The sequence below is a fragment of the Lithobates pipiens genome, unplaced genomic scaffold (assembly GCF_037356315.1).
Source record: "Lithobates pipiens isolate NorthernLeopardFrog02 unplaced genomic scaffold, aLitPip1_a1.2 Scaffold_22, whole genome shotgun sequence".
In the NCBI taxonomy this organism is placed as follows: domain Eukaryota; kingdom Metazoa; phylum Chordata; class Amphibia; order Anura; family Ranidae; genus Lithobates; species Lithobates pipiens.
In genome coordinates, this window is record NW_027507784.1 from 276,289,270 (window position 1) to 276,844,074 (window position 554,805).

General features: G+C 43.2%; 3 protein-coding genes and 1 pseudogene across 3 annotated transcripts; 2 read left to right on the forward strand and 2 right to left on the reverse strand.

The window, feature by feature from the left end:
* The first annotated feature begins 17,601 nt into the window (after window positions 1-17,601).
* GET4 (guided entry of tail-anchored proteins factor 4) lies at window positions 17,602-55,560 on the forward strand. Its single transcript, XM_077449065.1, has 9 exons — window positions 17,602-17,810; window positions 31,709-31,787; window positions 31,968-32,049; window positions 36,722-36,871; window positions 37,529-37,667; window positions 40,826-40,966; window positions 46,430-46,505; window positions 49,421-49,493; window positions 54,701-55,560. Exons 1-9 carry the CDS (start codon window positions 17,659-17,661, stop codon window positions 54,790-54,792), a joined length of 984 nt encoding a protein of 327 aa, XP_077305191.1. The 5' UTR covers window positions 17,602-17,658; the 3' UTR covers window positions 54,793-55,560.
* A 16,847-nt stretch (window positions 55,561-72,407) lies between these two features.
* ADAP1 (ArfGAP with dual PH domains 1) lies at window positions 72,408-422,429 on the reverse strand. Its single transcript, XM_077449066.1, has 11 exons — window positions 422,128-422,429; window positions 293,574-293,704; window positions 270,370-270,461; window positions 261,308-261,390; window positions 114,637-114,749; window positions 108,733-108,879; window positions 94,890-94,973; window positions 92,838-92,900; window positions 86,374-86,445; window positions 83,388-83,616; window positions 72,408-72,921 (listed from the first exon to the last, which is right to left on the reverse strand). The coding sequence occupies exons 1-11, from the start codon at window positions 422,210-422,212 to the stop codon at window positions 72,893-72,895; spliced, it is 1,128 nt and encodes a 375-aa protein (XP_077305192.1). The 5' UTR covers window positions 422,213-422,429; the 3' UTR covers window positions 72,408-72,892.
* Window positions 422,430-424,673: 2,244 nt separating this feature from the next.
* On the forward strand, window positions 424,674-424,781 carry LOC143925777 (U2 spliceosomal RNA; annotated as a pseudogene).
* Window positions 424,782-467,557: 42,776 nt separating this feature from the next.
* On the reverse strand, window positions 467,558-478,805 carry COX19 (cytochrome c oxidase assembly factor COX19). Its single transcript, XM_077449067.1, has 3 exons — window positions 478,645-478,805; window positions 471,139-471,250; window positions 467,558-468,095 (listed from the first exon to the last, which is right to left on the reverse strand). Exons 1-3 carry the CDS (start codon window positions 478,724-478,726, stop codon window positions 468,008-468,010), a joined length of 282 nt encoding a protein of 93 aa, XP_077305193.1. The 5' UTR covers window positions 478,727-478,805; the 3' UTR covers window positions 467,558-468,007.
* Between the last annotated feature and the right edge of the window lie 76,000 nt (window positions 478,806-554,805).

Sequence of the window (554,805 nt, forward strand, 5' to 3'; positions counted from 1 at the left end):
GTCAGATGGCAGGATCCTTCATCGGAAGCAGAGCTTTTTTTTTTTTTTTTTTTTTTTTTTTGGGCCGGCGGTGGTGGCTATTGTGATTGAGGATGGATCTACACTGGGGGGACTTTTTTGTTTTTGTTTACCCCATACCTATTCACATGGATGGAACAGGATCTGGGGCCCCCTTGTTAAAGGGGACTTCCAGATTTCAATAAGCCCACTTGCCCACAGACCCCCACAACCACCAGCTGGTGGCCATGCCCCAGCTGGGGTGGTTGTGGGGGCCCTTGTCCCTGTCAACATGCCCCCTCGCCCATGTTAAGGGCACTGAGCCTTATATGGTTAAGGAGAGAGGGCACTCACCTCCCCCCCACCACATTTTTTGACATGCCGGGCTACATAAGAGTATGGTATGGATTGGGGAAGGGGGGAACCCATACAGGTTTTTTCATTTTTTATTGCTGGCAATTTTATTTTCTTCTTATTATTATTTTCTGGCTTTTATTTACATTCAGCTGTCAGCAGGGAACCCCACTGACAGCTGATGGTTCATCGGTTGTGAAGGACACGACAGCTGCCCACTCCTTAAATATTGCATACCAGGACCACTACTTATTACCATATCAATTTTATTTTATTTTTTTATGTGAATTGGCTTTAACCACTTAAAGAGGAAGTAAACCCTGATGAGTTTACTTCCTCTTTGATTCCCTGCAAAGGTAAAGCATAATGGACTACTATGTATCGCATAGTAGTCCATTATGTGTCACTTACCTGACACAGGAGCCAGCGAAGTCACCGCTGTCTCCTGTAGTCCGGAGCCTCCATCTTCTCGGTGGGTCTCGCTGCTCCGCCGCTGTCATTCGACGAAGCCGCGATGACGTCACTCCCGCGCATGAGAGCTGCCACTCGCGGCATATCGCCGTTGACAGCAGCGCACTCAGTGCGCCTGCCCGCCGATGTCTACGGCGCCTGTGTTTTAGTAAATATCTCCTAAACCGTGTAGGTTTAGGAGATGATTCTTAGACCTACAGGTAAGCCTTAATCTTAATTTACAACCACTTTAAGGACTGAGCCTCTTTCTGAGATTTGTTGTTTAGTTAAAAAAGTTTTTTTTGCTGGAAAATTACTTAGAACCCCCAAACATTATACATTTTCTTTCTAACACCCTAAAGAATAAAATATCAGTCGTTGCAATACTTTCTGTCACACCGTATTTGCACAGCTGTCTTACAAGCGCACTTTTTTTTTTTTAATATACACTTTTTCTAATAAAAAAAATAAATAAGACAACAGTAAAGTTAGCCCAATTTTATTTTATATTGTGAAAGATAATGTTACGCCGAGTAAAATAATACCCAACATGTCACGCTTCAAAATTGCGGCAATTGTGGAATGGCGACAAACTTCTACCCCTAAAAATCTCTGTAGGCGACGTTTAAAAAATTCTACAGGTTGCATGTTTTGAGAGGAGGTCTAGGGCTAGATTTATTGCTCTCGCTCTACCGATCGCGACAATACCTTACGTGTGGTGTGAACACGTAGCGGGCGCTACTCACATATGCGTTTGCTTCTGCACGCGAGCTCAGCAGGACGGGGCACATTTAAATGTATTGAATTTTTTTTATTTATTTTACCTTTTATTTTTAAATGTTACACTGTTCTTTAAAAAAAAAAATCCCTTGTAATAGAAAAAAAAGCATGACAGGACCTCTTAAATATGAGATCTGGGGTAAAAAGACCTCAGTTCTCAGATTTACACTAAAATGCAAAAAAAATAAAAAATTTAATTAGAAAAAATAAAATGGCCCTTTTACGCGCTATGGGCAGAAGTGAAGTTTTGACGTCGCTTCCGCCCTGCAATGGTATGGAGACGGGTGGGGGCCATCTTCCCCTCACTCGTCTCCATACCACACACAGAAGAGGACTCGATCACCTCTGCCGCTACCAGCGGCTCCGGTAAGCGGCAAAGGGCACCGAAGAGCGGCGGGAGGGCCCCTCTCCCGCTGCCGATCAAAGTGATCTTGCGGCGAATCCGCCACAGAGACCACTATTATCAGAAACCAGACCTCCCACTGAAGAAGAGGATACCGGGGTTATGGCAGTTAAATGCTGCCATAACAAAGATATCCCTCTTCAAACAGCCGACGTATATAAGCGTGCAGGCGGTCTGGAAATGGTTAACTCCTGTTTTATGCGGTAAATACCGTATAAGGCAATAGTGAATTGAAATTTTCAGGATCACATGTGGTAGCGGGGAAAAAACTAATCTTGCAGCCCCACAGAAGGACGCTGCTACCACCATGTTTCACATGTAAGCGCCATGCATTTTTCTTTGTACTCCTCACCTTTGCGATGCCATACAGTTTTGAAGCCATCAGTTCCAAAAACATTTATCTTGGTATAATCAGTCCAGAGTACAGAGTACTTTCATTGTGATTTTCCTCAACCCTTATCAGAAGACGCTCCTGTCGAGGTGTTAACTTCCGTGGAAGTCTCTGTGAGACGGTTGCAGATCCATCTTTGTTAAATCTTTGTATCACTTTTTTTTACATAATTTTGACTGATAAGTAAAGCTTTGCTGATCATCTTGTAGCTTTCACCTTTCTTGCGTAAATAAATAATTTTCTTTCTCGGGCCTTGTGACATTTCTCTTCCATGTGGTGTCATTGCTGACGGCATGAAATGGGAAGGGGTTTTCTTTGTTAAGTAACGCTCTTTTATAATCAACTGTCTGCTGACACCTGTTTACTGCATAATTAGGCTCACCTGTAGCTGAATTCTTGTTAAAGCGTTAAAGTGGAACTTCATCGGAACCCTCCTCCCCTCCGGTGCCACAATTGCCACCTTTCAGGGGGGAGGGGGGTAGAGATACCTGTATAATACAGGTATCTGCACCCACTTCTAGGCATAGATAGCTGCATAATCTGCAGGTATTTTACGCCACTTTCTGAGGGGCCCCCGCTGTCTGCCGGGAAACACACGGATCCCAGAGACAGCAGGGACCGTCCTTATTGCTCAGCACAACTTGCGCATGTGCAATAGTGAACTGGCAAGGCTTCACTTCCTGATCTCCACACCAAAGATGGTGGCGGCAGCACCCGAGAGCCGATCGACAGATCGGCTTCAGGTGCCGACATCGAAGGCATGCTGGAGGGGTAAGTGTCCATATTTTAAAAGCCAGCAGCTGCAGTATTTGTAGCTGCTGACTTTAAAAAAATGGCGGAACTCCCGCTTTAATTAAGATTTTGTTGTCTAAAATGTAGCTTTGCTCCTAAGACTTTCATTGGGGTGTATTCATTTTTGTAACATGGTCTTGAATTCATTTCTTAGAAAAAATACTTTTTGTGTGTACAAATTAACAAATCTTGGTTGCAACCAATGGCCCGCATTTGTGGGAGTATTTTAAAGGTTTTCTGAGAAATCTGTTGGGGTGTACTCATTTATGCTGAGCACTGTGCATGCTTTTAGCTGCAGCCTCCAGAATGCTAATGGATGTGGCAATTACCGTATTTATCGGCGTATAACACACACTTTTTCCCCCTTAAAATCAGGGGAAAGTCGTGGGTGCGTGTTATACGCCGATCCTCACTGTCTGCGAGTCAAAAATACAGAGCGTGGCCAAAAAATACCGAGCACCGCCGAAAAATACCGAGCCGATTGCTCAGCTCCGCTCGTAGTCCCACCTCCCTGCTGTTTCTCTAGCGAGCGCTGCCGAAAAAGACAGAGCCGACCGTACTGTGTACTTGGCTCGGCTTGCAGTCCCGCCCATACTGGGCGGGACTGCGAGCGGAGCCCAGCCGAATACACAGTACAGACGGCTCGGTCTTTTTCGGCAGCGCTCGCTAGAGAAACAGCAGGGAGGCGGGACTACGAGCGGAGCCGAGCAAGTCGGCTTGGTCTTTTTCGGCGGCGCTCGCTCGGTCTGTCTCGGCGGTGGGAAATTTAAACATGGGCAAGGCTGCAAACGGCGCTGGCCAAGCTGCAAATGACACTGCAAAACTGCAAACAGCGCTGGGCAAGCTGCAAATGACACTGATCATTCTGCAATGATGGACAAGGCTGCAGATGCACACTGATAAGGCTGCATTGACTGGCATATAAATGTAAGTTTTTTTTTTTTCCTTAAACTTCCCTCCTAAAACTTTTTTCCTTAAAATGCCCTCCTAAACTTGGGGTGCGTGTTATACGCCGATAAATACGGTACATTTATTTATTTGTTTGCTAGACAATGCCTTTTTAATAGGTTGTAAAATATTACAGCTATTACCCATCGTCATCACAAAAGGGAAGTAAAGAGTCTAATAGATGCCACACCTTAACCACATCATTACAAACATCCAGGGAGTGTAAATGTCAAATTAGATAAACTATTTGGTATGATCAGCTTTATCATTGTGAAATTAACCTGCTAAAGATTTTTCCTGATCATCAAGTAAACCTGTTCAGGGGAAATTACAGAAAATTTGGTTAAGCTAAGCTCTGTGTGCAGACAGGCGTTCAGGGGCTCCCAGAGTGCCAAAGAGCAGTATTCCAAGATTTTAGAGGTCCAAACAGCTAAATACATAAAAGTTTTTTCTGACAAAGTTTTTATCATTTTTATATAGCCACTATTGTAATTTACACACCTCTGGTACAGCAAGCCACGTGAAATTCAACAATATCACCTCTGATTACACCATGTTCTGTGGACAATGAGTTGGCATCATCATCACTGTCCAAATAAGAGGGAGGTGGTTTGGGGAGGAGTAGAATGATTTTCCTAGCTATACTGAGGTGTGTGATTTTCAAGACTGGCTGAACAAGTTTATTTGGCATGTAAAGCAAAAAGCCCAAATGCACATCTGTGCATATTAACATGCATTAAAACCTGCCTTGAGTTCATGTTGATGTAACACATAGTGTACGTGCAACATTTATTTTTAATGGCACTCCAATGTAGATATACAGTAAAAAACAAAACAAACAAAGCTATAGTGCGCAACTCACAGAAGGTTATACTTTGTGCATTGAGTTAATTTACCACTTTTCTGATTGTTGTTACCTAAAAATTACACAAACCCTTCACAAGAATGAACTAAGCCCAGTTAAGTAGGAAGGTTTAGTGAAGTTCATGCATAATTATTATTAAATATTAATAAGTGTATTTAATGGCTTGTCTTGTGTTAGGCATTAACATAAAATTGCTCCTATAAATCATTCCTGTATGTATTTGCCATTCAAATACAATTTCTGATTGACCTCTCTCAATGGTCAACCTGTCCTTCACTCAATTGGCATTACCAAGCAATTTCACGAGTTTGGTCTTTATTGCCTATCCACCGATAAATTGGCATGTTTGTCTTTGGAGCACAGGCTCAGGATTAAGAATCATCTGGCAGAGATAAATTATCTCTAGAATTGCTCTCTTAGAAAAACCAATCACCTAGGATGAATTGGAGGGCATTATCAAGAACCTTCCTAAACATAAGAAACCCTCGTGGCCTATATAAAAGTCATCCCTAAGGAGGGTCAAAATCCCACCACATGTGTGAGTTATCGACCAATATCTTTTAAATCTTGACGTAAAGATCCTTGGAAAGTTACTAGCTTCTAGGTTACAGCATCTCTTACCATCTGTAATTCACCCTGACCAGACAGGGTTAATTATGGATAGGAAAGTCAGAGACAATTCAATAAGCACTCTTCACCTGGCCCACGGGGATCTTGATTAACCATAATGTCCTCCCAGTCTACTCCTGTCTATAGACCAATGAAAAAGCAGTTGATAGGATAGACTGGGTATTTCTAGAAGAGCCTTTGATTGCCTTTTTAGGTTGGATTATGACCTTACATGGGTAGCCCATGGCTAGGGTCAAGGTGAATGGCACCCTTTTTCCCCTTACATGAAAAAGAATGGCACTTGGCAGGGATGCCCTCTGCTGTTTGACTTGGTTATAGAAGTGCTGTTGCGCAAGGTTGGAGGGAAAGTGAATATTCACGGGTTCAATGTGGGTCCACCAGAGCATAAGTTATCCATGTGCGCGGATGAAATCTTATTCTATATCCTTGAATCAGTGATATCCCTTCCTCCTCTCCCAACTGAATGGCAGATTTAAAGGAGTTTGGTGCCTTTATTTCAAAATACATTTTATTAAATCTGAAATCTTTATGCTATATTTACCCTGAGGTTATGGACGATTCTCTTAAACAATTGTTTTCCTTTTTATGGAATAAAAAATCAATTAAAAACCTGGGCATTTACTTGACATCAGATCTTTCTAGGCTATATGAGAAAAATTATGCCCCATTGCTTATAATAATAAAGGGTGATTTATAAAATTGGGACAAAGCTACCTTTACCTGGATGGGTAGAATTAATATTATTAAAATTAGTGTATTGTCTTATTTGTACTGCAGATTGTACCTATTCCACTCCCTGAGATATTTCTTACCAACTTTTTTAGATTTTTTACAAATTTTGTCTAGCAAAAGCCAAAACCTTGCCTGATCTTTAATATCCTGACTAGGGCAAAATCTTAACAGGGGAGCTAGGTCACAGGATGTGTCACAGTCGTGGATCACAGGAGTGCAGTTCATTCTGCAGTCCTGTGATCTGTTTTCAACCAACAGCGGACTGAAGCCCACTGTTGGCTGATGTCACAGAGCTGGTCCAGGGTCTGAAAAGATCCCGACCATATGGTCGCGATCCGCCTAGAAGCATAGACCGGAAGGTGGCTTGGCCTCTCAGCGATCTGCTGAAAGCCTGAGCCGGCCCTTCTTAAGTGGTTTCTGTTGGTTACCCCCAGGTGAATCCCTGTCATTTTTTAGGTCTTGAACAATGGATGGAGATACTAGCTGCCTTCATTTTTTTTCTTTGCTCCATTTAGGGGAACCTAGGGAAGCATATAGTAGGTTCCCATTGGATGCCTGGAGATACCAGCAATTACTTCACTTTAGTACTACCCACCTGTGAGATGTTAAAGCAGGGGACTCTCTTACCGGCTTTGAATCCATATGTCTTAAATAGTTCACAGACAGAGGATTGCTATCTATTTCTTATAAACTTTTGAATCAACGTGACACTTTCATATAGATATTTTAAGGAATGGAAGACAGAGCTGAAGTGGTTTTGTTCTTTGTGTTTCTGCCCTACCCCCCTTTTTCTTTTAATTTTCTTTTCAAGGAAAAGCTGATAGGTTTTAACTCTTCTCTACTCTAAAGTAATATTAAAGGCACTTTTTTTTGGGGGGGTTTTTAAATAACAAACATGTCATATTTACCTGCTCTGTGCATTGGTTTTGCACAGAGCAGCTCCAATCCTCCTCTTCAGTCCCCCACAGGTACTCCTGGCCCCCTCCCTCCTGCCGAGTGATCCCAGAGCAAACAGCTTGCATGTCCATTCACACAGAGCCATGGCTTGGCCCTGTCCCCTCTCTTTCTTCATTGCTCACTGGCTGTGATTCACAGCAGTGGGAACCAATGATTCCCGCTGCTGTCTCAGCCAATGAGGAAGGAGAGTCCCCGAACAGACAGTAAGTTTAAAGGCGGGCTGCTGTACACACAGAAGGTTTTTTACCTTCATGAAGAGTGCATGAAGGTAAAAAGCCTTGAGCTCTCAGTAACGATACAAATGCTTTCATATCACTCTAAGATCTTGTTCTCTTCATCATATGAGCAAGACATCCAAAAAGATGGCTTCCTATAACCACTAACCTTCCTATAACCACTACTGTAGAACTAAAGATTGTTGCATGCCTACAGAATTTGTCCTTTTTTTGTTCTCAATGTTGATGAGTTTGAATAAATAAGTTTGAATGTAATGCCTGGTACTTTAACCCTGTGTCCCACCATGTGTGTAGCACCAAATGATGAGATACTGCAGTCCACATTCATCTGGTCCTGAAGTAACCTGACATGGGAAGGAAACCTGACATTGATCATTTTAAATCCATATAGAAGCAGAAATTTACTAGTCATGGTATTTTTCCTGACAATGCCTTCATCGTTTTTTTTTCTGCCCAAAAGACTTGTGCAATCTGTGTTCAGGCATCATTCATGTCATGATTTACTATGTAAACTAAAATAATTTCTCTATATCATATAGTTGTACATCCTAGTGTCTTTAGAGTAGTCTTTATGTTCTAAGCCAGCCATTCTCAACTAGGGTTCCTGCAAGTGGCTAGGGGTTCTGTGAGCTGTGACCTCCCATAGCTCCAGGTCCAACACCACTTGGCAGAGCCAAGACTGCATGGTGTCATTCTGGCCACCCTCTAAAGGGACATTCTTACCAATTACCCCCAATGGACTAATCTTACCAAGGGCTCCTTGAGGCCTGAATATTATTTCTGGGCTTCCTCAGGGGTAAAAAGTTTGAGAAAGGCTGTTTTAGGCTGTGGGACATATATGCAACACAGATCAGCCCCTTGCTGCTGCCTCTCACTTGCTACAAAGTTACAACATACAGTAAGAGGAGGAATATTAATAATAGCAGGAGAGATAGAGGAGGGACATTTTCTGCCTTATAACAAGTTGATGACCATTCTCCCAGACTGCGCCTCTCACTTGCCCGGAGCTTGAATACTTAATTTTAATGCTAAATGGTAGAGCTTATTTTCAAACAAATATATACTACTGCTGTATTTTGTGCAATGTTATGAAATGTCTGGCTGCTTTCACACTGGGGTGGGCGTTGACGATAAAACGCCGCTATTTTTAGCAGCGCTTTACCATGGTGTTAGCGGTGCTTTTCGGACACTAGCGGGGTGCTTTTAACCCCTGCTCTTCCACCGCCCGAAAGAAGCGGTTTGCAGGACTTTTTCTAATGCTCTTCAAGTGCACCGCTCCAGTCTGAAAGCACTCGGGCTCTCACACTGAGGCTGCAGGGGAGGCATTTTTCACGTTCTTTACAGGCGCTATTTTTAGCCCAAAAGCACTTGAAAAACACCCCAGTGTAAAAGGGGTACTGTTAGGTCCACTTAAAAAGCCTCATTCAAGCCCCAGATCATATCACCTACATAAAAAAAAACTGTTTCAAAGTGTATATAAAGGCCTGTCAAGTTCTTATTGCTGTCTATGTGCGGATGTTGCCAACCGTACCTTAATTTATGGACAGTGTGTAAAAATCTGTGACTTTTGCTCCCATTCCTTGAGTAGGAGCAAGCGTCAGCAAAAATGTGTCAGCTCAGTCATTATGTGGATTGTGCAGTGACATCATGACATTTAAATGCGTGACCTGTGCTGCTGCTTTACCTGTCCCTGCCACCTTTCATGCTAATTTAGCGATGGCATGAGTCAAGTCCACCTTCTGCTACCTGGGGCCAAGTCAGAGGGAGGTGAGCCTCGCAGCAACAGGCAACATTGGCTCACCTGTTCCATTAGGACATGTTTAAAGTGAAATTAAAGTCACTTTTAAATGTAAATAAAAAAGAGGTTTAGTGCTGGTTCCCACTAGTGCGATGCGAGAACCCTGCAAATCAACTGCGGGTTCCCGCATCGCACCAGACATGCACATTAGTTCACACAGCCATATGCGAACTGCTGGGGAGTGTCATTATATGTTAACGACACCCCCATTTCAGCTCGCATATCGCACTGCGAACTGACAGTTCAGACATGAATCGGATCACATATGTGTTAACACACATGCGATCCGATTCTGGTCCGAACGGAAAAAAGGGTCCTGTGCGTGTTTGGACCGAATGCGGTGCGATATCAGCCATACTATCTGTATGGCTGAATTCGCACCACACAGACATCGCATGAAATGTGAACAGCAGTGGCGCTGCGAATTACATGCGATGTCTGGCGTCGCACTAGTGCGAACCGGCACTTATACTTTGGTATTGCACAGAGTACCCCCAACAGACCTGCTGGCTGGATCATCAGATGAAAAGAAAAGGAACGCAGCCATCACATCTAAGAATTGGTAAGCTGCAATATAATACATGTTTGCTTTTGGGTTTAACTGCAGTGAGGGAAATAAAGTATTTGATCCCCTGCTGATTAGGTAGGAACCGCGATCTGTCACTTCCTCTAGTCAATCCACTCCCCCTTCAGTTAGAATCCCCTCCCAGGGAACACGGTTAATCCCTCAATCACTCCCTAGTGTTAACCCCTTCACTGCCAGTGACATTTTTACAGTAATCAATGCATTTTTATAACACTGGTCGCCAATGGCCCAAAAATGTGTCAAAATTGTCCGATGTGTCTGCCATAACATCACAGTCACGATAAAAATCACGGATCGCCACCATTACTAGTAAAAAAGTAATAAAAATGCTATAAATTGATACCCTATTTTGTAGACGCTATAACTTTTGCGCAAACCAATCAATATATGCTTATTGTGATTTTTTTAACCAAAAATATGTAGAAGAATACATATCGGCCTAAACTGAGAAAAAATTGGCTTTTAAAATAAATTTAAAAATGGGGATATTTATTACAGCAAAAAGTACAAAATATTGTTTTTTTTTTTTTAAATTGTCGCTATTTTTTTATAGTGTAAAATATAAAAAACGCAGAGGCAATCAAATATCACCAAAAGAAAGCTCTATTTGTGGGAAAAAAAAGGACATTCATTTTGTTTGGGTGCAATGTCGCACGACCATGCAATTGACAGTTAAAGCGACGCAGTGCCGAATCGCAAAAAAAACGGCCCGGTCATTCTGCAGCCAAATCTTCCGGGGCTGAAGTGGTTAATAAGTGAAGTTTGCTAATGGACAGGTGAATGATTCAGAGGAGAACTGGGTGAAAGTATTGTGGTCAGATGAGACCAAAATCAAGCTCTTTGGCATCAACTCAACTCGCCATGTTTGGAGGAGGAAGAACGCTGCCTATGACCCCAGGATCCCCACCGTCAAACATGGAGGTGGAAACATTATGCTTTGGGGGTGTTTTTCTCCTAAGGGGACAGGACAACTTCACCGCATCAAGGGGGTGATGAACGGGGCCATCTACTGTAAAATCTTGGGTGAGAACCTCCTTCCCTCAGCCAGGGGATTGAAAATGAGTCATGGATGGGTATTCCAGCATGACAATGACCCAAAATACACAGCCAAGGCAATACAGCAGTGGCTCTAGAAGAAGCACAGTGGCCTAGCCAGTCTCCAGACCTTAATCCCATAGAAAATATGTGGAGGGCAGTGAAGGTTCAAGTTACCAATCGTCAGCCTCCAAACCTTAACAACTTTAAGAGGATCTGCAAAGAGGAGTGGGATAAAATCTCTCCCGAGATGTGTGCAAACCTGGTGGCCAACAACTAGAAACATCTGACCTCTGTAAGTTGCCAACAAGGGTTTTGCCATAAAGTCATGTTTTGCGAAGGGGGTCAAATATTTATTTCACTCATTAAAATGCAAATCAACTTATACAGTGCCTTGAAAAGGTATTCATACCCCTTGAAATGTTCCACATTTGTCATGTTACAACCAAAACCATAAATGTATTTTATTGGGATTTTATGTGATAGACCAACAAAAAGTGGCACATAATTGTGAAGTGGAAGGAAAGTGATAAATGGTTTTCAAAAAAAAATGTGAAAAGTGTGGTGTGCATTTGTATTCAGCCCCCCTGGGTCAATACTTTCTGACTTTCGCTGCAATTACAGCTGCAAGTCTTTTTGGGGATGTCTCTACCAGCTTTGCACATCTAGAGTGATTTTTGCCCATTCTTCTTTGTAAAAATAGCTCAAGCTCTGTCAGATTGGGTGGAGACAGATTGCCACAGATTGTCAATTGGATTTAGGTCTGGACTTTGATTGGGTCATTTTAACACATGAATATGCTTTTATCTAAAATATTCCATTGTAGCTCTGGCTATATGTTTAGATTTGTTGTCCTTCTGGAAAGTGAACTTCTGCCCCAGTCTCAAGTCTTTTACAGTCTAACAGGTTTTCTTCTGAAATTTCCCTGTATTTGGCTCCATCCATCTTCTTATCAACTCTGACCAGCTTCCCTGTCTCTACTGAAGAAAAGCATCCCCACAACATGATGCTGCCACCACCATGTTTCACAGTGGGGTTGGTGTGTTCAGGGTGATGTGCGGTGCTTGTTTTCAGCCACACATAGCATTTTTCTTTTAGGCCAAAAAGTACAATTTTAATTTCAGGGCTCATCTGACCAGAGCACCTTCTTCCACGTTTGCTGTATCCCCCGTAAACTTCCAACAGGACTTCTTATGGCTTTCTTTCAACAATGGTTTTCTTCTTGCCACTCTTCCATAAAGGCCAGATTTGTGGAGAGCATAACGAATAGTTGTCCTGGGGACAAATTCCCCCACCTGAGCTGTGGATCTCTGCAGCTCCTCCAGAGTTACCATGGGCCTCTTGGCTGCTTTTATGATTAATGCTCTCCTTGCCCGGCCTGTCAGTTTAGGTGGACGGTCAAATCCTAATAGGTTTGCAGTTGTGCCATACTATTCCCATTTTCGGATGATGGCATGAACAGTGCTCCGTGAAATGTTCAAAGCTTGAGATATTGTTTAATAACCTAACCCTGCTTTAAACTTCTCCACAACTTTATCCCTGATCTGTCTGGTGTTTTCCTTAGCCTTCGTGATGCTGTTAATTCACTAAGGTTCTCTAACAAACCTCTGAGGGCTTCACAGTTTAACAGCTGTATTTATACTGAGATTAAATTACACACAGGTGGACTCTATTTACTAATTAGGTGACTTCTGAAGGCAATTGGTTCCACTCGATTTTAGTTAGGGGCAGCAGAGTAAAGGGGGCTGAATACAAATGCACGCCACACTTTTCAGATATTTATTTGTAAAAAAAATGTGAAAACCATTTATCATTTTCCAGCCACTTCACAATTAATGTGCCACTTTGTGTTGGTCTATCACATAAAATCCCAATAAAATAAATTCATGTTTTTGGTTGTAACATGACAAATATGGAAAATTTCAAGGGGTGTGAATACTTTTTCAAGGCACTGTACCTTTTTTGAAATGCACTTTTCTGGATATTTTTGTTGTTCTTCTGTCTCTCACTGTTAACCTCTACTACAGCTACGGCTACAGTGCGCACCTACTTTGCCAGGAGGGCATCCGTAGACGTCCTCCCGTGCTCTAGCGGCCTGCGTGCCCCCTGCAGGTCACACGCGGCACGCTCTGTGATCAGCGAATCTATGAGACTCAGCTGATCACAGATCGGAGTAAGGGGTCGATCCCGACCCCTTACCACGTGACCAGTTGTCAGCCAATGACAGATGATCATGTGATGTAAACAGAGCTGGTAATCGGCTATTTTTTCCCCTCACTGTACTTGCGGACCGTCCGTCCATCCGACCACAATCTCCTGTGGACAGACGGCCTTACAGGCAAAGTGACGTACTGGTATTCCCCTGCCTGTTTCCGGGGTTTAGGATGCGCACATGCGATTGGTTGTGGCGTAAAAAACTAGGTTGAGCAATGGTGTTTTTTTTTCTTTTCTGCACCTTGTATGGCCACCATCAGATATCCTCTTACTTCCTGCTGTGTCTCTGGGACAGGAAGTGAAGGGAAATTTCCCAGATGGGACACAGACAGTAGAACAATGACCTTTTCCTACTTTATCCAAGGCTATTTTTGACTTTACACACACTTTAAGGGCTTGCTCACACCAGGTGCAGTGCAAGAATGCGCGCTAAAACACCTTCTGCAGACGCACACAGTTACATTTATTCCTAATGGCACCCCCACGCATCTGGAAAACGCACAAATGTTTGCAGCCACCAAAACCCATCGTACCACAGTATCATGTGGTTTGGTGTGATTTAAAAATGTATGCCTGTGCTACTTTTTGCCTGTTCCTGTACGTTTGCCAGCCCATTGAATTAATCAGCTAAACATACCACCCAGAAATGCGTAGGAACGCACATCATCAGACGCTTCTTTATGGTGTGAAGAACTAAAGACAACTTTTGTTTTGTATAGAGTGGAGAAGGATGAGGACACCTGTCAGGTTATTAACCACTTCAGCCCCGGAAGGATTTGCCCCCTTCCTGACCAGGCCATTTTTTGTGATAAGGCACTGTGTTGCTTTAACCTGACAATTGCGCAGTCATGTGACCCTGTACCCAAAGAAAATTTATGTCATTTTTTCCCACAAATAGAGCTTTCTTTTGGTGGTATTTGGTCACCTCTGCGTTTTTTTTTTTTTTTTGGCGCTATAAGGCTCCATGCACACTGAAGCTCAAAAAAGCTATTTCTGGACGCCAGATTGCTGGCAGAAAACGCTGGTTGAAAAACCTGCTTTTAACAGCGTTTTATACTAGTGTTAATGAGCGTTAATGAGCGTTTTACAGCGTTAGCGTTAATGGGCGTTTTTTATAAAAATACACAGAGGACACTCCAAAAATCCCACAATGCATTGAAAAATAGAATGCCGAACACTAATGAACGAGCGTTAATGAGCGTTAATGAGCGTTAATGAGCGTTTGTCGTTTTTTGCCGCTGAAAAACGGCACTTTGAACGCGAATTTCTGGCGTTCAGAAAAAAGCCCATAAACTCCACTGCTCATTAAAGCTGAAAAACGTCCATGTGTGCATGGACACATAGGCTAACATAGAGTGGAGTTTATGGGCTTTTACAAAAAACGCCCAAACTCCAATAAACTGCAGTTTATCAGCTTCAGTGTGCATGGAGCCTAAGGCTCCATGCACACTGGAGCTGATAAACTGCAGTTTATTGGAGTTTGGGCGTTTTTTGTAAAAGCCCATAAACTCCACTCTATGTTAGCCTATGTGTCCATGCACACATGGACGTTTTTCAGCTTTAATGAGCAGTGGAGTTTATGGGCTTTTTTCTGAACGCCAGAAATTCGTGTTCAAAGTGCTGTTTTTCACCGCCAAAAAACGACAAACGCTGATAAACGCTCATAAACGCGCGTTAATTAGTGTTCGGCATTCTATTTTTTCAATGCATTGTGGGAGTTTGGAATGTACTGTGGGATTTTTGGAGTGTCCTCTGTGTATTTTTATTGAAAACGCCCATAAACAGTAATGCTAATAAACGCTCATAAACGCTAGTACAAAACGCTGTTAAAAGCAAATTTTTCAACCAGCGTTTTCTGCCAGCAATCTGGCGTCCAGAAAAAGCTTTTTTGAGCTTCAGTGTGCATGGAGCCTAAACAAAAAGAGACTGACAATTTTGAAAAAAAAAAACATTTTTTTAACTTTTTGCTATAATAAATATGCCATATTTTAAAAAAAATGTTTCCCCCCCAGTTTAGGCCGATGTATATATTCTTCTACATATTTTTGGAAAAAAAAATGCAATAAGTGTATATTGATTGGTTTGCGCAAAAGTTATAGCGTCTACAAAATAGGGGATAGTTTTATGGCATTTTTATTATTATTATTATTTTTTATTTTTTACTAGTAATGGCGGCGATCTGCGATTTTTATCATTACTGTGATATTGTGGTGGACAGATCGGACACTTTTTTGGGACCATTGACATTTATACAGCGATCAGAGCTAAAAATAGCCACTGATTACTGCACAAATGTCACTGGTAAGGGAGGGGTTAATATAGGGGGCGATCAAGGGGTTAAAGTGGTGGTCTGCCCCCCCCCCCCCCAAAAAAAATAAAATAAAAGAAAAGCCAGCAGCTACACATACAGCAGCTGCTGGCTTTTAACAATCAGACACTTACTTACCTGTCCTGGAGTAAAGCGGTGTCGGCACCGCAGCTGATGTTTCCATCAGCTATCAGGTGTTTCGCCGCCATGGTGGGTAAAGGCACCCGGCAGTGTAGCATTATGGCTTCAAGCCGGAAAGCCTACTGCGCATGCGCAAGGTCCTGCTCCTCTCTCCTACTGGCCCAGGGACAGGGAGAGGAAGAGGGAGTCCCACGGTGATGTCACAGGCCAAGGTTTCGGACTCCAGGAAGTGGGAACAGAATACTTGTCAAAGACGGGTATCCTGTTCCCCTCCCCTTCGAAAGTTACCAATTGTGGCACTGGAGGGGGAGAGAAGACAAATGAGAGGAAGTTCCACTTTTGGGTGGAACTCCACTTTAACTGTGTTCCCTAGGTGTGTTCAAACTGTATGGGGGATGGGAGTGACTAGGGGAGGAGACCGATCGGTGTTCATACTTAGTAGAAGCACACAATCTGTCTCCTCTCCCCTGGAAGTATCGGGATTTGTGTGATTATATACACAGACCCCGGTTCTTGCTCTGTCACGAGTGCCCGGGATCATCTCGCCCGCTGGGCACACGCATCAGCTCCGGGGACATGCGGCGGGTGCGTGCGCCTGCTGTGACGTCTTAAAAAAAATCAACGTACACCTACGTTGATTTGTGTAGCCCTGCCAACCTGGTGCAGTTTAACTGTGGCGGCTGGTCGGCTAGCGGTTAAAGTGGTTGTAAACCCTAAGCCCTTGTACGCACGGTCGGACATTCCGACAAAAAAATCCATCGGATTTTGTCTGAAACTGGTTTTGCATACACACGGTCGGACAAAGTTGTCAGAAAATCTGATCGTTTGTAACGTGATGACGTTATTTAGTTAGGATGGGACTACGTTCAGGCTAGTAGCCAATAGCTTTGGTCTAGGAATTTGATCTGAGCATGCGTGGCACTTTGTCCGATCGGAATTCTCTACAAATGATCGGACAAAGTCCGATCAGATCATGTAGTCGGGAAATTTTTATATCCAGCTCTCAAACTTTGTTGGTCGGACATTGCGACGGAAAAAGTCAGATGAAGCCCACACAAGGTCGGATTATCCGACAACACGGTCCGATCGGACATTTTCCGTCGGAATGTCCAACCGTGTGTACAAGGGCTTACACATCACTTTTACCTACAGGTGAGCCTATAATAAGGTTTACCTGTAGGTACCGGAAATACCTCCTAAACCAGCATGGTTTAAATATCTCCTCCAATCACGGTTGTAATCTACATGGTTTAGGACATTTTTACCATATACGCTTGTGCCAACGCCATCAGCGCATGCACACTAAAGGAAGGGCACAATCGTGCTGTTTCTATAAGGCCCGTGCCCTGACCATCAGCTCCCGCAGTGATGTCACGCGTCTCCAGCCAGTCACAGAGCCGGAGTCCACGGCCCGGAAGGAAGCGGGGTGAAGATAGACGCAATGCATATTAGCCCATTATGCTTTTACTTTGCAAGGGGAATAAAGAAGAAATAAAACCCATTAAGGTTTACCTCCTCTTTAGTGTTTATATCCCCATGAGGGAGATCTCTCCTATGCGTCCTGTTTACTGTTACCACTGAAAGTGAAAGAAAATCCCAAATGTTGGGTTGTCACCAGAACAGGAATATGGGGGAAATCTTACAATGGGGACACTAGAGGTTCCCTCACTTTGGAGAGATTTCCTCTCACTTCCTGTCTTGGCTATTGGACAGGAAGTGGAGGGAAATCTTCCCAAGGGAACACAGGAGGTAAAAAAGCACGTTTTGGGAAAAGGGTTATTTTTTTGTTGCTTTAATTGCCCAACTCCATAGCCACGTCTATCTATACACACAACGAGCCTCTCCCTGCCTTCTGTTCAGTCCAATAGAACTGATCATCTCAGAGGGACTTCACAGCAGACAGCAGCAGCCAATCAGCTGCCGGAACTCCGGGTCACGTGGCCATGTCAGTGCGCGGCCGCTCATGTGACCTTGCTCGGCTTCCGTACGCAGAAGGGGGGAGGGGGCAGCGTGTGTTGATCAGCCCCGGTGACGTCTCCCCATGATGGCTGCTGCAATGGCGGAGCAGGAGGGCTCCAAAGGCAGCGCCCGGAACCGGGGAGGAGTGCAGCGTGTGGAGGGGAAGCTACGGGCCAGTGTGGAGAAGGGAGACTACTACGAGGCCCACCAGATGTACCGAACACTCTTCTTCAGGTATGGAGGGGAACGTCCGAAACCTTCCAGAGCTTTCTAGGGCCCTTGCCTCCAGCGAAACGCTGATTGGCCGCCGGCGTTCTGGTTGCTAGGGGAAGGCGGGGCTACCTTCAGCGCTGGCATTTGACTGGCCGGGATTCGTGTCAATCTGTGGAAAGTCCTCGCTTAACTCTTCAGCCGCCAGAACCTGGCAGCTCTTCCTGCTCCCTGATTGGCTCATGTCTTCTAGTTGCTATGGGGGGGCTGCACCTGGGCCTTGGGAGGATTCCTGGGTAGGTTAGGGGGCCTTACATTGCTTGGTGACAGCAGGCCATGTGTGTGACTGGTGACATCTGCTGTGTGATGTGGATGGAACCATCACATATGGCTTCCCATAGGAATCTGTCATCACTTCCACTCCTCTGATCATCATCTGACCATAGGGATGGCTGGACTGACACCTGTACAGCCTCAGTGGGAGGCCGGGGTGTCCCCACCACACAGCACAGCCTGACCGCACACAGCGCCAAGACTTGGCCTGGTGCCGCCTAATGACACCCCATCAAAGTCACATATTGTACCCATAAACTCCACCCAGACGCCTTCTCTCTGAGATCTTTCTCAGGGTAGAAATCCACTTTGTCCACCAAATGTATTTGCAAACCCATCTATTACCTTATAAAAGTATCAGTGACCTCATCACAGGGCTGTGGGAGGGGCCCCAGCATGCCCCACCCACTACAGACTGCTTACAGAAAACCACAGTAGGGGACGGGGACAAGACCAGTCACCCTGCACAAGGAAACGGAACAGCAGTGACCGGTCTTTAACGGCTTGTGGTTCAGCCGCCGCAGCTCTACTGCAGCAGGTTGGTTGTGCAAAATCACGTTATTGTACGTGATGTCGCGAGGCTTGAATAGCAGGCGCACTGCCGCGAGTCAGTCCGCAGGGATACCAGCGATCGTCTCACCGGGAGGAAGAATTAGCGAAATACTGTTGTAAACAAGCATTTCCCTGTTCTGCCTGCTGACACTGATCACAGCTCCCTTTAAAGAGGAAGTAAACCCTGATGAGTTTACTTCCTCTTTCATTCCCTGCAAAGGCAAAGCATAATGGACTACTATGCATCGCATAGTAGCCCATTATGTGTCACTTACCTGACACAGGAGCCAGCGATGTCACCGCTGTCCCCTGTAGTCTGGCGCATCCATCTTTTCGGTGGGGTCTCGCAGCTCCGCCGCTGTCATTCGGCGGAGCCGCAATGACGTCACTTCCGCGCATGCGCACGGGAGCCGACACGCGTGGCAGCTCCATTGTTGGAAATGCCGCGCTCAGTGCGCCTGCGCGTCGCTGTCTACGGCACATGCGCCGTAGACAGCGGTGGCTGTCTTCAGGCAAATATCTCCTAAACCGTATAGGTTTAGGAGATATTTCTTGGACCTACAGGTAAGCCTTAATCTAGGCTTACCTGTAGGTCAAAGTGGTTTGTAAGGGTTTACAACCACTTTAATCGGGAGCAGTGATCAGTGTTGTCACACACAGCCCCTCCCCCCACAGTTAGAATCACTCCCTAGGACACTCTTGACCCCTGCAGCACCCACTCCTGGCTAGCCCCTTCGCTGCCAGTCACGTTTACACAGTAATCCAGTGCGTTTTTTAATCCCACTGATCGATGTATAAATGTGGTCCCAAAATAGCGGCAAAAGTGTCTGTGTCCGCCATAATGTCGCATTTACGATTAACATTGCCGCCATTACTAGTAAAAAAATGTTTTAAATGCCATAAAACTATCCCCTATTTTGTAGACGCTATAACTTTTGCACAAACCAATCAATAAACGCTTATTGCGATAATTTTTAGTAAATGCATTTTATTTTTATTTTTTTCAAAATTGTTGCTCCCCTTTTTGTTTATAGCGCAAAAAATTAAAACAGCAGAGGTGATCAAATACCACCAAAAGAAAGCTCTATGGGGAAAAAAGGACGTCAATTTTGTTTGGGAGCCACACCGCACGACCGTGCAATTGTCAGTTAAAGCGACGCAGTGCCGAATCGCAAAAAGTGCTCTGGTCTTTGGCCAGCCAAATGGTCCGGGGCTGAAGTGGTTAATAAAATGTTTATAGAGGTTGGGTTCACACTGATGCAAATTTGAGCGTTTTTCCACATCCAATTCGTGTGACAGGAGGGTGGGATTGGCTCTCAATAGAGCCAGTTCACACAGCCGCAAAGCGCACTGGCAAACAATTCTGTGCATCTTGGGTCTGAATTTGCACCTGAAAACGGAGCCAGATTCGCCCCTGAAACAGCGAACAGGGATGCATCGGACCCCTGCTTTATGCTACGGCCGCAGCTAATGGAAACCTAGCCTACGATTTATTAATCGATCTTAACCACTGAAGGACCGAATGGCACAGCTGGGCACAAGCATGTACAGGTAGATTGCCCTTTAGGAGCCCAGCCGTGGGTCGCACACGCTGCCGGCACACTCGCAACCCGGTCCTGAGCTCTGTGGCCGCAGCACCCACGGACCCGATTGCCGCTGGTGTTCCGTGATCGGGTCACAGAGCTGAAGAACGGGGAGAGGTAAGTGTAAACAAACCTCTCCCCGTGCTTCCTAGTGACCTTGTCACTGATCGTCTGTTCCCTGTTATAGGGAAAGACGATCAGTGACGTCACATGCCACGCCACGCCCCCTACAGTAAAACACACACACAAACACACACACACACACACACTTAACTCCTACACTGCCCCCCTAGTGGTTAACCTCTTCACTGCCAGTAACGTTTTTACAGTAATCAGTGCATTTTTAATCGCACTGATCGCTGTATTAATGCCAATGGTCCCAAAAATGTGTCAAAATTGTCCGACGTGTCCGCCATAATGTCACAGTCACAATAAAATTGCTGATCGCCGCCATTACTAGTAAAAAAATAAATAATAAAAATGCCATAAAACTATCCCTTATTTTGTAGACGCTATAACTTTTGCGCAAACCAATAAACGCTTATTGCGATTTTATTAAATTTTTTTACCAAAAATATGTAGGAGAATGGGGACATCGATTTTGTTTGGGAGCCACATCAGTTAAAGTGACAATTAAAAAAAAAAAAAAAAAGCACTATTTTTTACTATAATATCCCCCAAAAATGTGTATAAAACCTTTTTTTTTTTTTTTTCCCCTCAGCTTTGGCCGATACGTATTCTTCTACATACATATTTTTGGTAAAAAAATCGCAATAGGCAATTATTGGTTTGCGCTAACGGTATAGCGTTTACTAAATAGGGGATAGTTTTATGGCATTTTTTTTTTTTTTTATTTTTATTCATTTTTTTTTTTTTTTAAGTCGGCCTGTACCTTTAGCAGAGAAACAGACCCAAAGCATCATGTTTTCACCTTCGTGCTTGAATGTAGCGATTGGTGTTCTTGGGGTCATAGTCAGCATGTGGCACAGTCCCCCCTCCCCCTCTTATACTTAAGCCAATCAATCCAGCGCTGCGATCGAGAGCAGCAGCGGGAGCCACTAACTCCTGCTGCTGTCAATCACAGCCAGTAAGGAGAGAGCAGGGTGTAGGACCAAGCTGCTCTATGTGTGCCGCACACAGAGCAGGGCTCAGCAGCAAGCATGTACAGCAGGGGAGAGGACACAAAATCACTTTAATGAATAGACCAGTGATGGTCAACTTACTAGATAATGAGGGCCTGCAGACCCTGACACATCCCCCATGTTGATGGGGGGGGGGGGGTCTCTTCCTTACAACCATGGGCTGTGATTGTAGGGGTCTGGAATACCATTTTAAGAAAGGCGGGGCCGGCAGATCCTGGCGCACCTCCCCCCCCCCCATATGTGACTCAGTATGGGGTACATATCTAGTACTCCTACCCATTCACCCCCCAAAAAATAGTGTCGTTTAACAAAAATCATGAGGCAGTTTTTAACAAGTCCTTTATTAAAAATTTGAATGTCCCTGATGTAGATCCAACATCAATCATGTCATCCTCTGTCACTGACCAGATTTAACAAAAACAAAAGATCCTCCCCTCAACTAATGGGGATGGGCGCTCACTTGCGCCAATGTTCTATTTTTTTTTTTTTTTTGTAAATTTGGCATGGAAATCCATACCAGACCCAAGTCGCACTCATTTTAAGCCGGGTCCTGTCCATTAAAGTGGGATCTATGTCGGAACAAAGTCGTAGGGCAAATCCGTATCGAATTTCCTGTGACTTTTGTGTCGGATCAGTGTGAGCATGGCCCAAATCGTGAATATACTGTATGTAAAGGGTGGGGGCCACCTTTAGTTCCCACACTAAATTATTAAAGCATTTTATGATCTGATGGATTCAGATCCTGACTGTGTGGTGAGGAATCGCCCATGCTGATTGTTTTGGGCAGGTTGGCATTTCTTCACCAGTCATGGGTTTCCCCAAACTAATGTTGGCTAAGAAAACTTGCCCAGATGTGGAAGATAAAAAAAAAAAGCTTAATACAAGACGCCTTCATTTCCACTGACTGTCTTCAGCTTTGCTCCTGATGACACTAAGAGCCCTTTCACACTGAAAAGCGCCCAGACGTCGGCCGTAAAGTGCTGCTATTTTTAGTGGTGGTTTTAACCCCCGATAGCTCCAAAAAGGGTTAAAAACGCTGCTGCAGCTTTGCCGGCGGTATGGCGGTGCTGCCCATTGAGTTCAGTGGGCAGGGGCGCTTTAGGAGCGGTGTATTCACTGCTCCTACAGTGCTCCAAAGGAGCTGCTTGCAGGACTTTTTGTGATGCCCTGCCAGTGCAGTGCCCCAGTGTGAAAGCACTTTTTTCAGTCAATTTACAGGTGCTGTTTTTAGCGCTAAAGTGCCTGAAAAAACGCCTCCAGTGTGAAAGTGGTCTAAAGGCTGGTGTATAAGGACTGATGTACACACTAATGGTGTAATGGGGAGCACATGTTCAAAGCGACCTGTCCCATCCCTGAGAGGTTACTCAAATCTTTAGGTCATCTCTTCTGTCTTAAAGCAGTATCAAACCCAAAACAAAAAAAATGGAATATATTGCAGTATTGGATGCGGTCCACTTCCGGTCAATCTGCCTAGGTCAGTGATGGCGAACCTTGGCACCCCAGATGTTTTGGAACTACATTTCCCATGATGCTCGTGCACTCTTCAGTGTAGTGGCGCATCATGGGAAATGTAGTTCCAAACCATCTGGGGTGCCAAGGTTCGCCATCACTGGCCTAGGTGATTCCACCTGAAATCTGGTTCCGCCCCCCCGCAGCCTTCTGGGACATGTTGTGGGACCATTCACAGGGCGCAAAGCAGCTTGCACATTTACTGTGAATCTGCAAGGAGTCGCAACCCACTTCCCACACTAAACATGCTGGCACCAGGAGCCTGAAGAACCCCCACGGGTGAAGATGGTGCTGGATCCCTGGACAGTTAAGTGTCCTTCTAATAAATGTTTAGCAGTTACAGTATTTGCTGATTTTGTATATTTGCCCACTGACAAAGAAATGATCAGTCTATAGTTTTAATGGTAGGTTTATTTTAACAGCGAGAGACAGAATAACAACAAAAATATTCAGTAAAAAGCATTTTAACCACTTGCTTACTGGGCACTTAAACACCCTTCCTGACCAGACCAATTTTCAGCTTTTGGTGCTCTCACACTTTGAATGACAATTACTCAGTCATGCAACACTGTACCCAAATTAATTTTGTGTCCTTTTTTTCCCCACAAATAGAGCTTTCTTTTGGTGGTATTTGATCACCTCTGGGGTTTTTATTTTTTGCGCTATAAATGAAAAAAGACCGAAAATTTTCAAAAAAAAACGCATATTTCTTTGTTTCTGTGATAAAATTTTGCAAATTATAATTTTTTTTTCATACATTTTGGCCACAATTTATACTGCTATATATCTTTGGTAAAAATAACCCAAATTAGTGGATATTATTTGGTCTTTGTGAAAGTTAGAGAGTCTACAAGCTGTGGTGCGAATCGCACAAAATTGATCACACCTGATTTACTGGTGGCCTATCTCATTTCTTGCGACCCGAACAAGCCAGGAAAGTACAAATACCCCCCAAATTACCCCTTTTTTGAAAGTAGACATTCCAAGGTATTTAGTAAGATGCATGGGGAGGTTTTTGATGTTGTCATCTTTTTCCCACAATTCTTTGCAAAATGAAGATTTTTTTTTTTTTTTTTCTCACAAAATTTTCAATGTAATAGGTTATTTCTCTCACATGGCATGTGTATACCACAAATGACACCCCAAAATACGTTCTGCTACTCCTGAGTATTACGATACCAAATGTGTGAGACTTTTACACAGCCTGGCCACATACAGAGGCCCAATTTTGAAATAGCACCATCAGGCGTTCTAGGAGCATAAATGACACATTTCATTTCTCAACCACCTATTACATTTTTGAAGGCCCTGGAGCACCAGGACAATGGAAATGCCCACAAAGTGACCCCATTTTGGAAAGCTAACACCCCAACGTATAATCTATGAGGCATAATGAGTCGTTTGAATGGTTCATTTTTTTTTCAGAAGTTTTGGGAAAATGTGGAAAAAAAATGAAAACGCATTTTTTTTTTTTTACGCAAAGTTGTCCATTTATAAGATATTTCCAACACATAGCATGTACATAGCAAAAATGACACCCCAAAATACGTTCTACTACTCCTCCTGAGTATAACGATACCAAATGTGTGAGACTTTTACACAGCCTGACCACATACAGAGGCCCAATATTGAAATAGCACCATCAGGCGTTCTAGGAGCATAAATTACACATCTTATTTCTCAACCACCTATTACAGTTTTGAAGGCCCTGGAGCACCAGGACAATGGAAATGCCCACGTGGCACTGACCCCACGTGGCACTGACGACAGATGGCACTGGAGGCAGATGTCGCTGCGGCTGGCACTGGGGCTGGCACTGGCAGATGCTGCTGGCTATTTGCTCTGGCTAATTGCTCTGGCAAATGGGGCTGGCAGATGGCACTGCGGCTGGCAGGTGGCACTGGGGCTGACGGCACTGGTGCTGGCAGGCGGCACTGGGGCAGGCGGCGCTGGGGCTGACGGCGCTGGGGCTGGGGGCTGGCGGCACTGGGGCTGGCGGATGGCACTGGGGCTGACGGCACTGGCGGCACTGGGGCTGGCGGCACTGGCGGGCGGTGCTGGGGCTGGCGGGCGGCACTGGGGCTGGCGGCACTGGCGGGCGGCGCTGGGGCTGGCGGCACTGGGGCTGGCGGCACTGGCAGGTGGCACTGGCGCCACTGGGGCTGACAGATGGCACTGGGGCTGACGGATGGCACTGGGGCTGACAGATGGCACTGGGGCTGACAGATGGCACTGGGGCTGACACACAGATCGCTCTCCCTCCTCACACGCTGTCTCTGTGTGAGGAGGGAGAGACACTGCAATGGGAGATGATCTCATATGTTTACATATGAGATCATCTCCCATTGGCAGCTGCGATCGCGCTGTGAACGGCCGCTTTGATTGGCCGTTCACGGCGATCTGTATTTGCCTGTCTCCGGGAGACACGGCGAATACAATACTTCCAGGCGAAGGAACCCGCCCGCTCTAAGGCCGTCATTCGGCTATAGGGCGGGTGGGAGGAGGTTAATGAGTGAAATAAGTATTTGATCCCTATCAATCGACAAGATTTCTGAGTCTCGGGTGTCTCTTTATACAGGTAACAAGCTGAGATTAGGAGAACTCCCTTTATGAGTGCTCCTAATCTCAGCTCGTTACCAGTGTATAGGACACCTGTCCACAGAAGCGATTCCAATCTCTCCACCATGGAAAGCTGTCCAATCGGGGACAAGATTGTAGACCTACGCAAGACTAGAATGGACTACAAGACAAACGTCAAACAGCTTGGTGAGAGGGTGACAACAGTTTATTTGAAAATGGAAGAAACACATAATGGCTGTCAAACTCCCTCGGTCTGGGGCCCCATGCAAGGCCTCACCTCCTGGAGTTTAAATGATCATGGGAACGGTGAGGAATCAGCCCAAAACTATATAGGAGAATCTTGTCAATGATCTCAAGGCAGCAGGGACCATAGTCACCAAGAAAAATTGATAACACACTATGCCTTTAAGGACTGAAATACTGCAGAGCCTGCAAGATTCCCCTGCTCAAGAAAGCACATATAGAGGCCCATCTGAAGTTTGCTAATGAACATCTGAATGATTCAGAGGAGAACTGCATGAAAGTGTTGTGGTCAGATGAGAACAAAATCAAGCTATTTGCTATCAACTCCTGTGTTTGGAGGAGTGCTGCCTATGACACCTAGAACACTATCCCCACTGCCAAACATGGAGGTGGAAACATTATGCTTTGGGGGTGTTTTTCTGCTAAGGGGATAGGACAACTTCACTGCATCAAAGGACATGATGGACAGGGCCATGTACTGTCAAATCTTGGGTGAGAAACCGATCCTCCAATGCAAGTGGTATCGCATCTTTATTGCCTCTTGCTAAATGCTTCTCACCATGATCTCCCACCCTATTCAAAGGCTTGGGGAAAAGATTTCCAACACTCCATCTCCCCCATTGACTGACAAAAATGCTTTACTCTAACGTACAGACTCTCTCTAGCCACTAAAACTCAAAAAGGGTTTAAACTGGTGACAAGGTGGTATAGATGCCCTTTGACTTTACATCATTTCACAATACCAGATACCTGTTGGCGATGTCTAAGCTCCAGGGGCACCATGCTCCACGGCTGGTGCTCCCGGGTGCATTCAAGTCCATTAAAGATGTATTGCGTCCCTTCTTGGCCCCAGCCAGAATGGTGATTCCACGGTATTGGGAGTCGAGGATTATACCTTCCCTGGGGGAGTGGGCTATTGAAGTTGACCGCATTAGAGACCTTGAACATCTGTTGGCTGAGGAATCTAATAAAGACTATCAGTCCTCTCTTACTTGGAATTCTTGGTCCATGTTTCGCTACTCATCGGACTTCATCTCCTGGGCAGAGGGCAACCTAGACTGCACCACCTCATGACCATGTTGGAGTGACTCCTGTTCCTAACCTTTCTGCTTTCCCTTAAATCCTTCTCTTCATATAAATGTACTCCTCAAAATCCAGATGCAAAATATGACCCTCACACGCAAATCCTCTACAACATAACAGGTTTTTAGAATAAGTTTGATTGTAATTAATACATGAAGTTTACATGTAATCCCCTCCTGTACAGGGAGAGGCCCCTTTAATTATCCATGTTATGTCTCAACTTGTTTGTTCAAATGTTTTTTCCTTGTTATGGACACACATAACAAACTTTGTAAAATACTACATTATGTATCCTTCATATACACTTGACTTATTGTCACCATCTACTACTGTTATTGATGTTGTCTGTGGAATACATTTCCTTCGTTTTGTTTGTTTATTTCACTAAAACAAGATTGAACTAAATCTTGGATGAGAACCTCCTTCCCTCAGCAAGGGCATTGAAAATGGGCCATGGGTGGGTATTCCAGCATGACAACCCACAACAAGGCCACAAAGGAGTGGCTTAAGAAGAAGCACATTAAAGTCTTGGAGTGACCTAGCCAGTCTCCAGACCTTAATCCCAGAGAAAATATGTGGAGGGAGCTGAAAGTTCTAGTTACCAAACTCCAGCCTCAAAACCTTAATGACTTGGAGGATCTGCAAAGAGGAGTGGGACAAAATCCATTCTGAGATGTGTTCAAACCTGGGGGCCAACTACAAGGAATGTCTGACCTCTGTTATTGTCAACAAGGGTTTTGCCACCAAATACGACGTCCATGTTTTGCGAAGGGGTTGAATACTTATTTCACTAATTTTTTACCTCCCTGGCGGTATGATTATTTCTGATTTTAGGTGCTGAATGCGGTACCATTATTTTGCATGGAAATTTTGGCGTTTTTTTTTTTTTTTTATATTGTAGGCCTGCACTTCTTAGGAATAACTCATCCTGGGTATGATAGTAGTTTGAAACACAAAATCATAAATTATAATAGAACTATAAATAACAAATAATAACAAAAAAATATTCAATAATGTAATCAAACCAATAACACTGAAATTTGCTCAGTTGCATAGTTGTCGCTGTCACTAGATTTAGTGTTTGATGACGAATTTCCCCAGAAATCGATATCGCTCAATTCTGCTTATTCTAATTTATTATCGCTGTTTTCTAGTTGGTCTATAACCACTTTTGATATAAAGGGACACTTTTTGATTGCTATGGACAATCTCCAAATTCCAGGCAGAAAAAACAGTATTTTATAATATAAAACTACATGCAGGGCACTGCACAGGTCACTAGGGACAAAGGGGTGTGTATATATATATATATATATATATATATATATATATATATATATATATATATATATATATATATATATATATATATATATATATATATATATAAATTTTTTTTTTTTTATACAGTACTGCAATCTGTAAGATTACAGTACTGTATGTGTATTGTGTGGTTTTTCTTTTTTGAATTTGGCACCGGTCTCCGTTCCCGTGCGTCGCAGGGAACGGAGCTCAGCGCCACTCGGGCACTGTGTGAATCGAGCGAGGAGACAGCTCGCACGCACAGCGGGAAGACCTCGCAGGATCCAGGGGACAAGGTAAGTAACTCTCCCTGTATCCTGCAATGCGATCCCGAGTCTGGCTCGGGGTTACAGCTTATGGTACTGAAATTCCACCCCGAGCCAGACTCGGGAATAACGCTAGGGGGCTTAAAATGCTAGTCAATTTATAACTTTCGAGAAATGTGTTTTTCTGGATTATTTATTTATTTATTTTTTGTTCTGTCTCTCACTGTTAAAATAAACCTACCATTAAAATTGTAGACTGATTATTTCTTTGTCAGTGGGCACTGGACACCAGTGGGCACCCTCCACTGTATATTGCTGCAGTTTGTTGGCTCATTGTGTTTGTGTTTTTTATATCATCTGTATTAAAGGAGATGTACAGCCAAACAAGCTATGATGTACTTCTCCTGTGGATATCCTGTGGATCCTGTGGAGTACAAAACCAACTCTACTCCTGTGACCCATTTTCAGCATACAGCGGGCTGAAATCATGGAGCCTGTGCAGGCTCGGGCAAGAGCGTGACAATGCAGTTGGGATCCGCCCACATGCCTGGACCAGCACCCGACTCAGCCTATCAGCAAGGTGCCCCACAGCCCAGTGCTCCAGTGAGGGGGGGGGGTGTTATGGTCGCAGACAGTGGTGATGGACGTTCACCAGCTCTCTGAGAACCAAGCGATTAGCGGCGTTTGGTCACTCTGTTCTCAGTGTTGGGGACAGATGCAGCATCAGACCGATGCTATATCCACCTAGGTAAGTATTAATCTGCGGGGGGGGGGGGGGGGGGAAATTCCAATACATCTTTTAATGTAAACTTCTGCTTGTCTCTAAAGCAACGTGTTCACCTTCCCTTTTTACTCCCACCTTCATAATGGTCATAGAATTATTGTCATCATAAACTACATGAATAGTGGAAATATACATTTTTATGTAGGTTTCTTTTGAGATGTTCACGTAGCTTATTGTCAATATTATTAATCCATGTTGTTAATGTTTTTAAAAGACTTATTTTTTATTTTTTTTCTATGTATAGTTTGTCATTATTATATTTGTACACCTGGAGAGACATATCTGTGCATTACATATACCGTTCTGTGGTATGCCAGCCACAAAGGATTTGTCTGATTGAAAGCAACAGACTTTCGGTAATCTCTAATAACATGAAACACCCACAATGCTCCATTGGCCGGGCTAAGGCCCCTTTCACACGGGACGGATCCGTAATGATCCGCTTGCTCAGCGGGGATCGCTCCGTTTATCCCAGCTGAGCCGGCAGATGACAGGGCGGTCTTGGCACACTGTGTAGGGACCGCCCTGTCAGCTCTCCGCTCTCCTCTATGGGGGACGGATGAACACAGACTGTCTGTCCGTGTTCATCCGCTCTGCAGACGGATAGAAAAATAGGCTTTTCCCCCATCTGCAGAATCGGACCATAGCGGAGACGGACGATATCGGGTGTCTGTTGATGTTCATCCGCAGACACCCGCTATCCCATAGGGATGCATGTATGTCCGTATTTCATCCGCAAACGGTCCGCCCGTGTGAAAGGGGCCTTAGGGAATGTAGGAGCAGCTATTTTTTTTTTTTTTCATGTTAGGAGAGGCTTACTATGGTAACAATATTTTGATAATGCTGGAGTGTACCTTTTTTATATTTATATAAGGTATGACATTTATATAAAAGGAATAGTAAACTGCGTTTAAAAAAAATCAAAATCAAAGGCCAGATGTCTCCCACAGTGGGATCCTGGAAAGTGGAAGAATAGGCATAGCGCTGCTTCTAAGGCTCCATGCACACTGGAGCTCATAAACTGCAGTTTATTGGCGTTTGGGCATTTTTTTTTTTTCTTTTAAAGCCCATAAACTTCACTCTGTTAGACCCCCTTTCACACTGGGGCGTTTTTCAGGCGTTTTTCATGCGCTTTAGCATTAAAAAAAGCGCCTGAAAGAAGCTGCAACTGCAATCCCAATGTAAAAGCCCGAGTGCTTTCACACCAAGATCCCTTTCACACTGGGGCGTTTTTCAGGCGTTTTTCATGCGCTTTAGCATTAAAAAAAGCGCCTGAAAGAAGCTGCAACTGCAATCCCAATGTAAAAGCCCGAGTGCTTTCACACCAAGATCCCTTTCACACTGGGGCGTTTTTTTCAGGCGCTTTAGTGTTAAAAAAAGCGCCTGAAAGAAGCTGCAACCCCAATGTAAAAGCCCGAGTGCTTTCACACTGAGGCGCTGCGCTGGCGGAGCGTCAAAAAGTCCTGCAAGCAGCTTCTTTGCAGCGCTTTTGGAGCGGTGACTACAACGCTGCTAAAACGGCCCTTCCCATTGAAATCAATGGGAAGCGCTTGTAAAACGCCTGAAAAACGCTACTGGCAGCAGCATTTTGTGGGCACTTTTAACCCTTTATTTGGCCACTAGCAGGGGTTAAAAGTGCCCCATTAACGCTCAAAAAACGCTGGTAAAGGGCTGCTAATTTAAGCGGCGCTTTACGAGCGTTTTTCGGGCGCTGACATATCACATTGGGACTGCAGATAAGGCTTCTTTCAAGCGCTTTTTTTAACGCTAAAGCGCTTGAAAAACGCCCCAGTGTGAAAGGGGTCTTAGCCTATGTGTCCATGCACACATGGACGTTTTTTTAGCTTTAATGAGCAGTGGAGTTTATGGGCTTTTTTCTGAACGCCAGAAATTTGCATTCAAAGTGCCGTTTTTCACCGCCAAAAACCGATAAACGTGAATAAACACACGTTAATTGGTGTTCGGCATTCTATTTTTTTTTTTTCAATGCATTGTGGGAGTTTGGAATGTACTGTGGGATTTTTGGAGTGTCCTCTGTGTATTTTTATTGAAAACGCTCATAAATACTAGTACAAAACGCTGTTAAAAGCACGTTTTTCAACCAGCGTTTTCTTTCTGCCAGCAATCTGGCATCCAGAAAAAGCTTTTTTGAGCTTCAGTGTGCATGGAGCCTAACCCTTTCTCGCCCGTTAGCAGGGGGTAAAAGTGGCCCGCTAGTGGCCGAATAGCACCACAAAATTGACAGTATAGCGCCGCTTTACCGCCGACGCACCTACCTCCCCAGTGTGAAAGGGGCATTTGAGTTCCAGGGATTGTCTTGTTGCCATCTCTGTCCTTGGAGAGATTTGTGAATAAATTCTTGTGCTTCTGAGTGGGAGGAAGTCTTACCAGTGGAAACGCCCTAATAATACCTGACAGTTTCCTTTTTGGGTTCACCCAGATGTGGGTAAGATCTGATCTTGGTTACAATGTAATTTGATTTGCCTTGGTGATCTTTTTTACAAATGTAACTTCTCGGCTAAAGTTCCCCTTGTTTGTTTTCCAGGTATATGCCGCAGAACAAACACACCGAAGCCAGAGAATTAATGTATTCTGGAGCTCTGCTGTTTTTCAGCCATGGTCAAGTAAGAACATATTCCTGCTCTATCAATGTCACATTGGCTGCAGCTATTAAAGTGTAACTTTGTTGCCTTATTTGGCAGTAACTTGTTTAATCAGCGTTTCTTCCTGTAAGCACTAAAGTCGTGTTTTGTTTACTTTTCATTTGTAAACCTTCATTTTGAATACTTTTGTTTGCCTTGCAGCAAAACAGTGCTGCTGATCTGTCCATGCTTGTTCTGGAGTCGCTAGAAAAATCTGAAGCCAAAGTGACAGAAAACTTATTAGGTGAGATTGGGCTGATGTATAAAACTTCTGCTTCCTTCCATTAAAGCTAATCTCCACACAAACTACTAAATATATCACTGAAATGCATGTATATATGGGATGTGTTTTACCTGCCAAAGGATTTGTAATTTTGCCCAATTCAGTCCACAAATTTAGGCAGCACAACCAGGCTGTTGAATTGACTTTGTTTAATTTCAGATAAGCAACCTAACTAGGTCACTTTCTTGCCCCCCAGCCTGTGACTAGACAGTGAAGGAGCAGCAGCTTAACAATGAGGTTATCTCTCTGCCCTATTTGTTTGTCAGCATAACACACCTGATAGCCCCCAACTGCCTCCTATTGCTCTCCCAGAGGCTACATAATATTCTATTAATTTGTGTGGTGTGTTTTTATTTTTTATTTTTTTTTCTGTCTGGAGTTTATCCTCCCTCCCTACCTACCTGCTTTACAAGGGGGTGGATGGACATACCCGTACTTTCACAATCTGCTGCTCCTGCCTTCATCTCACAGCAGACGGCATCGGCTAAAGGTACAGATCCAACTGGAGTGGCTGTGTGCCATGTGATTGCTGTGATGATCAATCAGCGATCACTAGTGTAGTTTTACAATGAAGAACCCATCCCTTCCCCCTACAATACAGGAAAGCTGCCACAGTCGTGGGGGGGTGGAGGGGGGGCGGCGGCAAAGGGCCACTGACCACCAATGTCTATGTTGAACCAGTACAATTTTAAGTTCATACCTGGAGTTTGGCTTTAACCTCTTGCTGCCACATGTACACATATATGCCCCCTCACTGAAGTGGGTCATCTTCTTTGAGGCTGCATATATGCATTGCATTGTCTTTGTGCTAGGAGTGTACTACACAGCGCTTTCCCAGCACAGGGATTGGGCTGTCACAACCACTAACAATCTGGAACCAGAATTCCCCCGATTACCTAATCGCTGTGATAACCTCCGTTCAGCTATCACAGTGATCAATCACTGTAAAACCCAACCCTGTGTATGCTTTTTCCTCTGACTGAGGAGAAAGATGATGTATCCGTCTCTTTGCTAGGGGAGAAAAATGTTAATAAAAGTGTGTAAATAATAAATGCACAAAAGCTGGATTAAGGTTTTAATCTAGAATTTCAAAAAAGAGAAGCATTTTTAATCATCAGGAGGAGAATTATTTATTTTTATTTTTTTGGTGGTAGGTCAATGAGGGTGCTGATAGTTACTTTAAACAACTTGCCAGCAGACCTTCACCTCAAAAAAAATAGTTGTGAAGCCTTAAAGTGACAGTCCGCATTCCTTATAACCAAATGTTTTTAAAATTTCCCAAACTGGATTATTAAAGGATTAGTTCACCTTTGCAAAAAAATAATAAAATGCACTTTTTTTTTTTTTTTTTTTTTTATGGGGGGGAGGGAAGGAAGGGGGGAGAGAGAAAGTGTTTTTATATTTTGTTAGGAACTTGTCTTGCACCCATGATCAGCAGATTGCAGGCGTAATGCCAGCTCCTGCAGACTGTCTGTGTAGCTGCTTACCTGATATGGGGAGGCAGTTAAACACTGACTGGATGCTCTATGAACGACCTACAGTGGTCACTAGTGCCTTGGTTGTCCATTGGGAACTACAAGTTTCAGCCACAGGGGCTGTCGGTACTTGTAGTTCATTGATTCACAGGGTTCTGCAAGGCCACGCTCTGTTTGGAGAGGAGATCGCTGCCACAAGGTGTTTGGGGTGGGGGGGTCATGGATATGGGTTGGATGCTAAGCATGTTACACCCTAAATATGGGTGTAAGATGTTCAGAAAGGTGGTCTTCTTTCAAGGCTTTAACAAAAGTTGTTTTTGGGGGGGGGTCAGGGGGTGTGAGAGAGTACATACTGCTTTCCTTCACAGCATTGTATGTGCTGCAAAAAGATGTCTGTTATAACAGACAGTGGAGTTAATTTACTAAAGGCACAAATAGACTGCAAATAGTTTCCCCAGAGCTTAGTGCAGGGGGTCTCCAAACTGCGGCCCTCCAGTTGTTAAGGAACTACAATTCCCATCATGCCTAGTCAGGTCTGTGAATGTCAGTTTTGCAATGCCTCATGGGATGTGTAGTTCCTTAACAACTGGAAGGCCGTAGTTTGGAGATCCCTGGCTTAGTGAATGGGGTGCAGCTCTGCTTATTTCCACCATCCAATCATGTGCAAGCAAAAATGCTGTTTTAGTTTCATTGCGCCTGATTGGATATTCTTTACAATGTGAAGCTTCGCCACATTCACTAATCTCTGGGTGGAAATGAGTGCAACTGCATTTGCAAAGTGCACACTCTGCCTTTTTAATAGATGAACCCCAGTGGCATGTCTGTCCTACAAGCAGAAATGCATTGAGGACTTCGGTCATGTCCTCTTCCTCTCTAGATTGGGGCCCTCAGCTATGGTAGGTAGCCACTATAGTGCCAGGTTTCGGTCTGTACAGTTTCCCATTTAAAAAATAAAATAAAAAAAATTAAAAAAATTCCAGTTTGTGTCACTTGTATTGACACAGCATTGAAATTTATAATAATTACCAACAAGAATTATTTAACAAGGAAGGCATAGCATTCTTTACATATCCTATCACTGTGCTTGATCAAACAGTGCCTATTTTTGAAATCATCCCAATTTCTTAAATAAGACTCGCATTTAACGTCTCCTCATTTTACTTTGGTAAATATGACCTACAGAAAAGCTGCTTTCTTTTGCCTTTTGCTTTAGGATCTTGGAGCTTTTTATTGCTTGACCTGTGTGCAAGTGGTTTCTGCCTAGCAGCACTAGGGTCGTCTGTTCGAATCCCAACCTCGACACTACCTGCCTGGAGTTTGCATGTTCTCCACCTGCCTGTGTGGGTTTCCTCCCACACTCCAAAGACATGCTGGTAGGTTAATTGGCTCCTGTCTGAATTGGCCCTAGTGTATGTATGAATGTGAGTTGGGCACCTTGGATTGTAAGCTCCTTGAGGGCATGGACTTTTATGAATATAAAAATGTAGTAAAGTAACTTTAGACGTGCTACACACACACAAATAAAGGTTGTATACAGGGCATGTGTAGCACTGAGGTGGAGGAAAGTAAAAATAAAAGAAAAAATATCATAATATGGTTACCTAAGTGTGCACATCCTTAAACTAATACTTTGTTGAAGTGTGTGTGTATATATATATATATATATATATATATATATATATATATATATATATATATATATATTTTTTTTTTATAGCACTCTGTCTTTTTGGTATAAGACGATCAGCTTGGCACATCTTCATTTGCCAATATTTGCCCACTCTTTGCAAAAACACTCCAAATCTGTCATATTGCGAGGGCATCTCCTGTGCACAGCCCTCTTCTGAACTCTCCACAGATTTTCAATGGGATTCAGGTCTGGGCTCTGGCTGGGCCATTCCAAAACTTTAATCTTCTGGTGAAGCCATTCCTTTGTTGATTTGGATGTATGCTTTGGGCCGTTGTCATGCTGTTCAGCTTTCTAGCAGAAGCCTGAAGGTTTTGTGCCAATATTGACTGGTATTTGGAACGGTTCAAAATTCCCTCTATCTTGACTAAAGCCCCTGTTCCAGCTAAAGAAAAACGGCCCCAAAGCATGATGCCGCCACCACCACCATGCTTCGCTGTGGGTATGGTATTCTTTTGGTGACGTGTAGTGTTTTTGCACCAAACATCTTTTGGAATTATGGCCAAAAAGTTCCACCTTGGTTTCATCAGACCAGAACACATTTTCCCACATGCTTTGGGTAGACTTCCGATGTGTTTTTGCAAATTTTAGCCAGGCTTGGAAGCCTTTTCTTTTATGAAGGAAAGCACCCGTCTTGCCACTTTACCCCATAGACCAAATATATATGAAGAATACGGGAGAATGTCACATATACCACACAGCCAGTACGTGCCAGATATTCCTGAAGCTCCTTTGATGTTGCTGTAGGCCTCTTGGCAGCCTCCCTGACCAGTTCTCTTCTCGTCTTTTCATTTTTGGAGGGAGGTCACTGTTGTGTCATTCTTTCTCCACTTGATGACTGTCTTCGCTGTGTTCCATGGTATACCTAATGCCTTGGAAATTCTTTTGTACCTTTCTCCTGACTGATACCTTTTTAACAAATGAGATCCCTCTGATGCTTTGGAAGCTCTCTGCAGACCATGGCTTTTGCTGTACGATGCGACTAAGAAAATGTCAGGAGAGGCCTACTAGAACAGCTGAACTGTATTTGGGGTTAATCAGAGGCACTTTTGCAGGTGCCTACTGACTCATATTTAACATGATTTTGGATGTGATTCCTTAATTCTGAACCCAGCTAAATCCCCAGTTATAAGAGGGTGTGCACACTTCTGCAACCACATTATTTTATTTTTAAGTACCATGACAAGTCGTTCCCCATGATTTCCAATGACAACCATTCATATTAGTACGACTTAAAGTCGTTCTGACTTCAAAGTAGTCCCTGCACTATTTCGGTCTGACTTTGATGCCAGTTGCACAGGCATTCCCTAAAATCGCTGCCCCAAAAATCACGGTAAAATCGCGTGACTTTGAAGTCGCAGTAGTGTGAAAGGGGCCTAAAAGAATTAACTATCGCCTGTTTGTTTAGGATGCTATTTTGTTATTTATTAAAATGTATATGTTGTATTAAAATCTTGTGAAATTTCTTTAGAAAACTTGGCCAAATTGTTTAGTTTGATGGATCAAAACTCTCCAGAGCGAGTGGCATTTGTATCCCGGGCTCTCAAGTGGTCGTCTGGAGGGTCTGGAAAACTAGGTCACCCAAAGCTGCACCAATTGCTAGCTATTACGTTATGGAAAGGTAGGATATATTGCCACCTGAAATGGTACAATTCTTGTCTCAGGCGATCACATTTGATTGATCATAATAAGTAGATGTACTTTTATAGACCATTTATTACCAACTTTATTATAAGGGCATATTCCTTACTAGAAATAGGTTCTGCCTATGATGTGTTTCATAGGAACCTCTGTGACAAAGCCCTCCTTGGGGTGAAACACATCGGGCGTGGAGCCTGTAGCTGGCAGGATATGTTCTCCTCCTTTTTTTTTATTTTATTTATTTTTTCCAAATTTAGCAGTGGTGCTTCTTGCCTTTTTTTATGTCTGACACATAGTTATGTTTGGGAGATCATTCTGTGTGACATTTGATTTTAACTTTGTCTTCTGGAGATTGAAAGCTAACATCTGGTTACTGTGGTGCAACAGTCATCTTTTAATGTATTTTTTATTTTTTATTTTTGTAAGGGGGCTCTATGAAGTTGCCTTGCATTAAGGCTGAACTGCAGGCAAACTGCTAAATTCACTGTTGAAATACATGTACTGTATAAGGCCTGTTTAACCTGCCAAAAATGTGCATTTCTGTTGATCTAGTCCTTAGATTTATACAGACTACCAGACAACACAGTCGTTTGGTGTTCTGTTACTATTTTTCATTAATGATCTTTTCTTTTTTCAGAGCAAAACTATTATGAGTCCCGATATCACTTCCTGCACTCCTCAGATGGAGAGGGGTGCGCTAATATGTTAGTAGAATACTCATCCACCCGTGGCTACCGTAGTGAGGTGGACATGTTCGTGGCACAAGCCGTCCTGCAGTAAGTGCAGCAAATATTTTGCCTGTTTTCAGGATCAGAATGGCTGATTTGTTCGTATCCCACCACTGTAAATGAGTAGTACAGTTGTGCTCATAAGTTTACATACCCTTGCAGAATTTGATTTCTTGACCATTTTTCAGAGAATAAGAATAACTCACAAAAACATTTTTTCACTCATGGTTCTTAAGCCATTTATTATCAACCTAGTTTACTCTTTTTAAATCATAATGGCATGAAACTACCCAAATTACCCTGATCAAAAGTTTCTATACCTTGGTGATTTTGGCCTGATAACATGCACACAAGCTGACACAAAGGAGTTTGTATGGCTATTAAAGGTAATCATCCTCACCTGTGATCTGTTTGCTTGTAATTAGTGTGTGTGTGTGTGTATATAAAGGGTCACTGAGTTTCTGGACTCCTGACAGACCCTTGCATCTTTCATCCAGTGCTGCAACGATTTTTCTGGATTCTGAGTCATGGGGAAAGCAAAAGAATTGTCAAAGGATCTGCAGAAAAAGGTAGTTGAATTATATAAAACAGGTAAGGGATATAAAAAGATATCCAGGTAATTGAGAATGCCAATCGGCAATGTTCAAACTCTAATCAAGTGGAAAATGAGGAATTCTGTTGAAACTAAACCACAGTTAAGTAGACCAATTCAAATTTTCAGCCACAACTTCCAGGAAAATTTGTTCACGATGCTAAGAAAAACCCACAAATAACTTCAGGTGAAATACAGGACTCTCTGAAAACATGTGGTGTGGCCGTTTCAAGATGCACAATAAGGAGGCACTTGAACAAAGAAGGGCTGCATGATTGAGTTACCAGAAGAAAGCCACTACTACGCAAATGTCACAAAGTATCCCTCTTACAAATACACCAGACAGCACAGACAAGCCTCAAACCTTCTGGCACAAAGTCATTTAGAGCGATGAGACCAAAATTTTAGCTTTTTTGGCCACAACCATAAATGCTACATTTGGAGAGGAGTCAACAAGGCCTATGATGAAAGGTACAGAGGTGGTTCGCTGATGTTTTGGGGATGTGTGAGCTACAAAGGCACAGAAAATTTTGTCAAAATTGATGGCAAGATGAATGCAGTATGTTATCAAATACTGGAGGAACATTTACATTCATCGGCCAGGAAGCTGTGCATGGGACGTACTTGGACATTCCAACATGACAATGATCCAAAACACAAGGCCAAGTCAACCTGTCATTGGCTACAGCAAAATATATTGATGGTTCCGGAGTGGCCATCTCAGTCTCCTGACCTCAATATCATTGAGCCACTCTGAGGAGATCTCAAACATGCAGTTCAGGCAAGACAGCCCAAGAATTTACAGGAACTGGAGGCTTTTTTTCCAAGAGGAATGGGCAGCTTTACCATCTGAGAAGATAAAGAGCCTCATCCACAAATGCCACAAAAGGCTTCAACCTGTCATTGATGTTAAAGGAGGCAATATACGGTATTAACAGTTTGGGTATGTAAATGTTTGATTTGGGTAGTTTGTTATTATGATTTTAAAAAGAGTAAATGCAGTTGATGATAAATGGCTTCGGCCAAACGTTAACCGTGAGTGAAAAGGTTTTGTTTAACATATTCTCCAAAAAAATGGCTAAGAAATCATAAATTCGGCCAGGGTATGTAAACTTATGAGCACAACCGTATGTATTCTAAACTTGAGGTGCAGACCCCATAGCTCCTTGCCCTCTTGAGGTCACTAGGTGTGTTTGTCTTTTTTTTTTTTTTTTTTTCCCCTCTCCCCCCTTGATGGCCCCTTGGTAGGGTATGTAGCAGTACACTATTTTGTGTCCCATGCACGAGTCTTTAGCCATGATTTGGCAGGGAAAATGCAAAAAATGCTGGGAATGTTGAGCGGAGGTGTGCCTGGTTCAATACATTAAAAGGCACAGGAAGATGTAAACTGTGGGTTATTGCTGCTACCTTCAGGTGATTGGATGCTTCCACAAACTTTGCTGGGAACGCCTTCTAGTGCTGACATAACGCTAAAAATGTACAAGTGCTGCCGGGTTTTGTTGGGGTGCCCATTAGGGAGCACCCATTTAGTCAGGAACTGACTTGCTTTGACTGGGTGGTTTTGCTATGGACTTTTTGTACAAAGCTCTCCTTCCCTGAGCTTTTTCTTTGCTGCCTTGCTAAATCTTAAATTAATGACAACATGTGTTGTAATGTGCCGTCATGCATTAATTATGCACAGCTGACTCTTCATTGACAGTCTGCAGGCTGAAAAATGAATAAATGTACATCCAAAGTGTTGCACTTGTGATCAGTGGATAGTGAGTGCAATGTCGGCTTCCTGCAAACTCTTCCTCCAGCTCTCTGCCTGTTTCTCTCTCATAGGCTTTCAGTTGGAAGAGCTGGAGGAGGAGAAGTCAATGGAATACAAGTACTATCTGCCATTTCATTCACAGGCATGTAACATGTTACAAAGCATCCCCTCTCCCATGCCAGCCATGCCAATTTTAAAAGTAACAAAGGCTGTGGGGGATGCTGTCATGGCTGAGGTGTGGGTATGCCTACCTACATGTTACACCCTGATGCATGTTGATAAAGGTGAAGTTGGCCTTTAATCAAACTAGCCAGTATTTAGTAGGGCAAGATGAACTTTATAGACCTCTAAATAATCCTTGTCGCTGCTGCCAAATTTTGCCTGTAACTGGATTGCTCAGATCTTTTCCTGCTTATGTGGTGTCTCTTCTTTGATTGCAGAAACACGGCATGTAGCAATGACAGAGGACCTCGCTGGTTGTCCTTAACCACATGAGGGGTTTAAAGTGCTTGTAAACCCTCACATGTACCCAGTAAAGGCAGCAGAGAGAAATTAAAGGATGTGTTTTTTTTATTTTATATCTGAGATTTACAGCCACTGTAAATGTATGGGCTTTCCCATGAGTTGTGGGGCATTGTCCAAACATCTTTTGGAATTGGTTCTGTTTATGTTATCATGATATGTAATGGCTTCATTGTTAACCCTGTCAGGCCCAGTTAACTTGCTTATCTTCTCCCTTTTTTTTTCCCCTCTGGTTAGACTTGGCACTAAAACCATATTCCTGGCAGACAGATTATTACACCAAAAATTTTTTTTGTTTCTGTATAGTTGCATTTTGATTTTTTTTGTTTGCCTTTTCAGATTCCTCTGTTTAAAAAATAAAACGGGCGCATCGGTGGTTTTCACGACGTATACAGAGAAGCATCCTTCAATAGAGAGGGGGCCTCCTTTTGTACAGCCCCTTTTAAACTTTATTTGGTTTCTACTACTGGCTGTGGAGGGGTAGGTTTGATATTATTATTATCATCATTATTATTATTCCATTTTTTTTTTTATTTTTTTTTTTTTTATGTATTGGATATCTGTTAGAACTATGAAAACATTTGAGTGGAATCTGAGATGGCTGTTTAACCACTTGCCGACCGCCGCACGACGATATACGTCGACAGAATGGCATGGGCAGGCATATGGGCGTACCTGTACGTCCCTGCCTTCCCGCGGCGGTCGGTATCCGTGCAGGAGCGATCCAAGATGAGGGGGCGGCCATTCATTCATGGCCACCCCCTCGCGATCGCTCCTGACGAATGGAAGTGAAGCATTGCATCACTTCCTCTCCTGTAATGTAAACACAGGCAGAGGAAGTGATGTAATCTCTCCTCCGTGTCGGTATTTTTCGTTCCGGCACCGAGGAGAGAGGATCGGTGAGTTGCACCAACACGACACTACACAGTAGAACATGCCAGGCACACTCACCCCCCCCCCAATTACCCCTGCCCCCCCCAGTCAGTGACACCAATTGCATTTTTATTTTTTTTGCATTGGTGTCATTTGTGACTGTAATAACTGTTAGGGCAGTTAGGGTTAGCCCCCTTTAGTTCTAATGTACCCCCCCTAACCCCCCCAATAAAGGTTTAACCCCGTGATCACCCCCCGTCGCCAGTGTCACTAAGGCTGGGTTCACATTGCAGCGGTTTATGAGAACGGATGTGATTTGCACCGCACTGCAGTGCAAATCACATCCGATCTCTGTGCGATTCGAGTTCAGCCATACAGATAGTATGGCTGAATTCGCGCCGCAAAGTCGCACGGGACCCTTTTTTTGGTCCGCAGCAGAATCGGATCGCATGGGTGTTCACACCATGCGATCCGAGTTTGCAGATCGCACTGCGATATGCGAACTGATCTGGGGGTGTCATTAACATTTCACTGACACTCCCAGCAGTTCGCATAGGGCAGTGTGAACTGCCGCCGGGAGGCATGCGATGCGGGAACCCGCCGCGGATTCGTGGCGTTCCCGCATCGCTCCAGTGTGAACCCAGCCTAATAAGCGATCGTTTTTCTGATCGCTGTATTAGTGTCACAGGTGACGCTAGTTAGGCAGGTAGGTATTTAGGTTCGCCGCAGCTTTTTATATGACTTTTTTTTTTTTTTTTTTTTTTTTTTTTTTTTTTTTACCAAAGACATGTGGCTGAATACATTTTGGCCTAAATGTATGACTAAAATTGAGTTTATTGGATTTTTCTAATAACAAAAAGTAGAAAATATCATTTTTTTTTTTTTTTCAAAATTTGCGGTCTTTTTACGTTTATATCGCAAAAAATAAAAATCGCATAGTCAGTCAAATACCTTTTAAAAGAAAGCTCTATTTGTGGGAAAAAAAGGACGCAAATTTTGTTTGGGTACAACATTGCATGACCGCGCAATTACCAGTTAAAGCAGCGCAGTGCCAAATTGTAAAAAGACCTCTGGTCATTGACCAGCAAAATGGTCCGGTCTGAAAGTGGTTAAAGTGGAATCAAAGCCGATCACTATTCTTAAAAATGTTTCCTCCCTCTTCCTCCTACCTATCCTGCCTACCCTGTGTAGTTTTAAAAAAAAAAAAAAAAAAAAAATTTTATATTTTGATTCCAATTTTAGAGTAATGGCTTATTACGGACTGCTCTGCGTATCTCATGTAGCATAATGATGTATTGACTGTGACCTAGTTTATTTCTTTTTGCAATGATGGGCTGAATTTTACTGATGGCGCTGGTCGCTGGTGCACCACTGCATACGTTTTCTCAAAACTCACTGAACTTGCTTTCAGGCTGAGCAATGAGTTTTAGGCTGCATTCACATCTGAGCAATTTTCAGCTTGAAAAACTCCCATCAAGCAAAATCCCATTCATTTTAATGGCACCTGTTCACATCTGAGCGTTTTGTCAGCTGAAGCTCAAAGTACGTTGTAAGTTTTTACATTGGTGAGCTTTTTGACCTGTACAAAACGTGACAAAATCCCGCAACTTTCTGCCTAAAAACGAAACAACTGACTTTTATTGGAATAACGTTGCATGTGGATCTTTTATTAGTGGTGTGGCCCTTCAATTTCCATTTCCGAAACATTTAAGTCAGTAACACATGTTGTGGGTTTGTCATTTATTCATATGCTATAGGAAGCTTTTATCAAGCCCATCAATCAATACAGCACTATAGCGTCTATGAATGGTACATTTTCTTTAGCCTTAAGGAATCTGTGCCTGTCATAAAAGTTTAGTTGGTTGTGGTTTCTCTTCAGGCCAAATATTTCCAGTCCTCCCCTGGTAATGCACGGGAAATCTTCAACAGAATTAATGAACTATAATGTATGGTTTAAAGTGGTTCTAAAGGCAGAAGGATTATTTATATAAAATGCATTTTTTTTTTTTTTTTTCCCTTTTCTTAAAGCAGAGTTTTGGTGAGAATTTCTGAAAGTCAGCAGCTACAAATACTGCAGCTGGTTAATTTTAAAATATGGACACTTAATCGTTAAAAAAATTGTGATCTCGATTCAACCCCCCTGACTATCTCTATTGCAGAGTTTGCCAATTCTTTCACATAGCAAGTGGAGAGACTGCTCACTCAGCCGTCAAAAGAATACATCCGGGCAGTCTAAGTTTAACATGAAACCTTGTAACTAACTCCTCCTTAGATCAAAGGGCTAAACTTCTGAGTGTAAAATGGGGGGGGGGGGGGGATCCAGGCTGTGTGTGTGTGTGTGTGTATACAGTGGTGTGAAAAAGTGTTTGCCCCCTTCCTCATTTCCTGTTCCTTTGCATGTTTGTCACACTTAAGTGTTTCGGAACATCAAACCAATTTAAACAATAGTCAAGGACAACACAAGTAAACACAAAATGCAATTTGTAAATGAAGGTGTTTATTATTAAAGGTGAAAAAAAATCCAAACCATCATGGCCCTGTGTGGAAAAAGTGATTGCCCCCCTTGTTAAAACATACTTTAATTGTGGTTGTCCACACCTGAGTTCAATTTCTCTAGCCACACCCAGGCCTGATTATTGCCACACCTGTTCACAATCAAGGCATCACTTAAATAGGAGCTGCTTGACACAGTAAGGTCCACCAGAAGATCCTTAAAAGCTACACATCATGCCGAGACCCAAAGAAATTCAGGAACAATTGAGAAAGAAAGTAATTGAGATCTATCAGTCTGGAAAGGGTTATAAAGCCATTTCCAAAGCTTTGGGAATCCAGCGAACCACAGTGAGAGCCATTATCCACAAATGGCGAAGACATGGAACAGTGGTGAACCTTCCCAGGAGTGGCCGGCCGCCCAAAATTACCCCAAGAGCGCAGCGACGACTCATCCAAGAGGTCACAAAAGACCCCACAACAACGTCCAAGGAACTGCAGGCCTCACTTGCCTCAGTTAAGGTCAGCGTTCATGCCTCCACCATCAGGAAAAGACTGGGCAAAAATGGCCTGCATGGCAGAGTTCCAAGGAGAAAACCACTGCTGAGCAAAAATAACATCAAAGCTCGTCTCAATTTCTCCACAACACATCTTGATGATCCCCAAGACTTTTGGGACAACATTCTGTGGACCGATGAGACAAAAGTGGAACTCTTTGGAAGGTGTGTGTCCAAGTATATCTGGCGTAGAAGGAACACTGCATTTCATAAAAAGAACATTATACCAACAGTAAAATATGGTGGTGGTAGTGTGATGGTCTGGGGCTGTTTTGCTGCTTCAGGACCTGGAAGACTTGCCGTGATAAAAGGAACTATGAATTCTGCTGTCTACCAAGAGATCCTGAAGGAGAATGTCCGACCATCTGTTTGTGTACTCAAGCTGAAACGAACTTGGGTTCTGCAGCAGGACAATGATCCTAAACACACCAGCAAGTCCACCACCGAATGGCTGAAGAAAAACAAAATGAAGACTTTGGAGTGGCCTAGCCAAAGTCCTGACCTGAATCCTATTGTTGTGGTATGACCTTAAAAAGGCCATTCATGCTCGAAAACCCTCTAATGTAACTGAATTAGGACAATTCTGCAAAGATGAGTGGGCCAAAATTCCTCCAGGACGCTGTAAAAGCCTCATTGCACGTTATCGCAAACGCTTGGTTGCAGTTGTTGCTGCTAAGGGTGGCCCAACCAGTTATTAGGTTTAGGGGGCAATCACTTTTTCACACATGGCCATGATGGTTTGGATTTTTTTTCACCTTTAATAATAAACACCTTCATTTACAAATTGCATTTTGTGTTTACTTGTGTTGTCCTTGACTATTGTTTAAATTGGTTTGATGTTCCGAAACACTTAAGTGTGACAAACATGCAAAGGAACAGGAAATGAGGAAGGGGGCAAACACTTTTTCACACCACTGTGTGTATGTATGTATGTATGTGTGTATGTATGTATGTATATGTATATGTATATATATATATATATATATATATATATATATATATATATATATATATATATATATTATAAAATGTGTATTAAATAATATTTTTTACATACCCTGGCAGAATTTTGTTTTCTTGCCCATTTTTCAGAGAATATGAATAACACAAAAACATCTTTCGCTCATGGTTAGTGTTTAAATTAGCCATTTAAATCTAATTCTGCCAGGGTATGTAAACTTACGAGCACAACTGTGCTTGTGTTTTTTAGGCATTTGTAACTACTTGTAAAGTCATGAAAAATATAAACAAAAAATTTATATTTAGCGTTTAATCAACCCATAGATGCTGGTAAACTTCACCTTTTTGGGTACAAAGGGGTTAATACAATTCTCCCCAGTCTTATATACTTGCATTTCTTCTGACCTGTGCAGTGTACTAGGGAAGTGAATCTTGGCACCCCAGATGTTTTGGAACTACATTTCCTATGATGCTCCACTACATTGGAGTATCCTTAAACTTTAATAATTAAAAAAAAAAAAAAAAAAAAAAAAATGCCTGTACTAAATTTTTGACTTGACTTTGAAAAAAAAATGATTAATTTTGCCTAAAAATACCTGTTGATCCTTTCAGTGACCTCCTCATGGCTGTTATTAATGGAAACAAACTACAAGGTCATCTACCTTATGCTTTTAAAAGCCAAGCCTTTATATCCAAACAGCCTGGGTGGGAACAGCGAATCCTCATTTCATAGCTCATCCTGCCCACCACCTGGTCTATTTGGCTGAAAATACATTGAAGCAGTCATGTGACCCCCCCCCCCCCCCCCCCACAAAAACAAAGAAATAAGTTATTTTGGAAGGGACTTTAATACTTGATTTGGGAGTCCATTGCCAACCTGTGTATAAATGATTTAGGTTTAGAATCACTGTTTTAGAACCTGTTCTCCTCTGCATGCACAAAATACAGGTTTGTTTTTTTTAAAGTGTTCTGATGGTTTCCCGATGTGATGTACAGATCTGTGTTAAATGTGCATCACCGAAAACCTGTGGTAATTTTAGATTTAAATTTTTATTTTTTGCAGTGGGAAATTAACAGTATTTACAATATTGTGTGAACAGTATCAGCCGTCTTTAAAAAGAGATCCTATGTATAATGAGGTAGGTTGTGACCGTTGTTACGTTTAATGGTGTGCAATAGTAGAATTGGGTTCATGCACTTTAAAGCCAAAATTACAGTGCCTTGCGAAAGTATTCGGCCCCCTTGAACTTTTCAACCTTTTGCCACATTTCAGGCTTCAAACATAAAGATATAACATTTTTATTTTTTGTGAAGAATCACCAGCAAGTGGGACACAATTGTGAAGTGGAATGAAATCTATTGGATTTTTGAAACTTTTTTTAACTAATAAAAAAATGAAAAATGGGGCGTGCAAAATTATTCGGCCCCCTTGCGTTACTTTGTAGAGCCACCTTTTGCTCCGATTACAGCTGCAAGTCACTTGGGGTATGTCTATCAGTTTTGCACATCGAGAGACTGGGCCAGAATTTCATTCTTCCGTGCAAAACAGCTCGAGCTCAGTGAGGTTGGATGGAGAGCGTTTGTGAACAGCAGTTTTCAGCTCTTTCCACAGATTCTCGATTCAGGTCTGGACTTTGACTTGGCCATTCTAACACCTGGATACGTTTATTTGTGAACCATTCCTTTGTAGATTTTGCTGTATGTTTGGGATCATTGTCTTGTTGGAAGATAAATCTCCGTCCCAGTTTCAGGTCTTTTGCAGACTCCAACAGGTTTTCATCCAGAATGGTCCTGTATTTGGCTGCATCCATCTTCCCCCTCAATTTTAACCATCTTCCCTGTCCCTGCTGAAGAAAAGCAGGCCCAAACCATGATGCTGCCACCACCATGTTTGACAGTGGGGTTGGTGTGTTGAGGGTGATAAGCTGTGTTGCTTTTACGCCAAACATATCGTTTTGCATTGTGGGCAAAAAGTTCGATTTTGGTTTCATCTGATCAGAGCACCTTCTTCCACATGTTTGGTGTGTCTCCCAGGTGGCTTGTGGCAAACTTTAGACGAGACTTTTTATGGATATCTTTGAGAAATGGCTTTCTTCTTGCCACTCTTCCATAAAGGCCAGATTTGTGCAGTGTACGCGACTGATTGTTGTCCTATGGACAGACTCTCCTACCTCAGCTGTAGTTCTCTGCAGTTCATCCAGAGTGATCATGGGCCTCTTGGCTGCATCTCTGATCAGTCTTCTCCTTGTCTGAGCTGAAAGTTTAGAGGGACGGCCAGGTCTTGGTAGATTTGCAGTGGTCTGATACTCCTTCCATTTCAAAATGATCGCTTGCACAGTGCTCCTTGGGATGTTTAAAGCTTGGGAAATCTTTTTGTATCCAAATCCGGCTTTAAACTTCTCCACAACAGTATTACGGACCTGCCTGGTGTGTTCCTTGGTCTTCATGATGCTCTCTGCGCTTTCAACAGAACCCTGAGACTATCAGAGCAGGTTCATTTATACAGAGACTTGATTACACACAGATGGATTCTATTTATCACCATCAGTCATTTAGGACAACATTGGATCATTCAGAGATCCTCGCTGAACTTCTGGAGTGAGTTTGCTGCACTGAAAGTAAAGGGGCCGAATAATTTTGCACGCACCACTTTTCAGTTTTTTCTTTACTGAAAAAGTTTAAAATATCCAATAGATTTCGTTCCACTTCACAATTGTGTCCCACTTGTTGGTGATTCTTCACAAAAAATTTAAATTTTATATCTTTATGTTTGAAGCTTGAAATGTGGCAAAAGGTTGAAAAGTTCAAGGGGGCCGAATACTTTCGCAAGGCACTGTATGTGACCAACCTTCTAAATTATATGTTTTAGGTGTTTGCAGTAAATTGTCCTGTTAATGCCACAGCATACAAAGACATTTTAGACAATTGTGTGTTTCCATTCCTTGTGCAAACTGTTTTGTGTACAAAGCCAAGTCAATGAAGACCTGAATGCATTAAGTTTGGCGTGGCCTTCACAGAGCCTTGATCCCAACCATACTGACCATTTAGAATGCTGATTGCAGGCCATGTACATATTGTCCTATATTTTCTGACCTCACAAATGCTTTTGGCTGAATGGACCTGAATTCCCACAGACACTCTAAAATCTTGTGTGTGTGTATAGGCCAGTGATGGCGAACCTTGGCACTCCAGATGTTTTGGAACTACGTTTCCCATGATGCTCATGCACTCTTCAGTGTAGTTGAGCATCATGGGAAATGTAGTTCCAAAACATCTGGGGTGCCAAGGTTCGCCATCACTGGTATAGGCTGTTATAGCTACAAGAGGGGATCCAACTCCATGGTTTTGCCATAGGATGTCCAACAACCTCAATAATAAACAAATTTCCCAGTGGAATTGGACTTTAAAGGCACTTGGACTCATAACAATTTGTAAAGTAAGATAGAAAAATAATTTCATAATGCCACATAATTAAATATGGCAACATAATGTACATAGCAATAAGCAACTGAAAATGCATGGACTGTAACATGATTGAAAATACAGAAGAGATATCCTTCAGTCGACACGTTTCAGTTTGTGTTAGCTTCTTCAGGGGTAGGGAAGATATCAATTCTCTGCAATGCAAATATTAATAGTTCATATAAAATACATACTGTATATAATTTCCGCATCTGCAACGTAGTCACTTCAGTTGTGACAGTACGTTGCAGATACGGAATTAAGTTTGTATTTATATGAACTGCATTTGCATTATAGAGAATTGGTATCTTCTCTACCCCTGAGGAAGGAGCTCAAACGCGTCGGCTGAAGGACTTCGCTTCTGTATCGTCAATCATGTTAGTCGGTGCATTTTCAGTTGCTTGATTTTTCTGTCTTACTCGGGGTCAACTAAATTTTGCCCCTATAATTTTTGTTGAGGTTATTTTTCATAGTAATAGCTGTGACTCCACATAGTGCAGGAATACAACATAGTTTTGCTTTTGGTTAATAAAGAACCGATGCTTGTACATTCTAGACTGATATATGGATCTGTCTGTGTCTTTCTTTGCAGTATCTGGACAGGATAGGACAGCTTTTCTTTGGTGTACCTCCTAAACAGTCATCTTCATATGGGGGATTATTGGGTGAGTAATTGTTGGCGTTTTAGAGTTGAAGTGTCGTCCTCAGCTTGAATTTTCTGTCATCTAAGTCTTTGACTTTGAAAAGTCTGAACTTTTTTGTGGCTATTCCAGGGCAGTAGTTGACTAGGTACCAAAGCCAGAACTGTAATGAAAACTTTAAAAACGTATTTATTTATTTTTTATTTTTTTGGGATCAAGTGTCCAAGGAATTATACATTTTTATATAAACTAGACGAAGGTTACTACTCTACTCTTGTCTGTTTTTATTTCATTTTTTCTGCTAATTGAGGAGATTTCTCTTCACTTCCTGTCCCTGAAACCCAATAGGAAACGAGAATAACTTTCTACAAATTGAAAGGAATTCCTTGGTTTGTATAGCTGTTACTGGAACAGATGTCTCCTTCTGGGAGCTTTACCCAGGGATCCTGTTTTGGTGTCTACTGAAACTTTGGATTTTCCATTGCTTTCTGTTTCAGTGGCAGTGGTCACCAGGACAAATGGCAATAAAAGCTGCCGGAGATTCTAACCCTTCCTTTATATAAAAATTTAGGGATGCACCGAATGGGTTTTTTGGTGCCGAAACCGATACCAAAAATGAAAAATACACTAGGCCGAAACAGCACCGATACCGAAAATGACTGTTTTTAAAAAATATTTTTATACAGGAGATGGTCAGAGACTGGGGACGTGGTACAGGAGATGGTCAGAGACTGGGGACGTGGTACAGGAGATGGTCAGAGACTGGGGACGTGGTACAGGAGATGGTCAGAGACTGGGGACGTGGTACAGGACATGGTCAGAGACTGGGGACACGTGGTACAGGACATGGTCAGAGACTGGGGACACGTGGTACAGGACATGGTCAGAGACTGGGGACACGTGGTACAGGACATGGTCAGAGACTGGGGACACGTGGTACAGGACATGGTCAGAGACTGGGGACACGTGGTACAGGACATGGTCAGAGACTGGGGACACGTGGTACAGGACATGGTCAGAGACTGGGGACACGTGGTACAGGACATGGTCAGAGACTGGGGACACGTGGTACAGGACATGGTCAGAGACTGGGGACACGTGGTACAGGACATGGTCAGAGACTGGGGACACGTGGTACAGGAGATGGTCAGAGACTGGGGACGTGGTACAGGAGATGGTCAGAAATTGCACACATGATACAATTGATACAATGCAGCCAGTGTGTGTCTCCCCTCATAGCAGCTAACCTGTGAAGAGAAAACAGAAGAGAGAAAAGGAGAGTCGCCTCCGTCACCTGTTTGATCACAGCAGGGGAACATCGCAGCTTTCAGTTCAATAGCTGTGTGTTCCCGGCCGTGCGCCGTCACGTACAGCCCCTCCCCCTTGTCAGGGCACTTTGATAGACAGATCATCCGTCCAATCCTACGGGTGATCTGTCTATCAAAGTGCCCTGACGGGGGGGGGGGGGCTGTATGTGATGGCGAGCGGCCGGGAACACACAGCTATTGAACTGAAAGCTGTGATGTTCCCGCGCTGTGATCAAACAGGCGGCGGAGATGGCTCGCCTGCACTATAGCATGATATAGCTCTTCATGATGGGCGGAGCCCTGCCCCCTACCCTGGCCCCGCCCCATTTCGGCTCCATTATCGGACGTTTTTCTCTTTCGGCAAATTGCCGAAAAGGGCATTTTCGGCCGATATGTTTCGGCGGCCGAAATTTCGCTGCATCCTTATAAAAATTGGCTATAATATACACTTTAGTCTACAAAAGATGCTGTAGACCAATGTTTCTCAACTCCAGTCCTCAAGGCACCCCAAAAGGGCATGTTCTTAGGATTCTCCTCAGATGAAACAGCTGTGGTAATTACTAAGGCAGTGAAACCTGTGCAAAATAATGGAGAGCCTGAAAACCTGGCCTGTTGGGGCGTCTTGAGGACTGGAGTTGAGAGCTGCTGATCGCCGCCATTACTAGTTAAAATTCCATAAATATATCCCATAGTTTTTTGGATGCTATAACTTTTGCACAGACCAGTCAATATATGCTTATATTTTTGGGGTTTTTTTTTTTTGCCAAAAATATGTAGCAGAATACATATTTACCTAGATTGATGAAGAAATTGTGTTTTGGTATTTAAAAAAAAAAACAAAAAAATCTTGTATTGGGAGAAAGGACAACTTTTTTTTTTTTTTTTTTTTTTTTTTTTTGGGTACAGTATTGTGCAATTGTCAGTAACTGCCGTATCCCAAAAATGGCCTGGTCATGAGGGGGGGGGGTTGGTGTCTCAATCTTCCAGTGGTTAACAAGGGGTTATGAATATGGTGTGTGGCAATATGTAGGTTAACATGAATGATGAAAACTCCTGTTTCTCATTTGCAATGGGGAAATAAAAGAAGGAAGCAGACAGTTGTGGCTAACATCTCCAGTTTTCATGACTCAGCCCTAACCTGACATTGCATCATAGCATTAATATCAGATTACAATATCTTCCCCAGAACTCCACAAAAGGGTATCTAGTACAATTTACAGGTTTGATAGCTATGTGGATATGGATCAGCTTTAAAGAGGAAGTAAACCCTGATGAGTTTACTTCCTCTTTCATTCCCTGCAAAGGTAAAGCATAATGGACTACTATGCATCGCATAGTAGTCCATTATGTGTCACTTACCTGACACAGGAGCCAGCGATATCACCGATGTCCCCTGTAGTCCTACGCGTCCATCTTCTTGGTGGGGTCTCGCCGCTGTCATTCAGGGAAGCCGCGATGACGTCGCTCCCGCGCATGCGCACGGGAGCCGTCACTCGTGGCATAGGCTCCTTACCACGTGATCAGCTGTGACCGATCACAGCGTGAACCAGGAAGTGCCACTAAATGGCTTTCCTTGGTCCACGCTGACAGGGAGAGCCGATCAGCCCCATCAGATGTGCCACCAACAATGCTAGTCAGTGCCCCATCAGAAACACTTGTCGGTGCCCATCTGTAACACCTGCCATCTCCTCATCGGTGCGGCCCATCACTGCCATCTATTCGTTTTGGTGAGCTTCATAAGTTCATAGAGAAAAAAGTTGAAACAGTGTTCCATGCCATTGCAAATCTAAACATGGGGGCAGTACAGAGGGCCTGGACGTTTTTGGCATAGTCTATATCTGTGTCAGTCCCAGAAGGCGAAAGATTTGCCAGTTTACATAAACGGTAATCTTTCTGGATATTCACTCTAAATAGTATGACACCTGAGGGGCTCAACGAGGAACTTGAGATAGGAACTCTAATATGATAATTCATCTTTGATTATTGATCATTAATGGGTGATTCCCCACTTGGTTCCTTATGTTCATCAATTAACCCACCTATTATGAACTGAATAACCAATCGAATGGTTAAACTTGCCGATTTATCAATTTACTAAATATTCTTATTTTATTTTTTTATTTTTGTATAATCAAAAGTAGTTACTATTGGATAATGATGGCTATTTTTATATAATTTTTATCATTTTTGAACTTTTTTACGTTTTTTAATTCTCAATAAAAAAAAAATATAATTTCTTTTTTTTTTTTTTCTTTTTTTTTTGGATAAGTTTTATAAAGATATGTGTTTTTTAATTGTTCTTGAAGTATTTTTACTGTTAGAATCACATTTCAATAGTGTCATTATCTTAAACATTTTAAACTAATCACTTGCCCCTCTTCTCTATATATCTCCCTTTGTGAACGCCATACTCCTGGCCTGGTGTATAACATTAGTTGTCCCAGGGGAGGGACGTGGTTTTCTATATAATGGTGAGGGTAGAGATTGATAGGGTGTGACCTGAAGGAGGCCGCGCCTCCAAAACTTGAAATCTTGGCAGCCACCCACCCTGTCAGAGGCGTTGACTTGCATAATTTCCCCTTCTCGGCCGTGAGTGACGTCATGCAGCGCCAGCTGGTCCGCGCTCATGCACAGCTCCTTGCACTGCTCGGTGAGACACTGGTTAGGCTTACAGTAACAACACTCATTGCCCATTGGGTTCTGAAGCCAATCCAGCCACACAGGCTGGGAGAGGAGGCTAATCTGATGTATATGCAAGAATCCTTCCTATGTCTGGGTTAAACTATTTTCTACTTCTGATTTTTAATCATTAAAAACAGTATTACACTAGGGCAGCTGCGTGCTCTCCTTCTCTTCATGTGTTTCAGCTGCCATCTATTAGTACATATCAGTGCCCGTCAGCGAAGGAGAAAACTAAATTTTATAAGAAAGAAAAACTTTATTTTTTGGTCCCCCTTTTTGTTTTTTTTGGTTTCTTTAGCAAAAAATAAAAACCCCAGTGGTGATCAAATGCCACCAAAAAAAAAATATTTGTGAGAAGAAAATACCTGACTGCAATTCATTCAAAAGTGTGACAGCCCTGAAAGCCGCAAATTCTCCTGGGCAGGAAGGGGGGCAAGTGCCTGGTATTGAAGTGGGTTAAAGAGGTTATAAACCTCTGAAAAAAATTCCTCCCCAAAAAAACTTGCAAGACAAAGGCATAATGAGCTAGTATGCATCGCATACTTTCTTATTATGAAATACTTGCCTTAAATTGAATATGTTGCATCGGTACACCTCCGTCACGGACAACCTCTTTCCTGGAGCTTCTTTTGGGTTTGCAGGCTTTGGGCCTGCGATTTCCTGGAGCTGCGATTATGTCACTGCCGTGCATGCGTGCGGGATCCGCTGTTCACAGCATGGGCTCGGAAAGAACGGCACATGTGGGCCGGTCCTTCAGAGCGCACGCACCAGTGATGTCGCTGGCTTCATGCACTGGAAATCTCTTCTAAACTAAACTGTGCAGGTTTAGGAGACATTTTCAGTACCTAATAGGTAAGCCTTTTTTATAGGCTTACCTATAGGTAAAGGTTTGCAGAGGAAGTTTTTTACTTCCTTTTTAACTGCATGAAAGAATACATAGGCTACCACTGACTTCCTCCTAAAATGATAGTTGTCTCTGTATAATGCAGATCTGGTTTTAGCACATTGAGTTGCTGGTTTGGCATTAGTACACTTGTTTAGTTTTATGTGCTGCAAAGTCACTTTAAGCAATAACTCAAGACATTAATTTTTTTTAGTTTTTTTAAGGGGGGGAAAACAGGTGATTGTATTGCAGAGATTTACTTACTAAATATTTAACTTTAAATGGAATTGATTTTTAAATGCTGAAACTTTTGGGATCTAAACTGGAATTACATTTTTTTTTTTTTTTTCTCTACAAAGGTAACCTGTTGAACAGTCTAATGGGGGCTGGTGAAGATGAGGATGAAGTGGAGGACGGCCAGGATGACAGCAGCCCTATTGAATTAGATTGAGAATCTGACTGGGAGCTGCATGAAGAGAACAATATAAACTGGAGCTCAAAACAGACGACTTTCCATGATGAGTCTTTGCAAGGACATTAGTGAGCAGCTGCACTGGGCTGCCCTCTTATCCCAATGATGGAAGAGTTTAAGTGTTTTGCTCTAAATAAATTGTCACGGGGGTAGCTGATAAAGAATAGCTAGAGTGAATGTTGGCAATCTTACCCAGCCTGCTCTATATATTTTTTATTCTTTCTATGAATGCCAAGCAAGCACATGGTTTTCTTACAGCGTGACAGCCAAGCAGATCAACCTATCATCATACTCCCTGCACTTGTATGTCTCTTTTCAACCTGTCACTCCCCTATATAGCTTAATGACGAAGCCAAAAAAAATGTTACCATGGCAACAAGAACTCTGTTAATGTCACAGATCAACACAAGGATTTGGGGCTTTTTCTTCCCGCTACGAACCTCTTGAGTTTTTCCTTTTACCCCTTTGTATGTGATTGTCTTCTGGTTTGCTAAAGGCACAGCCAATATAAACACCTCTTTTGAATTATTTAAATACAGTGGACTTTCTTTTAATATGCAATATTTATTACAGATAGGATGATTTTGTACATTTCCTCCCGTCAGATCCACTACAATGATCAAGATGTCATATTGCCACTGAAATTATTTTATGTAATAAAAAAAATAAAAATAAAGGGGAGTAGTGCTGGTACCAGTGGAAGATACAAAACACAGTGCTACAAAATAAATAATACATTGTATCTTATGAATGACTGATGTGGGCTCTTCCTCTGTTTTAAGGTGATTGGGCCGTCAAATCTCTCTTGTGGGTTAGACAACAAAGCATTGTGGGGGAAAATGTCACGTGTGCAGTGGTTTTCTAATTTCTGTTTGAGTTATTTCACCTTTTTGTTCATGAACTGCAAAACTCCAACTGAACCATCTAAATGGAAAATCTGATATGTTCTCTGTTCACAACACTGATATTGTGTAAAAAAATTTTTTTTTTCATGCGCAGGAAAAAACTTGCTTGATGCCAACATTGTGATGTAATCCGGGAACATAGAAAACAATGGTGTTCTTTGTGTCCTTGTCCGAAAACCTACATTGGAAAAAACATGTCTTTGCACATGTGAAAAAGCCCAAAATATTCCATGCAGATCAAATCTGTGTTTGTGTTTTTTGTCCCCCCCAGCAGTTTTCTGTATGTTTGGTGTTGAGGCCTGAATGGCACACCTACACATTGAAAAATGCACCTTGGTTCCATTTGGACACTCGTTTTCTTTTTTTATTTTTTTAAAAAAAAAGGGGTTTAGGAGCTTTTTCCTGTTTCAGAGGTGCAGTAGCCCATCCAATTAATGAGCTGCTGTGCAAATGCAAGCCACACCACCTGCACAAGTGTAGATCTAGCCTTAGACACAAGACTCAGTGCAAAAAAAAAGTTTCCTCTGAACCTTGTAAGGCACAGGGCGGTAATGATCATAACAATTGTGGGTTGGGGTAGCGGTGTAAGGGGAGCAGCACCAAGCCAAAACCTCTTAAAACTGATTTTATTTTTTCATTTTGTCTTGTCTGGACACTTCAGCATATAAGAGAGACTGAACATGTTCCACTTTAAATATGGGTGTAACATGTTCAGGAAGGTTAATTTATCCTTTAAAGCCTATGTATATTTAGTTATATTTTTATTGAACCGATTCAGGTCTCTGCCCCCCCATACCCCCTTCATTGGTAGTCTGAAGGTAATATGAACTGCTGAATCTATCGTAGACACTTGTCAAGAGTGCTTGCTATGCCTGTCCTTTCTGTCCCGTCCCCCCCCCCCCCCCCCCCCCCCCCCTCCTCCATTCATAGAAGCTGTACTATTTCTAGCAAAGAAAAGTGCTGTATGAATGGAGGAGAGAGATGGAAAGGGTGGGCATTGTTGGCATGTTGGCATGTTTTAACAAGTGCCTGTGACAGGTCTAGTGGCTCAAATTAGCAACTGCAGGGCGGTGGTGTATGAGTTTGCACATAGGACATTGAGTCATATAGGCCTGCATACAGTAAAGTCTGGAAAGCAAGATGGATAAAAACAAAAGGACCAATTTCTAGTCTCTACTGCTTAATTTCTGTTAAGTGTTTTGTTTTTGGAGCTTACATTCCTCTGGGGTTTCTATCACATCGCTAGTTCATTTTTCAGTTACCCCCAGCCAGCTAACTGCTATAATTTTTCTGGTAGCATAAGTATGTAAAAGTTCTCATGTCTGTACCCAAATAAAAATCCACAAAATAATTTTGCTTTACAACCTATGGGTATATTTATTTACAGGTATTTAACTTTACCTATTTTGTGTCCAGCTCTTGAAGCTTGAGTCAGAAGTGAGATGGTCACTGGAGCTCAGCTGCCTTACTATGCTTATGCTGTCTCCCAGCTCCTGATTGTGCATTGCAGCAGCAATTATGATGACAGACTATCTCATAAGCGCTCCATCTAGTGGTGGCTGGGATCAACTGCAGCAAAGCCAGATGCAAACTAAAAGAAAATCCCCAGAACCGTGATTACATTGAACTTATGTGAAGAACACAATCTGTCCAAAGAACTTTATTTGACTGCAAAGAAGTCCTAGCAGGAACGTTACCAGTCAGATCAGTAGTTAAATGTAATAATTTATTGATCAGAATTACATTTAGTATCACTAGTGGTGACAAACCAAAATGTTCACAGCATAATGAATCAAAATTTTACAAACACCGAGCCCAAAACATATTTCATATGCAGGAGTGTTCTTTGTAGGGGTATCAAGATAAAAACATGCTCTGTACACGACAAGGATATCAGACAATAGGCTGTAAAACCTATGGAAAGCATAGATATGAACACCCCACAACCACAATGCTAGGAAATCCAGAGGTCACAGACCCCCATGGCATAATATCAGAGAGGACCTGTGGAAAGGAGGATGAAACTCTTCAAGTCAGCATACCTTGGGTTAGCTCCACCCCTGTGTTTCCACAAAACAACCCCCAGGTACCATATAAACAACCAATCAGACTTGCCTTAAATGCTGCATTAGAAACATGAACATTAATCTGATTGGTACCGTTTTTGTTTTTTTTTTAAATAAAGCCCAATCACGTAATATGTGTGAACAGAGTCTAAAATAGAATTCTTGTTTTCCTGTTATTTAGGGCTTGTGATCTTTAATAAAAAAAAAAAAAAAAACATTTATGGAGAACTATGAACCTGTTGACCAATAGGAAAATCTTTCCCTTAAAACATCAGGGGCTGAGTCAGAAAGTCATTGACCCCCTTCCCCAAACATATTCAGATAAACGGCCATTGTGATCTACATATGTGCCATGTCAGTAGCTTTTGAAAACATTTAATGGGTCATTATAATAACCAGGATTTTCAGGAGTGATGTCCTATCTTCCTCATATATTATTCCTCTTTAATGTAATGCAGGATTTGTAATGAGATTTATACAGCCACTCTGGTGCCAGGACTATTTTCTACTCCAGTTAAGCAACACAGTTACTTTCGAGGCATAGCAATATATATCTTAAACACAACGCTGTCGAGAAATTATTGCATTATGACCATTGATGATCTGTTTACACTTTTTTATGCACTTTATAGGAATTTCTAGAAGTTTATTAAGAACAGCACTGTTTTTAGACTGTTTATGTATATATGTGAGTGATTTGTGTACCACCCCACCCAGCCTGAGACACCAGTGAGGAAGCAGCAGGAGGCTTGTCACTGCTCTCTCCTGCCATGAGCATTCTCCATGCAAGTACTGTACCTGCAGATGTATTGCATGTGATTAGCTCTTTATGCTGCCCTCTACTGAACATGGGATTATAAGAGGCTGAGACCAAGTCAAAATCATGTACTTACACTATGCCATTGGAAGCTGGATTTGGGTGGTGCTGGGAGGGCTGAGTGCCCCTCATCCTGGCTGCTTGGCACACGGTGGATGGCGGCTTAAATGGTCCGCCTCCTGACCATTGTGCTGTGGGACTTCTGCACTGCACATAGAGCTTGGGGAAGCAGAACTGTCATGAGGAGGTTGGTTTTACCGCAGGGGTAGGCAACCAATTGCCCTCCAGCTGTTGTGGAACTACATTTCCCATGAGGCATTGCAATGCTACCAGTTATAATTATTCCTAGAGGCATGATGGGACTTGTAGTTCTGCAACAGCTGTAGGGCCCCAAGTTGCCTATCCCTGCTCTACATGAGGCAGCACCACTGATAAGCCCCCCCCCTTCCCACATCAGGACTTAACTCTGCAAATAGATCTCTCTCCCTGCCCCCCCCCCCCCCCTCCAGCTGCTCCAAGATCCCCATACTGCTCCTTCCCCTTCTCCGACCCCCCACCCCCACTGGCTATAGCTGCTGTTGGGGTGGAAGATGGGTGTCAGGATGGAGTGCGGTACCAATTGCTGCCACATTTGTTTATCGCTGAACCATAGTAAACACAGTTAACTATGCTTCAGTTTGTGAATGAATAGGAGCAGGAGTTTCAAACTGGTGGCCCTCCAACTGTTGTGAAACTACAAGACCCATGAAGCATTGCAAGGCTGACAGTTACAAGCATGACTCCCACAGGCAGAGGCATGATGGGACTTGTAGTTTCGCAACAGCTGGAGGGCTGCCAGTTTGGGACCCCTATTCATTCATCAGCAGTGTAGATAAGGCTGCAGAGAAAGGGATTGAGGACTCTGTCCCTCTCTCTGTTTGATAAAAGAGACATCAGGCGTCTGTTTACACCCCTGATGTCTCACCAAAGCCCCATAAAGTAAAACATATTAAGAATAACTGTAAAAAAAATATTAAATAAAACAAAGTAAGATCTTCTTTACATGGGACATACTACAGTATACACCTGTGCAAGGCTGTGTTTACCTGCATGGGGATGCACAGGTGGTCTGTGCATCCCCATACAGGCAGTCCCTTTGATGGCAATGGGAAGCAGTAGCTGCAAAGACACTACTAGCCCATCTGCTGCGGTCACAGGCAGTACTTGTAGTTTATTCATTCAAAGGAATCTGAATGAATGATGCAACTGTGTGGGTGGAGCCACGCTGTTTTTAAAAAGTGAGCGGTTTGGTGAGAGGAAATCCCAATCCATTGTCATAGGGAGGGGAGAGGAAGCGGGAGCTGGAACATGTTCTAAAGGTGAACTTATCCTTTAGGTGAGAACAGCTTCTGCTCTGTTGTGTCTAGACCAGGGAGTTGGCCGAATGCTGTTTCTGTAGTGCTGAATCCAGCCCTAATGTGCGGTATGCAACCCCACCCACAATTGTATGTTTGTATGTCCACTCTTTTTTAAAACCTACTTTCTGGTTCACCAAAAGTATTTTTCCGTGACATTTCTCTCACACAGGTAAATATCGGCATTATTTTTTTTTGCTAAAAGTGGATGCTGTTGCAATTTTTTATGTTGCAGTATTTGCACAGCAATTTATCAAATGCACAACTTCAGGTAGAAATACACTTTAATAAATTTTAGGGCATACAAACAAAATATAATACCCAATTTTTGGTAAAATTTATAAGGGTGACGTTTTGCAGAGTAAATACGTGTAGAATGGTGACAAACTACGGTACATTAAAGTATCCATAGGCAACCCTTTAAAAGCCTTTACCAGTTTAGAGTTAAACGGGAGGCCTAGTGCTAGAATTATTGCTTGCGCTCTGGCGCTCTGGCGTTCGGGGTGATTCACTCACATATGAGTGTTGGACCTACATGCGCATTTGCATGGGTGTGGGGGGGAGGGGGGAGGCTTTAAATCTATCTCCTGAAACAGGCAAAAGTGATCGGGCGGCTGTAGAGCAACTCAAATTGCTTATACTTTGTGAATTGATATCAGGATTATGGCTACAGCCAGGATCTTGAGATGACTGCTCCTGCAGAGGTGTATGAAATATATGAATGAAAATATATAATTTTGCCTTGACATACGTTTACTTTAGAAGTGAGTGGTATGGATTCCAAGTTACAGGGTACTGTACGGCAAACCATGTTGCACACTTTACATATAAGATGCCATGCCACAGTGCTAAACCATTCTACAGCTGTACCAAGTCTTCCCATTTTTTTCCTGTCAGATACCTGCATTGGATTATTACACATTGTAGAAAAAAATTGTCCTGAATGACCCACTGCAAGTTTAGGGCAACATTTTTAGGCCTCTTGCACATGATATTGATGTTTGAGCATCTGCTTTTTTGGATGTAAAGTCAGGCATTTGTTTTGCATGTATTTGTGCATAGTTATACACATATGAGTCTGTTTTTGCGCATTTTGTACGCACAATATATTCCTAGAGAAGATTCATTAATATTTATTTGTGCGTGCATTTGCAAGTACTGGCACAAAATACCGACCGGGAATGCAGATTTCTTTACCAGAAGAATACACAGTGCTTGTTTACACACCTGTGTGTACAGACACATTGTAAAACATTGTTCCGCTGCTGAGGACGTTAATGACGAAACGCGTACGATGCAGTGTGTTCAATCCTAGCCTATTTAGAGTGTATGGTGTACTAATACAGGGTAAATTTCATGTACATGATTTGATGTCCATATTGGACATTATAACCTATTATATCTAATTCAGTGTGAGGGGACACTCACTGTATGTTTTTCCTCGTGTTTTTCAACATTAGAGGAGACATAGCATGACTTCGTCTCCCCTTCACCCAGAGGGCTTTTTCCGCTGAAGGTTATATTTTCTGGGGAATAGTTGGTTTTGGAGACCCCTTTAATACCGATATAGCTCACAAAATTATTCTTTCCATATATAATACCTGTATATCAACAGTCTTTTTGGGGGCTGTAGATCTTTAGGACGGCAGCAACCACTTCTAGACCAAAGCGCAGCCATTTATACTATTTTCTTCTACATTGTAAAACATGTATTGCATCTTAGATCAGTATCAAAAAAATGCTGCACTGAACTTTTTCAAGCTGCAGTGTGCAAGAGGCCAAAAATAAATCGTATGAATCTTTCCTGAAACTTGCATACAGAAAAAAAAAAAAAAATAAATAAATATATATCTGCATTTCACGTTCTCTCCCCTATCACAGCACTTAGGCCTGTTTATAGAAACGTCAAAGAAGAAAAACAATTATCCTTAGTGACCAATTCATTTTTATATACCGTATATACTCGAGTATAAGCCGAGATTTTCAGCCTCTTTTTTGAGGCTGAAAGTGCCCCCCTCGGCTTATACTCGAGTCATCGCTGTCTGTCTGCCCGATCAGCGTGTCGAGCAGACAGACAGCGGCCATTCTAGGATTCAAAGGCCGCGCCTCCGTCGGTGATAGGCGGAACACTGAATTTCCCAGCAGTCTGTGTTCCGCCTATCACGGACATCCTCTCATCCTCGTCCGTAGTATGATGATGAGCGGACGTCCGTGATAGGCGGACCACTGACTGCTGGGAAATTGAGTGTTCCGCCTATCACGGACATCCGATAGGCGGAACACTCAATTTCCCAGCAGTCAGTGGGAAATTGAGTGTTCCGCCTATCACCGACGGAGGCGCGGCTTTTGAATCCTAGAATGGCCGCCGACGAAGAGCTGAAGGACGGAGGCTCGGCTCGGGATGGGCCGGGACGGGACGGGACGGGCCGGACGCAGGCTGGACGGACGCAGGCTGGACGGACACAGGCAGGCTGGACACAGGTAGGCTGCACGGACACACACACACACGGACACACACACACACACACACACACACAGGGATGGATGGACACACACACACACACGGATGCATGGACACACACAGGGATGGATGGACACACACACAGGGATGGATGGACCCACAGGGATGGACGGACACACAGGGATGGACAGGCATGTCTCACCCTCGGCTTATACACGAGTCAATAATTTTTTCCAGTTTTTTGGGGGTAAATTGGGGGCCTCGGCTTATATTCGGGTCGGCCTATACTCGAGTATATACGGTACTTCAAATCAGACTAATCACTATAGGCAAGAACTCCAATTTCCTTTCCTCCTGTTTTTATAATTAGACTCTTTTGATACTATATTTTTGGAAATTTGTGACGCTAGTGCTGAATTAACGAATAAGCAGACACAATGTTAATAAATTAAACTGACTAAATCCTCCTTCATATAAAAGCAACCTGGATAATAAGTCTTTAGTCTACATTTTTTTTAAAGGTTATATTATACTGTATGTATTTCTTGAGTAAAGTATTCCAGTTGCCTTACACATTTACTTTTAGTAATTTATAACCTGTCTTGATATTTAGCATTATTATAGCTTTATGTCTGGACTAGGCTCTGAATCTAGATGATTTAATTAGCACTGTTATAACCTAGTATAATATAGTTATATGAAGTGACCGAATTAACAACGTAGTCTTCTTAAATATTTAATAAGATCTTAGCATTTGCAGGTTCCGTTGACATTTTGTACACTGTATTTGTTTGTTTCTATATAGATCCATAAATTTTTCCACAATAATTTCTTCTATTCGTCATCTGTGCAGTACTTTTACATTGACATTTTCTGTTGTCCTTTGAGGAACATAACTTCATGGTAATTAAGCAACATAGGATTATACTGCTGCCTATAGGAGAAATGAACACTAGACACCCTGGGGTTGATTTACTAAAACTGGAGAGTGCGAGATCTGGTGCAGCTCTGCATGGAAGCCAATCAGCTTCCGGGTTTCTTTGTGAAAGCTTAGTTGAACAAGCTGAAGACAAAAGCTGATTGGCTACCATGCACAGCTGCAACAGAGTTTGCATTCTCTGGTTTTAGTAAATCCACCCCACTGAAACTGAAGGACAACCCCCTAGAAGCCATATCCTCTCATACCTTGCCAGTTATGGTGGATGTCTTGTTCCTCTTACTGTATTTTTTCCCTCGTGCCTCTTGTTCTTTTCATCTGCAAAGCTGCGTTTGGCACATCTGGTATTTTGAAAAAATGCCTGCAGTGACCAGTGGTAAGTTAACTGCTATTCTAACCTCTGGTATACCTGGCACCAAGTAGAAAGCCAGTGGGCCTGTGGCTGCGGTGAATCTTCTAATCAGTCTTAATTTGCACTACGTGCAAGTTTGATTTAGGTACAGAAAATGTATGTCTTTTTGTGCTTTCTCAACTCCGTGTGGGAACTGTCAGTAGCTATTTCTGAAACCCCCTTTTTTTTCACTCTAGATGTATTTTGCTCTGGTATATGAGGATTTGAGCTTCAGTTAGTGCAATTTGTTGCTCCCGCTAAAGACAAGGACTTTCAATCTCCCTTCTCCACTTTCCCCAGCAGAATTTGGTGCAGAGATGTCTACTATTTGTGTTGTCCGACAGGTATCAATTTGTTATTGGACTTTCTTTCTTTAAAAGGAGGAGACCCCACAAGTTGAATTTCAGTCAGCAGCAGTTTAATCTAATGAATAGAAAACTGTTTCTTTTTTTTAAAAGAGACTGTAAACTCAATTTTAAGTTAGAGGATGCAATTGTTCTTTCCACTTCTTAGTGCCGATGCTTGGTTCCCATAGACCTAAGCATTCCACCAAAATCATCTCTCTAAGCCGCTGTACACACGGTCGGAGATTCCGACAACCAAATCCGTTGGATATTGTTGCATACACACGGTCGGACAAAGTTGTCGGAAAATCCGGCGTGATTACGTTATTTTGTTACAACGGGACTACGTTCACGCTAGTAGCCAATAGCTTTGGTGTAGGAAGATCTGAGCATGCGTGGCACTTTGTCCGATCAGAATTCTCTACACATGATCGGAGTATGTCCGATCTGAGCATTTTGTCGGAAAATTTTACCAACAAGTTGGAAAACTTGGTCCGTCGGATACTCTAACGGAAACAGTCCGATGTAGACCACACACAGTCGGAATATCCGACAAAATCGGACACATTCCGTCAGAATCTCCAACCGTGTGTACAAGACATAAGACTGGACCCACCCAAACAGCCAATTCCTTTCCTTATGTGGTTTCTGGCACTCTAGCCCTCTGTAGGATTTGTCTCGAAATGGTCTACTCTTTTTATTCCTATGGAAGACACTCTAGCCCAGTGATGGCGAACCTTGGCACTCCAGATGTTTTGGAACTACATTTCCCATGATGCTCATGCACTCTGCAGTGTAGCCGAGCATCATGGGAAATGTAGTTCCAAAACACCTGGGGTGCCAAGGTTCGCCATCACTGCTCTAGCCTTTAAGGACTCTGTTGACATGAGGTATGAAGCATTTTCTCAATGTATCTACTCCTTGTGGTAGTGGATCTTCCCTTCAAACCATACTTGCTTCTGCACTCATCTTCCAGGCTTTGTTTGACTTGGCCTAAAACCCTATGTAGGAACCTGGTGGCTAATGGGCACTTAACTTTGTGTTGACCTGAAGACCATTGTGTTGATCCTTCTGTGCAATGCTGCTCTGGATGCTATATCTCGGTAAACTTTCTTTAGTCTAGAGCTGTAGGGCAGTTTGGCTTATCTGCTTGTCGGGGGAGCAATGTTGTATTACGGTCTTGGTATGAATACCTTATATGGAAGAATACGTTTTTTTTGCTCTTTCTAGATGAAATAACTGACACCAGGCAACGATGCATAAATGTGGGAATTACTTTCTGTTTCTCAACACTGAACGTACATTCTTCAATTATTTAAGTATTGTTGAAACAGGGGGTTATCCTTCCTATTCTGGTTTGCAGTTCTGAAACCTTAGGAAGTGTTTGTCCTTTCTGGACTTCGTGACTCCCTATCCCTTTTTTTTGTCCTTAAGGCCCCTTTCACACGCAGGTGCTTCTAAACCACCAATAAAACACTAAGCGTTTTTGAAGAACTTTCCATTCATTTCAATGGAGAGGGGTGTTTTTTCACCGTCCTGCCAACGCACTGCCCCAGTGTGAAAGCATTCATTGATTTTAATGGAAATAGTTATTTTGTGAGCTTTTCAGGTGCTTTTTTTTAGCGTTAAAGCGCCTGCAATGTGTGAAAGGGATCTTAAAGAAAATTCTACTTTTGTTTAAAAAAAAGAAAAAGAAAAAAGGGCGCACAAAATAACCACATAAAACATTTTTTAATTTAATGATATTAAAAATTGCCTTTCCACTTTAAGCTGAAGCTGCTGTAATTTTTTAAAACTCTAAAAACGCAATGTAATATGGCAACCTAGAAGTGTTCTTTACCCATTTATGTACAGAATGCCCCAGAAATTAAAATCACCTGCTTGCGTGATTGCCACTGATTTTCCCAGCTGTCTGCCATAAAATACAAGTAAAATTTTAAACATCAGGGATGCAACTTTTCTCATTAGAACACTGGGAGTGTACCAGGTGGTTAGATTCAGTACAGACCCTCCCATACATCAGTCTAGTGGAACAATCGGCCTTTTCTTCACAACTGAAAAAAGGTAGGACCCTGCTACAAAGTTTAAAATCTTTGCAATGTACATATAGCACCCAGAATTAATTGCATTTTCAACAAAAGTGGAGTCACACTTTCAATGTTTTGTATGGAAATTTTGCACTTAGTTATTGTCTTTTGATTGCAGAAACCTCTTGGCATCCTTCAAGATGAAACAATCATATTTTCATATTACCATCTTTCCAGGTTATATGAGTTTTTGTTTTGCCATTGGGCCAACCCTTTGGCTTTACCTTGGCTCAGCGAGTATTCAAAAAGATTTTCATTCTAGTTCTGGATCGTCTTCTAGGTGATTTTCTACTCATCAATTTACTGAAGATCTGCTACCACTGGAGCTGAACCCCTATGACTTTGGTCTCCAATTTGGACTTCAGATGGATTCTGAACCTCTAAGAAGACATCTCTGATTCAGTCGCATCAGCTGGAAGGCTTGGGTCTTCCCATGGAAACCTTTAAAGTCAATATTTTGCTACCCTAAGAGAGGTTGAGAAAATTGAAGTCAAGTTCAGCCCTATTAAGCTGTATGTGATAGCTGGGATTGATGGTATCCACCTTCAAAACAGTTAAATGTTCTCAATTCCTTTCCTGTTTTCGTTTAGGTAGATGGATTTGATTTCCTCTGTTATTCCAGAAGGCCCTAAGAGGTTAAGCTGGCATCTTGTCTCACTATTTCTTGGTAAATTTGACAGGTGGTGCAGAACTGTGAGATAAAGCTCCTCCTTTTCCCTGTGAGATAAAGCCCACTCTATGAAGGCAGCGAGTATTCTTGGGCTTTTCATCATCAGGCTCACACCTGTAAGACTGCAACCTGGTCTTATGTTTACATGCTCTGTACATTTTTTGAAGGAAATGTATCTGCCTCCCCTTTTTTCCCCTTTTGGGTTTTTTGTTTGACTAGTTCACCTGTGTTATTTTGGTTTATCCGCCTGTCTGGACTGCTTTTGGACATCCCTATGCTGCTTAATGACCACCAAGCTGTGTCCCTCAATGGACAATAGAGAATATATTCTGTATTTCTGTACTCCTGCTTGCTAAATCTGGGAAGGTGTAAGGTGGCAAAGGTTATAGCATCTAGGGCCTTGTTATTTATTTATTTTTAATTTGCGTAGTGTCCTTTTCCACTTTAGGTGGCAGTATAACTTTAACTTGCTTATTTACCATCAAGCTGGGTCTGTCAATGGATATTTCATTTATTATTATTATTCATTTTGTTGCTATATACTGAAGGATTTTAGACCCTGCTGTGTTTCAGTTACTCTCCCAATGCCTGCTTTGCATGTGCGTAACAGGCACCTAAACCACACACCACTGAATTCAGCCCTTGGCAGTCTAGTAGTATGGTGAGAAGTTGGCACTGAACACCACTGGACATTGCATTGCTCTATATGCTCTATACATCTTCAACTGCTGATAAAGGGAAGTAAACATGAATAATTTATCTATAAGCAAGGAATGTACATGGAGGAGTTAACCACATTCAAATCTGCAATACAAACAGTTACACATTTTATTCTTATAGGTTGTTAAGGGTAAATCTTCCAAGTTCTTTATCCAAAGCCCTGCTAATGAACATGGTCAATATGACTAATGGCATAAAGACAAATATTGAGTCTGGTAGGTGGTTGTACAGGGGACAATTCCAAACTGTCAGGGCTGATTGGTGGCTGAGAAGTGCCTCCTGTCCTTAGAAAGAACACATTTATACATAAGGCCCTGGATGTCTTGAGCCTCCATCAGAGCATGAAAATGTGACATTGTAGCACCACAGAAATCACTGAGAAGTCCATTCAGTTGAGTGGTAAAATCTATGTGAATGTAGTGACTCTATATTTCCCACTTTGAATCAGTGCAAGAATCACATAACACAGGGTATTATATGACCCACCCAAACCAACAAGGCATAAAGTCTTTACACATGAATGAATGCTAATAAATATATAGTAATTAACCATCATATTACGTTTTATAAAGAGACTGATACATTGTTTATCATTACAAATGCTCTATAAAGTTAGAGGTTAGAGTATATATGCACACACATATACAATATCTCACATAAGTAGTACACCTCTCACATTTTTCTAAATATTTTATTATATTTTTTCATGTGACAACACTGAAGAAATTACACTTTGCTACAATGTAAAGTAGTGAGTGTACAGCTTGTATAACAGTGTAAATTTGCTGTCCCCCTCAAAATAACTCAACACACAGCCATTAATGTCTAAACCGCTGACAATAAAAGTGAGTACACCCCTAAGTGAAAATGTCCAAATTGGGCCCAAAGTGTCAATATTTTGTGTGGCCACCAGTGGAGGCCAGTTCATTAAGGGCACACGGGCGCCACCCCCCCATCCATGGCCGCCACAGCCGCCCCCTATTTATGCATCTGGCCCCTTTCAGGATGCCGGGTGCGTGAATTACAGTGGCGGGGGTGTTTTTTTGAAGCATCTGATTGGAGCCATAGGCTCTAATAGGCTTCAAAACATGGTGGACTCTGAGCGGAAAGCCCACCCAAGTGTGTTAGAAAAGCAAATGAATATTCCCTTTTCTAATAATTAACCGCCTCTCTGCCAATCAGGAAGTGCGGGTCTGTCACCTGTCACCTGATTGGCTTAATGGACAGGTGATCCTTTTGGAGCTGCCCCACAGGAACCATCGCCTGACCCACAGCTCGCCTCTGCTCATCCCACAGCTCACCGATGGCTCACCATCATCACCCGATGCCTGACCCGCCATCAAGATGGGGTAAATGCCGGTCAGACAATGTGTGGGGGGTGGGGGTGATGGCTAAATGCCACCAGGGGGTCACAGTGGCTGCATCTCATGGCACACACAGTGGCTGCACTTGATGGGCACAGTGGTTGCAACTGATGGCACAGTCGCTGCAATTGATAGACACTGAGGTTGCAATTGATGTTTGTTTTCAGTATTTTTCAGTTTGTTTGTGCCCCCCCCCACCAAAACAAATTTGAACATCAGCTGTCACTGGTGGCCACCATTATTTTCCAGCAATGCTTTAACCCTCATAGGCATGGAGATCACCAGAGCTTCACAGGTTGCCACTGGAGTTCTTTTCCACTCCTCCATGACGACATCATGGAGCTGGTGGATGTTAGAGACCTTGCACTCCTCCACATTCTGTTTGAGGATGCCCCACAGATGCTCAATAGGGTTTAGGTCTGGAGACATGCTTGGCCAGTCCATCACATTTAACCTCAGATTCTTTAGCAAGGCAGTGGTCATCTTGGAGTCGTGTTTTCATGTTGGAATACCGCCCTGTGGCCCAGTCTCTGAAGGAATGGGATCATACTCTGATTCAGTATGTCACAGTACATGTTGGCATTCATGGTTCCCTTAATGAACTGTAGCTCCCTAGTGCTGTAACACTCACGCAGCCCCAGACCATGACACTCCCACCACCATGCTTGACTGAGACACACTTGTCTTTGTACTCCTCACCTGGTTTCCGTGACACACACTTGACACCATCTGAACCAAATAAGTTTATCTTGGTGTCATGAGACCACAGGACATGGTTCCAGTAATCCATATCCTTAGTCTGCTTGTCTTCAGCAAACTGTTTGAGGGCTTTCTTGTGCATTATCTTTAGAAGAGGCTTCCTTCTGAGCACGTGCACTCAACCTCTTTGGTCAACCAATGGCGAGGTGTTTTCTGAGTGAAACCTGTCTTGTTAAACGGCTGTATGTTCTCGGCCACCATGCTGCAGATCAGTTTCAGGGTTTTGGCAATCTTGTTATAGCCTAGGCCATCTTTATGTAGAGCAACATTTCTTTTTTCAGATCCTCAGAGAGTTCTTTGCCATGAGGTGCCATGTTGAACTTCCAGTGACCAGTATGAGAGAGTGAGAGCAATAACACCAAATTTAACACACCTGCTCGCCATTCACACCTGAGACCTTGTAAAACTAACGAATCACATGACACCAGGGAGGGAAAATGGTTAACTGAGCCCAATTTGGACATTTACACTTAGGGGTGTACACACTTTTGTTGCCAGCGGTTTAGACATTAATGGCTGTGTGTTGAGTTACTTTGAGGTGACAGCAAATTTACACTGTTATACAAGCTGTGCACTCACTACTTTACATTGTAGCAAAGTGTCATTTCTTCAGTGTTGTCACATGAAAAGGTATAATAAAATATTTACACAAATGTGAGGGATGTACTAACTTTTGTGACATAATGTATATATACGGTATATCGTCAAAAGTATTGGGGCACCTGCCTTTACATGCATATGAATTTTAATGCCATCCCACTCTTAGTCCATATGGTTAAATATTGAGTTGGCCCTCCCAGAAGAGTTGAAGCCATTATAGCTGCAAAGGGTGGGCCAACTCAATATTGAGCTGTACGGACTAAGACTGGGATGCCATTAAAGTTCATGTGCGTGTAAAGGCAGGCGTCCCAATACTTTTTGTAATAGAGAGTGTGTGTGTATATATATATATATATATATATATATATATATATATATATATATATATATATATAATAGACACACACACAAACATTTTTAAAGCCTTAGTTCTCTCTGATAATTAAAAAACTTCAGTGCGACCAGATTTCATTACTAAGATCTGTTGAGTGGCCAAGGGCCAATATAATTTAAATCTTTAGCCAAGCCTGCCCTCCACCAATGGCATACCAGGGTGTGCATGGCTCACCAATATATCAAGTCATAGATTCTCATCCTTCTATCAAATAATGTTTTACATAAAACAGACATTTTACAGCATAAATACAATTAGCTTCCAATAGAAAATCTTCACCCACAATGTTTTATAGCCTAGTTGAAGCCTCTAAGCACATGCCAACAATAAAATTGAATGTCATAAAATAGTGTTATATGTCTATTTCACCCCTTAGCTCCTACAAAAAAAATTTCTTGCCTCACACTTGGTTATAGTGAAGGACCACAGACCTCAGTGGTCTCTCTGCAATTGTCTGCAACTTCCCCCACCGAATCACGGTTACAGACCTCCAATGCTTGTTTTCATGCTGCAGAAAAGTGTGAGAAAAGGATCTTTCTGCTGGGGCAGAGGGATGATTTAACAAGACAAAAAGAGGAGACATATAACTAATTTAATAGACCCTGATTTTTTTTTTTATTCCTGAACAATTTGGGCTTTAAAATCCACACTGTACCTTGCTTGCGATGCATACAATGCAATAAGGTTTTTGTACAGTTGACTCTGGAGGTGGACAGATGCAGTGAAGGTGAAGGTGGTAAATGGTAATGTAAACTTCTCAAAAATGTTTTAACAGGCTAGCTGTGTGTGATAAATACTGTGTGAGAGCCAAAATAATAATTATTTTTCTGCACTATAATTTTTTTCTGAATGACATTGCCAGCATTCCTTTAGACTTCTTATGAATTGCACAATTTCAGTATATGGACCTTGTTCTGTTGCTGTCAACATATGCACCACATCAAGTGAACTTGTCCATGTCTATTGCAATGACAGACTTTCCTACCTTATGTTGGACCTATGCCCATGTACACTGAAATATTTGCATATTCTGAATCAACAGTAAAGCATTTTAAAACAAAATACTCATTCTCCTCTACACCTATAGGGACTGTGAATAAATTAATCTTCAAAATTCACAACAGAAGCAATTAAATGTTTTTTTTCTCCTTTTACTTTTTATTGCACTAGAATCTTTGCAGCCTGACAGCCCTCTGATATAAACACACAGCAGGTATATCTAAGCTGTTAGAAATTGGATCAAAACAGACTTTAGAGCTTTGTTTTGATCTTTGAGAATTAACTACTTCACAGTACAAGGTGCTAGAGAGGTGGGTGATAACTTATTTTGACTGCTTGTTAAGAATGTGCAAATACCTTGATGTCCATTGGGCACAGAAGCACTTATTTAATATTTGTCAGGGTACTCTAAATTCCATGTGTGCATGTGTAACAAGTGATACTGGTGATGCAAAAATACCAAAACCCAGCTCTCTTCTGTGCTTGGCCAAGTTGCCTATCTTCTTGACAAATAGATGGAATGGCACACACACATAATGTTAGGAGCCAGAAGACTGGTGATTTGCATCAGAGCCAGGAAAGTAAAAAAAAAAAAAAAACAAGTGATGATTATATTCAGAGATCCCTTGTTCCAGTCTACAACTGAACTATCATTTAGAACACATCTTCTTAAATAGCCAGAGACCTTACGGTTTAGTGGTTTAATCAGAATTACAATTATGCCCATACTATGGAAGATGGGGTAATTTTTGAAGTGAAATATTCATTCACACGAGAAAAGGAAAAGTCACTCAGGGAATGTTGATTATAGACAAGTTTCTACACTTCATTAAAAAAGATTCAGTTGAAATTTATCATGATCCTTGGATAATGCACCATCTGGATGCTGTGTAATAATGAATTTTCCCTCAGTTACTGGATAAACTTCATAAATCTCTTCCATTGAGGCCACTGCCGAGGATGGATATGGCACGAAACACATAGACAGACATTACGCTGGCATGCTCAGTCCTTGGATGAACTGTAGTGGAAAGCAGAACTTGTTGGGCAGAGCTGCTCCCAGTATATCACAGTGGGGTTCCCATTCTTCCCTTTTAATAGTCTCTTCACCTTGTAGATATATTTTTGCTCTGCCATGATTCTTGTGCAACAGTTGTAGGAACCCTCTGTGCTATGGTTTATGCTTGAAGTGGGCTTCCACTGGAAAGAAAGATTTGTAGTTAAAGGGAGACCCAAATCACATCCCCCTAAGTATACACAACTATCTACAGCAGCAGAATCACTTTGCTTTCCTCTATCCCATTATAGGAAAAGAGCTCTCTAAAATGTCTGCTTTTGTATTTACCCTTTGTTCATACTCCCTACTGTTCTGCTTAGCTCCTGAGAGAGATGTGAAATCGATTAGATTTTGAGTATGAGGAAGCATGTCACTTACTCCTTATCTCCCATGTGACACCGCTTGTACTTAACAATTGGCCGCTCATTCATTCAGCACTGTCACATGGGATAGGAGACTACTTAGAGCTTAGAAAAGTCTTCTTCCCCTTGCTTCAGCTGCTGAGTGGAGTGATCTAAGCTCCTGCAGGGGCTGAAATTAAACATGTTGCTTTGCCTGCAAAAAAAACGCACAAATTCACCTTAAAATAGATCTGTAGCCAAAAAAAGAACTCAACCCCCCCACCCTACCAATTCTGACACTCCAACCACCACCTTCTTTTAAAAAATTGTAGTTTTCTAATTTAGTGTTATTAAAATGACCTTTTGATTTCATTCTGTAGACTTTAGAGAGGGTGCCTCCACTATACCCATACCCCACTCGGTAAGTCCTCAGTTTTGTAGCAAGCAATGCAGAGTAAATAAAGGGAATAAGGGTCTGTGTCCTATACTTTACCAAAGATATGTTATTTAAAAGTAAGTCAAAATTCCTCTTATAATCGTATAGTATGAACACAGACTATTCATACAGCATGGGATATCCCTAAGCAATTAATAGGAAGGGTGGACAATAATGAACCAAACAGAACTGTGCCAGCAGCCCCAAAAAACAAGGGCCAGAAGACCCAACTCAGAGTGTCTATGTAGCATGTTCTTTTGGGTCAGTTTGGTACAATTAGTATCACCATTTTCCTCTCTTGCCCTTTATTCTACAGCACATAAGGTAGGATATGCACTGGAGGGAAGGTGTAAATTGGCTTGAATTGAGACCAGGAGATTATCAAGGTATCTGAGGCTAAAGATAGAGGATCCTCTATCTAACAAAAAGAGATAGTTTGTTGTTTGAAACTGGAGGCTAGGATGTGCACATCTCGAATCTCCCTTTTTTGGCATATCAGATTGAAGACCTCTGCATGAAGGGCCCATTCCCCTTTATCCAGGCGATGGCGGCAGAGAGAATTCTCTTTCCAATAGTCCACTTCTGTTATGTGGACCAGAGAGATCACTAGACAGTAGCTTCTGTCCATGATATTATCTGGTTTGCTTCCTTCAAGACAGCCAGACTCCTGGTGCCCCCTAATGGTTGATGTAGGCCACAGTCATGGAATTGTCTGACTACATGCTGATTGGGTGTCCCTTTAGAAGGGGGGTCCATTGCTACAGCTGAACTGCTCTGAGTTGCAAGTTGATGATGGGGAGATTGATTTCCCCTAGTGACCATGCTCCTTGGATTGGCAGGAATTGGAATACTCCTCCCCAGCTTAAAAGACTTGAATCTGTTGTGATAACCGTACAATTATAGGGAAAGAAGAACTTTTTCACTGTTAGGGTAGTGATCCACCAAGACTGAATTCCTTTCTTGGCTCGACAGGAGCATGAGCCAATCGAGAAAAGGAGCATGCTTTTTCCAGGTCAACAAGTTGTTTAGCTGGAGAGTTTTTGAATGAAATTGGACAAATGGTACTGCCTTGAAGGAAGCCACCATTAAACTCTCAGTGTGTGATGTGTCTTTGATCTAAAGGACTTCCTTTTCTGGGAGAAATAATTTTGCTTGGTATGTGTCCAGATCCAAGTATTTCAGACAAAACAACTCATGGAAAGCAGATTTGGTGAAATTGATAATCTGGCCAATGACCTTGAGAGAATCTGAATTGTCGATCTGAATCTAGATGCGACTTGGATACCCCGAGTTCTTAAAAGAGCAAGGAAAGGCGCTAAGACCTGTGAGCACTTTGGAACTGTCACTGGGCAATGTGACAAGCTGAAAGTGATGGTCTGCCAGTACAATGTGCAGAAAGCGTTGATGAGGTAGGTGAATGGAAACATGCAAAACATGCACACAAAAAAAAAGAGGAAAATGCTGTTACTGGCCAATGGGGGGCATGTGGAAATATTCTATGAAAACCATAAATGGCAGTAATAATAAAACAACTCAATATTGTATAAATGAGAGTAACCCTATATTATATTTAGAGCATAAAAGTAGTGAAAACAATAATAAAAACAAGCCCTGGAGATGTAGCTAGTTGTTAAATACTGAATATAATCTCTAGCTCTGCTACCTCCTTGTGCCAGGCTTAGGAAATCTGAAAATAACATGAGGAGAAAACAGCCTCATTAGAATAATATAACTATTCAGTGGAGTAAAATAAAAACAGTAACTGTTGCACTCACATGTCTAGTAGAGAAACAGGCATGTCACAATGTGTAGAAAGTCCCTTCACCAGGGGATCAAGCCAAGCAGCTACAGCTAATTACTAAGCTGCGGCTGTAGTCGGTTGGCGAAAGGACTTTGTCTCAGTGAGGAAATCACTGACCTTGCACATTCTATGCAAAATTTTAGAATTTGAAGGAAACTTGAGAAATTTTAAGTCCAGAATAAGACAAATACCCCTATTGGGCATTGGTACCCGTAACCAAGTTTGGGTAGAGTCCTTTGAACCCGTCTTATGGTGGTATTGGCACGACTCCCTGGGACGAAAGATGGTTCAGAGCATTCTGCAAATTCTAATTGACCTTGAAGAAAACAGTGATGGGGTGGCGTTTTGAACTCTATTTTGTACCCTTTTCAAACCACCAATTGATTGACATTCAAACTTTAACAGGTGTCCCCCACTCTTAGGAGTATGGCTGCCCTTTCATTTGTGAGGAGTGCTTAAGGAAAGGCTTGGTGGCCTTTGTGGACCAAACCTTGAGCTGAAAGTAAGGGTTAAACCTAGGTTTTGAAGTTGAAGCCTACAGCAAACAGGTGCTCTGTGTTTGGAGGAGATAGGGGCTTCCAAGGAGGGGGATTTTGGATCCTTCCACTGTAAAAGTAAAACCTTCCCAACAGTGATCCCTTTGATGAATTGGTCAAGTGCCTCATGAAATAGATATTTTCCTTTGTAGGGAATATGTGTAGAATAACTTTTTCAGGCAGCTTCAGCTGTCCATGTTTTAAGCCACAAGATTCTGTTCACGTGAATAGAAATTAGAGCCATTATGGAGATTTGTCTCATGAAATGTACTAGGACATTCACAAAAAATATGAAGGCAATTACTGTAATTACTTTTGCTCAGCAAGATCCTGAAATACAGGGTGATGTTGGTGGTTCATTGTCCTAGTCCAGTTAACTGCAGTTCAAAAAACTGAAATTGCAGCAAGGTCTAGTTGCAAAGCTGGGCCTACAAAAGAAAAGGGATCTTTTAAGAACGTTTTCCTAATTATTTTAGGAAGAGTGAAAATCCTTTATGGGTTTGTCTTCTGCAGATTCTATCTCTGCATGAACTGGGAATGTTTTGCAGGTTTTCCAAGTCTGTTTGTATCCATGGGGGCATAGCGAGATGAAGGAGAGTCAGGATGCACAATGCCAAGGCATTTGTGCATAGAAGCAATGAGCTTTTTAACATTAGGAAGCATGTTTAGTGAAGCTTCATCTTCAATATAGTGACATTCTGGGGAAGAAAAAATGTCTGCAGCTTCCTCCAATACTGCCTCAATAACCTTTTCATTCCCATCGATATCTGTGTCCTTTAGGACGAGTATATCAAGATCCAACTCAAGTTCAGAAACAGTAGTAGGGGAAGAGGCATGACATATTTAGGCCCTGGAAGAAGACTGTGTTACTGTGCTGTATAAAGGCCATAATCTGTCTGAGAAAATGTGACATAGATGAAGAGAATTCTGTTTTAGTCGGAGAGGCCATTTTTTTTTCCTTTTTCAGACCATTTTTCCTGAAATAGAGCTAGAATCAGATGCTAAGGCTGGTGACAGAGTCAGCTCTTGGTCCAATGCACAGGATACATCGTCACTCTAGAGGTTGAGTGTTGTGTTGGCCTCAGCAGAGAAAATATTGGCCTGCAATAATGAACAGGAACAGTTCCCAAGGTTTTACCAAGGTTGTACAAATCCAGATACACTGCTTCTATATTGGTATGAGAAGACAGTTGATTGAGGAAATTGTAGATACAATTATAAAGAAAAAATAATAAACTGCTTAAGCCAAGGGTGATATTCTCTGTGAAGGAGAAAAGGTCCACCATCTTCAGACACTAGCACAAAACTGAGGACTTGTGAAGAGTGATAGGGTTATAGGGAGGCACCCTAGGGGTGTATCCTCAAAAGCTTTACCAGTATCCACTCACCTGAAGGTAGACACGCATAAGCCTTAATGTATAATTAGCCTGTGTCCTGTACTGTACAAGTAAGATATATTATGTATTGCTTGTGTGATTAGTCAACTGTTTTTGTTAAAAATTTGCACAGTTAAATTGTAGGCATCTTCTAATGAAACATAAGGCTTCCTCTACGACAGAAGTCCATTTAGAAATCAGTTTGACATCATGAAACAAACATTTCTTCAGAATAAAAGGTATAAATCTGCAACAGTTTACTAAAATACCAACAATGCATATACAGTGCCCTAAAAAAGTATTCATACCCCTTGAAATTTTCCACATATTATCATGTTACAACCAAAAACGTAAATGTATTTTATTGGGTTTTTATGTGATAGACCAACACAAAGTGGCAATAATTGTGAAATGGAAGGAAATGATAAATGGTTTTCAAATTAAAATAAAAAAATAAAAATATCTGAAAAGTGTAGCGTGCATTTGTATTCAGCCCCCTTTCCTCTAATACCCCTAACTAAAATCTAGTGGAACCAATTGCCTTCAGAAGTCACCTAATTAGTAAACAGAGTACACTGTGTATTATTTAATCTTAGTGTCAATGCATCTGTTCTTTGAAGCCCTCAGATGTTTGTTAACGAACCTTAGTGAACTAACAGAATTATGAAGGCAAAGGGACACACCAGACAGGTCAGGGATACAGTTGTGAAGAAGTTCAAAGCAGGGTTAGGTAATAAAAAAGTATAGCAAGTTTTGAACATCTCACAGAGCACTGTTCAATCCAACATCTGAAAATGGAAAGTTTTGCACAACTGCAAACCTACCAAGATATGGCCGTCCACCTAAACTGACAGGCCAGAGAAGGAGAGCATTAATCAGAGAAGCAGCCAAGAGGACCATGGTAACTCTGGAGGAGCTGCAGAGATCCACAGCTCAGATGGGAGAATCTGTCCACAGGACAACTATTAGTTGTGCACTCCACAAATCTGACCTTTATGGAAGATTGGCAAGAAGAAAGCAACTGTTTAAAGAAAGCCATAAGAAGTCCTATTGCATTTTGTGAGAAGCCATGTGGGGGACACAGCAAACATGTGGAAAAGGGTGCTCTGGTCAGATGAGACCAAGATTGAACTATTTGGCCTAAAAGCAAAATGCTATGTGTGGTGGAAAACTAACATGGCACCAGTGTTAATTTTGACATCAAATTTCAATTTAGTTTTAGTCATATTTTAGTCAGCTGATTTGTTTTAGTTTTAGTCGTATTTTAGTTGACTAAAATCTCCAGGACATTTTAGTCTACTAAAACCTAATGGGTTTAGTCAAATTTTAATGCATTATTTAATAATTTCTTTAGAATTTCCAAACTCATTATATACTCCTGGAGTAAAAATCGAATACGTTATTATTTATGGTATTAAGTAGGGTTGCAGGGATACCAGTTTTTTTTTAAGACCGAGTACCGAAAATGAACTAGAAAAAAAAAATTATCCCCTGACCCCATGCCGTTACCCATGATCCCATGGAGTGGGCAAAGGTGTCAAATAAACAAGGACTGCTTTGGACCCGAAGGTTAACCTGGTAGTAAAATAAACATTTGAGCAATTTACCATACCTTACCAGAGGGCAGGTCGGATGGAAGTGGCTTCAACACATTGGTAATAGCCACTTTGGACAGCCAAATATCCCACCTAACTGTAGAAGTGCTGGATTGCCAGAGCCACGGACGAGTACTGCCATGAAAATACTTGCGTGGTAATGAGGGCAGACAAATCGTAATTCAAAAGATCTGGAAAACTTGCCACTGACCACCCCGGTGGGCCGACCCTCCATATTCAGAACGATGGTGAAAGAAAATGTACCAATCACAAACCCCTTGGAAATTCTTGCCTCCAGTAACTGATCGACAAATGGAAACATGGCTGTCTGCTGAAGCCAAGTTACTACATTCGAACGACTCCAACAGAACAGCGACAAGGCCCGTGTGAAGGCCTTACTGAAAGTTTCTCCAGCAGGAACTGTCTGAAGACCTGGGATAGGAGGTTTACTGAACAAGCCATTATCATGGAAACATATCTGGCTTAGTCATGACGAACCAGAAGACCTGACAAGGCAGGTGGCCTTGGGGGATGTCGACATTACCTGCAGGAGTGCTAAGAAGAGCAGAAGGTGGGGGTGCGGCTGACACCTCAGCTCTAGCCAAGTGGGCTTCGATCACCTTGATCCTATCTTGCAATGGTAATATGGACGTGGAGAACATATTTAGCATGAAACCGAGTTAAAGAATTATGCCCAGAAACATGTTCTATGCTGATGGATGGGAGTGGCTGAGATGGAATTTGGGAATAACAATCTGAGTCGTGCCTTCCTGGCTATGGCTGAGAGAGGAAACCCCCCTGTGACTAAAGGTCTAGCGCCTTAATGACGGAGTGCTACCAAGCTCTGAACCCCCATGTGGGATGGATGGATGAACGTGAATTAGTCGCTTTGTGAAACGTGTGACATGCCCAAATCTAAGGAAAACAGAAACTAGAGAACGTGACGACAGAACATGAAAACACCACCCCTCCCTGCCTACCTACGTTTATGGACATGGGTGTGGTAATGACAAGACCAACAGCACGAGAAAATGACAATCACCACCCTAGTGTGTGATGTAAGTGAGCCAGAGTAACCTGAAGCGCAAAGACAGGTAATTAAAAATGCCACTCAGGGCTGATGTAACCACAGACCATGGTGGGTAGTCGTGCAGGTGTAACTAAATAAACACGTGTCGTATGACGTCTGGTATACGGGCGAGAAAATTGTGGTCCAACAATCATTTAAAAACTAAACCTCAGCCCGTATGGATCTGTAGACGTGACAGATGTGAGCACTAGCTAACTATACCCTGGTATGCAAACAAACAACTGAACGAAAGGTACGATGAGACATGGATATGCATATGAGGATGGAAACGACTACTGGCATATGTGCCATAGTTGCATCATACCCAATGACAAACAGAGATGAAAAAATGCCCAATGAGAACCGATAAAATGGGCCTACCTGTGTACCAGCCCTGCATCCTTGAGAGGCAAGATGCTGAGCCCCCCCTCAGAACTAAGGGTGCAAGGAAGCGAGATACCTGGGCCCTCCACACCCTCATAACCGCATGGACGAATGGTACAGAAGATAAAGAGCTGTGAGCAACCGTGGCCAGTGGAACTACCAGTTTCAGTACAACACATCCCGATTAAAACTGCGGCCAGCATACCCCGCACAGAGACAGTTGAGACCCCCAAAAGCCCTGACAACCCCCCAGGACTGCTGAATGAATAAGTCACCAAAAGCAACCCTAGACTGACAGAAATGATTGCACGGCATCGCATGAACTTGACCACACCAGTGGATCTGCCCCACTAACCAGCTATCAGCTTTAACCCAGAACGCATCTCGCTGACTATGGCATAAAACACATCTCCATCTGTGAATATAACATGGTAAATGCAACTTTAACCAGTAAGGAATCAAGCTGATGACAAACAATATGACCGAAATGCTATGACCGAAATGCCATGACAAATCGCAAGAAATTACCGTGACAGCAGAGCTGAGCCACCAACCAGCCCCCCTTTATTAAGCCTTCCAGCCTAAAGACATCCGGCCAACAGCTTCATAACTAGCAGAGAGATGACCTGTAGGTCTGCGCTGTCTCCCTTGTGATCCACGTGCAAGGCCCAGACCTGGACTGACAGCATGCATCTCCCCTCCCCCGGACCCCCAGGGACAGACCAGCTGTACAAGATGCCCCCTGCCTGCACTAGAACCGTGAGAAGGTGAATGTACTATGTCCCCAGCAGCTGACCGTGCTGCCACTCTGCTGAATGTGAAACCGGAAGTGATGCAGACGCACTGTAACCCAGAAATTAAGCATGTCGGCTGTAACCCAGCAAACATGAAAATAAGCCGACGCAGCCCTAGACAGAGGAGAAGGGATATATACCCCTCAGACTCCTATAAATGCAAGCTAGCTTCCGGCCAGCCTTCTAACTTGTTTAAAATGGTATTAATTTAGTCAATGAAAATATTTCAGTTTACGAAATTAACCTTGCACTCATTGTACACAACCTTGAACTCAGCATCCCCACTTTGAAACATAATGGCGGCAGCATCTTGTTATGGGGATGCCTTTTTTCAGCAGGGACAGGGGAGCTGGTCAGAGTTGATGGGAAGATGGATGAAGCCAAATTCAGGGCAATCCTAGAAGAAAACCTGTAAGCCCTTGTACACACGGTCAGACATTCCGACGGAAAATGTCTGATCGGACCATGTTGTCGGATAATCCGACCGTGTGTGGGCTCCATCGGACTGTTTCTGTCGGAATATCCGACCAACAAAGTTTTAGAGCAGGGCTATAAAATTTTCCAACAACATGATCTGATCAGACTTTGTCCGATCGTGTGTAGAGAATTCCGATCGGACAAAGTGCCACACATGCTCAGATCAAATTCCTAGACCAAAGCTATTGGCTATTAGCCTGAACGTAATGCCGTCATAACTAAATAACATCATCACGTTACGAACGATCGGATTTCCCGACAATTTTGTCCGACCGTGTGTATGCAACGGTTTTGGACAAAATCCGTCTGACAAAATCTGGACAAAATCCAACGGATTTGGTTGTCAGAATGTCTGACCGTGTGTACAAGGGCTTAGAGTCTGCAAAAGACTTGAGACTGGGGTGGAGGTTCACCTTTCAGCAGGGAAACGGCCCTAAACATACAGCCAGAACTACAATGGAATGGTTTAAATCAAAGCAAATTTATGTGCTAGAATGGCCCAGTCAAAGTCCAAACCTAAATCCAATTGAGAATCTGTGGCAAAACCTGAAAATGGCTGTTTACAGACGCTTTCCATCCATTCTGACAGAGCTTGAGATATTTTGCAAACAAGAATAGGCAAAAAAAAATCACTCTCTAGATGTGCCAAGCTGGTAGAGAAAATCCCCAAAAAGACTTGCAGCTGTAATTGCAGTGTAAAAGGTGGTTCTACAAAGTGCTGGCTCAGGGAGCTGAATACAGTGAAAGGTGGTTCTACAAAGTATTGACTCAGGGGGCTGAATAAAAATGCACACCACATTTTTCACAAATGTTGTGGTTGTAACATGACAAAATTAGAAAATTGTGATTGGAGACTACCTGTAGGCTATAAAAACTGAAACCTGAGCCACATCCCAATTGTAGAGAGAAAAGGCAAAAAAGGATGCCCCAGGGATTTTATGGGCAAGGAATATAATCAGATACAGAGGTATAAAGCTTATATACAAATTATATAATTTTCTTTCCACTTTGTGTTGGTCGTAACATGACAAAATGTGGAAAATTTCAAGGGGTATGGATACTTTTTCAAGGCACTGTAGTTCACCTAGAGGGGATTGTATTGGGTTTCCTTTCTCAACAAATATGGAGTTGCACTTCAAATGAACTGGTTCCACGTCATCAGTATTTTCCAGATGCTAAAAACACAATTAATTTAATATAAAATCCTCCCGATAGATTGTTGGGGAAAAGCCATAAGTACTTGTATGTATTTTATTCTAGGTCTCTGTCTAAAAACATAAGCCAAGAAGCTCAGTATGGCAGCCAGGTTACTAGAATTTTTGAAAAGGAGAAGTAAGCAATTGCAGTTTGTTTTATGACAGGTTTCCTATAAGCACATATCAAGGACAGTCCTTGCTAAGGACTTGTGGATATTGAGTCATTCAGCCAAATATAACCTGTGAGATCCAAATTCACTCTTACTACACCACTTGGAGGAACGATGAACAATTTGAATACAGCCATGGCACAGTTTCATGTCTTACGTGCTGAACTACCTTGTTCTCAAAATAAATGGCTAAACTTGGCACACTAGATGAATGAATCTTGGGCTCCAACCTGGTTCAGCATTGTAGACAATCTGGGAATTGGATTCTTCCAGTAGCCCCCCAATGTAAGAATGGTTCATAAATGTGTCCCCAAAAATAATTGTGAAGATCAGGATTATGACAATTTAATCATGATGACATAATCTCAACATCTGGGACCAACAGAGTTCATATGGCATTTCAATAAGTTACTTCTGCAAGTGTTTATTCTTACCTGCATATTCCTGTGGAAGCATTGGCTTACTGAGAACTTTCTGAAAGGCTGCAATCCACTCAGAACGGTCAGTATCTGTTTCACAAGCAAAAAGGAACTTCCTGTCTGGAGTTGTTATTGTGATTCCGTACTGCCAGTGATTTCCTTGTATGGCGGCTGGAAGTCCCTCTTCTACTTTATAGCGGTTTTCTGTGCTCCCTATAAAAACTTCTCCTCTAGGGAAGGCATCCTACAACAGGAAGATCGTAAGTTACTGCTTGCACTATGGGGGGGACCAGTAACACAAATATTATATCTAAACCTAATTATTACTATGTCAGCAGAGGTACTATGGATATGAGATGGCAATTTGCTATGTTGGCTTGTAGTACTAACTCCCCCCCCCCCCACCCATTACACCAGTGGTTCTCAACACCTGTCCTCAGGACCCACTAACAGGCCAGGTTTGTAAGATAACGGAAATATATCGCAGGTGATATCATTTGCTGCTCAGGGATTTTTTGCAGTATTTTAGCCTGCATCTCCCCAAGGTAATACTTAAAATCTGGCCTGTCAGTGGGTCTTGAGGACAGGAGCGGAGAACCACTGCATTATACCCTCTATCACAGATGGTGTGTGTGGACACTGTGCGTGGTTCCTTCTCTTCCTAGGCATATAATGTGTGTGTGTGTGTGTGTGTGTGTGTGTGTGTGTGTGTGTGTGGTGTTGGTGGGGGGGGCTAAGAACTGATTAAGAAGGCAAAATAATCCACATTTAGTACTAACGACTTCTGATTTCTCCAAATATTTCTGGGTGTCTGGTGTTGTGGTATGGCGACGTTTATGTTTTTTAAATTGTTTTATATCTATTTTTTAACTATTTCTGTTTTACAACATGCAGGGCGCCGGACACACGATTTCAATAAGGTTTTTTTGGCTTTAATTGGCTTAAAAAAAGGGTGGGTTTGGGGTGCAGAGCACTACACCCTGAGCCCACCAAGTTGTCTGACAATAGCGAATTCATATTCTCTATGGTCTTCCTGCTTCTCCTTCAGGCCAATCAGGAAGCGGGTCTCGATTGGCCAAGAGGAGAAGCGATAGTATTTGCCGCGCAGGAGGAAGAGACGCAGGGTGAAGCAGTCGAGGAGGAGGAGATGCAGGAAGAAGCTGAAGCTGCCCGCGACCTAGATGGGGTAAGTGGCTGGTGGGCGGACGAGCGAGTGATGAGGGGGTTTTGACAGATCGACCAAACGAGGGGGAGGGGGGTTCTAAGAGCATTATAGGTTTATGCCCTCTGTCTCTAACTGAAAATGCCTATGGAGCTCTCTGAACGCAGTAGGACAGAAGAGACGGAAGACAGGGATAATGTGTAAATTGGGTTTTCATTTCAACTTTTCAACTTTTGTGGTTGCAAACATGCATTTTTTCAGTAAAGCAGCTAAAACTAACCTGAAAAACATATAAAAAAGGTGCACAAACTTGCTGAAAATACAAAATGCCTTAAAAAAATAAATAAATAAAAAAAACAGATTGAGGATAATCTAGAGAATAAAAAATATCTTTATTCATTCTTGTATATTTAAAAAAGGTAACATGTTTAATTTTTAGTCCTGATCACTTGCACTGCCACCAACATGAGGCTTAGGTTGGCAGCAATGGAAGGTTTGATACACAATCATGGTGTCTATACAATGGAAGCAATCTGGCAGCTGCTGGATTGTTTCCACAGACCACCAGAATGTGCACTCCCCCATTCCCCCCATCATGTATCCCGGGCTCCACTATCCTACTTATGGGCCCAGGACTGGTTAGTTGCTTGGTAGAAGGGAGGGAGACCAGTGAACTTTCGTTCACCGATTCCTCCTAGCTAGAAATAATCCAAGAGTGACATGTATTACGTCACTTCCAGTTGGGACTAATATCACGTGACATATAAAATTGTAACTACTACCATTTTATTCTCCAGTCTCTGCCTTTAGAAAATATATACTATTTGGGGGGTTGCCAATCTTCAGTTCTAAAATGTGAAAAAAAGGCTCTGGCACTAGAAGAGTTAAAGCGGTAGTAAACTATTAAAAAAAATGAAGTTTCCACTGCAAGGCAAAAGCATAATGTGCTAGTATGAATTGTATACTAGCACATTTTGAAAGCCTTATCTTGAAACTACGCCCTCCAGCAGCGGGCTGTCACCGCTGCATAGGCTTCCATCTTCGCCTGGTCTTCCTTCTGGGTTCACGGGCTGCGCCCACTTGGTCGAGCCACGACGACATCACTCCCGCACATGAATGCAGGAGTCTCGGCCGTGGCATGTGGTTTTGAAGGAACGGCACTGGGCTGCTGTTTCTTCAAAGTGCATGCGCCAGTGACTTCACCGGCTGCTGCTTGCTAGAATATTTCCTAAATGGTGCAAGTTTAGGAGATATTAATTTTATCTACAGGTACGCTTTATTATAAGCTTACCTGTAGGCAGTGGAGGCCCGTCCATATGGGGCGCCACTCCACTAATCCATGCGTCCGGCCTCTAATCTACATACGGGGCGCAGGGATTCCAATGGGGGTTTTTTTTTTAAAGTGCATGATTAGAGCCTGAGGCTCTAATTAGCTTCAAAAAAGGGTGGGCTCAGGGCGCAGTGAGCCCACCCAGTTGTGTGAGAATAGCGAATTAATATTCATATTAATAATAATAATATTATAATACTCCCTGGCCAATCAGGTCTCAGGACACATTTTTTCATTCCCCCTGATGCCAAAAGGTAATGGTGTTAATTTACCCCCCCCCCCCCAATATATTAAGCACCAGCTGCCACTGCATGTAGGTAAAAATATACAAGAGTTTACTACCACTTTAAACAGAATGTCCAATCTTCAGATTGGTATTATTTCAGATCAGCATGAATTAAACTTTTGTAACAAGAACTTTCTGTACAAATCACAACAGGCAGTGCGAATGCAGCCCTCATCACCCCACTGTGCCAGATGCATTAAACACTAATAAAACGCTCTCTTACCAAAGGATCTTTAAAGTACATTAATCTTCTGTCATCCAAGGTGAACCATCTCTTCTTAAAGCCCTCTGTATGCTAAACACAGAGAACACATCAGAAACAAGCAGCAAGTGATAGATTCTAATTAGCAGATAAGTATAAGGTGTACAGTGCAGAGTGGAAAGGGTGTTTCCTTGGCACAGATCACAGACTGAGAATTGCAAGCCGTGTCATATCTGTCCATCTGTCAGTGTATTCCCCAGACATTGCTGTGACGTTAAAGTAAACCAATCATTACAGAAATATAGGCACTGCCATTGCTGAGCTCCTCTAGGAAATGCTAGCTGCCTGGCTGTTGTGCTGACTCCAAAGATTTGACTGGCTGACCTGGAACAAGTTTTCACTTGATAAGGAAATTCAGTAGTCTGTGTGCTTGTTACAGGTCACCAACTCAAAGTAGCGAAGTCAAAGGAATGGCGTATCTGTCAGGCATTTCCAATAAAGGAGGACAACGGCAGCCTTCATGTTTCTAACATGGTGAAATCTGCTAAGCATTATTATCATAACAGTCACATAAATTTAGTAACAGTTCAGTTTCAGCTGTAGAAAAGAAAACACATGCCCATGGCTCTGACAGGCGTGCAGGAGACCATGTTCCTGATCAGCATGTCAGGTGTGAACGGTGATCCAAAAATCTCAGTTCATATGATGTAATAGCAGCTCCTTCTATTATTTCAGGTACTTGTCAATTTACACAGCGTTTTACATATACATTGTACATTTACATCAGTCCCTGCCCTCAAGGAGCTTACAATCTAAGGTCCCCAACTCACATTCATACACATACTAGACAGAATCCAAATAACCTACCTGCATGTCTTTGGAGTGTGGAAGGAAACCGGAGTACCCGGAGGAAACCCACGCAGGCACAGGGAGAACATACAAACACCAGGCAGGTAGTGCCGTGGTTGGGATTCTAACCAGCGACCCTTTTTACTGCTAGATGAAAGTACTATCCACTACACCACTGTACTGCCCAACTTCTCTAAACATCAGCCAGAGTACTGCAATTTGATCTCTTCAGGGAAGCCTATCCTGTCTTCAACTAACAACTGAACATTTAAAGCAGGCCATTGACAGATGAAAATGTGGCCGGTTCAACAGGAAACATCTGGGTTTTAAGTTATGTATGGGCAGGCTGGTTGTACTGAAGTTGATGCATCAATTGACTTCAGTACAACCAGCCTGTCTGTTTTTTTTCATGTGATTACGGCCGGAGGCTATACCATTGTATTTTGACAGCTGGGAAACCTTCGGATGTCAGAATACAATAGTAAGCGTTTGGTGAGTGTTTATTAGTGCTTTTCTTTTTGCATATTTCATTTAGCGATTTTCAGTTCCTTTCTGAACAGCCGTTCGTCAACCAGACATGTTGTGGAATCAGAGGAGATAATGTGTAATTTTTTGTTGCCATTGGCCTTATTGCTTTGACATTTTTTCTTGGCTGAATAATGATTTGATTTGGTATATTTTCTACATTTTTGGATGCTAAGAATGCACTTTTTGGTTTAGTTCTATTGGCAGATAGCATGCCTAATTTTATTTATTTTCTTTTTTTAATGCACAATAAAAAAAATTGTGTAGAATAATACTTGGCTACCGTATTTTCCGGCGTATAAGATGACTTTTTACACTAAAAGCAAACAGCCAAAAAGTGGGGGTCGTCTTATACGCCGGATATAAAGCAAAGCCGTCTTGTATGCAAGCCGCCCGCTGCATAGCATCCCTCTGGCTGCTTACTGAATGTGCAGTAATACTGTATACACCGCTGAGCCAATCCTGGCAAGCGATGTATTCTATTAGAGAATACAAAGCCTGCTCGGATTGGAGTAACCACCTCTGCCAATCCGAGCAGGCTACATACGGTAGCCTGCTCTGATTGGCTTTGAGAGTCAGAGGCGCGGGCTGATGATGTTACAGCCCCTGCCAATCCGAGCAGGCTTTGTATTCATTAAAAGAATACATCGCTCGCTGTGATTGGCTTAGCGCGGTATACTGTATGTATACTGTGAGACAGTGTTAACTGTTACACAAAGCGCTACTGAACATACAGCATTACCGCACATCCAGCAGGCTGACAGACTGGTCGGAAGGGGGTCGTCTTATACGGCAAGTATACCACAATCCAACATTTAAAATGGAAGATTAGGGGGTCGTCTTATCTGCCCAGCCGCCTTATACGCCGGCAAATACGGTATGTGTTTTACTTCAAATGACAGTTTGGGGAGTAGGCAGTTACATGTAAAAAAATACTTTTTGTCAAAAATTGACAAAATTGTTGGGACACCAACATAGTTGTATCTTTGATCTTAAAAACTACGGGATAATGGTGCTGTGGTAACTTGCCCAAATAAAAGAAAAAAAGCATAATAATATTATTCTTGAAATCACTAGAAAAAAAAAAGCCTTTAAAAATTTGTTCCATCAGTATCACCAGCAAAGCAGCTTCATTATTATCCCATAAAAGAAAAAGAGAATGTGCGCTGCGTTTTGAGCTTTCATAATTTGCCACGTCACAAATGTTAATTCTCCATTACAAACGCTAGTTTACAAGACCGACCGCTTTGGCTTCCGAGCATGTGTGTTTGTACTTTGGACTTTTGTGCGACAGACTTGTGTACACACGATCGGCAAGTCCGACAACACACATTTGTTGGCGGAAAATTTGAGAACATGCTAGCCAACATTTGTTGGCGGAATGTCTGAAAACAATTGTCTGATGGAGCATACACACGGTCGGACTTACCGCCAACAACCTCAGGCATCTCTATATTCACAGAAATATAAAGGAACAAGGGGAGGTGGGCTCCAGATTGGCCAGTGTGGAAGTGAAGTCTACTTCCAGAACCTGAAACCAGTTTATCCTCACTTACCCCTCTACCCCAATCTTCTCTTGAAGAGGAATTGTTTTGCCATCCCCTTTACCTGGAAATCATAACATGACCATAGCACATCTGCAGTACAGGGGCAGTGGGTGAGGCTGGGGATTTTATACCAAGCATTAGCTGTCGTGTGGTCCCTTAAAATGCTAATCAACAACATACTTTGATCATATGGCAATGGTCAAGTTATTCAGGCTGACAAAACTAACATGCCCACATATTTCTATACATCTTTTTATGTCATCATTGTGAAAAACGGTTTGTGATCAAGATTTAATTGCTTCCTGAATGTGGTAAGAGGGGAGCAGATATAACATGCTTTCTCAAAATGAACATATACCTCTAAAAACAGATGTACAATGCTGTGAAAAAGGATTTGCCCCCTTTTTGATTTTTTTTTTTGCATATTTGTCACACTATTATTACACAAAGATAACCCAAGTAAATACAAAAAGCAGATTTTAAATGATGGTTTCATTAATTAGCGCAGAAAAGCTGTCCAAACCTTATTCCCCCCCTAAACCTAATAACTGGTTGTGCAATGAGTCTTTCACAGAAGAAATTTTGGCCCACTCTTTGCAGAATTGTTTTAATTCAGCCACATTGGAGAGTTTTCCAGCATGAATGTGTAAGGTCATGATACATCATCTCAATTGGATTGGAAGTCTGGGCTTTGACTAGGCCACTCCAAAAGCTAAATTTTTATTTGCTTGAACCATTTGGTAGTGGACTTGCTGTTGTGTTTCGGATCATTGGCCTCCTGCATAACCCAAGTGCACTTGAGCTTGAGGTCACAAACTGATGGCTGGACATTCTCCTTTAGGATTTTCTGGTAAAGCTCAGAATTCATGGTTCCATCAATTATGGTTATGCCGCGTACACATGATCGTAATTCTCGCCGGAAAAAGCTCTGATGGTTTTCCCGACGGAATTCCGCTCAAGCCGTCTTGCCTACACACGGTCACACCAAATTCCGATTGTTTAGAACGCGGTGACGTACAACACGTATGACGGGACTAGAAAAAGGAAGTTCAATAGCCAGTAGCTTCCGTCTCATAGTTGAATCTGAGCATGTGTGATATTTGGCATGTCGGAATTGCATACACACGATCGGAATTTCCTGATAATAATTTTTTCCGTCGGGAAAATTAAGAACATGCTATCAATTTTTGGCTGGCGGAAATTCGGACAGCTAAATTAAGATGGAGCATACACACAGTCGCATTTTCCGATGAAAAGCTCTCATCGGTCTTTTTCTGGCCGGAATTCCGATCGTGTGTACACGGCATAAGTCGCCCAGGTCCTGAAGCTGCAAAGCAGCCCCAGACCATTACGCTACCACCACGTCTGACTGTTGGCATGATGTTCTTGTTATGAAATGCTGTATTAGTTTTATAACAGATGTAACGGGATGCACACCTTCCAAAAAGTTTCATTTTTGTCTCATCGGTCCACGGAATTTGCCTAAAAGGGGATAATCAAGATTTTTTTTGGTAAATGTGAGATAAGACTTTGTGTTCTTTTTGCTCAGCAGTGGCTTTGGCCTTGGAACTCTCCCATGGATGCCATTTTTGCCCAGTCTCTTTCTTATTGTTGAATCATGAACACTGATCTTACCTGAGGCAAGTGAGGCCTGCAGTTCTTCAGATGTTCTTACGGGTTATTTTATGACCTCCTGGATGAGTCGTCGTCATGCTCTTGGAGTCATTTTTGTAGGCTATCCACTCCTGGGAAGGATCGCAACTGTTCCAAGTTATCTCCATATGTGGATAATGGCTCTCCCCATGGTTCACTGGAGTTCCAAAGCCTTATAAATGGCTTTGAAACCCTTCCTAGACCGATACATATTTGTTTCTAATCTTTTCTTGAATTTTTTTTAGATTGTGGCATGATGTGTGGCCTTTTGTAATCTGTTAGCATGCTTCACTTTGTCAGACAGCTTATATTTATATGATTTCTCAATTCAACAGGTCTGGCAGTAATCAGGCCTGGGTATGGCAAGTGAGATTTAACTCAGTTTTCCAAAAATTCATGATTCAACATGGGAAGGGGCAATTACTTTTTAACATAGGGCCAGACAGGTTTGAACAGCTTTTTTCCCTTAATAAATGAAATAATTATTTAAAAACTGCATCTTGGATTTACTCAGGTTATCTTTGTGTAATATTAAAATTTGTTTGATGATCTGAATCATTTAAGTGTGAGAAATATGCAAAAAAAGAAAATCAGGAAGGAGGCAAATACTTTTTGACAACACCGTACGTGGCCCAGCGTCTGACTGCTTGCAGATGCAGATTGTGGGAAAATGGGAGCGTGGTCATAACCCCATCTTTTGGGAATACTTTTATACAGGTACCCTTGATATATTGTGAAATGTGTACTTAATATTTAAACGGTGAACTACCATTTAAAGCCAGCACAAATGGTGCTAGCAGTACTGTTGAAGATGCCGTTTGTAATGAAAAAGTTCTTGAGGTTAGTACACAGTGTGTAAATACTTTACTAAACATTGATCCAATGAGGTCTGCTTCATTAATATATTGGATTGTCTTCCGCTGCCACTAAATATAATCAAACAGTAATTATTTTAGGACTTGTTCAGATATTTCAGGGCTGATAACAACCTTCATTGCATGCATTAAAAAATTATAAGCTGAGAGGGAAGCTACAAACTGCGATACCAATAATGCTTTATAATATAGCAAGGTCATTATATATGGTAGAGTGGTTTTCAGAGAGTTCAGTCACCTTGAAGCACAGGATGGGAGGTTGCTGACCCCTGGGGGGGCCACTGTGGTGTTTCCTCTTGCTTGATGGGGGAATGCGGTGGAAGGGCCCGGAGCCTCTTATGGGTTTTTCCCGTTTTTTTTCAGGGGTCAGTATAGTTCCTCCCTTATTTTTTCTTCGGGAGGCATTTTCCTTCGGGCTTGTTATCACTCTTGACCGGTATTATGTTCTTGTTTCGGGGCAAGTCGTGTGTTTGGTCGTGTAAAAAAAAAAGCTTTCCTTTTTTTGTATTGTGTAACAACTGTTCGTGATGATGTTATATTGAACCATTCTACTGATTAGAAAATTTTAACAAAAATAATTGGAAAATCAAATAAAAATTGGTAAAAGAAATATGGGGGTGGGTAGGTGGCGTGGCCTCCCCCCCCCCCCCCCCAGGGCACAGCTTGCTCCCAGATGGGGTGTCCGGTCGTCTGATCAGCTTTTAATATAGCTCATATTCTTTACCTAAACTTTTCTGCTTACTATACCATACATTTCCACACAAATGACTTCCATTACTGTATTACAATGCTTGACAGTTATGTCCAAGTGTACTTTTCTCTTGGTTTGTAAAACTTTCATAAAAACATTGAAACATAAAAAATGGTAAGCTAAGTATGGAAACCCATTTTCATGACTCCGATTCCAGTAAAATGAAATCCTATGATGTATATGAGAGATTGGTCTTTACATTGCTTTATGGAATAGGTCCACATATACTGCAGTCTTGTTTCTTCTTATACCTGCACATAATTGTTTTTTTTCCCTATTTCTCACCTTTGGTCCAGTTTTTTCCATATAACCTTCTTTGATAAAGTTCCTTGTCAGCTTTGGCACCAACTGAATAAGGAAGAAAAATCATAAACATGAATTACAGGCATACTGATAACATGACTAAATGCTCCAAATATCAATGTTAGCTCACTGTCTGCCTTCTTATCTTAAATGGTTCAATATCTGCAAGTCACGTGATTGGTTCAATTGTTGTTCACCTACAACAAACTGGGCCTGTAGCAGTAAGCTCTTCAATAATAATAAACTTTTGTGTATGTCACAAATCCTTGGTAAGGCTGGATTCACACTTTTGCACTTTTTAGTGCTTTTTGCATTTTGCACTACAGTCCATTTAACATGGTTTCCTATGGAACACATTCTGTAGTGCAAATCTGCAAAATGCAAAAAGCACTAAAAATGCATAGGTGTGAATCCAGCCTAATAAACAGAGATTTGTTGGACAGTCTCTGTTACTGTTCATGTATTATTATCCCTTTTCTCTAAGTTCTGGTTTTGGAAGTGCATTTTTGTCTTTTAGTGTAGGTGAATGATTAGACATAAAAATACTTCCAAATCAGTGATAGCACCCCCAATACTGTATTCTTCCATTGCTTCCCCTTACCCCATTAAAGACTAATCACTTTTTAGCATGCCATCCATTACCCCTGATGGCCCCAATCAGCCCTTTCTGAAAAGATAAGTTTACACAATAAAGATGCATTTAACTTATGCGTAATAACTGAAACCTCGTTTATATACCTGTTCATGAGGATTTCCATTTCCTATAGAAGATTTTTCATTTAATTTCTCTCTACTTACTAAGATTTGACTTTTGTACTTCACTAAGTTTCTACTTTCCTGCAAACCTGTTTATTAAATCAATAAAAAATGTTTGTCTAAAAATAAAATAAAAAAAATTTAAATAAATATGTGCCCTATCCTATGTTTTCAGACTGAGACATCCTCTTTAAAAGGAAGTGTGGCCAAAGTTTTTGTTGGCCATATTTCTCTTCTAGGTCACAGGAATGCACTTGTGTTCACCTGTGACCCAGAATCAGCTTACAGTGGGCTAAAGCTTGCTGTTGGCTGATGTCACAGAGCCATTCCAGGCTCTGGAAGGATACCAATCATACTGTCGGGATCCACCCAGCTGCCTGACTGACAGCTGGCTCTGACTCTAAGCACTTGGCTGAGAGCTGAAGACAGCTGTGCCCACCTCTCTCTCTCCAGTTCGGCACTCCAGAGGGGGGAAGAGTAACAAGCAGTGACTGACACTCACCACTCTCGGCTCGTAACTGATTGAGAACAGAGTGATCAGCGGTCATGTGATTGCTCAGCTCTCAGGCTTAGAGCTGGCAGGGGATGACTGCAGCATCAGCGAGTATATAAAAATTAGTTTTAAGCCAGGGGCATAGACCCTAAAGCCCCATAGTTTGCAAACTGATGTCAACCTACAGGAATCTTTTATAGCCTAAGGTGCTTCAGAAAATAAGGTCCATAAAGACATGTCCTGGCCTCAACCCGATAGAACACCTTCCCACAAGAGTTGAAGCGGTTATAATTGTAATATTGAACCCTACAGACTTATGCTGGCCATACACTATACAAAAAAAACTGATAAAATTTGATCATTAGACCGTTCGTTCATTTTTATGGGCAGTTAATGTACACAAAATCGATAATCATTTGTTTGTTTTTGAGCCGAAAAAACGAAGGACAAGTTTGGAAACTTTCTGTTGCACGAACGATAAATTTAAAGGTTAATGTGTTTCCCATCTGACCTGTCTGCACTAGGTATATGTAAAAAAACGAACATAAAATGTATGTATTTATGTCCACTGAACAGTTTATCGGTCATTACATGATGGCAGCATCGTTTGCGCTCGGGGCTGAACGTTAGTTTTTCGAAATCAGGGTTTGCCCAATTTTTCATATACTGTCTTTCATGTTCTTTTTACAACACATGTACTGTGTAAATCAATGACGAAGCATAGCTGAGACTATCTAAGCTTGGCAAGAAGATGAAATGGTTTTAGATTATACAGGCACACTTACATCGAGGTCTCCAGCCCCTGGATATGCTACCTGTAAGTAGTGAAACCGCGCTGCTCGTATTGCGTTAAACCAATCCGCAATCTCCTGTTTAAAAGCAAATGAAAACAGTTATTGATCTTCTTAATGTAACAACATTTTATTCAATTCTGCATTTAAATGTGAGATGCTGTGTACCCTACAGGCTAGAAGAAATAGTAAGATTCACCCTTCATTAAACAAAAAAACAAAAGGAAAATGCCACTCCGGGTTCTCCCTGCCAGAGGGTCACCCTCTCTGCCCAAACGGGGGATGGAATGACTGCACAGAAAGAGCCATCAATTTGCCTGCTCTGCCTAAATATCAGTCCCCCAAGTCCCTTTAGCAGGGACTTGGGGGACTGTGACCAATGCCAAGCATGTTTGCCAACCTCCTGCAGCATGTGACCAATGCCAAGCAGGGTTGCCAACCTCCTGCAGCATTTTTTTACTGACAAAACATGGAAAATTTACTGGTGGAGCACAATTTTTACTGGCATCCTGAGAAATTACAGAAAACTAACACAGTGAATATCTTAACAGTATAAACATGATATGGAAACACTGATAATACCTACAACAAAGTACTTTGCATGATTTACACTTAAAAAGTCAACACAGCATAAAAATTATCAGCCCCTGATATTTACGGGCAGTTGTAAAAAAAAAATATCACAGATTTTTACAAACCGTCAGTAAATTTACTGGCGGTTGGCAACCCTGATGCCAAGGCATGGCTAGGTGTATTCCTTATGGCTTTAAACACCATTTTTCATATAGCTTTTGTATTCTGCAAAATATAGGTCTGCTTCAATTAAATGTGTACAACAAATAAAATGAAACGCTAAAACGGGTGAATAAACACAAAACAAGAGTTGATGTACATACATACCAGGTGAATAATAACAAAACAGCTGTAGTTTACATGGGGAGACGTACAATTATACAGAGAAACCACACGGTGGCACTAGTGTGCCAGGCACCAGAGTCTTGATCCTTATTTGGGGAGTTGGTATAGCAACAAGCCAACTCCCGGTGGCTACACCCTAAACAGGTGCTTGCTGGATGCTGTCGTTGATTTGTGATGCCGATTAGAACTGATACGAAAGGGCAAAAAGCATCCAGATTCATTACTAATTTCTTCTGATTTCTCCTTTCTCTGACAGCTGCACAAACATGTCTGACACGGCAGCAGGAAATTAAAAGCCAGATTGTTGCAGAATATTAAGTCACAGCATTCCTATGTTGGTTTTATAAATAAATGATGTAGCACAACTCAGGCCCGGCTTACGTCACTGTAAGGACTCCGCCCCAAACCTATTGGGTGCAACACCCTGGGAGATTGTACACATGAAATGCAGGAATTGTTTATTGGTTGTATAATATAGAATGATCTGGAAAGAAAGCAAGGGTGTATCTAATAGGGAGGAAAAACAGTTGAAGAGTAAGAGTACTTTTAAAACACCTTAAAGCAGAACTCCAGGAATTAACTTTTCTGCAAATTTACATTGGTCCAGCTTGGCTCCATCCATATCCGATATCCTGGGGGGATCACTGATGATGCTGTTAATCACTATAGTAGTTAGAGATACATCTTCTGGGTGGTGCTCCTTTGGTTCCCCTCTGCACATTGACCACAGGGTGTTTGCTCACCCCTTACCACCACCATTCAGAAAACACCTTGTATTTTCTTTAAAGGATACAAGGTGTCCTAGTATTGGACAAGCATAATAAATGTTGATGTTATCAGCCCCTCCTCTTCACCTTGTCCAATCAAAGAATATAGCACAGAATTTAGCAGCTTACCTGGATTTCACCATTAACCTATAACCTTTAGGCCCCAAACACATTTCAGAATGGGGCTGTGTGTGATCAGATGCAGGAGACCCAACGGGGGTTCCCTGTAATTAGCTGTGGGCAGAAGCCCAGTTGAAAACAATAGGAAGCCGACAGCTCTCGCAGCTTTTTTGGCTGCTCACATGTAATCGCTCATGGAGCGATTACCTACAAATGATCGGCCCTGGATACAGACTGCTGCTGGGTCTTCCGCATCTAATCGCAAACCGCCCCATTCGCAAGTGTGAATGTGGCCTTACCCTATCACTTCATATTTAAAATCTTCATTACATTCCCCAGGTGACCAAGTGCATACGACACTTGGTCCTCTTCTGATCCTTAGCCTCTTCGTTAATTAAAAGCACGCCTTTACTTTTTACTGTTTTTTCTGTGCTGTGGGGCTTCAACCTGAGCTGAAACCCCATCTATAGTGTAATCACCCCTGTAGTCTCCTACTGTGAATAGGCTCACTAGCACTGGCTGCTTATTCATAAATCCAACAGTAAACAATCCGTTAATGCTGTGATAGATCTGTGCCTGCAATTAAAAATACACTGATCTTTAGCCTGTTTTGTGAATGGAGCTAACTCCTCCCCATGCGGCGTAGAAAGATTAGCGCTCGCCTGTTGCCAGAGACCAGCACTGTTAATCAGCCTTCATTATGTATTTGTCTCCTTGCAAACAGAGTATTTGGACAGCAGCAGAGGGAGGACAGACTGGAACAGGACCAAGTGCAATATACACTTGGTCCCTTGGGGGGTTTAATATAGATTGAAAAAAATCAAGGGGATACTCTTAACCTAATTCCTAAAATTAGTTCTCAACACTTGATGTAAAACTATGGCCTCCTATAAAAAATAAGTACTGCAGCACTTAATATTACGTTTTCTCTTTCTGAAAAGTCTGACAAATACTTGTTGATCCTGCCAGTGATGTCTACTTAATGCAGCTTCCTGTGATGGTGTGACAACTATGATGCAATGCTCCTGAATTCAGAGCAGAGTTGCCACTCATGCAAGCTGTGTCTCCTTATACTACATTGGGATGAGAAAATGTTAAAGAGGATGTGGCTAACAGTATTGTCACAGCTTATTCACAAACATGTAGCTTGAATCAGCTTATAGCTACACCCAGTGCTGCCCACCGCTTTCTGAATTACCAGCACTGTTGCTGAAACCCTCCTACAGTGTCCTGGAAGGTGAGTATGTGAGACACAAACAAAGGAGGATTTGGTTCAGAGAAGGTAAAACGTTGTTGTATTGTTTTATTTAAAGTGAAACTACATGGTATATGAGAACCATAAACCAAAAATGCTATTGAGAAATTGCAGCATGAGCAGGGCTGCCGATGGGGGGGAGGGGGTTAGGGGATACGACCGGCCCTCCTGTAGGGGGCCCAGGCCTCTCTCTTTGACAGGAGCAGCTTCAAGTTTCTCAATAGTCAACTACAAACACATAAGCCCAGCTTCTGCGTTTTATAAGTGACAGCGATCCTGGCGGCACACTCAAAGCCCTCCCTGCTCTACCTATATATACACAAGAGAGGAGGGGGTGGGACGAGGAGGGGCGGGGCACACAGCTCTAGCCTGCAGCATCACAAGAAGCATGTGCCAGCAGCCTGACCTCCTGTCATTTTCAGTCCATTCTTTTCTTTGGGGCAGGGGGGCTGTGTACTAGACAGAGAGGAGAGGTCTGTACTGATAAAGGAGGAGAGAGACACTCTGCACTAGGCAGGGAGGAGAGAAGAGCTCTGTACAGGGGGAGGGGTGTAAACTGGCCTATGAGATATGCACACCTACACGCTATACATAGCACACGCCTCAACCCTGCACTCTGAATCGAATGCACTCCTCCTGAATGTTGCACCTTGTAGGTGGCCCACTCCTGAACCCTGCCCTCCTTATGCAGTGCATCCATGCCTCAACCCTGCAATCTGTACATAGCACACCACTGCATTCTGCAATTTGTACTTAGCACACTCCTCAACTTTGCACTCTGTTCGCAGTGCACTGCTCAGACCTCGCACTTCATATGTAATGCCTTGCTGCACTCTGTACATAATGCCCCCCAAACTCTGCAATAAACTGCTGAACCCTGTACTCCATATGTAGCACACTCCTGAACCCTGCGGGGGGGAGGGGGGGTTGATTATGTTGATGGCTAGTGGTGCAGTCTATTTTCTGAATAAAAACCCCTGTAGCCTTAGGCCTCATGTACACTTGTATTTGTAACTGCTAAACCTTCTAATGCATGCACTTGAAGACAAAGCTGCATTTTGTTTTAAAGCAGGGTTAGGGGTAGAGCCCCGTGATATCGAACAGCGGCCCTAATCTTGAGAAAGGGCAGATAATTCATGTAGCATTTACTTCCTGGAATCTATCTGCCCTTAGATTAAGCATGCAGACAGGAGGGTGTGCTTAGCTGAGAAGACCCCTCCTGAATAATCCTGGGATGTATGACATAATTTACCTAGGCATGGAAAGCTGGAAATAGTTGGAGAAATTGAAAAAAAAAAAGTTTAAAACAAGTAAAATTGATATACCTTCCTATCTATTTACTAATGCTAGCAGCACAAGGATTAAAAATAGCCATTGTTTATTGAGAGAGTGAAGTTCCACTATAATGTATGAGGTTCAGGCATCAAATAGTGACTGGTCCTGGAACTTGTTTAGACTGTCATAAAGGAGCTTTTAGTTTTATTTTAATATCCCAGCAATCCTCAACCTTTTTTTTTCTTTATAAATTTGGGTACACATGTGGTAGAATACTTGTCTTGCCCTGTGCTTGAAGCAGGCTATAATTTCTGTGCTTTAAATTGCTGCCCCAGTAAATGAATGGCCTGATCCCCTACATCCCTTCAGTGAATGCTTGCTGGGCTAGCTTATGATTACTTGGCAAGCTCAACCAGTAAGAATATACATAGGAGACATATCCTGCTTTTCTCTGTTCCCCTACCATCAGCAAATGTTCTTCTGTAAATGTTTCCAGATGTGATATATTACAATTATTTTTGCATTACTGGTATGGAAATATCCAGGTATGACGTATAGCGAAAAGTTTTGATTTAATTACAAAGGTGCACTTATTGTTGAAACTCACCTATCCAACAACCTTTCTGTGACTGTGATTTTAGGGCTCACATACACTTTGCTTTCCTAAGAACTGTAAAGTTGAACTGTTGCTCATTACAGTCTAGGTGGAAAGTGTTAAACACTTCCTGGGAAAAATGGGTACATTAATGCTGCGTACACACGATATGGCCTTTTTCGACGGACTAGGTCCGATGGAATGAATCTGCCGAATATTACGATCGTGTATGGGCTCCAGCTGACTTTTTTCTCTCCCAGAAGTGAGATGGACCTAGAAATAAAACATGTTTCAGATCTTTCCGATGGACTTGAGTCCGGTCGAAAAATCAGTTAGTCTGTATGCTAGTCTGACTGACGAAAACTGACGCTAGGGCAGCTATTGGCTACTGGCTATGAACTTCCTTATTCTAGTCCAGTCGTACATCATCATGTTCGAATCCATCAGGCTTTGGTGTGCTGGTGTGTGGCCAAGTCCGTTCATTCAGAAAGTCCAACGGAACTCCGCTGAAAGTCCGTCGGACCTAGTCCGTCGAAAAGTCCGGTCGTGTGTACGCGGCATTAGAAAACTGATATTGCTAGCTGCTTGGCTGTCTTGCTCACCTACTTTAATACTTTGCGTGTCTGACCCAGAACAAGTATACAGATCAGGAGTTCTGAAGTCACTCTGAAGAATTGAATTCCTTATTTCAGGTCAATGAAGGAAGTACTGACGTCAGACACTGCCAGGCAGCTAGCATTCTTTGAAGATGGAAGCCCCCTGTGTTCTTTTAAACCTAAAATGATGGCAGGAAGCAGGCAAATGCCCAAACCAGTGTGGCCTTCCATGACCAAGTATATTTAATTCTGTTATTAAAAATGGGAATTCTGTATCTACATACTCATATGTACAGTATGTGCATGCATATTCCTCAGTATGTGCATGCATATTCCTGTGCATTTGTATCAGGCTATTTCAAACAGCCATGGTCAAAATAAAAGGGTTTGAAATGAAACATGTTAGCTTCCTACTGGTAGTGATCACTAGGAAAGGCTGTGTAGTAAAAATATCTCCTCTGCCCCTTATCATTCATCATTTCCTGACTACTCACAGTACTAAATATCTATATCATAAAAAAAAACCTACATCTCTTACTTAGTTTTCCAGATGTGCATGGAGGTTTGTGATCTGACGACGTCAGTGTACAGCTGTCCTACAGTAATGGTAAAGAGACCATGTAATATCTGGTTATGTGATCACCGACAACGCTCTAGAGCAGCACACTTTTTTCCATACCCAGAACTACTTCTCCCTCTCTCAGATCAGATTAATGTGTGAAAAAAAAAATGCTTGCTTTCCTTTGGTTATCTAGAAACAAAAATAAGCAGCCGGGCACTTGTTAATATACATAACCAATGAAGATAAACTATTTTGTGCTTAGTGCAACAATATGTGCACAGAGCTGCACCTATAAAACATCAAAATACTGGATGTTAGATCTAAATGCATACACATATAACATCAACCCAAATAAAGTCCAAAGAAACATTATGTAAAAAGACATGTATATGTCTTTTCATAATAATAAATTATTTGGCGGTTTTACTCTATGTGCGGCCTCTGTTTCCCTCTAGTATGGAAGCTGTCTGGTCCAATCTTGGAGCCTGAGGCTGGCGAGGTCCTTTCACCATTTATGGATGCCTGGATTGTCATTCATGAACATGCGTGTTTGATCTCTGTTATTGGGATCCAGTTCATTTGGTAAGAGGCCATTGTTGCCTGTGGTGGAGGGTATGACGTGTTTGGTCGGCCTTTCAAGATACCTACACTGGATTGGTGGATGGCTGATTGTTTCACTGACTCTTTGAATTTTATTTTTTGAACTCTTTGCCGTCTCATGAACTCTGTTGAAGAGTATCACGTCACAGAAATTGAAAAAAACTTTTCACATAATCTGTTTCTTTGGATTTTATTTGGGCTGATGCGCACCTGTTATATGTGTATGAATATACATAACCAAAATGTAATCTTAACATTTTTCTCATACTTTCTAAATAATACAAGGTTCCTATAGACATTTTCTGATTCAGGTGTTTTTGCTCAAACTGGGTAACAAACTAACATCTGTGGGGCACCTGCAGACAATGCCAGCAGAGGTTCATCAGGGGAACAGCAGTTGGACAGGGCAGAAAACCTTGCCAAATCACTGCTGTTTTCCCCCTAATAATCTGGTGTTGAAGGTGAAACATGCCTTCCTGGACTATTTCTTTAGGCCCAAATATGAAACAACCAAATTGTGTTAAAACTGAATTCCAGTTTTTCTTTTCCCCCCACAGATTCATTCGTATAGCTTGAACCTATGTAAGCAAGTATGCATATGCTTAACCCGTGGAGACCGTGAATCACTTTAGTAGTCACCGTTACCACAGTGATCCTTGCTGTCTTCTGGATCCTGTACCGAACACCTGCCCTGCTGCATAGTAAACACAGAGGTCACTTGCTCAGCACTGGTGCCATTTAGAGAGCACTTTGCATTTTCTCAATGAATTCAAAGCATTTTTGGATTGTATGAGGTGGAAGTCATGCTGTTACCACCCTGTCTCTCCACCTTGTCTAATCAGAGAAAGGCTTATATTTCTGAGAAAAATATAGGCATTCTCTGAATGGTGCTCTTGCCCCGTGGTTACTGTGCAGCAGGGCAGTTGATCAGCCCAGAAGACAGTGAGCATCACTGTAGTGCAGCAGGTATGGAATATGCATGTTCACATTGGTTTAAGCTGCATAAATGTAACAATGCAAAAAAAGAAAGATACCTAGAATTCAGCTTTCAGAGAAGCACTGGCCTTAGGGTGGTCAGATTGTGTCTACATGTCCAATGGTTTTTGATAGGCTTGACTAAAAAGATGCTAGAAAATACTCTGCAGCTATGGCATTAGAAATCTGTGAAGATGCTCATTAATCCAAGTAATGGTATACGGTATCTCACAAAAGGGAGTACACCCCTCACATTTTTGTAAATATTGTATTATATCTTTTCATGTGACAACACTGAAGAAATTACACTTTGCTACAATGTAAAGTAGTGAGTGTACAGCTTGTATACCAGTGTAAATTTGCTGTCTCCTCAAAATAACTCAACAAACAGCCATAAATGTCTAAACCGCTGGCAACAAAAGTGAGTACACCCCTAAGTAAAAATGCCCAAATTGGCCCAATTAACCATTTTTCCTCCCTGGTGTCATGTGACTCGTTAGTGTTACAAGGTCTCAGGTGTGAATAGGGAGCAGGTGTGTTCAATTTGGCGCTATACCTCCCACTCGCTCAGACTGGTCACTGGAAGTTCAACATGGCACTTCATGGAAAAGAACTCTATCAGGGTCTGAAAAAAAAAGAATTATTGCTCTACATAAAGATGGCCTAGGCTATAAGAAGATTGCCAAGACCCTGAAACTGAGCTGCAGCACAGTAGCTAAGCCCATACAGTAGTTTAACGGGACAGGTTCCACTCAGAACAGGCCTCGCCTCAAGAAGTTGAGTGCACGTGCTCAGCATCAAATCCAATGGTTGTCTTTGGGAAATAGATGTATCAGTCCTGCCAGCATGGCTTCTAAAGATGATGCACAAGAAAGCCTGCAAAAAGTTTGCTGAAGACAAGCAGACTAAGGACATGGATTACTGGAACTATGTCCTGTGGTCTGATGAGACCAAGATAAACTTATTTGGTTCAGATGGTGTCAAGCGTGTGTGGCAGCAACCAGGTGAGGAGTACAAAGACAAATGTGTCTTGCCTACAGTCAAGCATGGTGGTGGGAGTGTAATGGTCTGGGGTTGCATTAGTGCTGCCGGCACTAGGGAGCTACAGTTCATTGAGGGAACCATGAATGCCAACATGTACTGTGACATACTGAAGCATGATCCCCTTCCCCTTGGAGACTGGGCCGCAGGGCAGTATTCCAACATGATAATGACCCCAAACACACCTCTAAGATAACCACTGCCTTCCTAAATAACCCGAGGGTAAAGGTGATGGACTGGCCAAGCACGTCTCCAGACCTAAACCATATTGAGAATCTGTGGGGAATCCTCAAATGGAAGGTGGAGGAGCGAAACATCTCTAACATCCACCAGCACCGTGATGTCATCATGGAGGAGTGGAAGAGGACTCCAGTGGCAACCAGTGAAGCTCTGATGAACTCCATGCCAAAGAGGGTTAAGGAAATGCTGAAAAATAATGATGGTCACACAAAATATTGACACTTTGTGCCAAATTTGGACATTTTCACGTAGGGAGCATACTCATTTTTGTTGCCAGCAGTTTACACTCACTACTTTACATTGTAGATTTAAAAGATATCATAAAATATTTACAAAAATGTGAGGGGTATAATCACTTTTGTGAGATACTGTAGCTATTAGTCACATTGAATTGGTCTTGTTCTGTAATGCTGAATATGTTTCACCATTCACCCAAGTGGCATCTTCAGTTCCTACACAGGAAGGATGAGTGATGAAACCTCTTCAACTTTACATAACTAGTCCATAGACATAAGACAACTGCCAACTAATGAGTTGGTTTTCAGAGGGGCTGGGTGAAATTCTCATTTCTATAGCAGGAACAGGCATATCCTAGCTGACCACATTCAGGGCAAAAGATTATTCAGACAAGCTTGAAAACATCTGACCACTTTTCTGTTGAGATAAGGCAGCCTTTGCTGTGTCTCCTTCCCACTCCCTCCTGCACCCTTCACAGAATGTATATGTTTATGTTACAGACATGTGCCCAATCTCCTTCAATAGTAGAAAAACTGTCAGAAACTTGAATCCTGCTCTGGTCATGAAGAGTGGTAAACCTGATGAACAGGAAGAGGTTAAAAAAAAAAAAAAGAGAGAGCAATGGACTGCAACCTTGTACCTAAGCACTCTACAGCTAAAAATAGCTACGAGTCCTCTTCCGAGAATGACGTTCATGAAGGCATAAAACCTCCTGGTCATGAATTCTACTAGATGAAGGTTAATAAATATCTAAAGGAACATACAAATTATTATTATTATCACTAAGCCACATTGCTAATATTTTTAGCTATAGCACGGTGAAGTTCTATGATCAACTGGATGTTCTGCTGAAGCTGCAGTCTCCTGCACCGGGAGAATGAGGGAAACATTGACGTCAGGTCATTATCCACTTGCCGACCGCCTCACGCCGATGTACGTCGGCAGAATGGCACGGGCAGGCATAAGCACGTACATGTACGTGATTTGCCTCCCGCGGGTCGGGGGCCCGATCGGGCCCCCGCCCGGTGCCTGCGGCGGTCGGTTTTCGTTCGGGAGCGATCCCGGACGAGGGGACGGCCATTCATTCATGGCCACCCCCTCGCGATCGCTCCCGATGAATGGAAATCCCCGGTGACATCACTTCCTCTCCTGTAATGTAAACACAGGAGAGGAAGTGATGTATTCTCTCCTCCGTGTCGGTATTTTTCGTTCCGACACGGAGGAGAGCGGATCAGTGAGTTGCACCAACACATCCCACACACAGTAGAACATGCCAGGCACACTCACACCCCCCCTTTACCCCCCGATCACCCCCCCAATTACCCCTGCCCCCCCAGTCACAGTGACACCAATGTCATTTTTTTTTTTTTTTTTTTTTTTTTTGCATTGGTGTCATTTGTGACTGTAATAACTGTTAGGGCAGTTAGGGTTAGCCCCCTTTAGTTCTAATGTACCCCCCTAACCCCCCCAATAAAGGTTTAACCCCGTGATCACCCCCCGTCGCCAGTGTCACTAAGGCTGGGTTCACATTGCAGCGGTTTATGAGAACGAATGTGATTCGCACCGCACTGCAGTGCAAATCACATCCGATCTCTGTGCGATTCGAGTTCAGCCATTCGCCGCACCCGCCACACCCGCCGCACCCGCCGCAAATTCGCACGGGACCCTTTTTTTGGCCCGCAGCAGAATCGGATCGCATGGGTGTTCACACCATGCGATCCGAGTTTGCAGATCGCACTGCGATATGCGAACTGATCTGGGGGTGTCAGTAACATTTCACTGACACTCCCAGCAGTTCGCATAGGGCAGTGTGAACTGCCGCCGGGAGGCATGCGATGCGGGAACCCGCCGCGGATTCGCGGCGTTTCCGCATCGCTCCAGTGTGAACCCAGCCTAATAAGCGATCATTTTTCTGATCGCCGTATTAGTGTCACAGGTGACGCTAGTTAGGCAGGTAGGTATTTAGGTTCGCCGCAGCTTTTTATAGCGCTAGGGACCCCCATATACTACCGCATAAAGCCCCCTGATTGCCCCCTAGTTAACCCTTTCACCAGTGATCACCATATAACTGTTACAGGTGACGCTGGTTGGTTAGTTATTTTTTTATAGTTTCAGGGCACCCGCCATTTATTACCTAATAAAGGTTTAACCCCCTGATCACCCGGCAGGTGTCATTTGTGACTAATAACTGTTAGGGCAGTTAGGGTTAGCCCCCTTTAGTTCTAAGGTACCCCCCTAACCCCCCCAATAAAGGTTTAACCCCGTGATCACCCCCCGTCGCCAGTGTCACTAAGGCTGGGTTCACATTGCAGCGGTTTATGAGAACGGATGTGATTCGCACCGCACTGCAGTGCAAATCACATCCGATCTCTGTGCGATTCGAGTTCAGCTATACAGATAGTATGGCTGAATTCGTGTCGCACCCGCCGCACCCGCCGCAAACTCGCACGGGACCCTTTTTTTGGTCCGCAGCAGAATCGGATCGCATGGGTGTTCACACCATGCGATCCAAGTTTGCAGATCGCACTGCGATATGCGAACTGATCTGGGGGTGTCATTAACATTTCACTGACACTCCCAGCAGTTCGCATAGGGCAGTGTGAACTGCCGCCGGGAGGCATGCGATGCGGGAACCCGCCGCGCATTCGTGGCGTTCCCGCATCGCTCCAGTGTGAACCCAGCCTAATAAGCGATCGTTTTTCTGATCGCTGTATTAGTGTCACAGGTGACGCTAGTTAGGCAGGTAGGTATTTAGGTTCGCCGCAGCTTTTTATAGCGCCAGGGACCCCCATATACTACCGCATAAAGCCCCCTGATTGCCCCCTAGTTAACCCTTTCACCAGTGATCACCATATAACTGTTACAGGTGACGCTGGTTGGTTAGTTATTTTTTTATAGTTTCAGGGCACCCGCCATTTATTACCTAGTCTCACTAGTGTACCCCTAAATTTAGGGGTGTCTACTTTCTAAAATGGGGTCATTTGGGGGGGGGGGTTTGTGCCATCTTGGCATTTTATGGCCTTCAAAACTGTAACGCCCTTAGAAAGCCTGAAGGCGGTGCTTGGTTTTTGGGGCCCCGTACGCGGCTAGGCTCCCAAAAAGTCCCACATATGTGGTATCCCCGTACTCAGGAGAAGCAGCAGAATTTATTTTGGGGTGTCATTTCACATATGCCCATGGCATGCGTGAGCAATATATCATTTAGTGACAACTTTGTGAAAAAAAAAAAAAGTTTGTAATTTTCCCGCAACTTGTGGCAAAATATAAAATATTCCATGGACTCAACATGCCTCTCAGCAAATAGCTTGGGGTGTCTACTTTCTAAAATGGGGTCATTTGTGGGGGTTTTGTGCCATCTTGGCATTTTATGGCCTTCAAAACTGTAATAGGTAGTGAGAAGTGAACTCAAAAAATTACGCCCTTAGAAAGCCTGAAGGCAGTGCTTGGTTTTCGGGGCCCCGTACGCGGCTAGGCTCCCAAAAAGTCCCACATATGTGGTATCCCCGTACTCAGGAGAAGCAGCAGAATTTATTTTGGGGTGTCATTTCACATATGCCCATGGCATGCATGAGCAATATATCATTTAGTGACAACTTTGTGAAAAAAAAAAAAAAAAAAAAAAAGTTTGTAATTTTCCCGCAACTTGTGGCAAAATATAAAATATTCCATGGACTCAACATGCCTCTCAGCAAATAGCTTGGGGTGTCTACTTTCTAAAATGGGGTCATTTGTGGGGGTTTTGTGCCATCTTGGCATTTTATGGCCTTCAAAACTGTAATAGGTAGTGAGGCGTGAAATCAAAAATTTACGCCCTTAGAAAGCCTGAAGGCGGTGCTTGGTTTTCGGGGCCCTGTACGCGGCTAGGCTCCCAAAAAGTCCCACATATGTGGTATCCCCGTACTCAGGAGAAGCAGCAGAATTTATTTTGGGGTGTCATTTCACATACGCCCATAGCATGTGTGAGCAATATATCATTTAGTGACAACTTTGTGTAAAAAAAAAAAAAAAATTTTTTTTTTGTCATTATTCAATCGCTTGAGGCAAAAAAATAAAATATTCAATGGGCTCAACATGCCTCTTATCAATTTCCTTAGGGGGTCTACTTTCCAAAATGGGGTCATTTGGGGGGGTTTTGTACTGCCCTGTCATTTTAGCACCTCAAGAAATGAGATAGGCAGTCGTAAACTAAAAGCTGCGTAAATTCCAGAAAACGTACCTTAGTTTGTAGATGTGACAACTTTTGCGCAAACCAATAAATATACAATTATTGACTTTTTTTTTACCAAAGACATGTGGCTGAATACATTTTGGCCTAAATGTATGACTAAAATTGAGTTTATTGGATTTTTCTAATAACAAAAAGTAGAAAATATCATTTTTTTTCAAAATTTGCGGTCTTTTTACGTTTATATCGCAAAAAATAAAAATCGCAGAGGCAATCAAATACCATCAAAAGAAAGCTCTATTTGTGGGAAGAAAAGGACGCAAATTTTGTTTGGGTACAACATTGCATGACCGCGCAATTACCAGTTAAAGCAGCGCAGTGCCAAAGTGTAAAAAGACCTCTGGTCATTTACCAGCAAAATGGTCCGGTCTGAAAGTGGTTATAAAATGATTTGCACAGAATTTAGCAGCAGTTTAAAGATGACCTCTTACCTTGCCATCCTCATGATATACAAAAATATTTCTTGTGCTGTTATCCCTTAAGTAAGTGATTTGCAGTCCATTCGGGTTTCCTATTTTGGCTGGCTGGAAAGTGGCGTTTAAATGCTCAATCCTTATAATTGCTTTGGGCTCTCTTGCCTGGAAGCATATTCAGATAAACAATTCAGAGAGAAATAGTAATGCAGCAATCAAACTCTCATTTAAAGAAGTGAAGACATAATATGACATGTTCTTGTAATACGAGTACAAAATGCCTGGGAGTGCCAGTAATTCATAACTAGGATATTTTTATTCAGTGGTGTTAATATCGCAAGGGCGGCCAGTCCACATTGCTAATATCAGGTCCAGAAGCAAGGTACGCTTAGTGCAGAATATGCCTCCCATCCTAGAGGGAAATCCTGACCCCGAGCTGCACATAGGGATTCCTGATATGCACAGATTCTGCAATGTCCTGCTCCTATCCCTAAATTCTAAAGTTTAAACACTCACGATGGCAAAAAATATTGTATTTTGGTATATGCAAAGGGGACAATTACAGAGGTTAAGATAAACCATAAAACACTGCTGGGAGAATGGGGGCACTTACAGTGCTTCCGGAAAATATTCACAGCGCTACACTCTTTCCACATTTTGTTACTGTGCCTTGCAAAAGTATTCACCCCCCCGTGGCATTTTTCGTGTTTTGTTGCCTCACAACCTGGAACTAACATGGATTGTTTGAGGATTTGCATCATTTAATTTACAGAACATGCCCACAACTTTGAAGATTTTTTTTATTTTTATTTTTTATTGCGAAGCAAACAACAAATAAGACAAAATAACAGAAAAAAGTCAAATAACTATTCACGCCCTAAAGTCAATACTTTGTAGAGCCACCTTTTGCGGCTATCACAGCTCCAAGTCGCTTTGGATAAGTCCCTATGAGCTTCCCACATCTTACCACTGGGATTTTTGCCCATTTCTCCTTGCAAAACTGCTCCAGCTCCTCCAAGTTGGATGGTTTTCGCTTGTTAACAGCAATCATTAAGCCCGCAGATTTTCTATTGGACTGAGGTCTGGGCTCTGACTAGGCCATTCCAACGCATTTACATGTTTCCCCTTAAACCACTCAAGTGTTGCTTTAGCAGTGTGTTTGGGGTCATTGTCCTGCTGGAAGGTGAACCTCCATCTTAGCCTCAAATCACACACAGAGTGGTACAGGTTTTTCTCAAGAATATCCTTGTATTTAGCACCATCCATCATTCCCTCAACTCTGACCAATTTCCCAGTCCCAACTGCTGAAAAGCATCCCCACAGCATGATGCTGCCACCACCATGTTTACTTTGGGGATGGTGTTTTTGGGTGATGTGATGTGTGACGTGCACTGTTAAATAGGAGACCTTATATAGAAAGGTGGTGTGTGCCTTTCTAAATCATGTCCAAACAACTGACCTTACCACAAGTTGACTCCAATCAAGTTGTAGAAACATCTCAAGGATGATCAGAGGAAATGCATCAGGACGCACCTGAACTCAATTTTGTGTGTCAGAGCAAAGGCTGTGAATACTTATGTACGTGTGATTTTTCGTTTATTTTTAATAACTTTGCAAAGATTTCAAACTTCTTTCACATTGTCATTATGGGGTATTGTTTGTAGAATTTTGAGGAAAATAATTAATTTAATCAATTTTGGAATAAGGCTGTAACATAACAAAATGTGGAAAAAGTACTGTGAATACACTTTCCAGAAGCACTGTATAACAGTCTGCTTTTTTTTCATATGGTTCAAATAATTTACCAAAAAGCAACTGTTGGTGTAATTGCTTAAAAACACATTAACTGGGGTTGGACTTTAATTTGCTTGTTCCTTAAAGCTCATCTAAAATGACTATGTCCACAGAATGGGAATGCAACAAAGATTTCATTACAGAACAAACAGCATTGTCTCCTGGTTAAAGAATTGATCTACAGTACTGACTAGATCAATAGGACGTTGTGTTATAAAATGACAGACTACACTACAGCATATACAGTATCTCACAAAGGTGAGTACACCCCTCACATTTTTGTAAATATTTTATTATATCTTTTCTTGTGACAACACTGAAGAAATGACACTTTGCTACAACGTAAAGTAGTGAGTGTACAGCTTGTATAACAGTGTAAATGTGCTGTTCCCTGAAAATAACAACACACAGCCATTAATGTCTAAACCGCTGGCAACAAAAGTGAGTACACCCCTAAGTGAAAATGTACAAATTGGGTCCTATTAGCCATTTTCCCTCCCCGATGTCACATGATTCTTTAGTGTTACAAGATCTCAGGTGCGAATGGGGAACAAGTGTGTTAAATTTGGTGTTATTGCTCTCATTCTCTCATACTGATCACTGGAAGTTCAACATGGCAAGTCATGGCAAAGAACTCTCCAAGGATCTGAAAAAAAGAATTGTTGCTCAACATAAATATGGCCTAGGCTATAAGAAGATTGCCAAGACCCTGAAACTGAGGTGCAGCACGGTGGCCAAGACCATACAGCAGTTTAACAGGACAGGTTCCACTCAGAACAGGCCTCACCATGGTCGACCAAATAAGTTGAGTGCATGTGCTCAGCGCCATATCCTTATGTTGTCTTTGGGAAAAAGATGTATGAGTGCTGCCAGCATTGCTGCAGAGGTTGAAGGGGTGGGGGGGTCAGCCTGTCAGTGCTCAGATCATACGCTGCACACTGCATCAAATTAGTCTGCATGGTTGCTGTCTCAAAGGGAAGACTCTTCTAAAGATAATGCACAAGAAAGCCTGCAAATCTTTTTGCTGAAGACAAGCAGACTAAGGACATGGATTACTGAAACCATGTCCTGTGGTATGATAAGACCAAGATAAACTTATTTGGTTCAGATGGTGTCGAGTGTGTGTGGCGGCAACCAGGTGATGAGTACAGACAAGTGTGTCTTGCCTATAGTTAAGCATGGTGGAGTGTCATTGTCTGGGACTGCATGAGTGCTGCTGGCACTGAGGAGATACAGTTCATCGAGGGAACCATGAACGCCACCATGTACTGTGACATACTGAAGCAGAGCATGATCCCCCTCCCTTCGGATACTGGGCAGCAGGGCAGTATTCTAACATGATAATAAGCATGATAAGCATGTCTCCAGACCTAAACCCTATTGAACATCTGTGGGGCATCCTCAAAGGAAAGGTGGAGGAGCACAAGGTCTCTAACATCTGCCAGCTCCGAGATATCCTCATGGAGGAGTGGAAGAGGACTCCAGTGGCAACCAGTGAAGCTTTGATGAACTTCATGCCAAAGAGGGTTAAGGCAGTGCTGGAAAATAATGGTGGCCACACAAAATATTGACACTTTGGGCCCAAGAGGGATCCTCTGAAGACCGCTGCCGGTGATTTATTCATGCTGTAACCTTACGGCAGTAAGGTTGTCGTAGTAAGCAGAGGTGCTATCATAGAAGATTGGCCAGGCACCGCCTTTTGTTGTTTTACAGTGGAGGGATCTGCTTTGCTTTTTTAAAGAACCTCTGGACGGTCACAATATTTTTTTTGGATTACATCTTCTAACCGTTGGATTGTTTCAAATTTGTTTGGATTGCACTTACATATCCTATACTTCCAGTAGTTGTGCACGTTGGACTTTTGATGCTTTGTTTCACCTGTTTACCATTTAACTGTTTGATGTTCATTATGTTTTGGATTCAGCCTCCACTTTCAATTGCCAGTGTTTATTTGTGGCATTTCTCACTTAATACTATAACACTTGCGTTGTTCTCTACTGCACATATGTTTAGCATATCAGCATTTACACAGCACTACACCATAATTTATTCATTTTACCCCATTTTTTCTGTCAAGGATCAGTTTATCAGGTGCTTGCTGCGGTGTACCCCTAGTTCTAAATTTTACAGCGTGGGAGTCACTCACCTATTTTATTTCTTCAGTGCTGTCACATAAAAACATATAATAAACTGTTTACAAAAATGTGAGGGGTGTACTCACTTTTGCGAGATACTGTATGTATGATTTACTTTTATCCATAGTTCTACTTTAACTGATAGTCTGGTCAGATTCCTGCAATATTGTACATTGATGGTACTGGCATTCACCACTATAACTTGTTGCAAATGCTTATTTTCTAACTTTACCTTAAGGCCCCTTTCAATTGGGGAGGACTCCGTTCAAATCAGAAGGGGATCTGCCCATAGATCCCTTGCTGATCAGAAGGGGTGGGTGACAAGTCTGTGTACACTCAGTTTATGCAGAATGGACATGGACAAAGCCCCCTCTACTCTATGTGCAGCCAGGTGTCAACAAACCCCCTCTGTCTGTTCACACCCGACTACCTCCGATCCGCCTACAGAGAAGAGAACGTATTCCCTTCTGTTTGTTTTTTAAAGGATTGGATCAGGGGCAGGTTGGTGTAAAATGGACAGAAGTCCATATGGATGAATAGACTGTCTAATCAGGTCTGCCTGAAAAACTGACAGGCAGACCTGATCTGAACAGTCATGTGAAAGGGGCCAAAAAATTACCAAATCCCTAAATAAACTCTAAACCATAACTGGAACCCTAACTTTTAACACTTATTTTAACTATTAAAACGGACCTTTAATATAAACCCTAACACATCTCCATATCTAAAGAAATAACCTAAACACTAATTATAATCCCCTAGCACTTTACCCTAACCTAACCTTAGCCCCAACCCTAAAGCTAGCCATACATGGCTCAAACTTTGTCCAGTTCAGCAGGGACTGAGTTTTGATCCATGTATGGGTACTGAGGTTGAACAGAAGTTGATCTACCAATCTACTTTGGTACAACCACACTGTCTGATTTTAGCAGCTCAATCAGTGCTGCAGGCTATAGTCTGATTGGTTTATTCTGATGGCGGGGAAGTCTCAGTCTCAACAGATTATCAGGCAGAGCCCACTTGTTGAATGAAAAACACTGGACTAATGTATAGGCAGCTTTAAACCAATAACAGACCATAATGCAAAGGTATTGGCACATTTGTATACAGACCTATGCCAAGATGTAACAGGGCTGTAAGGTGCAATTCAGCCTGCCACTGATCTATCTATAGTATATGTGTGTGTGTGTGTGTGTGTGTGTTGGCCCTGTACACAGCTGTTACAATTTACCTTTTATACAGCAACTTGCATTTATTGTATGCAGGGAACTCAGAAATACTCTCTGGTAGGAAACCAGGGGCTTAACCGACAGTCTCATTACACAGCTTCATTGCATCATGGGCAGATCTGTCTGTGCCCATGAGGTTAGGGGCTCAAAAAGAGCTCACCCCCTTTACTTACTTTTTGTCTGTTTACATTACAAATGGGAAAACAACTATTCTTCCTCAGTATTGCTGGAGCCCTTATAGCAGTAAATTTATGACCAGTCTCTAAATAGTACAAACCTTCCCTGAGCGCTGCTTGTGTATTAGGGCATTTATGGGTGCTCGTAGTTTTTCATATCCCTTCTAAAGTGAAGAACCCAAGAACATGAAGTTATGGCTGAATACTAATTTTAAGACCCAGTGGTGCACAGCCTTTCCATAGAAAGGAATGGAGAGACTTATTGGGAGAAACCTGTGTATTTCCTAATGGGCTGCACGGTGAAGGTCTACAAAGGAGCAAGGACAGGTAAGTATAGGATAAGGAGGTATTGGGGGGGGGGGGGGGTTATGTAACTGCACTGAGAATAAAAGCAATAACAAAATAACTGGAATCCTGTGGATTGTTGGGATTCGGGCAAGGGAGTCAATCCAAAAGTATCCCTACCCTTCAGTGGTTATTTAAGACAACACCATAAGCATTTAACAAATGTAATTGATTTTTATCTTTATTTTCTGCACACACGTTATTGGACATACAGTATTTAGCATACATAATGAATATACTCACATCATTTTTGTTAAAGTATTTTAAGGCTCCTTCCCGTTCTGACAGTACAAATTTCCTGCAGAGGAACTGTCCATTGTCACGTCCCCTCTTCCAGAGCAATCCTTCTCTGTAACCTACATGGGAAAAGTGAGACGTCAGCTCCTCCATTATGTAATCAATCATTGCTTTTAGTATGCCAGACATCGCAATGCATCTGCCAAAGATGCCTTTACTGAGGAAAGCACCATTACTGTATTTGTGTACTCTAAAGAGAACTTGTCAAGTAAGACATATAGGATCGCTCAGGTTGCTTTGAAAAAGTAGGTATTGAAGTATATTTTAGGTCGATATAAAAAAATTAAATAAATAAAAAATAAAAAAAGAAGCACACTAAAAAGGGGCAAGCACTGTGTGATATAGTTTGTACATTTGTGTGTGTTTTGTTCACATGTATATGTATATATGCTACTATTTATAGGGGAAGCAGAGGTTGCAGTAGCTTGTGGGCTCATAAGGACAGGGGGCCCTAATAGCATAGTTAATTACTTTTTATTTTTCACTGTGCGCCTTTCTGTGCAGAATAAAACCCATTAAGATATAAGAAAAACTACAACCCATTTAAAGCCCAACTCCAGGAAAAAAAAAAGTCAGGCCAGCACTATATAAAATAAAAATTGAGCTCCTGCTGCAATATTCACCTTCTTCCCACTGCTGTTACCTGCAGACTCGCCTCTCTAGAACCCAGCTTATTTCAGGCCAAAAGAAGCCCAGCATCATTCAACACATTTCTTGTGATCCCTGTGTATCAGGACCTCATTCCCTGGGAATGCATCATCAAAACACAATGCACTATCACAGTATAATGGCGCTGTATATTGTAAATAAAGGCGATGATGCCATGTATGTAACAGCAGTTTTAAAGCCTTTACGTCATTGTTGCTCTGTATCATTGACATTGCATGTCTATTCTGCAATAATATTTTAGATAAAGTGATTGTAAAGTAAAAAATTTTTTCAATAAAAATAACAAACATGTTATACTTAACTCCACTGTGCAGTTGTTTTTGCACAGAGCACCCCTGAATCCTCCTCTTCTTGGGTCCCTCTTCTTTGCTCCTGGCCCCTCCCTCCTTCGAGTGACCCCACAGCAAGCAGCTTGCTATGGGAGAATTCGAGCCAAGGCACAGCTCCCTGTGTCCATTCAGACACGGCGCTGCGGCCCAGCCCCGTCCCCATCTCTACTGATTGGCTGACAGACTTTGACAACAGTGGGAGGCAATGGCGTCACTGCTGTGTCTCAGCCAATCAGGAGGGAGAGTCTCGGGTGGCCAAGAGACTTGAGGACATCGCTGGAAAGAGATGCGGCTCAGGTAAGTATTATGGGGTGCTGGGGTGGCTGCTGCACACAGGAAGCGTTTTATCTTAATGCACAGAATGCATTAGAATGCATGGCCATCTGTGTCTTAATGCAATATTGTCTAATTTTATTATATTTTGGTGGAGGTATGTCATACCATTTAAAAGTGATTAGTGTTAAGTGAATTTTTGTAATAAATACTTTATATTTTTGATAAATTTGCCTGTTCCTTTCTGAAGAATTGTTTTGGGAAATTCTTCTATCCCCTTTATTTTTTATGCTTACCCTAATTTAGAGGAACACACCACAGATTTCTTAGGAAGACACTTGCTGCGGTGACGGCATGTGATGGCTTATATGAGGAATTATCACGGCTTTTCCTCCTGAGTCCAATTATTATATATAGGTGTAGCCGTTGTGTCATTTTTACCCTCCACTCTATTTTTTTCTTAGATGTGATGGCTGAATTGGTTTTTTTTTTTTTAGATGTTTATTACTTTATCTTCATGTGCTAATCCAGGTCAGTAAGTGTTATTTTTCCTTCCTTTAACCACTTCAGCCCTGGAAGGATTTACCCCCTTGATGACCAGGCCATTTTTTGCGATATGGCACTGCGTCGCTTTAACTGAAAATTGCGTGGGCTTGTGATGTAACAAAAAAAAAAATTGGTGTCTTTTGTTTCCCACAAAGAGACCTTTCTTTTTGTGGTATTCTGCTACATATTTTTGGTAAAAAAAAAAAAAAAAAACGCAATAAGTGTACCGTATATACTCGAGTATAAGCCGAGATTTTCAGCCTCTTTTTTGAGGCTGAAAGTGCCCCCCTCGGCTTATACTCGAGTCATCGCCGTCTGCCTGCCCGATCAGCGTGTCGAGCAGACAGACGGCGGCCATTCTACTATTCAAAAGCCGCGCCTCCGTCTGTGATAGGCGGAACACTCAATTTCCCAGCAGTCAGTGGTCCGCCTATCACGGACATCCGTTCATCCTCATACGGACGAGGATGAGAGGATGTCCGTGATAGGCGGAACACAGACTGCTGGGAAATTGAGTGTTCCGCCTATCACAGACGGAGGCGCGGCTTTTGAACAGTGGAATGGCCGCCGAGGCGCCGACGAAGAGCGGCGATCCTGGCATGGCAGAAGGACGGAGGCTCGGGACGGGACGGAGGCTCGGCTCGGGACGCGACGGAGGCTCGGGACACAGGTAGGCTGGACACACAAGGCTGCACGGACACACACACAGGGATGGATGGACACACACACAGGCATGGATGGACACACACACAGGCATGGATGGACACACACACAGGCATGGATGGACACACACACAGGGATGGATGGACACACACACAGGGATGGATGGACACACACACAGGGATGGATGGACACACACACAGGGATGGACGGACACACACACAGGGATGGACGGACACACACACAGGGATGGACGGACACACAGGGATGGACAGGCATGTCTCACCCTCGGCTTATACACGAGTCAATAAGTTTCCCAGTTTTTTTGGGGTAAATTGGGGGCCTCGGCTTATATTTGGGTCGGCCTATACTCGAGTATATACGGTATATGGATTGCTTTGCACAAAAGCCAAATAACAAGCTTTAATGTCATTCTACTACACGTGAGGCCATATGGTAGAACGAAATGTCATATCTCACAGGACCATAGTGCTACATACTAATTAAACATAATTATAAATATACAAAGAATAAAATACAGCGAAGAATTTAAAATAAAAAATTATATTATTAATATAATTATATAATATATTATATTATATTAATATAATTATATTACTCTTATTTCTAAGAGTCTTTGTAGCAGCAAGTGTTTATAAAAGTGTCTAGTGCATATTCAAGACTAAAAAGGAGGGGAAGTGAATCTAAAAGTTATAGCGTCTACAAAATAGGGGAAAGATTTAGGGAGTTTTTATTTTATTTTTTTACTAGTAATGGTGGGGATCAGCGATTTTTAGCGGGACTGCGATATTGCGGTGGACAAATCTGACCCTAAGTGACACCTTTTGGTGACCAGTGACACCAATACAGTGATCAGTGCTCTAAAAATGCACTGATCACTGTATAAATGACACTGGCAGGGAAGGGGTTACCAAACACTAGGGGGCAATCAAAGGGTTAAGTGTTCCCTAGGGAGGTGTTTCAAACTGTCAGGGGAATGGGCTCACTGGGAGTAGAGAGAGATCTGACAGAACAACGGTCTGCCTTGTTTACATGTTCTGTCTCTTGTCTCCAGCGAAGCCGCAATGACGTCACTCGCGCGCATGAGCCGCCGGTAATGACACAGTACAACTGAAGCAGCGGAACGTATGACATTGGCTGATGCAAATACAAGGATATCTCCTAAACTGTGCAGGTTTAGGAGATATCCAGTGTAGCTACAGGTAAGCCCTATTATAGGCTTGCCTGTAGTATAAAGTGGTTGTAAACCCTTTAAGTCCATCTAAACTTGCTAGTGCATCTAACACTACCGTCTCCCCAGATTGACCATGGCTACTGTCCTCTAGCTAAAGTGGAAACGCCCTAATATAGAAAGTTTGTTGCCAGCTGGATCATTAGATGAAAATAAAGGTAAAAATGCCTAAAAAACAAACAAAACTAAGGCTAGGTTCAATGTTAGGGTTAGTGTTGAGAGCTAGGATAAAATGTTAAGGTTGGGGGTTAGAGTTAAAGCGGAGCTCCACCCTAAAGTGGAGCTTCCGCTCATTGGAAACCTCCCCCCCTCCGGCACCACAATTGGCACCTTTCAGGGGGGAGGGGGGTGCAGGTACCTGTACAGTACAGGTATCTGCACCCACTTCCGGCATAGATATCCGCAGAATCTACGGATATCTACGCCCCTTTCCGCGGGTCCCCCGCTGTCTGCTGGGAAACAAGCGGATCACAGAGACAGCGGGGACCATCCTTATTGCGCAGCGCAACTCGCGCATGAGCAGTAGGGAACCGGGAAATGAAGCCGCAAGGCTCCACTTCCTGATTCCCATACCCAAGATGGCGGCGGCAGCACCCGAGAGACGATCGAGAGATCGGCTTCGGGTGCTGACATTGCGGGCGCGCTGGGCGGGTAAGCGTCCTTATTTTAAAAGTCAGCAGCTGCAGTATTTGTAGCTGCTGGCTTTTAAAAAAAAAAAAAAAAACGGCGGAACTCCCGCTTTAAGTGGAGAAACACACTATATGAAAATTGGGCAAGCGATTGTGAATTTTCTCGTTTTTACAGTATATGAAAATTCACGTACGACAAAGGCTTTTTTTTGTTGTTTATTGTTTCTGATCATGCGGAGTCTTTCTTTTCTGATTTTTCCTGTACAAACATCATACGAAAACGGTATACATTAAACAAATATTGTTCATGCTGTTCATGTATGAGAAAAAAAAATTTTTTTCCCTTCGGAAATGTTCACACAAAAATTTGGAATCGGCCGTCCAAAGTAGTATAGACACACTATGCGAAAATTGTTCGAAAATTCTTTGAACGAAAATGTTTGCCCGATTTTCTTATAGTGCGTACGAGCCTTTATGCTAAGGGTTAGAGACAGGGATAGAATTAGGGTTAGCGGTAATCGTTAGGGTTAGCATTCTAACCCTAACAATTATTGCTAAACCTAATTCTAACTTTGATCGCTAACCCCAAAGCTAACATTTAATCCTTATCCTAACATTTAACTCTAACCCTTACGCTAACATCTAACCCTAGATCTTAACCCTAACCCTAACATTTAGCGTTAGCCCTTAACCCTAACATGTGACTTTGGACACGAACCTTCCTGCACTACTTTGATGCAATTTTGATGCTACTTGAGTGCCAGAGTGTAAAGCCGCACAAAAGTCACGCTACATAAACAGAACTGTCATACTTTCCTATTAGCAAAAAAACAAAAATGCAACACTTGAATTTTTGGCGTGGGCCATTGAAATATATTAAAACGCAAAACGCAATCTGCTGTGGGAACAAGGTCCAACCACTTTCCAAAAAAATGCACTGGCTCAAAACGCACTGATGTGAACTAGATCCATATAAAACCATGTTAAATGGACTGTAGTGTGTTTCTGACAAAAGCAAAATGCACTAAAAAAAGGCATAGGTGAAAACCAAGGGAAATGCAGTCATTGCATTTAAGTATTGATAAACTGCAACATATTAAATGTTAGTTCTTAGCTTTAATACCACTTTAAATAGTTTTATTTGAAGGTAAAGTGTCGTAATTCATAGACATCAATTTGATAAAGGATGATATGTGATAGGCGGCATTGGGTTATTGCCCATTGTCATGGCTCTGTCCCCATTGCTGTACTGAACTAACCTGACAGTGAAAATGCTAACACAGAAATCCTAGGCAGCCCCTGAGCCCTGGCACTGAGCACAGCAGGCAATCTGCACAAGTCTGTTTTTTTCACTGGCAGATTTATTGCTGCAGGTTGGCGACAGTGCCAAGACAAGCGGCACATCTATTTCTCTCTTTCTGTTTGGAATATGGAGGCTCTTCTTCACCTGACTGCATACGAGTCAATAACATGGATGGTAGCAGTTAAAAGTGGATGTGGGATTATAGCGGCTTGCTGAATTCACATAAAATAATTGCTTACAAAACGGTAATATTCAACTGTATTCATGTGGGATTTACCTTCTGAATGAAAAACAACTGGAACTTTCCGTGTATTCTCAGGAAATTACTCACAAATGTATCAAATAATTATAAGGCTGCTAGTCAGTCAAAAAAGTGTACCTGTCAACCTTAAAAGATCAGTCCATCCAAAACTATTTTTTCCATGATCTTTGGTAGCCTGAGAATCACTTAACATCTTCTTGTAACGCTCAAGGACTCTGATGGTATGATCAGAGGTCACAGGTTTGCCCCATCATATGCAACACTTTAACTCTGCATGCTGCAAAGCGGAAACTCGGTTTATGATGTTTTTGTTGAGCCTCAAAAATGTGTACTCTGGAGCTGGCCTCTTCATCCTGGCTTTACTAATTGATAAATCCCTGCCCTGGAACAAATACAGGAGTATAGACTACATGCAGTAGTTGTTTTTAGAGTCAATGATTCACTAGGTAACTGGTCACTGGTAAAGGAAAGCAAAAAGGATGAAACCAGGGGCTGCCCATACATTATACAATTTTCCTTTAGACTTACCAAAACCAAATAATATGAGGTCAAACATAAACAAATTAAATTTGTATGCAATCAGTCAGACCCCTGCACTACATAGTTGAAGATAAATCTAAAGGAAATTGAACAGGAAAATTGTATAATGTATGGCCACCCTTATACCCTTCAAAAGTTAACAATGGCAGCTATCATATTTTTATCTTCACAGGTTTTTTTTTAGGTCCTCTAACATACAAAAGAAGGTGGTCAGTGATCAAAGGAAATACAGGGCAGAACTGGATTATTCACAAAGCAGTGTAGGTAGGAACCTAGGGCCCGGTAGATGTCCAAGGGACCCAGCTACAACTAGGGTTGCCACCTCATCCCTTTAAACCCAAACATATATGAATTACACAGATTTGGAGGCTAATTTAATGCAAGTAAGGCACCAAGTGAGTTTAATTACCACCTTAATCAGCCACAAAGCCGGTCTAATTAATATGCGTTTGGGTTTAAAGGGATGAGGTGGCAACTAACTCTAGCTACAACCCATGTTCTTGCAGTAAACTAGCAATGAAATGGTGAAGGCTGTGCACTTGTAGGCAATGGGTGGGCCATGCCAATACAGACAATGCTTATCAATTTCAATTGTAAGGCTTGAAAGGGCCAAAGCTGCTTCGTTGCCTAGGGGCCCATTCTATCTTAAACTAAAGATATGTTGGATTGCGCTGCCCCTGATGAAGTCACGTAATGTGATGTCACGTGTAGGGACGGGAAGGAAGCTGACTGTGGATTCACTTTCTGCTGATTACTAGAAAAAGGCTTTTTTCTATCTATTAATGTGTGAGTACCCTGTGTATGAAATTTTTTAATAAATGCTATTTGTGAAATACTACACTATGGTATTCCCTCTCTATTAATCTATTGGGTCCTATGGAGCAATAAGAATACAATTTAACCACTTGACCACTGGGCACTTAAACACCCTTAATAACCAGACCAATTTTCAGCTTTTGGTGCTCTCACATTTTGAATGACAATTACTCAGTCATGCAACACTGGACCTATATGAAATTTTTGTCCTTTTTTTCACACAAATAGAGCTTTCTTTTGGTGGTATTTAATCACCTCTCAGTTTTTTATTTTTTGCGCTATAAAAGAAAAAAGACCGAAAATTCTGCGAAAAAAATGAATTTTTCTTCCTTTCTGTTATAAAATTTTGCAGATTAGTAATTTTTTCTTCATAAATTTTGGCCAAAATTTATACTACTACATATCTTTGGTAAAAATAAGTACAAATTAGTGGATATTATTTGGTCTTTGTGAAAGTTATAGAGTCCACAAGCTATGGTGCCAATATCTGAAAATTGATCACACCTGAAGGACTGACGGCCTATTTCAATTCTTGAGACCCTAACATGCCAGAAAAGTACAAATACCCCCCAAATGACCCCTTTTTGGAAAGAAGACATTCCAATGTATTTAGTAAGAGGCATGATGAGTTTTTTGAAGTTGTCATTTTTTCCCACAATTCTTTGCAAAATCAAGATTTTTTTTCCTTTTTTTTTTTCACAAAATTGTCATATTATCAGGTTATTTCTCACACACAGCATATGCATACCACAAATTACACCCCAAAACACATTCTGCTATTACTCCCGAGTACGGCGATACCACATGTGTGAGACTTTTACACAGTGTGGCCACATACAGAGGCCCAAAATGCAGGGAGCGCCATCAGGCGTTCTGGAGCACCCAGGACAATTCTGACATTTCTCTCCTACATGTAAAAATCATCATTTATTTGCTAGAAAATTACAGAGAACCCCAAAACATTATATATATATTTTTTTTAGCAAAGACCCTGGAGAATACAATGGTGGTCGTTGCAAATTTTTTTTTTTTTTATTGTTCATTTTACTTTATTTATTTTAGTTTGACATTTTTTTCCCCAAAAATAAGTTTTTGATCACTTTTATTCCTATTACAAGGAATGTAAACATCCCTTGTAATAGGAATATGGGGTGACAGGTCCTCTTTACAGTGAAATCTGGGGGTCAATATGACCCCACATCTCACCTCTAGGCTGGGAAGCCTGAAATAAAAAATAAAAAAAAGATTCTGGCTTTGATCGTACTGGCGAGTTGGTAGAAGCACCGGAGGGTGGTGAGGGGTGGGGGGGGGGCGTCTATGGCTGGGTATTGCAGGGTATCACCGAGTATGGCTGGGTATCTTCGAGTATGTCTGGGTATGGCAATTTATGGCGGGGTATTGGCAGGGTATTGCAGAGTATTGGGGGGTATTGCAGAGTAATGGCAGGGTACTACAGAGTAATGGCAGGGTACTGCAGAGTATTGGGGGGTACTGCAGAGTAATGGCAGGGTACTGCAGAGTATTGGGGGGCACTGCAGAGTAATGGCGGGTACTGCAGAGTAATGGCAGGGTACTGCAGAGTAATGGCAGGGTACTGCAGAGTATTGGGGGGTACTGCAGAGTATTGGGGGGTACTGCAGAGTAATGGGGGGTACTGCAGAGTAATGGCAGGGTACTGCAGAGTATTGGGGGGTATTGCAGAGTAATGGCGAGTACTGCAGAGTAATGGCAGGGTACTGCAGAGTAATGGCGGGGTACTGCAGAGTAATGGGGGGGTACTGAAGAGTAATGGCAGGGTACTGCAGAGTAATGGCAGGGTACTGCAGAGTATTGGGGGGTACTGCAGAGTAATGGCGGGGTACTGCAGAGTAATGGCGGGGTACTGCAGAGTAATGGCGGGGTACTGCAGAGTATTGGGGGGTACTGCAGGGTATTGGCAGGGTATTGAGGGGTTAAATTCGGTGAGCAGCGATGTGGGCACTGCAGATGCAGCCCACATCGCTGCTGACACCGATCTCTTTCCCCTCCGCTGTACCCATCGGTACAGAGAGGGAGAGGGAGGAACCGGCGTCATGTTATGACGCCGGTTTGTTTACAAGTGATCACTCTGTCATTTGACGGAGCGATCACGTGGTAAACGGCCGCGACGAGCGTCCGTTTACCGTGATCCGTGATGCGCCGGGTCCAATGGACCCGTCGGTCACGGATGATCTCGTGTGCGCGCCCCAGGGGGCGCGCGAGAGCAGAATTCTGGGAGGCCGTTAATTAACGGCCTCTCAGAGTTAAACAACCGCTCTGAAGCCGTTAATCGGCAATGGGCGGTTGTTAAGTGGTTAAAGGAGAAGGTGACCGAATTTACCAGGAGAGAAGACATATAAAGAAATCTATATACCTCTATGCGAATCCCTCCTTGCTATAGGTAAGGGGCCACTGCCCACTAAAGTGTGATCACAGCGGGATTAAGCACTGGGAGACCTACACCTCAGTTGAGTTTGCACAAGTTTGCACAAAGCACTTGCACTTAAAGGAGACTGTTGTTTATTTATGGACTTGACTATTTATATCTTTTTCTTTTTGATGGATTTCAATATGTATATGTAATCTATAGAGGCTGGATTCATTCTGATATAACATTTGTTACAGCCGGCTCTGTAGTGCGTTTACTACTATATATATTTTTTGTTTATTCTAAAGTTTATTCCCATGTGATCAGGAGAGGGTACCCTATTTTTGTACTGTTTCTGTGGAGGTTTTCAATTGACTCTGTAGTGCGTTTACTTATTTTTTTTTTTGCATTTTCTCTGCACTTTATCAAAATAGTAATTTTTTAAGAGACTGTTTTTAGTTACTTACCTTTGTTCACTTGATTTTCATTTATTTGGATTCTATCACCTCTGTGGTGTGTTTATTTTATTTAATGTATCACTTTGCACTTTTTGATATTATTCAGTAGACATTTATATATATATATTTTTTTTATATTACACTATTGATTTATGTAATTAGGCATTATACTTTTTTTGTCAAATAACTTTTTATTATCTTAAAGTGAAACATTACACGTCAAACACTTCGGTTCAGCATTGGGGGAGCGGAAGAAAGGGATCAGAAAAATTACAGGGGAGAACATACCACAAAAGCATATTGGCCTACATAATACAGCCACCTGGAGCAGGTACCAGCCAGGCCAGGTAGAGCTATTCACAGACAGCATGTTCTGCAACACATGTAAAACAGGGATACAGTCCATCCAGCAATAGACCTATCCTCAAGACTTAACCGCCAAACCAGAGTTGCAATCCGAGGATACGTGTGGTAACGAATAATATAAGACACTTATAATACACTTTAACCCAAACAGACACCCCCCCTCAAGGGGGGGGGGGGGGTCTGGAAGAATAATAGGCATAAGAGAAAGGAAGAAGGGAAAAAGAAAGAAGATGGATAGAAAGAGAGAGGAAAGGGGTACCTAAGGATAGAAAGAAAGATAGAGAGGAAAGGGAGGGGGTATGGGTGGGTAGTCATCCGAAAACTTCCGCTTGCCTGTCAGGGTCGATCGTCCTTAAGATTCCAGTGGTTCCAGACTGCGTCGTGTGCTTCCAGCCGGTCCTGTATCCTGGCGGTCATCCTCTCCATAAGCTCCACATCTCTGATGCGGGCGTATAATGCGTCCGGGGTAGGGGGGTGTGTTTTTTTCCAGTGGAGAGCAACCAGACACCTCGCTGCGGTCAGGATGTGGCGGGATAGTTTCTGTAGGGATTTGGACAATTTGGGGAAAGGGACTCCCAGTAAAAAGTGCTTTGGGTGTAAGTCCAGGGGTTGGTCCAGGATACTGGCCAAGAGCGTACGGACTTCCGTCCAGAAAGGGACTATACGAGGGCATTGCCAGTATATATGCAAGAGGGTGCCCTTATGTCCCACACAGCGCCAGCACCGGTCTGTTGTAGAAGGGTAAATAGCGTGCAGGACGTCCGGGGTCATGTACCAGAAGAACAATATTTTGTATGCGTTCTCCCTGTAGAGCGTACACATGGAGCTCTTGGATGCCTGCGACCAAATCATCCGCCATTGCTCCTCCGTGAACACTTCACCCAGAGCCTCCTCCCATTTAAGCATGTATGCATGTTTGCCGTTAGGGCCCATAGGAAAGGCGTTAATTATTTTATAAATATCCGATATCATCCCCTTCTGTGCCGTACCTGATGAGATTACTATTTCAAACATGGTAGGCGGGGAGAAACGGAGGTCAGAGGAGATGGTCTGGGCAAAGTGACGGATTTGTAAGTAACTATAGAAGCTCTGCCGGGGGAGGTCAAACCGGGATTGGAGTTCAGTGTAAGTCAGTAGTCTCCTAGATCTGGGATCCACCAGAGATCTCAGCTGGAAAAGGTTCCGGGAGGACCAGGGGTGTTGCATCTGGCGAGATAGGCTATCTGGCACTAGAGGGTTGGATATAAAAGAGGTCAGGAGCGATTTAGCCGAGGTCAGGGCAAATGCCTTGGAAGACCTACGCCATAGGTTCTGCAGGTGGGACATAGGGCCCAACAATTGGGACTGAGGGATCGCTGCCGCCGCACTCCAGAGCATACTATTAGGGTGTGTAGGGGCCAACCACCGGGATTCAATTTCCGACCAACGATTGTGGGGCCTCTGGGTAGTCCAGGAGGCGACCGCGCGGAGTTGGGCAGCCTGATAATATCTGACTAGGTCCGGGAACGCTAACCCCCCATCCGATTTGGAGGCGGTCATGACCGAACGAGGTATCCTGTGCCTTTTATGATTCCATACAAATCGAAGTAGGTCCCTTTGCAATTTTTTCAGGTGAGAGGAGGGGACTGGAATGGGGAGGGTCTGAAAAAGGTAGAGGAGTTTCGGGAGGATAACCATCTTCACAGAGGCTATTCTACCAAGCAGAGATATCTGGTGTTTCCGCCACTTTAGCACGAGACGCCTAATATCTCCATAGAGGGATGGGTAGTTTGCCTGATAAAGGGAGGTATAGGTTGGGGTGATGTTTACCCCCAGGTATCGAAGGGAGGTGGACCTCCAATGGTAGGGGAAGTTGGATCGTAGGTGTTCCACCTCCAACGGTGGAATGTTAATCGGAAGGGCTTCGGATTTCGACGCATTAAGTTTGTAACCCGATAGCGCACTGTAACGATCCAGCTCCATATGCAGGTTGGGCAGGGATATCCTGGGTTGGGTAAGAGTGAGAATTACGTCGTCCGCAAATAGTGATATCTTAAACTCCTGGCCTCGCACCGGAACCCCTCTTATAGCCTGGTTCCGCCTGATAGACGCCGCCAGGGGTTCAATACAGAGGGCAAATAGTAGGGGTGACAGCGGGCATCCCTGACGCGTGCCGTTGGAGATGGAAAAGGGGGAAGAGGTGGCAAAGGGAGTCTTCACTTGAGAAGACGGGTCGGAGTAAAGATGTTGTATGGCTCGCAGAAAAGGTCCCTCCATCCCTATGTGGGTCAGAGTGGCGAAGAGGAAGGGCCAACCCAGTCTATCAAATGCTTTTTCTGCGTCCAAGCTCAGGAGCAGGGACGGCACTTCCTCCCTGTTCGCCACCTCGACCAGGTCTATCACCTTCCGGGTGTTATCCCCCGCTTGTCGGAGGGGGACAAAGCCCACCTGGTCCTTATGGATCAAAGAGGGTAGGACCTTGTTAAGGCGCAGAGATAGCAATTTAGTAAAAATTTTTAGGTCCGCGTTCAGCAGCGCAATGGGTCTATAATTCGCACAGTGGATGGGGTCCTTATCTGGTTTGGGGATTAAGGTAAGGAAGGAACGTTGCATATCTGGGGGGACGGGTGTTTTCTGTAGAAAAGCATTAAAGAGTCTGCTCATATGCGGGGTTAAGAGGGGGGAAAATGCTTTGTAATATTCGTAGGGCAGCCCGTCTGGGCCTGGGGACTTATGTGCGGGGAGGGATTGAATGGTCTCTCCCACTTCGTCTTCCGTGACGGGCTTGTTCAAAATGAGCAAGTCCGAATCTCTAATTTTGGGAATGGCGCTGTCGGACAAGTACTGCTGTATACGCTGTGAGACCTCCAGCGACACTGGGTTGCTAGGGATGTCAGGACTATTATAGAGCTCCGCGTAAAAGCCCGCAAACGTATCAACTATGTCTTTGGGGTGGGAGACAACCGCATTAGATCTAGTTTTTATCTGGTGTGGGGCAGAGAGAAGGGTTTTGTCTTTGAGCTTCCGCGCTAGAAGGGAGTGTGCTTTATTGCCCCTGTCATAGTATGTCTGTTTCATCCTCAGAAGGGCCTTCTCGACACGGCGAAGCGCCAGGTCCGCCAGCGCCGTACGCAAATTAACAATTTTCCTAAGGAGTGGTACCGTCGGTGAGGCCTGCAGGTTCTGCTCTAACTGTCTAAGTTCCTTCTCGGTGTTAAGCTTGGTGGCCGCGACGTCTCGCTTCAAGGCCGAGGAAAGCGCAATGCATCTACCCCGCATCACCGCCTTATGGGCTTCCCACACAGTGGAGAGGGGGACGTCTGGGGTCAAATTCTCAGCAAAATAGTGACGCAGGGTCATGGTTAATTCCGATTGAGAGGGAAGGTGCTGAAGAAGGAAGGTGTTCAGCTTCCAATTGTATGGCCGAGTTATCGGGGGGCCTAAATCTAGGGTGAGTAAGATCGGGGCATGGTCCGACCAGGAGATCGGCAGGATAGATGCGGCACGCGTCGCTCTCAATGTAGCATTATTAGTGAAAAAATAGTCAATTCGAGAGTGCATGTGGTGAGGGGCTGAGTAATATGTGTACTGCCGATCCCCGGGCCGGAGAGCTCGCCACGCGTCAAACAGTGCATAGCGGCGAGTGAGTTGCCGAAAAAGCCTCGAATCCCGAAGGGCTCTAGGCGAGGGGACGCGGGTGGGCGCTGTCTGCCGATCAGCCGTGGCCGAGTGAGCCAAGTTAAAGTCTCCTCCCACCACCAAATAACCGTGGTCTTCCTTAAATAGTCGCGCAAAAACCCTGGAGAGGAAGCTATGCTGATGGACGTTAGGGGCGTATAGCGTACACAGGGTGATCGGCCGTGACTGCCATGTACCCTTAAGTATCAGGAAACCCCCCCGAGGATCGCTGTAGTGATCAACATAGGTAAAGGGTGCTCCTTGTCGGATCAGGACAGCCACCCCCGCTCTCTTGTGGGATCCCGAGGATAGATACACAAGCGGAAAGCTCCTGGAGGCGAAGGCAAAAGATCCCCCTCTGTCAAAGTGCGTTTCCTGAACCAGGATAATATCCGCTCCCGACTGTTTAAACTCCCTTAGTGCCAGATGCCGTTTCCTGTTTGAATTTAAGCCGTGAACATTCATAGATAGAATCTTAGCCATCAGTCAAGTCCGGGGGGGGTGGGGGGGGGTAGGGGAGCGGTCTGTGTTTAGTAAATCTTACCCGACCACCACGTCCAGGATGGACCGCCAGGAGCCAGGAGCAGACGCTTTCCGGTCGTAGGGCCCCGCCACTACGTGTCCGATCCCTGCAGGCAGCGGAAGGATGACAGAGGAGAGAAAAGAGGGGGAAGTAGAAAGTGAGAGAAGGGAGAAAAACATTAGTACCACAAAAGAGGCATTGCATTGAAAACATGGGCCCATAACCGGACCAAACAAAGGGCAATATACGGCCCCGGGTAAAAAAGTTATCCGGGACTACGCGGATTCCCAGGGGGCCACCAGACCCAGCGCACAAGGCCTGGGCCTGGCGGCCGCATAGGAGTCCAGGTCTCCTCATTCAGGTCCTAAGGAGGAATAGAGGAGCTTAATATGTGTAAAAACTTGAACAGGAACAAAATCACTAAAGTATAGATAATATGAATAAAGTAACTAAAAATGAAAAGCAACCCCAAAAAAAAAGGGGTCAGAGGGAGGGTCGTGAGAGCAAGGGGGAACCCACTCTCCCGAATCTCCCAACCAGCAGCCTAAGTGCGGTTGATTGTTGAAAAGGCACCAAAGGGGAAAGGGTAATGAGTGCAACTAGAACCAGGGCAAAACAACGTCTGATCACTACGCCGCTAAGCGGTCCGGGACGCTGCAAATCTTCATCTCCACCGGCAACAGGTCGCGGAGGGCCAACTAGGCCGTGATGAGAAAAGTTAAAAGTCACTTGGAAAAGAGAAAAAGGGGGATGAAGGGCCGGGATCTTCAGCCAGGGCCTTGCCTCTTAGGTTTGTTTTGCGTATCCCGGTTTCTGGGTCGTTGGCGTGGGGGGACCTTTTGCCACAGCGTCGGAGGGGTGGGTTGAGTAGCGATGAGGTCCCAATCGGGAAGCCTGGGTGGGCGGATGCCCAGGTCCTCGCAAAAAGTCGGCAGATCTTCAGGGTACCTCAGGGAGGCCGATTTACCCTGATGTTTGGCAGTGAGGCTAAATGGGAAACCCCAGCGGTACTGGATCTGGGCTTCTTGCAGGGTACGGAGCAAGGGTTGGAGAAGTCTACGTTTTTGCAGCGTAATCCAGGAGAGGTCCGGGAAGAGTTGCACTGGGTGGTTCCGGAAAGACACCTCACGGGCTAAACGGGCTTGTCGCAGGATATCCTCCTTGAGGTGGAATGAGTTGACTCTGCAAATAAAGTCCCTGGGGCCAGAAGTAGCATTTTTGGGGCGTAGGGCCCTATGAGCTCTGTCCATCTCAATAAATTTAGTGGGGGGTTCTCCGAGGAGAGTGTTGAATAGCTCCTGCAAGATAATCTGAGCGTCCTCTGGGCCCTCCGACTCCGGAACCCCACGTACTCTGATGTTGTGCCGGCGCCCCCTATTGTCCAAATCCTCCACATGGCGCTGCATATCTCTCAGGAGCAAGTGGTGTTCAGCCCCTTGCGTTTGGGTTTTGTGGACCGCAATTTTGGTTTCTTGTATCTCCTCTTCAGCCATCTCCACCCTGTCCGCAAGGTGCTTAAGGCCCGAGTGGAGCGTTTGTATTTCCGCCCGACACGTGGATTTGACATCTTCAATCAGTTGTTTAAAATCCTCTTTAGTAGGGATCGCTTGTAAGTATAGTTGCCACTGAGGGTACGGTGGTGTTGTGGTCATGTCTCCCGGGTCGTCCCGGTCTGTGTGATGACGTGGCGACAGTGGTCTAGGGTCCACGGGGCCTGCAGTACGTGAGGGGGGGGCATGCTCAGGGAGGGAATCCCAGACCCCCGGCCACTCTGAAGCACGGGCCAAGGGAGGTGGCTGGTGTCGTCCCCTGGTATCCTGGGGTGGAAGGGCTGCGGACCCCCCCGGATAAGCCGTCATCCCTGGTCGTTCCCCGCAATCACGTGTGGGGGAGGGGTGCCCCGAGGTGCCCAGCCTCTGGGACTTAGGTGGGGGCGACCCCGAGTCATGGTTCAGCAGGGGTCCGTCCATTCCCCCGGGCCCCCGGTACGCCCAGATCAGGGGCTCCTCAGGGGGGGGGAGGGCAGGAAAGTCCTCGGCTGCAAAAGAGAGGGGGGACCCCTCGGACCCAGCACTGGAGTCCGGGGGCGTCCGGAGCAGCCTGGGCAAGGCCAGTGAGCACTGAGTGTCCGGAGGTGGGGGGGACCTACTGCCAGAGGGCCCCAGGCCTAGTCCACCCCCCTCCCTGGTCTGTCCAGTCCCGCTCAGAAACTCCTCGCCGGCGTCTAAAGCCGCGGACGTGCGGTGGGGGGACTGCGGTGCTGTGCAGCATGGGGTTAGAGAGGGTCCCAGGGAGGGCCTGGTCTTGTGCCCTGGCGGCGGCGTGGTAGGCCGCAGGCCTAGCTGGGCGGCCTCGGAGGCGGGCGGGACCGGGGTTTGACTCACCGCACCGAAGGCCTCCGGGCCCGGGGATGTCATCTGCGGTGGTCCTCGATCTCTCGGTCCGTGCTGGATGTGCGGATGGGCCCTGCGGGCTGGAGAAGGAGCCCGCGCCGGCGCGGCTGCGGCCGCCGGCGCCATTTTGGGAGGCCCGTCGGTCGGGAGCTCCGTCGTGGAAAAGAAGGACCGGAGGTCCATGGCAGTGCCCAACGACGGTGCGGGAGGTCCCCTGGAGCTGGAGGACCGTGTGGCCCTAGATTTCCCCATCGGATGGAGCTGGATTCTCCCCTTTGGTGCGGTATAGCTGAGGCTGGTGGGAGAGCAGGAGACTTAGGCTGCCATCCGGGTCGACTTCCGGTCACGCCCCCTAGGCATTATACTTATCACCCTCGGAGGGTTATTTAATATAGGGGCAGCGCAATACCAACATATCTTTAGTTTCATATTAAGTGGATACGGTGTGATCCATTCCGGTAGTAGCAGCAGCCCCTGACATTTGATAGATCACCAGTGGTAGCGCAGGAATAAAACACTATCATCCATTCTATCTTAAGTCAGCAATGGCAGCCAATGTAGTTTTTCAGTACAGGTTAACCCATCTATAGTTACCCAAAGTATGGATGTTCTGGGTGGACCTACCCTTAACAGAACCACAATTTAATGTTTAATATAGAGGTGTTGGGGGGCATTAGTTAGTGAAGTGTTTTACTACCTGTTCACCTGAGTGGTGTGTGCATTTCTTTTGTGGTACATACACCTGTGTCAATCAATGAGCCAACTATTCCATTGTCTTGTTTGGAAGGCAGAACACTCCATTTAATGCAGAGATTAAAGTCAAATATTCCTTCAATGTACGCGCTGTCATTCTGTCCTGACCTTTATTCTGCTGGTATACAACCCTCTGGGTCTCGGATACGTTCATGACATAGCTCAAAAACCTGCAAGCAGCACTGGAAATAGAACTTCACACACATTGCCTGTCCTTGCTTTATAAACATTGGGCAATCAAATTGTTTGCACATATGGATGGCAGATCCCATCCAGCTATGATGCTGAGAGCCTAGCTTCTCTAATCTGCAAATACCTATGGTGGCCAAAAAAATAACTTACTGGGACTTCCAGTTCCCAATCATGTACACCAGCGCCCCCAAATTCTCAACTATGTGCTAAAATTTTAAGGAAAGCATATATTTTTATTGCATTGTCCTACAAATTATATATTGGCCACCCTAATCAAATATGCAGCCCAATCTAAGTAAGTTTTCCTCTGAAAATTTAGAATAAAAATATTTTTCCATCCTTCTCTGGTCTCATCACAATTTCTAATAAGATGACTATGAAGTTTTTTAGCATGGTGTGTACATACAGCATGTAGATGGGAGCAGTAGGAGTTAGAGAACATACAGCACAGTGTTCAGATATGAGCAAAGGAGAGTACAGGACATTTTAGTGTTGTGTGGAGACCGGAGCAGTTGGGAGTATAGAACGCGCAGCACAAGTGAGGATTGAAACTAGCGTTGCACCAATGCTAGTATCAGTGCCGATACAGAGTATTTGCACAAGTATCGGTACTCGTGCAAATGCACCGATACCTGAAACCAATAGTTTCAGGCTCAGCTCTTTGAGCTGTCAGTGGGTCTTTCCAGTGTTAAAGTCCAGTAATTGGAGCTGTAAGGGCCGGTTCACACTGCGACGCGAGGCGAGGCGACACGGCTCGCCTCGCCTCGCTCCCGCAAGTCGCCCCCATTCTGTACAATGGAACCGTTCTGAGAGGAGCGACTCGAGTCGCTCCGACTCAGAAAAAAGGTTCCTGTACTACTTTGGGGCGACTTCGGGGGCGACTTGCATTGACTTCTATACAGAAGTCCTCTGCAAGTCGCCGCTGAGGTCCGTGCAGGTCGCGGCGAGGCAAGTCGGAGACGCCTCGCCGCGCATCGCTGTGTGAACCGGCCCTAAAAAAACAAAAAAAACAAACAAAAAAAAGCAGCCGGCAATGTTTACTAACAACATTGCTCAGCCCTGAAACACTAAAATAAAAAGAAACATTATTTCTTTTTGAATATTTCTGTTTCTTAATCTGCAGATCGAAGTGATCAACACATGTTCCTCTGTTTAACCCCTTAATAACCCTTAATTTACTCTAATCAGCCTTAATTAACTCTCTATTCTCCTCCATTTAATTATTTTCCTTTTTCGTTTGTTCACGTTTATTTTATAAACGATAAACAATTAAAACTTTTTGCTGTACAGCATATTATGCTTACTGGAGCAATAGGGAGTATAAAAAGTGCAGCACAATGTGGAGACTGGGGCAGAGGGAAGTTTAGAACAATGGTCTCCAAACTGCAGCTCGGGGCCAGATGTGGCCCTATGCTTGCTTTTATCTGGTTCTTGGGGCACCATTTCATCCACTGATATCAATGAAAGAGGGACAATTCCTTCCAATAACGCCAACACTGGGGCACAATATATCCCAATGACACCAACAATGGGGCCCAATGACACCAGTGATAAAGCACAATTCCTTCCAATGACACCAAAATTGGGGCACAATTCCACCCACTGACACCAAAGATTGGGCATTGTTTTTTCAACTGACCTCTGGACCCTTTCTTCTCCTGCTGGTCACAGTCCGGCCCCCTAAAGTCTGAAGGACAATAACCTGGCCCTTTGTTTAGTAAGTCTGGAGACCCCTGATTTAGAACATACAACACATTGTGCAGTTTGAAGCAGTGAGAAGTAGAGAACGAATAGCACATGGTATAGATCAGATAAGTGGCAAGTATAAAACGTATTGCACAGTGTGCAGGATGCCATTATCCATATCTCTGTGGTCCTGCGCTGCAGCCTACATGACCTTCCAAAGGTCTAGCTATGTGCACAGATGGTGCTACACAGAGGTGTCACACTACATGTCATTGTTCTGTAACCTGTCCAAAGCCTGTCATTTTCACAAGTACATAAAGCTGACTGACCTTTAAATGCAGCTGGAGATAAGATGTAATAGTTAGCATCTGACCAATCGCTACTATTTTATAAAATATAGCTCTCATTTTCACCTATATGAACCTCTTAACTATTAAAAATGCCATCACTCAGAAGACAGGACAGAGGAAATCACAACATCAAAATCACTCACCATGATATACAGGTTTGAAAGGAACACAATTAATATTAATTAATGTTAATTAAAGCATGAAGTACAAGATGTATACTGCAATGTGAACAGCACAAGGAGGCACTAGACTAAGAAAGCTTTAAAATCCCTGAGGGTCAGGGCAAACAACAGGAGTATATGTAGTAGAGTATGTGCACTGAAGCAGTGTAATTAGAATTGGGGGAACAGTCTGATTGCTGTAATATAATGAGATGCAAATGAGTATCGAATATGTGAAGAGAAGAGAAGATGGGTAACAAATTGTGGACCCCCCTATCATGTTTAAAGTGCTTTATTAAAAAGATAAATAGCAATTTAAAAATGCTTTACCCAACAGAGATCAACCAGCAACCACCTTTCCTTGCTCTAATTGCACTAAATGTATTAAAGGCAAAAACTGATTGGTTGATATGGCTTCCACTGCCCCAGAAAAAACTTGTTTGGTCTTCTCTATGGCTGGGAATTATGGAAGAAGTAGTGGTGGAATAGAGTTCAAACAATAGTGATGTCTTGCTTTCACAATACCTAGAATATTTTGGGGTCCCTGCCATACCAGCATGCTATGGGAGCCAAAGACTGCTTGGTTCTGTCACTTTGGTCTGCATAACAATGGCAGTTTCTAAATTAGATATGATAATGGAGTCATTTAGAGCAGTGGTTTCAAATGTAGTCTTCATGAGCCATAAGCATCCCAAAGTTTTAAGCCTCTTAGTATAAACTGGCATTGATCCATTAAGAAAAATCAATGTGTCATTTGTGATCAAATACTCTCTGCAGACCTTGGGAACTGGAGTAGGGCAGCCATAATTTAGGCCAACATGTTCAGAATGCAAAATATGCCCATGCTCAGAAGAGTAACTTCCAGGTCAGCAAGAGAGGGTCAGTTACTATTTCCTATTTGATTGCTATTTTAGGTACTTTGTAGTATGACTGAACCACCAAAAGTCTTTATTTGGTCTCAGCTCCCTCTGATGTTGCTTACAGCAGTCTTCCTATAGGTACTTAAAGAGTAAATCCACTTTTGTTGAGAAAAATAACATTCCCCTTTGGGTGATTTTTATACATTACAAGGATTTTAACAAACTTTGTTGCAGATTCCTAACTTTTGTTATCCTAAAGTAATCCCTGTTTGTTTCTCTGTGCCCATGTGCGGAGTGAGGCTAATGGGGGTGGTTTCATAATGTCCTTGGTCTCCATGATGTGGTTTGTTCACTAAGGCTCTCTAACAAACCTCAGAGTGCTTCACAGAACAGCTGTATTTATACTGAGATTAAATTACACACAGGTGGACTCTATTTACTAATTAGGTGACTTCTGAAGGCAATTGGTTCCACTAGATTTTAGTTTGGGGTATCAGAGCAAAGGGGCTGAATACAAATGCACGCTGCACTTTTCACATATTTTTTTGTAAAAAAATGTAAAAACCATTTATCATTTTCCTTCCACTTCACAATTATGTGCCACTTTGTGTTGGTCTAGCACATAAAATTCCAGTAAAATACAGTAAGGTTTTGGTTGTAACATGACAAAATGTGGAAAATTTCAAGGGGTATGAATATTTTTCATGGCACTGTATAGGTTAGGATTAAAAACAGCTTTCGTGTATACCGTATATGATATGAATTTTCGCGATCATACACTAAGTGATCAGTGCCCCAAAACTAGCAGTGCAAGGGGGCACAGCTTGCATGAAGGTGACAACACTGCTCTGAATCCAGGAGCGCAGCATCATCATTACCCTATTACAGGAAGATGCATGAGTTGGGCTTCCAGGTGGCTGCCAGGTTCAAGAGGTATTTTGCAAGTGCTAGTTCACATGTTTTATTGTCTGCTATATTATACACATCCCATAAGAATTAGAATTGTTTAACCTTATCTTAAAGATAACCTGTCACGTTAGAAATACAGGATCTGCTATTGCTGGATTGCCAATAAAGGAGCAAGCTGCAGGAATGTAATTTTCATCCTCACTCTATTACTGTATGAAGACTGGGAGATTGAACTTCCCTGGTTGTGTACTTACATCTGTAAAAAATGGATCAAAAATCTCCCACCATACAATATAAGAACCACAATAACAGTGAATACACTTATGATGAATGGTGCCATCTACCAACATGAAACTATCAGCACACTTTTCCTTTAACTTCTTTTATTAACTCGTATATAATCCACCAGCAAACATGCAGTGCAATGTTTTAGGACTGTGTGAGGTCCCTTCATAGAGACATAAGAGATAGTATTTTAGAAAATTATTTATAGTGGTCCTCTGCACTACTATAAGTAAACTTTATAAGACTAAAAATACTAAAGTAGAAATGCAGCAAAACCTAATAGTGTTCACAACTACATCAATAAATATCAATTAAAATTACAGTGATCTTGCGCATAACGTAGCAATCCATCATCAGTCAAGAAATGTTGAATTATTGCAATAATGTGAAATAATGTTCAATAAACGTTCATAAAAAAAGTGACACAATATAATTAAATAAGTGCAAAAAAAGTCCATAAGTAGAAGTAATCCAGTGGTTCAAGATAGTATAGATGAAATTTCAAAAAATGACAATTTATCCAGTGAGTGAAACCGCTGACATCACACCAATGTGGTCACGGAACTCTCACCTCATGGGCATAGGTTAGATGCCTTTATAAATCCAATGGGAACAGCGAGTTTCACTTCCAGAATCCATGAAAAACAGCAAGATATAATAGATCAAAAGGTTCCACCCCTCGTAACCGATATTACGATCCATATGCAAGATAAAATAAGCCTCCAATAGCGTATTACCATAATAAAAAGACTTTATTAAATAAAATACCTGCTTACATGAAAGCAGCAGCAAGCGCGCCAAAGAGAGACCCTATACGTTAGAAAACGTCACGTGTTTGCCCCTGAGGTCACGTGACGTAACACATAGGCCATGGCCAGAGTATACCGTGGACCAAAAGTGGCATGCGAGGTGGCGTGAAAAGCCGAATGTTTGTCTATTTGGCACGCTTGCTGCAGCTTTCAAGTAAGCAGGTATTTTATTTAATAAAGTATTTTTTTTATGATAATACAATATTGGAGGCTTATTTACCTTACACAGTTTGCGCCATTGCATGACGTCACCCACGGCACGCTCTCACTAATTATGCTTGTATGCCTTTTCTCTGTTTGGTGCCCTTGTAGTAGGGACTATATAAACGCCCCATTTACATTTGGACCTTTGTGACTAGCGGAAGGCTGTCTCCCAGGTGCTATATATATATTCTTGTTTTTGGCAGTTTTTTTTTTTTTTTTATTCCGCTGGTGTAAATAAACCTATATTTATTGCTTATTATTATTTTTTATGTTTTGCCAAGGGGGTACATTTTTTTCTGATTGTATTACTTCCTGTTTGTTGTCAGATTTGGCTATTTCCAATCGTCTGTATATTAACACCAGGAAATAACCCCTCCTATTGGTAGTCTATTTCATCCACACCACTTGGACATCTGTATATGAGACTTTCTCCTGCAAGGTATTGTATTGTTTGTATTGTCAATTTACACTATATATAAACATAATTATTATTTTTTTTTCTCATTGGTGCTTTGATCTTGTCCCTTTGACTGGATAAGCGATTTTATTTTAATATGTTATATGTATGTTCTGATTATTAGAATTTTTCTCTCTTCTGAAACGAGTATGTTCTATCCTAGACAGTGAGATTTGTTTCTCTTTTTGTTACCTTGAATACCTTGATTGTGTCCTGAAGTAGCCTAATGGTGAAACGCGTCGATACACAAGGACTCATTGTTAACCTGATTGCTCTATGCATGTATTGTATGTTCATAATAAACATTGTTATTTTTCTATATCTTGCTAATTGTTTCCTATGCCTTTAAAGTCCGACCAAAGGCTATCTACCAAGTATCCTCTCTTCTTCTCTGTTCCCCTCTAAACTTTCTGATGTGGCAATGTGAGTGCTTTCCTTTCTATTTTTGTTTCCTCACTACTATCAAATGCACTCTGAAAAGAGATCGAACACAGCCTATTTTTTTAAAGGGCAAACCTTGTGTAAACAAGCCCTTAAATATAATAGTTGGATGAAGTGGCCCTGTGGTGCAATAAACACTGCAATGCAAGTTTGCTTGTGTCTTGCATGCATTTCAATAACGTTTTATAGATGAAGATGGCAGGAAGCTGAATTATGTCCCTGCTCTGGGTCAGTGATCACGAAGGATAAGGATGATATTGCCTTTAAAAAGCAGCGTCAGCTCCTATATTTTGTCCTGGCAGGTCATTTTTATTTGATTAGTAGCATGAGATTGCCTTGTGTTGACAATAGTTTCATTACGACACATTGATTTCAAGGTGTTTATAATGAGACATTTGTCAACAGGTTAATCTCGTGTTACCAATGCAATTAAAAATCTCAAGTGTGGCTTAGCCCTCGGTGTGCCTCAGAATCACTTGTTTTACATAACAAAGACTGTGAATTTCTCTTTCATGCTAAAACAATCCTTATCGTAAATTCAAAAATAGATTGTAAACGTTAAGATCCAGTCACACTGTATTGATTAAAGCTGAGATATAATTGGTTTATATGGACGTTCTCCTCTGAGCAGGCAACAATGATATTGACACAGTGAATTCCATTACATTTTCTAGTGTTCTATGGGCCTGTGTACAGACGATAGGGCCTCTTACATCCAATGCCTCTGACTGTGAATCAATGTGAAACGAGCAGTTTACTTTTTGACACAGCATGGCGTAACGGCAAACAAAGTGCTATGATTAACAAGACCATTAATTTTGTTGCCAGTGCTCTCATTTTATGGGTCTTCGCATCTGCGGCAGGAGTGCCTGTGCAGGGATGTGACTACATTTCGGGAGGACAGCTACACTCACAGCATCATGTGCACTTCTTATGCCATTCTGTGACTCCAGCAGTCAAATCCCTACACCGGAGTTCCCTGATGGATTTTTTAGCTGAAAAATAAGCAAGACCCTGGTAAATGGAGGACCAGCTAGAAATGCCAGAAAATCTTATGTGATCTGTGTAGTTAGTGATTTAGCTTAGCAGTCTACACCAATAAAAGATTACTTACCTGAGCCCCAAATCTCGGTGTGTGCGATCGCACGTTGCTTTCCCCCGAGCTCTTGTGGCCTCTTTATTGGATGATTGATAGCAGCGCAGCCATTGGTTCCTGCTGCGGTCAATCAAATCAATGATGCAGCGTGCTGGGGGCGGGGCCAAGTGATACAGTCGGTGGCTATGGCCGCCGACTTTATCACACGGGAGCACACCCACAAGCTAACCCCCTTGGGAGAGCGCTTCCCAGAAGGGGGTTAGCTCTTGCAGGTAGGAGCCGAGACAGCCGAGGGACCCCAGAAGAGGAGGATCGGGGCCACTCTGTGCAAAACTAACTGCACAGTGGAGGTAGGTATGATATGTTTGTTATTTGAAAAAAAAAAAAAATTAACCTTTACAACCCCTTTAAATGAAGAAGCATGGCATCTGAAAATCAGTGGAATATATTAAGCAGCAAATAAACATGTTGCCCCTGAAGCCGATGTGTTGAAAGCAGAAAAAATGGACATCACAGTTTGTTGTGAATGGGGCTACATAGCTGTGCTGACCCATGCCCACAGCCAAAAGCACCTACAATGGGCATGTGATCGTCAGAACTGAACCATGGAACAATACAATAAAAAAAGGTGACCTGATCTGATGAATCACATTTTCTTTTACATCATGTGGATAGCCGGGTGCGTGTGCATTGCTTACCTGGGAAAGAGATGTCACCAGGATGCACTATGGGAAGAGGGCAAGCCAGTAGAGGCAGTGTGATGCTTTGGGCAATGTTCTGTTGGGAAATCTTGGGTCCTGCCATTCATGTGGATGTTAATTGACATGTTCCACCTACCTACCTAAACATTGTTGCTGACCAAGTACACCCCTTCATGGAAACTGTATTCTCTGATGATAGTGGCCACTTTCGGCAGGATAATGCCACATTGCAATAATGGCTCAAGAATGGTTTGAGAAACACAAGTTTGAGGCGCTGACTTGGCCTACAAATTCTCCAGATTTCAATCCAATTGAGCAACTGTGGGATGTGCTGGGAAAACAAGTCTGATCCACGGAGGCCCCACCTCACAGCATACAGGACTTAAAGCAGCCCTCAAAATTTCCACTCGCCTGTTTGAATAAGGCAAGTGTAAATAAGCTGAGAGCAAGTGTGAAGCCGCATTGGAGGGGAGGGGCATGCGCCGCCGGCAGGCTGGGTTGCAGGGGAGTCAATTCTCCTCCCAGCCGCCACCCCCTGTCATTCTCTTAGCAGGGCCTGGCATACAACAAAAGTCGGCAAAAAATGAGGTGGGGACGGGGCAGGGCGGGAGCTGCCAAAGTTAACTTTTCCTAATAACAAGCTGGTGATTGGTTGCTCTGTCCGCCTGGCAAGCAATCACCAGCTTGTTAATTGAAAAGGTTAAAGCGGTGTTACAGCCTGTGGAAAAAAACATTTAAAGTCTGCAACTACAAATACTATAGCTGCTGACTTATAAGGACACTTACCTGTCCAGGAAGCCCATTATGTCAGAACCCCAAGCTGATCGGTCCATCGGTTTTCGGGCGCAGGTGCATTGCAAGTAAGGGAAAACTGGTAGTGAAGTACAAGTATTGTAATGTTACCATACTGTAAGGTAGGTATGATTAAATGTAGAATATTAAAAAAAATTAAAGAAGGGGGAAAAAATAACTATTTAAGGAAGGGGGATGACTTTTTAGCTTTTTTCAAACCTGGGCACATCAACACTAAATTTTTAAATAAAGGTTCTCAACTTCAACAATTAACTTAATTGCACTGCAGTGTCTAACTGGCCTTTTAGTTCACACATGAAATGATTTCACAGTCTGTTACAGGCAAAAAACTGTGAGGAAGATACTTTCTTTGGCCAAGCAGTAATTGGTGTTTTTTTTATATCATTCGACCTTTAAATGGCACACAACATGCTTGTAATGTATGATTAACCACATCAGCCCCGGAAGAATTTACCCCCTTCCTGACCAGAGCATTTTTTGCGATTCGGCACTGTGTCACTTTATCTGACAATTCCGTGGTCGTGCAACGTTATTCCCAAACAAAACTGATGCCCTTTTTTTCCCCACAAATAGAGCTTTCTTTTGGTGATATTTGATCACCCCTGAGGTTTTTATTTTTGTGCTATAAACAAAAAAAGCCACAATTTTGAAAAAAAAAGCAATATTTTTTACTTTTTGCTATAATAAATATCCCCAAAAAAGATAAGAAAACACAATTTTTTTCCTCAGTTTAGGCCGATACGTATTCTTCTACATATTTTTGGTAATAAAAAAAATTGCAATAAGCTTATATTGACTGGTTTGTGCAAAAGTTATAGCGTCTACAAAATAGAGGATAGATTTATGGCACTTTTATTATTATTATTTTTTTTTTTACTATAATGGCGGCGATCTGCGATTTTTATCAGCACTGCGACATTAGGGTGGACACTTTTGACACTATTTTGAGACCATTGTCATTTATACAGCGATCAGTGCTATAAATAACCACTGATTACTGTATAAATGACACTGGCAGGGAAGGGGTTAAACACTAGGGGGAAACCAAGGGGGTTAAGTGTGTCCTAGGGAGTAATTCTAACTGTGGGAGGGATGGGCTACCACTGACATGACAGCGATCACTGCTCCCGATGACAGGGAGCAGTAGATCCCTGTCATGTCACTAGGCAGAACAGGGAAATGCCTGGTCATAGGCATCTCCCCGTTCTGCCTCTCCGTCTCACGATTGCGGGCAGGCGGCGAACACAGAGTTCGCGGGAACTGTGGGTGCACTCCTGCAAGGAGGCTAATTCAAAGGGACGTGCAGGTATGCCCATTTGCCTGTATGAGCCATTCTGCCGATGTATATGTGTGTAGAGCAGTCAGCAAGTGGTTAAAGGCATGTTAGTGACTGTGCCTGTGTACTTTCTGAAAATGATTTACAATAGCAAGAGAATAAACTATGAATAATTCAAAATAGGTGACCTCACCAATCAATATTCTCAGACAGGATATTAATCAAATGATCAATTCCTTTCCCCGACAGGAACTTATTCCGCTTCCTACCTTACTACAAACAGTGCAGTCACAGCAGATTGGACTTTAGTCCTGCAAAACCGCCAACAAAATGCCAACAACTGTCTTTTTCAAAAAAATCTGCAGCAAAATTGATTGATGCTATCAAAATCCATTTTGATTACAATTTGATTAAGCTAAGAACAACAGCTTTCCCCTTTCCCGTGGGAATTGTGTCATCTTCATTTCCATCATGACTATTTTTTTGCAGGACACTCCTTAATTTTGGAGACAGATAAGGTAGGCTTATTGAGAAATGGTTTGTTTCCATTAAATTATAGGTGTGGTTGGACAGGTGAGGCTTAAACATGTCCCAAGTTAAAATGTTTTTAGGTTGTAAAATAAAGTGCATGCTATTACTTTGCACACTTCAATACTGAAAACAGAGCTCAATGTGGAAATAAAGGGAATAAAAAGCTCAGTTATAGTAGAAGTTTTCTCATAATTTTTTACTTAAGAACTTTACAGTGGAGAAACATAAAATTTGAAGATCCGACCACCATGGACCCGCTTTTAGAAATGTTTAACTACGGTATTTTTAAACTTACTTTATTATCTGTATTAACTCCAGGAAGGAAAGCAGAATGGACACATAGGGGGTTATTTACTAAAGCTGGAGAGTGCAAAATCTGGTGCAACTCTGAATAGAAACCAATCACCTTCCAGGTTTTATTGCAAAAGCTTAAATTACCGTATATACTCGAGTATAGGCCGACCCGAATATAAGCCGAGGCCCCCAATTTACCCCCAAAAAAACTGGCAAACTTATTGACTCGTGTATAAGCCGAGGGTGAGACATGCCTGTCCATCCCTGTGTGTGTGTCCGTCCCTGTGTGTCCGTCCATCCCTGTGTGTGTGTGTGTCCATCCATCCATCCATCCCTGTGTGTGTGTGTCTCCATCCATCCATCCATCCCTGTGTGTGTGTGTCCATGTGTGTGTGTCCGTGTGTGTGTGTGTGTGTGTGTGTGTGTGTGTGTGTGTGTGTGTGTGTGTGTGTGTGTGTGTGTGTGTGTGTGTGTCCAGCCTACCTGTGTCCCGAGCCTCCGTCCCGTGCCTTGCCTCCTTGCCTCCGTCCCGTGCCGTGCCTTGCCTCCTTGCCTCCGTCCCGTGCCGTGCCTTGCCTCCTTGCCTCCGTCCCGTGTCGTGTCGTGCCTTGCCTCCGTCCCGTCCCGTGCCGTGCCTTGCCTTGCCTCCGTCCCGTGCCCCTTGCCAGGATCGCCTCGGCGGCCATTCTAAAATTCAAAAGCCCCGCCTCCGCCTCCGCCTGTGATAGGCGGAACACTGAATTTCCCAGCAGCCTGTGTTCCGCCTATCACCGATATCGTCTCATCCTCGTACTACGGACGAGGATGAGACGATGTCCGTGATAGGCGGAACACAGGCTGCTGGGAAATTCAGTGTTCCGCCTATCACAGGCGGAGGCGGAGAAGGAGGCGCGGCTTTCAAATTGTAGTATGTCCGCCGTCTGTCTGCTCGATACGCTGATCGAGCAGTCAGACGGCGATGACTCGAGTATAAGCCGAGGGGGGCACTTTCAGCCTCAAAAAAGAGGCTGAAAATCTCGGCTTATACTCGAGTATATACGGTAAGACAACAAGTTGAAGTTACCATGCACAGCTGCACCAGATTCTGAGTGCTCCAGTTTTAGTAAATCTAACCCATACTGGAATCAAGTAGAACCTCAAAAACATTTTTTTATCCCCCCCGAATAAAAGAAATATTGACAATCTCTGGGTACTCTTTCCGCTCTCCAGGGCTGTCTCCTCAGTCCAGCGCCAGCAGACCCCTTCGGGCGGTCATTCATCCTATTTCCTGTGAGGCTCACAGTACTGATTATCACCCTAAATATGGGTGAAACATGTTACTGAAGGTGAACGTAGCCTTTAAAAAAAAAATGACTAGTGTCACATTGGATATTTCTCTTAGAAAGATCATTTATAAAAGATCAGAAGAAAAAAATATCTAAAAAAAGAAAATAGGTGGACCACGCAGAAAAAGATAGCATGAAAAAGTCAATCAAAGCAGAAGCTCAAAAACAAAGATTTGCCAGCAGATACAGTCTTTTGATAGAAGAGAATATTTAAGTCTCTCCTGCCCAAAAAAAAATGTTTTATTTGACTGTGGCAAGTGCGCAGTAAAGATGCTGGGAGTTTAGTTTGGTGCTTTTAACTCCTGCTCAAAGTAAGAAGACTGCGAAAACCAGAAGAGAAAGAAAATGGCACCAACAGGGAATGCAGAGAACTTGACTGAAGGTGTTACAAGACTGGAGGAGAGCATACCCAGAGGTAAATGTAGCATAATGACATAGGTGTGCTCACAGGGTGTGCCAGGTGGGCCAGGGCAGATCCTAATCACACCGTATGGTGCAGATTCCACCGGCTTAGACCCCTAATATTTCACCAAAGCCCCTTAAGGGGACTCCTAAAAAAAAGGAAAAAAAAACTTTAAAAAAATTACATGGTAAAAAATAATAAAAAATAAAAACTGACACCGTCCACTGTCATGCTGACACCAAACTCTGCCCTACTGACACTGTCAGTATATATACACATGCACACACACGCATATGTGTTTAAGCTTTGGGTTGCATACCCTAATGCAATAGGCTGTACACACCTATGCATAATGTACAAGTATGCTGTGCATACTTTATTATGGCGACTGCTGGATGCCCCCACCACACTTTTTTTCTACCAAAATCCAGTGTAAGACCCCTATCACGCTGGGGCGTTTTTCAGGCGTTTTTCAGGTGCTTTAGCGTTAAAAAAAAGCACCTGTAAAGCGCTTGAAAGAAGCCTCATCTGCAATCCCAATGAGAAAGCCCAAGTGCTTTAAGAGCCCTTTCACAATGTCAGTGCCCGAAAAACGCTCGGAAAGCGCCGCTTAAATTAGCAGTGTATTCACCGCTCCAAAAGCACTGCAAAGAAGCTGCTTGCAGGATTTTTTTGGACGCCCTGCCAGCGCAGCGCCTCAGTGTGAAAGCACTCTTTCTTTTACATTGGGATTGCAGTTGCGGCTTCTTTCAGGTGCTTTTTTTTAAAGCTAAAGCGCCTGAAAAACGCCCCAGTGTAAAAGGGATCTCAGTGTGAAAGCACTTGGGCTTTCACATTGGGATTGCAGATGAGGCTTCTTTCAAGCGCTTTTTTTAATGCTAAAGCGCCTGAAAAATCCTGAAAAACACCCCAGTGTGAAAGGGGTCTAAAGGGTATTTTTTTTTCACTGGCCTAAGTAAGCACTTCAGTAAGAACAAGGCTACTATCTGCAGGGACCCTGTGGGCCATACTGCAAGTTACAAGTGTGTGCATGTGTCCCCTGGGTGGCACATTGGGCACCAGTGGGGTTAGAAATTATTAATTGGCATCCTGTTCCCATAACCCCTCCTCCCACGACTTTACTGTGTGTGTTTCATAGGGCCAGGAAGTGAGGAATTAAAGCAGCTGTCCAGTCACAGTCATCTGTTCAAAATTTACAGTCAACTTGTACAAAAAACTGTAGCTGCTGACTTTTAATAATAGGACACTCACCTGTGTAATGTCCTCACCCAGATGGTTTCTTCACCAGGCTTTGGTCCCCGATGCCGGCAAACTAACGGTGGGCAGCTGGCTGTGACTGCTTGTGGCTTCACAGCTGGCTGCCTACTGCACATGTGCGAGCCACATTGCACTATTTGATTGGCCCCACAGTTTTTTGGCCATGTGACATGGAAGGAAGGGGAAGGAGGGGGCTGAACTGTCAAAACCAGGTAACTGCTACCCCCCTCCCCAAAAAATGGTGTCCCAAAGGAGGAGGGAGGAGAGGAAGAGCGGAACTTCCCCTTTTCAGTGAAGTTTCGCTTTAAGGGAAGTTTCTCCAATGGGGCACCCGAGAGAAATAAACACCTCATACAAACACCTTCCCTGCTCTATCCAAAACAAAGCAAAAATTAGCTGGAGTTAGGCCTCATCATGCGGGCGTACTGTGCGTCCACATGCAGGCAGTCACATTGTCTTTTGGGATGCAGGCTACACAGTTTCTGGTCCCAACTTAACAGCTATGTGGTTGTGCAGCCACACGGCTATCAAATTAGGACCAGTACAGCCACTGCATTCTAATAGACATTATTGGGACTGTCTGCATGCGTAGTCACAGAACACCTGTGCATACCATGGGGTAAAATGTCCCTTTGCATGGGTGTACAGATTGGTATGCCCATGTGAATGAGGCCTTAGGCTTTATTTAACAGATTTCATTAAATGAGGCCAATCATTTTAACACTAATATCACCTGTTCATGCTTAAAATCTTTCCTCTTTATTCATTGACACATTTCAATTTGATTAGACTTTTAAAACTAATACAGAACTAAAGTGCGGTAAAGGAGAAACATTAGAAGGGGGGCAAGTTCAAAATGTAAAAATCTAAGTGGTAATATGAGCAACAAAGAATTAACACATTTTGACTCCTAAGACAGCTGTGATATTTCCTCCCAAGCAAATTTAAAATGATAGATATTCTTGCAGGATGTAACTTGTCTGAAATGTAAAGAGGTATCCAATGCCTGCCGCAATGATCTGCTGCTGTGGTCCTCTCATGTATTTAAATGGTACTAGTTACATAATCCTGGAGTACAGCCATGATGATGATTTCCCTATAAGCACCGTGAGAAGATTAAATCTACGTTTCACACTGGATGACAAACAACACAATGGCAATACCTGCTGAGCAGCTCCCTTTCCTGTTGAGTTTATTTACAGACGAAAAGAGTGTGATTCATAAATCACTGTGTCAGGATGCTGGAATGGATAATTATCATGCTTGGCATTTGCTGGAGAATGTCCACTGCTATTACTTACTTTACACCAGGCCTATTCATTAATCTTGTGTTATGTGACCAGCCCGTAATGAATTTTTGAAAATTTTCATTACAAATTTTTAAACTGCTGTCAAAGTCCTCATACACATCATGAATGTATTCCTCTGATTAGATTTTTGATGAGATTACATGCAAAATTATATCTTTTCATTACTGTCCTTGGAAAGATTATTTGATATTTTATAAAACTAAACATGGAAGTTCATAAGCAATTCTGATGAAAATAAAAGTATAAAGACCCAACACATAAAAAAAAAATCCATTCACTCACATAGAGAATATTCTATGCCATAGATGGCCTTCCTTCACAGAGTCAAATTTCTGTCTTATAATTGTGTACTGTAAAGGTGCTACTACGATAACTATTAGACAAAATTTTTTTTGTCTAATAGTTAAAAAAAAAAAAATGTATGAACAGAACGTATGCAACCAAACTGTGCTTATTTTGAAGTAGGCATCATCCTGCCCCATTGTTTTCCCTGACTACAACAGGGTGTGAATGTATCATCACCTTTCCCAGGAAGAACTTTCACAGCTTTTCCTTGTGAGAGGATTGGACGGAGGCTCAGAGCCAGTTTTAAGGCCAGACTTTGAGTGTTCCAGCGCTCTTCATTTTTTTCTGCAGACCTGGCCTGTAAGGACTCGAGCTGTCACCATTAAAAAGCACCTGGGCCATTAAAATATAACAAAAGGCAAAACTTTTTATTTTCGTTTTGGAAAGACTAGAGCGGTATTAGAACACCTGACATGTTTTTGTATTGATGACAGTTTCCCTGTTAGGGGGATTCACTCTCTCTATTTGTCCTGATGACTTATCACGAATAGCGAAAAAAATTCCTAAATTGTGAGTTGCCCCCACAGTCATGGAGGGGAAATCTGTTGAGGGCATTAGTTCTGGTGACCCTGGTTACAAGGGATTTCCTCTCACTTCCTGTTTTGGCTATATGACAGGAAGTAAAAGGAAATCTCCAAAACTGACAGGGTTATAACCCTCCCTTATGAAAAAAAAAGGTTTTGCCTTTAGTTCTACTTGAAGAAAATCAACCACTTTTATTTTTTATTCATCTTTCTAGAACTAAAGACCACCATAATTGATGAGTAAAGAAGGGTCTAATTCAGGTTTTATATATAAAAAAAAAAATAAATAAAAAAAAACACATCTCCATCCAACGTACTGTATTATCTTTTGGGTCAATTACCAGCCTAGAATAGTGACTGAATAGTTAATAAAATTGCCAGTCTCAAAGTCTGACAATTTTGCAGATGTATAGAATAATTGAATTCTTTTTTAAAGCGGAGGTCCACCCTAAAGTGGACCTTCCGCTCATCGGAACCCTCCCCCCCTCCGGCGCCACAATTGGCACCTTTCAGGGGGGAGGGGGGTGCAGATACCTGTACAGTACAGGTATCTGCACCCACTTCCGGGATAGCTCTCTGCGGAAAGGGGCGTAGATTACGCCCCTTTCCGCAAGTGCCCCGCTGCCTGCTGGGAAACACACAGATCCCAGAGGCAGCGGGGACCGTCCTTATTGCACAGCGCGACTCGCGCATGCACAGTAGGGAACCAGGAAATGAAGCCGAAAGGCTCCATTTCCTGATTCCCATAACCAAGATGGCGGCGGCAGCACTCGAGAGACGATCTAGAGATCGGCTTCGGGTGCCGACATCGCGGGCGCGCTGGACAGGTAAGTGTCACTATTTAAAAAAAAGGCAGCTGCAGTATTTGTAGCTGCTGGCTTTTAAAAAAAAAAAAAAAAAAAAAACGCGGAGTCCCGGTGGATTCCCGATTTAAGACTGGCTTTTTAGATTTAACATTCTTTTCAATTATAGCATCCCCTTTCTCTTAAAGCTGGTAGATATAAAAACATGAATCCAGTAATATATCTAATAAAAATGTATTTCATATACAACTAGCACAAGTACCCTGCGTGGTAGGAGTTAAAGTGGGGTGCCTCTAAAAAAATAAAAATAAGTTAAAAGTCAGCAGCTACAAATACTGCAGCTGCTGACTTTTAATAATCGGACACTTACCTGTCCCAGGGTCCAGCGATGCGGGGGGAACGAAGCCCCCCCTCGTTCCCCGCTCCGCTCGCGGCACAGTCATTCGTACTGTGGGCACCCGGCTGTGGCTTCACTACCGGGCACCCACTGCGCATGCGCAAGCAGGGCAGGGCGCCGTGATACGCCACACAGTCATCTGGGACACGTGACAGGTCTCAGATGACTGTGCGGTGCGAGGGGAAGTGATGTCACCAGCCCGGGCAAGGAAGAAGGCAGACTATGAGGGACTCCCTAGCAACAGGTATTTAGAGGCGAGTAAAACAAATTTTTTTTTCCAATTATTTTTTTTTTCTTTAAGAATTTTAAACACTTTTTTATTTTTTGGTGGCAACACCACTTTAAGTCGGTTAAAGAAAGGTCAACACTAGAAGTCAGTCAAGGGCTCCAATCCTTTTTTCAGTTACTTCAGGCGAACACAGTGAACATGATTAAAAGACAGGGGAGCACTACTATGCTGCACCTTCATTGTCCAGTGACATGCTGGTATGGGTCCTGGACCAAATTGCATGGTTTGGCTTCAGTGTAGACTGAATGAAGGTCGAGGATCTGGCTATTTTGAACAGAATTACAAAACCGTTGGCAGATAAAAAAGTATAAAGTATTAATTTCAGCTTTAAGTTATAAAGCCTTCCAGTTTACAGTTTCTCCCCAGAACAACATACCTAGCTATGATTTTCTTTCACATGAATTGCGTATGCACTGATAATGAACGGTCATTCTTTTAACAGAGGGATTGGGTTTATTTTTTATTTTTGGAAGAGTCCATTTAAGCAACCCTCCTAATATAAAAAAAACGGAACTCAACAATTGTTGGTATGCTGGATGTTTAGATCTTACTAGCCAGAGGAGTGTGATCTAGCCTCTATGAACTCTGTGGGTTAGTGAAGGGAGTGGCGGGGTTGTCTATGTTAAAATGCTTTTTCATTCGAATACCTTCCCCTCTGACGCCACACTAAATGATGCAACCGATGGATAGAGGAAATGTGTATATTTTTAATACAAGTTATTCTGGAGGTCATATAAAATAAAATAGAAAAGATATACCAAGTGTACATTACCTAATATTTTTTCCTTTTATTGGTGATTTTTGTCGTAAGAAGAGGACAAATGATTTGGGTACCTTTGTATTTAAATGACTAAGAGAAAAATAAAAGGGATGAGAGAGGTGGCATTTTTCATAAATGACAGCTTCATATCTTTCTCCAGAAACAGGATCTCAATCACTTCTATCAGACCTACAGAAAAGAGGAAGCATATTGCCTGGACATGTAATCTATGGACCATTCAAATCAACAGTCCCACCTCACCCTTTCCATGGTCTTTGCATTCTCTCCTTCTCTTTTGGTGTTGTCCAATATTCATCTTTGCTCTCTTCCATAAATGTATTTATTTATATTTTTATTTTACGGTTTGAAGACATTTTTACTTATCACAGAGCTGTTGTCAATTAAAACACACTTGTACCACTGTGATTTTTAGCTGAACGTAGCTGTGACTTACATAAATCTGGTCTGACTCTAGCAGAGCATACTGTATGTGCAAAAACCTATGGAACTGTATTTGTAATTTTTTTTTTTTATGCCAGGAATTGACTTTTTACAAATATTCATACAGTAAATACACCCTCCAATCAATCTAATGAACGATGGGAATCCCGATTAATGAAGGGATAATAAATATGTGCTGGGAAAGCTGGCCCTAGACTTTGAACAGACAGACACACGTTTAGGCATTAATTGAACATCTTCAAGTCTTCAGAGCTCTGCAGAGAGCTCAGTTAACTTATATGTGTTGATAGCATCATTAGAGAGGAAATGGGAGGAACACAGAGGAGAGACTGAGCATTTGTCAATCAGGGTGCATTGAGGTTTCTTCAGGGGTGCTCTGGCAAAATGCCTAAAAATTGCCCCAAAATTGTATACAAGCTGGGGGGTTGATGAAACCTGCCTTTTAGTTAAACAAAGCCACAGGTTTGTATTGTACACCATTACAACCTTCTAGTGCCAACCTACTGACACTGACATCAGTTGATAAGGAAGATGCCGGTTGCCTGCATATCACCCTTGTTTGACCCTCCTCTGACTCTCTCCATCAGCTTTGGAGTCTCATTAGCTAAGTGATGGAGAAAAAAAACTGAGGGAGAAGAGAAACAGTGGAATACTAGTCAGTACCATTTTGCAAACGTGTATTTGCTTTGGAAGAATAAATCACCTCCAACGTTGGGTGTCCTACGTGTATTGATGTTGCTGCATTAAAACTAAAGAGTCGTTTTTACATTTTAGAATGGGGCGCCTCAAGACTGTCCATAATTTTGGAGGGAGCCTCAAGATTGTCCATAATTTTAAAGAGTGCCTTGACTGAAAAAAGGTTGAGAAACACTGCTCTAAGTACCTGCTTATTAGTGAGGAATTATAGCAATAGAAGCTCCCAGTACCTTTCTAAGCTTTTGCTGGTTTTTCACCCCAAGCTCACAACTGGGCACTAGATGCAGAACCTACTAAAGCCATCACATACATTCTGTAGCATCATCCTAAGCCACCAGGGAAAGCTGAATAAAGAGGATAGAAAATAATTGAATTGAATTACAATCTGTATAATAATCTACAATATGGCTCATGCTGCAATACATTTATTGTCTCTATCCAAGTTGCAATAAAAAAGAATAGGTTTTCTACTTCGCTAATCACTTATTCTTCTAACCTAATCTGACAGTATATGGACAGATTGTTGCCCAATCCAGCTGTTTTCTGGCCATCTCATGTCTAAAGATATACTAACTGATCAGGTGTTTCAAAGATAAACTGTGTGTATTTACTTTTCAACCAATTGCTCCATTTGATTTCCTAATGTGATCAAGGAACATGGTTATGTGTTATAACAGTGTTTTATACATGAAACCCAAAGTGTGACACTTAGGCATCATGCACACTGGACACATTAACAGCCGTTTCCAGGGACCCCTTGGTTGTTTTTTTTTCTGCCTCAAAATGACCCCTCCATGTTAGCCTATGTGCCCATGCACACAGGCTTTTAGAGGCAGGAAAAAAAAACACTACCAGTACATCCAGGAGCAGCAAAGTTTGGGCATAAAAAATGCTTGACGCTACTAAAATCTACTAAATGCACCTAAACGCTGATGCTAAAGCATTAATTAATTTCAATGGCCAGAATAAATTATTTACTCTGGCCAATGAAATGCATTATTGCCCAAGAGCTTGACGCCTGTAAAAGCTCCTAAAAGCTTTAGACACTTTTACAAGCGCCAGGCATTTTTTTCTGCAAAAACGCTGCTGGCTTCTAGGAGAGTTAAAAAACATCCTGTGTGCATGAGGCCTCACAGCGGAAGCTTAGGAACCAGGTAAAGAGAAAGAGATTAAAGAGACTAGAGGAAGACCTATTTCCCATAAAGTCTTTTTAAAGGCTTAGACCCCTTTCACACTGGAGGCATATTTTAGGCGCTTTAGCGCTAAAAATAGCACCTGTAAAGTGCCTGAAAAATGGCTCATCTGCAGTCCCAGTGTGAAAGCCCGAGTGCTTTCACACTGGGGCACTGCCCTGGCAGGACATTAAGACCCCTTTTACACTGGCAGAGCGGCCGGTAAAGTGCCGCTAGTTTTAGTGGCGCTTTACCGTTGTTTTAGAGACGCTTTTCAGCTGCTAGCGGGGCGCTTTTAACCTCCGCTAGCAGACGAATAAAGGGTTAAAAGTGCCCGCAAAGCACAGCTGCTGAGGCGCTTTGAAAGCGCTTCAGCGGCGCTGCCCATTGATTTCAATGGGCAGGGCCACTTTAGCTAAAGAGCCTCAAAGATGCTGCTTGCAGGACTTTTTTTTAGCACTCGAGCTTTCACACTGGGGAGCATTAAGAAATGTTTTTCAGGTGCTATTTTTAGTCCTTTAGAGCCTGAAAAATGCCCCAGTGTGAAAGGGATCTAAAAAAAAAGTCCTGCAAGGAGCATCTTTAGGGCGCTTTAGGAGTGGTGTATACACTGCTCCTAAAGTGCCCCAGCCCATTGAAATCAATGGGCAGCCCCCTGAAGCATCTGCAAACCGCCATGGCAGTGGCACTTTGCGGGCACTTTTAACCCTTTATTCGGCCACTGAAAAGTGCCTCAAAAACAATGGTGAGGTGCAGCTAAAACGAGCGGCGCTTTACCCCTGGCACCCCCGTGCTGTCAGTGTGATAGTGCCCTTAGTCCACCTTTCCAGCCATGTGTCAGGTTACACTCTTATTTAGTGTGTAACATGAAACATTTCCCAAATCCCCACCCTCAAACTGCCCCCATATTTACCTAAATCCTAGAGTGCTACACCCTGCAGGATCCTGTTTTTTTTTTTTTTTTTGAGGTAGCATGACTATGAGCACTTCCTCCCGCAGTCACATAATTTGTTCACAATTGTTCTGCAATTGGGAAGACTACAAGCTCCACCTTTTACAATCCCAAAGGGATTCACAGACCATGCTATCACAAGTCTAATGATGTCCACACTTGTAGTCCATTGTTACTTCCTCCAGCCCCAGGACAGAAGTACCCAGGCTGGGGTACACAATACAGAAGCCAATGCATTACACTAAGGACTCTCTTGGGGTTGCAGAGCTCTGCAGGCTTGAATGGAAAAATGTAACACATGCACATTTATTTATGGATGTGATTCCATTTATTACATTTGTTTTAAAAGGTCAATTATACTTTTAAAATGTATGTCAAAGCAAAATGTTAAAAATACACATGCAATATATCTACAATATTAAATATTTATTTTGTTAATGCTCATATAAGTACAGAAAATGCCATAAACTCATCTTTTAGTTTACCATTTGTGTACTGAGTGGTAACGGCCTTGCCCAGTTTTGTATTTATATGGGGGGGGGGCTAAATTACTCATTCCATCCCACTGTCATCTCAAAAGCCTAGGCACTACTTGACTTGCAGTCCCAACATAAGGACTGGGAGAGCAAAATAGATTCTTTGGGATAACACAGGAAGTATACAGAGGACATAGGACAGCTCTGAATTTTGGACAAGATCAACAGGTATTTTTTGAATTTATAAAATACCTCAATTGTATACTTAAGAGACCAAAATGAATCAGATAGGAACATTTTATTGTTAGGGTAAACATACACTTAAATCTGGACCACACACTATATAACTCACTTTACATCTATTTTTAAATATACCATGCACAACGTAGTACAAGGGCCTGCTTGAACGATACACATTTAATTGACTCTTTAGGAAGATCCTACATGTTTGCCAAATTGAAATAAGACTGGAGAGAGATTGTAACATGTATGGTCAACTAAATTGTCTTGTTTTGAAATCTAGGCTGTTGATATGGGTACCGGTATATTATACACGTCCATTTGTCCTTGTTCTGCCTTACTGAATAAGTCCTAATTTTCCTGATACTATGTTTTAAAGAGCGTTACACAAGGGATAAAACATCATTAATAGGGTACTGCATCTTTTAGGGTACTATGAGGTTCTCTAGGTAAAGGTTGGTAACCATACAATGATCAGCATTTACAGAACACAATTATTAGCTGAGCCCCATTCATACTTTTCATATTTACAAAGAACAGTGTATTATTTCATTTTGAACATACAGCACATAGCATAGGTTCAAGTTGTATCATATGATAAGGTGGTTTTGTCTGCATACACAAAATAAAATCAACAAAATATTAATCTAATTAAGAAAGAAATATGATATCATGTGCAACATTTTGTGGCATCAATATTTCAAGGTATTCTGTTGCTGAAATAAAAATAACTCACATCTTAAAAAATAGTTTGCTCTTTTCACAAAACAACAACCCCCCCCCCCCCCCAAACCCCAATATACATAAATTAACTACATTAAATTCATTTCATGTTTGATTACCAGTAAAGCTACACAAAGGTTTTGTTCCCTTCCTCCTTATAAATTACATATTCCAAACCACTTTTACAGTATGTTTCAGAAGAGTCATTTAACGCTACAGGATTAGACTATCACTATTCACAACTTCGTACTTAATTGAATTTGTCCCGGCTGATGCCAAAATGTAAAGGCAAAGGATTATCTTTGCATACATTAGACAGAGAGAGGAAAACAAAAGTGGTTTGTTGAGTTATAAACCTACCTGTGGTTTCCAGAAGGTAAAACTAGACCGCTTCCCCCAATGAGCGGACCTCTTGTCTCTGAACCTCCTGGAGGAGACCTTCAAAGCTTGTTCTGTTCAGCTCATGTGCTATCAGTGCTGTTTCAGCAACTCTGATTGGAAATGTCTTCTCTACTTGCAAAGCACTGTGCCCAAGACTATATACATCCCTCATAAAACTAAGCAGCAAAAATGGATGGAGTGCCAGCTCTCTGTTTGAGCTGGCCCTCACCTTTAGGTTATAGGAAGACAATATCTAATGTGGCTTATTCACTTTCTTTTACCAGGCAACAAAAAAGCTGATAAGGGTAATTGGGATTTCTTACTGTTAAATAGTTTCGTTTCCCTCTAAATTAATTAGGCCATTTAAACTGGCCTGGGTTGCACAAGGATAGGCTCAGATCCAAATGAGCCCTGGAGCATGCTGTGTTTCCCATCTAGCTAGCTGTTAACATTCTCTAAGCAGAGCAGTAGAGTTCTGTTACTTGTGTATCTGTCAGATTAAAAAATAGATCAGAGGTGATTTTGTGTACCACAAACTGCAAACATTGTGGTGCTGCAAGGTTCAGGACTCCCCCAATGCTGAGCTCATCCTTGCCTATAGCACAGCCAGGATGACAAAAGGGTGACATAAGGAACATTTGGGTACAGCGTCCCTTTAAATTCTGCTCTGCTACCCTCCGGCGCTCATATTAAAGGATACTTTTCATAGCATTAGCAAGCTTAAACTGCTGACCTCTTTATAAAAACACTAGCTATCTAGCTGTCAAGCTAATCACTGACCTACAAGTATTCAGGCCAGGAGTTAGAACTTTGCATTCTGCTTAAGCCCCGTACACACGGGCCAAATCGTCCGGTTCCATATAATCTGGCCAACATTCGGCCTGTCTGTAAGGTAGCCAGTCCAACAGAAGCTGGCCATCCGGCCGGCTAGAGGAGCATGCTGGAAAACCAGCAGCCAGCCTGCTCCCAATCAGCGCTCTCAGCCATCGTTCTTTGGGGGGGGGGCATCTTCCTGTCAGGAAAACAGCAGGGGAGATCGCTGTACTAGCGATGGATCGTTAGTACGATGGATTGTTAGTACAGTGACTCCGACCGGAACGGTCAGTTAAAACTAGTGGTGTATAGCATGTTTTACTGGTTTGGGTTCAGAGACTCAGTAAGTACTGCCGCCATAACATGACAAACAGGAAGTCGTCATTTTCTGGATGCTGGAAAATGTCAAATTCTATTAAAGCCCTCCACGCTGAAAAAGTTGAAAATACTTCAGATACAGACCTGACCCATATTACCATGATCTGGCCTACACAGCAGCCGGCAGTGTTTAAAGCAAACTATGAGTCGGATAACAGACAATCTCTGAGCAATTTTGTATCAGCCATTTGTAGATGGTAGACTCTCCTTAGCCCTTGTACACACGGTCGGAGATTCCGACGGAATGTGTCCTATCGGACTGTTTTGTCGGATATTCCGACTGTGTGGTCTGCATCGGACTGTTTCCGTCGGAATATCCGACGGACCAAGTTTTCCAACTTGCCGGTAAAATTTTCCGACAAAATGCTCCTATCGGACCTACTCCAATCATGTGTAGCCTTCTCCGACGGACAAAGTGCCACGCATGCTCAGATCAAATTCCTAGACCAACACTGTTGGCTACTAGCCTGAACGTAGTCCCGTCGTAACGAAATAACATCATCACGTTATGTACAATGGGATTTTCCGTTCAGAGCTAATAAGGGAGCCGGATCGCGGCCCCCCACCCTATGTGAATGAGTATGGGGTACAATGTACCCCTACCCATTCACCTGTGGAAAAATAATGTAAAAAATCACAACACACAAGGGTTAAAATAGTTTATTGCACAGCTCCGGGGGTCTTCGGGGTCTTCTCGTCAGACTCCTCCGCTATCTTCTGCTAGCTCTTTCACTAGCGGAGGAGCCCGGCTTTCTTCTTCGCCGCCCTCTTCTTCTGGCTTTGGGGGTCTTGTCCCCCTCTTCGGTTCTTCTTGCCGGGCCACCGTGCCTTCTTCTAGCTCTTTTACAAGCGGTGGCCTGGTCTTCTGTCACCGCTGTCTTCCGTTCTTCTCTTCTGAAGATGTTGCCTCGCCGCTGTCTCCGGTCCCAATGACAGGACACGCGACGTCTTATATAGGGACATCGCCGGATGATGTCCCTGCCCATTATGATGTCACAGTCCCAGCATCCTCTGGGACTGTGACATCATAATGGGCAGGGACATCATCCGGGATGTCCCTATACAAGTCGCCGCACGCCGCGTCACTGTCATTGTGAGCAGAGACAGCGAGGAGGCAACATCTCCTGAAGAGAAGAACAGAAGACGGCGACAGCGGCAGCCGCGACAGAAGACCAGGCCACCGCTTGTAAAAGAGCTAGAAGAAGGTGCGGTGGCACGGCAAGAAGAACCGAAAAGGGGGGACAAGACCCCCGAAGTCGGAAGAAGAGGGCGGCGGCGAAGAAGAAAGCCGGGCTCCTCCGCTAGTAAAAGAGCTAGCAGAAGATAGCGGAGGAGTCAAGCGAGAAGACCCCCCGAAGACCCCCGGAGCTGTGCAATAAACTATTTTAACCCTTGTGTGTTGTGTTTTTTTACATTTTTTTTCCACAGGTCAATGGGTAGGGGTACATTGTACCCCATACTCATTCACATAGGGTGGGGGGCTGGGATCCCGGGGCCCCCTTATTAAAGGGGGCTCCCGGATTCTGATAAGCCCCCCGCCCGCAGACCCAGACAACCAACGGCCAGGGTTGTCGGGAAGAGGCCCTTGTCCTCATCAACATGGGGACAAGGTGCTTTGGGCACCCCATGTTGCGGGCACGCGGCCTGGTACGGCTCTGGAGGGGGGGGGTGCTCGCTCGTCCCCACCCCCTTTCCTGGCCGGCAAGCGTGCTCGGATAAGGGTCTGGTATGGATCTGAGGGGGACCCCCCACGTCATTTATACATATATACAAGTGTTGCTGTTATATGACACATATAGTAAGTGCTAGATGAATGACATTAAAGTGGTTCCAAAGGCAGAAGTTTTTTTTTATTGTAATGCATTCTCGGCATTAAGGTAAAAAACCTTATATGTGCAGCTCCTCCCCCATACTTACCTGAGCCCAATGATCCAGTGCTGTGCCTGAGAGCAGCATCGCTGTTCTCTCTCCTCACTGGCTCATGGACTGTCAATCACAGCCAGTGGGAAGGGAGTAGGGGTGGGGCCGAGCCGCTCTGTGTGTGTCAATAGACACACAGCATAGCTTGGGCTTGAGCCCTCACAAGTGCCCCAATAGTAAGTGGATTGCTCTGGGGGCACTTAGCTAGGAGGAAGAGCCAGGAGCGCTGGCAAGGGACTTGAGAAGAGGAGGATTGTAGCTGCTCTGTGCAAAACCATTGTACAGTGCAGGTAAGCATGACATGTTTATTTTAAAGCACGTTTCCCCCCCCCCCCCCCCCCCTTACAATCACTTTAATTCTGGTTATGCTTTGCAGCTTTTGCCATTGAATGATAGAACTGTGCTGATTGCCAAATTCCTGTATTTACAGCTGCTTCAATACTGTACCATTTTTTTCAGGTGTCATGGCTTTAGTTGCCATTTTAGGAATCTCTGTTACATAGCAACAGTATAATATTTTGGCAGGTTTACGTTTCAAGCCAACCACAGTGAATGCAAGAAACTTGTTCCGCTATTAATTTAATATTAAAAGTCGGATATTACAGTATAAGCCAGTGAAGAAGTGTATACGCTGACAAACGTAAACTGATGTATGGAAAGAGAATACAGGAAAAAATTTCTGTTCAACATATCTGAAATCTCACTGGCTGCTCCTTTCTTACTGCTGGTAGAAAACATGAACACTTTCATAACAAATAGAATCTAATTTAAGTTTTTCATTCTCACTTTATAGTTCCCCTTTTACATAAATTGGCCCATACTGGCAAGGAGCCCCATTAGATTAAAATGCACTGTGTTTGCAAAAATATTGTTTCATGCAAATCCCATACCTATAGGCAGGGGTCAAGTCCTGGGAAAAAAAGTGTGGGAACTCACCTAAGATCCCCCCCCCCCCACCCGTGTGTGTGTGTGTGTGTGTGTGTGTACTGTGAGGGGTTAGCTCGGCAGCGGGTGTGTGTGACCCCCTGGATGGGTTCACAACACAAAATCAGGCACAGCAGACAGCGTTGTAGGTGCAAAAAACAAAAGATCCGGTTTATTTATGCTACATGCAGTGATACATATAACAGCCAAACAAAAAATAAAACATGAAAATAAATCCTGGTCAGCTTGACCTCTAACTACACACTTAGATTCCCTGTCTAACAACTGGGTGCAGCCTTGTGCTGTACCAGTCCCTGCCTCTGTTGTAAAGGTTTGCCACACAGGCGTTAACTCACCGCACAGAACAGATATCACACTCCCCAGTCTATACAACACAAAACTGGTTCCAGGATGGAGCATCTCCCTAAGCATTCTGGGGTTTTTTGTAGAGGTCTTAATGAGCCCATTTACTTCAGCTGGGCTCATTAACTCTTCCCCTCTAGTTGTACAAGTCTGCATAAAGCCTGAATCTAGGGCACACATATTTCCCATCCTGGATACAACCAGGTGACTTTACCTGCCTGCTGCCACATACCCCCCCCTCTTGTTTCAACCTTGGGGTTGTAACACAAGCAGTCAGACACGCATGTATCCGAGACAAAGCATCCACATTCCCCATTTTAACACCAGGGCGATGCTTAACTGTAAAGTTAAATTCTTGTAGGGCCAGGAACCACCTATTTACCCTTCTATTGGTCTCCTTGTTCTGAGCCATCCACTTTAAAGGAGCGTGATCAGTCACCAGGTCAAAGTGCCTACCTAGCAGATAGTACCGAAGGGAATCTAGAGCCCACTTCACTGCTAAACATTCCTTCTCAATCGTGGAGTAATTTACCTCATGGGACTTCAACTTCCTGCTGAGGTAAATGACTGGGTGCTCTTCCCCGTTCCAGACCTGGGATAACACTGCTCCTAACCCAACGTCTGATGCATCAGTTTGTACCACAAAGTCCTTAGAGAAGTCTGGTGAGTACAACACTGGCTGGCTACATAAGGCTGTTTTTAAGGACTGAAATGCTTCTTCAGCCTCTGGGGACCATTTAACCATGACCGACTCTTTCCCTTTTGTCAGGTTGGTGAGGGGCACAGCCTGAGAAGCAAAATGGGGAATGAATCGTCGATAATAGCCAGCGATTCCCAGAAAGGCTCGTACCTGTTTCTTGCTGTTGGGACGTGGCCAACTCTGTATGGCCTCGACTTTATTGACTTGGGGTTTTATCACCCCCCTCCCAATAGTGTACCCAAGATATTTGGCCTCCTCCTGTCCAATGGTACACTTCTTTGGATTGGCCGTAAACCCAGCTTCCCGGATAGAGTCTAGGACTGCTTGTACTTTTGGCAAATGTGAGACCCAGTCTGTGCTATGGATAATCACATCATCCAGGTAAGCTGCAGCATATTTCTGATGGGGCCTCAGAATCTTATCCATTTTCCGTTGAAATGTTGCCGGTGCATTCTGTAACCCAAACGGCATTCTCTTATATTGGAATGCCCCATCTGGGGTTACAAACGCAGTTTTCTCCTTGGCCGACTTGGCCAGGGGAATTTGCCAATACCCTTTGGTGAGATCAAGAGTTGTCATATATCGGGCTGTTCCCAGCCGGTCAATCAACTCATCTATACGCGGCATGGGGTAGGTGTCAAATTTTGTAACTTTATTTAATTGTCGAAAATCGTTACAAAACCGCCAGCTCCCATCAGGTTTGGGCACTAGTACGATAGGACTGGACCAGTCACTCTGGGACTCCTCTATCACACCCAATTCCAGCATCCTTTGAACCTCCCCACGTATTGCCTCCCGTCGGGCCTCTGGTATTCTATAAGGTTTTAGTTTTACCCTTTCTCCTGGCGGGGTGATAATGTCATGCTCTACGCCAGATGTTTGTCCCGGCAGCTCAGAGAAAATCTCTTTGTTGCGAAGTACAAACTCTTTAACCTCCTGTTGTTGGGCTTTCGATAAGGTGTCTGCTATTCCAACCTCAGGAACTAAGCAATCAGGCTGTGCTTGTGACAAAGTCTCTGCGACTAGGGATTCCCTATCCCTCCAGGCTTTCAGCAGATTGACGTGATAGATCTGCTCCGGCTTTCGCCTTCCTGGCTGTCTAACCCTGTAGTTCACCTCACTAATTTTTTCAATTACTTCGTATGGACCTTGCCATTTGGCCAGAAATTTGCTTTCAACCGTAGGGACTAGCACCAAGACCCTATCCCCCGGGGAAAAAGTACGGGTCTTGGCCCCACGGTTGTACACTCTCTGCTGTGCTAACTGCGCTTGGGTCAAATGTTCCTTTACGATTGGCATTACCTGTGCAATTCTATCTTGCATCAGGGCGACATGCTCAATCACGCTCCTGTGAGGAGAACTCTCATTTTCCCAAGTTTCCTTGGCGATATCCAGCAGCCCTCTGGGGTGTCTCCCATAGAGCAACTCGAAGGGTGAGAAACCCGTAGAGGATTGGGGTACCTCCCTAATGGCAAACATTAGATAGGGTATTAGACAGTCCCAATTCTTTCCATCTCTATCCACCACCTTCTTTAACATTTGTTTAAGGGTTTTGTTGAATCTTTCAACCAACCCATCTGTTTGGGGGTGATACACAGATATACGCAATTGCTTCACTTTGTACAACTTGCATAGTTCTTTCATAACCCGGGACATAAAGGGTGTACCTTGGTCCGTAAGCAGTTCCTTACAAATACCCACGCGGCTAAAAACAAGAGATAGCTCTTTGGCTATGGTTTTGGCCGAGGTATTTCGAAGAGGAATTGCTTCCGGATAACGGGTGGCATAGTCCAATATAACCAAAATGTACTGATGCCCCACTAGCAGACTTCATTATCGGACCTACCAAATCCATTGCGATCCTCTCAAAGGGGACCTCAATGATAGGAAGAGGTACCAGCGGGTTGCGGAAATGTGGCATAGGTGCCGACTTCTGACACACAGGGCAGGAGGAACAATAATTTTCTGTTTCCTTCATGACCCCAGGCCAATAGAATCTCTGCAGTACCCTCTCTCTGGTTTTCTCGGCCCCCAGATGACCTCCCAGAATGTGCCCATGGGCCAATTCTAACACCAACTTCCTGTAAGGTTTGGGCACTACAAGTTGCTCAATGGTTTCTTCTGCCCTTTGAGCCACTCGATACAGCAGGTCCCTTTCCATAGTGAAGTAAGGATAAGGGCAAGTCTTATCTGGGTTCACTAACTCGCCATCTATTTTCACCACATTTTCCCGTGCCTTTATTAGGGTGGGATCTTTTAACTGTTCTGTGGCAAAATTTTCCCTGTGAACCTCAAGATCTGAAAACTCCACAGACGGCATGTTTTCATCTGAAGATGTTGGCTCCTCCCCAGTTTCTCGAGTTTCCCCCGCCAATACCGACAAGGGAAATTCAGGAGAGTCCTCACCACTCCCAGAGGAATTCTGGTCATCTTCCTGGTCTATAGGGGCACCAGTGGGGGGCTCAGAACAATCCCAGAGTTCCCAGAATTTTGGAAAATCCCTTCCCACAATAGCATCATGTGGTAAGTGAGACACTAACCCCACTTGATGAGAGAGGTTACCTTTGGGGGTCTCAAAAAACACTGAAGTTACAGGATACTCTCGGGTGTCCCCATGCACACAAATAACAGCCACCCTGTTCTTCCCAGAGACCTCTGTAGTAACTAATTCAGCTTTTATCAATGTTACCAGGCTACCTGAATCCAGCAACACATCAACATTTCTACCATTAATACACATTTTACATAAATGTTTCTCAGGTCCCCGAATGGCAGTGCATGCAACTGTCGCAAACAGCGACTGACGTCTCTCCCTTATAAAGTCACATTGCATAGGCTCATCCACAACGGGGCAATTGGCTGCAATATGTCCCTCTTGCCGGCAACGGTAGCAAATAATCTTTTTCGCTGTCTCTTGCAGCATGGGCTTCCTGGGCTGCTCCCACCAGACCTTAGGTAGAACTCCCACCCTCTCACTCTCTCCACCCTCACCCCTTGGAGTCATCTTACCCGCCACTGGGGATGATCTGGTCTTAGGATGGAAAGTCCGTGAGTCCCTGGAAGAGGTGGTCAAGTTCTCTGTAGCCAAGTACCTCTCAACCAGATCCACAAGTTTATCTGCATTTTCTGGGTCTCCATGGCTTACCCATTTTTGGATGGCAGTAGGAAGAGCTCTCAGGAAACGATCCATAACCACACGTTCCACAATGTTTGGTGCGGTCAAAATCTCTGGCTGCAGCCACTTCCTGCTCAGGTGAATGAGATCATACATTTGAGATCTGGGGGGTTTTCCAACCTGAAAAGTCCAATTATGCACACACTGAGCCCGGACGGCCAGGGTGACACCCAGCCTTGCCAATATTTCTGTTTTTATTACCACATAGTCTTTTGCTTGGTCAGGCTCTAGGTCATAATAAGCTTTCTGCCATTCCCCAGTTAACAGAGGGGCCACCAGTCCAGCCCATTGCTCCTTAGGCCACTTTTCCCTTTCAGCAGTCCTTTCAAATGTGGTAAAAAACACCTCCGGATCATCCTCTCCAGTCATTTTTGTCAGTAAACGGCTCACACCAAAGGATGCGGTATTATTGTAACCACTTGCTTCATTGGTCTGCGGACGTTGCTTTATCAATGTCTCTATTTCTTGTTGAAAACTCTGCTCTTGCTTCTGCAACAGGTCTATGAAGTGGGCTTCAGATCGCTGCTGGGCTTGTTGCTGAGCTTCCAAACTCTGCTGCAAAGTTGCATTTGTCTGCTGCTGATTTGCATTTGTCTGCTGCTGGGCTTGTTGCTGAGCTTCCAGACTCTGCTGGTGAGCTTTCTGCTGAGCTTCCAGACTCTGCTGGTGAGCCTTCTGCTGAGCTTCCAGACTCTGCTGTTGAGCTGCAAGGCTCCTTTGTAAACCCGCATTTGTTTGCTGCTGATTTGCATTTGCTAGAGCCAGCTGTCTCAGTATCTCCTCCATGCTGGACTTAAAAAAAAAAAAAAAAAAAAAAAAAAAAAACTGCCAAAATTCTCCACCAACTGTGAGGGGTTAGCTCGGCAGCGGGTGTGTATGACCCCCTGGATGGGTTCACAACACAAAATCAGGCACAGCAGACAGCGTTGTAGGTGCAAAAAACAAAAGATCCGGTTTATTTATGCTACATGCAGTGATGCATATAACAGCCAAACAAAAAATAAAACATGAAAATAAATCCTGGTCAGCTTGACCTCTAACTACACACTTAGATTCCCTGTCTAACAACTGGGTGCAGCCTTGTGCTGTACCAGTCCCTGCCTCTGTTGTAAAGGTTTGCCACACAGGCGTTAACTCACCGCACAGAACAGATATCACACTCCCCAGTCTATACAACACAAAACTGGTTCCAGGATGGAGCATCTCCCTAAGCATGCTGGGGTTTTTTGTAGAGGTCTTAATGAGCCCATTTACTTCAGCTGGGCTCATTAACTCTTCCCCTCTAGTTGTACAAGTCTGCATAAAGCCTGAATCTAGGGCACACATATTTCCCATCCTGGATACAACCAGGTGACTTTACCTGCCTGCTAAGAGAGAAGGAGGGGTTTTTAGGGACTTTCAGGAAATCATGGCCTGGTAAGGTCACACATTTCCATCCCTAGGGACTTTTATTGAAACCATGGCCCGGTAAGGTCATACATTTCCATCCCAATGTAAATGATGAAGGGAGGGGGCTTTTTCAGCCCCCAAAAAAGGGGGGGGGTGGGACTTTATATGAAGCACGTGACTGCAAAAAAGTAAATAGGTGATCATAAGGGAATTTTATTAGCGTGATCCTAAAGCATACAAATGATAAACACAATTTACATATAATTATGCATAAAATACAAAAATTAGTCATAGGATAGGTAGACATACATCGTAATATTCATATCAATTGTAAAATGATAAACAATAATAACAAGAGATAATAATGGGTAGAGCAATCAAACACTCAATAAAATTCCCTAGTTCACCAACAATCCGAATGGAACACAGCAATAATTAAACAGTATAACCTGCAGGACCTAAGGCCTCATTTAGACCTGTGAGGATGAGTAATTAATCATATTGTAGAAAATGTGAAAGGAACACGGCAGATGTTAGCTCTACGCGTTTCGTGGCTTCCATGCCACTCGTCAGGAGCAAGGCACATGTAATATCGATAACTGTAAAGATATGAGTATGAGCAAAAGCGGGATGAACAAGAGCATGTATAATCAAGGATGAGGTATAAAAACCCCTATAACTACGGTATGTAATTATACTCACTAGAGTTCTATATAATGGTGGTGTAGTGGTGGGGGACCATAAACCATCAGGGGTACCCCCAACCAGGAGCCGCGGCAGGGGGCCCCACAGAGACGAAACGGGCGCCAAACAAGGCTGGCGCGAGAACCGAGGTATATCTAAAAGAAAAGTGGGGTGATGATTAATTCATCAACCTATAATAGTGGTACAAAGGGGTGAAATTAAAAAGCTGAAAAACCGGTTCAGGTAAAACCATCAGTGAAGGTAAGAGGCAAGATTGCCACTGGGTGAAAAGTGAAAAGGAAAGGGGGATTAAGCGTCCCATAAGTAAGGAGTGGAGTGTTAGGAAGTGAAGATAAAGGACATAGAGCCTAAGCTAAAAGGGGGTGGACAAGGGGTGACCAGACAACACAGAAGGTTGTCAGTAAAGAAAAAGAGGTAGGAACCGATTAAAACTGTGAAAATAAAAAAGGCAGTGAGGGGAGTGAAGAGTTTACCTGACAAGATTTTAAATCCCAGGGAAGGAGAATATAAAAACCCAAGTGTAGTGGTGTCCGGTGTGGGGAATTCCTCGAGTGCCCTAACCGCCCAGAGAGACACCCATATAACGCCAACGCGGAACCGCCCACCAACGTCACGCCGTGTGGCGAGAGGGGAAGAGCGTCGCAAGCATGGCCGGAAATATACGACCAAACGGCACGCTACTGACTCCCCTCAAGCCCACGAGTCTGGAAAACAAACATCAGTGCGCAACGTCACCGTCAAGGGGACGTCGCACGCATAGCGTAGGTGCGTGACGTTGACGCTCAAGGGTGGAGTATCCACCCACCCCAAGGAACAGAGGTGGGAGGAGACCCAAAATGCACGTCACAGCTCCCGGACAGGGAGAAAAAAAAAAAAAAAACCCGATGGCAAAACAGTCCCACCAGCCAACCAACATCGGTAGCAGAACACCTAGCTAGTTCAGATGATAATGAACATATAAAAATAAATAAGGATATGAAGTAATAAAAAAATTAGTCAAAAAGTTTGAGATAATTGAAGGATATAGACCATAAGTAATTATAAGAACAGGGGAGGATACACAATAGGTCATAGGAGCAGGGGAAGTAATCAAGTTAAACCAATAGAGCAACGACACATGCTTCCATCCCTAATGTATATGCAAAGAGAGAAGGAGGGGTTTTTAGGGACTTTCAGGAAATCATGGCCTGGTAAGGTCACACATTTCCATCCCTAGGGACTTTTATTGAAACCATGGCCCGGTAAGGTCATACATTTCCATCCCAATGTAAATGATGAAGGGAGGGGGCTTTTTCAGCCCCCAAAAAAGGGGGGGGGGGGGACTTTATATGAAGCACGTGACTGCAAAAAAGTAAATAGGTGATCATAAGGGAATTTTATTAGCGTGATCCTAAAGCATACAAATGATAAACACAATTTACATATAATTATGCATAAAATACAAAAATGAGTCATAGGATAGGTAGACATACATCGTAATATTCATATCAATTGTAAAATGATAAACAATAATAACAAGAGATAATAATGGGTAGAGCAATCATACACTCAATAAAATTCCCTAGTTCACCAACAATCCGAATGGAACACAGCAATAATTAAACAGTATAACCTGCAGGACCTAAGGCCTCATTTAGACCTGTGAGGATGAGTAATTAATCATATTGTAGAAAATGTGAAAGGAACACGGCAGATGTTAGCTCTACGCGTTTCGTGGCTTCCATGCCACTCGTCAGGAGCAAGGCACATGTAATATCGATAACTGTAAAGATATGAGTATGAGCAAAAGCGGGATGAACAAGAGCATGTATAATCAAGGATGAGGTATAAAAACCCCTATAACTACGGTATGTAATTATACTCACTAGAGTTCTATATAATGGTGGTGTAGTGGTGGGGGACCATAAACCATCAGGAGTACCCCCAACCAGGAGCCGCGGCAGGGGGCCCCACAGAGACGAAACGGGCGCCAATTCTCAATTTTACAATTTTACAATTGATATGAATATTACGATGTATGTCTACCTATCCTATGACTCATTTTTGTATTTTATGCATAATTATATGTAAATTGTGTTTATCATTTGTATGCTTTAGGATCACGCTAATAAAATTCCCTTATGATCACCTATTTACTTTTTTGCAGTCACGTGCTTCATATAAAGTCCCACCCCCCCCCTTTTTTGGGGGCTGAAAAAGCCCCCTCCCTTCATCATTTACCTGCCTGCTGCCACAGTATATATATATATATATATATATATATATATATATATATACAAATTTTTTTAACAAATAAAGTGCAACATTTATTGTAAGTGCCATTTAACAAAGACACCTCCAGCCTCACTGCCCCCATCATTGCAGACTCACTGTACCCCTCATTGCAGCCTCACCATGCCCATCATTGCAGCCTCACCATGCCCATCATTGCAGCCCTCCCAAGCTCAAGGTGGGAAGCGCTCCAAGCCAATGGGAATTTGCAAAAATCTAAACACATGATGTCCTTCTTAGTAGCCGAGTGTACCGTATGTAGTGCTGCAGCAAGGGTTAATAGATCATTGGGCACTCGCCAAGCTCAAGCTGTTCACCGCCGGATTGTCAGGCTCCTACTGTCTGATATGGTTTTATACCACCAGGCAGCACTGAACACAGCGGGAGCGGCGCCCATAGTCCTGCCCACCGCTAGAAAGTGCCCAATGATCCATTAACCCTTGCTTCAGTACTACATTCGCTACACTCCACCACTGAAAAGGACATCATATTTTACACAAGAGGAGGAGGGAGGGAAGGACTCTGCACCTGAGCCTCCCAGGATCAGCCCGCTTAAGTCACAGTGCAAAGGGAACGCAATTCCTGCTATAGAAAAAGTACAGGAGTGACGTTCCGATGCGATTCTGCAGGACTCAAGCCCTGCCTATAGGCCAATTGCTGTTACACATGAAGCCTGTACGAAATACTTCAACTGTTTACATCCCTATGTTCTGGTTCACTTCTAGGACACTGCTGATGTTGGATGCTCACCCCCAGCATCACAGGAGTGAGAATTCAGAGTTGAAGTTTACATGGGGCTATGGACCACTGTGTGACATTGTGTGACTTGTGCACTGCTGTCACATGGAATGAGTCACACATTTCTTCCTACCCAGCACTGAAGAAATCTTTTAAACCTATTTTTTTTTACAAAGGCCCAGACAGTATACAGTAAGTGGACCTTGCACTGTACTGCAAAAGGTCCGCTATTTAGGTATCCTTAAAAACTGAAGAACATTCATTAGATAGATCCAGTATGAGGAAAAACACCTACCTTCCTTTTCATGATTGTGCAGATTTTTTGGCTGATGCAAGGATAGCAGATGCTGGGTCAGTTCACACCAGAACACAGTACGGGAAGCCTGCATTTCGCGTGCATTACCCCGAACCAGGTTCAAAATGCACTGCACTTGCAATCTGCAGCTGGTGCCAGTGCAATGCTAATGACAACTGAATCGCAGGTCGCAAATACAATCCGTTTGCCTGCACCGGAACGCATTGTAGAGAGGTACCATGCGGTTCGGTTGCTCTGTGTTTTGTAAAGTAGTGTATGCATGACTTTGTTGCAGACTTCAAGTGAATGGGCTGAAATCGCACTGCACTCAGATTGCATGTGAATTGCACAGGAAAGCACTGAGTGTTCCTGTGAAATTTATGGTGTGAACCAACCCTTAAATAGAATACCATTCTTAGCTTATTTCTGCCTAATTTATATGACAGAAGTATAGGAGAAATCATAGGTAATTTCTATGTATTATAACTATTCAATCTTTTATATTTAGCTCAGATTGGAATAAGAATACGACAATGGGACACAAAGTATATGCTTCATAAATGTTATTTCTGATGCCATGAATGTAGCCCAATGCTCTTTCATAAGACAGACAACATAAGCAGAATTTAAACCAATAGGAAAATTGAGGTCAACTTTCTTTGTTTAACCTTTGGTTTTCATTACTCCAACTTATATAATCATCTCCCGGAGAATGAACAAATCATCTGGTCCAGATGGCTTATATCCCTCAACCCCGCATTTCATATGTAGCGCACCAATCAACCTTGCATTCTATACGTAGTGCACCCATCAACCCTGCACTCTATAAAAAGTTTACCCCTCAACAGTGCACTCTGTATGTAGCCCAACCCTCAACCATACACTCTGTACATAGCGCACTCTTAAACCATGTACTCTATGTAGTGCACTCCAGAACCCTGCAGTCTGTATATGGTGCACTCCTGAAATTCTGGTTTATAACAATGCTTCAATGTCAGTGCAGTTTAGCCACACTCACAACTTGATGCAGAGGTAATGATGTGCCGTAACCTCTAGCAACCAATCAGTGAACAGTAATAATCTGCTATGATCTCTAGCAACCAGTCAGTGAGCAATAATGATGTGCAGTAACCTCTAGCAACCAATCAGTTAGCAGTAATGATGTGCAGTAACCATTAGCAGTCAGTCAGTGAGCGTTAATGAGGCACAGTAAATTCTAGCAACCAGTGATGGGAAAGGATTTACAGTATAAAATGATAGTGTTTTATTCCTGCGCTACCACTGGTGATCTATCAAATGTCAAGGGCTGCTGCTACTACCGGAATGGATCACACCGTATCCACTTAATATGAAACTTAAGATATGTTGGTATTGCGCTGCCCCTATATTAAATAACCCTCCGAGGGTGACTAGGCATTATACTTATCACCCTCGGAGGGTTATTTAATATAGGGGCAGCGCAATACCAACATATCTTAAAGGATTTACAGTAACCTCTAGCAACCAATTAGCAAGCAGAAATAATGCATTTTAGCTTCTAGCAACTAGTCAGTGAGTGGCAATGATATGCTGCAAGCTCTGGCAACCAATCGCAATTGCTGCTTGATCTGCTGTAGAAAACTGATTTTGAGTCTAGCTGCTATATAATGTATATCTCAGAATCGGGGGGGGGGGGGGCTGGGAAGAGGGGCCCTAAGAAAATGTTTGCCCAGGGTCCAATCAATATTAAACACGGCTCTGATGAAGTAACTGTTTTGCCTGCCAAATGATTTCTGTCCATTTACTTTTGAGATTCACAATCACAGGTCTTGTCCTTCCTCTTTCCTGTGACTGGGCAGTGAGAACAGAAGTAGCAGAATGTTTATCTCATCAATCTGACTCTGCATTCTACTCCTATCAGTATGCTCACACTGTAATAAAACTGGTTGGCTCCTTTTTCTCTACCCCAGTCTGAGTTCTGTGGTACAGGGATTGCTAGTACCCAGTCAAATTCATGTACTTGCACTGCTTGCATAAATAAATATTTTTGTGGATGTATTCACGAATACAAAAATCCAATAATTTTTGTTTTTTTATCTAATCAGAGCTTGTGACAATCATGTTACACTGAATTATTAATATTCTGATTGACAGTGCAACCAGCATTACTATACCTTAATGATACCATGTATAGTGGAGCATTTTTTATTCTGTAATTATAATTTAAATGCCTTCTTAAAGCACCCTTTCTAGCTTTTACCCTTCATTTATGTAAACTTTGAAGAAATGCGGAAAACGAGGCCTGTCTAATCCCCTTTGATGTGTTGTAAGCATTTGTTCTTGTTTCAGTCACTGGGATGATCGATAAAGTTGTCCAGTGCTCAAATGTATAATAATACTTAACACAGCTGTTTCTTTGAATCCCTATCTGCCTCCATTTGCTGACCTGGGATTATGTTGGAGAAAGAGAACAGTGTTTAATAAGTTACTGAACATTTCTAAATGCATCTGTTCAGTCGTAGCTCAGATTTATGTTGATTTGATTGCTGGAGCACTTTAAAAAAAAAAAAAACCTCAAAGCTGAAGTTACAGAACCAAGCACATTAGTTAAATGTAATGGTGTGTATTATATGTTCTGCAGGATGCTGATTCTTGTAAAAATACTTCCCTTTATGCCACCTTCATAGCCATAAGATATTGCTGTGGGCGGCTGTCTACTGTTGATGTATGGGTTAAAGAGTGAAGAGTTGTGCTAGGTGTGCCCTCACCTCAGCTGTTTGACCTCACATGCTTTTTGTCCCTTAGTCTGGAAAGTGGGCGATGCTTGGATGCACCCTCTTAAACTTCCATATACTGGTCTCCTCCTTATGCTCCACTCAGCACCATGCAGGCAAAGAAACTAAATATAGTGCTTATCCTTTTTAAAATTTGTATTGCTATGCCACAAAACAACAACTCAAAACTCACATGTAATGGTGCTAAATCATACCAGATATATCCAGCATTGTGTATTAGGTTCCCCCTGAGGAAGTCACGCGATGTGTGACGAAACACGTAGGGGGGGGGGATTGGATAATGTCACGATGCTCAAGTGGAACAAGGGAGTGCTGTAACCAATACACGGAGACATGCACCAGTATATGGCAGATTAAAAAGAGGGTACATCCAAGCACCACCCACAGTTCAGAATAAGGGAGAAAAAGTGTATTTTAAACAAACATGGCATATGAAGAACTATAAAATGACTTTTATTCTATTTAACTTTGAATATTGGGGCACATGGTGGATTGACTGGATTTTGTTTTAGCATTGCATGGGATATTTTTCACCAGTTGTTGGATTTTGATTTAACATCACACACACACACACACACACACACACACACACACACACACACACTAGATAGAGTGCTGCTCAGTGTATTCTGGCAGTTGAGTACCGCTGTGAAAATACAATAGCACAGTGGCACAGCTTTTAGCACTTTTCTAAAACTAAACATGTATACCTAGCTTGTATACCTAGCTTTAGACTCCAGGTGACTTCTGAAACGGATTACATCGGCCATGACATCTGCCTTTTTAATCCTGGAAGTAGCCCTTTAAACCGAATGTCAAACTGCACCAGTGTCCCATAGTCATACATTTTATTCAGATGTAAATCTTATTTTTAAGTTACCTATAACCTTTATCATTTTAATTCTTTATATAACTCTGTGTCTGTGAGTTTCTTCGATTCTGCAGATAGAGCTAAATAGATACTGCTGAGATGATCACACAGTACAATCTAAACCCTAAGAAATCTACTAAAAGTGGTTTCCATAGTTTACCTATGCAAATCCTTTAATGAAAAAGATGAAATGACTCCCTTGTGAGTATTGAGCCATTTGTTAATATACATTTTTATTTCGGAATCTGCAATGCTACGGCAGGTCGGATCTCATTGTGCTGCCACCAACACAGGACTATAGCATTCTCAGTATCCTAAATATATCCATATTTCAAGATTATTATATTTTACATTCAGGCAACCACCTTATTACACAGGATTCATTTCCAAGTTCATAAGAAAGTAATCATGATGTCTTTCTTATACAGTGATTCTCAACCAGGGTTCCTCCAGAGGTTGCTAGGAGTTCTTTTAGAATTGGGCAATTTCTGCCTCTCAGGGCTCTAGCTTAAAAATAACATTGGTTTATTAACCCCTTAACCGCTGTAGAAATGCATTCATGGGGGTTATATGTTTTGGAAAGGGTCACTGGCTATGTGGATGTAAGCCTATTCTGTCTTTGCTAAAAACTGACACTGCTTGCTTGTGAATTTTAAACCAACAAGGCTGCCCTATGTTTGTCCACACTGTTTTGTGGCACTCAGACCTCATTATTATCACAGTGTCTCAATAAAAAGGAGAGATTATATTCCTTCTCTAGTATATTTTGTGCACGGTCTTCAAGTAACACCAAAAATGCATCAATCCCATTAAATGCAATCTGTTATTTAAAAAGTAGAATCATATTTTCAACGGGCACATATTTTAAGTTATCGTTGCACTACTTACTGCACATATACTCAGTAAAGTATTTCTTGGGGAAGCTGAAGTTACACTCTGCAGAGTTCAGTGAGGAGAGCTCTGAGAGTTTATTGGAGGGAAGAACCCCCCCCCCCCCCACACACCTTTTACACAGCACACAGGAAAAGAGCTGAGGCCATCAATCACGTGGTGATCCCTCCCCTTTCACCTTTTTTCTCTCGGTGATAGGAAAATTTGTCAGAAGTGATTCATGCTGATAGCAGAGGAACAAGGCAACAAACAGAAATAACACGTAGTGCTCTGGATTGAGACCAGTATACTCTATAGAGGGATATGCTTTTTTCATATTTCATGTCTGAGGTTTACAACCACTTTAGATGTATTTTTATTACTTTTACATTTTTACATTCCAGCTTTTAAAGCGTTACTAAACTTGCATTCACTATATCTTGTTTCCCACAGTACACAGAACATGTAAATGCAATTATTTTAGTAAATATAAACTACTAAATACCTTTTCTCATCAGCAGTATATAACAGTCATATGACTTCTATCAGTGTCTGGTAAAGGTTGTAGGAGGAGTTTTCATTCTACTCTGACTGTGTCCTATGAGGATGCAGGGCCCCGGACCCTTTTTCTGGACAGTGCCGATTGGCCCTGTGCTGATTACATGCATCCTCCCAAGAAAAAAAAACTCACTAGCCATACACACCAAAACTGAGCATGTGCAGCGTGCCCCCATGGCTCTGTACTATCAGGTGATGAATTGGGGACAGTGGAAGAAGGGGGGGGGGGGTTTAGAGAAAACAGGATCAAACAGCCTTTTTATACAGTGCACAGGATTAACCCCTTAGTTTCCACAGTGAGTATAACAGGCATGCTTTTCTACATATAAAGCCTGAATTTACTATTGTGGGTTTAGTAACACTATAAGATGTAATGTAAGGATATGAGCCATGTGGGGATAACATTGGTTTCAGAATGTTGATTGCATCATAGACTTGCATTGTGAACAAAAGCAGCAAAGCACTGTGTAGCATTGGAAAGCAGGAAGCTTGGCCTGCATATGTAATGACTGAATATGGTTTCCCTTGTACTGTACATATATAATTGCAAACTATACATAGAAACAATGTTTTTTTTAACAAGATTAATACAAATTAATAAGATTGTATACATCAAGCTAACCTCTAGTTGTATATCTAAAAATCATTAAAAAATAATATACTCTTCAAATTTAGCTAATGCTAGCCTGAATACAGTTTGGTTTACAAAAGATTGTTTACCTAAGGAATTATCTTATATCTTATTTTAGGATATAGTTGGAGCTAAAACCAATCACTTGGAATTGACCCATTTTGGCCAGGATTATAAAGGCAGCTGAGTCAATGTAAAAGAGGCAGCTTAGATGAACGCCGAAACTAAAATAATAATAATATGAAGAAGAAGAAGAAGAAAGAAGAAGGAAAGAAGAAAGAAGGAAGAAGGAAGAAGGAAGAAGGAAGGAGTATAGCTCCAACTCTTCTCTTTGGATCAAAATTTTGCTGTTTTGATTTATTTCTTTATTAGGCCCCTCTATGAGATCTGCTGTATAAATACATTTGCTACCTAGATACTATTAAACATATTCAGTTTTGTGTAGGAGCTCTTACCATACAGGGAGGTAGGTTTTTAAATCAATGTGCTGTGAATAAGCTTTTACTCAGGCTCGAAGGGTAATGAAAGATTTTTGCATAATAATTATTGCACAAAAATAGGGGCAAGTGGTGTGTTTTAGCGATCAGTATTTGTGGTGGAGGGGTTAAATTGTACATGTAAACATTTACTCTTTGGTTGTCTGGTGTAGGTTTAGATGTCCCCCTAAGCTGCACTCATTATCACCAGCGTCACTAAGACAGCAGCTGCTTCATCCTGCCAGCATGTGCATAGAAAAAGCCATCAATATTTAAAGTTCTGAAGCTGAGTCCTCCTCCTCATCTCCTACAGCCTACATCATTCCTATTTAGCAATGTCGGGCTGACCTACTTTGTGTAAAGTTCTATTAACCCATCAAAGTGGTCTAGAGTTCACTTAGCTGAATAGTACAGAAACACCTAGCCTTACCGCCTAGCCTTCTAAGATTGGAAATAGATCACTAGTCTGGATCTTAGCACTATACCATCTTGGCACAGAAGTGGAATTTTACAAAAGTGATACTTCAAGTGCCCAATAAGATAAGTATGGTTATTTAGAAGTTAGGTTGGTAATATGGATTGTGTAGCAAACTTTTTTTTTTCCTGTCATTTAAGGAACTGCAAAACAATACACGTTTCTGTATTAGACATCAGTATCATAATCAAAACTGTTACAGAGATACATCCAAGAAAAAAGGCATAGGTTTAAAGTAAAGTGCAAAACATTTGAGTTCAATGCCTGATCAGTTGTGCGAGTGACAAGAGGATCATACTTTTTCTGGGTAAAGGCATACCCCCTTTACGTACCCTCACTTTACATGCACTCGCGAGTACGGACACATTGGCATCTAAGGGCAATCTTGGTCAGCTTGACATGGCACAGCTCCTGAACAATAAGTGACAGGGACACCAAACTTGGGGAGCACTGAGAGGGGGCCCAGGACTACAATGTCGTAATCCTGGGTCCCTTTAACGTGCTTCCCAAGTTTGGGGTCCCCATCACCTATGCTTCGGGAGCAGTGCCATGTCAAGCTGACCAAGATTTTCCATAGAGCTAGTGTATTTACATGCATTGAGAAGTGCAAAAGGGTATTGTTTCACTTTAAGTACATTTTTGTTTTACATACATGCTCTGGTCCCATTGTGTACTCAAAAGTGGGGTATGCCTGTAATTCTGAACTCTGTAATGAGGTGTGCAGCGAACATTTTGATGTTAAAGTACACTAGTCATGGCAGAAATAAAGGGGCATCCACTTCTGACTTCCTTCTTAAGAAGGGTAGAGTGGATTATATATCCAAAGTGGGTGAGTAGGCTGGTGTAGAAGTCAATCAGTGGGCTGCTTTCCCATGTAAACAGGCCAAATTTTGGGTAAGAAATTGAAAAACGAAAATTTAAAAGCCAACGCATTTCAAGGGTTCTCAGACCCCCTTTATTGGTCTTAAGCAACCCAGAGGTGAAGAAAATCTGGACAAATAAAATTAAGTAATTTCTGAGAGATTTTCTTATATTGACAGATTGGAGCAGTCCTTCTGCCTATATGGTGCCATTGTATATAGTTAATGACAAAATCCCTTAAGAATCTCTGATTTTTATCTGTCCAGATTTTCCTCCCTTCACCATTACTCAAGCCCTGATAAAGGAGATCAGAGAATGCCCAAAGTCATGTTGTCACTAAATCTTAGGAGACAGTAGTGATCTAGAGGTTGTCGGGAGACAAACACTGATCCCTGAGGGGGACACAGAAGATCAACACTCCTGGAAGGGTTGATTTCTGTGCAGCTCAAACAGTGATTTCTCTTTGGTGCACTTGTTGGTGCAGGTAGCAGGATAGGTAGATATTTCAATTATTCTTCTAAGTAGAACCTTAATACAAAAAAAAAAAATCAGTCTTTAACCCATTAATGCCACTCGTTCCAATATTGGAACAGTAGTGAAGTGGGAGTAATTCATATTCTACTGCTCTAGTCCAATTTATTATATGACTGAATGGAATTACGTATGGGGTTGGTGTGAGCGACTACCCGGTATTTCCATTCAAGCTTCCTCCTTTAAAATGACTGCTCTATGTAACATATGAATTTTATGCGATTTTTTAACCTTAGGCATAAATAGGTTAAATTGCATAAGATGACAAACAATGGAATAAACCCAACCGAACAAATGAACTGGCTTTAGCTAATAATCAAAGACACACTATAAAAATTCAATGGAAAACCTTTTAAGAAGAGTGGAGGCTGTTATTGCCACAAGGAAGAAAGGGGGAAGGGGGTGTCAAGTCTACATTAAATGCCAATTCATCTTTAATGAAAAAAATTTGGATTATTTTTTTCCTACAGGAGCCTGCAAAGCACTGCACCCGTATCATCAGTGGTGGCAGATGAGACTTGTAGTTTATTCATTTACAGCCATCAAATTCAAATGAGACAGTGGCCGCAAGGGAGAGAAACCCTGGTGGTGGGGGAGGGGGGCAGAGGGGGGCACAGGGGGTGAGAGAGGATGTGCTGCAACATATTACGTTATACCCCTGTCTGGACTGAAGCTTCCATACTATTCAACTGGCTGTGTGTCCTCTCCCAGATGCCTCCCCCTTCCCTCCTCGGCTGTTGCTGTCATGTTCACTGCAGAGCAGAGGGTAGGAGGTTCAACAGGTCTGGATGGAGGGTGGAAGTTTCCCAAAGTTTCAAGTTAACAAGCGGGTGATTGATTGCTATGATGTGGGTTGGTCCTAGCAACCGATAAACCCACTTGTTAACATGAAAAACTGGGCAGCTCGCACCCTCATCCAGACCTCCAATGCAATACTCCCAACGCACACATTCCTGCACAAACGGCTGTATCTTAAATTGGGTGCTGAAATGACCAATGGCTGCTACCAACTGCAATCATGAGAAGAAAGTGTCACCAGCACACCATGTCGTGAGCATATGCCTGATGAAGGGGGTCCTGCGTGGCTCTGAAACTTTGCTTGTATATTTTTTTTTTTTTGATACTATGTGATTACAATTTTGGACCCAATTTTGGAAATCCTGGTGTGCTGGTGACACTTCCTTCTCATCCAGACCTGTCGCACCTCCTACCCTCTGGCATTCTATGTAAGGTAGGACTGAAATGGGGGGTGATGTAAAGGGCGGGGGGGGCTGAGGACACTGATTTAAAGGGGGGCTGTAATGAAAATGTATGCTGCAATGCAAGGGAGGGCACTGTTATAATATAAAGGGGAGGAGGCTGCAATGTAAAGGGAGGTGCTATAATATAGATGGGGGCTGTGATGTAAAGAGGGGTACTGTCATGTAAAGGAAGGACTGCAATGAAAAGGGGGGCTGTGATGTTAAGGGGGAAATTGTGATATAAAGTCGGGAATGTAATGTAAAGGCGGTGCTGTGAAATAAAGAGGAGGACTGCAATGTAAAAGGGGCACTGTGATATGAAGAGGGGACTGCAATGTAAAATGAGGGATACGATGTAAGGGCAAGACTGATGTAAAGGGGAGGGGGTACCGTGATGCACAGCCAGGTGCTGTGCTGTAAAGGAGGGGGTTGTGATGTAAATAGGAGGAGAAAACTGTGATGTAAATGAGGGGCTGTGATGTGATTGGGGGAAGTGAGGACACTGTTATAAAGGGGGGGGGGCCTATGTGAAAGGAAGGAACTGTAAAGTGGAGGGGGGAAATTGAGGACACTGATGTAAATGGGGGAATGTGATGTCAAAGTGGGGGCTGTGGTGTGCAGGACCTGAGTAATAATACAAACACGAATTTCGGACTTCTGCTGGAACAAGAGTTTAATGACCTGACCTCCATGAATTTTATTCAATATCCTTTTCTATATTGACTACCTACATTCCTCATTTTCATAACAGGTACAATTTCCAGCAGCTGGTTCAAACAGTATACCCTTGACAATAGCAAAGAGTATAGCCCTATAGACTGAATAAATTGTGAATAAATGCGCTTATGGCAAAATCAAAGTAACTGGGTTCTAGCCCTGTTTCGCAGATCCTGGATTGTATGTTTGTCTTAGCTCATGACAGTCATGTACATTTTGTAGGTTATTACAGTTGTAGGAGCCATCAATTCAGCCTCAGGATGCAATAGGATGACTGGCAACCCCAGAATCAATAGCCGATTATTGCCATTTAAATTCATTAAATACCAACACAACTCCACAGAACTAAAGCCTACAAGAGCACACCAGAGGAGGACTTCTAGAGATTACAAAGTGTAGGTAAACTGTATCAGACATCGTAGTGTTCCAGCTGGTTACTGCCTTTGAAACTTGAGAGCAAAACGTAGACAAAAAAGGTCTTCTAAAGTCTTTTTAAGATGAGAACTAAAATAAATGGGCCTTACACCAACTCATACTGAGTCATGGATTCTGTAGTAGGTAGAGATCTATGTTTACACCCTTCTTTTTACCTTAGGGCCCATGTTTCATTAGGCCTTTCTTGACAAGGTTATTTTATTAGGAACCAAAATATATAACAACCATGCTAGTTGTGCAACGGAAACAGCAATAAAATTGCATGTTGTTCAGATAACCACATAAGACACTTGTAACATGTTCCTGTGTTAACTATCATGTGTGGCTTGTGTAGTGGTCTAGTAGCGTCCTGTCTCCTGTCTTACATTACTATTATTTGATTACATTGTTATAGTCTCGTTATTCAACACTGACATTAAAAGCAAAGTTAAACAAATAATACAAACATACATAAGTATTCCTTGAAGCCTAATACTACCAAAAACAAAATAAAATCAGTTCAAGGGACATTACTTGGCTTCAGTGAGATGTGTCCCTTGTGCTACTGGATCCTCCTTTAGCTGAAATCTTCCATTTCTGATGCCCGCGCCAACGGCGTAATCTTCTGGTGCAGAGGGGTTAGAAGAATTATGTGGCTGTGACACGCACACTCAATAATGCTAAATGTCCACCCGATATCAGCGAAAATAGGACACAGCCGCATAAGGGATACATCTCACTGAAGGTAATTAATTCCTTTAGGACTATTTTTTTTTAAAGAGGTTGTAAATCTCGAAAAAAAAAAAAATAAACTAAGAAAAAAAACCCGCAAGACAAAGGCATTATGTGCTAGTATGCATCGCATCCTAGTTCATTATGAAATACTTACCTTAAAACAAAGCCCTCCAGCAGCGCCCTCGCACACCGCTGACACAGCTGACATCTTCCCTGGTGTTTCTTCCGGGTCCACGGGCTCCGTCACTGTGAGTGGCCAGAGCAGCGATGAGGTCTATGGCACATGCTCTGAAGGTCCGGCACAGTAAGCTGGACCTTCAGAGCTCACGCGCCGATGATGTCATTGGCCACATATACTCTGAGTATCTCCTAAACTGTGCAAGCTTAGGAGATATCCACAGTACCTACAGGGAAGCCTTATGATAGGCCTATCTGTAGGTACAAGTAAAAAAAGGACTTTACTTAATCTTTAAGGTAAACTGAAGCCCCATACACACTATAAGATTTTCTGCTGATTTTTGTCTTAAGATTTACCAAAACCATGTAGTAGAAGGGCCTGCCTGATTACATACACATTGAAACTCCTAAGGTTTGACCTCATATTATATGGTTTTGGTAAATCTGAAGGAAAAAAATTGGCAGGAAATCTGAGAGTGTATGGGGCTTTAGGCTTTAACTGAGGTATGTGATTTTTTTCTTTTTTTTATATTCATGCAATTATTCCACTTAGGCAGATGGTATGATTGAATATAAATAAGAAAAATAAATGCAGCTCTGTATTCATTAATCAACCAATAAATATATTTGATTATTTAAAGTGACTGTCGCTATTATCCCAGTGCCAATAAACATGTTCCCTGAAATGAACAGTCCATACTTACCGCTTCCACTGCCTGTGATGCGGAACATTGATGCAAAAGAGGAATCGCAGGCTTAAAGTGGAGGTAAATCCCCCCTATCGTTTTCAGCCAAGGAAGCTGCCATCTTTGCCTCTGTTTAATCTACAACTGCGATGATGCTGCACATGTGATTCGTTATGACACCAGCCATTGGATAATTTGACAGTTTGGTTGAGAGAACAACCAATGGGAGTGTCACGTGCCGGAAATGAAACCGTTTTATGGATGGGTTTACTTTACGCATCTTTAGAAAGCGAGGGCTGAGTATAAAGGTGGGCAGCAGGGGAAGTAATTATTCACTTTGAAGGAAACCGGTTTAATTGCACTTTGATTTTAGTAACAATGCTGCTTTTATGCAAACTGGATTTGACCTGGCATCAACTTCTTGCAATCCCCTATACAGCAACATATAGACCCGGGGGAAGGAAGGGCCGCTACTAATATTCTGTATGCTGCATGAAAATGTGCTGATAGCGAACATGCCAATAGTAGAAGGGAGCAGAAAGATGATCTTTTTAGGCTGTTACCCTATTCTCCATATACCAGCCTTTCTCAACTTTTTTAAATACGGTAGTGAAGACCCCTCAAAATATAACCTGTGCTAATTATTATATCCACAGATCATGGGACATTAGTATGAACATTAGGTCGAGGATGCCCCCTTACAGATAAACTATATTACCAAAAGAATTGGGACACCTGCCTTTACAGGTACATACATTTTAAGGGCATCCCAAAGTAGTCTGTAGGGTTCAATATTGCGTTATAACAGCTTCAACTCTTCTAGGAAGGCTGGCCACAAAGGTTTAGGAGTGTGTCTATGGGAATGTTTGACTATTCTTCCAGAAGCGCATTTGTGAGTTCAGGCACTAATGTTGGACAAGAAGGCCTGGCTCACAGTTTCCGCTCTAATTCATCTCGATTGTGTTCTATCGGGTTGAGGTCAGGACTCTGTGCAGGCCAGTCAAGTTCCTCCACCCCAAACTTGCTCATCCATGTCTTTATGGACCTTGCTTTGTGCACAGGTCCAAAACATTTGGTGGAGGGGGGGGGGGGATAATGTTGTGTGGTTATTTTTCAGGGGTTGGGCTTGGTCCCTTAGTTCTAGTGAAGCTAACTTTTAAGGCATCAGCATACCAAGATATTTTGGACAATTTCATGCTCCCAACTTTGTGAGAACAGTTTGGGGATGGCCCCTTCCTGTTCCAACATGACTGCACACCAGTAGGCAAAGCAAGGTCCATAAAGACATGAATGAGTGAGTTTGGGGTGCAGGAACTTGACTGGCCTACACAGAGTCCTGACCTCAACCCGACAGAACACAATCAGGATAAGGTAGAGCAAAACTGTGAGCCAGGCCTTCTCGTCCCACATCAGTGCCTGACCTCACAAATGCGCTTCTGGAAGAATGGTCAAACATTCCCATTCCCTTCTTAGAAGAGTTGAAGCTGTTATAGCTGCAAAGGATGGGCCAACTCAATATTGAACCCTACGAACTAAGACTGGGATGCCATTAAAGATCTCATGCATGTAAAGACAGGTGTCTCAATACTTTTGTAATACAGTGCCTTGCGAAAGTATTCGGCCCCCTTGAACTTTTCAACCTTTTGCCACATTTCAGGCTTCAAACATAAAGATATAAAATTTTAATTTTTTGTGAAGAATCACCAACAAGTGGGGCACAATTGTGAAGTGGAACGAAATCTATTGGATAATTTAAACTTTTTTAGCAAATAAAAAACTGAAAAGTGGTGCGTGCAAAATTATTCGGCCCCTTTACTTTCAGTGCAGCAAACTCATTCCAGAAGTTCAGCGAGGATCTCTGAATGATCCAATGTTGTCCTAAATGACTGATGGTGATAAATAGAATCCACCTGTGTGTAATCAAGTCTCTGTATAAATGCACCTGCTCTGTGATAGTCTCAGGGTTCTGTTGAAAGCGCAGAGAGCATCATGAAGACCAAGGAACACACCAGGCAGGTCCGCAATACTGTTGTGGATAAGTTTAAAGCCGGATTTGGATACAAAAAGATTTCCCAAGCTTTAAACATCCCAAGGAGCACTGTGCAAGCGATCATTTTGAAATGGAAGGAGTATCAGACCACTGCAAATCTACCAAGACCTGGCCGTCCCTCTAAACTTTCAGCTCAGACAAGGAGAAGACTGATCAGAGATGCAGCCAAGAGGCCCATGATCACTCTGGATGAACTGCAGAGAACTACAGCTGAGGTGGGAGAGTCTGTCCATACGACAACAATCAGTCGTACACTGCACAAATCTGGCCTTTATGGAAGAGTGGCAAGAAGAAAGCCATTTCTCAAAGATATCCATAAAAAGTCTTGTCTAAAGTTTGCCACAAGCCACCTGGGAGATACACCAAACATGTGGAAGAAGGTGCTCTGGTCAAATGAAACCAAAATCGAACTTTTTGCCCCAACGCAAAACGATATGTTTGGCGTAAAAGCAACACAGCTCATCACCCTCAACACACCATCCCCACTGTCAAACATGGTGGTGGCAGCATCATGGTTTGGGCCTGCTTTTCTTCAGCAGGGACAGGGAAGATGGTTAAAATTGAGGGGAAGATGGATGCAGCCAAATACAAGACCATTCTGGATGAAAACCTGTTGGAGTCTGCAAAAGACCTGAAACTGGGACGGAGATTTATCTTCCAACAAGACAATGATCCCAAACATACAGCAAAATCTACAAAGGAATGGTTCACAAATAAACGTATCCAGGTGTTAGAATGGCCAAGTCAAAGTCCAGACCTGAATCCAATCGAGAATCTGTGGAAAGAAACGCTCTCCATCCAACCTCACTGAGCTCGAGCTGTTTTGCAGGAAGAATGGACAAGAATTTCAGTCTCTCGATGTGCAAAACTGATAGAGACATACCCCAAGCGACTTGCAGCTGTAATCGCAGCAAAAGGTGGCTCTACAAAGTATTAACGCAAGGGGGCCGAATAATTTTGCACGCCCCACTTTTCATTTTTTTATTAGTTAAAAAAGTTTAAAAAAATCCAATAGATTTCGTTCCACTTCACAATTGTGTCCCACTTGTTGGTGATTCTTCACAAAAAATAAAAATTTTATATCTTTATGTTTGAAGCCTGAAATGTGGCAAAAGGTTGAAAAGTTCAAGGGGGCCAAATACTTTCGCAAAGCACTGTATATTGTAGCTTAAAAAATAATTGGTTTGAATGTGTTATTTATCTGAAAGGCATACATTGCTCATTGTTCATGGAACCCCTAGCAACCTCTGGTGGAGGCTTAGGATACCAAAGAACCCTAACCCTGGTTTTACTCTATAAAAGTGTTGAATTTCTCATTAAAATGACCCCTTACTTATACCCAGTGAAGTGACTGGCCTTAGGTGATACACAGAGATTAAACAAATCCCCTGACATCAATTGTACCAGTTTATCTACAGCCGTCTTTCCTCTACATCCATTCAAAGAGCAGAATTTACATAGGATCTCTCAGTTCTGAAAAGCAGGGGGTAGAGAGCTGAAGTTAGTGAGGAGAGCTCAGAGAGCTGATTGGAGGGAACTGACACACCCCTCTTCATGGAGCACACAGAAACAGAGTTGAGGCTGTCAATCAGCTGGAGGTCCTTCCCCTGTCACCATTTTTCTCTTGGTGTCAGGAAAACTTGTCAGAAATGACTGGTGCTTATAGGAGAGGAACGAAGCCGTGGACAGAAATGACAGTGCTCTGGATTGAGACAAGTACTCACAATAGAGGGATATGCTTTGTTCATATTTCATGTCTGAAGTTTACAACCACTTTAAACCCTGAAAGTGGTTCTAAAGGCAGAAGCTTTTTTATCTTAATGCATTCTATGCATTAAGTTAAAAAACCTTTGTGGTACAAATTTTCTTCAGATACGGGAATATAACTACTCTCACTTCCTCCTTTATACTCCCTGTAGAATCCATGCTGTTGGTTGGTCACTCTACCACGGGTCGGTGAGACCAAGTTCACGTGAGCTCTTCTAACTGCAATATTATATCATTTTTGATGACTTAAATGTGTGGATAACACAAATGGTGTAGACTCACGCCTTATGGAAAGGAACAGTTTTTGATATTTCCCCTCCTTCTCCTCACCCCGGGAATAGTTACTATACAATACGAAGTATGGTATGTTTTGCCATTTTCATGATTTAATTTCTTTTTTTGTGAATGTACTTTGAACTAATTATAGTATATCATTTTGTTTTCAGAGTTGATTCCTTGCTAATGTAGGAGATAGGAGGTCCTGAGGAAGCGGCAATCCGGTGAAACGCATCAACCCCAACTTTTTCCTATCTCAACTAAACCACAATGGTCTCTACCCATGTGGTAGATTTTAATTGAGGGTCAATATACAAATGCAAATAGAAAACAGATGTTTCTATTGGACAAAATAAAGTTTTGTATATTTTTTATAAGAACTATGTGATATGTGCTTACTGTAGAAATATTTAAATTCCTACGACACAATTGTACCACTTCTGTGTGCAGCAGCCCCCCTCATACTTACCTGAGCCCCATCTCGATCCATCAATGTTCCATGAGAGCCTGGGCTGTCCAGGACTCTCCCTCCTGATTGGCTGAGACACAGTAGCAGGCACCATTTATTTCCTGCTGCTGTCAAAGTCACAGAGCCAATGAGGAGACAGAGGGGGCAGGGCAGAGTCACAGTTCTGTGTCTCAATGGACACACAGAGCAGCAGTTCAGCTCGGGTGCCCCTATAGCAGGGATATGCAATTAGCGGACCTCCAGCTGTTGCAAAACTACAAGTCCCATCATGCCTCTGCCTCTGGGTGCCATGCTTGTGGCTGTCAGTCTTGATATGCCTCATGGGACTTGTAGTTCTGCATCATACATGCTAGGGGGAGTACAACTGGGGGAATCCATAGTGGAGAAGGATCTGGGGGTTTTGGTAGACCATAAGCTCAATAACAACATGCAATGCCAAGCTGCTGTTTGCAAAGCGAGCAAAGTCCTTTCTTGTATTAAGAGAGGTATGGACTCCAGAGAAAGAGATATAATTTTGCCCCTGTTCAAATCATTAGTAAGACCTCACCTGGAATATGCCGTTCAGTTTTGGGCACCAGTTCTCAAAAAGGATATCGGGGAACTGGAGAAAGTGCAGAGAAGGGCAACCAAACTGATAAGAGGCATGGAGGAACTCAGCTATGAGGAGAGATTAGAGGAACTAAATTTATTCACTCTTGAGAAGAGGAGATTAAGGGGGGATATGATCAACATGTTCAAATACATTAGGGGTCCATATAGTGAACTTGGTGTTGAGTTGTTCTCTGTACGGTCAACCCAGAGGACACGGGGGCACTCTTTACGTCTAGAGGAAAAGAGATTTCATCTTCAAGTACGGAAAGGTTTCTTCACAGTTAGAGCTGTGAAAATGTGGAATAGACTCCCGCCAGAGGTGGTTCTGGCCAGTTCAGTAGATTGCTTTAAGAAAGGCTTGGATACTTTCCTGATGGTACATAATATAACTAGGTACTAACATAGGTAAAGTTGATCCAAGGAAAATCCGATCGCCTATTGGGGGATCAGGAAGGAATTTTTTTCCCCTGCTGTAGCAAATTGGAGCATGCTCTGCTGGGCTTTCTCGCCTTCCTCTGGATCAATTGTGGGCATAAAATTGGGTATCTGGATTGTACGATTATTTTTTATTTTATTTATTTGTTTTTAAGGTTGAACTGGATGGACTTGTGTCTTTTTTCAACCTGACTAACTATGTAACTATGTAACAGCTGGAGGTCCGCTAATTGCATATCCCTGCCCTATAGCAAGCTGCTTGCTGTGGGGGGCACTCGACAGGGGGGAGGGGCCAGGAGCGCCGGAGAGGGACCACAGAAGAGGAGGATTGGGGCTGCTCTGTGCAAAACCACTGGATAGGGCAGGTAAGTATAACATGTTTGTTATTTTTAAACAAACAAAAAAAAAGACACTTTAGTATCACTTGAATCTCTGCATATTTGAAACATTTATGTTACCATTTACTTCAAACTTTAAATAATACTTTCCTGGTTTTCTTCATCAAAGAAGCCGCGGATGAAATGTAGCTGATGGAGATAGGTGGCAATGCTGCTAGACATGTCAGCTGCCTGAAATGTTCTACAGATCTTGGCAAACAAATAAAGACCAACAATCCATGGAGGCTGGTGTGTCGGGAACAATAATATCCGAGATTGTCTGAATGCTTAATTGCTTCAGCTATGTCCATTCATTATCTCCCTCATATACACTTCGCTTTGATTCATGACTGACAGACTAACTTTTAATAGTCTGTTTTCCAACTTCCATTGGCGGTAATTAGCGCCGACTCAAGAGGGTCAGATGTCTATTAAGTAAGTAGGGACATCTGTCCACTGTGGACGTGCGGCACAAAAAAATGGCACATCACAACTGCAAGATCAATTTTTATATAAACAGGTGTCAGAGAGATCAGAAGAGGACTTATTAGCATTACTATTCATCTGCTGTTAGAAAGAGTCAAGGTCTATCAAGACTACATCAGTGATAATTTAAAAGCATGAACTGAATATACAATCCCTGCCATGATATTGTAATACACAGACATTGTCATTGCCTGTCAACATCATTAGAATCAATAAAAAATATTTTTCTATCCAAGTGTTTCTCATTTTATCTATTCTGCATTACAAAGAAGAACAAAAAGCATCTGCAATATTTTTGTTTTCTAGCAGATATTCTCCTTTAGGTGCGGTGGCCATAAGTTCTCCCCTATAGAAATACTGTATGGTCAAGCCATGTCTCCATTACGTAATACTTACTACCGAATATCTCATAGCCTGGCCAAACAGGGCAATTTAAATGCAAAGTTCTACTAAATACACCACCATGTACTCACAGCCGGGATGTTCTCAATTTACATGGTTTATTTGTTATTGCTTGACTGCCGTACTGTACAGCTTTTTCTTCTTTTTACAGAAATTTGGTTATCTGTACTTTGCTCTCTAATGGAGGTTTGAAAAGCTATAATTAAATATTTTTTAATGAAGGTTCTGTAATCCTGAAAATTATAGCTACTACACAAATGATTTAACCAGTTCAGCCCTGGAAGATTTTACCCCCTTCCTGAGCACAGCATTTTTTGCGATTCAGCACTGCGTCGCTTTAGCAGACAATTGCAGGGTTGTGCGACTTTGTACCCAAAAAAAATTGACGTCCTTTTTTCCCACAAATAGAGCTTTCTTTTGGTGGTATTTGATCACCTCTACAGTTTTTATTTTTTGCGCTATAAACAAAAAAAGCCCTAAAAAAAAAGAAGCAATATTTTTTACTCTTTGCTATAATAAATATCCCCCAAGAATATACAAAAAAAAAACAAACAAATTTCTTCCTCAGTTTAGGCCAATATGTATTCTTCTACAAATTTTTGGTTAAAAAAAACCCCAAAAAACGCAATAATTGTATATTGATTGGTTTTCACAAAAGTTATAGCATTTACAAATTAGGGGATAGATTTGTGTAATTTTTTTTTTTTTTTTTTACTAGTAATGGCGGCGATCTGCGATTTTTATTGGGACTGTGACATTATGGCGGACAGATCGGACACCTTTGACACTAATTTGGGACCACTGGCAGTTATACAGCGATCAGAGCTACACATAGCCACTGATTACAATATAAATTACACTGGCAGGGAAGGGGCTAAACACTAGGGGGCGATCAAAAGGTTAAGTGTGTCCTAGGGAGGTGTTCTAACTATAGGGGGGATGGGCTTACCACAACATGACAGATCGCTGCTCCCAATGACAGGGAGCAGTGGATCTCTGTGATGTTTCTAGGCAGAACAGGGAAATGCCTTGTTTACAAAGGCATCTCCCTGTTCTGCCTCTCCTCACTGCAATCGCAGGCTGCTGGCGAACATCGAATTCCCGGGACCGCGGGCATGCTCCGCGGGTGCAAGCCCGATGGATGGCAAGTTCAAGGACGTACAGGTACGCCCATTTGCCTGCCTGTGCCATACATCTGTGTGCAACGGTCAGTAATCGGTTAAAGCAGGGGTTTCCAACCTTTTGACCTTCCTGGGTCACATTGGAAGCAGAAGAATTGTCTTGGGCCACACATAAAAGACACTAACAAAAAGGATACCCGATGAGAAGAAAAAGTCAGGCAGATCACATGTTAACGATCACTGAAATAGATAATGTGCCTATATGAGTAATACAACTTCATTTTTTTGTCATATTTTTATTATAAAATTTAAAGTGGGCAACATAAAACTAATGTGATAGTTGACACTGTTTTTTATAAACTAACGCATCAATATCTGGTTCGATGGATGGAGGGGCAATTCTCAATGAATTGTCAAAGCGCTCATCAGATATTTTGGTTCTAATTTTACCCTTTGTGGGCATCATCCTTGAATATAGTTGCTCACAAATATAGGTTGTGGCAAAAACTGGTGACATGAATAAGGTGTGATTGTGAAGAGTGGGATATTTTTCTTTCGGAAGATGAAACTTATAAAAGTCCAATAAAGAGACAGTAAAGAGACATCTTTAAGTACGATTCCGATTTAGTGTTGGTCTGCATTCATATCCATCTTGGGCTGCATAAGGCTTGAGGGCCCCCTGATTTAAAGCATTTTTTTCAGTAAAGTTTCCCTTGACATTACCCATGTAAATATGCTGTCTTGTACTATTTGCTTCTAAAAAATTTGACATAAAAAAGTAACTTTTGAAAAATGACAATACAACCATCACCACACTAAATGACACAATGTGTGGCTAGGAAAGCCCACCAAATTATCACCACTGCCTTAGGAATACAGTAGTTTAATCATTGGGGGCAGAGCAGAGAGCAGTGTCGGACAGTCACCAACTCTCTGCTCACGGAGATCTGAGCGATAAGTGGTGTTTGATAACTCGCTTCTCTTAGTCTTAGGGCACTTTCACACTGGGGCCAGGGGGAGTCGGTGGTAAAGTGTCACTATTTTTAGCGGCGCTTCACTGTAGTTTTAGCCGTGCTTTTCGGCCGCTAGGGGGCGCTTTTAATCCCCACTAGTGGCCGATGAAGGGGTTAATAGCGTAAAGCGCTTCAACTTTGATTTCATTGCGCAGGGACGTTACACCACTCCTAAAGTGCACCAAAGATGCTGTTTACAGGACTTTTTTTTTAACTACTCACAAGTGCACCGCTCCCGTAAGAAAACACTCAGGTGTTTTTTACACTGGAGTGACAGGAGAGGCGCTTTATATGCTCTTTACAGGCACTATTTTTAGCACTAAAACGCCTGTAAAGCGCCTCAGTGTGAAAGTAGCCTTAGAGCTGGCAGGGGATAGATGCAGCATTCACTTAGGCATGTATGATTCTTAAAAAAAAAATCAAAAAAAAAAACCTATACTTATTATTGGAACACTGGCTGTGATTCAGATCTTCCCATCCAGTACCTGACCTGAAAAATGCTCTTTTGGATGAATGCGCACAAATTCCCACAGACACGCTCTAAAATCTTCCCAGAAGAATAGAGGCTATTCTAGCAACTGTACAAAAAAATCTATATAAGACCCCTTTCACACTGGGGCAGTTTTCAGGCGCTTTAGCACTAGAAATATCCTCTGCTAAGAGCCGCAAAACCACCTCTCATTCATTCAAGTAGGGCTGCAACTAACAATTATTTTCATAATCGATTAGTTGGCCGATTAATCAGATAATAACCTTAAAAAAAGTGTGGTGTATAATTTAATATGTAAAGTTTAAAAAAAAAGCAATTTATTCTTAAAAACCTAAATGCAGTGGTAAATATAAATAACCAACTATATGGTTAGGGAGCGAAATCTCGAATCCACTCTGATAATAACAGACATAAAAGCTATACTGTATATACTATTGGAGGTTGAATCTGGTAAACATCATCAGACTCAGAGGTCCCATTTTTTATTTAGACCCCTTTTACACTGAGGCACATGTAATGTGCCCTTCTCTCACATAATGTGCCCTGCCCCCTGTAATGTGCCCTGCCTTTATGTAATATGCTCTGCCTCCTTGAAATGTGCCCTGCTCACACTTAATGTGCCCTGCCCTCATGTAATGTGCCCTTCTCTCACATAATGTGTCCTGTCCCCTGTAACGTGCCCTGCCTTTATGTAATATGCTCTGCCTCCTTGAAATGTGCCCTGCTCACACTTAATGTGCCCTGCCCTCATGTAATGTGCCCTTCTCTCACATAATGTGTCCTGTCCCCTGTAATGTGCCCTGCCTTTATGTAATATGCTCTGCCTCCTTGAAATGTGCCCTGCTCACACGTAATGTGCCCTGCCCTCATGTAATATGCCCTGCCTCCTTGAAATGTGCCAATGTGCCCTGCTCCCACGTAACGTGCCCTGCTCCCACGTAATGTGCCCTGCTCCCACATAACATAGCTTGCCTCCATGTAAAAGTTTACTTTAAATGTAATTGTAATGCCTTCTATTACCTCCGGTCTATCAGCCTCCACCTTCTATGGGTTCAGATGCTGATCTTCCCTGCAGTCTTTAAAGTATTTTTTTTTAAAACAACAAACATGTTATACTTACCTGCTCTGTGTAATTGTTTCTCACAAAGCAGCCCCGATTCTTCTCTTCTGGGGTCCCCCACTGTTGCTTCTGGCTCCTCCTGCCTTCAGAGTGCCCCAATAGCAAGCTGCAAATTATAGTATAGAGTGCCCCTATAGCAAGGTTAAAAAAAACTTCTGCCTTTAGACCCACTCACTTTCTGCCCAGGACTACACGTTCAATGAGGCATTGTGCCTCACACATTTGCATTCACAAGTTCTCAGGCACTTAAAGCGGGGTTCCACCCTAAAGTGGAACTTCCGCTGATCGGAAACCCTCCCCCCCTCCGGTGTCACAAATGGCACCTTTCAGGGGGGAGGGGGGTGTAGATACCTGTCAAAGACAGGTATTTACACCCACTTCCGGGCATAGACTCCCACGTGAGTCTATGCCTCTTCTTGTCCCTGCGCGCTGTCTGCTGGGACACACACGGGTCCCAGAGACAGCGCAGGCAATTCCTATTGCGCTGAGCGACTCGCGCTTGCGCAGTAGGGAACCGGGAAGTGAAGCCGCAGCGATTCACTTCCTGATTCCCTCACCTAGAATGGTGACGGCAGCAGCCGAGAGCCGAGCGATCGATCGGCCTCAGCATCGCTGGACCCCGGGACAGGTGAGTGTCCATTTATTAAAAGTCAGCATCTGCAGTATTTGTAGCTGCTGGCTTTTAATATTTTTTTCCACAGTGCAGTCCCGCTTTAATGACATGTATGGGGCATGGGCATCCGCAGAACTTTTTTCGGGGGGGGCATCATTTTAGGGTCACCAATGCACCACCCCTTTTCGACAATGTCATTATCACATTATGGTCAGAGACTGCAGATGTAGTACAGTCCCTAGGATAAGTAATTGATAATGGCCAACAGGCCTTCTTACCGGACCCAGCGAAACGACAGCAGTGATCCCTCTGGCTGGACGATCGATCACTCTGGGTCCCCCGGGGGTGACTCTGGTCAGTAGTATAGCATGTCTGTATCCTGGTCACTCTGGCTTCCGCCTGGCACACTCTTCATTCTTTGTCCTGTAGCACTCTCTTCCTCAGCTTTTTTCCAGGCTGTAGTCTCTCAATCTCTCTCTTGATCGAGCTGTAGCCTCCTCCCTGTGGAAAATGGGGCTGCCAATCTTTGGGACTACATGTCCCATGATGCTCTCCTCTCCTAGTCTCCTTTGACTGGCCCTCAGTTATGGCCAATAGGGAAGGAATGGAGATGGCAGGAAGCCCCGATAGTGATGCAACTGTGCTGAATTTAAAATCTGATCAATTCCGGGGGGGGGGGGGGGGGGGCACTTGACCCCCCTTGTCCCTACCTGTGGACTCCCATGTATGGGGGGTGTACTGAGCTGTATGCGTGCTGTACTGTATTTCCTGATATGTAAACAAATAATGCATTCTGTTTGCAGGCCAACTAATCGGCTGGCCGATTAATAGATTTTGAAAATAGTTGACAACTATTTTCATAATCGATTAGTTGTCGATTAATGGATTTGTTATCTCAGCCCTACATTTAAGTGTGACTTTTCACACTGGGGAGGTGCGCTTGCGGGACGTTCCGAGAAGTCCTGCAAGCAGCATATTTGGGGCGGCTTGGGAGCGCTGTATTTAACGCTCCCAAAATGCCCTGCTCTTGAAGCACCAGAAAACAAGAGTTTTAAACCCCTTGTTTGGGGTTAAAATCGCACTGCTATTGGCCGAAAAGCGCCGCTTAAACAGAGCTAAAGGGCTTTAGTGCTAATGCAGCCGCAGTGTGAAAGGGGTCTTAAAGCGGGAAATTATGTACAAGCGTCCATAGTTATGAAACAAGTTCATACACTGTAGGTTCAATGGTCAGCTGTCAAACTCTACAGTGTATATGACCAGTGCAGAATTCTAATAAAAAAATCTTTAATATAATAATTGAAATATTTGTGGCATTACTGTATTTTTATTTTGTTATTTCACAAATGTATACAATTAAACAATTCAACAACAAAATATTACAACCAACAAAGCAGTGAAAACGGAAGGGAAAGGAAACCAATTGTAAATGAAAAAAAAAAAAAAAAGTACTAGTGATCACATACACTTTAAAACACTTACGTTAAAGCACTTACAATGCCTTGAAAAAGTATTCACACCCCTTGAAATTTTCCACATTTTGTAATGTTACAACCAAAAAGTGTAAATGTATTTTATTGGGATTTTATGTGATAAACCAACACAAAGTGGCACATCATTGTGAAGTGGAAGGAAAATGATAAATGGCTTTTAACATTTATTACAAATAAATATGTGAAAAGTGTGTGGCGTGCATTTGTATTCAGCGCCCCTGAGTCAATACTTTGTAGAACTGCCTTACACTGCAATTACAGCTGCAAGTCTTTCTGGGGATGTCTCTACCAGCTTTCCACATCTAGAGCATTTGTGCCCATTCTTCTTTGCATAATAGTTCAAGCTCTGTCAGATTGTATAGAGAGTGTCTGTGAACAGCAATTTTCAAGTCTTCCCACAGATTCTCAATTGGATTTAGGTCTGGACTTTGACTGGACCATTCTAACACATGAATATGCTTTGATCTAAACAATTTCATTGTAGCTCTGGCTGTACGTTTAGGGTCCTTGTCCTGCTGGAAGGTGAATTTCCGCCCCAGTCTCAAGTCTATTGCAGCCTCTAACAGGCTTTCTTCTAAGATCGCCCTGTTTTTGGCTCTGTGCTGAAGAAATGCATCCCCACAACATGATGCTGTCACCACCATGTATGGTGCGTTGAGGGTGATGTGCAGTGTTAGTTTTCCACCACACACAGCATTTTGCTTTTAGGCCAAAAAGTACAATTTTGGTCTCATCTGACCAGAGCACCTTCTTCCACATGTTTGCTGTGTCCTCCACATGGCTTCTCACAAACTGCAAACAGGACTTCTTATGACTTTCTTTCATCAATGACTTTCTTCTTGCCGCTCTTCCATAAAGGCCAGATTTGTGGAGTGCACAGCTAAGACCCCATACACACTATCCGATTTTCTGCTCATTTTTTCCTTCAGATTTACCAAAACCATGTAGTGGAGGGGCCTATCTGATTGCATACACATTGAAACTCCTAAAGGTTTGACCTCATATTATATGGTTTTGGTAAATCTGAAGGAAAAAAAATCAGTAGAAAATCTGATAGTGTGTATGGGACTTTATAGTTGTCCTATGGACAGATTCTCTCACCTGAGCTGTGGATCTCACCATGGGCCTCTTGGCTGCTTCTCTGATTAATGCTCTCCTTGTCCGGCCTGTCAATTTAGGTGGACGGCCAATCTGTCAAGTCTTGGTAGGTTTTCAATTGTGCCATTCTCTTTCCATTTTCAGATGATGGATTGAACTGTGCTCTGTGAAATGTTCAAAGCTTGGGATATTTTTTTTATAACCTAACCCTGCTTTAAACTTCTCCCCAACTTTATCCCTGACCTGTCTGGTGTGTTCCTTGGCCTTCATGATGCTGTTTGTTCACTAAGATTCTCCCTTTGGGTTATCTGTATACATTACAAGGATTTCAACAAATTTTGTTGCAGATTCCTAACTTTTGTTATCCTAAAGAAATCCCTGTGCCCATGTGCAGAGTGAGTCTAACGGGGGTGGTTTCATAATGTCTTTGGCCTTCATGATGCGGTTTGTTCACCAAGGTTCTCTAACATACCTCTGAAGGCTTCACATAACAGCTGTATTTACACTGAGATTAAATTACACACAGATGGACTCCATTTATTAACTAGGTGACTTCTGAAGGCAATTGGCTCCACTAGATTTTAGTTAGTGGTATCAGAGTAAAGGGGCTGAATACAAATGCACGCCACACTTTTCAGATATTTATTTGTAAAAAAAACTTTGAAAACCATTTATACTTTTCCTTTCACTTCACAATTATGTGCCACTTTGTGTTTTTCTATCACATAAAATCCCAATAAAATACATTTACGTTTTTGGTTGTAACGTGACTGTAAAATTTCAAGAGGTGTGAATACTTTTTCAAGGCATTGTATATGATAATACAGCTCAAAGGGCAAGTTAGTTTTTGATTGGATGCTGGCAATTACTACACTTTGTGCCTGCCTTCTGCTCTTATTATTGTTATTACCCCGTTTCCCTGAAAATAAGACATAGCATGATTGCCTGTGATGGATGCAATATAAGCCCTACCCCCAAATAAGCCCTAGTTAGTTAAAGTCCTTGTAGGTCTTATTTTCAGGGTAGGGCTTATTTTCGAAGAAACAGGGTAGGGCTTATTTGGGGGGTAGGGCTTATATTGCAGCCATCATCGACAATCACGCTACGTCTTATTTTCGGGGAAACAGGGTATATCATGTTATATTTTTACTCCGCTATGACCATAGCTTTGAACCTAATAGTAGAAGAAATAAACATAAGCATATTAAAATTTAGCTTTTCAATACATTTCTTTTTTATGCCTTCTGTATAATGTTGTTAGAAAACCCGAAAAACTAAAATGTGATTACATTCTGGAGCAGATTGCGGTATCAGCAGACAAACTGGGAATGGATACTACCATCCTCATTCATATGCACTCACATGGGGATTTGGAATGAAAGAGCCGTATGAAATGTGAAGAGACCATTACTGTTAATGCTTTCCATAAATATCTCTTTTTGAGACTATTTTATTCCAGTTAATTTTCCTATCCTGTGTGTCTGGATCTCCTGGGGATACTGGATCTTCCTTCTAATATGACACTTAATAGTTATGGCTTGCTATATAGAATTGTACCAATAAAAAAAAATCTGCACGCAGCAAATGAATGTTTATTTTTTCATATCCATCTACAGTACAGGGGATTTGTTGCAAGGTACTATCGGTTTCACAAAATGCCTTAGTAGTTTAAAGAGAACATGTCACCAACTTAAAAACTGCAGGTTAAAGAGGAGTTCCGCCTGAAAAAAAAATTAAAAAATAAAAGCCAGCAGCTACAAATATTGTAGCTGCTGACTATTAACATAAGGGCACTTGCATGTACAGGGACCCTGTGATGTCAGCACCCCAGCCGACTTTTGGATCGACTCCTGGGTGCTGTCACCACTATTCCTTGTAAGGGAAACCTGCAGTGAAGGCTTTCAGTAACAATATTTGGCACTTCCAGGTATGGGGTGCATGGGACCTGCTCTTCTATGACAGTACTCAGGTTGAGCAGATAATTGCTAGGCCTGAGCACTGCCAAAAGACTAAAGAGTGATCCCACTAAACCCCGGTTGCTGCTGCTGATTTTAGTACCAGCTGCAATGGTAGAAGGAGCAATTTCAGAGCATTGGCAAGTGAGTGTAAAGGGCTGGGGGAACCCTTCTGCTGAAACACTGTAAATTTGCCCTATATGTCTCTTTGAGGCACTAAGAAATAAGAAAAATGGCCTATCCACTACAGCTATTTGGCAATCGAGCAGTCAATCAACAATCATCCTTCACTAAATATGGATTACTCTTTGTACTGCCTTTTAATATGGTTGTAAACTTCTGGAATGAAAAATGAACAAAGCATATCCTTCTATAGTGTGTAGTTGCCTCAATCCAAAGATCTGCAATATATTGTATTTCTGCTTTTGGATTTGGATGCACTTTATGTGACATCTGACACGTTATTGTGCCTACTATCTGGAAGGTTTAGCAGCTGTAGACAGACCACAGGTCCACTGTAAAGCCCAACTGCTGCTTTTAAATGTAGCCATGCAGTGGGGTAATCCTACACAGCATGGGTTAAATGTGTGTTTGGCTGGGGGGTGGGGGATACGTACAAGCACTTACCTTATTCTTCACTTTTCATGTGACTGGCCTTCAATTCACTCATTCAAAGTTCTCTCACGCCATCACATACAATGCAGGACCAGCAATTAGGGTTGCACCGATACTAGTATCAGTATTGGTGCCGATACCGAGTATTTGCACAAGTATCGGTATTCGTGCAAATGCACCGATACTTTCGATACTTTCAGGCTCGGTTCTTTGAGCTGTCAGTGGGTCTCCCCTGTTGACAGCTGAAGGGTTAAAAGAAGAAGTCCGGTAATTGGAGCTGTCAAAAAAAAAAAAAAAGCAGCCAGCTTTTGCCAGCTTTGTCTATTAACAACATTGTGCAACACTAAAATTAAAAGAAACATTGTTTCTTTTTGTATCTTTCTGTTTCTTCATCTGCAGATCAAAGGGATGAACTAATGTTCCTCTGTTTAACCCCTAACTTACTCTAATCAGCCTTAATTAACTCCCTATTCTCCTCCATTTAATTATTATTTTCCTGCTTTTTAGTTTTTTTGTTCATGTCTATTTTATAAACAATAAAAACTTTTGCAGTAGGTATCGGTAATTGGTATCGGCGATTACTAAAAAAAGTATCAGTACTCGTCGTAAAAAAAAAATGGTATCAGTGCATCCCTACCAGCAATCCTGCACTGTATTGGAGAATGACCAGAATTAGATGAGTTTTTTGTACTTAGCCCCCCGTCCCCAGTGGAGCGAGCATTTAACAACTGCATAGGTCATAGTAAACATGGTCCACAACAGGGCTTTTATCAACAGCGTGTGTCATTCTTTAGATTGAAAATATATCTTAAATGATTGTGAACCATCAAAAGTTGTACTCGGCTAATAAAAGGTAAATACCCAGATAAACCCCAGTTTTACCATTCATACTATTGGCATTCTTTGACACATTTTCAGTCCTAACGAGATACTAAACTTTTATTAAAATGTATGAAGAAATGTTAACTGCTCTTTTATTTTTATGACCGAGCAATTCAAAATTTACTGTCTCTTCCCATTAATATTTCTGAATGTGTGCACTTAAGAGTTTCTTATATATAGACTTCCATGCATACAGCGGTTTAAAAAGATCCTAATGTTGTATTTGCGATCTGTGTATCTGGAGGTCATCGTGTACAGACCTAGGAATCAAATGTCTGCTCTAATACAAAGTAGCTGATCTAATTCAAGGCCTGGATACTGTATTGCAGTCATTAACCTCATCTAGTGAGCGCTCATGTCCAGGACCGGCTTAATATTGCAGTAATCCTATAACTGGAAACACAGATGGATGTGGCTTGTAAATTGCTCTTCAGAGATGTCTCAGAAAACAATGCAAAAATAAACAATAAAAAAAAAAAGAAAAAAAGAAATGCTGTGGAATGAGTCATCCCCTCTGCTGATCACAAGATGATATCATCTGCTGAACGGCACATGCTAGTTGTCCAGCCACAGCTTGGGGTCTATTAACCTCATCTACAATTACTCTGAGATCATTCTTCATATAAATTACACGGCTCCTGCACACAGGACTGCGAGGTTGGATCTCTGATGCAGGGTAAATTCTTTAAAGGGAAAGCGTAGTATTATTCCAGCATGTTTTGGGTTATTTCATTTTTAAGGTGATGTATATATATATATTTATACACACACACATATACATACACAGTATATGTTTTTGTTGTTAACCAAATTTTTTACTTTATTTTGTAAACGATTAGCCACTTACAGACCTGCAATGTTTGTGGAGCAGTAAAGCACAACCACTGTGCAGAAAACAAAACCAGTGATTACAATGAGCAAATATGGCTGCCACCATGTGTATATACACTATGGTTGCCACTTAAAGTGGAATTCCGCAAAAAAAAAAAAAAAAAATTAAAGTTAGCAGCTACAAATACTGCAGCTGCTGACTTTTAATAATTGAACACTTACCTGTCCCAGGGTCCAGTGATGCAGGGGAACGAAGACCTACTCATCTCCCCCTCCTCTCTGCGGGGCCGGCATTGTCACTGTGGGCACCCGGCTGTGGCTTCATAGCCGGGCACACACTGCACATGCAAGAGCCGCGCGACGCGCCGTGACTGGCCAGGCAATCGTCTAGGACCTGTGACGTGTCCCAGATGATTGCCGAGAGTAAGGGGGAGAGGTTAACTTGCTTCGGGGGCCACGGTGCGCCGGGAGGAAGTGGGAGCTGGAACCCTCTAAAAAGAGGGTTTCCGCTCCCCCCTCCCAAAAAAATGACATGTCAAATGTGGCATGTCAGGGGGTCATCTTCCCTTAAAGCGGAAGTTACATTTTTGAGTGGAACTCCGCTTTAAAATAACAATTTGTAAATTGTTACATTAAAGAAAAATGCTGGGCAATTTTATTTTTATTTTTTTATACTTGTGCAGTGGGGCTGTGCCCATACTGTACGGGTTAACTGCTTGCTTTGTTCTGGAGAGAACAGCAGAGATATACTTACCTGACCCACTTATCCTCCCCGCACAAGTCCCAGCAGCTCCTGCTCCCCCCCATGCTCCAGGGGTCTTGAAAATGGACTGTTCCTGACTTCAGCACACTCCATAGACAGGAATAGCCCACCACTGGACTGTGAGGGAGTGCAGTTCTCCAGAGGATCAGCGCATCAAGCGAGTATAACAATCTGCTCAACCCTAGAGAAAAAGAACAGTTGCCCACACTGCACGGGGAAAGAAAATTGCATGGAATTGGGCTTTAAAGATGAATTCCAGGTATGGATATTTTATACATAGTTACATAGGTCCAGCTTGGGCCAATGTAAATATCATATCTGGCTGAAGCCCCTGGAAGCTGGAATTCCAGTTTCCAGGGGCAGTTTCGTCACAACCCACTTCCAGTTTTCTCACCACTCTGCCTCCCCACCTCACATTCTGGCACCCATGCCAAGTGGCCAACCTCCTGTGTTTACAATGCATCAGGCCGGCTGCTCATCACAGGACCTGGAAGCAACTACCTAAACATTCTTGCTGACCAAGTACACCTTTTCATGGAAACAATATTCTGATGGCAGTGGTCGCTTTCATCAGGATAATGCGCCCTACCACACTGCAAAAATTGTTAAAAAATGGTTCGAGGAATACAAAGAGTTCAAGGTTTTGACTTGGCCTCCAAGTTCTGCAAATCTTGATCTAACCAAGCATCTGTGGGATCTGCTGGAAAAACAAGTCCAATCCATGAAAACCCTACCTTGCAACTTACAGGTCTTAAACAAGGGCTTAGTGCCAGATACCACATCATATTTCAGAGGTCTAGTGCCATCCAAGCTTTGATGGGACAGGGCTGTAGGCTAGAGGGGCTGTTTTGGTGGCAAAAGAGGACACAATATTAGGTGGGTGATCATAAAGCTATGGCTGGTCAGTGTAGGGGTAAAATTAGAGACCATAAATATGAGTTCAAGCACTGTAAATATTTCTTGAAAATGTACTAAATATTACATTATGCCTGCTTAGAAATGTTCTTTTCCGTTCTGAATTTCAGTAGGCTATCTATCAGTTTCCAACAGATAAATTTGTTTGACATTAGGGCACTGAGGAAGTGGCCTATGATATTGTAAACAATAAGTAATCTTTTGGCAAAGAACCCTTCTACAACCAGGCAAATGCAAGAATCTGGATATCTAGTATTGAAGCTGATATAAAAAAAAAAAAAAAAAAAAAAAAAATATAAAGCAGCTCTGTATTCATTAATACAACCTTAAATAGATTTTTTAAAGAGCAATGTCATCTTGTGTTTGGGCAATGAAAGGAGAAGCAACAGATAGAGGGTCCTCTCTCTGTCATTCTGCTCTCTCCTTCTTTAAGCATTTTCTCTGCACTGCAGCACAACTGATTGGCTCCCTGTGCTGCTTCTGCCACCCTCAGTCTGAGTTCTGCTCTATGAGGACTGCAAAAAAGCTGATACCAATTCAAATTCTGGTCCTTACACTGCTTGCTTTTAAAAAACGACTTTACCTTTAGTGAAGTTGTCATTTTACAAATCCCCCGATCTGAGTGTAGCCTACCTGAGATAAGATTTACTTTCCTCACTGATATAGTGATCTTTCCTTGGATACATGCCTGTGCAAACTGCAGCCCTATTCATTCCCATGAGTAACTGCTCTAATGGTGCTCATTTGCTTGAAGTACGGCTTATGCCACGTACACACGATCAGACTATCCGGCGGACTTAGTCTGGCGGACAAACCGGCGTAAAGTCCGCCGGACTGTCCGAACGAGCGGACCTGCCCACACACGTGACTTTTCCGGCGGACTAGGTCCGCTGTACTTTTGAAATGAACGGACTTGCCCACACACACACAGAGGAAAGTTCGTTCATTTTGAGCGCGGCTCCAGGTAGCCGGGACTAGCGAAGGAAGCGTCGCTGGCCCCGTCACCTGGTATGGACTTAAAGGGGAAGCCCTACGCTGAAAAAATGGCGTGGGGGTCCCCCCTAGGTCCATATCAGACCCTTATCCGAGCACGCAACCTGGCCGGTCAGGAAAGGGGGTGGGGACGAGAGCGCTCCCCCTCCTGAGCCGTACCAGGCTGCGTGCCCTCAACATGGGCAAGCACCCACCATGTTGAGGGCACATTTTACCCCATGTTGAGCACCCCCCATGTTGAGGGTACATTGTACCCCATACTCATTCACATAGGGTGGGGGGCTGGGATCCGGGGGCCCCCTTATTAAAGGGGGCTCATGGATTCCGATAAGCCCCCAGCCTGCAGACCCCGACAACCAACAGCCAGGGTTGTCGAGAAGAGGCCCTTGTCCTCATCAACATGTTGAGGGCACGTGGCCTGGTACGACTCTGGAGGGGGGGGGGGTTGGGCTCGCTCTCACCCCCCTACCTGACCGGCTGGGTTGCATGCTCGGATAAGGGTCTGATATGGACCTGGGGGGGACCCCCACACCGTTTTTTCGGTGTAGGGATTCCCCTTTAAGTCCATACCAGGTGACGGGGCCAGCGACCCTTCATTCGCTGGTCCTTGCTACCTGGAGCCACGCTCAAAATGAACTGACTTTCTCCGTGTGGGAAAAGTCCGTTCATTTCAAAAGTATGGAGGACTAGCACACACACGGCCGTATTTTGGTGCAAAACTACTTACTTAGTCCGTCTGACTTTTGGGTAAAAAAAGTCCGGCGGACTTGAGTGCGCCGGACTTTTCCACCGGATTGTTTGATCGTGTGTACGCGGCATTAGACTTCATATACACAGGGCTTTTGAAAACCTCTTCTGAATGCTGGAACTTGACAACTAGTAATCAATAGTTAAAACTGTTTTGCCACCTTTACAAGCCGCATTTAGAAGCGTTCATGAGAGTTTGCGTTTAGAAAAGTTTTTGACAGATAACAGATTTTACAGATCAGTAGACCCTCCCAAATATCTCTCCCTCTCTCCGGGTTCTGGAAAGTCTGTGTTTTAACATTGCAAATGGTCAGAAATGATTCCCTGTTGAAATGCCTATAAATGCGAGTTACTGCATTTAGAGGCGTTTACACACTGTTACAAGCATTTGGCTTTCAAATGCGTCCTGAACGCAAATTTTTGCTTTAAAAAAAATGCTTCTAACCTCAACTGCTTCTAAACTACTATAAACGCCTGAGTGTACATGTACCCATAAGATAACAGAGCAGGGCTCCAAATTTCAAGTCTTGAGCTACTAGCCAGGCTTTATGGGTTACTCACCACCAGTTGCCCCAACCAACCCCTACCATGCCACACCCCTAATCCTGACCCTAAACACACCCCTCATAAATTATCTCACAAAATTACACTTAAGTGCTTTATGCAGAATTAAGTTGCAAAAATAAATATTAACAAATTTTATCAGTGCCCATCAGTGCAGTCTATTAGTGCCCATCAGTGTAGCCTCACCAGTGCGCCTCAGCACAGCCTGACCTGTGCCCATCAATGCAGCGTTACCAGTGTCCATCAATGCAGCGTAACCAGTGTCCATCAATGCAGCGTAACCAGTGTCCATCAATGCAGCGTAACCAGTGTCCATCAATGCAGCGTAACCAGTGTCCATCAATGCAGCGTAACCAGTGTCCATCAATGCAGCGTAACCAGTGTCCATCAATGCAGCCTGACCTGTGCCCATCAATGCAGCCTGACCTGTGCCCATCAATGCAGCCTGACCTGTGCCCATCAATGCAGCCTGACCTGTGCCCATCAATGCAGCCTGACCTGTGCCCATCAATGCAGCCTGACCTGTGCCCATCAATGCAGCCTGACCTGTGCCCATCAATGCAGCCTGACCTGCGCCCATCAATGCAGCATAAGTAATGCCCATCAATGCAGCATGACCTGTGACCATCAATGCAGCATGACCTGTGCCCATCAATGCAGCATGACCTGTGCCCATCAATGCAGCCTCACCTGTGCCCATCAATGCAGCCTCACCTGTGCCCATCAATGCAGCCTCACCTGTGCCCATCAATGCAGCCTCACCTGTGCCCATCAATGCAGCCTCACCTGTGCCCATCAATGTAGCATGACCAGTGCCCATCAATGCAGCATAATCAGTGCCCATCAATGCAGCATAATCAGTGGCCATCAATGCAGCCCCACCTGTGCCCATCAATGCAGCCCCACCTGTGCCCATCAATGCAGCCCCACCTGTGCCCATCAATGCAGCCATCACCTGTGCCCATCAATGCAGCCATCACCTGTGCCCATCAATGCAGCCATCACCTGTGCCCATCAATGCAGCCATCACCTGTGCCCATCAATGCAGCCATCACCTGTGCCCATCAATGCAGCCATCACCTGTGCCCATCAATGCAGCCATCACCTGTGCAGAGGAAGAGGCGAGCCAGCCGGATCATCAGAGAGCGGGGATGGCCCACTGTAACGGCTTTCATTTGAATTGCACAGTGTTCCCAGGGCTCACCATCACACAGTCCCGCCTCCTGGCCCAGCGTCTTTGATGACGTCACGCGTCCCGACATTGAACCAGTGTTCTGGCTATCAAAGGGGGCAGACCAGGAGGCAGGACAGTGTGACAGTGAGCTCCAGGAACACCAGGCAATTCAAATGAAAGCAGTTGCAGCAGGCAATTCCCTGCTCTCTGATGATTCGCCTGGCTCGCCTTTTCCTCTCCTCTCTCTTCCGCTGCCTGGGAGAACGGCTCAGAATGAGGAGAGTTCAGGGACTGCTGAAAAAAAAATGCCCAAATGTTCCTAAATGTCCATTTACCACCTGAAGTGTACATGAGGCCTTACCTAAAGGAATGATTTCCTTCAACTTCACCCTGTATTTTCAGGATCGAAAGTGTGGTCAAAGCTTCTAAACAGGACACAGACAGCAACAAAACAGAAGTTCTAACCATTCCTCACTTTATCTCTATCTTTATAGAAAATTTTTGTTTAGTCTGAAGTTCTTCTTTCAGTACTCTTTGCTGAAACATTACCAATTGCTCATAACAAAAATCTTTTTACAAAGCTAAACATTGACAGCTGAGATTGGCAAACAATGCATTTTACAATGATTACATCTCTAGTCTGGAACCAAAACCGTTTATAGAAGGTATCCAAATTGCTTTATAGGATTGGAACATTTACCACAAAGCATTTGTCAATCAAAATCTTGTTCCCAGGGCTTGTAAATTTATTTTTAAGTGATAAAAGGCAATTCAGTTTCAGACAGGAAGCCGTAAGGGCAGATAGATGGGAAGATACAAAACAAACTAACAGAGGCTTTTATAACCGAGCTGTCTGATATCAATGGCACCAGTTCATTTTTGGCTTGATAAAATCTGTGTCATTGTGCTGGTCACTTCAGTTTTGGAGCCAAATATTTTATCATAGTCAAAAAAGTATAATAATTTCCAAAAAAATCTGAAGTTATTCTAAATGATCACCCTAATCCCAAAACCCTTTGGCTGGTCACAGAGTATAGTGCTTCCTCCTTTCTAGCATTGGTGGTGAGCAATCCTAAAGTAAAAGTCCACCCTAACACTAAAATCCCTACATCTAAAGACATCCACGATCTAACACTAACCTATCTAGCCCTGTAAAGAAGATCAGTGCACATACCTTTTTTGAAGCCGATCCGACCCGATCCCACGCTGAGATGTCAGCCACGGCTTTGTTGTGTAGGTGGGTGCAGAGGATACAGCCGACAATGGAAGCCCCATTGTAATTCTCCAGGTGATGTCACTTCCTATTAATTTCACAGTCAGCTGTGTCCTCTGCAAAGCTTCCGCCGCTGGAGACAAGATCGGATCGGCTTCAAAAATGTATGTATACTGACTTCTTTACAGCACTAGATAGGTTACTGTTAGGCTACTTTCACACTGAGGTACTTTAGGGTCCTTTCACACGGGGCAGATCAGTGCTGATCCGCCCCGTGGATATCCGCTTGCTCAGCGGGGATCGCCGGAGCGATCTCCGCTGAGCAGGAAGATGACAGGTCCGTCTCTGCACACTGCGCAGGGACGGACCTGTCACAGCGCCGCTCTCCCCTATGGTAGAGAACAGCCCCCAGAAACATAATTTCCTGCTTGTGTGATTGGCTCACTGATTTTCCCAGAAGTTTACACTAAGATGCAAGTGAGATTTCAGGCATCCCCTAGAACAAAAATGTCATTTTTGGTGAGATACTTCCATTAGAAAAAAGTGTCTAAAGTGATGCAGGCCCAGCCGCTTTCCTCATTAGAGCCATGCAGGTGCACAGCTGATTGATAATTATGAAACCACTCCCATTAGGCTCATTTTCCCACATGGACACAGAGGAACAAACAGGGATTTCTTCAGAATAACAAAGGGTAGAAATCTGCAACAAAGTTTGTCAAATCCCTTGCAATGTACCATATTTATCGGCGTATAACATGAACTTTTTCCCCCCCTTAAAATCAGGGGAAAATTGCGGGTGCGTGTTATACGCCGATCCCCACCGATCTCCGCTGATTGTGATGAGAGGAGCCAGCGGAGCCGAGATACACAAAGCCGAGTGTACTTCGGCTAGACTCAGCTCCTCTCCCAGTCTAGCCTATCTCCGCTGATTGCAAGAGGAGAGGAGGCAGCGGAGCCGAGATACACAAAGCCGAGTGTACTTCGGCTAGACTCGGCTCCTCTCGCAGTCCTGCCCCTGACTGTGAGCAGATCCGAGTCTAGCCGAAGTACACTCGACTTTGTGTATGTCGGCGGTGATCGCTCCTCTCCTCTGACGGTGCCAATTTTAAATAAGACTGCAAAGACACTGGCGAGGCTGCAAGGACACAAGGCTGCATATGGACACTGGGAAGGCTGCAATGACACAAGGCTGCATATGGACACTGGGAAGGCTGCAATGACACAAGGGTGCATATGGACACTGGGAAGGCTGCAATGACACAAGGGTGCATATGGACACTGGGAAGGCTGCAATGACACAAGGCTGCATATGGACACTGGGAAGGCTGCAATGACACAAGGCTGCATATGGACACTGGGAAGGCTGCAATGACACAAGGGTGCATATGGACACTGGGAAGGCTGCAATGACACAAGGCTGCATATGGACACTGGGAAGGCTGCAATGACACAAGGCTGCATATGGACACTGGGAAGGCAGCATAGGGACACTGGGAAGGCTGCAATGATGGACAAGGCTGCAGATGGACACTGATAAGGCTGCATTGATGGGCATTTAAATGTAAGTTTTTTTCCTTAAACTTCCCTCCTAAAAGTTTTTTTCCTTAAAATTCCCTCCTAAACTTGGGGAGCATGTTATACGCCAATAAATACAGTACATAGATCACCCAGTGGGGAATGTTTTTTTTCTCAATAAAAGTTACGCTTTAAGAATGCATACCCGAATAGGTTTTATTTTTAAATCAGAGTGTAGTGTCACTTTAAAACGAATGCAGCCACCACATCTAATGACAAGTAAGCTGCAATCTATTACATTTTTGTTCCTGGCCACAGATATAGTGTAATACCTTACAAAAATGCCTCAAATAATTTAATAATGTCATGAGCACGAAAATCTTTTTTTCTGCACCCTAAACACACTATGATGGCAATAGCATAGATCTTAGATCATAAAAAGCCAATACCCTACTGTATATTTTTCCTATTTATGATCGTTGTTTTATTTAAGATGAACTCAATGCAAACAATTGATTATACAGATAAACCGATATGGAACCTTTGTTAACTGACAAAGGATTTATATTTTTGCCCACTCAGTACTATAATTTACACAGCCCTTCCACATATCAAAGCAGATGCCTTGACGTGGTTGTAAATCCCATTCATGAAATCTGAACTAAGCACATATATCTGTAGTGTTTACTTGTCTCTCTCCAAAGCTCTAAGTGTCATTTCTCTCTAATGCTTCATTCTTCTGTAATCAACACGAGTCACTTTTGACAAGTTCTCAGACACATGAGATAACATGAGCTTAAAATTTGTTTCGGGGAGGATGCAGAGAGGGAGATAAGCGCGAACCTTGTCTACTCAGAATACAGCTCTGCATGTTCCTTCATTCCTCTGCCTGGGTGGAGGGTGCCCCTTTCCTCCAATCAGCTCTCACACAGTGTAAGTGCAGTCTCCTCAACCACCCCTATGTACTGCTGAAAGATGAAGAAAGATTTTTAACATAATCTGCTCTTTTCAATGGGTGTAGAAAAGGGAAGACAGCATATATATACACAAGTAACAAATATGTTTAGGAGGATTTGTTTAATCTCTGTGTATCATCTGAGGCTATTCATTTCACTGGGTATATGTGAGGGTTTTAGCTACTTTAAGCAAACAGGCAGTTATAAATGGAGAATAATCACATTTAAAAGCACCCACCCATGTTGAGGCATGTGACCTGGTATGGTTCAAGAGGGGGGGGGGGGGGTGATTCGCCCCCCTTTCCTGGCCCGTCAGGCTGCATGCTTGCAGAAGGGTCTGGTATGAAGTGTCTGGTATGAATGAATGCTTTTTTAAAAAAATTTTGCCATAGGGTTCCCCTTAAATCCATACCAAACCTGAAGGGACTGGTATAGATTGGGGGGGATCCCCACTCAGTTTATTAAAAAAAAAGAAATTGTTAATGCCGACATTTTTTTGTGTACATTCAGCTGTCAGCCTGGAATCCCACTTACAGCTGATGAGTATATGGATGTTGAGTACATGGTGGCCGCCCGTTCCTTAACAACCTGCTAGTCACTGCTAAACACCAGCACAAAAAGTGCTAAACGGCAAAACAAAAATGATAAATATGAGCGTTTTTGATCCATTTATAAAAGCTCCTAGTGTGTATGAAGCCTCAAAATGCCATGGCAGCAGCATGTGTACAGCCCTGTCAGATTGCAATATTAGTATTCCGGTGGATAGCGGTAATAACACAGCTCAGCCGCCCTTGTGAAAGAGCCTGTAGAATAAATTTGTAACAAATGTGTCATTTGGGCTGCCCGGAAGCATTTCAGGAGGTTTAAGATCCCCGGTACTTCTCATGGTTTGGGGGCACATAGGAGGTTATTTATGAAAGGCAAATCCACTTTGCACTGAAAGCGCACTTGAAAGTGCAGTTGCTCTAAATCTATCTTATTATCCAATCACGTGCAGGCTAAAATGCTGTTTTTTATTTTCCTTGCATGTCCTCCTCTGTTCAACTGCGACTTTACTTCCAAGTGCACTTTCCATGCAAAGTGGATTTTCCTTTAGTAAATAACCTCCATAGTGTCTTTCGGGAGACCCTACATCTCCTAGAGCCCCATGTAAATTTTAATAGTTCTAAAATCGTATACAATTTTTGGTAATATAGTCATTGACTGAAGCAATTTTGCCCATCCATGAAAAGGAATAGACCAACCATGTATCTATGTTTGATAAGTTTAGGGAAGAGAGAATTGTAGTTTGAGTTATAAAGTGTAGCTATATTTGAGGTATGACAGGGCACAAATGTTTAAAAAAAAAAAAAAAAAAAAAAAAAGGCGAACCGTGAACTTAAAGCGGTGTTTCGTCCCTAAAAAAAAAAAAATGTAAAAGTCAGCAGCTGAAACAAAAGTAGCTGCTGACTTTTAATATGGAGATTTACCTTTCCAGGGCGCCCGTGATGTCGGCCGCCGAGGCTGACATGTCCCTCGGCTCTCGGGTCCCAGCGCTGACATTCCAACTAAGGGAAACAGACAGTGGAGCCTTGTGGCTTCACTGCACGTTTCCTACTGCGCATGCGCGAGTCGTGCGGCGCTTTGTGAATGGGACGCGCTGTGTTAGGGAACACACAGTTCCCAGAACACAGCGCACCCCATTACCCAGAAGACAATGCGGAGGAAGAGAAGACCGAAGATCACCGAGGAGCAGGAAGAAGGCAGAATAGGAAGACTGCCTAGCAACAGGGATTTCTGGACAGGTAAAAAAAAATATTTTTTTATATTTTTTGAAGAATATTAATGCTTTTTTTTTTTTTTTTTTTTAGGGTGGCCCTCTACTTTCAGTCAAAAAATTAGATCCTGCTAGATCATTTCAGGCTGGCCCCTTTTTTAGGTATAGCTATGTAAAACATTAAGAATAAATGCCTATGCAACTGCTTTAAAATCCAGTAATATACGGTCTCATCATGCTCTGCACGTGCTCAGTTGCTCTCCATTTTTTGGCATTGTGCTAAAAATCAGAGCCACTAGGGGCCGATCTGCTGACAACCTAAAGATTTACTGCTGCTTAAGGTCTCTGAGTTTCAACAAAATTACAGTTTTCAGCAAAAAAAAAAAAAAAAAAAAGGAACAACGCTGGTGGCAATTTACAGCTCTCACTAATTTTGGTAACATAATTATTAATGTGGAATGTATGTTCCTTGCTAAAGAACATTATTTTTTTATCATGGGTAATGTTCTGCCTTAAGTTAAAATTTAACACTTCCGATTTGATAGGATTAAGTCCTGATATAATACCAAATTGTCTTAAGGTTTTTAATCATATGCGGCAACGTTCTGACTGAAGAGGTAATTAAGAGTAGTAAATTATCTCAGAAAAGTGCATGCTTGTGGTGTCTCTTCATTAATGATGCCCTGTACATTAGAATCTGCCCAAATAGCCACAGCTAAAGTTTTGATAGCTATGATAAATATGAGGGGAGATAAAGGGCATCCCTGTCTAGTGTAACTATGAATATGAATAGGATTGGATTTATAGCTTTATAGTCGGGATGGAGTATAGTAATACATTTGGGTCCAAAATTCCATTTAGTCAGTGAATGGAATAGATACGGCCGTGATAAGCTAGTGATAGCCGCATACCCTTCCTGGCTCTTTCGGCAATCCCAGTATGATTTCAGTAAAGAAAATTAGATAAATTGGCCTTCTATCCCTTTCCCAGTCCGAGTGCTTTTACAGGGGGGATTGTAGGACGCTAATAACAGGTCAAATACAGGTCCTTACAGTAGTGGAATAAAAAAATAAAAAAAATACATGTACCGGTAATGATATATAATTTATACCTAGCTGCATTAATTTGTGTATTTATTTAAATTTAGATTTAAATTTCAAGCTAGGAAACACCCAGAAGCACATCAGGGTAGCGGTGGTTACGTTTGGTGTAGTTTGAATTGCAGATCAAAGTATGAATTTATTCATGATTTCCATCAGCCACATAAAAATGAAAGTTAAAAACCTGATGGCTGACTCAGAGCTGTCGTATTTTCATCCTTGCCTAACATTTAGCTCCTCTGCCTTGTTTAACTTGTCTCTGTATATTTTTCCACTTGACTTCACTTATTTCTCCCTCCCCTGCTATCAAGTCAGTTATTATTTTTTCATGCTGTGTGGTAATGCTGTAATTTTACTGTCTCTTATGGAGAAACCCTTGTTGTATTCAAAGTCGGGTAAAATCAGTGTTTTTTTCAAAGGCAAGCCGAGTAACATGATCTACTACAACCAAATTAGAGATATTAGACCAGGTATAACAAATCTTTTAGATTTTAGGGCTGTGGTCTACACTGTAAAAGCAGAAATCCAGCCAAAAAAGATAAATAGTGACTAGCCTATTATAAGAAAAAGTAACTGTATTCGCACTACAGCAGCGCATGAGAGTGTAATTGCATGCATACCTTACAAACCCCACAAAAAACATGGCTTCGGACACGCTTTGTTAAAGCTCCTGTCACTAAATAAAATGGTTAGCTTACAGTCCTGTTTACGCTTGGTTTTGCTTGGTGCTTCGGTGGGGCTTCGATGAGGTTTTGGTGGGGCTTCGATGAGGTTTTGGTGGGGCTTCAATGAGGTTTTGGTGGGGCTTCAATGAGGTTTTGTTGGGGCTTCAATGAGGTTTTGGTGGGGCTTCAATGAGGCTTTGGTGGGGCTTCAATGAGGCTTTGGTGGGGCTTCAATGAGGCTTTGGTGGGGCTTCAATGAGGCTTTGGTGGGGCTTCAATGAGGCTTTGCCATAGACTTCTATGGAGGTTTTGAAGACGCTTTGAAGCACCACTAAAGCTACATGGGGTATCATTTTTGAAGCCAAGCTGAAGCAAAGCAAAGCAAAAGCAAGGGGTAAACAGAATTGTACGCTAATCATTTTATTTAGTGACAGGAGCCTGTCCAAAGCCTTGTTTGAGGCAAGTGTAAACTAGTGGTTAATGTGTGTTGAAGCTGAAGTGTAAATGAGGCCTTACTCACTTCCTCTAACACTTAAGCTCTGCTATACAGAAACTGCAAAAAAAGGGGAAACCTGGTCTTATTCACGTTTAGATTGGTTGCATTTAAAAATACATTTAATGAGGTTTTAGTGCTTACAGACCTGCAATAATTTGTCTTTTATATATACCTAGAGTTTTGCTTTAAGAGAATGACGCAGGGTGGTGAACTAATTTAATGCAGCTACTGCACTTACAGTTCTCCAGATATAACACTACAGGGGTGGATACAAAAATAGAATTTTTTCATTTGTAAAATACCTGTAAAATCCCTTTCTTTAAGTACATCATGGGACACAGAGATAGGCTAATATTCATTACCTACTGGGTTATACTTAATCTCCAGGTGAATGGACACGGGTAGACCAAAGGTCTTTATACAGGAAGTGATTCCCTATATAACCCCTCCCATACAGCAAGTACTTCAGTTTTGTAGCAAGCACTGAATCCTCAAAAAAGAGGGGAGGGACCTCTGTGTCCCATTATGTACTCAAATAAAAGGATTTTACAGGTAAGTATGACGAACAAAATACTACTTTCTTTTTCATACATCATGGGACACAAAGTTAGGGTAAAATTCATACCTACTGGGACGTCTCAGAGCAATAGCCTTGAGGGGAGGTAGACACCCTGCCAAGCAATAGCCATCAGACATTATATGGCAGCCCACAGTACACTGCGGCCGAAAGCCGAATCCTCGGCTGCTCCAACATCCACTTGATAAAATTTTGTGAACGTATGCACTGAAGACCAGGTAGCAGCCTTACAAATCTGAGCCACAGATACCTGATGGCGAAAAGCTCAGGAGGTTCCTACACCCCTGGTAAAATGAGCTCTCACCTAAAGGGAGAAGCTTTACGTTGGCAATGAAAGCTTTGGTCAATCCCTTGATTAATTTAAGAACCGTCTGTGGGACAAGAGACCTGGAGCTCAGGGAGCTCAAACAACTGTGCCATCCACCTTGCAGACACTGGTAAAAAACTGAAGTACTTCCTGTAAGGGAGGGGTTATATAGGGGAACATTTCCTGTCTAAAGACCTTTGGTCTACCAGTGTCCATTAACCTGAAGATGAACCCAGTAGGTAATGAATATTAGCCTCTCTCTGTGTCCCATGATGTATGAAAAAGAAAATCAACCACCCAGCACATAGAGAGGGAGCAGCAGTGACTGGTCCTTATTACAGGAAGCTCCTGCACAGAGGCAAATTATAGCTGGATTACTGCAGAGATCTAGAATACATAAAGGATACACATGGCGCTCTGAAAGTATTCTGGGCCACTTACCCACATGACTGTTAAAATTGCGGTTGTGTCCCCATACACATACATGGGTTGCTTGCACACAGCACCTGGCAGCTGAAGCCACATAAACAAATGGCACATTCACTATGTACTGTATGGCTCTAAGTACCTTTGTGAATGAGGCCATTGAAAGTTGAAAGACATGGGGTTGATTTACTAAAGGCAAACAAGCTGTTGACTTTGCAAGTGCAGTCATAGTCTGCAAGGAAATTTGCTTCAGAGCTTAGTAAATAAAATGAAGCTTCACTTTGCAATGAATACCAAATCACATTAAGGAAAATATTTAAAAAAATGCATTTTTGCTTGCACATAATTAGATAATGGAAGTCAGCAGAGCTTCCCTCATTTACTAAGCTCTAGAGCAAAATCCCTTGCCTAGAGAGCAACTGCACTTGAAAAGTGAAAGTCTTGTTGCCCTTAGTATATAAACCCCATGGCTTCCGACCTTGTAAAAACATTTTTTAAGAAACTGTTGTCTCCAAGCTTCCAAACATGAAGGATTTGTAGAAATGCAAGCTATAGATGAGAATTGAAGCTTTAGCTTAGAACGTAAGCTATAGCTGAAAAACTAGGGACCTTTTAAGTAATATGAAGGACATAATCAAGACCATAAGGGTGTTCCAGAGATAAATATGTACACATACTCAATGCCTAGATGTCGTTGAGTTCAAACTGACGCTTTGGTCAATCACTCTTGAAGGGAAAACTTTTGAGTAAAATCAGTCCTGGAATCTATTTCTGATCTTTCTGACTGGTATAAAGTTGGCATTTTTTATGGAAACTGGCAAACATAGACCCATAAGAATTAGACTTCCTTGCCTTTGGAAAATACGCACAATCCTTCAATCCCTAGAAAATATGTTCTTCTTAATATGCTCCAATTATGACAATTATGGAAATCTTATAAAGCCACAACCATGTGCTAAAACCCTCACTGCTTTTAAAACTGCAGAAAAGGAACAGCCAGCTAAAGAAGACTCCCGGAATTCACTCTAGATCATTAGTCTTTCCAACATCATCTAATGGGCTCTTTGATTTGCAGCCGAACAATACTTTTTAAAACACAAAGATTTTACAGATAAGTGGATAAATATTGTTGTTATTCAATTGAGTATTACAGTATTTTCTCAGGTTTCACTAATTTGCCATGCATTATGTAAAGACACTCAATACCTTACCAATGGGTTTTACTCTATTTCAGATATACTGGATGTGGCATACACTAAAGCGTCGTACACACAATGGGATTTTCCGCAGACAAAACCTCAGACTTTTGTCAGAAGGCGTATGCCTGGATTTTGTCTTGCATGCAAACAGCAAGGAATTGTTGGCCAACAAACACAACGTAGTGAAGTACTACGTGGTTTTTCAGATCTTTAGCGACACCCTTTGAGCTCCTTCTGCTAATTTCGTGTTAGTAGAAGTTTGGCGAGTGTCGATTCGCGCTTTTCATTTCGTGCTTTTCATTTCATTTCTGAATGGACGTTCATCAATCAGACATGTAGCAGAATCTGAGGCGATAATGTTTTATTTATTATTGGCCTTGGAGTTATTGCTTTGACCCAAGTCCAGTCCGGAACAGAAGGAGGAGAAGTTCTCAGGTCAAAAATTGTGACTAATTATGTCATATGCCTTTGCTGCGGTAGCTCCAGGAGAATAATCCAAATGATTTTCGGAATTAACCCCCCGGATGACAGACCCCTCACCAACTCTTGGCATTGTTGACCCCCTATATTAAGAAGCAGGACACATTCGTGAGGCTTTTATTTTATTTTTTGGTTGAATAATGATTTGATTAATTTTCTATATTTTTGGATGCATATAATGCACTTTGTGATTAAGTTCTATTGGCAGATAGCATGTCTAATTTTATTTGTTTTATAATGCACAATAAAAAAAATTGTGGAGAATAATACTTGGCTATGTGTTTTACTTCAAATGACAGTTTGGGAGTAGGCACTTTCATTTAAAAGGGACACCAACATAGTTGTATCTTTGATATTAAAATAATGGTGTTGTGGGAAAAAGCATAATAATATTATTCTAGATGTCACTAGAAAAAAAAGCCTTTGAAAATTAGTTTGCAATAACTCCCATCAGTATAACCAGCAAAGCAGCTTCATTATTATCCCATTAACCAGTTCCCGGCCGGCGCACGCCAATGTACGTCGGCAGAATGGCACGGGTAGGCATTTTGGCATACAGGTACATCCATTTTTAAATGCCGCCCTGCCATCGCGCGCGCGCTGCCGCCGGCGTGCTTGCGTGCTGGTCGGGACCCCCGTGAGTCCGGTCGCGGGTCCTGTGGCCTTGATCGCCATGGGGATACCCGCGATCGTCTCACGGGGCGGCTGAACGGCGATATGCCGTTGTAAACAGCATCTCCCCGTTCTGCCTAGCAACAAGCTGATGTGATTGGAGCAGAGATCAGTGTTCACCAACACACAGCCCAGCCCCCACAGTTAGTAACACGCCCCTAGGAACACTTAACCCCTACACTGCCACCCCCTGGTTAACCCCTTCACTGCCAGTGTCATTTACACAGGAATCAATGCATTTGTATTGCATTGATTGCTGTATAAATGACAATGGTCCCAAAAATGTGTCAAAAATGTCCGATGTGTCCGCCACAATGTCGCAGTCACAATAAAAATCGCTGATCGCCGCCATTACTAGTAAAAAAAATTATTAACAAAAATGCCATAAAACTATCCCCTATTTCAGGGATATGCAATTAGCGGACCTCCAGCTGTTGCAGAACTACAAGTCCCATGAGGCATAGCAAGACTGACAGCCACAAGCATGACACCCAGAGGCAGAGGCAGGATAGGACTTGTAGTTTTGCAACAGCTGGAGGTCCATTAATTGCATATCCCTGCCCTATTTTGTAAACGCTTTAACTTTTGTGCAAACCAATCAAATCGCTTATTACGATTTTTTTTTACCAAAAATATGTAGAAGAATACGTATCAGCCTAAACTGAGGGAAAAAATCGTTTTTTATATATATTTTTGGGGGATATTTATAACAAAAAGTAAAAAATTATGCATTTTTTTTCAAAATTGTCGCTTCGTTTTTTGTTTATAGAGCAAAAAATAAAAACCGCAGGGGTGATCAAATAACACCAAAAGAAAGCTCTATTTGTGGGAAAAAAAGGACGTCAATTTTGTTTGGAAAACACATCGCATGACCGAAACAATTGTCAGTTAAAGAGACGCAGTGCTGAATCGCAAAAAGTGGTCTGGTCTTAAGCCAGCAAAATGGTCCGGTCTGCAAGTGGTTAAAGAAGAGGAGAATATGCGCTGCATTTGGACATTTCATAATTTGCCATGTCATGAATGTTAATTCTCCATTCCAAATGCTAGTTTATAAGAACAGGCCTCGCCTTGGTCGACCAAAGAAGTTGAGTGCACGTGCTCAGCGTCATATCCAGAGGTTGTCTTTAGGAAATAGACGTATGAGTGCTGCCAGCATTGCTGCAGAGCTTAAAGATGTGGGGGGTCAGCCTGTCAGTGCTCATACCATATGCCACACACTGCATCAAATTGGTCTGCATGGCTGTGGTCCCAGAAGGAAGCCTCTTCTAAAGATGATGCACAAGAAAGCCCGCAAACAGTTTACTGAAGACAAGCAGACTAAGGACACGGATTACTGGAACCATGTCCTGTGGTCTGATGAGACCAAGATAAACGTATTTGGTTCAGATGGTGTCAAGCGTGTGTGGCGGTGACCAGGTGAGGAGTACAAAGACAAGTGTGTCTTGCCTACAGTCAAGTATGGTGGTGGGAGTGTCATGGTCTGGGGCTGCATGAGTGCTGCCGGCACTGGGCAGCTACAGTTCATTGAGGGAACCATGAATGCCAACATCTAATGTGACATGCTCTACTGAAGAAGAGCATGATCCCCTCCCTTCGGAGACTGGGCCGCAGGGCAGTATTCCAACATGATAATGACCCCAAACACACCACCAAGACAAACACTGCCTTGCTAAAGAAGCTGAGGGTAAAAGTGATGGACTGGCCAAGCATGTCTCTAGACCTAAACCCTACTGAGCATCTGTGGGGCATCCTCAAACTGAAGGTGGAGGAGCACAAGGTCTCCAACATACACCAGCTCTGTGACGTCATCATGGAGGAGTGGAAGAGGACTCCAGTGGCAACCTGTAAAGCTTTGGAGAACTCCAAACCCAAGAGAGATAAGGCAGTGCTGGAAAATAGTGGTGGCCACACAAAATATTGACACTTTGGGCCCAATTTGGAAATTTTCACTTAGGGGTGTACTCACTTTTGTTGCCAGCAGTTTAGACATTAATGGCTGTGTGTTGAGTTATTTTGAGGGGACAGCAAATTTACACTGTTATACAAGCTGTACACACACTACTTTACATTGTAGCAAAGTGTAATTTCTACAGTGTTGTTGCATGAAAAGATATAATAAAATATTAACAAAAATGTGAGGGTTGTACTCACTTTTGTGAGATACTGTATATCCCAAAAATATATTTCTTACCGGTTTCCTTTAGGTCTGTTAAATATATCACTAACAGTTTTTTTTTTGTAATTGTCCAACAGGTGCACAAAAATACCTGTTGATCCTGCCAGAAATCCAGTGAGCTTCCTGTACTCTATGCTTGTGGTGCACTTATCCCCATCAGTTTTTAGTTCATTTCTGTGAACTTCAGCCCCCCCCACCCCACATTCATGTTATAAACGTAACCACCTGACATCCACGCTATGGCCAAATGACGGCCACAGCACGGATGTGAATTCCCGGAATGGCCTCCCCTGTGCACATTCCCTGCGCACGCCTGCACTGCACTGACCGATCTGAGAAAGGGGCTGGTCCCGGCCCCTTACCATGTGATCAGCTGTCAGTCAATGACAGCTGATCACATGATCAAAACAAAAGCTCAAGCTGATAGAGAAAAAAAAAAGCCGATCACCGGCTCACCTTAAAAAGGGACACAGGTCCCTTAACCACTTGCTTACTGGGCACTTAAACCCCCCTCAGTCCCAGAGCAATTTTTAGCTTTCAGCGCTGATGCACTTTGAATGACAATTGCGCAGGCATACAACACTGTACCCAAATGAAATTTTTATAATTTTTTTCCCACAAATAGAGCTTTCTTTTGGTGGTATTTAATTACAGCTCGGAGTTTTATTTTTTGCTAAACAAAAAAAGATGCAAAAAAAAAAAAAATCATGTTTAATAGTTTGTTATAAAATTTTGCAAACAGACACTTTGTACCTTTTTTTATATTAGTATTTTTGTATTACAGAAAGCACACTTTTATAACGTTTGCACTCCTTGTGGTGAAGACACTGAATGTAACCAATCTGGGGGGCCAAACATTCCATTCCAGGCCCCCCCCCCCCCCAACATAACTGTGAATTTAGTTGAAATCACTTGTTTTTTTGTTTTTTTTAATCCACCGGACCAAATAAAAATTTGTTTGTTATTTAAAAAAATTAAAAAAAAAAAAAAAAAATTTGCAAACAGGTCATTTTTCTCCTTCATTGAAGTGCACTGATGAGGCAGCACTGATAGGCTGCACTGGTGGGCACTGATGGGCTGCACTGGTGGGCACTGATGGGCTGCACTGGTGGGCACTGATAGGCTGCACTGGTGGGCACCGATAGGCATAGTTAAGGCGGCACTGATGGGCAAAGATGGGCACAGATAAGATGGCACGAATGGGTGGCACGGATGGGTGGCACGGATAGATGGGACTGATGGGCACTGATAGGTGGCTCTGATAGGTGGCTCTGATAGGTGGCACTGCTGGGCACTGATGGGCAGCACTGATGAGCACTGATGGGCACTGGTAGATGACACTGATGGGCACGGATATGTGGCACTGGGGTGCAGCACCTTTGTTGAGGCAGATTGTGGGCACTGCTGGGTGGCACTGTGGGCACTGCTGGGTGGCACTGCTGGGTGGCACTGTGGGCACTGCTGGGTGGCACTGTGGGCACTGCTGGGTGGCACTAACATTTTATTAATGTTGGTGGGCAGGTGGGGCAGGTGGGCACTGGCAGGGGCAGGTGGGCACTAGTAGGGCTGGCCATGATCGGGACTGATGTCCCGATCACGGCCGCCGGTGATCGGCTCTTTTTTTTTTCTCCTCGCGCTGTCAGCACGAGGAGGAATAATAGCCGATTACCGGCTCCGTTCTATCACATGATCAGCTGTCATTGGCTGACAGCTGATCACGTGATAAGGGGTCGGGATCGACCCCTTGCTCGGATCGGTGATCATGCGAGTCTCGCGGACTCGCCGATCACAGGGCGCGCAGGCCGCTTGTGCACGGAACAACGTCAATAGACGTAGTCCCGGAAAAGTAGGTCCGCGCTAATGCCGTCATTTGGCAATAGCGAGGATCACAAGTGGTTAAAGAGGAAGTAAACCCTGATGAGTTTACTTCCTCTTTGATTCCCTGCAAAGGTAAAGCATAATGGACTACTATGCATCGCATAGTAGTCCATTATATGTCACTTACCTGACACAGGAGCCAGCGAAGTCACCGCTGCCCCCTGTAGTCCAGAGCATCCATCTTCTCGGTGGGTCTCCGTGGGTCTCGCTGCTCCGCCGCTGTCATTCGACAAAGCCGCGATGACGTCACTCCCGCGCATGCGCACGGGAGCCGCCACTCGCGGCATATCGCCGTTGACAGCTGCGCGCTCAGTGTGCCTGCGCTGTGCCTTTATTTTGGCAAAAATGCCCACCAGTGGTGCCAATCAGTGCCACATAGAAGTGCGGCCTATCACTGCAACCGATCAGTGCCCATCACTGCCATCCATCACTGCCACCTCTCGGTGCCCATCACTGCTACCTCATCAGCGTACATCAATGACTGACAAAAATTATTTATTTATTTTTGGTCTTTTTAAAAAAAAATTCATCGCACAGGTGATCAAATACCACCAAAAGAAAGCTCTATTTGGGGGAAAAAAAATTATAAAAATGTAATTTGGGTACAGTAGAACCGCACAATTGTCATTCAAAGTGCATCAGCGCTGAAAGCTGAAAATTGGTCTGGATAGAAGGGGGGTTTAAGTGCCCAGTAAGCAAGTGGTTAAGGGGGGGTGTACTGTTGCGCTAACACCTTTCTACTCCCCCATAGAGACATTTCAAAAATGAAGCATTGTTACTCTAAGCCCTTGTACACGCGGTCGGACTTTCCGACGGAAAATGTCCGATCGGACCGTGTTGTCGGATAATCCGACCGTGTGTGGGCTTCATCTGACTTTTTCCGTCGGAATGTCCGACCAACAAAGTTTGAGAGCTGGATATAAAAATTTTCTGACAACATGATCCGATCGGACAAAGTGCCACGCATGCTTAGATCAAATTCCTAGGCCAAAGCTATCAGCTACTAGCCTGAACGTAGTCCCGTCGTAACAAGAAAACGTCATCACGTTACGAACGATCGGATTTTCCGACAACTTTGTCCGACCGTGTGTATGCAACACCAGCTTAGGACAAAATCCGTCGGAAAAAATCAGATGGATTTTGTTGTCGGAATGTCCGACCGTGTGTACAAGGGCTTAGACAGAAACTGTCCTCCACAGTCAAGGAAAGGAAAACTGCGATATGCTACATATTTTTTTCTAGGGTTTAGATAAACTTTAAACGTTAGATTATACTTCTAGATAAAACTTTTAGAATGTCATCAGTGTTCATCTTTTAAAGTAGAATAATATTGTCTTTTCCATGTTAGAATTCTGTAATTGTATACCAAAAAAATCATTAAATGATTGCTGTATAGATTTACCTTCATTGGTCAAATACTATGAAGCAAACACCCACTGAAACAGACTGGTCATGGTTATATAACAACAAGTGCCTTGCCCAAACACTGGGCCTATTCTTGCCTCCTCTATCGATAGCCCTTTTTCTGTGTCTGCACAGCATTGCCTTTGTTACTTAGGCCTTGTGTTCATCTATGGAACAACGTGATACTGTGTTACGAGACAATGAACTGCTTGCAGTTGGGTTTTTTTTGTTTTTTTTTTTTACTTAAAGAGACAAGAAAAATCCACTTTATCCATAATGGTAGCTTGTACCTTGTAACTGAACTGTTCAATTTGCAAGGGAATTTTTCCTTAACCACTTGACAACTGGGCACTTAAACCCCCCTCGTGATCAGCTTTCAGTGCTCTCACAATTTGAAGGACAATTACTCATTTAACACTGTACCCAAATTATTTTTTTGTCCTTTTTCTCATACAAATAGAGCTCTCTTTTGGTGGTATTTGATCACCTCTGGGTTTTTTACTTTTTGCACTATAAACAAAAAAAGACCAAAAATTTTGAAAAGAAAACACATTTTTCACAGTTTTTGGGATAACATTTTGCTAATTATTAATTTTTCTTCATAAATTTTGGGCACAATTTATACTGCTACATATCTTTGGTAAAAATGCAAATGAGTGGATATTATTTGGTCTTTGTGAAAGTTAGAGAGTCTACAAGCTGTGGTGCAAATCATAAAAAAAAAAAAGATCACACCTGAAGTACTGGTGTCCCATCTCAAAACAAGCCAATAAAGTACAAATACCCCCCAAATGACCCCTTTTTTGAAAGCAGACATTCCAAGGTGTTTAGTAAGATGCATGTTGAGGTTTTTGACGTCATTTGTTCCCCACAATTCTTTGCAAAATGAAGATTCCCCCCCCCCCCCAAATTGTCATTGTAATAGGTTATTTCTTCCACATGGCATGTGTATACCACAAATGACACCCCAAAACACATTCTTATACTCCTCCTGAGTATTACGATACCACATGTGTGGGACTTTTACACAGCCTAGCCACATAGAGGGGCCCAACATGCAGGGAGCACGATCACGTGTTCTAGGAGCAAAAAATTACACATCTAACTTCTTGACTACCTATTACATTTTTGAAGGCCCTGGAGCACTAGGACAGTTACACGTGACACTGACGTGGCACTGATGACAGATGATACTAATACGTGGCACTTACAGATGACACTAATAGGTGGCACTGATGACATGTGACACTGATGAAAGATGGCACTTATACGTGGCACTGGGGTCAGATGGCACCGACATGTAGTTTAGGCACTTTATTTCCCCCTTTTTTTTTTTACACTCACAAGCTGCAGCCGTTCGTTCTCCCTCCTCACACACTGTCTCTGCATGAGGAGAGAGAGCTGGCGATGAGAGATGATCTCATATGTTTACATATGAGATCATCTCTCATTGGACACAGATCATTGGACTCATTGGACTCAGATTGAGTGCCGCTGTGATTAGCCATTTAGCACAATCTGTGACCAAGGGACACGGCCAACACAGAACTTCCTCGATGCGCGCCTTCGGCTACGCGCACTGGGGAAGTAAACGGGAGGACGTCCAGGGACACGCTCCCAGCAAATGGTGTCCGCGCTGTAGCTGTCTTCCGGCTGTAGCGTGGATGCATAGTGGTTAATTTAATTAATGAGGTTAAAGTGGTTGTTAACCCACTTCTTTCAAATCCTCCCATCCCCTCTGTACCATAATAATAAGAAGCCCTGTGCCTGTGTATTGTAAAAAATCTGACGGATTGTACCTATATAAGCTCGGATCCCGGCGCTCAGCTGACTTGTCTGCTCTCTTCTCTCTCGGCTCACAGTTCTAGTGGGCTGGGCAGAGCCCTCCCGCTGACATCAGCCGGGGAGGAGGGGGAGAGAGGAGAGAGAGAGCAGACAGTCAGCTGAGCGCTGGGAGCCGCGGTCATATAGGTACAGATCGGCAGGGCTCAGCAGCCCCAATATATTGGAGTCAGCATACAGGGGGAAGGGTATAGCCTGGCAGGATCCACCAGGTATTTCAGGGGTTACAGGGGGCCAAATGACACAGCACAAGCACTGTGCTGTATAACATGCTTTAAGGGAACAGGATCTTTTTTTTGTTATGATAACAAACGCTTTAAGCTGTGCTGACTTTCATCATCCAATCCTGTGCAAGCAAAAAGAGAGTGTTTTTATGTACCTGATTGAGTATTCTTTGCAAAGTGAATTTTCACCACATTCACTGAACTAAGGGAAAATTCCCTTGCACAGTAAACAACAAGTGAAACTCACGTATTATTCCATTGCAATTGGTTACATAAGAAAAATTCCACCTAAAGAAAAATGGAGAGCATACTGTATGTCACTATTTGCTGGACACTGCAGAGTTTACACCACAATGTGTCTGCATTTTACAAGTGATTAATAAAGTACAGGCTGTGGTGTGCAGCCTGCGGTATCCTAAAGTGTGTGCATAACACTGCAGAAAACACTCTGATGGGACATGTTAAAATCATGTGACCAGGCTCTCTAAGTCTACACTTTTTTTTTTCCTTCTGGACATGAAAATACATTTATTACTAAGGAGCCATTCACACGTTTGTGTTTTGCTGCTCATGTTTACATATGGGCAGATGTTTGACATTATTTTGGCCAGTTGGGCAATTATTTCAGCACCCCCTGAACTCTCCTCTATGTTATCTTAGTGCCTTGAAAAAGTATTCATACCCCTTAAAATTGTCCACATTTTGTAATGTTACAACCAAAAACCTAAATGTATTTTATTGGGATTTTATGTAATAGACAAACACAAAGTGGCACATAATTGAGACGTGGAAGGAAAATGATAAATGATTTTCAAATTTGTTTACAAATTAATATCTGAAGAGTGTGGCGTGCATTTGTATACAGCCTTCCTGAGTCAATACTTTGTAGAACCACCTTTCACTGCAATTACAGTTGCAAGTCTTTTTGGGTATGTCTCTACCAGGTTTGCACATCTAGAGAGTGAAAAATTTGCCCATTCTTCTTTGCAAAATAGCTCAAGCTCTGTCAGATTGGGTGGTTGGATGGAGATTGTCTGTAAACAGCAATTTTAACCACTTAAGTCCCGGAACAATTGTCAGCCTAAGGACCAGAGGTCTTTTTACAATTTTGCACTGCACTGCTTTAACTGGTAATTGCGCGGTCATGCAATGTTGTACCCAAACGAAATTTGCGTCCTTTTCTTCCCACAAAGAGAGCTTTCTTTTGATGGTATTTGATTGAAAAAAAAAAAGGATATTTTCTACTTTTTGTTATAAGGAAAATCAAATAAACTAAATTTTAGTCATACATTTAGGCCAAAATGTATTAAGCCACATGTCTTTAGTAAAAAAAAAAATGTCAATAAGCGTATATTTATTGGTTTGCGCAAAAGTTATAGCGTCTACAAACTAAAGTACATTTTCTGGAATTTACACAGCTTTTATTTTATGACGGCCTATCTCATTTCTTGAGGTGCTAAAATGGCAGGGCAGTACAAAACCCCCCCAAATGACCCCATTTTGGAAAGTAGACACCCCAAGGAAATTGCTGAGGGGCATGTTGAGCCCATTGAATATTTTTTTTTGTCCCAAGTGATTAAATAATGACACAAAAAAAAAAAAGTTTACAAAAAGTTGTCACTAAATGATATATTGCTCACACATGCCATAGTTATATGTGGAATTGCACCCCAAAATATATTCTGCTGCTTCTCCTGAGTACGTGGATACCACATGTGTGGGACTTTTTGGGAGCCTAGCCACGTACGACACCCCGAACACCAATCACTGCCTTCAGGATTTCTAAGGGTGCAAATTTTTGATTTGACTCCTCACTACCGATCACAGTTTTCGAAGGCCATAAAATGCCAAAATAGCACAAACCCCCCCCCCCCCCCCAAATGACCCCATTTTGGAAAGTAGACACCCCAAGCTATTTGCTGAGAGGCATGTTGAGTCCATGAAATATTTTATATTTTGCCACAAGTTGCGGGAATATTACAAACTTTTTTTTTGCACAAAGTTGTCACTAAATTATATATTGCTCACACATGCTATGGGCATATGTGAAATTACACCCCAAAATAAATTCTGCCGCTTCCCCTAAATACGGGGATACCACATGTGGGGGACTTTTTGGGAGCCTAGCCGCGTACGGGACCCCGAAATCCAAGCACCGCCTTCAGGATTTAAATATAAAACGCTACCAAATAAACTGTTAGCGATCACAGGGATCAGGCCTGACTCTGCAAACGCTGCAGTTATGTGTTTAGTGTTTTGTAAGTGACAGTGATCAATCGATACTGCACTTGGGTGGGCTGGGCGGAGGGGCAAAACGCAGGTGTTAGCAGGTATCTGGGCTGATCCCACTAACAATGCGTTTTTTGGAACCCTAAACTGCTGGGGACGCTAGTATAGATCTGATCAGATCAGATATTGATCTGTTCAGATACTATACCACTACGGGAGGTGTATGCTTTGCGCGTGGGTGTTAGCGGTACTGGCACTAACCTAGCGCTGCCTGGGGTGACGCAGACCCTGACCCTAAAACCTAATTGATATCACCCGCCGGGTGATCAGGGGGTTAAACCTTTATTGGGTAATAAATGGTGGGTGCCCTGATGCTATAAAAAGCAAACTAACTAACTAGAGTCACCCGTAACACTTATATGGTGATCACTGGTGAAAGGGTTAACTAGGGGCAATCGGGGTTAAAATCGTTATTAGGTAGTATATGGGGGTCCCTGACGCTATATAAAAACCTGACGGGGAACCTAAATAACTGGCTAACCAGCATCACCAGTGACACTTGTACGGTGATCGCTGGTGAAAGGGTTAACTCTAGGGGCAATCAGGGGGTTCAAATCTTTATTAGGTAGTATATGGGGGTACCTAACGCTATAAAAACCTGGCAGTGAACCTAAAAAATAACCAGCTACCTAGCGGCACCAGTGACACTAATGCAGCGATCAGAAAAACGATCACTTAGTGACACTGGCAAAAGGGGGTGAAAGGGTTACCTGGGGGCAATCAGGGGGTTAAAACCTTTATTAGGTAGTACCGTGTTTCCCCGAAAGTAAGACACCCCCGATTGTAAGACGTATCGGGAGTTTCAGAGGGGTCGGCTAATATAAGCCGTACCCCGAAAGTAAGACGTATGTCTTACTTTCGGGGAAACACGGGGGTATTGCTGCCTCCAGTGGCGTACTAAGAGTGGGACGGGGGGTGCGGGCCGCACCGGGTGCCACACCCTGGGGGGGGTGCCAGGCCAGCGCCCTCCCCCTCCGACTGAAGAGACAGCGCCGTTCTGATCAGTCTCGGGCAGCAGCTGTCACTCACAGCCGAGCAGAGTGAAGCCGCCTCCCCCTCCTCTTGTATGGCTACACAGTGCTGTCCATAAAGGAGAAGGAGGGGGAGGCGGCTTCACTGAAGCCGCCTCCCCCTCCTCCTCCTCCTCCATACACAGCACTGTGTAGCCATAGGAGGATGGGGAGGTGGCTTCACTCTGCTCGGCTGTGAGTGACAGCTGCTGCCCGAGACTGATGAGAACGGCGCGACGCAACCACAGAGAAGGGGATTATTGCGCCAGGTCCCGGATCACTGACGACAGGTGTTACTGGCTCTGTGTCCTCCCGGTACAGGTCAGTGCTGATACAGAGAGAGACCAAGGAGGGGGAGGGGGAGGGGGGGTGTGAAGAGATTCTCTGCAGCTCTTACGGTATTACCGGTATGTAACCGCAAGATCCATCTGAGGAGGACTACAAGTCCCAACATACCGGGCTGTGTGGGCTTACAGTTCTCCTCTGCTGAGCATAGCAGCTTTGTATGCTTGGACTTGTAGTCCTCCATAGTGCAGCCTTGCATGCTGGGACTTGTAGTCCTCTGTAATGCAGTGCAGCCTTGCTTGCTGGGACTTGTAGTGAGGTGTTTTTACATTTTAAGGTGGGGGGGGGGTGCCAGGCATAGGATGTTAATTTTATGGTTAAAACAAAAAATTCGACAATTTTTTTCCAATATAAGACATACCCCGAAAGTAAGACATAGTGGGGCTTTTGGGGATAAAAAGAAAGTAAGACACTGTCTTACTTTCGGGGAAACACGGTATATGGGGGTCCCGGACGCTATATAAAAACTTTACGGGGAACCTAAATAACTAACTGGCTATCCAGCGTCACCAGTAACACTTATGAGGTGATTGCTGGTGAAAGGGTTAACTCTAGGGGCAATCAGGGGGTTAAAACCTTTATTGGGTAGTATATGGGGGTACCTAACGCTATAAAAACCTGGCGGTGAACCTAAAAAAATAACTAGCTACCTAGCGGCACCAGTGACACTAATGCAGCGATCAGAAAAACGATTGCTTAGTGACACTGGCAAAAGGGGGTGAAAGGGTTAACTCTAGGGGCAATCAGGGGGTTAAACCTTTATTGGGGGGGTAGGGGCTACCCTGGACCTAACGCTAACTGCCCTGACACTTTTTACTGTCACAACTGACACTAAATGCAGTGATCAGTAAATAAATGATCACTGCAATCAGTGACACTGACTGGGAAGGGAGGGGGGGAATCGGTGGGCGATCGGGGGGGGGGTGATCGGGGGTGATTTGTGTGCCTATGTGTACCTACGTGTCAGTGTAGTGATTGGTGCACTTACTATGTCCTCTCCTCGCAGTCCGGTCAAAAAGACCACCCCGAGGTGAGTGACATCACTTCCTCCCTGCCTGTGTTTACACTACACAGGCAGGGGAAGCTTCTCATTCGCCAGGAGCAATCGGCCATCCCCTCATCCCGGATCGCTCCTGAAGCGAAACAGACTGCCGCAGCCAGCGGGAGGGGGGTCCGATTGGACCCCCCACCCGCTGGAAGGCAAGCACGTATGGGTACGTGCTTGTGTCCGTACATGTCATTCTGCCAACGTATATCTCCATCCAGCGGTCCTTAAGTGGTTAAAATCTCGCCACAGATTTTCAATTGGATCTAGGTCTGGATTTTGACTGGGCCATTCTAACACATGGATATACTTTGATCTAAACCATTCCATTGTAGCTCTGGATGTATGTTTAGGGTCGTTGTCCTGTTGGAAGGTGAACCTCCGCCCCAGTCTCAAGTCTTTTGCAGACTCAAACAGGTTTTCTTCTAAGATTGCCCTGTATTTGACTCCATCCATCTTCACATCAATTCTGACCAGCTTCCCTGTCCTGCTGAAGAACAGAATTCCCACAACATGAGGTTTCCACCACCATGTTTTACGGTGGGGATGGTGTGTTCAGGGTGATGTGCGGTGTTAGTTTTCCGACACACATAGCGTTTTGCTTTTAGTCCAAAAGTCTCATCTGACCAGAGCACATTCTTTCACGTTTGCTGTGTTCCCCACATGGCTTCTCATGGCTTGATTTCAACAATGGCTTTCTTCTTGCCACTCTTCCATAAAGGCCATATTTGTGGAGTGCATGGCTAATAGTTAGCCTGAGGACAGATTCTTCTACCTGAGCTGTGGATCTCTGCAGATCCTCCAGAGTTACCATGGGCCTCTTGGCTGCTTTTCTGATTAATGCTCTCCTTTCAGTCAGTTTAGGTGGACAGTCATGCCTTGGTAGGTTTGCAGTAACCTAACCCTATTTTAAGCTTTTCCACAACTTTATCCCTGACCTGTCTGGTTTGTTTGTTGGCCTTCATGATGCTGTTTGTTCACTAAGGTTCTCTAACAAACCTCTAAGGGCTTCACAGAACAGCTGTATTTATACTGAGATTAAATAACACACAGGGGGACACTAATTTGGTGAATTCTGAAGGCAGTTATTTCCACTAGATTTTAGTTAGGGGTATCAGAGTAAAGGGGGCTGAATACAAATGCATGCCACACTTTTCAGATATTTATTTGTAAAAAAAATTTTTAAAGCCATTTATCATTTTCCTTCCACTTCATAATTATGTGCCACTTTGTGTTGATCTATCACATAAAATCACAGTAAAATATATTTACGTTTTTGGCTGTAACATGACAAAATGTGGAAAATGTCAAGGGGTATGAATACTTTTTCAAGGCACTGTACCATTGTTCTCATAAGTTTACACACCCTGGCAGAATTTGTGATTTCTAGGCCATTTTTCAGAGAATATTAATGATAACACAAAAACTTTTCTTTCACTCATGGTTAGTGTTTGGCTGAAGCCATTTATTATCAATCAACTGTGTTTACTTTTTAAATCATAATGGCAACAGACACTACCCAAATGACCCTGATCAAAAGTTTACATACCCCAGTTCTTAATACAATGTATTGCCTCCTTTAACATCAATGACAGCTTGAAGTATTTTGTGGTATTTGTGGGTGAGGCTCTTTATCTTTTCAGATGGTAAAGCTGCCCATTCCTCTTGGCAAAAAGCTTCCAGTTCTTCTAAATTCTTGGGCTGTCTTGCATGAACTGCATGTTTGAGATCTCCCCAGTCGCTCAATGATATTGAGGTCAGGAGACTGAGATGGCCACTCCAGAACCTTCACGTTATTCTGCTGTAGCCAATGACAGGTTGACTTGGCCTTATGTTTTGGATCATTGTCATGTTGGAATGTCCAAGTACGTCCCATTCGCAGCTTCCTGGCTGATGAATGCAAATGTTCCTCCAGTATTTATGATAACATACTGCATTTATCTTGCAAACAATTTTGCCCACATTTCCTGTGCCTTTGTAGCTCACACATCCCCAAAACATCAGCGATCCACCTCCTTACCTTTCATTATAGATCTTGTTGACTCCTCTCCATATGAAGCGTTTATGGTTGTGGTCAAAAAGCTACATTTTGGTCTCATCACTATAAATGACTGTGCCAGAAGGTTTGAGGCTTGTCTCTGTGCTGCTTAGCATATTGTAAGAGGGATACTTTGTGGCATTCTTCTGGCAACTCGACCATGTAGCCCATCTTTCTTCAAGTGCCTCCTTATTGTGCCTCTTGAAACAGCCACACCACATATTTTCAGAGAGTCCTGTATTTCACCTGAAGTTATTTGTGGGTTTTCCTTTGCATCCCGAACAATCTTCCTGGCAGTTGTGGCTGAAATTTTAGTTTGTCTACCTGACCGTGGTTTGGTTTCAAAAGAACACCTAATTTTCCACTTCTTAATTAGAGTTTGAACACTGCTGATTGGCATTCTCAATTCCTTGGATATCTTTTTATATTCCTTTCCTGTTTTATAAAATTCAACTACCTTTTCCCGCAGATCCTTTGACAATTATTTTGCTTTCCCTATGACTCAGAATCCAAAAACGTCAGTGCAGCACTGGATGAAAGATGCAAGGAGTCCAGAAATGCACTGACCTTTTATACACACACACACCAATTACAAGCAAACAGATCACAGGGGAGGATGGTTACCTTTAATAGCCATTCAAACCCCTTTGTGTTCACTTGTGTGCATGTTATTAGGTCAAAATCACCAGGGTATGTAAACTTTTGATCAGGGTCATTTGGGTAGTTTCTGTTGCCATTATGATTTAAAAAGAGTAAGCACAGTTAATTGATAATAAATGGCTTCAGCCAAACACTAACCATGAGTGAAAGGAAAGTTTTTGTGTTATCATTCATATTCTCTGAAAAATGGCCAAGAAATCATAAATTCTGCTAGAGCATGTGAACTTATGAGCACAACTGTATATATTCACATAAAAGCACTGCTCCTTAAAAAGGGCTTTAAAAGAAAAAATAAATATAACATGTTTTAGAGATGACGATGCTTCATCAGACAGAAATGGGAATAATCATCTAAAATTCTACAAACTTATGTTAGAGCCAAACCCTGCTTTTGCAGAAGTGAGCCTGGTATTTTCTTTTCAGCTAGTGATTGGTTTTAATGTAAGAGTGCTCTGAACGTCTGTGCAGCCACCCGATCACTTTTACAGTGCACTAAACATAGCACCACCCCCAAAATAACATTCTACCCTGCTGTCCGTGGTTGTTCTGAGGCATTTCTACCCCCCTTCCTTCCAGGGATCTTGAGACAATGGTTTCAAGATGGAGGGCAGGAGAAGCTGTAGAAATATGGCCTGCACTGATCTCCTCTTTAACTAATGAACCTAGAAGCCAGAAGCATTAAGTCACTTCTTGGTTTATTAGGCTCGGTTCACACTGCTGCGACCTGAAAATTGCAGTCCGACTTTGCCCAGCGACTTCAGCATGACTTTGAAGCAACTTCAGGGAATGCCTGTGTAATCTCCCTGTAATATCGGATCCAAATCAGATCAATTAAGATCTTCTATTAAAGTCTATGGGCACAAGTTTGATGATGTTGCCTTGAAGTAGTACAGGAACCTTTTCTAAAGGCGGAGTGACTTTAGTAGTGCTAATTAAGACTGCTCTCATTGACTAAAATGGGTTTTCACATGTCACGTCACTTGGGGTCTCACAAGTTGGATCCCAAATCAAGGCAGTGTGAACTGAGCCTTACTGTGTAATGAATTAATCTTTAAAGAAGCATGGACGTTGTTCCGTCAAGCATCTGAGACAACCCCCCCCCACCCCCCGCATTGTGCTTTTACATTAGATATTAGAAGATAGGAAGGTTCTGAGTCATATTTGATGTTTGCCTGTCTTTTGGCAAATATCTCCTAAACCATATAGGTTTAGGAGATATTTCTTGGACCCACAGGTAAGCCTTAATCTAGGCTTACCTGTAGGTCAAAGTGGTTTGTAAGGGTTTACAACCACTTTAAGGATAAATTGCTCTATAATACTTGCACCTACAGAGGCCAGTTAGGAATACTGTTGTCTGTGTCCCCGTATGTGTCCTGATCACCAGAGTCATTGGGACTAAAATTGAAGTTAAATCCAAAATATTGATTTCCCACCAGAACAAGAAAAGAGGAGAAAGCATCCCCTTGCTCTGGTGACAGCTGTCTAAGAAGGGATTTTCCTCACTATAGGAAGATATTCTCTCACTTTCTGTTGAGTCTACAGGAGATTAAGTGAAAAGAAATATCCCTAATGGGAAACAAATGAGAAAAAAAAAACTTTAATAAATTTCCGATCGCCTCACGCAGATATACTGCGGCAGAAGGGCATACACAGGCAGATTAACGTACCTGTGCATTGCTTTTTAAGAGGTGGATCTTGGGCACGCGCATGCTGCCGGGAGCTCTGTGGTCTCGCAGACATCGAGCATACCCGCGATTGTCTCACGGTGAGGAAGAACGGGGGAGATGCTAATGTAAACAAGCATCTCCCCGTTCTGCCTAATGACATGACCATGATCACGCTCCCTGTAATCGAGAGCGGTGAGCAGTAACGTGTCACACACAGCGCCTCCCCCCCACAGTTAGAATCACTCATTAGGACACACTTAACCCCTACAGCACCACATAGTGGTTAACCCCTTCACTGCCAGTGACATTTTTGCATTAATCAATGTAATTTTTTAGCATTGATCGTTGTATTAATGCAAATTGTCCCAAAAATTTGTCAAAATTGTCTGATGTGTCTGACATAATGTCGCAATCAAGATAAAAATCGCTGATCGCCGCCATTACTAGTAAAAAAAAAAAATTATATTTTTTGGGGATATTATAGAAAAAAGTAAAAAATATTTTTTTTTTATAGCGCAAAAACAGAAAACTGCAGAGGTGATCAAATACCACCAAAAGAAAGCTATATTTGTGGGAAAAAAAGGACGTCAGTTTTGTTTGGGAGCCACGTCGCACGACCACGTAATTGTCAGTTAAAGCGATGCAGTGCCGAATCGCAAAAAGTGCTCTGGTCAGGAAGGGGGTAAAATTCTTCCAGGGCTGAAGTGGTTAAAGTGGGCCTTCACTTACCTTTTATCATGAGCCTTGACCTCCCTTTTACAAATAAAAGGTGTAAGGTTTTTTTTTTTGTAGCAAGTACCTTTTCTAGAAGGTACTTGCTTCCACTTTCTTTGCCTAGGCACGGATGATGTTGTGCCGGGTTGGCCCTCTTCGTCCACAGCCTCCTGACAAAGGGGTCCTGCACGCTCCTGGAACATTGCACTCACCTGCTGATGTGACTGCTTTGAATAAACCTTTTGGATGTTATTTTAATGTCCATAATGTGCTGGCAATTATATACCTTGTTTTTTTACAATCTGGCCAAGCATGGAATCAGATCCTTGATGGCGAGGTCAAGCTCCCTTCTTGAGATGCAGGACACACAGTGTGCCTATACCTACTGCTGCCATGCCCCCCTGGACAGCCTTTTGCAGCTGCAGCCTGTAGTAGCGCAGCTCACACAGATGGGGGAATATACTTCTCCGCTGTGTGTGATGTAATACGTAGCGATTTGAAAGTGTCACAAAATAGGAATTTTTACCCTTTTTTGGGGTAAAAAGCGGCCAGCTAGCAGCTGCTAAAACAGCACAAAAGCGCTGCAAAAACGAGCAGAGCTTTAGCGCTGAATGCCAGGCGTCCAACTGTGAAAGTTCACAAAGATAGTATACTGCCTTGACACTACAGTCAGCCTTTCTACTCAACTAATAAGCAACTGTAACTACAAAATTACAACATACTTCACAACACTTCAAAAGAAAGTAACATTTGCGTGGTCAATATCCACAGTAATGCTGTTGCTATTCTCTAATATACTTTCTTTTCTATGAACTGCAAAATGAAACTACAGAGGCATGATAATTATTTTTCATGGTTCAAAATAAAGGTTATATTTGGCCCTATTCTTCAAATGTGAAGTGCTGACAGTAAATAATTACAATCTAACATCACATACTTGCTCTAAGAGCCTCAGTACAGAAAATGTCCTAGATCCATTCATTATCTGCAGAATGACTTCCTTCTCTAGGTGTGTGAACTTTGAACAGCCCACACCTGATAGCATTAGGTATAATGTTACTTTCAATGTACATGGGCCGATAACAATAAATGTGCATTCCAGTGTAACAAGGAAATTTGCATTTAACTGGACACAGCCTGACTATCTCCTAGGTAGCTATATTCATCTCTTACACCTGGTTGTCCCAATGGCCAAGTCCTCATAGTTGTCAGAGCCATGTCTATCAATCTACATTGACACAGGTCAATGTGTTGAATAACAATCAGCTAATGCTATCTGAAGTTACAGCAGTCCATGCAATTTACTAGGCTTACTGAGACATGCACCTAAACTAAACAGCTGGCTGGCGGTTTGCCCCTACCAAGCGCCCCCATACACATGGTCTGATGCAGAGTATACAACCATATGGCCTAATACATATGTATGTGTGCAGTAAGCAAGCGTGGAGCTGCAATGTAGTATTCCAAATGTTTAAATACAAGGGAGCATGGTTAATGATGTCATGGGACTGGGGCCAAATAGTGATTCCATTAACCATATGGTCAATGGCGTCACCGGGTGGTCCTGCCCCTCAAGATGTCATTGACCCACCCCCTCGTTTACTGGGGGAAGTGTTGTGTCAGTCGGCAGGAGCCTACCTTCAGGAGCATGTCAACTGGCTTTTCTTGTGTGGGCAGCATTTATTGTGATTGACAATGGACCTACATTGGCGGACATTATTAAAAAATAATAAAAAGAAAGGACTTTTCAAATACTGTGTGCTGTTTTTATTTACACTTCCAATTATATTATTTTTGTCTCTTTTGTTTACATTCTGCTGTCAGCAGTTAATCCTGGCTGACAGCAGATGAGTCACTGTTTAAGGAAGCTGTAGGTGCCAGGTTAAGAACCAACTATTTACTGGTTGTTAATGATGCTGGCGGGTGCCAGCTCCTAAACCACATCCCGCCAGGAGGACATCCATGGATGTTCCCCGGATTCAGTGGTTATACCGGAATGATTCCTGCACCTACAGGCATCATTCCGGTATGTATATTTTCAGCTGGCGATTCTCTTTCATGCAGAAGTGATCTGAGTGGCTAATTAGCCACTTGATTACTTCTGTAGGTGGCGGAGGGGGGTCCCACCTGCCTCCTGGTACTGCCTCTCCCAGGCTCTACTGTACGGTACGGCAGGGTTGCGGCCAGTGGAGGCGACTGCCCTGAAAAAAAGAGGAAGGGACATCATTCCCCTCAATCTGTAACCCCAGAAACAAGGAGCGACAAGTTATGTTGACACTTCCAATTCCACCTCTTTGTTTACCTGGAAAGCAGCAAATTAGACTGATTTCTGTATGATCGGCTGCATGAGAGGCTAGAGGAGAGAACTGGGGTCTATTAGACCCAAGATCTCTCCATAAACAGGACCTGTTATTGCCCATGCTGTAACAAGAGATGTTGTTCATTCTTTGTAATAACAATACATTTAATCCAAAAAAACAAAAAAGTGTAAAAAAAAAAAAAAAAAAACATTCAAAGGATGGGGAGATGGCGAAAGTATTAAATTTATTCTTCTCCTCAGTCTTTACGAGGGAATCGGGGGGGCTTTAGTAACCAAAACTGCAGTGCTTATCCTCATGACACATCACAGGAAGCATCCTCATGGCTAACAGAGGACAGAATTAGAGTTAGACTATGGAAACTTAACATTGATAAATCACTGGGACCAGGTGGCTTGCACCCGAGGGAGCTCAGTCATGTAATTGCCAGACCATTGTTCCTAATTTTTACTGACAGTCTACTGACTAGAATGGTACCAGTGGATTGGAGAAAAGCCAATGTAGCACCAATATTTAAAAAGTGCCCAAAATACATTCCTGGAAATTACAGACCAGTTAGCCTAACATCAATAGTATGCAAGCTCTTGGAGGGGCAGATAAGGGACTATACACAAGATTTTAGTATTGAAAACTTTATCATTAGCAGTAATCAGCATGTATTCATGAAGAATCGCTCTTGCCAAACCAATCTATTAACCTTCTATGAGGATGTGAGTTGCCATCTAGATAAAGGAAGGCCCGTAGACATGGTGTATCTGGATTTTGCAAAAGCATTTGACACAGTTCCCCATAAACGTATACTGTACCAAATAAGGTCCATTGGCATCGATCATAGAGTGAGTACATGGATTGAAACCTGGCCACAAGAGTGAGTTCAGAGGGTGGTGATAAATGGGGAATACTCAGAATGGTCAGCGGTGGGTAGTGGGGACCCACAGTGTTCTGTGCTGGAACCAATTCTATTTAATTTATTCACAAACAACCTGGAGGATGGGGTAAACAGTTCAAGCTCTGTAATTGCGGACGATACTAAGCTAAGCAGGGCAATAACTTCTCCACAGGATGTGGAAACCTTGTAAGAAGATCTGAACAAATTAATGGGGTGGGCAACTACATTGCAAATGGGGTTTAATGTAGAAAAATTTTAAATGATGTATTTGGGTAGCAAAAATATCAATGCAATCTATACACTATGGAGAGAACCTCTGGGGGAATCTAGGATGAAAAAGGACCAGGGGGTCCTAGGATGATAGGCTCAGCAATAGCATGCAATACCAAGCTGCTACTAACAAAGCAAACAGAATATTGGAATGCATTAAAAAGGGATTAACGCCAAAGATAAAGCGATAATTCTCCCACTCTACAAGACTCTGGTCCAGCTGCACCTAGAGTATGCTGTCCAGTTCTGGGCACCAGTCCTCAGGAAGGATGTACTGGAAATGAAGCGAGTACAAAGAAAGGCAACAAAGCTAATAAAAGGTCTGGAGGATATTAGTTATGAGGAAAGGTTGCGAGCACTGAACTTATTCTCTCTGGAGAAGAGACGCTTGAAAGAGGATATGATTTCAATTTACAAATACCGTACTGGTGACCCCACAATAAGGATCAAACTTTTTCGTAGAAGGAAGTTTAACAAGACATCCGGCCACTCATTAAAATTAAGAGAAAAGAGGTTTAACCATAAACTACATAGAAGGTTCTTTACTGTAAGAGCGGCCAGGATATGGAATTCCCTTCCACAGGTGGTGCTCTCAGCGAGGGGCATCGATAGTTTAAAAAAACTATTAGATAAACACCTGAACGACCACAACATACAGGGATGTACAAGGTAATACTGACATATAATTACACACATAGGTTGGACTTGATGGACTTGTGTCTTTTTCCAACCTTACCTACTAACATAGTAACGATGTATAAAATAAATACTAAAATATATATTATAAAAAACGTAAAGCGCCCCCGTCCCACCGTGCTTACGTGCTAATGTGAATGCATACTTCCTGCGCACATATGTAAACTGTGATCGCACCACAAATGAGGTATTGTAATGAATGTCAGAGCAAGAGCAACGATTCTAGCACCAGACCACCTGTGCAACTCTAAACTGGTAACCTGTAAAGCGTTTAAAGCATCACCTATGGAGAATTTTAAGCTGTGACATGTTAGCTATCTATTAGCATAACATCATCTTTCACATTATCCAAAAAAATTGTGCTAACTTTAGTGTTTTTTTTTTTTTAATTCATGAAAGTGTTTTTTTCCCAAAAAATTGTTTGAAAAACTGCTGTGCTAATACCATGTGACATAAAAAATTGCAACACGCACCATTTTATTCTATAGGGCCTCTGCTAACAAATATATATATAATGTTTGGGGGTTCTGACCAATTTCTTAGCCAAAAAAAAGTAGATTTTTACATGTAGGAGCGAAGTGTCAGAATTGGCCCAGATGGCAAGTAGTTAACAACCAACTAGTATTCATTCATTCACAGTGCGTGGCTAGACCACAACTTAAAATGTTTTTGTTCAGATTTTTTAATATGAATTGATATTTAGACAGGTTTATGCAATATTTACTGACCGTTTCTTTGTTTTGCGGTAAATACCACATAAACCTGTAGTGAATTATCATTTTCATTATTGCATGGGATATCACATGGCCCAAATATCGCATGTGATATCCTTTGGTGAATTGACCCCACAGTCTTTATTCATACATATTTAACGAGAAAAAGCATTAGTTAAGCATTCCATTTAGAACATGTTACTCATATTTTTTCAGTTCTGTTTAAATGCATTTTATGTGATTTTCTCCCACTGCATTTTCACCAATACAATCCATTGTGGTGTTTGCGTGCAGCCACGTATGAGCAATAGAGCATTCCAGATTTAGAATGCAGTGGAGTGAACAGCAACATTGTCTCCTATTGTATATTTGAAATCCCTTTAGAATTCATGTATTAATGCATGCAAAAAAAGAGAGGTGTGAATGAGTGCGTTATATGCAAACTTAATTTATAAAACAATGCCAGGCTGTTGACTGTGGAAACACAGACGTCACTCTTCTGCCAAGCACTTCCCCATTTTAAAGGGATTCTCAAAGGACTCGCTTGTAAAATTAAGCCTGAATAGCGCTAGCATGTTGTTATACTGTACATAATGTCATCGTAATTTGCTGCAAGCAAGAAGAGAAACTTCACATATTTCACATATTTAAATAAATAGATTAAAGTGATTGTTTTTTTTTTTTTTTAAATAAAGCTTTACAAACATGTGTCATACCTCCACTCTGCAGCTCGTTTTGCACAGAGTGGCCCCGAACACCATCTTCTGGAGTCCCTCGGCGGCTCTCGAGGCTCCTCCCCACATCAGATAACCCCCTAGGAGAAGAGCGCTCCCGGAGGGTTACCTTTCAGGCGCACTCCCAAGTTCAGCATTCAGCGTCCAAAGCCGAATGAATGACTCGGCCCCGGCACCTGCGCCATTGGATTTGATTGATAGCAGTGGGAGCCAATGGCTGCGCTGCTATCAATCTATTCAATCAAGAGCCGAGAACCCCAGGTAGAGGAAGAGCGGGTCCCTGCCGGATGAAGTACCAGGGCTCAGGTAAGTAAAATGGGGGCTTGGGGGCCGGTCACTGTCAGGTGATTTTTCACCTTAATGCATAGGATGCATTAAGGTGAAAAAACACGAGGGTTTACAACCCCTTTAAGCAAAGATAGATTTAGGCAGCATGTCTTTACTACGCACTGGTTGGAATGTGAACCGTGCCCTGACTCTTCCTATGGCCTTTAAACAAAAATATTTTTTTTTTATACAGTGCCTTGCAAAAGTATTCGCCCCCTTGAACTTTTCAACCTTTTGCCACATTTCAGGCTTCAAACATAGATATAAAATTTTTATTTTTTGTGAAGAATCACCAACAAGTGGGACACAATTGTGAAGTGGAACGAAATCTATTGGATAATTTAAACTTTTTTTAGCAAATAAAAAACTGAAAAGTGGTGCGTGCAAAATTATTCGGCCCCTTTACTTTCAGTGCAGCAAACTCACTCCAGAAGTTCAGCGAGGATCTCTGAATGATCCAATGTTGTCCGAAATGACTGATGGTGATAAATAGAATCCACCTGTGTGTAATCAAGTCTCTGTATAAATGCACCTGCTCTGTGATAGTCTCAGGGTTCTGTTGAAAGCGCAGAGAGCATAATGAAGACCAAGGAACACACCAGGCAGGTCCGTAATACTGTTGTGGAGAAGTTTAAAGCCGGATTTGGATACAAAAAGATTTCCCAAGCTTTAAACATCCCAAGGAGCACTGTGCAAGCGATCATTTTGAAATGGAAGGAGTATCAGACCACTGAAAATCTACCAAGAACTGGCCGTCCCTCTAAACTTTCAGCTCAGACAAGGAGAAGACTGATCAGAGATGCAGCCAAGAGGCCCATGATCACTCTGGATGAACTGCAGAGAACTACAGCTGAGGTGGGAGAGTCTGTCCATAGGACAACAATCAGTCGTACACTGCACAAATCTGGCCTTTATGGAAGAGTGGCAAGAAGAAAGCCATTTCTCAAAGATATCCATAAAAAGTCTCGTCTAAAGTTTGCCACAAGCCACCTGGGAGACACACCAAACATGTGGAAGAAGGTGCTCTGATCAGATGAAACCAAAATCGAACTTTTTGCCCACAACGCAAAACGATATGTTTGGCGTAAAAGCAACACAGCTCATCACCCTCAACACACCATCCCCACTGTCAAACATGGTGGTGGCAGCATCATGGTTTGGGCCTGCTTTTCTTCAGCAGGGACAGGGAAGATGGTTAAAATTGAGGGGAAGATGGATGCAGCCAAATATAGGACCATTCTGGATGAAAACCTGTTGGAGTCTGCAAAAGACCTGAAACTGGGACGGAGATTTATCTTCCAACAAGACAATGATCCCAAACATACAGCAAAATCTACAAAGGAATGGTTCACAAATAAACGTATCCAGGTGTTAGAATGGCCAAGTCAAAGTCCAGACTTGAATCCAATCGAGAATCTGTGGAAAGAGCTGAAAACTGCTGTTCACAAATGCTCTCCATCCAACCTCATTGAGCTCGGTTTTGCAAGGAAGAATGGGCAAGAATTTCAGTCTCTCGATGTGCAAAACTGATAGAGACATACCCCAAGTGACTTGCAGCTGCAATCGCAGCAAAAGGTGGCTCTACAAAGTATTAACGCAAGGGGGCCGAATAATTTTGCACGCCTCACTTTTCATTTTTTTATTAGTTAAAAAAGTTTCAAAAATCCAATAGATTTCGTTCCACTGCACAATTGTGTCCCACTTGTTGGTGATTCTTCACAAAAAATAAAATTTTTTATATCTTTATGTTTGAAGCCTGAAATGTGGCAAAAGGTTGAAAAGTTCAAGGGGGCCGAATACTTTCGCAAGGCACTGTATATATAGAGAGAGAATTAAAGTATTATTTAGAACTCTCTGAAAAATAACTCAGCACTTCGTTTTAATCATTGTAGGTGTTGGAGTTACAAATCATATCAAGTTTAACCACTTTCAGACTGGACCATTTTGCTGGCTTAAGACCAGACCACTTTTTGTGATTCAGCACTGCTTTGCTTTAACTGACAATTGCGCGGTCATGCGACGTGGCTCCCAAACAAAATTGACATCCTTTTTTTCCCACAAATAGGGCTTTCTTTTGGTGGTATTTGATCACCCCTGCGGTTTTTATTTTTTGTGCTATAAACAAAAAAAGAGCGACAGTTTTGAAAAAAATGCATTTTTTATTACTTTTTGCTATAATGCTATAATAAATATCCCCCAAAAATATATTAAAAAAACAAATTTTTTCCTCAGTTTAGGCCGATACGTATTCTTCTACAAAAAAAAAAAAAAAAAAAAAAAAAAAAAAAAAATCGCAATAATCGGTTATTGATTGGTTTGCGCAAAATTGATAGAGTTTACAAAATAGGGGATAGTTTTATGGCATTTTTATTAATAATTTTTTTTTTTACTAGTAATGGCGGCGATCAGTGATTTTTATTGTGACTGCGACATTACGGCGGACACATCGGACATTTTTGACACATTTTTGAGACCATTGTCATTTATACAGCAATCAGTGCTATACAAATGCACTGATTCCTGTGTAAATGACACTGGCAGTGAAGGGGTTAACCAGGGGGTGGCAGTGTAGGGGTTAAGTGTGTCCTAGGGGCATGTTACAAACTGTGGGGAGCGTGGCTGTGTGTTAGTGAACACTGATCTCTGCTCCAGTCATAGGGAGCAGAGATCAGTTTTACTTGTTGCTAGGCAGAAGGGGGAAATGCTGTTTACTACCGCATCTCACCGTTCAGCCGCCCCGTGAGACGATCGCGGGTATCCCCACGGCGATCGAGTCCACGGGACCTGTGACCAGACTCACGGGGGTCCCGACCGCCGCACACGCGATGGCATGGTGGAATTCTTAAAGGGACATATCTGTATGCCCTTATGCCTGTCCGTGCCATTCTGCCGACGTACATCGTCGTGTGCCGGTTGGGAAGTGGTTAAAGAGGACCTGTGCTAAAAGCTTGTTGATGCAGAAACACAGAGGTATCCCAGCCCCTTTCACATGGTATTCCTATGGTACCCATGAGCCCAGTGATATACAAGATATTAATGTATAAACAAAATGGTTTGGTGGTGACCTGAAGTGTCAGCCTCTATGGATACTGTTGTCCCCACAGCTAGATGTACCGCTATCATTTTCACTTCTTAACCATCTAAGGTCGTTTTACACATACTAGCTGCACACGTTGCAATCTCCTTCCCACAGTTCCACTTTGTTTTGCTATAAATCTAAAATGTAACACAAACACACACAACATCCATATAAATAGTCCAATAGTGAAACAAGTCTAGTACAAAGTTTATATACTAAAGGCAAGTGCACTTGGAAGTGCAGTTACTCTAGATTCCGAGGGGAACATGCAAGGAAAATAAAAAACAGCATTTTAGCTTGCATATGATTGGATAATAAAATCAGCAGAGCTTCCACTCATTTCAGATCTTCCCCTCAGATTTACAGCGACTGCACCAAGCACACTTTCAAGTGCAGTTGTAATGCAGAGTGGATGTGCCTTTAGTAAATCAACCTCAATGTATAATTATTAAATGCACGTTAAATTCTGATTGGGACACCATAATATCTTTCATGGGGAACATTATATAGAATTATATGGCCACACCAGATTTACCAACATCAGACATGATGGAATAAATTGACACGGAACTAAATGTAGCATAACTGTTGTGAACTGTACAATCTAATCATACTGGGCACAGCCATGAAATCAAAATACTACAAAATACTGGACCAACATGAGACTCAAGAGAAAAGCCTGACAGTCAGTACAAGTTTCCCTTTAAGCCTAGGTTCACACTCACTGGGGGTTAGAAATCGTGCAAGTTCAGCTGAACTCACAATTTAAAACCGGCAATGCAGTCCGACTTCAGGAGCAATTAGACATCTGTGCGGGTTGGGTCTAAAAAAAAAATAATAATAATAATAATTGATGGGTTTACTTCCTCTTTGATTCCCTGCAAAGGTAAAGCATAATGGACTACTATGCATCACATAGTAGTCCATTATGTGTCACTTACCTGACACAGGAGCCAGCGAAGTCACCGCTGTCCCCTGTAGTCCGGAGCCTCCATCTTCTCGGTGGATCTCGCTGCTCCGGCGCTGTCATTCTTCGGAGCCACAATGACGGCACTCCTGCACATGTGCACGGGAGCCGCCACTCGCGGCATATTGCCGTTAACTGCGGCGCGCTTAGTGCGCCGCTGTCTATGGCGCAAGCGCCGTAGACAGCGGTGCCTGTCTTTTGGCAAATATCTCAAACCGTGTAGGTTTAGGAGATATTTCTTAGACCTACAGGTAAGCCTTAATCTAGGCTTACCTGTAGGTCAAAGTGGCTTGTAAGGGTTTACAACCACTTTAAAATCAAGTTTAAATCAAGCCTTTTTACTAGTGATTTAAATCAAATCCACCCTGCTTGCAATCGATTTAGTTAATTAAATGACCATTAGAAGTTGCATCTGAAAAATATCTTCAATCAATCATAGAAGAGAAAATGTCTGAAAACTAGATACAGTCAACACAAACCCAGCATTCTAATAAAGACCTTGTATGAAGAATAATAATAACAATGTAAATAATTTCTACCAATGAATCAGTATATCCAAATTTATCTAAAACATCTTCACAAATAAATTACAATGAAAAAATGTCATTTTAAAACAAATAAAAGGAGACTAGGTCACACAAAAAGGTATAAAATTTGCGCAATTACGCTGGCTAGACATTTTGTCAAAGGAGCATGCAATCTCAGTTAGGCCCGATTCACACCTATGCATTTTTAGTGCTTTTTGCATTTTGCAGATTTGCAGTCCGTATAACATGGTTTCCTATGGAACATGTTCTGTAGTGCAAATCTGCAAAACTGCAAAAAGCACAAAAAATGCATACGTGTGAATCAGGCCTTAAAGTTTATAGATGGGGTTAATCGTAATAGAAGGTGGTAATTGTGAACTGATTTAAGGCCTGGTTCACACCTATGCATTTTTTGGTGCATTTCCAGTTTTGCAGAAACACACTACAGTCCATTTAACATGCTTTCCTATGGATGTAGGTAACATCTGTGCATTTTATGTAAACAACCAGGGACTTTTTTCTTGTTTTCTGATTCCATAGACTTCAATGTATTGAAAAACGCAAAATGAACGCGAAATATGCAAACTGCAACCTGCATAGGTGTGAACCAGGCCTTATACAACTATTTGCGTTTTTAATGTTTTTTATTTTTCTGAGAAAAGTTCTTGTTGGGCAGATTTAAAAACACAAATCGCTGCTAAATCACAGCAAAAGTACGGTAAAAACACACTACATGCTTTTCTGCAGCTTCTCCATGGAAGTCTATTGAACCAAAAACTACCAAAAAGCACCGTTTTGTGTTTGAAAAAGTCCCTGACCCTTTCCAAAAAATGCAGAGGCACAAAAATGCATTGATGTGAACATGTTCCATAGGAACCCATGTTAAACAAATGCCCTGCATTTCTGCAAAAGGCAAAAAAAACATGAAATTGATTTACACCTATGCATTTTTAGTGCTTTTTGCATTTTGCAGATTTGCACTGCAGTCCATTTAACATGGTTTCCTATGGAACACGTTCTGTAGTGCAAATCTGCAAAATGCAAAAAGCACTAAAAATGCATAGGTGTGAATCCAGCCTAAGTGAGCTTCAACATGCTTTTTTTTTCAGCAATGGAGTCTTGTGTGGTGAGCGTGCATACAGACCATGGCGGTTGAGTGCATTACTTATTGTTTTCTTAGAAACATTTGTATCTGCTAATAACAGGTCTTTCTGAAGCTCTTTACAAGTGGGCCTTGGCTCTTGGACAACTCTTCTGATAATTCTTTTCACTCCTCTGTCAGAAATCTTGCGAGGAGCACCTGGTCGTGACCAGTTTAATAATGAATTATATGGCGAAAATTATGTTCTTTTCACTTCCAGATTATGGCCCCAACAGTGCTACCTGGAACATTTAGAAGTTTAGAAATCCTTCTGTAACCAATGCCACCAGTATGTTTTGCAACAATAAGGTTGCAAAGGTCTTGAGAGCTCTTTGCTTTTACCTATCATAATATGTTTCTTGTGTGACACCTTTTTATAGGCCATCAGACTGAACCAGCTGATATTAATTTGCACTGACAAGTGGCAAGATTGCCTTCTAATTACTGATAGATTTCAGCTGGTGTCTTGGCTTTCCATGCCTTTTTGCACCTCTCTTTCTTCATGTGTTCAATACTATTTCCCTGCGTCATTCCATTTTATTACCCTTCATTGCTGAACCTATTCGTTTTGGTTTCTTTGTATGTATGGATTGCATGGATTGTTACTGACATGTGGTGAAAATTGAATGTCAATAGCACCTGTAGAAATATATTTACCTAGAAAAAGGGTGACGTGTTCAATACTTATTTTATCCGCTGTGTGTATGTATATATATATATATATATATATATATATATATATATATATATATATATATATATATATATATATATATATATATATACACACACATACATACACACATACATACACACACACACTATATAGCTTTTTTTTATTCCAAGGATGATCTAATGGTGCAGAGGGGTTTCTGCAAATGGCAGCTCCAGACTGAAAGTGAGTATTGCAGCAAGCGCTTTGCATCTTAAGCTTTTGTAAACTGTAGTTGTTCTTGGACAAATATAGATATTTAAAAACATTTGATGTAGCATATGTAATAAAAGTCTGTCCTATAACCATCTTGTAAGGTTATAAAATAAATATAACAATCTCAGTAGAGATTAAGCTTGGTAAATCAGTATGCTCAAAAAGCTGCTCCTTCTGTTACTTGCAGTTCCCAACAGATGCAAAACCACCCGTTTGCCACCTCTTGCCATCTCAAACCAGCTTGTTTATTTTCTTGTTTTCCTAGCACATGTGAAGCACAAATAGCTTCCTGTGAGGTTCTGCATGTGCCATCCAGCCTAGTGAAGGTGAGATAAAGATCATTTGCATGTAACCCTGACAGGATAATTGGGCTGCTCTACAACACTACATCTATTCCCAACAAAATGGAATTTTAAAATGTTTTCAATGATGTGTTTGTGAAGCGCCAGATCAGCGGATTTTTTTTATTTCTTTCTCTTTATCCTTTTTTTTTCCCCCTAACCTTCAGCTTGTAATAGAATAAAAGTGCGTGCTTGACTGATTTCATAAGCCAAGGTGAACGGCTCTAAGGGAAAAAGGTTACTGTGCCTGTGACTAAAGATTACTCTGTCAAATTAATGTTATTATACTGCTGCAGTCTCTCGCTTTTACCATTTAGTGTAGTTTTAGGTCACCCTCTGTCTTAGTTACTATGAACCTGAAAATTATGACAGTTTTACGGGGAACATAGTGACTAAGTAATTTTCACTCTTGTCTCGCAGCTCTAAGGTCTTGGGTTCAAATCCCACCTGGAACTCAATTTATGCGTTTACATACTGGTGAGTTTTTTTAGTTTCCACTCAAATTGTTTCTAGCATGTGTACATAAATCTGTGGTAAGAGTATTAGACTGTAGGGTGCTTTTTGGGAAGAAGTAAATTTTAAATGTCCATACCAGCCTTTCTCAACCTTTTAAGAGAAGAACCCTTGAAATAGTTCTCTGGTCTTGAGGAACCCATGCTAAAAATTAGAAATCTACAACTCATGATACATTAGAAAAGAGGAATGGTCCTTACACTTGTGGTCATTGGGAAGAATTGCCTCCTTAAAGATAGCTAAAAAGATCAATGGTGTCAGTGGGAACATATCTGAGAGGCAGAAATTGCCCAATGCTAAAGGAACCCCCAGCAACCTCTAGAGCAGTGATTCTCAACTAGGGTTCCTCCAGAGGTTGCTAGGGGTTCCTTCAGCATTGGGCAATTTCTGCCTCTCAGATACAGTGCCTTGCGAAAGTATTCGGCCCCCTTGAACTTTTCAACCTTTTGCCACATTTCAGGCTTCAAACATAAAGATATAACATTTTTATTTTTTGTGAAGAATCACCAACAAGTGGGACACAATTGTGAAGTGGAACGAAATCTATTGGATTTTTTAAACTTTTTTAACTAATAAAAAAATGAAAAGTGGGGCGTGCAAAATTATTCGACTCCTTGCGTTAATACTTTGTAGAGCCACCTTTTGCTGCGATTACAGCTGCAAGTCGCTTGGGGTATGTCTCTATCAGTTTTGCACATCGAGAGACTGAAATTCTTGCCCATTCTTCCTTGCAAAACAGCTCTAGCTCAGTGAGGGTTGGATGGAGAGCGTTTGTGAACAGCAGTTTTCAGCTCTTTCCACAGATTCTCGATTGGATTCAGGTCTGGACTTTGACTTGGCCATTCTAACACCTGGATACGTTTATTTGTGAACCATTCCTTTGTAGATATTGCTGTATGTTTGGGATCATTGTCTTGTTGGAAGATAAATCTCCGTCCCAGTTTCAGGTCTTTTGCAGACTCCAACAGGTTTTCATCCAGAATGGTCCTGTATTTGGCTGCATCCTTCTTCCCCTCAATTTTAACCATCTTCCCTGTCCCTGCTGAAGAAAAGCAGGCCCAAACTATGATGCTGCCACCACCATGTTTGACAGTGGGGATGGTGTGTTGAGGGTGATGAGCTGTGTTGCTTTTACGCCAAACATATCGTTTTGCATTGTGGGCAAAAAGTTTGATTTTGGTTTCATCTGACCAGAGTACCTTCTTCCACATGTTTGGTGTGTCTCCCAGGTGGCTTGTGGCAAACTTTAGACGAGACTTTTTATGGATATCTTTGCGAAATGGCTTTCTTCTTGCCACTCTTCCATAAAGGCCAGATTTGTGCAGTTTACGACTGATTGTTGTCCTATGGACAGACTCTCCCACCTCAGCTGTAGTTCTCTGCAGTTCATCCAGAGTGATCATGGGCCTCTTGGCTGCATCTCTGATCAGTCTTCTCCTTGTCTGAGCTGAAAGTTTAGAGGGACGGCCAGTTCTTGGTAGATTTGCAGTGGTCTGATACTCCTTCCATTTCAAAATGATCACTTGCACAGTGCTCCTTGGGATGTATAAAGCTTGGGAAATCTTTTTGTATCCAAATCCGGCTTTAAACTTCTCCACAACAGTATTACGGACCTGCCTGGTGTGTTCCTTGGTCTTCATGATGCTCTCTGCGCTTTCAACAGAACCCTGAGACTATCACAGAGCAGGTTCATTTATACAGAGACTTGATTACACACAGGTGGATTCTATTTATCACCATCAGTCATTTAAGACAACATTGGATCATTCAGAGATCCTCGCTGAACTTGTGGAGTAAGTTTGCACTGAAAGTAAAGGGGCCGAATAATTTTGCACGCACCACTTTTCAGTTTTTTATTTGCTAAAAAAAAAAGTTTAAAATATCCAATAGATTTCCTTCCACTTCACAATTGTGCCCCACTTGTTGATGATTCTTCACAAAAAATAAAAATTTTATATCTTTATGTTTGAAGCCTGAAATGTGGCAAAAGGTTGAAAAGTTCAAGGGGGCCGAATACTTTCGCAAGGCACTGTAAGTTCCCACTGTTCCCCAGATTCCATTGATCTTTTTAGCTATCTGGAAGGAGGTCATTCTTTCCAATGACCACAAGTATAAGGACCATTCTTCCGACTGACCATCACACTAATGTATCATAAATTGCAGATCTCACATTTTTTGCAGGGGTTCCCCGAGACCAGAGAAGCATTTCAAGGGTTCCTCTGTGTTGAAAAGGTTGAGAAAGGCTTCTCTAGAGGAACCCTGGTTGAGAATCACTGGTCCACACACTATATTAATGAGCACTGATTTGCTTTGTGTGTTAAATCTAGCACATTTTAAGTAAAAAAGAAAATAGTAACTGCTTGGATCCTTCTTGACAGGTATGCAAGCACATGATATACAGTATATACAAACATGTACTTAAAGCGGATCTTTAGTAAATGATAACCTAACGCTATGTAAGGGGTCTATCTTACTTGCTAGCTGCCTAAGTATTGCACTTGTCTGATTTTGGATGCTAAACAGGGTCGCGTTACGTCTGATCTGGTCAGTACTCGGATGGGAGACCACCTTACCATACTAGCTAGCTGAATAAGTATATATTCTCCTTTTCCCTAGCGCTGAGTGTTTCTTTTGAGAAATCAATAGTACCAATTGTTTATAGGATTACATGAAATGCCTTGTGTCAACTTAAGTTAAAAGCATTAAAATGCGTGAAGCTGAAAAGCTCAAAATATATTTTTACATGCACACTCCACTTCTCTGCTGATTTGGCAGGATGGTTGCAATTGTTGGACATGAAATTGGATGAGCTTGTAAGAAACTGGCCTGGGTTACATGAAGTTCTAGCAAATTAGATTAAGGTGGATGTTTGGGTAGAACATGGGTATGGACTAACCAATAGTCTATTGGGGTGTTTTTTGTAATTTTTCACACCCATGTTAAAATTGTTTTTTTTTTGCTAGAAAACTACTTTCAACACATCAATTATATATTTTCTAAAACCAGAAATGCTAGCAGTTGCATTTTTTTCATGTTTAACAATATTTGTGCAAGTGTTTATTAAACTCATATTTTCAGGGGAAAAAAAAAGAATCTTTGTACACACAAACACAAAAAATTAAATACCCAATTGTGGTAAAATATAAAAGGATGGGGTTATGTTGAGTAAATATATACTGAGCATATCAATTATTTTTTTATTAAAATGTATTATTTTTAAGACTTTAACTTTATAATGATCACAATGGGACTAACACGCCTCCTATGTGATAGCATGGGCAAGTGACAGGTCCTTCTTTGGAGACCTCAGCAGTCTAATAACCCTATTACTGCCACCACCATAAGACCTATGGTGGTGGCAGTGGGGGGGGGGGGGTTGAGGGTTTCCTATACTTCACAAGCTTACTGTCAGCTTTCTAATAAAAGTGATCCAGCGGTTGTACAGTTACCCAATTCTTTTCTATGACCCCTGGTCTGGTGTGCCCCTCCCAACATACCCCCAATGCTTCCTGGACTCCGCCATCCCACCTGTTGGACTGGGCATCACTGCGTGGAGGGGAGAGAGAACCACAACAAATCATGAGTCAGCAACTAGGCCTATGTAGAATGGAGTTTCAAATCCAATCCAAGATAGGAAGCTTTGGTTTCTTGTCTGAATACATAGTACACTGCGTGTGGGCTTTTTGGAAAAGCAGTAGGTCACCTTTAAAATAACATCCTGGGTCTTTCAGAAATACTGTGCATTTAGTTATTTCACACTTTGAATCACTCCTGTTGGCAAGAAGGACGCACCGTATTTAGGAGCCAAAGAATCAGTTTGTTCGAATAGATCTATGCAGTGGACTGGTCAGAAGTACAGTTTGAAAGGAAAGCAGAACAAAGGGATTTGCCTTCTTAAGTGGATGACTGCTTCTGCATACATAAGACTTATCAAGTTCTGCAAAGCCACTAATTCTTCAAAAAGATGCTTCTGGACTCCAGCGGAGGTGTTTGATGGCCAGACACAATTAACTAAACAGAAAGATTTTCAATGTCACGTCCTTACCATTAAAATTACTTTTTGTATTAGATGAATAATTATTATAGCACATTTAGTCCTGGCCACTCCTGGCAATTCCTCCAGTACATTTAAAAAGTCCTCACATACAAAGAGAAAATGTTTTGATGGAGATGGGGGCTACTACTAAAATATACACATAAATTATTAATCCTGCAAATTCCGCCAGCTCAGTCTTTTCTTATCCCCGACTAGTACAAAGAAATGCTATTGTACAGGAAATATGAATAATGTAAGTGGATGATGGGAGGTTACAGAGAACAGCACAGGGAAATTACATACATTCACTTATTCTGTGCTGTACACAGCAGTAAGGCTGGCTTACCCCACAGCATATGGCTGAAGGCTTTTAAAGAGACTCTGGGCCACTGGATAATCCTTTAAGCTGAACTCCAGCCTTACCTTCACTCTTGCACCAATGTCCCTCTCCTGTACTTGGATTTCACTGCACACCAGTTTGCATTAGAAGCTCCAGCAAGTGAAACCACCTAATTTCCACACTGGAGGAGATCCAGCAACACCTTGCTCTTCCATTCCCACCGTTACTGTCCCCGACCCACTTCTTTTTTTCAATTTTTGGCTCTCTCTCGGTCATGGAGGCTCAGCATCAAATATGGGTGTTCCCTAGTGTGAATGTATGTAAATTCAGCCCACTTATCCAGATTCACCCCCATCCATAAATTAATTTCATATCTGCATAACTCCTCCAAAGGGCTCTTCGGAGGATTACTGAAGCAGGTTGTTATGCACTGCATAGAGAAGCACAGAGATCTATTAATGACGTCACCAAGTCTAAATAAGGTAAGTAATGAAGACAGAAAGGTTTGACGTTTAAACATGTAATTAGAATACTGATGAGGGGAGAGAGGAGGAACAAGAGAAGCTAAAATATAAGCAGATTACCCATTTGCTTTAAAGCTTAGTTATTTTTTTATTTTTTTATTTTTTTGCTAAAGCTGCAGTCACATAGCATACCTGAATGTGGCATGTCCTACATCCTGTAGGTTGATGGTTCTTGTAAAAAATCTTCTCTCCAGTGATGCCTAGGCCTCTGCAAGGCACTGAACTGCACTGTAGGGGTTATTATTAGCTTTGGGTCTAACACTGAAATGCACTGAAGAAGGCCCTGATGGGCACCTGCTGCTCCCTCCCCCCTCCTCCATTGACAAAAATCCTTGCATTGTTTTCATAGAACGCAGTGCCTTTTATAAATGGGGAAGAGGATACAGTCTTTCGTCTGTCTCTCCCCCATTCACAGAATTGTTTGTATTCTGGGAAAGCAATGCAAGGTTTTTTGTTTTGTCAAGGGGCAGGGGAAAGGATTTTGACTGCACTTTTTAATAATTGTAATATAACTGACCTGGTCAGGCACCCCCCTCTTCCTTGGAAGACAAGCGAGAATACCTGTGCCTACAGGTTTGTCACCTTTGCTAGCATAGTGCACTGGAGTGAAAGAAAAAAATAACTGGGATGTGTTGAGGCGGAGAACTGGCCAGACACAGGAACATATTTATTGGAATCATAATAGTTAGTCTTGTTGGCAGAACAAAAGGGCTATAATTACAGAAAAATTATAAGGGAATAATATGGCCATTTCACACAAACAGAGCACTGGGAAGCTTCTCTTCCCAACCAATTTTGTCTTTTATGAAGACAACCAGATCTCAGAGGCTACCATTTGACACAAGAATGATTTACTGGTCCAACCTTCTTTAACCACCTCAGTACAGTGCAGTTACACCCCCTTCCTGACCAGACCAATTTTCAGCTTTCAGCGCTCTCACACTTTGAATGACAATTACTCAGTCATCCAACACAGTATCCATATGAAACTTGCGTCCTTTTTTCCACACAAATAGAGCTTTCTTTTAGTGGTATTTAATCACTAGTGGGTTTTTTATTTTTTGTGCTATAAATAAAATAAAACGTAAATTTTGTGAAAAAAATGCCTTTTTCTTCGTTTCTGTCATAAATTTTTGCGAATTAGTAATTTTTCTTCATAAATTTTGGCCAAAATTTATACTGCTACATATCTTTGGTAAAAATAACCCACATTAGTATATATTATTTGGTCTTTGTGAAAGTTATAGAGTCTACAATCTATGGTGCCAATCACTGAAAATTCATCACTTCTGATCAGGCCTTCAGTACATCAGGTGAACCTCATTTCTTGAGACACTAACTAGTCAGGAAAGTACAAATACCCCCCAAATGACCCCTTTTTACAAAGTAGACATCCCAAGGTATTAAGTAAGTAGCATGGTGAGTTTTTTTAAGTTGTCATTTTTTCCCACAATTCTTTGCAAAATGAAGATTTTTTATTTTTTTTTATTTTTTTTTACTAAATTGTCATATTATCAGGTTATTTCTCACACACAGCATATGTATACAACAAATTACCCCCCAAAATACATTCTGCTACTCTTCCCGAGTACGGCGATACCACATGTGTGAGACTTTTACACAGCCTGGCCACATACAGAGCACCAACATCGATGTAGTACCTTCAGACGTTCTACGAGCAAAAATGATGCATCTCATTTCTCAACCACCTATTACACTTTTGAAGGCCCTGGAGTACCAGGACAATGGAATTTCCCATAAAATCACCCCATTTTGGAAAGCTAACACCCCAACGTATAATCTGTGAGGCATAATGAGTCTTTTGAATGGTTAATTTTTTTCCAGAAGTTTTTGGAATATGTGGAAAAAAATTAAAACGCATTTTTTTTTACACAAAATTGTCAATTTATAAGATATTTCTAACACATAGCATGTATATAGCAAAAATTACACCCCAAAATACATTCTGCTACTCTTCCCGAGTACGGCGATACCACGTGTGTGAGACTTTTACACAGCCTGGCCACATACAGAGCACCAACATTGATGTAGTACCTTCAGACGTTCTACGAGCAAAAATTACGCATCTCATTTCTCAACCACCTATTACACTTTTGAAGGCCCTGGAGTACCAGCACAATGGAATTTCCCATAAAATTACCCCATTTTGGAAAGCAAACACCCCAACGTATAATCTGTGAGGCATAATGAGTCTTTTGAACGGTTCATTTTTTTCCAGAAGTTTTTGGAATATGTGGAAAAAAATTAAAACGCATTTTTTTTTTACACAAAATTGTCAATTTATAAGATATTTCTAACACATAACATGTATATTGCAAAAATTACACCCCAAAATACATTCTGCTACTCCTCCCGAGTATGGCGATACCACATGTGTAGGACTTTTACACAGCCTGGCCACATAGATGGGCCAAACATTGAAGTAGTACGTTCAGGCGTTCTAGGAGCATAAATGACACATCTTATTTCATTCCTACCCATCACACTTTTGAAGGTCCTGGACCACCAGGACAGTCAAATTACCCACAAAATGACCCCATTTTGGAAAGTAAACACCCCAACGTATATTCTATGAGACATGGGCTGCAAATAGGTACTCGGGTACTCTGATGGGCTGGAGATAGGTACTCGGGTACTCAGGTGGACTGTGACAGGTACTCGGGTACTCAGATGGACTGGAACAGGTACTCGGGTACTCTGATTGCCTGGTGACAGGTACTCGGGTACTCTGATGGCCTGGTGACAGGTACTCAGGTACTCTGATGGCCTGGTGACAGGTACTCTGATGGTTTGGTGACTGGTATTTGGGTACTCTGAAGGGCGGTGACAGGTACTCGGTACTCTAATGGACTGTGACAGGTACTCGGTACTCTAATGGACTGTGACAAGTACTCGGTACTCTAATGGACTGTGACAGGTACTTGGGTACCCTGATGGGCCGTGACAGGTACTCGGGTATCCTGATGGGCCGTGACAGGTACTCGGGTACCCTGATGGGCCGTGACAGGTACTCGGGTACCCTGATGGGCCGTGACAGGTACTCGGGTACCCTGATGGGCCGTGACAGGTACTCGGGTACCCTGATGGGCCGTGACAAGTACTCGGGTACTCTGATGTGCCGTGACAGGTACTCGGGTACTCTGATGGGCCGGGACAGGTACTCGGGTACTCTGATGAACTGGGACAGGTACTCGGGTACTCTGATGGGCTGGGACAGGTACTCGGGTACTCTGATGGGCTGGGACAGGTACTCGGGTACTCTGATGGGCTGGGACAGGTACTCGGGTACTCTGATGGGCTGGGACAGGTACTCGGGTACTCTGATGGGCTGGGACAGGTACTCGGGTACTCTGATGGGCTGGGACAGGTACTCTGATGGGCTGGGACAGGTACTCTGATGGGCTGGGACAGGTACTCTGATGGGCTGGGACAGGTACTCAGGTACTCTGATGGGCTGGGACAGGTACTCGGGTACTCTGATGGGCTGGGACAGGTACTCGGGTACTCTGATGGGCTGGGACAGGTACTCGGATACTCTGATGGGCTGGGACAGGTACTCAAATACTCTGATGGACTGTGACAGGTACTCTGATGGACTGTGATTGACAGGTACTATGAGGGGTGGTGACAGGTCCTCTTTATTGGGGGGGGGGGGCAATCAGTATGTTTGGTGTACACTGTATGCGGTAACGAGATGTTACCGCAATCTCCTCCTCACACACGATCGGTGTGTGAGGAGGAGAACCCGGTAACATCCCGTTACCGCGGTTTGTTTACATTTTAGTGATCGGCTGTGAAAGGATCACAGCCGATCACGTGGGTAAACAGCCAGCCAATGGCTGTTTACCAGTGTCGGTGACGAGCAGTGTTCCCGGGGAACACGCCGCCACCGACGTGCACGCGCAGCGCGCTCGCGCGCATGCGCCGTGCACGTAGGGGGTGTGACCATCTGTGATCGGCCGTGACTTCATCACGGCCGATCACGTGGTAAACAGCCATAACGAATGGCTGTTCACCCCCTTCGGTGGCGAGCGGTGTCTCCGTGACACGCCGCCACCGAAGAAACAGGGATGCGCGCGCACGATCGCGCGCATCCCTGTTTAAACGGGAGGCCGTCATATGACGGCCTCCCGCCACAATAGCTGCGCCGCCTGGCCGTCATTTGACGGCCGGCGGTCAGCAACTAGTTAAAGCATAAATCCACCCAAAAGTAGTACTTTGGTTACAACTGGAGTCTACTTAACAGAATCACCCACTGACTTTTCAAACCTTAGGTTTTTTTTTTTTAGGATACAGCGAATGGAACATGTTTATTAAATGCTTCTTAAAATGATCCAGAAACAATAAATGATACTGTAACATGCTTTACAAGCTAATACACATCCAATAGACAAAACAGACTGTAAAAAAAAAAAAAATGAGAAAATGGATACAGAGGTAAAAAAACTAACAAACAAAAAAAACACTAGTCTGTCATTAGTGCATGTATGCGTAAATAAGAGAGACCTGGGGCCTATAGAGGTTGCACAGGAAGTCTAACTCCTCCAGGATGCACATCAATATGTGTCCTTGCCAGAAGGTTTGCTGTGTCTCACCACACAGTCTCAAGAGCATAGAGGTGATTCCAGGAGATAGGCAGTTATTCTAGGAGAGCTGGACAGGACTATATAAGGTCCTTAACCCATCAGCAGGACCAGTATCTGCTCCTTTGTGCAAGGAGGAACAGGATAAGCACTGCTAGAGCCCTACAAAATGACCTCCAGCAGGCAACTGGTGTGAATATCTCTGACCAAACAGACTTCATGAGGGTGGCCTGATGTCCTCTAGTGGGCCCTGTGCTCACTGCTCAGCATAGTGGAGCTCGATTGGCATTTGCCATTGAATACCAGAATTGGCAGCTCCGCCACTAGCGCCCTGTGCTTTTCACAGATGAGAGCAGGTTCACCCTGAGCAAATGTGACACATGAAAGGATCAGTGAAGCTGTGGCGAACGTTATGCTGTCTGTAACATTGTTCAGCATGACCGGTTTGGTGGTGGGTCAGTGATGGTCTGGGCATATCCATGGAGGGACACAGACCTCTAAAGGCTAGACAATGGCACCCTGACTGCCATTAGGTATCGGGATGAAATCCTTGGCCCCATTGTCAGACCCTACATTGGTGCAGTCCTGGGTTCCTTCTGGTGCACGAAAATGCCCAGCCTCATGTGGCGAGAGTATGCAGCCAGTTCTTGGAGGATGAAGGAACTGAAACCACTGAATGACCCACATGCTCGCCTGACCCAAGTCCAATAGAACACCTTTGAGACATTATGTTTTGGTCCATGCAAGGCCACCAGGTTGCACCTCAGTCTGTTCAGAAGCTCAGTGATACCCTGGTCCAGATCTGGGAGGAAATACCCCAGGACACCATCTGTCGGCTCATTAGAAGCATGCCCCAGTGCTGTTAAACTACAAACTACTGAGTACCATTTTGAGTTGCTGCAATGAAATTTTAACAAAATGGACTAGCCTGCTGCGTAATTTCTTCATTTTTATTTTTGGGGGGGCCTTGAATTCAGCACTCTGTAGGTTCATAATTTCCATCAAACGATGTGACATCCTCTCTTTCCTAAAACATTACCCAGTCCATAGCAGTATAGATATTTTTCCCATTAAGACCTGATGTGTTTTCAGTGGTCCTTTCATTTATATATATATATATATATATATATATATATATATATATATATATATATATATATATATATACATACATACATACATACATACATACACACACATACTCACATTGCACCAACTCAATGCATTTAGGCATCTAGATGTGCTGAAGATGACTTGCTGAGGTTCCAACCAAGAATCAGAAGGGGGAAGAAAGGGGCTTGAAGTGACGTTGTATTTCAAAAACTGCTGATCTACTGGGATTTTCAGGCACAACTTTCTCTAGGGTTTACAGAGAACGATCCGAAAAAGAAATTATCCAGTGAGCAGCAGTTGTATGGACGAAAATGCCCTGATGATGACAGAGGTCAGAGGAGAATGGGCAAGATGATAGAAAGGCAAAAGTAACTAAATTAACCACTTGTTACAGCTAAGGTATGCAGAATAGGTTCTATAAATGCACAACAGCAGCAGAAGACATCGGGTGCACTCCTGTCATCTAAGAACAGGAAACAGAGGCTACACATTTGCACAGGTTAACCAAAATTGGACAATAGAAGAGTTGAAAAACGTTGCCTGGTCTGATGAGTCTCGAATTCAGCTGTGACATTCAGATGGTAGGGTCAGATTTTGGTGTAAACAACATGAAAGCACAGATCCATCCTGCCTTGTATCAATGGTTCAGGCTGGTGGTGGGGGTGTAATGGTGTGGGGGATATTTTCATAGCAAACTTTGCACCCTTTAGAACCAATTGAACATTTTTTTAAAAGCCACGGCCTACCTGAGTATTGTTGCTGACCATGTCCATCCCTTTATGACTACAGTGTACCAATCTTCTGATGGCTACTTCCAGCAGGATAATGCACCATTTCACAAATCTCAAATCATCTCAAACTGATTTCTTGAACATGACAAGGAGGTCACTGTACACCAATGGCCTCCATGGTCACCAGATCTCAATCCAATAGAGAACCTTTGGGATGTGGTGGAAGGGGAGATTCGCATCATGGATGTGCAGCCGAGAAATCTAAAGCAACTGGGTGATGCTTTCATGTCAATATGGAGCAATATGGAGCAAAATCTCAGAGGAATGTTGAATCTATGCCACAAATAATTAAGGCAGTTCTGAAGGCAAAAGGGGTCCAACCCAGTACTAGCAATGTGTACCTAATAAAGTGGTCCGTGAGTGTATATATAATAAAGAGTCTGGCTATGTGTCATGAGAATATTTTAAAGCTTCCTTATCTTGGTAACTGCAGCAAAGAAGAAATAATGGCAAAAGATTAAGATTGTCCATTTTGCCTATGAAGTAGGAACATTACAAGCTATTTGATGGCTATTTGATGGTTGAATACCAAATATTTCTCATAGCAATCACACCCATAGAAAGGTTTTGAGGCTAGGGAATGTTATTCGTTATGTACCTATGAAGAAAATTGCCCCTTTTATTTTCACAAACACGAACAGGTTATCACATAACCAAATTATCACTATAACACCGGCAGGCAGCACCAATACAAAGAAATCACAGAATAACCACCATGTAAGAAACGTGCTCTAAAGAAAACATTGCTTGTTGCCTACAACAAACAATTAACCTCCCTAATTTTTTTTAAAGCCTAGACTGTAAAGGTTATAGCTGTCAACTGATTGGATGCAATGCGAAAAAGAAAATCCAATAAATTCATAAATCAAGCACATGCGATTTGAGGTCCAGAGCTGCCTCCTGCTGGAACCAAAAAATAAGGTAGCTACTGACTTTTAATATTAGGATGCTTATCTGTCCACGAATGCAGTGGCATCTTTACCGGAGCTGATTTTTCAGTTGGCTCTCGGGTGCTGCCTCCTCCATCTCGAGTAGGGGAAACAAGGAGGCTTCACAGCCGACTCCCTACTGCGCATGCGCAATGGGCCGGCAGCGGGGGAAGTAGGAGGGGGGGCCGAACTTCTAGATGAGTTTGCCACGGTGAAGTCATCCAGGAGTGAGAGAGAGTACCTGTCAAAACCAGGTCCCCCCCAAAAAGGTGCCAAATGTGGCAGTAAGACTTTACTGCATATTATGAGTTACCATGTTTGCCACTACATAATGGATTCGCTATAGGGTCATATAGAAATACAGTATCACTCCTGCATCATGTAACTGAGACAAAGCTGAGGAAAGGGCTGAGACAGGTGAGGATCCAAGGCCTCTGTAAGCTGCAGAGGCCCAGTGAGAAATCAAACTCTTTTCAAATTTATCTTTCAAAGTTAAATCACAGGACAAACAAAAACTTTCTCCCTACTTTCTGTCTAGGTGACAGTTGTCAGACAGTATTGGAAGCAGGGGCGTTGCTAGGTCTACAAATGATCTAGGGCTATAGCCCATAACAGCATAGTAAAGAAAGTCATACGCTTGGGCGGGCATACACATGTATATCCAGTAATATATGTGTGTGTATATATCCCCAGAGAGCACCCACTTACATCACGGTCCCCAGAGAGCCCCACCTTACATCAGGGTCCTCAAAGAGCCTCCCCCTTGCATTAGGGTTCCCAGAGAGCCCCCCTTACATTAGGGTCCCCAGAGAGCCTCCCCCTTAAAATCAGGTACCCCAGAGAGCATCCCCTCCCCTTGGGGTCTCCTGCAAAGACTCGGGGCTATAGCCCCAAAAGCCACCCCCTAGCGACGCCACTGATTGGAAGTGAGGGGAAATCTCCTTAACAAGGAACTGCAGTCTGCTAACATAATTCGTAATAAAAACACCTTTGCCATTCTGAAGCTTCCCTCCAACCACTTTGCATATTATTTTATATATACTGTGATTATGTACTTCCCAAATATGCTACAGAAATCTCCCTTCACCAGTCTGGCTGCAGCCATTTTAACTGTGGGCAGCTGAAGCTGCTGAATGTTCACTTCCTGTATTTACACAAACAGAGGCACACCTCCAGCTCTTCAGGTGTCATTGGCCCTCTTATGACTCCCCCCTCCCCTCCTGGCAAACTCTCACAAGAGTGAGAGAGAGAGAGAGAGCTGTGCATGTCATAAGCCTAGGCTTTTTACCAGACATGAAACAGGAAGTGGGCTGTATAAGGTATTTACTGGCAGAAAAGTTAAAACAACAAGGGCAGAAGATTTAATAGATGGAAAAGATGAAAAAACGACTGAAGGTCTGCTTTAAAAGGAGATAAAAAAACCAAAAAAAAACAAACATACGACTAGAATAGGGCTGCAAATTTTTTATACAATATATATGTAAAGCGCTGCATAAATTGTCGGCACTATATACAGCAAGTACCTGCAATCATTTGAAATTGAAGCTCAACTCAAAAGAATCAAATAATATGTAAAGCTCTGTGGTGGTTATGACTAAGGCCTTATAGGCTGAAACGCGTCAACCTTTCTTATTTGCGTTTGGTCACTGTGGCTTGTTAATAACTACTACATTTTTTAAGAGCAATCACCGGAGTGCGGATGATCTTTTCCTCATTTCCCTACTCAGCCAATGTGGATCGAGCACCTGGTAGTATGGGTAGTAGCACTGACTTTTTTGTTTATATCATATGAAGCTCTGGTTCCTTTGTTTACAATCCAGACAACTAAGGATTCATAAAATGTGCGTGCATTCCTGTCCATACCTGCAGAATAAGGTTCCTGCTTCTCGATGTAGATAAACTCTTTTCTCTCGTATTTGGCCCGGATCCACTGCTCCCGGAGCACTCTGCAATTGAGCACAGAAGACACATAATTCACAGTGAAGGTCCATGCATTAGACATATCATCAATGCTGTTCTATCTGCACACAGGCTTTTCTACAACAGCTATGGATCATTGGGTTTGTGAAAATACAATAAGATCCTGTATTGCACCACATCTATGAACAGGAAGTCTCTGCTACATAGGAAAGGTTGTTATGGGTCATGCTGTGAAGAAAATCCGGCTCACTCCTGGGGATTGTAAAAGGCAAGCGCTATTAAAATGACTATTATTATTACAGTATACAGGATTTTTTATAGCGCCATCCGTTTGCGCAGAGCTTTACAATATGGGGGCAGATAGTACAGTCAGAATACAATTCACAGGAGGAATCAGAGAGCCCTGCTCGTTAAGAGCTTATCATACATCAAACAACATTTTGGAAGGAATTTATGTCATAATGACATTCGTTATGTATTAAGTAAATGTATACAGGTGCATCTCATAAAATTAGAATATCATCAAAAAGTAAATTTATTTCAGTGATTCATTCAAAAAGTGAAACTCATTTTTTATATAGATGTGTTCCTCACAGAGTGATATATTTCAAGCATTTCTTTCTTTTAGTTTTGATGATTATGGCTTACAGCTAGGGAAAACCCTAAATTCAGTATCTCAGAAAATGTGATTATTACATAAGACCAATAAAAAAAAAAAAAGTATTAATACAAAAATGTTGGCTTACTGAAAAGTATGTCCGTGTATAATATAGTATGTACTCAATACTTGGTTGAGGCTCCTTTTGCTTGAATAACTGCATCAACAATGTGGCATGGAGGCGTTCAGCCTGTGGCACTGCTGAGGTGTAATGGAAGCCCAGGTAGCTTTGATAGCAGCCTTTAGCTCGTCTGCATTGTTGAGTCTAGTGTCCCTCATCTTCCTCTTGACAATACCCCACAGATTCTCTATGGGGTTAAGGTCAGGGGAATTTGATGGCCAGTCAAGCACAGTGATACCATGATCATTAAACCAGGTATTGGTCCTTTTTTGCAGTGTGGGCAGGTGCCAAGTCCTCCTGGAAAATGAAATCAGCATCTCTGTAAAGCTGGTCAGCAGAGGGAAGCATGAAGTGCTCTAGAATTTCCTGGCAGAAGGCTGCGCTGACTTTGGACTTGATAAAACAGTGATTGCCACCAGCAGGTGACATGGCTCCCTAAACCATCACGGACTGTGGAAAATGTTGCATTCCATTTGGAAATCAAGGACTTGGCACTTGCCCACACTGCCAAAAGTACCAATACCTGGTTTAGTGATCATGGTATCACTGTGCTTGATTGGCCAGCAAACTCGCCTTACCTAAACTCCATAGAGAATCTGTGGGGTATTGTCAAGAGGAAGATGAAAGACACTAGACCCAACAATGCAGACAAGCTGAAGGCCGCCATCAAAAGAAATCTGGGCTTCCATAACACCTCAGCAGTGTCACAGACTGATTGCCTCCATGCCACACCGCATTGATGCAGTAATTCATGCAAAAGGAGCCCCGACCAAGTATTGGTATAGTGCATAGTATACTGTACACGGACATTGTTAAATATATGAATATTCTCTCGATATTCTGTAAACTTATATTGATATGAAAACTCCCGAAATAGAGAGTCCATTCAGTTCTTGTGTAAAAACTCAGAAATGGATTTAATAATAAAATAGCATAAGATTACAAGAACAAGAATAAAATACAAAATGTAAAAACAACATCAATAATGTAGTTCTATTCTTGAGCTGAAGATTGTGTATATAATCAGATGTGTGTCTCTGCATGTCTGAAGCTCAAACAGCTCCCTCGCGTATGAAAGTCCGACTCTAAAACCCTATGTACATCTACTTTTTACTCCATGACACCAGCCCCCACCTTATCCTAAAATGGACTGGTTTAAAGCTTTTGTAGTGTCACAATCATCTCTAGGAAAACCTAGCTTCCTCTCCCCTCACTGAGGCCTGGCTATTGAATTACAATACTACACAGCTAAGCTGGCATATCATAGGAATACCTGGAGATTGGTATGGGCCATATGTACAACCATATACCTTATACCAGCCGTCATTAAATGGCGGCCCGCGGTCCGAGTCCGGACCGAACGGAGCTTCTGCCCGGACCGCCGTGCCGCCAGCATACTAAATTGAAGCAATCACTGGTTTGCTGGGACCACGGTTTTCCCAAGCAACCAGTGACGCTGCACGCATGTGCCCGCCCCCTGCTCCTGGCCGCGTCTCTCGCAGCTGAAGAGGCACACACGCTCACAGGCAGTAGGGGTGTGACGTCACATGCGCGCCCCGCCCCCCTGCTGCCCGCGGTTCCCTATTCCCGGGTCCTGGCTCTCCTTGCCAGGCAGTTTCAGTTGTGCCCTCGCTCCTGCAGTTAAGGTATGTGGGCACATTAGTGATGTGTTCATTCATGAGACTGTTTTTAAGGGGCACACTGATAGGTATTATTAATATGCACAATGCTGGGCTTTTTTTGTAAGGAGCACATGGGTATATTTTTTATGTGCACACTGATGGGCATGTTTTGTTAAGGTGCCCCTTAACAAAATATGCCCATCGGTGTGCACAATAAAAATATACCCATCAGCGTGCCCCTTAACATAAAATAAGGGTCACGCTGATGGGCACCTTTTATGTTAAGGGGTACTCCGATGGACAAATTTTATTTTGCAGGGCACACTGATGGGTATATTTTTAATGTGCACATCAATGGGCATATTTTGTTAAGGGGCACGCTGATGGGCACAACAAAATGTGCCCTACAAAATATGCCCATCGATATGTATGTCCCATCGATACATATGTATGTATGTATGTGTATGTGTGTGTGTGTGTAGGGGCACTGTGATGGGGACACCTGATGTAAAGGGGCACTGTGATGGGGACACCTGATGTAAAGGGGCACTGTGATGGGGACACCTGATGTAAAGGGGCACTGTGATGGGGACACTTGATGTAAAGGGGCACTGTGATGGGGACACCTGATGTAAAGGGGCACTGTGATGGGGACACCTGATGTAAAGGGGCACTGTGATGGGGACACCTGATGTAAAGGGGCACTGTGATGGGGACACCTGATGTAAAGGGGCACTGTGATGGGGACACCTGATGTAAAGGGGCACTGTGATGGGGACACCTGATGTAAAGGGGCACTGTGATGGGGACACCTGATGTAAAGGGGCACTGTGATGGGGACACCTGATTTAAAGGGGCACTGTGATGGGGACACCTGATGTAAAGGGGCACTTTGATGGGGACACCTGATGTAAAAAGGCACTGTGATGCGGACACCAGATTTAACTTGATCTGGGGACACCAGATGTAACTTGACAATAAATATTGTTGTAATGCTAAGGAAATTGTACATTTCTCATGTTTTTGATAGATATACAGTTACTACAATATTTCATAGCACAGACTTGAGATTCGGACCTCGGCCCAAAGAAAATTTTGGAGATCGGACCTCCTTGAATTTTAATTCATTACCCCTGCGTTATACCATATAACTATCCATCATCTAAATCAAATAATGTTACCTATACCAATATATGTATATATTCATTGAAAAGCCCCTGTTATTATTTATGTTGTAATCAATAAATATTATAGTATAAAGAACTTGTATTCTTAAATGTGAAACCTTATCCCACTTGCGATGAGGGGAGGAAAGGGAACTAGCTGAAGTCTAATTAGTGACATATGTAAACGCTCCAAATAAAGCACAGACTGTAACATCTTATTTCTTACTTTTCCAAATCTAGAAGAGATAAATATATACAACTCAATCATACTATAAAGACCCAACCCATTCATACATATGTTAGTAATGTTAATTGATAAATATTAGATATTAGATATCAGATTAAGAAAGTCTTCTAACAGACATACTTTTCAGTAAGCCAACATCTCTCTCTTTTTTTTTTATTGGTCTTATATAGAGATACAGAATTTTGGGTTTTCACTAGCTGTAAGCCATAATCATCAAAAGTAAAAGAAATGTGTAAAGTGATTAAATACCTAGAATTGGCGTCCTATGAATGAGGAATATGCAAATGAAGCTATATCATGAACCAAAATCATGAACAAATATCACTGCAAAAAAACACATATATTGTTCAACATATAGCAAGCTAAAAAGTCTATTAGTGATAGTGTTCCCAACACCAAAAAAATGCTTTTAAATTAAGCTTCCAGTTCTCCCCACCTCAGGTGCTCAATGGAAAGGTGGTAACTCACCACGGGTGCGTGACCACTTTTTATGGTAGGTCATATTGCGCATTTGGAACAAGAAATGTATTCCCACTACAAAACACCACTCCGCTACAATGGACCCTCCTGGTGTGGGGTGACAAGTCAGGACCCAGAAGTGACGAATCCTCCACTCCGACGCATGTTTTTTCCTGTAAATGGCGTCGTCCGGAAGTGGAGAATCTGTCACTTCGGGGCCTGACTTGTCACCCCACACCATTATTTACCCCTACGAGCGGGGCGCCGAATGCACGCTACAGCGTTAAGAACCAGGCAGATCCACACACGCTGTTTTCCCTAGTGCCAGGTAGGTACTTTTACATGTGAGTGCAACCTACTACTTTGTCATTGCTTTTAAATTTCATTAAATATACTCTCTCATCTCCCGTGGAGTCAATCTTTATGCCCTAGCTTCACCTGGAGGGTCAAATGGAGTGGAGTGGTGTTGGCAGTAGGAATAAATTTGTTGTTCCAAATGCGCAATTTGACCTACCTTAAAAAGTGGTCAAACACCTGTGGTGAGTTGCCACCTTTCCATTGAGCACCTGTGTTGGGAGAACTAGAAGCTTAATTTAAAAGCATTTTTTTGGTGTTGGGAACACTATCACTAATATACTTTTTAGCTTGCTATATGTTCAAAAATACATGTTTTTTTTGCAGTGATATATGGTCATGATTTTGGTTTATGATATATACATTATATTCACTTGTGTATGCTTAACACCACCTTTTATATATATTTTTTCTAACTTTTTTGACTTGTTCGCCTTCAAGGGACAGCTTCATGTGCATATTCCTCATTCATATTTATTATAGCAAAAAGTTAAAAATATATATATTTTTTTCAAATTTTTCTTTGTTTATAGCGCAAAAAAAATAAAAACCGCAGAGGTGATCAAGTACCACCGAAAGACATCTCCATTTGTGGGGAAAAAAAAAAAAAGACGTCAATTTTGTTTGGGTACAGCATTGAACGACCGTGCAATTGTCAGTTAATGCGAGGCAGTGCCATATAGCATAAACTGGCCTAGTCAGGAAGTGGGTAAACCCTTCCAGGGCTGAAATGGTTAAAGTTGTCAAAATATTAATGAAGCAAAGTTTAATTATTAATAGTTTATAACACATAAGTAAATAAAAAAAAAATACTAAAACCATCAGGGAAATAATAATAAAGAGAAGGAGTTAATGAGGAGTTAATAAGGCCAATTACAGTAAATAAGGGGTTAAACAGAGGAACAATTTCATAAAAAACGAAAAAATTATTTTTTTTACTTGACAAGGTTGCTTTTAACTGACTTCATTTGCAGACCGAAGTTCATCCCTTTGATCTGTAAATGAATAAACAGATTGACAGATATAAAGATACAATGTTTCTTTTTATCCTGTCTTTCAGCGTATGGCAATGTCGTTGATAAATATTTCCAGCTTTTTTTTTCCAAAGCTGTGAACCGGGGGAACTGCTCGGGACTTACATGAATCATGAAAATGCTGGATTAAGATCATGTGGTGAGTCGAATCAAGATCACGATCTTTTAACAATTAAATTGTGCAGCTCTATTTCAGCTAATCTTTCCTTATAGCCAAGGTCCTTCATTCCTCTGATCAGTTTGGTTGCCCTTCTCAGCACTCTCTCCAATTCCCCAATTTGCTTTTTGGGAACCGATGTGCAAAACTAACCTGCAAAATTCCAGATGAGGTCTTACTATTGATTTGTACAGGGCCAAGATTAACCTTCTCCCTCTGGAGTCTATACCTTGTTTAATACAACTAAGTATTTTTCTTGGTGTAGAAAATGCAGCTTAGCACTGCATGCTGTTTTTAGGTCTATGATCTACCAGACCCTTCTCAATTATTCACTCCTCCAGTTGTATTCCCCCTAGAATGTACAATGCATGCATGTTTCTAGAACGCAAGTGCATAACTTTACATATCAACATTAAACCTTATCTGCTATCTAGTTGCCCAGGCAAACAATGCAATAACGTCTGCACATACTGTAAGCTGTAGACATCCTGTAAGGACCATATCTAACTACATACAGTGCATCCGGAAAGTATTCACAGGACTTCACTTTTTCCACATTTTGTTATGTTACAGCCTTTTTTCTAAATGGATTAGATTCAATATTTTCCTGACAATTCTACAAACAAAACCCCATAATGACAACCTGAAACAAGTTTGTTTGAAATCTTTGCAAATTTAATAAAAAAAACAAAAAACGCGTACATAAGTATTCACAGCCTTTGCCGTGACACTCAAAATTGAGCTCAGGTGCGTCCTGTTTCCATAACTTGATTGGAGTTCACCTGTGGTAAATTCATTTGATTGGGAAAGGCACACACCTGTCTATATAAGGTCCCACAGTTAACTGTCCATGTCAAAACACAAACCAAGCAATGAAGTCCAAGGAGTTGTCTGTAGACCTCAGAGACAGGATTATATGGAGGCACAGATCTGGGGAAGTATGCAGAAACATTTCTGCAGCATTGAATGTCCCAGTGAGCACAGTGGCCTCCCTCATCCATAAATGGAAGAGGATTGGAACCACTAGGACTCTTCCTAGAGTGGCCCGCCCGGCCAAACTAAGTGATTGGGGGAGAAGGGCCCTAGACAGGGAGGTGACCAAGAACCTAAAGGTCACTCTGTGGAGAAAGGAGAACCTTCCAGAAGCGGCACAGTGTTCGAATCCCAACCACGACACTACCTGCCTGGAGTTTGCATGTTCTCTCTGTGCCTGCGTGGGTTTCCTCCGGGTACTCCGGTTTCCTCCCACACTCCAAAGACATGCAGGTAGGTTAATTGGCTTCTGTCCAAAATTGGCCCTGAGTGAGTGTGCAATGTAAAGGGATAGGGACAATTGTAGACACTCACTCAGGTTGAACTGGATGGACTGGTGTCTTTATTCAACCTTACTAACTATGTAACTATGTAACCATCTCTGCAGCACTTCACCAATAAGGCCTGTACGGTAGAGTGGGCAGATGGAAGCCACTCAGTAAAAAGCACATGATAGCCCACCTGGAGTTTGCAAAAAGGCACCTGAAGGGCTCTCAGACCATGAGAAACAAAATCCTCTGGTCTGATGAAACAAAGATTTAACTCTTCGGCCTGAACGGAAAGTATTGTGTCTGGAGGAAACCAGAGAACGCTCATCCCCTGGCCAATACCATCCCTACAGTGAAGCATGGTGGTGGCAGCATCATGCTGTGGGCATGTTTTTCAGTGGCAGGAACTGGGAGACTAGTCAGGATTGATGGAAAGATGACTGCAGCAATGTACAGAGACATCCTTGATGAAAACCTGCTCCTCAAACTGGGGCAAAGGTTTATCTTCCAACGGGACAATGACCTTAAGCACACAGCCAAGATAACAAAAAAGTGGCTATGGAAAAAAATCGGTGAATGTCCTTGAGTGGCCCAGCCATAGCCCAGACATGAACCCTATTAAACATCTCTGGAGAGATCTGAAAATGGCTGTGCACTGATGCTCTCCATTCAATCTAATGGAGATTGAGAGGTCCTGCAAAGAAAAATGGGAGAAACTGCCCAAAAATAGGTGTGCCAAGCTTGTAGAATCATACTTAAAAAGACTTGAGGCCATAATTGCTGCCAAAGGTGCTTCAACAAAGTATTGAGCAAAGGCTGTTAATACTTATGTACATGTGATTTTTTATTTTTAGTAAATTTGCAAAGATTTCAAATTTACTTCTTTCACGTTGTCATTTCAGGATATTGTTTGTAGAATTTTTCAGGAAAATAATGAATTGAATCTATTTTGGTATAAGGCTGTAACATAATAAAATTTGGAAAATGTGAAGCGCTGTAGCTTGGTGTCATCTGTAAACACAGAAATAGTACTTTTAATCTCAAACTCTATATCAGTGTTTCTCAACTCCAGTCCTCAAGGCGTCCCAACAGGTCACGTTTTCAGGCTTTCCATTACTTTGCACAGGTGATTTGATCAGTTTCACCGTCTTAGTAATTACCATGGGCCTTTCATCTGAGGGAAATCCTGAAAACATGACCTGTTGGGGCGCCTTGAGGATTGGAGTTGAGAAACACTACTCTATATCATGAATAAATATGTTTAACGTAAGTATCCCAACACTGAACCTTGGGAGATACCACTATTACCTTTGGACTATTCAAAGCATAAATCATTAGTCACTACTCTCTAAAATTGGTCTAGATTTCCATCGATAACACACATATTCTGTGCCAACTTTGGGTGGCCAAATACCTGTCAGTAGGTTTTTAATTCAGGAATGAAACCATAGCAGCTGGAGAACAGGGCATGAACAATGAGTGGGTTTGGTATGTAGGGTGCTTCCACACACGAAAACAAAATACATATATCTCCCTCATGACCTCTGGACTGTGCTAAATGGATTGCAGACAATCCAATTTTCTGCACTGGTCATAGTAGTGCTACCTACCCACCTGCTACTATAACACAGCAGAGTGCCCACTGAGGCCGGCTGCTTGTAGAATGTTGTAATTGACATTAGGTTTTGTTCCATATTGAAGCTTGATCTAACATTTTTTTTATTTGGAAATGCAAATGTACTCTGTACACTCATGCCAGTGGCCCAAACTTTAGCAGCTGCCATTGATGGCACAAATCATCCTCCCCTGCGCCTTTACTAAGTACAAATACATGTATACACATTTTACAAACCGAGAGGAAAAGAAAAGGACTTTGTGTTACTTACTGACTGTCAAAAGCTGCTGGCTTGTAGTAAAATGCTGGAACTTTAGACTCATATTTTGCTTGCGCTACTTTATTTCCCAGGCACGACATGTACTGAAAGAGAAGAAACATACATGGTTTCATTCCAATCAAAACATCTCTATTTTATTTTACAGTATTGATTGCCAACCAGTGGTCTGGAAGAATCACCTAGCTCCAAGCTACCTTTCCTGTTGCTTGCACACAGACTCTCAACAGGTTTCTCCATAGGGGAATCTGCCTATGTCTGGTGTAGGCTGAAGCAGGAGATATTATCACAGTTAATGATGACCAGTGGATTTTCAGTAATGTGGACCTTCTGAAGTGATTAAATGTAACTAATCAATACTAATGCTGGCCATACACTATACGAAAAATAGGCCGAAATTCGGCCATTACATTGTCTGCACTAGGTATATGTAAAAAACGAACATAGAATTTATTTATGTCCACTGAACGATTTATCGGTCATTACATGATGGCAGCATAATTTTCACCTACTGCCGTACGTTCGTTTTTCAAAATTGGGTTTGCCCGATTTTTCGTATAGTGTATGGCCACCATTACTCATTTTGCTTGTAACAGCAAATTTGCTTTTCATGACCCAACACTCTTAAACATGATGTTCCTGTGCCCATATAATCTGCAGCATACAGTAATCCTGACTAACAACAGTGCTTAAAGAGTAACCCAAGAACAAAAAATTGCTACAGTGCCTTGAAACAGTATCATACCCCTTGAAATTTTGTTACAACCAAAAACGTAAATGTATTTTATCGGGATTTTTATGTCACAGACCAACACAAAGTGGCACATTATTGTGAAGTGGCTGGAAAATGATAAAATGGCGTTCAAATTTTTTTTCCAAATAAATATCTGAAAAGTGTGGTGTGCATTTGTATTCAGCCCCCTTTACTCTGATGTCCCTAACTAAAATCTACTGGAACCAATTGCCTTCAGAAGTCACCTAATTAGTAAATAGAGTCCACCTTTGTGTAATTTAATCTTAGTATAAATACAGCTGTTCTGTGAAGCCCTCAGATGTTTTTTTAGAGAATCTTAGTGAACAAACAGCATTATGAAGGCCAAGGAACACATCAGACAGGTCAGGGATAAAGCTGTGGAGAGGTTTAAAGCAGGGTTAGGTAATAAAAAAAGTATACCAAGCTTTGAACATCTCACAGAGCACTGTTAAATTCATGATCAGAAAATGGAAAAGTATGGCACAACTGCAAACCTACCAAGACATGGCAGTCCACCTAAACTGACATTCCGGGCAAAGACAGCATTACTCAGAGAAGCTTGGTAACTCTGGAGGAGCTGCAGAGATCCACAGCTCAGGTGGTAAAATCTGTATTCACAACACACAGCAGTGTGCAGGCAAGTTTTTTTTTTTCAATGGAGATGAATACATTGTAAAATCTCAGTTAATGTCAGTTGGTCTAAATCAGTTATAAATATATTTGGACACAACATGTATACTTGGTGTTATGTTCCTGTTCATATTTTAACTTGAAAGTTGACAGACAACCTTTATTACCAATAATATGTAATGTACTTTACAATGTTCCTGACATATATTTCATATTTTTTCAGATATGAAAAGCAGAGTGATTTAACACCTGTTTAGATTTGTCATCCATGTGTCGAAAGGAAATGTATGCGGTTTGCAATAAACTTTGCCTAAAGTAGTTAATTTGTAGAAAAGTGGCAAGAAGAAAACCATTGTTGATAGAAAGCCATAAGAAGTCCCATTTGCAGTTTGCGAGAAGCCATGTGGGGGACACAACAAACACGTGGAAGAAGGTGCTCTGGTCAATGAGACCAAAATTGAACTTTTTGGCCTAAAAGTATGTGTGGTGGAAAACTAACACTGCACATCACCATTAAGCCCTTGTACACACGGTCGGAGATTCCAACGGGATGTGCCCGATCGGACCGGTCGGATAATCCGATTGTGTGTGGTCTCCATCGGACTGTTTCCATCGGAATATCCGACGGACCAAGTTTTCCAACTTGTCTATAAAATTTTCCGACAACATGCTCCGATCGGACATACTTTGATCATGTGTAGCCTACTCCGACGGACAAAGTACCACGCATGCTCAGATCAAATTTCTAGACCAAAGCTATTGGCTACTAGCCTGAACGTAGTCCCGTCGTAATGAAATAACGTCATCACGTTACGTACAATCGGATTTTCTGACAACTTTGTCCGACTGTGTGTATGCAACAGTTTCGGACAAAATCCGTCGGACAAAATCCGACGGATTTGGTTGTCAGAATGTCCGACCGCGTGTACAAGGGCTAAGACACCGTCCCCATCGTAAAACATGGTGGTGGCAGAAACATTGTTGAGGCGCTTTTCTTCAATAGGGAAAGGAAAGCTGGTCAGAGTTGATGGGAAGATGGATGGAGCCAAATACAGGGCAATCTTAGAAAAAAAAAACTATTAGAATCTGCAAAAGACTTGAGACTGGGGCGGAGGTTCACCTTCCAGCAGGACAACAACCCTAAACATACAGCCAGAGCTGCAATGGAATGGTTTAGCTCAGGCATGTCCAAAGTCTGTCCCACGGGCCAATTGCGGCCTGTGTTCCATTTTAATATGGTCCCACTGGTAATTTGTGTGTATATATATATATATATATATATATATATATATATATATATATATATCTTTTGTGGCCCCCAACGAATATCTGGACGCCACTCAGGACTAAGGATGAGCTCAGGCGTGTTCACAACCCCACGTGTCTGAGCACGCCAGGAAGCTGACAGTATGCAGCGCTAATCACAGGCACTGAGACATTTCCCGGTCTGCAGCTGCAGATAGCCTGTGATTGGCAGCTTCCCGGCAGGCTCAGGAACGTGGAGTTGTGAACACACCCGAGCTCATCGTTAGTCCTAAACGGTGCTCGGGGATTCATTGCAGCCACAAAAGATATGTACCCAAATAACACACCTGAGCTTATCCTTAGTGGCCACAAAAGAGATACCGTTAGAGATAGAGATAGATATATATATATATATATATATATATATATATATATATATATATACATACATATATACATACATACATATATACATACATACATACACACACACACAAATAAAACACCCAAGCTCATCTTTAGACTCTTCACCACACACAGCAGTGTGCAGGCACATTTTTTTTTCAATCGAGATGAATACATTGTAAAATATCAGTTGGTCTAAATCAGTTATGAATATATTTGGACACAACATGTATACTTGGTGTTATTTTCCTGTTCATATTTTTTTAGCTTAAAAGTTAACAACCTTTATTACCAAAGTAGCGTCACCCCCGAAGGAGCCGCTTGGTGAATTTGGATTCTCTGATCTCCGCCTCAACTCCAAGAATAACCTCAGCCCCTCTGATACACCTGGTTAAATAAAATTACGGCAAATACATTTAAGGACACATGCTGTAAATACCGTTATCCTGGCTGTGGATTATCACCAAAAATAGACACACACCTGGTAGTGATAAACAAGTTGAATATATTAGCACTGTTTAAAGTATATGGAAACTTACAACACTGTTAAACCTTGTTACAAATAACTACTTTAGAAAAGACAACCTTCAATATTTAGCAACTGCAGGTATAGAAAGGGCAGTAATTTATATGCCCTTAACACAGGCGCTGAGAGGGAGGAGAGAAGGCTTGTCAACGTCTCAGCTCCTTCTGGGCCACAAACACCTTTGAGAGGCAAACACACAATGAAAAGAAAAGGGTTACACAAGTAGAGTAAGCACAGTTCTGTAATGTTGCAGGTTCTGAGGTAAAGAATACTAGTGTCTTCTATTAGCAAACGGTGGGACCCTTGTTTTAAAAGAGTAGGTTGAAACAAGCTTGCATGGAGCAGTAGTCCTCTAGAATGTTCCAGTGGCTTCCAATTAACAGTGGCAGATTGTGTGGTTGGCATTGATCCTGGATCCCCTCCATCTTCTTGCAGCGCTCTCCCAGTCGTCTCAGGAAAAACGTGTCTCTCTCTGGTGGATTTTTACCACACATTCTGGTCACCTCATCACACTCTCTCTCCCTCTCTCTTGGCAGTCTGGAAAGGCTTGACTTTCTCTATAATAGGTCACACGCTCTCTGGTGTCAGTGTGTGTCTCTCTCTCCCCTCAGCTCCAAAAATCCCTCTCACCATTTTTTTTCTCACACTCCTCACATCTCTCCTTTTTCCCAGGCTTCAGGATATCCCTCCTCCTCTGTTGGTGCACACAGTCCCCGGTGTTAGCTTGTGTCTCTCTCCTCACTCTGGCACCTTGGTTCCTTCCACACACACTCCTCCTCTCCTCACCGTTAAGTGTCACTGTGTCCCAGCAAAGGATTCCTGTCAGAACTCTTTCTTTTACCTCAGTACTTCATTCTCTTCCATCCCCTCAGCACTTTCTGAAACTCCTCTTTTTTTCCCAGTATGCTCCTTGTCTGAGTTTTTCTGGAAGGACCAATTAGTATCTCTGTCTCCATCTTGTGGCCAAAAGGAGAAATTACATTACAACATGCCTCCTACACCAATAATATGTAATACACTTTACAATGTTTCTGATATATATTTCAGTTTTCTGGATTTTTTTTTCCATGTGGCCTTCAGATATTAAAGACAGAGTGATTTAACACCCGTTTAGATGGTCATTCATGTGTCAAAATGAAAAGTATGCAGCTTGCAATAAACTGCATAAAATAGTTAATTTGCATTTAATTTTAATGGTTCAAAGGATGCAAGGCAAAATGGTCGGCCCTCGCGCATATTCACTTCATCAAATTTAGCCCTCTTTGAAAAAAGTTTGGACACCCCTGGTTTAGATCAAAGCATATTCATGTGTTAACATGGCCTAGTCAAAGTCCAGACCTAAATCCAATTTAGAATCTGTGGCATGACTTAAAAATTGCTGTTCACAGATGCCTCACATCCAAGCTGACAGAGGTTGAGCTATTTTTCAAAGAATAATGGGCAAAAATGTCACTCTCTAGATATGCAAAGCTGGTAGAGGCATACCCAAAAAGACTTGGAGGCTGTAATTGCAGCAAAATGTGGTTCTACAAAGTATTCACTCAGGGGGGCTGAATACAAATGCACAAATGCATTTGTATTCAGCCCCTCTGAGTGCACAAATGCACAAATCCCAATAAAATATATATATTTTTTTGGTTATAACATGACAAAATGTAGAAAATTTTAAGGGGTATGAATACTTTAAGGCACTGTATATTGCAGCTCAGTTCTTAGATATGGTGGCTGCATTGTTTTACATTTTTCAGCTAAGAACATTTTCAGCAATTACAGATAATACTGGTTGATCTTGCCAGATTTGAAGTGCCACACTATAATTATGTTTGAGCCTAGATATAGTTTTATAATCAAGTATAATAAAAATAGGGAAATGCTGTGGGGCCTTGGTTATGCAGTTTGCATTAGAGGCCCAAATGAGTTTAGCTATGACAGCTATCATGGCCCTTCCGTATCTCTAAGTATACAAACCCCCTCCCTGTGGGGTGCTTTTTTTATTCAATAACACAGCATAAAACCCAGAGAATAAAATGTATAATGACAATGACATTTAATGTATAGAACAACCGAGGTGTGATGTACAGATGGTTCATTTTGCTGAACAGATATTCACTGAGACACAAATGTCAGCAGCCATACCTTTAAAACCTGCAATATCCTTTGAAATTTGGGACAGATGGCAGATTTATACACAAAGCCTATGCTATAAATGTAGAAGTGATTTAAATATAACCAGTAAAATATCAGGATCTGTGGACTTTGTTTTTCTTATTCTCACTGCTGAGTCAGCATCTGCACAAATCTTATGCCGCGTACACACGAGCGGACTGTATGGCGTACTTAGTCCGTCATACAATCCGACGGACAGTCCGTCATACTTTCGACTGAACGGACTTGACCACACACGGATGCACAAACAGTCCGTCGAAAGCTTGCGCGATGAAGTGTACAGCACGTACGACGGGACTAGAAATAGGAAGTCCAATACACAGCAAAGCACCCTTCCGCCGTGTAAATCCTTTCTGGGCATGCGCCATTCTTAGTCGAACTAGCCTACTGACGAGCGGATTGTCCGCTGAAACCAAAGTACGACGGACAGAATTTCGAAAAATCCGAAATACTTAGTACGCCAGACTGCACGCTGAAAAAGTCCACTGAAGCCCACACACGAGCGGACTGTCCGCTGAAATGTGTTTCGACGGACTAAGTACGCCATACAATCCGCCCGTGTGTACGCGGCATTACAAGTCCTTTTCTTGTACCTTGAAGCAAGTCAATACAAAGACCCTATGTATGCTGAACTGCATTGTATGTAATGACTTGTTGGTGCCAGAATTGGGAAAGACCAGCTTTATTTTTGCCATGCATCAAAAAGTTTATAAAATATCTGCTTTAATTTGAACATTTGCAGTATATCTAAATGTTGTATTTTGCCTTTAAAGAACATATATACCGTATTTATTAGCATATAACATGCGTCGGCATATAACACGCACCCCAAGTTTAATAGGGAATTTTAAAGAAAAAAACTTTTAAAAGGGAAGTTTAAGGAAAAAAAAAAACCTTACATTTAAATGCCCATTAATGCACGCTTGTCAGTCGTTTGCAGCCTTGCATTGCAGCCTTGTCAGTCATTTGCAGCCTTGTCAGCCATTTGCACCCTTGTCAGCCATTTGCACCCTTGTCAGCCATTTGCAGCCTTCCATTGCAGTCTTGTTAGTCATTTGCAGCCTTCATTGCAGTCTTGTTAGTCATTGCACCCTTGTCAGTCATTTGCAGCCTTCCATTGCAGTCTTGTCAGTGTCTTTGCCAGCTTGCCGTTTAAAAATGACGTCGCCGAGATACAGAGCAGATGTCCTGTGTATCTTGGCACGCGGTAGCTCTCGGCGGCTTTCGGCTATTTTTGGCCACACTCGGGCAAAAGCCACCGAGAACGGCCGAGCGCCGCCGAAAATAGCCAAAAGCCGCGAGAACCGCAGAGAAGCTGACAATCGGCGGGGGATCAGCGTATAACACACCCACAATTTTCCCCTGATTTTAAGGGTAAAAAAAGTGCGTGTTATATGCCGATAAATACGGTAAATAGAATAATTGTTCTGTGAGGTCAAGACATAAAAATAAGAGGACTAAAACTTTAGCATCGCTGCCTATACTAATTGTTTACTTCTATTATTTGCTATAAAGAATGACAATTAGACCGCTTCATAAAAATCAGTGAGAAATGCTACAAAAAATTGAGACATGATACTGGTTATATTGGGTAATATTCTCATACTTATCTTTTGGCTTATTCAGTAAGACAGAGCAAAGAATAATAATAATAATAATGTTGTAGTGATCTATAGCAACAAATCAGCTTTTAAGTTTCACTCATATCTTCAAGTATAGTTAAATAGTATAACTACATATAACCACCATCCTTTAGGCCCCTTTCACACGACCGTTCCGTATGTTCATTTTTCATCCATCCGTTGATGGATGAAAAACAGACATACATGTATCTACATGTATCTCTATGGGATAGCGAAAGTTAGTGGATGATCACCCGCTGACATCTGTCTTTGCTAAGCTCCGTCTTTTTTGACGGAAGGAAACCCTATTTTTTCATCCGTAAAAAAAAACCGGAACAGACTAAAAATGGATGTTAGCGGACGATCCGCTTCCATCCTATCCGCGGACATCAGTTTTTAAACTTTTTTTTGTTTTTCACTCATTAAAACACACGGTATATAGCTGGTTGGTAAGGAAGGGGCTGGTAAGCCAGCCGCCGCATCCTTAACCTCTTACCCACTGGGCACTTAAACTCCCCTCCTAACCAGACCAATTTTCAGTTTTTGGTGCTCTCACATTTTGAATGACAATTACTCAGTCACCTAGTACCTATATGAAATTTTTGTCCTTTTTTCACACAAATAGAGGTTTCTTTTGGTGGTATTTAATCACGTTAGGTTTTTTTTTTGGAGCTATAAAAGAAAAAAAAAGAAAATTCTGTAAAAAAAATGACATTTTCTTGGTTTTCATTATAACATTGAAAATTTGTAATTTTTCTTCATAAATTTTGGCCAAAATTTATACTTCTACATATCGTTGGTAAAAATAACCCAAACCAGTGTATATTATTTGGTCTTTGTGAAAGCTATGGTGCTCTGAAAAATTATCACACCTGAAGTACTGGCAGCCCATCTCATTTCTTGAGACCCCAACAAACCAGAAAAGTGCAAATACCCCACAAATTACCCCTTTTTGGAAAGTAGACATTCCAAGGTATTTAGTAAGAGGCATAGTAAGTTTTTTGAAGTCTGAATTTTTTCCCACAATTCTCTGCAAAATCAAATTTATTTTTCTTTTTTTTTTTTACAAAATTGTTATAATAGCAGGTTATTTCTCACACACAGCATATGCATAGCACAAATTACACCCAAAACACATTCTGCTACTCCTTCCGAGTATGGCGATACCACATGTGTGAGACACATACAGAGGCCCAACATGCAAGGAGCACCATCAGGCGTTCTTGGAGTATAAATTACACATATAATTTCTTGACTACCTCTTACACTTTTGAAGGCCCTGGAGCACCAGGACTATGGTAATACCCCAAAAATGACCCAATTTTGCAAAGAAAACAACCCAACGTATAATCTATGAGGCATAATGAGTCTTTTGAAGATGTCTTTTTCTACAAGTTTTTGAAAAATGTGTAAAGAAAAATTAAAACGCATTATTTTTTTTATTTTTTTACACAAAGTTGTCCATTTATACAATGTTTCTAACAAATGGCATGTACGTGACACCCCAAAATATATTCTCCTACTCCTTCCAAGTACGGTGATACCACATATGTGAGACTTTTACACAGCTGGGCCATATAGAGAGGCCCAACATACAGGGAGTACCATCAGGTGTTCTAGGGGCATAAATATCAAATCTAATTTGACTACCTACTACACATTTGTGAGGCACTATAGTGGCATGGATATGGCATGGATGAGAACTGATGTGGCGTGGGTGGGGATGGCTGAGCATGAATGAGTATACCTGAGTACGGCTGGGTACGGCTGAGTATAGCTGGGTATGACTGGGTATGGATGGTTACGACCAAGTATGGCTTAGTGCAGCTGGGTATGGATGGGATGGCTAAACATGGATGGATGGATGAGTATTGCTGAGAATGGATGGATGGATGAGTTATTGCTGAGGATGGATGGATGGATGAGTATTGATGAGGAAGGATGGCTGAGTATTATTGAGGATGGATGGCTGGAGTTGTAACATATCAGCGCTATGGTCACTGCACATGCAGCCCACAGCACTGCTGCCTTTGATCTCACTCCTCTCTGCACCAATCGACACAGAGGAGAGAGGAACCGGGTGTGATGCCGGTTTGTTTACAAGTGATCGCTCTGTCATTTGACAGAGCGATCATGTGGTAAACGGCTGCTGTGCGGCCATATACCACGATCAGTAAAGTGGACATTCCCGGGTGCGTGCACCAGGGGGCACATGGGAGCGCAATTCTGGGAGGATGTCAATGTATGCCCTCCAAGAGTTTTCCGACCGCGCTGCAGCCGTCATTCAGCTATAGCGCGGTCGGCAAGTGGTTAACAGCCGATGAGTCATCAGCTGTCAGCGGGGGAAGAAAAAATAGCAAAAAACGGTGTAGCCCCCCCCCCCCCCCGGTCCATACCAGGTCCTTCAGGTCTAGTATGGATTTGGATGGGACCCCCCCCCCCCCATGCCAAAATTGTTTTTTTTAAATGCCATGGGGTCCCACCAAAATCTATACCAGACCCTTAACCGAGCATGCAGCCCGGCAGGTCAGGAAAGGGAGGGGACGAGCAAGCTGGAGAACACGCCCCCTGTGATGTCACAAGGGTGGGCTCTCCGGGTGATGTGATAAGATGGCTATATAACAGATGGCAGACAGCGGACGATAACACAATGTAGGAAGACGGCAACAGAAGAACGGCAGCTTTTTATTAATTTTTTTAGCGGGTAAATGGCAACGAGGAAGAAGATATCGGGGCGACGGAGGAGACAGCGGCAGAGAAGACAGAGCTATTAATAAGGAATTGTCAAAAACCGGCTCTTCGATTTTTAAAAAAAATTTCACTGCCTTTTTGGTGAATGGGTAGGGTAGTATGTACCCGATACTCATTCACATGGGGGGGGGGGGGCGGCATTTGGGGCCACCTTGTTAAAAGGGCCCTCAGATTCCAATAAGCCCCCCGCAGACCCCGACAACCTCCGGCCAGCGTTGTCTGGAAGAGGCCCTTGTCCCTATCAACCCAGGGCAAGGTGCTGTGGGGTGGGCATGTTGAGGGCATGCGGCCTGGTATGGTTCAGGAGGGGAGAGACACTCGCTCGTCCCCTCCCTTTTCAGACCTGCGGGGCTGCATGCTCGGATAAGGGTCTGGTATAGATTTTGAGGGGGGTGACCCGACGCCATTTTTAGAAAAAAAATTGGCATGGGGGAGTGTACCTTCCGAATCCATACTAGACCCAAAGGACCTGGTAGGGACCTTGGGGGACCCCATGGCGTTTTTTTGTCTTTTTTTACATTCAGCTGTTAGTGGGGAATCCTGTTGACAGCTGATGACTCATTAGTTGTTAAGGACACGGCGGCCAGCTTCCCGGCCCCTTCCTTAGCAACCAGCTATATATTTATACACATACATACATCCCTGCTCTCGCTCTTCACACTATTAATGAACATTCAGGTTCCTTGTAGTAAAAATCTAGAAATGCAGATGCCACCGACGCTTTGTTTAATGAACTACTTACAAAGGGGACAGTTTGGATCACTGATCCACCCCCAGAAATTGCACAGCCACATTGCTGGAACTTGGCCCTGGAAATGTTTGAAGATCTCCACCAACTGCCCCACAGCAATCTATTCTACCACCCCATTGACAACTATGTCCCCTTTATACATTTGTTTTACGATTATGTTAAACTGTTTTACTTTTTACCTTTCACTGTTTGCAACTGCTGAAATTCAAAGCCTGGGATATAACCATTAGAATATATATTGTATCACCAAACGGTTCTAAAGGAAATCACTTGCCAATTATTTTGTACTTGAGAATCCACGTTACATGTGCTTATACTTATTGTTTCACCACAAATGTTATTGGTGTAAAACTTTTAGTGTAACGTGCAATACTCAATAAAATATTTGAAAAAGAAAAATTGAAATCCGTATCCGTTTTTGCTCAATTTTTTTACTAAAAAACAAAAAAACAAAAACGTGACTGAACTGAACAAAAAAACGGAACGTCCATGTGAAACTGAATACACTCTGAGTACGGGATATTGCTCTATTTATGTGACTGGATTGGAAGACGTGGGCAGCACTTGCACATAAATAATTTCAGAAGTAGCACATACAATATAGATTATAACATAACAACATTGTGAATTTCACCAGTCATCAGCTGCAATGCCTAGGGCAACTGGCTTTCCTTGGATAGGATAAGTAGAACAGACTGATCTAGTAACTATCTGTAGCAGAGTCCCCTAAAGCAATATAAAATGCACAGGTTAAAAACCAAGCCTGTTATATATAGATAGATATTAAACTCCCCATGAGCTGAAAACAGACACTTTCAGTTGCTTACAGATATGAAGATATGCTGTAAATTTGATATATAGTATGGTGGGATGTTTCTAATACTACAGTTTAAACAGGTCAACACACACATAACCACATAACATACGGTAAAATAGGACAGGAGATTTAGAGTCCATTCACACAGGGGCAACTTTGGATCCGACTTCAAGTCGCCCCTAGTCGCGCTACATGAAAAAAAATCAATGTAAGTGAATGGATCCGTCTTAATGCACACTACTGAAGTCGCTCCTGTACTACAAGTCGGATCTCCATCTATATTGAAGCGACTTTACAGGAAAAGTCGCCTGGCCTGGGGGTGACTTGGAGTCATGTTGTAAGTCGCCCTAAGTCGTGTTGAAGTCAACCCAGGTCGTGCTGTGATTCATACTCAAGTCATGTCTAAGTTGTCTCCCAAAGTCGCGCTGCAAGTCGTGTTACCCCTGTGTAAATGGACTCTAAGGCCGCGTACACACGCGGGGACTGTTCGCTCAACTTTGTCCGTCAAACAGTTTCAGCAAACAGTCCGCTCAAAATTAGCATGGACGGACTTGCCCACACACGACGAACGAACAGTTTGCTGAAACCGTGCGCGATGACGTGAACGGCACGTACGACGGGACGGAAAATACGACGTCCTATACACTGCATTACAACTTTCGGCGTGTAAATCCTTTCTGAGCATGCGCGGAACTTAGTTTGACGAACAAGCCTACACACGAGGGGACTGTTCGCTGAAACCAAGTTTCAGCGGACAGTTTTTCGGAATTTCCGAAAAACTTTGTTCAGCAGACTGTTCGCTGAAACTGTCCGCTGAAAGCCCACACACGGGCGGACTGTCCGCCGAAACACTGTTCAGCGGACAAAGTTGGGCGAACAGTCCCCGCGTGTGTACGCGGCCTAAATCTCCTTTTTGTCCACAGGATAAACAATTACCCCAACTTGGACATACAGTGATCAGTATAAATGAGTACACCCCTTTTGAAAATTAAGATTGTAATCAATATCCTAATGAACACAAGAACTATTTCCCAAATTTTGACAAAACAGTGCTTTATAGAACATTTGTTTTGCTTATTACATGAAAGTAAGGTTAATATAACTTAAAGTACAAAATCTTCAGTTTTACTCAAAAACGAATGCACCCCACAACAAAAACGACTACATCTAGTATTTTGTATGACCTCCATGATTTGTAAGGACAGCACCATGTCTTCTACGTATGGAATAAACAAAAGGTGACATGTTACAACATCTATCTTTTGCCATTCTTCAAGAATTACCTCATTTAGAGTCCGGATGCTGGATGGAGAGTGATTGGGCCGTCTTTAAGGCAGGGCAAAAGGGGCCGCTGCCCCTTGTGGAGCTGCCTCATATTTTCCAACTATTTTCCCTTGTCCCTTGAAGTTTTAGTCCTGTGCTGTGTCCCGATATCTCAGTGTGAAGTGCTGCTACTAAGACTATCCAGCTCTGCCCTATTGTTTTGTACAGATGACTCACCTGCAGACCCCCAAGAAAATTTTTGCCCAGGGTCCAATCAATATTAAAGATGGCCCTGAGAGTGATCCTGAACTTGTCTCTTTCCCATAGGTGTTCAATTGGGTTCAGAACAGGAGACATACTTGGCCGCTGAACCACTTTCACCCTGTTCTTCTGCAGAAATGCAACAGTGGCCTTAGATGTTTGTTTTGGATCATTGTCATGTCGGAAAAGTGTACAACAACCAAGGGCATGGAGTGATGGTAGCATTTTCTCTTTCAATATAGAGCAGTGCATCTGAATTCATTATACCATCATGAGATGCAGCTCTCCGACACCAACAACACTCATGCAGCCTCACAGAAGGACACTGCCACCACAATGTTTCACTGTAAGCACCATGCATTTTTCTTTGTACTCCTCACCTTTGCAGTGCCATAGAGTTTTGAAGCCACCAGTTCCAAAAACATTTATCCTCATCACATCAGGATAGTCCCAGTAGTCTTCTTTTTCAGTATGGGCTCTGGCAAATTCTAGGCTGACTTTTTTGTGCATAGGCTTTAGGGGAGGCTTCCTTAGTGGAGGACACCCATACATGCCATTCCTCTGCAGTGTATGTCATATTGTGTCATGGGAAACAATCGCCCAAGTTTGGCTTTCTCATTCTTTAGCTAACTGCAGTGAACTTGCATGACTATCTTCTTCAATCCTTCTCATCAGAAGATGCTCCTGTCGAGGTGTTAAAGTGGTTGTAAAGGCATAAGCTTTTCTATCTTAATGCATTTTATGCATTCAGATAAAAAAACATTCTGCCCTATTACTTACCTGAGCCCTCTCTCTATCCAGCAATATCCACAAGTGCCTCAGCTGCCTGGGACTCTCCCTCCTGATTGGCTGAGACACAACAGTAGCACCATTGGCTAACTGACTTTGACAGCAGCGGGAGCCAATCAGGAGAGAGAGGGAATATACTGAGCTGCAGCTCAGCTCGGGTGCCCCCACAGCAAGCTGCGGGGAGGGGCCAGGAGCTCCAGCATGGGACCAGAAAAGAGGGGGATGCGGGCTGCTCTGTGCAAAACCATTTCACAGAGCAGGTAAGTATAACATGTTTGTTATTTTAATAGAAAGAAAAAAACAAGACTTTACAATCACTTTAACTTCCGTGGACAGCCTGGACGTCTCTGAGATGGTTGCAGTTCCATCTTTATTTAATTTTTGTATTACTTTTGCTACAGTGTTCTGACTGATAAGTAAAGCTTTGCTGATCTTCTTGTAGCCTTCAACTTTCTGGTCTTTCTCGGGCCTTGTGACATTTCTTTTCCATGTGGTGCCATTGCTGACAGCATGAAATGGGAAGGGGTTTTCTTTAAGTAACACCCTTTTATAATCAACTGTCTGCTGGACACCTGTTTAATGAATAATTAGACTCACCTGTAGTTGAATTCTTGTTAACCACTTAGGGACCGCTCACCACATATAAACTGTGGCAGGGCAGCCCTATTGCGTGAAAAGACATACCTGTACGTCGTTTTCATGCTCAAGACACTCTGCCCACGCGCGCCGTGATGTTGGCCGGCCACTCGTAATTGCTCCTCAGAGAAGCAGAATGGGGATCTGCCTATGTAAACAAAGCAGATCCCCGTTCTCATAGGGGAGTACAGTGTGATCGTCTGTTCCTAGTGATCAGAAACAGCGATCTCTCTGTACTTCCAGTCAGTCTACTCCCCCCAGTTAGAAACACCTCCCTAGAACACACTTCACTCCTTGATCGCCCCCTAGTGTTAACCCCTTCCCTGTCAGTGTCATTTATACATTAATCAGTGGATATTTTTAGCTCTGATTACTGTAATAATGTCACTGGTCCCAAAAAAAAGTGTCAAAAAAGTGTCCGATCTGTCCACCACAATGCCGCAGTCCCGCCAAAAATTGCTGCTCCCCGCCATTACTAGTAAAAGAAAAATAATAAAAATGCCATAAATCTATCCCCTATTTTGTAGACGCTATAACTTTTGCTCAAACCAATCAATATACGCTTATTGCATGTAGCAGAATATACATTGGCCTAAACTGATAAATAAATTTGTATTTTTTTTTTTAATTTGGGTTATGTAATATAGCAGAAAGTAAAAAAAATAAAAAATTATATGTGTGTGAATATTATATATATATATATATATATATATATATATATATATATATATATATATATATATATATATATATATATATATATATATATATATATTTTTTTTTTTTTTTTTTTTATTTGTCAGTCTTTTTTTGTTTATAGCACAAAAAATGAAAGCCACAGAGGTGATCAAATACCACCAAAAGAAAGTTCTATTTGTGGGAAGAAAGGACAAATTTATTTGGGTACAGCTTCGCACGCCTGCGCAATTGTCGGTTAAAGTAACGCAAAGCTGTATCGCAAAAAAAGGCCTGGTCATGAAGGGGGCAAAACCTTTCGATCCTTAAGTGGTTAATTAGAATTTTGTTGCCTAAAATATAGCTTTGCTTCTAAAGACTCCTTTCACACTGAAGGCGTTTTTTAGGCACCTCCCCGCTAGCAGCTAAAAAGCGCCACTAATGCCGCGTACACGCGATCAGACTATCCGGTGGACTTAGTCTGGCAGACAAACCGCCGGACTGTCCGCCGGACTTTCCGAACGAGCGGACCTGCCCACACACGGGACTTTTCCGGCGGACTATCCGCCATACTTTTGAAATGAACGGACTTGCCCAAACACGGCGATAGAAGACCGGGCCGCCGCTTGTAAAAGAGCTGGAAGAAGGCGCAGAGGCCCGACAAGTAGAACCAAAAAGAGGGGGGCAAGACCCCCGAAGTCGGAAAAAGAGGGCGGCGATGAAGAAGAAAGCCAGGCTCCTCCGCTAGTAAAAGAGCTAGCAGAAGATAGCGGAGGAGTCCAGCAAGAAGACCCAAGACAGAAGAAGACCCCTACAGCTGTGCAATAAATTACTTTTAACCCTTGTGCGCTGTGTTTTATTTACATTTTTTTTCCACAGATGAATGGGTAGGGGTACATTGTACCCCATACTCATTCACATAGGGTCCAATAAGCCCCCCGCCCGCAGACCCCGACAACCAACGGCCAGGGTTGTCGGGAAGAGGCCCTTGTCCTCAACATGGGGACAAGGTGCTTTGGGGTGGGGGGGGGGCGCGCGGCCTGGTACGGCTTGGTGCCATGTTGAGGGCACGCGGCCTGGAACGGCTCAGGAGGTTGGGGGGGCGCTCGCTCGTCCCCATCCCTTTCCTGACCGGCCGGGTAGCATGCTTGGATAAGGGTCTTATATGGACCTAGAGGGGACCCCCACGCCGTTTTTTCGGCATAGGGCTTCCCCTTTAACACCATACCAGGTGATGGGGCCAGCGACATGTCAATCTAGCCACCGAAGGCGGCGACATTGACTTCCTTCACTAGTCCCGGCTACCTGGAGCCGCGCTCAAAATGAACAGACTTTTCTCCATGCGGGAAAAGTCCGTTCATTTTAAAAGTATGGCGGACTAGCACATACACGGCCATATTGTCACATTTTGATGCAAAACTACTTTCTAAGTCCGTCTGACTTTTGGGTAAAAAAAAAGTCAGCCGGAAGCCTACACACGGGGGGATTGTTTGATCATGTGTACGCGGCATAAGACTAGCGCTGCTTTACCGCCGACGCCCAGGCGCCGGCAGTGTGAAAGCACCCTGAGACTTTCATTGGGGTGTATTTATTTTTGCAACATGGTCTTGAATGAATTTGTTACAAAAAATAATTTTTTGTTTGTGCACATGAACAAATCTTGGTTGCAATCAATGGCTCGGATTTGTGGGAGTATTTTGTAGTAGTGTCCCATAGAAAATGTTGATTCTGAAAGGTAAAAGGTTTTCTGACAAATCTGTTGGGGTTTACACATTTATGCTGAGCACTGTATATATACATATTTGTCTGTACATGCTTGAACAGCCTACGGATTCTCCCTCCTCTTCTTCAGGACATGGATGTTCCAACTTTTTTTTAAGATACGCCTTTCTACAGTCAGGGTATACTTTAGCAAACAAAACTGAAAAATCTCTGTGTTAGGGTTGTTTTTCTGTGTCTGTACACTTCAGACAGACATTCTTGGGGCCCCATAATCGCTCAGCTGAGTGATATTTTGGGAAGGCTGTATTATATGTGGCAACAAAGCACTCCTAATAAGTCATGGGTCAACCATCTCGCCATCTCCATACCAAGATACCATTGCAAACCGTGCACTTTGGTTTCTTATGCCATGTACACACAATCGGAAATTCGTCCAGCAAAAGACTGATGAGAGCTTTTGGTCGGAAAATGTGATCGTGTGTATACTCCATCAGACTTTTGCTGGCTGAATTTCGGCCAACAAAAGATTGAGAGCATGTTCCTATCCAAATCTGCATTCATGTGTATGCAATTCTGCCGCACAAAAACTCACGCATGCTCAGATTCAACTACGAGACGGAAGCTATTGGCTACTGGCTAGTGAACGTCCCTTTTCTAGTCCTGTTGTACGTGTTGAACATCACTGCGTTCTTGACGGTCAGAATTTGGTGTGACCGTGTGTATGCAAGACAGCTTAAATGAAATCCCTTCGAAATTCTGTAGGGAAAACCATCAGAGCTTTTTCCGACCAAAATTTTGATCGTGTGTACTTGGCATTAGAGTGATTGCCAACCTCACCAATCAATAGTCAGGTGTGGGAGGTAACGGCATAACTGTGTGCCCTACGTTTTGGAATTCTTCGAGCACTTAATGATCTAATATTATTATGTCCTATTTTAATTCCTCACATCATGCTCTTCACAACTGATAGCATAAACTTCCAGAAGCATCAATTGTATGTTCCCCCTTCATGGGCTGTGGTTCCTCTCTCCACCACCTATACCACGAATGAGAGATGGAACCACAGAATACAGCAGGGGATGCATGCATCTGACACACCTGGAAGTGAACGATGCTGAAGACTTTCCTGCGGGCTGTAGCCTTTAAACAGAAAGAAGTGAGAACTCACCATGCACCAGAGAGGTAAGTATTAGGAGTCTTCTTTTATAGGCAGCTTGTTGTATTTATTTTTTTACCTGACAGTTGCTTTCTGATTGGCTACTATGGGCGTCTCTACTCAGTAGTTAGGCAATTACCATTCAGTAACACCAACGAAGTACATCATCCAACTGAAATACACTTTAAAGTAAATATTCCCATGCTTCCAAAATAGTATATATAAATTCCATCCATCCCTGCTATAGACATTATTATCTACTACTCCAAATGGCCATCAGCAAGACAATCCATTTCCTGATAAACTCTTCACTTACAAGTGCATAATTATCTCTACCAACTGGGAACAAGCAAGAATAAGTTGACATTGTCTAAACTGTCCACTCAGTATTTCTTAGCTCAGTGTCATGGTTGTATCCACAATCATACAACCAAGTCAAAAATATATTGTCAGATTTTTACATAACGGGACTAAAGTTATTCTGTGCAATCAACAACGTGGTGTGAAAGTGGGATGAGTTTGGCTGTGCCTAAATCTGATAAACAACTGAATTATGCTAAAGCGACCAGCTGAATACAGGGGTGATCCTTATATGCACTTTTTTATAGGTGCAATGAGGAAGAAAACATATCCTATAAAGAAAACCTACTGACAACTAAGATCATTGTGGTGCATTCTACAAATAAAACTTATATGTAAAAAAACAAGCAACTTTTTAAAAGTAGAAAGCAAAGTTTCTTAAAAAAAAGTCTATTTTTCAAGGAATACAAATCTACCTTCACTTAACATTATGTTATGAACATTCTTCATGTCTCAAAAACAGTTGCAGTGTCTAAATCCATCTTGTAGACATTTCTTGAAGAGTCATCATCTATCAATATGCCACAAAGACTTGACATTTGGTAACAGAGAGCAAATGCTCACCAGAGCAACAGACAGGACAAGTAATGTGTGGAAAAAAAGGGAATAAAAATAAATAAATAAAAAATTGAATGCAGTCATACAGCTGCTTAAAAAAAACAAAAAAAAAAAAAAACACGCTGCACGTTTATAAAGCAGTGGTGTACCTTACAAATGTGCATTGCACAGTTCAAAACCAACAGACAGCAATAAAAGTGAGAGGCTCTGTGACTGGAGGAGAACCAGTCCTGTGACTTTGACAGGTTACATAACTGATTCTCCTCCAATCTCATTGTACATTATTTAGAAGCCCCTGCGGACCTTCTTACAGGAGCAGGTATATGATCTACAGTGATCTACAGTGAGGATACTAGCATAGAGTATGGCCATGTCTTTTCATCTTCTACTATTTGGTTCCTCTTATGAGTCAATACAGAGGAACCAATCAAACTAAGCAGAATGCTAAGGATGTGGGAGCATGAGAACTAGTGGCCAAGACCAGAGGTTCTGATACTTATCAATGCTGATTGTTCTTAACCTGAATGTAAGTTACTCCTGCTAAATAAACTCGCATTTAAGAAATACTGCATTATGAAGATTTCCTTTGTTCCGATATGATGTCCTTCAGAAAGGCCGCTCGTGCGCACCTGAATGTCAGAACAATTAAACCACAGCCTGGCCATCATTTTCCCACAGACCGGGCAGGAAGTGGTTAAAGTCACAGCGTGAAAAGGTTCCTGCACTACTTTGATGGGACTTTCTTGCAACTTGAGTGCCAGAGAGTCGTATGAAAGTTGCTCTCCAAAGTTGTACTCAGAGTCGCACTAGTGTGAACAGAGCCTTAGTGTTGCAGCACAACCTGCCCTTCACCCACCTGCTAGGACTGCCAGGCTTAGATCAAGTCAGATAAGTTTACATGATTGATTTGTTTTGTTACATATTATGTATAAATAGGGTTATTCAATAACTCCAAAGTTCCATATCCAAAAGCAACTATTCGGCATTCCTCTCTCAATGATCTAAAAAGGTATGGACCCAATCCCCCCCCCCCCTTCTTTTTCTTTTATTTTCCTGTATTAGCTCCTACGGGGACATTGCAGGGCCCCCCTAGAAAACATAGGACGGGGTTCCCAATAGGTGAACAGTGTCACCTTTTATGGAGACAGGCCTCTGGACCCCCCATCACCCAAACTCACTGTTTTCACACTGCATTGTATGAATACTAGACTACAGCAGTGGTGAAAATGAGCAGGAGGGGTTCAGATGTGTAACAGAAGAGCAAGAGGGTTCCCGGATTGGGGCAGATGTGCAGGGAGGTACAGTGGTGGAAGAGATAAGAAGGGGTTTCAGCAGTGGGACAGAAAAGCAGGGGGGCACAGTGATGGGGCAGATGAGCAGGAAGGTTTAGTGTTGGGGCAGAAAAGCAGGGGGGTAGAGCAGTGGGGCAGATGTGTAAGGAGGTGTATTGGTGGGGCAGATGAACAGGGGGTTACAGTGGTGGGACAGGAGAGCAGGGGGAACAGTGATGGGGCAGGAGAACAGGGGGGTACCGAGGTGGGGCAGGAGAGCAGGGGGGTACAGAGATGAGACAGATGTGCAGCAGGTACAATGGTGGGGAAGATGAGAAAGCAGGTTACAGTGGTGTGGCAGATGAGCAGGTGACTCAGTAGTGAGAAAGAAGAGCATGGCAATATGGCAGTGGAGCAGATGTGCAGGGAGGTACAGTGGTGGGGCAGATGAGAAAAGGGGTACATTTATGGGCAAGATGAGCAGGGGGGGTTACAGTGGTGGGACAGAAGAGCAAGGGAGTACAGTGGTGGGGCAGATGTGAAGTGGTGGGAGGCATGAGAAGGGGGTTTAGCAGTGGGACAGAAAAGCAGGGGGGCACAGAGATGGGGCAGATGAGCAGGGGGTTACAGTGGTGGGACTGATGAGCAGGGGGAATTAAGTGTTGGGCCAGATGACAAGGTGGTTACAGTGGTGGGAAAGAACAAACTGAATATTGTTCCCTGTGATTACATAACAGTTTGTCTGGTATATTGTTTATAGATATCCGGATGATAAAGGGAGAGCATGTACAGAAAAGAGATGTTTGTTTGGTATTAAAAGGAATTTGATATACAAATTCTTATATAAGTTAACTGGTAAGTGTTCTATGTGGTCGTCTTTCTTGCAAACAAGCTTTTCTATAGCAATGCTTGATAGTACTGGAGAGACTTTCATATTGGTCTAAATGATGTTATTATTACTCCCAGATGTCTTTCCTCTTTAACATGGCTATATGGATGATTCCAGCTTTTGAGACTACCTACAATCATTGGCTGCTATTTTAAACACCATTTAGGTATAGATTTGTCTTTGTGTACTTTATTAGAAATGAAACATCATATATGGTCCTAACTGCTGGTCTTTTTTGAACACTGTAGGTTACGCTAGATAATTGGAACAGATTATTATCCTTCTTTTCTGGGCCATTGGCCTAATCTTCTTCTTCGTCATCACATTCTCAAGTGTTACATCCTTTTGGCTGGTGCGTTGTCCGAATACTTACCTAGCTCCTGAATATAGCCAACCAATGCTCTGCTCACTTTCCTTTTTAATAGGACTATCAAGCTACTTTTTATTATTTGTTGATTCCACAGCATCATATACCAAGTTGCTTCCTGAGGACACTTGGCAAACCATTTTGCACAAAGGCTCATATCACGCACATGTAAGTGGTCCTCCGTGCCTGTGTATATATACAGTATATGAGGGGCACAGGATGCAGGCTGAGAGACATGTATATGTTGTGCCCATGCTTTGATGAAATGTAATCAATAGCTATGTTTTTTCTTAAATAGGATATCTGTCTGTGGTCTAGAAATTGAGGTCCTGAAGAAGCACTGATTTGAAACGCATCGACCTCTTGACACAGCAGTAACAGAGATATACTATAGTAATCTAATCTATTGATCTGATGTTGTGATATTGAGCCAATGTTTATTGGTTTTATTAACAATGTGTTAAGCATTTTTTTCTAATAAAGATGATTATTTTATAATTAGATTTCTACTGTCCTTCACTGGTAACGGTAAAGTCTATTGCAACCTGACCATTCTATACATTTTCGAGTAACAATAGGCCATTATCATTATATATATATATATATATATATATATAAAAAATATGTATATTTTGTTAGAAGTCATATTGTGTAAAAGCTGTTGTGTTCAAATGGCAGTTACACCTCAGCTGTCAAGATCTTGGGCTTTTCCCACAGAGCCACTAGAAGTGACAAGTTTATGTGAACAGGTGTTTTGCATTTCAATCAAGATTTGACTTCAAAATAAACTTTAGCTAGCTAGTGCCCACCCTTTTGTAAGACATATAAATTTGTATTAGCTATTTTAGCCAGTAAGAGCAATATTGAATCCAACACCATGTTGTGCCGCTCTCCCTACATGTAGCTAACTACATGTTTGTATAATAAATACATCTTTTTTTCAATCTGGCTTCAACAGTCAAAATGTTACTGAAACCCATGAGTTTTGTGATCAAAAGTTGTGCATTGCCATAGTGTCTGACCCTAGGACCATGGAGGGAGGTTCAAAACAAACCACCCTCAGAAAAACTAAACCACCTTCTTCCATTGATCTATGGTCCAGTTTTGATACCAAGATGTCCATTGCTGGGACTTTTGGTTGTGAACACGGGTCAGCATGCGTCCCCTAAATCAGTCTGCAGCTCCACAGCCCCATACACAACAAACTGATGCCCATTTTCTCTGCTTTTACCACATCAGATTCTGTGAAAATATGTTTACTTGCTGCCTACTATATCTCACATACTTTCAGAAGCCACTGTAACAAGATAATCAGTGTTGGCCTCTTAACCTCTCAGTAGTCAAAGTTATGGCTGATCGGTGTATATGCCATAACATAAGCAGTACTACTAATGGAACAAGGAAATCGTTCATTCTCTATGCATTTTAAAAGCCGAGTGCTCCATTTTTTTATTTTTTTATGGGAACCATGTTGCTCCAAACCTTCAATGGAGGCAAACTTTTACAGTAAATAAATCTACCCAACATAGTAGCTGAAAATAGTACATTTATAAAAGGAACACTGCTCAGAAAACAAGTCTGTACCTCAATCTGTACATCATCCCATGGGTCTAAACGGACAGATTTCACTCGGCTGATCTGAGGGATGTTGCGGTGAATTCCAGAACAGTTCAAGCAAATGAACACCCCAAGAGTGTAGGATGCCCAGTCTGGATCTGTAAGAGAGATATCAGACAGATGCTTCACATTAATTCACAGACAGATCTCAGCATGCGACAAAAGCTACGATATAAGTGCCTCTTTATAATATGTACTAAACTGACTGATAAACTCTGCCAAACTTCATTAAAGATTCTAGAGGAACAGAAGAGTCTAAAAGCAACAGATTTCTTGATCATTTGCTCATTTGTTAATGTCTTTCCACAGCTAAATATTGCTCAAACATTTGGTAGAAGAAAAAAAAAATGCAATCAATGTGAATAACAACCCAAAGATATTCAAATGCCAACAGACATTTATGTAGCATATGAATTACAACCCACCCACGTGCAATGGAACAGTAGTTAACACTAAATTTAAATTGCACACTTCAATCTAAACATGAAAATGTGATTAACTCACAGAGTAGCCTAACTGATAAAAGTAAGTCATCCCAACCCTGGCTTTTATTATCTGCCCCTTGCTGCCCTCCTGCCCTGCTCCATTTCTTGGGGGGGGGGGGGGATCTTTTGGGGCGGCAAACAAAACACCCACCAAATTCCCCACCCCCCGTTCGATTGGTCGATCGGCAAACCCCACACTTACCCCATCTAGGTCGTGAGCCTGCGTCTCCTCCTTGGTGTCTCCTGCTCGGCATCTCCTCAGCGGCTTCCCCCTGCATCTCCTCCTCAGCAGCCAATACAGGACCCGCTTCCCGATTGGCTAGGAGAATCAGGAATACTGTGAGTGGGCTCAGGGCGCATCCTTTTTTGAAGCTAATTAGAGCCTCAGGCTCTAATCATATGCTTAAAAAAAAAAAGTCAATGCGTCTAGTGCCTTGTATGTAGATTAGGGGCCTGGCACAGGAGCGGTCACCACTGTTTGCTATAGTTCCAAATCTCCTAATCTTCTAGATGAGTCTGATTCCAAGACCACAGCAAAGGGAGGTGTGTTTATTGGTTCACATAGTAATTATACAGTCACGAATGGGAACAGTCTTAGGTGGATCAAAATTAGTCTGGTCCCTGCTGAACTGACTGAATTTAAATCCATCTATTACAGGGATCTCCAAACTACGGCCCTCCAGCTGTTGCAAAACGTCAGATCCCATGAGGCATTTTAAAACTTTGAGATTCATAGACATGACTAGGCATGATGGGAATTGTAGTTCCTGAACAACTGGAGGGCCATAGTTTTGAGACCCCTGATCTATTACAAGCATAAGCCTACTGCATTCTTTCCTACACATATGCACGTAAGGAAGGAAGGTTGTATAGAACCATGTAAAAAAATTAATTATTGTAATATAATTTTACTGTAGTTGCAACTGGGCCCTTAACAGAATATCTACAAATAATGAATATATCTACCCCCATCAGAGCTTCCAATCTAATGTCTCTACCACACGCAAACAGGCACATACGTACACACTTTAGAGGCAAATTGCTGATGAGGTAGAAATTAAGGCGGAAATTTAGGAAAGAACAGAATACACCGCTGAAATACATATGCATTTTTATATCAGCCAAAAGACTGGCAACACTGTTTAGCCACTCTGGTATTTCATTCCCTTTGCCAGGCAACAGAGCCGGGTCATCACTTCCCTTATCTCAAATGTAGTTGGGTAATTTAAGTTGGTAACTGACCCACTCCAAACAATAAAAGAGCATGAGTACATTGATGAGACCACTACTCACTGCACTCTCCTTCAATAGGGAATTTCTTGGTGTTAGTATGGTGCAAACCCGATTCATTCACTGGATGTGAATCATGTTAAAATAGTAGTGAACTCTCATATTTTATTTTTACCTACAGGCAAGCTTATAATAAAGCTTACCTGTAGGTAAAACGATTATCTCCTAAACGTGCACCGTTTAGAAGATATCATAGCGCATCACAGGTGCATGCGCTCTGAACGGCATACCTGTGCCATTCCTCCAGAGCTGTGTACCACAGCCAAGACTCCCACGCACAAAACATATTTTGGAATTTATACTACTTGTATTTAATATTAATTTAATGATTTTTTAATTTTTTTTACCAAATTAAATCGCTTTTCATATTTGCCTGTAGATCAGCTTTAACCTAGAACAATAGATTTTTCAGTAGTAGAAGGAAACACGGCACCCAGTGAAACATATGCAGACATAAGGAGTTCATATCTACGCCATGAAGATGTTTCCCTCTGGAAGAATTTAAAGATACCCTGTTGCTGAAAGAAAAGGAAACAATACCCCAGGTAAAAAAGACATTTGCCACTTGTCCTGGTACCCATTTGTAGAATCTTCGCTCTGTTGCTGGCAAAACCACCTGAAAGATTTGACACACCAAAGTCCTGCTGTAAAAAACTGCAAGCAGGCAGGCTTTTATTGCAGAATAGACATGCAGTCTCTCTTCTGCAGTAAAGCCCCTACCTGTGTACTTGCAGCTCAGCTTACAGTGCCAGGTCTCCGAGTGCTGAAATGACGGTCTCCTGTGCATGCGCAAGAATGAGGTCACCCCTGCCGGCGAATGAAGAGGCCTGAAGACTGGCACTCAGAAGACAATGCTGCCACAAAGTTAATGTTAAGTATGGAGATTTTAGTTCTGCTTTTACCCCTGCCATACTCTGTGGTTCTCCTGCTGATCTCTACTTCTCTACAAGACATAGTACTGACACAAGGCTGGTGGGAGGAACCAGAGAACATTAGGGGTGAAGCAGGTATCCAATACGATTAGAATGACTTCTGTCAAACAGACACACTGCAATTGTATTCATTTATTACAGGTACATATATAGCACCGTCAATTTACGCAGTGCTTCACACATATTGCACATTCACAACAGTCTCTACCCTCAAGGAGCTTACAATCTAAGGTTCCTAACTCGCATACTAGGGTCAATTTTGACAGGATCCAATTAACCTATCAGCATGTCTTTGGAGTGTGGGAAGCTACTGGAGCAAACCAATCCAGGCACAGGGAGAACATGCAAACTCTAAGCAGGTAGTGCCTTGGCTGGGATTTAAACCGACGACCTAAGTGCTGCAAGGCAGAGGTACTAACCACTGAGCAACAACTTTTGTCAATTAGCAGCAGCCACTCCTACACAGTGTATTCTGACAGCAACAGGAGCAGCTGTCAGACTACAATGTCCTGGTGGGGATTTGTGTTAATTTTTCCATCCACCTTGCTTGTGTGGAAAGAAGAATTTGTTAGTTTTATTTGTTCAGCTCGCCGGCTGAAAAGAAAAAAAAACGAATCGTCTATGGTATGCCCAGCTTAAGTTTTTGAAATATAGAAAGGGAACCACTTTAATCAAATAGGCACTTATCTGCTGTACTGTGTCATTACAAAAAAGATGTCACTCAAAATTGGTAATTAATCATCAGAAGTTGAACTAGAAGCTTGGAGGCATCATAAAAACTACAAACAGAATTAATACCATCAAACAGGTCATTAGAATTACCAATTAGCATCCCAAGTAGAACGCCACAGATTATTTTGTAGATGTCATTGTACTTTAATACTGTAGCCTACAGCTGATAAATGAAGTGTTTGATGTTTCTTGATAGAAACTGTTTTTAAGGAGTAAATCTTTACATAATTCCAGAAAATAATAATTCACTCCTGCTCTGCACTTACAAAAATGTACACACAGTACGCAAAAACACTGTTAAAAACCAAGAAACTATAAACTTCCATTACTAGGAGATTTTGTAAAAGGCAGCATTGCATTAGGGTAAAATGCCTGAATCTCTGCTGCAGATGTTATAAGGTCTACCTTTTTACCTGTGTTTCTAGTTTGTACATCAAATCTTTGGTTTTATTAACCGCTTGAAGAACAAGCCTTTTCTAGAACTTTTTGTTTAACCACTTGCTTACTGGGCACTTAAACACCCTTCCTGACCAGACCAATTTTCAGCTTTTGGTGCTCTCACACTTTGAATGACAATTACTCAGTCATGCAACACTGTACCCAAATGAATTTTGTGTCCTTTTTTTCCCACAAATAGAGCTTTCTTTTGGTGGTATTTGATCACCTCTGGGGTTTTTATTTTTTACGCTATAAATGAAAAAAGACCGAAAATTTTGAAAAAAAAAACACCTATTTCTTTGTTTCTGTGATAAAATTTTGCAAATTATAATTTTTTTTCATAAATTTTGGCCACAATTTATACTGCTACATATCATTGGTAAAAATAACCCAAATTAGTGGATATTATTTGGTCTTTGTGAAAGTTAGAGAGTCTACAAGCTGTGGTGCGAATCGCACAAAATTGATCACACCTGATTTACTGGTGGCCTATCTCGCTTCTTGTGACCCGAACAAGTCAGGAAAGTACAAATATCCCCCCAAATTACCCCTTTTTTGAAAGTAGACATTCCAAGGTATTTACTAAGATGCATGGTGAGGTTTTTGATGTTGTCATCTTTTTCCCACAATTCTTTGAAAAATGAAGATTTTTTTTTTTTTCTCACAAAATTTTCAATGTAATAGGTTATTTCTCTCACATGGCATGTGTATACCACAAATTACACCCCAAAATACGTTCTGCTACTCCTTCTGAGTATTACGATACCAAATGTGTGAGACTTTTACACAGCCTGGCCACATACAGAGGCCCAAAATTGAAATAGCACCATCAGGCGTTCTAGGAGCATAAATGACACATTTCATTTCTCAACCACCTATTACATTTTTGAAGGCCCTGGAGCACCAGAACAAATGGAAATGCCCACAAAGTGACTCCATTTTGGACAGCTAACACCCCAACGTATAATCTATGAGGCATAATGAGTCGTTTGAATGGTTCATTTTTTTTTCCAGAAGTTTTGGGAAAATGTGGAAAAAAAAATGAAAAAGCATTTTTTTTTTACGCAAAGTTGTCCATGTATAAGATATTTCCAACACATAGCACGTACATAGCAAAAATGACACCCCAAAATACGTTCTACTACTCCTCCTGAGTATAACGATACCAAATGTGTGAGACTTTTACACAGCCTGGCCACATACAGAGGCCCAATATTGAAATAGCACCATCAGGCGTTCTAGGAGCATAAATTACACATTTATTTCTCAACCACCTATTACAGTTTTGAAGGCCCTGGAGCACCAGGACAATGGAAATGCCCACAAAGTGACCCCACGTGGCACTGACGACACGTGGCACTGACGACACGTGGCAATGACAGATGGCACTGGAGGCAGATGGCACTGGAGGCAGATGGGGCTGACAGATGTCTCTGGCAGATGGGGCTGACAGATGGCACTGGGGCTGGCACTGGCAGATGGCACTGGCAGATGGTGCTGGCTATTTGCTCTGGCTAATTGCTCTGGTAAATGGGGCTGGCAGATGGCACTGCGGCTGGCAGATGGCACTGGCACTGGCAGGTGGCACTGGCGGCACTGGGGCTGACGGCACTGGGGCTGGCAGGTGGCACTGGCACCACTGGGGCTGATGGCACTGGGGCTGACGGCACTGGGGCTGACGGATGGCACTGGCGCTGGCAGGTGGCACTGGTGCTGGCAGGTGGCACTGGCAGGTGGCACTGGCGGCACTGGCACTGGTGGCACTGGTGCTGGCAGGTGGCGCTGGCAGGTGGCACTGGCGGCACTGGGGCTGACGGCACTGGGGCTGACGGATGGCACTGGCGCTGGCAGGTGGCACTGGCAGGTGGCACTGGGGCTGATGGCACTGGGGCTGACGGATGGCACTGGCGCTGGCAGGTGGCACTGGCAGGTGGCACTGGCAGCACTGGGGCTGACGGCACTGGCGGCACTGGGGCTGACGGCACTGGCGGCACTGGGGCTGACGGCACTGGCGGCACTGGGGCTGACGGCACTGGCAGGTGGCACTGGCGCTGGCGGCACTGGGGCTGACGGCACTGGCGGCACTGGGGCTGACGGCACTGGGGCTGACGGATGGCACTGGCGCTGGCAGGTGGCACTGGCAGGTGGCACTGGCGGCACTGGGGCTGACGGCACTGGGGCTGACGGATGGCACTGGCGCTGGCAGGTGGCACTGGCAGGTGGCACTGGCGGCACTGGGGCTGACGGCACTGGCGGCACTGGGGCTGACGGCACTGGGGCTGGCACTGGCAGGTGGCACTGGCGCTGGCAGGTGGCACTGGCGCTGGCAGGTGGCACTGGCGCTGGCAGGTGGCACTGGCGGCACTGGGGCTGACGGCACTGGGGCTGACGGCAGGCACTGGCACTGGCAGGTGGCACTACTGGCAGATGGCACTGGGCTGACAGATGGCACTGGCACTGGGGCTGACAGATGGCACTGGCACTGGGGCTGACATACAGATCGCTCTCCCTCCTCACACGCTGTCTCTGTGTGAGGAGGGAGAGACACGGCAATGGGAGATGAACTCATATGTTTACATATGAGATCATCTCCCATTGGCCGCTTTGATTGGCCGTTCACGGCGATCTGTATTTGCCTGTCTCCGGGAGACACGGCGAATACAAAACTTCCGCGATGCGCGCCCCCGGCGGCGCGCATTGCGGAAGTAAACAGAAGGCCGTCCAGGGACAGCCAGGCGAAGGAACCCGCCTGCTCTAAGGCCGTCATTCGGCTATAGGGCGGGCGGGAGGTGGTTAAAAGTTTAAATTAGTATTTTTTGCTGGGAAATTACTTAGAACCCCCAAACAAGTCTCTTACTATATAGCAACTGTTCTTATTAGCGCTGCACAATTCATTTGTTAACACTTGTTTCCAATTCTCTTTTGCTTTGCTGGCTGCTATCTCGCATCTAGAGCGACCGTGCGGTATTTTCCACTTTCACTAGATGACGGATATAAAAAAAAAAAAAAATGGAAAAATTGTAAAATAAAACCAAATAAAACTTCTAACACAATCTAGAACTGGGAGAGCAACTAGTACCCGACACCCTCCCCATCTATGTGTCTACACCCACCTCCTCTATTATATAATTTCAGACAGCACAGCTGTCTGACAGTAGATAAATCTCCCTTTGCATCCTGACAGCCAAAAATATTCTTCTCTGGATCTGATCAGCTCAGCCAGGACATGCTGAGAAACATGCAAATATCTACACGTCTGCCAGCGAGATACCACGATTTTTATTTTCTTAAAAAGGTGTGTACTGAAATAATGGTGGAGTTTTTTTTTATGTTGCTATTTCAGACACAAACAGTGCTTAGTTAAGATCCCTTTCAAAATGTTTGGGAAGATGTGAAATACATAAACCAACATCCTTTACAAGATCTCTGGAAAGATGGATGTGCAGGAATCTTCCATAATCAATGTATAATGCCAGGATCATGACTCTATCGAGCAGAAAGGATGATGGATCCTTGAGCATTAGGATTATAAAATACGGTGATTCATCTCCAGTAAACACGTGAAATTGTCCTGCGGACATAAAAGTCAATAGAGTCCAAGAAATAAAAGTGATACAGTGATATTCTAAATCCACAGGCAATTCACTTCTATAGCGGAGCACAGTATTCACCAGCAGTTTCCTGTGATAATACGTTTGGATAAGAAATTACTCTTACTAAAAACCACTTGCTGGAAAAGAATAAATCAAATGGTCAAATAAGATAACATCACCGGCACGCTAAACATCCCTCTGCGTTGTGAATAATTAGAGCCTTCAAATTACATGCTGGGCTGCTCGATAAAAGAAACAGTCCATTTACTACCTATGTAGAACATTAAGTGGAATAATCTCAACCCTCTAAATGTGAATATATGATCTTCTACCTGCTCTCAGCAGTCAAGAGTGGAATACAGGGGCTACTAATGCCGACCTTTTCATGAAAAGGTTGACTGTCAGTCTCTTTCTTAGACCCTTTCAAACTGTGCCGCTCCAGGCTTCAGCGGTAAAGTGGCGCTATTTTAAGCGTCGCTTTACCATCGTTTTAGCGGTGCTATTTGGCCACTAGCAGGGCAGTTTAACCCCCTGCTAGTGGCCGAAAAGCAGTTAAATCCACCCACCAAACGCAGCCGGAGTGGCATTTTGCCAGTGGTATCGCAGCGCTGCCCCCTTGATTTCAAAGGGGAGCAGCGGTGGAGGAGTGGTGAGTTCACCGCTCCTAAGAAGCTGCTGGCAGGACTTTTTCTGACGCCCTGCCAACGCACCACTCGGGCTATCACACTGGAGTGAATGGAGACGCTTTATTCAGGTGCTATTTTTAGCGCTGTAGCACCTGAAAAATGCCCGCAGTGTGAAAGGGGTCTTAAGGCTGCTTTAACACTGAGGCGCTTTACAGGCGCTATAGTGCTACAAATAGTGCCTGTAAAGTGCCTCTCCTCTCACTCCAGTGTGAAAGCCTGAGTGCTCTCACACTGGAGCAGTGCTATGGCAGGACACTAAAAAAAGTACTGCAAGCAGGATCTTTGAGGCGCTGTAGGAGCGGTGCATACACTGCTCCTAAAGTGCCCCTGCCCATTGAAATCAATGGACAGTGCCACCGAAGCAGGGGTTAAAAAAAAATAGTGGCACTTTACAGCCAATGCCCGGGCGCTGCCAGTGTGAAAGTGCCATAAAGGTAATTTTTCTTGAGAGAAGTAGATAGGCTGCATCACTACAAGACACATTAGAACCATTGGATAGGAAATTCCAATACTCTTCCTTTTGCAATGAAAACATTGCAGTGTTAAGTTTTGAATAGACTGGAGATGGATTAGAACACCTACGGCATGCTGTTCCTTCAGAGCCATGCCGTAAACAGCGACTCCCACATGCATGCACGTGACATCATCGCCGGCTCGAACTGGGTGAACTTGGAAGCGCTTTCAGTGGTGACAGCATGACACTGTATATAGGGTACCTTTAAAAACGCTTATAAACTAAAACGCGTCTAAACGCCGGTACCGTGTTTGGTGTCTGAAACATGGAAATCTTCGGCGTCTGAACCCATTTTTTTGTTTCCAAAGAAACGCTGTTAAAAACGCAACTGCATAACAACGGCAATAAACGAGACTGTGTACATGGTCACATAGGATAACTGAGTGAGTTCAGGGGCAGTTGAAAAAAAGTGTCCAACTGCCTCTGTAATGCCGCTTACACATGTAGCGGACTATCCGGCGGACTTAGCCCGGCGGACTTCCTGCCGGACTGTCCGCCGGACTTTGCGAACGGGCTACTTGCGCACACACAGCACTTTTTCAGCGGACTAATACGGCGTACTAAGTCCGCGGGACTATCCGCCGTACTTTTGAAATAAACGGACTCGCCCACACACGCGGAGGAAAGTCCACTCATTTTGAGCACGTCTCCAGGTAGGCAGGGCCACATCAGACCTTTGTCCGAGCACGCTACCCGGCCGGCCAGGAAAGGGGGAGGACGAGCGAGCGCCCCCCCCCCCTCCTGAGCCGTACCAGACCGTGTGCCCTCAACATGGGGGGGGTGCCAAGGGCCATGTTGATGAGGACAAGGGCCTCTTCCCGACAACCCTGGCCGTTGGTTGTCGGGGTCTGCGGGCGGGGGGGCTTATCGGAATCCGGGAGCTCCCTTTAATAAGGGGGCCCCCGGATCCCGGCCCCCCACCCTATGTGAATGAGTATGGGGTACAATGTACCCCTACCCATTCACCTGTAAAAAAAAGTAAAAAAAAAAAAAAACACAACACACAAGGGTTAAAATAGTTTATTGCACAGCTCCGGGTGTCTTCCGTCTTCGGGGGTCTTCTCGCTGGACTCCTCCGCTATCTTCTTCTAGCTCTTTTACCAGCGGGGGAGCCTGGCTTTCTTCCTCGCCGCCACCCTCTTCTTCCGACTTCGGGGGTCTTGTCACCCTCTTCCCGGGTCTTGTCCCCCTCTTCGGTTCTTCTTGCCGGGCCACCGTGCCTTCTTCTAGCTCTTTTACAGGCGGTGGCCCGGTCTTCTGTGGCCACCTTCTGTTCTTCTCTTCAGATGTTGCCTCGTCGCTCTCTCTGCTCACAATGAGGGGGACAATGTGCGCGCCGACTTATATAGGGACATCACCGGATGATGTCCCCCCCCATTATGGTGTCCCAGTCCCAGAGGATGCTGGGACTGTGACATCATAATAGGCTTCCCTCCACTTAAAAGATTTATGTTTGTTGTTCAACTGAGTTGTACAGTTTTTAGGTCACATTGAAGGTGGAAAAGGTTCTGAAATGATTTATCTTTGTCTCTTTTTTTACATCGCAGAAGCCTGACATGTTGACAGGGGTGTGTAGACTTTTTATGTCCACTGTAAACTCAACAGCAAGCTATCAGCAAACTTCAATAAGGGCTTCTTTTAAGGAGTACAGGATGCCAGGGATGGGTCTTGTAAGGCACATAAGTGTCCCCATTATTTGGGTTATGGTAACTTTAAGGGGGATGACAGGAGACATAAGGAGTACTCGCCCATGCAGGATGCGGGGTTATGGGGTGATACAGTAGAATAAAGAATGCTGACTTGCAATTTCCCAGGATTGTTAAGTCCTGGTATGGGACCCTAAAGTTGGAGGTTCTGAGAGATTTTTTTTTTTGTAGGAAAGAGTCTCCAACAATGACTATGGTTGTTTCGCCCTGGAAGTTAACCCATCTGCAAGAGAGTCCTGAAAAGAGCTGGAAACTGTCATCAGGTGTATGTGAGGTGTTGAGTGGAACAGGACACAGTTGTGAGAGGGCCGTGGACTACTGAGACACTGCCTGGGTTCCTGTGGTTCCTTTTCCTGGAACCTGAAGCAGGCGAGAACCTTAAAAAGTGTTACTAAAGTAAAAAAAAATGTTTTTCTTTTTTTAATTAAAATAACAAATATGTTATACTTACCTACTCTGTGCAGTGGTATTGCTTACAGCAACCCCGATTCTCCTCTTCTTGGGTCCCCAGCGGCAATCTTGGCTCCTCCTCTTCTCTAGAGGGACCACCATAGCCAGCCGCTGGCTATGGGGAGAGCGCGGTCCCGAGCTGTGTGTCTATGGGGCGCTCCATAGACTTACACAGCAGGACTTAGGCCTGCCCCCCCCCCACTTCCTATTCACTGCATCTTATTGACAGCAGCAACAGCCAATGGCTCCTGCTGTTGGTCGAATTCAGTGTAAAGAGGAAAAGAGGGGAGAAGAGATGCAGCCGTGCACCGCGCTGATCTGTTCTCCCCTCTCTTCCCCTTCATACAGGGAAATGTTTTTAGGTTTAGTAACACTTTAACCCCCGGTGTTGGACTAGTTTATACAGGCGGTGAGCAGAAGGTTTGATTTAGGCTCCATGCACATTAACCTATTTTTAAGCTCCTAGTAGCTAGTTTGAGTGGTTTTTTTCTGCCTCTAGAAGTAAATAGTGTTATTCTATGTGTCCATGCACACCATTGTAAGCTAGAAGCCAAGGCAGCTGATTGGAGTCAAGGTACACACCCCCACTCCACATTGGCAAAGGAAGGAAGTAATGTGCAGAGCTATGCTATGAGAAGGCAAGCTGTCTACTAATCTATTTATAGCAACCTCCTACGACACAAATTTCAGGCTGCTTTTATCTCCTGTGTCGTAAGAACTTGTCAGAAGTTATCAGGCTGATAACAGAGCTATGGAGCAGGAGAAAGCCACTGGACTTGGTGCTTTGGAGAGAAAGAAGATAACACAGATAGATGTGTTCAGCTCAAAATTTCATGAATCGGGTTTACATCCATTTTAACCGCTACTAATCACTGATTTCCGGCATTTTTCTTTTCAAGTCAGCAGCCCACTAACACCCTTAACCACCAGTGTATCTCTGGTTGTTAAGGAGCAGGCCAACAAGCAACGGATTACTCATCAGCTGTGCCCCTACCTCTGCCCCTCCACCAAGCACCTTGTGCCCATGTTGAGGACAAGGGCCTCTTCTCCACAACCCAGGCCAAGTGGATGTGGGGGTGCGGGGAGGGTTTTCAGAATCTGGAAGCCCCCTTTAACCCCTCCTATGTGAATATGTACTGTTAAAAAGTAAATAAAAACATACACACAGCCCTCTATTAAAAAATAAAAACAATGTCCCCTGATGTCGATCCATCGCCAATCATGATTAACACTGGCGGCCAACCCGAAATAAAAAAAAAAAAAAAAAAAAAAAAAAAGGTCCGCAACTGAACGAAGGCTCCCGCCAGTTGACAGCTCAGCTACCTCCTGCCGCTAAATAAAGGGACAGGGCCACCCAGTGATGTCACCGGGCGACCCCACCCCCTTGTGACAGCTACCCAGCATGCCCTGGCTGATGACGTCACAAGGTACGACCCCCACGCTGTTTTTCTCCAATTTTTTATTGTTGGCAATTGTTTACTCATCAGCTGTCAGGGGGGTTTCCCCGACAGCTGACTTTAAATTAATCAGTTGTTAAGGGCGTGATGGTAGGCTTCGCGACCTGCTCCTTAACAACCAGTTATTCACTGCCTGATCCTTAACAAAATTACTACCACTCCTAAACACTTTTGAAAATGCTCCTATACACTGCAAAAGCGCTGGCAAAAGATGCTAAAATGTTAGCCTTTTTTTTATCCAGGTTCTTTTCAGCGGTTTTTGAGCATCTAGTGTGCATGGAGCTTTATACCAGAAGTTGATAGACTGTTTTGCCCGTTTTTGAAAATAAAGACGGTTTGCTTTTACCAACATGTCTGGCTGATGATACAGACCCCACAAATATCACATTGAATTTAGAAATTACATTTACTGTGTTGCTGCAAAGCAAATATTTCCCATGCTTCATGTGCGAGGCCTAGAGTTTATAAAATGCAGCCATTAGCTCACATGAGCAACCATTGTCTATACTGCTACAAGCAGCTGTAAGACATGCTACCTTTTGGGAACATCGATCAAATGCAATGAACTCAATCACACACTATAAAGTGACACGTTATATCAAAATATGAAAGTAGATATGGCAACCTGGGTCAGGTAAATCGGTTTAAAGATTTGTACATGACATAAAAAACTCAATAACGGCTCCGACTGATTAGCTTAGTGATTTGCTTGCACGCACAATGATTTTACACCGCGGTTTAAAGCAACTTGCAGTGTCATATTGTTCCTCTGCTGGAAAGAAAAAATCCATAAGCTGCTCAAAAATTGTTTTTATATTGATCCCGGAACACAGACTTCAGAACAAGAATTACCATTTATGCATTGGAAGGCAGCTATAATTAGAGGCAGCAAAGCCATAAAGCCATGATGCTTATAAATTAAATTACTTGTGGTCATGTCCTGTACTTCTTCGGCAATCCTTATACAGAACAGCACAGCTTGAACCTAGAACACAGTGTATCTACTGTGCTTTCCATTACTGTCTCGGCACAGAACAATACTGCATCTGTGACAGTCATAATGTAACCAGAGTGGGCAACAATAGCTGTAAATTATGTTCGGCTCTTATAACGCCCCATGATATGATTCTATATTCATTCACAACAGCTGCAGTCCTTACAAACTGCAAAACAGAAGTGTAGAACCAGAGGTGGATTAGAGCAGGTGCAAACTAGGTGACAGTTTAAAAAGGCTTTACTAAAGCTCTAAAGTCTAAAGTGAACAATTCATACTGAGCATAAGATAAAAAAAAAAAAAAAAAAGTACATATGCACATTTTATTAAAACAGTCTGACAAAAGAATACATAGGTTAGAAAACTAGAGATATTTTCCTATTAAAAGCTGAGATTTGCTCTTCCCTCTCTACCCACTTCCCTATTGGCAAGCTGCGCCTCACGTTAAAGGTCCAATAGTAATCCAATAGTAAGGCTGAGAAAGCAAGCTCGGCTTTGGAGAATTGACTATAACTTCAGCTTTTAGTGTATTTCTGGACCAACTGCTTATTTTAGATTTCACAGAAGGTAACCTCTAGTTATGATTTTTTGTGACAGGTAGACTTTAAAAGGTTTTCCACTAATATTAAGAAAGCCCATATGTACATACACGGAAACTTTTGAAAAAACAGTATTCAGGTCACCTCAGCACATCTGACCAGAAGTGGGAGCAGGTACCTGTCAAAACCAGGTGCCCGATCCCCCCCAAAAAAATGTGGCAGTGGAGAGGGGTGGGGGTGAAAACAAATGGAACTTGACCCTTTGGGGAAAGTTCCGCTTTAAAAGAATGAGAAGCTGGGCAGAGGCACTTATGGAATATCAGGACAGTCGCTTCGCACATAACTAACTTGTGCTACTTACTGACCTCCTTTCTCTTATTTTTCTATCCACCCTTAACCAGAGCACAGCACCCTTACATGATAGGTCTCACCTCATGGAAGTCCTGCACCATCTCTCTCCATTAACACTCACTGCTTACTGGCCTGCCATCATACCAGAGGCCTGGAGTGGCAATGACAGACCATTGAGCCCTTCCTGCTAGTGACAGCAGTCAGTGGGCTTTCCAAAGAGTGGGGAAAGCATAATCAATCTGCTGTTTTGTACCTGGGTCCCATGCTTTATTCAAGTTTATCTGTCCAACCACTTTAGCATTCCCTGAGAAACATGCCCTAGGTCTTTTTCAGTCAGCATGTTTAGATGTTCTTGCACTCCCATCAGGTCCTTTGTGAGAAAGAACACTTCCTCTAAGGTCAGGTCTGGGAAAGCTAGAGGAGGAGCTTCCCTGGGCTTACTACATAAATGAGCTGCAGGAGGATTTGCATATGAATGAGACAGCAACACATGTATATGTAAATGAAGTGGTAGGCTCATTCATACACCAGGTCATTCATACTGTGGTGATTTGCATATAAATGGCCTACAAACACAGTATACAGGGACAGAGCCTTTGCAGGACTCATGGGACAGTGGACTATGGTCTAAACGAGGGACAGTCCCACACAATCCAGACTGTTAGGAGGTATGTATTCCACAATAATCATGTCACTGCTGTCCTTACCATGTCATACATGGGTGTGCAAAAGCATCTGGTGCACACAAAGTGGATTTGCTGTATATTCTTTTTTTTTCAAAGATTTTGGCCTGGAGTTCTGCTTTAACTCCAATTTGCTCAGCTATATAAACTAAAATGAAAGCCAACATCTTTATGAGTCTTAGGATAGCTCTAGTAATTCTTTCAAAAATGCACAAAGTCAGATACCATCATGAAGTTATGTAACATAAGCTATATTGTATTTACAGATCAGAAGGACCCAGTACAGTGGTATTTTTTTCTGCCACTTATTGTTTTACATCTAAACACTGTCTGTTCAAGGCATGTCTCTATCCTACAATTACTAATTCCTTGTTTAAAATTTAAATCTCTACGTTAAACTGATTATACAGCTGATGGTAATCAGGAGAATAAACAGATTGTGACTCAGTCTTAAAATTTCTCTTTTTTTCTAAAACATACCGAGTACACTATAAAAATGAATTACCATTGACAACCATTTCGATTTCAGTTTTCATGGCAGTAGCACCGGAATGCCTTTCTCACTTGTATATAAGTAATAAATCTATTTCCATCCTGTTGCAGCTATATCTCTCCAGTTCACAGATGAATAAGGTGGGGAAGAGATTTGCACAGGAGGGAGAAAGTATGTACTGGAGGGGGGGGGGGAATGACTCTGCACCGGTTTCCAGTTTGTGAGAAGCCATGTGGAGGACACAGCAAACATGTGGAAGAAGATGCTCTGGTCAGACGAGACCAAAATTGAACTTTTTGGCCTAAAAGCAAAGCGCTATGTGTAGCGGAAAACGAACACTGCACATCACCCTGAACACACCAGCCCCATCATAAAACATGGTGGTGGCAGCATCATGCTGTGGGGATGCTTTTCTTCAGCAGGGAGAGTGAAGCTGGTCAGAGTTGATTGGAAAATGGATGGAGCCAAACACAGGGCAATCTTAGAAGAAAATCTGTTAGAGTCTGCAAAAGACTTGAGACTGAGGTGGAGATTCACCTTCCAGCAGGACAACGATCCTAAAAATGCAGCCAGAGCTACAATGGAATGGTTTAGATCAAAGCATATTCATGTGGTAGAATGGCCCAGTCCAGTCCAGACCTAAATCCAATTGAGAATCTGTGGCAAGACTTGAACATTTCTGTTCCCAGATGCTCTCGATCCAATCTGACAGAACTTAAGCTATTTTGCAAAGAATAGGCAAAAATTTCACTCTAGATGTGCAAAACTGGTAGAGACACCCCCAAAAAGACTTGTAGCTGTAATTTCTGTAAAAGGTGGTTCTACAAAGTATTAACTCAGGGAGCTGAATACAAATGCACCCCAAACTTTTCAAATATTTATTTGTAAAAAAATGTTGACGGACATTTATTATTTTCCTTCCATGTCACAATTATGTGCCACTTTGTGTTGGTCCATCACATGAAATCCCAATAAAATACATTTACGTTTTTGGTTGTAACATGACAAAATGTGGAAAATTTCAGGGGGTATGAATACATTTTCAAGGCACTGTATGCACATAGCCTTTGCTGAAAGCAGAGCTGTGGGAAAGCTTCAGTCACTAGAGGCTGCCTACAGACAATTACAGTAGGGGCAGAGCCAAGACCAGTCACCCTGCATAAGTAAATAAAGCAGCAGTGACCAGTCTGTGAACAGACTGCACTGGTCTGTAGGAAATACACAAAAACACAACATGATTCAATTATGAATACACATGCTTCTTATATTCAGGAAATTTGTATTTAGAAAAAAAAATTGGTTATCCCGGAGTTTAGCTTTAATTTGTCATATTCACCAAAAAGTGTATAAAATTACATTACTAATAAAGTGCAGGCACACTAAGGAACCCGCCGCTGATCTACCCCTCCCACTGCACCCACTCGGCTCAGTGCACCCACTCGGCTCAGTGTAATTGCAGGTCTCCACTGTCCGTAATTTGACAGTCAGGTCCTGCTCTATGAGCACCAGATGATAATAAATAAAAAACAGCCTGCAAAAATAACACTGAAAATAATGCAGCCACCACAACTAAGGGCTTGAAAGGTGTAATACATTACATTTTTGTTCTTGAGTTAAATACATTTTAATAGGGATGCACTGAAATTTCGGCTGCTGTACCATATCGGCCGAAAATTGTGTTTTCGTGAAAAATTGCTGAAAGAAAAAAATTGGCAATAATGGCCCGAAAATTGCGCATGCGCAGTAGCGGTGTGCGCACCGACAAGTGATGTCATGCGCGCTCCTCGTGGTTAAGACACTGGACTCGTGAGCACGTTCTCCGCGGTGGAGACAATGGCGTTCGCTGTCGCTGAAGTTGGGAGCAGTTTCCCCATGGATGTTCCCCTTGGTTGAGATGAACAAACTTTGCTATTGAAATAGAGATATTCAGCTGTATGTGCAGTGCACTTGTAGTATTATAGTTCGTTCTACTTCTACTAGTTCTACTACTAAACTAACAGGCCAGGTAATAATAATTATATTTTATTTTATTTAGGTATTACTTATATAGCGCTGCCAATTAATTTAGATAGCATTCAGTTGTTCGTATGCTATACTAATACTACACTGACAAGCACATGGATTTTTTTTTTAAACATGACAGTATGCACTATATGCAGCAATATACTACTGAATATATATCTCACAAATGGCATGCAATCAAATCATATTCTTTGGTACAAGTCAGATGTACGGCAGTGCACGGCAAGAGAGGTGCACTCACTGTTAAAAATAAATGGGTGGTTAGGTTTAGTTTTATTTTTTTATTTTAAAGCTGCCCGTGGTTTAGTTTTTTTAGATTGATTTTAGTCCTTTTTTTTTTACCCTCAGATTTCACTCCCACTATAGCTCATTCTATGTTATTCTTCTACACTACCGGCAAAGGTGGACCATGTCTGCAGTGTGTAAATATTTTAAAGTTTCTGATAAAGACCCCAAATTTGCAATCTGCAGTCTTTGCTCATCAGAAATTTCAAGAGGGGGTACAGTGACGAGGCATTTTTCATCAACAGGTTTGATACACCACCTGAAAACACTTCACCCAGTTCAACATACAGAATACAAGAAAACAGTGCCACTTCCAAAAAGTGCCTCAGGACGCCATCTGTGGCCACAGTCTTTGAAAAGGTTACAAAATTGTGACAGTCCCAAAGCTCGTGCCATAACAGATAAAATTATGGAATTTATTGCATTGGACGACCAGCTATTCTCCGGTGTGGAGACCATTGGATTCCGTAGGCTCATGCAATATATTGATACCTGTCTACCTGAATTGTTTTGCAGTGTTAGAAAACATTCATGAGCTCATGACTACCGACATCATAGCAATCAGTTTTACTACCGACATTTGGAGTTGAGACGTCAGTCCAACGAGCATGCTTAGCCTGACAGCACAGTGGATAGATGCCAAATTTCAATTGCAAAACATCCTACTTAACACACGCGAGTTTATTGGATCACATACTGCAACAGCAATATCTGACGCTTTAAAATCCATGCTTGACACTTGGCACATTGAGAAGTCTAAAGTGCATTTGATTGTCCGAGATAATGCACAGAACATGGCAAAGGCAATGGAGGACAATGAACTTAAAAGCATACCGTGTATGGCACACACGCTGCAGTTGGCTGTGAATGAGGGATTGCTGAGTTAGCGCACCATATCTGATATTGTATCAAAAGGAAGAAAAATTGGGGGTCACTTTAAGCATTCTCCGCTTGCTTATTCCAGATTACAAGCTTTGAAGATACAGTTTGGAATGACACCAAAATGACTGCAGCAAGAAGTAGCCACTCTTCGAAAACAGCACCTATCCATATGCTGCAAAGTCTTTTCGAACAAAAGCGTGTTTTAGCTGCATACATTGCAGATTACGGAGCTGCCGGCAATATTGAGCGCACATCAGTGGATGGGAGTTGAAAATAGTTTGTCTCTTCCATCTCCATTTGAACAGTTAACAAAAGAAATAAGCTCAGCTAATACTTCCATTGCTGAAGTTATTCCCTCCATTTCTGCACTGAAGTGTCTGCTAGGAAAAAAAGCAGAAACAAACCATGGTGTAAAAGCGGCTAAAACCACTCTACTGGAGGCCGTTAACAACCGGTTATCAAGACACCGAGTCCAACCCTTTGTACTGCATTGCAACAATTCTAGATCCTCCATTTAAAGAGCATTCTTTTTTTAGTGTGGAGAAAAAGCAGCATGCACAGGAAATGATAGAGGCACAAATGGAGGTGGTGGAAGCTTCTGGTGAAGGAGTTTCGAGGTGTAGCACAGAGGAAAGTATACCAGAGAAACGGCCACATACAAGTGAAGAGGAACACACTCCCACGATATCTGATATGTTTGAAGAAATTTTACACGAACGCACCCCGGTCCATAGCAGTGCCACAACAACTGCAGCTACCCAACAGCTGGAGATTTATTTAGCTGACCAGCCTATCGACAGAAGCGACAATCCCCTTGAGTACTGGCGACTCAACAATGTTTTCCTTTGCTTGCAGATTGCACGCCAATATTTATCTGCCCCAAGCACCAGTACAGAGAGTGAGAGACTATTCAGTCTAGCATCCCATACTCTTGATGAGAAGAGGAACCGTCTCTCCTGTGAGAAAGCTGAACAACTTTTGTTCTTAAAGCGATATCTGCCACTTTTACTCTGAAATAGATTTAGAAATCAGTAGCACAGGCCAATTCATTTACTATGTTGAACATAGTAAACAAATTGTTATAGAGTCAGACTGTGCTATTGGACACAATTGGAACATACTATGTTCCAATCAATTGTCTGGTCGTGCCATTGGTTGTTCAATGTTCATTATTGTTATTCTACAGTTTTTTTTGCACTTCTTTAATTTAAGATAAAGCCAGCTTTCGAACTACTGTACACAGTTTGTTGTTGGGCCAAACTATGTCTCATTCTCTCCCTAAGCTGTCAGCCTGCTCCATGTGCAAAACTGTATGTATATCTGTTCTGTATCTGTGGCTGCCTACATACATCATACAGTATACCGCACTGTGTTCCGGGTATGGGTGGAGACTTCCAGAAACACAGACTAGGCTACATTGCTTGCTGTGATTGGCTGAGCGCCACTGTAGAGCAGACTGTAGACTAGTCTGTGTTCAGGAAAGTCTCTGCCCATACCCGGGGCCGGGAACACAGTGGGTATACTATATGACTATGTATGTAACCCACATACAGTTTTATTGCACATGCAGCCCCTAACACCTTAGAACTGAGAACTTAGGGAAATTAGTTCTCATTTAAGTTGAAAAAAAAAAAAAAAAATCATAAAATGTCATACAATATTATTTACAAAAAAACTGTGAAATAGAATAACGGCCTTCTGCCATATTTCCATTATGGTTAGTTGTTCTTTAATTTTATAACAGTTTGTTTTTCACAGTAACTTTGCCATTAAAGTAAAGGGATATGAAACTGAATAGGAAAACACACAAAGGTTGATTGATTTACTATTACTAAAACTGGAGTGTGCAAAATCTGGTGCAGCTCTGCATAGAAGGTTAGGTTAACCAATCGGCTTCCATTTCTCTTTGACAAAGCTTTGAACAAGCCTAAGAAAACTTAGCCTAATGTACTCAGTTGTGCTAAATTTTTCAGTCTCTCCAATTTTAGTAAATCAACTCCACAATTTCTGGTGCTTGGAAGTGGGCCCCAGAACGTTGCCTACGTTTTTCTCTGCTGGCTTCACTGGACATGCCTCGCCTTGATGCCCTGTCTTATGACTAGGGAAGTCAGTGGATATATGTGGATTACAATGTCTGAAATAAAACAAGACAGAGAGCGCCCCGGCCTAGTGCATTAAGGAAGACCTCTCTTTATTAATATGGTAACTTAAGTAATATACAACAAACCAACGGGTGTACTCCATCAACCTGGTCATCAAAGTAAGCTTCCAGTCCACAATACATCACATCACCTATAGCCTAGGACAGTGATGGCGAACCTTGGCACCCCAGATGTTTTGGAACTACATTTCTCATGATGCTCGGCTACACTGCAGAGTGCATGAGCATCATGGGAAATGTAGTTCCAAAACAGCTGGAGTGCCAAGGTTCGCCATCACTGGCCTAGGACAACTGGAAAACCCAACAGACTAATATGTTTTGAAGACTTGCCTTGCCTCGTCTCCTCTGAGATCTGGCTCTAAGGAAGAGGCAAGTCCTTGAAACACTTTAGCCTGTTGGGTTTTCCAGTTGTCCCACTCCCATTATGTGATGTGAATGATGATGTATCATGGACTGGAAGCTGATATTTTAATTTAACAAAAAGCTTTGATGCAGAACCGACAGCTTAGTAGTATGATGTGTATAATAGCATGTGCTCCCTCTGTCTTGTTTCATGGTTCTTCTATTTTTGACCAATAAAGTAAACCTAGCAAATACCGTACATCTAGTCAAACATAGAGGCTCTTGGTCTTTGGAATTATGCCTGTTTTTTGTTAAAAAAATTTTTTTTATTATTATTAATTATTGTGCAATGTGCAGCAGCAGCAGCATACGTCTACTCTTACTGTAAGTAAAGTTACTTTTATAAAATTTTGTATTTTATTTTCTGTGTCCAATTTATGTGGGTTATTTTTATTAAAGAAAGTACATATTTTATGTTACTGGAATGTACTATTTTTTTTTTTTCATAAAATTCATGATAAAAGTCCAATATAAATAATAACGAATATGACACAATTTTGAAATTTTATATATCAAAATAAAATGTATTATTTAAAAAAAAAAAAAAAAACTGTCCATTTTGGGTACCAAAATTTACATTCGGTGCACCCCTACATTAACATTCTTAAAAATGAGAATTCAGGAATGGTAGCCTAGAATGTTCTTTAAAATTCACCTGTCAATAGAGAACTATGTGAAGGTGGTCAGCAATATAAATATTCTTAGCGGCTTACAGTATGCTAACATTTGAAAAAGAACTGTATTTCTGTTTTACGGTTTTTAATATAAATGCCCACAGGGCTTCTGTCTTTGTAGACTGTGCCCTTTGTTTTATATGACAGTCCAGTGAATGGGCAATAGCAACAGACTATTGGTGAAAACAATGAATGCTTTCTATGTGCTTTATCTTGCAACTGATTATCTCATTAGAAGTTATCCTGCAAAGATGCCAATTATTCTAATGTACCCATATCCGTGAGAGAACCAAAAATCTGTAAAAAAAAAAAAAAAATTATATTTCACATCATCCTGTAAAAAAGCATACAATAAGAGTCAAAAAATGGAAACCTATTAACTTGACCTCTGGAAGATTTAACCCCCCTCATGACCAGGCGATACAGCACTGCATTACTTTAACTGACAGTGTTGCATAGTCATGCAACACTGTACACAAATAAAATGCAAGTCATTTTTTCCCCACAAATAGAGCTTTCTTTCTGTGGTATTTGATCACCGCCACATTTAATTTTTGCACTATAAACAAAAAAAAAATACCAACAACAATTTTGAAAAAAAAAAAAAAATGTCTTCATAAATTTAGGCCAATATGTATTTTGCTACATGTTTCTGGTAAAAAAAAATCCCAATAAGGGTATATTGATTGGTTTGCGCAAATGTTATAGCGTTTACAAACTTTGGGATGTAAACTGGAATTTATTTTATTAAAAAAATAATTTATTGGAGGTGATCAGTGACATTTAGCAGGACTGCAATATTGCAGTGGACAGTCAGACTATACCAGACACGCTCAAACACTTTGGGGGAACCAGTGACTCTAATACAGTGCTAAAAATGTGCACTGTCACTGTACTAATGACACTGGCTGGGAAGGGGTTAAACTTCTAGGGCAATCAAAGGGTTAACAGTTTGCCTAGCCAGTGTTTGTGTTTACTATGTGTGCTGCTTTTACTAAGGGAAGAGATGGATTTGAGTCACTGATTTGCAGAAACACAGAATTCATCCCTTCCTCTCTGTCAGAATGGAACTCTACCTTGTTTACAGTATTTTCTTAACAATCAGAGGGTGCAAGCAGACATTGATTGCCCAGCAACCGCAGATCGGCGTTTGCTGTGAATATTCACAGAAGCGGCACGCACGCCCCCCCCCCCCCCCCCCTGCAGGCGGACGTCTGGAATCACATATATACAGTGCATCCATAAAGTATTCACAGCGCTTTCCTTTTTCCACATTTTATGCTACAGCCTTATTCCAAAATTGAGTCATTATTTTCCTCAAAATTCTAAAAACAATACCCCATAATGACAACGTGAAAGACATTTGTTTGAAATCTTTGCAAATAAAAAATAAAAAAACATGTACATAGGTATTCACAGTGTTTGCTCAATACTATATTGAAGCACCTTTGGCACCAATTATTCCACCTATTTTTGGGCAGTTTCTGACACTTCTTTGCAGGCCCTCCTAAGCTCCATCAGGTTGGATGGGGAGCATCAGTGCACAGCCATTTTCAGATCTCTCCAGAGATGTTCAATCGGGTTCAAGTCTGGGCTCTGGCTGGGCCACTCAAGGACATTCACAGAGTTGTCCCATAGCCACTCCTTTGTTATTTTGGCTGTGTGCTTAGGGTTGTTGTCCTGTTGGAAGATGAACCATTGCCGCAGTCTGAGGTCCAGAGTGCCCTGGAGCAGGTTTTCATCAAGAATATCTCTGTACATTGATGCATTCACCTTTCCCTCAATCCTGACTAGTCTCCCAGTTCCTGCCACTGAAAAACATTCCCACAGCATAATGCTGCCACCACCATGCTTCACTGTAGGGATGGTATGGGCCAGGTGATGAGAGATGCCTAGTTTCCTCCAGACATGACGCTTGCCATTCAGGCCAAAGAGTTCAATCTTTGTTTTATCAGGCCAGAGAATTCTGATGGTCAGACTCCTTCAGGTGCCTTTTGACAAAATCCAGATGGGCTGTCCTGTGCCTTTTACTGGAGGAGTGGCTTCTGTCTCGCCACTCTACCACAGAGGTCTGATTGGTCGTGTGCTGCAGAGATGGTTGTTCTGGAAGGTTCTCTTCCCTCCGCAGAGAAACACTGGAGCTCTGGCAGAGTGACCATCGGGTTCCTGATCACCTCCCTAAGGCCATTTTCCCCTAATCACTCCGCTTGGCTGGGCGGTCCGCTATAAAAAGAGTCTTGGTGGTTCCAAACTTCTTCCATTTATATATGATGGAGGCCACTGTACTCACTGGGACCTTCAATGCTGCAGAATTTTTTCTGTACCCTTACCCAACTCTGTGCTTCAATTCAATCCTGTCTCGGAGGTCTACAGACAATTCCTTGGACTTCATGGCTTGGTTTATGCTCTGATATGCACTGTTAACTGTGGGACCTTATATAGGCAGGTGTGTACCTTTCCGAATCATGTCCAATCAACTGAATTTAACACAAGTGGACTTCAACCAAGTTGTAGAAACATCTCATGGATGATCAGTGGAAACAGGACGCACCTGAGCTCAATTTTGAGTGTCATGGCAAAGGCTGTGAATACTTATGTACATGTGATTTTTTTTCGTTTTTTATTTTTAATAAATTTGCAAAGATTTCAAACAAAACTTCTTTGTCATTATGGGGTATTGTTTGTAGAACTTCGAGGAAAATAATGAATTTAATCCATTTTGGAATAAGGCTGTAACATGTGGAAAAAGCGAAGCGCCATGAATACTTTCCGGATGCACTGTATACATGATCCGGTGTTCGTTCGGCATCCGTCCATCGGATAGTGTCCGCCTCATACTGCGCAGACGCAGCGCTTGCGCAGTACAGAGCAGAAGGAGATTCAGAAAATCTCCGAAGATGAAGGGTGCTTGCGCCGTGAGTGGGAGGTGCTAGCCCCACCATCCAAGTGGACATAGGGCTGCAAATATTAGAGGGCCCCTCGCGGGCTCGCTATGCTTCAGGCACGGCCTCGCTGCGCTCGGCTCTTTTTATTCCAACTCTATGTCCACTTGGATGGTGGGGCTAGAACCTGGACTCATGGCGCAGGCGCCGTTCATCTTCGGCTATTTTCGGAAACTGTGTCCTGTGTACTACGCATGCGCACAGCGGACACTATCCGATGGGGGACACAATGTGATAGGACACCGGCACACAGCTGCTGCCATGTAGCAGTAAAACTGCTATAGGGCAGTCAGCAAGTGGACAAAGTATAGCTAAAGGCATTTTTTTTTTGTCATTTTATATAACGGTAGGCGAAGGTAAAACCATTTAAGGTAATTTGGCCAATAGAAGTCATTACTTTACTTCCTCTATCCAAATCTAAAAAAAAAAATAAAAAAAAAATACTTTAAGTATATTTTAATGCTATTCCAACAGAAAAAGTATTTTCTTTATTATTTATCATTGTTCAATATTATTTATTTATAAAGAACCAGCAGATACACTTCACAGGAAGGAATTAAAATGTTTTGAAACCTATACTGTTGCAAGCGTCAATACAGGAAACTCTGACAATAGCTATTGAGGCAGAAGTGTTTAACAATGGCAGCTGGTGTCTATATTCATGGGGCACTGCAGTAATAGAAATCGAGTTTGTGTGACCCCCACTGGTGGGAGCCAGTGCCAGGACTGTGCAGAACAGGAAGTTCTAGTAGGGGAACGCTGAAAGAATTGTTAAATCCATACACTGGACAGGATACCAGAGCAAATCACAGGGGAAGAGAAAAAGCTTGATGCCTTTAGCTGGAAAAACGCTACATGGGGGGGAGGGATACAGTCCAGGAATAAACTCCAAAACAGAAAGATGTTTTAAGTGCTTGATCAAGGTGGTCCTAATGTGTGTTTGTGGTTACCTTAAAGTTGGACTCCAGGATGGGTAAATATTGTCTATATACAGCAGGCATGTGTACCAACTCTCTCTCCTTGTGCAGGGTGATGGGTCTTATCTCCAACCCTTCCTGTAGTTTTCTGCAGACAGTCTATTGCAGGTGCAGCCTGCTGGGTCCCGCCCACATGTGCAGCACAGTGATGATGTCACTGCTACTATTACAAGCTAATAACGGGGTTTGCAAAGGTATCTGGTGCACACAAAGTGGATTTACAGTATATCCTTTGAGGTTATTGAAGAATATATTTTTGTGCCTGGAGTTCAGCCTTAAGGGCCAATTCACTTCAGGAATTGCACAGGAACTCAACTGCACGCTCCTGTGCTATTCGGGAAATGTGCTTTACCACCTAATGACAGGTCCATAGCAATATGCTGGACCCCCATGGGATAGCCCAAAGGGGTCTGCATGTCTCCTTTTCTCCCTGTTCCTTTCTCTGCAGGTTGCCATTGGCTACAGCTGCGATATCCCTGGGCAGCAACAGCTAAGGGATTGGTCGGTGGCACTATACAGCAGCGAGCAGTGGATTGGTCAGAATTGGTGGGCGGCAAGCACGCGCTGCAGAAGTGGATAAAAAGGGGTTGCCGGCCGTTTCTCACGGACCATCAGGACTGGACTAGGCAGGACGCCCACCCATCCTCCCTTCTTCTTTAGAAGTTATGGTGTTATTTAGGAGGGGAGTAGTCCTCCAGCATTGTCTGAAAGGACATCATGTAATTTTTGTTTAATGTATTTTAGCCAGGATGGCTTTATATTTTCATTATCATTTATCAGGTTACCCCTTAAATAACACCATGGCCATTGTTGAAATTTGCCGAAACAAATATTTGAAATTATCTGGTGGTCTATGGTCTTTATTACTTAACTATCCCTTTGTGCTAGCCCATGTGGTAATCTGCCTCCTGGACTGTGGAGCAGGCAACTGGAGACAGTGGTGCGTCCTAACACCTGGTTTCTGGTGCAAATTGTGAGATAAAGCCCTTGAACCTCAGTCCCATACCTTTTGCTCCAGACTTCCTCTACATCTGCGGGGCCACTGACAGCTCATCACCCAAGTGCAGCAGAGACCAGGGGGTGGGGAGGGTTACAGTGTTAGCTCACCTTTCATTTTTTTATTAAAAGGTGGACCAATCATTTAAAGCTCCCATGGCTGGGTCAGTGCTCAAATGATGGATCTTCTATAATTTTTTTGGTTATATAGCAAATATTTCAGAGCTACCGGTTACCAGTGCTTTATTGTAACTGTCCTGTGGACCTTGAGTTGAAACTTTAATTTTAACCAGTGTTATTTATTCATTGCAGTTTTTAACAGGATGATACGGTACAGTATTTAATTTAATTGTTATTTTTGTTTTATTTTCAATTAATGGTTATTGTATGGTATATATTAATTACTGTTATTGCTGACCTATATTTTGTTTGTTATTGCGTCTTCAATATTTGTTGTGATTTTGTTTCGTCTTTGTTGAGTAGAACAGTATACTAATAATTTTCCTTTGGGATTAATAAAGTATTTTGAATCTGAATTTATCTGAATACTGTCAAACTCCGTGCATACTCATGTACCTGTCTGCACTGATCTTTTTGTACCTGTTAAAACTTCAATAAAAACCATTGAAGAAGAAATAAGCAAGCTCCGTCAGTCCTAAACACTGAATGAGTTAAACATGATGTAGCTGTAACATTTCCTCCCTTTGCTGGGTGCTCTACCCCAGGAAGGTTGGATGATTCCTCTGACCCTGTAGAGTGCAGACAAGGCCCAGGAGGCTTCAGAATAGGCAGCTGTGAAGCATTGAAGCATTCCCCATACTGTCAGCAGCCTGAGAGCACAACTGCAGAAAGACGCAGAAGATTGAAGGCTAAAAGATGTGTTTTTGTCTGGTGTGCCTCTGTCCTGTCACAGAATTCTGTGACAGATGTAGACTACTGATAGGGTTAGATGAGTAGAGAAAGTTAGACTCTGGTTTAAAGAATACAAAAATTCTATTCAAGTACGTAGTCTTAAGTCAAAAAAGAACCTTCTATTTCTATCAGCCCCCTTCAAATATGCAAATTCCTGCTTTTTTTGTTGCTGTGATCCCACTTCCTGTTAGAGGGTGGCAACATTTGTTCTCCATGGTCCCACTGTACCCACTGTATATAGGAATGTAGCCACCCTTTCAGGAGTTTAAAGGTATTTTGCATACAGCTGTGCATATGACCACAACTAGCGAGCACTGCCGGTTCCACGGAAGTGAGGGGGGGAAAGGAAATGTTTGAGAAGTCTGGGAAGAAGCACATGAAACATGAAAAAAAGATTACAGGGCCATTAAAGGATAAGTTCACCTTTTGCAACATGCCATATCCATATTCAGGGTTTAACATTTAACATGTTACAAATACATAACCACCCCCACCCCCCCCCCGCCCAAACGTCTCTAGCTCCCCGATGTGACAGGCGCCAGGTGATCATCTTCTCCGGCCATATCACTCATTCACAGAGATCTGTGAATAGAAAACTAGAAGGTCCAGCAGCCTTTGCAGGTGTTGGCTTGTAGTTCACAATGAACTACCATGACCCTGTTTTTAAAAGGTGAACTTATCCTTAGAGTAGTGGGTTTTTGGAGAACAAGGATATCATTTTGTGTCACTTTAACGCTACAGAAAGGGTTTTTACCTCAAATGTTGCACATTTCAGTAGTTGTGTTAGTTCTTTCAAATGTCTGCCTTTGTTTTATCAGTAGCTACAAGACACATTCAGCAAACATATTTTACCCAAAATGCTATTAATACTTTTTTTTTTATTTCACCAATCTTGCTATAAACATTGCAGCATTCTTGGAGACTTGGGAAAAGGCAACAGTGCCTAGTGCCTTAGAGTGCAAAACATTAGGGATTGATTCATTATGATACCAAATATCTTAAAGCATTTGTAACCCCCCCAAAAAAAAAGATCCTGTTCCTCTAAACATGTTATACAGCACAGTGCTTGCTTTCTATCGCCCAAAATACCTGGCTGATCCTGCCTGGTTCTGCCCTCCCCTATGTAAACTGACCACGGTTTATCATGGCTGCTGACCCCTGACACCGTGGTCAGTTTATGTGCGTACGTCATCCGCAGCTCTCCTGTCCCCCATTGTCTTCCTCCCTACCTGTCAGCTCTGATGCACTCCCCGGTCCTCCCTTCCTGCTGCTAAAATAACTTTGCGTGCCAATCTCCTCTGTTACAGTAAATGATTTGCCTCAGTGTATGAGTTTTGTAAAAAATACGCAGATATAGACCTTATTTTATATCGCTGCTCAACGCTCACGTGACTGACCACCTCTCTCCTCCCCTCCTCCTTCTGGCTGATGTCATCGGGGGATTCTTAGCCCCACCCACTATGCTGTCAGATCAAGAGAGAGGAGAGAGGTGCTTGGTCACAGTAGTAGCTTTAAAAGGCACTGCTGCTATTCAAAATCATCTTGTATTTATTTCAATGAATACAGTGCATACTCTGATTGAAGGAGGTATAGATTATAATGTCACCTCCCCTCCCTTCCAGCTCATCCAATCATTAAAAAGAAATAGAGGGCATTCTGTCAATGGTGGTAGTACTGGGAAGTGTCCCCTGTTGTCAGTGTCAGTGTGCAGTTTGGCAGCTGCTCTGCACGGGACTCCAATCTGTCCAGCTAGCTCTTATTCTGTCTGCCTTTAGAGGGTCCCTGAAAACTCAAATTTAGAAGGAAACCAACCACAACCTATACCAACTAAACCTTTACTTTCTCCAAAAAACTAATTCCCTCACAATGTCACTTGCCACTCCATGTTCGATTGTAAGTGCTCACAAGCACTTCTTGAAATATATTGTAACTGTGCTGCAAAGACGGTTGGTGCTATAAATTCTGTAAAATAATAATAATAATAATAATACAAAAATACAATCAGTTATGAGTGCAAATGATCCATTTAAACAATCAAAAAAAAAAAACTCAATAACAATTATTTTTTAGACCCACATGCAGTTATTTGTTCAATCCGTCAGTTCTACCACGCCTGATCAACTTGGTAGACATGAAATCAATGAAGGACAAACTATTTGCAAACTATTTGCCAATGAAAGCTTGATATGCTCCCTGTACAAAGAAAATTATTTTTAAATTATAATTCACTAGCATTACACCCATGAGAATATTCACTCATTATACCCCAATAATCTTTGTTGGAGGTGTGACATTTTGGCAATCATGGATTTTCAAACACACAGTTAACCTTCTATCTCTGTACTCTCTCTACTATAGGGGTATCTTTTCCAAACTTGTGACCTAAAATGAGTAAAACTAACAGCATTTCATAAAAAGAAAATCATACCAAACAGTCAAACGTGGTGGTGGTAGTGTGATGGTCTGGGGTGGTTTTGCAGCTTTAGGCCATGGACGACTTGCCATAATTGATGGAACCATGAATTCTGCCCTCTACCAGAAAATCCGGAAGGAGAATGTCCGGCCATCAGTTCATAACCTCAAGCTCAAGTGCACTTGGGTTATGCAGCAGGACAAAGATCCAAAACACCAGCAAGCCCAAATGGCTCAAAAATTAAAATAAAATTAAGGTTTTGGAGTGGCCTAGTCCGGAGTTAAACCTGGATGACATTAAACAGGCCGTTAATGCTCGAAAACCCTCCAATGTGGCTGAATTAAAACAATTCTGCAAAGAAGAGTGAGCCAAAATTCCTCCACACCGATGTGGAAGATTCATTGCATTTGTAGCCGCCAAGGGTGGCAAAACCAGTTATTAGGTTTAGGAGGTTTGGACAGTTTTTTTACCTTAACCGCTTGACCTGCAGAAGATTTACACCCTTTCCTGTCCAGGCCCTTTTTTTGCGATACAGCAATGTGTTAAATGAACTCACAATTGTGCGGTTGTGCGACGTTGTAGCCAAATAAAATCAATCAATGTCCTTTTTTTTCTCACAAAGCTTTCTTTTGGTGTTATTTGATCACCTCTGCGCTATAAACAAAAAATGACTGTCAATTTTGAAAAAAAAAACAAAAAAACAATATTTTACTTTCTGCTATAAAAACCTATCCAATAAGAGTAGAAAAATCGAATTTCTTCATAAATTTAGGCCAATATGTAATCTGCTACATATTTGTGGTAAAATAAAATCCAAATAAGTGTATATTGATTGGTTTGCGCAAAAGTTATAGCGTCTACAAACTATGGGATATTTTTATTTAATTTTTATTAGTAATGGCGGCAATCAGCGACTTACAGCGGAACTGCGATATTGCAGTGGATATTCTGACACTCTGATACAGTGATCAGTGCTAAAAAAAATATTGCTATATCACTGTACTAAGGACACTGGCTGGGGAGGGTTTAATATCAGGGGCAATTAAAGGATTAACCGTGTGCCTCCAATTCCAGGTAACGCCTGTTTAGGGGAAACGCGTCAGACAGAACTAGTGACGTCAGTGCACAAGCCAAATGAGCAGAGTCACGCCTGTGCATTGTGGATGTTTACATACCTGAGATTTACTCTATTTTGTAAGTGCAATACCTTTTTATTTTCAATAAAGTGTTATGCGGTTTTGCATGATGATCTCTCCTCCTTGCTGTTAACATGCTTTATCCTAAATGGTTACCTACCTGAGTCAGTTGGGAGTGAGCTGTAGCTGCCCTTGGAAACATGCCTTAGAGCGTATGCTGATCCCTTATGAATCAGGGGTTCTGATAAGTAGCTTGTCTGTACATATGAGCACCAAGATGGAGCAGTGTTGAATCTCTCCTAGAGGACACAGCCATATTCAGCACAGAGCACTTCTTTCTTTCTCTTTGCATGAACTAGGACAGAGTTTGGAATTTGATCAAGTTTTTATTCATTCTTTTACAGTTTGATTTTTTTCTACATATATTATCTCTATTAGACAGAGTGTTGATTTTGCACTTGGCACTTTATATTATTGCCTTGTATGAAGGAGTATAATGGACCTTTGCACTTTACTCATGTTTCATTGATTTATTTAACATCACAGAATTATTTTTATGATTGTTTGATACTGTAGAGATGATTAATGAGTATGGTTTTCCACCTTTTGCACATATTTCATACATACATTTTTATGTCAAAAGGTGAATTGTTTGGGGACAGTGCATTTATTTCTTATTTAGTAACTGTGTGCCTAACCAATGTTTTACTACACGGTGGGAGGTGGTTTTTCTAGGGAAGAGATTAACTTTATTCCCTGCTTTGCAGGGACACAAACTCCATTACTTCCCTCACGTCAGAATGACAATCTGCCTTGTTTACATAGGTAGACCACCATTCTGTCTTGCTGCTCGATGATCAGAAGGTGTCGGCGGACATCGAGTCCGCAGGTACCCGCCCATTTGGCTCCTGTTGTGTGTGATCACAGTGGGAGCGAGCCGGTGGCGACGGCGTATGCATTCTCCTGTCAGAATGGCGATCTGCTTTGTTTATATAGGCAGACCGCCATTTTTCCTTGCTGCTCAATGATCGGAAGGTGCCGGCGGAAATAGAGTCTGCAGGTACCTGCCATTTGGCTTCCGTTGTGTGTGATCACAGTGGGAGCGAGCCGGTGGCGACGGTGCATTCATGCTCCCTACACAGATGAGCCGGATCGTGTATATACATGTGATCTGGAGCAGAGGTGCCCCCCTGTAGCTGTAAAACTGCTATAGAGCGGACGTTAAGTGGTTAATAAACGAAATCACTTACAAACTGCATTTTCTATTTACTTGGGTTACCTTTGCGTAATATAAAAATTTTCTTGATAATCTGAATCATTTCAGTGTGTCAAATACGCAAAAAAAAAAAAAAAAAAAAAATTAAGGAAGGGGACAAATACTTTTTCAGTGACAAACATGTATATGTCTGACAAAGGGCTAATCAGGATGCACAAGTGTATTCAACTACTTGGAGTTTTATTTCGGTGATGTAATAAAAATTTTATGGGACTTTTGGAAAGGAATAATGGATAACTGTAAACATTCTATTTTGAGGCAGTTTCAGTTCAACTATTTTACTATGACAAAGGATGGAATTTCACTTAAGACAATGGGCCCAGGCTATCACGTTTGTGCTAAGGTAATAATGAGTTTTAACTGTCATGTTCCAGAATGTCATAAAGCTTTTTTAAACAAAGAAACGACTATTCTATTGGGATTAACCTCTTCAGGACCACACTATAGCTGAATGATGGCTACAGAGCAGTCGCACATTGCCTGGGTAGCATCTATTGATGTCCTCCCATGATCACACTTCTCCTGTCCCCTGTGGTACACATTGGCAGGGATCTGTGAATGCTGTGTCCTTTGGACACAACTGATCACAGATCAAATCACAGTGGCTCTTTACCATGTGACCAGCTGTGTCCAATAACAGTGTAAACAGGATTTGCCGGTTATCATCATACCTCCCTTCGCGCTTACAACGAGCGAGGAGAGGAGAGCCGGTAAGAGGCAATCCACACAGGAGACATTTGCATTGCCTGCAGTATCCTGATGATCAGTGCATCCCCAACATTTCTCATCAGTGCCCACCAGTGCTGCCAATCAGTGCTGCCAATTAGTGCTCATCAGCTCTGTTTGTTGGGGGCCCCATCAGTGATGCCTATCAGTACCCATCATTGCTGCCTATCAGTGCTGCCTATCAGTGCAACATCATCAGTGCACATCAGTGAAGGTGAAGAATTACTTATTTACAAAATTGTATAACAAAAACAAAGAAAAACCTTTTTTTGGTTTTTTTTTTTTCTAAACAAACAGTGATGATTAGATGTCACCAAAAGAAAGCTCTATCCGTCTCAAATAAATTATAACAATTTTGTTTGGGTACTGTGTTGCATGACCACGTAATTGTCATCCAAAGTGCGACAGCACTAAAAGCCGAAAATTGGCCTTGGCAGGAAGGGGGTGGAAGGGCCCAGTAGACAAGTGGCTAAGTGAAGCAAACCCTTGGCCAGTCTAGAGAAAGTCCATGCTTAATAACAAAGAATAGGACTCTTACTCCTGACAGACAAGAAATGAAAGGTAGGGCAGCAACCAGACCTCTTCAGTCAACCATATGCAACATGCAAAGGATGGCTTTCACTAGTAGCCCACAGCTCATAATTTAACCTAAACAAATTTGAAAAAAACCTCTAAATTAAATAAAAGCCACCTAAACATTTTTCCACACGTCTTCCATAATGCCCCAATAGCTTGGAAACCCAGGTCACTCTGTTATATAAATGCTGTTGGACAGTAGAGGACAAATACTGAACAAAGAGGGAGGGGGGGGGGGGGGGCAGAGGAAACACAGACACAGGACAGCAGGCTACCGATGACTGAGGCACATAAGCTGACCACGGTGTCAGGGCTCAGAGGCCCTGATTATCGTGGCCAGTTTACAGGGGGGAGGGTATAGCCAGGCAGAATCAGTCAGGTATTTCAGGTGTTACAGGGGGCCAAATGACACAGCACAAGCACTGTGCTATATAACATGCTTTAAGGGAACAGGATTTGTTTTTTTTGGGGGGGGGGGGGTTAAACATTTCAAACTTCTGACTTGTTGTATTTGCGCTTTTCCCTTATGAGAACACATCTGCATTGACAGCAGCAATGTATAAAGCAGAAGAGCTCTGATTAGACATCACCGCTGCCCCTTTCAGTGTGAGTTCTGTTGGACAGAATCAGGGATTTTTGCAAGCTATAAAAAATGCATTTAACATTTTTCTAACTGCATAACTGAGTAAAATAGTGTTTGATTTTATTTTTTTATCTGCCTCGGATCCACCTTCAGGAACCAATAACTAAAGTCCAAACTTTTCGTTTTCATTTCAGATCCGATCGGACTTTGTCCGATTGTGTGTAGAGAATTCCGATTGGACAAAGTGCCACGCATGCTCAGATCAAATTCCTAGACCAAAGCTATTGGCTACTAGCCTGAACGTAGTCCCGTCGTAACGAAATAATGTCAATCACGTTCTGAACGATCGGATTTTCCGACAACTTTGTCCAACCGTGTGTATGCAACACAAGTTTCGGACAAAATCCGTCGGATTTTGTTGTCGGAATGTCCGACTGTGTACAAAGGCTTGGACAGTTGCCATGGGAAAAAGTGTTCCTATTGGAAGATTTCCCCTCTATTCCTATTCTGGAAACAACTCAAAATTTTGGATTTGCCCTCACTTTTAGTCTCTGTGGTATTTGTGATCAGGGCAATTAGAGAGAGTGAATCTCAATAACGAGGGCAAAGTGTGTTACTACAACATGCATCAAAGCACATAACATTATTGTTTTATTAGCATTATTGTAATACGGTGTCATTCATTCTGAATTGCACCCAATATACTAAGGCAACCTGTCTGCATTGTAGTACACTGCATTGCATGTCAGCACATTGCCTTACAAAAATGGGGTTAGGTACATTTTGTTAAGTACATTAGGGTTTATTGGTAGCCCTTTAATTTCTTAATGCAATGCAGTTTACCGTGCAACATAAAGCAAGTTAATGCACCGCAAAAGGAAGCAAATGGGCCTTTAGACTTTTTAACTTTGTGACAGCTGACAAAGTGACAAAAGAGCAGCATCAGACTGATCTGTGCGAGAAATCATATATAGATAGAAAAGAACAGAGATTACTGCTCAAGCACAATGATCTTCATGTGTCACCCATTAGTTAGACCAGGGATCTTCAAACTTTTCTACACAGAGGGCCATTTTACGGTCCTTTAGGACTTTAGGTGGGCCAGACTGTGACCAGTGGGTGTAGAAATGTCCTCAAGTGGGAGCAAACATTACCTCATTGGTGTCAGTGGGAGAAATAGTGCCCCATTACGGTGTCAGTGGATGGAATAGTGAATGCAATAATGCCCCATCATTGGTTTCCGTGGCAGTAAATATGGCCAATTGGTGATAGAAGTGGGAAGAATAGTTCCTTGTATAAGTGGGAGAAATAGTGCCCCAAGGCACAGACAAACACAAGCAAAGGACCACGTCCGGCCCCTGGGCTGCAGTTTGGAGAACACTGAATTAGACCATAAAACATGAACACATCTGCAGTAATTGTAGCCCATATAGTCCTTGTTAATGTCTAGAGTAGCTGTTAGAAAAGTTTTAAAATGTTTTAAAATTTTATTGTATGACTATTAGAAAAACAAAAACCCTGAGACTGATTTTTAAGATGACTTCTGAGCACCATGTTGTATTAACATGCTAGATTGTTTGCTTTCACTAACTCCATAGTAAGTTGTAGGCTTAAAGCGGTTGTATACTGTCTTTTTTACTTTTACCTACAGGTAAGCCTATAATGAGGCTTACCTGTAGGTAAAAAAAAAAATATCTCCTAAACCTGTACAGTTTAGGAGATATTCCCCTCGCAATGCGCCGCTGACTGCAGCGGTGCATGCGCACAGGGGATTTTCGGCTAAAAGCCCAGCAGACGGCGGACTTTACCAGAAAGAAATCTCCCGTGCACTGTGAGTGGCAGGAGCCGCGATACCCAGAAGACACGCCAAGGGAACATGTCAGCTCCCTCGGCGTGGATCGTGGGAGATATCGGGGGGCCTCATTCTAAGGTAAGTATTTCATAATGAGCTAGTATGCGGTGCATACTAGCTCATTATGCCTTTTCCCTTGCAGGTCAGAAAAAAAAAAAAAAATTCAGTGGGTTTACTACCGCTTTAACCATATATGGTAGAACAAGACTGTACACAAAACGCTAATTAGCCAATAAAGTACCATTTTGTACCAGGCGTGCTATCTGTGTTTCCTCAACCAATAGAAGCGTATAGCTATATTGTAGGTATTAGGAGGGGGGGATGTACATCTCTTTGTATGATTCTTACTGTATCTTTCAACTTGTAAGCATCCTCCTTGTGTGTGACGCATCTGAAATAAATTGTCTGCTTTTCAATACATCTGGAGTTTAACTGATCACAGGAGAAGAATAATCCTAATAGTAGCACTACGCCATTGGCAAAGAACCTGCTCAATTGTCTTACTACTCCCTTAGCAACACCAGCTAGTGACAGGACTTGCAACGATTAAAAGCTTACAATAAAAATAAAAATAATGCAATCACATGTATAAGGTGATCAGATCACTATGTACAAAGCCATGAACGGTGACAGTTCACTGCTGTACTCTGGCTCTGTACATAGGGATTCAATCACCTTATACATACGTACTAAACCCAAAACTCAAAATTGTATACATTGTGGCTTGCCAATCATTGAATGTAGCGGCTGCATTATTTATTTTTTTAGGCTTCTTCCCCTCTGTTTTCACCTGGTGATCTGGCCAGTAACACACCTCCTGTATTAGAGTGCCCCCACTCTGGATGAAGGAGCAACAGAGACACCTGTGGACAGCAACATTGTCAGTCTGGGGGGAGGGGAGTGTTAGGCTCCTTTCACATGGAGTCCACTTCGATCAGCAGAAGATCCGTAAGCAGATCCACGATGGATCGGAGCTAAACAGGACGGATGTCGTTTAACCTCCGTGCTTGTTTCGTTTGTGCCCAGCGGTGGATAAACTGACAGATGGACCCGATCGTAATGCCTGTGTGAAATATCCCTTAGATGTACTAGCAGATTTACATAAATAAATCAAAGCTGATCATTCCAAGCACCCCTGTCAGTAGTAAATGGTTTTCCTCCACCCCCACAACTGCTACATCCGCAGGACAGCTTGTTCTGTTGAAAAACAACAAGCTTATTGGCTGGATCACCAGGTGAAAATAAAACAAATATAGCCTAAAAAGAAATTGGTGAGTGACAACATAATACATGTTTGCTTTTGGGTTGAATGCTGACTTAATAAAGTAAAGTATTTTACGGTGTGTGACGACCCCCCCCCCCCCCCCCCCACATCATCCACTCCAGCTAACCGCTGGGGCGGGAGGCCGGCTTCCTCCACTCCCAGACTGTGGATTTGCTGCTGGGGTAGAAGGATGACCTCCGTCTCTCCCAAACTGTGTAGCTGCCTATGGGGAGCTGAGACAGCCACTTCCTCAGCCCTTCCCTTATCTGGCTACTGGGGTGACACTGTTAGATCAATTTACTTTCCTCTTTATCTTTGCAAGACACCTATGGGTTAGCATCTTAATCCAGGGAGTAGATGCTGCTTGTGCATGATACCCTAACAATGGCACTTGCTTTCTCTGGGTACTACTGTGGCTTCCTTGAGAGATAATAAATACACATTAGTGCTACACTTACTACACACATACATATTACTTGGCTTGCATGCATTTAACATGACAAAATAGATTTATCAATCTTAAACAAAGTCCCTCACAAGAAAAGTTGCTGTTTTCAGCTAAACGAATCCACAGCATATCAATGACAATCCCTTGACAGTCACAGTCTATAAAGACTCCTAGTTGCTGTCACGCATTACACAGTGTCAGTTTATGTGACACCAACGGAAGAAAAAAAAGCAATGTGGTCTTTTAAAGATAAAACATCTAAAAAGCAAAGGCAGGAATGGCTTGTTAAATGAATCAGAATAAGATCATCCATTCTACTGGCTGTGATGCCTTCCAGGAAGGACCATTTCGTGCAATGAACGGTCTGGCTTTATCGATCAATGGTGACTCATCTATGAACTGGTTTCACATCATCCACGGAAAACTGCTGTCTGTAGGATTCTAGCTCTGTATATGGCTGGAAACTGTTGCCAAAATGATTTTTTAATGCAACAAAAATGTTTTAAAATAAAGAAGTAGCAAATGCTGCAACCAATTGTTCTTTTTCTTCATTATATTGAGATCGAATGGATGAATGCCTGTTGACAGCACAACATATGAAGTACAGATGTGCGATTTACCATAATTTATATAAATATATATATATATATATATATACACATATATACACACACACACACACACACACACACACACACACACACACACACTATTATATACGATTTATATAGCGCCAACCATTTACGCAGGGCTTTACAAAGTATAGAGGGGGCAACACAATTACAGTACAATAGGGCTCGTGAAACAGCTTTATTCTAAGGTAAGTATTTCATAATGAGCTAGTATGCATTGCATACTAGCTCCTTATGCCTTTGTCTTGCAGGTTGTTTTTGTTTTTCTCTAGGGTTGACAACCACTTTAAAAAGGCACAAGGTTTTCTACCTTCATGCCTTCTATGCATGAAGGTGTAAAACCTACTACATGGAGCTCCCCCCCCCCCCCCAATACTTATGATCCAGCAATGTGCACAAAAGCCACTGTTCTCCTGGGTCTCTGCCTCTTCATTGGCAGAGACACAGCAGCGGGAGGTGAGACTGAGCTACGCTCTGAGTGTCCCATAGACATACAGAGGCAGCTTGGGAGCAAGAATGTTTGAGTGCCCTTATAGCAAGCAGCTTGCTATGAGGGCAGGAGGGAGGAGCCCAGAGGGCTGGCAAGGAACACAAGAAGAGGATGATCATTGCTGCTCGGTGCAAAACCATTACACAGAGCAGGTAAGTATGACGTTTTGTTATTTTAGAAAAATACTAATTGTAGGTTCAAACTCTGTACACACACTGTTTGTAGTAAAAGGGCTCATGCACACTGCAGCTGAAAATAAAATCTGCTTTTGAAGGCATTTTAGCTTTTATTTAAGCTTGATAAAGCTTATGCACATTTTTATTGAGCTACTTAAAGCTTCCTCAAGCTCCTTTAAGCTTTTTTGCGCTTACGCATTTTTTTTCTCAAACCCTCCTAGATAGTATTTTCCCAAAGACTGTATATACAAAACAAAAAGCTGGGACAATTATTGTCCTGCCTTTTTGAACTTCTCTGAGCTCCTTGGGCACTGGCTCCTCTCAAAAAATGCGAGTTTGGTGGGGTTTTTTCTTTCTACCTGTAGGAGCATGTGCCTGAAAACACTTGAAAAAGCCATAGTGTGCATGGACACATTGGCTAACATGGAGGGAAGTTTCCAGGCAGAAAAAAAAATAAGAGCTCAAAAGGAGCTCAAAAGCCTGTAGGTTCTGCTTCTTTGAACTGCAGTATGCATAAGCCCTTTATACTTTGAGAAAGGAGTGAGAGACAATGGGGGTTATTAAGAAAGGAAAATCCACTTTGCACTACAAGTGCAAAGTGCACTTGAAATTGCACTTGGAAGTGCAGTCACTGTAAATCTGAAGAGTAGATCTGAAATGAGGGGAAGCTCTGCTGATTGTATCATCCAATCATGTGCAAGCTAAAATGCTGTTTTTTATTTTCCTTGCCTGTCCCCCTCAGATTTACAGTGACTGCACTTCCAAGTGCACTTTCATTGCAATTTAAAATGCACATGTAGTTTGCACTTGTAGTGCAAAGTGGATTTGCCTTTCGTAAATAACCCCCAATGTTTCTTTGAATGAGGTCACCTAGTTTTCAGACTGTTTTTGCTCCACTTTTCTCACTTGGCTTCAGCTCCACAGGACATAACTGCACCCAATGCCTCCAACCTAACTTCATAGATCTAAAAGGAAATGTGTATAGAGGGGTATTGAAGGCAGGGCACCATTGCTACAAAACAGAAGAGTCACATGAAACTGTACATATCATATGCACAAAGTATACTTATGTCTTGGAAACCCCCATAGCTTGGCGATATCTATTACTATTTATGTCTTACATGACCTTGATTTTTTATTTTCCTTGCATGTCCCCCTCAGATCTACAGTGACTGCACTTCCAAGTGCACTTGTAGTGCAAAGTGGATTTGTCTTTAGTAAATAAACCTTTATGTCAGCTGAATTTTTAGCAATCACCAATCTGTAAAAAGCCACCATTGTGCCAATTTTTGCCCTCGTCAACCAGACTTGATCTTGTCTCAATGGTATGCTACATTACAATTCACGCAAACCATTTTTTCCCTTTTATCAGCAGACTTTGGTGATTATAGTTTGGTGTATACATTAGGGGATGTGCAAATTACGCAAATGTTGCATTGGGAAAAATGACAAAAAACTGCAATTTCTTTTTTTTTACTATTTATTCCCAATACAAACGAAGGAAACAGATATGATGAAAAAGATGTGTATCCAAATTTATTATCAAATTAAAAGGTAACTAAACCCAAGAAGAAAAATGTAATACTGTATATTGCAGCTAATAAATTTCTTAGACATGGTGACTGTATTCATTTTCTTTTTTTCAAGATGAGAACATTTTCAGTAAATAGAAAAAATACTAGAAAAGCAGTGTCCTTGTCCCTCCATGTGCGGATCACTGAAGAATATCTTCCCTGGCTATTTACTGTGAACTAACAATTGCCCTGCACCCCATTTAATGGGGATACAAGAGTTTGTATACAGATCAATAGAACAGGGCCTAGGGCAACGATGGCGAACCTTGGCACCCCAGATGTTTTGGAACTACATTTCCCCAGCAGCCTACATAAAGTTTTACATATAGGTATACTAGACATATAGAGTATTCATAACTATCCGGCTAAGGCTTGGGTTTATCTACTCCTGGTGGTGAATAGCGCGGTTCTTCCATTCTTAATAACATTTCCCATGATGCTCATGGACTCTGCAGTGTAGTTGAGCATCATAGGAAATGTAGTTCCAAAACATCTGGGGTGCCAAGGTTCGCCATCACTGCCCTAGGGTGATAACCATGGCTTCCTCCATAGCTCAGTGGAGAAGTGACACAGTTGCCCAAGGATAGGTGTTATTTGTAGGATTACCAGGTGGAAAAAAAGCAACATATGCTTGAAAAAAGGCAAGTAATGCAGCCACCACACCAAGGACTAGTAAGCTGTAATATATTACATATTTGGTTTTGGGTTTAGATACATATAGACAAAATGCCCCTCTAATTGTTCTAGACACCTGATTGTAGACGATCTACTAACAATTTTTCAAGCAAAAAAGATGATTTTTCACGTGTCAAAAATACATAAATACTTTATACACCTGACTACATAAACCTATAACAGTTAATATTTACAACTCAACAACATTGTTCCCCAACAATTCCTAGAACAATAGATACTCTTAAAGCCCTATCTGTCCCAATAAAATGACATATATGTCAAGGTAGATATAGGAGTAGATTTACTAAACTCTCTAGTGCAGCTGTGCATAGTAACCAATCAGCTTCTAACTTCATCTTGTCCAATTAAAGGATGCGTTCAAGAAAAATATGCATTTGCTATTTTTTTGTAGGAGCCTGGAAAGCATTGCACCAGCAATCTGCAGATCACAGGTGCCATGTAGGACTCCTACAGACTGTCATGGTAAGCAGTCTGCCCATATATCATCCAAGCAGGCAGTTTCAGAAAGACAGGGAGACTCAAATTACTTGAGCGCTCAACAGCACCCTGGTAGTTGATTGAGAACTATTAGCCGGCAGTCACAAAGGCTGTCTGTACTTGTAGTTCATTGATTCACAGGGATCGGAATCAATGATGTGGCTATGTGGGCGGAGCCCTGCACGCCCACGCTCTTCTCAAATAGCGCTAGCTGGTATGGAGAGAAGATAACGGAAAATAGAGGAACGCCGCGCTTGACAGAGAAAGTTAAACAAAAACCTAAAAAGAAAAGCAGCAACCCAAATGTTATACTACATTTGGCATACAAGAGAAAAAGAGTGGGCTGCGCTACAGAAAATAAATGAACTAAAAAAATATACCCATGTGAAAACTCACAAAAAAATTTGAACTTAGTGGTATGTTTGTCGCAAACTAAAAGAAAAATTGGAATGCGACAAAAATAAAAATCTACAGATTTTGAGATTTCTAAAGATAGAAAATGCTATGTCAGTAAAAATAGCAAATACTCATAGTGTAGTTAGACAAAGAGTACACTTAATAGAAGTGAATAATCAAATGAATGTGAACAAATGCAAGCAAAACTCTGCTAACAAAGCCCAAACATAAATAAAACAAATATATTGCACCTAATAGTATCTGAAGATTAAAATTAGGTATCAGAAAGTATGTGTAACAAAACTGAAGAACACCTTAAGTGATATTCATAATATAGAGTGAACCTGCAAAAAAGAACAAATAATATAACAAAAAATTTTTCTTATTTTAGAACAATCGTGAAACAATGTAACAACAATCTCTGTTTGTAAAGTTTCCCACAGTGAAGTAGTGACAGTAGAGCTATCCAACACGAACGTGACTTGTGCTCAGCCTCCACCAAGGTGGAGGCTGAGCACAAGTCACGTTCGTGTTGGATAGCTCTACTGTCACTACTTCACTGTGGGAAACTTTACAAACAGAGACTGTATATGGACTTTTTGAACATTGCTCCATTCTCATTGTATTCTTAAACAATCCCCATATTCACGTTTCACTAATGTTATAAGTTAATGGATTATTGGTTGTTACATTGTTTCACGATTGTTCTAAAATAAGAAAATTTTTTTGTTATATTATTTGTTCTTTTTTGCAGGTTCACTCTATATTATGAATATCACTTAAGGTGTTCTTCAGTTTTGTTACACATACTTTCTGATACCTAATTTTAATCTTCAGATACTATTAGGTGCAATATATTTGTTTTATTTATGTTTGGGCTTTGTTAGCAGAGTTTTGCTTGCATTTGTTCACATTCATTTGATTATTCACTTCTATTAAGTGTACTCTTTGTCTAACTACACTATGAGTATTTGCTATTTTTACTGACATAGCATTTTCTATCTTTAGAAATCTCAAAATCTGTAGATTTTTATTTTTGTCGCATTCCAATTTTTCTTTTAGTTTGCGACAAACATACCACTAAGTTCAAATTTTTTTGTGAGTTTTCACATGGGTATATTTTTTTAGTTCATTTATTTTCTGTAGCGCAGCCCACTCTTTTTCTCATGGAGAGAAGATGTCTGCTGTTACAGGGAATGCGGGGAGCAGGAAGCAGCTGAAAAATTGGGAACATGTTACAAAAACAAGTAGAATATGTAACATATTTCCGAAGGTGAATTTATCCTTTACGCTTTGCTAATAAAACCTGGAAGCTGATCGGTCATTATGCGCAGCTGCACCAGATTCTGTGTGCACCAGTTTTAGTAAATCTCCCCCAATAATGTGCAGACACATCAGGAAAATTGCTCGTATTGCCTAATGCTTTGTAAAATGTGCCAATTAAGGTCACCATTAAAGGGGCATAGATCGCAAGAAACACATTCATCACCTCATTAGTCAAACTTAGCAAAATCTTTGCGTTATAATCCAAAATTTCAACCATCTGTACAGAGCTACTAACTTCCAAGTTCCTCTGAGTTCCTGGAAGGTTAAACAGCTAAATAGATAGAACTGAGAATCGAATTAACGGCCCATACGTGCCAAGACAGCACAATACGAAATTGAGCTCAGCACTTTCGCTATAACTGCAATAAAATGTAAAATCTCATCACATTATGAGGCAAAAATATGTAAATAGTTCATTCCATTGGCCTATTAATAAGAGTGAGATATCTTTACTGTTTCACAGTGATGTGGTTCCTGTAATTAAATTCAACCTCTTAATTGAATAAATGGCAGTAAATGAATCTATAGTCATCTGGTGATGAATCTTTGCTCTGTCATTAATAACTGTGCAAGATCATGTTAAATGTGTTGTAGAGTTGGTTACTATTTATTTTAAGTTTGGAGTATTAATTATGTGCAGCAAATTGTTTTGTTAACATAAGCTGTACATAGTAATTTGCTGTTTGCATATACATCATAACAGTTGTACATAATAACTACTCTTTGTTTTAAATATATTGTTTAAGCTACTACATGTCACTCTTATGTTTCTATACAATTTGATTGTACGAAATGCTTATTTAATATAAGGACCAACCTAAACAATGCACTCCATTAGAATTAAGTCATGCATGCCCTTGCAATACTAAGTTGATGGTAGATGTAAAGGAGATTATAGAATCGGATTGTATAGTTTATAGTAACCCTAAAATACTAATGCCCTGTACACACGGTCCGACCATAAAATCCGTCAGATTTTTTCCGACTGATTTTGGCCGAAACTTGTGTTGCATACACACGGTCGGACAAAGTTGTCGGAAAATCTGATCGTTCTGAACGCGGTGACGTTTGTTGTGTACGACGGGACTATGTAGAGGCCAGTAGCCAATAGCTTTCGTCTCGTAATTTATTCTGAGCATGTATGGCACTTTGTCCGTCAGAATTCTCTACAAACGATCAGAAAAAGTCCGATCGGATTTTTGATCCAGCTCTCAAACTTTTTCCATCTAATTTCCGACGGAAATAGTCCGATAGAGCCCTCACACGATCGGATTTTCCGACAACATAATTTGATCGGACCGTTTCCATCTGAATTTACGACCGCGTGTAGAGGGCATAACAAAACTCCTAATCCCATCTACGTGGTGCTGGCTGCATACACACAAGGAAAAATGTACAGGACCGAGCCTCTTTCTGAGATTTGTTGTTTACAACTTAAAAACATTTTTTTTTTGCTAGAAAATTACTTAGAAGCCCCAAACATTATAAATTTTTTTCCTAACACCCTAGAGAATAAAATGGTGGTCGTTGCAATACTTTGTCAAACCGTATTTGCGCAGCGGTCTCACAAGCGCACTTTTTTTGGAAAAAATACACTTTTTTGAGTTAAAAAAATAAGACAACAGTAAAGTTGGCCCAATTTTATTTTATTTTTTTCATATTGTGAAAGATAATGTTATGCCAAGTAAATTGATACCCAACATGTCACGCTTCAAAATTGCGCCCGCTCATGGAATGGCGACAAACTTTTACCCTTAAAAATCCCCATAGATGACGTTTAAAAAATGCTACAGGTTGCATGTTTTGAGTTATAGAGGAGGTCTAGGGCTAGAATTATTGCTCACATACTTCACATGTGTGGTTTGAAGACTGTTTTCATATGCAGGCGCTACTCAAGTATGCGTTCGCTTCTGCACGTGAGCTTATCAGGACGGGGCGCGTTTAAAAAAAATAAAAAATTCTTATTAATTTTACCTTTTATTTTTTTTTTTTTACACGGTTTTAAAAAAATAAATAAAAATGTGTCACTGTTATTCCTCTTACAAGGAATGTAAATATCCCTTGTATGAGAAAAAAGCATGACAGGACCTCTTAAATATGAGATACGGGGTCAAAAAGACCTCAGATCTCATATTTACACTAAAATGCAATACAAAAAAAATTGTCATTTAAAAAAATTAATTTAAAAAAATGGCCCTTTAAGAGCTGTGGGCGGAAGTTACGTTTTGACATTGCTTCCGCCCAGCAATTGTATGGAAACGGGTGGGGGCCATCTTCCCCTCACTCATTTCCATACCATGCAGGAGACAAGATGCAATCACCTCCGCCGCTGCCGACTGCTCCAGTAAGCAAGGGAGGGCACCAGATCGTGGTGGGAGGGGGGCCCCATCTCCCGCCGCCGATAAAAGCAATCTTGCGCCGAATCCGCCACAGGGACCACTTTTATCTTGTAGCAGACCACCCGCTGAAGAGGAGGATACTGGGATTATTGCAGCTAGCTGCTGCCATACCAATGATATCCTCCTTCAAAAAGCCACCGTAAAACTGCGTAGGTCCGTAAGTGGTTAAAGTATCGATCATTATTATTTGGTCACAGTTTTGTCAATTATGGGATGCATGTAGTACTTTGACCCATGTTTCTATAAGGTTTTAAACCCTGGCTATGATGCCCAATCTGCGCCCCTCCCCTCCTGCTATGGCCACAGCTGATCTGACAACAGCTAAAATGGAGATACCTGATTCATCGCTGCAGCTTGTCTTGGCTGTGAGCACTTTTATGAGACATGTAATGGTAAAAGGAATGTAGAAATAGGCAGGGGGCAGCGTATAAGGCCTCTGCATTCTTCTTTCTGTTGCTTGTCACAGGAAAGTGCTCACAGCCAAGACAAGCTGTAGCTATGAATCAGCTGTCTCCTTCATAGTTGTTGTTGAATTGTCTGCTGCAGGAGGGGATGGGAGGGGAGGGGGGCAGATTGGACCTCATACCTAGGGGTCTTCAAACACTGCTTTTAGTATGTTACTTTGAAAAGAAAGGCATCTTCGCAAGAACCTACCATGTGCTCACATGGATAGTTGCCATCCTTGCATGTCAGGTAATTTTCCATTAGCTTCCTATTGGTTCTTGCCAATTGCCTAAAAAGTCCAGGATCTCTCCCTATACTTTCTGTCATGGAAGAAATGCACTGATCTGCAAATTTAGATGAAGGGAAGATCACAGCCCAGCCGCCCATGCACCATTAGCTTATCAAAGTAACATTTTGGGTTGGTTGGGACACTCTTTAATGCAATAGTTAGTGGAAGTGTCTGGCTGCTCATTGGTGGAGAGAAGCATTCTGGCACAGTGAGGCTTTCAAAAATGTTGTGCGGGAGCCCCTGTCTGCAAGTGAATAGAGGCATAACTGGACAATTTTAATGTCTATGAAAAGGCCCTCAATAACACCAGCCTTCCTCTGCCTGGGGTAACAATGGAGGATTAGGCTGACTGGAAAAAATAAAACACTTTTCAATCACTAATATTCTCCTCTAAGACTTTTTCTTACTTTTGCCAGTACTCTCACTCTTGGGTAAAACCTTTAATGAAGAATGTGTAGTCCTTGCCACACATCCTTTCTGTTACTGCTGTTGAAGTAAGAAAATAACCAATGACAATAGGAGGAAATAATTTGATTATACTCTCCGCACATGGCTCTCTTTACTATGTCACTTGCCTGCATGGATTTTCTCTATTTACCCAACTTTCCTTCTCACTCTTGTAATATCACAGAAGCTAGCAGCTCGGTTTAGGGCCAAGAAGACTAATGAAGCCTTGCTAGTTTATTCATTAATTTGCCCACCAGCATAGTGCTTACGGGGACAACTGCTTCGGGAATATTTTGTTAAAAACTCTCCTGCTGAGAAAATCAGACACTCATCAACCGCTGTGGTTTACATGCTACTGCTTGAATTTTTTGTGCTTTGGCCTGCAGTCACTTAGTTAAGAATTCTGGCAGTCTTCAGCTTGAGCATACTGTACGTAAAAAATTAATGATACAATCCTAGGAAAAAAAAAATACAATAATAATATGGTAGCTATCTATACATATACCTTTACCCTTCTAAACATATTTATAACCAGCCCCTTCATAACCAAAGGTCATTGAAACTTAGAGCTCTTGGTTGGTAGGACAAAGAACCTAGCATCCTAGGTTGCTAGGATGCAACCAGTGGCGGTAAATAGGGTTCAATCATGGTGCCTGCTTGTACACATGTAAACACTGCAGAAACATTTACATGCGTGCAGTGTACATAATACTAACATTTGAAATGCTGGCGATGCCAGGGAGAAAGGGGCATCCTTTTTCATATATATTGGAACTGTCCCAAGATCACATCCTTCTGGTTTGAAACACAGCTCTTACTGTCCCGTCTTGGGAGTGCAGATCCCCTTGTCCCCAAAATTATTCCTGCTAGGGGTCTCACAACTACGTATCTCAAACCGTCTAAAAAAATATTAAAACACGTCCTTACAGCAGCTCGTTGCCTAGGAGCTCTCCATTGGAAGAGGCAGACTCCTCCCTCTCAGGAAGATCTACATGTTAGAATAAAAGATGTAGAAATTATGAAAAAGATGACAGCTAGACTACAAGATAGACTGGAAATGCATAACACGGTCTGCGAAGAATGGCACCGCCATGAGGACCCTCCTTGAGCTGAGGGACGGAACCCTACCCTTACCTTTCATCTACCCCCCCCCCCCCCCCCCTCTATCTCTCAATCCTCCACTGTTCTTTTCTTTCTATTCTGTCTGTTTAGCTCTCTGTTTTTTTTATATCCCGTGATCTTTTTCGACCTGATGACAGATGTAGTCTTTACTACATTGTAAGTTCCTTACTGACACTAAGCTCCTGTACACACGGTCGGAGATTTCCACAACCAAATCCGTCGGATTTTGCCCTTCGGATTTTGTCCGTTGGATCTTGTCCGAAACTGTTGCATACACACGGTCGGACAAAGTTGGCGAAAAATCCGATCTTTCAGAGCGTGATGATGTAATTTCGTTACGATGGGACTACATTCAGGCTAGTAGCCAATAGCTTTGATGTAGGAATTTGATCTGAGCATGCGTGGCACTTGGTCCGATCAAAATTCTCTACACATGATCGGAGTATGTCCGATCGGCCCAGTTGGTCGGGAAATATTTCCAACATGTTGGAAAATTGGGTCCGACGGATATTCCGACGGAATCAGTCCGATGCATACCACACACAGTCGGATTATCCGACGACACGGTCCGATAGGACACATTCCGACGGATTCTCCGACCGTGTGTACAAGGGCTAAGTGTAACCTGGTTAATTTTTTGCCCTGACATTGCTGATCTGTCACGGTGCTCAGGCTGTGTTCAATTGTTTTGTGATCATTCCAATAAAACGTTATTTGAAAACGAACATTTGCAACCCCAGATGCAGATGTGACTTTTTTATTAATGCTGCTGAACAGAGCACTATTACAGCTTCATGCACACCTGTACAAATTATGGGCCCATAGACTTGTATACTGCTCCATACAGATGCATATGAAACTTACTGCTGCATACAAAATATATGGTAGGCATTGTTTTTAACACCCACGTGAACAAGCCTTTGATTTAGCAGCAAACCTATAACTGATTTTCCTATGATTTTTACCTAGCAATTTTGTCTTGATTTTTTTTTTTATAGTACAGGTAGTCGTAAAAAAAATTTATTTAAAATTTACAATTAAGTTTATCATTTTTTTTTTCAATAGTTTTAAATAAAAGATTTATTTATTTTATTCTAGTCAGCCAACCGACTGGTAACGTAAATGCACCTCTCTGGCTGTAAACGCACAACAAACACTGGGGCTGGCAGGTTTTTTTCGTAACTCTATGACTGGTTATTATAGCGATCAGAAGACCAGGAGGCAATTGGCAGTGTGAGACCAGAGCTGTCAGGGCCAGTGCCTTGCCTCTGTAGGAATTTCTTCATGGTCTTGTGCAGCATCTTTATACTTCCGTGTAATGCATTCTGAAAACTTGGAGAGATGCTACATATAAGAAAATATTTCATTCTGGCTAATATGTAAATTATTACATACAGACCACAGTTTAGTTTTTTTCTGGGAGTTCAAAAACCCAGTGGTGCTCAGTTATGCAATTTATGACCAGAATTTTATGGTTATGCTGTATCCCTGCACTTCTATTCAACTAGACAACAGGTGGGTCAGGGTGCAATTGTGCAACCTGGGGCACATCTGAACATAACATCAATATGCATGAAGATAGTTGAAAGTGCCTACTGTACACAAACATTTAAAGGCCTTATTGGGGCCTATGTTTTGTTACTTGATGTGACAAGTGTTGAGTAACTTGATGTTACTTAAAGTGGATGTAAACCCAAAAATGTTTTATTTTTTTTTGTCTGGCACAATATAGAGTATGGGATTTCAGATCAGCTGTGCCCAGTCTTGCCACAGAGAGTTAATCCAGCTCTGAGCAATCCTCACATCTTTTTCAAGTGAAATAAAACGGACAAACTGAAATCTTTGTCCATTCTTCCCCCTTGCTGTGATTGACAGGTGATTAACATATGAAGTTTATTATTTTTTAATTCCCACCCCCACTCCTTTCTTTCGGAGGTTCTGCAAGGATTGGCTGTTCCACACCTCAGCATGATTTAGCATGCTGAAGTCATGTGGGGACTTTTCTGGGTTTTGACTGGATGTTAGTCATCATAGCAGAAGTTCAGTATAAGAAATAGACAGGAGAAAATGCATGTTGATAAGGGGAGTGTGGAGGTGGGCGGGGAATCTACTGACAGCACAACTCCACCCACTGAGCCCTGGAAAACAGACATGCCCACAAAATCTGCAGTTTTTCTGTTCTCATAGCAAACAGAGGGGAGACATTTGACAGAGAAGTATACATGCAGGAGGCATGTATATCCTCCTAGATAACCAATATTGCAGTAGTTTAGAAGGGATGAGAGTGGATTTACATCCACTTTTTTCAAGTGGTTGTAAACGCTTACATATACCCAGTAAAGCGACTGGCCACAGGTTATACACAGAGATGAAACAAATCCTCCTACATAAGTTGTAGCTGTTTAGCTGCAGTCTTCTTTATATCCATTGCCGATTTTTAAAGTTTGTCTGAGAGTTCAGGAAAAAGGGGGCAGAGAGCTGCAGTTACACTATGCAGAGCTCAGTGAGGAGAGCTGACAGCTGATTGGAGGAAAGGGGCACACCCCCTTCACACAGCACAAGAACAGAGCTGAGACTGCCAATCAGCTGGAGCTCCCTCCCCTTCACCATTTTTCTCTTGGTGTCAGGAAAACTTGTCAGAAGTGATAGCAGAGAAATGAAGCAGTAGACAAAAGTGACACAGAGGTTGATTTACTAAAGGGAAATAGACTGTGCACTTTTCAAAGTTAATTTGCACTCTGCAAGTGCAGTTGCTCCAGAGCTTAGTAAATGAGGTAAAGCTTCACTTTTTAACGATTGCCCAATCACATGCAAGAAGTATTAAAAAAAAAAAAAAAAAAAAAAAAAAAAAACACAGCATTTTAGCTTGCACATGATTGGATGATGAAAGTCAGCAGAGCTTCTGCTCATTTACTAAGCTCTGGATCAACTGCTCTTGCAGAGTGCAATTGCACTTTAAAAAGTGCACAGCGTTTGTGCCTTTACTAAATCAACCCCTTGGTGCTCTTATTTGAGACAAATACACACTATAGAGGGATATGTTTTCATATTTCATGTCTGAAGTTTACAACAACTTTAAAAGATTAGAACACACACTTATGTAGTGATATTGGCCCTTGTGGCCGTAAATCACTTATAAGTACAAAGCTTATCAGCTATAGGATCTGGATAGTCGAACAGCAAGTTGCACAGTAACAGAATAAACGCTTAGTATATTTCACATAAACGCGATGTGACACCATGCAGAATGTAGACCAGCAGCCTACCTACTATCTAAAGAACCAGGTGAATATGTAAAAGGAAAACATAGGCAAATTACTTCACTGTACTGATCTTACTACACTATGATTAGTGTCAGGAAGACAGAAAACCCGGCCAAACGTTTCACAGTACACGGTTAGAAGATGCGAGGAGGAGCTCTTCAGCAAGCTGATGAAACTCATTTTTTTAAATCCACTTGTGGAAGATGGTAATGGTCTTTTGATAATTCAACATGGCCACTGCTATAATTTTGTGTAAAAGTTTCTGCACACCAAAATTAATAAACTATTTTACAAGACAGGATCAGAAGTGTTGCCCCAAATTTCTTTTATTTTAGTACCTATTCACACTTGAGCGTAGCTTATGTAGGCAATTTTGAAGCTTTTTCCTGCATTTTGGCACATTTTATCATGCATTTTAGGAGTGAAGTGCCATACAGGTTTTTGACCCAATAGACTTTTACTATGAGAACACCTGAAAAATATAAGTTTTGCTTCTTAACCACTTGGGATCCGCGCTATTGCCAAATGACGGCATTAGCGCGGACCTACTTTTCCGGGACTACGTCTATTGACGTTGTCCCGTGCACGAGCGGCCTGCGCGCCCCCTGAGGGGCGCGCGCGGCGCGCTCTGTGATCGGCGAGTCCAAGAGACTCGCCTGATCACCGATCCGTGCAAGGGGTCGATCCCGACCCCTTATCACGTGATCAGCTGTCAGCCAATGACAGCTGATCAGGTGATAGAACGGAGCCGGTAATCGGCTAGTATTCCTCCTCGCGCTGACAGCGCGAGGAGAAAAAAAAAAAGCAGATCGCCGGCGGCCGTGATCGGGACATCAGTCCCGATCACGGCCAGCAATTCAAGCGACCATCTGCCTCCTGCCAGTGCCCACCTGCCCCCCGCAGTGCCATCCTGAATAAAAGTAAGTGCCCCCCGTCAGTGCCACCCAGCAGTGCCCATAGTGCCACCCAGCAGTGCCCAGTGCCCACAGTGCCACCCAGCAGTGCCACCCACAGTGCCACCCACAGTGCCCACAATCTGCCTCAAAGGTGCTTCACCCCAGTGCCGCCCATCAGTGCCCAGCAGTGCCGCCCATCAGTGCCCAGCAGTGCCGCCCATCCGTGCCCAGCAGTGCCGCCCATCCGTGCCCAGCAGTGCCGCCTATCAGAGCCACCTATCAGTGCCACCTATCAGTGCTCATCAGTGCCACCTATCAGTGCCCATCAGTCCCATCAGTGGTACCCATCAGTGCCCATCCGTGCCACCCATCCGTGCCACCCATCCGTGCCATCTTATCTGTGCCCATCTTTGCCCATCAGTGCCGCCTTATCTGTGCCCATCGGTGCCTCCTTATCTGTGCCTATTAGTGCCGCCTTAACTATGCCTATCAGTGCCCACCAGTGCAGCCTATCAGTGCCCACCAATGCAGCCCATCAGTGCCCACCAATGCAGCCCATCAGTGCCCACCAATGCAGCCCATCAGTGCCCACCAATGCAGCCCATCAGTGCCCACCAATGCAGCCCATCAGTGCCGCCTAATCAGCGAATTGAATGAAGGAGAAAAATGACCCGTTTGCAAAATTTTAGAACAAACTATTAAAACATGATTTATTTATTTTATTTTTTTGCATCTTTTTTTGTTTGTTTAGCAAAAAATAAAACTCCCAGCTGTAACTAAATACCACCAAAAGAAAGCTCTATTTGTGGGAAAAAAATGATAAAAATTTCATTTGGGTACAGTGTTGTATGCCCGCGCAATTGTCATTCAAAGTGCATCAGCGCTGAAAGCTGAAAATTGGTCTGGGACTGAGGGGGGTTTAAGTGCCCAGTAAGCAAGTGGTTAAGGAGCTCATGTAGCGTTTGGACCTTCGAGTTTTGAGTTTACAGGTGCCTAAACACTTAAATGTTAGCAAGTAAGGATGAGCTCAGGTGTGTTCGCATGCTCCACGTGCAGAGCCCGCCAGGAAGTCGGCGCAGCACTGCGCTAATCACAGGCAGTGAGACATTGCCCCCGATGCGTGGCTGCAGAGATCGGGCAATGTCTCACTGCCTGTGATTAGCGCAGCGCTGCGCTGACTTCCTGGCGGGCTCTGCATGTGAACCATGCGAACACGCCGGAGCTCATCCCTATTAGCAAGGACAACTTAAAAACATGGTATTTGGCTTGTGGCTTTTTAGAACCTTGGCTCCAAAATTCTCAGGTTTGAATTGGGGCTTAAAGACATTATTTTCTACAAGTTTTCAAATAATGCATCTAAAGCCTTGGTTCATTCTTTTTAAAGATATTGTGCTATGAATACATTCCCTCATTCCAAATAGTCTTCTACTGACTGGATTCATTTTCTGCACCGACACTTCAGAGTGTGCATGACCAGTTTTACAGGACCTGTTTTAGGCAGCAGGCAACATCGATCAATTAGAACATAATACATAATCATATGCAGAAATGTTTTAAAACGACTCTGCTGCTAGGACAGAATAACTGGAACAGAATCGCCATGAATAAAAGATTATTAATACCCTAATGTCCGATGGATGATATAAATCTTCGCTCTGTTCAAGAGCTATGGCTGCCCAAACTGGAGTTGGGATTTAACTTAAATGTTTCAAAATAGACCAAAACCCTTTTTTTCACCAAATGAAGAACAACTTGCAAATATTTTTTTCTAAACTTCTTCTTTTAAATACATTTTTACTCCAAATTCACTAGGAAAAGAAGTCTCAATTTAAAGTGGTACTAAATTCTCAATTTTTTTTCATCTAACAACAAACATGTTATACTTACCTGCTTTGTGTGGTGGTTTTGCACAGAGCAGCTCAGATCCTCCTTTTCTCGGGTGCTTCTTCAGCACTCCTGGCCCCCTCCTCCTGTTCAGTGCCCCCACAGAAAGCAGCTTGCTGTGGGGGCACCAGAGCCAAGCCATGGCTCCCTGTGTCCAGTCAGACATGGAGCCGTGGTTCAGCCCCACCTCTCTTTACTTATTGGCTCACTGACTTTGACAGCAGCGGGAGCTAATGGTGCCACACTGCGGTCTCAGCCAATGAGGAGGGGGAGTCCGGGCAGCCAAGTCTCGCATGCGACATCGCTGGAGTGAGAGAGGGTGCAGGTAAGTATTAGGGGGGCTGCTGCACACAAAAGGTTTTTTTATCCTAATGCATAGAATGCATTAAGATAAAAAAAAAAAAAACTGACTTTACAACCACTTTAATCAAGGCCTGCATTGCTTATTGAGCTACAGCCCAGTACAGAAAAGCAGACTATATTTTAGGTCTGAGAAAAACCTGCCAACTTATGCAAAATGTGTACGTGATTTACTGAAATTATCATTTTTGTGGGCTCTGAGCATGTAAAAGCTAAGTTTGAAAAGCAATAACATAATATTTGATCCCTAGACTTTAAAGAATATCTAAACCCAAGAACAAAAATGTAATATCTTGTAGGTCACCAGTCATTAGATGTGGCGACTGTAGTGGCTTTCATTTTTTTTCCATTATCTTTTAGCTGGTCATTCTGCGAATAACAGTTCCTGTCCAAGAGTGGCTACGCTCAGTCCTCTATATTGATGGAAGGAGCCATGGTTGTCACCAAGGTTGTTCTGATTTAGACTACAAACACATCTTCCACATTTCATATTAAACATGGGGAAAAGAATTAGTAGTTTACAGAAGATTTCTTGAGAACAAAAAAATTTGATTGTTTATGCTTTTAGTTCAGCTCACAGGAAGTGAAGAGCATTGCATTTCTGGCAAGATCAAAAGGGTATTTTCTGTACTTGCTGAAAGTGTACTTACCAGAAAAATGAAAACATATGCATCCAGCACATCCAAAGACTGGTACACTGCAAAATATTACATTTTTTTTGATTTAGATAGCCTTTAAAGAGTAACTCCACTTTTGCAGCTGTTGCACCTGTAGGGCTCTAATGACAAATATTGCAGGGTCTGCATCCCTTTAAAACGTGGTTTCCCTTAGGGGGTATTTCACCAGAAATGCCATTTTTGTTGCAGGGGATGCTCAAAAATCGAATTTGTATCTTACTGCAGACTTCTGGTAAAATCAGTAAGCCAATCACACAAGCAGGAAATTATGTTTTTGGGGGGTGTTCTGTACACCATCTCTGTTACAGAATGCCCCCAGGTTGCCATATTGCATTTCATAGAAAATTACAGCACTGCAGATTGAAAAGGAAAGGTGATTTTTAAATACATTTAATTAGAATATGACTTGTGTCACAATTGTATGCACTATATTTTTATTTCTTTTTTGCCATTTGCTTTTTGTCTCAGGAAAGTGGAGTTAACCTTTAAACTAAGCTTTAATAGGCAGCCTGTCTTTGTTTTGTATAGACTTCCTGGTTGCAGCTGTCCACAACCACCAGTCAACCTATCTGCAGCAATACGCTGTCTCTTGGTCCCTGTGAATGAGAATTAAAGCTAACCTGGATTAATTTACATTTTCAAAATACTTCTCGTCAGGGAAGGCTCTTAACACATTATTCTTGTCATACGAGCCATCTCTCAGAAATCCAGTGGACACTGCTTGGAACTTTGCAACACCTTCCTAACTGTTAAGCTCACGTTCACACTGGTTTGGCTTTGAGATTGTGCTACTGCAGAGTGCATTTGCAATGCCAATTTCATTGCAGCTTCATACGACAGAAGTTCATAGTTAGTCAGGTTGAAAAAAAAGACAAGTCCATCTAGTTCAACCAAAAAATAAAAATAAAAAAGATAATAATAATGCAGTCCCATATACACAATCCTTCACCCACAGTTGATCCAGAGGAAGGCAAAAAAAAAAACCAGCAAAGCATGCTCCAATTTGCTACAGCAGGGGAAAAAAAAATTCCTTCCCGATCCCCCGAGAGGCAACCGGATTTTCCCTGGATCAACTTTACCTATAAATGTTAGTGCACAGTTATATTATGTGAATTTAGGAAATAAGCCAGGCCTTTTTTAAAGCAAACTGCTGAACTTGACAGAACCACCTCTGGAGGGAGTCTTTTGCACATTTTCACAGCTCTTACAGTAAAGAAACCTTTCCGTATTTGGAAATTAAATATTTTTTCCTCTACACGTAAAGAGTGCCCCCTTATCCTCTGTGATGACCTTAAAGTGAATAACTCAACACCAAGTACACTATATGGACCACTTATGCATTTGTACATGTTGATCATATCCCCCCCTTAATCTCCTCTTCTCAAGAGGTAATAGATTCAGTTGCTCTCACCTTTCCTCATATTTGAGCTACTCCATTATCAGTTTGGTTGCCCTTCTCTGCACTTTCTCCAGTTACCCCATATCCTTTTTGAGAACTGGTGTCCAAAACTGAACTGCATATTCCAGAGGAGGTCTTACTAATGATATGTACAGGGGCAAAATTATAACTCTCTCTCTCGAGTCTATACCTCTCAATACAAGAAAGGCCTTTGCTCCCTTTGGAAACCGCAGCTTGGCATTGCATGCTGCTATTGAGCTTATAATCTACCAAAACCCCCAGATCCTTCTCCACTGATTTCCCCAGTTGTACTCCCCCTAGTATGTATGATGCATACATATTCTTAGCCCCCAAGTGCATAACTTTACATTTATCAACATTAAACCTCATTTGCCACTTAGTTGCCCAATCATTGAGGTCGGCTTGTAAGTTGGAGACATCCTGCAAGGATGTTATTCCACTGCATAGCTTAGTGTCATCTGCAAATACAGAATTTTTACGTTTAATCCCAGACTCAATATCATTTATAAAGATATTAAAAAGTAAGGGTCCCAACACTGAACCTTGGGGTACACCTTAGACCAGTGATGGCGAACCTTGGCACCCCAGATGTTTTGGAACTACATTTCCCATGATGCTCCACTACACTGCAGAGTGCATGAGCATCGTGGGAGATGTAGTTCCAAAGCATCTGGCGTGCCAAGGTTCGCCATCACTGCCTTAGACCATTCTGAGTAAGAGTCATTAACCACTACTCATTCTGTCTTTTAGCCAGTTTTCTATCCATTTACAAAATGATCTTTCCAAGCCTGTAGACTTTACCTTACACATTAAGCTGTGTGTGGAGAACTGTGTCAAACACTTTTGCAAAATTCAGGTATACCAAGTCCACCGTGACCCCTCTGTCCAAGGTTTTACTTACCTCCTCAAAAAGAAATCAGGTTCGACAACTTCTGTCTTTCATGAATCCATGCTGTCTGTTGCTTAAAATATTTTTTTCCAGCAAGAACTCGTCTATGTGGTTTTAAACTCTCCAGTATCTTCCCGACTATAGAAGATAAACTAACAGGTCTATAGTTACTTGGCAAAGACTTTGATCCCTTTTTAAATATGGGCACTACATTGGCCCTATGCCAATCCAGTGCTACTATTCCAGTCATTAACGAGTCTACGCAAGTCACAATGAAATTTGCAAAAAGTAGTGCAGGAACCTTTTTCAAAGTCACTGAAACATGAGTCTCGGCAATTTGACCGTTTCCATTGCCGACAATGGGGTGAAACTTGCCATGTGATTTGGAACTTTCAAATTGCATAACAGGTAGACGAGTGCTTAGATTTAAAGCCACTTGAAAAACAAAGTTACTAAACTCCAAACAGAATTATCAAGCTTCAAGCGGCAGCCTCAATGATAATAGCTTTAATGCAAAAAAGTAAGGTTTGCCTGGAGGGAACCTTTAAGTTGTAATAATGCAATTAGCAGGAACAGATGTAATATTATTCAGACTTTCCTATCTGCTTAGCACTAGAAGTTTGCAGCAGGCCACCAGTCTGACAGGGATCCGTTTTGTGTTTAATTAAATCTTTGTTTTGAAATTGCTTTGCTGCGACCTTTGCTACAGACCATCAGCCTGGTCTCACTTTAATTATACCTCTGGCGGCAGCACAATTCAGTCAGCGGCCCACACACAGGGCTCCATAACCAAGCAGCTATGTGCCACTATGAGGCTAGGCCTGAATGGATGTCTATAGAATCCTTCTGGAAGCATCCTTTGTAAGAGTTCAAAACCCATTGCTGGATATCCAGCGTTTTCAATTAGGTAACCTATAAAGGAGAAATCCATTGTTAACAAAGACAATCACTGCTGGAGAGGGTTGGAGGATTTAAAGTAAACCTATCAATATCATAATACTGTTAAACAGCGCAGAGTACTGCAATGTAGGCACCTAGGATTGCCTGTATGTACATACATACACACACATAGAGATTATATATATATATATATAATCTATCTCTCTATCTTCTAGACACAGTGCTCCCAAATCTAATACACACATATTGAACTTTGTGGTAGCTTCAAAACTAGACCCACCTCCTCCCGTGGCATCACAATACACTATTACTGTGATTGGTGGGATTTCTGGCTAATAGGAAGGTGCGAAAGGTAGCAGTGGTTCAACAAAAAATTGTCAAGATTTGCACTTTAAAGAGATTTTTGCTTCAAAATCTAAAGGTGCTTGCACTGCCATGGTTTTAGAATATTGTTGGAACTGATAAAATTGGGCAGCTGGAATATACTATATAATATAACATAAAACAGACTGTGAACGGCCTTGTGTTAGGGTGGATTACAATCATAAACAGACATAACAGGTTCGCTGAAAAGTACCATAATATTGATTGATCTTTCCATGAAGGAATGCCTGAGGGTCAAAAAGAACACTGTCCACTAAAACCCCCTGGGGTATTAGTAGACTGCGCTTGTAGCCTGATATATCACCATTAGAGATTAGAGGTCTTATGCTTGGGACAAGGACAAACATAAAAACTTTACATGTCCTGTTGGATCAATCCTCATTCCTCAATCCTACCCACCTGACTGGCGTGTTTCAAGAGTGGCCAGAAGCCCTTATGTGTGCAAGCTACAGTGGGAATGATTGTGCAAGCTTGAAGAGAATACCCCCTCTCTTCCTCCATCTCCTTATCACCCCAGCTTAGCCATATTTTTTATTTTTTAGGCTGTGGATAAGCAATGGTCATTGAGTCATTTTAATTAAAAGCAGTAGTAAAGGCCACTTGGTGAGCCTTTACAGTTCAAATGAATATCTTCTAAACGTGCACGGTTTAGGAGATATTTACCCTAAATGCAGTCACTTACCGTATGTCACTGGTCCATACTAGCACATTATGCAATTGCTTTATTTCCCTATATGTCAGTGATCTACAAACTGTGGCCCGGGGGGCTGGATACAGCCTTTTGCTTGCCTTCATCTGGCACTTGGGGCACTATTTCTCCCTACTATTGCTCCCATTGATACCAACAAGGGGGTACTATTACTTCCCCTAATCCAACAATGCAGCACTACTCCTTTTGCTAAAACCGATGGGGCAATATTCCTCCTACTAAAACCAATAATGGGGTACTATTCCTCCTACCAAAACCAATGATGAGGCACTATTCCTTCCACTGAAACCAATGATGGGCCACTATTCCTTCCACTAAAACCAGTAATAGGGCACTATTCTTCCCACCAAAACCAGTAAACTGGCCCTTTGTTTGGAAAGTTTGGAGACTCCTGCAATATGTAATTAGAAGTATGTATGGTAATCTCTATCTGTAAAAAAAACCTTATATTAAGATCCAGTTCCTTTATTAAAACCAAGGCATCCAAAACAGAGCACATTCTACACGCGTAGCATGTAGCATTTTGGGACTGATACATTTACTTTAAAGAAGAATTCCAAGTATGGATATTTTAGCCCTTGTACACACGGTCAGACATTCCGACAACAAAATCCGTTGGATTTTGTCCGAAACTTGTGTTTCATACATACATGGTCGGACAAAGTAATGTGATGACGTTATTTTGTTACGACGGGACTACGTTCAGGCTAATAGCCAATAGCTTTGGTCTATGAATTTGATCTGAGCATAAGTGCCACTTTGACCGATCGGAATTCTCTACACACAAATGTACAAAGTCCAATTGGATCATGTTGTCGGAAAGTTTTATAGCCCAGCTCTAAAACTTTGTCCGTCGGAATATCAATAACAGTCCGATGGAGTCCACACGCAGTCGGATTATCCGACAACATGGTCCGATCGAACATTTTCCGTCGGAATGCCCGACCGTGTGTACAAGGGCTTATACATAGCTACATTGCTCAAGCTTGGACAAATCTAATTATGCATATACTATATCTAGCTGATGCTACTCCAGTGATCTCCAGAGAAGCAAGTGCATCAAGAGAACGGGGTAACTTGGCTTGGCTTCAGGCAAATGGCAATGTTCCCCAACTAGCATAATCATTTTATTCTTTAACTGCTTAAAGACCAGCCATCTCCTGGGCGAATCGCCATCATGGTACGTCGGCTGATTTAAGACCAATAGGGGACCCTGTAGCCAATGTCCGCCAGCCACCCACGATCGCTCCCGAGAGAGACAGAACAGGGATCTGTCAATGTAAACAGACAGATCCCCATTCTGTCAAGGGAGGATAGACAGATGGTCTGTTCCTAGTGATTGTCTCCTCCCCCAATCACTACACTGCCCCCACAGTTAGAAACAGCTCCCTAGGGAACACTTAACCCCATGATTGCCCCCTAGTGTTAACCCTTTCCCTGCCAGTGACATTTATACAGTAAACAGTGGCTATTTTTAGCACTGATCGCTGTAAAAATGTCAATGGTCCCAGAAAAGTGTCAAAAGTGTTCGATCTGTCTTCTGCAATGTCGCAGTTCCGATAAAAGTTACTTTTACAAAACAAATTTTTTTTTTTTATAAGAATAAAAATGCCATAAATCTATTCCCCTATTTTGTAGATACTATAACTTTTGCCAAAAACAATCAATATATGCTTATTGTGATTTTTTTTACCAAAAATATGTAGACGAATACATATCGGCCTAAACTGATGAAGAAATTCATTTTTATTTAATTTGGGGGATATTATAGCAAAAAGTAAAAAATATAGTTTTTTTTCCCAAATGGACTGTCTTTTTTGTTTTTAATGCAAAAAAAAAAACCTAAAAAACGCAGAGGTGATCAAATACCACCAAAAGAAAGCTCTAGTCAAAAGGGAAATCAATTTTGTTTGGGTACAACGTCACACGACCGCGCAATTGTCAGTTAAAATGAAGCAGTGCCCTATCACAAAAAAATGGCCTGAGTGGGGCAAATTGTTCCGGTCTTTAAGTGGTTAAAGACTCTGGTATATGTCTCCGTCCAGGGCCGATCACTCGCAGGTAATCGCTGCATAGTGATTATATGCAAGTGGCTGCAATTACCTGCTAGAGCCGGCAGCCTCCCCCATCGCTTTCAATGGGGCTGACTCCTGCAGCTAACCGTTAGGGCTCCTGCTGTGTTTCTCGCAGGTACACACTGACAGGCCAAAATGCAGGCATGAAAGTATCTGACTTTCACTGTCACTACAGCAGAATTTAGAGGTACAGGAACCAGAGGAGGCATATACCAGCTGGGTGCAATGTTACTGCGTATTTCAGCATGTCCCCATGGCACAAAGGTTAGAAATGTACATTCAAGTCGACGCTGCATTTACATCGACTTGTTTGGAGGGATAAAAGCAATAGAGAAACTGATCTCAAATTGTCATTAGCTGCTCTCGAAAGCCCCCGTACATTACCCCTTTATAAATCAACACCACACATAGCATGTTATGTAATGGAGAGCTAGATGCGTCTCTTATCTTCTTCAACTATCCCTTTGTCAATACAAGGCTTTTATTTATACACCACAAATGGGAGTTCTGGCTCGTTATTTGCCTTCTACTCATCCATTTACACTACCTATTAAGATCTGCTCCGCTTTAAACATCCAATATTTAACCAACATATCCCTTAGTGATGTAAACAAGTAAATTGTGTCCTTCAGACCAAAGGCAAGACTTTAAAAGAGGAAGTAAAAGGGAAAAAAATAAATAAATAAATAAATAAAAAAAAAAAAAAAAAAACACACCCTGCAAGGCAAAGGCATAATGAGCTAGTATGCATAGTATACTAGCTCATTATGAATAACTTTCCTGAGAACGAAGCCCCAAAGCGGTCCTCCGTCTTCCTCTTCGCCGCTGCCATGGATCCCAGAGCGACTTCCGGGTCTCGTGGCTCCGGCGAATGTGATTTGTCGGAACCACGATGACATCACTCCCACGCATGAGCACGGGAGCCGACACTCGCGGCATATCGCCGCTATCTGCGGCCTGCCCAGTGAGCCTGCGCGCCACTGTCTACGGCTGTCTTCGGGTAAATATCTCCTAAACCGTGTAGGTTTAGGAGATATTTCTTGGACCTACAGGTAAGCCTTAATCTAGGCTTACCTGTAGGTCAAAGTGGTTTGTAAGGGTTTACAGCCACTTTAACTCAGCACTGGAAAGGCTTTTTAGTCTGACCATAGACACCAATCTAACCTCAAACGCGTTGTCATGCAGCAAGGCCTGAACATGCTACCATGGAACCTGGATGGTGGACGTCAGGGGCACGTATGTAAACAAATCCACCTTCTCCTTTCACCACAGAAAAGAAAGGTATTGGCTGACACTCGCAGATTTCCATACAAATTGAACAATCTCTGTGTGTTCAAAGGTCAGAAGTCCATAGATTTTTTTTTTATGTCTTCAATTTTTATCAGGTGGACAGAAACTGGTTAGAACTGAAGGCAGTTAAAGCATTATTGGTTAAAGGAGTTGTAAAGGCAGAAGGTTTTTTATCTTTATGCATAGAATGCCTGAAGATAAAAAGCATTCTGTGTACAGCAGCCTTCCCAGCACCCCCTAATTACTTACCTGAGCCTCATCTCTCTCCAGCGATGTCCACAAGTCCCTCGGTCTTCCGAGACTCTCCCTCCTGACTGGCTGAGACACAGCAGCAGGGGCAATGGCTCCCACGGCTGTCAAAGTCAGTTAGCCAATCAGGGAAGAGAGGGGGTGGGACCGAGCGGCAGCTCTGTGTCTGAATGGACACACAGAGCTGCAGCTCAGCTCCGGTGCCCCCATAGCAAGCTGCTTGCTGTAGGGGCACTCGACAGGGAGGGGCCAGGAGCAACAAAGTGGGACCCGAAAAGAGGAGGATCCTAGTTGCTCTGTGCAAATTCATTACACAGAGCAGGTAAGTATAAGATGTTTGTTATAAAAAACAAAACAAAAAAACCAAAGACTTTACAATCACTTTAAATAAAGTAGTATTAAACTCTCAGCATTCTTTAACCGCATCCCGACCGCCGCACTCCGATGTACGTTGGCAGAATGGCACGGGCACGCAAAAGTAAGCGTGTGCCTGCTGCGGGAGTGTGCCCACGGGTCCCGCAGACTATGTCCGCTGGTGGTCTGCAATCACGACAAGGAGTGGCATAACCGGGAGATGCCTATTTAAACAAGGCATTTCCCTGTTCTGCCTAGTGACATGACAGATCTACTGCTCCTTTTCATCAGGAGCACTGATCGCTGTCATGTCCAAGTGAGCCCATCCCCCCTACAGTTAGAACACGCTGAGGGAACACATTTAACCCCTTGATTGCCCTTCTAGTGTTTAACCCCTACCCTGCAGATCACCGCAATTGCGAATAAAAAATAATAATAATTATAATAAAAATGCCATAAATCTATCCCCTATTTTGTAGACGCTATAACTTTTGCGCAAACTAGAGCTGCCACGACGCGTCGACTAAGAAAATACGTCGATGTGCATGCAGGGCGTCGATGCGTCACAGTGGGGGCAGTGCTTAGCATCTACCGCTCCCCTCCGTGCCGCCGCCCCCCCTCTTCTCCCCCTCCGTGCCGCCGTCCCTAGGGGTGCAACGGATCGTCACCGATCCGTGCGCACATGCCGCGATCCGCGGAGCGCTCCGCGGTCTCGGCCTTAGGAGAGGCCGCGGCTTCGGCCTAGCTCCGAAGCGGCGGCTATCTTTCTACACCCAGGCGTTTACAATGTTCCGATGGAGCGATCACTTGTAAACAAACCGTTTCTCTCTCCCCTCTCTGTACTGATCTGTGCAGTGGAGGGGAGAGGTCGGATGGATCCAGCCATCCCTCCATACCCTGCCAATACTCTGCCCGCCAGCACTCTGCCCGCCAGCACTCTGCCCGCCTATACTCTGCAATACTATACTCTGCAATACTATACTCTGCAATACTATACTCTGCAATACTATACTCTGCAATACTATACTCTGCAATACTATACTCTGCAATACTATACTCTGTCAGCCAATGCAATACTATACTCTGCCAGCCAATGCAATACTCTGCAATACAATACTCTGCCAGCCAATGCAATACTCTGCAATACAATACTCTGCCAGCCAATGCAATACTCTGCAATACAATACTCTGCCAGCCAATGCAATACTCTGCAATACAATACTCTGCCAGCCAATACAATACTCTGCAAGCCAATGCAGTACAATACACTGCCCGCCAATACAATACTCTCAAGGTTATCCAAAGGATTAATTAGCTAATCAAAAAAAAAAAAACACTAGATTCATTAAAAAATAAAAATAAAAAAAATAATCGGATAGTCGTTGACTAATCGAAGAAATAATCGATAGATTAGTCGACAGACAAATTAATCGTTAGTTGCAGCTCTAGCGCAAACCAATCAATATACACTTCTTATGAAATTTTTTAACCAAAAATCAGCTTAAACTGAGCAGGAAATTTGTTTATATATTTTTTGAGGATATTTATTATAGCAAAAAATAAAGAAAATATTGTTTTTTTTCTTCAAAATTTCCACTTTTCTTTTAGTTTAAAAATAAAAACCGCAGGAGGTTATCAAATACCACCAAAAAAAAGCTATATTTAAAAAAAGGACATCAATTTTGTTTCGGTACAATGTTGCATAACTGCGTAATTGTCAGTTAAAGCGACCCAGTATCGAATCTCAAAAAATGCTCTGGTCAGGAAGGAGGTAAAATCTTCTGGTGCTAAACTATTTGCTAACATTTTTACCTCAGCAATTTACAACTATCAATGATGCTGGCTCCTGCCCTCTCAGTGCTGCTTGCCTGAACTTCCTTTCTTCACAAGAAAGAGTGGACTATGCAGTCCGTTTACAGAAGGGATGGGGTACAGGGAGACACAAATATCATCACTGAATGCAAAGGTGGCTCCAAAGGATGCTGAAAGTGAAAGGAGCCATCCAGAAACAGGAAACCTGGGGCAGCAGTCATAGCACCAGCTTAAACATAGGCAAGGATTAAAAGGCAAGCACATGCACTGGCCATCCACATGATGTAAAATAAAACTTGAGTCATCAGACCAGGTCACCTTCTTCCATTGCTTCGCAGTCCAGTTCTGATGCTCATGTGACCATTGTAGATGCTTTTGGTTGTGGACACGGGTCAGAATAGCCATCTGACTGGTCTGCGGCTACACGGCCTCATACACAAGCATCTGCATTGCCCTTTTTGTCCGCTTTCCAAACATCAACTTCAATGCCAATGTAACAAGATAATCAGCGTTATTCATTTAACCTATCAGTGGTCATAAAGTTATAGCTGATCAAAAAAATTATATTATATATATATATATATATATATATTATATATTTTTTTCATTTTTTTTTTTTTTTTATAAAATTACTACATTTTCATTGTACATTAAAACTGTTTTAATGTGGGAAAATAAGTTTCGCCAGTGTAAATATAAATATAATATATGGAATTAAAATAATATACTGCAAAAGAGTTAAATTACTGAAAGTATTGTGACACCTGCCTTTACATGGACATGAACTTTAATGGCATCCCAATCTTATGGTTCAACTCTTCTGGGAAGGCTGTCCAGAAAGTTTAGGAGTGCGTCTATGGGAATGTTTGATCATTCTTCCAGAAGTGCATTTGTGAGGTCAGGCACTGATGTTGGACAAGAAAGCCTGTCTCTACTTTAATTGATTCCAAAGATGTTCTATCGAGTTGAGGTCAGGCCAATCAAGTTCCTCCACCTAAAACTCGCTGGTCCATGTCTTTATGGACCTTGTTTGTGCACTGGTGCAGAACATTTGGTGGAGCGGGTATTTTGGTGTGGGTTTGTTGGGCATGGCCCCTTAGTTCCAGTGAAGGGAACCCTGAAGGCTTCAGCATACCAAGACATTTTGGACAATTTCATGCTCCCAACTTTGTGGGAACAGTTTGAGGATGGCCTCTTCCTGTTCCAACCTGACGGCACACCAGTGAACAAAGCAAGATCCATAAAGACATGGAAGAGTGAGTATGTATAAATATAGTATATTTGCATTAGGTAGTATGTGGAGTATGGGTCTTCAGGCCTAAGCAATACTCACATAATGATCACTTCTCAGTCTTGGAATACTGTCAGGGGTAATTGAAGATTCACAATAGTTTTTTTTATACAGGGAAAGGGGAAACTTACACTATGTAACCATCTTCTGCAAAAAAAAAATAAAAAAATTTTAAAAGGCGTTTTATAGTCACAGCATACACCTTAATTTTCTAACATCAGTATTTTAATAGCAATACAATCATTATCTTCACAATCCATTATAAGATTACTTCAAAAATCTCCTTTCATGTTGTGAGTTCTGCCTGTCTGCTGGCCATCTCTTTTCACAACTTCCTGGATTCCCTGCATGCTTTGCAGCTTTTTGCTGCTCATTCCTTTGGTTCACTTTTGATTTATGAGGACTACATTTCCCATGGTACCTTGCTGCCTGCAAGCAGTGACTTTACTAGACTGACTCCGCCTCCTGAAGCTACTCCTCTCGACACCTCTGTAGTTCAGAAGATAGGCTCTGTAAAATGTGTGACACAGCAGTGCCTACTTACAGGCCATAGTGAATACAGGTCACAGAATTCAAGGAAGTAAATGTGTGGGGACCTGAACAAAGTAGGTTTACTAACGCCTACATTGTTCAGAGTAGCTGTAAAAAAACTGAAATACAAATGTGGAAAGTAATATATGATATTACATTTTGACAATGGGTATGCTTCAAGTAAAAAACCTGGCCAATCCCCAGACAATGTCCTATGATGACGAAACATGTGGGGTGAAGCCTCTGACGGTGACATCACGTTTGTTCCTTTCCAAGACGGTGGATGGGCACGACATAGGATGTGTAGCGAGGCTGACGGAGATACTGCAAATCTGGCAAGCTGAATTTGTATTGTTTTTGCTATAGATGACCATTGTCTTGTAAGTGTAAACTTATTCCGTTATTAAATTCATATTTTATCAACATACTACACCATGGATGTTTCTCTCTTATGTTTTTGAGTATCAATAGCAACAGCAACAGCAGGAGCTCTAGATATTTCCAAAGGTTTAAGGGGGACCTTTACTTCCCTGTTCCGGGGCGAGACTGCTGTGGCGGTCATTGCTTTCTGGTAAAGTTATTCAAACACCTTGGGTGGCGATCTGCATGCACTTTGTTTTTTGTTTGATGTTGTCAAGATTTTGTTCTTGCAACTTACATTTGCCTATTTGCATGGATACTGCTACATAGGAATCTATGGACTTTAGCTGTAATGGGACTTTGCTTTAGTTTTCTTTTTTCACTTTTTTCTTTTCACTTTGGTATTTTTTTAATATATAGATTTTATATTTATTTATATATTTATTCAAATATTTGTTTATGAATATATTTAGCGCTGCATACTTTTTGGCATATATGCTTTAGGTTCCACTAATACTGCTTGGCTTGAGCAAACGCTTGAACAGTTAAGATCCCCTTCTGAGCTAAATGTATAACACTTTAAACAGTGGATGCATCTTGTTTAATTCTATACAGCAGGATATAATGTATAATTTGTGAAAAAAATAAATAAATAAAACAAGAAAGTAAAACACAATCTAATCCCCACAGGAAGCCTTTTATAAGTTGCTGACATGCACAAGAGGGCAAGAAAATAGAATATGAAAGAATAAATTCATAATTAAAAAAAACAAAGAGAAAAAAAAAACAAAGACTGGTGCTGTGAAATACTGTGTAATAAACTAAACCTTTCCATGTGATCTGCTGCAGTAAGGCTGCTCTGATCATAAAACTGAGCTAATTTATGGAGTAATAAAGTGGAAAGCTTATATCTATGGCCATTAAAGCTCCAATTACAGCATCTGAAAATCCTTATTATGTGCTACACATTGAACCGACAGCTCTCTGCTTCCTTCCATGAGATAGCAGTGTGATCTGGGGAAACTTAAAGAAGACCTCTACCTATTTCTAGAACTGAATTTGGGCTGAAAGGTAACCAGAGGTAAACTGGGTGTAAATCAACCTCGTCAGTCTGACTCTTTAAATCTAGTGCCGGGAAGTTCATTTGCAATCTCCTCACCAGTCTGCTCCCACTGTTCCCCAGTTATAAGGGTATCAGGGATACCCCACCTAGCGATTCTAGTGTGGTAACCACATCCAACTGCCCTTCTTTCGCACACATTTTTCCTTCCTTATGGTCCGATAATTTACTTGAAAAAATATGTATCCCTAAATAGTTATGTATTATATGAAGGACCTGGCAAAGTGGTGTGACACATGTAATAAGGAAGAAAATGGCTTTATTACCCATTATCCAACTAATCAAATCATAATTGGGCAATTATTAAAAACACAACCGTGGCAGCTGCAGGTGGCAGTTGCCTCTGGCGTGACCAGTGAAACCGGTCCGACTTCCAACCTTGGTCCCATGATGCCAGCTTCTGGGATACCCCCTCTCCTATCTCCTCATCTAAGGGACTTTGGCTTCTCTGAACATGGACCTTTAGACCATCAGCTGCTATAAGGAACAGCTTGGACTATTCCAGACCTGCATGGATGGCCAAGTACATTTATTTCTACTTGAGTGCTATATGTCTTGAAACCTCCTTTCTGATCTAAACTAACACTCCCACACTGGGCAATTATTAATTACATTTCACATAGTTGGAGGAGTTCTCCTGTGTTAACCTAGTTGCCAACAAAGGGAGGGCATAAGGTGCCATGCTATAAACTATATGAACGCTATACATCAAGGGTGTCCAAACTTTTTTCAAAGAGGGCCAGATTTGATGAAGTGAACATGCAACCATTTTGCCTGACATTCTTTGAACCATTAAAATTAAATAATACACTGCCCAACAAAAATTCTCTTGTTTTTGTGGCGGTGTGTGGTGAAGAGTCTAAGGAAGTTTGTGTTATTTGGATACACTGTATTTATCGGCCTATAGCATGCACAGGCGTATAACACACACCTTGACTTTAAGAGGGAAGTTTAAGGAAAAAAACTTAAATTTTAAATCAGGAACTGTGAAGCAAAACAAGGGTCAGTGCCCATCAATGCAGCCACATATTGCCATGAATGCAGCCTCACCATTGCCATTAGTGCAGCCTGATCCATGCCCATCTGCAGCCTCGGAAGGGACAGTGAGGGGGGCGGAATGAGTGCCAACAGATTACATACAGGAGAATCTCCTGTTTACTCTGCGGCCTCTTAAATACAAAGTCCCGCCTCCTATGATAGACACGGTTGTCCAATGCCAGCCTAGGAGACGGGACTTCCTATTACAGAGGCCACTGAGTAAACAGGAGATTCTCTTATATGTAATCTAACGGCACTCATCCCGCACCCTCCGAGGCTACAAGAACTGAACGATAAATACGGTATCTATCTTTTGTGACCCCCCAACAGAATTTGTTAGGGGCCTGCGGACGGGACTTTGGACATGCCTGTTATACATGATGCTAAGGGCACCTCTTCCTGGGAGTTTTCCAGTTATGTATGATGCTTGATATACAGTTAGGTCCATATACTGTTACTGTAGGTCTGTATATATTTGGACACAGGCACAATTTTCATACGTTTGGCTCTGTATGCCACCAGAACAAACTTAAATGAAACAAGCTAAATGAATTTGAAGTGCAGACTTTCAGCTTTAATTCAAGGGGTTGAACATAAATATCAAGTACAAGGAGCTGCAACCATTTTTATACACAGTCCCCCCCCCCCCATTTTCAAATGTAACTGGACAAATTAATATAATCATACATAAAATGTTCATTTTTAATATTTTGTTGAGAGTCCTTTACTGGCAATGACTGCCTGAAGTCTGGAACCCATAGACGATACCAAAGACTGGGTTTCCTCCTTTCTGATGCTTTGCCAGGCTCTAACCGCAGCGGTCTTTAGTTGTTCTTTCTGCCTTTAGTTTTGCCTTCAGTAAGTGAAATGCATGTTCAATTGGTTTGAGATCAGGTGATTGACTTGGCCATTGCAGAATATTCCCCTTCATTTCCTTCAAAAGTTCATGGGTTGCTTTTGCAGTGTGTTTTGGATCATTGTCCATCTGTACTGTGAATATAATTCACTTTGGTTCCATGCTGCTCATAAAGAGGTTGGTCCTATAAACACATTTTATCAAAGGACACCCTCATGGGCTTTAGAAGCCATTAGCAACATGTAATGGGCCATTACACCATCCACATGTAGGTTAGTTTCATGCTTATCCTTAAAAAAAAAAAAAAAAAAAAGGATCCTGTTCCTTTAAAGTATGAATAACAGCACAGTGCTTGTGCTGTGTAATTTGGCCCTTTGTATCACCTGAAATACCTGGCTGATCCTGCCCGGTTCTGCCCTCCCCTGTGTTAACTTACCACAGTTTATCATAGCTGCTGGGCCCTGACACTGTGGCGAGTTTACGTGCCTCCGTCATCCATAGCTCTCCTCTATCCTCTCTCCCCCTCCCCCTCAGCTGTGTCAGTGCCCAACCCTCCCCCCCTGCTGAAATAACTTGTTAATTTTCAGGCAATCCCCTGTCTTCCACATTGCTATGTCTCCACTGTATATGCTTTATTTAAAAAAATGCCGTTCTATTTTTCCTAGCGCTGCTCAGTGCTCACGTGACCAGTCGGGCCTCTCCACCTCTCCTCCCGAATGACGCCAGCGGGGGACTCTCGGCCCCTCCCGCTGTACCTGTCAGATTGAGAGAGGGGAGAGGCTGTCGGTCACATAAGTGTCACTAGGAAAAGGTATAAAAACTGCATTTTTTTAAATAAAGCATATACAGTGGAGACATAGCAATATGGAAGAAGGGATTGACTGAAAATTAACAAGTTACAACCACTTTAAGTGGCACTAGACATACGAAGTGGCCCACCAACATCATTTACATGTCCCCCTCACAGTCTATGAGAAGATCCCTGGATCTGGACCTTGAATAATATTTAGCCATACATCAGTCCCGGGAAAAAGGATCCTTTTAGGAATTTTAACCACTTCCATATGACGTCCTTGGCTTTCAGTGTTGAAATCTAAAGGATGCCTGCAGCTGCAGACATCATCCAGATATCATTTTTTTTTTCATCCGACGATTCGCTACAGCATAGCAGTTCAGCCGCTTAACCGATGACCGTTCTTACCGGCGATGCCCCCCCCCCCCCCCACCACACTTCTCCGGGCTCTCCCATGAGATCAGGGACCTGGAGAAGGAATCCGCCGGAGCCAGAAGGAGAAAACCCAGACAATCTCTATGACTCGGAGGCTTGGGCACGACGTTATGACGTCACATCCGGGCTGCTGGAACTAAACGAAGTCGGGAACTCAGCCAGAAAGCATCAGATCGTTCATTTTTTTTGAGCTGATGCTTTCCAGCCTGGAGGAGAGATGTGGGGTCATCTCTCCATAAAGAGGGCCTGTCATGCACAATTCCTATTACAAGGGATGTTTACATTCCTTGTAATGTGAATAAAAGTGGTCAAAAACATTTTTTTTTTGAAAGGGAAAGTGTAAAAATACTTCCTCTGTAACCTTAAATATGTAACCTGTAAAAAAAAAAAAAAAAAAAATGTAAAGCGATTTTAAATCTATGGTGATTTTTAAGTACCAAAGTGTGGCGCCATACCACGAGTGTGCGCAATTTTGACATGTGAGGCATCTATTTACTCAGCGTAACATCAGCTGTCACATTATACAATAAAATTGGACTAACTTTACTGTTTTCTTTTGTATTCATTAAATTTATTTCTTTTTTTTTTTTACAAAAAAATTGCATTTTAAAAAGGATTGCGCAAATACAGTTTGACATAAAAAGTTGCAATGACCGTCATTTTAGTTCCTAGGGTGTCTGCTAAAAATATATATATGTTTGGGGGTTCGGAGTAATTTTCTAGCAAAAAAAAATAAAAAATTATGATTTTTACAAATAGGAGAGGAGTGCTGGAATTCACCTGGTATGGAAGTGGTTAAAGAACATTAGGTTATATGTAATATGGAGGAGAAGTTTTCCGGTCTTTGCAGACTGTGCCCCCCACTGGGGTACACACACTTATGAATACTTGACATCACATAATTTTTTTTCTTTCCTCCTTGGTTTGGGAAGGGGGATATTTATACAATTTTCCTGCAGCCGCCATGGCTGTGCTTTTAAAAATTGGCAAATTATGATTTGATTTTGTAAGTTGGATAGTGGGTTTTGTACTACATTCTAGATTATAAGGCCTCATGCCCATGGGCATTATAAATAACAAGCTGTGAAGCAAGTACTGATGCCAGGAAAAAAGCAGCGTTAAAAAATGGGATTTTATCAGCGTTTTGCATTGGTGTCAATGCACGTTTAGCCGCACTAGCTTTTAGCAGAGTTTCTCTGCCTCTTTTTTTTTTAAATAAATGGTTCCCTATGAGAGCCCACTGATTTGAATAGAAGTCGCACCAGAAGTCGGATTATGATGCGACTTGTGTGCTGGGAAACTTGCCGCCAAACTTGAACCCCCGCCAAAATGAAGGAAAAAAAAAAAAAAAAAGGGATTCCCCCAGGACGATACCAGACCCTTCAGTCTGGTATGGATTTTAAGGGGAACCCCCACACCAAAAAAAAAATGGCATGGGGGGGGGGGGGGGCTGGTGAGCGCAGTCCACATGCCCTCAACATGGGGGGTGGGTGCTTTGGGGCAGGAGGGGCCCTGTGCCCCCCCCCCATCTGCCAGTCTATTGTGCAATTTATACAGCAGGGCTCAGAGAACAGGAGGTAGAAGCAGCTCAAGGTTAAAATCAAGTGTGTTGCAGTGCAAGAAACATGCTGCTAGCAGGAGAGCAGCAGAGTGACAGGGAGAGCAGGAGCTCAGCAGTTTATTGCTTTGTTCTTTCTCTTAAACTGGTTGTAAAGGCTGAAGGTTTGTTACCTTCATGCATTCTATGCATGAAGGTATAAATAAATTACAAAATCTGTGCTTAAACAATAAAAGAGGCAGTATAAAGAGGCAATTAAATCACAGTGTTAATGATCTGAAAATAAAGTCCCACAATATCAAAGATAAATCTGTACGTGAATAAGGAAAATATGGTGTAGCCACTCTAATAAATACAGATGTAGCAAAACTATGTCCAAGAAACTGTCTACCACCTTCAGAAAAAGTGCAAACTCACCAGAAATAAAGGCTGCCGTGACAGCAGCATGTGCGCCTTTAAAGCGGTTCTTCACCCTAAAGGGGAAGTTCCGCTAGTATTATCCCTCCCCCCCTCAGGTGCCACAATCGGCACCTTTCGGGGGGGAGGGGGGTGCAGTTACCTGGATAATCCAGGTAACTGCACCCACTTCCGGCCAGACCGCCGCATGGCTCCGCCCACCGCCGCATGGCTCCGCCCCCCGTTGTGTTCTGGGAAACACACAGTTCCCAGAGACACAGCGGGGAACCAGCGCAGCGCGACTCGCGCATGCGCAGTAGGGAACCGGGCAGTGAAGCCCTCTTGCTTCACTTCCCGATTCCCTGACAGAGGATGGCGGCGGTGGCTGCAGCGAGACGAGCGATCGCTCGTCATCTGCCGCCGACATCGCTGGAACCTGGGACAGGTAAGTGTGATATTATTAAAAGTCAGCAGCTGCAATATTAGTAGCTGCTGGCTTTTAATATTTTTTTTTTTTGTGCAGCTCCTCTTTAAGCATACATGGAAATCCCTCTAAGGCCGCGTACACATGCGGGGACTGTTCGCTCAACTTTGTCCGTCAAACAGTTTCAGCAAACAGTCCGCTCAAAATTAGCATGGACGGACTTGCCCACACACGACGAACGAACAGTTTGCTGAAACCGTGCGCGATGACGTGAACGGCACGTACGACGGGACGGAAAATACAACGTCCTATACACTGCATTACAACTTTCGGCGTGTAAATCCTTTCTGAGCATGCGCGGAACTTAGTTTGACGAACAAGCCTACACACGAGGGGACTGTTCGCTGAAACAAAGTTTCAGCGGACAGTTTTTCGGAAATTCCGAAAAACCTTGTTCAGCAAACTGTTCGCTGAAACTGTCCGCTGAAAGCCCACACACGGGCGGACTGTCCGCCGAAACACTGTTCAGCGGACAAAGTTGGGCGAACAGTCCCCGCGTGTGTACGCGGCCTAAGCGTGGCGAAGCTGCATCTCCACTGGTACTTTGAAGCTGACTCTCACTAAGGATAAATAAAGCTCACCAGGAGCCACAATGGATTTTCCATATTGTAGTATGTTTATTTCAAGTAATATCCAAATAAAAAAACTGTATAAAACACACATTAGGTGGCCGCTGGCGACCCGGAATGGCTCAGGGGCAAGATGTCAGCACCAAATAGGACGTCATCAAGGGGTCGATTTGGTCTTGGCATCTCTTGTATAAGTTTGCTGCCAGCTGCAGGCGCACAGAATTCGTTATTACATCGTAACACTTTATCTGAAGGTGGTGGACATGGTTTTGAATACTGCACCTGTATTTATTGGAGTGGCTACACCAGATTTTTCTTATTCGCATACAGATTTCATCTTGGACATTGTGGGACTTTATTCTCAAATCATTAACGTGGTATTTAATCGTCACTTTACATTTGCTGGCTCTGCAAAAACCTTCTGTGTGCTGCCCCCCCCCCCCCCAATACTTACCTGAGCCCCCTCTCAATCCAGCAATGTGCACGGGAGCCTCAGCTGTCCTGGGTCTCTCCCCCCTCATTGCCATTTGCTTGTGCTGCTGTCAATCACAGCCTATTAGGCTAAGGGGGAGGAGGAGGGGGGCAGAGCCATGGCTCCATGTGTCTTATGGACACAGAGCGGGGCTCAAGAGCGAGCATGCACTGCACCAGTGTTCCCATAGCAAGCGGCTTGCTGTTGGAGACAGGAGAGCTGCTGAGAGGGATCGGGGCTGTCCATTGCAAAATCATTGAACAGAGCATAATATAAAATATTTCAAAGTCCTGTAATTGAAGTTCCCCCCATAAGACCCTCACCTCCTGATTTCTAAGCAAAAGATGAGGCAGAAGTCAAAACAGAAGGAAAGCATCAAATAAAGGGAGAACTGGTCCCCAAGGTGTTACCAACGCACCTACTCCTATTCTCAGTGGAACTCTCGTCCCGGATACAGCCTGTTCGAACTTGGAACTTGTTGTAATCTACTAGATCCACCTACAGAGTTCCCCTTATATAATATTCTATAGCTGGAATATGCCCTGGCGATAGAGACAGCACTTTTACTGTCCCAGACAGAATGAGATTTGGCACCCTGAGTCGCATGACTCTTGGTGCCACGCTGGTGGTTGATATATACAGTATGCCCCTGCAGGGGCATTTCCGGACAGCGGCGTCTCCAACATATTTGGGGGGGCACATGGGGGGACAGGAAGAAAAATAGGAGGGCCAACCATAAAGTGCAATAAATATATATATATATATATATATATATATATATATATATATATATATATATATATACACACACATATACACACACACACACACACACACACACACACAGCATCTCACAGAGTACACCCCTAACATTTTTTGTAAATATTTTATTATATCTTTTCATGTGACAACACTGAAGAAATGACCCTTTGCTACAATGTAAAGTAGTGAGTGCACAGCTTGTATAACAGTGTAAATTTGCTTTCCCCTCAAAAAACTCAACACAGCCATTAAAGTCTAAACCGCTAGCAGCAAAAGCGAGTACACGTGAAAATGTCCAAATTGGGCCCAAAGTGTCAATATTTTCTGTGGCCACCATTATTTTCCAGCACTGCCTTAGCCCTCTTGGGCATGGAGTTCACCAGAGCTTCACAGGTTGCCACTGGAGTCCTCTTCCACTCCTCCGTGACATTATCATCATGCAGCTTGTGGATGTTAGAGACCTTGTGCTCCTCCACCTTCCATATGAGGATGCCCCACAGATGCTCAATAGTGTTTAGGACTGGAGACATGCTTGGCCAGTCCATCACCTTTACCCTCAGCTTCTTTAGCAGGACATGGAATAGAAAGGTTCCTCCTGATGGGGGACTTTGGATTAAGGCGGTTAGCTAATGCAAAGTAGGCAAAGTATAAAAAATAACACTTTTAATGTAAATTATTTAAAATAAACAGCACATTCAGCTTCATAAATTAGATACATCAATCACATATATGATAGTCTGGAAGCTTAATTAGTACAACAAATATATAGGTATATACAACTACAATATACAAAAAGGTATGACAGGAAATCGCAGTGGAACTCCTGGTAGGGTCCTGCTGGGAGCTGGCTGCGGACCTGTGGGTCCTGCTGGGAGCTGGCTGCGGACCTGTGGGTCCTGCTGGGAGCTGGCTGCGGACCTGTGGGTCCTGCTGGGAGCTGGCTGCGGACCTGTGGGTCCTGCTGAGAGCTGGCTGCAGACCTGTGGGTCCTGCTGGGAGCTGGCTGCAGACCTGTGGGTCCTGCTGGGAGCTGGCTGCGGATCTGTGGGTCCTGCTGGGAGCTGGCTGCGGACCTGTGGGTTCTGCTGGGAGCTGGTCATGGCCATGCAGGACCCACCACAGGTCACAGGCCAGCAGGACCCACAGGTCCGCGGCCAGCTACCAGCAGAACCCTCAGGTCATGGGTACATGGCCAGCTCTCAGAATCTCATAAGGGGGGAGATAGATGGGATGATCATGTGGGGGTCAGCTGGGGGTGTCAGGGTCTCTCACCTCAGCGATGGGCCGATGGCAGCTGCCAGTTCAGCAGGTCAGGTCCTCATCCTTGGTTGCACGGCCAGCCCCGCAGCCTAAGAAAGATTTGACCAGGAGTTGTAGTACAAGTTCCCTTTCCGCTCCTTAGGCTTGCTGCACTGCTCTCCAGACTCACTCCACCCACCGGGAGCCTGAGAGCACAGCCGCGCACTACAACTCCCAGAAGCAACGGTGGCGGCAGTCACATCACTGATGTAAGCCAGCCCCAACTTCCTCTGAGACAGACGAGTGACTCGCTCGGAGTGAGTCCACTAGAGTAAAAAAAAAAAAAATTGTAAGCGGGCGGCCGAAGCCCTTGGCGCTGCCAGTTATATAAACCTTATACATTTGGGGGGCACGCTATAATGTTTGGGGGGGGGGGGAAGAGGCCCCCTCCTAGTGATGCCACTGTTTCCAGATTGAATCTACAAATGATTTGTCACATAATCCAAAGCAAGCCGTACTGGCCAAAAGTTCCAAGATATTTATGGGCAGTATTCTCTCCTGTGGAGACCAAGTCCACTGAAATGTAGCCACCCTCAAACCAAAATGGAGAAACTAAATCATTGGTCATTATCTTCCAATTCCTGAAAGGAAGAATTCAACCTTTCTAGATTCCGAAACAATCAACCACCAATCTTTAGCTGTGCAACACCCCCCGGGAACAGAGCCCTCCGGCAATCCAATGCCTGGATCTTAAAGTTTCAGAAAGAATGATCCTCTAGCAAGACCTGGAGTAGGACTGTACATAAGGAACGTGCTTTGACCTAGATACAGCTTACTCCTGCAAAATGTATTGAAGGAAAATCTGGACCAACTGCTTCCCGAGCAAAGGTTATTGAGGTATACTGAGATTGACACCCCCTGTGTCTTTAGCAAGTCCAGCACCAGGGCCAGGAGCTTTGTGAACCTCAGAAGCTGTGGCTAGCCCAAAGGATAGTCGCAAAAAAGAAAACAGACGACTTTCCACTGCAATTACAGAAATCTTTGATGAGGCTGGAAACAACCGGCGCATGAAGATTTGTGTTTACTGATGAATATAGGCTCCACAATCTACCTCTTACAGAGAGGTCATCACTGAACAGACCGAGCCTATCTGAAACAGAAGGGTGCCCAGCGGATTGAGATCTTAAGATAAACCCCATGTCCCTATTCAGTTTTGAAACGGTTACCATTTAATTGTTTCACAATAAAGAGCCCATAACCTCTGCTTCAAGAGCCAACGCAAGGCAAAACTGAAAAAAAAATTGGAATCTTGTGAGCTACCAAAAACTGCTTGCAGGACTTGTAAAGGACTGATAAAGGCAGCACTGATGAGGCTGTGCTAATGGGATTGTACTGATGTGCACTACTAGGCTGCATTGATGGCACTGTACTGATAAGGCTGCACTGAAGGGCACAGATGTAGGTAGCACTCTTAAGCTGCACTGATAAGGCAGCACCAATAGGCTGCACTGGTGGCCCCTGATGAAGCTACGCTCTTAAGCTGCACTGATGGCCACTGACAGGCTGCACTCTTAAGCTACACTGATAAGCTGCACTGATAAGCTGCACTGGTGCCCCCCGACGAAGCTGCACTGATAAGGCAGCACTGATATGCTGCACTGATGGCCACTGATGTGCTTTATGTTGATATTGTTAATGTTGCTGTTAATATTGATTTTTGGAACTTAATTCTGCATAAAATATTTAACAGTGTCATTTCATTAAATAATTTACGAGGGTGTGTTTAGGGGCGGGGCAGGGTAGTGGAAGGGGAATGGTTTACAGAGGATAGGACGCATCTTAAAAAGTGCCCATAAATCCACCCACAAGAAATGTAGAAATGCGCCCATCAGAAAGTTTTATTTTTTTGCAACACTGGACATGCAATTCCGCCCCCAAGTGCCCATAAATCCACCCACAATGTGTAGAAAAGACTAGAAAAGCTTAACACAACTAAAATTACCAGGATTGGATGTCTTACACCAGAGAGTCCTCAAAGAGCTCAGTCAGGTCATAGCCAGACCGCTATGCCTCATCCTTATAGACATTATACTGGCAGGAATGGTACCAGATGATTGTAGAAGCCCATGTGGTACCAATATTCAAAAAAGGGCAGAGAAATATACCTGAAAACTACAGGCCAGTCAGTCTAACATTGATAGTATGTAAACTATTGGAGAGGATGATAAGGGACTATATCCAAAAATGTGCTGATGGTAACAGTATCATTAACAGTAATCAGCATGGTTTTACGAAGGGTAATTCCTGCCAGACCAATCTGTTAACATTCTATGAGGATGTGAGCTACCATCTAGATAAGGGAAGGCCTGTGGATGTGGCTTTTTGGATTTTGAAAACGCATTCCATACAGTTCCCCACAAATGCTTAATCTACAAACTGAGGTCTGCAGGCAGGACCATAGAGTTTGTTCTTGGCTAGAAAACTGGTTACAGGAGCGTGTTCAAAAGATGGTGATAAATAACATGTACTCAGACTGATTTGGAGTGGTAAGTGAGGTACCCCAAGGCTCTGTCCTGGGACCAATTCTGTTTAATTTATAGGATATAGGAGGTCAGTATAAATAGCGCAAGCTCAGTTTTTGCTGACGACAAAAAGTAGGGCAATAACTTCATATCAGGATATAGAAACTTTACACGGAGACATGAATAAAATAATGGGGTGGGTAACTACATGGCAAATGAGGTTTAAAGTTTAAAAATGTAAAGTAATGCACCTGGAGGCTAAAAATATAAAAATTATGCAGACAGACTGAGCAATAGCATGCAATGTCAAGCTGCAGCAAGCAAAGCCAGCAGACGAATAGCATGCATAAAAAAGGGAATTTACTCCCAAGATAAAATGATAATCCTGCCACTTTATAAAACTCTGGTTCGGCCACATCTGGCGTATTCCATCCAGTTCTGATCACCGATCCTCAGGAAGGATGTGGTAGGACTAGAAAAAGTGCAGAGAAGGGCAACAAAATTAATACAGGGACTGGAGGACCTCAATTACAAGGAACGGCTACAAGCATTAAAAGAGAAGTATGTTTGTTTGTTTGTTTGTTTTCCCCATTCATACTTACCTAGGTGGATGAAGCATGGGTCTGATGCTGCATCTGACCACCGACCCCTGTGCACTGAGAATCGAGCAATCGAACATCGACGATCGCTAGGTTTTCAGAGCTCAGTGAGTAGAGAGCTGTACACTGTCAGCCACAGCTCTCTGCTCTTCTCCCTCCTCATTCATTGGAGGGGGGGGGTGGGGCCGTCTCAGGCACTCAGTGGCTCACTGAGAGGCTGAGCCGGGTGTCAGTCCAGGCACCTGGTGGATCCAGACTCTGGTGTGGTTGACGCGGTGCCTGGACTGGCATTGTGGATGTCAGCAGAGAGCTGACTACTGTGCAAAACGAACTGCACTCGTGATCAATATGGGAAGTACAGCCAAACAAGCTTTGGCTGGACTTCTTCTTTAAACTTATTCTCCCTGGAGAAGAGAGGCTTGAGAGGAGATATGACAGCAGTATACAATGTAGATGCCAATGTAGGAAGAAAACTATTCAGTCTCGGAGTATAAAAAGACAAGGGGCCATACAATGCAACTGGAGGAGAAGCGGTTTAACATTAAGATGCGTAGGGGTTTTTTGACTGTCAGGGCAATAAGGATGTGGAACTCTCTTCTACAACTGGTGGTGTCAGCGGAGAGTATTGATAGTTTTTAAAGACTTGCATCTTAGTGAACACAACATACAGGGATAGGGAAAGGATGATGAACATTGACAAACATACACCTACCCAGGTTGAAGTGGATAGATAGACTAGCGTCTTTATTCAGAGTTACCAACTATGAAAACTTGTATGCTGAATACTTATAGGAATCCTCTGTCCCTAAAGAGACACTTCAGTCCTCTCTCTACGGCTATGTTCCTCCTCTGGTACCAGTATTATAGTCCGTGCACAGATGTGCTAAAGAGCTCTGCCCAGCCTTTGAGTCCAGGCAGAGCCACTCAGGGCATCAGCGCACAGGCAGGGGATTTCCCCTGCAAGTGCAAAGGCGACAAAGGTTTAAGATAGCCAGTATTTGTGCAAGTGTGGGAAACCCGCATGTGCAAGATGGTCAGGGAAACCTGCTCATGCACAGGGGGTGCGAGATGCAAACATTATTTATGTCTAGGCAAGAAATGCAGAACTGCTTCGTTGCAGCACAAATAACTGTCATCAAAAATATATATACTGTATAAATTTATATCCAATAGTGAGAGCAGGAAGGGGCAGGAATCAAGACAATGTGACATGTACAGTGGGTATAGAAAATAATCATCCCCATTTAAAATAATCACATTTTGTTGCTTTGCAGTCTGAAATTAAGACAGACAGACACAGTTTTGTTTTATCCAGCTGTATTTACTCAGTGCAACTTATAACATCTAAATGACAGATATAACACTGACATGTCAAAAGAAAATTAAAAAAAACTCAAAAACAGACTGAGTTGGAAAAAGGATAACCCCCTCCTAAAAATGATTTGTAAACTCAATCGGGTGTAACTAATAACCTTCTCAATGGAATGGCACACAAAGTAATTTGAATCTAAACTGTATCAGTTGTGGTCAGCATAAAAAGAGCTTTCCTGGAGCATTTCAGTCCCTAGTAGTGCAACTGAAGCAAACGATCAAAGTTGCTGACAGGCAAAAGTCAGGAGATGGATACACAATTTTTTAAATGGCTTTAGCAATACATAGAAGTACAGTAAAGTCTATTTTTATTAAGTGGAAGGTATTTGGTACAACACAGACCCTTCCTAGATCAGGGCGCTGCTCCAACTGGATGAAAGAGCCAGGAGGAAACTGGTCAGAGAGGCTACCAAGAGGCCCACAGGAACTCTGAAGCAGTTGCAGGAATTTATGACAAAGAGTGGTGAATGTGTGCATGTGACAACAATATCACAAATTCTCCACCAATGTGACTTGTATGGGAGGGTTGCAAGAAAAAAAAGCTACTCCTCAAGAAGGGCCACATGCAGTAATGACTGAGTTTTGCCAAAACTCACCTTGAAGATTCTGAGGCCACATGGAAAAGGGTGTTATGGTCAAATGAGACTAAAATTTTATTATTTGGCCTGAACACCAAACAATATGTGGGGCGGAAATCCAATACATCTCACCATCCAAACAACACCATTCCTATAGTAAGGCATTGAGGTGGCAATATCCTGTTATGGGGTGTTCTCTGCAGCAGGGACTGGAGTTAGGATAGACGGTAAAATGGATGGGGCAAAATACCATCAAATTCTTGAGGAAACTCTGCTACCCTCTTCTAGGAAGTTGTCAATGGGAAGAAGGTTTACCTTCCAACATGACAATGACCCAAAGCACAAAGAAAAAATGACCACACAGTGATTGAAGGAGAAAAAAGGGATTGTCCATGCATGGCTTAGTCAGAGCCCAAACTTACACCCCGTTGGAAATCTGTGGAATGACTTGAAACAAATGGTCACCAGCAAATTTAACTGAACTTGAGCAGTTCTGCAAAGAGTGGGCAAATATTGCAAAGTCTAGATGTGCAAAGTTAGTAGAGAAAAATCCCAACAGACTAAGCCCTTGTACACACGGTCGGAGATTCCGTCGGAATGTGTCCGATCGGAGCAGTTTTCCAACTTGCTGGAAATATTTTCCAACAAACTGCTCCGATCGGACATACTCCTATCATGTGTAGAGAATTCTGATCGGACAAAGTGCCACGCATGCTTAGATCAAATTCCTACATCAAAGCTATTGGCTACTAGCCTGAACGTCCCATCGTAACGAAATTACGTCATCACGTTCTGAAAGATCGGATTTTCCAACAACTTTGTCCGACCGTGTGTATGCAACAGTTTCGGACAAGATCCGACAGATTTGGTTGTCAGAATCTCCGACCGTGTGTACAAGGGCCAAAGGCTGTAATTAAAAGCAAAAAGGTGGTTCAACAAAATACTGACGCAAAGGGGGAGATCCTTTTTCCACCTCAGTGATTCTGTTATTGAATTCGTTTTTATTTTATTCTGACACCTTGGTGTTATAGCTTTCACTTAGATTTTATAAATTGCACTTAGTAAATGCAGCTGGATAAAAACAAAAACTGTGTTTGTCTTCATTTCAAGCTGCAAAGCAACAAAATTAGATTTTTCTTCTTTTTTTTTTCTTTTTTTAAAGGGGGGTAATTCTTTTCTATACCCACTGTATATTAGAGTGAAGGTCAGCTTGAAACTGTACTCGGGTGTGAATACAGGCTCAAACAAAGAAGTGAAAAGAGCAGTTGAGTATGCCTCTGTTTACCAGTGGTAAATATATAATATAATAATATGCAATATTTAATTTTTATAAACCTAAAAGAAAAACAACATTTTTGTATAAACATAAAAATATGTTAAAAATCACAATCCATTACCTTTCAGTAATATTTGTAAGTCCGCATACTGTTACTGGACTAAAGGGTGTTTTTTTTTTTATTTCAACTAAAGTACTACTTTATTGCAGTATTTTTCTAGAATGCACAATTTTTCCTCTGTAAAAGGTCAATTACATCCATATGTTTTACTGTCTGTGCAAAGGCACTGAACCATACCTAAAGAGAGTATATTTTCCATCAGTGCGGGGAGCTTATGAAAAATGCAAACACTAGCTGTAATTCCTACAGCAGACTGCAGAAGAGATTTTCATAAGTGGCGTGCATTAAAGAAGGGATCAAGCCACAAGACTGACGACTGAGGTTTGTGCAGAATACTGAACATGAATGATTTTCCAAGTGTACCTGTCTTTTTTATAAGGCTGAAGCAGCCATATCGTGCTCTGAAACAGTACTTGTAAGGTTAAAATCTTTATATTTATTAGTTGTGTGTAACATTACCCAACCACAGATTATTGCATGTATTCCTCTGCAAAATTACTAATCCTCCATAAAACTGAGTGGAATACCTTATCCTGTCCACAATATAACAGTCTCAACTATGTGACAGGTACAGTTCAAAGAGTGCAGTTTGTCAGGCGGTATATCAAAGAACACTTTAAGCAATTTCAAAATGACCTCCTGCCTTCCAAGGGCCAATAGCCAGCAAGGATTGCTTTGACATACCACCTGGAAGCAAGCGGGGTGTGAGTTTGGCCTAATCTACTCTGCTCTTTTTTTGGGGGGCATCCCTCCTCGCCCACCGAAGCTCAGCTCAATATCTACATCTTGGAACAGTCAATTCAAGGTATTCTTAGAATCTGAATCACAGTAGATCACAAGGACAGTTGTACACAATGGAAGGCTTTGTTACATGCCTTTCATTTTATACTATTGTGATGAGCTCTGTCACAGTCATCACATGGTACAGACAGGGCCAATCACAGACCATTTGTACCATGTGATTAGCTGTGGCCATTCACATCTAATCACAATAATAAACACTGAATGAGTAGTTTTCATTCCAAAAAATGGTTGCTTATAACTGTAAAATGCATATTGTAAAAAAAAAAAAAAAAAAGTTACGCCCCTTTCCGCAGAGAGCTGTCCCGGAAGTGGGTGCAGTTACCTGGATTATCCAGGTAACTGCACCCCCCTCCCCCTGAAAGGTGCCGATTGTGGCACCGGAGGGGGGGAGGGTTCCGATGAGCGGAAGGTCCACTTTAGGGTGGACCTCCGCTTTAATATTGAATACGTAGCATTAATCATCATTACTAGTGGTTAGTATTAAATACATGGTTGAAATATATTTACATGTTCTATTTTAGCTGCCAAGGGTTTTGTCATTTTGTAGCATCACTCCTATATTTTACACACCTCTACAATACCGCACAGCCCAAATCAATCAATGGGTTGTGTTCTGATTCAGCTTTCCTGCTTCCTGAATCACCTCCCTGCTAAATAGAGTGGGAGATCCCGAGTCAGCGTCCAATGAACAGACATGAGAATGAGGAAGCTGTATGGATGAACCAGGTACTGGGTGTCGCCTGCCTTGCTGCACAGTGTGGCAGAGGTGTGAAAATCACTGGAAGGCATGAGAAAAAAAAAAAAAAAAAAAAAAAAAGCTGCAAATGCTTTTGCAAGTGAAACAGCAAACATTTATATTCTGACTACAAGTTTAGCCGTTTATGTGACATCCTGCTTTAATCAATAGTTGTTCAAATACTGGTATGCCTCAATAGCAAACACCAGGCAAGGTAATAATATATGTGTGTAAAGCCTCGTACACACGATCAGATTGTTGGCAGGGGATTGTCTGGTGACAGACTGTTGTCCTAAAATCTGACTGTTAGTACGCTCCTTCTGACAATTGTTGTCCAACTTTTGGCCAACAAATGTTGGATGGCAGGCTAGTAAATTTTCGGCGGACAACGCTCTGTTGTACGATTTTCGTATCGTCAGTACACAAGTTCATCACACAAAAGTCTAAAGTACAAACACGCATGCACGGAATCAATGCTCACCAAATATGAAATTAGCAGAAGCGGCCTAAAGGGTAGCGCTCAAGAGCTGAAATTCCTCGTGGTACGTCACTACATTTGTGTTTGTTGGCTGACAATTGTGTACCGTTAGTATAAAAGACGAGTTCCTAGCACACGCCCTTTGGACAAAAATCAGACGCTTGGTTGGCCAAGTCCGTCACAAAAGGTCCAATCTGATCGCGTGTACGAGGCTTTACTCGCCACTTAGCTTGCAGGCACACACAAAAATATATCGGTTAGATCCTCAATTTAACCGCTTGCTGACGAGTGCACGACGATATACGTCGGCACAATGGCATGGCTGCGCAAATGTTCGTACAGGTACTTTCCCTTTAAGGCGCGGCATTGTGGGCGCACTCCCGCCGTGTAGTCCCCAATCGTGCCCGCCATTTCCATGGACTCGATGTCCGCTGGTGTCCCGGCAATCGTGTCATGGAGCCGCAGAATGGGGAGATGCCTATGTAAGCAAGGCATTTCCCTGTTCTGCCCTGTGATATGACAGATCTACAGCTCCCTGTCAATGGGAGCAGTGATCACTGTCATGTCAGTAGTTGCCCACCTCCCCCCCCCCACAGTTAGAATCACTCCCTAGGACACACTTAACCCCTTGATCTCCCCCTAGTGTTTAACCCCTTCCCTGCCAGTGACATTTATACAGTAATCAGTGCATTTTTATAGCACGGATCGCTGTATAAATTACAATGGTCCCAAAATAGTGTCAAGTGTCCCCCATAATGTCACAGTCACGATAAAAAAAAAAAAAAAAAAAAAAAAAAAGTCGCAGATTGCCGCCATTACTAATAAAAAAAAATGCCATAAATCTATCCCCTATTTTGTAGACACTATAACTTTTGCGCAAACCAATCAATATAAGCTTATTGCATTTTTTTTTTTTTACCAAAAATATGTAGAATACATATCGACCTAAACTGAGAGAGATTTTTTTAATATTTTATGGGGATATTTATTATAGCAAAAAGTAAAAAAAAAATATTGCATTTTTTTTTTTTTTTTTTTTTTTAAATTGCCGCTTTGTTTGTTTATAGCTCAAAAAATAAAAAACCACAGAGCAGAGGTGATCAAATACCACCAAACGAAAGCTCTATGTGGGGGGGGGGGGGGAAAGGATGTAAATTTTGTTTGGGTGCAGCTTTGCACGACCACACAATTGTTAGTTAAAGTGATGCAGTGCCGTATCGCAAGAAGTGCTCTGGTCAGGAAAGGGGTAAATTCTTCCAGGGCAGAAGTGGTTAAAGCGATAGCCTATCTTAGCTTTTATGTGACACAAAAACATATGGTTTTCCCTTTGTTTGGAATGAGCAGTGCAAGTTAGTTGAGATCATGCACACTGCTTTATGTACACTACAAATTCCATAGTCCAAGGTCCATCTTGAGAGCAAGCAAGAAGATACACCACGGAGAACAAATGTAGCCATTTGGAGTTGGACCACAGTAGCAAAGGAAAAAAAAAAGTGGGGGGGATTTAGAGATTTGAAGGAGGCTGAGAACAAAAGAAAGTACTTTTCTGAGTTAGGAATATAAAATTATTAAATATGTTTTTTTTTTTCCTTTTATACAAAAGTTTAGCATCACTTTAACTGGGACAGGACTGTTTTTTTTTTTTTATGTGAGCTTGCGCAAGGTAAATTTCTGTAGAGTATTGCATGGTCACACAGGAAACTATTGGTCTGAAAGCAGAAGGGAGTAGAGCTCTTCCACAAGTAGTGTGACCAAAGGTCACGCACGGTATGTGCAGGAAGTTACACTGCAATCAAGTGTATCTCAGCTCTCGGGCCTCTTGCATGAACATAAAAACACTGACGACAAGCAGCAGGAATATTACATTAATTTAACATTTAATTCATGTAACATAAATGTACAATTAGGAGGAAAAACTTTGTATGTGCTTTTGTCTTTTTTAAATTCTCTCTTTGTACATATTTACATATTTTATGCACTGCCCACTTTGGGCATAGCCAATTATAAAATGTAAAAGTCAGCAGCTACAAAAAGCGTAGCTGCTGACTTTTAATAAATCAGACACCCATCTGTCCCAGGATCCAGTGATGCGGGTGCAGGAAGCCTCGCTCCACTCCCCCTCCTCTCCGAGGTGCTGGCTTTCTAACTGTGGCACCCGGCCGTGGCTTCACAGCCAGGCACGCACTGCACATGCACGAGCCGCGCTGCACGCTGTGAATGACTGGGCAATCTTCTGGGATCTGTGATGTGTCCCAGAAAGATTGCAGGGAGGGGTGAGAGGTGGTCTACAGAGCCAGGGGAGGAAGTGGGAGCTGGGCGCCTGTTAAAAAAAAAAAAAAAAAAAAAGAAGAAGAAGGGTACCCATCCCGCTCCTCCCCCAAATAAAATGATGTGCCAAATGTGGCATGTCAGGGGGTCACCTGAACTTAAAGCGAAGTTAGATTTTTGGATGGAACTCCACTTTAATAAGTGGCTTCTGTGTACTAATCTAGGAATCACATCCCTAGAGAGATTGTTGTATTGTGTATATGCTCAGTGTAAGTTCCTTGCTAAGCTGTATGTAACTGCACTGTGTTGGCAGATTGCATGCATATTGTAAACTAGCAGTCTACCAGATGAAGGTGTGTGTAATATATTATATATATTATACACACACATACACACACACACATACATACATACATACATACACACATACACACATACATACACACATACACACATACATACACACATACACACACATACATACATACATACATACATACACACATACACACATACACACATACATACATACATACATACATACATACATACATACATACATGGAAAAAATGTGTAAACTGCGCTTGGATGCAGGATGATTAAAATAAACAATAATACTAAAAATAAATAAATAATAGGCAGCGGCTCAAAGTGAGATACAGACACTCAAATGCAAATATAAAAAAATAAAAAAGAGCAGCGCCAATAGTGTTAAATAAATGATGGGAAAATAAATGACATAAATAACTATTATAAAAAATAAATAAAAATAAATGACCATACATATAGTGTTCACAAAGAAAGTATCACCAATCTCTGAAAGATGGGGACCTTATATCTAATAAAATAAACATAACTAAAAATTAATATAAATAAAGTCCATTAAGATGATCCGAAAATCCAGGCGTTCAACATACCACCGTGATCACACACAATTCTTGGAAAATCTTGTGCCCGTCACCAGATAAGTGATGCGCTTACCAGATAAATGGATAATTAAAGCCTTGGGGATATTTAAATCGAAGTAGAAAGACTAGAGCTCCAATCAAGCCTCCTGTATCCAGATACCCTCAATATGGAGAAATAGCCAAATCCCAATCTCTGGAGCTCCAATGGGTAAATCATCAGCAACACCGTTTTTTAGAGAAAAAGAAATGCCTCCATAGCGTAAAATCGTCAAACAAATTTATTTAAAAAAGAAGAATCACACTTACAAATAGCAGCTTTCTATCAAGCGTTGAGACAGAGTAAAAGCACGCCGGCCGGCATACAAACAAACAAGCGTCCCGTCCTCCCCTCGTAGAGCGTGGTGGCGTCACTGCGTACCTTCCCAGATGCGTTTCGTCATAGATGACGTTTTCAATGGGGAACGGGCAACGCAGCGACGCACCACCTTATATGCCCGGACCTCGTTCTGAAATGCGAGTTCCGGTTTCAAAACGCCATCTTAACTGATGGCAAAAGTAACCTGAATTCCCATACAGTGAAGGGGAAAAAAGGGCAAAGCAGAAAAAAGTGAAAAGAAAAAAGAACTAAACAAGAGAAAGGATTATATGAGAATCGGTGACTTATATGATAGGTGAAGTGAACTATATTTAGTGCCATTAGAAAATAACACAAAGAACTATTGTATAGGCAGTATTGCAAACACCACTATGATCATGAGTTCCGATGTGAAAAAGTAGAAAAAACTTTTATACAAAGGTAAGCGGAACCATAAAAAATATGAATATATTAAATGTAAGCGACGGAAATATTTTGAGGTGGTGTGTGTATATTAAAAAACACACATCAACATTATTGAAATAGTATGAAAGACTTATGATGACCCGTATATAGAAATATACATAAGGGGATAACAGATATTGAAAAAATATGAAATAAAGAAATGAAAAAATAAAAAATGTAATATAATAGGTAAAAAATGTGTAGTGAATAGCAAAATATGACATAAAAAGATAATATATATAATATAAGTATATATGTGACAGAAATATAAAGTGTACAATGCATGTGTATATTAATTATATAAAAAATTTTAATATAAAGAGACAACAACACGCAATGCGACATATCATGACAAGCTGATGTCCATATTGAATGGGGTCGTGCCATACATATAACAGAGGCGACAGACAAAAGAAAGAAAAAAGGATATCATCTTTATCCAACCCCAATATGTGCAATTATTATATAATTGGAATCTAAATAGAAAATAATACCCACCATAAGTAAGATGTTAAATTAATAATCATTACCGGTGAGGCATCTCAGAACGAGTTTACAGGGAGAAACCAATAAACATAATATATATCTATATATACACCCAGTTTACCTAATAAATGGGAAAGACACATATGTATATATATATACAGCCACTTCCCATATAATAACAATCAAAATAAGATAAAATTTTAATAAAATTTTTTTTTTATGAAGAAGAGACATGTGTCCACATATACAACCATTTCCCAAATAATAAAAATTTAAAAAATATATTATTAGAATTTATCAAAAAAGTGCAATGCATATACCGTATTAGTTTAAAATTTTTTATCAGAATTCAAGAATTATGGATAAAGGCATTAATATCGGTTTCAATGTTTAATCCGTATGGGGTATACGTTTTTAAACGATGAATCCAGGACATTTCGAGTCTAGAGATACCCCTCACTAAAGGACTCCCTCGCCAATGGGGCTGAAATTTGTCAATACCCAAAAATATCGTTTTTGACGGATCTTTATTATGTGCAATCAAGTAATGCTTGGACACAGAATGCTTAGGGAAACCTGTCAAAATGTTGGTAATGTGTTCGTTCAAACGCACCTGTAATGGGCGCTTGGTTCTACCCACATATTGCAACCCACAGGGGCACTGGAGCAAATAGACCACCCCTGTGGTGCAACATGTGATACAAGGTTTTATAGTATGAGTCTGCCCTGTGGCTGTCCCCACAAAGGAAATGGTACATCTTCTGGGGCAAGAATTAATAGAACACACCCTACATCTACCACATTTATAATAACCAGTCAGCTGGTCAAAGAAACCTTTACTTTTAAATGGAGGGTCAATGACATTAGGGGCCAGGCGGTTTCTTAATGATGAAGCACCTCTAAAGACCACTCTGGGTTTCTCAGGAATTATGCCCCTTAAGGTGGCATCACTACTGACAATGTGCCAATGCTTATTAATAAGTTGTTTTATTTTCCTCTGTTGAGTAGAGTAAGTAGTCACAAAAGGGACAAGCCCTCGGACATCGTCAGTACGTGGGCCCCTCTCAATGAGCAATTGCTGTCGGTCCATACTCGTCACCATTTTGATAGTGTCACATAAAAAGTTTGGCTGGTAACCTTTCTCCAGGAATCTCGTAGTGAGAACCTCAGCTTGAGACAGGAATTCCCCGACATCTGAGCAATTCCGTCTCAATCTGATATACTGGCTTTTTGGAATTGAATTAAGCCAGGGAGTGTGATGACAGCTATCAGTAGGAATGAAAGAGTTTCTGTCAGTATCTTTAAAGAATGTAGAGGTGACAAAACGTTCATCTTTTACCCTGATAACAAGGTCCAAAAAATGAATCGTGGATTGACTAGTAACATAGTTAAGTTGTATGCCCCTCTCATTCACGTTCAGAGAATCCAAAAAGGCATTCAAATCATGACCATTGCCGTCCCAAAGGAGGAGGACGTCATCAATGTACCTAGCCCATAAGACTATTTGGGGTACATTTTTAGCATAGATGACGTCCTCCTCCCATCGGGCCATAAAAAGGTTCGCCAAGCTGGGGGCATATTTAGCCCCCATGGCTACACCCTTAACTTGCCTATAAAATTGGTTGCAAAACCAAAAATAATTGTGTGAGGCTGCAAATTCCAATAAACTCATAATGAAAGTGATTTGTTCAACTGGCAAGCCGGAATATCTATTTAAATAGGATTGAACCGCTTCAAATCCCAGATGGTGTGGGATAATGATGTACAGGGATGTAACATCCGCTGTAACCAACCAGATGCCAGGTTTAGCTGGAATGGTCCCTAGCATATTGATAATATATCTGGAATCTTTAACATATGAAGGGGTATCCCTAACCAACGGTTGCAAATAAAAATCAATATATCTGCCCACCCGGGATGTGATGGAATCTATCCCACTGACAATGGGTTGTCCCGGGGGGGCAGATAGGATTTTTATGCAATTTGGGCAGATAATACATAATAGGGGTACGTGGGGTCTGTGGGATCAAGAATAAACTCTCTTTCATGTTCAGGATCCCCATCGTACGACCTGTGGCAATTATTCTTTCAAGCTCCTTTTTGTATTGTGTTATAGGATCGAAGGGCAAGACCAAATAAGTCTCAGAGTCACCTAAAATCCTGTTCATTTCTGATAAGTAGTCTGCACGGTCTAAAACAACTATTGCGCCACCCTTATCGGCTGGTCGAATGACCAAATCTTTTCTATTGCACAAGGAATCCAACCCTTCCTGTAGGTTTTTATTCATCCTAGTTTTTTTAATTTTAAGGGAATCAAGATCCTGTAGTACTAGATCCCTAAATACTCGAAGAGCGGGTGGAAGTGTACCCGGGGGGTTAAAAAGTGAAGCGTTTGCTAAGCCTGAATGGGTCACCTGTGGGGTTGAAGTATTGGAAACAACCTTTAGGTTATTGGTTGAACACCCAACCATGTATCTTTTTATATTGAGTTTCCTTACGAATTTATGAACATCCATGTACGTCCGGAATTTATCTAAACTGGTTGGAGGCACAAACTTCAACCCCTTATCTAAAATGGATTGTTCGGATATTGATAAGGTTTTGGAACTCAGATTAAAGATCCCTTTCCCTACTACATCCTGGGCCTTTTGCTGTTCTCCTTCCCCTCCCCCCTCTGGTTCCTCTCCTCTTTCTCCCAGCCTTTTGGTGCACTGTGTGGGTTTGGGAAAACCCCAGCTACTAGGGCCCAACAGCCCCAGAGGGCCTCTCTCCAAAGGGGTCGCACCTGGGGTCTGCCGGGATCCAGCCAGTGAGGCACCTTCCCCAAAAGAAAATGGGGGTGGTAGGTTACATTCACTCTCGGGACCATTAAGATCTCTCAATGGAAAGAAGGCATTTCTAGTGAGAACATTATAATCCCATTCAGGGTAGCCTCCTACATTTTCCTGTGTATAAGATCCATAATGATATTCATTATCAATGGGGTGGTTCCATCTGTCTTGGTAGTATACAGGTGGACCACGTCCTCTTTGGTTAGGGTAATGACCCTGATCTCTCCCCCGTGGAGGGTGATTCCCAATGTAGGGCAGGGGATAGGTTGTATTCCCATTGACATAACTATTAGGAGGTCTCGGGGGGCCCGGAGGTCTCCAAGCTCCCCGATGAGGGGCTGACCCTCTATTATTACCACGCCCCCTTCGCGGGGATTGGTAAGAATGATGGATCATATTCTGTTGGGTTTGGTTGACAGGGTATATACGTTTAGAGCCAGGAGGTTGTGTAGGTGGAGGGCACCTATCACCTGTCAACCTTTCCGGTTGGGTGGCTGTAACTTCCATATCACTAGACTTGGGAAGATCTTCCAACAACTTCTTCTGCCATTCGAAAACAATGTTGCTATTGTAGTCTGCCAAGTCTCTGTTATATTTTTTCTTTCTCAATTCTTTGATCCCTATTCCTCCTTCTCCAGAATTTTCAAAAGACTTTGAGACTTCTCCTGATATTCAACACTACCTTTAGCTGAAGTGAGATTAACTTGGAGACCTTTGATTTCATCATCAAGTTTAGATAATTTGGCCATTTTTCTACCAACCAAAAATCTCAGGAAGGCCACTCCAGCTGAATTAAAATACTTGAACCATTCTTCCAGTTCAATATCACCTTTTGGGGGGCTACCTCCCACCTCAGGCTTCTGGGGACCATTCCATGTTTGATATAAGTTTCTAAATAGGCAATATCCCATTTAGTATGATTCTCAGAAACCATGAGGTTTTTTAATCTAACAAACATCCCCCCTAAATCTCCTTCATCATCCCTATACACTTCGAACACTCCATCAACATCCACCACTTTAGTGGCTCTAAAGTCAAAGATGTCCATAATAGAAAAATTCTATGAGGAAAAAACCTGATGGTTCTCAATAATAACCCAGCTGCAGTAAAGAGTATCAGAACTAGATATGGAAAAAATGTGTAAACTGCGCTTGGATGCAGGATGATTAAAATAAACAATAATACTAAAAATAAATAAATAATAGGCAGCGGCTCAAAGTGAGATACAGACACTCAAATGCAAATATAAAAAATAAAAAAGAGCAGCGCCAATAGTGTTAAATAAATGATGGGAAAATAAATGACAAATAACTATTATAAAAAATAAATAAAAATAAATGACCATACATATAGTGTTCACAAAGAAAGTATCACCAATCTCTGAAAGATGGGGACCTTATATCTAATAAAATAAACATAACTAAAAATTAATATAAATAAAGTCCATTAAGATGATCCGAAAATCCAGGCGTTCAACATATCACCACCGTGATCACATATATATATATATATATATATATATATATATATATATATATATATATATATACACACACACACACACACTTGCTTAGCAGACCCGTCAGCAAGTAACTGCAAGTCGTGTATCTGGTGTGCAGGTGTGTGTAGACAGTGGGAAGAGTCAGTGCCGGTTCACACAGGGGCGACTCAGATCCGACTTCAAGTCGCCTCAAGTCACCTAAGGTCGCACAACATGTAGAAATCAATGTAAGTGAATGAGAGCCATCTTAATGCACACTACTGAAGTCGCTCCGACTTCAGAAAAGGTTCCTGTACTACTTCAATCCGACTTGTAGGCGACTGGTAGCCAATGATTTCAATGGAGGTCGCCTCCAAGTCGGATCTCCGTCTATACAGAGGCGACTCTCAGAGAATTATCAGCTCTCAAAAGGAGTTCCCCCCTGAGAGCTCATTCTCTGATTGGCCACAGCAAGTCGCCTGGCCTGGGGCGACTTAAAGTAGTGTTGCAAGTCGTGTCCAAGTCACGTCAAGTCACGTCAAGTCACGTCAAGTCAAGTCACAAGTTGCCTCCAAAAGTCGTGTTGCCCCTGTGTGAACCGAGCCTAACAATCACAAGGATTCTAGCCGATAGGGTAGCTTGATGAATCCTAGAAGCATGTGTGCTAATTGCTAGACTGGGAAATTGGGATTCTCACGACGATTTGTCAGTGTGCAGGTTGATTTCCAAGGACGTATGACAATACCTTGCATGTTGGCTGGCCTCTCTCATCCCTGTATACTCATTATCCCCTGTCCTTGACAACAGGTCTGATACTCTGATACTTGTCATTCATTAATGCTATCACATTCTTAACTGTTTATGTAGAAACAAGTGATGTTTCTTAAAGCAGTCCAATGCATGTTCTGTGAACAGGCCCTAACACAACCAACAATGATATATACAAAAGCAAAAGCATGGATAAACACTACATTAACAGAAAAGACTAGAACGACATGCTCATCAGCCAATATAAATAGGTGCACTTTGTTAGTGCTCTTCAGGCTACAAAACACCACAGGACTGTTACCGCTGCAGATCCTCACTGCCATCATAGGGAAACAGAGACAAACCGCAGTGCCCAGAAATTTGACAGATTTTTCCTTTTAGGCAAGGCCCCATGTTCCCAAGATGGCGTCTTGGGCCACTGCTCTGCCTCCACACTCCTCTCCCCACTAGAGATCCCAGCAACTTCTCATGCATACATCAGGGTGAAACCACTTTTTTCCCCACATCCTCAACAGCCTCCAACCCTGTAAAAACAAGCCTGAGGACATCTGCTAAACCCTTTAAGATCTAGTCTCATTGGGGCTAATAGATCCCATTCATAGTTTTCCCACCTCAGGCCACCCTATACTACAAGCAACACTAACAGATATACTGCTAAGGGATTCGAAATAGGTTAATACAAGTCTGCCCACGAGTCTACCCGCATTGACTTTCTGTAGTCTCATATTGGTTTATAAAAACTGAAAATAGCTGACTTAGAAGACTGTTTCCACCATAATAACATTTGATTTCAATCGATTGATAAATCTGTCCGGTGGGTGTAACTTTCAGTATTTACAACAATAATAGTGGCTTTGCTACTGTTTGGAGCTCAGCACGAAATTATTATCGCCACAATTCAGAGATTGCTCAAGCCCTCGCACTCCCTCTAGATAGCAAACATACACCTGGCAGACTATGAATGGCATACTGCTGCCCAGAGACTGCACGCTTCAGGATTACTACTTCTGCAAAAGCCACAGCATGTACCTGATAATATGTATCTGATAGTCATATTGACTCCTGTTTGAATATTAGAGCCAACTCTGCAGTCCTAGGCTAAACTCTGGGCACAAAAACTCATTAAAATATATTCCTAAATAACTACAAAAAGGTATAAATCCACTTTGTGTCCACCAAATGTCTTTGCAAAGCTAGGTAAGGAGAGATGTGGCAGGGACCCAGCAAGTCCCACCATCTACAAGCTGCCTACAGAAAACTACAAGAGGAGGCGGATACAAGACCAGCACAGGGAAAGAGCAGCAATGACTGGTCTTTGTTACAGGAAGCGGAGGCAATGTTTCACATAGGATTATTGCACACCTAGCGTTTTCTTGTGTTTAGACAATATTTGCTTATGCCAGAACTGGGTGCGTGACCACTGCTTCATGATTTACCCCCTGCAAGAGTAAAGCAGTGGTAGCCCACTTCCTGAATCCTTACAAGACTTGCCTTTTATAACTATTGTTTTGTTCATCAGCTACGCTGCAGTTTCCCCACCTGACCACCTCAATGACTATCACCAATGACTCTCCAGATGGTCCCCCATCCTACTCCTTTTACAGACCGCCAGCTTCAATAATGCTCAAGGTGACTCAGCACTTATTTTAGACACTCTTGAACACCCTGCCACCACCAGTCCATCTTGCCGTTCATATGGTGTTTTTAAAATCTGAATAGCAAGTGCTTAAGTGCCCAAAAAACTTCCATGACATCTTCTCAGCAAAAGCACAAGCTAAAAAAACATGGTTGACTCATTGAGGTGAAGGACGCAGTCGCATTTACTTTACAAGTTGGATCCAGGCCCAAATGTTAGACTTATCGTTCTGATCTGTAATATCAACATAAATATTCACAAATATTGACTAGTGAATATTTATGTTACGAATGGAAAGCAATTTTCTTTCCCTAACAAAATGCTTAACGCATTAAGTGGGATCATGTCCTAATCCGTGTAGACATTAATACTATACCTGATGTCTCAGCACCATGTTCAACACCCAGGATATCACTCAAAAAGTTTTTCTCCACAGGGGAGACCTAGTTAAAGCATGGAGCTGCTTGCATCTCCATATGTTACCCTATTCTACCTTGTACCAATCCTATTTGAGGATTCCACGTAGACAAGTAGCTTTCGCAACAAAAAACAATGATTCAACCATGTGTCTAAATTTCTTTCTATTCCAGAGCTTTATAAACAACCAAACTGCCCCACTCTGCCACAACAAAACCTTTCTAGCACTGAATGTAATCTCTCAGAAATTTCTGAGCATCTTCAGGTATGCTCTAACCAAAGGCTTCTTCATACAGCAAGACCTCTACACTCTGGCGAGTGCACCCAGGGTATTTAGAAGAGGAATTCTGGTCAATTTCTCTTGATAAACTGATAAATCTGATTTGGTGCTATGGAAAAGAAGAAGAAGGAATATGCAGCACAAATCTATATCGCAGGATACATTTATGTCCCTGGAAACCCAGAATAAGGCCTTCCCTAAACCTCAGTATACTAATGCCCTTCTCAAAGACAAGAAACAAACATAGGTTTCATGTACACATAGCCTACTTTGACCGCCAGCTGCAGGAAAGCGCAAAACGCGGCAAAATCACATTTAAAATGCTCCAATCCTGAACATGATTCTTCCACGTTCAGGAAAGGGAGGTTGAGCCTCCCCTAACCGCAACAGCTCCTAAACAATGATAAAAAGCCTATGTATACATGGACACGGGGGGGGGGGGGTTATTTACTAAAGGCAAATCCACTTTGCACTGCTAATACATTTTTGCTTGTACATGATTAGATGATAGACATCAGAAAGGCTTCCGCTCATTTCAGATTTTCTCCTCAGATCTACAGCGACTGCACTTCTAAGCACATTTCCAAGTGAATTAGAAGTGCACTTATTAGTAAATCATCCCATAGGCTTTTATGAGTTGAGTTTAGGAGCTTTGGAAAAACAAAAAAATACACACCACCAAAAGCCCCTAAACTCAAGTTTAGGAGTTGTAGTGTACATGAAGCCTTAGAGCAGGGGTCTCAAACTGGTGACCTTCCAGCTGTTACGACACTACAAGTCCCATGAGGAATTGCAAGGCTGACAGTTACAAGCATGATTCCCATAGGCAGAGGCATGATGGGACTTGTAATCTCGCAACATCTGGAGGACCACCAGTTTGAGACCCCTGCCAGAAAAAAGGCTAACTGAAAAAAAAAAAAAAAAAAAAAAACGCAACTTAAACTCTTATATTATTACCAGGAAAATAGTGCAGGAAAATTGCTCGCAATGCAACCAACATATTAAACTCAAACTCCCTTTCTTAATTCACCAAAAAAGTACTCAATCCACAGCATATTGCAAGTGCATTCAGTGACTACAACAAATAATTTAAAAGATGATCCTTCAACTGCCCAACGTACTACCTTCTCTATTGTGGAGTTCGACAACTCCATTTCATTACCAAAAATAGACCAGTCCCTGCTGGCTCAACTAAATTTCCCTTTCACAGAAAAGAAATCAGGAAAGTAATCCATTCCCTACCTGCTCATAAATCACTAGTTCTCCAGTGAATATTTTAAAACTTTTCAAGATATCTTAACCCCTTATCTGGTCACAGTTTTCAATGAGGCTGCCTCATTCAGCTATCATTTGTAACACTGTCAAAAGCAGAAAATGAGCCACCTCAACTGAAAAAGTTTAGGCTCTCTGCTGATCTGGGGCCTACTGTAAAAATGTATGCTAAAGCTATTGCACAATTGGCTTTTGAACACTACTCCAATGCTGATTAAACCTGTGCAGGTTGGATTTGTGAAGGCACCAGGGGGAAAAAAAAACGTAGTAAAGTTTGCCGAGACTCCCTTACTCCCGTTAGCTTTTGATGCGGAAAGGGTCTTCAATAAGATGCACCAGAGATACTTATCCCAGGTTCTCCAAAAAATAAAACACCCTTTCAGGACAAATATTCTTGGCCATGATGGTCCTTTACTCTTTTCCCTCAACACATGAGTATTCCTCCAATATGCTCTTACTTTCCTTGCATAGATCGATGAGATTACAAAGGAAACAACAACTCACCAATGCCACACTACTGGTTAGCCTTTCTCCAACTAAACCAGCGTCTTCCTTTTTGGAAGTGCACCAGGTATTACATGAACTTTACCATGTGTCACACTATAGGGGATAAGTGGGTAAAGCCCATATCTTGAATATAGGGCTACACCCTCTCTTTAAAAGGCAATACAGATTTAGTTTCCCCACATATTGGAATCTCCATCTATCGCATACCTAGGTATTCAACCCTGTTACCCCCAACTACAAACAACTTCTTTCCATTATGCACCACAAGATATCCAATATTTCTAAATTTAAACTGTCCAGGATAGGGAGAATTGCAGCTTTTATTACCGTCAGTTGCAAATACTTCCAAAAATCCTAAATTATTTTCAAGAAAACTCTCCTAATCCGTTTACCAACTAAATTCTAGAATACTACATTAAACAAATGGTATGGCAACATAAATGGGCGAGAATCTCCCCACCACTGCAGACCAAATTTTAAAAAGCTGGAAACTTGTGATAGCTAGACCTCTGAGTTTACTGGCAGGCAGCAGTTTTGTACCAGTTTATAGCTTGGGTCCAACTATCCCTAGAGACTCTGGCTTTCCCTGACAGACACATCATTCTGGGGTCACTAACTTCAAGTAAGCCTCTGGCTATGGGGGCACTCGAGCAGGCTCACTCCTGAGCCGCTGCTCTGTGTGTCCACTCACACACAGAGCTGCAGCTCAGCCCCACCGCCTCTCTTTCCCAATTGGCTGACTGGCTGTTTATTTTTATGTTCATATATTTTATGGAATGAACATTGTAACCTTGCTTCATTGCTTGGTTTTTGCACTGTACCATTAATGGGTGAGTTTGAGGTCTTTCCCCATCACCTGGCACACCCAGGGATAATTTGGAACTTGCAGTGGTGGTTTGAGTTAGCTGCTTATTAGTGCTGGGCTTAGCATCAGATCTCTGTTACTCTTGGTGTCCCTCCCCTCTCGGTGGAGAATCCCTGGTGCCTGCTACCGGGTGTAATCCTACTCAAGGGGGCGTTACTGCTCAGGACATCATACGCCGATTGGACTTCAACTTTGTTTTCCTCTCTGTGTACTGGCTATGCGACTATGTGCCATCACTTTATATTTGGATTGCATTAACAGCTATGACATGGTTTGAAACACCTATGAAAGCTTATTTGGCATTATATAAACTTTTCATTGAATAGCATGAGGTCTTTCGGATTTGCACTCCTAGGATGACAGAGCTCCAGTGATTCCTTAATGGCAGTGTTAAAGTAGGTATATGGCAACTCTCTTGGCTTTAACACCTTGTACATGCCTACGTGGTTTATATTTATACACACACTTTTTTTCTCTTACCAGCCTTGTTTCTTGTAACTTTTACTCTACCTTTGACACACAAGGCTTAGATGATACCGTTTTTGAAACCACAAATATAAGAGAGGTATGCCTCCAATTTTCACTGCCAATGTAGAGTGTGGATAGGGTTATAAACTTTATTATTATATACCTATATAGGGGTGGAGTGATATGTACCCTTTATTGTGAAACATTTTTAATGAGTTGTTTTCCTACCAAAGTTGGCATTCATAGCATCTGTTAAGGGAGGCCATTCAAGGCTCGCTCAAGAAGAACGTGTTGCAAATACAGTGGTGATTTTAATGGTTACATGTGCTTGTGATCATTTGGGCTTTGCAAGTCCACTGAAATGTTCACCTAGACCTGTTGATATGCTTATTATAAGGCTGAGTTCACACTGGCATTAAGAGCAGGCATATAAGAGGCGTTAAAATTGGCCCTTCATCCCCCTATGCACAAGATAGTGTAAACAGCACAATGTGCGGTCTATTCTATCAAAACAGTAAGCTTTAGCGTCGCTTCTAAATTGAAGCCTCATGTCGAGTCAGGAGACATTTGAAGCCTTTCAACATCTACCATTCTCAAGTCTATGGTAACGCTTCCCAAGCGCTGACAGGCGTTTTCGGCGCGGTTTTGTGCCGTTTCTGTCACCTTCCATTGTGGAGCAGTTTTAAAGCTCCCTAACACTCATCAAAACCTATTAAATTGCGCATAGTGCATTGAGGCAGTGTTTTTTAAACACATGTAAAATGCCCCATTCTAAAGCTCATTGATGCCTGTCTGCGGCCCATACTAACGCCATACAAATGCTATAGGAGCGTATGTTGAGTGTCAGAAATTTAGTCAAGTGTGAACAAGTATTGATTGTTTGTGACATTGCTTATGTCTGTCAGTCTTTACATATTCTTGTTTCCTCTGAGGAAGAAAGCAATCTCAAAACGCGTTGGATTAAAGAGATTTGTAGACAATACATTTGATCATTTCTGCAGCCCTATGCATTGTTTCTATTGTCCTTTTTAACAAACTGTATACAGCTTCAATAAACTATATGTTATTTAAATGCATGCAGCATTTGGTATAGATAAATAATTATATGTTGTTACTTAAATACATCGAATGCCTAAGTAGTCACATCCAAAATATGTGTTTTTCACCCAGTATATTCAGAGATGTTGGCATTTATGTGATTGGTGGAAACACTTAATTTATCTTTAAAGATCTTTATAACATCCACTGATGAGAAAATAGTTATCTCTTTGTTTTATTGCCTTCTTCAAGACAAATCAAAGTTTATACAATTTGACCCTTTTAGACAATAGGAGGGGGAGCTGGAGATCAAATTTTCTACCTATTCTACTAAAGCCATGAGCAACAAACAGGTAACAAGTGGAGAATTGAGAAACAAAAAGGCAAATGTGGCAATATAGGTCACAAAAATAAATCAATAATCTTGGCAATAAGAAAGCAACCAGCAGCCCATGAAGCAATGCACAGACAGCACAGAGCAATGGTGGCAAAACATGTTTAACAAACAGGAAATGCAAAGAAAACAAATGGGAACGCAGTCACAAGCAGCAGAAAACTCCTGGCCATGTGTTCTCTCTGTGGCCAAAAGAAGGTTGTACAGGTGTAAAGAGCATAGCAATGCCTGCTCCCATCTCTCTTCCTCAGCAGCATCAGCTCTCTGCCCCATCCTGCTGTGTGAGACTGGAGTAGCGATGTTATCCCTTTCATGACTAAGCTTATTTCTGACATTTGGTGTTTACAAGTTAAAATCCATATTTTCTGCTAGAAAATTACTTAGAACCCCCAAATATATACATTATATATTTTTAGCAGAAAATAAAATGGCGATTGTTGCAATATTTTATGTCACACGGTATTTGTGCAGCGGTGTTTTAAACGCAACTTTTTGGGAAAAGAGACACTTTCATGAATTTTAAAAAACAAAACAGTATAGTTATCCCAATTTTTTTGTATAATGTGAAAGAGAATGTTACGCCGAGTAAATAGATACCAAACAGGTCATGCTTTAGAATTGCACGCACTCGTGGAATGGCGACAAACTTTGGTATCTAAATATCCATAGGCGAAGCTTTACATTTTTTTTACGGTTACCAGGTTAGAGATACAGAGGAGGTTTACTGCTAGAATTATTGCTCTCGGTCTGACGATCGTGGCGAGGCCTCACATGTGCGATTTGAACACCGTTTACATATGCGGGCGCGACTTCGGTATGCGTTTTCTTTGCTGCGCAAGCTCGCAGTGACGGGGGCGCTTTGAAATTTTTTTTCTTATTTATTTTATTTTTATATAATTAAATTGTGTTTAAATTGTGACAGTAATAGGTGGTGACAGGTACTCTTAATGGAGGGATCGGGGGTCTAAAAGACCTCCGATCCCTCCTTTGCACTTCAAAGTATTCAGATCGCTGAAAAACGGTGTATCTGAATTAGAGCTGCCACGACGCGTCAACGTAATCGACTACGTCAACTAAGAAAATACATCGACGTGCATGCAGGGTGTCGATGCATCACAGTGGTGGCAGTGCTTAGTATCTACCGCTGCCCTCCGTGCCGCCGTCCCCCTCTCTTCTCCCCCTCCGTGCCGCCGTCCCCCTCTCTTCTCCCCCTCCGTGCCGCCGTCCTCCTCTCTTCTCCCCCTCCGTGCCGCCGTCCCCCTCTCTTCTCCCCCTCCGTGCCGCCGTCCCTAGGGGTGCAACGGATCGTCACCGATCCGTGATCTGAGCGCACATGCCACGATCCGCGGAGCGCTCCGCGGTCTCGGCCTTAGGAGAGGCCGCGGCTTCGGCCTAGCTCCAAAGCGGTGGCCATCTTTCTACACCCAGGCGTTTACAATGTGATCGCTCCGACGGAGCGATCACTTGTAAACAAACCGGCGTCATGACATGATGCCGGTTTCTCTCTCCCCCCTCTCTGTACTGATCTGTGCAGTGGAGGGGAGAGGTCAGATGGAAGCAGCCATCCCTCCATACCCAGCCCGATACAATACTCTGCAATGCCAATACTCTGCCAGCCAATGCAATACTCTGCAATGCCAATACTCTGCAATGCCAATGCCATACTCTGCCCATACAATACTCTCAAGGTTATCCAAAGGATTAATTAGCTAATCAAAAAAAAAAAAAAAAAAAAAAAAATAAAAAAAAAACACTAGATTCATTAAAAAATAAAAAAAATAAAAAAAAATCAGATAGTCGTTGACTAATCGAAAAAATAATCGATAGATTAGGCGACATACAAATTAATCGTTAGTTGCAGCGCTAATCTGAATACTGTACATTTTTTTTAATCCGGTGCCATTGGCAGCTGAGCAAACCGGAAGTGACGTTGTGACGTCACTTTCGTGTTTACATCCAGGAGACTAGAATGAAGCTATTTCCAGCTTCGTTCCAGTCTGTCACTAGCTGGCGAAATCGGCAGATGTTCGATTGGGCCTTCCGATGGAATGGGAGGCCCGGGAAGATCGACGTTAGGCGGTCGGGGGGGATGCCCCCTCCCGCTCCTCCGGTATAACAGCCGAGCGGCTTTCAGTTGTTGTTATACCTGGAAAGCTGATCGCCGGCTCTAAACAACGCTACAGGGATGATGCCTGCAGCTGCGGGCATCAATCTGGTATAACCCCCGAAAGCAGAGTACGCACATCTGTGTATGCTCGGCGGGAATGGGTTATTCACCAAGCCAGCCAGTAGTCAGGGGAATATTACCAGGAATTCTCTAGATCTTGAAGAGAACAAGAGACTTCCAGAGTGAGACAGCTGGACCTATTCCACATAATTGCCAGCAGCAGGAAAATCTTTATTAGGACACAGCAACCACACTCAAGTACCTACATCTTTTTCATTTAAAATTTTAATTTGTAAAAATGCAAGGGGAAATACCCCAACATACAGTTGTGTTCACACGTTTACCCACCCTGGCAGAATTTATGATTTCTTGGCCATTTTTCAGAGAATATGAATGATAACACAAAAACTTTTCTTTCACTCATGGTTAGTGTTTGGCTGAAGCCATTTACTATCAGTAAACTCTTTACTCTTTAAATCATAATGAAAACAGAAACTACCCAAATGACCCTGATCAAAAATCTACATACCCTGGTTATTTTGGCCTGATAACATGCACACAAGTTGACACAAAGGGGCTTGAATGGCTATTAAAGGTAACCATCCTTACCTGTGATCTGTTTGCTTGTAATTAGTGTGTGTGTGTGTGTGTGTGTGTGTGTGTGTATGTGTGTGTGTGTGTGTGTGTGTGTATAAAAGGTCACCGAGTTTGACTCCTGACAGCATCTTTCATCCAGTGCTGCACTGACATTTCTAGATTCTGAGTCAGGGGGAAAGCAAAAGAATTGTCAAAGGATCAGTGGGAAAAGATAGTTGAACTGCATAAAACAGGAAAGGGTTATAAAAAGATATCCAATGAATCGAGAATGCCAATCAGCAGTGTTCAAACTCTAATCAAGAAGTGGAAAATTAGAGGTTCTGTTGAAACAAAACCATGGTCAGATAGACCAACTAAAATTTCAACCACAACTGCCAGGAAAATTGTTCGCTTTGCAAAGAAAAACCCACAAGTAACTTCAGGTGAAATATAGGACTCTCTGAAAACATGTGGTGTGGCTGTTTCAAGATGCACAATAAGGAGGCACTTGAAGAAAGATGGGCTGCATGATCCAGTCAGAAGAAAGCCATTACCACGCAAATGCCAAAGAGTACAGAGATAAGCCTCAAACCTTCTGGCACAAAGTCATTTGGAGTGATGAGACCAAAATTTCGCTTTTTGGCCACAACCATAAACGCTTAATTTAGAGAGTCAACAAGGTCCTATGATGAAAGGTACACCATTCCTACTGTGAAACACAGAGGTGGCTCACTGATGTTTTGGGGATGTGTGAGCTACAAAGGCACAGAAAATTTGGTCAAAATTGTTCGCAAGATGAATGCAGTATGTTATCAAAAAATACTGGAGGAACATTTGCATTCATCAGCCAGGAAGCTGCAAATGGGACATCCTTGAACATTCCAACATGACAATGATCCAAAGGAAAGGGCAAGTCAACCAGTCATTGGCTACAGCAGAATAAAGTGAAGGTTCTGGAGTGGCCATCTCAGTCTCCTGACCTCAATATCATTGAGCCACTCTGGGGAGATCTCAAACATGCAGCTCATGCAAGACAAAATAATTTACAGGAACCGGAGGCTTGCCAAGAGAAATGGGCAGCTTTACCATCTGATAAAATAAAGAGCCTCATCCACAAATACCACAAAGACTTCAAGCTGTCATTGATGTTAAAGTGGGCAATACACAGTATTAACTGGGGTATGTAAACTTTCTGTTTTCATTACGATTTAAAAAGTGTAAACAAAGTTGATTGATAATAAATGGCTTCAGCCAAACACTAACCATGAGTAAAAGAAAAGCTTTTGTGTTATCATTCATATTCTCTAAAAAATCATAAATTCTGCCAGGGTATGTAAACTTATGAGCACAACTGTAGATGCAGATGGCAATACCACCTTACATAGGCCCTAACCCTCCACTGCTTTATCCAATAATAATAGGTTTGAATGGGGTTTGGGCACATGTGTTTGTATGCACCCCTTTTTTTTTTTTTGTGATACTTGCTACCACTTCACAGTTCCTCTCCTAAACAAGGATGATGTACCCTCAAGCCGCCCACAACCTCCTTGGATACATATCCTATGATGCTAGCGTCTGATTCCATGCATGCTCAGTAGGAAGCTGGCAGTGAGTGATCGGGAAGGCATAGGCACTAAAAGGTGTGGATGCCCAATGAGAATATTAAGAACTCAAGTTGTAAAGCGCTGTGTAAACTTTTGGCACTATATAAATCCTGTATAATAATAATAATAATAACGCTGCCTCCTCAGCCACGTCTCAATGCACAGCTTTACGCCTCTGTGACCAATACAGAGGCTTGCATTGCAGAGAAAAAAAAACCCAGAAGAATGCCGACTTTCCAAACTGAATGCCTATATTTGCATATTGTATCTCCTGGGTGCTCTGCAGCACAAGCTCCTGCTTTTGAGTCGTGGAACATAGCTAAAGGCTCACTTACAATACATACAGTATGTAAAGGAAAAACAAGAGGAAGGTCTAGTATGCTCAAATGTCTATGTTAACAAAAATAAAATGTATTTTCTACCTGTTCTACAATAAGATTATTTGCCCACTATATGCACAGTGGGAAGCTTAGGAGAATTCATCCTTAGACTTTGTACACACAGGCGTTGGATGCAGTAATAAATACAAATGAAACAGAACTGCAGCATCAAATAAAGATACACACTGCAGTCTGCATTCATTTTTTATAAAGCAAATCGAAGAGAACGTTTCTTAGAACACAACCGTGTATTTGGCCTTTTTTGCACGATTGGGGTATTTAGTTGGCAGCATGAAAGTGGGCAAAGAGCTTCCTCTTGACCCTTTTGCTTGCAGAAATAACCTATAAGTTATGAAAGCAGATTTGCCGAGCAACCCAAATCATGTCCACTCATATCCTTCTAGGAACCAGCACACTGCCCTACAACTATATAACACTGAGATTTCAAGCCAAAATCCAGAACTGAAGAATTTTTGTCTTTAAAGCGGACCTTCTCCCAAAAATAACACTCTCCATCATTCTCTTCTCTCCGCCAGCCTGTTAAAAGATCTTTTTCTTTAGGTAAAGAGGGGAGCGAGTACCTTTTTTTAAAATTTTTATTAGTATTTAAGTTTTTGTTTTTTTGTTGTTCTCACTCCCACTTTCTCATTCCTCATCTATACAAGGATGATGTACCCATAGCCCGCAGTCTCCTGGCCTACATCTTCCTGCAGTCTGTGATCCCATGCAGGCTCAGTAGGGGGTTAGTTGTGAGTGATCGAGAAGTTACAGCTGGCTCCTGAACGTGAGACGATTGTGAAGAAGAAGATCAGAGTCCCAGCAAAGAATCAGGTGCGTGGAAGACAGCGCTGAACTTCATTTGCTGGCAAGTATTTGTTTCTTAAAAAGTAACTAGCTACAGTACTTGTAGCTGCTGAATTTTAGTTTTCTCACAGACAAGTAAGGTCAGGACTGGATATATGGAAGCATCTGAATTTCACATTCAACCCTCACTTAGGAAAACTCGAATGGTTGTTTCATATTTGTTTTTATAATATCTACTTTAGATGAGGTCATGTTTGGATGTGTGCGCTCTTCCCCTTACTAGTTATATTCTCTCCCTGTCAGAGTATAAACCAAAGCTCAGTGTCAGTAAGGCTACAGCGGTGACTGAGTCTTCTAACTGGTGCCCAAGGCTGAACACTAACACAGAAGGGTGGGGATACTTTCAATCTATAGTAACTATTTCTGCACGCCCCCTAACCTCACATAACCCATCAGACACAACACAGCTGGGAGACAATTGAAAATAGTTTATGGTGAACTACTGCGATAAGACATGTTGCAAAACCGGTTTGCCCCCAGACAAGGTGACGATTGTGGTGTCCACAGTGTGAACCCCCCTGTCCCTTTCCACAGGTTTATCACGAACAGTAGTGCAATGACAATATAGGAAGTATGGGGCAAAGCTCCAATGTCTCCAGGTAGTGCTATCCAGCTATCAGATTTAATTTATTTAAAGTGAGAGTCAATTAATCTGGATAGAGGTTAATCTGGATTGAGTGAATTTCTACTGATTGCTATTGCTTTCCCCTGATAAACAGGTGATGGAGGTGGGACAGATGAGTATGTCAAGTCAACTACTGGAAAGCAAACGAAGGGCTAGTCCAGACATGCGGAAGCCCTTAACGCCCCTCTTAAAAAGACTCCCGGTGGATCATTTTGCAGAAGATGTTTGACAGGTGGCTAGGAGTCAATAGTCGATGGTTTTAACATTGAAAAGGGCTAATCACAATGCCACAAGGCCAAGGTGGTTGCCGAGTGGCCCAGGAGGAATGTGTACAGCCCTGATTGGCTTCACATAAGCTGCGGCTCACCCAGCTACTTTTACCACATCCTGGCCATCCATGTAAATGTGTGCTAAACCTCTTCACTCAGTCAATAGTTCAGGGCAGTGAAGCTGCTTCTGTGCTTGTAGCCCATAATACTGAACACATTTGTATCACATGGACTGATGTAAAATAAGTTTGAATGTTCTTTAAAGTGTATTTCCAATTTTGTAGTTACATTTGATAACCGTGTTATAGGTTTTGTGTTCCCAGGCATACAGCATGCCTAAAAGAAATTTGTTTTTTAAATATTTCTTGTATTAAAGCCGTTTCTTGGGAGAAGGCGTTATGGCTGACTAAAAGCAATTCTGAACAAGGTCAGAGTGATTGTGCCCCATGTGACAATCCTAGGCCCTGCCAGTGTGCAAGTATAGGAAGAAGGTATCCAGGATTCTCAAAGTTAAGCCTCGAACACATGATCGGATGAATTGGCGAAATGCTCTCTTCTTTAATGGGATAATAATGAAGTTGCTTTGCTAGTGATACTGATGGAGTTATGGCAAACGTATTTGAAAATTTTGTTTCCTAGTGATAAAGAATATTATTATGGTTGTATTTTTTTGGCCAAGGTACCACAACACTATTATCCTGTAGTTTTTAATCTCAAAGATACAACTATGTTGGTGTCCCTTGTTAATTTTACATTGTATTTTTTAAAATGTACTGGCCTACTCCCAAACTGTCATTTGAAGTAAAACACATAGCCAAGTATTATTCTACACAATTCCCTTTATTGTGCATAAAAAATAAAAATAAAAAAATAGACATGCTATGCAAAAAGTGCATTCTATGCATCCAAAAATATAGAAAATATAACACATGCATGTGTCCTGCTTCTTAATACAGGGGTCAACAATGCCAAGAGTTGTTGAAAGCAGAGATAATTCCGAAAATCATCTGGATTATCCAACCAAATTTTTGGTCCAAGAAATGCTCCTCCTCCTGTTCCTGGACTTGACTTGGGTCAAAGCAATAACTCTAAGGCCAATAATAGCACATTCTCTCCTCCGATTCTGCAACATGGCTGTTTGATGAACGGCCACTCAGAAACGAACTGAAAATGAAACCCGCGAAAATGAAAATGCAAATGAACACTCAAACTTCTACTAACACGAAATTAGCAGAAGGAGCCCAAAGGGTGGCAGCTGACAATTGAACTTCCTCTTTATCGGCTCATAGTACGTCACTACGTTTGTTTTTTGGCCGACAATTGTGTACCGTTTGTATGCAAGACAAGTTCCCGGCACACACCCTTTGGACAAAAGTCTGACGCTCTGTTGGCCAACAATCCGACCGTGTGTAGGAGGCTTTAGAGTTTAGTGGATAAGACTGGCTTGTCAGTGTTCTCTGGGTTTGGTAATCCCAGATCAGGGTCTGGAGTTGAGACTTCAAAGAGATTTGGGTGGGAAGACATCTCAAATCCTATGTCCAGGTCTTACTGGAGACCTGCAGGCTGGCTGTGTGAGTGTGAAGGTGTGCACACTCTTTATAACCAAGACCCTGACCATAATGCAGTACTTTCATCAGGAGACAGGCATACTCCCATAAGGAGAGGTGATCCACTCAAGAGACTGCACTCAATGTTGGAGAGATTCTCCACCCACAGGACTGGGAGAGTCAGGACAGCTGAGTAAGTCTGGAGGACTGGGAGAGCATCTGTGCATCTTGGTGGAGTGAATGAATGAAATACTTATATAGCGCGCAATGCGAACTGAATCGCCTCTAGGCGCTGTGGCGAGCTTTGATCATCTGCTAAAAGAGAAAGGTCTTGAGTTTTTTCCTAAAAGCCAGGTGATTTTCTTCCAGGCGGATGTTGATTGGTAGAGCATTCCATAGCAGAGGCCCTTGGACAGCGAATCTCCGATCACCCTTGGATTTATACCGGGCTTTGGGCACGAGGAGGAGGTTTTTGTTGGCTGATCGAAGACTGCGGTTTGGTGTGTAATGATTTATTTTCTCCATTAGGTATTGCGGAGCTTCTCTATGCACGCATTTGTGGGTGAGGCAAAGGGTCTTGAACGTGATCCGATTTTTTACGGTTAGCCAATGTAAGCTCCTCAGTGAAGGAGAAACGGATTCCCAGGGTTTTTTTCCTGTTATCAGCCTTGCCGCCGTGTTTTGGATCAGTTGTAATCGCGCAAGTTGATATTGTGGTAATCCTATGTAAAGCGAGTTTGCGTAGTCCAGTCCTGAATTAATGATTGTTCCAACTACCACTGCTTTGTCATTCCTTGGGATAAAAGGGATGAGTCTGCGAAGCATGCGCAGTAGATGGTGAGATCGACTGACTACAGATCCTATTTGCGCATCCATTGACATTTGTGCGTCTAAAATAACCCCGAGACTCTTCGCTTTGGTCTTTGGGGAGATAGTCTGCCCAAAGACGGTTGGTGGAGACCAGGAGGTTTTGGTTGCGGGCTTATGATTTGGGTGTAAGATAAGAAGCTCTGTCTTTGATTGGTTCAGCTGGAGGGAGTTGGTGGTCATCCAGTCCTCTATTGATTTGAGGCAGTTTTCAAGTTGTTGTTGGTGATCTTTTTTTCCATTGATCCGGAAATAAAGTTGTGTGTCGTCAGCGTAAGAGTGGAAGCAGAGATCTGAGCATCTGATGATTTGAAGGAGTGGGCGAATGTAAATGTTGAAGAGAACGGGTGACAATGGAGAGCCCTGAGGGACTCCGCAGGTGACTGCCCGAGTTTCGGAGAGGAATTTTCCTAGTTTCACTGTCTGTGACCGATTTCCTAGGAAGGACGCGAACCAATGGAGATCTATGTCTTGGACTCCGGCTACTTCTGTGAGGCGGACGAGTAGAGTATTGTGATCTACTGTATCAAACGCTGCACTTAGGTCTAGCAGTACGAGGAGACACGGCTCTCCGTCATCTGCTGCTTCGAGGGCGTCATCCCAAATCTTGAGGAGAGCTGTTTCTGTTCCATGACCCGGGCGGAAGCCTGATTGCAGCGGGTCCAGGAGTTTGTGAGTATCCAGGTGAAGTTGTAGCTGATGTACTACAGCTTTCTCCATGATCTTAGAAATGGTGTTGAGGCTTGTAATCGGCCTACGGTTGTTTGGATCCTGAGGGTCCAGGTTTGGTTTCTTGAGTAGAGGTTTGACAATGCCTTGTTTGAGGATGCTGGGAACAATCCCTTCGTGGAATGATAGGTTTATGAGGTGGGTTATGGTTGGAGCCACGATGTCGGAGCATTCTTTCAGTAGTTTTGTGGGGATGATGTCAATAGGTGAGGTACTGTCACGCAGTTTATTAATGATGTTTTTTGCAGTGTCTACGGTAATTGGGGATAGTGAAAATTTTGGCGGTTGCGGTATGTTGGTGCGGACATCCTCTTTATGTTTTTGCTGGCTGAGGTTGGATGTTTTCTTCTGACAAATTGTTTCCCTGATGGTTTTGACTTTATCGATGAAAAAATCCGACAGTTTGTCACAGTAATCCTGGGATTCGCTTTCTGGGGGTTCTAGGCACACCGGATTCATTGATTGATTAACCAGTTTAAACAGTTCCCGTGGTTGGTTTGCGGCCGTTGAGATTGTATACGAGAAGTGGTCCTTTTTGGCTTTGAAGATTGCTTTCCGATAATTCTCTGTCAGACCTTTGTAGTTAAATAGGTTTTCCTCGGTGGGATTTCTTCTCCATGTTCTTTCCGCTCTTCTGCGTTCTTGCTTTAGTACGGAGAGGGAGCTATTAAACCATCCAGCATTTTTCTTCCTGATGAGAGCCCTGCGTTTTGGTGCTACCGAGTCTGCTGATTGCAGTAATGCCTTGTTCAGGGAGTTGAGTGTTTCCTCCGTAGAGTGGTTTAAGGTTATTGTAGATATTTTTTTGGACAGAGTGGTTTTGAAGGCTTCGGAGTACAGTTTTTTATGCGATCTGGTCCAGTGCGTTGTTACAGGTTTCCGTTTTGCGTTGGTGATGTTGGTAGCGATTTTGAATTTGATGGCGTGGTGATCCGTCCATGGCAGAGTTATGTTGTCGAGTATGTTGACGTCGATGTTCTGTTTGAAAATGAGGTCCAGGGTGTGTCCTGACCCATGCGTGGGAGTCTTTATCAGTTGCTGTAGACCCAGTTCTTCTAGTTGATTAATGCAGGCAGTCGCGATGGGGTCTTTAGGCTCGTTTGCCCAAAGGTTGAAATCTCCGAGTGCCAGGAAATTTTTGAATTTTAGGGTGTGCATTGCAAAGGATTCCGTGAGGGGTGAAAGAAGATTGGACTTTGGTCCCGGTGGTCTGTAGCACAGTAGAATATGAGTGGTGTCATGGGGTGTTGGTTGAAAATGTAGCGTCAGGGTTTCCATAAAAGACACTGGGTTCTGAGCTGATGGTTTAGTGAGATCAAGGTGACCTTTAAAGATCACTGCTAGGCCTCCTCCTATTTTCCCTATCCGGTGTTCGGTTAGGATCCTGTAGTTTTCCGGCACCAATTCGGTGAGGATGGTGTTGCAGTCAGAGGTTAACCAGCTTTCGGTGATGAAGAGGCAGTCTACATTGTTCTCGATGATGAAGTCGTGTACTTCCAGTCTATGTTTGACTGCAGACCTGGCGTTAATCAAGGCGCAATCTAATTGTAGTGGTCGAGTAGATGTCTTCCTGTGGTTGGGAGCTGGTTGTCGTCCGGTTTTTAATAGTTGTTCTCTTTGAAGTATTAGAGAGAGTGGAGTGAGAGGGAGTGAGAGAGCCTGGGGTACTAGGAGATCCCCTACTGATAGGCCAGGAAGTGAGCCCATGCAGGTGGCTGTTGTAACTAAAGGCTGAATGAGCTAGGAGAGCTGGGTATGAGGATCCTGACCAGAGCCATGGAACTGCTGAAGAGAAAGCTAGGGGGGCTTAGCATTTTCATTACCTGTTTTGAAAGTGAAAATCCCCTGCGTGGCAACAATTTTTTTTGTGTACTTTACATTAATTTTGTTTAATAAAAGTGGGCTGACAAGCCCTTAACTACATTTTGGACTGCTGTGGACTGAAACGCATGTATCACTGAGCTAAGTAACCCCCATATCACACCCAACAGAAGGACTAAGGCTGTCCATACCCAGTTCAAATCTCAGCCGGTTCAGCACGAACTGGCCAAGATTCAAACCGTTAATGGGCAGGCTGAATAAGTTGGTCGATCAATCAACTTGGGCACAATTAGCCTCCCGGATTCTCTTGCGTTTATCGCTAGCAATAATCACTGTTTTCTCCCGGTGTGGACAGCTTCCCCTGCCTATGCCCCCCCCCCGCCCCCGTGCATGCCCAGCCTTAGGACAACCTTGTTTAAAAAAAAAAAATAATAACATACATGTCATACTACTTGCCTCCACTGTGCAGTTTGTTTTGCAGAGAGTAGCCCTGATCATCCTCTTTTGGGGTCCCCTGGCGGTACTGGTAGCTCCTCCCCACAACAGGTGTCCATGTCAGAGAAGCGCTCTCCTTTGTGGACACTCGTGCTCCGAGTCCTGCTTCTGCAAGTTTTCACACAGAAATCGTGACTCGACCCCACCCCCTGGCACCCACATCATTGGATTTGATTGACAGCAGAGGGAGCCAATGGCTGTGCTGCTAGCAATCCAATCAAGAGCTGAGACAAGGGGCAGAGAGGAAGAGCGTGTCTCCGCCGAGGGAATGAAGGGCTCAGGTGAGTAAAACGGGGGGGGGGGGGGGTCGGTCAGTGTCAGAAGTTTTTTCACCTTAATGCATAGGATACATTAAGGTGAAAAACACAAGGGTTTACAACCCCTTTAATCTAAAAATTTGCTGATCTGCCAGCCCAGACACATAATAACTAGTTGTCTCCAATTACTTTCAGTGAGAGGCTTACTGGGTCTGTGGCCACCTCCACCACTGACAGGTATGACACACTATGCCGGAAAAAGTGACACCAACACATTTGTATGAAAGCATGTTGACAGACTCACATGCTGCAATGTTACGCCTAACAAAAACAAACAAAATATGCTACATGTAGCCTTCAACAAAAAGCACCTGTCTGACATAGTTCTCAAGGTGGCCATACATGGCAGATAAACATGTGTATTTGCTCTGGCCAAGGGTACGTGTTGATCTGACACACATACCCCCAAGGCAGTCGGATGAAGCCTTTATGTCTGTCTATGGTAAATTTTATTATCAACAAGTCACAGGGTGTGAGCACAGATAGAGTATTATCTACTCATCTTCCCTGGGTTAACACTCACCAACTTACACACAGTCTAGGAAGTGTGACGGCTCAGGCTTCTTGCACAGCATTTCCTCTTTCAATCATCATACCACATTTGTCTGTGCTGCCCAAGTGCCCAGTTTTGGAAATCAACATCCCAGGTCATCTAAACCTTTTACATAATAACAGCCAACAAATACTCCCAATCCAATCTCTTCCCTACCCACAAGTCCCTGGGTGAAGCTTGAGGTCAGGCACTGAGTTGTCATTAAAAACGGAAATATGGACAAAATCAAAAATAACATATATGATGCTGTCCGTCAACAGTATTACCACAACAGTCTCACTGTTATGTCCGTCATGTCTGCTGATCCTGCCAGTAAGCCTGTTACTTCATTCAACCTGTCAAGCTGCCCAGCAAAGTGGAAGTTAGAGGGTTAAGACAAACTATTTAGTCTCAGTTCACATTGAACATCTGGGAACTGTCAATAGAAACTAAGTTAAATAACCCCAAATCGGTTAGAACACAGTGAAAACTGTAGGATTGAATCGCATGGGCCTAAACACCCATGTGAATGAATGAAATACTTGTATAGCGCACAATGCGAACTGAATCACCTCTAGGCATGTGATCTGAGTGAGGACCAAAATAAGGGTCCTGCACCATTTTGGCGCAAATGCGATGCAATTTCAGTCATGCAAACTGTATGGCTAAATTTGCATCGCACAGACATCGCACGTGATGTGCACTGCAGTGTGGTGTGAATCACATGCGATGCCTGGGATCGCATAAGTGTGAACCCAGCCTTAACACTGACAGGTGTACTTACAATGGTCAGTTGGTTCACCTTCTGAAATGAACACTCACCAGAAATACAGTAAAAAGACGCCTTTGGTTTATGCCCGGGCTAACCACTCCACTCATATATCTGAAGGTTTCCAAACGGTATACCAGTGATCACTCCACAGATCTCCACAGTGATCTCGGGGTCTCATAAAAAGCAAATAGCCATCATTCCACAACATATTATGCTTTATTCAGTTATTAAAATAGATATAAATAATATCCACTCACAAGTACAGTATGTTGCCTCTGGACCAGCACTGAGTCTTTCCAGCAAAGCCTTTGGAATTAGCAAGTGCCGTTTCCCGGGGCTGGTGTGCAGTCCAAGCCTCGACATGAGGCAGGAAGTGACGTCGGCGAAGGCATAAACCAAAGGCGTCTTTTTACTGTATTTATGGTGAGTGTTCATTTCAGAAGGTGGTGGGTTTCTACGAATTGGTGAAATTTTTCCTGTCACGGATTGGGATTTGAACAACCAGTTCCTGAAAAGGAATATTGGGACTGTCTCTCTTGTTAAACATATGATTTTGATTTATCCAATAATGTTTTAAGTAGGGGTGCACCGAATGGGTTTTTTGGTGCCGAAACCGATACCGAAAATGAAAAATACACTAGGCTGAAGACTTATACCGAAAAGGACTGTTTTTAAAAAATATTTTCATACAGGAGATGGTCAGAGACCGCGGACATGCTACAGGAGATGGTCAGAGACCACGGACATGCTACAGCAGATGGTCAGAGACTGCAAACATGGTATAGGAGATCAATGCAGCCTCACCAGTTCCCCTCAAATGCAGCCTGCCTGATAACAAAAATGCATGCAGTGCTTTCCATGTATTCCAATTGCTCTAGTTCACATCATGCAGTCAGTTTCCGGTGCGGAAACTGACTGCATGGTGTGAACTAGAGCCATTGGAATACATGGAAAACACTGTGCATGCATTTTGTGCAAAAAAAAAAAAAAAAATGCATGGAACTGCATCTGGTGTGAACTAGCCCCAAGCAAGCTACCTGGTTCCGTTCCAACAGACTTCTATTAGGAATGATCATATCGTTACCTCTACTAGCAACAACAACTGAACTCTTCCCTATTCTATCACATGGCGATAAAAACCTAGCTGGGTCAAAATCAAGATTATTATTTTTTTTTTTATATGGCCAATAAAGTTAGTACAGCCTTTGGCCTGTGACCTGGTTTTATATAGCATGGCTACATTCACACAAGCGGCCAGAGGTGGATAGTTTGCCTGTTCAGAGGCGAACAAATGACTCTTCTGGACGCAGTAGCACTGTGGGCACATAAAACTTGTGGATTCGCTGTGGACAAAACTCTGCAGTAATGCTTGCCCTGGGCACAAGCTTTTCCCCTCATGCAGCCTGCCTGCTCCCCTCATGCAGCTTGCCAGTGTCTGAATGCAGCCTCACCCGTGCCCGGATCAGAGCTGCGATCTTCATGTGTCACAGAGCTGTGAATTGAATTGCCCGGGCGGCTGCAGTAACAATGTCCCCGCCTCCTGTAATCGGGTCACGCTGATTCAATGTCCCACCACTGGATCAGTGTGCCGTCTGTCACAGGAGGCGGGACATTGTTACTGCAGCCGCCCGGGCAATTCAATTCACAGCTCCGTGACACACGGAGATCGCCGTTCTGTGTGGAGGGAGGAGGAGAGGAGGAAAGGAGGAGGGAGGATGGAGGACTGAGGACTGAGGAGTGGGGCGAGCCAGGAAAACGACCCTGTAATGGGCGGCACCAGGGGGCCCGCCCCCCCGCCCCCATTATTGGCAAGATTTTCCTTTCGGCAATGTGCCAAAAACACAATTTTTGCCCAATATGGTTTGGCTGCCAAAATTTTGGCGCATCCCTAGCTTTAAGGGAAATTTATATTTTCGTATGTCACTGGGGTTCACTAATCACGCACCTGATTGGGTTTATGAATTATTAATAATCAATATTCACTGCTTTAGTTATGTGGTAAAATAACTATTATTTAGGGTCAGCGCAGTTCCACTTTTCTATTGCAATAGGCATATATTGATTGGTTTATGCAAAAGTTATCGTGTCTACAAGAGACTTTTATATTGTTTTTACTGGTAATGATGGCGGCGATCTGCTATTTTTAGCTGTATTGCGACATATCGGCGGACAAATCTGGCCCCAAATTACACTTTTTGGAGACCAGTGACATTATTAAATTGATCAGTGCTATATATCAGTGCACTGATCAATGTAAAAATTACACTGGCAGGGAAGGGCTTAATACTAGGGGGCAATCAAGGGGTTAAGCCTGTTCCCTCAGCATGTTCTAACTGTAGGGGTGATGAGCTCACTAGGACAGGACAGATCACTGAGCGCAGTAGATCCCTGTCATGTCACTAGGCAGAATGAGGAAATGCCTTCACATAGGCAGTGCCCCGGTTCTGCCTCTCATCGCAGCGATCCTGCTGTTACGGACTGACATACAGGTACGTCAGTTTGCGCAGGGGAGACATTCTGCCAACGTAAATAACAGCTTAAAAGTGTTAGCTGGGGTTATTAGTTACCTCCATAAAAGTCCACCAAAACGTACTCTAGTCCATCTACCAATACCGTCTTTACTGATTGACAATGCTGTTGTCCAAGGTTGTGGCTACACTGCTCCTCCCTAGATACAGTGGAGAAGTGAGTATAGCCACCTCAAGACACTGGCCAGATCACCAGGTTAAAATAAAGGGATAAAAGCCTAAAAAGGAAAACTAATGCAGCTTCCACATCTAAAAAGCCTGGTAAGCGGCAATATTTTACATTTTTGTTCCCGAGTCTAGATATACAGTGACCTTAGGTCACCAGTCATATATTTTATTCTAACTGCTGAGAAAAACACATCATCTGATTAATAAAATAAAACATTATCTCGGAAGGGCAAGATGAAAGATTATTATCTTTCGGGTTACTCAGAAGAACAGCAAAGAATAACATCACACTGACATCACATTTACGGACATGAAATCAGCACCACTTCTCAATGGAAATAGAGCTGCTTATGTACAGTATGTATTTACACCGATCAGCCACAACATTATGAATACTGACAGGTTAAAGCGGTTCTAAAGCCTAAACATTTTTTTTAACTTTACATTCTCTGCATCAGTGTACTGCTCTCCCTGTGCCTCCTGCTGACACACCCCCTGCCCAGCTTGGCACAATGTACTTCTATCTTTGCATTTTATACTGGATAGCGCCTAGCGCCTGTGCTCCATTCAAGCTGGTGTTGCCACACACCCCAATCGCCAGAAGGGGTCTCCACCCCCAACTCTCCCTTATGCAGCGAAGAACGAAGCCATTAATGTCTAAACCGCTGGCAACAAAGGTGAGTACACCTCTAAGTGAAAATGTCCAAATTGGGCCCAAAGTGTCAATATTTTGTGTGGCCGCCATTATTTTCCAGCACCGCCTTAACACTCTTGGGTTCACCAGAGCTTCACAGGTTGCCACTTGAGTCCTCTTCCAATCCTCCATGACGATATCACAGAGCTGGTGGATGTTAGAGACCTTGCACTCCTCCACTTTCCATTTGAGGATGCCCTACAGATGTTTAATAGGGTTTAGGTCTGGATACATGCTTGGCCAGCCCATCACTTTTACCCTCAGCTTCTTTAGCAAGGCAGTGGTTGTCTCGGAGATTTGTTTGGCTTTTGAGGCCTGTTCCGAGTGGAACCTGTCCTGTTAAACTGCTGTATGGTCTTGGCCACCATGCTGCAGATCAGTTTCAGGGTCTTGGCAATCTTCTTATAGCCTATGCCATCTGTTTTCAGATCCTCAGAGTTCTTTGCCATGAGGTGCCATGTTGAACTTCCAGTGACCAGTATGAGAGAGTGAGAGCAATAACCCCAAATTTAACACAACCGCTCCCCGTTCACACCTGAGACCTTGTAACGCTAATGAGCCACACGACACCAGGGAGGGAAAATGGCTAATTGGGCCCAAGTTGGACATTTTCACTAGGTGAAGTAGTAAACCTTTGGATAGCAGCATTGTCTGAGGGAGAGGGTAGCGTTAGACTAGCAGATTTAGATGGACTTGACTAAGAAATCTAAGCTGAACTCCAGCTTACACTTTATAAGCAGTTAGGCCCCTTTCACACGGGTGAACAGTTTTTTTGTTCTGTTGACGGATGAAAAACAGACAGCACTGCATTTCTGTGAGCAAATGGACATAAACTGACGCTGCAGATAGAAGAGGAAACTTAATTTTTAATAACATTTAATTACAATATGACTTGTGTCGCAATTGTATATGCTATATTATTTTTATTTGGGGCTCGGAAAGAGTCTGCAGGAGCCTGTGCATTGCACTCACGAGGTAGGTTAATATCAGCTGACACACGCACTCAGTCCAGCAGATGGAAAAGGTGGAAAACCAAATTACATATAAATGGCCATGGAGAAAAAAACAAGGAGGGTACCGCCATAGGTAAAATCCGATGGTGTGTGCGAGAGATATAGATAGATATATATATATATATATATATATATTATATATAAATAAATAAAAAACTGATCAGTATCAGTCAATACAAATAAAAATCGCTATAAGCTAGCGCACAGTGAAAGCCGGCCGGCATATTTAAAAAAGGTGGGTGCATTTATTCCTTTTTTGCCAAAGGTGGACTATTCCTTTAAGCAGTAAGTTTACTGTAATTTGCAAGTATGCTGTGTATACTTGCACAGTATGGCACATGTTCCTGCAGTCTACACACCAGCCGTGGCCAATAAGATGGCTCCCATTCTATCGGTTAGGTTTGTTACTATTTTACAGTGCCTTGAAAAAGTATTCATACCTCTTGAAATGTTCTACTTTTTGTCATGTTACAAGCAAAACATTAAATGTATTTTATTGGGATTTTATGTGATAAACCAACACAAAGTGGTACATAATTAGGAAGTGGAAGGAAAATGATAAATGGTTTTCAACATTTTTTACAAATAAATACCTGAAAAGTGTGGCGTGTTTGGTATTCAGCCCCTTTACTTTAATACCCCTAACTAAAATCTAGTGGAACCAATTGACTTCAGAAGTTAGCCAATTAGTAAATAGAGTCCACCTCTGTGTAATTAATTTTAATATACATACAGCCATTCTGTAAAGCCCTCAGAGGTTTGTTAGAGAACCTTAGTGAACAAACAGCATCGTGAAGGCCAAGGAAGACACCGGACAGATCAGGGATAAAGTTGTGGAGAAGTTTAAAGCAGGGTTAGGTTATAGAAACATTTCCCAAGCTTTGAACAGCTCACAGAGCACTGTCCAATCCATAATCCAAAAATAGAAAAAGTGTATGGCACAACTGCAAAGCTACCAACACATGGCCGTCCACCTAAACCGAAAGGCCGGGCAAGGAGAGCATTAATCAGAGAAGCAGCCAAGAGGCCAATGGTAACTCTGGAGGAGCTGCAGAGATCCACAGCTCAGGTGGGAGAATCTGTCCACAGGACAACTATTAGTCGTGCTCTCCACACATCTGGCCTTTATAGAAGAGTGGCAACAAGAAAGCCATAAGAAGTCCTGTTTGCAAGAAGCCATGTGGGGGACACAGCAAACGTGGAAGAATGTGCTCTGGTCAGATGAGACCAAAATGGAACTTTATGGCCTAAAAGCAAAACACTATGTATGGCAGAAAACACACATTGCACATTACCCTGAACACACCATCCAAACCGTGAAACATGGTGGTGGCAGCATCATGTTTTGGGGATGATTTTCTTCAGCAGGGACAGGGAAGCTGGTCAGAGTTGATGGGAAGATGGATGGAGCCAAATACAGGTCAATCTTAAAGAAAACCTGTTAGGCCCCTTTCACACCGAGGCGGTTTTTAGGAGCTACAGCGCTAAAAATAGTGCCTGTGTAGTGCCTGAAAAAAAACGGCCCCTTTCACTCCAGTGTGAAAGCAGGAGGGCTTTCACGCTGGAACGGTGCGCTGGCAGGACGGTGAAAAAAAGTCCTGCTAGCCGCATCTTTGAAGCGGTGAAGGAGCAGTGTATTCACTGCTCCTACCCATTGAAATCAATGGGGCAGCGCGGCTATACTTTGCGGGCGGTTTTAACCCTTTTTCGGCCGCTAGTGGGGGTTAAAACCGCCCCTGCTAGCGGCTGCATACTGCCGTGAAAAATACCTTTACCGCCGACACCCACACCCCCCCAGTGTGAAAGGGGCCTTAGAGTCTGCAAAAGACTTGAGACTGGGGTGCAGGCTCACCTTCCAGCAGGAAAATTACCCTAAACACATACAGCCAGCGCTATAATGGAATGGTTTAAAATTGGATCAAAGCATATTCATGTGTTTACAATGGCCCAGTCAAAGTCCAGACCCAAATCCATGAGAATTTGTGGCAAGACTTGAAAATTGCTGTTCGCAGATGCTATCCATCCAATCTGACAGAGCTTGAGCAAAGAATGGGCAAAAATGGCACTCTAGATGTTTAAAGCTGGTAGAGACATCCAAAAAAAGACTTGCAGCTGTAATTGCAGTGAAAGGGGGTTCTACAAAGTATTGACTCGGGGGGCTGAATACAAATGCACGCCACACACTTTTCACATATTTATTTGTAAAACATTTTGAAAACAATTTATAATTTTTCTTCCACGTCACAATGATGTGCCACCAATACAAAATTGGTCTATCACATAAAATCCCAATAAAATACATTTACATTTAGACCCCTTTCACACCGTGCCACCCGTAGGGTCGTCGATATTTTTAGCGGCGTTTTACCGTCAAATTTGTGGTGCATTTCGGCCGCTAGTGGGGCGCTTTTAAGCCCCGCTAGCAGCGGAGAAAGGGTTAAAAACCGACCACAATGTGCCGCAATAGCAGCGTTTTGCCGGCGGCATAGCCGCGCTGCCCTCTTGATTTCAATGGGGAGCAGCGGTGGAAGAGCGGTAAACACACCACACCAAAGAAGCTGCTGGCAGGACTTTTCCTAATGCCCTGCCAGCGCACCGCTCCAGTGTGAAAGCTTTCACACTGGAGACAATGGAGCAGCTGTTTGAGGGCGAATTGCAGGCACTATTTTTAACAATATAGCGCCTGCAAAACGCCCTTGGTGTGAAAGGGGTCTTATGGTTGTAACATGACAAAATGTGGAAAATTTCACAGGGTATGAATACTTTTTCAAGGCACTGTATGTTATAAAGAGTGCTACAGAGGGTACTTGAACGCACACTTTTGGCATACCCAAGGTATAAGAATTCAGACTCCACCTAAAACTAAAATATCACTTTCAGAACAAGAACTCTATTCAATGAGGCTTCTTTGACTCATATGTGATTATTTACATCTCCCTCAAGCCAGATTCACTATATAACACCTGTTCTTAATGAATCTGAAAGCTACAATCAAGCATTGCCTATTTATTGATACACTGTAAGAGAAGAGTCCCGAACATAGTGAACAGCAGTACTTCTATAATGATTACAAAAAAATAAGGAAATGAAGGCATAGCTGACAGCCATCCCTAATTTTCAGGGACAAAGTAGTACATCTTCTAAAGATCTATTCCTGGATTCTTTTTGTCTCTGGAGCTGTCCATGGTTTTTCACACGAGGGGTCATCCTCACCAAGAGATATATAAGGCATGAATCTTTGCCTTAAAATAACTCATGCAATATTGATCTCAGAAGCAAACAACTTACAAAATAAATATGCGCCAATTCCCACACACTTTACAAATTTAAGGCATTTTTTTATACCTTATTTTACTGCAGACCAGATCTCTGGCTGTGAAACACGTGGCAGTGGTATCCCTACCACTCCTAAATGTGACAGTTCCAGATCAAAGATGTTGGTTGTCGGGGAGCTAACGCTCCTCTCAGAATTCCCATCTGACAGGTGGATGTAAACATAGGGGCGAGGACAATGTTTAAATGAGTTTTAAGGGGAACCCACTCCAAAAAAAAAGAAAAAAAGAAAAGTGGTGTGAGCCCCCCCCCCCCCCAAATTCCATGCTAGACCCCTATCTGAGCATACAGACTGGCAGGCCAGGAGGGAGGGCGAAAGAAAAAAAAAAAAGACACAAGCCCATCAAGTCCAACCTATGTGTGATTATATGTCAGTGTTACATTGTATATCCCTGTATGTTGCAGTCGGATGTAGCCAACCCCCCCCCCCCCCTTCCTGAACCATACATGCCAAACCAAATGTTCTTAAAGAGGAACTGCAGTCTGCTCACAGAATTTGTAATAAAAACATCTTTGCCATTCTGAAGCTTTCCTCCAACCACTTTGCATATTATTTTATATATACTTTATAAAAACACATACTAGATCCAAAGGCTTAGTATGGATTGTGGAAGAGCCCCCATATCTTTTACTAAATACTGTCCTTGCTCCTCTGCTTACATTCACCTGTTAGCCAGGAATCTCCGGCTGACAGGTGAAAGTGCCGGGAATGGATGAGTCATCAGATGGTAAAATGCCAGCAGGTGCGGGCTCACCGGCAACCAGCATGCCTGAGCTGGAACTGTCACATTTAGCAGTGGTAGGAATATCATGGTTATAATCCTAATTATTATAGTTGTAAAATAGTGAGTGGCTGGACCATGAGATAATTAACAATTTTTTTTTTTTTAGTGAGTTGACTTTACAATATAATATCACATTATCTACTACAGGTATTTACTGCATTTGCAAAAGTTACCAGTAGTAAAATTGACACTTTACATATTGAAGTTCATCCATTAGTGTAGTGGGAGGACGCGGGAGTCCCGAACTGACCCGCCCACTATGTAGTTCATCCATTAGTGTAGTGGGAGGACGCGGGAGTCCCGAACTGACCCGCCCACTACGTAGTTCATCCATTAGTGTAGTGGGAGGACGCGGGAGTCCCGAACTGACCCGCCCACTATGTAGTTCATCCATTAGTGTAGTGGGAGGACGCGGGAGTCCCGAACTGACCTGCCCACTATGTAGTTCATCCATTAGTGTAGTGGGAGGACGCGGGAGTCCCGAACTGACCCGCCCACTATGTAGTTCATCCATTAGTGTAGTGGGAGGACGCGGGAGTCCCGAACTGACCTTCCCACTATGTAGTTCATCCATTAGTGTAGTGGGAGGACGCGGGAGTCCCGAACTGACCCACCCACTATGTAGTTCATCCATTAGTGTAGTGGGAGGACGCGGGAGTGCCGAACTGACCCACCCACTATGTAGTTCATCCATTAGTGTAGTGGGAGGACGCGGGAGTCCCGAACTGACCCACCCACTATGTAGTTCATCCATTAGTGTAGTGGGAGGACGCGGGAGTGCCGAACTGACCCACCCACTATGTAGTTCATCCATTAGTGTAGTGGGAGGACGCGGGAGTCCCGAACTGACCCACCCACTATGTAGTTCATCCATTAGTGTAGTGGGAGGACGCGGGAGTCCCGAACTGACCCACCCACTATGTAGTTCATCCATTAGTGTAGTGGGAGGAGTTCAACAATAAAGCAGAACTGCAGTCTGCTCTCTAATTGTCTTAGTCCCTCACCGATATCTTCTCTATTTATGCCAGTTTTCAGGCATCTCAACGGGCCGGCTTGGGACGATGTGCAGGTGTTAGTCATTCGGGCACAAAGGGATGGGCCAACGCTGTAAGCGGAGTGCTGCATGCGCAGCTAAGTTTACTTGCCATAGAAGACTGCAAGCAGGCTGGTAGCAGTATTTTATCCCATCCACAACACTACCTGCCTGGAGTTTGCATATTCTCCTTGTGCCTGTGTTGGTTTCCCTCAGGTACTCTGGTTTCCTTCCACACTCAAAAAGACATGGTGGTAGGTTCATTTTCTCCTGTCTAAATTGGCCCTACTAAGTGTATGTATGAATGTGAGTTTGGGACCTTAGATTGTAAGCTCCTTGAGGAAAGGGACAAATGTGAATGTACAATATATAAATTCTGCGCCAACTGGTGTGTATACAAGTACCTTTAATAAATAAATACAAGAGACCGAGACATCACATGTCTCTGCTACTATGACCGCCTACCTGCTCAGTTTTTTTTTTATAAGAAGACTTCAGTTCTGTTATAAAGCTTAGCTCCAGAAACCAGACAAAAATAAACCCTTTCAGTGCCCCCCTCCCCCCAGTCCTGCAAGGGTTATGCTACCGACCTGACCCCTCTCTCCAGTGCTGTTCTCTTCTAACCGACCCTTCAGGTTAATGCTTTCTCTGCCTGAAAGAGTAGGTGCAGCTAACCCCCCCCCCCCCCAAATACATATCTGAGCCTGATCTCGATCCAGTACTCGAGAGCAGCAACCCTCTTTGCTCTCTCTCCCTCCTCACTGGATTAAGCGAGAGTAGTAGGAGCCATTGGCACCTGCTGCTGTCATCAAATCCAGTGACAAGGGAGCAAGGGTTGGGGCCAAGTTTCACTTTGTATGTCAGTAGATGCACACAGTGTGGCTCAGGGGCAAGCCTACATGAGCAAGCAGCTTGCTAGGGGGTACCTGAAGGCAGGAGGAGCCAAGAGTACTGGTTGGGGACCCCAGAAGAGGAGATTCCAGCTGCTCTGTGCAAAACCATTATACAGAGCTGGTAAGTACACCATATTTTTGTTTTTTTAATAACAAAGTCTTTATTATCACTTTAAAAAGTCATTCGGTTTTTGTGGCGAAAAAAAAAAAAAAAAAAAAAAAAAAAAACCATTCCCCTCTGGGTGATCTATGTACATTACAAGCACTTTACAAAACTCTGTTGCAGATTCCTACCCTTTGTTATTCTGAAGAAAAAGCTATTTGTTTGTCTTTGTCCATGTGTAGAGTGAATCTAATGGGAGTGATTCTTTCATTAAAGTGGTTCTAATGGCTCCAGATTTTTTACCTTCATGCATTTTTTGCATAAAGGAAATACATCTCCTCTGTGCAGCAGCCCCCATTATACTTACCTGAGCCCCATCTCGATCCAGCGATGTGCACAAGAGCCTTGGATCTCCCTCCCTATTCATTGGCTGAGACCGCTGTCAATCCCAGCTCTCTGCTGACATCACAGAAATTAGTCCAGGCACTGCGTCATCACAACAATAAAGTCTGGAACAGCCAGGTGCCTGGACTGATAGCTGTCTTAGCCTCTCACTAAGCCGCTGAGAGCCTGAGACGGCCGTTCCTGGCCCCTCCACAGCTCAGCTCCAGTGAGCACAGGGGGGCAGAGTGGGGAGCTGCTGATTGACAGTCAGCAGCTCTCTACTAGGGGAGTTGAGAGAACCGAGCCATCGGCGGTGTTCGATGGCTCGGTTCTCAATGCAGAATCGGACCAATGCTGCATTCACCTAGGTAAGTATGGAACTGGGGGGGGGGGGGGGACATACTTCTCTTTTAATATCACTTTACCAATCAGCAGATGCATTTGCAGGGCTCTAATGAGGAAAGTGACAGAGTCTACATTCCTGTAGACGTGATTTCCCTTTGGGACTATCTCACCATAAAATGAAATGTATGTTGCAGGGGATGCCTGAAATCTGACTTAGCACGTTCAGTAAACCATCTGTGTACAGAACACATCCAGGTTGCCATATTACATTTTAGAGAAAATTACAGAGCTGTAGATTGAAAAGGAAAGGTCATTTGTTTAATAACATTCAATCACAAGATGATTTGTCACACAATTGTATACGCCAGTGATGGCGAACCTTGGCACCCCAGATGTTTTGGAACTACATTTCCCATGATGCTCAACTTCACTGCAGAGTACATGAGCATCATGGGAATTGTAGTTCCAAAACATCTGGGGTGCCAAGGTTCGCCATCACTGGTATAAACTATAGTTTCATTTTATTTGCTTTTTCTCCCACGAAAGTGGCGTTACCCTTTAACCCTACATGGCACATGAGGAGGCAAGCTTGCAACCATGGCGGAGAGCACCTTAGACTGGCCATACATAACCCAATTGTACAATCTTCTTTATATTACGCAGTTTTGGTAAATCTAAAGAAGCATTCAATGTGTATGACGTCAGGCTGGTCCTTGTAGTCATAGCTGACGGCAGATCTAAAGAATTCTGTATAGTGTATGGTCACCTTTTAGGTGAGGCGTTAGTGCTGGACCTCTCTCAGGGATGGATAAGGTAAGTATCCCTGCATCCCTAGACCAAGGATCATCAGGGATATGCAATTAGCGGACCTCCAGCTGTTGCAAAACTACAAGTCCCATCATGCCTCTGCCTCTGGGTGTCATGCTTGTGGCTGTCAGTCTTGCAATGCCTCATGGGACTTGTAGTTCTGCAACAGCTGGCGGTCCGCTAATTGCATATCCCTGAATTTTAACCCTTGAGAGTCTAATTCCCGAAGCCCAAGTTCTTATCCTAAATGACGTGATCGTGACACTGTATGATGATAATATTAGATTACAGGTAAGGTATTGTTAGCTGTGTTTCATTTTGCAGCCCAATAAGAAAGTGCTGAGCAGCCACCTTCACCTGCAAAGTGTCTCTGGGAATTCAATGAACATGTTGCCAACTATAGCAGGGTCCCCTGATCAGCCAATCACACTCCAGCTAGCATTGTCCAAGTGCAGGTGTGGAAGATGAATGAATGCTGTGACTGGCTGGTAGCAGAGGAGGGGGGGGGGGGGAATCAGACAATGGAGAAGGTGAAGGTCTTACCTGGGGCTCCACAGTCAGCGCACACAGTATTGCCGGGTTTCTGGGCCAGCTCCAGCAGGGCTCTCTTGTTCCTTTCTTCCGCCATAGTGTAGAGCTGTGTCCTTTTATCTTCCTCTTATCTCCTCACACACACAGGAGCCAGCGGGGGGGATTCACGTGCTCCTCATGGCTGCAGGTGCCTGCTCCGTCTATACAGCACTCTGTGCTCCTCTCCACACTCCGCTCCTCCTTTCTCTCCCATTCAAACTGGACTCGGCTTTTCTTTTTTTTTTTTCTTGCAAACCAATGACTTATTCTGGTTCCGCATTCCTCCAAATATTAAGAAAGTAATGGGCTGATGTGCTGCTCACGGGCGCCACCCGCTGTCTGCTTTGGGGTAGTGCAGGCGCCGGACTCCCGGTAACTGTCAGGAGCTCATTGACATCATTGTTATTTCCTTATAAGGAGCGGGGACTTCCCAGACACCCCCAGTGACAGGGTGTCCGATCACTGGGACTTCCCTTCCTCCTCTGTCAAATATATTTTGAGGTCAAGTTATTGCATGAGGATAAAGAGCAAAAAAAATAAAAAAAATAAAACACAGGTGCAGCAAGATTTATTTTTTTTGTCCAAGAGAATGCAAACTGAAAAATAAATCCTAAAAAAAAAAAACTTTAACCACTTCCTCCTCGGAAGATTTTACCCTCTTCCTGACCAGAGCACTTTTTGCGATTCGGCACTGCGTCGTTTTAACTGACAATTGCGCGGTCGTGCGACGTTGCACCCAAACAAAATTGGCATTCTTTTTTTCCCACAAATAGAGCTTTCTTTTGGTGGTATTTGATCCCCTCTACGGTTTTTATTTTTTGTGTTATAAACAAAAAAATAGCGGCAATTAAAAAAAAAAAAACATTATTTTTACAAAGTATGAAACTAACAATCAGCAGCTGCATTTGCAGGGCTCTAATGAGGATAGTGGCAGAGTCTACATTCCTTTAGGCTAGGTTCACACTGCTGCGGTGTCTGAGATCGGATGCGATTCACACCGCACTGCAGTGCAAATCACATGCTATCTCTGTGCGATGCGATTTCAGCCATACAGATAGTATGGCTGAATTCACATCACATTCGGCCCAAACTCGTACAGGACCCTTTTTTTTGTTCCGCAGCAGAATCGGATCGCATGGGTGTTCACACCATGCGATCCGATTCCTGTCCGAGTTTGCATATCGTACTGGAGGTGTCATTAACTTTTAACTGACACTCCCAGCAGTTTGCATAGGGCAGTGTGAACTGCCGCCGGGAGACATGGGATGCGGTAACCCGCAGTGTATTCTCAGCGTTCCCGCATCGCAGCAGTGTGAACCTAGCCTTAGACGTGATTTCCCTTTGGGAATATCTCACCTCTGCGGTTTTTATTTTTTGCGCTATAAACCAAAAAATAGCGCCAATTTTTGCTATATTATAAACGATTTATATAGCGCCAACAGTTTACGCAACGCTTTACAATAGGGGACAACACAATTACAGTACAGTTCAATACAAAAGGTACAGGAGGGCCCTGCTCGTAGAGCTTACATTCTAAAGGGAGGGGGTGGTCGTACAAAAGGTAATCGCTGCAGGGAAAAATACATACAAAAAAAATATTTTTTTTCTCAGTTTAGGCCGATATGTATTCTTCTACATATTTTTGGTTAAAAAAAATAAAATAATCGCAATAAGCGTATATTGATTGGTTTGCGCAAAAGTTATAGCGTCCACAAACTAGGGATAGATTTATAGCATTTTTATTATTATTTTTTGTTTTTTACTAGTAATGGCGGCGATCTGCATTTTTTGTCGTGACTGCAACATTATGGTGGACACATCGGACAATTTTGACACATTTTCTGGGACCATTAACAGCGATCAATGCTATACAAATGCATTGATTACTGTAAAAATGTCACTGGCAGTGAAGAGGTTAACACTAGGGGGTGATTGAGGGGTCATTGTGTTCCCTGGGAGGTGATTCTAACTGAAGGGGGATGGGACTGACTGGAGGAAGTGACGGATCGTGGTTCCTAGCTAATAGGAACACACAATCTGTCACTCCTCTTCAGAACAGAACAGGGAAGTGTGTGTTTACACACTTGTCCCTGTTCGGTGTCTCCCGTGCTCGGTCCCTCGTGGCGGTCATCACGACTGTCAGCCACAAGCATCAGCACCCCCGCTGTGTAGCGGGCCTGCACGCGCTCCTGCTAGCCCAACCCCACGAGCCGATGTATAGCTATGATGGCTCACACAGGGGACACAACCTGCCATAGTATAATAGTATAACTGGTCGGGAAGCAGTTAAATAACAAACATGTCATACTTACCTCCACTGTACAGCTTGTTTTGCACAGAGTGACCCCGAACCTGCTTTTTTGGGGTCCCTCAGCGGCTCTCTCGGCTCCCCCCCACATCAGATAACCCCCTAGGAGAAGCGCTCTCCCTAAGGGGGGTTGCCTTGCGGGTACGCTCCTGAGTCCAGCATTCGGCGCCCATAGATGTCGAATGCAGGACTCGGCCCCGCCACCCACGTCATCGCTTCTCGGCCTTTTGGCTAAGATCAAGTGTAGTATCTGTTCTTATCAGTTGCCAAAGGAGGCGCTGTTCCATCCCTAATAGAGAGGGTTTGGTCAGCACTCTCCGATGGCGTAATTAGCATCTGGAAGGACGGTTTCGGTAGGGGCCACGTCGTGCCTGAGCCGTCTGGAAGGATGCTCCTGGTGAGGATGGGTGCAGTCACTGGTCTCACCCTGTCCTCCCTTCCACCTGGCTGCTCCCACCCTGTCCTCCCCTCCACCTGGCTGCTCCCAGCCTGTCCTCCCCTCCACCTGGCTACTCCCACCCTGTCCTCCCCTCCACCTGGCTGCTCCCACCCTGTCCTTCCTTCCACCTGGCTGCTCCCACTCCATCCTTCCCTCCACCTGGCTGAAACCACCAATAGTTTTCCAAGACAGGGTATGTGTGTGTGTATTTGCATTTTATAGTTGGCCCCCCTTCTTTTATCCCTGCCCCTCCCATGTGGCCCCCCAAATATGAAAGCTGGAGATGCCACTGTCTCTTACTGCCCCCCTGCATCTAAAAGAAGACTGTCATTACTGCGCAGGCTGCAGAGAGATGACATCATCTTTCACTGCCCGCCCTCTCTCTGGGACAACAGGGACATTGCCACTGGCCAATGACAATCTGCATCTGGTGACAGGCAACTGTGGCAAGAGACATGCTCAGGGCTCCCACTGATTATGGTGAGTTGAACTATTTCACTTTATATTACAATGTAATAGAAATAATGCACTTCAATCATCCTGACACCATATCAACCATGGTTCTGTGATAATTGAAGCGCCAACATCAGCCATTGCCCAGACAAATTGCCCGCAAACATTTTGGCAGTGCCTCTCCCGAGATTAGACTCTGGATCTGCCCCTGTCTGCTCCAGGCTTGAGCAAATGCCAGTATACAAATGCAGATAGGAGCTCTTAGAGACAACTGCTGTACCGAAAGACCCTCAGAAGGGACTCCCTATCTTACTAGCACATTTAGCTGCCCAAGAATAGGGACTGCACCTGGGAGAGGCTTAAACCCAGCTGGAAGCTGCCGACTGCAGAGGTAAGGGACGTTCGACCAACATTCACTGACTATGAGGAAAAAAGGAGAATGCTGGGAGGACACTAATCCTTTTCTTTTATAATATTCACTGGGGAGGAGCCAAGATGGAATAGAATAATAGACCCCATCTTAAAGTAGCTTACCAAATGGCAGGTAAACGCCTGGAAATCAGCAATTGCCTTATTTGTATCCAAAGCCCTGTGGGCATGGACCAAAAACATGGAAACAGTGATTCATCAAAATGTTTCTAGGGAAACTATAGTCAAGGCTTTGGACGAATTATGGCTCTCAGCAGACTTCACTGGTGAGACGGCGACGCATACAATTCATTACTTCGCAAGATCAATGTCACTACTTGTGATAGCCATATAGGTATTGTGGTCAGAACAACGAGCAGCTGACACTGTGTCAAAACAAAATTAGTATAAATATACTTTTCTCAAGTCATCTTCCAGGACGGCACACCTGAGAGATGAGAGGCTCCTCCCTACAGGAAACACAATCAATCGACAGCTATTTTAAGTCCCCACCTTTCCCCTTGATCCTCAGTTTTTGATTGTGTTTCTCCCTACACAGCGAAACTGTTTGTTTTTTTCCAAATGACCCAAAGCCTGGGGTTGGTGGTCTCCCCCTGGGTCTGGTAGGATATTCTTATCCTTCCTGGGGGGTTCCCCTATGTTTTCCTCAGGGGGGGCAGCAGAAATTGGAAGAGCCCCCCTGAGAGCTGAAGGACCCTGGGTATACTGGTGTACCCAGAACTTCAGGGGCCATTATCCTGTCTCCCCTCCTTACCTGTCCAGGTGGCTGTTCAGACGGGGGTGTTGGCCATCGGTTCTTTCCAGGGGGATCGTGTCCCCGACTCCTGGGCCCCCTGTATCTCGCGTGGGCTGCCGGAGAGGGAGCGCGGCAACAAGCACCCGCCTCATTTTCAAACTTCGGGAAAATGGCGGAGGCGTTCTTACCCAGGAGGGAAGGCTGAGAGTCAGCAGGAGCAGGCGCCCACATCCTTCTTTCGCTAGAGCGAGGAGGCACCAGTTCACTATGGTGGATGTCTGCCTTAACCACCTCAGATGGGAATGAGGAACGGAAGGCATTGCCCCCCCATGTGTATATACTGACTGGTACAGTGCAGGACACAGCCTATGGGTACAGCAGTTGGGGGGGGGGGGGCACATTGGCGGCTATCCTCCTTGCGTGTGGACCATAAGGATGGAAAAGCAAGCCCGCTGGCTGTGGCAAAAGGGGAAGACAACAACGGTGAGTACTTTCCTTTGCCTTGGGAATTTAGCTGCAAAATCCCCAATTCCAGCCAGAGGGTTTCTGGGCATTTGAGATAATCTCCCCTGGGGTCTGGATTCAAATAGCCCTGAAGCTTCTGCTAAAAACACCAGCCGCAGCTCCCTCTTACATCAGAGACGCTGTATGGTGGACAGGTGGTGCAGAGGAATGAGTGTGCCTAAACCACCTCAGATGGGAAAGAGGTAGGTAGGCCATTGCTCCCCTTCCCCATATATATACTGACTGGTGCAGTGCAGAACCTGGGGTCGGGATACAAATAGCCCAGACACCACTGCTGAAACCACCAGCCACAGCTTCTTCTTACAGCAGAGACACTGTGGTTATCGCAGCAGTAGGTTGCCAGCCTCTCCCTACATGCCCAGTTGTGGTACATTAGTAGGGATGAATATAGCATACAGAGGGGACCTGGTAGATACAAAGTTACTTACAGGCCAGGTATACCACTGAACAAGTTATTAATTGGGCAGTGGTTGGTGGATTCAGAAGCTCCCCTGGTCAGCAGGTGCACTAGGTTACCGGCCCTATTAGCCCAGCTGCTAGGAATCTGAAGTTGCTTCAAGATGCTTAAAAGCTGAGCTGAACTAACATTCAAGGATGGGCAGGGACCAAGCTTCTGTGTGGCACAGTAGGGGTTCCCTTGTGACAGATCCTCCTTTTGGGGGTTGCTTGCTATAGGTAACTTTCATAAGCTCCAACCTCCCTCTCCACCTTTACACTGTGGTTATATTATAGTGTAAGAGGTAAGAAAAAACTATTTTGTTGGTTTGGGCTACAATCTACTCAGTGGCAGATCTAAAGGAGATTCACCATAGATCGCTTCCTACATCCTTTTAATTGAGGATTTTCTGTGCAAACCTATGCAAGAGCTACATAATTGCTTGTTTGAAGCCTGCAAGTAGCTATTTACCCCCAGGCTAAATTGGTAACCACCTCTTCTAGAGGCTGTCTTAAATTGGTCTCTAGGGCTGGGCTCATTGAGACTTTAGTTGCTAATCAGCCCCACCTGGGTATGTGCTGGCTAGCATTTGCTCAGTCTATGGAGGTAAGGTAGGACAAGAACTACTATAGTAGGGTGTCCAACCATTTTAGGATTTGTTCCTTCACTGGTGGTAAAGGTTTAGTATCTACAGCCCAGGCTATACCTATGAAATAAATTGTCTGTTGGTTATTTAATAAAGGGATAGACCATGACTCCTCATTGGCTGCACACCAGTAGACCTCAGTAGTGAAGGTTTGTCCTTGCTGGGATGTTTTTGTGGCACAGCAGAAATACACATTGAAATTTGTGACATCTCTGCTCATAAGGGCTATATTGCTGTACATCAGAAATGTACTGCACTGAAGCTTGTTTGCTGTCCTTTATATCAACAGTGAAGGTGGTCTGTACTTTCTGGTTTTGTGCTACACAGCAGAAATGCACATCATTGAGTCTGGGGACATCTCTGCTCATAGTGGTTATATTGCTGCACATCAGACATACACAAGATTGAGGTCTGTCTGTGGGGCTTTGAGTCCTGTATTACTGCCTTGTTGGTTACTTATCAGAAAGGCAGCAGTGAAGTTTGATGGTGCTGATTTGTTTGGCTGCATAGCAGAAATACAAATTGAACCTGGGCTAGGGGTAGTACATATAATGCCTTTGGTAATCGGTGCAGCACCGCAAAGTGGCGTTGTGCTGATTCAGACAGTGCTATTAACGGCAATGGCTGCCGAGTTTAAGCATGCGATTTGACATGTTGAGTCGCATGACAAATCATTCAATATGGATGTGCTATCTCTATTCAGAGAGTTTTATTGTTTCACATCAGACATATATAGGATTAAGGTCTGTGGGGTTTTGTGTCCTGTATTACTGCCTTATCAGAAAGGCAGCAGTGAAAATTGATGGTTCGAATTTGTTGGGCTACATAGCAGAAATACAAATTGAACCCCTGCCAGGGGTAGTACATATACTGCCTTTGGTAATCCATGTAGCACCACAAAGTGGTGTCGTGACGATTTTAGCCATGCAATTTGACATGTTGAGTCGCAAAGCCAAATCGCTTCAATATGGATGTGCTATCTCTATTCAGAATTGTTATATTGTTGCACATCAGACATATACAAGATTGAAGGTTGTCTGTCCTTTTTTATGTCTTGCATATACTGCCTTATTGGCTGCATATCAGAAAGGACACAGCAGTGAAGGTTGCTTGTCTTTTTCTGATTTTGTTTTTGCTGCTCAGCTGAGACACATTGAGGATGGTGGCATCTCTGCTCAGTATTGGTATATTGCTACACATCAGACATACACAAAGATTGAATGTTTGTGTCCTGTATGTCCTATATTCACTGCCTTATCATTTGTATATCAGTCACAGCAGTGAGCAGTGTTTCTCATTGATGTACCTTTCTGCATCTTAGGGATACACAGCAGGGGGTTGTTGGCTGCACTCCTCCAGGGAGTCACAGCATTGGGGACCCCTCACTTGTTTGACCTGAAAATTGCTATTTTTTATTTTTTTCCCTGCGACCTGTGTAATCTTGAGGTCTGTGGATCCAGGAATCGGGGACTGCTGGAGTCACGCAGACACGAATGGTACCCATTGGAAGTCATAGTGTATGACTTCTCATGCGTCTTGCAGTCCCAAGTCGCAGGTTGGGTCGCACGGGTGTGGGAGCCCTAAGCTTATCTGTCCCTTCTGGTTGATGTTTTGCTACACAGCAGGAATACTCATCGTGGCGTTATTGTTTTATTTTGCAGCAGACCAGAAAGATTGCAGCTGTAAAGACTGTCTGTCTTTTTCCTCAGTGTCTGCTTTTATGTTGTTGCACAGCAGAAATATTCAAGATTGAAGCTTGTTGGTGCTTTCTGTTTCATATTGCCTTGCCTTACTGCTCTTCAGAAAAACACAATGCTGCAGGTTGCTTGTGTCCTTTCTCAGTGTTGATTCTATCTGAACTACACTACAGAAGTGCATGACAGAAAGGATTGTCTTGTGTTCCATATTTTACCCTGTGGCATAGCAGAAATGCACAACATGGGAGTTGGTGTTCATATTGATCTTATAACTGTATTTGGTGGTTTGTCAGAAATACGCAACATAGAAGTTTGGGACTTTCTGTCTTTATATTTATAGCCTTGTTTTGCTGTACATCAGTAATACACAACAGTAAATGGGGTTTCTGTCCTTTCTGTATTTATATATCAGTTATGACCTAGCTACCTGCACTTCAGAAATACGCAGCATTTAAGGTTTGCTTGTGTCTTAATGTTTTTACATCTTGGCAGCACATCAGAAAACCAGACTGTGAGGACTGTTTGTCTACATTGAGGTTCAGATTTGGGTCTCTTCCCATATTTGATATATCGGTTTAGCTAGTCACACTCAGATACACAACATTGTTGTCTATGCTTGTGTCCTTTCTGTCTAAATCTATTGTGCCGTGCCCACAATCTATGATCTTTTTATTTCTGATAGTAATAATACATGTATCACCTTTTGTATTTCAGCCTTCTTTTCCATGGAGGGGCCAGGAGTTCGGGCTGCAGATGCCACATGTCAGAAAACCTCGACCCCTTACATTCAGGGATGCCAGAACCATTTCCTAGGGTTGAAGCCCTATAGGGTTATGGGACACTGGAGGAAGGGGATAACGAATCGCCCTGTTTAGTAAGAACTTGGAGAGTTCTGTTCAGAGGAGTATTAGGGCCTGAGGATGAAGTATAAAGATGTATACACGATCGAATAGGTTTTGGCTCAGTGCATGGCCTTCATTTTGCCCTTCTAGCAAAACTAGACGTAGCAATATGGGTAGTCTACTCCTGCTAGGGACTTTAATCCCCTGAAGTAGGCTCTCAGGCGTAAGTAAAGCCATAGATTGGGCATGCCTTAAACCTCATAGGAGCAAAGTCAGACCTGATTCCCCAGAACTTCAGAATTTGATGTACCTGGGGATTCAGAGATGCTTACTTGCACACACCCATACTACAACTGTTACAGAAGTATCAGAAGGATGTATCTGAGATTTTCGGTGGACCAGGCCCATCTACAATTCCAGAGTCTTCACTTTGGACCCTGCACTTCCCTCAGAGCTCTCACGAGGGTTCGGATCAGGGCTGGACCTACCATGGGACCTGATGGGACCATTGGACCCAGGCGGCAGGTTCTGAGCACATTGACGCCAAAGAAGACAGTGGTCCTGCCCGATCAGGCTCACCTCCTCTCCTTATCTCATGTGGATGGGCAGGCGCCGCTGCTTTTACAGGTAATGGCAGAGCACTCGCTGCCATACGCGCAACAGCTGGCCGCCTGCCCATCCTCTCCACGCCTCCCCCTTCCAACAGCATAAAGGGGGGAGCTTTCTGCTGAGCAGAGACCCCATGATGAAAGAGGGATAGCTATAGGTGCAGCTGACACTGAGAGAAAGTAAGTGCCAGCACCACTAATCCCATCCCTACCACCCCTGCCTGTGTCTAACCCCCTTCCTACCACACCTGCCTGTGTCTAAACCCCCTTGCTACCACCCCTGCCTGTGTCTAAACCCCCTCCCTACCACCCCTGCCTGTGTCTAACCCCCTCCCTACCACCCCTGCATGTGTCTAACCCCCCCCGTCTGTGTCTAAAACCCCTTCCCCCTCCCCTCACCACCAGTGCCCTGCTGCCTCTGTCTGAACCCCACCACCACCGTTTTTTTTTTGGAGGGGGGCAGCATTTCGATCCTGGGCCCAGACAGCACAATGTCTTGGGCCAGCCCTAGCTCAGATCATTATCCAAGCTTCTTTTTAAGAACTGGGTCTCAGGTCTTATCACTAACCACACGACATCCTCCTTTCATCAAAAGATCCAGCCCAGCTAGTGCAACACAGGTGGATGCTGTGGCCTACACTATCACAATATGGTTGGATGGTAAATCATCAAACAAGTCATCTTTTTCTCCAGTTTAGGTGCCCTATTCAACACCACAAACGGGACGTGTCCCTGCCATCTCAGAAAGTGTGGCGATCATTCAGAAAGTAAGGAGAGTGAGGACATGGTCAGCCTCGAGCTAACTCAACTTAATAGGGATTTTTGTCTTTTTGTATCCAGATGGTCACATGGATACCTAAGGCACCTTTTCGCTAGAATTCCTGAAGCAATGGAGAAAAATGTCTATCCCAGACCATATATCAAACAAGTTTGATGCACAGGGTCTGCACTAGTGGACAAAAAGGGAGATGCCTGTAAAGCCACGTCCATTAAGGCATGTCATGTGAACCACAGTTACCACAGACGCCAATGTAATAGGCTAGGAGGCACATTGCAGCCAGATGTTGGTTCAAGAGAGATGGGCTTTCAATGCAACAGACATCATCTCAAATATCCTGGAATTCTAGGTGGTTTGTCTCGCATCAACAGCATTTGTTCTCTCAAAATCAGTTATGGTTCAGATAGACAATAGAGCTGCAATATCATACATACATACATCACTAAGGCGGAACCAACAACAGTTCCTTACTAAGGGAAGTGGAACCCATCTTCATTTGGGCAGAGGGTAATCTAAAGGACCTAGGAGTAGTCTTCCAGCCTACTTAAAGTGGTGTTCCGCCCCAAAAAAAAAATTAAAAGCCAGCAGCTATACATACTGCAGCCGCTGGCTTTTAACAATAGGACACTTATTAAGACCAAGAGCCACATTTTTTACCAAATTACCGCAAAGAGCCACATCATACGCATGGGCACACATGAACATCACCCCATCCCTTCCTCATACACACATACTTTTGCTCAGCTGGATTTATTGTAAATGTCACACACTGTTTTAACACTACAAAGACCACAGGCCAGTCATTTTCATCAAGTCAGTAATCTTCCTTTGAAATCCATGTGACAGAAGACAGCAGCTCATCTAATTTCCAAAATACAAATTGTCTTACAAACAGTGAACTGGTCAGGATAACAATAAACAGTTAATGGGTCTTCTAGCCTGAACTAGCAGTAAATTCTTCCAAAAAATATCACAGAAAGCATGCAGCACACACAGAGCGTAGCGTTTTCAAGCAGAAAATCGCGCAATTTTGCAGCGTTTTTTTGCAGCGTTTTTACCGCGATTCGCAGCGTTTTTTACTGCGATTTGCTGCGTTTTTTACCGTGATTTTGTGCAGGGCAAAAGGTCACCAATGTTAAAAGAAGAAAAACGCCCAAATCTGCTCAATTCGAGCGACGAAAAAGGGTCCGGAACTTGTTTGAGCGTCAGGCATTCGGCTTCAGGCGACATGGAGTGGAGATGTGAACCATCTCCATTGAGAATAATACATTTTTTTCCCCTCCAGCGTTTTGTAGCTTCAGGCTAAAAGCTACAAAACACTCAGGTGTGAATGGGGTCTAAGAGCCGCATGGAACCGGGCAAAGAGCCGCATGCGGCTCGGGAGCCGCGGGTTGGCCACCCCTGCCCTAGGGCAATATTTCTTAGTGTCCAGCCTCTGATAAATATTGTTCTGATACCCTTTCTTCTGGCTCAAGACATCACACCCATTAGAATTCACATTAGAATGTTAAAACAGAGGCTTTAATCATTAGGATGTTCTTCCAGAGTTGTTTCAACTCTGCTCAAAGCACAGGAGCCTTCAATGAACAATATGTGTGACAAGGTTTTGAATAAGTTTAGATCTTTCGCAAATGTCAAAACTTCAATCCTGATGAACCCTCTTCCTCCCAAGACTTCCTGCAAGCAGAACTTGATTTAGAATTAGGATTAGGCAACTTAAAGGTATAGCTGGTGGCGATCTCTGCTGTGACAACAAGAGATGGGGCGAAGATCCTTCAATAATCAAATTCTTCAAGACAGTCAAGAAGATACACCCATCCATTAAAACAAATCTTTCCCACTTGGGATCTCTCTATCACTCCGGAGCCCTTATCCAAACAGCTTTTTGCCCCATTTGATTCAGCATCCTTGTGGAATCTTACTTGAAATCAATTTTTCTTTTGTGGCAATGACATCAGGCTGGGAAGTATCAGAACTTCAGGCTCTGGGATCAGAAGTCAATAATATTATTTTTTGTACTTGGATAGAGTGGAACTTAGAACGGTATTTGGATTCATGCCTAAGTTCTCCTCTTACTCTACTATCTCTGAGCTTTGGGCCCTGACAATCTTTTCAGATTCAATTTTGACCTTCTTCACGAGATGATATTACTTTGGTACAAAGACACTATCTTCAAGCCACAACTCCCTTCAGACTTTCATCTGACCTATTTGTAATACTCTAAAAAAAAAAAAAACAGGGGCAAAGAAACATCATCTGGGGCCCTCCGGCCATTCCGGAACTGCAGCATCCATCAAGCCTAGTCAATACCTTATGGGATATGTGGTTCTGCGGCAGCTGGGGAGCCATAGTTTGCAGATCCCTGCTCTAGTACAACAGTTTCATGGATAATCAAGTTGGTTAAGAAGGTGCACAGGGATAGGGGACTGGAACTCCCTCTTCAGTTGGGCTGTATGCCACCTGGTTGTTTTCTGCTTCTTGGATGGCCAAAGCAGATGTATATATCAGAATGATATAAAGGTCATCATGGTCATCCCAATATGCATTTACAAGACGTTACAGAGTAGGCCCTGCAGCTTTCTCATCTGTAGAAACTGGCAGACAGGCTATCAGGCCGACATTTGCCTTTTTCAAATAAATCTTGTCTAGTGCCTTGAAAGTAACCATTTTTTATTATGGATAGAGTAAGGAATGGCCATGTCTGTTTTGTTGCCATTTGTGTCTCATTTAGGAGATTTCCCTTCACATTCTGTTCTATAGACACAAAAGAAATTAAATCTGTCCAAACAGAGGTAAATTCCCAACTGGTATTAATTCCCAGCTAAGTGACCACATAACACAGCAGTGATGTAGGGACTGGCTAGGGGAAACCACAGAAATATTTGGATGCATTACTCCACCTTAGATATGTTGAAAACCCTATTTTCCACCTAACTCCCCACGGGTTGACTCTCGCCAGAAGGTCCTCCTTTTGACCTTCTCTGCGGATATGGGTAGGACACCACCCACATGGAAGTTTTCTCGCTTTCCCTCTTGCCTATCCTACTTGAGGTTTATTCCCCTTGTTTTTACATATATCTTATCCACAGGGGCCCAGCTCCAACTTCCAACCCCACTCCTTTCCATCCTCCTCTCTTCCCTTTCTTTTGTTGGTCTTGGTTTATGATGTTTTCTATTTATGGGTTTCTCAACGAACCCCCTTTTCATTATTTGCTCATACTAAGCGGCAACAACATAACCCCTTGTGGGAATTCATGGTGGCTCTGCTACTTTTCAAGATGTACTCAAACATAGTTGTTAACAAATATTTTCTTACATGCCTTCTTACCCTTGTGATGTTGAGTTTATTGTCTTGAAGTAAACACAAGTAAAAATATATTCAAGTAATGAGCTTTATTTACCAATTACAAGAAATGTCCTACTGCTCTTGATGATGTTTCTCCTCTACACACATCATTTACAATAGTAACTACTATAACCAGACTTAAGCTCCAACCAAAATGTTGTAATTTTTTAAATTTTGGATAGAGAACAGTGAAAACCCTCTTGGTATATTCTCAGATCATTATTGTGCAATACTTGAAAAACACCTGATAATTTCTTACATCTCATTGTATGGTTTGTGGGTCCCGCCTATGTTTTGCGTTGTGTTGGTTGTCCCTCCCACTTATTTTCTTCTTGGTATTTATGTTCCCTGTGAGGAATCTTGGTTAAGTAGTCATCAGAAGAAGAGAGATTAGAATTTTTCTTGGGGAAAGACTATACTACAGAAGCACCATGTGAGTGCAATATTTTTGGGTGCTCTCCTAAAGAGAAACAAGGAGCTACTTTACTCTTCCACCGAAGTAGGTGAAGTAGGTTTAGTGGAAAAAAATAACTTTTAAAAGTCCTAGTCAGTTGTGGGTACAGAGGCTCTCCGAATGAAGTTCTGTTGTATTGACCTTCAAGAAAGCAAGCTGTGAAAGAACAGACCCTGTTATTTTGGAAATTTTGGAAAAAAAACAATTTCTAATAACAAATAACTGAAGTCATAACCTACTTGCTTGGACATTCCTTATCTTAGCTCTGCCTTCTTTGTGCCCACTAATGTAACCCCTGAATGAGTTGGGATTCAGGATCCTGTTTGGGAACCTGAGTAGCTCCAGCGAGACTTATTGGGAGACCACTCCACTGGGTGGTCCTGGGGGTTTTAGTGCCCGTGACAAGAGGAAGAGGAGTTCTGTGTTTAGGAATGGAGTCGATACACCTGTTGTGGCCATTTTAATTGGCTCCCACTCTCCATGTGAGTTTTTATTTATTTTATATTCCAAAGAACTATAGAGAATGCAACAGGAAGGATAAAATATATAAAGATGGGCAGGAATACCCAATACTCTCAGGTGGACACAGCTAATGTCAGGGATTATGACAGACATACAAGTCCACTAAACTTAACTTTATAACTAAAATACAGTATCACCTTTGGGTGGATTCTCCCACCAAATTATGTCATACTTTAAAAAAACATGCATAAAAGTTTATCTCCTGTTGCCATTGTGAAGGTCCATGAGCAGGGCAGGAGGAGCTATTTGATGTTAGGCAGACAGGCTGCAGATGTAAGAGATAAAATGCTGGTTCATTTGGCAAAATACTATATTATGAGAAATAGAAACATTAATAGATTTTATGTAAAAAAATACAAATTACACATAGGCAATATTTATTTTTGCTATTTAGTTTATTCATGAAAAAATAACATGGTAAATAATGAATGCAGATGGAATAACTGAGGTGCCTGGCTTTTATTGTTCCCATGAAGATGCCATTTATTTCACATGATCTCTTCAATAGCTGCCAATTTGTTCTCCCATTCTCACAGGCTGTATTTATTATGCAGACCCTGTAAACCAGCCTTTTTCAACCAGGGTACCTTCAGGTTTCTTCAGGGGTGCCTTGACAAAATGCCTAAAAATTTCACAAAAAATGTATACAAGGCAGTGGGTGGATCAAGCTTGCCTTTTGTTTACACAAAGCCACAGGTTTTCATTGTGCACCATTACAACCTTCCAGCCTGCAGCGCCTTAGGAACCAGTGACATCATCCCTTGATAAGGAGGGCATTGGGTGCCTGCACATCAGCACTGGGGACACATTTGCTAAGTGAAGAAGAGAAACATTATAATACTAGTCAGTACCAGTGTACAATGGTGTATTTGTATTTAGATAATAAATCATATTGGGTGTCTGACGTGTGGATCTTGATGCATTATGCTAAACTATTAGTTTTGTTTTTTTCATTTTAGAATATGGTGCCTCAAGATTGTGCATCAATTTTAAAGGGTGCCTTGACTGATAAAAGGTTGAGAAACATTGCTGTAAACTATCACATAGGCCTAATTCACATACTTCAGCGCAAGAGTAAAACAATTTTTTAGCCATGTGACCATTATTTTCAAACCTCCTTGGACTCAGCTGAAATACCTGCCTCCTTTTAGTATCCTCTTTGCACCAACCGTACGCAAATTTGCATTCATGGCTTGAATGGGGTTAAACTGAGGTGATGCCTGCAGCTGCAGGCATCACCCCAGTACTATCTTTTGGAGCCAGCGGTTGGCTTCTTAGTGATAACAACCAATGTGGCTAAAAGCTGCTAGGCTGTTATTCTAAAGTATTCTAAAGTAGCTGGAGGGAACGTTTCCCCCCCAACGGGAGACCCGAGCCACCACAAAGCAGAATTTGGCTTTAATCGGGTCTCCGATATGAAATCCCGGAAGCGACCTGACAACATCACTTCCGGATTACTCAGCTGCCAATGGTGCCGATTTAAATAAATTACAGTATTCAGAATCCCCAATTTTGGCAATCTGAATAATTTTGAGTACAAAGGAGGAATTTGGGGTCTTTTAGATCCCTGATCCCTCCATAAAGAGTAACTATCATCACCTATTACTGCCACAAGGGATGTTCACACATTCCTTGTGACAGCAATAAGAGTGATAAGAATTATATATATATATTTTTTTTTACAGGGACAATGTAAAAAAATTAAAATAAATAATAAAAATGAAATACATTTTTAAAGCGACGTCCCTGCATGCCCATAAATGGTGCTTAACCACCTTCAGACCGGACCATTTTGCTGGTAAATGACCAGAGGTCTTTTTACAATTTGGCACTGCGCTGCTTTAACTGGTAATTGCGCGGTCATGCAATGTTGTACCCAAACAAAATTTGCGTCCTTTTCTTCCCACAAATAGAGCTTTCTTTTGATGGTATTTGATTGCCTCTGCGATTTTTATTTTTTGCGATATAAACGTAAAAAGACCGCAAATTTTGAAAAAAAATGATATTTTCTACTTTTTGTTATTAGAAAAATCCAATAAACTCAATTTTAGTCATACATTTAGGCCAAAATGTATTCAGCCACATGTCTTTGGTAAAAAAAAAGTCAATAATTGTATATTTATTGGTTTGCGCAAAAGTTGTCACATCTACAAACTAAGGTACGTTTTCTGGAATTTACGCAGCTTTTAGTTTACGACTGCCTATCTCATTTCTTGAGGTGCTAAAATGGCAGGGCAGTACAAAACCCCCCCAAATGACCCCATTTTGGAAAGTAGACACCCTAAGGAAATTGATAAGTGGCATGTTGAGCCCATTGAATATTTTATTTTTTTGCCTCAAGCGATTGAATAATGACAAAAAAAAAATTTTTTTTTTTTTTTACACAAAGTTGTCACTAAATGATATATTGCTCACACATGCTATGGGCATATGTGAAATGACACCCCAAAATAAATTCTGCTGCTTCTCCTGAGTACGGGGATACCACATATGTGGGACTTTTTGGGAGCCTAGCCGCGTACGGGGCCCCGAAAGCCAAGAACCGCCTTCAGGTTTTCTAAGGGCGTAAATATTTGACTTCACTCCTCACTACCTATTACAGTTTTGAAGGCCATAAAATGCCAAGATGGCACAAAACCCCCACAAATGACCCCATTTTAGAAAGTAGACACCCCAAGCTATTTGCTGAGAGGCATTTTGAGTCCATGGAATATTTTATATTTTGCCACAAGTTGCGGGAAAATTACAAACTTTAATTTTTTTTTATTTTTTTTTCACAAAGTTGTCACTAAATGATATATTGCTCACACATGCTATGGGCATATGTGAAATGACACCCCAAAATAAATTCTGCTGCTTCTCCTGAGTACGGGGATACCACATATGTGGGACTTTTTGGGAGCCTAGCCGCGTACGGGGCCCCGAAAGCCAAGAACCGCCTTCAGGTTTTCTAAGGGCGTAAATATTTGACTTCACTCCTCACTACCTATTACAGTTTTGAAGGCCATAAAATGCCAAGATGGCACAAAACCCCCACAAATGACCCCATTTTAGAAAGTAGACACCCCAAGCTATTTGCTGAGAGGCATGTTGAGTCCATGGAATATTTTATATTTTGCCACAAGTTGCGGGAAAATTACAAACTTTTTTTTTTTTTTTTTTTCACAAAGTTGTCACTAAATGATATATTGCTCACGCATGCCATGGGCATATGTGAAATGACACCCCAAAATAAATTCTGCTGCTTCTCCTGAGTACGGGGATACCACATATGTGGGACTTTTTGGGAGCCTAGCCGCGTGCGGGGCCCCGAAAACCAAGCACCGCCTTCAGGCTTTCTAAGGGCGTTACAGTTTTGAAGGCCATAAAATGCCAAGATGGCACAAACCCCCCCCCAAATAACTCCATTTTGGAAAGTAGACACCCCTAAATTTAGGGGTACACTAGTGAGACTAGGTAATAAATGGCGGGTGCCCTGAAACTATAAAAAAAATAACTAACCAACCAGCGTCACCTGTAACAGTTATATGGTGATCACTGGTGAAAGGGTTAACTAGGGGGCAATCAGGGGGCTTTATGCGGTAGTATATGGGGGTCCCTGGCGCTATAAAAAGCTGCGGCGAACCTAAATACCTACCTGCCTAACTAGCGTCACCTGTGACACTAATACAGTGATCAGAAAAACGATCGCTTATTAGGCTGGGTTCACACTGGAGCGATGCGGGAACGCCACGAATGCGCGGCGGGTTCCCGCATCACATGCCTCCCGGCGGCAGTTCACACTGCCCTATGCGAACTGCTGGGAGTGTCAGTGAAATGTTAATGACACCCCCAGATCAGTTCGCATATCGCAGTGCGATCTGCAAACTCGGATCGCATGGTGTGAACACCCATGCGATCCGATTCTGCTGCGGACCAAAAAAAGGGTCCCGTGCGAGTTTGCGGCGGGTGCGGCGGGTGCGACACGAATTCAGCCATACTATCTGTATGGCTGAACTCGAATCGCACAGAGATCGGATGTGATTTGCACTGCAGTGCGGTGCGAATCACATCCGTTCTCATAAACCGCTGCAATGTGAACCCAGCCTTAGTGACACTGGCGACGGGGGGTGATCACGGGGTTAAACCTTTATTGGGGGGGTTAGGGGGGTACCTTAGAACTAAAGGGGGCTAACCCTAACTGCCCTAACAGTTATTACAGTCACAAATGACACCCGCCGGGTGATCAGGGGGGTTAAACCTTTATTAGGTAATAAATGGCGGGTGCCCTGAAACTATAAAAAAATAACTAACCAACCAGCGTCACCTGTAACAATTATATGGTGATCACTGGTGAAAGGGTTAACTAGGGGGCAATCAGGGGGCTTTATGCGGTAGTATATGGGGGTCCCTGGCGCTATAAAAAGCTGCGGCGAACCTAAATACCTACCTGCCTAACAAGCGTCACCTGTGACACTAATACAGCGATCAGAAAAACTATCGCTTATTAGGCTGGGTTCACACTGGAGCGATGCGGGAACGCCATGAATCCGCGGCGGGTTCCCGCATCGCATGCCTCCCGGCGGCAGTTCACACTGCCCTATGCGAACTGCTGGGAGTGTCAGTGAAATGTTAATGACACCCCCAGATCAGTTCGCATATCGCAGTGCGATCTGCAAACTCGGATCGCATGGTGTGAACACCCATGCGATCCGATTCTGCTGCGGGCCAAAAAAAGGGTCCCGTGCGAATTTGCGGCGGGTGCGGCGGGTGCGACACGAATTCAGCCATACTATCTGTATGGCTGAACTCGAATCGCACAGAGATCGGATGTGATTTGCACTGCAGTGCGGTGCGAATCACATTCGTTCTCATAAACCGCTGCAATGTGAACCCAGCCTTAGTGACACTGGCGACGGGGGGTGATCACGGGGTTAAACCTTTATTGGGGGGGTTAGGGGGGCACATTAGAACTAAAGGGGGCTAACCCTAACTGCCCTAACAGTTACTACAGTCACAAATGACACCAATGCAAAAAAAAAAAAAAAAGCAATTGGTGTCACTGTGACTGGGGGGACAGGGGTAATTGGGGGGTGATCGGGGGTAAAGGGGGGGTGTGAGTGTGCCTGGCATGTTCTACTGTATGTGGGGTGTGTTGGTGCAACTCACCAAACCTCTCTCCTCGGTGCCGGAACGAAAACTACCGACACGGAGGAGAGAATACATCACTTCCTCTCCTGTGTTTACATTACAGGAGAGGAAGTGATGTCACCGGACATTTTCATTCGCCGGGAGCGATCGAGAGGGGGTGGCCATGAATGAATGGCCGTCCCCTCGTCCGGGATCGCTCCCGAACGAATACCGACCGGCGGGCAGGCAAGGACGTACATGTAAGCCCTTATGCCTGCCCGTGCCATTCTGCCGACGTACATCGGCGTGCGGAGGTCGGCAAGTGGTTAATATATTATTATACAATTAGTGTATAAATAACCATCAGCGTAAATGAATAGGTTAAGTGCAAAAGTAATTCCTCATTAGGTGGAAATGGAAAGACTGTGGATGAGTCCTAAAGGAAATCAGTCCCAACGATCAACAGGTCTACCACAGACACAGAGTGGTTCATGTAACGACAACCAAAAGCAGTTGGGTTGGTATCTGAAGACAATTACATCAATGGTTTGATAAAGGTGGATACTCTTACCAGAGCCAGTGGACCTGGATGTCAGCGACACCAGGCCAAACGAGCATGGAAGGATGGAACCACGATTAAACAGGAAAGGTTCGGAAGGTCCTGGAAGATCACTCAATAGATGTGGAACCATCAGTGATATCCTCAGAGATCCAGTCTCCGGTCCACTCTCAGTGAAATCCATATAGTGCAAAGGCAACCACCGAGCAATGAATCACTAGGTAGGAGAGTCAGGCAAGCTCATAGAGCAGGCAACATGTAAAACAAAGGGAGAAGGGCTTCCAATGTAGATAAAAAAAAGTTGGTTGTTTATTCTTCATTAAAAAAAGCATACAAATAAAATGTGATCACGATGTATAAAAGCAATATGGGAAACGGAGAAACCAGGCCCTATGTGTTTTGTCCTACTAGGACTTCTACTGGGGCATCTAATGGCTCCCCCATATTGCACATGTATAAATACATATCTAAAAACCTATACACCAATCAAAAACTCAATCAGTAATTAGTGAAAAACGGATTCTATGATGGGGGAACTGGTCACATGATGGACCTTATTCCAACCCCCTTAGCAAGGACCAACCACACATCAAATGTAAGACCCCCAAATGAATTGAAAAGGGCCCCGTAAATTAATGCATGGAACCTGTGTGTGACACATGGACAAAAAAGCCAGCGAAAGCGGATCTACATGTCACATGGTTGACATTACCAGATCACAATCGGCACAGGCGGCACAACAACGCATATGTGGTACCGCGACCAATCGGGAGTCGAGTGTCTACAGAAATCCAGGATGGAACAACGTCGGCCTCACAGCGAGGCTTGGTAAAACTATCCAGAGACGGAAGTGATGTCAGATCTGACACGTGTCTGCACCCCCCTCACAACGAGGCTTGGTGCCGCAACACGAGGTCGAAAGTAGCGTCACATCCGGGGAGAATTTGACACCTGCAGTTAAAATTATTATTATTATTTTTCTGCTTAAATTGTTTCTACTTGTGCTTAAATACTTATTTTCAAACAGTATTTTTGTGTGCTTCCTCGTATCTGTTTTTCTTTTGCAGTAATATGCTGCTTGGCATTTAGCTCTTTTGTGATACTTTGGTATCTGGCATTTGGTTTTTCATTTGTACCCATAGGCTCCTTGCTATTTAGTTTTGTATGTCTCTATGATCCCTGGCAAATAGGTTGTGTTTTTTGTGCCACTATGAGCTCTGTTACATTGTGTGGTTTTATGCTTCTATGACCCCTGGCAGACAAGTTGTGATTGTGTGGTGTAGTATTCCTGTTTTCTACCTTTGGGTGATGGAGATAGAAGGTGGGAAAATGTGATAATTAATTGCTGGTACAGTGAGCTTAATATTAACTTGCATGGTAACTAAAGCCCTGTCCTGTCAGCTCTGATGTAATCTTTACATGGAAGCATTGTTATGGTTAGGCCAGCCAGAGAACTAAAGCCCCCCCCTTGCAAAATGTGCATCAATTGTGCAATAAAGAGTTCCCCATCTCCCCTTGTATTCTTGCATGACATGGGACTTTCCGAACTCTAGAGTGAGAGATGTTTACGGTATTGCTCTGGCTTGCACACAATATTTCAACTATGCCAAGAACCTGCTAACTTGGCACCTGTCACACCTTTAAGCATGGCAAGTGGGAACCTATTACATGATGATGAGGCTAAACCTATTCACAGACTAAGGCCGCGTACACACGCGCGGACTGTTGGCCCAACCTTGTCCGCTGAACAGTGTTTGGGCGGACAGTCCGCTCGTGTGTGGGCTTTCAGCGGACAGTTTCAGCGGACAGTTGGACGGACAAGGTTTTACGGAAATTCCGAAAAACTGTCCGCTGAAACCTTGTTTCAACGAACAGTCCGCCCGTGTGTAGGCTTGTTCGTCAAACTAAGTTCCGCGCATGCTCAGAAAGGATTTTCAAGCCGAAAGTTATAATGCAGTGTATAGGACGTCGTATTTTGCGTCCCGTCGTACGTGCCGTTCACGTCATCGCGCACGGTTTCAGCAAACTGTTCGTTCGTCGTGTGTGGCCATGTCCGTCCATGCTAAGTTTGAGCGGACTGTTCGCTCAAACTGTTGGACGGACAAAGTTGGGCCAACAGTCCGCGCGTGTGTACGCGGCCTAATTGTTCTGAAAGCAGCATACATCACAATCAGGACCTTCTTGCATGTGTCTTCTTTTTTATAGGTAGATTATATTATGCTCATTAAAAAAAGATTATTAGAGACGGATCCTGGTAACACTCTTTCAAGTGGCAAATGCAACTCTCGTACTCTGGTACAACTCTAGTAAAACAGAGAGACACAGAAAAAAGTGAGGTGTGAAGTGCACCCAAGATTACAACATAGTCATGGACGTAGGATGGGTGTGATGTCTTATTAAAGTAGTAAAGTATCCAAGAAAGCTGGTGTGCTAAGAGACTATTTGAGATTGCTCATGTGTTAAAACAGAATGGTAAGAGGCTGTTGTAGACCAAAGATAGGTTCATAGAAATGGTTAGTGATAATTTACATGTTGCTAGAGACTAGGCACCAATGTGCTGCTACAGACTGCTAATATATACACTATATTGGCAAAAATATTGAGACACCTGCCTTTACACACACACACATGAACTTTAATGGCATTCCAGTCTTAGTCTGTAGGCATGGGTGTAGCATAAGGGGGTTGCAGGGGTCACAATCACAACCCGCCCCTAACTCCAGGGGGCCCCTGCATATTCCTTGTCATATTATATCCTCCACAAAGTCCAGCTCCGATCTGCCCTAGGGCCCCACAGCCATGCTCCAGTACTGGGCTTCCACTTTGCCTTCCACAGTCCCCTCTGTTCTCATTGGCTGGGGAGAAGCTGTGAACCATTTCCTGAATGGAGAGGAGCATGGGGTGAGAACTGCCCAGGATGGGGGAAGTGTCTGTGCTGTGTGCTGGCAACATGGAATGGTAACCAAGCTCAGCGAGTTAAGAGGAGGCCATGATGGGACCGATGTCACTGGTGAGGTAAGGCACCGCTTAGTGTCTTCTAGTCAATAGCTGGGATTCTCTGTTCCCCCCACCTGGGGATGTCCCCTTACCCCACTTCCCTGACAATGGGCAAAAAGACTTGCACCTCCGGGAGGTGACCTTCCCCCAACACCTGCCAACACTGACAGATATACCTTCAGAAATTGCTAAAACAAATCCCTTAACACCTGATGGACCCCTGAGGGGCTGCAGGCTCCAGATTTCGTGTCACATGGCTTCCCCTCCAGATCTACATTGCGCCCCCCAAAGCCCCCTGACCACCCCCTCTGCCCTGGATGCTATGCCCGCTGCTGAGCTTCTTTCCCAGTACAGCACTCTATACTGCTCCTCCTCCGCAGGGCTGAAATCAGGGCTCGAGTCCTGCGGGAACGCGTGGGAACGGCGTCCCCGCACTTTTTTCACAGCAGGAACGCCGTTCCCTTTGCAGGACCAGAGCCGCCTGAGGCTCTAGCACAGTCTGCTAGCTGCGTTGTCTTCACAGAGCTGACATCGGAAGAGCAGCACAGTGATGCACGGAGGGCAGGGGCTGGCTCAGTTAACTGATTGGTTAATAGAACTGCTCTGCATTCTATCAACCAATCAGTTAACTGGGGCAGGTCCCGCCCTCTGTCCATCCCTTTGCTGCACTTCCGATGTCATCTGCTGTGTCCTGTGTAAGGTAAGACAGGGAAGAGGGCACTGTTATGAAGGAGGGAGGGGGAAAGTATCAGAAACTGAAAGGAATGAGGAGAGGTGATATAAAAGGGAGGCAGGGCAGGAATGTGAAGGGGGGTTCTACAAAGGGGGTGAGGACAGGAATGTAAAGGAGGTGCCATAAAGGGGCTGAGGACAGGTTTAAATTTTAAAACTGGCTACTTGGTCATCTTCCGTACTATGTCGCATTCGCAGTCTGATCATCTCCTGTAGAATGTCGCATTCGCAGTCTGATCATCTCCTGTAGTATGTCGCATTCGCGGTCTGGTCATCTCCTGTAGTCTCATTCGCAGTCTGGTCATCTCCTGTAGTATGTCGCATTCACAGTCTGGTCATCTCCTGTAGTCGCATTCGCGGTCTGGTCATCTCCTGTAGTCGCATTCGCGGTCTGGTCATCTCCTGTAGTCTCATTCCCGGTCTGGTCATCTCCTGTACTATGTCGCATTCACAGTCTGGTCATCTCCTGTAGTCGCATTCGCAGTCTGGTCATCTCCTGTAGTCGCATTCGCAGTCTGGTCATCTCTTGTAGCATGTCGCATTTGCAGTCACTGTATTTTATGTGAAATATATATATGCATATGAGTGTATCTTTTTTTTTTTTTTTTTGGTGGGGGAGTGGATCTTGGGTGGGAGTTCCCACACTTTTTTCCCCAGGACTTGACCCCTGGCTGAAATCACATTCCTTTACAACAGAGCCAGTCAGCCATGATCTGCATAGAGTGTATCTGCCTACTGCAACTACACTGCCTTTCCGACCAAGAGATTTCACAGGTCAGAACGCCAACATAAAAGCCAGATACACCTTGTGAAGGCTGATAGACTGTGTGTAAAGGAATGTGATTTCAGCTCTGTGTATTTGGGGGGGGGGGGGGCTGTTTAGAGTGCTGGAATGGGAAAGGAGCTCTGCCAAATTACAATTCAATTACAATACAATACAATTCCTCTGATTCTCCAGGGGTGATCCCTGTCCTCTAATGTAAGGAGGAACTCTGGGAACCCTAATCTCTTAAGCCACTTTGAGTATCTTGGCATGCTGTGGGTGTATCTGCATACACGGTGAATGTGGTGGATGGTAGTAGGGGGGCCCAGGTCAACTTTTGCATCGGGCCCACAAGCTTCAAGCTACGCCTCTGTCTGTAGGGTTCAATATTGAGTTGGCCCACCCTTTGCAGCTATAACAGCTTCAACTCTTTTGGGAAGGCTGTCCACAAGGTTTAGGAGTATGTCTATGGGAATGTTTGACCACATTTGTGAGATCAGGCACTGTAGTTGGACGAGAAGGCCTGGCTTGCAGTCTCTGCTCTAATTCACCCCAAAAGTGTTCTATCGGATTGAGGTCAGGACTCTGTGCAGGCCAGACAAGTTCCTCCACCCCCAAATTTGCTCATCCATGTCTTTATGGACCTTGCTTTGTGTACTGGTGCACAGTCATGTTGGAATAGGAACTGACCCCACAAAGTTGGGAGCATGAAATTGGTATACTGCGCCTTAAGAGTTCCTTTCACTAGAACTAAGGGACCAATCCCAACCCCTGAAAAACAACCCCACACCATAACCCCTCTTCCACCAAATGATTTGGACAAGCGCACAAAGCAAGGTCCATAAAGACATGGATGAGCGAGTTTGAGATGGAGGGACTTGACTGGTCTGCACAGAGTCTTGACCTCAATCCGATAGAAAACCTTTGGGATGAATTAGAATGGAGACTGGGAGCTAGGTCTTCTCATCCAACATCAGTGCCTGACCTCACAAATGCGCTTCTGGAAGAATGGCCAAACATTCCCATAGACACACTTCTAAAACTGGTGGACAGCCTTCCCAGAACAGTTGAAGCTGTTATAGATGCAAAGGGTGGGCCAACTCAATATTGAACCCTACGGACTAAGACTGGGGTGCCATTAAAGTTCATATGCATGTAAAGGCAGGCATCCCAATATTTTTGACAACATAGTGTATATTATGCCGCGTACACACGATCAAACAAGCGGGTGGAAAAGTCCGGCAAACTCAAGTCCGCCAAACAATCCCCCCGTGTATAGCCTCCGGCATACTTTTTTGACCCGAAAGTACGGCGGACTTAGAATGTAGTTTTACACTCCAATCTTCCCGCCGGACTCGCATTTTGGCGGACAATCCGGCCGTGTGTGTACCAGTCCACCGTACTTTTGAAATGAACAGACTTTTCCCGCCCCGAGAAAAATCCGCTCATTTCGAGCGGGTCTCCAGGTAGGCGGTGCCTGCGAAGGATACGTCGCTGGCCCCGCCGCCTGGTATGGACTTAAAGGGGAACCCCAACGCTGAAAAAAATCGGCGTGGGGGTCCCCCCAAAGTCCACAACAGACCCTTGTCCGAGCACGCTACCCAGCCGGCCAGGAAAGGAGGGGGCGAGCGAGCCCCCTCCTGAGCCGTACCAGGCCGCGTGCACTCAACATGGGGGGATCCTTGGGGAAGGGGGGCCGCGTGGCCCCCCACCCCAAAGCACCTTGTCCCCATGTTGATGAGGACAAGGGCCTCTTCCCGACAACCCTGGCCGTTGGTTGTCGGGGTCTGCGGGCGAGGGGCTTATCGGAATCCGGGAGCCCCCTTTAATAAGGGGGCCCCCAGATACCGGCCCCCCACCCTATGTGAATGAGTATGGGGTACAATGTACCCCTACCCATTCACCTGTAAAATAAAGTACAAAAAAAACACAACACACAAGATAAAATAATTTATTGCACAGCTCCGGGGGTCTTTCCGGGGTCTTCTCGCCAGACTCCTCCGCTATCTTCTTGTAGCTCTTTTACTAGCGGAGGAGCCCGGCATTCTTCTTCGTCGCCGCGGCCTCTTATTCCGACTTCGGGGGTCTTGTCCCCCTCTTCGGTTCTTCTGCCGGGCCACCGCGCCTTCTTATAGCTCTTTTACAGGCGGTGGCCCGGTCTTCTGTCACCGCCGCCGCAGCCGCCTTCCGTTCTTCTTCTTCTTCTTCTCCTGGAGATGTTGACTCGACGTTCTCTCCGGCCGCAATGCCAGGGACACGCTGCGCTGCCACTTATATAGGGACAAGGGGCGGTGTCACATGGGTTGATGTCACATGGGTTGGTGTCACATGGTGACCCCGCCCCCTTACAATGTCACAGTCCCGGAGGATGCTGGGACTGTCGCCATGTGACATCAACCCATGTGACCAATCCATGTGACACCGCCCCTTGTCCCTATATAAGTGGCAGCGCAGCGCGTCCCTGGCATTGCAGCGGGAGAGAACGTCAAGTCAACTCCATCTCCAGGAGAAGAAGAAGAAGAAGAAGAACGGAAGGTGGCGACGGTGACAGAAGACCGGGCCACCGCCTGTAAAAGAGCTATAAGAAGGCGCGGTGGCCCGGCAGAAGAACCGAAGAGGGGGACAAGACCCCCGAAGTCGGAAGAAGAGGCCGCGGCGACGAAGAAGAATGCCGGGCTCCTCTGCTAGTAAAAGAGCTACAAGAATATAGCGGAGGAGTCCGGCGAGAAGACCCCGGAAGACCCCCGGAGCTGTGCAATAAATTATTTTATCTTGTGTGTTGTGTTTTTTTTTGTACTTTATTTTACAGGTGAATGGGTAGAGGTACATTGTACCCCATACTCATTCACATAGGGTGGGGGTCGGTATCCGGGGGCCCCCTTATTAAAGGGGGCTCCCGGATTCCGATAAGCCCCCCGCCCGCAGACCCCGACAACCAACGGCCAGGGTTGTCGGGAAGAGGCCCTTGTCCTCATCAACATGGGGACAAGGTGCTTTGGGGTGGGGGGGCCGCGCGGCCCCCCCTTCCCCAAGGCACCCCCCATGTTGAGGGCACGCGGCCTGGTACGGCTCAGGAGGGGGGGCGCGCTCGCTCGCCCCCCTTTCCTGGCCGGCCGGGTAGCGTGCTCGGACAAGGGTCTGGTCTGGACTTGGGGGGAACCCCCACGCCGATTTTTTTCGGCGTTGGGGTTCCCCTTTAAGCCCATTCCAGGCGGCGGAGCCCGCGACGTCTCCTTCGCGGGCCCCGCCTACCTGTACACGCGCTCGAAATGGGCGGATTTGCCTCCGCCTTACGTGGGCGAGTCCGTTCATTTCAAAAGTTGAGCGAACTGTTTGCCCAACCTTGTTCGTCAAACAGTCCGCTCGTGTGTGGGCAAGTCCGCTCATGCAAATTTTGAGCGGACTGTTTGATGAAACTGTTTGCCGAACAAGGTTGGGCGAACAGTCCGCCCGTGTGTACGCGGCCTTAGAGACAACATGGTCATTTATCTAATGATTGGCATGCTTAATGATCAGTATCTCTTTTCTTTCAGCAGACTGTCTTGTAATACCTTTAAAATTGCTTGTCAGAGAGCAATGAAATTGTCAAAATCTTTATAGTTACTAATATTTTCACTTGAATTCACCACTATAGTGTCAGAAACCATGAATCAGACTGAGACCGAAGTACAATTAAATCACACTTGTTTATTAAATAAAAATAAAAAGGTAAATAGAAAAAGCGTAGTCAAAGCATAGCCAGAGTCCAGTAACTGGATAGAGTAGTCAGCCAGGCCAGAGTTCAATAACCAGATCGGGTAATCAGCCAGGCCAGAGTCAGGGATCCAAATAGAGCAACAGTAAGCAGGATAAGGAGCCAGAACGGATGTCAGCAAGCCAGTCTTTAAACAGAACCGCAGGAGATGGTTTCCTGTGATGTGACCAAGGCGAAGGCAGAGGTGAAGTGAGCTGGAAGGCTTTAAGTAGGCAGGTCAGACGAGCATGATCAGGAACAGTTGGTAACTGTGGAGAGAGATGAGAGCTGGCAATTAGCCGACAGCTGAGCAGCCAGCCCAGAGAAGGAAGGGCTAAGCCAGCCCTGACATATAGATACAGACTTTTGGAAGCCACTTGCGCTTCTTTATCTGCATTGTTACTCTATCACCTCAACTGTGTGTCATATATGTGTGCTCACATCGCTTAAGGTATTGTCAGCACTTGTATTGTTTTTATTATATTTAGTTTTCAATTTATTCATTTATTATATATAACATAGCACACTCACTTTATTATTATTATTATTATTTCATTAAATTCATGCACCATTAATTGAATTACATTTTTGATTAATGTATTTAGTCACTTTCACATTTTTAGTCACATGGCACCTATATGGACCTTCATTTTTGCCATAAAAAAATAAGTATAAAAAAATAATCTATATAATTAATGCAATTAATGACTCAAATAATTGATTAAATATTTTAATATTTTCTTATCATCATTTTTTGAATTGAATGTAAAAATAGTAAGCCTATTATGCTATACTACAGATGCCTGTTCCTTCCCATCCCCATCTTCTCTTCCGGAGGTCCAAACAAATGGTCTCTTGTAAGTTCTTTGAGGGCGGGGCCCATGCCATAGGAGGTGGAGACCACACACCTTTGTTGTTGGGTTTGCTGGCATGAGCTGCTTTTAAAAGAAATTTCTGGCTATAGAACATGTTTTTCTCTTTTCCATCATGATTGGTAAATATACATCTTTTTGTGTGGTTAGATATATGGGTAAATAAATCAAATGATTATCAAAATGTAAAACATTTCCTTCTTTTTTTGCATAGAATAAAATACCCCCTTGAAGAAGACCACAATTAGAAGGGTCGAAACATGTAGGGTTTTATGTGGAAGATTATTCTTTTGTAGTGAAATGCAATTTTATTAAAATTTCAAACAATATGTAACTCCATCTTGATCAATGGTTTTGTCATTTTCATGTGAATGCCAGAGCACAATTTTTTACAACTCCCATGTAACTGTCAAATTGCTTTTTTAAACAATAAAGAATTTTAACTAAATTATCTTTTTAAAAGGGCTCCTGCAGGTTTATGCCATAATGTGCTATTATGCAGAGCTTACTAGCATATTATGACAGACTTTTCAACCAGAGCCCTCCAGCACTGCACTGTTACCGCTCCCAGTGCTTCTGTCTTCACCAGGTCTTCCGGGTTTGCTCGCTCCAGCCTTCTGAAAGGGTGGGACACAATGATGTCACGATTGCAGCACGGCACTCTCTTCATTCAGGGCCCTAAATGTAGAGAGTAGTGCATATGGAAAGTGATGTCATCAGCTGGCCTGGAGCCAATGTGAATATCTCTTAAACAGCAGAAGTTTGGGAGATATTTACCATACCTACGCATAAAACATTATTATAAGCTTACCATTACCAGTACAAAATTAAAATTAAGATTTTACTGCTGCTTTAACCACTTCAATACAGGGCACTTAAACACCTTCCTGCCCAGACCAATTTTGAGCTTTCAGCGCTGTCGCACTTTGAGTGACAATTGCGTGGTCATGCTACACTGTACCGAAATGAAATTTTTATAATTTTTTTCCCACAAATAGAGCTTTCTTTTGGTGGTGTTTGATCACCTCTACAGTTTTTATTTTTTGCGCTACAAATAAAAAAATACCGAAAATTTTGAAAAAAAAAAGTTTTTTTGTTTCAGTTTCAAAACTTTGTAAATAAGTAAGTTTTCTCCTTCACTGATGGACACTGGGGCTACACTGATGGGCACTGATAAGGCGGCACTGATGGGCACCAATGATGTGGCACCACTGAAGTGGCACTGATGAGGTGGCATTGATGGACACTGATATGTGGCACTGATAGGCGGCACTGATGGGCGACACGGATGGGTGGCACTGATGGGTGACACGGATGGGCACTGATAGGTGGCACAAATTGGCACTGATAGCTGGCACAGATTGGCATGGATGGGCGGCACAGATGGGCATGGATAGGCGGCACAGATGGGCATGGGTGGGCACTGATAGGTGGCACGGATGGGCACTGATAGGCGGCACAGGTGGGCACTGATAGGCGGCACAGGTGGGCACTCATAGGCGGCATTGGTGTTATACTGTACTAATGGATGACAATCAGTGCCAAACAATGCATGCCAATCAGTGATGCCCATTGTGGGCACTGATTGGCATCCATTATGGGCACTGATTGGCATCCATTGTGGCACTGACTGGCATCCCTGGTGGTCTAGGGAGGATTACCTTTTGCTGGGCATCCCTGGTGGTCTGGTGGCGTCCCTGGTGGTCCAGTGTGGGCATCCTCGGGGGGGCTGTGCTGATAATCGATCAGCACAGACCCCCCTGTCAGAGGAGCAGCCGATCGGCTCTCCTCTACTCGCGTCTGACAGACGCGAGTGAGGAAAAGCCGATCATCGGCTCTTCCTATTTACACTGTGATCAGCCGTGATTGGACACGGCTGATCACGTGGTAAAGAGTCTCCGTCGGAGACTCTTTACTGAGATCGTAGTTGCTGGGTGTCAGACTGACACCCCGCAACAACGATTGTCCGATCAGGATTATGCAACCACTTTGCCACCGTCAATTGCCTATAGGGCGGGCGGCAAGTGGTTAAAGTAAATGGCAAGCCAAAAACATTTTTTATTTTAGATATCTTGGGGAAGGGTTAGAACCCTTATCTGATTTTTACTACCATAAGGAGCTCTGTTAGATCTTCCTTAAAGACTCGTACACTCGATCAGGTTGTTGGCAGACAGAATGTCAGACTTTTGTCTGAAGGGAGTATGCCTGGATATTATCTTGCATATGAACGGCACACAATTGTTGGCCAACAAACACGACCGTAGTGACATACTACGTGCAATTTCAGCTCTTGTGTGCCACCCTTTGGGCACCTTCTGCTAATGTCATTTTTGGTGAGGATTGATTCCGAGCATGCGTGTTTGTACTTTGGACTTGTGTGACGGACTTATATACACATGATAAAAAAAATTTGACAACAGACCGTTGACCGCAAAAAAATTATTAGCCTTCTCTCCATTTGTTGGCAGAAAGTTGGACAACAATTGTCTGATGGAGTGTGCCAACGTTCTGTCATCACACAATTCCCTGCTGAAAATCCGATTGTGTGTATGAGGATTTACTTTCTGTCCAGGTCATGGAGGTTTTATCAGAGAGTGGTGGAAAATTTGCAGCAGTGACAGAGAAAGCAACACAAGACTGATGGGGGCTCTAGCATAACCTTAGACCTCATACACATTATATATAATTTTTTTTGCCAGATTTCAGTTAGATTTACCAAAACTATGTAGTGCAAGGGCCTGCTTGATTGCAAACAAATTGAAACTCTTAAGGTTTGACCTCATATTATAGGGTTTGGTAAATCTGAATGAAAAAATCTACAGAAAATTGTATAGTACAAAGTGTTTTTTAACTTTATTTCTTAATTAGTACTAGAAATAATACACTAATAACCATACTTCAGTAAGGGGTATCATATAGTAGAATAAACAAGATGTCACATAACATATACACAATACATAGTTTGGTATGTCAAGAGTATCAAGCCATTGTACAATTGTTACTCTGGGACTAATGGTGGAAATTGTAGCACCAGCAGAAAAATGTTGCTGTTAAAGGGTTCCCGTCATTTCCTGTCTTATAAAATGTTGTCAGCATGACAGGAAGTCAAATGAAATCTCCCTAATGTGCACTGGATAGTAGCAAAAAACAGGTGTTCCAACCCTTCCGTACGGCATGCAAAGCTAAGAAAAAAGTTATAAATATAATATATATTATATTAATTCTTTTAATAAATGGAAATTGGTTTTTGAACTACTACACTATGGAAGCCACTCTTTGTTTTCTATGAGGACTAAAACTGAAGATAATTGGTCTTACTATTTGAAAGAGGGATATTCTCTGAATCTGACCCCTGGAATCGTACGGAGTGGTGCCTGAAGCTGAGGGAGCTGGGCCGGTACACCTATAAGGGAGTTGATCTATACGCATACTACCCCTGCAGGGGTGTGAGTATCCGGTGAGTAGGGACCCTTGTGGGGGAGCACTCGAGTCACCTGGAGATATTATGAGCACGAAAGTCACTTTATGAACTTTTTACTGGATTTTTTGCACATTAAGAGCTACATTTGTGGACACAAATCCTTTTTTATCTCGCACATAGACTGGTCACATATATATAATTTTTTTGCCTGGGCTTTTTTGTTTTTCTGTTTCTTCTTTTTTCATTTTTTTAGCATGCTTTTGGTCTCTCTGAGCATATCTGATGTGTTAAAGATAGGCTATATATGTGCACACGAATGGCAGTTAGTGTAGTATCTGAATATATTGCACTGTATAGCACTTATATGGTACACATAAGCACATTTTTTTAGATAGAGCACTTTTGGCACTTTATAAACATGAATAAGCAATTATTTATAATTGGTATTACACCATATATCACTGGAGACACAGAGTTTAATGCCACATAGAATAGCACATGCATTTTTGTAAATTAGTTCACACTATTGAAAATTCGATACCCTCAAAAATTCACAGAAAAATTCACATGCATTTTCTGTGAATTAGTTCACACTATTGAAAATTTGATACCCTTAAAAATACAAAGAAAATCTTCTTTTAGGAAAAAGCATACATACTTTGTGAAAAAGGTTTTTGTTTTTTTCACTGCATGTTGAATATTTTCCATTTCTTTTGTTATAAGTATACAGCCCTATGTGGTTTAACCGGAATCACCTAGGGTATAAAAGCAAGATATAGGCCCATATAATAGGTAGCACCATCGACCCCATTTAAGTATACCTTTTTTCTGTGGGGATGCTGACTTTATTCTCCAGCAGGACTTGGCACCTGCCCAAACTGCTAAAAGCTCCAAAACCTGGTTCAAAGACCATGGGATTACTGTGCTTGATTGGCCAGCAAACTCGCCTGACCTGAACCCCATAGAGAATCTATGGGGCATTGCCAAGAGAAAGATGAGAGACATGAGACCGAACAATGCAGAAGACCTCTATTGAAGCATCCTGGTCTTCCATGACATTTCAGCAGTGCCACATGCTGATAGCTTCCATGCCACGCCACATTGAGGCAGTATTTGCTGCAAAAGGGGCCCAGACCAAATACTGAGTACATATGCATGCCCATACTTTTCAGAGGCCCCATATTGTTCTACGTACAATCCTTGTTTTATTGATTGCATGTAATATAAAAAATTTCTGAGATTGTGGATTTGGGGTTTTCATGAGCTGTAAGCCATAATCATCACAATTATGACAAATCACTGCTTGAATTATCTGGCTTTGGATGTAATGAGTCTATCTCATATATTAGTTTAATCTTTTAAGTTTCATTAGTAAAATAAATGAACTTTTGCACGATATTTAAATTTTTTGATTATCACTTGTACATACAAATGCAATCGTGAGCATTGGGTGCGCACATGTACAAAAGCTTTAACTGCTATTAAAGCATGACCTATGTACAAGTTTGGGTATTGTGTTTTTTTTACGGGTATTCTTAGTTTTGAGGCTTGACATATTTAGAATCTATTTACTCAACACAACCTCTTTTATATTTCACCAAAAAAGGAGTATTATATTGTGTCTGTGTGCACTAAAATAACTTGAGTGCATTTTTACTGAAAATACAGATTTGATGAACAGTGGTGCAAATATCGCATAAATGCCAAATGGCACTTCATTTTACAGGGTCTCTGCTTTCAGAAAATATATAATGCTTTGGAGGTTATATGTAAATGTCAGACCTAAAATGTGCCTTTTAACATATGCAGGGGAAAAAAAAAGTTTTGGTAGCGAAAGGGTTAAATGGAAAGATTGTAAAAAAAAAAAATTTTATTATCAGAAAACTATCATCACACTCAGCATATGCTATGCTGAAACACCTACCTTCTGTGATAAGATCATGGCAGCTTCCAGTATGTAAAAACTGAGGTTGCAAAAGAAATGTGACCGAGAATAAAACCACTAATCATATTCAATTATACAAAAAGGAATCTTAGAAGCAAGTTTTAAATAAAAACTTTATTTTGCTCCAATAAGTACCGACTGAATTTTTTTTTTTAATGTGATATTAAATAGTTACCTATTTCTTTTTAATGCCCTTCTAAATTGAAACGGTCCTTTACGTCGGCCATACATGGATTGAAAATTTGGCCAGTTCAGCAGGGTAGTTACACCGCATCAGTAAGGTCGCTCCCAGGCAAAGTTTTTAAAGCAGACTGGGGTTTAAAAATGTGCTGTTCAAGTTCTTTTGAAGAAGCTCAAAAAAATGGGCCAATGTTGAGGACCATAGCCAAAAGCCAAACCTCCAAAGTGGAAACAAGAGTGAGCGATACAACTATGCACAAAAACATAAGAAGAGGGTGCAGAAAAATGGCAGCCGGTGCTCTGGCCTGATGAGTCAAAATTTGAAATATTTGGCTGTAGCAGGAGGCAATTTGTTTGCTAATTGGCTGGAAAGAGGTACAAAAATGAGCATCTGCAGGTAACATTAAAGCATGGTGGAGGTTCCTTGCAAGTTTATAATTATATATATAAAATTATATATATATATATATATAATTATATCATTTTATATAAGTTTATCATTTATAATTTTATAACTCCTGCTTTCTAGCTCCCTTGTTACCTCCTCTCATGCTCACCTTCAAGACTTCTCCAGAGCCTCTCCCACCCTCTGGAACTCTCAGCCCCAGTCTGTCCGATCAGCCCCTACCCTGTCCACCTTTAGGAGTTCCCTGAAAACTCATTTATTCAGGGAAGCCTATCCCACACCCACCTAACTGTCCCCGAGCCACCCCCATCAAATCATTCTCTGCAGCTATTACCTTTTGTACCACCACCCCTTATCTTAAGAATGTAAGCTCTATGAGCAGGGCCCTCCTGTACCTTTTGTATTGTACTGTAATTGTGTTGTCCCCCTATACATTGTAAAGCGCTGCGTAAACTGTTGGCGCTATATAAATCGTGAATAATAATAATAATAATAATAAAAAGTTTAATTTCTGCAAATGGAGTTGGAGTTTTGGTCAACATCAATGGTGTCCTCAACTCTGAGAAATACAGGCAGATACTTATCCATCATGCCATTCCATCAGAGAGGCATGTTAATAGACCCAAATATATTCTGCAGCTGGGTAATGGTCCCAAACATACAGCCAATGTCATTAACAACTATCTTCAGTGAAAAGAACACAGAATCCTGAAAGTGATGGTTTGGCCCACACAGAGCCCTGATCTCAACATCATCTGTCTGGGATTAGATAAAGAGAAGCCTTTGAGGCAGCCTATATCCGCAGATGATCTGGGATTAGTTCTCCAGGATGTTTGGAACAACATACCTGCCGAGCTACTTCAAAAACTGTGTGCATACCTAGGAGAATTTATGCTGATTTGAAAGCTAAGGACAGTCATACCAAATATTGATTTGATTTTCTTTTCTCTTCATTCTCTATCCATTTTGTTCATTGATCAAAAATAAAATAAAAAAATCAACTTTTATTTCTGAAAGCATTCTTTATTTACAGCATTTTATCACACCTCCCTAAAACTTTTGCACAGTCATTTTATATATATATATATATATATATATATATATATATATATATATATATATATATATATATATATATATAAAAATATATAAAACACATACAGTATATACTGTATCGCTTGCCTTTTTAGATGTTCCTTAGATGTCATGACAGACTGCGAGCATTTCTCAGTCAGTCTGTCCCTATAGAACAGCTTAGGACAGGCTGAGTTTCTTCTTGAAGAAAGCATGCTTCTAAATCTTTAACCCTTCATTAAAGCTGGCCATAGAGGGTTTGACTCTCGGCCAGTTCAGCAACCGAAATTTGAACCACGTATGGGCAGGCTGAATGGACCCAAGTTGATCAATCGATCAACTTGGGTACAACCAGCCTGTGCGATTATACATGCAATTACTGTTAGAAGAGTTGCATCGATATTGGCACTGATACTAAGTACTCATGAAAATTCTCCGATACCAGAAACCAACACCTCTGCTATGCAATTTGAGCTTATATAAAATAAATAAAATGCGATTCTTTGCAGTGCGATTTGAGGCCAATCATTTTGCATGGGCTCAAATTGCACCACAAAGGTATACGTGAGTACATTAATTTTTTTCATCTTTCCATTGATTTAAATCTTCTGCCCTTGTTTTAACTTTGGATAGTAAAACATATTTTTTCTGCCAGTAAATACTTTATATAGCTCACTTTCCATTTCTTGTCTGGCCACTAGCCTAGGCTTATAACATCATGCACAGCTCTCTCTCTAACACTCATGAGAGTTTCCCAGGAAGGGGGGGGGGAGTCATAAGATGGCCAGTGAGAGCTACAGAGCTGGAGGTGTGTCTCTGTGTAAATCCAGGAAGTGAACAGACAGCAGCTTCAGCTTCCCACAGTTAAAATGGCTGCAGCCAGAGTTAATAGAGGGAGATTTCTGCAGCATATTTGGCAAGCACGGAATCGCAGTATATATAAAATAATATGCAAAGTGGTTGGAGGGAAGCTTCAGAACGGCAAAGATTTTTTTATTACGAATGATGTGAGCAGACTGCAGTTCCTCTTTAAACAAAAAAATATCTGTACTCGTACGCTGTAAAAAAACTCGTATTGATGTAACTTTAATTTCTAGTGGTTATTAGCCGCTAGCAATACAAACTTTGTTCTTCCAGTGGGGACGGTTCCCCCCATCATTGCAGGAAAGAAAATCACTCCATCTATGGCTGGCTTTTTCGATGTGTTGTTTACAAGTTAAAAACAGTTTTTCTTGCTAGAAAATTACTTAGAACCCCCCAAACGTTATACATTTTTTTTGAACAACCTAGTGAATAAAATGGCAGTCGTTGCAATACTTTGTAACACCCTATACAAGCGTACTTTTTTTGGAAAAAATACACTTACACTTTTTTTTATTAAAAAATAAGACAACAGTAAAGTTAGCCCAATTTCTTTTTATATTGTAAAATAATGTTACGGCGAGTAAATTGATAACCAACATGTCACGGTGCAGAATTGCGCCCGCTCGTGGAATGGTGACAAACTTTCACCCTTAAAAAATCTCCATAGGCTGACCAGGGGCTTCCCCAGTATCTCCATAGGCGACATTTAAAAAAATTCTACAGGTTGCATGTTTTACAGAGGAAGTCTAGGGCTAAAATTATTGTTCTCGCTCTACCAATCACGGCGATACCTCACATGTGTGATTTGAACACCGTTTTCATATGGGGGAGCTACTCACATGAGTTTTCTTCTGCGAAAAAAAACAAAAAAACTTCTTATTTATTTTACCTTTTATTTTAACACTGTTAAAAAAATAAATAAAATAAATGGTGTTACCTTTATTCCTATTACAAGGAATGTAAACATCCCTTGCAATAGAATAAAAAGCATGACAGGACCTCTTAAATATGAGATCTGGGGTCAAAAAGACCTCAGATCTCATATTTACACTAAAATTAAAAAAAATAAGAAATGTGTCATTTAAAAAAAATAATTTAAAATAAATGGCCCTTTTAAGAGCTATGGACGGAAGTGACTTTTTGACGTCGCTTCCGCCCTGCAATGTTATGGAGATGGGTAGGCCATCTTCCCCTCACTCATCTCCATGTCTAGCCAGGAGAAGGACCGTATTGCCTCCGCCAACGGCTTCGGTAAGAGGTGGAGGGCACTGGAGCGCAGCGGGGGGGGGGGGGGGGGGCCCTCTCCTGCTGCCGATAAAAGTGATCTTGTGGTGAATCAGCCACAGAGACCACTTTTATCTTGTAGCGGACCACCGGCTGAATGCGAGGATAATGGGGTTATGACAGCTAGCTGCTGCCATAACAACAATATCCGTCCTCAAAATAGGGACATAAATCAGTGGTCCGGAAGTGGTTAAGAGTGTCCTAATCTAATTTACAACTGATAATCAGATCTGCCAACACAGTACAAATAGGGTTAATTATGAGAAACAAAGCACCTTAAACAGAGAACTAAGTAGGGTTTTTCAATGCTGCAATTATCAGAAAAGAGCATGGTAAGCAGTAATCTTTAAATATTTTTTATGCTACATGAATGAAAAATTGTGACAAAAGTAAAGTAGGCGTTATCCCAATTTGGCTGCAAAAAAAGTTGAAATCCACCTTAACCACTTGACGACCAGCTGCCGTCATTATACTGCGGCAGGTTGTCGCATTCCCACAAAACACCATAGCTGTACGTTGGCCCTTTAAAACAGCTAAAGCAGGCCTGTGCCCACTGCAAAGTGGGGGAACTGATGCTGGTGGCCAGCGCCCGCGATGTCCGCTGGCCATGTGTGATCGCTCCACAGAGAGCCAGAACGGGGATCTGTTAATATAAACAAACAGATCCCCATTCTGTCAGGGCAGTAGAGAGATTGTCTGTTCCTAGTGATTAGGAACAGCGATCTCTCTCCTCCTCCAGTCAGTACACTCCCCACACAGTTAGAAACATCTCCCAGGGAAAAGATCGAACCCCTTGATCTCCCCCTAGTGTTAACTCCTTCCCTGCCAGTGACATACAGTAACCAGTGCATTTTATATAGCTTTATACAAATGTCAATGGGCCCAAAAAATAAATAAAAAAGGGTCAAAAGTGTCCGATCTGTCTGCCGCAATGTTGCAGCCCACCTAAAAATTTAAAAATCACTGACCACCACCATTAGTATAAAAAATAAATAAAAAAATAAAAATGCCATAAATCTATTCTCTACTTTGTAAACGCTATAACTTTTGTGCAAATCAATCAATATACGCATATCGCGACTTTTTTTTCTTTTTTATATACCAAAAATATGTAGAAGAATACATATTGGCATAAAACTGATGAAGAAATATTTTTGTGGGGATATTTATTATAGCAAAAAGTTAAAAAATTGGATTTTTAAAACAGCTCACTTGTAAAATCCTTTTCTTTGATGTACATCAGGGGAGACAGAGCCATAATAGTTACTACCGTATATACTCGAGTATAGGCCGACCCGAATATAAGCCGAGGTCCCCAATTTACCCCCAAAAAACTGGAAAAAATTATTGACTCGTGTATAAGCCGAGGGTGAGACATGCCTGTCCATCCCTGTGTGTCGTCCATCCCTGTGTGTGTCCATGCATCCGTGTGTGTGTGTGTCCATGCATCCGTGTGTGTCCATGCATCCGTGTGTGTGTGTGTGTGTCCATGCATCCGTGTGTGTGTCCATCCATCCCTGTGTGTGTGCATGCATCCGTGTGTGTGTGTGTGTGTGTGTCCATGCATCCGTGTGTGTCCATCCATCCCTGTGTGTGCATGCATCCGTGTGTGTGTGTGTGTGTGTGTGTGTGTGTGTGTGTGTGTGTGTGTGTGTGTCCGTGCAGCCTACCTGTGTCCAGCCTGCCTGTGTCCGTCCAGCCTGTGTCCGCCCCGGCCTGCGTCCCGTCCCGGCCTGCGTCCCGTCCCGGCCTGCGTCCCGTCCCGGCCTGCGTCCCGGCCTGCGTCCCGTCCCGGCCTGCGTCCCGGCCCGTCCCGCAGCTCTTCGTCGGTGGCCATTCTAGGATTCAAAAGCCGCGCCTCCGTCGGTGATAGGCGGAACACTCAATTTCCCACTGACTGCTGGGAAATTGAGTGTTCCGCCTATCGGATGTCCGTGATAGGCGGAACACTCAATTTCCCAGCAGTCAGTGGTCCGCCTATCATGGACGTCCGCTCATCCTCATACTACGGACGAGGATGAGAGGACGTCCGTGATAGGCGGAACACAGACTGCTGGGAAATTCAGTGTTCCGCCTATCACAGGCGAAGGCGGAGACGGAGGCGCGGCCTTTGAATCCTAGAATGGCCGCTGTCTGTCTGCTCGACACGCTGATCGGGCAGACAGACAGCGATGACTCGAGTATAAGCCGAGGGGGGCACTTTCAGCCTCAAAAAAGAGGCTGAAAATCTCGGCTTATACTCGAGTATATACGGTATGTGGGTTATATGGGAACCGTCAGGTGATGGACACTGGCACACCCCTAAGGCAAGAGGTGTACTCCCCTATAGTAATGGGCTCGGGCGTGTTCGCACAGCCACGCACAGAGCCCGCCAGGAAGTCGGCACGGCGCTGTGCTAATCACAGGCAGCGAGATGTTTTCCCGATGTGCTGTTGCAGAGATTGGGCAATGTCTCATTACCTGTGATTAGCGCAGCGCTGCGCCGACTTCCTGGTGGGCTCTGCACGTGGCTGTGCGAACACGCCCGAGCCCATCACTGCTCCCCTATATAACCCCTCCCATTACTGGGAGTTTTGAAGCAAAGCAATACAAGTGTATAATAAGAAAGGAGGGGCCTCTGTGTCCCCTAATTTACATCAAAGAAAAGGATTTTACAGGTAAGCGGTTTTAAAAATCCTATTTTCTTTTCTTACATCAGGGGACACAGAGCCATAGTAGTTACTATGTGGGATGTCCCATAGCAATGGCAACTGAAGCAAGGTAGACACAAAAAAAAATAAAATAAAAAAAAAAAGGGAGGAGGCCAGAGGACTCATACTGCAGCCTGGAGCACACTGCGCCAGAAGGAAATATCCTCATGACCTTTAACATCAATTTGATAAAATCTGGTAAACGTATGAACTGAAGTCCTGAGCCTGTAGATCTGAGCCATAGAGGCCTGATGATGCACCGCCCAAGAGGCACTAATTGCCCTGGTTGAGTGTGCTTTAACATGAAAAGGAGGAATTTTCTTATTTAAACCACAAGTCTGAATAATGACTTGACAAATGCACTTGGAAATAGTGGATTTTGACGCTGCCTGTCCTCTCTTTGGACCATCTGGCAGTACGAATAAAACATCTGTTTTACGATCCTGAGCAGTCGCCTTTAAATACACCGACTGCTCTCACTACATCAAGGGAATGTAGTGCCTTTTCTTCCCTAGATCAAGGCTCTGGGAAGAAAAAAGGAAGAACAATATCTTGGTTTAAGTGAAAACCTGTCACCACCTTTGGTAGGAATTAAGGATGAGGATGTAACACCACCTTATCCTTATGCATGATCAGATATGGCTCTTTACAAGACAGAGCCGCTAGTTCTGATACTCTTCTAGCAGAAGAAATGGCAACCAGAAAGATGATCTTTCTATTCAAAAGAAGCAAGGGAATTTCACGTAAAGGTTCAAAAGGCTGTTTCTGCAAAGCTGATAGGACCAAGTTTAAATCTCAAGGATTTAGAGGTGCCTTGATAGGGTGATTGATCTGTGTTACCCCCTGAACAAAGCTACACACTAAAGAGTGAGAAGCCAGAGGCCGATGAAAAAATATTGACAAGGCCGAGATCTGGCCCTTGATAGTATTCAAGGCCAGCTTCATTTCAATCACATTTGCAGGAAATCAAGGATTCTACCTATGACATATTTCCTGGGGTGCCAACCCTTGGATCCACACAAGGAAACATATGCCTTCCAGAATCTATAGTAAATGACCCTGGAAGCCAGCTTCCTGACATTAATCAAGGTAGACACTACCGAAGGAGACAAGCCACGATCCTTTAGAATGTGGGTATCAATAGCCAAACCGTTAAATTTAGCGACTGTAAGGTAGGATGGAATACCGGACCTTGTGCGAGAAGGTCTGGCCATAATGGCAGAGTCCAAGGGACTCCTACTGCCAGCTTTATGATCTCGGCAAACCAAGATCTTCTGGGCCACCAGAATCACCTACTTTTGTTCCTGCTTGATCCTGCGAAGAAGACATGGAAGTAGCAGAACTGGAGGAAATGCATAGATCAGAGAAAACTGATCCCAAGGGAAGACTAATGCGTCTGTTCCACAAGCCAACAGATCCTTTGTTCTCGACACAAAGTTGTCGACCTTGTTGTTGAATCTGGACGCAAACAGGTCCACGTCTGGAGTACCCCATCTCTGACATATCGCTAGAAAGATGTCGGGGTGCAGAGACCATTCATTCTTCTAATTGTTGGCGACTAAAGTTGTCTGCCTGCCAATTCTCTATTCCTGGAATGAAAATTGCCGATAGGCAAGGGACGTTGTGTTCCGCCCAAGACAAAACATGATTCACCTCTTTTTGGGCTGCACGACGCCTCGTGCCCCCCGGTGATTGATGTAAGCCACAGCAGTGGCATTGTCTGACTGAATCCTGATAGGACAGTCCCTCAGTCTGACCATCCATGACTTTAAGAGCCAGACGAACTGCCCGAATCTCCAAAATGTTGATAGGCAAGGTGCTTTCCAACTTGGACCACATCCCCTGGGAAGAATCCTCTTCCAGGACTGCTCCCCAGCCTAGAAGACTGGCATCCGTTGTCACCACTTTCCAGGAGACTGGTAGAAACGATTTTCCTTTTGGAGGTTGCTGGATATAAACCACCAATTTAGGCTCCGACGCACTTCGGGAGCCAGGCGAATTGGAAAATCTAAGGCCTGAACCTTCTTGTTCCAGGCCATCAGGATTGTGTTTTGTAGCAATCTTGAATGAAATGCGCGTAAGGGATGGCCATTTCTCCCAATAATCTCATGCACGACCGAATGGAAGGCTTTTTCTTTGCTTTGATGAGTTGAATTAGCTCTACAATGGAACCGATTCTTGTCTGGGGTAGAAATACCTTTTTCTGTATGGTATCTATGACCAGACCCAGGTACTGTTATCTCCTTGATGGGTTTAAGGAGGATTTTTCTAGGTTGAGAATCCAGCCTAGAGACTCTAGGTAGTTTACAGTTGTGACCAGGCTGTGGTTTAGCCCTGAAACTGAATGATCTATTAAAAGCAGATAGTCTAAGTAGGCTAGGATTGTTATGCCTTAAGCCCTTAATCTGGCTAGAGGAGGTGCCAGAATATTTCCGTTGACTTGGATAATAGATGATCAAGCTCTAGCAGGAGAGCCTTCTTCTTCTCTGGGTCCTTGGGAACATTTGACCTTCGAAACCGAGGAGGCGGAAAATCTTGGAACTCTAGTTTGTAACATAGAGAAACGGCAAAAGCCACCCAACTGTCTTGACATTGTTCCTGCCAGATCCTTCAGAATTGCAGGAGCCTCCCCCCCCCCCCCACCCGAGCAAACAGGGTCACCCCTTCATAAGGCGGCTTTAGCATTCTGTTTTGTGGGCTTTCTGCCCCAAGATTTCTTCTGACCTTGGTGCTGCCCTTGGTTTTCCCCTTGAACCTGATTGTTGAGGCCGTCGAGACACTGGCTGGGAAGGTATTAAAACATCTAGGGCAATCAAAGGGTTAAATATGTGCCTAGCCAGTGTTTATGTGTACTTTGTGTGGTGCTTTCACTAGGGGAAGTAACAGATTTTATTCCCTGCTTTGCGGGGAAAGAAAATCTATTACTTCCCAGCTGACAGGCAGAGTCCTGTCCTGTGTAAATTCATGATGATCGCTGGCTGTCGGTGGTAATCTATTGGTTGGCGCCTGGTGATTGACATCTGCTGTATTCAATTACAGCACACCCGGGTCGCATATTAGGTACAAGATCTGGTGCAACTGAGCCGCCTTATATCTAGGATATATGGTCGGCAAGTGGGGACAAGACTACTCTAACCAAAACCCAAACAGATTCATGTAAAAGGTTTTAAAAATCATGTGAGATAGAGGGATGATTTCATTCCACAGAAGAAGAAAACCCACCAGCTCTCATTGTGTTGCCTTCATTGGCAGCTTACACAAAGCAATAGATGGCATTAAAGTAACATTAATGTTGGATGTCTCTGAACAGGTTTTAAAGCGCTTATGGCGATACATTATACGATTTTCTTATTCAATTTCCTTTAGATTTAACTTCAACTATGTAGTACAAGTGCCTGCCTGATTGCATACAAATTGAAAGAGTTTAGGTTTTACCTCATAGTAAATAGCAAATGTAAAGGAAAATTGTACAAGAAAACTGTATAATGTATTGCTGGCTTAAGGGAATTTACCAAAACTGGAGAAGCTTCACATAGTGATCAATCAGCTTTTAGCCTCAGCTCGTTCAGCTAAGCGCTCCGAATGAAAGCTAGAAGCTGACAGGTTGCCATGCACAGCCACTCCAGATGCTGTCTGCTACAGTCTTCTCTCCAACGTGTAAGAAGTCCACTTTAAAGAAACAATGCAAAGAGGAAAGTGTAATTAAACCAGCTGTATTGTCTGGCATCAGTAAAGAGAATTTAATTTGGCTGGTAGGGAATACTCAACTTTTTGCTCTTTAGTTGAGTAGAGGCTAATGATGTAATCTTGTGCTTTACTTTGGAGAGAAATGGCTCAGGCACTACACTCGATTTTAGTTACCAGGGACAATTCCACCAGTCAAAAGGATCAACATTCTTTGAGGTGGATGATGTTGATCTGAAGTTTTTGCCACCATAGCATTGAGAAGATTTCAGTCACCAGAAACAATGCCACCAGACAAAATGGTCATCGTTCTTTTAGGTGGAGATGTTGATGCGGTATACAAGTTATTTCCACAATACCGATGAGAAGACCAAGACTGTGGAGTCGGCTTTTCATTATTCCTCAATATAAAGGAATGAGCTACAGAAATTATGAACTATGAGACCTCATGCACACTGGACGATTTTACAGCAGCTGTTTGTGGCTGTAGACGTTTTTTCTACAGTCATAAACTCTCCATCATGTTATCCAATGTGTCCTCGCACACATAGGCTGTTATCAGCAGTGGCGTTTTTTAGCAGTAAAAAAAAAAAAATCCCTAAACTAGTGGATTCGGAGAGGAGTTTTTCAGCTGTAAAAAAAGCTCAAAAAATGTCGATCACCAGCGTTTAACGTTTTTGATCTAAGATGGAAAAAAATAAAAAATAAAAAAAAGCTAAAAACACTAAAAAAAACTATCGCAAAAAATGTTGAAAAAAGTTGAAAAACTCACTGCAAAGCTACTGGCGTTTTTATAACGTTATTTTAACGTCCAGAGTGCACAAGGCCTTAAAGTCAGTTACGTATACCTGTAGTACTTAAAAACTGTATATTAAATTTTAGGATTTATTTCTGCTTGGTCCATATGTACAACCAAGTTGCTTACATTACATGTAGGAAACAAATTATACTGTGATTTAATAGATACAAATTGTGATTTGTAAAGTAGAAAAAAAATGTCTATAGAACAAAATTGCCTCGTAGTAATGGTTCAAACCTGCACTGCAAAATGAATTTGACTTAAAGAGGAAAACTATGGAAAGGCTGATTGGTTGCTCTGGAGGAACAAAGAACGTTCTTAGTTGACACACACTAATAAATAAGACTCAGTAGATTTTGAGTAGGGAAGACATAGCTCCAAGACTTTCAGACGAAACATATTAAAAAGGGAATCTGAAGCATATTTCACACGCAGTAAATCCGTCCTGTACATAAAAAAGTTCCAGTGCCTCTAAGAATAGGAATTATTTCCCTTCAAGTTCTTATGTACTGTGCACTGATATTACAACTTGTTTGGCTCTTGTGTTGGTTCTTCATCGACTAGGTCTTTAAACCCAAGTTTTTCCAGGGATTCTTTGGCCATTAGTTGTCTGCAAAAAAAAAAAAGCATAGTGTGAAACTCACGGAATATATACACTATATGACCAAAGGTATCGGGACACCTGCCGTTATGCACAAATTAACTTTTTGTATATTTATATTGATGTCATATGCAAGAGTTGAAGAGATGCTGTCACTTTGGCCATTTAGCCAATATCCCAGCCCATTTATACTCACCTTTGGTCCTCCCCCCCCCCCCCCTCCTTCCAATACCCAGTCCTTCCCCAATATGTGCCCTCCTAGATACCATACAACACAGAGCTTATGCAGGGTTAGGACTAATGGCTCCATCAGAGGGCTGGCAGGATGGGAGAGATCAGGGAAAGGGAGAGCACAGTTGGACTTTCAATAGACTCTAAATGACGCTGTGCCTCTTTAGCACTATTATAATAATTTTTTTGTTAATACATTTTTATTGAAATATGAAGAGACAAAAGATCAACATAAAACATATTTTATGCAATGTTACAGGTAAAGAGGAATAGTTTACCCCAGCACTTTATAACATCTAGGAGGTCTAATGCACAAGGTAGTAGGTTCCAAGCTTATGAGAGGGCCATCATCTGTGCATATGACGTTGGTCGGGCAGGGATATGCATCCAGATGGATATTCAAGGCCGCCAAAATGCATAGAGGATATCAGAGAAAGAGAGAAAAGAAATGAGAGGAAGTAGGGAAACAGAAAAGGAGACGGGGATTGGGGGACGACGTTGGCATGCATGGCACCATACTAGCAATAAGTAGGACTATATCATATGGGTCTTGCAAAAATAAAGGCAAATTTAAACCACAAGAGAATCGACCGTCAGGTAAAAAGAAGCAAGGAGAGCTTTTAGCACTAGGAGGTCCAGCTCCCCACAAAAAATTAAAAGTGAACGGCTACAAATACTGCAGCTGCTGATTTTTAATATACAGACACTTGCCTGTCCAGGGAGCCCACAATGTCAGCACTAGAGCTGCAACTAACGATTAATTTGTCTGTCGACTAATCGATTATTTTTTCGATTAGTCAACGACTATCCGGTTATTTTTTTATTTTTTAATGAATCTAGTGTTTTTTTTTTTGATTAGCTAATTAATCCTTTGGATAACCTTGAGAGTATTGTATCGCAGAGTATCGGGCTGGCAGAGTATTGGCTGGGTATGGAGGGATGGCTACTTCCATCCGACCTCTCCCTTCCACTGCACAGATCAGTACAGAGAGGGGAAGAGAGAAACCGGCGTCGTGTCATGACGCCAGTTTGTTTACAAGTGATCACATTGTAAACACCTGGGCGTAGAAAGATGGCCGCCGCTTCGGGGCTAGGCCTAAGACGCGGCCTCTCCTAAGGCCGAGACCACGGATCGCTCCGCGAATCGCGGCATTTGGCGATCCGAGCGGGGTGACCCGTTCAGATCACGGACCGGTGACGATCCGTTGCACCCCTAGGGACGGCGGCACGGAGGGGGGAGAAGAGAGGGGGACGGTGGCACGGAAGGGGAGAAGAGAGGGGAATGGCAGCACGGAGGACAGCGGTAGATACTAAGCACTGTGACACATCGACGCCCTGCACGCACGTCAACGTATTTTTGTAGTCGACGTAATCAATTATGTTGACTCGTCGTGGCAGCTCTAGTCAGCACTATAGGGGCCCACGGTCACTGCCTGTAATAAGGAACTTTGCGAAGACCTGGCTAAAACCAGTGAGGCATCCCATGAATCCCTTAACCCCATCCAAGTTCTAATCCCTTAAACTACAAAAACAAAACTGATGGACTTGTTCATTGCCTTGGAGTGTCTGGAAGTGAATGCTGGGCTGGGCAAGGTGACAGGTGGGTCATAATCACTCGTATTAAGCCCTTCTGCACCGGACGATTACGGGGCGGGGTTGAGGAGCCAGGAGGGAGGAGAGTTTGTACTAACAGAAAATAAATCACCATAAGGGATATATCCTACTGACTGTTAGGTATGTCCCTTGTGCTGGCTTTTCTGTTTTACGTTAGCCATTGCCTGAGAGTGCCGATTGGAGTGTTCTATCGGGGGGGGGGGGGGGGGCGCCCCCTATCAGAACACAATAGTTCAGTGGGGGAGATCGCTACTAACGTTAGATCGTTCGCGCATTGTCCCCGACCAGAGCCAACTGTTTTTTTCTTGTTGAACCCCAAAAAACGAATAGTGTGTACCAGGCTTTAACTGCAGACAAATTTAAGGTCTCTAAAGCCCATAACACACACACACACACACACACACACACACACACACACACACACACATATATATATATATATATATATATGTACACATACACATACACACGTACCTCTGCTCACCACTACTCCCCTACACTTTTAAGCTTAGATATATAAAATATTAAAGAATAAAAATACTTGTATGCAGACCCTGCGCTTAAAAATTCCATAGGATCTGGTCTCATGATCAATTTCCTTGGCATATTTGATTTTGTGGTCAGATCATAAGATCTCTAGCCCAGGTAAAGATTGCAGGCCTTCTTGTACTTTTTACAGGGTTGACGTGTATGTAAGCTCTAACAATACATTTCTCCTGTTTGCTGCCATTTGATTTTCTAAATACATTATACACTTGAAAGTGTTGCATTACACTTGTTTAACAAGTGTAAAAAGAACTACAGCTGTTCATCCAGCCAGAAATTTTGCGAGCTGATAACTTCATGTACTTTCTGCCTCTGGATTGTTATCAGTTAGAATTGTTCCCTGCTCTCTGTGGACTACAAACCACCTCCCTCTGTTTTGGAGAGGGGAGGGATGCCGTTTTAACATAGGTTATGTAGTCTTAACACACTCCGTGTCCTGGTCCGACAAGGCTGCTCAGTACGGTTGTCTCCCCGGGGAACCAGAAGTGTGTCAATGATCTGATTACCAGATGAAAATAAAAGGAACCAAGTGCCAAAAAAAAACGAATGCAGCTATCAAATCTAAGGAGCAGTAAGCCGCAATACTATCATATTTTGTTTTTGGGGTTTAGATACGCTTTATAGATGTGAAGGTTCTCATTTGAACTTGGTGTACACAAACCTTTCCATTCTGCATTCCAAATATTCCTTTGAATCTTCTCTGCACAGATTACTCTGAAAGGAATTTTCCCGTAAACACTTCATGAACTTTTCTTTAAAAGGTTTACATTCACCTGTAGGAAAAAAGTAAAAAGTAGACGTGATGAAAATAAATGAATTACACAAAACATTGGATGAAACAAAATCATTCCCTTTCAGCTGACCACTGAAATCTGCACCCAGTCTGAAAAGGCAAAGGGTTAGACTAGAGCCAGACAAGAGCTGCTTATGCCTGGGATTTATTTTTCTACATATTTTTTTCTTAGAAGCTGTAGCAAAACTTCAATTGAAGAAAAGCGCTCTATGAATGGAGGCGGCAAAATTTTCATTCATCCACCTGTCCTCCATTCATAGAGCACATTTCATTGATGGAAGCAATAGTACTGCTTTGATGAATAGAGGAGGGGGCTGGAAACAGCAGGCATACTTAGCAATCTTGAGCAGTGCATAGAACAGGTCCAGCGGCTGTATTAACCTCCCACAGCACCATAAAATTGGTGTGGGGGCATGAGAATTGGCAGAGAACAGAAGATTTCAGCTAAGACAACCAGTACCAGCACAAGGAACACTTCTCAATAAAGCGATTGTAAATGTTACATTTTTTTATTTATTTTTTATTAAAACAAGCACTGTATACATACCTGCTCTGTGCAATGGTTTTACACAGGGCAGCTTCGACATTCCTTTTCTTGGTGCAACCTGCTAGCACTCCTGGGTCCTCCACCTGGCAGAGTGCCCAACTGCAAGCCGCTTCCTATGGGGGCACTCATGCAAGCTCAATCCTGAGCCCCACTCCGTCCCCTCATTGGCTGTAATTGACAGCAACAGTGGCTTCCACTGCTGTCTCTGAGTCAATGAGAAGGGAGAGAGCAGAGAGATATGCTGCTCTCATACTCATCCCTGGATAGAGATTGGGCTCAGGTAAGTATTTAGTGGGGCTGGGGCAGAATTGCATGCGGAAGGTGTTTTTTTTTTGTTTTACCTTAATGCTGAAGATGCATTAAGGTAAAAAAAAAAAGAAAAAAGAAAACCCTTTGGAAACCCTTTGGAACCACCTTAAACGTGGGTACTGCATCTTATACTGATTAAAAAATAAATAAATAACTGAACTTAGGCTTACTTACTAATGACTTTCCTTAAATATGACCGCTGATAATTGATATTTTTACACATCTAAGATTTTTCGATCAATATTGTCTTCCTAGTTGTTCTAGTACAGAGGTGCTCAACCTATGGGCCATGACCTAAAACCAAGGAAGCACATGCCCATGCTCTGGGATAGTGGCTTGGCCACCCCAAATCGCAATCAACGGGTTGCCGAACCACCATCCCAGAGAATCAAAGTGCATAGGGGCGGCGCTGGCAGTGGAGTAAGCAGATGGCCATGGAGGGAGCAGGGGCCGCATAAGCCGATGTGTCCTCTTTAGCGGCAGCTCCTGTCCCAGGTGGAATCACACGGAGTACACTTCACCTGAGAACTTTCTAGCGGCATGGAGAGCGATGACAGCAGAAGCTGGAAGAGGAAAATGTCAGTGCATTAAACACGTCACATACATGCGCTTTTGTAACGGGCATATTAGCACTTATAAAAAGAGGGTTGTCAGGGTGCTCTGCACCTGTGGTGTGGCACATCAATGTAAAAGCAGCCTTATTGGAGGCTCAGGACAGTAAGGACTCATTTATACTTAAGGTTTTGGAGGTGGTAACACCCCATAGTTCATTGTGGCATCAAACTGGTTACCAAATCACTTATGTGGCCCTCACTCTTCAAAAGGTTCAGCACCCCTGGTCTAGAATGACTGTTCTTGTAATGCACTAAGGGCTCTTTCACATGGGCGGTCCGCCCGACAGACTCCGCTTTGCTCAGTGGGGGGATCGATCCGGTGATTCCCGCTGAGCATGTGGATGACAGGCCTGTCTCCGCTCACTGTGCTGAGACGGATCTGAGAGAGCCCCGCTATGGAGAGATCGGATGACAAACAGACCGCCTGTCCATTTTCATCCGATCCACCAGATGGATGGAACATAGAGTCACCATCCATCTGGATTTCACAGACAGAAGCTGGCTGAAGACAACTGAACATGCGCAGGTCACCTCATGCGATAACCCATAGCAGCCAATCACAATCCATCATCTGTCGGTCCACCTTCCCTACTAAAAAGGTAAACTTTCTTTTTATGTAGTGCATTGACTCTAGAGCTGCCACGACAAGTCAACGTAATCGATTACGTTGACGTGCGTTCAGGGCGTTGATGCATCACAGTGCTCAGTATCTCCCGCTCTCCTCCATGCTGCCGCCCCCCTCTCTCTTCTCCCCCTCCATCCCGCCGCCCCCTCTCTCTTCTTCCCCTCCGTGCCGCCGCCCCTCTCTCTCTCTCTTCTCCCCCTCCGTGCCGCCGCCCCCTCTCTCTCTCTCTCTCTCTTCTTCCCCTCCGTGCCGCCACCCCCTCTCTTCTCCCCCTCCGTGCCGCCGGCCCCCTCTCTCTTCTGCCCCTCCGTGCCGCCGCCCCCCTCTCTCTTCTGCCCCTCCGTGCCGCCGCCCCCTCTCTCTTCTGCCCCTCCGTGCCGCCGCCCCCCTCTCTCTTCTGCCCCTCCGTGCCGCCGTCCCCCTCTCTCTTCTGCCCCTCCGTGCCGCCGTCCCCCTCTCTCTTCTGCCCCTCCGTGCCGCCGTCCCCCTCTCTCTTCTCCCCCACCGTGCCGCCGTCCCCCTCTCTCTTCTCCCCCACCGTGCCGCCGTCCCCCTCTCTCTTCTCCCCCACCGTGCCGCCGTCCCCCTCTCTCTTCTCCCCCACCGTGCCGCCGTCCCCCTCTCTCTTCTCCCCCACCGTGCCGCCGTCCCCCTCTCTCTTCTCCCCCACCGTGCCGCCGTCCCCCTCTCTCTTCTCCCCCACCGTGCCGCCGTCCCCCTCTCTCTTCTCCCCCACCGTGCCGCCGTCCCCCTCTCTCTTCTCCCCCACCGTGCCGCCGTCCCCCTCTCTCTTCTCCCCCACCGTGCCGCCGTCCCCCTCTCTCTTCTCCCCCACCGTGCCGCCGTCCCCCTCTCTCTTCTCCCCCACTGTATCTCAGGAAGGAGAGCAGAGGTAGAAGCCGGTAAACCCGGCTCCTTCGTTTTCAGAATGGACAGAGTCAGTAACCACTGACTCTGTCCATTCACATAACTGAAACATTGTAACCTCCTGTGATTACGATGTCTCAGTTAACCACTTTCAGACCGGACCATTTTGCTGTGTCAATGACCAGAGGTCTTTTTACAATTTGGCACTGCGCTGCTTTAACTGGTAATTGCGCGGTCATGCAATGTTGTACCCAAACAAAATTTGCGTCCTTTTCTTCCCACAAATAGAGCTTTCTTTTGATGGTATTTGATTGCCTCTGCGATTTTAATTTTTTGCGATATAAACATAAAAAGACAGCAAATTTTGAAAAAAAATGATATTTTCTACTTTTTGTTATTAGAAAAATCCAATAAACTCAATTTTAGTCATACATTTAGGCCAAAATGTATTCAGCCACATGTCTTTGCTTTGGTAAAAAAAAAGTCAATAACTGTATATTTATTGGTTTGCGCAAAAGTTGTCACATCTACAAACTAAGGTAAGTTTTCTGGAATTTACGCAGCTTTTAGTTTACGACTGCCTATCTCATTTCTTGAGGTGCTAAAATGGCAGGGCAGTACAAAACCCCCCCCAAATGACCCCATTTTGGAAAGTAGACCCCCTAAGGAAATTGATAAGTGGCATGTTGAGCCCATTGAATATTTTATTTTTTTGCCTCAAGCGATTGAATAATGGCAAAAAAAAAAAATTTTTATTTTTTTTTTTTTACACAAAGTTGTCACTAAATGATATATTGCTCACACATGCTATGGGCATATGTGAAATGACACCCCAAAATAAATTCTGCTGCTTCTCCTGAGTACGGGGATACCACATATGTGGGACTTTTTGGGAGCCTAGCCGCGTACGGGGCCCCGAAAACCAAGCACCGCCTTCAGGCTTTCTAAGGGAGTAAATTTTTGATTTCACTTCTCACTACCTATTACAGTTTTGAAGGCCACAAAATGCCAAGATGGCACAAAACCCCCACAAATGACCCCATTTTAGAAAGTAGACACCCCAAGCTATTTGCTGAGAGGCATGTTGAGTCCATGGAATATTTTATATTTTGCCACAAGTTGCGGGAAAATTACAAACTTTTTTTTTTTTCCACAAAGTTGTCACTAAATGATATATTGCTCACGCATGCCATGGGCATATGTGAAATGACACCCCAAAATAAATTCTGCTGCTTCTCTGAGTACGGGGATACCACATATGTGGGACTTTTTGGGAGCCTAGCCGCGTACGGGGCCCCGAAAACCAAGCACCGCCTTCAGGCTAAGGGCGTTACAGTTTTGAAGGCCATAAAATGCCAAGATGGCACAAACCCCCCCCCCCCAAATGACCCCATTTTGGAAAGTAGACACCCCTAAATTTAGGGGTACACTAGTGAGACTAGGTAATAAATGGCGGGTGCCCTGAAACTATAAAAAAAAAAACTAACCAACCAGCGTCACCTGTAACAGTTATATGGTGATCACTGGTGAAAGGGTTAACTAGGGGGCAATCAGGGGGCTTTATGCGGTAGTATATGGGGGGTCCCTGGCGCTATAAAAAGCTGCGGCGAACCTAAATACCTACCTGCCTAACTAGCGTCACCTGTGACACTAATACAGCGATCATAAAAACGATCGCTTATTAGGCTGGGTTCACACTGGAGCGATGCGGGAACGCCACGAATCCGCGGCGGGTTCCCGCATCGCATGCCTCCCGGCGGCAGTTCACACTGCCCTATGCGAACTGCTGGGAGTGTCAGTGAAATGTTAATGACACCCCCAGATCAGTTCGCATATCGCAGTGCGATCTGCAAACTCGGATCGCATGGTGTGAACACCCATGCGATCCGATTCTGCTGCGGACCAAAAAAAAGGGTCCCGTGCGAATTTGCGGCGGGTGCGACGCAAATTCAGCCATACTATCTGTATGGCTGAACTCGAATCGCACAGAGATCGGATGTGATTTGCACTGCAGTGCGGTGCGAATCACATCCGTTCTCATAAACCGCTGCAATGTGAACCCAGCCTTAGTGACACTGGCGACGGGGGGTGATCACGGGGTTAAACCTTTATTGGGGGGGTTAGGGGGGTACCTTAGAACTAAAGGGGGCTAACCCTAACTGCCCTAACAGTTATTACAGTCACAAATGACACCAATGCAAAAAAAAAAAAAAAAAATGACATTGGTGTCACTGTGACTGGGGGGCAGGGGTAATTGGGGGGGTGTGAGTGTGCCTGGCATGTTCTACTGTGTAGTGTCGTGTTGGTGCAACTCACCGATCCTCTCTCCTCGGTGTCGGAACGAAAAATACCGACACGGAGGAGAGATTACATCACTTCCGCTCCTGTGTTTACATTACAGGAGAGGAAGTGATGTCACGGAGCATTTCCATTCGTCGGGAGTGATCGCGAGGGGGTGGCCATGAATGAATGGCCGCCCCCTCATCCCGGATCGCTCCCGAACGAATACCGACCGCCGCAGGCACCGGGGGGGGCGATCGATAGATTAGTCGACAGACAAATGAATCGTTAGCTGCAGCTCTAATTGACTCAGATAAAAGCGGGTACCCTTAAACTCTAGTGTTGGTCATGGGGCAACCTGTAGTTGTTGCAAAGCTTGAAGCAGGAGCACAAAGCCCTTCCTGACCTGTGATCCTTTGGAGCAGTGGCAGGAAGTGCTGTGACCCCAGCAGAATGAATTAGAATTTGTTGGTGTAAGTTACTGCACCTACAGAAACCCTATAACAGTGATGGCGAACCTTGGCACTAGGGCTGAAACAACTAATCGATTAATCGACAACTAATCGATTATAAAATTAATCGATTAATCGGCCAGTAACATAATAGGGTTAAAAAAAACTAAAATGAGCCCTTTATAGTACAAAAAGAGCAAATAATCGCTACTGTAAATATTACTGTTCTACAGTAAAAAAAATGAACCCCTTACAATAGTGATTATCTGCTTTTTTCTACTATAAAGGGCTTATTTTAGTTTGTTTAACCCCATTATGTTAGTAAATGTCTTATACCTGGTTCACATCTATGTACTTTTTGCAGAAATGCATTACAGTTCATTTACATGGTTGCCTGTGAGACACGTTCACATCTGAAAGGGTCGGGGACTTTTAACGCAAAATAGTGCTTTATTGGTTCAATATACCGTACTTCAATGGAGAAGCTGCAGAAAAGCATGTAATGCGTTTTTTCAGCAATTTGTGTTTTTTTTAATCTGCCCAAAAAAAAAGGCAAAAATGCAAATTGCAGTAAAATCACGTGCGCAAAAATCAAAACGTACAGCAAAAAACACTGCAGAAACAGATCAAAAGCAAACTGCATAGGTGTGCACCGTGCCTTATGCTGGCCACACAGATCAGTTTTCAGATGAGAATATTCAGACGAAAAATCTTTGTACATTCGCTGAATGAAAGAATTTTGTTTGAAATTTTGACTTGTCTGAAAATTCCTTTGACTAAGAAGTTTTCTATTTCCAAATTTTCCCGTCACTGTGGTTGAAAATGAACATCAATTTGACCCACTTTTTTTTTTAAAGGTTATTAACCGATTAATCGAAACAATAATCGGCCAACTAATCGATTATGAAAATAATCGTTAGTTGCAGCCCTACTTGGCACCCCAGATGGTATGGAACTACATTTCCCATGATGCTCAACTACACTGCAGTGCATGAGCATTATGGGAAATGTAGTTCCAAAACATCTGGGGTGCCAAGGTTCGCCATCACTGCCCTATAATGACACGGCACACAAGGCACCTTCAAGGGTAAGCATGAGGTCTGGCGCGTTCACACAGCCCACGTGCAGAGCCAGCCAGGAAGTCGGCACTGCGCTGCACTAATTACAGGCAGTGAGACATTTCCAGATCTGTGCAGCCGCACAACGTCTCACTGCCTGTGATTGGCGCTGTTCCAACTTCCTGGTGGGCTCTGCACGTGGGCTGTTTCGGAGCCACGACACACAACCGCGCAATTGTCAGTTAAAGCGATGCAGTGCCAAATCGCAAAAAGTGCTCTGGTCAGGAAGGGGGTAAATCCAGGGCTGAAGTGGTTTAAAGGGTATGATGAGACAAGGCATAAAAAAATAAAAATAAAAACGTTACAGTCCTGTCATTGTAAAATAAAATGGATACAAATATAAGCAGAAAATATTGCTGCACCCACTGTTATATGTTATGGACTGTCAGATGTTCCATACTGACCATACTACACCCCCTAATCATCCGCCCAGGGGCGCTGTTTCACAGATCTGCAATTACTTTTCATCTCACTATCCTTTTCAACGCTAAATAGAAATATCAGATTTTACAATACTAAAAGTGACAGCCTGGCTACTCCAATCCCTTCTCCTGCTGCTCACCAAAGTGATCCAGAGGAAAAGATCCCTTGTCTGGAGGTCGAGGTTTGAACGTTTTTGTCCCAAAGTTCATAGCAGTCGACATGTTGATAAAACCGCTCGTGATCCGCTTCCTGTAACCTCTTCCACTGAGCTTCTAAATGACATGCGTGCCCATAGCTGACAGGACTCGGACAGCTTCGTTACACTCAATACGCATGCGTGCCCACTTCTAACTCGTCAGCGGCAGCTTCGTAATACTGAGTAATTCTGGCAGCACACGGCTTCGAAGAGCACAATGCGCATGCGTATGTCATGATCGCTCTGCATGTGCTGATTGCTGAAATGTCTTTGTGTATACAGTGCATGAAGGGAGCAAACTGCTGATTTTAACAACAGTTTAACCACTTCAGCCCCGGAAGGTTTCACCCCCTTTATGATCAGGCCATTTTTGTTATACAGCACTGCTTTGTTTAAACTGACAATTTCACGTTCATTCAATGCTGTATACAAACAAATTTATGTCCTTTTTCCCCCCACAAATAGAGCTTTCTTTTGGTGGTATTTGATCACCTCTGCGGTTTTAATTTTTTGCGCTATAAACAAAAAAAGAGTGACAATTAACCACTTAAGTCCCGGAGGATTTGGCTGGCCGAATACCACAGCACTTTTTTCGATACGGCAGTGCTTCGCTTTAAAGAGGAAGTAAACCCTGATGGGTTTACTTCCTCTTTGATTCCCTGCAAAGGCAAAGCATAATGGACTACTATGCATCGCATAGTAGCCCATTATGTGTCACTTACCTGACACAGGAGCCAGCGAAGTCACCGCTGTCCCTTGTAGTCCGGCGCATCCATCTTCTCGGGGGGTCTCGCAGCTCCGCCGCTGTCATTCGGCGAAGCCACCATGACGTCACTCCCGCGCATGCGCACGGGAGCCGACACGCGCGGCATCTCCGTAGTTGAAGATGCCGCGCTCAGTGCGCCTGTGCGCTGCTGTCTACGGCGCATGCGCTGTAGACAGCGCTGCCTGTCTTCGGGCAAATATCTCCTAAACCATGTAGGTTTAGGAGATATTTCTTGGACCTACAGCTAAGCCTTAATCTAGGCTTACCTGTAGGTCAAAGTGTGTTGTAAGGGTTTACAACCACTTTAACTGACAATTGCGCGGTCATGCTACTTGGCTCCCAAACAAAATTGATCTCCTTTTTTCCCCACAAATAGAGCTTTCTTTTGGTGGTATTTGATCACCTCTGTGGTTTTTATTTTTTACGCTATAAACAAAAAAAGAGCGACAATTTTGAAAAAAAAATGAATATTTTCCACAGGACCTGCGATCACACTCACAGAGCTCGCGCGTGCGCGACCACGCGGCGGCGAATTTAAAGGGACGTACCTATACGTCCATTTGCCTGTCTTGCCATTCTGCCAATGTATATGTTCGTGCGGTGGTCGGCAAGAGGTTAACCATACCTCTCTTTTAGCCCCCCCACTGTTAGTGCAAATAGGCCACACCCAACTATTTACCATGGCACACATAGCATGCTGCATTATTATTTTGCCTATAGTTCTCACGGGTGCCTAGGCACTCTGAGTTATACTTCTGGATAGAATGACAATATATTAGTGTGTCTGGCCCTAATTTATAAACTCTGGAGGAATTGGTGCCATTTTTAACCACTTGAAGATCGGGCCTTTCTGGCACTTTTTGTTTACATGTAATGCCGCGTACACATGAACGGACTTTTCAGCAGAAAAAGTCAGACAGAGATCCAACCGAATGGACTTGCCCACACACGATCACACCAAAGTCCGTTCATTTTGAACGTGATGATGTACTATGGGACTATTGCGGCATATTGCCGGCGGTTTTAACCCTTTCGCGGCCGCTAGCGGGGATAAAAGCGCCCCGCTAGCGGCCGAAATGCGCCGCAAATCCGGTGGTAAAATGCCGCTAAAAATAGCAGCGTTTCACCGCCGACGCAAAGGGCGGTGTGGTGTGAAAGGGGTCTTAAAGCCTTTACAGGTTACCACTTTAGAGTTACAGAGGAGGTCTGGTGCTAGAATTACTGCCCAGTGATCTAATGATCGCTGTTTGCATACAGGACAAGCACATGTGTTTGCCTTTGCGTGCAAGCCGGGGGGCACTTTAATTTTTTATATTACTTTTTTTTTTAACTTTTTTACACTGTCGCTGTAATTTCTTTTTTATTAATCACTTTCATTGCTGTCACAAGGAATGTAAATATTGCTTGTGACAAGTACTCTTTATGGAGAGAGCTGGGGTCTATAAGATCCCAAATCCCTCCTCTACCCTTAAAAGCATTTGATCACACCAAGATCTGTGAGATCAAATGTTTTCATTTTTTTAAAAGTGGCGGCGCTTACATTCATAATATCCATACACTTGGGTTCAACAAAGCAGTGAAAAGGGCAAAAAGGTGAAGTACAACCTATAGCGACTATAGCCAAGCATAGCAGCTACTCACATTTCAGTTACTACAGTCAAGATGCTACACTACAGATATGATACTTATTCTGATTGGTTGCTACAGTTTACTGCACTATGCACATCATTACTGTATAGATCTCTGTGATACTTCACAGAATACACTTTGCTGGGTCTACAGAAAAGCTTTGATTCCTTTAGCAAGCAATCAACATCTTTCTTCTGGCTTTTGTTAGCATTTCCTATTTTAAAGTGGATCTTCACTCTCTTGACTGCTTTTAATCCTTATGCTGTTACCATTAGTAAATAGATAGGAAAGTATATACATTAATATTTACTTGATTTATGACATATAGTAAACCAATGCAGTCAGTTCCAGGGCATTTCACTTTCTGCGTTTCTACGTTTTTGTGGTGTGAGTCAGGTCTTAAGCTACTTTCACACTAGGGCTTTGCGGGCTCTGGCGGTAAAGTGGCGCTATATTTAGCGGCGCTTTACCGTTGTTTTAGCGGCGCTATTCGGCCGCTAGCAGGGGTTAAAACTGCCCCGCTAGCAGCCGCATAGCGCCGCTAAAACAACGGGTTAAAACCAGCAGGCGGGTTTGCAACGCTGCCCCATTGTTTTCTATGGGAAGGGGTGCTTCAGGAGCAGTAAATACACCACTTCTACAGCGCTCCAAAGATGCGGCTTGCAGGACTTTTTTGACCATCCTGCAAGCGCACCGCTCCAGTGTGAAAGTCCTCGGGGCTTTTGCTCTGGAGAGACAACAGGGGCTATTTCAGGGCGCGTTGCAGGTGCTATTTTTAGCGCTGTAGTGCCTGAAAAGCTCCCCAGTGTGAAAGGGGCCTTACTCACCCCTCTGAACAACTGACATATACATAGAAGTTATTAGATTCATTACTTTCATTAGAATACCTTTTGGGCCAGTTCACACCACATGCAGTCCACTGAATTTTTTTCTGCATCATAAATGCATGTAAAGTAGGTTATATGGTTAGATAGTTCCAGTTCCCGAATATAAAAAAGTAGCACATGCTGCATTTTTCCTAAAATGGACCATACTTGAACACAGTAAGGGCTAGTTCACACCACAAAAACATCCTTCAGATACATTCCGGATGCGTTTCTGCATGCGTGTTTTTGATGCGTTTCTGGGTGCATTCCAGCTGTTTTTTTTGTTCCTTGTTTTTTGTGTCCAGTGCATTTTTGATGTGTGTAAATGCAGCAAGTTCTTTTTTTTATTTTTTTATTTCTGGAACCAGAACACAGTGGAACTGCAAGCACTGGTGTGAACTATGCCTTTGAAAACCAGGTAACCTACTTTCTATTTTGGATGAAGAAAAAAAAAGGACTGGAACGCATGTGGTGTGAGCTAGCCCTGAAATGCATACAAAAATCTCTGGAATGCACTGTGAAATATCAAAAATGCACCAAGCCCTAGTATAGTGAAAAACAAAAACAGGAAAAAAGAAAAAAAGCATCTGGAATGCATCGGAAACACATAAAAAATGCACTGAAATGCGTTAAAAACACTCATGCAGAAACACATCTGGAGTGCGTTTTTATGGTGTGAACAAGCCCTAAAAATTGTTTGAAGTGAGGGCTGTGACTTTCATTTTTTACCACTAGATGGAGCTCTATCCATATTGTTTGTACATCAATAACTGAACCTGGTCTTTTAATCAAGGGTAGCAATGCAAAGCGAGTTTATTAAATAATAATTAGGACATTACATTTTTGACTGTCATTTTTTCCTTATAAATAATAGTAGCATTTTGAATTTGTATCTGTAAAGTAAATCTCTCATCAGAAAATCATGAAGACTGCCACTGTTGACTTGCATAAAAGGCCAGTGGCTTGTTCAAAGTATTAAAGTGGACCTTCATCCTCTCAATGCAGTGTTCATCATTGTTCCTCTCCTCTGCAATCTAAATTGTATGTTTTTTTTTCATTTTTTTTTTTCATACTTTGTTTACTTTTTGCGTTTTTTTTTTTTTTTGCCTTCTTTCTGGTAGCCTTGGTTCTAATGACATCTCCAGTGATCTGAAGCCTCCTGAGATTGGTACATTACATATCTCAGGATGCTTCAATTTGCATTTCACAGTGGGCAGACTGGGGTGGGCCTGGCCCAAGCAATTAGGGCACCAAAAAGACGCTCCTGGCACCAAGCAGGCATGAGGCGTGTGACATCGGGCCAACGGACCACAGAAGGATAGCACTGGATCCACTGGGCAGGTGAGTATGTGAATTACTGTAAGGACAACTCTGGATAACAGGTAAGGATTGGAGGGGGTAGTCATGAAGTTTGAAGCTCCTTTTTAAATACACAGGGTCAGCATAACGGGTAACATTTTCAGATGGAGGTTGGTAATGACAACTTGTAGTTTGTAAGTACCGTATTTATCGCCGTATAACATGCGCCGGCGTATAACACGCACGGTGATGCACCCCAAGTTTAGGAGGGAATTTAAAAGAAAATTTTAAAGAAAAAAACTTTTAGGAGGGAAGTTTAAGGAAAAAAACTTACATTTAAATGCCCATCAATGCAGCCTTGTCAGTGTCATTTGCAGCCCTCCATTGCAGCCTTGCATGTCATTAGCAGCCTTCCATGTCATTTACAGCCTTCCCAGTCATTTGCAGCCTTCCATTGCAGCCTTGTCAGTCATTTGCAGCCTTGTCGGTTTCTTTTGCAGGCTTTCCGTTTAAAAATGGCGCCGCCGAGATACACAGCGGATGTCCTGTGTATCTCGGCGGCACTCGGTAGCTCTCGACTGTTCTCGGCTATTTTCGGCCGCACTCGGCCATTCTCGGCTATTTTCGGCTGTTCTCGGCTATTTTCGGCTGTTCTCGGTGGCTTCCGAAAGCCGCTGAGAACAGCCAAAAATAGATGCAAAATAGCCGAAAGCTGCCGAGACCGGCAGAAAAGGCAGAAGAGCTCGCAATCGGCGGGGGATCGGTGTATAACACGCACCCACGATTTTCCCCTGATTTTAAGGGAAAAAAAGTGTGTGTTATATGCCGATAAATACAGTATATGTTTGTATTCCTTTATGCTGGTTTTAATAAACAGCATGAAAATGCAGTTCTTTGTCTGTTCTCTACAGTGTTATGTTAGGAATATTAGCGATGCTCTGGATTACATAGCGATTTCTAATCAGCCTGTTACGAACATCCTAAATTGACTAGAGGACTGTTATCTTTCTATATTGTCTAGTGATGTCCAATTTGTGTACATTGTATTTTCATTATGGATTTGTATTGCCGCTATTAATACAATTAAAAATAATTGAAGGAAAATGCATTTCTTTCTGTCTTTCTGAGTTCATGTAAGGTATAACTAAAGGCAAAACTTTTTTTGAAAGTAGTTTTGGATAGAATGAAGAGGGATCAGAAAGCGTGTCAGTTTTAATTGCTGTCTGTGCCCATTAATGAGATTCATCTTCTCTTTTTGTCCTGTTTACCAAAATCATTGAAATTGAAAATAAAATAAAATCCAAAATTTTTGGGTTGTCCCCAGATAAGTAATAGAGGAGAAATCTTCCAATGGTGTCAATATTTATGGTGACTCGAAGGAATTTCCCTAATTTGCAGGAATTTCCGCTTACTACCTGTTTGGCTATGGGACATGAAGTTAAGGGAAATCTCCCCAATGTGACACAGATGGTAAAAAAAAAAAAATTCTAAGAAGGGTAATAACCCTCCCTTGCGCTACCCAAAATGAAAAAAAAAGGTTTTCCTGGTGCCTCCATGGCAGCATACCCGTGACAAGCTCCGCCTTGGCTCCTCCCTCAGGACCAGTGAATATTATAAAAGAAAAGGATTAGTGCACTCACAGCATTCTCCTTTTTTCCTCATAGTCAGTGAATGGTGGTCGAACGTCCCTGACCTCTGCAGTTGGCAGATTCCAGATAGGTTCAAGCCTCTCACGGGTACAGTCCCTATTCTTGGGTCTTTTGGGACAGCAGTTGTCTCTTAACTAAAAGCTCCTATCTGCATTTATATACTGGCATTTGCTCAAGTCTACAGCAGAGAAAGCAGCTATATCTATTTTCACTTAGCCTTATTCTTCCATTTCTCCCTCCTGTCATCTATTCACTCTCACTTTGCTTTCTTTGCGTTCCTCTCTCTCTTTTTCGCTTTCTCCCCCCCCCCCCCCACCAACTTCCCCTCCTTGTAATGTTGGACTTTCTTTCCTGGTTGCTACAGTGGGCAGTGCGCACCTCACACCAGCTTTTCTGAGTCCCTCAGCTTCTTCCTGCCCGCTCTGCAGGAAGAAGCTGCAAGGTCAGATGGTCCGGGTTGGCAGGAGATCAGGCGGATAAGAGCAGCAGACAACAGCGGAGTCAGTAAGGCAGGCAGGAGTCGTCAACAGTTCACAGCAGAGATAGGCAGAGTCAGGCAGGCTGGGTTGGATTGGAGAAGGTAGAGAAGTCAGACGGAGCCAGGTTGGTAAATAATCAGCAAGACGGGTTCAGGTAACACAGGTACAGAGTTGCAGGCAAAACAGCGATGCACAAGTGTCACTGAGGTGACACCCGCGCTCGGACGTTCACCCTCCACACATACCCGTGCGCGCACGGAGAGCCCGCAGGCACATACTGGTGGGAGAACACTGCTGCACAACATGGGAAGGGGCCCCTGATCGGCACTGGTACGTTTCTGACACTCTCGCATCAGGAGCCACCAAGGAACATCTGCCCCCAGTCTTACTAGGTCGTGTACCAAGGACGTCGAGGCCAATCCGGGGCAATCAGAATCACCGGAATCCCCTCGGCATCTACTCTGTTTAGCAGGTGTGGGAGGAGTTTTAGTGGGGGAAGGCATAAATCAGCCGATAATGCCCCCATGGAGCCACCAATGTGTCTGACGCATCCGCCCAGGGGTCTCTTGTCCTGGACACAAACCTCTGCACCTTCTAATTGAGCCGAGAGGCCAAGAAATCCACATCTGGTGTGCCCCACCTTAGGCAAATGAGCCGGAATACATCCGGATGCAACGACCATTCCCCTTGGTCCAGCATCTGATGACTTAGGTAGTCCGCCTGCCAGTTTTCTACGCCCCGGAATGTATACGGCCGACAGGGCTGCTCTGCCCACTGTAGGATGTGAGCGACCTCTCGTGCTGCAGCTGAGCTCCTTGTTCATCCTTGATGGTTGACATATGCCTCCGCCGTGGCATTGTCCGACTGGATCCTGATTGGATGCCCCTGCAGCCTCTTTGACCATGTGGAGAGGCAATGCCTGATCACCCGACGCTCGAGGACATTGATTGGCAGGTGGGATTCCTCCTGCGTCCAACGGACCTGGGCCGACTGTGACAATCCAGGAATAACGGAGATTTGTCCCATTCTGACAAAATCTCTTTCTGCAAGACTCGAGTGTGAAATTGAGCGTACGGTTACCGCCTCAAAAGTGGCTACCATGAGACCCAGGACTCGTATGCAGAAACGTAGCGATAACCACCTGCGGTTCACCAATAACCTCACCTCAGCTTGAAGAGTCTACAGCTTGTCTGAAGGGAGAAAGACACTCTCACTTCTGAGGAGTCCAGCAGAAAAGCCCAAGTACTCCAGTCGTTGAGTTGGCACCAACACTGACTTTTGTAGGTTCAGTACCCAACCAAACTCCTGGAGAATTTGCATGGTGATCGCCACATCCTCCCTTTATTCTGAGGTGGAAGCTGCTCTCAGAAGGAGGTCGTCTAGGTAACCCACGATTGCGATCCCACATTGCCTTAACACCAGAATTGGGACTAACACCTTGGTGAAGACCCGGGATGCCAGGCCAAAAGAGAGAGCCACAAATTGGTAGTGCTCTTCCCCGACTGAAAATCGCAGAAACCTCTGATGCCTGAGGCATATGAGTACATGTAAGTATGCGTCCTTGATGTCCAAGGACGCCAGGAAGTTGCACCACACCTCATGTCCAGTCACACAGCAGCCTCAGCAGGGGGAGGAGGGAATGAGGGACAAGGAGAGAAGAAAGGGAGAGTGAGAGACCCCCCCAGTCAACCTCCCAGGGAATTCCCAGCTGCTCCATCCTGCCGAGGCAAGTGGAGCTGTACTTACACCTCCTGTTGGACTCATTCCACCACAGACCCATCACCCGAGCAGTATGGGGTGGCTGTTGGCCACAGCACACTGTGACATGGACAGCAGTAGCCTGGTCATATGTGTGCCCTGGAGCATATAGCTCACTGGCCACCCCTGGACCAGAAAGGGCAATGTCATGGCCGACCCAGCACATAACTAGGGTCTGCTCATGCTCGATGGTCAGACTGGGGAGACTACAAGGATCTATATTATCCAGCCTGTCACCCAGCCCCTCAAGGAGCCTGGTCCTTCTCCTACACTAGGCAGAAAAAACTGAGCTGCAGGAAGCTGAGTGAGGGGTTATAACCAGTGGGACCGACCCCCTGGGCAGTGCTGTGCAGTTTTGCTGGTTTTACATGTTTTACATGTTCTGCCAAGTCCTCTCCTGAAGGTGGTGATATAACCTAAGGTCAAGATTTAAAGGAGCTGTGTCCATTAATTAACGAAAGAGAAAATCTGTTTCTAGCATTCCAATTCTCTGACTGCAACTTCAGAACAGAGCTTTCTCGGGCACACAACTAACTTCTATAGGAGTATTAATAATTGCTGCATGCTGGATATTCAACAGCACAACATCCCTATATTGAAAATAGTTTGATAGGAAAGAGATAATGGGATTTTAAGGGTGCCACAAACAGATCAAAACCAATATATAAAAATATCAAATTTATTTATACATAGATAAAATCATCAGGATATCATCATACAATAACCATATAGTAAATGAACAGCAGTAATTTCTTTTTTTTTTAACTTTATTTCTTTATTAAGATATTTATTTTGTTTACAAAATACATCAAAATTGAACATCCCCTCAGCCCCCCCCCCCATCACCTTATCAGATAAAAAATATAAAAAAGATGATTCATATCTTGGGTGACCTAAGAGAGGATTGGTATCATGAGGGCCATCCTGGCTGATGTTCCATATAATCTAGATTCCCACTCTATCAATCTTCCCTCCCATCCCCATTCTCGCACACTTCCACCCTCTTCATTTGTCCTCTTACTTTAATTCTTATTGGGTCACTTTTCATCATTGAAATATTTATTTTTCACTCTATTATTATTCACATATCAATCCCTCTGGCATCCTACCAAGGTTTCCACATCTTGTCATATTTCTTTAAAGTCCCTTGTTTTATATATAACGCTTTCTCTTTAAGAATTACCACATTCATGCTATTTATCCATTCTCTACCGGACGGAGGCGACACCGACCACCATCTTAGGGCAATCAATTTCCTTGCCTGAAATAGGCATCTCAGGACCGCCGTCTGGCTGCTTCCCGGGTTTCCAACTCCCTCAACTCATCCCAGGAGACAATACTTTGCCTCCATCCTGGTGGAGGTTCCAAAAACCCGATCAATGGTTCCTGTCACCTCCGTCCAGTAGCGGATCAACTTTGGGCATCTCCAAAACATATGAATCATGTCTCCCTCCATGTCCCCGCACCGGTGGCAGCTTGCATCCAGCCGTCGGCCAAATTGAAAAAGTTTACGAGGAGTATAATAGGTTCTATATAATAAGAACAGATGTGACATCCTCTGAGAGGGAGAGAGTGATACCAATGGAGCCAGTTCAAGAATTCGATTCCATTGTATTTCGGAGATATCTCCCACATCTTTTTCCCACTTCCTCTTGTACATAGGGGTCTCTATCCCTCCCATTCTCCCCTTGTTTATATGTGGGTATATTTTTGAAATTAAACCTTTTCCTGTTTCTGCATTAATTATTTTTTGAAGAACTGGGATTGCGCTCCATTCTAAGGTCCTCCCTCTAAACTGCTCCTCCAGTGCGTGCCTGACCTGCAAATACTTATAGAAGGATTTATTTGGTAGAGCAAAATAATCTCTCAGTTCCTGAAAGGTTTTCAGGGCACCATCTTGGTATAGCTGAGCAATAAATTTTATTCCACATCTCTCCCATTCTCTTACTGTCCCCATCTTCTGCAGTTCTCCCAATTTACTATTCTTCAATAAGGGAGTATACTCATTAAATCCTCTGTATTTTAATATGGCCTTCGCTGTGTCCCACACTCTCATCATTAAACTCAAAGTAGGGCATCCTAATAGGAAGGATCCTGCCTCCAGAGCTTCCACTATTGAGTCATGTGGTGTATTTTGTAGGAGCATTTTTCTCCCTGCCTCTCCCCCTTCTAAATGACCCCCCCCCCCCCATATACTGGAGTTGTGACGCGAGGAAGTAGCTAAAGGGGTGTGGCAGTGCCACTCCTCCTTCCTGTTTTTGTAACTGCAGAGTACTCAATCAAATTCTTGCCGACCCACCCTTCCAAATCAGTTCCCTGAACACCATATCTATCTTTTGAAACCACATTTTAAATAACCAAATTGGGGAGTTATGCAGTACATAGAGAAGCTGCGGCATCCATATCATTTTGATTAAATTACAGCGACCTGCCACAGATAATGGCAGTCGTTTCCACACTTTTGTCTTCCTCCTGAATTTATTCAGTAACGGAATTATATTATCTGCAGTGTACTGTTGAGGGTCTCTAGATACGTTTATTCCTAGGTATTTAAATTTACTTACTACTTGGATCTGGGTCACCTCCTCAGGCAAGGGGCTTCCCAGAGGATCTACTGGCAGAAGGCTAGATTTTTCCCAATGTATCTTAAGTCTGGAAATTTGGCCAAATTTGTTAATAATATCCATAGCTTTCTGAAAAGACTCCTGTGTATCGCCAAGGAATAACAGTAGGTCATCCGCGTATAATGCCACTTTTTCTTCCAAATCTCCCCTTCTAAGACCCTTCACCTGAGCAGAAGACCGCAGGGCAATGGGCAGAGGTTCAATTTCAATGGCAAAGAGGAGGGGTGACAAGGGACACCCTTGTCTTGTCCCCCTCCCCAGTCTAAATTTATCAGACTTTTCATTATTCACCTTTACTCTGGCTTCTGGTGCCCTATAAAGCATTTTTACCCATTTCATGAAACCCGGTCCAAATTGGGCCGTCTCCATAACTCTCCAGAGATACTGCCACTCAAGACTATCAAAGGCCTTGGCGGCGTCTAAAGACAAAATAGCTCTCTCTCCACTCTCATCCGTAGGGACCTGAAGATTCAAGTATACCCTCCTTATATTTGTGCTAGTAGTTTTTCCAGGTATAAAACCTGATTGATCAGGGTGGATGAGTTTCAGTATAACCTTGTTCACCCTAGCCGCCAAGACCTTTGCCAGTATTTTTATGTCAGTGTTTAATAAAGCGATAGGTCTATATGAGGCAGGATCAAGTGGGTCTTTACCTTCCTTGTGTATGGTGATTATGGTGGATTCCATCATCGATGAGGGGAGCTCCCCCCTCATTAATGACCAATTCAATACCCTCAACAGCTTGGGAAGCAATACCTTCCCATACTGCCGATATATCTCGGTTGGGAGTCCGTCTAGGCCCGGTGATTTCTGTTGCACCATCTCAATAGTGACCCTTTGTATTTCCTCTATCGTTATAGGTCTATCTAACTCAGTTCTATCTGTTTCATCAAGACAAGGGAAATTCAGATCCATGAAAAAGCTGTCAATTTCATCCCCCATTTCCTCCTGTTGTGATCTATACAAGTCCTCATAATATTCTTTAAACTTGCCCGCTATTTCTGGAGTATATGAGGATACCCTTCCATCTCCTATAATTATCGTGGGTATAACGGATGGGGGGGAGTTCACCCTAACTAATTGTGCCAGCATACGTCCTGCACTTTCCCCCTCTCCAAAGGCAAATTGTTAATGGAAGAGATGTTTTTTCTAAATTTTTCTAAGAGTCATTAATCGATAATTTTGTTGTTCCTCTATCCATTTCCTAAGTTTATCCGGTGTTGGGTCATTGATATACTGTTCCTCTGCTGTAGTTACCCTCTCCCCTATTAGTCTCTCCCAGTCCTTAGTCTGTTTTTTAATTTTTGAGATTTGTTGGATCATTATGCCTCTTAGGAAAGCCTTCAGAGTGTCCCACACTATTCCTTCTGAGGCGGTACCTCTAGTCAAATCGAGAAACTCCCCCATTGATGCCAGTATCTCGTTCGGATCCTCCATCAGTTCGATCCAAAATGGGTTTATCCTCCACTCCCCAGGATGGTTATACTCGCCCAGCTCTAGTGATATTGTCACTGGGGAATGATCCCTCTTGGTCTGTAGTTCACATTCTTTATGATAGACATAATTTCGTAATTTCCCAGCACTAGGTCGATCCTGGAGAGTGTCGAATGTGTCCTGGAGAAGCACGAGTATTGTCGGGCCTCTGGGTTCCGTATTCTCCAGATGTCCCACAATCCTGTCTCCCCTTAAAAATCGGGGAGCCCGCTATCCGTGACACCACCCATTAGTGTCCCCGGGGGGAACCTATCTAGTCTCCGGTCCATTACCATATTGAAGTCCCCCGTTACTATCACCGGCACTCTCGGCTTATCCACAACAAACTCTGCAAGCTCACAAAGGATTGAAACATTAAAGGGTGGAGGGAGGTACACATTTGCCAATACACAGACTCTGTTCTCAATCTTACAAAATAAAAAAATGAATCTCCCATATTCATCCACCTTAGCCTGCATACAAGAGAAAGTCACCCCTGATCTAGCAAATATACTCACTCCCCTAGAATAGGAGGTGTGTACTGAATGGAACTGTGTGCTATAGTTCCTCCATTTCAATTGGGGAATAGAGATTTTAGTAAGATGTGTCTCCTGCAAACAGAGGATAGCCACCTTGTATGTCTTTGCAATCAGGAGGACTGCTGCTTTTTTCTCTGTATCTCCCATTCCCCGGACATTCCATGAGCACAAAATAAATTTTTTAACCTGGGTGCGCATAGCCATCATAATTTACATTTTTTGTGAATCTAACCAGTGCCTTTTCAAATGTATATGGTTTTCTCGTATCATTTTTTGTGACTCCATAGTGTCTCTTCTCATACCTGTGATTTAAATCGAACAAACTTTCGTTGCCAGACCCACCACTCATTCCATCCCATACATCCGTACCTCCTCTCATGCCTATAATTGTGTTCACACAGTCTTTTGTACCAAGCAACCCACTTGTTCCATCTCATACACCCATGCACACCATTCACCTGTCCACTGGGCCTATTTCGGGGCTTCCTAATGTGACCTTTACATTCATCTATCAATTTAAGCGTTATCAACTTTAAACTTGTGTTCTCACACTCTTCCCTCCCTATCCCACCCCCCTCAGAAAACCATACAACCCACATTTAATAAAATAAACAAACAAGACAAGACAAACGTAACAAAACAGACAACACAAATAGAGAGAACTCTTCGCTCCACGCCTTAGAAACATGGGGTGGTATGCTCGTTATTCCCTCCCCCTTTCCACCACCAACACCCTCCTCTCTCCCTAAATTATTCAACAGTGTAGTGGTTTGTGTCTTAAACAAAATCATATTGCTAATAAAATCTGGGCAATATAGTCAGATTGGTCTACAGTCTCCCACTATAGGTTACTATCCAGTTCTCCACTCCCTCCGGGGTATTGAAACACAGTCCCCCCGGGGGTGTTTATACGAAGTCTTGCCGGGTATAGCAGTGCATAGTTCAATTTTAATCGTTGCAATTTGCGTTTGACTTCTCCAAACTTAGCCCTTCTTTTTTGCAGATCAGGTGAGAAATCTGGGTACATAGAGATCCTATTGCCATTGTGAAGAATATTACCCATTTCTATGGCTTTATTTAATATAGTTACTTTATCTTTATAGTAAAGCAGTTTTACCAATAAGGGTCTAGGAGGGGCTCCTGATTGGGGAGGTCTAGAGGGGGTCCTATGGGCTCTTTCCAGCGTGAAAAAGGGTGAGAAGGACTGTTCTCCAAATAAGTCTTTAAACCATTTTTACAAAAATGTGGTGGGATCTGTACCCTCACTACGTTCTGGGAGTCCCACTATCCTCAAGTTCTTCCTTCGCATCCTGTTCTCCATTTCATCGATCTTTATCTGGTAGTTAGCCATTTGTTCCCTTATAGTCCTCATCTCCCGTTTAAGAGGGTTCATGTCGTCCTCTAATAGGCTGACCCTCCCCTCGAGGGCGGTAGTCATTTTGCATACTTTTTGCATGTCGTGCCTAACGCGGGACATGTCTTCCTGAATAGTTTGAAGCTGGGTAGACATTTCATTTATGGAAGTTTTACAAGAGTTAATTGCGTTCAGTACTTCCCTCAATGATGGTTCTGCTTCCCCCAAAGCTGCCATTTTAGTTGGTGATAATGACCGCTTTTGAGCATCCTGCATCCTCTCCCCCAAAGGGTTTCCTGCAGGGGGATGCACTGCCTTCACAGGAGTTACTTGTCCATGTCCCTGACTCTTTCTTGTGATGGGAGCAGGGGCCCCGGTCTGTGGTTTGGACAACATGCTAAATTCTTGACTGTTGTTTTTAGGGGAGCTCTGCTCAGAAAGTTGACCTTGTGCGTGCGCAAATTTCCCCAGTTTAGCTGCTGCTGCCTGGCTTACTTTTGTGGTCCACTGCGATGGCATAATAGCATATAGTCGGGTGGTTTAATTCCCGAAAAATATTTATCTCAATCCCCCTTTTTCCCCTCCTCCGCTGTCCCCTAAAGCCTGCCACCTAAATAACATAATACGCTGGACCAGTAGACAAAAAAAGAAAAAAAAAAAAGCAATTTCTTGCTCTACATGTTTCCCCAAGCGATAGCTTTCTCGGAAGATAAGTACTGTATGTATGGTCACTACAAGTTTAGAACAATATATTAGAGCCATACAAAGACATAACTTCTATAGGAAGCAAGCCTTCCAGGTCCTGAGCTTTAGCCCAGAGGCCTTCAGTCAGGTACACAGATCCTTTCCCTGAAGGGGTGGACAAAAGGACCATAGATGTTTGATCAGATATTTTGTTAGAGCATAGTCCAATTTCTAACGACTGGGCATTAGCCAGCTAACAAGACAAGCAGAACTCACCTTTGTCACAGCACTCTGTAGCCTACTTAACAAATTCTGGCAGAAAAGGTAACACAGGGACATCCTAAACATGGCCTTTGAAAAACAGCAAAACATTTGTCATGGTAATCTTTAGGATGGAAATGAGCTAAAATTAGCATTTTTTTTGCTAGAAAATTTAAACCCCCAAACATTATATATTTTTTGAAGCAGAGGCCCTAGAAAATAAAATGGTGGGTGTTGCAATTTTTTTTATGTCACACGGTATTTGCGCAGCAATTTATTTTGGAATAAATATACCTTATTAAACTTTAATGTACAAAAACACAATATAGAACCCAATTGTTTGGTAGAATTTAAATGATGTTATGCTGACATCATACAGTGCCTTGAATAAGTATTCATACCCCTTGAAATTTTCCACATTTTGTCATGTTACAACCAAAAACGTAAATGTATTTTATTTATTGGATTTTATGTGATAGATTAACACAAATTGGCACATAACTGTGAAGTGGAAGCAAAATAATAAATGGTTTATCAACACGTTTTACATATAAATATCTGAAACGTGTGGCGCGCATTTGTATTCAGCCCCCCGATATTTACTCTGATACCCTTAACTAAAACCTAATGGAACCAATTGCCTTCTGAAGTCACCTAATTAGTAAATAGAGCCCACCTGTGTGTAATTTAATCTCAGTATAAATACAGCTGTTCTATGAAACCCTCAGAGGTTTGTTAGAGAACCTTTAGTGAACAAACAGCATCATGAAAGCCAAGGAACATACCAGACAGATCAGGGATAAAGTTGTGGAGAAGTTTAACCAGTTGCTGACCGCCGGCCGTCAAATGACGGCCAGGCGGCGCAGCTATTGTGGCGGGAGGCCGTGATATGACGGCCTCCCGTTTAAACAGGGATGCGCGCGATCGTGCGCGCGCATCCCTGTTTCTTCGGTGGCGGCGTGTCACGGAGACACCGCTCGCCACCGAAGGGGGTGAACAGCCATTCGTTATGGCTGTTTACCACGTGATCGGCCGTGATGAAGTCACGGCCGATCACAGATGGTCACACCCCCTACGTGCACGGCGCATGCGCGCGATCGCGAGCGCGCTGCGCGTGCACGTCGGTGGCGGCGTGTTCCCCGGGAACACTGCTCGTCACCGACACTGGTAAACAGCCATTGGCTGGCTGTTTACCCACGTGATCGGCTGTGATCCTTTCACAGCCGATCACTAAAATGTAAACAAACCGCGGTAACGGGATGTTACCGCGTTCTCCTCCTCACACACCGATCGTGTGTGAGGAGGAGATTGCGGTAACATCTCGTTACCGCATACAGTGTACACCAAACATACTGATTGCCCCCCCCCCCAATAAAGAGGACCTGTCACCACCCCTCATAGTACCTGTCAATCACAGTCCATCAGAGTACCTGTCACAGTCCATCAGAGTATTTGAGTACCTGTCCCAGCCCATCAGAGTACCCGAGTACCTGTCCCAGCCCATCAGAGTACCCAAGTACCTGTCCCAGTCCATCAGAGTACCCGAGTACCTGTCCCAGCCCATCTGAGTACCCGAGTACCTGTCCCAGCCCATCAGAGTACCCGAGTACCTGTCCCAGCCCATCAGAGTACCCGAGTACCTGTCCCAGCCCATCAGAGTACCCGAGTACCTGTCCCAGCCCATCAGAGTACCCGAGTACCTGTCCCAGCCCATCAGAGTACCCGAGTACCTGTCACAGTTCATCTGAGTACCCGAGTACCTGTCCCGGCCCATCAGAGTACCCGAGTACCTGTCCCGGCCCATCAGAGTACCCGAGTACCTGTCCCGGCACATCAGAGTACCCGAGTACCTGTCACGGCACATCAGAGTACCCGAGTACCTGTCACGGCACATCAGAGTACCCGAGTACCTGTCACGGCACATCAGAGTACCCGAGTACTTGTCACGGCACATCAGAGTACCCGAGTACCTGTCACGGCCCATCAGGGTACCCGAGTACCTGTCACGGCCCATCAGGGTACCCGAGTACCTGTCACGGCCCATCAGGGTACCCGAGTACCTGTCACGGCCCATCAGGGTACCCGAGTACCTGTCACGGCCCATTAGAGTACCGAGTACCTGTCACTGCCCATTAGAGTACCGAGTACCTGTCACAGTCCATTAGAGTACCGAGTACCTGTCACAGTCCATTAGAGTACCGAGTACCTGTCACAGCCCATCTGAGTACCCGAGTACCTGTCACAGTTCATCTGAGTACCTGTCACCGCCCTTCAGAGTACCCAAATACCAGTCACCAAACCATCAGAGTACCTGTCACCAGGCCATCAGAGTACCCGAGTACCTGTCACCAGGCCATCAGAGTACCCGAGTACCTGTCACCAGGCCATCAGAGTACCCGAGTACCTGTCACCAGGCCATCAGAGTACCCGAGTACCTGTCACCAGGCCATCAGAGTACCCGAGTACCTGTCACCAGGCCATCAGAGTACCCGAGTACCTGTCACCAGGCCATCAGAGTACCCGAGTACCTGTCACCAGGCCATCAGAGTACTCGAGTACCTGTCACCAGGCAATCAGAGTACCCGAGTACCTGTCACCAGGCAATCAGAGTACCCGAGTACCTGTTCCAGTCCATCTGAGTACCCGAGTACCTGTCACAGTCCACCTGAGTACCCGAGTACCTATCTCCAGCCCATCAGAGTACCCGAGTACCTATTTGCAGCCCATGTCTCATAGAATATACGTTGGGGTGTTTACTTTCCAAAATGGGGTCATTTTGTGGGTAATTTCACTGTCCTGGTGGTCCAGGACCTTCAAAAGTGTGATGGGTAGGAATGAAATAAGATGTGTCATTTATGCTCCTAGAACGCCTGAACGTACTACTTCAATGTTTGGCCCATCTATGTGGCCAGGCTGTGTAAAAGTCCTACACATGTGGTATCGCCATACTCGGGAGGAGTAGCAGAATGTATTTTGGGGTGTAATTTTTGCTATATACATGCTATGTGTTAGAAATATCTTATAAATTGACAATTTTGTGTAAAAAAAAATGCGTTTTAATTTTTTTCCACATATTCCAAAAACGTCTGGAAAAAAATTAACCATTCAAAAGACTCATTATGCCTCACAGATTATACGTTGGGGTGTTAGCTTTCCAAAATGGGGTGATTTTATGGGAAATTCCATTGTCCTGGTACTCCAGGGCCTTCAAAAGTGTAATAGGTGGTTGAGAAATGAGATGCGTCATTTTTGCTCATAGAACGTCTGAAGGTACTACATCAATGTTAGTGCTCTGTATGTGGCCAGGCTGTGTAAAAGTCTCACACACGTGGTATCGCCGTACTCGGGAAGAGTAGCAGAATGTATTTTGGGGTGTAATTTTTGCTATATACATGCTATGTGTTAGAAATATCTTATAAATTGACAATTTTGTGTAAAAAAAAATGCGTTTTAATTTTTTTCCACATATTCCAAAAACGTCTGGAAAAAAATTAACCATTCAAAAGACTCATTATGCCTCACAGATTATACGTTGGGGTGTTAGCTTTCCAAAATGGGGTGATTTTATGGGAAATTCCATTGTCCTGGTACTCCAGGGCCTTCAAAAGTGTAATAGGTGGTTGAGAAATGAGATGCGTCATTTTTGCTCGTAGAACGTCTGAAGGTACTACATCGATGTTGGTGCTCTGTATGTGGCCAGGCTGTGTAAAAGTCTCACACATGTGGTATCGCCGTACTCGGGAAGAGTAGCAGAATGTATTTTGGGGGGTAATTTGTTGTATACATATGCTGTGTGTGAGAAATAACCTGATAATATGACAATTTAGTAAAAAAAAATAAAAAAAAATAAAAAATCTTCATTTTGCAAAGAATTGTGGGAAAAAATGACAACTTAAAAAAACTCACCATGCTACTTACTTAATACCTTGGGATGTCTACTTTGTAAAAAGGGGTCATTTGGGGGGTATTTGTACTTTCCTGACTAGTTAGAGTCTCAAGAAATGAGATACACCTGATGTACTGAAGGCCTGATCAGAAGTGATGAATTTTCAGTGATTGGCACCATAGATTGTAGACTCTATAACTTTCACAAAGACCAAATAATATATACTAATGTGGGTTATTTTTACCAAAGATATGTAGCAGTATAAATTTTGGCCAAAATTTATGAAGAAAAATTACTAATTAGCAAAAATTTATGACAGAAACGAAGAAAAAGGCATTTTTTTCACAAAATTTACGTTTTATTTTATTTATAGCACAAAAAATAAAAAACCCACTAGTGATTAAATACCACTAAAAGAAAGCTCTATTTGTGTGGAAAAAAGGACGCAAGTTTCATATGGATACTGTGTTGGATGACTGAGTAATTGTCATTCAAAATGTGAGAGCGCTGAAAGCTGAAAATTGGTCTGGTCAGGAAGGGGGTGTAACTGCACTGTACTGAGGTGGTTAAAGCAGGGTTAGGTTCATCTCACGGAGCACTGTTCAATCCATCATCCAAAAATGGAAAGAGTATAGCACAACTGCAAACCTACCAAGATATGGCTGTCCACCTAAACTGACAGGCCAGAGAAGGAGAGCATTAATCAGAGAAATAGCCAGGAGGCTCATGGTCACTCTGGAGAAGCTGCAGAAATCCACAGCTCTGGTTGGAGAATCTGTCCACAGGGCAACTATTAGTCATGCACTCCACAAATCTGACCTGTATGGAAGAAAGCCATTGTTGAAAGAAAGCCATAAGAAGTCCCATTTGCAGTTTGCGAGAAACAATGTGAGGAACACAGCAAACAAGTGGAAGAAGGTGCTCTGGTCAGATGAGAATAAAATGTAAGGCCTAAAATCAAAACGCTATGTGTGGCAGAAAACCAACACTGCACATCACCCTGAATACACCATCCTCAGCAGGGACAGGAAAGCTGGTCAGAGTTGATGGGAAGATGGATGGAGCCAAATACAGGGCAATCTTAGAAGAAAACCTGTTAGAGTCTGCAAAAGACTTGAGACTGGGATGGTGCCTACCTTCCAGCAGGACAACGACCCTAAACATACAGTCAGAGCTACAATGGAATGGTTTATATCAAAGCATATTCATTAGAATGGCCCAAGTCCAGACTGAATCCAATTGAGAATCTGTGGCAAGACTTGAAAATTGCTGTTCGAAGTTACTCTCCATCCAATCTGACAAAGCTTAAAAGGGGTTGTAAAGGTTTGTTTTTTATTTTCTACATAGGTTCCTCTAAGCTAGTGCATTGTTGGTTCACTTACCTTTTCCTTCGATTTCCCTTCTAAATGTTTTTTTTCTTTGTCTGAATATCTCACTTCCTGTTTCTCCTCAGTAAACTTCTCACCATCATCCGAGCTGGTGGTTAGTCAGCCAGAACAGCTTACTGAACAGCTTACTGAGAAATTCAGACAAAGAAAACAACGAAAAAAAACATTTAGAAGGGAAATCGAAGGAAAAGGTAAGTGAACCAACAATGCACTAGCTTAAAGGAACCTATTTAGAAAATAAAAAATGAACCTTTACAACCCCTTTAAGCAATTTTGCATAGAAGAATGGGCAAAAATGTCACTCTCTAGATGTGCAAAGCTGGTAGAGACATACCTAAACAGCTGTTGTAATTGCAGCGAAAGGTGGTTCTACAAAGTATTGATTAAGGGTAACTGAATACAAATGCACGCCACACTTTTCAGATATTCATTTGAAAAAAAAAAATTGAAAACCATTTATGATTTTCCTTCCACTTCACAATTATGTGCCACTTGGTGTTGGTCTATCACATAAAATCCCAATAAAATACATTTACGTTTTTGGTTGTAGTTTGACAAAATGTGAAAAATTTCAACGGGAATAAATACTTTTTTCAAAGCACTGTAGATACCTAACATGTCACTCATTAAAAGTGCGTATGCCCATGGAATGTGACATCCACGGTATTTAAAAATCTCCATAGGCAATGCTTTAAAAGCCTTTATAGGTTACCGGTTTAGATTTACAAAGGAGGTCTGGTGCTAAAATTATTGCTCTCGCTATAATGTACCATATCAAAGATATTGATATTCTGGTGATGTAACCTTTTTAATTGACCTTTAATTTTGAGGTCGCCAATCATGACCTTTCGATAACCAAGGAGAGGTAGAAGGGTTAGTCCTTCAACAACTGTAATTGGGACTTGGGAGGGCAAGCACATAATTGACTGATGTGCACCCATCTCTCACTAATTTCACCATTTCATGGAAAATGCAATTTATATGCTACAGGGAAGATCCTGTAAACAATGTTAAATGGACCTCTCCAGGTGGCAGTCATTTCCATTCCTTTACCTGGTTCTCTTGCGAAATTGTAGAGATATACCTTGTCCCCAATTTCATACTCCTTCTTGGTGGTCTCAAGATCATAGTATGTCTTAGCTAGTTGCGGCTCTTTCAATATTTCTCTGGGTGAAGGGGAACACATTTTGTAAGTGTTTCCGTAAATCTTCTATGTATTGGTGAGTTGTGGTGGCATTGACCAAATTATGGTCAGTGGTGCGGTACAAGAGGTGTTGGGACAAGACCATTAGCCTCCTGGTCATGAGTTCAAAGGGTGACATTTTCATGACCGTATTCGGGGGTTGTCCTTAAGGCCATCAGGACTAAGAGAAGCTTTACATCTCTGTCCTTGCCTGTTTCCTTGACAAATTTCTTAAATATGTTTACAATTGTCTGATTGTACCGTTCTACTCCACCATTAGAGGCAGGCCGATAGGCGATGTGTAATTTATTTATTTTTTTTGAATCAAGAAAGGTTTTTATTGAACATTCAACAAATCACACCATCATACAAGAACTTACAGGGATTTCACTCCACATGTTTACTACAGATACATGTCTACATGCTGCACCACAACATTGCATTGCTAGGTTCAGTACATATATATAGGGTAATCTTTCATGGGCAATGTAAAATTCTACACATTACTAGCTCCCTGGGGCTCAAACCGGGAGTGTCTAGCCACTGGGACCAAATTCTTTCAAACCTGCTTGGGCTTCCTCTGTGCTGATATATATATTTCTCCATAATGAGGGTCTTCCCCATGTGTACTATCCATGTGGCAGCTTTAGGCGGTACCGTTGACTTCCAACCCATTAGAATCAGCTTTCTAGCCTGGAATAATCCTCTAGAGACTGCAATTCTGGTCAGTTCCTCTGGGATCACGTCCTCCAGGACCCCTAGCAAACAGCAGAGGGGGTCTATGGGGATAGTTTTCTGAAACACGCCATTAAGTGTGTTCACCACCTCGCTCCAGTATCTATGGAGCTTTGGACATCTCCACAGGAGATGGATAAGGGCTCCGCTGTGCCTTCGGTACCGGAAGCACAATGGGTCCAGCAGCCTGCCCATCTTAAGAAGTTTTGTCGGGGTATAGTGAGCTCTCAATAGGATGTACAACTGAGACACTTTCTGCGCTACGTTTAGGGAGCATAAAGTTATTGATTGCATAGCTTCTTCCCACTGATAGTTGACCCAGGTCTCCCTCCCACATAGCCTCTGCCTTACTTGGAAATGCTCGCAGGTGTTTTGCCAGCAGCATTTGGTAACATTGGGAAATTAACCCATTAGTTTCAGTGCTTGTGTGCATTGCATGGAACACAGGGGTGGGCGACTGTGCCCATTCCACCTCGCTGCCCTGCGCTGCGACAGCATGGTGGAGTTGAGGGTAGTAATGCATATTAGCAGGCAGATCGAACTTGGCCTGTAGTTCAGGGAAGGTTAGAGGACTTCCATTTGCAAATACATGAGATAGCAGGGTCACCCCATGGGCATGCCATCTTGGCCCCTGTTGCAACTTTGCCAGCTCTACGTATGTCTTATTGTCCCATATCGGGCTATACTCCGTGAATCCCTGCACCTCCTGAAATTGTCTGCTTTTATTCCAGATCTTTTGTACAAGTGAGAGTGTTGGGGTCTGTTTGTTGGATTTCGAGAACATTTGCGCCTCCAGTCCCGCCGGGATGGTCTCTGCCCCAGTGGCCATCAACATTAGCCGCGCCGAGGAACCCCCCGGGTCCCGGGACATAGAGCCTATCAAATGTTGTAGTTGGGCAGCTATGTAGTACAGCCAAGGGTTGGGAACCGCCAGCCCTCCACTGTCTTTGGGTTGTTGTAACTGCTCCAGTCGTATTCGAGGGGGCCTAGTATGCCACAGAAGCCGTCTAAATAGGGTCTTCAGTACTCTAAAAATGTTTAGATATATTACAACTGGAGAGTTGTGGAGAAAGTAAAGTAGTTGGGGCATTAGTATCATTTTGATTAGATTGGCCTTGCCTGCAAGTGACATTTTGAGCGCTTTTGAGGTATTAATTTTATCCCTGAACCGGGAGACCAAAGGGTGTATATTGAGGGAGCAGTAATCCCCAAGCCTGGGTGATACCTGCACCCCCAGATATTTAAAACTAGATACTACCGGCATGGGGCAGGAATCAGGAAGGGTCAGCCCCCGATTCACATCCAGCATCATCAGGGCTGACTTTGACCAGTTTATGGTCAAACTGGAGTAATGGCCAAACTGTGATATAATAGACATAACCCCTGGCAAAGAATGTGTTGGGTCCCCCAGGAAAAGCAGCACGTCGTCTGCATACAACATGATCTTCTCCTGTAGTGTGCCATATTGAAACCCCCGGACGCAAGTGCTAGCCCGCACCAGGGCTGCCAGTGGCTCCACGGCGATCGCAAAGAGCAGAGGGGACAGTGGGCAGCCTTGCCTCGTCCCCCTGCTAAGCGCGAAAGCTGGTGACATCTTATCAGCCATCCTAATGGTCGTTCGAGGTGAGGCATATAGTAGCCTGACCCAGGCGATGAACCTTTATCCAAAGCCGAATTTTCCCAATGTTACCCAGAGAAATCTCCAACTGACACTATCAAATGTCTTGTTGGCATCTAGGGATAAAAGAGCCCTATGACCCCCATTGTCTGCTTGTAATTGCATATTGAGGAATAAACGTCTTAAGTTGGTGGTCCTGGATTTCTGTGGCATAAAGCCAGCCTGATCCTGATGGATAATGCTAGCTATTACCCCATTGACCCTGAGGGCCAGGACCTTGGCCAGGATCTTCACATCACTCTGAAGTAACAAAATAGGTCTGTAGGAGCTAGGGTCAACCGGGTCCTTCACAGATTTCAGCAGTAGTATTATATTAGCCCTGGCCATAGTGTCGGGTAACCGTCCAACATCAAGGTGTTAAAAACCTTCAATAGTTTGGGCAATAATTGTTCCCCCGTATTTAACGTACACCTCCACAGGGAGGCCATCCTCCCCGGGAGCCTTATGGGTAGGGAATGAGCAGGCCGCCACCTGAAGTTCCTCTAAAGTAATAGGGGCATTGATATGTTCTCTAGCTGCATCCGAAAGGGAGGGTAGATCAATACTAGACATATATGTTTCCAAATCCTCATCCAAGTATGCATCCCTCGACCCATAGAGGTTTTCATAGAAGGATGACAACTCGTTTATGATGGCCTCGGGGGAATTCACCACCCTGCCATCTGAAGCCTGTATAGCGCCTATGGCTGGGGAGTATAATTTCTTTTTTACACCCAATATTTTCCACAGTTTAGTCATTGCTTCACTAGTGAAATGTGTACCCCTATCAGACTCTATTCTCTGGGGAAGGCCGAAGTGTGAAAAGATATGATTGATCAATAGAGCGGCACATGTGTCAGAGCTGTTATTTGGTGCTGGAATACACTCAACATACTTGGTAAATAAAAGATATCGATTCCCTTGTGAAGATTTAGTTACAGGTCCAATTAAATCTATTTGAAGGTCTGACTAAGGCATGCAGATCCCCCTTTTCCAAAGGGGTGCCCTATAGGTGGGTGAAGCTGGTTGAAATTGAGGACATATTAAGCAGTCTTGGCAGTAAGCCTTCACATCGCGCAGCATATGAGGCCAGTAGGCGGAATCCCGGACGTGGGGGCATCATGGGCATATTGTAGCATTAAACTTCTGAATTTAAGTAGGACTACCCATTGTTGGATACCCTTTTTGGGGTTTGGATCAACAATCCCTGATGCAGCGTAAACTGGGATTTGGATTTCATTAATATACATATGTCTTCCTTTCCAGTATAATTTGATTGACTAAGGGGATTCTGGCCTGGGCGTTTTAAATGGTTATAAAATAAGCCAATTATTGGGTCTTCTTTCTGGGCTGTGATTAAATCTTTACTAGGGTTTTCATGACACCATTGCAATACATTTGAAACATCAGTCATCCTAGCTTGTTGTCTAGTGACAGCTTCTAACTGTACTGAAACTGAGGCCGCGTACACACGGGCGGACTGTCCGCCCAACTAGGTTCGTCAAACAGTTTGACAAACAGTCCGTTCAAAATTTGCATGAGCGGACTTGACCACACACGACGAACGAACAGTCCGCTGAAAACTTGCGCGATGACGTGAACGGCACGTACGACGGGACGAGAGATTCGAAGTCCTATACACTGCAATGCAACCTTCGGCGTGTAAATCCTTTCTGAGCATGTGCGGAACTTAGTTTGACGAATAAGCCTACACATGAGCGGACTGTCCGCTCAAACCAAGTTTCAGCGGACAGTCTTACGGAAATTCCGAAAAACTTTGTTCGTCAGACTGTCCGCTGAAACTGTCCGCTGAAGCCCACACACGAGCGGACTGTCCGCTGAAACACTGTTCAGCGGACAAAGTTGGACGAACAGTCCGCCCGTGTGTACGCGGCCTAAGAGATGATCTATACCTAGCAACTCATCTGTTAGGGCCCCTTCCTTGGCTAAAGAATCAACATGATTATTCCCTTCTTTTTCTTCACCTAGGACTTTGGAGTGGCCCTTGGTTTTCTTAAAATACAGAGTGATTCCTTGTTCCCTTACCAATTGGTCAATTTGACAAAAAAACTTACCCTGTTTGACAGGTTTATGATTACTTTTTACCATGTTGTTCCTTTTCCATCGGGGAAGATACTCAACAAAACTATTCCTGACATAATTTGAATCAGTGATGATGGCGAATTCTTTAACCACTTCAATACCAGGCATTTATACACCTTCCTGCCCAGGCCAATTTTCAGCTTTCAGCGCTGTCGCAATTTGAATGACAATTGTGCGGTCATGTGACATTGTACCCAAACTATTTTTTTTATCATTTTCTTCCCACAAATAGAGCTTTCTTTTGGTGGTATTTGAAAAGCAGATCACCAGCTCTTCCTATTTACATCATGATCAGCCATGATTGGATATGGCTGATCACGTGGTAAAGAGCCTCATTTGGAGGCTCTTTACCGAGATCGGTGTAGTGATGTCAGAGTGACACACCGCACCACCGACCGTCACAAAACGTGCACCCACGGGCGCGCGACGGCTGTTATCCTGAAGGATGTCATATGACACCCAGTCATTCTGCTATAGGCCGGGCGGGAAGTGATTAAAGAGGTAATCTATGGCCATCTCAATGGCTTTCAGGATTGTAGTGAGTTCAGCAACTTGGTTGCTTCTTGGCCCAAGCTTGTATCCCACAGATATTGTGGCTACACCTTGGGTCCATATAATGCTGATACCAGCCACTAGTTGGAGCTGTTTTTTATCCTTATGGTGATAGCCACAGCCATCTACATATATACACGGCAAATGTTTACACATATTCATCATCATAAACCTTGTAGGAAGACAACAGTTGCTCTTCTAAAAAGTCAGCATCCGTGGTGCCCGTGCAGGGATCGGGAGCATTCAGCTCAGAAAGGCCCTTGGCCACTGGACTTTTTTCCTTCTGTTTGTATCGAATTTCCAGGGGCCAACCTTGGAAGGACAAAGTCCAAGCAGTGATGCAGCTATTAGACACATTTTCATCACTGATACGTTCACTCTGTAAATACTGTAAAGGCTGGTGTGCGGTCTCAACAATAATTCTTTCACCTTGAATATAACTGCAGAAATTCTGTAATGCCCAGACAGTGAATAATAAAGCTTTTTTGCAGTCAGAAAACGTAATCTCTATTGAGGACAATGTTTTACTGGCATAGGTGATAATCTTACTGACATTCTCTTGTTTTTGGTAAAGAACAGAACTCATACTCACCTGCGTGTACCCTGTCTCAAGAAAAAAAGGTTTACTTCTTTCTGGATACGCAAGGCAGGGGGCCTGGGTGAGTCGTATCTTCAGTTCTTTCATAGTGTCTGCTTGTTCCTTGCCCCATGACCATTCAGCGTCTTTCTTCAGCAGATGAAGCAACCGTTTGCTAATCTCTAATCATCTGAACTTATGCGAATATTTAACCATTCCTAGAAATGATCTTAATTCTTTTAAATTAGTAGGGACCTTACAGTTGAGTACTGCATCAGCCTTTTTCTTATGGGGATTTAAACCTTCTGAGGTAACTTCACGGCCTAAGAAATTTACCCGGGTGCGACACCACTGTACTCTCTGAATGGATAACTTCACTCTGGCTGTCCTTAACTGGTCCAAGATATGTTAGCGTTCTGTGAGGTGCTTGGTCATATCAGTACTTTTGATGAGGATGTCATCGACGTATGCCAATGTTCCTTGCTCTAAGGCATCTGGCATAGCCATGTGCATGAAGATGGCAAATTCATGGCCAGAATTAATATAGCTGAAAGGCATATGCACCCAGCAGTACTGTTGATTCCCAAAACTGAAGACTAGTTTATACTGACTTTTCTTCACTGACTTTTATGGTCCAGTACCCCTGGGCACAGTCGAGGGCCGAGAATACCTGGGACCCTTGAAGTTGGGGATGGCACTGGTCTATGTAGGGTACGGGCCATCCTGACATGTAGACACGCTTGTTGAGTTGTCTGAGATCAGCGCACAAGCACCACTGTCCTTTGGGTTTCAAAATCCCCAGGATGGGGTGATTGTACAAGCTGTGAATGGGCCTAATTATACCCCGTTTGTGTAACTTCCTAATGATCTCGGCGAGAGACTCATAGGAGGCTAGGGGAAGACTTTACTGCTTTACAAATACTAGTGGGGCCTGAGGGTCAGTCTGGATTTTGGCGATGTGGAGTTCAGTACTCCCACAATCATAAGAATCCTGAGCAAAGATTTCCTGGAATTCAAAGAGAAGCTTTCAGAGCAATTGTCGCTCAAGATCATTAGTGCATGTATCATCTAGGGCTATTATCTCCTTGTATATCACTTTGAATCCAGGAAAGCTTTCAGGCTGCCCTATCTCACAGGCCTCTTCAAGCCTGGTGGTCAGGTCATTGGGTATGCAATGTATACTTCTCTCCCAGTCAGGTACCTTGGGGTACTCTTGTTCTTTGATTGGTTGATCAAAGACGAGAGACATCTTTTCAGTTCTACAGGTACCATCCTTAGAATCAAAGGGGTAAATTGATTCTATGGTGAATACACCCCAGGGTAAAGAATTGAACGATTGTTCAATTAATTTCTCCTCAGATAAATATTCATCTGGTATGAGTCCAATCACTTGGTTGGTGACTCCAAATGTATAATGCCCGTCTCTACCGCAAGGCCAATAAGGGTACCCTTGATTAGGTTAAGGTCCTGATTTGAGAGATTGTGGATGTAGATGGATATTATAGACTGATGTGTATTGATTAAAGGTGTGTGAGTAATTTTTATTCCCTCCTCCTGTATTCTCTGGGACAGGCATACTAATGCTTCTGACGCTTTCAGTTTTTGTCCCTTTTTTTACAATTCATATGGAGTAGGAAATTTTTTATGTCCCTGGGGATGATAATTTCTCGAGCTACCTGAATTTCAACAGCTTGTATATTGGTGCTGGAATATATATATTATTTAAGTACTCTGGTAACTGGTCCAATATAAAATATAATTTTGATTAATCAATATCACATAAAATGGTGTTTTATATATATATATATATATATATATATATATATATGTATATATATATATATATATATATATATATATATATATATATATATATATATATATATATATATATATATATGGATATATAAAACAATCTACAAAGTGAATAAGTATATCATAAGATAAATCCATCCACCAATAGACAAAACAGCGCGTGTTACTCTGTTTGCAAAAAGATATTGTTATAGTGCAATCTTATATTATAGGGTTAACATATATGTATACACTAGTCACACATAAATAAATCGTTAGTGTGCAAATCATTCATGAGAACTGTCCTTGCATCCGGTTTGTGCTACAATGTTCATCAACTCTCACTTAGTGATTAAACCGCACAAGTGTAAAAAAGTTCACTGCCACCTCGTTTCACAAGCCTTTAAAAATCACTCTTTATCGGTGCTTCAAGCCGGATTCCATCCACATCATAGACTCCAGGTGTTCAGAATCTCGGAAAAGGGTAATTACAAAATGCATACATAGCGTAATTCCGTCTCACACAAAAAACTATTTATTTGAATAAAAAAGTATTGCACTCACAAACAAAAAAATCTTTAAAAGCATTGGTTCATTCTGCATGCATAGTTCTTTACGATAATCAAGATCAGGAAGAATATTGTCATCTGCCGCTACAGGTTGTTACAAGGGATGAGCCGAACACCCCCCTGTTCGGTTCGCACCAGAACCTGCGAACAGACCTAAACTTCGTGTGAACTTTAGAACCCTATTAAAGTCTATGGGACTCGAACGTTCACAATCTAAAGTGCTCATTTTAAAGGGTAATATGCAGGTTACTGTCCTAAAAAGTGTTTGGGGACCCAGGTCCTGCCCCAGGGGACATGGATCAATGCAAAAAAAAGTTAAAAACGGCCGTTTTTTCAGGAGCAGTGATTTTAATAATGATTAAAGTGAAACAATAAAAGTGTAATATTCCTTTCAATTTCGTAGCTGGGGGGTATCTATAGTATGCCTGTGAAGGGGCGCATGTTTCTGGTGCTTAGAACTGTCCCTGCACAAAGTGTCATTTGTGCAGGAAAAAAAGTCTTTTAAAATCACTTGCGGCTATTGTCGGGTCCCGTAATACAGAGAACACTCAATGAGTGTTCTCTGCATTAGCCGACAATTCATTCATTCATTGATAAAAAAAAATAAAAATAAAAAAATAAAGCGTTGGGGTTCCCCTAAATTCAATTACTAGCCCCTTCAGGTCTGACATGGATATTAAGGGGAATCCCGTGTCAAATAAAAAAAAAAAATTGACGTGGGGTCCCCCTAAATATCCATAACCAGACCCTTCAGGTCTGATATGGATATTAAGGGAAACCCCGCATCAAATTAAAAAAAAATTGACGTGGGGGTCCCCCTAAAAATCCATATCAGACCCTTTATCCGAGCACGCAACCTGGCAGGCCGCAGGAAAAGAGGGGGGACGAGAGAGCGGCCCCCCCCTCCCTCCTGAACCGTACCAGGCCACATACCCTCAACATTGGGAGGATGCTTTGGGGGTCTGTGACCCCCTCAAAGCACCTTGTCCCCATGTTGATGAGGACAAGGGCCTCATCCTCACAACCCTGGCCGTTGGTTGTGAGGGTCTGCGGGCGGGGGGCTTATCAGAATCTGGAAGCCCCCTTTAACAAGGGGACCCCCAGATCCCGCTCCCACCTGTTTGAAATGGTAAGGGGGTACAAAAGTACCCCTACCATTTCACAAAGAAAGTGTCAAAATGGTTAAATAAGACAAACACACTTTTGAAAAATTCCTTTATTAAAAATAAAAAAAATAAAAAAAAGATTCCAGCGGTGCTAATCCACTCTTGCTATCCAGCGACGGGTCTCCGGGGTCCAGCGATGGATGATCATATCCAGCGACGGGGGATCTCTCAGTCCAGCGCTGTCCATACATCCTTCTTCTGTCTCCACTCCGGAGACACTGCAGAGATCCCAGCGCTGACGTTTCTTATATTAGGAGGGCGGGGCCACCCGTCACCTGACCCCGCCCCTCTGACGCTGGAGAGGGAAGCCAGGGGTTCCCCAGTGACGTGTGGGTGACCCCGCCCCCTCTGATGTAACGCAGGTTTCCGTTACATCAGAGGGGGCGGGGTCACCCACACGTCACTGGGGAACCCCTGGCTTCCCTCTCCAGCGTCAGAGGGGCGGGGTCAGGTGACGGATGGCCCCGCCCTCCTAATATAAGAAACGTCAGCGCTGGGATCTCCGCAGTCTCTGCAGTGGAGACAGAAGAAGGATGTATGGACAGCGCTGGACTGAGACATCCCCCGTCGCTGGATATGATCATCCATCGCTGGACCCCGGAGACCCGTCGCTGGATAGCAAGAGTGGATTAGCACCGCTGGAATCTTTTTTTTATTTTTTTTATTTTTAATAAAGGAATTTTTCAAAAGTGTGTTTGTCTTATTTAACCATTTTCACACTTTCTTTGTGACACAGACCCCCAAAGCATCCTCCCAATGTTGAAGGTATGTGGCCTGGTACGGTTCAGGAGGGAGGGGGGGCCGATCTCTCGTCCCCCCCTCTTTTCCTGCGGCCTGCCAGGTTGCGTGCTCGGATAAAGGGTCTGATATGGATTTTTAGGGGGACCCCCACGTCAATTTTTTTAAAAATTTGATGCGGGGTTCCCCTTAATATCCATATCAGACCTGAAGGGTCTGGTTATGGATATTTAGGGGGACCCCCACGTCAATTTTTTTTTAAATTTGACACCAGGTTCCCCTTAATATCCATGTCAGACCTGAAGGGCCTGGTAATTGAATTTAGGGGAACCCCCACGCTTTTTATTTTATTTTTTATTTTTTTATCAATGAATGAATGAATTGTCGGCTAATGCAGAGAACACTCATTGAGTGTTCTCTGTATTACGGGACCCGACAATAGCCGCAAGTGATTTTAAAAGACTTTTTTTCCTGCACAAATGACACTTTGTGCAGGGACAGTTCTAAGCACCAGAAACATGCGCCCCTTCACAGGCATACTATAGATACCCCCCAGCTACGAAATTTAAAGTAATATTACACTTTTATTGTTTCACTTTAATCATCATTAAAATCACTGCTCCTGAAAAAATGGCCGTTTTTAAAACTTTTTTTTGCATTGATCCATGTCCCCTGGGGCAGGACCCGGGTCCCCAAACACTTTTTAGGACAGTAACCTGCATATTACCCTTTAAAATTAGCACTTTAGATTTCTCCCATAGACTTGTATAGGGTGTTCCGGCTTTTCGAATTTGCTGCGAACAGCCCAAATTGTTCACTGTTCGCTGAACAGGCGAACAGGCAATGTTCGAGTAGAACATGAGTTTGACTCGAACTCGAAGCTCATCCCTAGTTGTTACTATGAGATAGCTCACAGTTTTAACTGCATGTCTTTCTTCCCTCCTGTCAGTCTCACTATGCCAGTGTTGTATGCTTCCACCCTGACGCGTTTCGTCGTATTGAAATCATCTGAGGGTCCCTCAGATGATTTCTAAAGGCTTGTGAAACCAGGTGGATCTGGTAAGAACAAAACCAAAGGGGGTTTTCAGTTTTTTCACATATCCCCCAGTGATTTGCGGGCACAGTATTACACGTGTGGAAGTGTAGTCTCGCTAAGGAAGGGCTATACAGTATACATTTTATGAACTGTGGCAGTGAACTTTTTTACACTTGTGCGGTTTAATCACTAAGTGAGAGTTGATGAACATTGTAGCACAAACCGGATGCAAGGACAGTTCTCATGAATGATTTGCACTCTAACGATTTATTTATGTGTGACTAGTGTATACATATATGTTAACCCTATAATATAAGATTGCACTATAACAGTATCTTTTTGCAAACAGAGTAACACGCGCTGTTTTGTCTATTGGTGGATGGATTTATCTTATGATATACTTATTCACTTTGTAGATTGTTTTACATTTGTGGTGGTTTTAAGTTTAAAGCCTTTTTAATACAGCTGCTATATTAAAATATTCCACAGCCCCCAGTCAAAAAGCATGCTATTTAGTGCAAGCGCCTTACATTGTTCAGCTAACGGGCGGGTGTTATCTGTAACAAAAGTGATTATATATAGATATATGTGGATATATGTATAATTCTTGTATATCCTGTGAAAACTTGTTTATCTAGGAAAACACATGCTACATGTATATTTTTATACAGTTATAGTAACGATTTATATGTCTTTCATAACACTGATTGGCATCTTCAAACAATTCTTACTTCTAATTTGTTCGACATCACAATCTTATGTTTTCACCTTAAGATAGAATTATCATTGGGTCAGTAGACACTAAAATCATAATTGTATCTATGACCTGGAATATAATATATAATTTGAGTGACGTATAATCAAATATAGGTATTTTAAAATAATGCTGAATGCACAACTTTCAAATGTCTTCCTAAAAGTGTTTTGAAGTGAACTTTGGACAGACTCAATGAGTAGTTTAGCTGTATAAACAATTCCTAGAGTCCAAACAATGGGTTCTGTTAGATAAGGGTGATTTCTCTGTGTGGACAATCCAGTTATGTATCTGTAACTTTTAATGGCAGTGTTGGGTCTATCCTTTTATCTACCCAACAAGGACAGGTAACTATCTTTGCTTTTTGCTTTGCAATGAGTTGATTGTCTGAAGAACCAGTTTCTCTCTATTTTTGTTTTAAGTGGTTTCAGGAGGAGAACAAAAACAGGTAAATATATTTTGGTTTTGTGAAAAGGGGGCATATTGTTCTGGTGACTTTGTTTCAACATAAGGTTTGTGTATTTATCTCCACCCTCCACTGTGACCCTCTACCCTCCTGGTGGGGGGGACACTCCTCTGGTATGACGATTCCTTAGTTGAGTGTTTCATGAATTATGAAAGTGTTTATGTATCCCGGCTATGATAACCGCCTGAAGTGTATTAGAAACGGTACTCCACAGAATGCACTATAGATATAGGCTACACTGGATGCAGAGTATATATATATATATATGAGACTGTATGTATGTATGTGTGTGTGTGTATATACGCACTGACTGAATATCAAGTAAACACTAAATATATAGTCTATGCTAAATGCAGAGTATATCTATACCGCTCTCACTATATACACTTTTCTGAAGCAAGTGATTTTTTTATTCTGTTGCATATTTCTTACATGAAGATCAAGCCAGCACTTCCGGTTGCAGACTGACCGTGTTTGTGGGGGCCTTAACCGCCCCACGGATGGGGACCACTCCATGGACACACTCATTAACGCTAATGCAAAAATCAGCATTAAGATGGCACCCTTAGCCCTTGTACACACGGTCGGATAATTTGTCGGATTGTGTCTTATCGGACCGTGTCGTCGGATAATCCGACTGTGTGTGGTATGCATCAGACTGATTCCGTCCGAATCTCCAACCGACCCAATTTTCCAACATGTTGGAAATATTTCCCGACCAACTGGGCCGGACGGACCTAATCCGATCATGTGTAGAGCATTTTCATCGGACCAAGTGCCACGCATGCTCAGATCAAATTCCTACATCAAAGCTATTGGCTACTAGCCTGAATGTAGTCCCATCGTAACGAAATTATGTCATCACGCTCTGAAAGATCGGATTTTTCGCCAACTTGGCCCGACCGTGTGTATGCAACAGTTTCGGACAAGATCTGACGGACAAAATCCGACAGGCAAAATCCGACGGATTTGGTTGTGGAAATCTCCGACCGTGTGTACAGGAGCTAAGTTGGGTGAGCCATCAGACAGGGTTGTCCCTTAGCACCACTCCTTTTTAAACTCACTTTAGAACCATTTCTTCAACACATACAAAATAACCAGGAGGTGAAGGGAGTCCAAACTACTACTTACCACCACAAGGTGGCGACTTATGCCGACGACCTTCTTTTTTGTATCACGGAACCTCTTACTTACCCTCCCTATTACGGGAACTAAAAAATGAAAGGTTCCTGTCCAACTTCAAGAGAAACTTCCAAAAAACAGAGGATTTTAACGTTTCTATCCCAGACTGCACTCTTACAGTCCTATGGCCCAATTTTCCCTTTAGATGGGCTACTCACTGTATCCAATACCTAGGGACAAAAATCCCTGTGAATCTAAACTCTATATTTAATCTTAATTTGCAGCCCTTCTTGTCGCCGATTTAGATATAATGAACAGTTTGGCCTTATTGTAGTTCGGCCGCTGTAATGTGCTTAAAATGAATGCGATGCCCAAACTTTTATATTTACTGCAGGCCTTGCCTATTAGGATCCCGTAAACATACTTTCATTCGGTCAGATCCACCTTTGTTAACTTTGTCTGGTGGGGTAAACCTCTCCGACTCTGCTCTGACCTAAACTCAAGGAAGGAATAGGGTTCTTAGACCTGGCTTTTTATTACACAACTATCCACATGAATAGAGTGGTAGACTGGTGTAGGCATAGCGGCAATAGATTATGGGTCTTTCTAGAAAAGGACGCTGCACAGGCACCCCTCCGGTGCCTTCCTTTGGCAGATAAACTACAGTATCTCACGACAGTGAGTGCACCCTTCACATTTTTGTAAATATTTTATATCTGTGACAACACTGAAGAAATGACACTTTGCTACAATGTAAAGTAATGAGTGTACAGCTTGTATAATGGTGTAAATTTGCTGTCCCCTCAAAAGAACTCAACACACAGCCAATAATTTTTAAACAGCTGGCAACAAAAGTGAGTACACCAGTAAGTGAAAATGTCCAAATTGGGCCAAAAGTGTCAATATTTTGTGTGGCCACCATTATTTTCCAGCACTGCCTAAACCCTCTTGGGTTCACCGGAGCTTCACAGGTTGTCACTGGACTCCTCTTCCACTCCTCCATGACGACATCACGAAGTTGGTGGATGTTAGAGACCTTGTTCTCCTCAACCTTCCATTTGAGGCTGCCCCACAGATGCTCAACAGGGTTTAGGTCTGGAGACATGCTTGGCCAGTCCATCCCCTTTACCCTCAGCTTATCTAGCAAGGCAGTGGTCATCTTGGAGGTGTGTTTGGAGTCGTTATGTTGGAATACTGCCCTGCGGCCTAGTCTCCAAAGGGATGGGATCGTGCTCTGCTTTAGAATGTCACATTACATGTTGGCATTCATGGTTCTCTCAATGAACTGTACCTCTCCAGTGCCGGCAGCACTCATGTAGCCGCAGACCATGACACTTCCACCACAAATGCTTGACTGTAGGCAAGACACACTTGTCTTTGTACTCCTTACCTGGTTTCCGCCACACACGCTTGGCACCATCTGAACAATATACGTTTATCTTGGTCTCATCAGACCACAGGACATGTTTCCAGTAATCCATGTCCTTTGTCTGCTTGTCTTCAGCAAACTATTTGCAGGCTTTCTTGTGCATCATCTTTAGAAGAGGCTTCCTTCTGGCATGGCAGCCATGTACACCAATTTGATGCGGTGTGTGGCTTATGGTTTGAGCACTGGCAGACCTCTTACATCTATTTTCCAAAGATAACCTCTGGATATGATGCTGAGCATGTGCACTCAACTTATTTGGTCGACTATGGCGAGGCCTGTTCTGAGTGGAACCTGTCTTGTTAAACTGCTGTATGGTCTTGGCATCTGTGCTGCAGCTCAGTTTCAGAGTCTTGACAATCTTCTTATAGCCTAGGCTGTCTTTATGTAGAGCAACAATTCTTTTTTTTCAGATCCTCAGAGTTTTTTGCCATGAGGTGGCATGTTGAACTTCCAGTGGCCAGTATGAGAGAGTGAGAACGATAACACCAAATTTAACACACCTGTTCCCCGTTCACACCTGAGACCTTGTAACACTAATGAGTCACATGACACCGGGGAAGGGAAAATGGCAAATTTTCCCAATTTGGGCATTTTCACTTTTGGTGCCAGCGGCTTAGACATTAATGACTGTGTGTTGAGTTATTTTGAGGGGACAGCACATTTACACTGTTATACAAGCTGTACACTCACTACTTTACATTGTAGCAAAGTATAATTTCTTCTGTGTTGTCACATGAAAAGATATAATACAATATTTCCAAAAATGCGAGGGGGGGGGGGTACTCACTTTTGTGAGATACTGTCTCGGTTTCCAGCCTGGAGTCTGGTGCGTTCCTGTTCACCGATTCAGGTGTGATTCAAGTCTGAATTTTTGCCTGAATTTGCACCTGAACCAGACCCAAAAAGCATGGGACCCTTTCTAGAATTCTCGCCACAGCCTCCCCTCTCCATTGGGAGCCGGTCACACTCACGTGTCATGCTAATTGAATGTGGTGAAAACTGCATCCAATTCACACATATGTGAATCCAGCCTTAAAGTGGTTGTAAAGGCAGAAGGTTTTTGTTATTTTAATTCATTCTATGCAATAAAATAAAAAGCTTTCCATGTTCACCGACCCCCTCTGCCCCCCCAATACTTACCTGAGGCCCATCTAGATCCAGCGATGTTGCAGGATTGTCTCAGCTGCCCGGGACTCCCCTCCTCTAATAAAAATCAGTCAGCCAACGAAGAGAGATAGGGGGCCGGACAATAGCTCAGTGTCTGAATGGACACAGGGAGCTGCAGCTCGGCTCAGGTGCCCCTATAGCAAGCTGCTTGCTGTGGGGGCACTCAACAGGAGTAAGGGGCCAGGAGCACCGAATATGAGGAGGATCAGGGCTGCTCTGTGCAAAACCATTACACAGAGCAGGTAAGTATAACATGTTTGTTATTTTTAACTGAAAAAAAAGGAGCCTTTACAATAATTTAAAGCTCTGATAATGTCAACAAGTAAGAATCTTAATGACTACCAAGATCTAATTCAGTAATTAGGGTCAGGGACCTTACAAAAACAGTGCTTTATGCTCATTAACTCTTAGGCCGCGTACACACGGGCGGACTGTTCGCCCAACCTTGTTCGGCAAACAGTTTCATCAAACAGTCCGCTCAAAATTTGCATGAGCGGACTTGCCCACACACGAGCGGACTGTTTGACGAACAAGGTTGGGCAAACAGTTCGCTCAACTTTTGAAATGAACGGACTCGCCCACGTAAGGCGGAGGCAAATCCGCCCATTTCGAGCGCGTGTACAGGTAGGCGAGGCCCGCGAAGGAGACGTCGCGGGCTCCGCCGCCTGGAATGGGCTTAAAGGGGAACCCCAACGCCGAAAAAAATCGGCGTGGGGGTTCCCCCCAAGTCCACACCAGACCCTTGTCCGAGCACGCTACCCGGCCGGCCAGGAAAGGGGGGCGAGCGAGCGCGCCCCCCCTCCTGAGCCGTACCAGGCCGCGTGCCCTCAACATGGGGGGTGCCTTGGGGAAGGGGGGGCCGCGCGGCCCCCCCACCCCAAAGCACCTTGTCCCCATGTTGATGAGGACAAGGGCCTCTTCCCGACAACCCTGGCCGTTGGTTGTCGGGGTCTGCGGGCGGGGGGCTTATCGGAATCCGGGAGCCCCCTTTAAGAAGGGGGCCCCCGGATACCGGCCCCCCACCCTATGTGAATGAGTATGGGGTACAATGTACCCCTACCCATTCACCTGTGAAATAAAGTACAATAAAAAACACAACACAGAGAAAAAATATTTTATTGCACAGCTCCGGGGGTCTTCTCGCCGGACTCCTCCGCTATGTGTGTGTAGCTCTTTTGCTAGCGGAGGAGTCCGGCTTTCTTCCTCCCCGCCGCCGGCCTCTTCTCCCGACTTCGGGGGTCTTGTCCCCCTCTTCGGTTCTTCTGCCGGGCCACCGCGCCTGGTCCGGTGGCCCGGTCTTCTGTCGCCGTCTTCCGTTCTTCTGTCGCCGCCTTCGGTTCTTCTGCCGGGCCACCGCGCCTTCTTGTAGCTCTTTTACAGGCGGTGGCCCGGTCTTCTGTCGCCGCTGTCGTCGCCGCCGCCGCCGCCTTCCGTTCTTGTTCTTCTTCTTGTTCTTCTTCTCCTGGAGATGTTGACTCGACGATCTCTCCGGCCGGAATGCCAGGGACACGCTCCGCTGCCACTTATATAGTGACAATGGGGCGGTGTCACATGGTATATGTCACATGGGTTGGTCACATGGGTTGATGTCACATGGGGACTATGACATCGTAAGGGGGCGGGGTCACCATGTGACCAACCCATGTGACATATACCATGTGACACCGCCCCATTGTCACTATATAAGTGACCGCACAGCGCGGCTCTGGCATTCCGGCCGGAGAGATCGTCGAGTCAACATCTCCAGGAGAAGAAGAACAAGAAGAAGAACAAGAACGGAAGGCGGCGGCGGCGGCGACGACAGCGGCGACAGAAGACCGGGCCACCGCCTGTAAAAGAGCTACAAGAAGGCGCGGTGGCCCGGCAGAAGAACCGAAGGCGGCGACAGAAGAACGGAAGACGGCGACAGAAGACCGGGCCACCGGACCAGGCGCGGTGGCCCGGCAGAAGAACCGAAGAGGGGGACAAGACCCCCGAAGTCGGGAGAAGAGGCCGGCGGCGGGGAGGAAGAAAGCCGGACTCCTCCGCTAGCAAAAGAGCTACACACACATAGCGGAGGAGTCCGGCGAGAAGACCCCCGGAGCTGTGCAATAAAATATTTTTTCTCTGTGTTGTGTTTTTTATTGTACTTTATTTCACAGGTGAATGGGTAGGGGTACATTGTACCCCATACTCATTCACATAGGGTGGGGGGCCGGTATCCGGGGGCCCCCTTCTTAAAGGGGGCTCCCGGATTCTGATAAGCCCCCCGCCCGCAGACCCCGACAACCAACGGCCAGGGTTGTCGGGAAGAGGCCCTTGTCCTCATCAACATGGGGACAAGGTGCTTTGGGGTGGGGGGGCCGCGCGGCCCCCCCTTCCCCAAGGCACCCCCCATGTTGAGGGCACGCGGCCTGGTACGGCTCAGGAGGGGGGGCGCGCTCGCTCGCCCCCCTTTCCTGGCCGGCCGGGTAGCGTGCTCGGACAAGGGTCTGGTGTGGACTTGGGGGGAACCCCCACGCCGATTTTTTTCGGCGTTGGGGTTCCCCTTTAAGCCCATTCCAGGCGGCGGAGCCCGCGACCTCTCCTTCGCGGGCCCCGCCTACCTGTACACGCGCTCGAAATGGGCGGACTTTCCGAGCGGGAACAGTCCGCTCATTTCGAAAGTACAGCGGACAAGCCCACACACGGGCGGACTGTTCGCTCAAACACAGTTTCAGCGGACAGTTTTTCGGAATTTCCGAAAGACTTTGTCCGTCCAACTGTCCGCTGAAACTGTCCGCTGAAAGCCCACACACGAGCGGACTGTCCGCCCAAACACTGTTCAGCGGACAAGGTTGGGCGAACAGTCCGCCCGTGTGTACGCGGCCTTATATTGTAAGCAAATTGTAAGGCGAAAAATTATACGGACAGTGGAAATGCTACATTACAGAAAGTGTAAACTGTTATCTGGAAGCATTTTACCCATTTTTATAGCCTATACTTGCTTTGTAGGCATCAATTGGCTTTATTTTCACATTCTCACTGAGTTGCTTACAGAAGCGCATGGTTGTTGAGCCCAACCTTTGGAGTGTAATGTTTTTATTAGTTCTGCTATTTTCAACAGGTGCAAAGGTGTAAATAGGGTCAGGGACCTTGCGAAAACAGTGTTTTCTGCTCATAAACACTACAGACATTGGAAAATTATATATTATGGGAATAATGCTATATTATGGGCAGTGTAAATTGCGATCTGGAATTGTTTTATAGCATTTTCTTACTTTGCACCATGTTCGCTTTAGTTTTACATCCTTATTTAGTTGCTTAGGCGGCACAGTGGTGTAGTGGTTAGCACTCTCACCGAGCAGTAAAAAGGGTCGCTGGTTCAAATCCCAACCATGACACTACCTGCCTGGAGGTAGTCCCTGTGCTTGTGTGCTTTTCTCTGGGTACTCTAGTTTCTTCCCACACTCCAAAGACATGCAGGTAGGTTAATTGGCTTATGTCCAAAATTGGCCCTAGAATATGAATGGGGACCTTGGATTGTTGGCTCCTTGAGGGTAGGGACCAATGTGAGTGTACAATGTACAGGGATAGGGACAATTGTAGACACTCAGGTTGAACTGGATGGACTGGTGTCTTTATTCAACCTTACTAACTATGTAACTATGCTTAGAGGAGCTCACAGTAGTTGAACCCAAAGAGTGTGAGAGATGTTAATAAACTCTGCTAATGTCAACAGATGAGAACACATAATCAGGGCTCGAGTCCTGCGGGAACGCGTGGGAACGGTGTCCCTGCACTATTTTCACAGCGGGAACGCCGTTCCCTTTGCAGGACTCGAGCCGCCCGAATGAGATGTATGCAGAGTAGCGCAAGAAGCGTTTGGCTGTAGTAAACTCTCCCTCACTTCACACAGCACTGTTCGCTCCCCGGTGGCCCCCCCTCTCTTCTCGTCTATGGTCTATCCCAGATGATGTCACTAGCCAATGGGGATAGACAAGAAGAGAGGAGGGGCCACCGGGGAGTGAACAGCGCTGTGTGAAGAGAGGGAGAATTTACTACAGCCAAACGCTTCCTGTGCTACTCTGCATACTGCCTAGTAAGATGATGATGTGCCCCCTGGTGTGCTATGTGCCCCATGCCCTAATGTGCCCCCTTGCCCTGATTTCCTATGTGCCCCATGCCGTAATGTGCCACCTGCCCTGATGTCCTATGTGTCCCACTGTGCCCCATTATGTGCCCTGATATGCCCCATGCCATAATGTGCCCCCTGCCCTGATGTCCTATGTGCCCCACTGTGCCCCATTATGTGCCCTGATGTGCCCCATGCTGTAATGTGCCCCTGCCCTGATGTCCTATGTGCCCCACTGTGCCCCATTATGTGCCCCATGACGTAATGTGCCCCCTGCCCTGATGTCCTATGTGCCCCATTATGTGCCCTGATGTGCCCCATGCTGTAATGTGCCCCCTGCCCTGATGTCCTATGTGCTCCACTGTGCCCCATTATGTGCCCCATGCCGTAATGTGCCCCCTGCCCTGATGTCCTATGTGCCCCACTGTGCCCCATTATGTGCCCTGATGTGCCCCATGCCGTAATGTGCCCCCTGCCCTGATGTCCTATGTGCCCCACTGTGCCCCATGCCATAATGTGCCCCCTGCCCTGATGTCCTATGTGCACCACTGTGCCCCATTATGTGCCCCATGCCGTAATGTGCCCCCTGCCCTGATGTCCTATGTGCCCCACTGTGCCCCATTATGTGCCCCATGCCGTAATGTGCCCCCTGCCCTGATGTCCTATGTGCCCCATAATGTGCCCTGATGTGCCCCATGCCCTGATGTGCCCCATGCCCTGATGTGCCATGTGCCCTGATGTGCCCCGTGCCCTTATGTGCTATGTGCCCTGATGTGCTATGTGCCCCATAATGTGCCCTGATGTGCCATAATGTGCCCTGATGTGCTATGTGCCCCATAATGTGCCCTGATGTGCCATAATGTGCCCTGATGTGCTATGTGACTCATAATATGCCCTGATGTGCCATAATGTGTCCCCATGTGCCAACGTTTCCCCATGCCCTGATGTACCATGTGGCCCAATGTGCCCCATGCCCCGATGTGCCCTGTGCCCTTATGTGCCCCATAATATGCCCTGATGTGCTATGTGCCCAATAATGTGCCATAATGTTCCCTGATATGCCCTGATGTGCCCTGATGTGCCATGTGGCCTGATGCGCCCCGCACCCTTATGTGCTACAGTATGTGCCCTGATGTGCTATGTGCCCCATAATGTGCCATAATGTGCCCTGATGTGCCATAATGTGCCAAAGTTTCCCCCATACCCTGATGTGCCATGTGGCCCGATGTGCCCCATGCCCTTATGTGCTATGTGCCCTGGTGTGCTATGTGCCCCATTATGTGCCCTGATGTGCCCCATGCTGTAATGTGCCCCCTGCCCTGATGTCCTATGTGCCCCACTGTGCCCCAATGTGCCCCATGCCATAATGTGCCCCCTGCCCTGATGTCCTATGTGCCCCACTGTGCCCCATATTGTGCCCTAAAGTGCCCCATGCCCTGATGTGCCATGTGGCCTGATGTGCCCCATGCCCTTATGTGCTATGTGCCTTGATGTGCTATGTGCCCCATAATGTGCCCTGATGTGCCATAATGTGCCCTGATGTGCTATGTGACCCATAATGTGCCCTGATGTGCCCCCATGTGCCAACATTTCCCATGCCCTGATGTGCCATGTGGCCTGATGTGCCCCATGCCCCGATGTGCTATGTGCCCTGATGTGCTATGTGCCCCATAATATGCCCTGATGTACTATGTGCCCCATAATGTGTCATAATGTTCCCTGATGTGCCCTGATGTGCCATGTGGCTTGATGTGCCCCTCACCCTTATGTGCTATGTGCCCCATAATGTGCCATAATGTGCCCTGATGTGCCATAATGTGCCACGTTTCCCCCATACCCTGATGTGCCATGTGGCCTGATGTGTCCCATGCCCTGATGTGCCCCATGCCCTTATGTGCTATGTGCCCTGATGTGCTATGTGCCCCATAATGTGCCCTGATGTGCTATGTGCCCCAATGTGCCCCATAATGTGCCCCATGCCTTGATGTGCTATGTGCCCCGTGCCCTGATGTGCCCCGTGCCCTGATGTGCCCTGTGCCCTGATGTGCCCCATAATGTGCCCTGATGTGCCCCATAATGTGCCCTGATGTGCCATAATGTGCCCCGTGCCCTGATGTGCATGTGGCCTGAGGTGTCCCATGCCCTGATATGCCATGTGCCCTGATGTCCTATTTTTTTTCTTTTTTTTTGGTGGGGGAGTGGATCTTGGGTGGGAGTTCCCACACTTTTTTCTCTAGGACTTGACCCCTGCATCTAATGGATTTTAGGTCCTACTACTGAAGTAATTAGGGTAAAGGACCTTGCAAAATCAGTGTGTTCTGCTTAGAAATTCTTATTGTTTAGGGTAACTGTAAGGAGAAAAGCACTAAGCACTCATGACTTGATGGTTGGCCAAAAGCTGCTGCAAATTGAACATTTATTCTTCACAAACAAATGATTGGTTGCTTGGCATAACCTAATGAAGTTTATATGCTAAAGGAGTAAAATGTTTATTTAGCTTAAGCTCTGTACATTCAATAAGCTGCATATGTTTTACATGCTTGGGTATTTGAAGTAAATTAAGCTTCATAGGCCAGATGAACTTTTAAAACCTTTAGTAACTCAAAACCCAGTGAGAACTACCAGACTGATTCTTTTAGCTAATCCAATGATGTTTGTATTTATTTACTGTGGATATATTACTGAGCTCTAAGGCATCTGGGAATGCTGCTATTTGAATCACACCTACTTATGACAATACAAGCCCATTCTAGGAGGCTTAGGAAAAAAACATACAGTATGTGCTAATTTGACTCAATCAATTAAACAGGTTGGGTGTTATCAGGTTGTATGGTAGTATTGTACCATATGTATTGTGCACTTTGTATAGTAATTTTCTACCTACATATCAGGTAGCAAATATTGTTTGTGCTTTGTGGGTAGCATGCTGGCTAAACGGTTAGCTCTGTTGCCTTGTCGCTCTGGGGCCCTGGATTTGCATTCTTTTAATGGCATTACCTGTTAGTTGCTTTCTACCACAACATGTGCTCATTGTTCTATGACAAGTTTGTCTACTGATCTACAAGCACAGTTTATGAGTTCTAACAAGGTTGTAGTGGTTTCAATTGCACTTATTGGTGATGTCATCAGCCTGCATTTTGCATGGTATTACTTAAAAACCCATCAAAGAGTGGACATAAGGGTAGGAGGAGACTGGCAGAATTTACCGGGAGAAAGTAGATTTGCATGTGCAGCATGCCATGGTCATATATCTTTTTTGCCAAATTTCAGCATTGCCTGTGGACACTGGTTAAGGTTGTTTTCTTTTCTGGGAAAAAATTACCAGCTTTATAACCACTTTACTATTTATGACATTGTTCACAATTCCCATTTTTACTGACCAGTAAGGTAAAATATCAACCAGAGGAGGGCTAGGCCCTTTGTCTCTGTCAGGAAATCAGAAGGCAACTGAATTATATTGTGCCAATCACAGCTGCCCGTTGTTCATTGTCACATCTTTATATCCACTAGCCTAGCTGCTCTCCAACCTCACTGGTATCACTTGTCTACTTTACCAATACCAATGGACCCACTACTATGCCACAACATACCTGTAGAAGACTCTAAAACCTTCCAGTGATGACTGAATTGCTTGTCAAAATGGCACCACTCCACCTGGCATCCTACCCAATGCAGACAATGTTTGGGTATTCTAAATGTGCCAGCCGTCAGAATACAATAGATACAGTTGGAGATTCATCCATCCACGTTGTTTAGGAGGAATCTGCTTCAAGCTGAACAAAATAAATACATGAGTGTATGCAGGGCCGCTGATAGAAATCATGGGGCCCTGTACAGCCTACCTGACAAGGCCCCCCTTCAGCTCCACCCCTGGTCCCTCCTTCAGCCCCACCCCTGGCTCCGCCCGTGGCCCCTCCCCAGACTGCCTTGAAACTGTCTCTGCAATGCCATTGTCAGCATGGGTGGCACTGTCTCAGCAGGCAGCACATGCATTATGGCAATAGCGTCATGTGTAGAACTGTCTGCAGCACATTACGGCATTTGCGGCATGGGTGGCACTGTCTGCAGGCAGCACATGCGTTATGGCCCATACTGCATGTGCTGCCTGCAGAGACAGTGCCACCCATGCCACCAATGCTGTAATGTATAGATGCTGCTGCAGTAGTAGTAGATCTTGAATCCCCCCAAGCAACACACACCTGTTAGATGGGTCCCAGGAGTCACTTTCTCCCTGATCCTGCTGCCTGGACTGGAGTGTCCACAAACTATCTGATTCAGATGCCAGCTGCTTTTTTTATTTTTTTTCTCCCGCCAGCGCCGCCACTCCCCTCACTGCTTTTACTCTCAGGCAGAGTGAGGAACAGAGCAGAGGGGGAGGAATCACTCCGCGGCACCAGGGAAGACACTACAGAGTACGCGCTGGCCGGGACTTGAGCCATCATGAGGAGTGGGCGCGGAAGAGACATTCTGACATTCTTCCGCGCCGAAAATAGGAGAAATAGTCCCTCTCCCTGCCGCCACCTACATCGTAAAAAAAAATTAATTAAAAAGTAGGGGGGGGGACGATGTTAGGTCATGGTGGCTGGAAGAGTTTTTGTTTTTTTTTTGATTACATTAATTCGTTTTTTCTGTTAAGATTGCCCGGGCCCCCCTGCTGGTCGGGCCCGGTACAACAGGGCCAGTTGTACTGGCCTATCAGCGGCCCTGAGTGTATGGAAAGCTTAAAGTGGAAGTAGAGGCAAAACCTAACTAACTTTAAACCTACCCTTCCCCACCCACATTCTAAGCCTAATCTATCTAGCCCTATAAAGAAAAGATCATTACACTTACCTATTCTGAAGCTGCTCTGGTCTCCTACAGCGCCCTCTGTGTGCAGGAGAAAGCCAACAATGGCTGTGAAATGCTTGGGAAAATAGTGTTATACTATTCAGAATAAAGCAGTTATATACCAGGGAGGACACTGATAGAGTCAGGGACTTTCTGCACAGAAAAATAAAATATGCAGTTATAATTATGACTTGAAAATATATTTTGTTATGTTTCCTGACTGAAGTTAGGTATTTGAGAACTGGAGTAGTTACTTCAGAAAAGTAAATTTTCTGGCACAGACCCCTCCCCTTGGGTGTGGCTAATTACGATCTGTGTTGGCCCAGCTCCTCTGCCCCTCCTGTCACCTTCCTAAAAAGCCTATTATGTAGCAGCCAGGAGATGAATGTAGGGAAATATTATAGTAAAGGGATCTGCAACTGGTCAATCACAATCAACCTCCTGATAACGGCCATGCGATGTGTAGATGACATCCTTGCTGTGCAGATGCCTCTGTCAGTAGTGCTCTCCCACCATATGCACAATGGCACAGGGAAGCAGCAGCAAGCCATACCTATGGGCATTCCAAAACATTGCTTCCCTGTCACACTCTCATTAAGTTGCTCTATAATGGATTTTCTGTCCAGTAAAGTTTTGTTGAAAAAAAACAAAAAACAAAAAAAAAACAATGCAGCATCACATGGCTCCTACTTGAGTAACATTACAGGCCTATGTGAGATTACAAGCTGAGGGCAATTACAAGTGCAGGGTTACTAAATTGGGATAGGCTTATCGGAGAGCTGTGTGGCTGCAGCAGCAGCGTGTGACCCTGCTATAACTGTTGTTATAGGGGGGCTCACTGACCACCAAGGTAAGAGGGGATGTTACTGGGGCTTCCCACAGAAAAGCATTACTGGGGAGGGGCACTGATGACGAGTGCATGACTTATCATATCATCACTGACCACATAATTTTATTTTTATTTTTATTAAATTTCACAAAATACAAAAATAAAGGATACTATTTGTCTTTTTAAACAAAAAGGCAATGCATACAAATGAATAAAGAATTTGTTAAAAAAACATTTCAAACACATCTCATATGGGTAATAGGATAGCTCAAGATATTAATGTTGAGGAGACAAGGATGGATAAACAAAAGAGGGGTGATACAACATTGTAAAAGGAGAGAGAAGGAGGGGACTGACAGGTCACCAAAACTGATAATGGGGTACTTTGACGCAGTAGTGGGGCTTAAGCACTATATGGCCATATATTGTGGCTAAATCCTCATATTTTTTGCTTATTTGCTGAATATGTTGAGGTGTTTTTAAAAAGCCTTGCAAGATTTAAATGTCATTTTTGTATGTGTGCACTGTAATTTTTTTTTCTGTTTATATGGTCTTATGGCTGCACCATCTCTAATGTAATGCATTTTAGGGTGTGCCCCCCCCCCCCCCTTATCTGATTTTGTAGGTCACCAAAAGTGAAGTCAGTCTTGACCTCTCATGGTGACTTTTCCATTACAGAGATAAATCTTTCTACACACATCAGCATTTAAATTACATTAAAAAAAATAGGACCAGTACAGCATAAGTTACAATAGCGAATGGAAGCAAGAATTATAATAGAAGACCAACTGTTGTATAAAAGAGAGATAATCTGCGCTCAAGTCAGCCATGGGGGGGGGTTTGTACAACAATGGATTACGTCTTGGTTGTAATAGAAAGAGTTGTATAGGGATATCGCTTCTGATGTAGAAAAAGCAGAATCCATAAAAGTCTGCCACTTTGAGATGAAACGCGTTTTTGAAGTATTAAGGAACAGCACCACATCTAGTTTTTCCTGATAAAGGAGAGTTTTCAACTCCCTTTTAACATCCGTTAGGGTTGGAGATGAAGAGGAAGTCCATTTATTCAAAATGGGCCTTCGTGCCACCAACAAGCATATATGGATCCAGGGTAAATGAGTATGCCTCTGAAGAGAGCAAAGCGCTGTCAAATCCAAAGAGCAAAAGCATGGGATCCTTCGGGATGCAGCAGTGTTTTATCCCCTGAATATCAGTAAGCACCGTTTTCTAGTGATGGCCGAACGGTTCGCCCGGCGGTCGTTTCGCGGCGAATTTCCGACTTTCGCCGTCCGCGGGTTCGAACGCCTTTTTCCGTCGTTCGCCCCGGCGGACTTACGTGTTTAATGTATACAAGAACTTTAACCTTTCGTGACACGTTTATCATGTGTTACAGGACAACCAATTGAGACATGACAGCTCATGGACACTTGGACATTCCCCCTAACCTATAAATACACCCGATCCGGTGGCCATTTTACATTCTTTCTTCTGTCACTGTAGGGAAAGGATCCTGTGTGGAGTAGGGACAGAGAAAACGCTAGCTATTTGGTACACAAAAGTTCTTTTCAGGACTGGTATAGGTGTTAGGTCAGCAGCCTGAGTTTCTTTTGTCAGTTTAGATAAAGGGACAGAGCGCTGTATGCTGCTATTTTAGGGACAGCTCAGCCAGATTAGTCTTTCTTCATCATCATCATCATCATCATCATTAGCTGTTACTATCAGGTCCACAAAAGAGCTATTCCAGCTAATCGTTCCAGCCTACTCTTTTTTGCCAATTTGTATAGGGACAGGCAGGAAGCAGTGTGTCAGGCAGTGAGGATAATTTTAAAGACTTGCTGTTACTATTAGTTCCACAAAGGTTCTTTTCAGGACTGGTATCAGTGGTACGGTAATAGGCTTGTACACGTATAATATTCTTTCTTCCAAATATAGAAAGAATATTATACTTGACTGCTGCCCTTCTGCTGCAGTCTGCTAATCATTCACAACTCACTTGTTCCACAAAGCTCTTTATCAGGACTGGTAACTTGGTCTGTCTAGGGTGCTACGGTACATAGGCTTGGGTGCGGTACAGTCTGCTGTTCTGTAAGGACCGCTATCGGTCCACAATACATAGGGTTGCCGTGCACTACTGCTGACCGCTGCCCTATACTGCAGCAGTCCTTCAGCGGTATAGGGACTGACGCACAGTCTGCTAAACACTAATACACAACCTGCTTGGTCCACAAAAGTTCTTATAAGGACTGGTAACTTGGTATAGGGTGCTACGGTACATAGGCCTGAGTGCGTTACAGTCTGCTGTTCTGTAAGGACCGCTATCGGTCCACAATACATAGGGTTGACGTGCACTACTGCTGACCGCTGCCCTATACTGCAGCAGTCCTTCAGCGGTATAGGGACTGACGTACAGTCTGCTAAACACTAATACACAACCTGCTTGGTCCACAAAAGTTCTTATAAGGACTGGTAACTTGGTATAGGGTGCTACGGTACATAGGCCTGAGTGCGTTACAGTCTGCTGTTCTGTAAGGACCGCTATCGGTCCACAATACATAGGGTTGACGTGCACTACTGCTGACCGCTGCCCTATACTGCAGCAGTCCTTCAGCGGTATAGGGACTGACGTACAGTCTGCTAAACACTAATACACAACCTGCTTGGTCCACAAAAGTTCTTATAAGGACTGGTAACTTGGTATAGGGTGCTACGGTACATAGGCCTGAGTGCGTTACAGTCTGCTGTTCTGTAAGGACCGCTATCGGTCCACAATACATAGGGTTGACGTGCACTACTGCTGACCGCTGCCCTATACTGAAGCAGTCCTTCAGCGGTATAGGGACTGACGCACAGTCTGCTAAACACTAATACACAACCTGCTTGGTCCACAAAAGTTCTTATAAGGACTGGTAACTTGGTATAGGGTGCTACGGTACATAGGCCTGAGTGCGTTACAGTCTGCTGTTCTGTAAGGACCGCTATCGGTCCACAATACATAGGGTTGACGTGCACTACTGCTGACCGCTGCCCTATACTGCAGCAGTCCTTCAGCGGTATAGGGACTGACGTACAGTCTGCTAAACACTAATACACAACCTGCTTGGTCCACAAAAGTTCTTATAAGGACTGGTAACTTGGTATAGGGTGCTACGGTACATAGGCTTGAGTGCGGTACAGTCTGCTGTTCTGTAAGGACCGCTATAGGTCCACAATAGATAGGGTTGACGTGCACCACTGCTGACCGCTCACCTATACTGCAGCAGTCCTTCAGCGGTATAGGGACTAATAGTTTTGTCACAGGGTCATTTAAAAAATGACATGCAGAGGAAGAGGCAGGCCCTTCCGCAGGGGTGGTAGGGGTAGGGCAGGAGCAACAGGCTTGAGCCAAAGTGGGAAGTTGCAGAAGGTGCGTTCAATTACTTTAAAGGATGCACCAGACTTGGTTGAGTGGCTCGCTCAGCCTTACTCTTCTGCACCCTCCTCATCCTCTCGATCTGCACCCTCTTCTTCACTCTCTGCTATGTGCACCCCCAAAGACACTACCACCAACAACACGACCACCACCACCACCACCACATACCTTCCGCTTGAGTCACTGGAATTATTTTCCGATCCATATCAAGAGGACATTTCTGATGCGCAGCCACTCTTGGTATTGGATCAGGAAGAGGAGGTAGCAACAAGCGCTACTCAGCAGTCTGACGCCAGTACCCAGATCAGCCCAAGGAGGAGGTTGGTCCCCGGTGTTGCTGCCTACTCTACTTATAGCGGTGGGGAAGGTGACGTTGATGATGACGTGTCTAGTGATGTCACGTGGGTGCCCACAAGAGAGGAAGAGGAGGGGAGTTCAGAGGGAGATATGGACCAGCAGATAGGGAGGAGAAGCAGCAATGACTTACATTGCACAGCAGGGACAAAGCAGACTGCAAATGTATCAGGAGCGAGTCATCGACCATGTACGGTCACATCTGGCGCTCCCAGGACACCGGCACATGGCTCCGCAGTGTGGGCTTTTTTTAACGTGTCCGCTGCTGACAATAGCGTTGCCATCTGCAATCTTTGCAGTCAACGCGTTAGTCGCGGTAAGCCCAATACTCACCTAGGGACGACCGCCTTAAGAAGGCACATGAGCAGCCATCACCGAGCCCAGTGGGAGCAACGGAACACACAAAGCCACACTGCAGGCTCTCACCGTCCAGCCTCGTCTTCTACTTCTCCTTCTCCTCTCTCCTCACAATTGTCCTCCACTCCACCTTCCATCACGCCAAGCTCACATTTTTCTGCAAAAAGGCAGGCTTCCGTGGGCCTAATGTTTGAGCGTAAAAAAATGATGACGCCGGATAACCCTCTTGCCCAACGGTTGGCGGCTGGCTTGTCAGAACTCATAGCCCGCCAACTACTGCCATATAAACTGGTGGACTCGGAGGCCTTTCGCAAATTTGTGGCCATTGGAACACCACAATGGAAGGTCCCAGGAAGGAAGTATTTCTCAGAGAAGGGCATCCCAGAGCTATATGGCCATGTTCAGCGGCAAGTGAATGTATCTCTGGCACACAGTGTCGGTGCCAAGATACATCTGACCACAGACACGTGGTCTAGCAAACACGGGCAGGGAAGGTATATCAGTTTTACTGCCCACTGGGTGAACCTTCTGACGGCCGTCAAGCATGTAACCCGTGGCACCCGTGTAGATTTGGTTTTACCGCCACGGATTGCATGCAGGCCTGACTCTTCTTCTCCTCCTCCTACTCCATCCTCCTCCCTCTCCTCCTCAGCTGCCTCCTCCTTTTCCGCTGCTAGCGTCTCTTCCACTGCACCGCCCAAGCTCCCCAGAACCTATTCCACATGCCAGGTGAGACGTTGCCATGCCGTGCTGCGTCTGTTGTGCCTGGAAGCAAAGAGCCACACTGGCCCGGCACTCCTTTCAGCTTTGCGTTCACAGGCAGATGAGTGGCTAACACCGCTCAATTTGACAGTTGGTAAAGTGGTGTGTGACAACGGTGCCAATCTGCTTAGCGCATTGAAACAGGGCAAAATCACGCACGTGCCGTGCATGGCACACGTCTTAAACTTGGTCGTGCAGCGATTCCTTGTCAAATACCCTGGGGTCCAGGACATCTTGCGGCAGGCAAGGAAAATCTCGGCCCATTTCAGAAGATCTTACACGGCCATGGCTCGCCTTGCTGACATTCAGCGGCGACACCATCTGCCGGTCAGACGTCTTATTTGCGATTGCCCGACGCGATGGAACTCAACCTTCTATATGCTTGATAGGCTGCTCCAGCAGAAACGTGCAGTTAACGTCTACCTGTATGAACTCTGCGAAAGAAACGGTTCTGGGGAGCTGGGTTTTTTTTCACCGCGCCAGTGGCTGCTCATGCGCGACACATGCAGACTTCTGCGGCCATTTGAGGAGATCACCAAACTGGTCAGTCGCAGCCATGGCGCCATCAGTGACATGGTACCTTATGCCTTCTTTCTGGAGCGTGCATTGCGTCGTGTCATTGATCAGGCTGTGGAGGAGCAGGAGCGGGAAGATGAGGAAGTCGCAATGCTGGATGAATTCCCAGGGGGGGCTACTCTATCTGAGACAAGTCAACAACAGGAGTCTGATGAGGAGTCAGAGGAGGATGGTGCCGGGGCGGATGAGCAGGAGCAAGAAGAGCATGCTTTAAACCTTTCTGGGATCCCTGTTGTGCGAGGATGGGGAGAGGAGAATGAAGAGGACGACATTATCCTGGATGATGAGCAGGAGCCAGGCCACCACACCGCTTCCACTTTAGTGCAAATGGGGGCCTTCATGCTCCAGTGTTTTAATAGGGACCCCCGTATAAAAAGCATGAGGGTCAAGGACCAGTACTGGGTGGCAACGTACTTAGACCCCCGGTACAAACACAAAATGGCGGAAATGTTACCGCCGTCGCAGAGGGCTGTCAGAATGCAGCACTTCCAGGCCTTGCTTCGAGAAATGCTGCATTCTGCTTTTGCGTGCGCTGGCAGAGGAGCAATTCCCACTCCCAGAGAAGGATTTGCGGGTACCAATCCAACAGCGCCTGCAAGAAGAGGCCGGTTTGAAGATGTGTTGGTGACTTCGGATATGAGGTCATTCTTTCAGCCGACCCATCGACAGGTGTCATCCGGATCCAGCATCAGGGAACGCCTAGACCGTCAGGTGTCCGACTACATTGGGTTAACGGCCGATGTGGACGCTCTGAGGAGTGATGAACCCCTAGACTACTGGGTGGGCAGGCTTGACCTCTGGCCAGAGCTTGCCCAATTTGCAATCGAACTGTTGGCTTGCCCCTCATCCAGTGTCCTGTCCGAAAGGACGTTCAGCGCAGCAGGGGGGATTGTGACCGATAAGCGTACTCGCCTAGCTCACCACAGTGTTAACTACCTCACATTTCTAAAAATGAATGAGGCATGGATCTCGGAGGAATTCAACACATGTGATCAGTAGACCATGTATATGTCTATAAACAATTTTTGGAATCAAGCACACAGACCTTCTTAATTCATTTGGCTCACTTCCCTGACCCAAAAAAGCACACCGTACTATATGCCCCTACCCTCCTCTTTGAAGAGGTTGAGCGGTGTCATATTTCTACTGGGGCTGCTTATTATGAGGGGTTCCCACCATCCCTGTGCTGTGCTGACTTCCTCCTGGGTGTTCTTATTATGAGGGGCTCCCACCATCCCTGTGCTGTGCTGACTTCCTCCTGGGGGTTCTTATTATGAGGGGATCACACCATCCCTGTGCTGTGCTGACTTCCTCCTGGGGCTGCTTACGGTGCTGCTGTCAGCGCTGTATGTCACGGAGCTGCTGTCAGCGCTGTATGTCACGGAGCTGCTGTCAGCGCTGTATGTCACGGAGCTGCTGTCAGCGCTGTATGTCACGGAGCTGCTGTCAGCGCTGTATGTCACGGAGCTGCTGTCAGCGCTGTATGTCACGGAGCTGCTGTCAGCGCTGTATGTCACGGAGCTGCTGTCAGCGCTGTATGTCACGGAGCTGCTGTCAGCGCTGTATGTCACGGTGCTGCTGTCAGCGCTGTATGTCACGGAGCTGCTGTCAGCGCTGTATGTCACGGAGCTGCTGTCAGTGCTGTATGTCACGGAGCTGCTGTCAGCGCTGTATGTCACGGAGCTGCTGTCAGCGCTGTATGTCACGGAGCTGCTGTCAGCGCTGTATGTCACGGTGCTGCTGTCAGCGCTGTATGTCACGGAGCTGCTGTCAGCGCTGTATGTCACGGAGCTGCTGTCAGCGCTGTATGTCACGGAGCTGCTGTCAGCGCTGTATGTCACGGAGCTGCTGTCAGCGCTGTATGTCACGGAGCTGCTGTCAGCGCTGTATGTCACGGTGCTGATGTCAGTGCTCTGTATTACGGTGCTGCTGTCAGTGCTCTGTATCTCCTGCACCCTCTTGTTTGCCTACCCTGGTCCCTGACCTTCCCTCTCCTCCATTGCCTTCATTAGCTCCATAGTCCTGAATTGTCAGAACAATTTCCCAAATAAAAAAAAAATGCTTGTAGTTATCGATCCCAAATTCACCTCATACATGTATTATGCTATTGTCCAGGTGGTGGGACTACGTGCTACCCCCTAATAATTACCCCGTGGCCGCAAATTCGACCTAAAGGTTTGCGAAATTCGCCTCCCATTGAAGTCAATGGAGCCCGCGGCGAACGGTCGTTTTCGCGAACGTTTGTGTCCGTTCGCGTTTCGCGTTCGCGAAACGTCCCGTCGGAAGTTCGTCCATCACTACCGTTTTCCAATAATTCACTACAAGTTGACAGGACCAAAGACGAAGTGTGAATGTGGGTTTCAAGGTATCACACAGAGGGCAGCAAGCAGCTTGTGGGCTAACTTTGGCTGGAAGAAATGGTACAATGGCTCTGTGAATAAGCCTACGTTGTCTCTCTCCATGTTTCATTAACAATCAGATGCGTAATCTTGTTATACCCAGAAAGCAAGTCTAACCACACCATTTTAACTTGGACACACCCCCTTTAAATTGTGCCACCACCCCCCTTTATTGATCTTTGGTTGCTTTCATATTTTTCAAGTAGATTTCCACCTCCCTGGGTTTGCCAATTTCTGCTATAGAGTGTCACTTGAGTAACAGCTCTGAATATGCTGGAGCTTCTGACATATCCAAGAGGATTTTTGGATGTCTAAATAAGGGAGGCTTTTATAGGTAAATAACATAAAATACATTAAATGCACATACAATGTTATGGGAAGATTTTAAAATTAATGGTCTGGTAACAGAGTATTTTAAATGGTGCATAGTATCACCAGGATTTGATCATAATATTTGCAGATACTGTCAATGATTAATTCTCCTCTCACAGAGTAATTAAAACTTTATGCCCTGTGCCCTATAAGCCATAGCCAGTGTTTAACTTACTAAGCATTTTTATACAAAAATGGGTTAGAGGTGCTGGAATCAAAAATGTTTTCAGGAACCTTACAAGGATTGTTTGAATGGAAAGGAAAATGACAGAATCCTTGCTTTTGTGTAAGAATAATACAGCCTGGATTGTACCTTTTAATAATTCAAATTTCCAGTGGAATAACCGTAATGGCTATTTTGCAAACAATCCCAAATCGGTGAGAGGTGCTGGAACCAAATGTTCTCTGGAACCAAGTTATAAGGATTGTTTCATTGTAAAAAAATAGGTAGCTCCGGCCAGCTTTAAAAGAAAATAACAGAAACCTTGCTCTTCTCTAAGATTAGTACAGCCTGGATTGTACCCTTAATCATTCAAATAAGGAATAACCGCAAGGTCACTTTGCAAACAATCCCATTGGGGCGAGATACTGGATAGATAGCAGATGTAGTGATAAACTTACCAGCTTCCCATGGCAGCCAATATCCAGCAGGGTTAACAGGAACATCAAGGAACATTGCAGCTTATTTGCCAGTCTGATATATAATAGATTGACCAAGATATTTTGAAATCTCAATTCAGCTTTGGCTTTGGAGCCTGGCACGCCACACAGTGCAAAGGAACACCTCGCTATGAGCCGCTGTGGCTCCTCACTGGACAGTGGGGTGGCGTGGGTGTGCCAGATGTTGAAAGAGCATAAGTTGGCTTGCAGGCTCTGCAGCAGAGACTTTACCCACGTCCTTGCCACTGATCACTTCAGGCCCATGTAACTCTTCAGCTTGCGTTTTATTATGGATAGCAACCAGAAATATAGTGAGTACCTGGATAGCAAAAATAAAGTATTCTGTGTCAGCACATGACGGGACACAAACAGTGTGAATCCCTAAAAGATTAGAAGACTCCTAAAACTAGAAAAAAACAAGCAAGAAATGTGATTGAAAGATGTACAGTGCCTTGAAAAAGTATTCATACCCCTTAAAATTTCCCACATTTTGTCCTGTTACGAACAAAAAAGTAAATGTATTTTATTGGGATTTTATGTGATAGATTAACACAAAGTGGCACATTATTGTGATGATAAATGGTTTTCAACATTTGTTTACAAATAAATATGTGAAAAGGTGGTGTGCATTTGTATTCAGCCCCCTTTACTCTGATACCCCCAACTAAAATCTAGTGGAACCAATTGCCTTCAGAATTCACCTGATTAGTAAATCTAGTCCACCTGGGTGTAATTTAATCTCAGTATAAATACAGCTGTTCTGTGAAGCCCTCTGATATTTGTTGGAGAACCTTAGTGAACAAACGGCATCATGAAGGCCAAGGAACACACCAGATAGGTCATGTATAAAGTTGTGGAGAGGTTTAAAGCAGGGTTAGATTATAAAAAAATATCTCAAGCTTTGAACATCTCAAAGCACTGTTCAATCCATCATCCGAAAATGGAAAGAGTATGGCACAGCTGCAAACCTACCAAGACATGGCTGTCCACCTAAACTGACAAGCCGAGCAAGGAGATTATTAATCAGAGGAGCAACCAAGAGGCCCATGGTCACTCTGGAGGAGCTGCAGAGATCCACAGCTCAGGTGAGAGAATCTGTAAACAGGACAACTATTAGTCACGCACTCCACAAATCTGGCCTTTATGAAAGTGTGGCAAGAAGAAAGCCATTGTTGAAAGAAGGCCATAAGAACTCCCGTTTGCAGTTTGCGAGAAGCCATGTGGGGGACACAGCAAACATGGAAGAAGGTGCTCTGCTCAGATGACATCAAAATTTAACTTTTTGACCTATAAGCAAAATACTATGTGTGGCGGAAAACTAACACTGCACATCATCCTGAACATACCATTCCCACTGTGAAACATGGCGGTGACAGCATCATGTTGTGGGGATGCTTTTCTTCAACAAGGAGAGAGAAGATGGTCAGATTTGATGGGAAGATGGATGGAGCCAGATACAGGGCAAAATTAGAAGAAAACCTGGTAAAGTCTGCAAAAAACTTGAGACTGGAGCCTGGGGAGGGGTTTCACCTTCCAGTATTAAAATGAATCTAAACATACAGCCAGAGCTACAGAGGAATGGTTTAGACCAAAAGGTGAGGGAAAGGGGGTGCGAGTACCCCCTGGAATTGGCAAGGTGTGTGGTCTCAGTGGCGGCCGCAAAGCTATGGGGGCGTGGGAGGGGGGCGGATCGCACCCAGGTGACAGGTCCTCTTTATAGAGAGATCTGGGGTAGCTAATCAGACATCGATCACTCTGATCGACTGCTTTCCTGGCCGCTATCAGCCAGGTAAACAGAGAGGCGGAAGCGGAAGTGACTACTTACTCGCCGCTTGCGGTTTCCATGTTAACAAAGAGGGAGGAACAAAGTCACCATTGGTTGCATTGCTCCCTGGTTCCATGATCAGATAGCAAAGCTTGGAAAAGGTGGTGGCGGGAGTAAAGGGAATCACTGTCTGAAAATTTTCATACTAGAATGATGAATGCAGGTGCAGGCATCATCCTGGTATAACCACTGCAAACTGATGATGTCCATGGACATCCTACATTTGGCAAGTGGTTAAAGTGGAGCTCCAACCAAAAGGGAGAGCTTGACTTGTCTGCCTCCTCCCCCTCTCTGCTGCCACATTTGGCACCTTTTATGGGGGAGGGGGGAGAGGGTACCTGGTTTTGACAGGCCAGAGGTTCAGCCCCCTTCTTCCCCCTCAACCTCCTGGAACTTCACAGACCCCAGAAAACTGCAGCCTATTCACAAAGCACAGGGTGCTTCGCACATGCGCATTAGGTAACCGAATGTGAAGCTGCAAGGTTTCCCTCAGTCAAGATGGCAGCGTCAGCACCAGATAGCCAATTAAATAATCGGCTCAGGTGTGGACACCTCTGGATGCCTGGACAGGTAAGTGTCCTTATTTAAAAATTCAGAAGCTACAGTATTTGTAGCTGCTAACTTTAATTTTTTTCTGAAGGAGCCTGGAGCTCCTTTTTAACCACTTCATACCAGGCACTTACACCCCCTTCCTGCCCAAGCCAATTTTTAGCTTTCAGCACGGTCATGCTACACTATACCCAAACAAATTTTCTATAATTTTTTTTCCCAAAAATAGAGCTTTCTTTTGGTGGAATTTGATCACTGTTGGGGTTTTTCCTTTTTTTGCGCAACAAATAAAAAAATACAGACAATTTAGAAAAAAAAAAGTTTTTCTTTGTTTCTGTTATAAAATTGTGTTAATAAATACATAGGGGCCACTGATGGGCACTGATAGGTGGCACTGAGCACTGATAGGCGGCACTGATGGGCACTGAAAGGCTGCACTGATGGGTACTTATGGGTGGCACTGATAGGTGGCACTGATAGGTGGCACGGTTGGGCATTGATAGGTGACACTGATGGACACTGATGGGTGGCACTGATGGACACTGATGGGTGGCACTGCTGAGCAGCACTGATCTAGCAGGCATTCATAATTAGTGCAGAGTATTTAATTATATCTGTATCACCAAGTTTTGTTTTTCCAGCTAAATATGAGGGGTCTTGATTTTGAACAAGTGCAAATTGTCTCGATACGCTGTGTTTGGGGAAACCATTTATAATAATTTGAACATGTTCTTTGATTCAAATTTTTAAAGCTCTTTTAGTTCTTCCTACATACTGTAAATTACAGCTACATTGAAGAACATAAACTGCCCCTTCAGTGTTGTTGCCCTGTTCTGGCGGCCATGAAATCCATTATTTTCTTTTGAGGTTTTTTTTAGAATGCTGGCAGGCATAGCAATATTTGCAGGGTTGGAATCCTTTTCCTGCAAACAGTGAACCCCCTTTTAGGTGGTGGCTCTACAACATTTTTCACAATAATGTCTCTGAGTGTTGGAGCTCTTTTATATACAATTTTCTGTTTCTCCAGAAGGATACTATTAAGCAGTGGCGGCTGGTGCTTAAAATTTCTTTTGGGGGGGGGGGGGCGCTGGGGTTGCAAAAAAATTGAGAAATACTGAAACCCCCCATCAATTGCAGCCTCACTGTGCCCATCATATGCAGCCATTGTGCACATCATATGCAGCCACTGTGCCCAATGCCCATCATATGCAGCCACGTGTGCCCATCATATGCAGCCATTGTGCCCATCAAACGCAGCCACTGTGCCCATCATATGCAGCTACTGTGCCCATCATATGCAGCCACTTGTGCCCCTCATATGCAGCCATTGTGCCCATCAAATGCAGCCACTTGTGCCCATCATATGCAGTCATTGTGCCCATCAAACGCAGCCACTTTTGCCCACCATATACAGCCTCTTGTGCCCATCATATGCTCCACTTGTGCCCATCAAATGCAGAAACTTGTGCCCATCAAACGCAGCCACTTGTGCCCATCATATGCAGCCACTTGTGCCCATCATATGCAGCTGCTTGTTCCCATCAAATGCAGCCACTTGTGCCCACCATATGCCTCCACTTGTGCCCATAATATGCAGCCACTTGTTCCCATCAAATGCAGAAACTTGTGCCCATCATATGCAGTCACTTGTGCCCATCAAACGCAGCCACTTGTGCCCATCACATGCAGCCACTTGTGCCCATCATATGCAGCCACTTGTGCCCATCATATGCAGCCACCATGCCCACCGACCCCCCCCCCCCACTTGCAAGGCCTCATGGCTCTGGCAGCACCCCCCTGTGCACAGCTCTGACATTGTGCACTTACCGCAACCTCCGCTCCAGCGCGTGTCTCTGAGCCCTCCGCTCTTCTTCCTAAGCGCCAGGCATCCAATAGGGTGGCCTGGTGCTTTGGCCATTTGTGTTCGGCAGGAGAGTCTCTGGGCAGCCACAGTTTCCTTGGCAGGTGGCATCAAGGGGGCACTGGACGCAGGTTAATAGGCGGTGTTGTGAGGGAGAAAGAAGTGGGGAAATAAAGTGATAATTAACTGAGAATTGGAAGTCTGTGCTCAGGGAGAGGGGATGTGTTATGGCCGGCTGACCAATGCTAGGTCTGAAGCCAATTCTGTACCCACACAGGTTCAGTGTTCATGAATGTGAAGAGAGCTGGCAGATCAGCAGGGGAGCGAAGTGTGAATGACGCCTGACACTAGTTCCAATGAGGAGATTGCAGCCTCCTCTGTGTCCACCCGGTCAGGCGAGGGAGGGCAGGTCTGATCTCACCTCCGCTATATCTCTATGTGCCTCCTCAATGCAGAGGATGAGTGCTTCGATATCGGATTTCGTGGGGAGAGCCTGCAGCATGCTGCAGAGATCTTCCTCCAGGCGCCCCGGAATCTGTGAGGGACCAGCCATATCAGATCTAAAGGCTGCTGAAGTCCCTGAGAGGTAATCTGGCTCCTTGGGTGAAATGGGAGAGGTAGGCTGGGTAGGCACACGGACCTCCATACAAGCTGCACGTGGGGTTTCTGTAATGGCCTCTGGTGGAGCCTGTTGCGCACTTTGGAGGTATCTCTGTATATCAGTCTGTGTGGTCCTGGAAGGGTTCCCATGGGTCGCCGATCTGGTTCTATATCGATTGGGGTTGCTCATGCCACATTTACATGAATTAGTAGCTGTCTTTTGGCCGTGGTGAGCAGGGGGAAGCCAGAAGCTCCTTAGACACATTTCTTCATTCAGCCATCGCTAGGCCACACCCCCATAGGCAATTTTTTAAAGGTTTTGCATAGCTATACTTGCAAAAGGGGCCAGCCTGAAGTGATCTAGCAGGACTTTATTTTCTGACTAAAGTTCCACTTTAAGAAAGAGGGGGAGGACAAGAGAGTCCAGAAAGGATTCTTCAAAAAGGAACAACTGGTAATATCAAAAAAATATTTTCTTTATTGAAAACATTCCACCAAAAACTATTCAAGAAAAGCACCTCCACCACGTGAATTAAAAAATATGAGTTCAGTTGGCTCCAGGGGATGTCGTCATCAGTGAAGGACACGTTTCGTGAGCATGAGCACTTGGGTGTCTTCTCAAGTCGCACTCCTTTGTCAACAACTTCTTGAAGACAACATCCCCTGGGGCCAACTGAACGCTGTGTCCCAAGCCTCGTTCTGAGGCCGTCTTCCGCAAGCCGGCATTTCCATTGCACGGAAGCACACTAACCAGCGAACAGCTTGATCAGATCGCCATATTCCATTTCGGGGAAAACGTCTATGGAAACTTATATACAATGCCTGCTATTCTTCTTGTAAATGTGAGTGTACAATTTGTTGCCTATTAAAATGTTATATTTTAACTACTGCACCCAGAGGCGCCTCTCAACTTGCAGTTTCTTTGGAACACGGTTTCACTCCTAACTGACGGCTGCCCTGTCTGCATATTTTTGGATTTTAGTTCCGATTGGACAAATTGATATATTATTAGAATTTGGACTTTCACCATTAGAGACTCATATTTATATCTGATTTTACATAAGTTAATAATTGGGAGATATTTACAGTGCTGATTCAGAATTGTGCGCCTATACTTGCTAATGCTATAGTGAGTATAACAAGCATGCTTTACTGCATATACACACACTGATTTTACTGCTGTGGGTTTAGTAACACTTTAAATGTGGTGGCTGCATTTGTTTCTTTTTCTTAGGCTTTTTCTTTTCTTATTATTTTCACCTGGTGGTCAGGACAGTAATGCACTTTCTTGCTTAGGATGGCTCCACTTTGGGTTACATGTACTAGCAGATTTCGATGGACTTAATTACCAAATTAAAGCCAAACTCCAGTTACACGTGGCAACACGTCTCAAGATAGGCCAATGTTTCTTTATGATGTTCTCAAACAATGGCACTGACCATCAACCATTGATGTCCTGTGGCATCCAGTTTGACTGGGGTAAGAACATATGCCCCGTACAAGAATAATTTAAGCTTGTCTACTACAGCCCACTTCAAAGCCCAAAACTCTAACATCTGGGTAAGATAGTTTCTCTTATGCCGCGTACACACGATCGTACTTTCTGGCAGACTTGGCCCGCCGGACAATCCGCCGGACTTTGCAGTGGAGGTTGCCGAAAGAGCGGTCTTGCACACACACAAACTGACTTTCCAGTGGACTAGGTCAGGCGGACTTCTGCGGCGGTCCAACAGACTTTCCAAATGAACGGACTTGCCCACACACGGACTAAAGTCCATTCATTTTGAACATGACTCCAGGTACGACAGGACTAGAGAAGGAAGTCAATCTCGTTGCTTTCATCAGCGAGATTGACACCTTGCGAGCTCCATCGCATGGTATGGATTTTAGGGGTAACTCCCTACGCCGAAAAAACGGCGTGGAGGTCCCCCCAAATCCATACCAGACCCTTATCCAAGCATGCAGCCCAACCATTCAGGAAAGGGGGTGGGGACGAGCAAGCCCCCCCTCCTGAACCGTACCAGGCCGCATGCCCTCTACATGGGGGGTGGGTGCTTTGGGGAAGGGGTGCGCCCTGTGGCCCCCCCCACCCCAAAGCACATTGTCCCCATGTTGATGAGGACAAGGGCCTCTTCCCGACAACCCTGGCTATTGGTTGTCGGGGTCTGCGGGGGGCTTATCGGAATCTGGGAGCCCCCAGATCTTGGCCCCACGACCTTATGTGAATGAGTATGGGGTACATTGTACCCCTACCCATTCACCTGGGGAAAAAGTGTCAATAAAAAAAACACACTACACAGGTTTTTAAAGTAGTTTATTAGACATCTCCAGGGTCTTCTTCTGACTTCGGGGGTGTTCTTCCGAAGTTGACACAATGCTCTTTCCCACTGTAATGCCGTGGACACGGTGTGCATCGACTTATACGGGCACAAGGGACGTGATCACTGGGTGATGTCACACGGTGACCCCGCCCCTTATTATGTCACAGTCCCGGGGCATGCTGGGAAGGAAGAAGAAGAAGACGGCGGCGGCGGCGGCAGTGGCAGGCGACAACTATGACCAAGGAGAAAGCTCCTCCGCTAGCAAAAGAGCGGCAAAAGAGAAGAAGATAGCGGGAGAGCTTGGCGTGAAGAACCGGAAAGCGTGGAGAATTCAGAAGAAGACCCCCGAAGTTGGAAGAAGACCCCCGGAGTTGTCTAATAAACTACTTTAAAAACCTGTGTAGTTTTTTTTATTGACACTTTTTCCCCCAGGTGAATGGGTAGGGGTACGATGTACCCCATACTCATTCACATAGGGTGGGGGGCTGGGATCTATGGACCCCCTTATTAAAGGGGCTCCCGGATTCCGATAAGCCCCCTGCCCGTAGACCCCGACAACCCATGGCCGGGCTGCATGCTCAGATAAAGGTCTGGTATGGATTTTGGGGGGACCCCCACGCCGTTTTTTTGGCGTAGGGGGCTACCCTTAAAATCCATACCAGACCTAAGAGCCTGGTTTACAGTACCCTGTAGCTGAGAACCAGCGCGATAGGATCGCGCTGGGAAACATTCTCACGGGCGGGTGCTGTAGTTGCTGTTGCGTCGTAGTTGGTCCGTCGGACCAGCAAACAGACGAGTGGACTTCCCGACAGGAACTGGTCCGGCGGACTTTCGCCGGAAAGATTTAAGACGTTTTAAATCTAGGTCCGCCGCACTTTGGGGAAGAAAAAGTCAACTGGAGCCCACACACGATCGAATTGTCTGACGGACTCTGGTCCACCAGAAAATCCGATCACATGTACGCGGCATTAGGCTTTGGCTCATGTAAGTAACAGGGGTCTGATGTCTGTCACGTTCTTGCTACAACACACCACCCAATCCTTCTCTGCTGGCAATAACGTATAGCTCATAGGGCATGGCAGGGTTAGCATAGGCCAAAACTGGTGCATTGGTCAAATTCAATTTTAAAAGAAGAAAGGATAGTTCATATTGGTTGGACCATTCTCCCTCTAAGGACTCTTGGGACTTTCTCAGCCCTTTTGACTTGATGGGCTCTTTTTGAGGTCTCTTGCTCTTTTTCATCTTCTTCAGCCCACAGGAGCTCAGTGAGGGGTTGGGTTAATTTTGTGTGTAGCACCCTGATGTTTAGGCAGGGTTGTTTTTTAAATTTATTGGAAAAAAAGGTTCCACACTCAAAGAAGAAATAAGTTACAGTCACCACATCCCTGATACGCACAGAAAAAAGAGACAACCTTCTAGAGAGGGGGACCTTAAACAGTGACTAGAAACTCATGAGTATAAAAATACAAATATCTTTATTATACAAACAATTTCATTATTAAAAAATATAAATGATCATTTGGACTATATACAAATCCATATAGGTATAGATGGATGAAGATACATAAATGACAACTTTTAGTAGCTTGACCCAATGTTTCCGGCTTATTCCTCAGGGGTTTTATTCAAACAAAAAAAGTCAAAAGTCTAAAACGGCTTATGTATCAATTATTAATACACAACCAATAGTAGTTTACAATTATAAAACATAGCAGCAAATAGAAATCATTTATATAAACAAGTATATCTTACATTAAATGCAATCCGTCTAATATCCCATACGACCACTAAGCAACAACTGAACAGCTAAATAGATGTTAAGTAAGGGGATTTTTTAATCCTCATCACTGGATGTTGCCAGCGAGGATCCCGCATGGGTCACTCAAGAGAGACCCTGCAAAAGGTGATCTAAATTATATAATTAAAGACAATTAAATCAAATACTCATAAGGTGCACATGCATATGCATGTAAACCAACATAGAAAAATGCTAAGCACTAAATAAGTATAGGGCAGGTCAAAGACAAAACTTAAACGGTATTGGCGAAAGAGTAAATATAAATACCTGACTGTAAGTGCCCGTTCACACTACCGCGACTTGTCAGGCGACTTAGCCGCCTGACAAGTCGCGCTCCGTTCTGTACTATGGAACCGTTCTAATAGGAGCGACTCAAGTCGCTCCGACTTAGAAAAAGGTTCCTGTAGTATTTTCGGGGCGACTTCAGGCGACTTGCATTGACTTCTATACAGAAGTCATTTTGCAAGTCGCCGCTGAAGTCGTGTGCAGGTCGCGTCTGTGAGACGCGCTGCAAGTCGCGTCGCCCCTGTGTGAACGGGCTCTAAGGCTGATCAAAGTCATGTTTGTGTCCAGTGCAACCAGAGCTGTGGCAGCTAACTTTGTAGTCTGTTAGCGGCTCAGATATAGTGCAGAGGAGACGCTCACGCATGCGCAGTAGCTGGCTAATGTAATGACGTCATTACAACCATATGGTCGCAAATGTATGCCATCAATACGTGCACGATGCATAATAGCAACATAAGACCTAGATGGAAAGGAGAGAGCTAGACATGCGCAATGAAGATTGAAACTCGAAGGGATCCCCTGTTCCCAGAGCGCCAAGCCCAGTCCCCGAAGGAATGGAGCTCGGCGCTGAGCGAACACCGGCGCAGGATCACCGCCAAGCGGTGAGAAAGGTGCAGGCGCTTCCAATGCTATGAAAGCATATTGGGGTGCGTCGGGTGGCAAACAAAAGAACAGGGACAGAAGGAAAAAAATCTTCCAAAACCAATAAAAGAGAAAGAAAAAAGAAAGGAGAAAGGAGGAAAAAAACCTAACAAAAGGCATGGCATACGAGCATATTATATACACAACTATGTACATGTATAAACACAGAGAGCACACCATACAAGTAAAAGAGTCAATTATATAATTATATATGTACCCTCAAAATTATGAGTTATAATATGGTTGGCCTACATTGTGTGTACTCAAAAAGTCTAGCATAGTGTTACATAATTATTCCTCCCACCCTCCTGAGGAGAAACCTCCTAAGAAAGGTCGGAAAGTAATCATATCATTAAGTCCTGGAGCCATGGTTGCATTCAAGTTCTGTAAACCTCACGTGGGTTAGGATGGATTCTATCCAAGATAAGAAATTTCAGTTTTTGGAAACCTACTATCGTGGACATACTTCACATGTTGACCTAGGGGCAAATCCGGGCACGATTTTTTCATTGCGGTGATGTGTCCAGATGCTCTCTTGTAGAACTGTTGCTTCGTCATGCCCACATAAAATGAGCCACATTGGCAAGTGAGCATATAGACAACATCCTCAGTCTTACAATTAGCATAGTGGGTTGGTTTGAATACTTTGCCATTAGGTAGTATGATATTATTTCGAGTAGGCATGTACTGACACAGACTGCATCCACCACACCGAAATGTGCCCGGTTGTTTACAGGGGTCACCCTGGAACTCACCTGTGAATTCACTCTGCGTCAGGATATCCTTCAAAGATTTTGTCCTTTGACAGGAGATGGCAGGTTTTGGTGGAACAAAAGGATTCAGGGAAAGATCAATATATAGAAGATGCCAATATTTGGAAATAATTTTATTGATTTGCTGGTTTTGTTTTGTAAAACGTGTAATGATTCTTAAAGCGGAGGTCCACCCTAAAATGGACCTCCGCTCATCGGAATCCCCCCCCCCTCCGGCGCCACAATCGGCACCTTTCAGGGGGGAGGGGGGTGCAGTTACTTGGATAATCCAGGTAACTGCACCCACTTCCGGGCTAGCTCTCTGCGGAAAGGGGCGTACGTTACGCCCCTTTCCGCAAGCGCCCGCCCCCTTCAGCAAGTGCCCCGCTGCCTGCTGGGAAACACACAGCTCCCAGAGGCAGCGGGGACCGTCCGGATTGCGCCGCGCGGCTCGCGCATGCGCAGTAGGGAACCGGGAAATGAAGCCGAAAGGCTCCATTTCCTGATTCCCATACCCAAGATGGCGGCGGCACGAGCGAGCGATCGGCTTCGGGTGCCGACATCGCGGGCGCGCTGGACAGGTAAGTGTCACTATTTAAAAGTCAGCAGCTGCAGTATTTGTAGCTGCTGGCTTTTAAAAAAAAAAAAAAACGCGGAGTCCCGGTGGACTCCCGCTTTAAAGTATTAGTTTTACCTTCCTTAGTGTCGAATTTGTTGGATTTGTTAAACAATAGGCTTTGTCTAGTTTTTTGAGTTCCCCTTTTAAAGGCCTTCTTCGGGCAGGTAAGAGAGTAACCCTTATGAAGCAGTCTGTCTCTCAGGTTATTGGCCTCTTGTTGGAATGTTGAGTCTTCCGTGCAATTGCGACGCAATCGCAGGTATTGACTGAAGGGGATGGAACGGATTAGAGGCATGGGATGAGCACTATCGGCGTGTAAAATGGTATTGCAGGCTGTATCCTTTCTAAATAGTGAGCTAGTTAATGTACCATTGGGTTCCTTTGAAATTGTAATGTCCTGGAAATTAACAATGTTAGGGCTATATGTCATGGTAAAGGTTAAATTATAGGAGTTATGATTCATGACATCAATGAATGATGCCAGTAATTCTGATGAACCCCTGCAGATAATTATAATGTCATCTATGTAGCGACGCCAGCCGATGACATGTTGAGTCAGATCAGCAATGGTGACATCAGCAAGAAAGAGTTGTTCCCACTCCCCCAGGTACAGATTGGCGTAGGATGGGGCGCAACAAGTCCCCATTGCCACGCCCTGTACCTGGAGGTAGTGGGAACCATCAAATGAAAACACATTGTGTGTCAACACAAAATCAAGAGCTGAGAGGAGAAACTGATTGAATGAATAGTCATTATTCATTGACTGGGAGATGGTATTACTGATCACCTTGATGCCCTGCTGGTGGGGGATGGAGCTGTAAAGCGCTTCAACATCAACTGCCACCATCAGGGCATCAGGGGGTACAACCCATCCCTCCAGTAACTGTAACAGATGTATAGTGTCTTTGATAAAAGACTGCAATTACTTATGATTTACATAAGGACGAATTTGTTCATCAATGAACTTACTCAAATTTTCTGCAATTGAGCCACATCCTAATATAATAGGACATCCAGGAGGAGGTATTTTATTCTTGTGAACCTTTGGTAGGCTATAAAATGTCAGTATAACTGGATATGGGGTCTGAACAAAGTCCCAAGTCTGTTGATTAATTATTCTTTCTCTGTAGGCATTATCTACAAGGCTATAAAATTATTTTTCAAATCAGGTGTCTCTAGATTTTTTTATGCCATGTATCGTTAGTCAAAATCGGAAGATACATATCTTTGTACTGACAATTATTCATCAAAACAATGTTCCCTCCCTTATCCGCTAATTTTATGGTCAGCTGTGTTTGTTTGATCAGATTGTTCAAACCAATAACCTCTCCCTTTGACATATTAGCCGGACCTTTTGATCGAAAATTAATTTTATTAATCTCCCTAGTGTTCATAATTACAAATGCACTTAAACTAATGTTAGAACTTATTGGGGGAAATTTATCTGACTTTCTTTTTAATTTCGATACATTTTTGGATTTTTCCACTGTAGTGTTTACTGCTAGTAGATTTTATAAATTAATTCTATCGACCTCCTGGTCTTCAGTTCAATTAAAGTGTTTAGATCTATTTCATCTTGTGTTGACACTTTAGTAATAGATTCTGTTTTATTATACATGCTTTTGAGTAAAAGTTGTCTGGCAAATAGTTGTAAATCTTTTTCTATCTCAAATTTATCCATATTAGATTCTGGGCAGAAACTTAAACCCCTTTACAATACCGATATTTCATCAATGGAAAGAGAATAGTCAGAAAGATTTATGACATTTAGCTTATTATCAGAATCCTCACATGAGTGTAGCTATGAGGAAGTATCTAGTTGGTTGGAGCAAGTGGCTCCTAACACATTGACAGACTGGTGCCCACTCGTTTTTAACCACTTTACGACCAGCGCACGACGATGTACGTCCATTTTTTGAAGAGGGATATCTCGGTAACGGCAGCAGCTGCTACAATAACCAAGATATCCATCTCTTCAGGCACCGGTCGTGTGTACGATAATGGTGGTCTCCGCTGTGGGTTCACCACAAGATCACCGTTATCGGCGGCGGGTGAGGTGCCACCCCCCCCCTGCCACTCTCCCACGCCCTCCGACGCTTACCAGAGCCATCGGTAGCAGCGGAGGTGATCTGGACCTGCACACTACTGGGTATGGAGATGAGTGAGGCTAAGATGGCCCTCACTCGTCTCTATACCATACCTCTTAAAGGAACATTTTTTCAAAGTCAGTTTTTCAAATGACATTTTTTATTATTATTTTTTATTATTATTGCATTTATGTCCAAATATGAGATCTGAGTACTTTTTGACCCCAGATCTCATATTTAAGAGGACCTGCATGCTTTTTTCTATTACAAGGGATGTTTACATTCCTTATAATAAGAATAAAAGTGATCCTTTTTTTTTTAAAACAGTGTAAAAATAAATAAAATCAAGTAAAATAAAAAAGAAAAAAAAAAATTTTTTTAAAACACCCCGTCGCGCCGAGCTCGCGAGCAGAAGCAAACGTATATGTAAGTTGCGCCTGCATATGAAAACTGTAGTCAAACCACACATGTGAGGGATCGCCGCAATCGGTAGAGCGAGAGCAATAATTATAGCCCTAGACCTCTTCTGTAATGCAAAACATGCAACCTGTAGAATTTTTTAAATGTTGCTTATGGAGATTTTTGAGGGTAAAAGTTTGACGCCATTCCACGAGCGGGCGCAATTTTGAAGCGTGACATGTTGGGTATCAATTTACTCGGCATAACATTATCTTCACAATATAATGAACAATTTGGCTAATTTTACTGTTGTCTTATTTTTTTATTCAAAAAAGTGAATTTTTTCCAAAAAAAGTGCGCTTGTAAGACCGCTGCGCAAATACGGTGTGAAAAAAAGTATTGCAGTGACGGCCATTTTATTCTCTAGGGTGTTAGAAAAAAAACCAATATATAATGTTTGGGGGTTCTAAGTAATTTTCTAGCAAAAAAAAACAGTTTTAAACATGTAAACACCGAGTCTGAAAAAGAGGCCCAGTCCTTAAGTGGTTAAGGAAGAAAGATCAGATAAAGCTTACCCAGATGAAAGAGTTACCTTATTATCTAAATCATTTTTGTGCTGAAGAGCAGAAGCAGCCTCCACCATTTTTTTGTTAAGTTGAGTATCTTGATTAGGTGACTTCCATTTATTTTTTTGTGATTTTTCTTAGTTGAAGTGGTCATCTGTAAAGAAGATAGTGAAGAGTTCAACGATATATTAGAACCTCTTTTTCCCTTTGCCGAAGGTAGATTAGTTTTGAGCTCAAGCGTGGATTTGCATTTTGCCAGAGATATGCTCTGGATTCTTGGAATGAAATTTTATCCCTCTAGAATTTAAGTTCCTTCATCAATAGAGTATCTACAGCTAGGTTTACTTTGATTTTTTCTTCCAGGGTCGAGTAGCTTTCCAAACCCTCAAAGGGTTTCAACTGTATATAGACACGCTCAATCTCAATGCTTAAAGATAAAATACATTTAGAATATTCTTCCATCAAGAGCTTCATCATCATTAGACTACATTGTTGGAGATTACCCTCCCATCTTCTTTTGAAACCATCATCTATATTATCGAAATTTGGGAATATCTGAATGCACAAACCAAACAGATTCAGATCATTCTCAATATATTGTTCAATACCTTCTATGTGCCATACCAGATGGGCCTTCCACTCAACTAGCTTGCACAGCTGAGAGAAGAGTGACGTCATTTCTGAAGTCTGTGCCTCCTTTTTACACTGTTCTCTATATTAAGTCATAAGACCCTCAAAGTCCTTGGTTCTAAACATGGTAAGTGCTGCACAGTGATTTTCAGCAAACCAAAAAAGAAAAAATTAACAGCTTATACAAATAAACACGTATATTATAGTAGTATTTAGAATTTTTCAATTATTTTCTTTGAATGTAGACAAAAATGGGGGATGGGTATTTGCTACCCTATATATAGGAAAAAAGGTTCCACACTCAATTAAAAAATGAGTTCCAGTCACCACATCCCAGATACGCACAGAAAAATGAGACAACCCCCTAGAGAGTGGGACCTTAAACAGTGACTAAAAATTCATAAGTATAAAAATACAAATATCTTATACAAACAATTTCATTATTAAAAAATAGAAATAATCATATATAATATATACAAATCCATATAGGTATAGATGGATGAAGATACATAAATGACAACTATTATTAGCTTGACCCAAAATTTCCGGCTTATTGCCCTTCCTCAGGGCTTCTATTCAAGCAAAAAGAGTCAAAAGCTTATAACGGCGTATGTAGCAATTATTAATACACAAATAATAGTAGTTTTCAATTATTAAACATAGCATCAAATAGAAATCATGTATTTAACCCTTTCATGACTAAGCCTATTTTTGGAATTTGGTGTTTACAAGTTAAAATCCATATTTTTTTGCTAGAAAATTACTTGGAACCCCCAAACATTATATATATATATATATATATTTTAGCAGAGACTCTAGAGAATAAAACGGCGATTGTTGCAATATTTTATGTCACACGGTATTTGCGCAGCGGTGTTTTAAACGCAACTTTTTGGGAAAAGGGACACTTTCATGAATAAAAAAAAAAAAAAACAGTAAAATTAGCCCAATTTTTTTGCGTAATGTGAAAGATAATGTTACGCCGAGTAAATAGATACCAAACATGTCACACTTTATAATTGCGCGCACTTGTAGATTGACGACAAAGTACGGTACCTAAAAATCTCAATAGGCGACGCTTTAAATTTTTTTTACGGTTACCAGGTTAGCGTTACAGAGGAGGTCTAGTGCTAGAATTATTGCTCTCGCCCTGACGATCGCGGCGATACCTCACATGTGTGATTTGAGCACCGTTTACATACGCGGGCGCGACTTCTGTATGCGTTTTCTTTGCTTCGCGAGCTCGCGGGGACGGCGGGCGCTTTAAAAAAAATTTTTTATTTTTTTTATTTATTTTATTTATTTTAAAATGACTAAATTGTTTTTAAAAAATAAATAAAAATTGATCACTTTTATTGCTGTCACAAGGAATGTAAACATCCCTTGTGACAGTAATAGGTGGTGACAGGTCCTCTTTATGGAGGGATCAGGGGTCTAAAAGACCCCCCACCCCTCCTTTACACTTCAATGTATTCAGATCGCCGAAAACGGTGATTCTGAATACTGGATATTTTTTTTAAACCAGCGCCATTGGCAGCCGAGTAAACGGGAAGTGACGTCATGACGTCGCTTCCGTGTTTACGATGAGGAGACTGGAACGAAGCCAATTACGGCTTCGTTCCAGTTCCTCCCCAGGAGCCGGAGGCGTCGGATCACGAATCGGTGCTTCCGATCGAGCGGGAGCACCGGTAACAGCGGCGGGAGGCGGCGGGAGGGGGGGCCGGCCCCTCCCGCTCCTCCGGCATAACAGCCGAGCAGCTTTTAGCCACATCGGTTGTTATGCCTGGATAGCCAATCGCCTGCTGCAAAAAACGGTACCGGGATGATGCCTGCAGGTGCGGGCATCATCCCGGTATAACCCCCGGAAGCCGAGTACGCATATCTGCGTACGCTCGGCGGGAAAGGGATAAACAAGGGTATCTTACATTAAATGCAATCCATCTGATATCCCATACGACCACTAAGCAACAGCTGAACAGCTAAATAGATGTTAAGTAAGGATTTTTTTAACCCTCATCACTGGATGTTGCCAGCGAAGATCCCGCACGGGTCACTCAAGAGAGACCCCGCAAAAGGTGATCTAAATGATATAATTAAAGACAATTAAATCAAATACTCATAAGGTGTACATGCATATGCATGTACACCAACATAGAAAAATTCACAGTTGGGTGGACATGTCTCTTATTGCCCTGGGTTGCTAGGCCAGAGACCTGAGGCCTATCTGGCTGCTAAGAAAAGAACCCGCTCCAGTTGTCTGTATCACAAAAAAAAATAAAAAATCTTCTCCTCCTCAAATAAAGGAAGCTGAAATATAACACACTTACTCGCTGGATTGAAAGATGAAAATAAAGGAAAAATCCCACACAAGAAAATGAATGCAGCCATAACATGTAAGGCCCCTTTCACACAGATTTTCTGTATGTCCTTTTTTTATCCATCCATTGACGGATGAAAAACGGACATGCATGTATCTCTATGGGATAGTGGATGCCAGTGAAGAGAAGAGCACTGGGAGAGAAGAAGGCACAGGGAGAGAAAGCACCAGTAGAGATAGTGGCGGGGAGAGATGGTGGCGGGAGACAACGGCACTGGGAGAAGACAGAGCAATTAATAAAGGAATTGTCAAAAACTGACTCTTGCTTTTTGTTTTTTACATTCCACTGCCCTTTTGGTGAATAGGTAGGGGCACGATGTATCCAATATCCATTTACATAGGGGAGGGGGCCAGGGGGCCAGAATTCCAATTAGGGTTGTCAGGAAGAGTCCCCATCAACATGGAGGGGCTCGCTCATCCCGAAGGTCCTGGTTTGGGATACGCCGTGTTTTTTGCTGACTTTTTTTTTTTTTACATTCAGCTGTCAGCTGATGACTCAACGGTTGTTAAGTATGCCCCGGCTCCCTCCTTAGCACCCACCTATTTTTTTTTGTAAAAAACAGATGTCAGCTGATAAGAAAACGGATAAAAAAATTGACATCCGTATCCATTTTTGATCCGAACTGAACAAAAAAACAGGCCTAATGCCCTGTACACACGGTCAGACTTTCCGATGGAAAATGTACGATCGGACTGTGTTGTTGGAAATTCCGATCATGTGTGGGCTCCATCTGACTTTTTCCATCTGAATTTCCGACACACAAAGTTTGAGATCTGGATCTAAAATTTTCCGACAACAAAATACAATTGTTTAATATCCGATCGTGTGTATACAATTCCGACGTACAAAGTGCCACGCATGCTCAGAATAAATTACGAGACAAAAGCTATTGGCTACTGGCCTCTTTATAGTCCCGTCATATGGGGTTTATGTCACCTCGTTCTGAACGACTGGATTTTCCGACAACTTTGTGCAACCATGTGTATGCAAGACGAGTTTGGGCCAAAATCCGTCGGAAAAAATCTGACGGATTTTGTCGTCGGAATGTCCGACCGTGTGTACAGGGCATAAGACTTTGTAAGTGGCAACATTATACATTTTTGTGTTTTGTTTTATTACCCCCACAAGAAAAAAAGGGTTTGGGACTTTAAATGAGGTAGATCTAGCAAGGCTAAAAGATGACTCAATTTCTTGCATATAGATAGGGATGGAGCTGTGTGATCCCACACACCTCATTCAAAGTCTCAAACCCCCCCTCCCCCTCTTTTTGTTTTATTACCCCTTTAGCCTTGGTAAATAAAAAAGATATGCAGTTATTTGTTCAGGGAAAAAAATATTACCGTATATACTCGAGTATAGGCCGACCCGAATATAAGCCGAGGCCCCCAATTTACCCCCAAAAAAACTGGCAAACTTATTGACTCGTGTATAAGCCGAGGATGAGACATGCCTGTCCATCCCTGTGTGTGTGTCCGTCCATCCCTGTGTGTCCGTCCATCCCTGTGTGTCCGTCCATCCCTGTGTGTCCGTCCATCCATCCCTGTGTGTGTGTGTGTCCATCCATCCATCCATCCATCCCTGTGTGTGTGTGTGTCCATCCATCCATCCATCCCTGTGTGTGTGTGTCTCCATCCATCCATCCCTGTGTGTGTGTGTGTATCCATCCATCCCTGTGTGTGTGTGTGTATCCATCCATCCCTGTGTGTGTGTGTCTCCATCCATCCCTGTGTGTGTGTGTCCATCCGTGTGTGTGTGTGTGTGTGTGTGTGTGTGTGTCCAGCCTACCTGTGTCCCGAGCCTGTGTCCCGAGCCTCCGTCCCGTGCCTTGCCTCCTTGCCTCCGTCCCGTGCCTTGCCTCCGTCCCGTGTCGTGCCTTGCCTCCTTGCCTCCGTCCCGTGTCGTGCCTTGCCTCTGTCCCGTCCCGTCCCGTGCCTTGCCTTGCCTCCGTCCCGTGCCTTGCCAGGATCGCCGCTCTTCGTCGGCGCCTCGGCGGCCATTCCTCTTTTCAAAAGCCGCGCCTCCGTCTGTGATAGGCGGAACACTCAATTTCCCAGCAGTCTGTGTTCCGCCTATCACGGACATCCTCTCATCCTCGTCCGTAGTACGAGGATGAGCCGATGTCCGTGATAGGCGGACCACTGCCTGCTGGGAAATTGAGTGCTCCGCCTATCACAGACGGAGGCGCGGCTTTTGAAGGGTAGAATGTTCGCCGTCTGTCTGCTCGACACGCTGATCGAGCAGGCAGACAGCGATGACTCGAGTATAAGCCGAGGGGGGCACTTTCAGCCTCAAAAAAGAGGCTGAAAATCTCGGCTTATACTCGAGTATATATGGTAAATATATTTTAAATGAAATTAATGTAAGCAGGAAGTATCATATTCTTGTAATCGTGCAGAAGAACATTCTAGGAAAGGAAAGGCCAAACAGTTATACTGAGGTAGGTACATGGTGC

Bases quoted from the DNA above. Each gene is read 5' to 3' on its own strand.
- COX19 (XM_077449067.1), bottom strand. From the start codon at position 478,726: ATGTCGACTGCTATGAACTTTGGGACAAAAACGTTCAAACCTCGACCT. The intron at 471,251-478,644 runs GTGAGCAGCAGG...TTTTTCCTACAG, and splicing joins TTTTCCTCTGGATCACTTTG to GTGAATGTAAACCTTTTAAA. The intron at 468,096-471,138 runs GTTTGTGTACAC...TTTTTTTTGCAG, and splicing joins TTGGAATGCAGAATGGAAAG to ACAACTAATGGCCAAAGAAT.
- ADAP1 (XM_077449066.1), bottom strand. From the start codon at position 422,212: ATGGCGGAAGAAAGGAACAAGAGAGCCCTGCTGGAGCTGGCCCAGAAA. The intron at 92,901-94,889 runs GTAAGTGTGCCT...TTCCTTATTCAG, and splicing joins CAGGGGCTGGAGACCTCGAT to TTGGTGCCAAAGCTGACAAG. The intron at 86,446-92,837 runs GTGAGAAATAGG...CTCTGTGTTTAG, and splicing joins TGGAAAAAACTGGACCAAAG to CATACAGAGGGCTTTAAGAA.
- GET4 (XM_077449065.1), top strand. From the start codon at position 17,659: ATGATGGCTGCTGCAATGGCGGAGCAGGAGGGCTCCAAAGGCAGCGCC. The intron at 31,788-31,967 runs GTAAGAACATAT...TTTGCCTTGCAG, and splicing joins TGTTTTTCAGCCATGGTCAA to CAAAACAGTGCTGCTGATCT. The intron at 40,967-46,429 runs GTAGGTTTGATA...TATTTTTTGCAG, and splicing joins CTACTACTGGCTGTGGAGGG to TGGGAAATTAACAGTATTTA.